The 511,355-nt window shown below is 50.3% G+C and overlaps 5 protein-coding genes and 1 long non-coding RNA gene across 9 annotated transcripts; 4 read left to right on the top strand and 2 right to left on the bottom strand.

Annotated features, from left to right (window-relative positions):
- Positions 1-6,485: 6,485 nt before the first annotated feature.
- On the bottom strand, positions 6,486-16,051 carry JAGN1 (jagunal homolog 1). Of its 3 annotated transcripts, none has more exons than XM_061570522.1 (4): positions 15,818-16,051; positions 10,522-10,713; positions 8,955-9,069; positions 6,486-7,474 (listed from the first exon to the last, which is right to left on the bottom strand). In XM_061570522.1, the coding sequence occupies exons 1-4, from the start codon at positions 15,901-15,903 to the stop codon at positions 7,301-7,303; spliced, it is 567 nt and encodes a 188-aa protein (XP_061426506.1). In that variant the 5' UTR covers positions 15,904-16,051; the 3' UTR covers positions 6,486-7,300. The 3 variants fall into 3 exon arrangements, with proteins under 3 accessions (XP_061426506.1, XP_061426523.1, XP_061426515.1); XM_061570539.1 differs by lacking the exon at positions 15,818-16,051 and adding an exon at positions 14,366-14,542; XM_061570531.1 differs by lacking the exon at positions 15,818-16,051 and adding an exon at positions 11,313-12,859.
- A 7,465-nt stretch (positions 16,052-23,516) lies between these two features.
- LOC133355069 (F-box only protein 30-like) lies at positions 23,517-51,527 on the top strand. The gene is made up of 7 exons (XM_061572356.1): positions 23,517-23,806; positions 26,655-26,829; positions 31,490-31,623; positions 32,037-32,160; positions 32,967-34,355; positions 34,390-35,595; positions 45,648-51,527. Exons 1-7 carry the CDS (start codon positions 23,772-23,774, stop codon positions 45,861-45,863), a joined length of 3,279 nt encoding a protein of 1,092 aa, XP_061428340.1. The 5' UTR covers positions 23,517-23,771; the 3' UTR covers positions 45,864-51,527.
- A 37,675-nt stretch (positions 51,528-89,202) lies between these two features.
- On the top strand, positions 89,203-180,608 carry LOC133353807 (adhesion G-protein coupled receptor G6-like). The gene is given in 40 exon segments (XM_061570231.1): positions 89,203-90,202; positions 95,434-95,501; positions 99,355-99,723; positions 110,175-110,858; positions 120,402-120,505; positions 122,986-123,038; positions 124,110-124,143; positions 124,999-125,042; positions 129,566-130,311; positions 131,572-131,698; positions 132,791-132,861; positions 133,494-133,620; positions 134,901-134,971; positions 135,642-135,768; positions 137,074-137,144; positions 138,399-138,525; positions 140,030-140,100; positions 140,503-140,576; positions 140,578-140,630; positions 144,963-145,033; positions 147,036-147,124; positions 148,321-148,376; positions 149,899-149,935; positions 151,046-151,062; positions 153,261-153,448; positions 155,721-155,844; positions 157,413-157,477; positions 158,879-159,053; positions 161,849-161,984; positions 162,305-162,430; positions 162,698-162,826; positions 164,927-164,963; positions 165,603-165,700; positions 166,601-166,725; positions 167,537-167,805; positions 169,374-169,473; positions 169,652-169,932; positions 170,940-171,023; positions 171,995-172,144; positions 175,922-180,608. Coding segments are annotated over 39 exon segments (5,394 nt in total). The 5' UTR covers positions 89,203-90,202; position 95,434; the 3' UTR covers positions 175,939-180,608.
- LOC133354039 (uncharacterized) lies at positions 127,208-129,662 on the bottom strand. Its single transcript, XR_009756536.1, has 2 exons — positions 129,560-129,662; positions 127,208-127,414 (listed from the first exon to the last, which is right to left on the bottom strand). It is a non-coding gene; the product is annotated as an uncharacterized LOC133354039 (long non-coding RNA).
- A 78,336-nt stretch (positions 180,609-258,944) lies between the features above and the next one.
- On the top strand, positions 258,945-287,944 carry GRPR (gastrin releasing peptide receptor). Of its 2 annotated transcripts, XM_061570213.1 has the most exons (6): positions 258,945-259,640; positions 273,319-273,474; positions 276,859-276,891; positions 284,524-284,722; positions 285,020-285,365; positions 286,942-287,944. In XM_061570213.1, exons 2-6 carry the CDS (start codon positions 273,345-273,347, stop codon positions 287,410-287,412), a joined length of 1,179 nt encoding a protein of 392 aa, XP_061426197.1. In that variant the 5' UTR covers positions 258,945-259,640; positions 273,319-273,344; the 3' UTR covers positions 287,413-287,944. The 2 variants fall into 2 exon arrangements, with proteins under 2 accessions (XP_061426197.1, XP_061426204.1); XM_061570220.1 differs by lacking the exon at positions 276,859-276,891.
- Positions 287,945-300,254: 12,310 nt separating this feature from the next.
- HDAC8 (histone deacetylase 8) lies at positions 300,255-494,737 on the top strand. Its single transcript, XM_061570433.1, has 11 exons — positions 300,255-300,464; positions 305,916-305,968; positions 310,846-310,976; positions 323,984-324,125; positions 334,305-334,417; positions 360,786-360,863; positions 368,593-368,701; positions 391,643-391,815; positions 393,346-393,440; positions 482,781-482,886; positions 493,056-494,737. Exons 1-11 carry the CDS (start codon positions 300,375-300,377, stop codon positions 493,076-493,078), a joined length of 1,113 nt encoding a protein of 370 aa, XP_061426417.1. The 5' UTR covers positions 300,255-300,374; the 3' UTR covers positions 493,079-494,737.
- The last annotated feature ends 16,618 nt before the right edge of the window (positions 494,738-511,355 follow it).

Genomic DNA, 511,355 nt, shown 5'->3' with positions numbered 1-511,355 from the left:
GGACATGCATACACACAGAGAGATACACACACACACATCGTAGAAATACCACACTCACCATTAATTCACCCTTTGGACCCAAAATCCACCTGGGGCCACACACACACGCACACGCCCGCACGCGGAACGCGCCCTTGCCTGCCTCCAGCCACGAGAAACCATGGGGGCCATCGGCGAGGGCACCCTAGAAGCGTTCTACCCAGCCGTGGCCGTGCTCTACTTCGCCCTGGTGGCCTGGGGGACACGGCAAAACAAGCTGAGGCTCGACGGCAGGGCCTCTGCCATCGTGGCCACAGTGTTCCTGGTGGGGCAGGTCGTCTGCCGGGCACTCGGAGGGGTGACCGGATTCATGGCCTTCGCGATAACCGCCTACCTGTCGTACCAGGTGCGTGCGTGCCGCTGTGCGGGGACAATAATATATGATTAGCATGGGATAGGCGCGTTCATTGTATGTCTAGTGGTAGTGCCTTACGCCGAGAATCCTTTGCTCCAACACATTCCGGAATATGTCGCGTGAGAAATTAAGCCCTGCTTGGGGTCCAAACTTTACGGCTAACACCGGCGACGGTTATCTGAATTGGAACATGGGCTTCCCCTAGGTCGACTCAGCCTCAAATGAGTACCGAGTGCGATTTGTAAAAGCGTTGTCACGAGGGAGACAAAGGCGGCCGGGCGTGGTGTTAGCGCTACTCGCTAACAGCACTTGCCCCAACAGTCTATGAAGGCTACACGGGGGATCTTTGTCTTTTGTGTCCCCGTGTAGGGGAGCGGTGGCGCGGCGGTTAGCGCACTGCGCTCGAGACGAACCTGGCCCTCCACTCACCGTGGGGAGGGGCGAGGAGGTAACAACGGCGATGAAGAGCCCAGATCCCCGGCCCTCTATGTTGACTTCGCCTCAATTAAAATGAGTTTTCGTGACTGCAAGGATCCATACTTTTTGTTTTTTTCGGTAGTCACGTAGGTAAAAAAACTACATAAATTAAAATGAAAACAACTAAATTAAATCACGACGTTTCGGGCGCAACACAAGCGTCCGTCTTCAGGTGGGGACAGAGAGCGAAAGAACAACCGCTTAAGTCGGCATACTTTTTTTTGTTTTTTACCTACGTGACTTTACCGAAAAAAACAAAAAGTATTAAAATGAGTACCTGGTGCAACGTGTAAAACATTGCGCTGTTGCGCCTTCATAGGCGCTCGCTGGACAGCGCGCGTCTGTGTCGGCCGGTGGCTCTTAAACTGCAGGGGGTGCACGCTCCCCCAGGGAGTGCGAGATGCCCCTTCTCTGGGGGTGGCGAGACGTGGGCAGATTTGTGCTCGCAGGTAAATCATCGACAACGCAGATAGAACCGCAGACACGCAAGTTACAGCTTACTTCGTTTCATCAAACCCTACGTATTTATTAACATGATGCTTTTTTTTTATTTTCTCACAATTGAGGCTGCGGTAAAGGTTAAGAGCCGCTGGTGTTGGCTATCCGGGGGGATTTGCGCTTTGTTTTGTACTCTGCCGAGGGTAATGTTGGCAAGGTCAAGTAGCCATCACCACCCGCGCGTGCGTGGGGAGGGCCGCTCATTCGGCAGTGGATTCGCACGTTTAACCTTTAGAGTACCAGTGGTTCTTCACCTGGGTTCGATCGAACCCCAGGGGTTCGGTGAGTCAGTCTCAGGGGTTCGGCGGAGGTTAAGACACACACCCGACTCATATGATTGTGCACCAGTAAAACATATACACCTATGTTTTGAATTTGAAAAAATCATATTTTATTTTTCCAATTAAGAAGGATTCGGTGAATGCGCATATGAAACTGGTGGGGTTCAGTACCTCCAACAAGGTTAAGAACCAATGCTTTAGACTAATGCAAGATCTCTATTCTGTATCAGATGTATACGCGTTGTGGAATGCTACACGTTTAGTGTATCACTATGGTTTATATACGAACATTTTATATATTTCTACTGTATATATACTTATGAAGCAAACATCGCTCACGACTGTACTCCCAAAACCTGGCAGGACCCTCCTGAAAAGAGTCATGAGACTCGGGAAGGCTTTTCTCGGTAAAAAAAAAGTGACAATAAACGTAATAATATACCAAAGAATCCACATTTGCCACCAAAGCTCAACGCATTCGTCAATGTGGCCTTAAAAGTGTATAATGGGTGACGTTTCGGGCAATGGCCCTCTTTCGCAGCGCCGAGAGATGCCAGATCGGTCAAAAAAACCTGCCTGATATTTGACAAGCATCTACCGCATCATATTTTTAAAACCTCAGCTATGAACTTGTGACAAATCACGTCTACGTTCCTCGGCGTTTGACGATTCTCCCATAAAAGTCTCTTATCTGATCATGCGAGTCCCATTCCTGAGCAGTAAGCAAGACTCCCCACGCCCTGCCAATGTGCAAAAAAAGTGTCAAAGTTCATCTCCGATGTGCACGCCATGCGCTCTGCAATTCAGTAGTGACCGTCTGGCCAAACCCTGGCTCCGAATAACCCTGGCTGGTGCTCCTGGGTTCAGAGTCGACATTCCTACACGATCGGCCACTTCGTGGGGCTATCATTTGTGGGCAGGTCGCTTCTGCAAAAAAGAGCTGTATAGCTCGGTGGACCTTACCTGGTCAAATAAAAACAAATCGTTTCGTGTTAGGAGGGCGGCTCTTTCAAAAACAGGTGTTACTAATCTTAATTTTGGAGCTTTCGTGACTGCAGGAATTATTCTTTGGTTCTTTCGGTTAAGTCACGTCTAAAGATAAAATAATAAATTAAAATAATAGCATATTACGACGTTTCGATTGCAACACAAGCAATCATCATCAGGCATAAAATAAATAGCAACAAAAATCTAACTAGAAAACTATAGACAGACATACAAGCAGACAGACTTCACAGGGACACACAGAGAGAGGACACATATCGGCACAAAGAGAGGGGTCGTTTCTGTGACGGTCCCTTAAATATAGAGAGGGGGGCAAGGACGGAGAGAGGGAGGGGGCAGAGAAAATTAGCATGTCAATGAGTGGACGGCAACGTGCTGCTGCTGCAAGTTACTAACCGCACCACTCACTGCCCGGTTTTACCCACAGATTCTACCACGCGTCGAGGGGCCTAAAGCACGTGATGAGAAGAAGCCGCGTGAGCAGGGACACAAGAACAAGAAACCCGCGGCCTCGTCAGAGAAGAAAGCCAGGACCGAGGGAAGGAGACAGGAGGAAAGCAAAAAGCTGGCGTGATGGACATACACAGCTTCCACGTAGACACATGCCAAGTGGCTAATCACGAGTTGAATGGTGGAGGGGATGAGGTTAGATTCAGTAAGAGAACAAGTGATAGTGAACTGCAACTCCAAAACCCCCTTGTGTGCTGTAGGATGGCGAGGAAAACTGCAGTGCAGCAAGTAGGGGGGTGCGTGATCTCATCGCATGCGTGGCCCTGGTGGATTTTTTCTGGTTTACTCCCCACAAAGACCCCCCCCCCCCCCCCCATAACCTTAACAGACTGTTGTGTTGGTACAACACACGAAAAAATGGGTGGCCAGCACCACGCCCGGCGATGTTGACACCACACGAGGTATTAATTTGAGGCTGAGTCTACCTAGGGGAGGCCCAGGACCGCTTAAAATAATCGTCACTTGTGTTGGCCATGAGCGGGAATCGAACGCGAGGCGCCGGGTTCAAAGCACAGCGCGCTCACCGCTACACCACCGCTCCCCACACACGCCGGCAAAACACTCCCGTCCACTAAAAGCTGCGACGTGGGCTCAACATTGCAGCACAACAAGTGGGTTATTGATCCTGCTTGTACGTCTCATTTTTGACCGGGGTTTTTTTCCCCTACTCTCTGTATCTTGTATTTAGTTGCTCTTTTTTCCGTCGTCCACACACACACGCTGCGCCAAAGAGGTTCTAACAAACGCGTCTTCGGAGCTACTATTATGATTCTTCATCGATGTTTGGATTCGGCCACGGTATGCACCAGAGGTGGCAACCGGGTACCCGATACCCGTACCCTACCCGATACCCGGCTACCCGTACCCGGCCGGGTACGGGTACCCGTTTGCGACCCTGGTGCGGCCGGGTACGGGTAGGCCGTGAGTCACTGGTGAGTAACCGTTTGTCACTCATTTCCTAACGTCTTGACTATTTTCACAATTCAAGTTCCTAGAATCAACCCACCCGCGCCTGCAACATGGCTTCATCCCAGAGGTCGCAATCGGGTACCCTTACCCTACCCGATACCCGGCCGGGTACGGGTAGCCGGGTATCGGGTAGGGTACGGGTACCCGTTTGCGACCCTGGTGCGGCCGGGTACGGGTAAGGAATCAAAACCCGTTTGCGACCTCTGGTATGCACTGACCTGACCAAATCGGCGTTATTCAGAACACCGCACCAGTTGAAGGAATTTGGTTGCGAGGACAATTATTGACACGTTGCAAGACGGCATAAACACCACGTGACAAGCCATTTGTTTGTCTAAGTCGGGTGGTGGAGGGTTTTTAATGACACAGATTTGGTCACGTCATTTACAGGCCTAAGCCAAAGATCATCCATAAATTAATCAGATTCCACAAAAGACAAATCAACATCAGATACCATGATGCCTGGCTTGTATTGACTATTAAAAAAAACACCTGCGGTAGAAACATTGATGCAGTCATTCAAAGCTCTCACGAAGGCCTTATTTTTTCAATCAAATACAGAAATTAAACTTGTATATTAAACAGCTACACCGATATCGCAGAAACAAAATACAAATCAGAAGAGTAGACAGCACGGTTGGCTACGTGTGGTGCAAAATAAGTTCAACATACATACGAAAATAAATAAAAACTGATATTGGAGAATTAAATGCAAAAGCACGACTTGAGATATTAATCATCTTACATTTGCCAATGACATCGTCATTGTAGAAACGAATGAAGATGAACAGCAGGGAATTATTGAAACGCTTAACAATGAAGGCTGCAAAGCCTCGTCTAAAAGATCAATACGGGTGAAAGGTTCACACTCATTATGAAACTATGTATGTTGAACTTTTTTCGTACTATAAGTAACCAACCGTGATAATTATCAGAGTTGCAGGGGAAGAACAAAACACTAAACACGAATAGCAGTTCGATAAAAAAAAGTTTTTCATCTAGATATAAAAGTGCATAGCTCCAATAGCTTCCTAATATCGGAAGGAAGAGCGTCCCAGATAGCCGTGGACACGTGAAGGAGACAATGCTTTTATATTTTGTTGCACATTATTAGGATCTGCACGTTACACTGAGTGCATTGGCTGGGGCAGTCGACACTGCATGTGACTGTAGAGCAGTGAAAGTTCCAAATGATGTTATTTTATATCACTTCGTTCATGCAAACTGCATCTCACACCGCCGGTCTTATATAAATCGCCGACAAGCAGGGAAGGCAGCCATTAACTGGTGCCAGCAATTTACCCAAGATTTGTGGTCCTATGTTTATTGGGATGTTTCACCAATGTCAGTCAAAATTAAAACGAAAAATAAATGGTCATAATCTATCTCTACATATGGTCAATTATATGGAAATAAACAAATGTGGAGCTTTTAAAATATATGTTGGTGCCATTTATTTTTTATTTCTCTTCATGGGTTAAAAAAGTACAATTCTGCACTCAACATGATGTTAAATTCAACACAAATACAAAATATGAAACAAGCCAGCAACAGCGAAATTACCTTTTCCAATCAGTACGACGACTCGAAAACGTTCTCTGGAATGTTGCTGCGGTATCACAAATAAAACAAAAAATCACAAGCCAGAACCGCTTTAAGTATTAACCGCATATTACGATATAAAACTCAACAGTTATAAGAATGCGAACGCTCGCCAGCTTGTACTGAGACACATTTGACTTTTTTTCCAACGATCGTTTTAAATATCACTCTGCGCTGCTTTTCGAGGTCGTGCCGTAGAGCTCGCCACTGAGACGAAGGCAGAACGTCGGGCATCACGCGGCGCCGCACGCGATACAGCCCGAAAAACACATCGGAGAGCCCTTTTGTCGCAATAATAATACAAATTAAACTTGGAACGTGTGGCACGATGTCCGCTCACTCCCTCGACGACGGAGAACGACTCGGGGAGGCGCGAGGCACCGCAGACAACGTGGGAAGGCAGTGACCACACGATGAGCCGGCGCCAACAATCGCCCGAGCTCTCTGCTGTCCCTCTGTATATCCAAAGGTGTTATTGGCCAATTAAACACATTCCTGCGGAGGGAGCTGGTAGGAACGTTGGGTTGCTCGGTCAATGGCCAGGGTCAACGGCGGCGTGGTGTATTCCGCAAATATGCCCGACTGTGAGGGCGGGCACAAGCCAGCGTGAGTAGGTTAAACGTTGAGTTTTATAAGGGCACCACGGGGTGACCAGCCCCTCCCCACCCAGCCCCATCCCTCCCACCCCCCACCCAGCCCCTCCCCACCCAACCCCTCCCCACCCACCCACCCTCCCCACCCAGCCCCTCCCTCTCCACCCAGCCCCTCCCTGCACGACGGACACAATAATCCCCTGTGGGCTGGTGTAACCAGGAGGTTCCTACTAGTACGAGTGTTTACGTGTGGGAAGAAACCGGAGCGCCCGGAGACGGGGGCAACACTCCATGCCACGCAGAGGAGACGGGTGGGGCCCACACTTTTGCTGTGCCGCCTTTCTCCCGGCGAGCCAGGGTACGGGCGCCTGCGTCGTCCGCGGGAAGCGACGTCCACGACATCTACGTGTGAACCACCAACCCTCGCTGCTGCCTCCTCCAGTGATGGATTACAGGCAGCCATGTGCATGACCCACCACCACTGCCCTATTAAATGACGTTCATTGTGGAAAAGTTTATAAACCGTACAAAGCCTACTGCTAGCTGCGAGCATATCTTACTGGAAATATATGCGCACATCGGAAACATAATGCCGACGTTAACAATAGCAATTGAAAACCGTTTGAAGAAAAACAATAATTTAACAAGACCGCACACGTACAACCCCATGTCAACCCACTGCTGGATGAAGGCCGGCCTCCCCCCACTGTGCCAGGCCGTGGGAGACTTCTGACCGTACTTCACCATGCCGGTCGGCGCGAGTCGTTGGAAGGCCAGGGAGCGTAGTGCGACTCAACAACGAACATCGCTGCACGGCACCGGTGCGGCTCAGGTTTGTACGCAGATCACCACCCGACGGGTGAAGTCACAGAGGAGAGAAAGGGGCAGGTGTGGGGTGCCTGACACCCCCGTGAAAAAAGAGGCAAAAGCGGAGGGTGGGGTGGATGGCGACGGAGGGTCCTTCGGGGACGTCACTGGCTCTTGCGCTGGCCCCCGGGCGCCTCCTGGGTGGGAGCGGAGGACCACACCTCCAGCAGCTGCTTGCAGTAGTAGAGCTGCCAGCCGTGCACCTGCACGGCGATCACCATCGCGAAGTACAGCACCGACACGGCCGAGAAGCCGAGAATGTGGCGGTAAACCTTTCCCTGCGCACGCAAAAAACGCACGCGCAAGCGGTGCTCGTTTCGCGAACGAAATTCACAGGGGGTGGCCGACACAGAGATGTGGACACACAACACACACGTCTTCAGAAGGCCCCCAAAGCAGCGGGGGGGGGGGGGCTGCGAATTTGCACAGTCACAATTCCATCCGCAACAGGAATTCCTGGCGGCACTGCCAGGAATTTCCACAAGGTGGCGGTTGCACGCCACTCAATGTCAGATTCCCATTTATACCCAGGCAGTGTGTCCTACTGCACTGTCTGGCACGAGTTCGAAACCTAACTATCATATGCATGTATATTAGTACGGTAAGGCTACCGTACGTACCCAGCTGTGCTAACAGGAGGTGTGGTGGGAGAACGACAAACTATTGACCGAAAGAAAAGACTTTTAAAGTGACGGGTTGAGTGCACCATCAGCACTTGAGTGGCAGCTTGACAAGAGATGGGAGATGGTTTGCAACGTTTCAACAGGGCTTCATTTGAAACGGACAAAGATCCACGGAAGCCAGAGCAGGTTCGGGCACTTACCCGTGGACTTACACTGGCTGCTTGAAATTTTGGGACCTTGGGCCTGTGCTCTGCATCTGCGTTTATTGGAAAATAGGATAAAATAATGTAAACAAATCAGGAGGGGTTGGACGCACCTGCTGACCTACAGGGCACTCAATGGGTTAGACCCCGCAGTATTTACAGCATCTGATCCATCTTTATACACCAAGGAGGTCTCTCTTAGACCTTCGGATCGCCTTCTACTCAGAGTAGTAAGAAATTTACAGCAACCAAATGCTGTAAACACACGTTGATTCTAAATGTGGAGAGAAAAACCGGACGACCCAGGGAAAAATCCAAGTGATCACGGGCAGAGAGACACGCAAACCCCACATATACAGCAGGCGTCAGGGTCGAGATCGAATCCACGACCTCGTGTACACCAGGCGAGGGAGTTAACATCTTGCCAACGAGGCACCCCACACTCGACCTGCCGTCGACAAACGGCTTCGGTAGTGGACGCAGGAGGGATTCGGGATGGGGATAGAGGAGACGTCAGGGTCGGGATCAAACCCACGACCTACACCGAGGTCAGCTGGCCCCGGGTTTGTCGCTCGCGAGGTTGCTTGTACTCTCCCTCCCCGTCGTCCGCGTTCCGTGCCGGGCACTTCCCCCTGGGTGCACACCCCGGGACCGGCCCAGGACACGCTGGCGGGACGATGTCGCTCGGCTGGCCTGGGAACGCCTAGGAATTCCCCAGGAAGAGCTAGAGTCTGTGTATAGTAGTGTGTAGTGTATAGTAGTAGTGTATAAGAGTATAGAGTGTATAGTAGTGTAGCGCGAGAGTCTGTCGCCAGGGAGAGGGAGGTCTGGACCGGCCTACTCAACACGCTGCCGCAGCAACCCTCACCAGGACAAGCGGACTGAGAAACGAACGAATAATAATTTAAACAATTTTAAATGATTGTCGTTACCTGCGTGTAAAGCTGCCTGGCCATTGGGAACATCTCGACGCTCCCGTAGACCAGAGGGCCCAGCGACACAAGCGACGTCATCGCCATGGCAAGGACCATGCGGTACGTGCTCCTCCTGGTCGGGTCACGGGAGGTCGCAAGGTCACGGGGAGGGGTAACGAGGGTCGTGTCAACAACAATGCGGTTACAGCATGTACACCACGCACGCGCTTGGCGACAGGGATGTGTTGTTGGAAATGCACGTTGCTCAAAAGTTTCATAAATTGGTTTTACAGGATGTGTGGCAAATAATTCACTACTCTTTGGTTTTTATTCGGTAAAGTCACGTCGGTAAAAAAATAAAATAATTTAATTTAGTTGTTTTTCATTTTTATTTAATTCTTTTACCCACGTGACTTTACCGAATAAAACCCAAGAGTATGAATTCTTGCAGTCACGAAAACTAGAAAAATTATTCACTAATTGCGTAAATCTGTCAATGTGCGTGTTGTGCGACAGATCCGGCACCATTATAGCGCACGTGGCAAACGAGCATTTCCGTGGGCTCCTAGAAACTGTGATGTTAATGATAGGTTTTGCACGTGTAATGTTTAGGGCAGGGAAATCTATGATTATAGCTGTTACCGTGGAATTCTTTACATATTGCTACTGTAATTATAACATCATGCATTTATCCAGGAAATGCAACGCCGAGTCCCAAGACTCCTTTTTCCTGTATGCAGGATGACGGCAGTGACCCGTATGCATGCATGTTGAACTTCTTTCGCACTGTACGTAGCCAACCATCGGAGGTGGGAGAATGTTCAACAGGTCCACACACGACAATCGTCATCATCCATTTGGAAAACAAATATACACATCGTTCATTTGTTTTGCCTTTGGTAAATGGCAGCATCTGCACTGCACGCATTACAGGTTGTAAAGTTGCGATGGTTAAAAGACGCATGGCCTACGGCCGATGTTGATCGAACTGCCGTTGAAGTTGAAGAACCTTCTTATGCTTTGTGCGTACTCGGAGAATGCAAGGGCCGCTGGCCACAGGACGGTGAACCCAGGGGGGGGGCCATGGTCAACAAGTCATCCCGACCAATACCATCGATGCCACCGCCATCGCTGCCCCCCTTCTGCAAGATTTTACCACTGCCGTACAATCGACATCCGATGATGGGTGGGGCGGTGACAACGGCTGAGCTGTCACTTGCCGCGGTGCTAATGCCGCGGCGAGTATTCACCGTAACGCCCGCACGTCGCATGCATCGCAGGGAACGTTAACGACCCTGCTGCGGCGAATTGAAAAAGACTGAAAAGCTCATTTCTTTTAGCACTGCCTTTCGTGTTTAGTTTGTTGTCCGTCCCCTCCCCGCGCCTCTGATTAGCACGGTTGGCTACGGATGGTGCGAAAGAGGTTCAACATACGTACGGACAAAGTGCAGGCCGCACGTGCGCACCGACGCCGCGGTCTGGCAAACTTTGGCAAGCTCGCGGGAAGAAAAATGTACCCGTCATAAAATTGCAGTCCTCAATTTTGGATCCAACGACCCTACTCCCGTTCCTCCCGGCTCCTCACCTGCGCATGGCGCTAATCGTGAGCAGCGCGGGAGCCACGCTCAGCAGGTAGGGGTACTCCCAGAGGTAGGGCCGCGCCACCAGGCTACTGGGCACGAGGCGCAGGCTGCTCACGATGACCTGCAGCAGAACGAGCGCCCACAGGACCACGTGCACGTACACGAGCATGCGCACCTCCGACTCCAGCGACGAGCTGTGGGGAGGGGGGGGTGGAAAGCGCACGCGTGTAAGAACAGACGCACACGTGCGCGGAGCTTACGCATTGCTCACTGTGACCATTTTGTAATATTCAACACGTAGGCTTTCGCGACCAATATCATCCATAATAGAAGTTTTTTTGGGTTAGATCGCGTAAATATATAAACGTGTCGTTAAAACCCGCCACCACCCGACACCGCCAATTAGTAAGGGTTGTCACGTGCGGAACGACACGCGGTACGACCCGAAAGCACACGTGCATAGTATTTATGTATGCGTAAACACACATGAGAAAGCACTCTTATGCATGCCACTAAGTGGCGGTGACGTCAGCACAGCGCTTGCGTCAGGCTAGGCGCACTCTGAGGCCACGTGAAGTGTGGAAGGATCGCTGGCAGGAGGTCACGTGACAGACCCAGGTGCCATGGGTTGACTGAGATGACTGGTCGACGCGCCACCTGTGCCCCCCACTGTGCCAACTTGCTGCACTTTTCACAACACAACAGTGCTACGGGCTGGCAACCTCCGCGGAGGTGGGGGTTATTTTGCCAGTCACGCAAACGAACACACACATGCACAACGACAGCCACTCACCACTAAGTGATGGCGACTTCACCACAGCCCTCGTGCCAGGAAAGGTGCACGTATCCCGGTTTGAACCTGGTAAACCCACTGCAAACTTGAAATACCTAGGTCATACTGATGACAAGACTATATTCTATCGTAAAAAATTCAAAACATATATTTTTAAACATTTAACACGCTTTTATTTAACTTACTCTGTGTGTTGTCGTATTCTAAAATCTTGTAACTCAATTTCAACCGTATTCCCAATGTCGTATCGACTGCAAACTTGGTATAGCTGTGTCATACTGATGACAATACTATATTCTATCATTAAACAATAAACATATATTTTAAACAATCTTTTTTACGGGTCTAATTGTCCACGCTCAACTCACGTTGCCTGTAAATCACCACGTGGTCCCTTACGTCACGGCAAGCCTCGGGGAGCCACGCCGAGGGGCGGGGGATGTGGAAAGAGGGGAGGGGCGATGGGGGAAGGGGGCAGGGGGAGGGGCAGCTCGGACAGTACATTTCATTAAAGCGTGTCTTTTTTTAAAGTATTTTTAAATATTTTTTTGTGTTCCAATTTCTACTTGCGTCTTTGATGCGCTGAATTTTTTTTTCCATTTGCTCTTGTCATTTTGTAATTCTGCTCATCCTGGTCTCTTGACATTTCCACCCGGTTAATCAAAGTGAAACTTTCAACCAAGACCGATACTCACACTGCAAAGTTGTGATCCTCTACTCTCTATCAGTGCGATGAGCATGAACCACGCGTGGTGCTTGTGTGATTTTGGAACCCATTCCCTGTCTGGCTCAATCCGCCCATGGGCCACACAATCCGCACCCAGCCACCCACCTGGTTTTGCCAGGTTCACACTGGCATAGCAGTGGATCCGTCTTGCCCTGTAAGTGCCGCCCAGACTCCTGACATGCGCCGATACACAATTGCGGCATGTGTGAGTGCAGTGTACACTGCGTACTGTAGTGCAGTTCTATACATTCGAATGATGTTCTAGAAGGGGCTAGAAAGCTGTGAACTATGTCAATGGTAATGCATGCTCTAGAAGGGCTAGAGCAACGACAAACTATCCAATAAATACCGTGAGATCCATAGCAGCCAAATACACTAATCGTATTTTGACGCGTGGGCTTCCGTGACCAATATTATGAAATAGGTTTCTTTTGATTAGATCGCGTAAGTATGTGGAGTTACTATGGGAACCTCATTTGCCAGTAAAAATATGATAATAGGTTTTTTTTATCCTTCTATCTGGCAACAAAACTGACACCTTTTTTACAAGGAGTCATGTTTGCATAGACCGCAATACCTGCAGTCATAATACAAACAAAAGACATAACTCTGATAGTTAATTCTAGATTTGAAGCTTTCGTGACTGCAAGGATTCATATTCTTAGGTTTTTTCGGTAAAGTCACGTAGGTAAAACATCAAAATTAATAAAAATAAAATAAAATAAAGATCACGACGTTTCGGAGGCAACACAAGTCTCCGTCATCAGGTGGGACCGTCACAGCCAGATTAGCTGCATCAAGTGAGGCAAGGATTCAAGATGTAATCCCTTAAAAGCGACACAGCCAACCAGTAAGGTGTGTCACGTAGACAAAACGTGGCAATTAGTGACTACTTTGCCCCCCCCCCCCTGTGCGTTGGAGAGTAAAACCACACCATTTACAATTTGAGTACCGTAAAGTTTCGCTAGCAATTACATCCCAGCATCATCGGGCGATTTTGCCAGAATTGTGAAGAGATTCATCTGATTCCGGTCTTAAGTGGAGCAAGATGACTGTGGTTATACATTCACGATAAGCACAGTTGCGGATAACTATCATACGGTGTTCTTGGTTCTTTCGGTAAAGTCACGTAGAAGGGAAGTAATAAAATAAGAAAAAGAAAACATAATAAAATAATTCTCATGACGTTTCACACCACCACGCGTGGTGGTGTTTCATTTAGACGCTGTCGCCTCGACAGACCTGGTCTTCACCTGAGGACGGCTGCTTGTGTTGTGGCCGAAACGTCGTGAGAATTATTTTATTATGTTTTATTTTTATTATTTTATTACTTCCCTTCTACGTGACTTTACCGAAAGAACCAAGAAGATGAATCCCTGCAGTCACGAAAGCTTTAAATCGAAATTTATCATACGGTGAGCTATGCCAAAAGGCCGGGTTCTGCCTACAGCAGATGTGGAGAACGTCCGGCCCGCGGGTCGTATAAGGCCCCGCGAAATCATTTGGTGTGGCCCTGCCAAGGCAACCGCAGACTGGACTCGAAATTCAATAAATCTAGGAGTAAACCTGGAAAAGCAGTTGCGAGTAGCAGCAACATCATCAACACCAGCTAACATCACACGCCTCGCAAAAGAGAAGTAGTTCCAGCCCATCACATTAGGGGTGAGTTAATTAAACGTTTGACCAAATATAACGGGCTAATTTTTAAGTTGATAATTTTGTATGGCCCGCGAATGATGTTCTAAATATCCAAATGGCCCTTGGCAGAAAAAAGGTTCCCCGCCCCTGGCCTACAGCATGCATCACTGCAGAGGTGAATAAAGCCAGGGCACCAAGACAAGCAACCCCTTAACAGATTTTTGGGATTGTTGGGGACAAGTGCTGTTAGCGAGAAGCAGCACCTCTCAAGGTCGGCACCACGGGCACATGAGGTGGTGGGTGACCAGCACCACGGCCTACCGCCTTTGTCTCCCCAGTGGCGATGTTGACACAAACGCACCAGGGTGCTCATGCGAGGCTGCGCTACGAACCCGGCGATCCGCGTTCGATCCCCGCTCATGGCCAACACCGGTGACGATTTCCTGAACCGGTCCTGGGCCTCCCGCAGGTCGACTCAGCCTCAAATGAGTACCTGGTGGGATGTGTAAACATCGCCGCTGGAGAGACAAAGGCGGTGGGCCGTGGTGCTGGCCACCCACCCCCTCGTGTGCCGTGCCTGTCTTCATAGGTGCTGCTCGCAAACAGAACTTGCCCCTACAGTCTGTTAAGGCTATACGGGGGACCTTTGTCTTTGTAACCAGGGTTTGATGTCTCACTGAGTAGTTACCGGGCTGCTGGTAAACTCGTAGCCGTAGCAACAGGTGACTAGTAACCATAGCAACAGGGACAGGTGACTAGTAACCATAGCAACAGGTGACGAGTAACCGTAGCAACAGGTGACTAGTAACCATAGCAACAGGGACAGGTGACGAGTAACCGTAGCAACAGGTGACTAGTAACCGTAGCAACAGGTGACTAGTAACCGTAGCAACAGGTGACTAGTAACCGTAGCAACAGGTGACTAGTAACCGTAGCAACAGGTGATTAGTAACCATAGCAACAGGTGACGAGTAACCGTAGCAACAGGTGGCTAGTAACCATAGCAATAGGGACAGGTGACTAGTAACCATAGCAGCAGGTTACTGGTAACCATAGCAACAGGTGACTAGTAGCCATAGCAACAAGGACAGGTGACTAGTAACCATAGCAACAGGTGATTAGTAACCATAGCAACAGGTGACTAGTAACCGCAGCAACGGGTACATGGGATGTGGTGTGTCGGGTGTGGACCAGACTCAGTTGAATGAGCTCTGTGTGTGCGAGCCAATGGAAAATGCCCGCGTGTGGCTATGATGACTATTACATAAAAATGTACTGTGCGTTGCGTTCAATGTCACAGTATGTGCATGGCATAGCCAGGAATTTGGCACATGAAATGCACTTGCACAGATATAAGCTAATGCCAACCACAGATATATTTCTAGATTTGAAGCTTTCGTGACTGCAAGGATTCATACTCTTAGGTTTTTTCGGTAAAGTCACGTAGGTAAAACATAAATAATAGAAATAATTATAGAAATAAAATAATTATAGAAATAAAATAATTATAGAAATAAAATAATAAATCACGACGTTTCGGAGGCAACACAAGTCTCCGTCATCAGGTGGGACCGTCACAGCCAGATTTACTGTCTCACTTGAACCACAGATATAGTTAGTATATGGACAGGACACACATAGAGACAGCCGTACACGTAGACATTAGTACACACAGAGATAACACACAGACAGGCACATCACATTAAGAAATACACACACAACACATACATACTGTACGTATAGAAAGCCAAAGATCCCCCGTATAACCTGAACATACTGTTGGGGAAAGTGCTGTTAGCGAGCACTTATGAAGGCCGGAACGGCACACGGAGGGGGTGGTGTGGTCAAAACCACGCCAGGCCGCCTTTGTCTCCCCAGCTACTAATTTCAGGTTGAGTCGACCTAGGGGGAGGACTAATTTTAGATATTCGTCATTGTTAGCCTTGGTCAGGAATCGAACTCAGGCCAAAGTGTTCGCAGTGCGCTAATCACTGCGCCACCGCTCCCTATACACACAATGAAACACACTGTACACTAGACGAATTTATTTTCGATAACTATCGGGACGAGTGCTGCTAGCGAGCACCCATTAAGCAGATAAACACACGCGAGAGAGACACACACACACAATGATACACACCGTAATTTATCTTCCCCGTCCGCCTTTGTCTCTCTGCGCGCTCTCTCGTTCTTGCCAGCCGTAGTCCGCGTAACTGCAGACGCCATGTCGACTTCGGGAAGACAGAGAGAGACTCAAGAAGGCAACGAAAGAGTTTTGGGGTTCAGATTGAACCGAAACGAACCGAAATCCGAGCCGAACCAAACCGGTTCGCATCCCATCACCGCCCCCCCCCCCCATCACCAACCACGTGGGAAGCCGGAACACTGCTGGGATCGATTCTTAGATTCTATTGTCACGTGTAATCGATTCCTAGGCTAACCACGAGAGGCGTAGAGAATCGAATTGGTGGTGTTGATATCGAGGAATCGTTTATCACGATTCATCCTTGTTATCTGTAGAGTATTACAGAATGAATAAAATAAAATAAATGAAAACAATTAAATTAAATCACGACGTTTCGGGCGAAACACAAGCGTCCTTTTTCAGGTGGGGACAACGTAGCGAAAGCGGTTGTGCGATTGTGCCTTCGCTTGTGTTGCGCCCTAAACGTCGTGATTTATATTTTTATTAAATCACAAATTATTTCATTTAGTTGTTTTCATTTATTTTATTTTATTTATTGTTTTACCTACGTGACTTTACCGGAAAAAAACCAAAGAGTATGAATCCTGGCAGTCACAAAAGCTTGAAATCTAGAATTATTACAGAATGATAATAGGGTTTTCCCCTCTTGCAACGTTTCAGTTTGGTGTTTTAACAATTTAACATCTATACTCTTAGGGTTTTTTTCGGTAAAGTCACGTAGGTAAAAAATAAAAATAACAAATAATAATAGAAATAAATGATAAATCACTAACATCTTAACATCTGTTTCATTGCCAGAAAGGGGAGACCCCTATTTTCATAATTTAATATAGAATATTATAACCGTGCATGGAAAGTACAATATAGGTGTGTGTGTTTAGGTGTATCTTTACAAACAACATCCAGATGACGCATAGAAGTCAACCCCATACGCTGTAACCTTATTTTTGTACAGGGAAATTGAGTTTTCAGGTCCATAAGGGCGCCTACAGCCATTTCAATACGGGCAATTTTTTTTAAAATAAGTGTCTTCTTTTTTTGTGTTTCTCCCCTTGTGATGGTGACTTTGTAGGATGAACGTTGAGTTTTATAAGGGGCACGGCGGGGTGACCAATAAGGTCTGAATTGGTCTGTAATAAGGTAGAGGGGGCACTGATAAGGAGCTGACAGCTATGATGACATGATCACGACGTTTCGGGCGCAACACAAGCGTCCTTCTTCAGGTCGGGACAACTTAGCGAAAGCACAACCACTTAAGTGTGTCGGCGGTGTGCTTGTTCTAGATTTGAAGCTTTCGTGACTGTAAGGATTCATACTCTTTGGTTTTTTCGGTAAAGTCACGTAGGTAAAACAATAATTAAAATAAATGAAAACTAAATTAAATCACAAATGATTTAAATAAAATAAATGAAAACAACTAATTTAAATCACAAATTATTTAAATAAAATAATTGAAAACAACTAAATGAAATCACAAATGATATAATTTTGTTGTTTTCATTTAATCATTTATTTTAAAAAAATATTTTATTTATTGTTTTACCTACGTGACTTTACCGAAAAAAACAAAGAGTAAGGACGCTTGTGTTACGCACAAAACGTCGTGATTTTATCTATTTTATTTTTTTACCTACGTGACTTTACCGGAAAAAAAAGAGTATGAATCCTTGCAGTCACGAAAACTTCAAAACTATAATTACGGTGACATAACTTAGTGCAACATTTGTCACGGAGCAGGGACCCATAGCGAACAGAAGTCACCTTGCCGAAAATCATCTGGCAGTTTCCCCGGCATTGATGCAAGCAATCCTGACGGCTGATGGGACACTGATTGTCATGCAGCCAGCTATGGCTACAGGGTTTGGTAGTACATGTTGTTTATGTCGTCTATTGTGAAATTTCGGTCACAGTTCCTATGATCACTGTTACATTGCTTTTATGGCTTTATTTTGGTGATTTCGAAAACGTTTTGTGGGTTGGCAATGTTTGTTTGTTGAAGTACGGGGTTAGAATGATGGATTTAATCTAAGTTTTCTTGTGGTTGTTGTTGTTGTTTGACTTGCATCCCACTGGGATTTTTGCACAGCGTTGGTGTACGGTGCTTTTTTTTCTGGAAGACTTTGCTGTTTTTTCCTGGATTTTTCTGTTTGCGCATAGTCACTTTAAGATGTTTTCTTGTTCATGTTTTTGTTTTTTGTTTGTTGCGGTTGCACCCGATTCAAGAGCCGAGTGGCTCACAGGGCTATACCTAATAAATGAAACTGAAAACCCGTCCAGAGATGTTTGTACTAAATCAATCCTGCCGACGTGATGCACCCCCTAAAAGGTTCGTGTGGCTGATGGAATGTGTAAAAAATTTTACTTAAATATGAAGGAGACGCATTGCCTGCTTATTTAGACTTTATTCTAATTCAGGAGGTAGTCTCTTTTGTTCATAGCATTACCCTTTTTCATAGCACATATAAAAAATTTAACTCCAATCAACATTCGAAGTCTGTGTATTCTAAGTAAATTTTTTTTACCCCAATAAACATTCGAAGTCTGTGTATTCTAAGTACAATTCATTGAAGTTTGATGGTGCCAATTTTGTTACAGACCTCGGTGACCAGTTGCGTTTAAGACTACACGCTTATTAGCTCCTTAATGTGTCGAGTTTTAATAACAAATAAAAACCGGCTTTGTATTTACGAAACGCGTTTGTCACCTTCCTTTACCACACGTTTGTCAGTCTGGGGCCACCGTAGCCCATACAACAGCGGAGGGCGCATCGTTCAATGGCGGTGCCGGGAAGCGATGGCTGAAGTTGGAATGCTACGACCCGGGTGGGTTTCTCCTTCGCTCTCTTCGCTTTCTCCGCGCATTCACTGCACAACTCCCCTGGGGACCCCTGTCCTCGTCGTCACGTCCGCGCGTCCCTATCTCGATGGTGTGTAACGCAAAAAGGGCTCCGAGGCCTAGCCTATTTCACAAAGCCTACGGTTGTGCCTAGTTTCTTTGCCGCCTTTGGGGCTCCAAACGGCGGCCGGGGCTGAACGATGTCCATCCTCCGTCCCGTGTTAAACCTCTTGTCAAATCAAGCAGTGATTGTACAACATTGCGGGTAGGCGACCGTCTGGTGATACACGGGCATTCGTGTGGACAGAAGTAGTTGAATTCACAGTTCACCCATTGTCCTAAATAATAACAATGTATCGTCAGCCCTTTGTCATTACAATCGTTGTCATTCAACCGCTTGAGGACGGGGCCAGAGAAGATGCGGCCCCTTAACAAGTGGCACAAAGGCGATCGTCACCACGAACCGAACTCCTTGGCCCTGAGATTTTTGCACACAGCGGTTGTTTTATTTTGGAAGATTTGCTGGTTCATCCAGGATGTTTCTGTTGCGCGTCGTCACTTTAAGATGTTCTCCGTTCATATTTTGTTTGTTGCGATTGCACCCGGCTTAAGAGCCGCATGGCTCACAGGGCTATACCAAATAAATGAAACTTGAGAGATCCATTCCCCGGTGGGCATCGCGACCACTCGCACTCCGCCTCACTGGAAGGCCTTGGATGAATCGCTGACATCGGCGTCAAACTTTAACTTCTTCCCCAGCCATACGAAGATGACGAATTCAAATGGCGTATGAAGCTCTCCTCGCGTTCCTATCGGTCATGGGGATTATTAGATTCGGCTTCACGACGCTTGTTATTGTGGCTTGAAGGAGTGGCCCAGGATCGGGTCAAATATCACTTACCACCCCGATTAGCACGGTTGGCTACTAGAAGTTTAACATGCAAACATTAGCCGTGACCCACTATCAAACTCGGTGTACAAGGTTTATAGCGCAGTGCGCGTGACATTGGTACTGAAGGCTTATCGACTGATTGATCTTAAACAATGTGTACTAAGAATACACAGACTTCGAATGTTGATTGTTCCTTTGTTGATTGTTTACTTTTATTTTTTTTATTTTTTTTACCTACGTGACTTTACCGACAAAACCTAAGAATATGAATCCTTGCAGTCACGAAAGTTTCAAATCTAGAACCTTCCATTGACGTCGGTTAATTCAGGATTCGAGTCCCAGCTGCAGCCGCTCAAGAACTTCCCATAGGAAGCCTTTAACAGCGCTCTTCCATTCGCAGCGAGGTGAACGTTTAAAGACCGGAGTGGCATTGCTCACGAAACAACAACATCGCCTGTTCGACTGTTTGACGCAGTCGTCGCCTTTGGCGGAAGACGCAATCCCAAATTCGCACAGCTCTTCTCACTTCTCGTCAATGAAATGTGCCAATTTTGTTATTCACTGCAATGTAACAGCAACAGCAATGCAATTTAATCGGATCGCAATCCTGGTTGGTGACAATTCATTGAAGTTTGATGTTGCCAACTTTGTTATTCCCTGCAATGTAACAACAACAATGCAATTGAATCGGATCGCAATCCTGGATCGTGACAATTCATTGAAGTTTGATGTTGGCAATTTTGTTACAGACCTGTGTGGCCAGTTGTGTAAAAACACGCTAAGTGGAGGACTCTGCTTTAATCGGCACTGATTTAATGCTACTGACCCCCCCCCCCCCCCGGGTTACCTTGGCTGTGTTGCGTAAAACACGGCCAGGCACTGTCACAGCGCTCTAGAAACACCTCGGCTTTGACGTATTAAAATGCTTTAACAGAGTGACATGAATAGGATTCTGCAATAACGCACCTAAGCTAACTTGACAGCGTATCATTTACTCGTGAATCGTAAAATTTGCATCACAGCGTGGCATACTTGGCTTCGGTGTGTTCTGTGACCAGTATTAGCTCCGTTCAATGGTAAATCAAATAAAAACATACATTGTCTCCCTGTAAAACGTGCATTTACAAAGCATGAGTGCATCTTAAAAAAGCAATACAGGCGAGTGTCTGCACACATTGAAATACACTACAGTAATATGAAGTTGAAATTATTATTTCTGCTTCCCTATTTCCGCAGTTGGTTGAATCATACTGGTAGGAACCTCCTGGTTACACCAGCCCACAGGGGATTATTGTGTCCGTCCGTCGTGCATCCAAAAATGGGAGGGGAGGGGTGGGGCTGGGTGGAGAGGGGAGGGTGGGGAGGGGCTGGGTGGGGTGGGGAGGGGCTGGTCACCCCGTGGGTGCCCTTATAAAACTCAACGTTTAACCTACTCACGCCGGCTTGGGCCCGCCCTCACAGTCGGGCATATTTGCGGAATACACCACGCCGCCGTTGATCCTGGCCATTGATCGAGCAACCCAACGTTCCTACCAGCTCCCTCCGCAGGAATGTGTTTATACAGCACTTTGTAATAAGGCACTTGCAAACAACACCTGGCAGAAAGCCAGGTTTGATTATCCTGGACTCATAAATCCTTGCCTAGCATATTGTGTTTATATGGTTGTGTCAAATCGAAGACAACGCCTTTGTTATGGTGAGGTGCCTTAGTTTTACTTAATTTTTTTAAAATTTCCACCTTATCTCAAGTTTCCTCTGCTTATCTACTGTACTGTTAGTGAAGAGAGGGGCTGTGTTTATCTCAAGCAAACTTAAAAAAAAACATTTCATTCCATGATCAGCTTTCCAAAACGTTCAGCTATGCCAGAGCTCCCTGATGTGATCTTGACGGTTGTGCCGCATGTCATTTAAAGTCAATTTCTGAAGACGTCACTTTCCAACAACACGCAATATCACCCTAAAACACGTGGCAGAGTTAAAACAGCACAACCACAAACGCCTGTGCCAGCTATGCTTTTCAGTAAAAGATTATTCCTGATGGACAGCAATTTCCTGTCACTTCTGCCCTGTGAATTTGTCCACTCACTCCTTCCTGTTAAAATAATCCTGTAGAGATGTGGAGAAAATTGATATTCATGCCAATGGCCCCTTCTCCATCATCATCATCATCGCCATCATTATGCATGTGCCTGAAAGGGTAACCACCTTGAGGTTGGTGATGGCATGGAAAGGCCTTCATCTAGCGATGGAAAGACAATGGCTGATGAAAATAACTATGATAGTCACAAGAGCCCGTTGAGGCTAAACTCTCTTTAGGTTAAATCCGGACTAAGCACAAACAACAAAGTTTAAAAACAACATAATAACAAAGTAACAAGTCAAGCGTAAATATACAAAACAAAAAAATCGGCATACTTTACATGGTTCAACACAACAGTCTGGCACAATTAGATCCAAAAAATATATTTTATAGCAATATAGGCTTTTGAAATATATTTCTACAGCGCTTTGACATACGTGCAGTCACATCGAGACCAATGGTTTGCTCCAGCAAGGCTTTGGTCAAGATCTGGTGGCTGCCAGGACAAAACACGAGGGGGGCGAGTGGGCTGAGAGACAGCACACGGTGTTGGTTTTCGTCTGATTGCCGCTTCGTCGATGCGGGGGGCTGTTAAGAAATTGATCCCCAAGTCGTGTTCTGGGCTGCATTCAAAAAATCACCTCCTCCTACGCTTCGTAGAAGCAAACTGGAAAAATAACAACACGTGCGTTTATTAATACACCTTTTTTGGGTACAGTAACGGCCATGCACGGTAGTACGAGCTGCTGTGTTTTCCTCGGTTGTCATGGATATTTGACCACGAGACATTCCGTTCTGAGGCACAGGCGTTGATTTATTTTAAATCCCAGGGTCTGATTTATTGTGGAACACAAGTCTTAACTCACTGGGGAGCAGTGGTTAGGACGTGGTCGTCCTATTAATCAGAGACCTGAGTTCGATAAGTGAACCGGTCTGCCCCCCCACCTCCATTTTCATAGACTTTTGTCTCCCCCCCCCCCCCCACACTTTTATCCTAATTGTGCTGTTTGTGTCACGCAGATAACAAAGCATCGCTCCTTGTTCGAGAATGGCCCTCGCTTAAAGACTTCATAGAACATCTTTCGAGTTTCCTATTTTCCACAAGAGGAGACGCCCTACTTTCCATGCATACTGTTATACAGATGTTTGGTGCATGGCAGTTAAACTAGGATTGTTTATTTTCAGAGCTGGAGTTAGTGCCAAATTAGGGGAAATGTGACAGAGATTATTGTGAAGTCATTGGTGACTCGGCTAAAAGCATCAACTTGCTACACTTGCGAACCCAGTTTAATCACAGGTTGCCAAAACTTGGATTCAAACTCAGGCTCTCAGCGGCACCGGCTCTGCGGTTTTGACCTCGGGAGTCATCCGATCTCCCCGTTCATTCGTTTTGTTTTTCAACACAACCTTGCACGTGACATTTCCGACGACGTCCCGTGTTTTATGATTGTGCAAGAACCCAGCGGCGGTGGTGGTGGTGTTGCCACCGGCGCCGGTAAACAGCAGATGTTGCAGTGTGGCCCTGTTTTCCCCACGTTGACCCACGCGACACACTTAGTGCGACGCGTGACGGCGCTGCCGCAACTGCTTGGCCGTGTTATCGGACACAGCACACGTGGCCTCCTCTCAGCTGACCATCCCGTCCAGCCGTCTGCCACCAACCACCGCCACCACCGTCGTCGGCCAGCGGAGGGGGGGGGGGTCACCGACACGAGGTTGTTTGGAAGCAGAGGCCGATGTTGAGGGAGGAGGGGGTGGAAGGAGAAGGGGTCTGTAACACGATAGGGCGTGTGGCTGGCGTGCCACGCAGATGGGGCTGCCTTCCGTTAAAGGGTACAAGCGCAAGGAGAGCGAGCGGTCAGCAGAATGGGCATGTCTGGGCAAGAGGAGGACGGTGCCCTCGTGAAGTTTTGAGTTTGTTAGTTTGACAGATATTGTATTCATTTACACGTTTGTTGTTTTAACGAGATGGGTTTTATTGCGCCACTGTAAGCGATAACCCCAGGACAGACGCGTTTGTGTACTTGATCTCGCAATCGTTTTGAAGTCCACGTACGCATCGCGACAGAGCTGTTGAGAAAATGTTGATCGAACTGCGTTGCGACTTCAATGCCAGGTGGGTGATCCGAATGCCGCTCGGTTCGTCTTGTTCGTTGCGATCGGCTGTTTAACGCCAATCTCCTCCACCGTGACACTCTTCTTGACAGCGTTGTTTAAAGTTCCGTTCTAATTCCGTGACAATAGATTTTAAACGTGTTTGTTGAGAGTCTGTGTGCCGTAGAAAATAGGGTGTCCAAAACTACATTGCTCTCAACGGACCACAGTGCACAGTTCCGTGTTAATATATCTTCTTAGAATAAAAATTGTCGTTATATACTGTGCACGTCTAATGAGTGGAGACTCCTGGGTGATAAAGTATAAAAACTAAAATCCGTTTTAAAGCTTTCGTGACTGCAGGGATTCATCTTCTTGGTTCTTTCGGTAAAATCACGTAGAAGGGAAATAATAAAATAATAAAGCTTAATAAATATGCTAAATTCCTCTGTTGATATGCAAATTCCTTTGTCAAGGCGCCCTTCCCTAACCCAGCTTAAATATACGCTGCCAAGCTTGGTGGTGTTCATTCAGACGCTGTCTCCCCGACAGCCCTGTTCTTCACCTGAGGACGGCTGCTTGCGTTGTGGCCGAAACGTCGTGAGAATTGTATTTTATTATGTTTTATTTTTATTATTTTATTATTTCTTTTCTAAGTGACTTTACCAAAAGAACCAAGAAGACTAAAATCCGTGTTCTTCCTCCACATATGTCAGTATCTCGCCGTGAAAATAAAACACGTATAGTGCATGACCTTGTGGGACTTTCAGACCAATGTTATCCAGCAGAAATAGTTTAAGTCAGCAAACTCGGGATCAGTGTTAATGATCGGTAAACATGTCCAACATGGGTGTCTGATACACTTTTAGATCCTCGATCTTAATTTGAATCAAATTAATTAAGTGGCACAATCTGCGTCACGCGGGAATACACACAAGATCTCTGTCTTAATTTGAAATCGGTACTCTGCTATCCGCGTTGGTGGGGCTTACCAAATACGAGGTGTGCGCAGCGAGTAACGATTTAATAGTAACGAACAAGATCTGTACACATGGAAAGGGTCGGCATGGCGGGTCACGGTGACTGGCGTGCGGGACATGGAGGAATACGGAACTGTTATCTTGTTGTGCCGTATGAAGTTCAGCATGATGTTCGTCGTTTCAGTCCGCTTGCTGGAAAGCTTCTTCAGAACTGAAGGTTAAAAGATCACTCTCTTCCGCACCTTCGATGAGTGCCGTTGGCCACGTACGGCAGAGGTCGCAAACGGGTTTTGATTCCTTACCCGTACCCGGCCGCACCAGGGTTGCAAACGGGTACCCGTATCCGGCCGGGTACGGGTAGCCGGGTATCGGGTAGGGTGCGGGTATCGGGTACCCGATTGCGACCTCTGGGATGAAGCCATGCTGCAGGTGCGGGTGGGTTGATTCTAGGAACTTGAATTGTGAGAAGAGACAAGACGTTGGGACATGAGTGACAGACGGTTGCTCACCAGTGACTCACGGCCTTCTCACTCATTGGTTGGCGTGAGTCACGTGCGGCTACCCGTACCCGGCCGCACCAGGGTTGCAAACGGGTATTGGGTAGGGTACGGGTATCGGGTACCCGATTGCGACCTCTGACGTACGGTGCGAAAAAGTTCAACATACATCGGAGGGCGTGCCGAACGACACGCGGCACAACCAGAAAACAGAGGATAGCTATACAGCGCGGGCATGAAAACCTAGCTGGCAGTAAAAACAAGTATGCTTCAGAAGCAGGGGTTGATGGGGTCACTTACAGTTGGGTCGAGGGGCGGAAACCGCTTGAGCAAGAGAGATGAGAGCGACGGCCAAGGCATCCTGGTGGCTTCCAGTGGTCTTGTCAAGTTACCCCCACAGACACGTTCTCATTAACATCGTCTTATGCATGAGCGAGGCATGAGGCTTTGCCAGCTGTGTACGGAATGTTCGCCGCACCCGATCCATTACGGTCAGCATCGTCAGCTTCCTGGGTTCATTACTCTCTTTTTCATTCAATCAAGGGACTTGAAATAATGATGATGATGATGATACTAAATTGTAATCATACTGGACAGCCCTTTGTCAATCTATCGCTGGATTCTGTCCAATTTACATACACACACTTCCTATATATTTTCAGAATCTGTAGATGTTTCATGTTTCCCCTAAAAAAATACTATTCATGCGACGATACCATTCTGTAAATACATTCTTCCGATAAACAACTACTACGGTGCCATTTCTGTCATACGTATTTTGTGACCTGGAGGTAGAATGTCTTGACAATGTCATGCAGACGTGTGTATTGGGCATCAGCCATCCAGATTGCTTTGGGCCAGGCCTAATGTCTGGTGTGGTGGCAATGGGAATTTTGGCACCATGATTTGACACCGTCTTGGTTCATTTGGCCACCCCTACTCCATGTGACTGCGGAACTGCCTAACAAACAACCGTCCCATCCGCATAGTCAAGGACTGGCCTTCCTGACGGAAACACGGTCGAGAGAGATATCTGATTGAACTGGATGAAGTGGCCGATAGTCAAGTGGTTGAGTTCCGGTGGTGGTGGTTCTCATTCATCATCCCTCTGCGCTTTAATGAACTTAAGTTAACGTTTGCCACTCGTTAATTTGCACAATCCCTCCCTGAAATGTCCTGAAACTACTGCCGACGGTCTTGGGCTGTGGTCGTCCTTGCAAAAGATCTGCCCAGCTCAATGGGCCTCACCAGCTGAACGACGTTGACGATATTGACCTCTGATAGCAAAACTCAAGTCGAAGAAGAAGATCACGAATATTTGATGCCCAGGGTGGTACCGATAAACCATTTATTTTAGGCTCAGCGGCTCAAAGACCCTGTGTGCCGTCGGCAGGACGCCGGAGATGGAAGGGAGCGGCGTGCACGCGCACTGCTCCGCGTGCGTCAGCCGCCGGTGCAAGACGCGCGCCGCGCCGGGCATCGCGTGCGAGCTGCTGGCGTGCCCAGCCTCCTGCGGCGCCGTCTTCCACGCCTGCAAGAGCCAAGAGCACCGGCTGCTGTGCCCGCAGGTACCCGGCCGACCCCCACACACACGCGCACGCACATGCACACGATTCGGCGATTGGACACGGTTTCCGGTGTGTTCCGTCCTTTGGCTGTCACTCCATAGTTAGTCTCGATAACCGGGCCTGTCCCTGGTGTCATTCTCAACCTTTCTGGTGTGGCAGCTCCCTATCAAGACCGCCACAATGCGCTACAAATCACATGTTCATATCCATAGTCATTGCAGTGGGAGCAAGACATTCATGGCATGTTGTGGTGTATCGGTGTGTTTTGTGTTCGCATGCCTGTCAACCTGCACAGTTTACCCATATTCTTGTACAGCAAAATTGAGTTGTCAGGTCCATACAGTGTACAACCGTTTCTATACGGGAAAAAAATGTTGTCTATTTGTGTTTCTCCCTTGTGTTGGGACTTTGTAAGATGAACACTGAGCTTTATAAGGGCACGGGGTGACCAATAAGGTCTGAATTGGACTGTAATAAGGTAGGCACTGATACGGGGTTGACAGGTGTGTTCGTAAGCCATTCGTTTCATGTTGTGTATTCGTATTTGTCGCCGTAAGGTGGCGCCAACGTTCCCTGCGCGCATTCTAAAATTTCTCCTGCTCAGTATCCATGCCGCAGCTCGCGACCCTCCTCACCGGAAGGCATTCATGCCCTCCAATCTCTCTTGGACACAATCTCCTTGCACAGCATTGCCATGGTGTGTGTCGCTGTGTTTTTCACAGCAATAGAGATTGAAGTGTCGTTGGGGACCCATTGGGGGGGGGGGTAGGGGGGGGGCACGGGGACCTCTGATTTTAATTGGGGAGGGGGACGTGATGCCAACATGATTGAGATGCACTTCTTTAGACTAATTACTATTATCACTACACTTGTTTACCCAAGAAAACCTCACTCAGTCGCATGACTTGTCATCAGGAGGGTCCTGCCAAGTTTTTTGCCTTTAACATTGAGCGCCATGGGAGCATTTAACATTGAATGCTATGGGAGCATTTAACATTGAATGCTATGGGAGCCTTTGACATTGAATGCTATGGGAGCCTTTAACATTGAATCCTATGGGAGCCTTTAACATTGAATGCTATGGGAGCCTTTAACATTGAATGCTATGGGAGCCTTTAACATTGAATGCCATGGGAGCCTTTAACATTGAATGCCATGGGAGCCTTTAACATTGAATGCTATGGGAGCCTTTAACATTGAATGCTATGGGAGCCTTTAACATTGAATGCTATGGGAGCCTTTAACATTGAATGCTATGGGAGCCTTTAACATTGAATGCTATGGGAGCCTTTAACATTGAACGCCATGGGAGTCTTTAACATTGGGGCGCCACGGTGGCGAGATATTAACTCCCTTGCCTGGTATGCAGGAGTTCGTGGGTTCGATCCCGACCCTGACGGCCGTATATTTGGAGTTTGCGTGTCACTCTCTCTCTCGCAGTGGTCCCGTGGGTTTATCTCCGGGTCCTCCGGTCTTTCCCTCCACATTTAAAATCAACGTAGTTTGCTATGCTTCCCCCGCACCTCCAATTAGCACGTTTGGCTACGTACGGTGCGAAAGAAGAACAACATACCATTGGAACCTCATTTGCCAGTAAAAAAATTATAATTGTTTTTTTACCCTTCTATCTGGCAACAAAACTGACACCCTTTTACAAGGAGTCATGTTTGCATAGACCACAATACCTGCAGTCATAATGCAAACAAAAAACACAACTCTGATAATGTGAAGTTGATTGGTCCACACCCGAGACAGCTTTCCTTAGAGTCCTAGTCTCACATGGGTTGGCGTCATCTGGTCCAAAAACATGACTCCTTGTAAAAAGGTGTCAGTTTTGTTGCCAGATAGAAGGGTAAAAAAACTATTATCAAGAAAAACATACATACACGCGTACATCACCCCAGGCTGATGGGGGGCCGCGAGGTGAATCGGAGGTACGACTCAAGGAGACTGCGTTGGCAGCAGAGTATTTACAAACACGGTAGAAACGCCTCCGCGTGGCATGTGCCTCCACGCAGTGGAACAACCTTCGCGGGTACTGTAAAGTCACGTACGCAAATAAGCGGCGCGCATGTTCCGTAACGCACGCACGCAAGTGTCCCTTGAAAAAAAAAAATCTGGTCTCGGTGGACTTGCGCCTGCGCTTAAATTAAGGTCGTATGGATGTGTGCGTCTGTGTGCAAGTCTATTAGGCTCCTATGTAGTGCATCATCTGTGTCTTTTTCAGTGAGTATTCGGTTAGCCATGTAATTGTGTGTAGGTTAAGGCCATGGGTCTCCATGTAAGTCTGTGGATCTCGATGTAAGTCTGAGTAAGGTCATTATGCAGTGATGGATTCCACTGATATAGTTCTTTTTTATAAATGTAGTTTATGAGCTTTAAATTTCAGAATTGCCTTCCCCACCTTTGGGAGTTTTATATATCTGCCTCTGGGTCATTGGCTATCAACGTGAGTCTGTGGATCTCTGTATATCTACAGGTCACTCAGTGAGTGTGTGTTAGTCTGTGGGTCTCTGTATGTCTACAGGTCACCCAAATGTAAAGTTAAAGTAAAGCAATGAAGCAACTTTGACAGTAACGCATCTATTGCATAATGCGCGGGTTAACCTGATATGGGTGCCACGGTCGTGAGATGTTAACTCCCTCGCCCAGTGTACACGAGGTCGTGGGTTCGATCCCGACCCTGACGCCCGCTGTATATTTGAAGTTGGCATGTTTTCCCTGTGGTCCCGTGGATTTTTCTCCGGGTCCTCCAGTTTTTCCCTCCACATTTAGAATCATCATGTGTTTAGAGTATTTAGCTGCTATAAACTTCCACGTGATGATAAGCCACTTTGCTGAGCTGTTATTTGTGGCCAGGTCGTTTCTGAAAATTAACTATAATAGCTCAGTGGGCCTTACCTGGTAAAATAAAATAAAACATCGCTTAGTGTTGTCCGTGCACTCACGAACCAACTCGCACTGCTGCCACCTACTGGCCACGCAATCAGGCGAGCAAGTTTGAAGAATTCACAGATCAACAGATGTTCCAAATCACCCGGAATGTACCAGAACATATCAGATCTTGCAATCGAAGAAGCATTTAGCCAGGACGGAGCATGGATGGGTGATGAACATGCATGACACAGGTGCTATACGCTTTCGGCGGGGCTACATTGTGTGCAGCAGAGGGCAGTGCAGAACATTCCCAATGTTATCCGTAAGAGGTTTTTGGGTTAGATCGCGTAAATATAAATGCGTAAGGTATTGGCATTTTTTGTTCACGTGACAAAACTTACTAACTGGCTGTGTCGGGTGATGGCTGGTTTACCGACACATTCATATTTCCGCAATCTAACCCAACAGCCTCTATTATGGATGATATTGCTTGCGAAAGCCTCCTGTGTTTTAAACTCCCAATGTTGCACTGTATGATGCTCCCACGACTATGCTCACGACTTTCACCAAACAGTACGTGTTAGCATGGTGAAGCATGGTCAAATAACCAACACGACTCACACATTGTGTGGAGGCTCTCATCCAGCAGTGGATTGACAAAAGGGTTATACGCGTACAAAGATCCCCTTTATAGCTCTTAGCGAGCACCTATTAAAAATGGCACGACACACGAGGAGGTGGGTGGCCAGCACCACGCACGACCGCCTTCGTCTCCCCAGTGCTGATGTTCACACACCGCATCTGGTACTCATTGAAGGCTGAGTCGACTTGAGGGAGGCCCAGGACCGGTTAAGATATTCATCACCAATGATGGTCGTGAGTGGAAATCGAACTTGGGTCGCCGGGTTCGTAGTGCAGTGCGCCAACCACTACATCTCCCGCTGCCTACGCGTTCGCACACGCACAATGTGATCCACCATGCCTCCGGATCACGTGCAAAAAACAACCAGATACAAATATCCAGACTTGTGGATAATTCGGGCACCTTCCTTGGAAGTGTCACTAAAGTGAAGCCCTTAAATTAGCGACAGGGAGCCGAGCAAAACATGCACGGCCTCTTACATAAACCACGCGCCGGGCTGTTTGTAAACAACCATCGGCTGCTACAAATCACAGGCGATGACTTTACGTGACATGGAGCCTGGTTCGCATGATTTCGCAAACGTGATGCAACGCGCCACTGCCGGGTGTTATTGCGTTTCCTCGAAGAGGGAGGGCAGCCCGAGCAACGTTAAGCGACGGTGAAAGCCGAGTGCTTGTGAGAGACACATGCCGCATCTCTCAAGATCGTGAGATCACAATCATAATGTTTATTTATCTTGTGAGGAATCGGATGAGCTAGAAAGTAAGGGGTGCGGGTCAGTAAGTCATAACGACGAACAATACATAAACACGATAGGAGTGCAAAGTATAGGAAAGGTAAACAAATCACTTGAACAAATATACAAATAAAAGAAATAAAAAATATTTTACCAGGTAATGCCCACTGAGCTATTAGCTACTTATTCAGAAGCGACATGGCCACAAATGATAGCTCAACGAAGTGGCTTATGTGCAAATTTATAGCAGCCGCGCCGCTCGCTAACAGTATTTGCCTCAACAGTCTGTTAAGGCTATACGGGGGGGGGGGGGGGGGGGGATCTTCGTCTTTGTGTAAATTTGCGAAAATGTGTACGTGTGTGTGTGTCGATGAGTGTATTAAATGTGTGTGTGAACCTGGCAGGAGCGCGTGCCGTGCCTCAACAAGGCCTACGGCTGTCCCTTGACCCTGGCGCGTCGCTCCGTGGGCTCGCACCTGCGCTCGTGCCCTGCCAGCGTGGTGTGCTGCACCATGGAGTGGAACCGCTGGCCCGTCAGGTAGCGCTCCATTTTTGTGTGTCTTCCTTACAAGGGCAGGGTTTTGGGAACACGGACACTCTCCTGGAGCCCTCTCGTCGCAGCTAGCAGACCCCGACATTGGCATTTAGCTACTGAACGTATTGCCATCATTCGCAAGAACTGAACAGGGGGCAGTTTTGATTGATTGTCAGCGGAGATTTGGCATGTGGTGATTAGCACCCACTTCCTTGGCGATGCCATGAATTGTCACAGTTCTTGTTGGCGATTTAACTCGAGAATGGATAATGTTTTTAGTTTTAACTTTTTTTGTTACTTTTACTCCTTTGTGCTCCACCGTTCCGTCGACCCTGCCGCCAACGTGCGCCGCTGCGAAAGCAACGCAGGAATTTGCGCGCGCGTATTTACGCGCGGTTGTATTTGTCACGGCGCAGGGTGGGAGAGAACCAGCGGCGCCCGCACGAGACGCAGGGCGCGACGACGTCCGGCGACTCTACGGAGCAGCTGGACATGGCGTTGGCGCAGAGGGACCAGCGCATGCTGCTCGAGTCGCTCAAGGTGAGCGTGTTTATGAGTGTGACCGCGCTTGCTCGGACACTTCACCGGCCGCGATGTCGTCGCCTGTGCTGTAATCAACTGTCAAATTCTTAACGCCTGACCTTTTATTTTTTCAGCCGGTGTTGCGCTTTGTGAGTGATTCATGCGTCGGGCCACAAAATGATCTGGCCAGTGTTTTGCCGTGTAACCCAAATTAATTGATTTGGCCTGTGTCGGGTGGTGGAGGGTTATATGTGGAAAGGTGAAGCGGCTCTGTGTGTCGCGGCGAGCTTGCGACTTTGGGAAGCCTGCCCGTGGTATTCTCCGCGTACCGATGAGATGATTTGTACCCACGTTTCCATGGGACAGCCAACTTGAGTCGGCATCATTTCTCCCCGAGCTACAGTCGGAAGAAAACTCGAGTCGTTTCAAGTAAAAGATGGGTTCCGTGATGCGTGCCAGGTCACACACTAGCGGCTCTACCCGTCGGTGCCCTGCGCTAATCGCGCCATTTCACACCTCTGATTACCACGGTTAGCTACGTACGGTGTGAAAGAAGTTCAACGTACATTGTTCAGGGACTGGGACAGACATCCACCGCAGCGATGGAGACTTGAAATCGGCTCATGTGCAGGAACTTGACGAATTGTGACATAGCAGGACCATGAGGAATGGTGATGGCTAGGAGAGGCTTTCACGCAGCAGTGGATTGATTGATCAGGATGAAAAAAATGATGATAGTTATAAGCTAATGATGATGCTGATCGTGACGGGGTTCAGCGTTCCACAGGATGAGCTGACGACGAGCATCCATGTTGCCCGCGTAGGTGATGACGCTGTTCCCGGAGCTGGCGTCGAAGGTGGCCCTCGTCGGAGACAGCAGCGACGACGACGTCTCGTCCGTGGCTTCGGGCTCCTCCTCCGCGACGCCATCGCTCTTCCTGCCCCCCTCGGCCTCCGTGTCTGTCTCTCTGTCGGATGGCGAGGCGGGCCCCGCCGGCGCCTCGGTGTCGCCGGGAGCCGTCGGCCGCCACGCCGCTGGTGCCGGCGGCGGAACACTGGAGAAGCTGTACCGCGCCAGCGTCGAGACGACGCGCAGCCTGGCCAAGGCCTACAGCATCCTGGAGAGGGCCACGCGCGAGATGGAGCGCATGGGCCACGCGGCGGGACAGCCGGCGGCCGACGAGGCGCAGGCCATCGCCGGGCCCAGCGGCCTGGCGCCGCTTTCGCTCGCCGGCAAAGATCCGCCGGCAGCTGGCGACGGCGTCCGGGATTCCGGCGGCTCGGGACTCGGGAGGGCTCGAATCGAACGGTGCGGCGGGCGCGGTGGTCAACGGCAGTTCGGACAGGATGAACGGCGAGGGGTCGTCATCGCGGCGGTCTCGAAGAGGCGTTCCCGCGGCGGGCGACGGCGACGGTGGCGAGGTTGGGAGGGCGCCGGGCGTTATTCCCGCACGACGAGAAGGAACGGAGGCGGCGCCGGCAGCAGCGTCTGCACAGGCGGCGCCCGATGGGCGAGATTGCGCCGTGCCACGTTCGCGAGCGTCCCTCAGTGTGGCGCGCTCCGAGGAGTCGCTCAGCAGCTGCGACTCTTACGTGGACGCGGTGGACACGGTGGACGGGGCGGGCGCAGCGAACGCGGCGGTCGACGCGTTTTTAGGCGTGCCGAATTCGGTGGACTTGGTGAACGTGGTGGACGTGGCCGACGTGGCAGACATAATAGACTTCATGGACACGGAGGACGCGACGGAGGCGTGCGACCCGATAAACGGGGCCTGGGCCGACGTCGACACCGCCTGCACGAACGGGAAATCCGGGTCGCGCCGTTCGGTTCACAACGGCCTCGTCGGATTCGCGCACGTGAACGGGCCGACGCAAAGCGCCGCCTGGGACGGAAGCGCCGACGCGGCCAGCTCCGCTTCGGCGGCGGCATCGGCGGCGGCTTCCTTGCTGGGCGCCGCCTGCAGCGAGCTGCTCGAGAGAGCGGAGAGCCTCGAGCCGCGAGCCGAAGCGCCGGTGTCGTCGCGCCGCTGGGAGGGCGAGGACTCGGGCGAGCTGGGTGCCCTCGGGGCCTGCGTGAGCCGGCGGCAGCGCGAGGCGGCGCGGCTGCGTCTCCAGGTGCACGGGAGGAGACCGGCGTGGCGCGGCGACGGCGAGCCCGGCGTCGCCTACGCCAACGGCCACGGGGCGGGCGGCCCCGGCGATCGCACCGCCCCGTCTAACGGCGAGCTCGTCGATGGCCTCCACCAGCTGGGGGCACCGCCGAATGCGCCGGTTGGAGGAGGAGGAGACGCGGCGGCGGTGGCGGCGGTGGCGGCGGTGGCGGCGGAGGTGGTGGTGGAGCAGTTCCCGCCCACGTGGGAGCGTGCCGTGTTCGCCCAGTGGCGGCCACGTGTCTTCAGCGAGACGGACGGGTCCGGAGTTCACGCGGCTCACACCGGAGAGCCGAGGCCGTTCCGGGCGCCCGACTCTTTCCGCCGGTGCTACCTGGGCGACCTGTACCGCTGGAAGCGGCGCATGCAGGACAAGGCGGTGGACACGGGCGACCTAGCAAGGGAGCGGCGGGGCGGCGATGACGGCGGCGTCGGGGAGGTGGGGCCGGGCATCGACCTAGTGACGGCCGCCCTCCTCTTCTGCCTGGACGGGGAGTCGCCGTGCGGGCGCGGCGTGTCGGACCGGCGCGTCTCGCCCGACGGGGCCCGCACCGACACCGGCACGCAGACCTTCAGCCTCCCGTCGGCCGTGTTGGCCACGCGTACCATGGTGGGCGAGATGGCCTCGGCGCCGGCCTGCGACCACGCCAGCCCGCAGCTCTCCAACCCGAGCCCCTTCCCGCGGCTGGGCCTGGACCTGGTGCTGGAGTGCGTGACGCGCTACCAGGCCAAGCCGCGCTCCATGTTCACCTTCGTGTGCGGCCAGCTGTTCCGGCGCGACGAGTTCCCGCACCACTTCAAGAACGTCCACGGCGACATACACGCGGGCCTCAACGGCTGGCTAGAGCAGCGCTGCCCGCTGGCGCACTACGGCTGCCCCTACACGCAGCAACGGCTCTGCCCGTCGGCGCCCGGCGCCAAGGTGGTGCACAGCACGCGGCTCGGCTCGTTCGGCGTCCTTCCCTTCGTGCCGCCCGAGCACCGCAAGCACGGACGGTCGGCGGCGCCGTCGCCGATCGCGTCGTCGTCCGACGACGACGACGCGGTTCGCCCCGCGCCGGCGCTGGGCGACTCGGGGGGGGAGCGCGACCGGCTGAGCCGGCTGCCCCTGGAGGTGCTGCAGCAGGTGGCGCGGCGGCTGGACGGGTACAGCCTGTGCCAGCTGTCGCTGGTGTCGCGCCTTCTGCGGGACGTCTGCGGCGGCGTGCTGCCCGAGAAGGGGATGGTGACGCTGGTGTGGGAGCGCCGGCGCAGGATCACCGCCAGCGGTGGCGGTAGTTTTACGTGGCGGGTCAAGCACAAGGTTCGTTGGTCGTTTGCTCGCTTCGCTTGGTCCTTTTGTGGCCCCGGGGGCGTGACCGCCATCCTCGCCCGCTGTCCCACGGTGCTCGCCAAACGGTGCCTGACGGTGGTCGGAGATAGACGGGGGCGGAAAGTGGCGTTTTTTTTAATAAAAAAAAACAACGGTGTGCGCAATTCCGCCGATGGGAGTTTATCCAAAATGCGCGAGCATTCTCGCTCTCACAGTTTTGTTTTTCCTTCCCGGCTGCAAGGAATTTGAACGTCATTGGCGACGGGGCGCGTTTTATTACAACTTGGCTTTGAAATGAATCCGTTTGTGCGGCTCCAACGTGACGGATTTTTTGGGATAACAAAAAAACAAAGACTAAACTGGACACGGAAAAGAAAGCACGAAATAACACCGCCGTGTTTGCTTTTGAAACGCACGGTAGGAATACGATTTGTGTTACAACCCGAGCACGCCTCGCCGTGACGGGGTTCAGCGGGGAGTCACTGCGCGCACCGCTTGATAAACAACGGGCCCCGCCGTGTCCCGTGACGGGACATCGTGTGGGCTGGCGCTCCTGTAATTGGAGGAGGGAACGATAGGCTCGGCAATGCTGGGGGGCGGGCGGGCGGGCGACGCGATAACACATCGTTTACGTCGGCGTCCCTGCCGAGCTGTTTACATCTGGGTTTTTTTCTTCACGCGCTCTAAGAGAGCGTGGTGAAAGGACCGCAGGTGTGTGACGCAGTTTGTGGGTCAGTCGGGGTACAGCGCTCGAGTAAGATTGTAGAGGGGGGTCGCACTGGGGCGAGTCGAGGTGTGAGGAGATGGGTCACGAAAGATGAAGCTCAAAGAGCCAACTGTTTTGTTCCTGCACAGTGCACGCAGTTTTCCCTGTGCAGTGTTGGAACTGTGATATCAGGCACCCCGGCGGAATTTCTGTATCAGACCGGACTGCTGATGAGTCATATCTGGTCCAGAATTTTCCTGCTTTTAAACACATTTTGGTGGAAGGGATCGATAGGGTGATGGGACAGAAACGTTACTGCTGCATTGAGAAACAGGCTTTTGTCTCCATTTAATGAATTGCTTATTTATTAACGGCCCTGTAAATCTGCGAAGCGTCAAATGTGTCATTGTCTTGGTGGCGTTGGCCCTACCGTCCGTGTTTATTTATAACTTATTTATTAAACAGAGCCACGCTCGCAGGAATATTCTGCTCCGGCGTGGTGCCCGGCACATTTCTCAGGTGACGCTCATTACCAATTGACGAGCGGACAGATTGTCCCCTCGTTACGTTTCACCACCGTCGCCTCCCTCCTCGTCATTAATTCATTGCCCTCCTCAGTTAGTCTGTGGAGGTGAGGACTCTATTGGGCGATAATTGTCGCGATTAGTCGTGTACCGGGCTGACATTTCTCACTGGAAATTTTCGTTCAGGTTGTTGGTAGCACGTGACTAGCCGTAGCCACAGCCACGTAACAAAATGTATACTGGGATATCACAGAGCTAGCACCGAGTCTGTGGGCCTCCCTATTGTGAGTCTGTGGTACGTCGTAAGTTTATCGGGGCGGGCGCGTTGATTTTAACCCGTGACCTCAGTGGTTCCATGCCGCCCCGGCTCTCATAACTTATCTAGTACCCGGCTCCCTCTCGAAAACAATGCTTCTGAGAGTCCACCGCTGTGAGCAGTGTGGAAAAATTGCCCTCCCTTTGATCACTTGGCAACCCTCATCAGCCTCTGCTTGTGTGCTGACTCGTTCCCCGTGCTGAAAGCTGCGACAGATGCGGGTCCTAGTGGTGGTTTTCATGCTCCGGTTACGGCGCTCACATCTCACCGCGACTGCCCGTCATCATAATCGTCATCACCACCGTCATAAAATAATATCGAATTTTCATATCGTAGTCCCATTTATGCAACCGCATCAGGCAGCGCTGTCCGCAAACACGTAGGCGCGTGTGTCTACATTAAGATCTTTCAGCCAATTAATGAGGGAAGAACCCGGGGAAAACCCGCACGTGCGAGAGAGCAACACTCTATTCTGTGCAGATGGGACAGAGAAGGATTAGTCCACACTTTTCTGTCCCGCAATCTCCTGGCAAGCCAGGGCATGGCTACTCCACGAGGCCCATGGGGAAGGGTGCCTCAACAGTGCTGGATCACAGGCCACACGCGCAGCCACCACCGCACGGTTGCTCATGGCGTGCGGAACAACAACAACAGCAGCAGCAGCAGTCTGTGTTATTTTAGTTCCACAATCATGACTGTTCCAGTTCTTATTATATTCTGCGTGCAACAGTTTAGTTCATCGCTGCACTCAAAATGCATCCATCATACCATCGTCGGTATCGGCTATGTCCAATCCACTGCCAATCCACTGCTGGATGAAGGCCGCCGTAAGCCACCGCCATCTCCCGCGATGCAGTATCCACCCGGCACCCGCAAACGAGCCGGATTCATCGCTCCATCTCCTCTCAAATATACGTCCGCCCGGAACGCATCGCATTCCTCGGCTGGCACTCCCGCAGTTACTCACCCATCACGTCACGCGTTGCCCTTATAAAGTATTTGCTTCCGTAGCGCGGCGGTCAGCGCACTGGACTTCTGGAGTTCGCAGGGTTCGATTTGATCTCCACGCGGTTGTTTAAGCAACGCTACAAGTTTCTTAAATCCCTCCCCCCACCGCCAGCCGATCATTGCAGGTCACACGCAGTGGGATGGAGTGTGGGTTACTCCCCACGTCTTCCTGTAAATCTGACCAGCGTGGAAGAGTCGACCAAAACCAACATAAAACTAAACTTTTTATTTTACCAGGTAAGGCCCGCTGAGCAGCTGTGTAGCTCTTTTTCAGAAGGGACCTGGTCACAAATGATAGCCCAACGAAGTGGCTCATCATCGTGTGGAAATTGATCGCAGCCAAATACTCTCAATGCACATTTCTCAATGTGGAGGGGAAAATCAGAGGTGCCCAAAGAAAAATCCACGCGACCACGGGGAGAAAGACACCGCCAAATCTAAATGTACAACAGGCATCAGTGTCGGGATCGAACTCACGACCTCCTGTATACCAGGTGAGGTAGTTAACATCTCGCCACCATGCAAACTCCAAATATACAGCAGGCGTTAGGGTCGGGATCGAACCTACTACCTACTGTATACCAGGCGAGGTAGTTAACATCTCGCCACCATGCAAACTCCAAATATACAGCAGGCGTTAGGGTCGGGATCGAACCCACGACCTCCTGTATACCAGGCGAGGTAGTTAACATCTCGCCACCATGCAAACTCCAAATATACAGCAGGCGTTAGGGTCGGGATCGAACCCACTACCTACTGTATACCAGTTACGAGGTCGTTAACATCTCGCCACCGTGACACCCCACCCCCGAGAGGGGCTCTCTAGGGCTCCCTCCGATGGAGGCTCTTCCGACAGCAGTGGGCATGAGCAGAGCAATCGCAGGTCTGCGCCTTTACCTTTGCTGGCTTCCACAAACACGCTACCGTGGGTTTTTTTTTTTTTGGTGGAACGGCACAGACGCCAACACCGGGGGGCAGCCAGATGCTCCTGGAAGCGCCTGCAGTGCCTCCCGCGTCACGTCAGATTACTCCTGTCTCAAATAAAACCCCGGCAGAAGCTCGTCTGGGATTAAGCCCTGGCTGCGGCTGGTTTTTACGCCCGTGTATGCCGCGGTGTGGTCCGACTGCCCCCGAGGGTCTGGTCAGATGGATTACCCGCCTCGTTTGGCAGCGTAGTTGGTCACGCAGCGCGGTGTCCTCTGCACCACCGCCCACCACACAGGATTCGCTCGCTCTAGAAAGAGAGAGGCTTGCGCTCGGAGGCGCGAGGAGCCGCAGGCAGAGCGGGAACGGCAGCAGCCAGGCGGTGTGCCGCAGAGGTCGCAAACGGGTTTTGATTCCTTACCCCCCGTACCCGTACCCGGCCGCACCAGGGTCGCAAACGGGTACCCGTACCCGGCTGTACCCGTACCCGGCTGTACCCGTACCCTACCCGTACCCAGCCGGGTACGGGTAGGGTACGGGTATCGGGTACCCGATTGCGACCTCTGGGATGAAGCCATGTTGCAGGCGCGGGTGGGTTGATTCTAGGAACTTGAATTGTGAGAAGAGACAAGACGCTGGGAAATGAGTGACAAATGGTGACTCACCAGTGACTCACGGCCTACCCGTACCCGGCCGCACCAAGGTCGCAAACGGGTACCCGTACCCGGCTGGGTACGGGTAGCCGGGTATCGGGTAGGGTACGGGTATCGGGTATCCGGTTGCGACCTCTGGTGTGCCGGCACCAATTCAACCTCCCCCCCTCTTACGCCCCAAGCTCTGCAGTCCTCTATATATGAAGTTGTTATCGGCCAATCAATGAGCGGGAAGAAACCGGAGCAGCTGGAGAAACCCCAGGCATGCGAGGCGGCAGCACTTTATCCCACGTAGATGGAACAGATGGAGATTGGTCCGCGCGTGGTGTACTGCCATCTTGCAAGGCAGGGTCTGGTGATCTCTGTCTAAAGGAAGGTAGCGAGTAACACAACATTGGTGTGATCCACCAATCCTCCAATTCCAGAAGTGCTGCATTTACACCACCACTGCCCGGCTAAGCAAACACAAAAAAAACTATAACAAAGATTCCCTTAACAGACTGTTGGGGTTAGTGCTGTGAGCGAGTAGCAGCACCGATGAAGGTCGGCAAGGCACAAGAGGGGGTGGGTGGCCAACACCACGCCCGGCCGCCTTGTCTCCCCAGTGGCGATATTTACACACCGCACCAGGTACTCATTTCATGCTGAGTCGACCTAGGGAAGGCCCAGGACCAGTTCAGATAAGTCACTGGTGTTGACCGTGAGCAGGAATCGAACTCGCATGGCCGTGTTCGTGCCGCAGCGCGCTAACCGCTACACCACCACTCCCCACTAATCAAACACACAGACACACACCTACAAAAAAACTCCTGTGTGTTTATATGATAACGAATTATCACAATATCAGATGTTGCTTTCATATTAGGCAGTTGGCACTCTTCCAAACCGAAACCGTTGCGGTGCGCGTGCCTAGCCGCGAGAATTCGAGGGCAACACATTCTTAGCGTGTGTGTAACATTGCCCGAACGTGGAGAAACGCCCGCATGCCGTTGCTATTGGCGTTTTTATTTGTATTTGTTTCCATTGTGATCCATCGTGCTCGGCTACCAGCGGTATGGGATCGTGTTGAAGGCACAGTCACGAGTTCAGCAACCCCCCCCCCCCCCCGTCAGCATGAGCATTCCCACATGGATTGGATATTCCCAAGTGGAGGAGGTGGGCATTCCTACTTCAGAACAACTTTTCCCGTATCCATTCAGCATTCCCGAGTGGGATGTGCATTGCTGTGCGGGTCGGGTATGTCCACTTAGATCAACATTCCCACTTCTATCGTCATTGCGTCTATGTGGGATCACTTGTTCCGATGTGGATTCAGCATTTCCCTTTTGGTTTGGAATTTCTCACTGGAGGGTCGGTGTTTGGGTGGAGTGTTCCTGCGTCAGGCCAGCGTCTCTGTGGTTTCATCATTCATCATCGCCTCCGATTAGCACGGTTGGCTCCGTACGGTGCAGAAGAAGTTCAATATACATACAGCATCATTGGCCATGCTCTATCGACTGCTGAACGAAGGCCTCCCCGGGACTCCGCCGTCTCTTGCGGTCATGCGCGCTGCAACAACGATCGCCTGCCACTCCGTCGTCGGTCTCGACAGCCGACTATTCATCCCTTTCCCATCGAGCCACAAGGTGTTGCCGCCCAATCCCGACGGCCGGTTGGGTTCATCGTCCACACGTGTGAGCCAACGCTCCTGCGCGGGTTCGGCGATCTTTAGCCCCGTCATCAATTCCTGACCCGCCGTCGCCCATTGGCAGGTCGGCCGTGCCGCGCTTCGATTGGTTGCGGGGTACTGTTGCTGTACGGTCCAACTCAGCCACGCACCGTCACTGTGTCAGGCCATGGCTCGCCGTGCCGGCGGGCGGGAGAGAGTGGGGGGAACGGGGTGCGTGGGGTGGGGGGGGGCAGCTTGTGTGCCGTTCCTAGAAGTGACGAGAATAGCAGCGGGAATGAGTGGCGCGCATCTCGCTGGCACAAGAATTCCACGGCTCCCAAAAACAGATGCCGCCCTTGCTGGCCGGGAGGTATACGGCGTGGTAGCCGGCGCGCGGCGTTAACGAGGGGGCGTCGAAAACGCACGCCGCGCTACGCCGCGAGCCTGTCGAACCGAGTTTGATTCCCGTCCGCGGCAAGCGTCGGGTGATGTCTGAGCGGGTTGCGGGGGCCTTCCCCCTTTTGATCGTCCTCCACTGGCCAGCGTGGTGAAGTACGATCAAACAAACCCCCATGACCGACACAGTGTAGGGAGGCCTTCATCCAGCAGTGGATTGACGAGCGCCAAAAAGGATGAACGCGTAAAATGTGACCCACGGCCAAGTCACCCTGAATGAGCGCTCGCTTGCCTTCTGCTTTCTCTCCGGGTTCTCCGGTTTCTGCCCGCACGAAGCCAAAACACTCATTAACGGAATTAGCCAAACTTCCCAACGTGTAGCAGGGGACCCTTCTGAGTAAATAAGCGGCCATCGGTTGTTATGTTTGGAAATTCTATTTACAGTTCTGAGTCGGGTATTCTTTTTTAAACAAAGGTGGAGAATGAAATAAATTTCTATTAAAAATTATAATTCGCTTACTCTTAGGTTTTTTCGGTAAAGTCACGTAGGTAAAAAATAAATAATAGAAATAATAATATTCAGCTGTGACGGTCCCACCTGATGACGGAGACTTGTGTTGCCTCCGAAACGTCGTGATTTATTATTTTATTTCTTTTATTATTTCTATTTACTTTTTACCTACGTGACTTTACCGAAAAAACCTAAGAGTATGAATCCTTGCAGTCACGAAAGCTTCAAATCTAGAATAGAATTCGCTTGTCGCTTGCGTAAATGTCGTACTTGCACCTTGCGCAAACAGGGTGCCATAGATTCTGCTGCACTTCGTGGAAGTAGGGGGGGTGGGGAGAGGCAAGATTAGGGGGGCAGTGCAGCTTTGTGCCACCCGAGGGCATGTCCCGAGCTGTCCCACACCACATGCTTCATTCGTTGATGCGAGCAGAGGACTAATCCCACACGCCCGTGCCCCTCGCCCAGCCAAGCGGCGGTGATGTGAAGTTGTCCGCGTCACTGCTGCGTTGCGTTTTGTGCTTTGGGAGTGCCCAATGTTGAATGCACTTCTGTCACGCGAACTCCGGTCATCCTCGCAGCAGCGGCTTTTAGGCTAACCATCGAACAAAGGCGGTCACCGCATCGCGTGCTTTCAGGTGCTTTTCTGCGGCCGTCTGGAACGCTCTTCCTTCCGTTATTGGGAAAGCCACTGGAGCGATGCACTTTTAGATCTAGATGATTTTTTTCGTGTTTAGTTGGATGTCCTTCCGCCGCACCTCCAATTAGCATGGTTGGCTACGTGCGGTGCGAAAGAAGTTCAGCACGCATATATGTCTTGTTTTAAAACGATCTGTGGTGCCCTTGCAAAGTCAAAGTGATTTCGTCTTCAAATCAACATTAGGGCAGTGCTCATCTCCCGTTTGCAGTGCTGCAGAGCCAGAGGTTGGTAATGTTTCTTTATTGCTATGTCAGGGGTGCGTTTATCCATAGGAAAAGCACCATTAACTTCCCCACTCAGTGGTCCTCATTTTAATCGACCCCAGAGGGATGATGGTTTGAGTCAACCCCCCCCCCCTCCCTAACAGGGATATGAACTCGCAAGCTTTCAACTGCGAGCCGCTCGCTCTACCGCCGAGCCACCGTTAATGGGACGCCACGGTGGCTAGGAGATGTTAACTACCTCGCCTGGTATACAGGAGGTCGTGCGTTCGATCCTGACCCTGATGCCTGTTGTATATTCGGAGTTTGCATGTCTCTATCTCCGTGGTCTCCAGGTTCTCTCCATATTTAGAAAGGTGCGTTTTAGAGTATTTGGCTGCTACCAATTTCCACTTGATAAGCCACTTCGTTGAGCTATCATTTGTGGCCAGGTGGCATCTGAAAAAGAGCTCGACAGCTCAGTGGGCCTTAGCTGGTAAAATCATTCCTGCGGAGGGAGCTGGTAGGAACGTTGGGTTGCTCGGTCAATGGCCAGGGTCAATGGCGGCGTGGTGTATTCTGCAAATATTCCCGACTGTGAGGGCGGGCACAAGCCGGCGTGAGTAGGTTAAACTTTGAGTTTTATAAAGGCACCACGGGGTGACCAGCCCTTCCCCAACCAGCCCCACCCCCCACCCAGCCCCACCCCTCCTGAACCCAGCCCCTCCCCACCCTGCCCACCCAGCCCCTCCCCACCCTCCTCTCCCCACCCAGCCCCTCCCTCCCCACCCTGCCCCTCCTTGCATGACGGACACAATAATCCCCTGTGGGCTGGTGTAACCAGGAGGTTCCTACCAGCATAATACAAATCGTAGTACAGTAAATCGATCTGTCGAGAACCACTGAACGGAGGCACCACATCAGTTCAGTTTTAATTAATTCCGTTGCGGATATAGCGGCCTCTAGTGGTCAGAGAGGGTCATGTGAACACGTTGCCGATTGTCGCGCGTGCGGTTCTCTGCGTGCCGTGAGCTTTAATCCCGTCTCGACTCACTAGCTTGTCTCCATGCTCTCAACTGGCTACCCATCTCCAGTAGTGTCACATACATGACCGCCTGCCTCTGCCACAATGCCTTCATATCCGCCTGCCTGCAGTACCTTTCTTCATTATTGACAACTTGCAGCTCAGCACACGGCAGATGCCTGCGCAGCGCGACTCACGACCTCCTCTTGATACCAAGATCCAGGATGGTCATCGTGTCTATGCGCCGTTTTTCGGTGGCAGCCCCAACAGTCTGGAACGATATCCCTCTGCACATTCGCAGCATCACCTCAATCGCCTCCTTCAAGAGACATTTAAAAACTCACCTCTACAATCATGCTTTCGAGCGACTCTGAGCTTGGCTCCGCGCCTCTGAGTTGTGGCCACTACGTCTGCAAATTTGCGCGTGTAACAAATTGAACTATTATTATTATTAAAGGAAACAATTGTGATCGGCGGCGATGAATCTCCGCGTGGTAGCACCGCGATGTCCCAAGTCACTCTCGGCCTCTCGCCTGGTTTAACGAACACAAACAACGTGTGGGTACGCTGCTCAAAGCGAGTGTATTCATGGACCGTCGCTCCCGTCACTGTCGCAATGTGCAATGATAATCGCTTCCTTATACCATCCAATTTTGATAACTTGGCTCAACTGCGTACCAAGGAAAATGTATGCTGGATTTTAAAAACATGAAAAAAATTCCAATCAAGGTGAGCAGCAGCAGGAATATTGACACGTTCGTCTTTATCATGTGCTATGAAGAAGGGTCATGACCTGAAACGTTGCCGATTTAAAACATTTTCATGTTTTCTTTTAAGGCTACAGTGTTGTTGACAAACGCGTTGTCTTTATTTTCCCAAATGCAATTAGGTGAATGAGAAACACATTTCGGTTTTTATGCCTTAGAGCAATTTTTTCCATGTTTTTAATTAGTTATCATGTGGATGTGTTAAGATTTGTGTTTATACATTGCCCAGTAATGCAGTGAATGCGTTTAATCTCATGCTTCGTTTTTTTGTCTTCTCCCTACTGTTGCCCTTCCCCAAAACACCTACCAACATATACATACTCACACTCACACACACATACACGTGCGTATACATATTATCCACTCATTCATACTATCATTTTGCACACTCACGTACACGATCTTTTACACTCACCTACATTCTCACACACTCGTCTGCATCGCAACACAACACTCATTATACACTCGCACAACCACGCAATCGTACTCTCACACAATCTCCCACACTCTTGTTATACAACACTCACGCACTCGCACACTCCCGCAACCTCGCACCCAACGATCGCAACCCTCCCAACAACAACGACAACAACGACGCACACCACCGCTACCCCGTCCCCTCTCGGCATCGCCCCCCTCCGCCCCGCCTCCTCGCTCTGCGTGGACCAGGCATGGTGCTTCAGCACCGCCTTCTCCCCGGTGTCGCGCTGGGCGTTCGCCGAGGCCCCCAGCATGGCCGAGCACCTGCGCCGCTGCCGCTACAACGCGGTGGAGCGGCGCCACGACGCCGTACCGCTGCCCTGCATGTGTGGCCCGCGGCAGCGCACGCGCGAAGGCCGCAGCCTGCGCTCCGTGCTGCGACCCGCCAACTACCCCGCCGCCTGACCAGCTACCTGATCAGCTACCCCTCCACCTGATCAGCTACCTGACCAGCTACCCCCTATCTGATCAGCTACCTGACCAGCTACTCCCTACCTGACCAGCTAGCTACCTTACCAGCTACTCCTCCACCTGATCAGCTACCTGACCAGCTACTCCTCCACCTGATCAGCTAGCTACCTGACCAGCTACCCCCTACCTGACCAGCTAGCTACCTTACCAGCTACCCCTTGGCCTGACCAGCTACCTGACCAGCTACCCCCTACCTGACTAGCTAGCTACCTTACCAGCTTCCCCTCCACCTGACCAGCTACCTGACCAGCTACCCCCTACCTGACCAGCTAGCTACCTTACCAGCTTCCTCTCCGCCCGACCAGCTACCTGACCAGCTACTCCCTGCCTGATCATTTATCTGATCAGATACTCCTTTGCCCAATGAGTTACCCCCCACTGCCTGATTATCCACCCCTCTCCCTGTTCAGCTACCCGTTTCACCTGATCAACTACACCTTCTTATCAGCTACCCCTCCGTCTGACCGCCTACCACTCAACCTGACGAGGGACAGGAGGGGGTCTGTCTGAGAAGAGGGCGGCGTCTACCTGATCAGGTGTATCTGATTGGGCGTCTGTTTGATTGGGTGAGGGTCCGTCAATGTCTATCTGAAGGACTTGTCCAAGCAGCTCGTCTGTGTGTGTCTTGGGAATGTCTTGTTTGTCCCAAGTCTTGACTCGTGGATAGTTTAAGTGGTTGTCATCTTAAGGGCTCATGGATCACATGGTCCCGTCTGTCTTGAAGGCTCGTCCTGTCTAATGGTTCCATCTCGCCATCTTGTCTCAAGAGCATGTCTGAAAGTCCCATCTGCCTGAGAGCATTTTGTCTGTTTGACTTAATGGGGGGGGGGGGTCCATGTCACATGGTCCCCTTTGATGGAAGCAACTTTGTTGCAAGGAACCGGATCGCCGATGCATGGACGTGTCCACGCGTAACCAGACGGTTTAAGTTGCGCGGTGATTTCGAGATCGATTCGGTTCTTCAACCGATCGCTCGAGCGTGACCCGACAGTCGTATAAACAACTTGAAATTCCAAACCCCACAGACACCAATCGAGCAAAGCAAAAGAAATGCTCTCCCAATGCCAGCGGTGACAGACGTGGCGTTAAATTAAACAAAGGCGCCGGCATGCGGTCGCCCGGAATTTCACATCTTGCATCACCGGCCCTCCTCTGCTGCCCCCCCGCTGTTCGGCTTCGGGGGGGGAGGGGGGCGGCCGTCGGCACGCCGTGACGATTCATCGTAACCCCCGTCGCAGACATCGGGAGCTTCAACTGGTTCCCTTGAAACTCCGACCTTGTCGGCGGCATGTACACGTGCGCGTAACGACGGGTCGCGCGATGATTTCGAGATCGATTCGGTTCTACAACCGATTGCGTTCGGGGCCGCCGTTATTTCGGTGGATGCGAATTGCCGTAAGTGCCAGCGAGGTACGGTGACGGTTTTGGGTGTGTGTCTGTGTGCGCGTCGTTGAAAATGCGACCGGCATCTCCAGTCGCCGTACAGAACGGCTCAGAAATATATATTCCGGAATCCTCACGACGTCGATAAACAGAAGCATTCAAATCAAACAAGACGAGTTCGTGCGCCGACGATGGAGCCCACGAGAAGTGCCTCGGCAGTCTCCGTGTGACCAGTGAAGTTGATGGCGCAGACGCTGTCGGGTAATGTTGGCAAGATGGGGCAACTAACATCGTGGGGCGAGCAGAACTGTACGAGTTAATAAGGAACGAAACCGCAACTACGGAACCCCGGATTCGTGACGTATCATCGAGACGCTGTGCGGGCGATGAATGGTCACGTGCCCGAAGGTCCCCTGTGTAATCGGGAGTCGCACGATCATGCGGGCCGCGGGGGTTACGCGCGAGCATGGTGTGTGGACTCAACCGGGTTGGACGTGAAGGGGAGACAGATGGACGAGGAGGTTGGGGGGAGTGGTGTGCAGTGGATGTGCACCCATGTGTCGTTAAATTACGAGGGCGATCGAAAACTTTTTCCGGCTGACCTCGAAAGCAATTTACGGACCTTGCTTTTAAGGCCCGAGCACGTTCAAGTGCGATGTGCCCTCGATCTTCCAAAAGCTACAATCAGAATCTGTATTTATACTGGAGGAATCCGATGAGCAATGAAGCTCTTTTTTCAAAGATGTTCAGTGAGGGGCCGGTCAGAAAGTTACAACAATACAAAAACACTGAGTGCAAAGTATAGGAACGGTTATCAAATCACTAAAACTACATTTAACTATTTTTATTCTACCAGGTGAAGCCTGCTGGGCTATTAACTGCTGTTCCAGAAGCAACCTGGCCACACATCATAAGCTCAGCAAAGTAGCTTATTACCCCGTGTAAATGTTTATCCACACATGCGTGTCCTACTTTAAAACGACCAGTGGTTTTCTTGCGAAGTCAAAGTGATTTTCTGTTCAAATGAACATTAGGGCACCGTCACCTATTAGCAGCTCTGCAGAGCCAGCAGTGTTCAATTTCCTAAATCTAATTTTTACTATATTATATATTTTTATTATTTTAGCAGGCAAGGCCCACTGGGCTACGTAGCTCTTTCAGAAGCAACCTGCCTATCACAAATGATAGCATCTCGACAAAGTGGCAGATGTCATGATCACGTGGAAATGCATCGCTAGGAAGAACATTGTGAATGTCGGGTTTCCTCCAAAACCTCTGCCCGTTCGACGGTGCCCACGTTGCAACGTCGTTGTGACGTCGTGACGTCGGTGTGACGTCGGTGCACCATCGTGACGCCATGCCAGAGGGGGATTCAACAGCGGTGCAATACGCGGGGCGAGCCACTGGGGGCGCCAGATCTGTGCTAAGTGGATTTCCCATCACATGTATTTCTCAAATGTTTTTTTTTGACATTTTTTCGGTCAAAATGCAACTAACTTTGAACGTCCGAAGAAAGAAAACACGATGGGTTAATATTTCTGAGAAATCGGCACAAAGCGTTTTTTACGTATATAAAACAAAAATACCTACCTACTTTTCACCAAGCATTCAACCAATGCTTTTAGAGCACCGCACCTTCGCCGTAAGGTGAAAGAATTTGCATCGAGCACACCCCCCCCCCCCTCGTCCTGTGTGTCTGTGCCCCCAATGCCACACTTACCCACGACCTTAAAAAACAACAATAACACCGAGTGCCGAGAGGTCCCTTTCAACAGAACAAAAAAAGTGGTTTCTGGCCTCAATTGGGCCCTTGCCTCGTCGCAAAGGTCATCTCATTATCTACGGCGGCAAGTACGCAAGCGCTGGCGATTATCAACAGGACCTACCGGATGGTGCCGGCCGTATTGACGGTGGTGGTCACAGTCCCTCCTCTTCAGTGAGATCTTGAGAGCTGATCCAAGAGGGTTTTTCGTCCGACTCTTCAACCCTCTACCAGGTGTCGTGGAAGAGAGTTTGGGGTCGCCCACACTTTACCCCCCACCGCAGCCCGTGACCTACCGACCGACTCGCCGCGGTGCTTCCGTTCATACCGCCCTCGGACAAAGGCGGTGGTGGAGAGGGTGGTCGGGGATTTTAAGAAACGTTGCACCGTTGTTTCTAGCGCCGCGCCGGGGAGATGGAATGGAACCCGGCGTGACGTGTCTGCAACGCAAGTCCTGCGAGCGAGCGCTGTTGACCCGTTAAACCAGCACTGTGACGGCGCGGTTGATGATCGTTTTGGGTGAATTCGGTTATCGAGCGCCTATTGCGCACGGACTCCCAAGCAGTGCGCAGAGAATGCCGCTGAGCTGTTTTTGCTGCCTTTCCTCCCCGCTTCTACTCCTATGTGTGTGTGGTTTTTTTCTATCAATTCCCACGTCTCACACCGTCGGGAGGGATTTTTTTAAGACGTTGGCCTATTCAGTGGCGATTATGCAAGCCAAGGGTGGATGCCCGTTGAGATAATGTATATTTTTTACGAGTGTACCGGGAGAGTATAAATTTGTATCGTAGATTAGCTCCGTGTGAAACGTTAGGCTTTTATAAGTACCCGACATTTATTCTTGTAACGTTGGATTGAAGGAGTTGTGTGTACACACTTGCATTGCGTACCGCGACACCGTGCGCACGCGTGCGTGTGTACGTGTGTGTGGCCTCAACGTGCACATAGCCTGGCACAAGTGTCGTGGTGACGTCACAGCCACTTTGTGGCGAATGGCGGTTGTTGTTGGCCTCAATGTGCACCTAGCCTGGCACAAGTGCCGTGGGGACGTCACCGCCACTTAGTGGCTGAATTGTTATTGTTTAGGGGAGCGGTAGGGTAGTGGTATGCGCACTGCACTACAAACCTGGCGGCCCGAGTCTTGTTAATATTAGCAGTGAATATATATTAACTCGGCCCTGGGGCCTCTCCTAGGTCGACTCGGCCTTAAATGGATAGCTGTCTCAGTGCGTAAAACGTCAGCACTGGGGGAGATTAAAGTGAACGGGCGTGACGTTGACAAAACCAACCTCTCATGCGTGGCGGTGGCCTTTATAGGTGCTTGCTAACAGCGCTTGCCCCAAAAAACCTGCGGTAGGCTGTATGTGTGGAAATGAAAACGGGGCTTTGTTTTACTCTGGTTGAAAGGAAAATATAACAAGTTGAACGTTAGAAATGTCAACAGCTAAAATAGAATTGGCCAATCGGCACCCGCGCAATTGCGGTCATCGAAAAAGGACGCAGTGCTGGGTAAATTGAGGAGTTAGTAAATGTTTCGGAATGACGGATTTAACTTAGAAACATAAAATGTGTAAAGAAATCGTACACACTTTTGGATGATGTAACGCGTAAAGTATGGAAGCCAACGGGTAGCAGACAGGGCAAAAAAAATGTAACTTTACAAAATGTCCCTTTCGGTCTCCGGCGAAATTTTGGGAAACCTTTTCATCACTTTGCCCATTGTTTAATTGGATAAGTCCCTGAACGACAACGCAACTTTACGCGAAAGTGTCACTCGTATCGGATCATCTCTGAGGGCTCGTTAGAGACGGCTGCAGCTTATTACATTTAAGGTTTCGACCTTCGTTGCAAAGCGTTAACAAGGACGGGCTGGTAACTGTTTTTTTTCCTTTCAACATCATTAATGTGTTTTTAAAATCTCTCAATCTCTTGTGCCTGAGTTGCAACAGCAACAGTTTGAACGTGTGATACGAGCGGGCACATTTCCATTGCCCGTTTTTTTCCCACTTGCACAGCAAGAGCCGGGCTGGTTGCCGTGCCGACGCCGGAAGCGTGTCAGGAAGCACGGGTTGCGCTTTTCCACTGCGCGAGCCGTGCCGAGCCATGCGGCCGACGTCAAAATGCATACGTAATTAGCCCCGCCCCTCAGAATATATATTTATTCTGGATCAAAATAATTTCTACTGCAAGAGGAATTCCAATGACCTTATGAAGCTCTTTTTTGCACAGATATCCGGTCGTGACAGGCCAGAACGCCGCCACAAGCAACAAACGATACAAAAAACCACGATAGGTTTCTGCTTGATAATGGGTTTTTTACCCTTTTATCTGGCAACAAAACTGACACCTTTTTTACAAGGAGTCATGTTTGCATAGACCACAATACCTGCAGTCATAATGCAAACAAAAAACACAACTCTGATAATGTATGCACTGTCCTTGAAGTTGATTGGTCCACACCCGAGACAGCTTTCCTAGAGCCTCGTCTCACATGGGTTGGACCAAAGTTATGTTTTTTGTTTGCATTATGACTGCAGGTATTGTGGTCTATGCAAACATGACTCCTTGTAAAAAAAGGTGTCAGTTTTGTTGCCAGATAGAAGGGTAAAAAACCAATTATCATTTTTTTACTGACAAATGAGGTTCCAATGAGGTTCCTGCTCGTTTAGGTAAAATGCCGATCGAAAAACCAACCAGGCCACGCTGGCCCCCATGTGCTGGCAATGGCTCGGGTGTGCAAGTGGAAACGTTGGGATTTTATTTTGTTAGATTTGCGGTAGTATGAGCCCCTCGCTATACTGTATTGCTTTTCTTTAGAGTTTGACAAACGTTTGAGATTCTTGAATACGCGTTCATTTTTGGAGTAACGGCAGGAGTTTAGAAACAAAAGATGTTTACTTGAATTAAATATATTCCAAGCTTGTGTTACTTACTCCAAGACTGAACGGATTGTCTTTCGAGGGTGTCTTTTGAGTGGCTGGCGGTTTGTAGAAGAGAAAAAAAAACACGCGATTTAATATTGAAGCGTATTGAAGTACTGTAGTTTGGTTTTGAAACTTAGATGCAATAATGTTGTAGTTTTTTTTCATCAAAACGGTTTGAAAGCAGCATTAAATTTGTTCCGGTTCAGCATGGCTTGCTTGGCACAGGCGAGCGCGACTGAGTTTCTATTAACAATGTGTTCGTCGGTTGTATCGTTATGTCCAAAAACATGAAGGATTATATTTGACCCGCAATAGTAATCAAACGCTACGTCTGTCAATGCTGCGGCAGACTTTGAAGTTTTCCCCGCAACGCGTTGATGATAACGGCATAACGTCGCGTATTGCGACTCGCTGGGGACGGTTGTGGGTGGGGGACCGGTGATTAGCACGGTTCGCTACGTACGGTGCGAAAAAAGTTCAACACGACATACATGCGAACATCTACACCATGTCCATAGCTTATTGGACAACAAAACAACGATCCCCCGTATAGCCTGAGCAGACTGTTGTGGCAAGTGCTGTTAGCGAGCACCTATAAAGGCCGGCACGGCACACGAGGGTGGTGGGTGGCCAACACCATGCCCGGCCGCCTTTGTCTCCCTAGTGGCAATGTGTACACACCGCACCAGGTACTAATTTGAGACTGAATCGACCTAGGGGAGGCTCAGGAGCGGTTCAGATAATCTTCACCGGTGTTGGCCCTGAGCGGGAAGCGAACTCGGGTCGCCGGGTTCGTAGCGCAGCGCGCTAACCGCTACACCACCGCTCCCCACGCACACACACAGACACAAACTGCTGACAACACATGCGATGCGTCTGCTGTCGTTTAGAAGTAAGTGAACGTACGTGAGAGAGAACGGCAGTTCCACCGTGCGAAAGCAACTCACCGCGCCGGGTGTTGGAAGGGTTAATGGGTCTTTGGGGGCCGACACGTGGACGGGTGCGACCGATAGGCGACGTTGTTACTGCGTTGTTACAAGAATTGCGTGCGGAATTCGTTTTAAAATTACGGGGAGCGTTCAAGGATCTGAAGTTCTCCCCGGGGGGTGGGGTGGTGGGAGGCGAAGTGTCCGTGTCTGGTCACGGTTGTTCTGAAGTTTTTTTTTTTTTGGCGTGAAATTCTTTTCCTCGTTTCGCTTCGCCGAAATTCTGATGCGGGAAGGACGCGCAAAGTCGACCCTTCACTTGTTGTGAGTTTACATCGATTATAATTTGTGTCCGTTTATTATTTTGTTGGGGTTTGGTTCATCGATGTAGAATTATTATTGTTTATCGTTTTCGTTTTGGCGTGGTTGATTGTTTTACATGAAGTATTACCTTATCTACGTGTACCAGGTGCATTGTTCCGAACTGTATTTAATTCTGTATAATAAAAAAACCGTCTTGAGCATTCTGCAGGCTTGTGTCTCTCGAATTATTTTCACAGATCGTTGTGGAGTCAGCAGGATACGCGCCGCGCGGAGATTAACGCGCGCGTTATGTAACCGCAGCGAGCGGCGAGGTCGATGTTTGGCAGCGCGTTCGGCTCGGCTCGGTGTCGTAAGGGGGGAGCAGCGATGACTCCGCTCTCCTCTTGCCTGTCTCGGCGCCTCCTCCTCGGCCCTCCGTGCTCTGGGATGTCGGGAGTCGGTTTCGGGTGGCTTGGGTGGGTGGCTGGGTGGTGTGGCGGATTGAGAGGTCAAAATCCCAGGCTGACGGGAGCTGGAGATGATGAACCCGCTTGACGAAACAAGCCACTGAGTTCGATTCCGGGCAGCGGCTAACATCAGTGGCCAATATGCGAACCGGTCCTGTGCCGCCCCTAGGGTCTACTTAACCTTAAATGTATACGTAATATATTAAACCTATTTGTTGCACACGTGGCATTACGTGCTTGATATGTCAACGTTTGCATCTCAAGGGAAGTGGCAGGGGCGGTGCGCAAACAATAACACTGGGGAGACAAAGGCGGCTGGGCTTGGTGCAGATCGCACGACTGTATTCCATTGCGTGCCATCACAGAGGCTTGCTCACAACACTAATGATCAAAACTGTGGCTGCACCGGCCTGTAATCTATGTACACAGGTGTGTAATTACATACCGAGAATAATTAGCAAGTGTCGTGCCGACAGGATATTTAGTGACTGCATACGCGCGCGTGTGTGAGTGTGTGTATATGGTTGGTTCTTTCCGTAAAGTCACGTAGATAAAAATAAAATTATAACTATTTTAGTCTATGAAGGCTACACGGGGATGTTTGTCTTTGGTGCTGGTCACCCACCCCCTCGTGTGCCGTGCCGGCCTTCATAGGTGCTACTCGCTAACAGCACTTAAAATAAAAATGATTATGTTTGTTCTATCTACGTGACTTTACCGAAAGAACCAAGAATATGAATTCTTGCAGTCACGAAAGTTTTAAGTCAAAATCGTGTGAGTGTATGCTTGTGAACTATATAATAGCGAGTGGTGGCGCAATGGTTAGCGCACTGCGCTACGAACCCGACGACCCGAGTTAGATTCCCGCTCGCAACCAATAACAGAAGTTGTATGTTTTAACCGTTCCTGTGCCTCCGCTAGGTCGACTCAGCCTTAAAAATAATACCTGCTACGGTGTGTAAACATCGTCACTGGCGAGATAAAAGCGGCCGGGTGTGGGAGTACTGGCCACCCACCCCCTCGTATGCCGTGCCGGCCTTCATATGTGCTGCTCGCTAACAGCACTTGCCCCAACAGTCTCTGAAGGCTACACGGGAGGGTTTTGCCTTAGTACGTGCGTCACAGTGAACTTGATTAGCATTTGACGAGCCATCGGCAACAAATGTTCCCGCATTGTCGCGAATGGTTGAACTCTGTGTCACCACAATTGACGCCACAGCAGCATCACATTTCTCTCTCTCTCTTACCCTCCTCTCTCTCTCTCTATTTCCCTATGCTGGAAGGTGACACTGACGGCTGCTCTGTGCTTCCAGTGTTCAGAGGCCTGCTTAAGACGCGGCTCTGGCTGGAGCACGCGTACCACACACATGTCGGTGATGTGCACGCCTTCTTCGAACGCTGGGGAGCCGGAAAAGCCCCTCTCTGTACCAGCGTGGACGGCACCCTCGTGTTCACCTTCTGAAGCGCTCGCTCGTCACCGTGGCGTGCGCGATGACCACCACCACCACCACCACGTGGCTTTTCTTTCGTGTTGTGCGCGGTGCTTTTAGCTACACAGCGTGTGGATTTGTAGCGTTTATTTTCATTTGTTTGCTGGTGACTTTGTGTATTTAGAATCGAAATCGCCTCCAGTGCTGTTGCTGCTGGCGGCAATAAAAGTTGTTTAAAAGTCAAACGTCTCTCTCCTTCCTTCCCTCCCTCCTCTCGGCACAGCAGTGGATAGAGCACGGGGAAGAGACGTGTGAATTGAATTACATGCGGAGGCCGTGTGGGTAGAAATTCCACACCACCATTATCATCATAATAATATGACCCCGGTAACACATTGGAGACACAGCGCAAATGTGTGTTCACGTTGCACACACACCGAATACGATCGCACACTATTAAAGTGCAAATCCACTTTATAGCAGCAGCAGTAGCAGCAGCAGCAGCGGTCTCTTCTTGCTCACAGTGTAATAAACAACCGCACTTAATTATTGATTACACTCATGATGATGATGATGACGATGCTGATACTGCTGCTACCTGAAATATCCAACGAGTCGCCTCCGATGTAAGCGTCGTGGAGCGAATGGAGAGCAGCAAAAAGTCTCAGCAGCCGCTGGACCCCCCCCCCCCTGCCAGCCCCCCAGCCCCCTAGCCCCCCTTCCATCTCGAGCAGAAGGCACGGTAACACGAGCGGGGCGACGGAGCCGCATCGCCCATCATCTCCCGGCGTCGTCATCATCAGCAGCAGCAGCAGCAAGAGCTGCTGATGATGACGATGATCGTGGTGTAAGCACGAATACTGACGGTGTGTTCAGTTTCAGTTCAGTTAATTCATACTGGTAGGAACCTCCTGGTTACACCAGCCCACAGGGGATTATTGTGTCCGTCGTGCAGGGAGGGGTTGGGTGGGGAGGGGCTGGGTGGGGAGGGTGGGGCTGGGTGGGGAGGGGAGGGGTGGGGCTGGGTGGGGAGGGGCTGGTCACCCCGTGGTGCCCTTATAAAACTCAACGTTTAACCTACTCACGCCGGCCTGTGCCCGCCCTCACAGTCGGCCATATTTGCGGAATACACCACGCCGCCGTTGACCCTGGCCATTGACCGAGCAACCCGACGTTCCTACCAGCTCCCTCCGCAGGAATGTGTCTAGGTATAACCCTGTGAGCCATGTAACAAACAAAAACATGAACAAAAAACATCTTAAAGTGACTCCGCGCAACAGAAAAATCTAGGAAAAAACAGCAAAGTCTTCCAGAAAAAGCACAGTATACCGTGTGTGTGTGTGTGTACGTCAGTCATTCAAATATGAACTCAAATGTTTTTATTTTAGCAGGTAACGGCCCACTGAGCTGCGATGTAGCTATTTTTCAGAAGCGACGTGGATATCACAAATGATTGCCCATCGAAGCGTCTTATCACGTGGAAATGTATAGCAGCAGCCAACTCCCGTACTGTAAACGCGTGATGTTGATTATAAATGTGGAGGGAAAAACCGGAGGACCCGAAGAAAAATCCACACGGCCACGGAGGGAGCAGAGAGAAAACACGCAAACTCCAAATATACAGCAGCAGGCGTCAGCGTCAGGATCGAACCCACGACCTCCTGTATACCAGGCGAGGTAGTTAACATCTCGCCACCATGCAAACTCCAAATATACAGCAGGCGTTAGGGTCGGGATCGAACCCACGACCTCCTGTATACCAGGCGAGGTAGTTAACATCTCTCCACCGTGCAAACTCCAAATATACAGCAGCAGGCGTCAGGGTCGGGATCGACCCCACGACCTCCTGCGTAACCAGGCGAGGTAGTTAACATCTCCTAGCCACCGTGGCGCCCCACGTCAGCCATGACAATACATGGGAGCAGGACCCTCTTGAAAATTAGTCTTGAGCGAGCGAGAGAGAGAGGCGAGGAATAGCCAAACTTCGCGATACGGTCTCTGCCAAGTGTGGATCAGGCGAAATGGGGGTGGGTAGGGGATGGCATTACCCTGCTCAATTATTAAACTCATGAGCTGCGGCGAGCGAGCGATGAGAACGATGATGATGATGAAGGGGCGCCGCTTTTAGCGTCGTCAGACGTAAGAGAGGTCGTCTCCTGATAGCTTTGAGATGCACCAGAGACACATCGATTTTATTTTTTGCTTTTTTTTTTTAACCCGAGAAGAGCCGCCGCTCATGAACCATTAAGGGTGCTCCCAATGCTCTCTATCTCTCGCAGTCTCTCAGTCTCTCGCAGTCTCTCTCTCTCTCTCTTTTACGATCAGAAGAAACAAGAAGATGCTCGGTGTATTTACACCATGGGAACCTCATTTGCCAGTAAAAATATGATAATTGTTTGTTTACCCTTCTATCTGGCAACAAAACTGACACCTTTTTACAAGGAGTCATGTTTGCATAGACCGCAATACCTGCTGTCACAATACAAACAAAAAACACAACTCTGATAATGTATGCACTGTCCTTGAAGTTGATTGGTCCACACCCGAGACAGCTCAAGGACAGTGCACATTATCAGAGTTATGTCTTTTGTTTGTATTATGACTGCAGGTATTGCGGTCTATGCAAACATGACTCCTTGTAAAAAGGTGTCAGTTTTGTTGCCAGATAGAAGGGTAAAAAACCAATTATCATGCTCGGTGTAGTCGGCAATTTGCTTCGTTAATCATTTAGTTTTTTTGTCTCTCCCTCTCTCGTTCAAAAGTCCCTGTCTGTACCAGCCTGGACGGCACCTTCGTGTTCACCTTCTGAAGCGCTCGCTCGTCACCGTGGCGTGCGCGATGACACCACAACCACGTGCCTTTCTATTGTATTGTGCGCGGTGCTTTCAGCGCCACAGCGCGTCGATTTGTAGCGTTTATTTTCTTTTGTTTTCTGGTGACTTTGTGTATTTCATATCGAAATCGCCTCCAGTGCTGTTGCTGCTGGCGGCAATAAAAGTTGTTTAAAAATTCAAGTCTCTTTTTTTTACTTTCAGAGGAAACAAGAAGATGCTCCCAGTCTCTCTTCCTCTCTCTCAGTCTCTCTCCCTCTCTCGTTCACTTTGTTTCGGCTGGCATCGCACGTCGCTCGGCACGAAACGCCCAAAGCTTTCGCTCCACGTGAATTATAAAGCAGCAGTAGCTGTCCGCCCCTTACGGTTTAACGCCGTATTCTTAGCACGGAGAAATTGAGTTTGCAGGTCCATATACGGCGGAGGGCCGTTTCAATAGGGGGCAAAAAAAGCGTGTAATAAAAATACTATTTTTCAAAACACGCTTTAATGAAATGTACCCTACTCGTAATGGCAGAACTCCACGACTCCAGGAAGTGGCCCCGAAGCTTGCCATAACGTAAGGGACCGTGGCCAATTAGACCCTAGCCGAAACCTAACATATAAAAATGAATGTTTAAAAATATATATATTTTTAGAATATAGTATTGTCATCAGTATGACATAAGTATACCAAGTTTGCAGTCGATACCACATTGGGAAGTGGGTTAAAATTGAGTTACGATATTTGAAGATACGACAACAAAAACAGACAGAGTAAGTACATAGAAAGCGTGTAAAAAGATCGTTTAAAAATTATTTTTATTTTTCATGATAGAATATAGCAGAGGTGGGACAAAGTCATTGTTATGCAAGTCCAAGTCGAGTCTGAAGTCATCAAATTCATGACTCGAGTCTGACTCGAGTCCAAGTCACATGACTCGAGTCCACACCTTAGAGGTGGGACAAAGTCATTGTTATGCAAGTCCAAGTCGAGTCTGAAGTCATCAAATTCATGACTCGAGTCTGACTCGAGTCCAAGTCACATGACTCGAGTCCACACCTCAGAGGTGGGACAAAGTCATTGTTATGCAAGTCCAAGTCGAGTCTGAAGTCATCAAATTCATGACTCGAGTCTGACTCGAGTCCAAGTCACATGACTCGAGTCCACACCTCAGAGGTGGGACAAAGTCATTGTTATGCAAGTCCAAGTCGAGTCTGAAGTCATCAAATTCATGACTCGAGTCTGACTCGAGTCCAAGTCACATGACTCGAGTCCACACCTCTGGAATATAGTATTGTCATCAGTATGACATAAGTATAACACGTTTGCAGTCGATTCCACATTGGGAAGTGGGTAAAAATTGAGTTGCAAGATTTGAGGATACGACAACGACGCCAACAACAGACAGAGTGAGTTAAATAAAAGCGTGTAATAATAAAATTATAAAAATGTGTGTGTTGTCCATATGTTTGTGTTTCACCCCTTGTGAATGTAAACTTTGTAGGACGAACGTTTGAGATTCATCAGGGCACGGCATGACCAACAAGTTCCGAATTGGTGTGTGATAAGTTCGGGGCACTGATAGGGGTTGGCAGGGATGGTGTAGTAGTAGTAGTGGTGATAATAATGGCCAAGTAGATATGTATGTTGAACTTCTTTCGCACCGTACGTAGCCAACAGCGCAACTTTGGCGACGGGGATGTCAACTCTCTCGACGGTTTTCGGACGGGGGGAGAGGCGGAGCGAGTAGATCAGTGGGTGGGTGAGTAGGTGAGTGGGTGGGTGAGTAGGTGAGTGGGTGGGTGAGTAGGTGAGTGGGTGGGTGAGTAGGTGAGTGGGTGGGTGAGTAGGTGAGTGGATAGGTGAGCAGGTGAGTGAGTGGGTATGTCAGTTTCAGGCTGATGGACCGCTGAGTGGGTGAGTAGGTGAGTGGGTGGATGAGTCGGTGAGGTGAGTGGGTGAGTAGGTGAGTTCTAGACCGACGGACCGCAGAGTGGGTGGGTGGGTGAGACGTTGAGTAGGTGGGGAGGTAGGTTGCATATATGTTGAACTTCCTTGCCAATCGAAAGCGCGGGTGAAGGACAACAAACGACACACAACAGGCGGTTCTAAAGAATCCACTTTTCAAACTCTGGACGATTTTAAAGTGCGTAGCTCCAAGCGCCTTCCTAACATCGGATAGGGAAGAGCGTTCCAGACGGCCGCACAAGCGCATACCGAAAGCGCCACGCGACGGCGAGCACCCAAACGGAGCCGCTGGCTCTCGCTGCTCCGACGAGGTTGACCGCAGTGCGCGTGGCGATGGTTCGTGAGCGTCCTCGACGTGGTGAGCCGACGAGATGTGGTGCCTGTTCACTCGTGGCGAGGCTGGGGCACAAGGAAGAGGTTGCGGCCGTCGCGGAGATGAGGATGTTGCGGTGGATGTCGGGTTTGGCAAGGACGGGTGGTGGTGGTAGTGGTGGGGTGGGGGGTGAGAAATGAAGACGCGAGACGACGACTCGAGGTGGTGAAACTCTGGGAGAGGATGAGAGAGGAGAGGATGAGAGAGAAGAGGATTTCAATTTCAAGTTCATTTATTAGGTATAGCCCTGTGAGCTATTCGGCTCTTGAATCGGGTGCAACCGCAACAAACAAAAAACAAAAACATGAACAAGAAAACATCTTAAAGTGAATATGTGACTGAGTGCAAACAGAAAATCCAAGGAAAGACGGCAATATATTGCAGAAAAAACACCGTACACCAACGCTGTGTGCAAAAATTCCAGTGGGATGCAAGTCAAACAACCAACAACAACCACAAGACAACTTAGATTAAGGCCATCAGTCTAACTCTGTACTACAACAAACAAACAAGGCAAAAGGATGAGAAGAGGATGAGAAAGGAGAGGATGAGAGAGAAGAGGATCCGGTCATGTGGAGAGACGGCAGTCTAACGACGATGTGGGGTCAGAAGGTGGCGAGTGGTGCAAGTGGAAGGAAAGAGGTGAAGAGGAAGGCGGAAGAAGAGGTGGCGGGGGGGGCGATGCAGTGCGATCGGACACGTTAGACTGATAACTTTAATCTAAATTGTCTTATGGTTGTTGTTGTTGTTTTGATTTAAAGCTTTCGTGACTCGCTGTGTGCAAAAATCCCAGTGGGGTGCAAGTCAAACAATAACAACAACATATTCTTGGTTCTTTCGGTAAAGTCACGTAGAAGGGAAATAATAAAATAATATGTTTTAAAACATTTTATTATTAAAGAATATATTTTTTAATTTTATTATTTCCCTTCTACGTGACTTTACCGAAAGAACCAAGAATATGATCTTGTTGTTGTTTGACTTGCATCCCACTGGGATTTTTGCACACAGCGTTGATGTACGGTTTTTTTTCTGGAAGACTTTGCTGTTTTCCCCTGGATTTTTCTGTTGCGCGTAGTCACTTTAAGACGTTTCTTGTTCATGTCTTTGTTTGTTGCGGTTGCACCCGAGTCAAGAGCCGCATGGCTCACAGGGCTATACCAAATAAATGAAACTGAAAACTGAAAAACCTTGTGCCGAGGAGCGCAGCGAGAGAGATGGCGCAGGGCATCGTGGTGGAGGTTTGCAAGACAGCAGAACACACCCCCCGTGAGTGGGACACACGCGTGGAAGGAGGAGAAAGAGAAGAAGAAAAAGCAGGTGAAGACGAAGACGACGACTTTTAGCGAGGCACTTTGGTTGCAGAGCCATTGCGGGATGGGGAAGGGGGGGAGGGGTCACAATGAGAATCTCAAAACTCCACTCCGAACTTCGTGCGTAAACAAACGCGCGCGGTACAGCCCGAAAGCTGAACCCCCCCCCCCCCAATTAATTCTAGATTTGAAGCTTTCGTGACTGCAAAGATTCATATTCTTGGGTTTTTTCGGCAAAGTCACGTAGGTAAAATTTTTAAATAATTAAAAAAAATCACGACGTTTCGGAGGCAACACAAGCTTCCGTCTTCAGGTGGAACCGTCACAGCACGCAGAGAGGGGGTGGGGGGAGGCAAGTAAATGATACTTGATACAGCAAGCGTGCTGTGACGGTTCCACCTGAAGACGGAAGCTTGTGTTGCCTCCGAAACGTCGTGATTTTTTTACTTTTATTAATTTGAATTTTTTACCTACGTGACTTTACCGACAAAACCCAAGAATACCCCCTCAATTAGTGAGATCGTCGCCCTCGCCTCTCCCACGCAGCCCTGACACGGAACGCCGGGGTCACGTCTTGCCCAGCTCGCTCACTCGCTCGCTCGCTGTTGTGATTGGCAAAAGGAAAACAATCTGAGCATTGTCCCAGTGACGCGACGTGGAGCGGAACAATAACACGGGGCGTGGAGTGACGACGGGTGGCAGAGAGGGGGTGGGGGAAGGCAGAGCAAGGTGGTGTGTGGGGTGGTGAGAGAGAGAGAGAATGTTACATTGGCACATTTAGGGCGTGCTGGGTGCGTGCGTGGAGTTGTGACTGCGCGCGTGTGTGCGTGTGTTTTTGCGTGTGTGTGCGTGTGAGTGCGTGTGTGTGTGTGCGTGTATGCGTGTGCGCGTGTGCGTGTGTGCGTGCGTTCGTGTGTGTGTGTGTGTGCGTGTGTGTGTGCGCGTATGTGCACACACACACGCATGGGGAGCGGTGGTGTAGCGGTTAGCGCGCTGCGCTATGAACCTGGCGACCCGGGTTCGATTCCCGCTCACGGCTAACACCAGTGACGATTATCTGAACCGGTCCTGGGCCTCCCCTAGGTCGACTCAGCCTTAAATGAGTACCTGGTGCGGTGTGTAAACATCGCCATAGGGAGACAAAGGCGGTCGGTGGGGCGTGGTGCTGGCCAAATCACCCCTCGTGTACCGTTCCGGCCTTCATAGGTGCTCGCTAACAGCACTTGCCCCTACAGTCTGTTCAGGCTATACGGGGGATCTTTGTCTTTGTCTTGTGTGTGTGCGCGTGTGTGTGCGCGTGTGTGTGCGCGTGTGTGTGCGCGTGTGTGTGCGCGCGTGTGCGCGCGCGCGTGTGTGTGAGGTTATGTGTCTTGTGGGGAGCGGTGGTGTAGCGGTTAGCGCGCTACGCTGCGCTATGAACCTGGGGACCCGTGTTCGATTCCCGCTCACGGCCAACCTCCGGTGACGATTATATGAACCGGTCCTGGGCCTCCCCTAGGTCGACTCAGCCTCAAATGAGTACCTGGTGTGTGGTGTGTAAACATCGCCACTGGGGAGACAAAGGCGGCCGGGCGTGGTGCTGGCCACCCACCCCCTCGTGTGCCGTGCCGGCCTTTATAGGTGCTCGCGAACAGCACTTGCCCCTACAACTTGTTAAGGCTATACGGGGGATCTTTGTATGTTTTTGGTTCTGTGTCTGTGTGAAATTCTGTGCGCGCTTGTTTGCGTTGCGCGTGTGTGTGAGGTTCTGTGTGCGTGGTTGCTGTGTGTGTGACATTATGTGCGCGCGTGTGTGTTGTGTCCGTGGGGGGCCGTGGTGTGTATGTGTGCGTGTTGAACTTCTTTCGCAGGACAACTAACGCAACGCCAAAGGCAGCTCTAACGACATCAGTTTCCATCCTCCACGATTTAAAAGTGCATAAGCTCCAGTGGCTTCCTAATATAGCAGAAGGAAGAGCGTTCCAGACGGCCGCAGAAGCGCATCTGAACGCGGGCGATGCGGTGACTTCACCTTTTGACGAGATGAGCAGCGAGGGAATCATTGTGGTTCATTTGTTAATGAGCGCTTGTGCGTGGAGTGAGTCGTCTAGTCAGCTCCGAAGCCAGCGACTCGAGTTTGATTCCCTCTCACGGCCAACACCACTGACCATTATCTAAACCGCTCCTGCGCCTCCCCTAGATCGACTCAGCCTAAAACGAGTAGCGAGTTTCGGTGCGTCTCAGCATCACGACTGGGGAGGCAAAGGCGGCCGGGCGTGATGCCGGTCACCCTCCGCCATGTGCGCCGTGCCGGCCTTCACAGGCCCTGCTACTCGCTCGCAGCACTTGCCCCAACAGCCCCGCGTATGCTATACGGGGGACCTTTGTCGTCACTACGTGTCCTGCACAACAACGTGAAGCGTGGTTCGTGTGCTGCGCAACGGCAAGACAAGTTCGATCGTGGCGACAAAAACGCGGGTTCTCAAAGACAAAGATCCCCCGTGTAGCCTTAACGGACTGTTGGGGCAAGTACTGTTAGCGAGCTGCACGTACGAAGGCCGGCACGGCACACGAGGGGTTGGGTGGCCAACACCACGTCCGGCCGCCTTTGTCTCCCCCAGTGGCGATGTTTACACACCAGGTACTCATTGGAGGCTGAGTCGACCTAGGGGAGGCCCAGAAACCAGTTCAGATAATCGTCACTGGTGTTGGCCGTGAGAGGGAATCGAACCCGGGTCGCAGAGTGCTAACAGCTACCCTGCCGCATTCATATTGACGCGATCTAACCCTAAAAAACCTTGATTACGAATAATTTCACTGGTCAACACACTTTTTCTGGCATAAGGTATTCCAACGGTTTTAATGTAATTTTGGGGTGCTGATTCCAAATATGGCATCAGTTTTTGTCTATCACATCAGGTTATTGCATTTTCAATAAAAACTGCAGAATAAAAATATTAAATAAATGTTGATATCTACATACAATGATATTATAAACACACTATCCTAAAAATACAGCACCATATTTTAACACTAAAGCAGTCACTGACTCGCAACAACTTGCAATCATAAGTGACAGAGTTAATTTCGGGTAAAATCAATGAAAATGAGGTATGCCGATAGCATAAAAATGAGATGTGATAGAGCAAATCTGAGATCAGATTTGGAATCAGCACCCTGAAATTAGTCTAAAACAGCTGCAAAAGTCTAGGCCAGAAAAAAAATGTTTTTTTTTTGTTGACCAGTGTTATATTTGGTGGCGAAAGCCGACGATTTAAATTGATTGATGGTGCCGCACTCGTGGTCACCAATGACTGCACACACACACAGAGTAAAAACAAGACAAATACCGCAACAAGTACGTTTTTATTTCTCACTTTTGTCAGCAAATTCCTCCCGCTCTGCGACTTTTTAAATGTGTTGCCGTGATTGATACGTGACGCGCACGCTCCGAAAGACGCAAAATCCGCCAACTCCGTCGAGCGGAATAGTCGATAGCGTTCGTCTTTGTGGGCAGACTCGCCATGGTAACGTGGAATTTCCACCACCGGGCTCAAGAGAGGAGCACACCACCATTGCATTCCTAAATGCTCACTAGGAGCAGGGCATACATTGTGTAACGAATGACACCCGCTGTACAGAACAACACTGCCGATGTTGTGTCACTGAACTTGTTATGCAATTATCTCATGTGTACTGTACAGCCATCTGTGCCGATGTCAGCCCTAGTAAATAAGTCAACACATTTTACGCAACAATCGTTAAACCATTTAACATCGCACAGGCGTGTCGTGAACCGGCCTTGCCACTGTTGCGTGCATTCTTATGTTGAATTCTTCACGGGGTTCGTTATAGCACTTGGTAAAGGTTGAATTGGTCTGCCGGGCTTTTTGGTCGGCTCTAGTTGCCACAGACAAAGGGTCCCTCCCTCGCTACAGCAACATAGATCAGCGAAACGTCACAATACTCATATTTCGATTTAAAGCTTTCGTGACTGCAGGGATTCATCTTCTTGGTTCTTTCGGTAAAGTCACGTAGAAGGGAAGTAATAAAATAATAAAAATAAAACATAATAAAATAATTCTCACGACGTTTCGGCCACAACGCAAGCAGCCGTCCTCAGGTGAAAACCAAGTCTGTCGAGGCGACAGCGTCTGCTTGCGTTGTGGCCGAAACGTCGTGAGAATTATTTTATTATGTTTTATTTTTATTATTTTATTACTTCCCTTCTACGTGACTTTACCGAAAGAACCAAGAAGATGAGTACTCATATTGTGGGTTTTCTCTCCAACACACAACCGAAGGGCTGAAGTAGTCACGAATTGGCACCTTTTTGTTCACGTGACAAACCTTAGCAATTGGCTGTGTGGGGTAGTGGCGGGATTAACGACACATATTGACGCGATCCAACCCCAAAAAAAACCTCTCTATTATGGATATTGGTCGCGAATGCCTCCGTGTAAAACTAACATAGACCAAATTGCTGGTCAAAGCGCCCACACATTAGGTAAAAAAAAAACAATTATGGGTAGGAGCAGATGAATACCTAACAGGAGGAGCAGAAGAGACCTACAAGTTCATTGAGTGGTCGGTTGTCATTGCTGTTTTTATTGTTGTGCAATTGTCAAAAACCTGGAACTTTGCAAATCCTGGGAAGACTCAGAACTTTAGATTTGAAGCTTTCGTGACTGCAATGATTCATACTCTTAGTTCTTTCGGAGACTTGTGTTGCCTCCGAAACGTCGTGATTTTATTGTTTTATTTTTATTAATTTTAATTTCATTTTTTACCGACGTGACTTTACCGAAAGAACTAAGAGTACTCAGAACTTTGCCCAGGACAAGACCATCCCGGGAACAGGTGGCAACCGCAAATGCTGCGAGACGCGGTGGTTGTGGCCAGAAACACACGCGCGCCCGGCCGCATTTCGCCTGCCCAGAGCCGATGCTCACCGCATTGCACCCAGGCACTTCACTTGAGGCCGAGTGGACCTGGGGAGCGAGGCCCGGCACCGGTTCAGAAGATCGTCGCCGATTGTCGGACGAGTCCCAAGACACGCGCACAGGGTGATGCAGCAGTGGCGTCGGTGCGAAAGGGTGGGGACGCTCAAGAGACACGGAGGGCAGAAAAGTGTGGCCGAGATGGCACCGGTTGCCGTGTTCAGTCGTAGAACCGAGGGGGTGGGAGGCGAGGGGAGATAACCCCCCCTCCCCCCCAGTTACTAACCCACTGCAGCCCCCTATCGCCCGATAGAGTTCAAAGTTGAAGCAGCGGGCAGGGTGATTGATGATCCAGGACTCACCGAGTCACTCTTCAGTCTCAACTAAAAACTAAACAATTTTTTTAATGCTATCAGCTAAGCCCCATTGAGCTGTGTAGCTCTTTTTCAGAAGCGACCTGGCCACAAATGATGGCCCAATGAAAGGGCTTATCACGTGGAAATGTATGGTAGCGACAAAACGCTTGACGTTGATGCTAAACGTGGAGGGAAAACCCGGACGACCCAGAGAAAAATCCACGCGAATACGGGGAGAGAGAGAGAGATGCAAACTCCAAATATACAGCAGGCGTCAGGGTCGCGATCGAATCCACGACCTCCTGTAGACCAGGTGAGGGATTTAACATCTCGTCATGGTCACTCGTCGATTCCTCCACCCATGTTGAGACTAACCACACTATCAGCTCATCCACACTGTTCAACCACCACACTGCAGGTCACAACAGTTCACTCACTCACGCACTCACCCACTCACTCATCCACTCACAAACTCACCCACTCACTCACGCACACACTCACGTACTAACCCACTCATCCACTCACCCACTCGCTCACTCATCCACTCACCCACCCACTCACGCACACACTCACTCACTCATCCACTCATGCACTCACTCACGCACTCACGCACTCAACCACTCACCCACTCACGCACACACTCACGTATTAACTCACTCATCCACTCACCCACTCGCTCACTCATCCACTCACGCACTCACCCACTCACCCACTCACCCACTCACTCACGCACACACTCACTCACTCATCCACTCATGCACTCACTCGCTCACGCACTCACCCACTCACCCACTCACGCACACACTCACGCACTAACCCACTCATCCACTCACTAGCCCACTCACCTTTGGGCCCTGTTCTCAGCAACTGCGATGGGAAATATAGGAAAGTCGAGGCAACAGTGATGATGATGATGACTTGGACCGAGCAACAACATTGCCAGACTTCCAAACTAGTTTCGTTCTAACTAATCCACAAAATGCACACAGCATAGTGAAACGATACACAAAGACAGTATGCTAGGAAAGTTCACTTTAACAAGGAAGCATTTATGGCATTTGGTAAAACGATATTTCTTCCGCAACTGTATCCGATTGCGTCTTGTTGTGCCTTATCGTGACACCGAGCATCCTGTCGGCTCTCTCGCAGAGAACGTCCCGCGGAGGGGGATACTACAGAGCTACCACTGAGAGCCTTCGGGTCACCTCTGTGCCAGAAAGAGCACACAGTAAGACGCCAGTACTCTCCCAGCGACTTTGCATACGGGAGTAGTAATTGCACGTCCGCCCCGTGATAGTTTACATTCTCCGAGGGAGGAGTCGATCTATAATTATTAATGCAGAAATATATTTTCACGTGATGGGTTTTTTTTTTGCGGTTTTTTTGGCGTGAAAAGTGATGCGCTTCACTGGATGAGATGAGATAAAAAATAAACACAACACGCCGTCGCTTCGTGAACCCTGCCGGGGTTGTGAATTTACATCTTCATTGAACACGCGTGACGAAAACATGCTCGGCATCTGTGAAGTGTCGCGGTAAAATTTGCTTACATTTTGCATCTGACGCGTCATTGGAAAGTTTTTTTTGGGAGGGGTTTTTTTGTTGCTGTTGTTGCGTCGATATTCACGGTCATTGATATTTCACAACTCTCACCCGTCGTGAGCGGACATGACGGAGCAGACACACCGAGCGAGCGCAGCGGGTGAATCTCGTTTGGCTACTCGCCTGAAAGGAAGATCTGCATGAGTCCAGCACTAGGCCTGCACCACGCCTCTCACCTTAATCAAATGTCGCACTGACCAAAGTGGTGAAGTATGGTGAAACAAACCGCTAAGGCTGACACGGAATGGGGAACGGTGGGGGGGGGGGGGTCATCCACATCCATCAGTGGTTTGACAAAAGTGCTGTGCGCATCTGTGAGAAAGAGGTGTAAATCTCATCGGATTCCTCCAGTAGAAATACATATTCTGATTCTATAAATTAATACTTTTTAGATATCTATTCTCCTACCACTCTCTCTATCTCTCCATTGCGGCTCTCCACATTCTTTCTCTATCTCCCCACACTCTCTCTCTCTCGGTGGACGGATCGTAAGTGAACATCCGAAACCACCAGTCACACTTGCCAACTACTGAACCGTGCCCCTTATCGGGCGGGCACATGTGCACATTGGTACAGTAAAATGAACAAGACATTGACAAAGATCCCCCCTCCCCCCCGTATAGCCTTAACAGATTTTTGGGGCAAGTGCTGTTCTCGAGCACCTAATAAAGTCGGCACTGCACACGAGTGAGTGGGGTGGCCAGTGACACGTCCGGCCGCCTTTGTCTCCCGAGTGGCGATTTTAACACACACAGCACCAGGTTACTCGTTTGAGGCTGAGTCAACTTAGGGGAGGTCCAGGACCGGTTCAGACAAGCGTCACCGGTGTTGTTGGCCGTGAGCGCGAACGGAATCGAGGTCGTTGGTTTCGTAGCGCATTATGCTAACCACTGCCCCACCGCTCTCCACATTCAACTGAACACGCGCACAGATTCGCTTGCACAACACCTATATGAGAGTCCATCATTATAACACATGGGAATGTATAGCAGCTGACAAAATAATCGAAGCGCCTGTTGTTTCTAAATGTGGAGGAGGAGGAGGAGGAGGACATCGGAGGTAGCCTGAGAACAATGCACGTTTGGACCACCACGGAGAAACACGCGGACTCCAAATTTACAAAAAACAGGCATCGTCAGATTCAGGGATCGAACCCACGTCCCACTCCTGCGCAGCAGGGCGAGAGAGATGATCGCCACTCTACTGCCCTCGTTCAAGCGAAGACGTACTGGCCATTTGGTTGTACATGTGGCTACATTCGCTTGTTTTAAATTTTCTGTAAGACGTCTGGACATGCATTTGCATTCAGACGCCTGTACATGCATTGCAGTAAACGTAAACTGTATTGTATCATTGTCGTCTGTGGCGTTGTATAGTTACCGAATGTTCAAGCAGCGTCACTCGGAATTAACCTAATCACTTACAACTCTTTACCAAAATTAAAACTGAACAGAATTCGTTTTATCTTATCAGGTTAGGCCACCTGAGCTATGTAGCTCTTTTTCAGAAGTGACCTGGCCAAAAATGATAGCCCAACGAAAGGGCTTATCACGTGGAAATGTATGGTAACGACATAACGCGTGATGTTGATTCTAAATGTGGAGGGAAAACCCGGACGACCCAGAGAAAAATCCACGCGACCACGGGGAGAGAAAGACACAAAAACTTATACAGCAGTAGGCGTAAGGGTCGGGATCAACGCAACGACCTCCTGTATACCAGGCGAGGCAGTTAACATCTCACCACGGGGAAGAGAGGAAAGAGAGAAAGAGAGACACGTACACAAACTCCAAATATACAGCAGCAGGTGTCAGGGTCAGGATCGACCCCACGACCTCCTGTATACCAGGCGAGGTAGTTAACATCTCACCATAGGGAAGAGAGAGACACACAAACTCCAAATATACAACAGCAGGCGTCAAGGTCGAAATCAACCTCACGACCTCCTGTATACCAGGCGAGGTAGTTAACATCTCCTATAGCCACTGTGATGATGATGGTGGTGTAACCCACGACCTCCTGTATACCAGGCGAGGTAGTTAACATCTCCTATAGCCACCGTGTCACTCACTTTCGTTCAGCTGCGACTGCGCCTATCTTCGCGGTGGGATCACGCTCCTTTAAAAAACACCCGCCCCACCCACTTCTAGGAACTCACTCCAGCGCTTCGTACAGCGGTTCCAAGAAATGTATGACACTCCAAATAACATGTAAAATAATAATATGAATTATTACGGGAATTATTTCCAATATAATTACGTGGCTTCGGTCTTATCGCGGCGGTCGGGCGGAACGGCTGAGAATCTTGCTTCTGGGTATCAAATCCTCGGCGTCGCCGGCCAATTTTGAATCCTAGACTGGGGGAGGACAGGGGAGGGGTAGGGGAGGGAGGGTTACATCGATGACTAGCGTCGCAGGAATCCCGTAGGGATTACAGGGAGGGATTACAGAGAGGGATTACCTGGGATCCCGGCGCAGGTGAGGCGGTTGGCAAAGATCTTAATCCACCACCAGCCCCCCTCCCCTCCCGTGACTCTCGCATACCTGTACTCACCTGTGTGTACTTGTGCACCCTGTGTGTACCTGCGTACCCCCTCATCTGTCTGCACACGGACAGCTGTGGGCACCTACCTACACGCTTGTCTGTACCTCTGTGTAGTGGGTTTGTATGATGTGTACCCACGCAATTGTCTTCACATTTTTGTCTTGTGGTTGTTGTGGTTGTTGTTGTTTGACTTGCATCCCACTGGGATTTGTGCACACAACGTTGGTGTACGGTGCTTTTTCTGCAATATTTTGCTGTCTTTTCTTGGATTTTCTGTTTGCACGTAGTCACATAGTCACTTTAAGATGTTTTCTTGTTCATGTTTTTGTTTTTTGTTTGTTGCGGTTGCACTCGATTCAAGAGCCGAATGGCTCACAGGGCTATACCTAATAAATAAAACTGAAAACGGAAACATGCACAGCTGTGTATACCTCCCGACAAGATGTTAACTCCCTCGCCTGGTATGCAGGAGGTCGTGAGTTCGATCCCGACCCTGACGCCTGCTGCTGCTGCTGTATATTTGGAGTTTGCGTGTCTCTCTCTCTCTCTCTCCCTGTGGTCGTGTGCATTTTTCTTCGGGTCCTCCCGTCTTTCCCTCCACATTTAGAAACGCGCGTTTAAAGTATTTGTCTGCTATACATTTCCACGCGACGTTAAGCCACTTCGTTGAGCTATCATTTGTGATTGCCGGGTCGCTTCTGAGAAAAAACAACTCTATAATTCTAGATTTGAAGCTTTCGTGACTGCAAGGATTCATATTCTTAGGTTTTTTCGGTAAAGTCACGTAGGTAAAAACATTAAAATTAATAAAAGTAAAATAAAATAAAAATAATTTTAATGTTTTTACCTACGTGACTTTACCGAAAAAAACCTAAGAATAACAACTCTATAGCTCAGTGGGCCTCACCTGGTGAAATAAAACGAGGTCGGAAAGAGGTGCACACATGTCTACCTGCGCAACCACTCACCTGTATGCACACGCAGAGCCGTGACATCACACAACGCCGTCGGGACACCACTCTGGTGGAAGAGTCCACGTAAAGCCCTGACGTCAAGCGGTGTCACATTTTGGAGATAAATGAAAAACGGTCAAGCTTGCGTACCGTACCACGTTGCCGTCCACTCATTGACATGCTAATTTTTTTTCTCTGCCCCCTCCCTCTCTCCGCCCCCGCCCCCTCTCTATATTTAAGGCCTCGTCACAGAGACGACCTCTCTCTTTGTGCCGATACGTGTTCTCTCTCTGTGTGTCTGTGTGATGTCTGTCTGCTTGTGTCTGTCTATAGTTTTCTGGTTAGATTTTTGTTGCTATTTCTTTTATACCTGATGATGATTGCTTGTGATGCAATCGAAACGTCGTAGTATGCTATTATTTCATTTATTATTTTATCTTTATACGTGACTTTACCGAAAGAACCAAAGAATAATTCCTGCAGTCACGAAAGCTCCAAAATTAAGATAAATGAAAAATTTAGTTATTTTTCAGATTATCCGAAATTTCGCCCCTACAAATGGCATCTTAAGATTTAGTTTTTTTTATTTATCGGATTAATCTGATTATGGGGAACTCGCCAAAGGAGGGAAATTGCAGCCTGGCCAATCGAGTTTCATAGCTCATCGGATTCCTCCAGTCTCAATAAAGATTCTGATAATTGTATTCATGGAGGGGGGGGGTCAGCCCCCCTCTCCAGCCCCCCTCCCCCGCCGCCAAGATGCGAGGTGGCCGTCGCTCCGAGAAGTTTGCGACAATTGGCACATACACAGAGCGCCATCAGCTCCTTGCCCATTAGCACTCGCTGTTCTTACAACAGCAGCAGCAACAACAGCAGCAACAATAACAGCAACAACAACAGCAACAGCAAAAACAGCAGCAACAACAACAGCAGCAACAGCAACAACAACAGCAGCAACAACCACAGCAGCAACAGCAGCAACAACAACAGCAACAACAACAGCAGCAGCAATAACAGCAGCAACAGCAACAACAGCAACAACAGCAACAACAACAGCAGCAATAACAACAGCAACAACAACAACAGTAACAACAACAGCAGCAGCAGCAACAACAGTAGCAGCAGAAAACCACCACAACGCGTCTGATCGTTAGAACGTTGAACTAAATTCGCTGTCCTCATACGCAGGAGTGGCCCGGCGTGGCTGGGCATGTGCCCTGGTTGGTGCTCTTACAACAACAGCAGCAGCAACAACAGCAGCAGCAACAACAGCAGCAGCAACAACTGCAGCAGAAGCAGCAACAACATCAGCAGCAACAGCAACAGCAGCAACAACAGCAACAGCAAAAACAGCAGCAACAACAACAGAAGCAACAACAGCAGCAGCAGCAGCAAAACCACCACAACGCGTCTGATCGTTGAAACGTTGAACTAACTTCGCTGTCCTCATACGCAGGAGTGGCCCGGCGTGGCTGGGCATGTGCCCTGGTTGGTGCCATCAATTAAACGGAGCTTCCAACGCACCCCTCCTCCTAATTCGTAGCCCCGGCGTCTGGGCCCCCCGTAGGTCGACTCAGCTTTAAGTGGGTAAGAGTAGCTGGCGCGATGTGTAAACATCACCGAGCGGCGAGACAGAGGCAGCATGGTGTGGCAGGAGTACTGGTGCACCCACCCCCACTTCGTGTGCCGTTTTGGCCTTTACAGGCTTTTGTGTTGGCCTAATTGAACAGAGGTGGAGTCGTGGGGGGAGGAGGTGACATGTCACTAAATAATTAATTAACGGACAGATTCCTTAGTTATTTAATTGATGTATTGTACCGGGGGGGGGGCCGTGCCAACCGCGCGACGTCACTGGTGCCACGCGTGTCCGTGGGTGACTCACTCTGGATTTTGAAATCCGCTAAGGGGTGGTGTGGGCGCTTGCTACGGATGTACGCGGTGGTGGTGGTGGTGGTTATGACGGGAAGGTTTCCTCTTCGATTGCTCGGCGAGACGGGGAAAACCGTGAATCACCATCGGCACCAACAGTCCGTGATCGATCCACTGCAGGATGCAGGACCACCCCCCCCCCCACCGCCCAAGCTGCGATATGCTTGGTTCTTTCGGTAAAGTCACGTAGAAGGGAAATAATAAAATAATACAAATATAAAAAATAAAAAAAATTCTCACGACGTTTCGACTGCAACACGAGCAATCGTCATCAGGTGTTGAAATCCACAGCAAGAAAATTTGAAGAAAAAAAAAAGACGCTGCGATGTTATATAATAATGATCCTCACCCCAGCACCGCCATCGCTTCCGTCCTGTTGGGGGTGGTCAATGCCTCGGCTTGTCACGGCAGCTTGGCCGCCAGCCCTTCTCGAGATGTTGTCACTTTGAGTGACGCCAGTGACCTCGCGTATTGTGCTCTCTCGTGCACTGCGTTCCTCTTGGGGTCTCTCGGTGACATTCAAAGGCAAGCATCTCTTGCGTGTCTCTTTGCACTTTTTGTTGTTGTTCGTGTCGGGGCCAAGCCGGGAACGTTTGGCAGCCTTGGTTGGACGTGATTGGTCACGATGTCAGGTGTGTCTGTGTTGTCAGGGGTCACGGTATCAGCTGTGTCTGTGTTGTCAGTGGTCACGATGTCAGGGTGTGTCTGTGTTGTCAGGGGTCACAATATCAGCTGTGTCTGTGTTGTCAGTAGTCACGATGTCAGCTGTGTCTGTGTTGTCAGTGGTCACGATGTCAGCTGTGTCTGTGTTGTCAGTGGTCACGGTATCAGCTGTGTCTGTGTTGTCAGAGGTCACGATGTCAGCTGTGTCTGTGTTGTCAGTGGTCACGGTATCAGCTGTGTCTGTGTTGTCAGTGGTCACGGTATCAGCTGTGTCTGTGTTGTCAGAGGTCACGATGTCAGCTGTGTCTGTGTTGTCAGTGGTCACGGTATCAGCTGTGTCTGTGTTGTCAGAGGTCACGATGTCAGCTGTGTCTGTGTTGCCAGAGGTCACGATGTCAGATGTGTCTGTGTTGCCAGTGGTCACGAGATCAGAGGTGTGTCTGTTTTGTCAGTGGTCATGATGTCAGCTGTGTCTGTGTTGTCAGTGGTCACGGTATCAGCTGTGTCTGTGTTGTCAGGGGTCACGGTTTCAGCTGTGTCTGTGTTGTCAGGGGTCACGATGTCAGCTGTGTCTGTGTTGTCAGTGGTCACGATGTCAGCTGTGTCTGTGTTGTCAGTGGTCACGATGTCAGCTGTGTCTGTGTTGTCAGGGGTCACGATGTCAGCTGTGTCTGTGTTGTCAGTGGTCACGGTATCAGCTGTGTCTGTGTTGTCAGAGGTCACGATGTCAGCTGTGTCTGTGTTGCCAGAGGTCACGATGTCAGATGTGTCTGTGTTGCCAGTGGTCACGAGATCAGAGGTGTGTCTGTTTTGTCAGTGGTCATGATGTCAGCTGTGTCTGTGTTGTCTGTGGTCACGGTATCAGCTGTGTCTGTGTTGTCAGGGGTCACGATCTCAGCTGTGTCTGTGTTGTCAGTGGTCACGGTATCAGCTGTGTCTGTGTTGTCAGGGGTCACGATGTCAGGGTGTGTCTGTGTTGTCAGTGGTCACGGTATCAGCTGTGTCTGTGTTGTCAGAGGTCACGATGTCAGCTGTGTCTGTGTTGCCAGAGGTCACGATGTCAGATGTGTCTGTGTTGCCAGTGGTCACGAGATCAGAGGTGTGTCTGTTTTGTCAGTGGTCATGATGTCAGCTGTGTCTGTGTTGTCAGTGGTCACGGTATCAGCTGTGTCTGTGTTGTCAGGGGTCACGATCTCAGCTGTGTCTGTGTTGTCAGTGGTCACGGTATCAGCTGTGTCTGTGTTGTCAGGGGTCACGATGTCAGGGTGTGTCTGTGTTGTCAGGGGTCACGGTATCAGCTGTGTCTGTGTTGTCAGTGGTCACGATGTCAGCTGTGTCTGTGTTGCCAGTGGTCACGATATCAGGGTGTGTCTGTGTTGCCAGGTACACATGTGCCAAAAAAAAACAATTTAAACTAAAAGAAGAAAGTCCCCACCTGCTACTGTGAGACGGCTCAACCACGTCGGGATTACGTTTCGCGAATGGTTCTGTAACGGGTCCGAGGGTTATTTAAATATGTAAAAAAATAGCGGCTAAGGCCTACTGAGGTGTGTAGATACTTTTTAGAAGCGACTTCGCCACAAATGATGGCTCAACAAAGTGGCTTCTCAAGTGGAAATGCATAGCACCCCAAAATACTCTAAAAACGCGTGATGTTGCTTCTAAATGTGGAGGGCAAAAACCAGAGGACCCAGAGAAAAATCCACGCGGCCACGGGGAGAACACGAAAACCCCAAATATGCAGATGTCAGGGTCGGGTCCGAACCCGCGACCTCCTGTATACCAGGCTAGGTAGTTAACATCTCTCATGATGATGATGACGGTGATGTAATATTAGCTGCGGTGTAGTGGAGACGTCAGATGACTGCAGAGAGAGGATAACGACACCGATGATCGTGAAATCTTTTCCTAAACTTGTGGCTGACATTTTCCGGAGCTCAGTCCCGGGAAAGCAGCAGCAGCAGCTGCAGTTGAACCAGAGGCTCGCAAACGGGTTTTGATTCCTGATTCCGTACCCGTACCCGGCCGCACCAGGGTCGCAAACGGGTACCCGTACCCGGCCGTACCCGGCCGTACCCGCACCCTACCCGTACCCGGGTATCGGGTACCTGACTGCGACCTCTGGGATGAAGCCATGTTGCAGGCGCGGGTGGGTTGATTCTAGGAACTTGAATTGTGAGAAGAGACAAGACGTTGGGAAATGAGTGACAAACGGTTACTCACCAGTGACTCACGGCCTACCCGTACCCGACCGCACCAGGGTCGCAAACGGGTACCCGTACCCGGCCGGGTACGGGTAGCCGTGTATCGGGTAGGGTACGGGTATCGGGTACCCGATTGCGACTTCTGAGCTGAAATGAATCCCCTGCTGATGACGTTATGAGATTACACTCTCTCGGCTGGCACGTGCATGGGCTTGCAAAGATTGCTGGGCTCCACGGGTTCCTTCCAACATTTGGACGCAGACTTGATTGGGAGGAACCAGTAACCTGCGGCTCTTTTAAAGGACTGATTCGTGACGTTCTTGGCACGCATTGTGGCTCTTGACGTATTGCGGCGATGAGGTGGTTGGTGGTGGTGCGGGAGGATTATTTATAGCGAATTCGAAAAAATTGCCACTTCGAGTCACTGCGGTTGCCGAATCCCGAACTCGAAGACCCACCCCCTCCCCACTCCATTATGGGAAGTGGAACATTCCAAGCGTCTTAGTCACCGCGGTGCGAGGGGTGGAGCAAACCAACTGCGACACGGGTGTGTCAGCTCGGTTGGGAGTTTTTGACGAGTTGTTGCGCAATCATGGTGGGCATCGTCGTAACAAAGGGATCGTCCATAAATGACGTCACGCGATTTTGGACGATTTTTGACCCCCCCTCCTCCCACCTTCATCACACGGCGTCACAAAACGTCAGACCCCCCCCTCCCTCAAATATGACGTCACAAAGCTCTGTCCTACCCCCCCCCCCCCCAAAATAAATAAAACATGCTTCAAATCGTCTTCTTGGTTCTTTCGGTAAAGTCACGTAGAAGGGAAGTAATAAAATAATAAAAATAAAACATAATAAAATAAAATAATTTTAACGACGTTTCGGCTACAACGCAAGCAGCCGTCTTCTTGGCATTCTTCACCTGAAGACGGCTGCTTGCGTTGTAGCCGAAACGTCGTGAGAATTATTTTATTTTATTATGTTTTATTTTATTATTTATTACTTCCCTTCTACGTGACTTTACCGAAAGAACCAAGAAGATGAATCCCTGCAGTCACGAAAGCTTTAAATCGAAATATGCTACAAATCGCTTTAAACTATTGTCATTGTAGTGCGTATTGAATGTGGCGCTGCACTCTGATGTTGTAGGAGAAAACATTTATTAAAAAGTCTATTTAATTAAGTAGAACGTGTTGTCCATATTCATTTAAAGTTGCGCATTTTGATGTGACGTCACATTTCTCAACCCCCCCCCCCCTCGTCACACATCGTCACAAATGTCTGATCCCCCCCCAGGTGCGTGACGTCATTTATGGACGGTCCCAAAGGCGGGCGACTTGCATTTGGTTTATGGACAACGTCGGTCAGGGGAGTGTCCCTACCCTGGGCACAATCTCGTGCCAGTGGTGCACAATTTAACATTCACATGGCGGGGCAGAGACCACGCATACGTAAGCCACAATTCGACTTCAAAGTGAATACCTGCGTGTGAGTTTATCGCCCTTTTGATCGAGTTGTATTTTGCCGTGTCGATCTCCAAACCACAACAGCGTTGAACTTCTTTCGCACCGTACGAAGCCAACCGTGCTAATCACAAAGACAAAGATCCCCCTTGTAGTCTTAACAGCCTACTGGGGCAAGTGCTGTTAGCAAATGGCACCTACAATCACACCGAAAGCCAAGATTCCTCCCGTATTACCTAATCACAAAACAATGCAACGCGTTCATCAATAACACTAAGGATTTGTGAACATTTTAAAATTAGGTTTAACCCTTGCTGGCAATAAAATACGTGTTAAGATGTTCAAACGCCTAGGATTTTGTAATAATAATAAAAACATGCGACGTTTTGAGCAACAGCCCTTCTTCATGAGGGAGTAGTCGGCTATCGATGCAAGCGCTACCGCGCCGCTCGTATCACACAAAGACAAAGATCCCCCGTGTAGCCTCAACAGGCTGTTGGGGCAAGTGCTGTTAGCGAGCACCTATGAAGGCCGGAACGGCACACGAGGGGTTGGGTGGTGAGCACCACGCCCGGCCGCCTTTGTCTCCCTAGTGGTGATGTTTACAATATCCTACCAGGTCCTCATTTGAGGCTGAGTCGACCCAGGGGAGGCCCAGGACCGGTTCAGATAATCGTCACTGTGGTGTTGGCCGTGAGCGGGAATCGAATTCGGATGACCCGGGTTCGTAGCGCTGCGCACTAACCGCTAAACGAGCGATCGTGTTCCACACCAAAAAACAAAGACAAAGATGCCCCGTGTAGCCTTAACAGACTGTAGGGGCAAGTACTGTTAGCGAGCACCTATAAAGACCGGCACGGCACACGAGGAGGTGGGTGGCCAACACCACGCCCGGCCGCCTTTGTCTCCCTGGTGCGATGTTTACACACCGCACCAGGTACTCATTTGAGGCTGAGTCGACCTAGGGGAGGCCCAGGACCGGTTCAGATAATCGTCACTGATGTTGGCCGTGAGCGGAAATCGAACCCGGGTCGCCAAGTTTGTAGCGCAGCACGCTAACCGCTACACTACCGCTCCCCCCCCACACACACACGTGTACACACACACACGTGTACACACACACAATAACAACACTCGCACAGGAAACACAGCATCAGACACACAAGGTATTGAAACGCGCGCGACACAGAAGTAGACACCCGACTCGCAAACACAGCGAGCGAGCGAGTAGGCGAAGCATCATCACCCCCCATCACCGCACGTGACAGACACACCCCCATTAATTAATTACTTGAAAGCAAAACATTCTAATTATTATAATAATAATTATTTCAGCGCTGGAGGACTACCACGTAAACCCGCAGTCCGACCGTACACACGCGCGTTCGTCTCGGGGCCAGACAAACCCCCCCCCCCTCCCTTAGCCTCCGCTCAGCAGTCGCGAACTCGCTCAACTGCATTCCTCCCCGCGTCTCTCTTCACACCTGGGAGCGACATCCGTCATTCCGGTGCTTCTTTACCTGGGGTGTGGAAGGGGGGGTGGAAGGGGGGGTGGAAGGGGGGGTGGAAGGGGGGGAAGGGGGTGGAAGGGGGGTGGAAGGGGGGTGGAAGGTTCAGGCACCATCAGCGTGGCATTTGACCACCACCACCATCACCAACACCCAGTGCAGGATTCTCCAAGTAGCTACAACACGTGTAGTAGCTACAACACGTGTAGTAGCTACAACACGTGTAGTAGCTACAACACGTGTAGTAGCTACAACACGTGTAGTAGCTACAACACGTGTAGCAGCTGCTACACGTGTAGTAGCTGCAACACGTGTAGTAGCTACAACACGTGTAGTAGCTACAACACGTGTAGTAGCTGCAACACGTGTAGCAGTTGCAACACGTGTAGTAGCTACACGTGTAGCAGCTGCTACATATGTAGTAGCTACGGGCCCCGCACTTTCAAGGGCCCCGCGCTAAATGCTTTCAAGCTATCAATTCCGGTTCAGTGATTCTGCACTTGCTCTATTGCTATAGTACTATACCGCATTCAACTGTTACTGTTTAAGGTTAGCGGTTTGTCGTATTATCTGTCTGTATAGCAAATAAAAAAAAGTACAATTACTTTACATTGAAAGTGAAACATTTATAATATTCACGTGTTTTTGTATCAAGTGCCCCTTTATAACATCGTATTCTCCAGGCCCCGCATCAGCTTCATCCGGCACCGCAGACGGCAGCAAGTGCAACAAGCAATGCAAGGAAGATGTCGAACCGACGAAATGAGACGAAGGCAAAGACCCCCCCCCCCCTCCGAGCCTCATTAGGAGCACACCGCTGGGACAAGCAGCAGCCCGTGAAGGCCGGGACGCACCCCCACCCCCCGACCCTTCCCGTGCCGGCCGCCTTTGTCTCTCCCATGCTGACGTTGCACACACATTGCACCAGATACTCATGGTACGATTGAAGTTGACCGAAGCAAGGGGAGGTTCGAAATATTCGCAGCTGTTCTTGGTCGTGAGCGGGTGGTGGGGGGGGAGCATTGAACGGTGGAACGTCAGCCGATTGCGTCGGTCTACTCACTCACCGCACCTCCGATAAGCACACTTTGGCTACGTACGGCGCGAAAGAAGTTCGGCAAACGCTACCGCTACCGCCACGCAGCACACGCGCGTGCACCTGCGCACGCGCGCACCGGCTTTGTCGTGCGAAGTTGCCCGCTGTGCCGGGCAACGTACAACGATGTTGGTGGTGGTGGTGACATCTCGCAACGCCGCCGAGCGGTGTTGCTGTGATTTCTCTTTGCTCCGCTGCTGGGGACTCCTTTGCCTTTGCTCGCTCGCCGGTGACGTTGGTGACCCGTGGTCAGTGACGCCCGCAAATGACGCTTAATTCGTACGCTCGCGAGTTCTCGCCCTGCAGGTTAAACAATTATGTTTTGTTTACTTTAAACTCGACGCGATGTTTTCCTTTCATCGCACAGTGCAATCGTCGTCTTGTGCTGCCGTTGCACGCCTTCTTTGTCTCTCCAAGGTGCCTAGCACAAAGACAAAGATCCCCCGTGTAGCCCTACCAGACTGTTGGGGCAAGTGCTGTGAGCGAGCAGCACCTATGAAGGCCGGCACGGCACACGAGGGGGTGGGTGGTCAACACCACGCCCGACCGCCTTTGTCTCCCCAGTGACGATGTCTACACACCGCATCAGGTACTCATTTGAGGCTGAGTCGACCTAGGGGTGGTCCAGCACCAGCTCACAATCGCCGCGCGCTAACCACTGCGCTACTGCCGAGCACACACACACACACCAACTGAAGCACAGAATTTACCATCAACAACACTGCCTGAGCAGTGACGCAGTGCCCACTTGTGCCACAAAATCCGGCCACCTGAGTTTGATTTCCGACCACGGCTCAACATCCGCAACCGGCATGGACCCCCCCCCCCTTCCTCCTCCCACCCCAACCAGCACTTCACCAACTCGCACTCGTCACTGTGGTGAAGTATGATCAAACAAGCCCCATGCCGTGAAACTTCCATCCAGCAGTGAATTTAACAATGGGCTGCACGCAATCATTATTTTTTAACGCCGCCGTCACCATCATGGTGTTGATGTGAATTCGCACAGCGCGCTAACCACTGCGCCACCGGTCCATCTCTCTTCCTAGACTGTATGTGGCTTGGCGTTACGAGTCGTGGGGGGCACGCGTTACTTTCATACTATAGTTTTTTTTTGGGGGGGGGGAGGGGGTTAGATCGCGTAAATATAAATGTGTCCATACTCTTAATTCTTTCGGTAAAGTCACGTAGGTAAAAAATAAAATAAAAATTAATAAAAATCAAGTGAGGCCTCACTTGATGCAGCAAATCTGGCTGTGACGGTCCCACCTGATGACGGAGACTTGTGTTGCCTCCGAAACGTCGTGATTTTTATTTTATTTTTTATTAATTTTAATTTCATTTTTTACCTACGTGACTTTACCGAAAGAACTAAGAGTATGAATCCTTGCAGTCACGAAAGCTTCAAATCTAGAATATAAATGTATCGTTAAACCCTCCACCACCCGACACAGTCAATTAGTGGGGTTTGTCACGGAAACAAAACGTGCCAATTCGTTACTAGTGCAGCACTAGCCGGTGTGTTGGAGAGGAAATCCGCAGCATTTACAACGCGTTGCTGTGCTTCTAACCTTTGAAAGTTGGTCAACTCCACGCATTCACGCAGGCACGCGTCTGCTGAAATTCACTGAACGTCTTAATGGCAGCTTGTTATTACATCAAATTATGTTTCAGTTTCAGCATGTCGCTTCCGCGAGCTTATTTTTGTCAATGCCGTAATTATTCATCGTTTGTGTGCGCGTAGAAATTTGAACGCACACGCGCAAGATGAAGGCAAAGATCCCCTGCACGGCATAGCCTTAACAGACTGTAGGGGCAAGTGCTGTTAGCGAGCAGCACCTACGAAGACTGGCACGGCACACGAGGGGGTGGGTGGTCAGCACAACGCCCGGCCGCATTTGTCTCCCGAGTGGTGATGTTTACGAACATGAAACAAACACAAATACAAACATCCCCGTATAGCCTTCACAGACTGTTGGGGCAAGTGCTATAAGCCAGTTGCACCTATGAAGGCCGGAACGGCACACGAGGGGGGTGGGTGGCCAACACGCAACATACACACTGACGCACACACACACACACGTGCGCGTGTGTAACTACTGGATTATAATACGCACGCTGAGCGTTTGGTTTGCAAAATACCGGGAATCAGCACGTCTCGCAATCGGTACTTTCATGATGATGTGTGTACGCGTACAAGCCCGAATTACGCCTTGTTTACTACACCTCAATTGTTTGATTTTATGGACCATCAAGACTTTTTAAAACATGAAACATGCATGCTTTTATGGGTATATGCGCTCGACGCAGCGACGTTGCCACTGCTGCCACAGTAATTTCGTCGCGCGTGATGGAGTAAAGTGTGAGCACTCCCACAAACAACAACAACAGTCGCCATTCGCTTGTACCAAGCTAGGTGCATACACCGATACAGACCGCCGCGGTGGCCAGGAGATATTAACTATGCAGGAGGACGTGGGTTCGATCCCGACTCTAACGCCTGCTGCTGTATATTTGGAGTTTGCGTCTCTCTCTCTCTTAGCCATGGTGAGATGTTAACTACCTCGCCTGGTATACAGGAGGTCGTGGGGTCGATCTCGACCCTGACGCCTGCTGCTGTATATTTGGAGTTTGCGTCTCTCTCTCTCTTAGCCATGGTGAGGTGTTAACTACCTCGCCTGGTATACAGGAGGTCGTGGGGTCGATCTCGACCCTGACGCCTGCTGCTGTATATTTGGAGTTTGCGTCTCTCTCTCTCTTTAGCCATGGTGAATTGTTAACTACCTCGCCTGGTATACAGGAGGTCGTGGGGTCGATCTCGACCCTGACGCCTGCTGCTGTATATTTGGAGTTTGCGTCTCTCTCTCTCTTTAGCCATGGTGAGATGTTAACTACCTCGCCTGGTATACAGGAGGTCGTGGGGTCGATCTCGACCCTGACGCCTGCTGCTGTATATTTGGAGTTTGCGTCTCTCTCTCTCTCTCTCTCTTAGCCATGGTGAGGTGTTAACTACCTCGCCTGGTATACAGGGGGTCGTGGGGTCGATCTCGACCCTGAGGCCTGCTGTATGTTTGGAGTTTGCAGCGTCTCTCTCTCTCTCTCTCCCCGTGGTCGCGTGGATTTTTCTCCGGCTCCTCGGGCTTTTCCCTCCACATTTAGAATCAACGTCACGTGTTTGGAGTAGGTGGCTGCTTATAAATCTCCACGCGATAAGCCGCTTCCGTTGAGCTATCATTTGTGGTGGCCAGGTCGCTTCTGAAAAAGAGCTCCTGTATTAAACTAGATTCGAAGCTTGCAGGAATCAAATAATAATAATTTTATTTTCTACGTGACTTTACCGAAAGAACCAGAGAGTAGAGCTACTGTATATAGCTCAGTGAGCCTTAGCTGGTAAAATAAAACAAAATAGTTGAAAGGGTTTAGTTTAACACAAACAAATACAACGAAGATAAATAAGCATCGGTTTATATTTGTTTTCAGGCTGTTGGGGTGCGTGTGTGTAACGGCTGCAGGCGCAGCTCTGCAATTCCCTGCTCACGCCACTGCCGACAGAAGTGGTCTCCACTAGCGAGAGCTTTAGAGAGGTCCCTCTGAGATGGTATTTGGCCTACTCTTCCAAGGTGGCCGTATACCTCGGAAGAGGTAGGCAGTTACCCACACTTTACCCCACCACACGTGAACTTCCGATCGACTAAAACTGTGATTTACCCATTCACACCGGTGGGTAGACAGGTAGGCGTGGGGATTGGAGACATTTTCCTCATTTTATAAACTATAAAAAAAAATTACCAGGTAAGGCCAACTGAGCGATACTGTATATATTTTGACTTAAAACTTTCGTGATTGCAGAATTCATATTCTTGGTTCCTTCGGTAATGATAGAAAAAAAAATCAAAATAAGAATAATTATTTTCAATTTCTTATTTTAATTTAATTTTATTATTTTATACGTACTATACTGTATAGCTCTTTACACTATGAGATCTCTTTTACCAGTGGCAAAATATAATAGTAGGTTTTTACCCTTTTAACTGGTACAAAACTGACACCTTTATTCAAGGCATCATGTTTGCAATGACCACAACACAAGTAGTCAAAAAAAGCAAACAAAAAGAAGCAACTCTGATAAGGATGATAATATGCACTGTCCTTGAAGTTGATTGGCCCACACCCTGATAAGGATGAAAATGCATATTATCATCCTTATCAGAGTTGCTTCTTTTTGTTTGCTTTTTTTGACTACTTGTGTTGTGGTCATTGCAAACATGATGCCTTGAATAAAGGTGTCAGTTTTGTACCAGTTAAAAGGGTAAAAACCTACTATTATTGTATAGCTCTTGTTCAGAAACGACCTGGCTATCACAAATGATAGCCCAACGAAGTGGATTATCATCACGTGGAAATGTATAGCAGCAGCCGAATGTACTCAATGCGTGGTGCTGTGGATTCTAAATGCGGAGGGGAAATCAACGCGGAGGACCCGGAGAGAAATCCATAGGGAGAGAGAGAAACACGCACACTCCAAATATACAACAGCAGGAGTCAGCGTCACGATCGAAACGACGACCTCCTGCGTACCAGGCGAGGTGGTTAACATCTCCTACCCACCGTGATGATGATGAAAGAGAGAGAGAGAAACACGCACACTCCAAATATACAGCAGGCGTCAGCGTCACGATCGAACGGACGACCTCCTGCGTACCAGGCAAGGTAGTTAACATCTCCTAGCCACCGTGATGATGACACAGAGAGAGAGACACGCAAACTCCAAATATACAGCAGGCGTCAGCGTCACGATCGAACGGTCGACCTCCTGCGTACCAGGCGAGGTGGTTAACATCTCCTAGCCACCGTGATGATAATGACAGAGAGAGAGAAACACGCGTATTCCAAATATACAACAGCAGGCGTCAGCGTCACGATCAAACGGACGACCTCCTGCGTACCAGGCGAGGTGGTTAACATCCCATAACCACCGCGGCGCCCCTATCAACTGCTACCCTGGGAGGTGTTAGCGTGGTCCTCATCACACGGCAGCAACGGGCTCAGGGCCTGACCAGAGATGAATGAAATCCCCCATCCGTAGTCAATGAACACTCCACCCGAGTGAACATGCGCCAGACCAATGTCACGCTGCCACAGGCACGCCCTTGGGCCAATCTGCCGCGGGGAAACACCTGGCGTGTGCGGTCGGAAGGATGGGGGGGGGGTTCGATGAGTGGTTCATGCGTTGTGCTCGAGTCTGGATGGCAGAAGAGGGAGGGGGGGTTGGGGGAGGAGGAAGGGAGGGTTGGGAGAGGAGGGAGGGAGGGCTGGGGGAGGGAGGGGGGGTTAGGGGAGGGTTGGGAGAGGGTTGGGTGGAGGGAGGGCTGGGGGGAGGGGGGAGGGAGGGGATGGAGGAGAGGGAGGGGAGGGGAGGTGCCTTCGCCGCTATGGTGCTGGTAGCGCAGCAGCAGGGGATCTGGTGATGGGTTTTTGAGGGTGATTTGCTTTCTTGTTGGTGTCTATGAACACAGTAACACACAATGGGACTAATGTTACACGGGAAACCCGCGTTATATCTTTGATTAAAAATGGAGCACATAAGCAAACAAAAAAATAAAAAAAACCGACATGATGAACGAAGCAAAGTGCCGAAAGACCGAGCATCTTTCTCGTCTGATCGTTTAAAAAAAAGGAGGGAGGGAGGGTTGGGGGGGAGGGTTGGAGGAGGGAGGGGGAGGGAGAAAGACGTGTTCACCCAGAGCTCCTGGCCTTACCTCTAAACACTTTATTTTTCTCACCCTTTTTTCGGAATTTCTTTTCACCAACAAAAATAGAGAGGTTTGCTTTCGTAGTTGTGTGTGACATCTCACACACGTGCAGATGTCCACCCGACCCGCAACAACGTACGCGAAAGCTACCGCACCTACGCAAGGCCCGTCTCTGGGGTCTGCAAGGCGCCTGCAGCAGCAGCAGCAGCCGGAGCCTCCACGGGAGGCTGGTATCCGCTGCCAGGCTTCCACCGATGTCCCGATTGGAGTTTACGTGGATGCGCTGGGCGCCATCGTGCCAGGAGGCTCGATAAGGTACGCCTCCAAGGTGAGCGGAAGATTGGTTTTCTTCATGGAGTCTGAAAAGGTAGCAAGCGCCGCCATGGAGAAGGGGCTGACGGTTGGCGATTGGCACCTTACCTTGGAGCCACTGTCATCACCATCGGTACGCGTGATCGTATCCAACGTCCCCCGCTACATTCCCGATAAAGACATCCAAGATCACCTGGCTAAGTTGGGCACGCTGACTTCCAACCTTCAGCATGTGCCTTTGGGCCTCAAAAATCCTGCCTTGAGGCATGTCTTGTCTTTTAGAAGGCAGGGGGTCTACATGCTGGTGCCCAATGGGCAGCTTGAAGAGGGCTCCTTTGTGGTCATGAATGGAGGAAGGGCCCATAGGCTGTTTTACTGCAGGGACGTGCGTTCTCTGGCAAACGAATTACCGTTGGCAGTGCATTGAATGCAAGTGCTGCAACATTTGTGGCACCTCTGAGAATGACGACCAGCTGCTGTTTTGCGATGACTGCGACCGTGGTTATCACATGTACCGTCTCAGCCCTGCCAGGTCTGAGCCCCCAGAGGGAAGCTGTAGTTGCCGCCTTTGCCTGGACTTACTCAAAGAAAAGGCATCTGTCTATAGTCTATACCAACCAGTCATAAGATGGGGTCCTAGATGCCAACATCTTTGAATGATAACTCAGTTCTCAATGGCATACCCAATTAGTAAACCCAAGTTTGAGCCACGGTTTGTCTCCTGATGCAACTGGTATCTTTTGAGTGTAGCTGAGAACCAAGAATGTAATGTCTCTAAGGTATTGTTACAGGTCGGTTTTTTTTTTACTTACGAAATTAACCCGTTGTCGATATATTTGCACATCAGATGACATGACTGTTCTACATTTACTTTGTCACCTATATGGAGGGGTGTTCGTGCAGCTTGACAACTGATCAGCTACCCGTCGGAGGCCGTCGGACTGCGAGGGGGGCTGCGTGCAAAACGAGAGAGCGAGAGAGCGAGCGAGAGAGTAAGCTAGAGGGGGGGGGGGGGGTTTACATAAAGCCAAGTTTAAAAAATTTTAATTAAAAAAATTACGAAATGATGAACGAAGCAAAGTGCCGAATACACCGAACATCTTCTTGTTTCCACTGATCGTAAAAAAAAAGACAACTGATCCATAGACATCCAGCATGGGTAGGGAGGGCAGGGAGGAGAGAGAGGGGAGAGGAGGGAGGGGAGGGGAGGGAGGGAGGGAGGGGAGGGAGGGAGGGAGGGAGGGAGGGAGGGAGGGAGGGAGGGAGGGAGGGAGGGAGGGAGGGAGGGAGGGAGGGAGGGAGGGAGGGAGGGAGGGGAGGGAGGGGAGGGAGGTCAGGCAGGTGCCTTCGCCGCTATGGTGCTAGTAGCGCAGCAGCAGGAGATCTGGTGATGGGTTTTTGAGGGTGATTTGTGTTTCTTGTTGGTGTCTATGGACACAGTAACACACAATGGGACTAATGTTACACGGGAAACTCGCGTTAAATCTTTGATTAAAAGAAAAATACAAACAAACGACATGATGAACGAAGTAAAGTGCCGAAAGACTGAGCATCTTTCTCGTCTGATCGTTATAAAAAAAAGGAGGGAGGGTCGGGGGGAGGGTTGGAGGAGGAAGGGAGGGTTTAGGGAGGGAGTGTTGGAGGAGGGAGGGAGGGTCGGGGGGAGGGAGGGAAATGGGGGGAAGGAGGGAGGGTCGGGGGGAGGGAGGGTTGGGGGAGGGAGGGAGGGGAGGGGGGAGGGAGGGAGGGGAGGGGGGAGGGTTGGAGGAGGAAGGGAGGGTTTAGGGAGGGAGTGTTGGAGGAGGGAGGGAGGGTCGGGGGGAGGGAGGGAGGGGAGGGGGGAAGGAGGGAGGGTCGGGGGGAGGGAGGGTTGGGGGAGGGAGGGAGGGGAGGGGGGAGGGAGGGAGGGGAGGGGGGAGGGAGGTTTGGGGGAGGAAGGAAGTGAGAGAATGATGGAATTAGTGGAGGAGGAGAAGAGGGGAGGGAGGGGGGTGAGAGGTGAGAATCTTGGAGAGAGGGACGGGGTATGGGAAGTATCAGGACTGGAGTGAGCCAGGTCAGGTGGGGGGCTATATAAGGGAGGGGGGGCGAGGGGGATGGCGGTGGGAGGCGTAATGGGTGCACGCTCAATGAGGGCACGTGTGATGAGTGGGGCGGGGGGTGGGTAACGAAGGGGGGGGGGGGGTGATGAAGGATGGAGGAGGGAGCGTGCGAAGAGTGGGAGATGCGTTGGGGAGGAGGAGGGAGCGAGTGTCGTTGTAAGGCGCGGCCTCTGCGTAACTTTTTGTCGGGGCGTCTGCACAGAGGCGTGACGCGGCGACTTCTCAAGCCACGCGCGGAACAGTCACTCACACGCACACACAGAGAGACACAGAGAGAGAGAGAGACACACGCGCACAGAGAGAGACACACGCGCACACACACAGACACACGCGCAGAGAGAGACACACACAGAGACACACGCACACAGAGACACACGCACACAGATAGACACACGCACAGAGAAACACACGCGCACAGAAACACACACAGAGAGACACACACACACAGAGACACACGCACACAGAAAGACACAGACGCACACAGAGAGACGCACACACACAGAGAGACACACGCACACAGAGAGACACAGACGCACACAGAGAGACACAGACACACACAGAGACACACGCACACAAAGAGACACACGCACACAGATAGACACACGCACAGAGAAACACACGCGCACAGAAACACACACAAAGAGACACGCACACAGAGAGACACAGACGCACACAGAGAGACACAGACACACACAGAGACACACGCACACAAAGAGACACACGCACACAGATAGACACACGCACAGAGAAACACACGCGCACAGAAACACACACAAAGAGACACGCACACAGAGAGACACAGACGCACACAGAGAGACACAGACGCACACAGAAAGACACGCGCGCGCTCTCTCCTAGAGGCAGCGATCCAATCTGCGCACGGTCCTCAATCGATTTATCGATACTCCCCGCCCCCCTCCACAACCCCCTTAAAATCATCGCCACTGACCCCCCCAATCGCATCGCGCGTGACGCGCAGCAGAAGACGCCTCGCGGTCGTGGTGAGCGCGAGGAGGGTGCGCCCTGGGAGAATCGCGACGCGGAACCTCTCGGCGGGGTGTTTTTGTTTCTTCTTCTCTTCACTACCGAAGAGGACGACTTTGGCGACCTCTTTACGCGTTTGGGAGCATCGTGCGGGGAGTGACCCTCTCCCAACCCCCCCACCCCCCCCAAGTGGACCGGAGCGACTCGCTGACACGCCGGGGGTAAGTCCCGTGCCCCCTCCTCCCTCTCCCTGTTCGTCCGTCTTTGTATCTCCGCGAACAAATGACGCTTTTCGTAAAAAAATAATGTATTTTGTTGATTCTAGATTTGAAGCTTTCGTGACTGCAAGGATTCCTACTCTTAGTTCTTTCGGTAAAGTTACGTAGGTAAAAAATGAAATTAAAATTCATAAAAATAAAACAATAAAATCACGACGTTTCGGAGGCAACACAAGTCTCCGTCATCAGGTGGGACCGTATTTTGTTGACTCTAAAGCTGCCCCTACACCTCTTTGTGCATTCGCACAAAGAGGTGTAGGGGCAGCCCCGCGAATTCGCTCGCTGATGCTACTGCCGGCGTGAGGGCCTCCACGAAGAGGGAGATATAGAGAGCCGTGCAAGAGGGCATTTGGCCTACTCTTCCACGCCGGTCAGCCGTCTTGAAGGATAGAAAATATTATTTTTTAAATAGTGTAGTTCCTTTGTCAATCCACTGTTGCATGAATGCCTGCGCACGCCGTGATGGTCATTGGGGTTGTTTGACCATACTTCACCGCGCTGGTCAATGCGAGTTCGTGGAGGGGTGCAGGGGGCTGGCGGGAGGTCAGGACTGATTTAGGTATCGATCGTCACTAATGTTAGCCGTGGCTGAAGCATCGAACTGTGGACCGCCAGTTTCATAGAGCTCGCCAATAAGCCGTAGTCGTAGTAACAAGAATAACAACATCCACATCATAGTAGATGTAGTAATAATAACAACGAACAGATTAATTTATCCAGAAAAAAAATATCCCCAATGAGTCTCAGGGCACCTTCGTGAGGAGGGCGCTGCCACATTTGGCCGTCAATTCCATTTTGGCAACGACAGTTCTGGCTTTTTGTGTGCATTGGAAATTATGGATCCGTGGAGGAATCCGCCGAGACATTCGAAGGGAATAGCGACTCAAAGGGGCCGCACAGCCGGCTTGACGAACCCACTTGCTGTACTCCCTACATCCTGGCTCACATTGCTCGCTCGCAGCTCGTTTGCGGAGCCAAGTCTCTGCATGATCCACTAACCCTGGCCTCCAAAGCGCCGGATCTCAGGCGCGCAACCACGTGGGCCGGGCGGCATTCTACGGAGCGTGCTGTGAAATGTGTGTTGCCTGTGGGTAATACAGCAAGTAGGTTACTGGGACTGGAGTGTATTCGTAGACTGGAAGAGCGGCCTATCTCACCTTTGCACGCGTGTTGGGTGTTCTCCGGGTTTTCCGGTTTCCTCCAACGCACGAAAACACAGGTGCTCAAAAAATAGACTTTTGTCTGCAACATACCAAGGCAAGCATTGTTGTGTTGAAAATAGTTGCAACTGACGTAGACGCAGAGAGAGAGACTCACTCAGAGACTCTCCGACTTGCATAGATGCATTGGGCCATCGCAGGGCTAAACAGAGACCTGATATCGACTCGCTGACGCACACAGAAAAGCATGGTCTTACATAGACTTACATTTGAGACTCAGTGACTTACATACAGACCATGACTTACACAGACAAACATTGTCTAACATAGACTTACATTGAGACTCAGTGACTTACATACAGACCCTGACTTACACAGACTTACACCGGAAAGCATTGTCTTACGTAGACTTACATACAGAGACTCAGTAACTTACATAGACTTACACAGAAAAGTATTGTCTTTCATCCACTTACATTGAGACTCGGTGACTTACAAAGACTTGCATAGACTTAATGACTTACATATAGACGCTGACTTACATAGGCTTACATAGAGACCCAGTGACTTACATAGCTTACATAGAGACCCATAGACACACATCGACATTGGGGACCTTTATTTTATTGCCAGAGGGGAGAGCCCAGAGGCTATTTTGTAATGGAGACCCGGGGTTAAATAAGTGCAGCTAAACACCACAGACTAATATAGACTGACGACGAACCCCATAGGGTTCCACAGGCATCAATAGGCTTGGGAAACCATAGAGCTACATCAACTCCTCGAGACTTAGAGACCCACACGTTTACATAGACAGCCATACAACTACAAAGTCGCCCAGAGACCTAGACCCATAGGCTGACATCGGGACCCAGAAACCTCGAGGCACGCACACTTACATTGACACCAAGGCTGTAGCCATGAAGTCAACATTGGGGGGGACCAAATCGTCCAGTGGGTATGGAGGTCCCCCCCCCAGAAAAATATCAAAATTTGAAAACAAATTTCCTGCCTAAAATATAAAAAAATTACTAACACATAGGATGGACTTTCTATTTATTTTTTACAATAATGTCTAATAGTGTATTGTATTACATTGCTCTGTTTTTTCTTTTTTAGCTTTTCGTGTTTCATTGTGTGTAATGGCAGAGATTAGGGATTAATAAAGTACAACCATAACCACAATCATATAAACAGAAATACATTTCATAGCAATATATTGGGGGGGGGGGCATTTTGAGCATATTTCAATATTGGGGAATGTGTCCCCCTCAATACATATTATAATTTCGGCCTTGATTGACACCATTAGAACTAGAGACCCAGAGCCATTACACAGAGATCAATAGACTTAGAGACCCGCATCCGAACCATAAATCTCTCTTTAGACTGGAGGAATCCGATGAGCTATTAAGCTGTTTTTCACAGATGTCCAGTAGATCCCCATCGGCATGCCCAACGATACAGAGACTTACACCGACTGATAAAATTGCCTCTGGAGTCGACTAAGTGTCACGCGATACCAAGAGCCTCTCATTTGATGGACGCCTGGGATTCAGTGTTACACGCAGAGCCGCCTTGCTCGATCCACTGCTGGATGAGGTCCGCCCGCACGACAGCTTAAAGCTAACCGCGCTTCGAGTAAGTGGCAGCAAAAAGACTGCAAAATTCCCAATGTGCACACAAAATCAAGCCACGTGGAAATGCATTCTACGCCATCTTCACAGCTAACGAATACACATCGCAGAATACAAACGTGGGTGATTGTCAAGCGCGTTCGTCGTGCTCGCCGTGGCAAATGTGTGTTTGCTTTGCCCGGTCGGCGTTCAACCGCCGAGGTGGCGACGGGTTTCAATTTTTCTCATCCCTGGTCGCTCCGTGCCACCCCCGCATCCCCTCTCCGCGTGCACCGCTCCCGTTCCTTTGCCACGCGCCGCCGATATCCCGCGGTGATCGAGGGGCGATTGAATAATAACAATAATCGTCGTCGTAGTCGTCGTGACAAAAAAATAAAAATAAACTTTTCCTTTGAGCGTCGCTCGAATTTTCGCGATCTGTGCGGGGCACGTGACTTCTTGGGACTCGCCGAGGGACGGTGGGAAAACGATCTCGCTTTGACTTTGCTCGGCAAACGGCGAGTTGGGCTGGCGCGTAACGCGTCGGTGAAGAAGGGGTTGGGTGATGGCGGTAGTGGTAGCGGTGATGGCGGTGGTGGTGGCGGTGATGGTGGCAGTGGTGGTGGTGGCGGTGGTGGTAGCGGTGGTGGTGGCGGTGGTGATGGCGGTGGTGGTGATGGGGGTGGTGGTGATGGTGGTGGTGGTGGCGGTGGTGATGGCAGTGATGGCGGTGGTGGTGATGGGGGTGGTGGTGGCGGTGGTGGCGGTGGTGGTGACGGTGGTGGCGGTGGTGGTGGCGGTGATGGGGGTGGTGATGGCGGTGGTGGTCGAGGCTGGGAATCGGGGTGACGACCAGAGTTGCAAAACGCGCCCTGAGCGAGAGGACGCCCGGTCTAGAGAGATGGAGCGGCAAAATCAGCTCCGGGGTAAGGGGGAGGGGTTGCAGCGTGCTCCAGTGGATTACTGCACCACCCGGTGACCGTGATATATTTCGGTGTCTTGGTGGGGGACGGGGTTCATGCAGCAGGAGATCGATCAAGACCTGACGAAACATCACCGCAGTGTTCACGGCAACAGATCCGTGTTGACTCAACGAACGTGATCCGTTAGATCCTTGGATCGCCTTCTGCTCAGTACTCCGAGGTGGAAGCTTCGTTCCTGCAGAGCTGATCGCCAGACCTGGTCTTCACCTGAGGACGGCTGCTTGCGTTGTGGCCGAAACGTCGTGAGAATTATTTTATTATGTTTTATTTTTATTATTTTATTACTTCCCTTCTACGTGCCTTTACCGAAAAAAACAAGAAGATGAATCCCTGCAGTCACGAAAGCTTTAAATCGAAATACAATCAGATTGGTTCGATGTGTGTATATAAGTCCCGTCTTGAGAAACTCACCTCTTTACACTGGCCTTCAGCCCCTCTGAGTCCTGGCCGTGTGCCCTGCAGATTCTCTTCATTCCCGACTTTCCATGCACGATGTGTGTGTATAAGTCCCGTCTTGAGAAACGCACCTCTTCACACTGGCTTTCAGCCCCTCTGAGTCCTGGCCGTGTGCCCTGCAGATTCTCTTCATTCCCGACTTTCCATGCACGATGTGTGTGTATAAGTCCCGTCTTGAGAAACTCACCTCTTTACACTGGCCTTCAGCCCCTCTGAGTCCTGGCCGTGTGCCCTGCAGATTCTCTTCATTCCCGACTTTCCATGCACGGCGGCGCATTGGTGAAAGCGCCGGATGAAATCCACTACATTGTAAATGTAAATTATTATTATTATCAAGATTGATGATGGAAATATGAATTGTCCAGTAATAATTGTAAACTATGTCCGAATTTTCATACGCAGCGCCTTGAGAATGATTGTTTAAGGCTGCTTTTATAAATTGAAAGTATTATTAATAAAACACTTTGCATTTAGTACAATCGATGTGACTGTGACTGCAATGCGACATGAGAGGTCGTCGCGATGAGCGAACGGGGATGATTTAAGGAGCGGCTGTCACGTAATTTAATCTCGTCATTTAATCTCGACCGCGAAGATTCCCGCGGCTGCGCCGTACATCTCGTATCGCGCGTTTGTTCAGAACCATGTCCGACGTTTCGCACCAGGTCCTGAATCGAGCCGCTCCCCCCCCCCCCTCTCTCATTCGATTCTCCCTCCCCCCACCACGCCTGACTATTGCATCGCGTGGTGTCACAACCACCGCGAGCTGACGGACAAGCCAGGAAATCTCGCCGGCATGCGCAGCGAAACGTCGGACGTCGTGACGCGCGCGGAACGAGCCGGGAGCGCGCGTCGCTCCGCCGATGCTGCTGCTTCGCGGAAATGCGTCCACCGTGGACGAAGACGAATCTCTTTCCGGCGGACGCGCGAACTCGCCTCTCTCTTTTTGCTTTCCGCAGAATGGACCGACTCGTCGGCGCGTTCGCCCCGCTGCTCCTCTGCGTCCTCGTGGCGACGGAGTGCGCAGGTGAGCGAGGGAGAGAGTGAGCGAGTGAGAGAGCGAGTGAGCGAGTGAGAGAGTGAGCGAGTGAGAGAGTGAGTGAGCGAGTGAGAGAGTGAGCGAGTGAGAGAGCGAGTGAGCGAGTGAGAGAGTGAGCGAGTGAGAGAGTGAGCGAGTGAGTGAGAGAGCGAGAGAGAGAGTGAGCGAGTGAGTGAGAGAGCGAGTGAGCGAGTGAGCGAGCGAGCGAGAGAGCGAGTGAGAGAGTTAGAGAGCGAGCGGGAGAGCGAGTGAGAGAGTTAGAGAGCGAGCGGGAGAGTTAGAGAGCGAGCGGGAGAGCGAGTGAGCGAGAGGGAGAGCGAGTGAGCGAGCGAGCGAGCGAAAGAGAGAAATGGTGAGAATGGGAATCATTTTTATTTGTACAGGAGAAGTAAAACCGATGAGCTATGAAGCTCTTTGCGCAGATGTCGATTCGGGGACACGGGGTTAGAACGTTACACCAACAAACAGTACGAAAACACGATAGGGGTGTAAAGTATAGGAAAGGTCACTTATATTTTTTATATACTGGGTAAAGCCCACTCAGCTATTAGCTTCTTGTTCAGACGCGACCAGTCCACAAATGCGAGCTCATCGATGTGGCTTATCATCGTGCGGAAATTTAGAGCAGGAACATACTCTGAATATTTCTAGATTTGAAGTTTTCGTGACTGCAAGGATCCATACTCTTTGTATTTTTCGGTGAAGTCGCGTAGGTAAAAAACAAAATAAAATAAATTTAAATGAAAACAACTAAATTAAAACAAATCACGACGTTTCGAAGGCAACACAAGCCTCCGTCATCAGGTGGCTGCTCCAGCAAAATGACTGTAGCCTAAACGTGCGTTTCTAAATTTAGAGGGGAAAAAACGGGAGGACCCGCATAAAACAATTCACGCGACCATGGGGAGAGAGACACGCAAACCCCAAATATGCAGCAGGCGTCAGGGTCGTGATCACAAGCCCCCGACTTCCTGCATACCAGGCGAGGAAAATAACATCTCGCCATGGATACAAAGAAACGGAGAGATGCCGAGATAAATGGAGACGTAGAAAGATGAGACAGTCCCTGTGTCTACCTACCCATACATCAGGGTGTCTACCCACACTCTCACCGTGAGGTTAGTCACTACTGAAAAGAAGCGGTCCCGATTTTATCGACCTCCAGAGGGATGATGATTATGGCGGTGGTGGTGGTCTGTCTCAATGCTCCAACCAATATGAGAGTCTCTGCTGGGTTTTTTCAAAGCCACCAAAAGATTCGTTTTTGGGGGCTCACCAATCTGAGCCTGGACGTGTAACTTGGAGCTGAGAATGGCGATTCTTCAAGTACGCTCGTTGCTGGAAAATAAACGGATCACCTCTGTTCCCACGTCGTCGTGTGCCGCTGGACGGGAGGTGTTCGATGGTGACGCCATCTCGGTGGCCTCATTCATACCTGTAAACCCCTTATCAGTGCCCTCCCTTACGACACACCAATTCAGACCTTATTGATACATTTCAGCCTTCATCCTACAAACTCCCATCACAAGGGAGAAACGCAAACAAATAGACAAAAACATGTGCCCGTATTGAAACGGCTGCACGCCGTATGGACCTGACAACTCAATTTCCCTGTACAAGAATACGGGGCAAACCGGGTGGGGTTGACACCTGTGCGTCATCTGCCTGTTCCTTGTCTAGATATACCTAAACACGCACACACACACAGGTACACCCAGACACACGCGGACACACTGCCTGTATTTTAACGCTCATGGCACCGACGACTTAAACAGTCTCAAAACTTGAAAGGGGCCGTCCATAAATGACGTCACGCACCTAGGGGGGGGGGGGGGTCAGACATTTGTGACGATGTGTGACGAAGGGGGGGGGGGGGGGGTTGAGAAATGTGACGTCACATCAAAATACGCAATTTAAAATAAAAATAGACAACACGTTCTACTGAATTAAATTGACTTTTTAGTAAATGTTTTCTTCTACAACATCAGAGTGCAGCGCCACATTAAATACGCACTACAACGACAATAGTTTAAAGTGATTTGAAGGATGTTTTTTTTGGGGGGGCAGAGCTTTGTGACGTAATATTTGAGGGGGGGGGGTCTGACTTTTTGTGACGTCGTGTGACAAAGGGGGGCGGGGGGGGGGAGCGCTAAAAAATCGTCCAAAATCGCGTGACGTCATTTATGGACGGTCCCAAACTGAAATCACCCGTCACTCATCCACACGCCGAATCACTGCTCGCTGTGCGCGCGTGTGTGATGGAACTTCTTTCGCACCGTACGGTAGCGTTTCGACCACAAATGACGTCATCAATGAACAATGAATAGACGGCATAGCAAGCGGGATGGCCAAAGTCTTTGCGACAGGAAACAAATAGTAAACGATTAAAAAAAAGCCTTTTCAGCCAAGACAAATTACGTCACACGCCACGCGCCTCGCCCTATGACATCATCGTGCGTGACGTCATCGGGAATACCCCCCGCGGTGATTGTCAGAGTTGTTACACAATGTGCGCACGTGTGTGTGCGTGTGTTGTGGTTTGTTTGTTTTTTTTAACCTTCCTATTATTATTGACAATGTTGAGTGTTTTTTTTTATTTTGTTATTGGTGACAATGTGGTGTGTAGAGCGAGTTCAAATCCTCGTTGGAGCGTTGGCTCAGCACGTCATCCCTCAAGGGGCCGTCCATAAATGACGTCACTCACCTAGGGGGCGGGAGGGGTCAGACATTTGTGACGATGTGTGACGAGGGGGGGTTTGAGAAATGTGACGTCACATCAAAATGCACAACTTTAAATAAATATAAACACGTTCTACTTAATTAAATAGAATTGTTATAACAACAATAATTTTGATTAACTTTTAATTATTAACTATTTGATTTTTCAAATTTTCTAGGGTCACATTTTATTTATTACATGAAGGAGCATTTTGCTTCTCCATGGGAGAATGGAGAAGCATACATTTTGTTAATGTTTTAAATTATTATTAAACATTTTGACTTTAATGATTCTACCAGGCATTTTCATTCTGTGGAATGAATGTGATTGTTATAATTGTACTCTCCATTTTGCTTCGTTCTACTACAAAGTTTCAAGTATTTTTTTAATAGTTATAATTACTTTTAATATTTTATAATTATAAAATAATTTCAATATAATATTTTGAACATCTGCAGTTTTAGTTAGACGTTGAATATTTGCAAGTAAATGTTATGCTAAATTTCAGCTTTCCAATGCCTCCTTTTTAATACATGTTATCTCCTACAACATCAGAGTGCAGCGCCACATTAAATACGCACTACAATGACAATAGTTTAAAGCGATTTGAAGCATGTTTTTTTTTCAAAATGGAAATTTTTTTGGGGGGGGGGGGGGGCAGAGCTTTGTGACGTCATATTTGAGGGGGGTCTGATTTTTTGTGACGCAGTGTGACGAGGAGGGGAGGGGGGGGTCATAAATCGGCCAAAATCGCGTGACGTCATTTATGGACGCCCCCCCAAGGGTGGATAAATTAAGTACCACACTGTGTGGGGTAGTCAACAGCGGTTTGTCCTAAGGCTCGAATCCCCACGCTAGCCCCGCCATAGAACTGTGGAATTTCCACCACCGCCTCAGTTCCACGGGAGATCAGCACCAAAGCCTGGACGCTCATTTGAGCAGCAGGAACTCCACTTTGCAAAGTTTTTTGGCAACAAAAAAAGACATGAAACATCTCCCGAACGAGGGTGGCGATGTGGCTAGCACCACGCCCGGCCGCCTTTCTCTCTCCAACGCCGCTGCTCTTCGCAATCGGGTGTATTTCTGTTGTTGTTGCTTTTCACTCGTCTGACTCTCGTGCAGCGGCCGCGGCAGACGCGTGTGGGGGGCTGTTGACCGACCCGCCGAACGGCACCGTCATCCAGTCGCCCTCGTACCCGAGCAAGTACCCCAGCAATCTGAACTGCCGCTGGGAGATCACCGTGCCTAGCGGATCGTCCGTGCGCCTCACCGTGCAAGAGCTGCTCCTCGAGTCGCAGACGAGCGGCTGCAAGTACGACTACCTGCTCGTCTCCTACGGATTCGAGCACGTGGGCGCGCCTGCCATGGTGTGCATGATGCCGAGCGCCGGCCAGCGGGCGATGATCTCGCCCGGGAACAGGCTCGTGCTGCAGTTCGTCACGGACGCCTCCCTCGAGGAAAAGGGATTCCGAATCACGGTCGACACCATAGGTGAGTCGCGCCAGCGCGCGCGTGCGCGTGTGTGTGTGTGTCGCGCGTAGGGGGAGTGATAGTGCAGTGGTTAGCGCGTTGCGCTATGAACCCGGCGACACGGGTTCAATTCCCGCTCACGGCCAACACCAGTGACGATTATCTCAACCGGTCCCGGGCGTCCCCTAAGTCGACTCAGCCTCAAATGAGTACCTGGTGCGGTGTGTAAACATCACCACTAGGGAGACAAAGGCGGTCGGGCGTGGTGCTGGCCACCTACCCCCTCGTGTACCGTTCCGGCCTTCATAGGTGCTCGCTAACAGCACTTGCCCCTACAGTCTGTTAAGGCTATACGGGGGATCTTTGTCGCGCGTGGTGTGTGCTGGTAGGTGGTATGCGGGGTGCGGTGGGTGGTGTGGTGGGGCGCGAGAGGGTGGTACGTGGTATGTGTTGTGTAGTGGGTGGTACGTGCTGTGTGCTGGGTGGTTGCGTGCTGTGTGGTGGGTGGAATGTGTGTGTGGTGAGTGATACGTGGGGGGCGGTGGATGGTATGTGGCATTGTGTGCTGGGTGATGGGTGGTACGTGGTATGTGCTGGGTTGTAGGCGGTACGCGGGGGTGCGGTGGTTGGTGCGTGGGGCGTACGGGGTGGTATGCGGTGTGTGCCGGGTGGTTGCGTGCTGTGTGGTGGGTGGTACGTGCTGTGTGGTACGTTTCTTGAGTGGTGTTTGCATGGTCCGTGGCGCGGATACCTCCCTTGAGGAGTGAGACTTTCAGGCCAACCATTCACAGCCACAGGTGAGTCGTGGTGAGTCGTGGTGGTTGGGTGTAGAGCGTGGTGCGTGGTCTGGTGGTGGTTGATAGGTGGCAGGTGGCAGGTGGCGCTTGCCACGATCACGATCACGTTGACCTCTGTTGAGGACCCTCTCCTGCGTGGCACGTGATTTTCTTCAGTTCAGTTTGCTATACGTTGTGGGGTTTATTTAGTTTTTTACAAGACTGTCCGCTACGAGTTTGGACTGAATGGGCTTGGGCCAGGGCACATCGCTCAGCGGGTTGGTGGCCGGTGGTCGAGACGAAGGAGTGGCAGCCCAAAGGAGGGACATCGCGGCACAGTCGTGAGAGGTGGCCTCCTCTACGGAGATGGAGCACCAACATCGACTTGTGTGCAGTAGTTGGATCGATCGTTGTCTCAGGAGTTAGATGTATTGGGGGGAGCGGTGGTGTAGCGGGTAGCGCGCTGCGCTACGAACCCGGCGAGCCGAGTTTGATTCCCGCTCACGGCCAACGCCGGTGACGATTATCTGAACCGGTCCTGGGTTTCTCCTAGGTCGACTCAGCCTCAAATTAGTACCTGGTGCGGTGTGTAAACATCGGCACTCGGGAGACAAAGGCGGCCGGGTGTGGTGTTGGCCACCCACCCCCTTGTGTGTTGTGCCGGCCTTCATAGGTACTCGCTAACAGCACTTACCCCAACAGTCTGTTAAGGCTAAACGGGGGATCTTTGTCTTTGTTCCTTCACGATACTGTAAGGGATCGTGATGGCTGGGGTAGGGGGGTCGAGGGGATGCCGTCAACCAGCAGTGGATGGATCATGGCTGCCACCCTTTATTCTTCGTGCGGCTGATGTTGATGTGGAGAGCAACAGCTGTGACGTGCACGTTGAGGTGGCTGAGCCAGATGGTCGCGTGCGGAGTCAGCGAGGTGGAGCAGCTGTGACGATGATGACGACGATGACGCCTCCTCGTTCGCGTTCGTGAATCGGGGACGCACCGACCGGAGACTGACAACGACAACTTGACGATGATGATGACGCCGTTGACGATGTTGACGTTGACGATGTTGATCATGATGACGATGATGACCACGTTGACGACGATGATGACGGCGATGATGACGACGTTGACGATGATGATGACGACGTTGACGATGATGACGTTGACGATGTTGATCATGATGACGAAAATGACCACGTTGATGACGACGATGATGACCACGTTGACGACGTTGATTATGATGACGACGTTGACGATGTTGATCATGACGATGACGACGACATTGATGACGACGTTGACGATGAGGTGCCACGATCGGTAATGAAATACCTCGCCAAGAGAAACAAAACAGACAACCCCCACCACCCTCCCCACCGCCCCCGGGTAGATTTTAATTTTCGCAACAATTTTCACGCTCGCGTAATGAACTCCCCTCGTCGACGACGACGACAACGAGGAGGAGGTGGGGGTGTCACCGTGCGGGTCGCGGGGCAGACGCCGTCCCCCGCACGGCGTGTGCGCGTGGGGCTCTTGGGAGGCGCAGTACAAACACCGCGCGCTGATGAACGCCGTCGTCTCGTCAAGGGTTGGTGGTGCTGGTGGTGGTGGTGGCGAGGCACGCGTTGTTGGCGTGGAGTGCATTCGAGGCCAGGAAATCGCCCCCCTTCCACCTCAACGTTTCTAAGCCAGACTCCCCCTCCACCCACCCCCGCTTTCCCTCCCCACCCAAAGCTGCTGAACCCCCCCCCCCCCCTCCTTTAAAAGGCTCCCCAAACAATGTGGTCGTTTTCTGGTCAGCAATAATGAAGCAGCAGCCCCCCCCCCTTCCCACCCAGCGCTAAGTCAACAGCCCTCTCGGCTCTCCCTCGAGTCGTGGGGCCTCGCACGCAGGAGGTGGCCCACCCACCACCCGTGCCAGCAGGGACATTGCAGGGTGACCCCACGTGGTTATCCCGCACCCGTTCTTCGCTTCTCCTTCTCGCTGGCGTTGGGCCGACACACGTGGTGCCCTTGCCTGTCGCTGCCTCGCTTCTCAGCGCACTCCTATCACGAGGCCATCGTCTCCGCGTGCACTCCGCGGTCCTTCACATCCTGCAAGGGTTCGTCGCTCAGAACCACGTTTCTCTCTCTCTCGGCCGGCCTCTTTAAACCTCCACCCTGGTGCTTCCACGCTCATCATCACCGTTCTTCTTCCAACGTGGCTTTCCTCTCTTCTCACGACGCGTCCTACCAAGACACCTCTACCAACTTTCTCTAATCTGGTCTGAGTTGGGTACCGCTATCCCCTAACCTTAACCGACAGTCATCCTAGCTATCTAAGTTGAATTTCTCTAATCTGGTGTGAGTTGGGTACCATTATTCCCTAACCGACAGTCATCCTAGCTATCTAAGTTGAATTTCTCTAATCTGGTCTGAGTTGGGCCCCACCACTCTTCCCGTCTTCATTTCTGACCCGACACAGTCTCTGTAGTCCGTGCCATCAACAATTCAGTCCAACATGCAGACCCCCAATGCCGCTGGAGAATTGACGACGGCTTAGCCTCCAAAGTTGGGAGTCAAGCAGCGGGCCACCCGTGCAATTTCCATCCACCGCCTCCACAAGTCTCACGCCGCCACGACGCAATCTCACGTCGCGAACGGGCAAAAACCCCTGAGAGATTGACAATCTCGGGATAGCCACCTCGAGAGAGATGACGTCCTGGGAAAATCAGGGCAGGTGGCAACCCTAGATGAACCACCCAATGTGGTTGTTGATTCCACCACCACTCAGATGATTTGACAATGAGAAGTTTGTGACTTCGGGTGCCACCTGTTCCACTCTTGATCAATTCCGGGACACATTTCTCAGTCAGCACTCGATATGTACCAGAAAGCTGTCTACCCATACGGTGTACCCGTGTTCTTGTACAGGGAAATTGAGATTGCAGGTCCATACGGCGTACAGCCGTTTCAATACGGGCAAAAAATGAATTGTCTATTTGTTCGTGTTCCTCCCTTGTGATGGGACTTTGTAGGATGAACGTTGAGATTTATCAGGACACGGGGTGACCAATAAGGTCTGAATTGGTGTGTATTAGGGTAGGGGGCACTGATAAGGGGTTGACGGGGATGGTGCCAGAGGGTCAGCGACCTGCGGCCCTCCAGACGCACGCGGCTATTTAAGGTGAACGCTGCTTCGTGACTCGCATTCACCACGCTGCTCTTGAAATATAAAAACAATTATTTTTTTACAGAATTCTATAAAAAAAAAGTCTCGTCTTGTTATTTTTCTTGCCAATCCCCTGGCTCTGTACCAACCCCGTGTAGGACACTGCCGTCAGACACACACCAACACACAGCCACACACCAACACACACACACACCAACACGCAGACACACACCAACACACAGACACACACCAACACACAGACACACACAGACACACACCAACACACAGACACACACCAACACACAGACACACACCAACACACAGACACACACCAACACACAGACACACACACAGACACACACAGACACACACCAACACACAGACACACACCAACACACAGACACACACCAACACACAGACACACACCAACACACAGACACACCAACACACGGACACACACCAACACACAGACACACACACACCAACACACAGACACACACCAACACACAGACACACACCAACACACAGACACACACCAACACACCAACACACAGACACACACCAACACACAGACATACACCAACACACAGACACACACCAACACACAGACACACACACCAACACACAGACACACACCAACACACGGACACACACCAACACACAGACACACACACACCAACACACAGACACACACCAACACACAGACACACACCAACACACACACAGACACACACCAACACACAGACATACACCAACACACAGACACACACCAACACACAGACACACACACACCAACACACAGACACACACCAACACACAGACACACACCAACACACACACAGACACACACCAACACACAGACACACACCAACACACAGACACACACACACCAACACACAGACATACACCAACACACAGACACACACCAACACACAGACACACACACACCAACACACAGACACACACCAACACACAGGCACACACCAACACACAGGCACACACGGGGTTTTACCCGTCAAGGCGACATTCTGAGTGGGGGGGGGGGGCTAGAGTTGGGCGAAGGGCGAGGGGATGGAGTAAGCAGCGGAGAGAGCATTCCATCCGTGAGAAGCTCTCCTTCGGAGTGTTGCTGTAAGTGGTTGTTAACCTTTACCGCAAGCCTTGCTTACCTTTGGTTCTAAATCGCTAAACAATGTACAATGTTCATAAACACATATATAGCTGTAATTATTGGTGAAACGTCGTCCTCAGAGTGTAAATGTTGTGGGTTTAGTCTTCAAAACACACCGGCTAGTGCTGTACTAGTGACAAATTGGCTACGTTCTGTTCACGTGACAACCCTTACTAGTTGGCCGTGTTGGGTGGTGGCGGGTTTAACGACACATTTATATATTTACGCGATCTAACCCAAAAAAAAGCTCCCATTATAACGACATAGAGGTTTTGGTGAAACAAAATAAGTTGTAACTTGTGTTTCGATGATTTAGCTTCAAATTTTTATTTAAAAAATCTGGCCATGCCTCGCACCCCCAGAAAGGTGCATCTCGCACCCCCAGGTTAAGAAGAAGAATAAGAACCACTGCTCTAAGAGAGAGAGAGAGGGGGGGGGTCACGATCGGGTACGCCCGATGCGCAGTGAAACTACTTTTGTAAAAACGCATCCCGACGAAGAACGCGCGCGGAACGCGACGCAACTGTGACCCAGAGCTCGCAAACGGGTTTTGATTCCTTACCCGTACCCGGCCGCACCAAGGTAGCCGGGTATCGGGTAGGGTACGGGTATCGGTTACCCGGTTGCGACCTTTGCTGTGAGCCCCGCTCGAGGAAAGCGACGAAACTTCCACAACAGCAGCCGCGTCTCGACTGTTGTTGCTTCGGCGTTGTCTCCGTTCGGCTGGGTGGAGCTGGGTGGAGCTGGGTGGAGCCGACCGGGCTTGGATCTGCGCATCGTGAGATATCTCGAGGAGGCAACGCCACCAATCCCCTCCACCACGACCACCACCACCCCGACTTACACCCCCCCACACACCAACCCGCTCGCTCCACACACACCCCCACCCCCACCACCAGTGTTATTTCAACACGTCCTGTGTGCCAGCGAAATGAGTTGGTGGGGGTGCTAAGGAGCCGGGGGAACGAGGGGATGTTGAGTGTGTGTGTGTGTGAGCGTGCGTGAGTGTGTGTGTGTAAGTGTGTGAGAGCGTGTGTGAGTATGAGAGTGTGTGAGTGTGTATGAGAGTGTGTGTGAATGTGAGTGTGTGTGTGAGAGTGTGTGTGAGTGTGTATGTATGAGAATGTGAGTGTGTGTGTGAGCGTGCGTGAGTGAGTGTGTGTAAGTGTGTGAGCGTGTGTGAGTGTGTATGAGAGTGTGTGAGTGTGTATGAGAGTGTGTGAGTGTGTATGGGAGTGTGAGTGTGTGTGTGAGTGTGTATGAGAGTGTGTGAGAATGTGTGAGTGTGTGTGAGAGTGTTTCAGTGTGTATGAGAGTGTGTAAGTGTGTGAGTGTGTGAGCGTGTGTGAGAGTGTGTGAGTGTGTATGAGAGTGTGAATGTGTGTGTGTATGAGAGTGTGTGTGTGAGTGTGTATGAGAGTGTGTGTGTGTGAGTGTGTATGAGAGTGTGTGTGTGAGTGTGTATGAGAGTGAGTGTGTGAGTGTGTATGAGAGTGTGATGTGTGAGTGTGTATGAGAGTGAGTGTGTGAGTGTGTATGAGAGTGTGAATGTGTGTGTGTATGAGAGTGTGTGTGTGAGTGTGTATGAGAGTGTGTGTGTGAGTGTGTATGAGAGTGAGTGTGTGAGTGTGTATGAGAGTGTGAATGTGTGTGTGTGTATGAGAGTGTGTGTATGAGAGTGTGAGTGTGTATTAGAGTGTGTGAATGTGTGTGTGTGTGATCCGGCAAAAACAACCTCCTACGTCCTCGTGGTGCGGACGGCAGCGCTGCGGTGGGCAGTGCCGTGGGGGGAGGCCCAACTGAGATTGGCCATTGCCCTCGTGGCGTCTGTAGCCACCACAGCAGAGGTCGCAAACGGGTTTTGATTCCTTACCCGTACCCGGCCGCACCAGGGTCCCTACCCGTACCCGTACCCTACCCGAAATGAGTGACAAATGGTTACTCACCAGTGACTCACGGCCTATCCGTACCCGTACCCGGCCGCACCAGGGTCGCAAACGGCTACCTGTACACGTACCCGGCACGGGTAGCCGGGTATCGGGTAGGGTACGGGTATCGGGTACCCGATTGCGACCTCTGCACCACAGCGGCCAATTGGGGACTCTGGACGGGTACGAGGGGCTGGTGACCCCTCCACCTTCAATTAATTACCACGCGCTGCGCTACGAACCCGGCGAGCCGAGTTCGATTCCCGCTCACCGGTGACGATTGTCTGAACCGGTTCTGGGCCTTCCCTAGGTCTACTCAGCCTCAAATGAGTATCTGGTGCAATGTGTAAACATTGCCACTGGGGAGACAAAGGCGGCCGGGCGTTGAGCTGGGCACCCACCCCCTCGTGTGCCGTATCAGCCTTGATAGAGGTACTCGCTAACAGCACTTGTCCCTACAGTCTGTAAAGCCTACATGATAAAGGGGGTGGGCTCGGATGTTGGCCGTGAGCGGAAATTGAAATCTGGTCGTCGTTGTATTTGTAGCGCACCGTCAACCACCACCACACCGCCACCACCACCACACCACCACCACTACACCACCGCCACCACACCACCACCACACCGCCACCACCACCACACTGCCACCACCACCACCACCACACCACCACACTGCCACCACCACCACACTGCCACCACCACCACCACACCACCACCACCACACCACCACCACCACCACCACACCGCCACCACCACACCACCACCACACCACCACACCGCCACCACCACCACCACACCACCACCACCACACCGCCACACCGCCACCACCCCACCACACCACCACCACACCACCACACCGCCACCACCACCACCACACCACCACCACACCGCCACCACCACCACACCGCCACCACCACCACCACACCGCCACCACCACCACACCGCCACCACCACCACACCGCCACCACCACCACCACACCACCACCACACCACCACACCGCCACCACCACCACACTGCCACCACCACCGCCACACCACCACCACACCACCACACCGCCACCACCACCACACTGCCACCACCACCACCACACCGCCACCACCACCACCACACCGCCACCACCACACCACCACCACACTGCCACCACCACCCCACCACCACACCACCACACCGCCACCACCACCACACTGCCACCACCACCACCACACCACCACCACACCACCACACCGCCACCACCGCCGCACTACCACCACCACCGCCACACCGCCACCACCACTACCGCACTGCCGCCACCACCGCCACACCACCACCACACTGCCACCACCACCACCACACCACCACCACACCACCACACCGCCACCACCACCACACTGCCACCACCACCACCACACCACCACCACACCACCACACCGCCACCACCACCACACTGCCACCACCACCACCACACCGCCACCACCACCACCACACCGCCACCACACCGCCACCACCACCACCACCACCACCACCACCACCACCACACCGCCACCACCACCACCACACCACCACCACACCACCACCACACCACCACCACACTACCGCCACACCACCACACCACCAACCACCACACCACCAACCACTACACCACCAACCACTACACCACCGGCACACCACCGCCACACCACCACCACACTACCGCTCCCCGTGTACACGCACACACACGCACTTACGCAGGACACACACGCGGACGCAGTGTCGGTATCTCGACAGAGAATGTCCATCGGGATCGCATCTCGACCTTGAAAGCTTCTGCTAAGTGATTACAAACCCAGAAGGGGTACGGCTGTCTTATAGTGCACGGGAAGTGAAGGCGCAGCCCTGCAATTGCCCGCTCACGCCACTGCTGGCAGAAGGGCATCCACTGGAGGGAGCTCGAGGGAGACAGGGCCGCACGTGTACACTCACACGATTTCGATTTAAAGCTTTCGTGACTGCAGGGATTCATCTTCTTGGTTCTTTCGGTAAAGTCACGTAGAAGGGAAGTAATAAAGTAATAAAAATAAAACATTCTAAAATAATTCTCACGACGCTATTTTATTACTTCCCTTCTACGTGACTTTACCGAAAGAACCAATAAGACACTCACACGATGTGCACACGCATACACACAGGCAAAGATCCCCCATATAGCCTTCAGCAGACTGCTGTGCACACGCATACACACAGGCAAAGATCCCCCATATAGGCTTCAGCAGACTGCTGGGGCAAGTGCTGCTGGCCAGGATAGCACTCACAAAAGATGCGTGTGATCAGCACCACTTCGTTGTCTCCCTGCGAGCACCTGGGGCTCACTTGAGGCTGAGTCGACCTAGGGGAGGCCGAGGACCGGTTCAGATAGTTGTCACCAGTGTAGGTGGCCGTGAGCGGGAATCGAACTCGGGTCGCCCGAAGAATGGCCATCAGAAATGTCCGTGCGGTGAGACCTCGTTGTGAGGATGTGTAACACAAGGCCAGCCGGCCCAGTCACGATCGATCGAGTCACCAACAGCGCTGTAATAATAACACGGCGCAGGATGCTCCGGTATTGATATTTTTACATCCACGCGTCGTCGGGTAGGTTTGATTTTCTGTCTGCCTGTTCTATTCTTCCGGCGAACGCACGCGGCAACACTGGGATCCCCTAATGCAGTGGCTCTTAACCTTTCGTGCAGCCTTGACCCCCTCTCTGGTTCTCACATCGTTAAACAATGTGCAATGTTCATCAACGCACATAATGCTTGTGGTCAAAATGCAAACAAGAAACGTACTCTGATAATATATGAATTGTCTTTGAAACTGATTGGTCCACACCAGAGACAGCTTTCTTTTGAGCCTCGTCTCAAACGGTGTTAGACCAGAGGACGCCAAAAGGCGTACAGCACAAAGACAATGCCGCTATCAGATTAATGCGAGCTCGGGGTGAGCATCTACATCATGGGACCTCCTTTGCCAGTGCCAAAATATGATAATAGGGTTTTCCCCTTTTTTCTGGCAACAAAATTGTCTTTGGACTGTACGCCGTTTGATGTCACCTTTGAGACGAGGCTCAAAAGAAAGCCGTCTCTGTTGGGACCAATCAGTTTCAAGGACAATGCATTTATTATCAGAGTATGTTTCTTGTTTGCTTTCTGACCACAAGTATTGTGGTTAATGCAGACATGATTCATTTGGCTGCTGCTATAAATGTACACGTGGTGAGCCAGCTCAGTGGACTTTACCTGGCCAAATAACAATAGTTAGTTCGTTAATTAAAAGCATGACTGCTTTAGCACACCGGTGTCTGGAGCTGAGTGTACGACCCCATGTACATTCATGTAATCCAACCCAAAAAAAAACCCGTTGAAATCATGAACGTGTATCGCTCGCGAAAGGCACCACGTGTTAATTTAATTCATTAAAAGAAAAAAAAAAACTAAAGTGGGAACCTTTCTCCACAGACGCGCCACGGGTGCAGGGCAAGAAGGCCGTCTTCCCCCAGAGCCCCGTGTCCTTCATGAGCCTGGGCGACCCCGGCATCCTGCCGACGCGCCTCTCCTCCGTCGCCCTGTGCGCCAGCGTGCGCATCGCCGGCCCGGCCGACTGGACGCTCTTCACCTACTGCTCGCCGCAGTCGCACGGCGGGGCCACCTCGCCCTCCCTGGGCCTCGCGGGCAACCGCACGGCGCTGGCGTTCTGGCTCGGAGGACGCGCCACCTGGGTCCCTTGGAAGCGTCCGCACGACGAGGCGTGGCACCGCGTTTGCGCCCGCTGGGTCGGCGGCACCGGTGGCACCGGCGGCGGCACCGCCACCGTCTTTGCCGACGGCTCCCTGATCCTCAACGCCAGCCTCGCCTCGGACGATCCCTCCGAGCTGCAGGGCTCGGGCCACCTCCTGCTGGGGCTCTTCCAGACGGCGGCGGCCGGCGCCGGCGGTGTCGCGACGGCGTGGGAGACGGTGCCGCAGCGGGCGCTGGTCGGCGAGCTGGCCGACGTGCGCCTGTGGGCGGAGGACGCTGGGGGCGAGCGTGGCTCCAGCCGGGCGCCGTCGTGCCAGCGGAACGGCAGCCTGGCGTCGTGGAGCCGCAGCTTCTGGCAGCCGACGAGGGAGGGCATGCTGGTCGACGCGGGGCTGCCTGCCGCACGTGAGTTGTTTGGCCGCCGCTGTAAATGTCCAAACTCGGTGGCGATGAGCCACTTGGTTGAGCGGTCATTGTAGATGGCCGGGTCGTTTCTGGCAAAGATATGCGTTGCTCAGTGGGGGCTTACCTGGTCAAGTAAAATAGTTAAAAATAAGCAACAATAGTTTGTTCTGCATGTTTAAGCGAGGAGAGCCGCAGCAAGTCTCAAGGCGCGATTTCAGGACGGTCCTGCCGGGTTTTTGCAGAAGGTGGGCGATGTTGCTGCTCTCTACCACTGCTGCTGTGTGTGCGTGAAACATAGGAATGGGTGTTGCCCTTTTTGGCAATGAAACAGGAGGTGTTAAGATGTTCAAACAATAAGTAGAAATCTTTTGCAAGGAATCAAGCCTGAATTCATCACACGTACTTGTGGTGAACATTTAAACAAACATGTTTTGATAATAGGTTCTAGATTTGAAGCTTTCGTGACTGCAAGGATTCATATTCTAAGGTTTTCGGTAAAGTCACGTAGGTAAATTTTTTTAAATTAAAATTAATAAAAGTAAAATTAAAAATCACGACGTTTCGGAGGCAACACAAGCTTCTGTCTTCATGTGGAACCGTCACAGCACGATAGCTGTACCGAAAACCTGAAGACGGAAGCTTGTGTTGCCTCCGAAACGTCGTGATTTTTATTTTATTTATTTTTATTTTACTTTGATTAATTTAAATTTAAATTTTTTACCTACGTGACTTTACCGAAAACCTTAGAATATTGATAATCGGTGTTCGGCTGTAGGATTAAACCAGAGAACCCGGAGGGAACCCATTGCGGAACAGTGGAATTGACTCTCAAACCACGTACAGAAAGGCGCCCGGGTTGGAAATTGATCCCAGGCCCTTCTTGCTGCAAGGTGCGAGTGTTATACGACCGCACAACCCCTGCCGCTCGTCAGCGTTGTCTGCGGCGTCGCTGCGCACCACTGGAATTGTGTCTTCCATAATTCGCCCGTGATTGGCAGCTGTCTCAGTGATGTGGTTTATTTACATTTTTTTTTTATTTCTCTTGACGTTTAATCAACAGGAATAATGTTTGTTGTCTAATGTGAATACCAATACCAATGAGAATAGGGAATGCTATTTCAATCGCACTACAAAGTTGCGTGATTGGGTTGACGTGGATATTAGTGGAAATAATTGGGTTTTTACGAAAATGTCAATACCGTGACACGCCATCCGTGAATCTCCGCGCGGTATTTCGAGGGCCCAACTGTGCCAAACGCGGCCGCGTCTTTGTGCCAAATCCCCGTTGCTCCTCTCATCTCTTTGTGGACATCGGTGAAAAGGGGAGCTTTCGAGCTCATTGGATTCCTCCAGTATAAATACACACATTCTGATTCTGATGAATACCAAAATAAAATAGCCTACTCTGATTATGATCCCTTAAATAGCCCCACGTCCACCCACGTCGCTTACGATCATTGGGCAGTGGTCACCTCCCCTTCACAGCCAGCGGTCAAATATTCTACATTCCAATGGGAGTGCCAGTCTGTCCAAAGAACAAGCGCTGTTGATTGCTTTTGTTTGTTTAACATCTGAGCCGTGACTCGTTGTTAGCCTGTTTTTTTTATGGGGCGGAGGGGTTGGGGGGGGGGTCTGGGATTAAAATAAAATCCTTTACAGGGACGAATGGGACCCGACTGTGACCCTTAACCGGTGTTTGATACTCGGTGACGTTTGAGCCAATAGTGAGTTGAGTGCGTTCGTCGCCGCGCCGCCACCCGCCCGGTGCCTTTGATCTTTCCGCGTCCTCGGGGCGGGGAGAATTGACCCGAAGCGCGCACACGAAAATCGGCGTCGTCGGCACGCGCTGTTGTCGAAATTCTGCCGACGAGGAGATGTTAACCACCTCGCCTGGTGTACAGGAGGTCGTGGGTTCGGTCCCAGCCCTGACGCCTGTACATCTGGAGTTTGCGCGTCTCTCTGTCGCTCCCCGCGATCGCGTGGATTTTTCTCCGGGTCCTCTGGGGTTTTCCCTCCACACTTGGAATCAACAATCGACGCGTTCAGAGTATTTGGCTGCTGTGAATTTGCACGTGATGAGCCGCTTCGTTCAGCTAATCATTTGTAATAGCCAGGTCGCTTCTGAAAAAGAGCTACATAGCTTAGTGGGCCTTACCCTGGTAAAAAAAAATAATATTTCAACAACAAAAAATGTTAAAATAGTTGCTGACCACGTTTTGCTTACACGTTGTCTCTATACACCGGAAGGGCGCGTAGCTTTGGATGCACAAGTCGTGAGAAAAGGATGCGCCTGGAAAACGCCGGCCCGCTCTTTCTCGGAGATGACATCAAACTAACGCGTGGAGCGGCGGGTGCCGCGGGTTAGTGCGCTGCGCTGTGAACGCAGCAGAACGCGTTGAATTCCCGGCCAGGGCTGAAAATCAGTGGCGATTGATCATCTGAACCAGTCTTGAAGCCCCCCTCCCCCCCCCCCCCCCCACCGTCACCACCGGGCAGTGACCAGTGGCCGAAACGTCGTGAGAATTGTATTTTATTATGTTTTATTTTTATTATTTTATTATTTCCCTTCTACATGACTTTACCGAAAGAACCAAGACTCCACCCTTCTGTCGGTAGCCTCGATCCCGGCTGCGTCTCTGGCGTTTGCTGCGTCGTGGAATTGCCGAGCCGTGGAAATCCGTTCATCCGACGGTGTGGATACTTTTAAAGTCTCGTGCCAAAACCACGTCTTCTTAAGTCAGTTGAATCCATTTGGCTTCTCTGTCTCTCTCGGCCTTTCCTTCCCCTCGTTCTTACAAGGCGCCTTGAGACATCAGCGGAAGACGCCTTACAGATAAATGTCAATTAACCATCACTATTGGCAATTGCGCGCGTGCGTCTAACGTTGTAGTATCCGCAGCAGCAGCAGCAGCAAAACAATTAGTTTTGCCCTCCTCCCGTCGATCGTCCTCGCCCATTTCAGGAAGCGAGTGTGTATGTTCACGCTCACTTTGAGCGTGTGTCGTAATTTTAATTGTTTTCTGTAAACCAGACCAGGGCGGGGTTGGTGGTGGTGGTGGTCGAGGCATGAGCCAGGCGCATCGCGGCGGCGGTGATGTGACTCCGTCTCTGTTAGGTAGCAAGTCGAGTCTTTCTCTCTCTCTTCTTATTTTTTGTTGTTATCCTCGTCGAGCCGGCCAAACCGGAACAGCCGCGGCCCGCGGCGACGAGCAACAGCGTTCGTTGCACAATGCGAAACAATGCCGACGCAGCGAGCGCATCGCACGCACGTTGAACGTAGCCGACCGTGTTCATCGGAGGTGCATCTCCACTCGTTAGCCTGCCGACCCGATCGTTACTGGGTCCCTCCCCCCGCCCGCACCCTCCTAACTCCGCATCTCCATTTGGGAAGGGAGGGAGGGAGGGAGAGAGGAGGGGCCAATTTATAGATTTGGTTGTAATCAATAACACTATTATTGATACTCTTGGTTCTTTCGGTAAAGTCACGTGTGGACCCTTGCAGTCACGAAAACTTCAAATGTAGAATATAATTGATAGTGACCCTTTAGCAATCGAGAAAGGCTTTCAACCGAGTCTCAACAACATGTGCCACGTTCCTGGCACAGTGGGATGTTTGGCCAATCCCACTGCTGAGTTTGTTTGGCTTCAGTGCGCGCAGTGAACCTGGACAGAACCCGGAGGAAAATGGTCCGCTCAGGCGAGGGGGTCACGCCCCGACAGCTCCGCACGGACAGATTCATGAATACGATGCTGTGCTGCATACTCCGGGGGGCCTGCCACCCCTTTGCAGTGCCAAATTAGCAAGTGGCCTCTCGTCCACGCATCAGCCGGGCTCATTCGCTGGCGAACTTCTGAGATCGGGCGCAGTCGGGGTGGTTTGTTCGAAACGACGAAGGGTTGCGTTTCACACCTCCCACCTCGTCGTCGTCGCCATCATTTTTTGTTAAATTTTAGATCACCACGAGGCAGCAGATGGACAACCGCCCCGCGTCGTCGCTTGTGACGGCGCTGTACCTGTGTACGCACAGCGTGCGGGGGGCTAATTCGTCAATCGGATTAAATCAGCTCGCCGTCGGTGATAAAGCTGCCCAGTCGTCCGTGTAAAGTCACCCAAGTTGCATCCTCGCCGTGTCGTTGGAGAAAGTTGATGCTATCCGGCGCACGACCCAAGTCACTCGCCGCGGCTGGCATCTTCAATTTTTGTTGCAGTTGTTTTCGTGTCATTCTTTCCCAATGTTATCCTCGACTGCGTAATCGGCGTCGTGTCGCGCCAACAAAAAGAGAGAATCCATTCCGGTCTCTCAGACAGCCCCGGCAGCTGGAGGTGGCCACGGATGGGCTAAGGTTGAGATTGAGAGACCCCAAAAGCGAGAGCGGAAGATGTACTACGATGCTTGCACAACACGCGGCGCTTACACAACGTCCATCAAACGTTTTGCGTAACATCTCACACTTTCAGTGGCGCGCCCGTAGCCTTCGTTGTTTCGTTTTGCCGCAACGGTTTGCAGGTGGACGGTATCCAGGGATATTTTCCACTGCCCATAGCCGAGCAGCGCTCGTGCCGCAGAGCGGTCGCGGCACAACGCGGCGGTGGCTTGCGACCGGCAAAATGTGGCCCAGCCAAGCCAGAGCCAAACACTCACCGCACACAACGACGCAACTCAATCTGACTCGTGGGGACAAGCTGGGCCATTGATGCGGTTCAGAGGTTTTTTTGTTGTCATATGTTGCGTAAATAGTTTTATTTTCTCACGTATATACTAATTTACTAATTGGCATGTTTTCTTTACGTGACAAGACTTACTTATTGGCTGCGTAGGGCGGTGGTGGGCTGAACGACGCATTTATATTTTATGCGATTTAACCCCCCCCCAAAAAAACCTTTATTATGGATAATATTGGTCACAAACGCCTACGTTTCGGACAATTTTTTTATTATCATACGTTGCATCATCGAACGACTTGCCTCGTGCACTGCGTTTGACGTGAGCGGCACGGCTCCCAGTCCCGCAGTGGAAAAAAAACTAATTGGCGCCTTCTCGGAACAGCTCAGTTGCAAAGTAGAGTGAAAAAGAAGTTAATAGTTCAGTGCAAGGCCCCTCGGGCCACTGGCAGCTCCCTGGTGGCCTTTAGTGCGGCCCCTGACGTGCGGCTATCCGACAACACACAACGAGTGACAACACCACCCCCATCATCGTCGTCATCGTCGTCATCATTGTCGTCGTCGTCATCATCGTCATCATCGTCATCGTCATCATCGTCATCATCGTCGTCATCGTCGTCATCATCGTCGTCATCGTCATCGTCGTCATCATCGTCGTCATCATCGTCATCATCGTCGTCATCATCGTCATCATCGTCGTCATCGTCATCATCGTCATCATCATCGTCATCGTCATCGTCATCATCATTATCGTCATCATCATCGTCATCATCATCATCATTATCGTCATCATCGTCGTCATCGTCGTCGTCATCATCGTCGTCATCATCATCGTCATCATCATCATCGTCGTCGTCGTCATCGTCATCGTCGTCGCGTTGCTGTCAAATCCCCATTGGTGTAGAATGTGCGGCTGCAACCTCACTCACACTGACAATGCCTCATCGGCGAAAGTGCCCCCCCACTCTCTTCCTCCCCCCTGAACATGAGTGAAGAGCCACTGAGATAGTTTGTTAAACCCAGTGAGGGTTTTAGGGAAGCCAGTCGGCCTCCAGACGCCTGCCCTCACCTCTCTCGATGAACCTGGCAGGGCAACCAGGGCGAGGAAAGGTGCCTGTGCTGCCCGACAACACGGGAGTGTGTTGGCGTTGCGATTATTCATCTGCTTATTGATCCCATTCATTGTTGATTTTAGCGAGGGCTGAATATGGTTTGTCTCGGGTGCATTGTCCGTGTTTCGTTTGTGCTGTTTGCTACAAGGCTAGTATCTGCCTCATTTCTACGGTGTATCATCTGTACCCACTCCTGTCTTTGGAACATTTGCTCAACGAAGGGAATATTTGCATAACATTTGCATAAACCCTCTGCCCCCCCCCCCCACTATTTCCACCAAGACCCCCCGTGTAGCCTTAACAGACTGTAGGGGCAAGTGCTGTTAGCGAGCACCTCGCCAACAGCACGCCCGGCCGCCTTTGTCTCCCCAGTGGCGATGTTCACACACTGCACTAGACACTCAATTAAGGCTGTTTCGACCTAGGGGAGGACCAGATCCAGTTCAGATAAGCACCACTGGGTGTTGGCCGGAGAGCAGGAATTGAACCCCGGGTCGCTGGGTTCGTAGCGCAGCGCGGCTAACCTCTACACCACCGCTTTCCACAGTTGCCACACACACAACAACAACAACCACCATTCGCCACTAAGTGGCGGTGACGTCACCACGATGCTTGTGCCAGGCCAAGTGCACTTTGAGGCCACGTGAAGTGTCGAACGCCCGCTGGCAGGAGGTCACGGGGCAGACCCAGCAGGTGCCACGGGTCGACTGACCGAGATGACCGAGATGACTGGCTGATGCACCACCTGTGCCCCCTACTGTGCCAACTTGCTGTGCTTTAGCCACCCGGTGCTCCGCTCGTTGTTGTGAGCGTCTCTCCTCTGCCCTCCGTTGTTGTTGGAGGGCGACTGCCTCCAACTGCCCAGTAGCGTCCTTCACGAGCCAAACACACACACACATACGTACACACACACACACGTGCACACACACACGTACACACGCACACACGCGCGCGCGCATGCATTTCGTGTCTACTGAACAACGAGATTTTTCACAAAGCCTGCCTGGGGCCCAAGGTGACTTTTAATAAGCCAGGCGAACTGCATTTGCGAGTCGATACTCACCCCTCACCTCGAGCCAAACATCTCGGCTGTGCGATGCCAACCACGTGGGTGCCCAGTGGCATGGACGTGGTTGGCATGTGCCCCGGTGGTGGTGTGAGGAATGAGACGGGGGCTGCCCCGGTCGGTCAAAATTCCACTTTGGAAACTGTGGGTGTCCTGCAAGTTGTATGTATGGACACAACTGATAGCAGCGCTTGCCCCGACAGTATGTCAAGGGTATATGGGGGATATTTGTCTTTGGTGCTGGCCACCGCCACCCCTTTGTGTGCCGTTCCGGCCTTCATAGATGCTACTCGCTAACAGCACTTGCCCCAGCAGTTTGTTAAGGCTATACAGGGAATCTTTGTGTTTGTTTGTTTTTTATGTTGAACTTATTTCGCACCGCACGTAGCCAACCGTGCTAATCGGAGGTAGTTGGTTAAAACACTCCAACTATAGGACCGTAAAGCTTGGGAAAATTATTGCTTTTTTGGGGGACAATTGTTGGCACCATACTCTTAGTTTTTTCGGTAAAGTCACGTAGGTAAAAAATTTAATTAAAATTAATAAAAAATAAAATAATAAAAATCACGACGTTTCGGAGGCAACACAAGTCTCCGTCATCAGGTGGGACCGTCACAGCCAGATTTGCCTCACTTGATACAGCAAATCTGGCTGTGACGGTCCCACCTGATGACGGAGACTTGTGTTGCCTCCGAAACGTCGTGATTTTTATTATTTTATTTTTATTAATTTTTATTACATTTTTTACCTACGTGACTTTACCGAAAAAACTAAGAGTATGAATCCTTGCAGTCACGAAAGCTTCAAATCTAGAATTGTTGGCACCGGTTGTGTCTGCCTTTGCCTGTGGCTCCCCGCGCCTCCGTGCTCGGTGCAAATTCTGCAGCGGCGTCTCGAGACCTAATTTGCATGTCTGACGCCGTACCCGCTGTAGATTTACAAACAATATTTGTCTATGATGTTACAATTGCATAGTATTATAGCGAATGGTTCCGAGTGGTTGTTTAGATTATGGTGCCGCAGATAATAGGGGTCACAGGTAACTGGGCTCCAGATGAGTAGCGTTCCACTGTCCCTATAATTATATTAATATAACATTGGTAGGAACCTCCTGGTTACACCAGCCCACAGGGGATTATTGTGTCCGTCCGTCGTGCATCAAAAAATGGGAGGGGTGGGGCTGGTTGGAGAGGGGAGGGTGAGGAGGGGCTGGGTGGGTGGGGAGGGTGGGGAGGGGCTGGGTGGGGAGGGGAGGGTGGGGAGGGGCTGGGTGCGGAGGGTGGGGAGGGGCTGGGTGGGAAGGGGAGGGTGGGGAGGGGCTGGGTGCGGAGGGTGGGCGGTGGGGCTGGGTGGGGGGTGGGAGGGGTGGGGCTGGGTGGGGAGGGGCTGGTCACCCCGTGGTACCCTTATAAAACTCAACGTTTAACCTACTCACGTCGGCTTGTGCCCGCCCTCACAGTCGCACACAGCTTCTTCTTCGCACACACACCTCCCCCGATGTCATTCGCTGCTCCGTGTACCCGTGGCAGGAGCGGCGTTTACGGCAGGGATGGGGAACCTCTTTTCTGCCAAGGGCCATTTGGATATTTAGAACATCATTCGCGGGCCATACAAAATTATCAACTTAGAAATTAGCCCGTTATATTTAGTCAAACGTTTAATCAACTCACCCATAATGCGATGGGCTGGAACTGCCTCTCTTTGGCGAGGCGTGTGATGCTAGCCGGTATTGATGATGTTGCTACTCGCAACTGCTTTTCCAGGTTTGCTCCTAGAGATTTATTGAATTTCGAGTCCCGCCTACGGTTGCCTTGGCAGGGCCAGACCCAAATGATTTCGCGGGGCCATATACGGCCCGCGGGCCGGACGTTCCCCACCCCTGGTTTTCGGTCACCAGCGGTGGCCGGTGCGCAACGCGGTTCCAGGCGGCAGCCGGGAATCGGTTTCGAGAGATGTCATCGCGCGCCGCCGGTGTCACCGCAGCGCATCAGACGCCGCGCGCGGGTCCGCCACCAGTCCGCCGGCAACAGCGTTGCCAAGCGGCCGTTTGCGACGTCCGATTAAGTTGCTACGAGCATTCCCTGCCGCGTCGTCTTGCTGCCGAACCGTGACCCACATCCAGCAGAGGCGGCGGCGCTCCGTGGCTATGGACCGGCGTTGGTTCTGCGCGGGTCGACTGCGAGTCGTTAGAAGCGTCTTTTACGCAACTTCGCTCATTTGTTGCGCTTACTTTGGTCGTCCTGCCACCGGACCTCCAATGGTGCCAGCTCACTCACACTGGTAATGTCTCCCCGGCGAAAGCGGTCCCCTCCCCCCCCCCTGCCTCTCTGAAAGTTCGTGAAGAACCACCGAGTCCAGCCCACCCCGTGTGTGTGAGACGTGGCAGGGTGTGCAACGGCTTCTCCTCCCCCTGACGCCCCCCCCCTGTCTTGTGGTTGTTGTTGTTGTTTGACTTGCATCCCACTGGGATTTTTGCACACAGCGTTGGTGTACGGTGAATTTTTTTCCTGCAATATTTTGCTGTCTTTTCTTGGATTTTCTGTTTGCACGTAGTCACATATTCACTTTAAGATGTTTTTTGTTCATGTTTTTGTTTTTTGTTTGTTGCGGTTGCATCCGATTCAAGAGCCGAATGGCTCACAGGGCTATACCTAATAAATGAACTTGAACTTGAACTCTCTCTCTGTGCTCCGCCCACGCAGGAGACGTCGTTGACAACTTCCGAGTTCAATTCCGGGCCGAGGTGAACGCCGCGGGCAACCGGTCCGTGGACGAGCAGCTCCTGGCGACGGTGGCGACGTCCTGGGTGAGACGGCAGGGGGTTGCCCCCCCCCATCACCCCCCACCACCCCTCGCACGGGGGCCCCCACGTGCCGGAGGGGGCAAACAGGCGCTGGGCTAAGAGGGATGGGGGGGGGGGTATAGAGGAGGGGGGGCCCACCTACGTTGCTTGGAACCCAGGCAATGCCAACAACGCCACACTACTGAGACCTATAGACTTACGCAGAGACCCATGGACTAACATAGGAGCTTTCGTCAGTCTAGCACGGGACCCACAGACTTACATAGAGACCCATATACTACCATATGGAACCATAGACTTGCATAGAGACCCATAGACTCACTGGAGACCCATAGACCTACACAGAGATCGTACACTAACATTGGACCCATAGTCAGTCGATCATTGGACCCATATACTTACATAGAGACCAATACACTCCCGTATCCCACCACAGACTAAAATAGAGACCAGTAGACTCACTATCCACCCATATACTTACATAAACACCCATAAAGGCACGATCCACCCGTAGACTTACATAGAGACTAATTGACCCACTATCGACCCATAGAGATACATAGAGACCGTAGACTAACATAGCACGCAGGAACGTAGCTACTGAGTGTGCAGGCGGTGCAACTGCGCCGCTTGAGGGGCCCAGATTCCAGGGCAGGCGTTGTTGGCCGGGGGGGGGCATTAAAATTACTGCTCGGGGACCCATGTCAACCACGCTCCACCACTGCCTACCGTAGCCCTAACCCCAACACGAACAACCACGATCATTGCAATAGCGCCGAGCTTAACCATGAACCTCAGCGCGAACACCAATCACAACACTCACTCGAGCCCTAACGCTCGCCATTTGGGTTAATTATGAATGAAAGAATTGGCATTTGGGTGAGCGAATGAGTGAATGAAATTATTAGCATATGGGTGAGTGAGTGAGTGAAGGAAAAAAAATGCATTTGGGTCAGCAAGTGAATGAAAGAATGATCATTTTGGTGATTGAGTGAGTGAATTAAAGAATGAGCATTTAAGTGAGTGCATGAAATAACTTCCACGTGTGTGGGTGAGTGCGTGTTTTAGCCAGTTTTAGCCTCCCCTAGGTCGACTGAGCCTCAAATGAGTACCTGGTACGATGTGTAAACATCAGCATTGGAGAGACAAATGCGGCTGGGCGTGGAGGTGGCCACCCACCCCCTCGTGTGCCGCTCTCTACGAGCACTTACTGTCTGTTCAGGCTATACGGGGAATTTTTGTCTTTATTTTATCCATTTGGGTATATGTGGGGAGCCGAAGTGCAACGGTTAGCGCGCTGCGCTACGAACCCGGCGACCCGAGTTCGATTCCCGCTCACGGCCAACACCCAGCGACGATTTTCTAAACCGGTCCTGGGCCTCGCCTAGGTCGACTCAGCCTCAAGCGAGCGTCCGGTGCGGTGCGTAAAAAAATATCGCCACCGGGGAGACAAAGGCGAAACGTACCCCGCTGGCTGTAATTGTTCACAGCAAACCGCTCGAGATAAACGTAGCAGGGCCTCTTGGGAAGGATTACACGCACACACGTACACACACGTACACACACAAACAAACCAAGAACCCAGTCCTTTTGCAGTTGCAAAACTCGAGATAAGGAGACACGCACGCACGCCCCCTCGCTGCCTCTTCGCACAGTCAGAATCGGAATCTTTATTTAGGCCGCATGGAATCCGATGAGCTATGAAGCTCTTTATGTCCCACGCACGTGCAGTAGCTTCACACATATGCAGGCAACCCGTTGTTGAACGTAGACGTAGCACGGTTGGCTACGTACGGTGCTGAATAAGTTCAATAAACAGACGTCCCACGTGTGTGTCTGTGTAAATGTGTTCCACGTGTGTGTGTGGACCCGTGTTCCACGTGTGTGTTTACACGTGTTCCACGTGTGTGTCTATGTGGACCCGTGATCCACGTGTGTGTACATGTTTCCTCGTGTTACACGTGTGTGTATATACGTGTTCCACGTATGTGTTTGTGTGTACACGTGTCCCACGTGTGTGTGTGTACACGTGTTCTACGTGTATCTGTGTGTACACGTGTTCTACGTGTGTGTACATGTTTCCTCGTGTTCCACGTGTGTGTATATACGTGTTCCACGTGTGTGTACATGTTTCCTCGTGTTCCACGTGTGTGCATATACGTGTTCCACGTGTGTGTCTGTGTACACGTGTCCCACGTGTGTGTGTGTATACACGTGTTTGACGTGTATGTGTGTACACGTGTTCCATGTGTGTGTATGCGTGTATGTATGTGTGTATGTGTACACGCGTGTATACGTGTATGTATGTGTACACATGTGTGTATGTACACGCGTGTGTGTATGTGTACACACACGCGTGTACACGTGTATGTGTGTGTGTGTGTACACGTGTCTCGTGTTGCGTACACCGTTTGCGTTAGAATCCAGCTGCGTCGTCAGAGTCGCCGGCGACGTGACGACATTTGTGATTTACCCACCCGCAGCTTCAGCAGGCGATGAAGGACCTCCCGTTCAGCACGGAGCTCGGCAACATCAGGCATGAGCTTCACACGCACCCCGCGCGCCAAGCCCTCGTCGCGATCCCAATATTGGAAGAGAAAAAAAAACATTTCGATGCATTTCCACGTGCACTCGATGGGTGTCACACGCAGCAAGAGACTCGTTCCCTCTTGCAGGTTCCATGCAGACTCGCTGCAAAGGGACAGCTGCCGCTGGGGGGGGGGGGGGTGATCCGTTGAGCTAAATCACGCGTCAACATTGCCCCCTGCTGGCAGATCCATGCCCGCTTGGGGGGCCCGTGTGTTGTGTCACCCTGCGCCAGACGGAGGCTTCGTTACTCGGCACCTTGACTCTGCTCCCCCCCCCTCCTCCTCTCGAGTTAACGCTCGCACCGAATGGGACGATGCCTTCCGCAACTTTGGGCAGGATGGAGGTCTTGGGGTCTCAGACCTCCACCACCCCCCCCCCCGGAGAGGAGTTGCGTCTCCGCGGCTTGAAAGCTCACGAGATGCGCGTGCGTGCGGGGGGAGCGGTGGTGCAGCGGTTAGCGCTACGCTGCGCTACGAACCCTGCGACCCGGGTTCGATTCCCGCTCACGGCCAACACCGGTGACGATTATTATCTGAACCGGTCCTGGGCCTCCCCTAGGTCGACTTAGCATCAAATGAGTACCTGGTGCGGTTGTGTAAACATCGCCACTGGGGAGACAAAGGCGGTCGGGAGTGGTGCTGGCCACCCACCCCCATCGAACACCGTTGCGGCCTTCATAGGTGCTCGCGAACAGCACTTGCCCCATTGGCCTGTTAACGCTATACGGGAGATCTTTGTATGATGTTGAACTTCTTTCGCACCGTACGTAGCCAATTCGTGCTAATCGGAGGTGCGGGACGCGGGTTAATCTACCGAGCAAGTGATGACAATGAACCTCAGCGGCCCCGTGGGTTCTCGCTGTCGCTGTGCAGCTCTCACGCCGCGATTGTCCGACGTTTCGCTCCACAAGCGCCGGGAGTTTGATTGTTCCCGAAGAGCCGAACTGATGTTGATTCTCACTGCCCACTATCTCCCCCCCCCCCCATCCCCCCCCCCCCATCTCTTTCCTTTGTCATAGCTTCGTGAGGTTGTACGCAGAAGACGTGGAAGAGGTGAGTGAACGTTGCTTCGGGCTTACCTCGGCGCGCTCGGGAATGCGAGGCTTTAGTCGCAGATGCCTTGCGGATTATTCGAGTGAGAGAGAGAGAGAGGGGGGGGGGCAAACACGTCAATGTCCAGCCGGTGCAAGTGACTCTCTCAACGCCACTGTTGGCAGACAGAGTTTCACTTGAACGAGCGATACGTTGGCCCACTCTGCGCCGTTGGTCAGACACCCTGGAAGATGTCGGAGTATCCACACTTCACCCCACCACACGTCTGACTCATTTCATGTACGCGCACAGAGACAAAGATCCCCCGTACAGCCTTAACAAAGTGTTGGGGCAAGTGCTCCTATGAATGGCCGGCACGGCACGCGAGGGGGTGGGTGGCCAGCACCACGCCCGGCCGCCTTTTGTCTCCCTAGCGGTGATGTTCACGACACACCGCACCAGGTACTCATTTGAGGCTGAGTCGACCTAGGAGAGACCCCCGGTTCAGATAATCGTCAACGGTGTTGGCCGTGAGCGGGAATCGAACTCGGGCCGCCGAGTTTCGTAGCGCAGCGTAACGCTAACCGCTACACCACTGCCGCCCCCCCCACGCACTAACACAAGACAAAGACAAAGATCCCCCGTATAGCCTGAACCGACTGCTGGTGGCACTCTCACACACGGGGGCGACAGTGACAGCCGCTAAAAGACACCGTGCCGGGGCGACCCATTGCATTGTTGTGTTGGTGTTGTTACGACCCTGCTGCGGTCGAAGCAAATAGACGGGGAGAGAAAAACAGACACATTCCGCGTGGTGTTTATTGTCACACGTGTGTCACACGTGTGTCCGCGTGTGTCCTGCAGTGTGTCCTGCAGGGATCGCGAGGTGTCACTCAAGGCGGGGGAAGTGCGTCACTCAGGTGAGGCCCGCGTCATCACACAGCCGCGGCTTCATCTCCAGAATTCGTTCTGCGTGCCCGGATTATCACGGGGATGGGGGGCCTTAAGGGGGTGCAGACCCCCGGGAAGGGGGGGGGGGGTGCTGAGGCTTGGATTCTGAAGTCCACCCCCTCACCACCACCCACCACAATCTAAAAAAAAATGTATACAGCGTTGTCATGAACGAAATGGAATATTTGCAGCAGGGTGATACATCCTCCGGGGTAACGTCGTGATTACCCATAGCGGCACTGCGCGTGTTACTACTGCCGGTCACGTGCAGATTGTAAATACGTTTTGTTCAGTAGTAATAGGTTTTTACCCTTTTAACTGGTACAAAATCTGACACCTTTATACAAGGCATCATGTTTGCAATAACCTCAACACAAGAAGTCAAAATGCAAACAAGAAAACTCTGATGATGATAATGATATGCACTGTCCTTGAAGTTGATTACTATATTTTGCCACTGGTAAAGGAGATCTCATAGTGTAAATGCTTACCCCGAGCTCTCAATACTCTGATAGTGCGCTGTACTTTGAGTTGTACGCCTTTTGGCGTCATCTGGTCCAACATCAATGGAGACTAGGCTCTAAAGAAAAGCTGTCTCGGGTGTGGACCAATCAACTTCAAGGACAGTGCATATCATTATCATCATCAGAGTTGTTTCTTTTTGTTTGCATTTTGACTTCTTGTGTTGAGGTTATTGCAAACATGATGCCTTGTATAAAGGTGTCAGTTTTTGTACCAGTTAAAAGGGTAAAAACCTATTACTATATTTTGCCACTGGTAAAGGAGATGTCTCAATAGTCGTAAATACGTTTTGTTCGTTTTGCCCGCGATTCGTCTGCACGGGTCGCACATCGCGACGCATTTAAAGCACGGATAATTCACGCAGCAACCAAGGCGATTGAATGTCCTACGGAGCGATCGTGGTAGAACAGTGAAAGAGATGAATATACAGAGGTACCCACCCCCCCCCACCTCCACCTCCAAACTATAACAGCCCCAATGCCCCCCATCCCCCCCCCCCCAAACTTCCCCACCCATCATCAAACTTAATCCGGCTCTGTGGGCGAGTAGTCTCACACAAAGACGCCCGTTCATTCGGTCAGCAGGTGTTCACATGCGTGCCGTGGTTCGTGTTGACATTGTTTCCTTTGAGCGTCAGGTTCATTCCGAGCCACGCAATGCGAGTGCAGGATCTGCACGTGCTTTGCGCGCTCTCTCTCTCTCTCTCAAGCCCGGCGGGTTTCCGAAATTAAACAGCCTTTGTGATTTTGAGCGTTTTTTGGAGCGAGGACATTTTATGCGGTGGTTGGAACGGTTGGGTTCCTGAAGATGGTCGGGTTCCTGAAAATTGTCAGGCTCCTGAAAATGGTCAGGTTCCTTCCTGAAAATGTATCCAGTGGGATTCATATTCTTGGTTCTTTCGGTAAAGTCACGTAGAAGGGAAACAATAAAAAATATAAAAATATATATAAACAATAAAATTCTCATGACGTTTTATATTTTTTTATTATTTTCTTGTTTCCCTTCTACGTGACTTTACCGAAAGAACCAAGATTATGAATCCCTGCAGTCACGAAAGCTTTAAATCAAAATTTGCCAGTGGGATGTACATTTTTGGGTGCGTTTGTGTGTATGTTTGTGTTGCGTTCTTGCCAACTTTGTGCCATCGGTGTCGTGTCAAGACGAAGCGATAATTCGGAACTTTTGTCGTAGACTGGCAAGACATCGTCCCCCCCCCCCATCCGTGTTAGAGAAAACGGCCCTTGGAAGGAAACGTCACAGAACTACTTTTGAGAGCCCTGATGAACTGGACTCATAAGAGTGTTGCGCAATATCAAATGTTCTTACTTTAAGTCAGAATAAGAATATGTTTTTCATACTTTGATACTGGCAAAAAAGGTCCAATTCAGAATCAATATATTTATTGACACTAGAGGAATCCGATTAAATTATTTTTCAGAATCGACCTGGCCACAAATTATAGCTAAAAAAATCGGCTTATGATGTGGAAATTCATAGCGGCAAAATAATCTAAATAATCGAAGTGACTTAATCCACACTGACGGTTCAGTGCTTTGATCACATGGGAAGTAAAACTGAAGTTAAGTCTTAAGTAGCTGGCAACGTGGCCACATTTATGGAGAAATGTATTTATTATTTTACCACCGTGATGGGTTTCTTAGTGCGGTCATTCGGTGTGCGTAGGTGAGACCCACTCCATCCACGAGATAGGAGGCGCTGGTCTAATACACAGGTGGCTGAATCCCACGGTCCAGACTCACAATGTAATTCGCTGCCAGCTTCAGTGCCCTTGTGATTTTCTGAACCACGTGGCCACCCTCTAAAAAAATAGACATTGGTTTTATATTACCATTTACGCAAAATATATAAAAACACATGTGAACTGAAATGAAAGCGCTGACATGCATGGCTTCTTTCAAAATATTGAGAATATATCGGTTACATTTTTTGAGCTTTTGGCGGATTCATGAGCGACTGGCGTTATGCAACTGAAGTTATGCAACTGAAGTTATTCCAATGTCTCCGCCACGAACAATGCGGCTATTCGCCAAGGTAATATGCTTCAGCTGTTCAATCAAGGGTCAGACCTGGTCCGTTGTTATTGGGGTTTTCACAACTTAATTTGATTCCATTAAGTCTGTGCATATATATTTACGGACGCAAAAAACGAGTTCACATCAGCCATTGCCATCTTCTGCCATACAACAATCGTCGTTTTTGTTCACGTCCTTAATTGTCACAGTGAATTGCAAACATTTGTTAAACTTTTTATGCCCGAAACGTCACCTATTATATATTTTTATTTAAAGGCCACACACACAGTTGTTGTTGACGAATATGTTGAGTGGTAATTAAATGAATTAGCTCAGAAAATATGGCATCATTAATCGTGATCTCGTCACATTCTTTTTAATGATCGGTCACATCATTGGCCGGATGTTGCCGTAAGGTGACGGCTCGCTGGACTTGCAATCCAGAGGCCGCCTGGTTTCATCTCCAGGCGCAGCAGTTAAAAAAAAAATACAATGGCCAAATTTGTCTTAAATCTCCGACCACCTCTCTACCTTTTTTTCTCTTCTTGGTTCTTTCGGTAAAGTCACGTCGAAGGGAAATAATAAAATAATAAAAATAAAACATTATAAAATAATTCTCACGACGTTTCTGCCACAACGCAAGCAGCCGTCCTCAGGTGAAGAACAGGTCTGTCGGGAAGACAGCGTTTGAATGAAGCACCCCACCTCTCTACCATTCAATAGGCCACCGTCGATCGGCAGGTTTGCGCGTGGTGGTGGTGAAGTGTGGGTAGCCCCACCTCTTCAAAGTTGGACGTCTGACCAGCATGGCAAAGGCCAATAACCCTCTCCAGCGGGTTCATATTCTTAGGTTTTTTCGGTAAAGTCACGTAGGTAAAAAAATGTAATTAAATTTCGATTTAAAGCTTTCGTGACTGTAGGGATTCATCTTCTTGGTTCTTTCGGTAAAGTCACGTAGAAGGGAAATAATAAAATAATAAAAATAAAACATAATAAAATAATTCTCACGACGTTTCGGCCACAACGCTGTCTCCCCGACAGACCTGGTCTTCACCTGAGGACGGCTGCTTGCGTTGTGGCCGAAACGTCGTGAGAATTATTTTATTATGTTTTATTTTTATTATTTGATTATTTCCCTTCTACGTGACTTTACCGAAAGAACCAATAAAATTTAAAATTAATAAAAGTAAAATAAAAATAAAATAAAAAGACGGAAGCTTGTGTTGCCTCCGAAACGTCGTGATTTTTATTTTTTATTTAACTTTGATTAATTTTAATTTTTTACCTACATGACTTTACCGAAAACCCCTAAGAATAGAATCCTTGCAGTCACGAAAGCTTTAAATCTAGAACTCTCCCGGGGGGTTCTCTAGAGCGCCTCCTAGTGCAGGCCCTACTGGCAGCAGTGGCGTGAAAAAAAAAACATTTTACGAAATGATGAACGAAACAGAGTGCCGAATGCATCGAGCATCTTCTTGTTTCCACTGATCGTAAAAAAAAAAAGCGAGGAAATGCAGGGTCTGTGCCTCTATCACCTTCTCCCTCGTCTCGACCATCCAAACGTCATTCCTGCATGATCATCATCATCTTGTGCAATGGTCCCAAACATTAACGGATTGCAAAACTATTCTTCTACGTCGGTAAGCTCACGGGTTTAGATGGATTATCGCATTAAATGTGGCGTCGTCATCATCATCATCATCTCGTCATCGCATGACACACGAACGCGTGACATGTTTAACTCGAGTACATTGTACGGCTCCACTTGTTAATGAGGACACAGTTTTAAAATGCCGCGCGCAAAAAAAAGGTGGTAGGGCATGTTTGTTGTTTTTTTTGATAGGTGAACCGGCATAACAGGACGGAGAAAAAAAATTATTTAAAGAAAAAAACTAAGAAACCGATGTCTCTCTTTGCGACGATGTCCTCACACGCAGCTTTGCGGGGACGGTGCATCTGACGGCTGTGGGTGCCCTGGACGGCGTGGGCTGTGACTCGGCCACCGTGCTGAGCGAGATCATCCAGAGCCTCAACACCAGCTTCTCCATCAACAACGCGAGCGGCGTCATAAACAACAACAGCAGCAACGCGCCGGTATCAGACGTCAACCAGACGGGGAGCCAAAACAGCAACCGCAGGAAGCGATCAAACGGAAATAGCAACAACAAAAACAGCAATAACGGCAATAACAACAACAACAACGGCAATAACAACAATAACAACGGCAACAACAACGGCAACAACAACAACAACGACAACATCAGCAGCAGTAACGTTGATGGGAACATAAGCAGCAGCAGCAACCAAAACAACAGCACATCCACGAGCAGTGACAGCAGCAGGAGCTCGGCAATCAGCCAGCCTGAGAGCTCCACCACCACCCGCACGGATGGCCCCAACGACAGTCAGAACAGCAGCAGCAGCAACAGCAGCAACAGCAGCAGCAGCTGGGTAATCAACCAGCCTGAGAGCTCCACCACCACCCGCACGGATGGCCCCGACGACAGTCAGAAAAGCAGCAACAGCAGCAGTAGCAGCAGCAGCAACAGCAGCAACAGCAGCAGCAACAGCAGCAGCAGCAGCAGCTGGGTGGGGGACGTGGGTACGAGTGAGGCCGACGCTGGCTACATCGCCCAGCCGGAGCTGACCGCTCATCTCGTCCTCTCCTCCGTCACTGATCTCGGTACGGGGAAGCGTGCTGAGAGTTTCTCTCTCGATTTCTCTCGATCTCTCTCTCGCTCTCTAACTCGCTATCTCTCTCGCTATCTCTCTCTGGCTATCTCTCTCCCTAGCTCTCTCTCGCTATCTTTCTCGCTATCTCTCTCTCACGCCGGGGAGCCGGAAAAACCCCTCTCTGTACCAGCGTGGACGGCACCCTTGTGTTCACCTTCTGAAGCGCTCGCTCGTCACCGTGGCGTGCGCGATGACCACCACCACCACCACGTGACTTTTATTTTGTGTTGTACGCGGTGCATTTAGCGCCACAGGGCATGGATCCATAGCGTTTGTTTATTTGTTTGCTGGTGACTTTGTGTATTTCATATCGGAATCGCCTCCAGTGCTGTTGCTGCTGGCGGCAATAAAAGTTGTTTAAAAGTCCAACGTCTAGCTCTCTCTCTAACTCTACTCTCTCTAGCTCTCTCTCTCTCTCTAGCTTTCTCTCTGTCTCCCGCAAGAGGTCACACGTTTCAGAATCAGAATATTCATACTGCAGGAGCGATCCAATTATCTGCAAAGCAAACAATGCAAAAAAAAAACACGATTGCAGTGCAAAGTACAAGAAAGGTGAACACATCACTAATCCGACCACTCCACCCACCGCTCTCCAACCCCGTCGCATGCCAGATCATGTTCAGCGCTGCACGCGTGTCTCTGTGTGTCGGTCGTGTCGCAGTTAGCGTGCTGCGCTACGAACCCAGCCACCCGAGTTCGATTCCGGCTCACGGCTAACACCAGTGACAGCGATTTTCTGCACTGGTCCTGGCCCTCCTCTCGGTTGACTGGTGCGGTGTGTAACATCATCGCTACTGGGGAGACAAAGGTGGTTCGGGCGTGGTGCTAGCCAGCCACGCTCTCTCGTGTGCCGTGCCGGCCGTCATAGGTGCTCGCTAACAACACTTGTGGGGAGCGATAGCGCGCTGCGCTATGAGCCTGGTGACCCGGGTTCGATTCCCGCTCACGGCCAACACCAGTGACGATGATCTGAACCGGTCCTGGGCCTCCCCTAGGTCGATTCGGCCTCAAATGAGTACCTGGTGCGGTGTGTAAACATCGCGACTGGGGAGACAAAGGCGGTCGGGCGTGGTGCTGGCCACATCCACCCCCTCGTGTACCGTTCCGGCCTTCATAGGTGCTCACTAACAGCACTTGCCCCGACAGTCGGTTAAGGCTATATGGGGGATCTTTGTCTGTGTGTGTGTCCGTGCGTGTGTTCCTCGAGCAGCCGTCTGCCAGGGCGAGGTGAAAGCGACACGCAGCAAAGGCATCTACAGCTGGCCCCAGACGCGATCGCCGTTCAGCGCCTCCGTGCCCTGCGCTCAGAACCCCAACCGGACGGTCACGCGCACCTGGTCAGTGACGATACGGCCCGATATAAAGAACTAAACTATCTTCTTGGTTCTTTCGGTAAAGTCACGTAGAAGGGAAATAATAAAATAATAAAAATACAAAATAATAAAATTCTCACGACGTTTCGGCCACAACGCAAGCAGCCGTCCTCAGGTGAAGAACAGGGATGTCGGAAAGACAGCGTCCGAATGAACACCACCAAGCTTGGCAGCGTATATTTATGCTTGGTCAGAGGAGGAGAGCGCCTTGACAAAGCTTGGTGGTGTTCATTCGGACGCTGTCTTTCCGACATCCCTGTTCTTCACCTGAGGACGGCTGCTTGCGTTGTGGCCGAAACGTCGTGAGAACTGTATTTTATTATGTTTTATTTTTATTACTTAATTATTTCCCTTCTACGTGACTTTACCGAAAGAACCAAGAAGATGAATCCCTGCAGTCATGAAAGCTTTAAATCGAAACTAAACTATCATCACGTTGAAAATGTATAGCAGCCGAATACTTGAAACACACGTTGGTTTTAAATGTGGAAGGGAAAAAAAACCGGGGGACCCGGAAATAAATCAATGCCACCATGGGGAGAGAGACACGCAAACTCCAAATGTACAGGTGTCAGGGTTGGGATTGAACCCACGGTCTCCTGCATACCAGGCGAGGTGGTTAACATCTCACCACCGTGGCGCCCTCCACGATGTCTCCATACCCACTGGAGATGCACTCCCAGTTTGTGAATTCATCAGCATCATCAGCCATGGTCAAAATTCATCAGCATCATCATCATCCCTTGCAGCAGCGGCTTTTGGCTGACCATCGAACAAAGACGGCCACCGCATCACGTGCCATCAGATGCACTTCTGCGGCCGTCTGGAACGCTCTTCCTGATATTTGGAAGCAAATGGAGTTATGCAAATTTAAAATCTAGAACTGCTTTTTGTGTTGAGTTTTTTGTCCTTTCCCCGCTCCTCCCATTAGCACGGTTGGCTACGTACGGTGCAAAAGAAGTCCAAAGTACAAACACACGTACTTAATCCACTGCTGGATGAAGGCCCCTTCCGGAAGCCGATGTTGACGTTGTTCGTTGTTGATGTTTGCGACAGCGAGCGGGCGCCGTTTGCTGCCAGTGCCCATTGGCTGGATCCGGACGTGAGCGCCTGCGAGGACATTGAGGGTAAGAGTTCGAGTCGCGGTTCGGGCCGGAGCGTCGAGGTGGGCACGGTGCACAGACTGCCCCCCCCCCCCCCCCCCCCCATCATCATCACCGCCTCGGAAACCTGTTTGCGAGCAGCCTTCACAGGTCCTGCTCGCGAATAGCACTTAGCCCAACAGTCTGTTCAGGCTATACGGGTGGAGGGGATCTTTGTCTTTGTTGTACACCCGTGTACGTTTTGACGCACGTGCGTGTATGTCTGTCTATGTGTGTGTGTCTGTGTGTGTGTGTGTCTTTGTGTCTGTGTATATATGTCTGTGGGGAGCGGTAGTGTAGTGGTTAACGCGCTGTGCTATGAACCTGGCGACTCGAGTTCGATTCCCGCTCACAGCCACCACCAGTGACGATTATTTTAATCGGTCCTGGGCCTCCCCTAGGTCGACTCAGCCTCAAATGAGTACCTGGTGTGACATGTAAACATCGCCACTGGGGAGACAAAGGCGGCCAGATGTGATGTTGGCCACCGACCCCCTCGTGTGCTGTGCCTTCATAGGTGTTCGCTAACAGCACTTGCCCCATATACGGGTGATCTTTATCTTTGTGTGTGTCTGTGTGTGTGTCTGTCTGTGTCCGTGCGTGTGTTCCTCGGGCAGCCGTCTGCCAGGGCGAGGTGAACGCGACGCGCAGCAAAGGCATCTACAGCTGGCCCCAGACGCCGTCGCCGTTCAACGCCTCCGTGCCCTGCGCTCAGAACCCCAACCGGACGGCCACGCGCACCTGGTCAGTGACAATCACAGCCCCATCACTAGAACTAAACTTATCCCCCCCCCCTCCCTCTTGATTTGAAGCTTTCGTAACTGCAGGAATCCATACTCTTTGATCGCAACACCAGCAATTTTCATCAGGTGGAACAACCACCTGATGAGGATTGCTTGTGTTTTGCGATCGAAACGTTGTGATTTTGTTTTATTTTATTTCTACCTACGTGACTTTACCAAAAGAACCAAAGAGTACCCCCTCCCCTCTCCCCCCTCCACCCACCCTACTACACCAGGTTTCATTCACTCGGTTGGTTTTACTTCCCCCTCCGTTACCTCTGTCCCTATTTGACCGTCCACCTTCTCCCCGACTTGGCGTCCCTGGCTTGGTTGGGGCAGTGAAGGGCACTCACCCCCCCTCCCCCCACCACCTTTTACCTCCCGCCTCCTCCATATGGTTCAGTCATGTCGGGGGGTTATCGTCCGTGAATTACGACACCCGCTTGTGTGCTGTATCGGGCTCGCGTTTTGTTAATATAACAGCAAAAGGAAACCCCGATAAACTAGTTTTACCGGGAAAGGCCCTCTGAGCTTCACTGTGGGGCTCTTTTGTCCAGAAGCAACCTGGCGATCACAAATGACGAGCTCAACTTCAGTAGCTTCTCATCACGTGCAAATATGTAGCGGCCAAATACGTTGATTATAAATATGGAGGGAAAAGAACTAGCGGACCCAGAGACAATCAACGCGACCACGGGGAGAGAGACATGCAAACTCCAACAATACAGCAGGCATCAGGGTCGGGATCGGGATCGAACCCATGACCTCCTGCATACCAGGCGAGGTAGTTAACATCTCGCCACCGTGGCACCCTCCACGATGTCTCCACACCCACTGGAGATGCGCTCGCAGTTTGTGAATTCATGAGCATCATCAGCCATGGTTAAAATTCATCAGCATCATCATCATCCCTCGCAACAGTGGCGTTTGGCTGGCAATTGAACAAATTATGTCACCGCATCGCGTACTTTCAGATGCCCTTCTTCCGCCCTCTGGAACGCTCTTCCTTCCGATGTTAGCAAACCATTCGAGCTCTGCGCTTTTAAATCTAAATTGACAACCCATTTCTTGAGAACTGCTTTTTGTGTTTAGTCTGTTGTCCTTCCCCCGCACCTCCAATTCACACGGTTAGCTACGTAAGATACCAACGAAGTTCAACATACATACGTACACCAACCACTGCTAGATGAAGGCCTCCCCCAAGCCGATGTTAATGTTGTTTGTTGTTGATGTTTGCGACAGCGAGCTGACGCCGTTTGGTGTCAGTGCCCGTTGGCTGGATCCGGACGTGAGCGCCTGCGAGGACATTGAGGGTAAGAGTTCGAGTCGCGGTCCGAGCCGGAGCATCGAGGTGGGCACGGTGCACAGACTGCCCCCCCCCCCCGCCATCATCACCGCCTCGGAAGCCTGTTTGCGAGTAGCCTTCATAGGTCCTGCTCGCGAACAGCACTTAGCCCAACAGTCTGTTCAGGCTATACGAGGTAGGGGGGGGGGTTGTGTTCTTTGTTGTACACCTGTGTACGTTTTGACGCACGTGTGTGTCTGTCTGTCTATGTGTGTGTGTGTGTGTCTGCGTGTGTGTGTCTGTGTGTGTGTCTGTGTGTGTCTGTGTCTGCATGTCTGTCTGTGTGTATCTACGTGTGTGGGGAGTGGTAGTGTAGCGGTTAGCGCGCTGCGCTACGAACCTGGCGACCCGGGTTCAATTCCCGCCCACAGCCAACACCAGCTACGATTATTTGACCCGGTCCTGGGCCTCCTCTAGGTCGACTCAGCCTGAAATGAGTACCTGGTGTGATGTGTAAACATCGCCACTGGGGAGACAAAGGCGGCCTGGCGTGGTGCTGGCCACCCACCCCCTCGTGTGCCGTGCCGGCCTTCATAGGTGCTCGCTAACAGCACTTGCCCCAACAATCTATTTAAGGCTATACGAGTGATCTTTATCTTTGCTTGTGTGTGTGTGTCTGTGTGTGTGTCTGTCTGCAGCCATCTGCCGGGAAGAGGTCAACGCGACGCGCGACAAAGGCATCTACAGCTGGCCCCAAACGCGGTCGCCGTTCAACGCCTCCGTGCCCTGTGCTCAGAACCCCAACCAGACGGCCACGCGCACCTGGTCAGCGACGATCGCGGCCCCATCTCTAGAACTAAGCTATCCGATGATGCTGGATGTAATTACCAGCGAAACGTCGTACTCAAACATTGTAAATGTTGTGGATTCACTATTCAACACACCGGTGGGCTAAAGCAGTGAACTATTTGTCTTTTGTCAACGTGACACTTTTTTGCTGATAGGCCGTGTCGGGTAGTGGAGGGTTACGACACATTTATATTAAAAAAACGCGATCTAACCAAAAAACGTTTATTATGAATAATATTTGACGTGAAAGCCTACGTGTTAAACTATCCCCCCTCTTCCCCCTCCACCCACCCGACTACACCAGCTTTGCCTCACTCGGTTGGTTTTTCTTCCCCCTCCCTCCGTTACCTCCGTCCCTCACTTGGTTGGGGCAGTGAAGGGCACTCACCCCCCCTCTCCCCAACACCTTTTACCTCCCGCCTCCTCCATACGGTTCAGTCACGTCGGGGGGTTATCGTCCGTGAATTACGACACCCGCTTGTGTGCTGTATCGGGCTCGCGTTTTGTTAATATGAAAGCAAAAGGAAACCCCGATAAACTAGTTTTACCGGGAAAGGCCCCCTGAGCTTCACTGTGGAGCTCTTTTGTCCAGAAGTGACCTGGCGATCACACATAACAAGTTCAACTCAGTGGCTTATCTTCATGTGGAAATTGATAATCGCCAAATACTCTGAACACGTGTTGTTGATTCTAAATATGGAGGGGAAAAAACTGGGGGACCCGGAGACAAATCCACGCGACCACGGGGTGAGAGACATGGAAACTCCAAAATGCAGCAGGCGTCAGGTTCGGCATCGAACCCACAACCTCCTGCTTACCAGGCGAGAGAGTTAACATCACCTAGCCACCGTGGCACCTACCACGATGCCTTCATGCTCATTGGGGTCGCTTCTCTCAGTTTGTTAATTCATCAGCATCATCAGCCATGGTCAAAATTCATCAGCAGCATCATCATCATCATCCCTTGCAGCAGCGGCTTTTGGGTGGCCATCGAACAAAAATGGTCACCGCGTCGCATGCTTTCAGATGTGCTTCTTGCGGCCGTCTGGAACGTTCTGCCTTCTGATATTAGGAAGCCACGGGAGCTCTGCACTTTAAATCTCAATTAAAAACTCAATTTCTTGGAACTGCTTTTCGTGTTTAGTTTCTTGTCCTTCCCCCCCGGTCGGTGAAAGACGATGCAAAATAAACTCAACATGCATACACAATCCACTGCTCGATGAAGGCCTCCCCCAAGCCGATTTTGATCGCGTCGTTGTTTGTTGTTGATGTTTGCAACAGCGAGCTGATGCCGTTTGGTGTCAGTGCCCAGTGGCTGGATGCGGATGTCAGCGCCTGCGAGGACATTCAGGGTAAGAGTTCGAGTCGTGGTCGCGGTCCGAGCCGGCGCGTCGAAGTGGACACGGTGTACAGACTGCCCCCCCCCCCATCACCCCCCCCCATCACCCCCCCCTCCCCCCCCATCACCCCCACCCCCTCCCCCCGCTTCATAAATCCCACTCAGCGATGTAAACGGGTTCACCGGTGCAGGTGTATGTACTCCCACCTACGAGACGTCTTTCCGGCGTGGAAGGCAAAACCCCAAATCCCGTCTAGGGACGGCTCTCTAGAGCTCCCGTCTGGTGTGAGACCTGTCCACCAGCGGTGTCGCGAGCAAGCAGTTGCAGGGCTGCACCTTTATCCCTCTCTGCCGTGCACCGGTGGGCAGTGGAAACGTTGGCGAGGGTTAAACGGCACTTGGAAAAATAGTTTGGTTGAAAGTTTCCTCTGGAAACGGGGGGGGTGGGAGTTGGGGGGGGGGAGTTGGGGGGGTGGGGATCAGGTGTCAGTGCGCGCAAAGCCTGCCCCGCTTGCGTTCATCCGTGTCGTGTTTATCTGAACGCCACTCTCTCTACGTGGGCGCGTCTGTACGCGCTCGCTCGCTCACGCGTGTGTGCACTCGCTCGCTAGCTCACGCGTGTGTGCATTTGCTCGCTCAAGCGTGTGTGCACTCGCTCGCTAGCTCATGCGTGTGTGCATTTGCTCATGCGTGTGTGCACTCACTCGCTCACTCGCTCACGTGTGTGTGCATGCGCTCGCTCGCTCACGCGTGTGCGCACTCACTCACTCGCTCACGCGTGTGTGCACTCACTCGCTCACGCGTGTGTGCATGCGCTCGCTCGCTCATGCGTGTGTGCACTCGCTCGCTCACGCGTGTGTGCACTCGCTCGCTCGCTCACGCGTCTGTACACGCTCTCTCGCTCACACGTGTATGCATTTGCTAGCTCACGCGTGTGTGCACTCGCTCGCTCGCTCGCTCACGTGTCCATGCACCTGCGCTACAAACCCAGTGGCCTGAGTTCGAATTCCGATTCCCGCTCGTGGCCAACAGCGGTGACAAATATCCGAACTGGTCTTGTGCCTCTCCTAGATCGACTCAGCCTAAAGTTAGTATCCAGTGTGGTGTGTAAACGTCGCCACTGGGGAGACAAAGGCGGTCGGGCGTGGTGCTGGCCACCCACCCCCTCGTGTGCCATGCCGGCTATCATAGGTGCTCGCTTACAACACTTGCCCCAACAGTCTACGAAAGCTACACGGCGGATCTACGTCTTTGTTTCTCTTCGCAGTGTTCTGTCGGTGGACCACAGCGGTCATCGCGGACAGAGGGGAGTACGAGTGGCCGTCGACGCAAGCTGGCCAGTCGGCATCCGTACCGTGCATGCAGAACCCCGAGAGTAACGCCACGATGCGATGGTACGCGGTCCGAGCGGTATCCACCGGGTGCGACGAGTCGTTGCGAAAGGGAACAGTGCCCTTCATCCAGCAGCGGAACGATAGCGGCCGATGAGCGTTGATTTTTTCGTCCTTTATTTAACCTGGGAGATGAATATACAACCCATTGAGTCGACACACAATGGCTGAATCCAAGGTCCCAGAGATACGGTGGCGGGATGTTAACTACCTTGCCTGGTACGCAGTAGGTCGTGGGTTCGATCCCGACCCTGACGCATGCTGTATATTTGGAGTTTGCGGTGTTTTTTCTCTCTCTTTCTCACCATCATCACGGTGGCTAGGAGATGTTAACTACCTCGCCTGGTACGCAGGAGGTCGTGGGTTCGATCCCGACCCTGACGCATGCTGCTGTATATTTGGAGTTTGCGGTGTTTTCTCTCTCTCTCATCCCGTGGTCATGTGGATTTTTCTCCAGGTCCTCCGGTTTTTCCTTCCACATTGAGAATTGACGTGCGTTCACGGTATTTGGCTGCTATAAATGTTACACCTTCATGATAAGCCACTTCGTTGAGCGATTATTTGTGGCCAGGTATAACTTCATGTTCTGATTCCGATTATTTTTCATGGCTCAACGATCACGTGGCTCTGATTGCTCGCTGGAGCTACGGCCCACCGGCCGGCTGGATTCATTATTATGTTCTGCAAATCATCCATCCTCGTCATTATCATCATCTTCATGCTACCTTTGCATGTGCTCTGAGACACGTTTTGTCTATCCCTCATTCTGCTTTTTAACTCCGAGTGACAAGAGTAGATCGAGTCCCGCGGGGCCGAGCCAGCGATGACTCGAGCTAGATCAGGCAAGAACACACGAATCTATTTCGCGCAAGGCCTTGCTCCCAACGTCCCTTCTGGGAGAGCAGAATTCCAGCAACGGCGATTCAGCGTGAGAAAAATAGAAAAATCCGCCGGGACTGCTTTCGACATCCCAGTGTCTCGTCAGCAGAGTCGGGCTCGCTCGAATCAGTGCTGGTGAACTGCCAGACGTTCGCCTTTTGGCGTTCTCTGGTCTCACACTGGTGAGAGACTAGGCCATAAAGAAGTCTGTCTCTGCTGTAGTCCAATCAATTTCAATGACAATGCTATATATTTATTATCGTAGTTTGTTTGCATGTTCACCGCAAGTGTGTGTGGTTAATGCGGACTTGATGCCTTGCAAAAGGTTTCTATTTGGTGGTTGAACATCTTAACACAACCGTTTTGTTTGCCAGAAAGGGTAACACCTATTCGTATTCGTCATGCCAGATGTTTATGGGCGAGGACCTCTCTCCCGTAAAGATATGGGTCCCGGCGATTATTAAAATCGTTCACACATTCCCGGCTCGCGTGGCGCACTGGGTAACGCGACACTTGTAAACTGTGCCGTGGGATCTGCAGTGTGCTCCGTTGAGCATGGGGGGAACGAGTGTTACGTGACTGCCGCATGTTTAGTTAATTCCGTCTCTCTCTCTCTGGTGTTGGACAGCGATCGGGAACCGTACGAGATTGTGCCTCGGTGGGCAGTGGCCAATGTCAGCAACTGCAACATCGTTACAGGTACATCCACTGCCAGGGCTACCCACGGCCATTGCGGGGAAATCTTTGGAGCTACGTCCTGGAAAATAACTTAATTACCCACGTACCTTTCTTTATTTTGTAATACAACTGCCGGCCTTGGCGAGCGTCAGTCGGTGAGTTCGACTCCCGCTTGCAGCCGTCATCGGATGACGAGCATCTGAACCCGTCACGGGCATCCCCTAGGGGTCGACTCAACCTCAAGCGACGACCTCGTGCTACACGTTCACATCGCCACGAGGCAGCCGGGCGTGATGTTGGCCACACGCACAACCTCATGTGCCGTGCCGGCCTTCGTAGGTGCCGCTCGCTGACGGCACTTTGCCCCGACAGTCTGTTGAAGGCTACGCCGCGGGTGCATGGGATCTTTTGCCTGTTGCGCAGCTTCGTGCCCCAACGAGACGACGCTGAGCGACAAGAAGGGGTCGTACGCATGGCCGTCGACGCCGCAGTCGTTCGAACACGTCCCTGCCGTGCCGGCAGAACCCCGAAAAGAACGCCACGCGCGCCTGGTGAGCGCCGCTTTGCGGGGGTTTTTTTGTGCCCGGCACCGATCGTCCTGGTCGAGTTCGTTTTAGTTTGTTTCGCGTGATATTTTCGTCGAGATAACGAGAAAGCTCTTCTCTTTCTCTCTGTCTGTCTGTCAGTGGCGATCCCCTGCCTCGCCATGCCAGGAAGTCAGGATCTCTCTCTCTCCCTCTGACCCCACCGTGTGGGACTCTCCACGCGTGCGATTCACGAGTTTGGCGGATTTTAAATTGCCGTCCGATTCTTACGACAAAAATAATCATCATAATCATACAGAATGAGAATATTATTCGTGCTGGAGGAATCCAATGAGCCTATGAAGCTCTTTTTCACAGGTGACCAGTAGGGGCACGACGTAAGCACGTTACAACAATATACAATACAAACACGTGATAGGAGTGCATGGCTGTCAACCCATACGGTTTACCCCGTATTTTTGTACATGGAAATTGAGTTTTCAGGTCCATACGGCGTACAGTCGTTTCAATACGGGCAAAAAAAAAGTGTTTTTCATCTATTTGTTTGTGTTTCTCCCTTGCGACGGGACTTTGTAGGATGAACGCTGAGATTTATAAGGGCACAGGGTAACCAATAAGGTCTGAATTTGGTCTGTAATAAGGTAGGGGGCACTGATAAGGGGTTGACAGGTATTGGAGTGCAAAGTACAAGAAAGGTAAAGATCACCCAAACACGTACAAATACAACACTAAATCATCCCCATCCTACCAGGCAAAGGCCACTGAAGAACTCAACTTAATTTTTCCGAAGCGACTTAGCTTGGACAAATGATAGCCACTCAACAAAAGTGGCTCATCACGTGGACATTCACAAGCAGCAACAATAACCTCAAAGCACATTTACAATTGAGTTGTCGCAGAAGCCAGCAACCACACGTTCACAGGTCGGTGATGATGTTAGAAAATAAACCGACGGAATTGTTCTTTGTCGTTTTCATTCTAACTTCGCTAAAGGGAGCTCTCGTATTTTTAAATCCTTTATATTAAGTTCGCTTGCTTGCTTACGACCGTGCAAATCTTTCGGTCGTTGTTGAACCCACTTCCCGTGATCCAATCGAGCTGACATTTTCCACACAGACTCGTTGTGCGTGACAATTAATGTTCGTGAAAATGTTTTTTTCCAAAATTTTACACTTTTTAGGACAAAAATATAATATTTAATTACCAATTGCTTAATGGTGCAATGCAATCGTCTGACCCATAAGTGGCAGCCATCTCAAGCCAGAGGACGAGAGGACTCTAGCCGCCACGCATATAAAGGATTTATAGTGAAAAACTTTGTTTTTACAGGTTATACTTGTTATCATCCTGTTTTCCTCCGCCGATCATCAAGAAGGGAGACGCGGCCTCGCTCGCCGTGCTAACAATCGCCGAAATCGGTTCCCAAAAAATATTTACGAAGAAACCATCCTGCGCGGGAACCAAAGCCCACATTTTTAAGGGGGGGGGGGGTGGTGAGAAGTGGTGGATGGGCGGCGGGGGGGGGGGGTGTAGAGGGAGGGGGGCGGGGGGTGGGCGTGGTGGGGGAAGCGATGTCCTGTTATGCATTGCATAGCCGATGGGCACTCTGCGGATCCCGATGAAATTGAAATGAAATACGCTTCCGTCGGCGTGCACGCTCCGACGTGAACCGTATCCTGTCATACGGACACACGAGATTAAACAAACGTTGGGGCCGCTCCTCGCATTTCTCGCGTGTCCTCTCTTCTCCCCCAAACCCCCCCCCCCCCCGAGCTGTCAAAATCCCGTCAAGCGCGGCCCACCCCTCCCCCCCCACCCCACCACCACGCGTATTTGCCTTAAAAGTGTGGAGAGATTACCGTCGAAAAATGATTATTCCCAGTGAGCAACACCTTATCTGTCCGAACACGCAGATGGCTCACGCGACGCTGGCGGTGGGAGGGGGGGTGACATAAAAAAGTATAATATAACATGGCCGGCCGAGCGAATCTTAACACTGGGATCACGTTTGTTTTTTTCAACAGCTATAAACATTTAATTTGGTTTTTTTTTCGCGGTGAAAACACGGGTGGGGGGGGGTAGAGAGACATATTTGCAAAGTCTCGTCCAGCCCGTGGCGTTTTGTTTACAATCGCAGACTATGAAACGGATTCTCTCGCTCGTGCCTGCTGCTCAAAAAATCGACAGCGACAAACCGGCGCACGAATGAGGCCCAAATTGTTCGATTTCGTGGAGCGATCACTTTGCTGCCGTCTTCGACGGATGTGGAAATGTCAGCAATTCGCGAGTGAGTTCCTGCTCGAATGAGCACTGAGGCATCGGCGCTATTCTCCCGTTTACAGGTCTGAGCCAGGGTGGAAATTCCACATACCTATGGCTGGCGGAGCGGGAGTGCAAGTCTATCCATAGGAGTAAAATCCATCGATAACATTGTTTATGATATTGATTAAGCCGTTTTACTGAATGTCAAGGAACTTTTTAAAGGAGGGTCCTGCACTGAACATTTTTGGCCAATTACATTTAATGAGCCCTTGGCTTGTGCGAGGAAACCGGATGACCTGGAGAGATCTCACGAAACACGTGGGGGGGGGGGGGGGGCTATCACTGCGACCTCCGCACAGATGGACTCAATAATCCATAGCTCAGCTTCCATCTCCTTGGCCACCTCGAAGTCACAGGGCAGCCTCTCGTCCCAGTACTCTCCCAAGCTTTAGCTCCCAGGCTCTGATGAGATCGCACACATTCCGGGTGATTTCGCCGCAAGCAATGCGGTGCCAGCGTTGTTCTCCATTGCCGATGATCTCGCTCGGGACTGAGGTGCGCCACGTTGGCTACGAGATGTTAACTACCTCGCCTGGTACGCAGGAAGGTCGTGGGTTCGATCCTGACCCTGACGCCTGCTGCTGCTGCTGTATATTTAGAGTTTGCGGTGTCTCTCTTTCCCCGGGGTGGATTCTTCTCCGGGTCCTCCAGTTTTTCCCTCCACATTTAGAAACGCGCGCTTAGAGTATTTGGTTGCTCGACATTTTCACGTGATGAGCCACCTTTTTGAGCTATCATTTGTGGCCAGGTCGCTTCTGGGAAACGGCTAATAGCTCAGTCGGCCTTACCTGGTGAAATAAATATCTAAACTTCCTTTTCCATTTTTCTCTCTCTCACCTCAGCCCTCTTTAAATTTCATCCCCACCCTCTCGCCCGTTACGGCCTCCCCTTCCCCCCCCTCCTCCCCCCTCTCGGATCTATATAATGCGTCCTCACAAAGGCATGCTTCTCTCTCTCACCTCAAAACGATTGCTTGTTGTTGCGATCGAAACGTCGTGATCTATTATTTATTTCCCTATCTACGTGACTTTACCGAAAGAACCAAAGAGTATGAATTCCTGCAGTCACGAAAGCTTCAAATCAAGAAATAAATGTTTTTTTTAGCTTAGTTTCTGATATGTCCACATCTAGAGAAAACTCACTGTTGAAACCACGCGCATATGTACCGCACTGGGTGGTGGGCGGTTAAATGGTCAGGGCGGATAATGTGACTTTGGACTGGAGTTGCGCGGCCGGTGAAATAATGTGGCAAGTTTCTTAAATCCAACCCCCTCCCCTCCTGCCTCTGCCCACTCAGCAGCATCAGCGTGTACCGCCGCAGTTAGTCGATACTAATCATAATACCAACATTAAACACATTCCTGCGGAGGGAGCTGGTAGGAACGTTGGGTTGCTCGGTCAATGGCCAGGGTCAACGGCGGCGTGGTGTATTCCACAAATATGCCCGACTGTGTGGGCGGGCACAAGCCGGCGTGAGTAGGTTAAACGTTGAGTTATATAAGGGCACCACGGGGTGACCAGCCCCTCCCCACCCAGCCCCACCCTCCCCACCCTCTCCTCCCCACCCTCCCCACCCAGCCCCTTCCCACCCTCCCCTCCCCACCCAGCCCCCACCCAGCCCCTCCCATCCTCCCCACCCCACCCAGCCCCACCCTCCCCACCCAGCCCCTCTCTGCACGACGGATGGACACAATAATCCCCTGTGGGCTGGTGTAACCAGGAGGTTCCTACCAGTATCATTTTACATTTATAAGGCACAATTCATCTGGGGATCTCTGTGTGCGCCACGCACGACGTTAGGAAATATAAATGCTACAGAGATCGGCATGTCGCGAGCGGTGGGACAAAGTTGCGGTGGGTACGTCCACCTATTCCGACACGCTTCTGACCAACTTGGTAGGCCAAATGACCCCTCCGGTGGCTCGCTGTTGTGGAGGCGGGCGCGATCGAGCGGTCACGTGACTGCGCCCTCACCACGCTTTGCCCCCCCGACCCTTTTTTGCTCCGACCCCACAGCCACCGGCCGCACTACACCACGGACGCCGAGTGGCAGGAACCCGACCTCGGCGACTGCGTCGAACTCTTCGGTGAGACAAGCGCTCGCGTGGTGCGTGCATGATGTGTGTGTGTGTGGTGCGTGTGTGCGTGCGTGTGTGTGTGTGGTGCGTCTGTGCGTGCGTGTGTGTGTGGGTGCGTGTGGTGCGTCTGTGCGTGTGTGTGTGGTGCGTGTGTCTGTGGGTGCGTGTGTGGGTGCGTGCGTGTGTGTGTGCGTGCGTGGTGCGTGTGCGTGGTGCGTGCGTGTGTGTGTGTGTGGTGTGTGTGTGCGGGTGTGTGTGCGTGTGTGTGGGTGGGTGCGTGTGTGCGTGCGTGTGTCTGTGGGTGCGTGTGTGCGTGCAACTTCTTTCGCGCCGCACCTCGCTAATCGGAGGGTGACGGAGCCGAACCTCGCTAATCGGACGGCTGACCCGTTCGTGCCCGCACTCGTCTCGCGCGGAAATCCTTGACGTCCCGGTGCCTCGCAGGACAGCCGGGCCGGGCCAGGCTGGGTTGGGCAGGCGAACCGGTCCGCGGCCAGCGCTTTCCCCCGGCTCAACTCGGTGTAAACCGACACACGCGTCGGTCCGTTTCGCCGCGCCCCTTGGCAAGAAGAATGCAGCGGCTTAGATGTGCGGCGCTCGCGGCGGAATTAGCTCCTGGATCCCAGGGGGGGGCGGGGGGGATGCAGCGGCGACGCTGGAAACCTTTGCGCGAGGGGTTAGAATTTTTCGATTTAAAGCTTTCGTGACTGCAGGGATTCATCTTCTTGGTTCTTTCGGTAAAGTCACGTAGAAGGGAATTAATACAATAACAAAAATAAAACATTAAAAAAAAATGTATTATTATTTTTATTATGATTTATTTTTGTTATTTTATTACTTCCCTTCTACGTGACTTTACCGAAAGAACCAAGAAGATGGGTTAGAATTTGTCGGTGCCTCGCTCGCGTTCAAAGGGCGAGCGCGACGATGGTGTTAGAGAGACAGAGCGAGCACCCAGCGAACGCTCGCCCAAGGGGAGAACGCGCCACCGTTCTCCCCTTCGCTCCAGCACCCCCGCTCCGAACGCGGGCGGCGTGGCCCGTCGCGTTCGCAAATGGCCAACGGAGGCGGGTCTCGCCGAAGTACCGCTGAGATGCCTTCGCGTGATCCCCCCTTGTGCGCCTTTTGGCGTCATCTGGTCCAACCCATGTGAGACTAGGCTCTAAGGAAAGCTGTCTTGAGTGTGGACCAATCAACTTCAAGGACAGTGCATACATTATCAGAGTTGTGTTTTCTGTTTACATTATGACTGCAGGTATTGTGGTCTATGCAAACATGACTCCTCGTAAAAAAGGTGTCAGTTTTGTTGCCAGATTAAAGGGTAAAAAAACAATTATCATGACCTCCCCTGGTTCACGGAGTAAGGGGGGTGGGGGGGCAGCGATTTCCCGGCCGCCCTGCCACGCCAGAGAGTGATGCCCGTCACGTGACAGTAAAAGTGCAATGTTCTATATTCCCAGGGCTGGTATTTCACCAAATTAAGTGCAGGTCCACTTCTTTTTTTTTCGACGCGATGGTTGTTTTGTGCGGTCATTGGTGACCGGGCCGAGACCACCACGTCGCTGCACTTGAGGGCCCTGTTTAGTCACTCGCGGCTGGAGGCCCGGATTCCAACCCAGCAATCAGCAGCACCGTACCAGCGCCAGACAGATGGAGAGACACATGAAGGGAGACTTGGATGAACGGACGGACAGGCTGTGCTTTTCCATAAACGGAGAGCCTGGAAACTTCTAGATTTTAAGTTTTCGTGACTGCAAGGATTCATACTCTTAGTTTTTTCGGTAAAGTCATGTAGGTAAAAAAAAATTCAATTAAAATAAATAATAAAAATCACGACGTTTCGGAGGCAACACAAGTCTCCGTCATCAGGTGGGACCGTCACAGCCAGATTTGCTGTATCAAGTGAGGCAGGGATTCCAAGATGCAGCCTGGAAACTATGTTTTGTTCTCTCTCATGGTTTCCCGATCCCCCCCCCTCCTCTCTCCTCCTATTCGCCCCCATCACGTAAAGAGCTCTTCAACTCGAATGTGACGATGGCGTTTTTGACCAACAACAGTCAACTGAGTGAGGAAACGGTCAAAACCGAGGTGACCTCGTGGGTGAGTTTGCTGTTATCACTGCTACCATGGTAACCGTTTCCTACTGCTGCTACCATGGTTACCATTCCTTGTCACTGCTATCATGCTCCCTATCACTGCTACCATGGTTACCATTCCCGATCACTGCTACCATGGTTACCGTTCCCTGTCACTGCTACAATGTTCCCTGTCACTGCTGCCATGGTTACCATTCCCTGACATTTCTATCATGGTTACCATTCCCTGTCACTGCTACCATGGTTACCATTCCCTGTCACTGCTACCATGGTTACCGTTCCCGTGAACTCCACGGGTTGATTCCTCCAGCCGTGTCTCTACCAGACACTGACTGTTTTGACTCATCCACAACATGGGGTTCAACCACCACCACACTGCAGGTCACAGTAACATAGTCACCCACTCACTCACCCACTCACTAACTCGCTCACTCACCCACTCACTCACTAACTCGCTCACTCACCCACTCACTAACTCACTCACTTACCCTCGCCCACTCACCCACGCACTCACCACAGGTCACAACACACTCACCCACTCACTCACCCACTCACTTGCTCACTCACTCACCCACTCACTCACTCACCCTCACCCACTCACTCACCGCAGGTCACAACACACTCAGCCACTCACACACCCACTCACACACCCACTCACACACCCAATCACTCACCCTCACCCACACACTCACCGCAGGTCACAACACACTCAGCCACTCAACCACCCACTCACACATCCACTCACTCACCCTCACCCACCCACTCACCACATCTTCCCTCTCACTGCTCCGCTGTGGAATTCCCTCCCCATAATCTCTACTCCCTCCTCATCCCCCAAGCTATATTAATAATAACCTCGCTTGGTTTAAGAAACGCGTTAAACTCTTTGTCTTTTACTACTTGGATAAGCAGTGCTCTGTGTTTGCTAGCTTCTTACTCAGCAATGGCATTTGTTGAATTAAAGAGCAGAATGATTTTATTTTTTTCATATTCATGCCGTTATATTTCGCTCGACTCTACGATCTCGTCTCCCTCTCTTTGACGTTCGCTGCTATGATGTCCTGTGTCAAGTCTCGATGCGCGTCTATATAAATGCATGTGCGCACTCAAATCGCCTGACAGGGGGCATCGGCTCACTCAATGGATTATGATTATCAGCTTGTATCAAAACTAAAAATGTTTTTATGGTTCGGTTTGCAGGTGAAAAATGATCTGAAAGGGACACTCAACTACACCGTGGACTTGAAGTACATCAGGTGCGTGCCGATTCATCTTCATCTTCATCATCTTGTGTACGGCTGCTGATGTAGATGCAGAGACAACGGCTACAATTTCACATTCCAGCTGGTCAAGCCCCGATAACCGCGTCGGAGCCAGCGGAGTGTGTCATCGCCGTGAAGTGTCCGTCGGGCGCTGCGTCGTTGTGCGTTGCACTCCGGGCTCTGTTCTGCATGACCACGGCGCTTGTGCCAGGCCATGCACAGTCCCCGTGATCTCTGAGTCACCTTAAGACGGTGTCAGATTCCAGCGATGAGAAACGAAACGTCCAGTCACGCCCGACGTCACCTGACAATGGGAGCTGCAGGGTGTGTCCTCGCGTGCGCGCTTCTGTTCGCACGCATGTGTGTGGCTGCCCGTGCATGTGTGCGTGTGTGTGTGCGTGCATGCGTGTGTGTGTGTGTGCGTGTGTGCGTGCGTGTGTGAGTGAGTGAATGCACAAGCGGCAGTGCAGCGATCAGCGCGCGGCGCTACGAACCCGGCGACCAGAGTTGGGTTCCCGCTCACGGCCAACACCCAGTGACGATTATCTGAAACGGTCCTGGGCCTCCCCTAGATCGCGACTCAAATGAGTACCTGGTGTGGCGTGTAAACGTCGCCACTAGGGAAGACAGAGGCGGCCGGGCGTGGCGTTTGGCCACCCACCGCCCTCGTGTGCCGTTGCCAGCCTTCACAGGTGCGACTCGCTAACAGCACTCGCCCCGACAGCCGTGTTGAAGGCTATACGGGGGATCTTTGTCTTTGCGGGTGAAGGCGTACCTGTTACCTGGTTTGACCCGACGAAGGATGATGCCCAGGGGAAGGGAGGAGGGGTGTGGGGGGGGAATTCAGAGGTTCGCTGTATGAGCCCCCCCCCACCACTCCGGCCTCACCCCCCCCCCCCACCCAAAACTGGCGGCTGTCTTAACCGCGAAGTTAATCGACGAAGGGAGTAGAGTATGTCCGAAGATTTGACGCATCTAAAAAAAACACACACACACACAAATTGCTTCGTTTGGGACAAGCCACGAAGCGAACGTCGCCCGCTTAGCGGCAGAGGCTTTGCCCTGCACGCAGGCCGGCGATGGGACAGTCGCCGCTGGGTGCAGCCCTTGGCTGGACTGCAGCCGGGGGTCTCGTTCGTTGGGAACAACGGCACAGCAACGTCCAGAGACGAGCACAGGACCACGTGCTTGTCTCTCGAAGCCGTGGCGGCGCATTCCTCCGTGCTAAGCCCGTCATCGTCTTCTTCTTTCGTATGCCGTTGTGAAAAGCAGCCGTTTTTATTTAAACGATGAATGCAAAGGTTGTCCTCGTCCAGTCCAATGAGGTGGTTGACGCAGCGCGGATTTCAGCGACACAGCCACGAGATGCGTGGATTGGAGCATTCATCGGTGATGTGCTCGATGGTTTGCTAAGCCCCGTGAGTGCGGGAGATCGCTTTGCGAATGGCACAGGCGTGCCCTCTCGCGCGATCACGACCGCCGTCTAATTCGAGCGAAATGTTCCCCTTGTTTTCAGCGTGACGAGACAAGGAAAAGTGCGAGTGCGGCGTGCGGTAAGTTTTGCACCGTTGGAGAGACTCTTTTTCGATTTAAAGCTTTCGTGACTGCAGGGATTCATCTTCTTGGTTATTTCGGTAAAGTCACGTAGAAGGGAAGTGAGGACGGCTGCTTGCGTTGTGGCCGAAACGTCGTGAGAATTATTGTATTATGCTTTATTTTTATTATTTTATTATTTCCCTTCTACGTGACTTTACCGAAAGAACCAATAAGATGAGTTTAGAGACTCGTCAGAATCTCCGTTTATACCGCCGGAGGAGGAGGGATCCCAGGCGCTATGAAGCTCTTTTTTGCCACAGATGTCCAGCAGTTATGTTGTTGATAACGCTGCTGCTGCATTCGTAGTGGTGCGCAAGCACAAACAACAACAAACAACAACAAAACACGACATGTTCCTCGTCAATAATGCCGTGCTCTTAAAAGTAAAAAAAAAAAAAAATTTAATAGCACATGGTTCATTTCTGACACGTCCCTATGACGTCTCTAATGTGCATTTGAGCATGGCTGACGATAATAATGATCACATCATCTCGCCTGGACATACACGGTCATGGATATGCATGACACTATACCTTGGCTGTTGATGTGTGCGTGTATTTTGAACTTTCTCATCGTGCCGTAATCGTGGGTGATCAGATCCCGTTAATATTCAAGGTCTCTTCTTTTTCAAATGAACTCTAAAGAAAGTTTAAAGTTATTTCCTGCTCGAATGAGCACTGAGATCAGTGCCCATCTCCCATTTACAGGTCTGAGCCAGTGGCGGAAATTCCACATTGTCATGGCGGGCAGGGAGGGAAAAGTTTATCCAATCGGAAAACCACTATTGACTTCCCCAACAATGTGGTACAGTACTTATTTTATGGATTTTATGGACACCCCCCCCCCCCCCCGAGAGGAATGACAAGATATGATGGGGTCGAGTAAATCCCTCCAAGAGGAAATTGAAAACACGCAACCGGCAGATCGGGATCCTCCTCGCTGTGCCCCACCAGGTCCCACGTGTCATTGGGCGCGTCCGTTTTCAAACGAACGGGCGCATCGCGAACGCAATCGGTCATCGTTGACGGCTGCTGCCCGCGTGTGTTTCTCTTTGTCTCTCTCCGTAGACGGACGAGCTGTGGAAGTAAGCCGGCGGCGGGAGGGGGGGTGGGGGACGCACGCAAACAGAGCAATCGTGGCCACGAGCGACACCGCGGAATCGTTCACAAGCGCGCTCGCCCCGAATCTCACCGCCGCCCGCGGTGGTGGTGGTGGTGGTGCAGCAGTCGGGGACGCGTCGCTGGACTCGCAATCCAGAGGGCGGCACCGGTTCAATTCCACCTCCCAATTCCATTGGCAGAGGGCACCGGTTCAATCCCATCTCCCTATTCCATCGGCAGAGGGCACTGGTTCAATCCCATCTCCCTATTCCATTGCCAGAGGGCACTGGTTCAATTCCACTTCCCTATTCCATTGCCAGAGGGCACTGGTTCAAGTCCACCTGCCAATTCCATTGCCAGAGGGCACCGGTTCAATTCCACTTCCCTATTCCATTGGCAGAGGGCACCGGTTCAATTCCACCTCCCAATTCCATTGCCAGAGGGCACCGGTTCAATCCCATCTCCCTATTCCATTGGCAGAGGGCACTGGTTCAATCCCATCTCCCTATTCCATTGGCAGAGGGCACCGGTTCAATTCCACCTCCCTATTCCATTGCCAGAGGGCACCGGTTCAATTCCACCTCCCTATTCCATTGCCAGAGGGCACCGGTTCAATTCCACCTCCCTATTCCATTGGCAGAGGGCACTGGTTCAATCCCATCTCCCTATTCCATTGGCAGAGGGCACCGGTTCAATTCCACCTCCCAATTCCATTGCCAGAGGGCACCGGTTCAATTCCACCTCCCAATTCCATTGCCAGAGGGCACCGGTTCAATTCCACCTCCCTATTCTATTGGCAGAGGGCACTGGTTCAATCCCATCTCCCTATTCCATTGGCAGAGGGCACCGGTTCAATTCCACCTCCCTATTCCATTGCCAGAGGGCACCGGTTCAATTCCACCTCCCAATTCCATTGCCAGAGGGCACCGGTTCAATTCCACCTCCCTATTCCATTGGCAGAGGGCACTGGTTCAATCCCATCTCCCTATTCCATTGCCAGAGGGCACCGGTTCAATTCCACCTCCCAATTCCATTGCCAGAGGGCACCGGTTCAATTCCACCTCCCAATTCCATTGCCAGAGGGCACCGGTTCAATTCCACCTCCCAATTCCATTGGCAGAGGGCACTGGTTCAATCCCATCTCCCTATTCCATTGGCAGAGGGCACCGGTTCAATTCCACCTCCCAATTCCATTGCCAGAGGGCACCGGTTCAATTCCACCTCCCTATTCCATCGGCAGAGGGCACTGGTTCAATCCCATCTCCCTATTCCATTGCCAGAGGGCACCGGTTCAATTCCACTTCCCTATTTCATTGCCAGAGGGCACTGGTTCAAGTCCACCTCCCAATTCCATTGCCAGAGGGCACCGGTTCAATTCCACTTCCCTATTCCATTGCCAGAGGGCACCGGTTCAATTCCACCTCCCTATTCCATTGGCAGAGGGCACCGGTTCAATTCCACCTCCCAATTCCATTGCCAGAGGGCACCGGTTCAATCCCATCTCCCTATTCCATTGGCAGAGGGCACTGGTTCAATCCCATCTCCCTATTCCATTGGCAGAGGGCACCGGTTCAATTCCACCTCCCTATTCCATTGGCAGAGGGCACCGGTTCAATTCCACCTCCCTATTTCATTGGCAGAGGGCACTCGTTCAATCCCATCTCCCTATTTCATTGGCAGAGGGCACCGGTTCAATTCCACCTCCCTTTTCCATTGGCAGAGGGCACCGGTTCAATTCCACCTCCCTATTCCATTGGCAGAGGGCACCGGTTCAATCCCATTTCCCTATTTCATTGGCAGAGGGCACTCGTTCAATCCCATCTCCCTATTTCATTGGCAGAGGGCAATGGTTCAAACCCACCTTCCAATTTCATTGCCAGATGGCACCAGTTCTTATTATTCCATCTCCAACACAAACCTGGCGACCCGACTTTGATTCCCGCTCACGGCCAACACCAGTGAAGGTTATTCCTGGGCCTCTACTAGGTCAACTCAGCCTCAAATGAGTATTTTACAATTGACAGAAATACACAGGCATTCCTCGATTAAGGCCTCTTAAGCTTGTCACGGCTTCAGGGCCACAGCGGCGTCATGATTCTTGCCCTGGATGCACACGCGGCGAGATGCATGCGCCTCATTCTCCTCTCCTGTCTCGCCCCTTGCCCCACGCGTCGGCTCCCAGCTTCACGGTGACCATGATGCTGGAGATGCGGAGGGCGGGCAATGTCGACAACATCGCAGCCATTGTCAACATCTCCGGCGAAATCCGCAGCCAGCTCAGCTCCACCATCGTCAACCTCAAGCCCCGGCTGGAGAGGTTGCTCGGAGTCAACACCATCCAGCTGGACGTACCCTCCGTGGGGAACGCGAGTAAGCCGCCCGCGCCTGCGACGTTCATCGTGTTCACACGTGGCGAGAAAAAAAAAGTGTCAGTTTTGTTGCCAGATAAAAGGGTAAAAAACCAATTGTCATATTTTGCTACTGGCAAAGGAGGTTCCTATGATGTGGCAAGATGTTGACGACCTCACCTGGTGTGCAGGAGGTTGTGGGTTCGATCCCGACCCTGACGCCTGCTGCTGTATATTTGGAGTTTGCGTGTCTCTCTCTCTCATCATCATCACGGTAGCTAGGAGATGTTGACGACCTCGCCTGGTGTGCAGGAGGTTGTGGGTTCGATCCCAACCCTGACGCCTGCTGCTGTATATTTTGAGTTTGCTGTGTCTCTCTGTCATCATCACGATGGCTAGGAGATGTTAACTCCCTCGCCTGGTGTGCAGGAGGTAGTGGGTTCGATCCCGACCCTGACGCCTGCTGCTGTATATTTTGAGTCTGCGGTGTCTTTCTCTCCCCGTGGTCAAGTGGATTTTTCTTTGGGTCCTCCGATTTTCACCTCCTTCACTTCTAGAATCAACATCACGCATTTAGAGTATTTGGCTGCTATAAATATCGACATGAGAAGACACTTCTTTTAGCTATCATTTGTGGGCAGGTCTCTTCTGACAAAAGAGCTAGATAGCTCAGTGGGCCTTATCTGGTCAAGTAAAAGTTTTAGTTGTATAGATTAGTTCAGGTGTGTTGGACCGAATAGATCTGCGCGCAAATTTGTAACGCGCGCTCAGTTTGTCGCGAGATCTAGAGGCACGGGAGCAATCGTGGACGAACGGCGAGGGCAGCCGGAGTTGGCGCCACCAATTTGCCTAAGCGGCCTGTGGCACCGTATAAGGATGTTTTGGCCAATTCCGTCCATGAGCGTTTGGACACACGGGAAGAAAACCAGAGGCACCCGGACAAAACCCACGCGCGCAAAGTGGGGAAACCCTCAAAACCCCTTCCACACATGTAATACAGATGGGAGTGAACCCACCCTCGCTTTTAATTCCGCCGCACGCTGGCAAGCCAGGAGATGGCGACCTCACAGCCCAACGGGTTTAGAAGTTGTGTGACCTAAGGGGTTGGAGCGGTAGTGTAGCAGTTAGCACGCCGCGCTACGAACCTGACGGCCCGAGTTCGATGCCCGCTCATGGCCAACACCAGCGACGATTATCTCCAACGGGTTCCGGTCCTGTGCCTCCCCTAGGTCGACTCAGCTTTAAATGAGTACCTGCTGCAGACTGGGGAGACAAAGGCGGCCAGGCGTGGCGCTGGCCCTCCACCCCCTCGTGTGCCGTGCCGGCCTTCATAGGTGCTGCTCGCCAACAGCACTTGCCCCAACAGTCTATTAAGGCGACGCGGTAGGGGGCTGGGCGATCTTTGTCTTTGTTTTGACCTGGCGCTCGACTCACTGTGGTGAACCCGCTCACACCGCTGGGGCTGGACAGGCGCAGATGTGTTGGCGATCTCCACCGTGCGCAGCGCTGCAGGGGAAGAGAATCACCATCAGAATCCTCAATTTAAACCCTCGAGCCCCACTGAGCTACACAGCTTTGTTTTCAGAAGCGACCTGGCGCACACAAATGATAGCTCAACGAAGTGGCTTGCCATCATCATCATCATCACGTGGAAATGCATAGCAGCCAAATACTCTGAGCGCGTGACGTCGATACTAAATTTGGAGGGAAAAACCTGAGAACCCGGAGAAAAATCCACGCAAGCACGGGGACAGCGCGCAAATTCCAAATATACAGGAGTCGGGGTCAGGATCGAACCCACGTCCTCCTGTATACCGGGCGAGGTAGTTAACATCTCCTAGCCACCGTGGCGCCCTTTAGACTGGAGGAATCCGATGAGCTGTGAAGCTCTTTCCACAGGTGTCCAGTATGGGCACGGGGTCAGCGAGTTACGACCAACAAACGACGCATAACGCGCTCAACGATAGCCAGCAAGCAAGTCAGTGAGCGTCATTCATCACTGCTTCTAATATCAGTCCGATTTATCAGGATTTGGCAAGGCAGAAAAAAACAACAGCGAGAGCAGACCACAGCAAGATTGCGCAGCAGCAGCAGCAGTCCCTCAACAAGAAGACAGCATCACGACAGCGTCACGACAGCGTCACGACAGCGTTACAACAGCGGAGTGGCGCTCGACTTTGCCGGCGCTGCCGGCCCGCGCTTTGCTGCCCCCACGGTGAGCGGCGGTGTTTTTCACCGCTCTCTATCCCCCCCCCCACCCGCCCTGACGCGTCGGCCTGCTTGTCGCCCCGCAGTGTACTGCCTCGGCGAGACTCTGGTCAACATCAAGGGGGTGTTCCGCTGGCCCACGGTGAACGTCGGTGGCACCGCCGTCATCGCGTGCCCCATCAACAAGGACAAGAGCGTCTCGCGACAGTGGTGAGGTCGCGCTTTGCCCTGCACGCGGGTAACACATTGTCCTGCGGAGAGGGCTGGTAGGAACGTTGGGTTGCTCGGTCAATGGCCAGGGTCAACGGCGGCGTGGTGTATTCCGCAAATATGCCCGACTGTGAGGGCGGGCACAAGCCGGCGTGAGTCGGTTAAACGTTGAGTTTTATAAGGGCACCACGGGGTGACCAGCCCCTCCCCACCCAGCCCCACCCCGCCCACCCCCCACCCAGCCCCTCCCCTCCCCAGCCAGCCCCTCCCTCCCCACCCAGCCCCTCCCCACCCTCCCCTCCCCACCCAGCTCCACGCTCCCCACCCAGCCCCACTCTCCCCACCCTCCCCTCCCCACCCAGCCCCTTCCTGCACGACGGACGGACGGACACAAGAATCCCCTGTGGGCTGGTGGAACCAGTGGGTTTCTACCAGTAAATGGTAAACGTCGTCGTCGTTGGTTTACCACGCAGGCTTTCGCGACCAATATCCATGATGGAGGCTTTTTTGTGGGTGAGAGCATGTCAATACCACCAACCCGCCACAGCCAATTAGTGAGGTTAGTCAGGTCAACGTGTTTTGTTGACGTGACAAACCCCCTCCAACTCCGTGAAGCGTGTGAAGATTCGGTTCCAGGGTAAAACTCGCTTACCACGTGGTTGTTCACGCCGTCACGAGTTTTCGCTGTGACGCGGTTCTTCCACGAGCGAACACTTTTTGCAAAACGCGTAACTCGTGCCGTTATAACGCGGAAACGTGGCCGTTATAATGCGGTTTCTGAGCGGTTGACTGTTAAACAAGGACTTGCCAGGTGTGTGGACGTTAAACGAGGACTTGCCAGGTGTGTGAACGTTAAACGAGGACTTTCCAGGCGTGTGGACGTTAAACGAGGACTTTCCAGGCGTGTGGACGTTAAACGAGGACTTGCCAGGCGTGTGGACGTTAAACGAGGACTTGCCAGGTGTGTGAACGTTAAACGAGGACTTGCCAGGTGTGTTAACGTTAAACGAGGACTTTGCCAGGTGTGTGAACGTTAAACGAGGACTTGCCAGGTGTGTGGACGTTAAACGAGGACTTGCCAGGCGTGTGGACGTTAAACGAGGACTAGCCAGGCGTGTGAACGTTAAACGAGGACTTGCCAGGTGTGTGAACGTTAAACGTGGACTTGCCAGGCGTGTGAACGTTAAACGAGGACTTGCCAGGTGTGTGGACGTTAAACGAAGACTTGCCAGGCGTGTGAACGTTAAACGAGGACTTGCCAGGCATGTGAACGTTAAACGAGGACTTGCCAGGTGTGTGGACGTTAAACGAGGACTTGCCAGGCGTGTGAACATTAAACGAGGACTTGCCAGGTGTGTGGACGTTAAACGAGGACTTGCCAGGCGTGTGAACGTTAAACGAGGACTTGCCAGGCGTGTGAACGTTAAACGAGGACTTGCCAGGTGTGTGAACGTTAAACGAGGACTTGCCAGGCGTGTGAACGTTAAACAAGGACACGCCAGGCGTGTGAATGTAACCGCGTGCCGTGTTAAGTGATTAACGCACACGTGGTCTGTCGCCACTTTCAGCATGAAGGTGAACGAGTACTCCTCCTCGTGGCAGCCGATCGACGCCGACGTCTGTGATGTTCCACGTGAGCCTCGACTCAGCGCTCACAAACCACTCACTGCTGATGCTCATGATGCTTGCGGTGATGATATTGGTGGTGGAGTTGGTGGTGATACTGCTGACGATGATTGTGATGATCGTGATAATGGAGGTGGTGGTGGTGGTGATGCTGATTGTGGTGATGATAATGGTGGTGATGCTGCTGATGATGATTGTGATGATCATGATAATGGTGGTGGTGGTGGTGATGCTGCTGATGACTGCTTGCGGTGATGATATTGGTGGTGGAGTTGGTGGTGATGTTGCTGACGATGATTGTGATGATCGTGATAATGGAGGTGGTGGTGGTGGTGGTGGTGATGCTGATTGTGGTGATGATAATGGTGGTGATGCTGCTGATGATGATTGTGATGATCGTGATAATGGAGGTGGTGGTGGTGGTGATGCTGATTGTGGTGATGATAATGGTGGTGATGCTGTTGATGATGATGATTGTGATCATTGTGTTGGTGGTGTTGTGATGATGCTGCTTATTTTCACGAGGAAGAAAAAGATCATCGTGCTGCTGCTGCTACTACTGCACTGCTGCTGCTGATGATGACAATAATACTAATACTGTTTCTGCTGCTTATAATGATGGGGATGGTGATGATAACGATTATAATGGTAGTACGATTTCTGATGATGATATTGAAGATAACGAAATTGCTATTACTATCGCTAAAGATGCTGCTGATAATGATGATGCCTCTGATGCTGCTATTGCTGCCAAGGATGCTGCTGCAGTTTTGCTGATTATGATTATAATCTTCATCATCATAAGCTTCGGCTGAATCTCCTGCTGCTAATACAATTGCCTCTGATGCTTTTGACGATGACGACACCGACACACAAACTGAGAACAACGCCGCCACTACCGCCACCGCGACCACCACGACCACCACCATCACCACCACCACCACCACCACCATCACCACCACCGTCATCACCATCATCACCATCATCACTACCACCACTGTCATCACCACCACCATCATCGTTACCACCAATGCCATCACCTCGACCACTACCATCCCCACCACCACCATTGCCACCACCACCACCACTACCACCATTACCGCCACTGCCACCACCGTCACCACCACGACCACCGCCACCACCATCACTACTACTGCCACTACCGCCAACACCACCACAAACACCATGACCACCACCACCACTACCACCACTACCACCACTACCACCACTGCCACCATCGTCACTACTGCCACCATCACGACTGTCACCACCACAACCGCCGGTACCACCACGACCATCACCACCACCACTACCACCACGACCATCACCACCACCACCACTACCACCACTACCACCACCACTACCACCACTACTAACACCGCGACCACCACCGCGTGCCCCCGCGCAGTGCTGGAGAACATGGACAGCAAGTCGGCGGAGGACGTGAGTAAGGAGATGGATGGGCTGATGGCGCTGCTGGAGCAGAGCCCCACCATCTCCGTGAAGGGCGCACAGATGGTCGCCACTCGCTTCAGCAGCATCCTGGACGCGCCGTCCAGCTCGCTGGCCAACTCGTCCGAGAGGTGAGCGGCGTTCGCTCGCGTTCGTGTGTGCGTTCGTGAGTGCGTTCGTGAGTGCGTTCGTGAGTGCGTTCGTGTGTGCGTTCGTGAGTGCGTTCGTGTGTGCGTTCGTGGGTGCGGTCGTGAGTGCGTTCGTGAGTGCGTTCGTGAGTGCGTTCGTGAGTGCGTTCGTGAGTGCGTTCGTGTGTGCGTTCGTGTGTGCGGTCGTGAGTGCGTTCGTGAGTGCGTTTGTGAGTGCGTTCGTGAGTGCGTTCGTGAGTGCGTTCGTGAGTGCGTTCGTGTGTGCGTTCGTGAGTGCGTTCGTGTGTGCGTTCGTGGGTGCGGTCGTGAGTGCGTTCGTGAGTGCGTTCGTGAGTGCGTTCGTGAGTGCGTTCGTGAGTGCGTTCGTGAGTGCGTTCGTGAGTGCGTTCGTGAGTGCGTTCGTGTGTGCGTTCGTGTGTGCGTTCGTGAGTGCGTTCGTGAGTGCGTTCGTGAGTGCGTTCGTGAGAGCGTTCGTGAGTGCGTTTGTGTGTGCGTTTGTGAGTGCGTTCGTGAGTGCGTCCGTGAGTGCGTTCGTGTGTGCGTTCGTGAGTGCGTTCGTGAGTGCGTTCGTGTGTGCGTTCGTGAGTGCGTTCGTGTGTGCGTTCGTGTGTGCGTTCGTGAGTGCGTTCGTGAGTGCGTTCGTGTGTGCGTTCGTGTGTGCGTTCGTGAGTGCGTTCGTGTGTGCGTTCGTGAGTGCGTTCGTGTGTGCGTTCGTGAGTGCGTTCGTGAGTGCGTTTGTGAGTGCGTCCGTGAGTGCGTTCGTGTGTGCGTTCGTGAGTGCGTTCGTGATTGCGTTCGTGTGTGCGTTCGTGAGTGCGTTCGTGTGTGCGTTCGTGTGTGCGTTCGTGAGTGCGTTCGTGAGTGCGTTCGTGTGTGCGTTCGTGTGTGCGTTCGTGAGTGCGTTTGTGTGTGCGTTCGTGAGTGCGTTCGTGTGTGCGTTCGTGAGTGCGTTCGTGTGTGCGTTCGTGTGTGCGTTCGTGTGTGCGTCCGTGAGTGCGTTCGTGTGTGCGTTCGTGAGTGCGTTCGTGAGTGCGTTCGTGAGTGCGTTCGTGAGTGCGTTCGTGAGTGCGTTCGTGTGTGCGTTCGTGAGTGCGTTCGTGAGTGCGTCTGTGAGTGCGTTCGTGTGTGCGTTCGTGAGGGCGTTCGTGTGTGCGTTCGTGTGTGCGTTCGTGTGTGCGTTCGTGAGTGCGTTCGTGAGTGCGTTCGTGAGTGCGTTCGTGTGTGCGTTCGTGAGTGCGTTCGTGAGTGCGTTCGTGAGTGCGTTCGTGAGTGCGTTCGTGTGTGCGGTCGTGAGTGCGTTCGTGAGTGCGTTCGTGTGTGCGTCCGTGAGTGCGTTCGTGAGTGCGTTCGTGAGTGCGTTCGTGAGTGCGTTCGTGAGTGCGTTCGTGTGTGCGTTCGTGTGTGCGTTCGTGAGAGCGTTCGTGAGTGCGTTCGTGAGTGCGTTCGTGTGTGCGTTCGTGTGTGCGTTCGTGAGTGCGTTCGTGTGTGCGTTCGTGAGTGCGTTCGTGAGTGCGTTCGTGTGTGCGTTCGTGAGTGCGTGCGTGAGTGCGTTCGTGTGTGCGTTCGTGAGTGCGTTCGTGTGTGCGTTCGTGAGTGCGTTCGTGAGTGCGTTCGTGTGTGCGGTCGTGAGTGCGTTCGTGAGTGCGTTCGTGTGTGCGTCCGTGAGTGCGTTCGTGAGTGCGTTCGTGAGTGCGTTCGTGAGTGCGTTCGTGAGTGCGTTCGTGTGTGCGTTCGTGTGTGCGTTCGTGAGAGCGTTCGTGAGTGCGTTCGTGAGTGCGTTCGTGTGTGCGTTCGTGTGTGCGTTCGTGAGTGCGTTCGTGTGTGCGTTCGTGAGTGCGTTCGTGAGTGCGTTCGTGTGTGCGTTCGTGAGTGCGTGCGTGAGTGCGTTCGTGTGTGCGTTCGTGAGTGCGTTCGTGTGTGCGTTCGTGAGTGCGTTCGTGAGTGCGTTCGTGTGTGCGTTCGTGAGTGCGTTCGTGTGTGCGTTCGTGTGTGCGTTCGTGAGTGCGTTCGTGAGTGCGTTCGTGTGTGCGTTCGTGAGTGCGTTCGTGTGTGCGTGCGTCACCATCCCGGAGGGGGGCGGCTGCGGTCACCCAGAGCAAGCCCGTAGTCGCAACGTGTAGCGACGCAACGCCCCGATTCATCAACACGAAGGAGGCAACGCGGCGACAATACGCTGCTCCGCTTGCTGCTCCTGGCTCGGCCACCTGGTGCTTGACCACGTGAATGTGAACTTGCTTAGTTGTCGTCTCTGGGTCTACATCATCAGCCGGCCGGACAGCAACGAGAAGAAGAAGATTCTCGATTGGAGGACGCAGAGGCAGTGGTGGGGTGAGGTGGGAGGGCAGTGGCTTGGAGTAAGGGGGGGTTGGAGTGGGTGGGGGGGGCTGCTTCTGAAAATTCAAGCTTTTTAAATAGGGCCCTACATTAATTACAAACAATATATAGTGTATATTTTGAATCGATACATCTTATCGGGGGGGTAGGTCAGGGGCCTAGCAGTTTATTCGACGGTGCAAGTTTCTCAAATCGCCTTTCTCGGTCCAGCCGGCGGTGTAAATGGGTTCACCGCGGCGGTCGGTCGGTCGATCCGTGATCGGCAGGTCGCGTGCGGCGGTGGGTAAGGTGCGGGCGGTCTCCCACGACTTCCGAGGCGTTTTGTCCGGCGTGGGAGAGTCGCCCCCAACGTACCGTCGAGGAAAGGCTTCTCTCGAGCTCCCCCGTACCGCACGGCGGTACGTTGTTGTTTTGGTAACGGAAGTCGCTCGCTCCGTTTGCAGGGCGCTGCACATGGTGGACACCCTGCTGCAGAAGATCGACTTCCCCAGCTCCACCATCTCGCTCCCGACGAAGAACCTGTTGCTCTTCGTGTCCAAGATGAACGAGAGCGACAGCTCGAAGCCGCAGGAGTTCAAGGTGAGCCGTCGCTTCACACCGAGAGCCAAAGGTCATACCAAGAGCCAAAGGTCAGGCAAGATAAAAATAAAACTATCTTTTTTTTACCAGCTAAGGCCCACTGAGCTACATAGCTCTTTTATCAGATGCGACCTGGCCACAAATGATAGCTGACAGAAGTGGCTTATCACGTGGATATTTATAGCAGCCAAATATTCTATATAACATCTCGCCACCGTGACGCCCATGATGATGGCAGTGACGATGGTGACAATGATGATGGCGGTGACGATGGTGACAATGATGATGGCGGTGACGGTGATGGTTGTCCCCTGGTGCAGGATGGGGAGACATCGGTGTCGCTGCCGGCCTCCCTGCTGGACTCGCTCGACCCGGCTCAGAAGGCGATGGCGACGCGGGCCCAGTTCACCATCTACAACAACACCAAGCTCTTCCCGCAGGCTAATGCAAGCGGCGCTCCCACACGCAGCGCACCCTCACTCCAGCAGCGCATAGAGAATGACTGCTGCTTAGGCATGCAACGAGGCATGGTTATTGTGATGATGACGGCAGTGGTGCTGTTGATAAAGACGGTGATGATGGTGCTGACGGTGGCAGCGGCAGTGGCTGATGATGACGGTGGCGACAGCGGTGATGACGACAGTGGAGATCACGATGATGACGATGACAGCAGTGATGACGACGACGTTCGATGTTGCATTGTATCCGCACAGCTGTCGAGCTACGTGGTGGCGGCGAGCGTGGGAAAACTGGCGAACATCACAAACCTCAAGGACCCGGTCAACATCACCCTGTGGCACACCAACCAAAGCGCCCTGGATCCCGTGGAGGGGATGATAAAGGTGGGTCCTCTTCCTAAACCTCTAACCTCCCATGGTCTCTGTGGCAACGACGGGGGTCCGAACGAACCCCCTGCAAGTGCATGGCCGGACGCAGGGAAGTTTCAGTCTCTGCGAGGGCAGCATAAGAGAAGAAGCGAGCTCCTCGGCTTTCTGGATTTGTTGGTGCAGTGGATTGTGTATGTGTGTGCAAGGACTCCACTACTTACGGACATTCGACTTATGAACTTTCAGAGATACGAACAAACCTGGTCCGTATGTCCAGTTGCCTGTTCGGACTGAGCGTCAAAAGTTCAACTGCCGCGAAATAGATGGCGGTGGTGGCATCTGCAGAACGTGAAGAACCAGTGGCATCTACATCTACAGGAGATGATACAACTTCTTGGTTCTTTCGGTAAAGTCACGTAGTAGGGAAGTAATAAAATAATAAAAATAAAACATAAAAAAACAATTCTCACGACGTTTCGGCCACAACGCAAGCAGCCGTCCTCAGAGTCTTATCGACAGACATGTTCTTCACCTGAGGACGGCTGCTTGCGTTGTGGCCGAAACGTCGTGAGAGTTATTTTATTATGTTTTATTTTTATTATTTTATTTCTTCCCTTCTACGTGACTTTACCGAAAGAACCAAGAAGATGAATCCCTGCAGTCACGAAAGCTTTAAATAGAGATGATACAACTTTTAAAGCCATTCCCCGAGTTTAGTGTACACGCCGTACAGCGTGTTTGGAATTGACAGCAGTTAAGTTGGACTTACGAACAAATCGACTGACGCACAGACTAAACAGCCCCTAAGAAATGAAGTTCTCAATCGAGATTGTTGAAAAGTAAAGTTCCACGGGGCACGGTTTGGTTCACCTCGAGAGCTGTGCCGCGACTCTCCACCAGGGGGACCGAGGCAGCTCCGAGTGACCAGTCGAGGCTCGGGTGCCCATCCCGCCTCCAAGTGGCGGGGCTGAGTCTCTACCAGAGGACAATCACTGTTGACTTGCTCCAAAACGGGTCCATGGTTTAGTAGTAGGCTTTTGCGACCAATATCATCCATAATAAAGTGGGGGGGTGGGGGGAGTTTGGATTACATTGCGTAAATATAAATGCTGTCACGTAAACAAAACGTGACAATTAGTTAGTACCTTCACACCTCTTTTTCTTGGTTCTTTCGGTAAAGTCACGTAGAATGGAAATAAAAAAATTAAAAAAATAATTATAAATTAATTATTTTATTTGATTATGCTTTACATAATAAAATAATTATTTTATTTTTATTATTTTATTATTTCCATTCTACGTGACTTTACCGAAAGAACCAAGAAGATGAATCCCTGCAGTCACGAAAGCTTTAAATCGAAATTTAACCTTCATACCTGTCCACCCCATCCGGTTTACCCCGTATTTTTGTACAGGGAAATTGAGTGTTCAGGTCCGTACAGCCGTTTAAATACGGGTAAAATAAAGTGTGTCCATTTGTTTGTCTTTCTCCCTTGACGATGGGACTTTGTAGGATGAACGTTGAGATTTGTAGGGCACGGGGTGACCAATAAGGTCTGAATTGGTCTGTAATAAGGTAGGGCACTGATCCGGGATTGACAGGTATGGTACTTCAGCACACCGGTGTGTTGGAGAGTAAACCCACAATGTTTACAATTCGAGTAGCGTGACGTTTTGCCGATGATTACACAGTAGTAATTTTCTTATCGGCCGTGGAGAGATGATGGACTGAATGATATCCCAACCTGGAACTTGAATACTTCAAAACCAGGTTGGGACACCACTGGTGCATGTTGGGTAGCCACTGGTCCATGTTGGGAAACCACTGGTCCATGTTGGGAAACCACTGGTCTATGATGGGACACCACTGGTCCATGTTGGGACACCACTGGTCCATGTTGGGAAACCACTGGTCCATGATGGGACACCATTGGTCTGTGTTGTACAGGGAGTTGGAGGTGGGGGGGGAATACCCCCCTTCCCCCAGCACCCCCACCTCACCCTCTACCGTCCTCACCCACGTGCACCCCTCACTTTAGTGACCCCCCCCCCCCGTGGTGTTGCCGTGACCAGCGTTGCTCTGTTGCGATTCACCCCCTCTGTGTTGTGTTGCAGAACGTCAAGTGCGTGTACTGGGACTTCGTCAAGAAAGGTGAATATGGCTTACGTGACACTCCTTTTTCTCTCTCTTGCTTGCAAGAGTTTGTTGCGAAGTCCGAATTCTCCCTGCTCCTGGCTCCAACGTGAATCCGGTATTCGCCTGGGGAGACGATGTCCATGACGCCTTTGTGGCGTTCGCCTTTCCGGCGTTCGTTCGTTCTGCGGCCTAGCCGCCAGTGGCGACGCAAGGCCCTGAAGGTGTAGGCCAATCGCTTTCGAAGACATATGCAAAGATCTGTGAAAGGAGAGCTTTATAGCTCATCGGATTCCTGCAGTATAAATCAATCTTCTGATTATTACCAAAGCACGTTTGTTTGCATGTCTTTCCAAAAACATGATGCGTGGCTAACGCAGACTTGATGATGCCTTGCGCTAGGTGTCTTTTTGGTGTTCGAACACGTTTAATATATATATGTGTATGTGTGTTCTCATTGCAACAAAACGCGAGCCCGGTACTTCACGCCGAAGGACATCAGTGAAGGGGGTACAGCGGATTTAAGGGATGCAGGGAACGGCGTTCGAACATCTTAACACCTCCTGTTTTATTGCCGGAAAAAAGAGTCAAGCCCATTGTTTTTTTTCATCAACTCGACATGCCACTTGAATGCCCTGTGGTGTTGCCCCTGGCCAGACTGGAACAGCAATGGGTGCATCGCCGTGCCCAGCGGCTCCGACCACAACGTGACTCTGTGCCAGTGCAACCACCTGACGCACTTCGCTCTGCTGCTGGTGAGGCTGGCGTGCGCGGACAGCCTCGTTACCGTGGCTGCAGCGGTCGTGTGGTGATGACCACGGTGACCGTGACCACAGCAACTGTGACCACGACAACCGTGACCACGACGACGACAACGACCGTTGCCATAAGGACCGTGGTGGGCGATGACGACGACCATGACGACGATGACCGTGATGATGACGAGCGTTACCGCGGCGATGACGACCGCGACAATGACGACCGTGACCATGACAACGGTAATCACAACGATGACGACGACGATGATGATGACGACGATGACGACGACGATGATGATGAATGATTTACCACTGCGCAGGATCTCTCTTCGGTGGCGGTGCTGCTGCCCACCTCTCCCACGTGGGTTTTTTTCCCCCAATTGTTTCTGCGTGTTGTTCGGCACGATGTCCGACGTTCCGTGGGTACTCCCACCTCTTCCGGCGTGAAAGAGGCGGGCCGAAGCATCGTCTCGAGAGGGTGTCCTAGAGCTCGCTGTCGTAGAGGCCCTTCTGCCAAAAGCGGCGTTATTATTATAAATTTTCACTGAATTTCGTTTGGATTTTATCGAAAAAGAGCTTCATAACTCAATGGGCTTTACTGGAGAAATAAACTTCTGATTCTGATTCAGATTTTTTTTTTTGCATAGTGCTTTGAAGTATGAAGGAAGCTTCAGAATAAAAAAAATTGTTCCACTAATACACTGTCAACTCAAAACGCATCTCCTTCTGATGCTACGGATGCTTGTCGTTGTAACCCGCTGACCCGCCACCAATTGTACATCTGTGAAAAACGAGCACCACCACTTACACCGGATTCCTCCGGCGGCCCAAATAAAGATTCTGATTCCGCTTGTCGTGTGCGTCGCCGCGTCGTCTTGTTTCTTTCTGCCCGACCAGGATTTCTCTCCGGGCCCAAAATACTCGGAAGCGATCGAGAAGTCCCTCAGCTTCATTACCTACATCGGCTCCGGCCTCTCAACCATCTTCCTCGGCATCACACTCGTCACCTACATCACCTTCGAGTGAGTCCCCATCCATCCACCCCCCCCCGCGCCCAGCCGAGTGTTCATATAAGCAGGGCAAATCGAGTCATCCGTTATTTTTCGATTTAAAGCTTTCGTGACTGCAGGGATTCATCTTGTTGGTTCTTTCGGTAAAGTCATGTAGAAGGGAAATAATAAAATAATTAAAATAAAAATAATAATATTCTCACGACGTTTCGGCCACAACGCAAGCAGCCGTCCTCAGGTGAAGAACAGGGCTGTCGGAAAGACAGACGCTGTGGAAAGACAGACAGGGCTGTCGGAAAGACAGACGCTGTGGAAAGACAGACCTGTTTTTCACCTGAGGATGGCTGCTTGCGTTGTGGCCGAAACGTCGTGAGAAATATTTTATTATGTTTTATTTTTATTATTTTATTATTTCCCTTCTACGTGACTTTACCGAAAGAACCAAGAAGATCATCCGTTATTGTTGTTATTGTTATTATTGTAGTCCTAGTCTGCCTCTGGCCAAAGGCAACCCATAGAATGTTCGTCTCTGGTGCAGGCCACTCAGTCCCAAGGATAATACATAAATTTTTTTCACCTCGTGTTTGTTGCCGATGTTTTACCACAAGCAGCATGTGTGGTTAACTCAGACTTGTCACCGTGAGATCGGTGTTTATTTGGTGTACTATTGCCCGAAAGGGTAAGCCTATTCTTTGTTTCATCACCGCTAATAATTATTATAGCAGCACTCACGGATGGCTCTGAGAGAGGCGCGGAGTGAACACAACGTGGCTGCGGCCGTGACCACCGCGATGTCGATCTGCGGAACCACCCTCCCTTGCAGGAAAATCCGCACGGATCACCCGTCCAAGATCCTGATGAACCTGTGCGCAGCGCTGCTGCTGCTGAACCTGCTGTTCATGCTGGACGCGTGGATCGCGTGGTTCAACATCGAAGGCCTGTGCGTCGCCACCGGCGCCCTGCTGCACTACTCGCTGCTCGCATCCTTCACCTGGATGGGCCTCGAGGCCGTTCACCTCTACCTGGCCGTCGTCAAGGTCTTCAACACCTACGTGCGCAACTACATCCTCAAGTTCTGCATCGTCGGATGGGGTGAGTTGGCTGCGGTGATGGGGTGAGTGGTGGTGGGGTGGGGTGAGTGGTGGTGGGGTGAGTGGTGGTGGGGTGGGGTGGGGTGAGTGGTGGTGGGGTGGGGTGAGTGTTGGTGGGATGGGGTGAGTGGTGGTGGGGTGGGGTGAGTGGTGGTGAGATGGGGTGAGTGGTGGTGGGGTGGGGTGAGTGTTGGTGGGGTGGGGTGAGTGGTGGTGGGGTGGGGTGAGTGGTGGTGGGGTGGGGTGAGTGGTGGTGGGGTGGGGTGAGTGTTGGTGGGATGGGGTGAGTGGTGGTGGGGTGGGGTGAGTGGTGGTGGGGTGGGGTGAGTGTTGGTGGGATGGGGTGAGTGGTGGTGAGATGGGGTGAGTGGTGGTGGGGTGGGGTGAGTGGTGGTGGGGTGGGGTGAGTGGTGGTGGGGTGGGGTGAGTGGTGGTGGGGTGGGGTGAGTGGTGGTGGGGTGGGGTGAGTAGTGGTGGGATGGGGTGAGTGGTGGTGGGGTGGGGTGAGTGGTGGTGGGGTGGGGTGAGTGGTGGTGGGGTGGGGTGAGTGGTGGTGGGGTGGGGTGAGTGGTGGTGGGGTGGGGTGAGTGGTGGTGGGGTGGGGTGAGTGGTGGTGGGGTGGGGTGAGTGGTGGTGGGGTGGGGTGAGTGGTGGTGGGGTGGGGTGAGTAGTGGTGGGATGGGGTGAGTGGTGGTGGGATGGGGTGAGTTGGCCGCGGTGATGGGGTGAGTGGTGGTGGGGTGGGGTGAGTGGTGGTGGGGTGGGGTGAGTGGTGGTGGGGTGGGGTGAGTGGTGGTGGGGTGGGGTGAGTGGTGGTGGGGTGGGGTGAGTGGTGGTGGGGTGGGGTGAGTGTTGGTGGGATGGGGTGAGTGGTGGTGGGATGGGGTGAGTGTTGGTGGGATGGGGTGAGTGGTGGTGGGGTGGGGTGAGTGGTGGTGGGGTGGGGTGAGTGTTGGTGGGATGGGGTGAGTGGTGGTGGGGTGGGGTGAGTGGTGGTGGGGTGGGGTGAGTGTTGGTGGGATGGGGTGAGTGGTGGTGGGGTGGGGTGAGTGGTGGTGGGGTGGGGTGAGTGGTGGTGGGGTGGGGTGAGTGGTGGAGGGATGGGGTGAGTGGTGGTGGGGTGGGGTGAGTGGCAGCGGAATGGGGAAAGTGTCTGTGGGTGTCTCTCTATGTCTGTCTTTTTAGGTGTCTCTGTGTGTGTGTCTCTGTCTATGTGTCTCTGTGTGTTTCTGGGGAGTGGTAGTGTCGTCGTTAGTAATTTGTGCCACGAAACCGGCGACCCGAGTTCAATTCCCGCTCACGGCCAATACCAGCGATGAATATTTGAACCGCTCCTGGGCCTCCCCGAGGTCGATTCAACCTCAAATGAGTACCTGGTGCGATGTGTAAACATTCACCACTGGGGAGACAAAGGCGGCCCAGCGTGGTGTTGGCCACCCACCCCCTCCTGTGCTTTGCTGGCCTTCATAGGCGCTCGCTCACAGCACTTGCCCCTACAGTCTGTTACAGGCTATACGGGGGATCATTGTCTTTTTTGTGTCCCCGTGTGTTTGCGTCTTCTCCTTGCAGGCGTCCCGGCCGTTGTCGTTGCGATTCTGCTGGCTATACAACAAGATGTTTACGGGAAAGGACAAACCAATTCCACGAACTATCGAGAGAGAGACGACTTGTAAGTGCCCGGAGAACCCGGAATCACAGGCACCAGTAGCTACACTGCACGTGACCTGTGATGCAGGTGTGCTGCTGGCTGTGCCTCACGTGACCTGTGATGCAAGTGTGCTGCTAGCTGTGCCGCATTATAACCTGACCCTGGTCTCCCGTCGCATCCCCCCCCCTACCCCCCGCAGCTGCTGGATCCGGCTGGACGTGGTGTTCTACGTGGCGGTGGCCGGCTACTTCTGCCTCGTCTTCTGCCTCAACTTGAGCATGTTCGTAGTGGTGCTGCGCCAGATCTGCCAGCAGAAGCGCAAGCACGGCAAGGAGAAGCACTCGAGCGTGGCGCGCGAGCTTCGCGGCAGCGTGAGCCTCACCTTCCTGCTCGGCATCACCTGGGCCTTCGCCTTCCTCGGCTTCGGCCCCCAGAAGCTCGCCTTCATCTACCTCTTCATCATCTTCAACACGCTGCAAGGTCGGTCGGGGTTTGCGGGCGGCGGTGGAGCGAGCGTGTGTGTGTGCTTGGGGAGTGGTGGTGTAGCGGGTAGCGCGCTGCACTACGAACCCCGGCGACCCGAGTTCGATTCCAGTTCATGGCCGTCACCGGTGATGATTATCTGAACCGGTCCTGGCAGGGAGTGGGGAGTGAGCGGGGAGCGATCGAGGAGCGGAGATCGAGCGGGGAGTGTGGAGTGAGCGGGGAGCGAGCGGGGAGAGTGTGGAGAGTGTGGAGTGAGCGGGGAGCGAGCGGGGAGTGAGCGGGGAGTGTGGAGTGAGTGGGGAGTGAGCGGGGAGCGAGCGGGGAGTGAGTGGAGAGTGTGGAGTGAGCGGGGAGCGAGCGGGGAGTGAGTGGAGAGTGTGGAGTGAGTGGGGAGTGAGCGGGGAGCGAGCAGGGAGTGAGTGTAGAGTGTGGAGTGAGCGGGGAGCGAGCGGGGAGTGAGTGGAGAGTGTGGAGTGAGCGGGGAGCGAGCGGGGAGAGTGTGGAGAGTGTAGAGTGAGCGGGGAGCGAGCGGGGAGTGAGCGGGGAGTGTGGAGTGAGTGGAGAGTGTGGAGTGAGGGGGGAGCGATCGAGGAGCGGGGAACGAGCGGAGAGCGAGCGGAGAGTGTGGAGTGAGCGGGGAGCGAGCAGGGAGCGAGTGGGGAGTGAGTGGAGAGTGTGGAGTGAGTGGAGAGTGTGGAGTGAGGGGGGAGCGATCGAGGAGCGGGGAACGAGCGGAGAGCGAGCGGAGAGTGTGGAGTGAGCGGGGAGTGAGCAGGGAGAGTGTGGAGTGAGTGGAGAGTGTGGAGTGAGCGGGGAGTGAACAGGGAGTGAGTGGAGAGTGTGGAGTGAGCGGGGAGTGAGCGGGGAGTGAGTGGAGAGTGAGGAGTGAGCGGGGAGCAAATGAGGAGTGGGAAGCGAGCGAGGAGCGAGCACCCGAATGGCGCCGTTGACGTTCCGTGCCTCTTTGGTTTTGTGCCCCCCCCCCCACCCCACCCCGCCAGGGTTCATGATCTTCATCTTCCACTGCGCGCTCCGGGAGAACGTTCGCTACCAGTGGAAGAAGTTCTTCTGCTGCGGGAAATACTGTAAGTGCGCGCGCCCTGCGCGTCCCACGCCAAGCCACGGCGGCGAGATGTTAACTCCCTCGCCGGGTATGCAGGAGGTCGTGGGTTCGATCCCGGCACTGACGCCTGCTGTAAATATTGAAGTTGCGTGTTCTTCCTGGGGCAGCGTGGGTTTTTTCTCCGGGTCCTCCGGTATTTGTCTTTTGTCAACGTGACACTTTTTTACTGATTGGCCCGTGTCGGGTGGTGGAGGGTTACGACACATTTATAAATAACGCGATCTAAACCCAAAAACGTTGATTATGAATAATATTGGTCGCGAAAGCCTGCCACGTGTTAAACAGGTGCTCCCTTCCCCTTTGCGCCGAGGCACGCCGCAAGCTTTGGCGTTGCTCCCTTGGAGGCATCCGCTGCTGCCACCAGCACGGCCCCCGCGCTCGTTGAGAGATTAATCAGCGCGTGTGAGTAACTGCCACGTTGGGGGAGCGGTGCTTTTGGAGCATCGGCTTGAGGCAATTTGCCCTTTGGCACACACTGTGGTTCGCAACACGAGAGATGAGATGCATTATGCATGTATGGCCAACTTGTTCTTCCGCACCGTGCTTATCCAACCGCGCTAATCGGAGGTGCGGGGGAAGGACAATAAACTTAACACGAATAGCACTTCTAAAGAAATTACTTTCCAATTTAAATTTTGTAAATCATTGCTCTGGTGGCTTCCTATTATCGGAAGGAAGAGCGTTCCAGACGGCCGCAGAAGCGCATCTTGAAAGCGTGCGATGCAGTGACCGTCTTTTTTCGACGGTTAGCTAAAAGCCGCTGCTGCTGCCGCTGCCAGGCTGACCGGAGTTTTCGTGATGACGGTTTACGAAACGGTTTTAATCAGAAACCGAGGCTTTCAGATAAAGTTTACGCGATTCTTTTTTGCCCCCCCCCCCACCCAACACTCCTCCATCCCCCCCACCCCTCCCTCCGTCCGTCCGTCTGCTCAGCTGATGGAAAAATGAGGTACACCTCGGGGAACAGGTCAACACTGCTGCTGACGCGAAAGCAGAAACAGCGGCTGTCGCACTGCAGCGGCACGTCTCATTCCACCGAGCAGACCGACGTCACGAGCCTCAACAACTCGGTCAAGCCAATAGGTGGGTGTGGTGCAAGGCGTCCGTGTTGCGAGGGTCGTCGGTACAGAGCCCTGGCAGGGCCACGGGACGGTAGTCAAGGGCAGAGGCTTAGCCCTTTCCCGTGCTGATGATGTACGCCGTCGGAAGTAAATAAAATGAAACAGCTTCATGGGTACCGAGGCTCCCGCAAGGCCATGCAGGAGGGAGGGCGTGTGTGGCACAGTTTGGCGCCAGCTATCGTAGAGTGCGGTTGTGTCGTTACAGTTCTCTGCGGTGAGTGCAAGGTCTTTCAAAAGAAGGCGAAAAATCCGAGAGAGATTTGACATGCTACATAAAAAACTAAAACTAGTATCTGGTGCTAAAGATGAATTACCGAAGCTATCAACAGAAGGTGTCCCGAATTAATTGCTGCTTTGGCAAATGCTATGTTGGTCAGATGGGATGAATGATCAGTAATAACACCAAAGAAATATTAAATAATCCCAACGCACAACTGTGAGCCGTGGCAGAATACGCGTGCCAACAAGGACACTCAATTGATTTTAGTAATGTTGAGATTTTGTGTAAAACCAGTTAAGACTAGCCAAGATTAATTAGAGAATATATTGAAATTGAGAGAAACAAAAATAACTGTAACCATTCAGATAGCTACAGGCGAAATGCTGCTTGGAAGCCGATAATCAAGTAATACACTTTCGATTTAAAGCTTTCGTGACTGCAGGGATTCATATTCTTGTTTTTTTCGGTAAAGTCACGTAGAAGGGAAATAATAAAATAATAAAAATAAAACATAATAAAATTATTCTCACGACGTTTCGGCCACAACGAGGACGGCTTGCTTGCGTTGTGACCAAAACGTCGTCAGAATTTTTATAAAGTTTTATTTTTATTATTTTATTATTTCCCTTCTACGTGACTTTACCAAAAGAACCAAGAATAAGCAACACACCGCTCAATGGCATACCTAGGCAGGTCACCATACGTCGAGTAAATGTGACTTAATATCTATATGGCTGCTGCCATCCGTGGTAGTCGGAGATGTGGAAGGTGGATGACTAACTAACTAACAAAAAGACAGAAGTCCATTGTATACTCTTTGGTTCTTTCGGTAAAGTCACGTAGGTAGAAAAATAAAAGAAATTACGACGTTTCGACCGCAGTTCTACCGCTGGATTTTATTTTTTTTCCGCCTGATGACGGAAGCTTGCGTTGCGATCGAAACGTCGTGATTTATTTTATTGTTTCTACCCACGTGACTTTACCGAAAGAACCCAAGAGCATGGATTCCTGCAGTCACGAAAGCTTCAAATCAAGATTCCATTGCATGTCGAGTAACTGTGAGCAGCCGATAATATGCGCTGCTTATTCTGTGCACACTCTTAGATTAACCGTAACTTCATGTGTACATAGCTGCTGTGGAGGTGTGTAACAAACTAACTCGTAACAAACGAGCATACCACTGCATGCTGATTAACTGTGAGCAGCCAAGATCAGGCACTGCATATTCTATGCATACTCTTAGATGAACAAAATGTACATACATAATGTGCATGCATTATGTACAATGTGCATACATTATGCATGTTGATTAACTGTGAGTAGCCAAACCAGTAATATGTAGGGCATATTCTCCCATTAACGTCTTGCATTGTAATTTATATGACAACATCAACCCCCCTCTGCACCTCATAGGCCCACAGCGATAACATCGCCTTTAACCCATCTATTTAAGACCAAAACACAGGAGGAATTCTCCACAATTCTGGTTATCGCCTGAGGAAGCTGGTTATAATCGCCGGCGAAACGTCGTACTCGCATTGGAAATGTTGTGGACTTACTCTCCAACACACCGGTTAGTGCTGAATTAGTAACTAATTGCCGCGTTTTGTTTACGTGACAAACCTTACCAATTGGCTGTGTCAGGTGGTGGTGGGTTTAACAACACATTTAGATTTACGTGATCCAGCCCAAAACAACCTTTGTTTTGGATAACTTCCGATCAGATCGCAGGCGTAGGTCACGTGACGAGCCGAGGTTTGCACACTCCATAGACCAAACGGCGGTCGTCCAACAGCCTTCTATATTGGTTGGGCTGCTTCGCATCGGTCAGGCAAAAAAACTCCCATCGCCCTCCGCCGACACCGTACTGAGTTGTCGTGCCTGATCACGGTGTACGTGCTGCCAGTGATGAGCGCTCACAGTCATTTACCTTCAGTCTCCCCCACCCCCCCCCCCCCCCGTGCAACATAAAGGCAGTGGGGGGCTGTGAGGATCAGAGAAGGCCGTGAGTCCTGATGGCACCGAGGGCTCCAAATCACAGCAGAACCGGCAGTGGCTGAAACCCATTTGCTCAATAAAATTTGACTCCCGGGTGCAGGAATCGTAAAAAAACACGGCCCCGACAGAACCGGCGCATTTACCCCCGCGTGCGGTACCCTCTGATGGCGAATTGTGAAATGATGAGGCCGCGAAATGCAATCCTTTCCAGCCTGCTGTCACAGTCTCGCTGGAAGAGTGGATGCATTTCCCTTATCGCCTTCCTCCTGCAGAACCCTGTACGTTTTTGGGTCATTGTGTTTCTAGTCTTGCTGTCCTGTAGCGGGAAGGCGAGAGGCGCCGCCGAAGGGTTAACAGGCCCATCGATAGCACATGAACGCCACGAGATGGCCACGTTTTAAGTTTCAAGTTCAGTCACTTTAACCACGGGAGAGAACTGGAGAGGCGCATATCGTCTCATCCGCGCGAGCGATCAACGACAACAAAGACGTTTTGACTCGACGGAGCGTTTGACCTTTGACCCTTCGGGTCGCCGTGGTGGGGGGGATCGAACTCGGGGTTTTTGCCGGCTTCGCGGTGCAGCGTGGTCACCACCGCGTCGCCACTTGGGGACATGGACAACAACGACGTGAAGACACCACGGGACGTGCGGACAAAATTGTTTAAGTGGCAAACCTTACCAATTTCGCGGTGGGATCGCGTGGCCTCAAAACATTGGGTCCTCCAACCCCAAGAGGGCGTCCAGCGCTGTCTCTTTGGCCGGCTGTGATGCTGCGGGTGTGCGATGCAACGGGGCGGAGTGGGATCAACTTTGCCCAGCTCTCATGCCGGAGGTGTTGAATGCAACGGGGCAGAGTGGGATCAACTTTGCTCAGATTTGATGCTGCAGGTGTTTAATGGAATGGTGCGGAGTGGGATCAACTTTGCTCAGATTTGATGCAGGAGGCATTGAATGCAACAGAGCAGAGTGGGATCAACTTTTGTCCAGATTTGATGCTGCGGGTGTGCGATGCAATGGGGCAGAGTGGGATCAACGTTGCCCCACTGTGATGCTACAGGCGCCGTGGTGGGATGCGCGATTGGATATTTATTCAGACGTCCCTGTTCACCAGCGAAATTGGCTTTGGCTATGCTCGACACGAAGAGACGGAGTTTTTTGTATTTCAATATCAAAGGTCAAATTAAACTCTCTTGCCATGACGCTAGATTGACGACGCGTGACAAGGCATTTTCATTTTAAAATTCCATTTTCGAACATGATTATGAACAACGGAAGGTGAAAGTGAGAAAATGTAATAGTATTCGGTGGCGTGGCGGTGACGCACGCGTCGTGGCTCGTTGCAGATGTTCGTGGTTCGGACCTCGCGGCCGCCCTGGATAATGCTGTGGGCGCATTAACCATACATGGGCACCGTCTGCAGACTATATATGTGAATCGTAACACCTTCGCGGTAGACTTGCGCGATGAGAATTTCGTGAACATGAATTGATTTGATTCGTGTTTTATTCTTTCCCTTCCAGGCGAAAGCCCGCGCTGATGCAATTTCCGTCGACTCTACAAGGACCAGATTATTCCACAAACAGCAGCCCCCTACGAAGGATCGCCACAACGTGAGGGACGAACTCGGGATCACCGCCGATCCACATCCACCGCCGATCCACATCCACCGCCGATCCACATCCACCGCCACCTCCAGCACCAGCGATTTCGTTCGGCACATCCAGGAACGAGCCGCTTCTCGTCGGTCGGAGGCGCTTAGACTTCCGGTCGCCACGGTGACGGCCGCGCAACTTTCTCACACGGTCCTCGTCACTTCGCGAGGAGCGGCGAAGGACTCTCGCCTCCCCCCCCCCCCCCTCCTCTCTGGCTGTGCTTGTTACAAATATATGTAAATATTCGCGAGCGAGCTAGCGTAGTGTAACGGGGGTGGACGCCTCGCTCGGTGAAGCACCGCGCCCGCGATTGCCGAGGTCATGAGTTCAACTCCTGGCAAGAGTTAATTGAGCCTCGTCATCATCATCATCATCACTGTCATCGTCATCACTGTCATCATCGTCGTCATCATCATTGTCATCATCGTCGTCATCATCATTGTCATCATCGTCATCATTATCACTTTCACCATTGCCGTCATCATCATCACTGTCATAATCGTCGTCATCACTGTCATCATCGTCGTCATCGTCATCACTTTCATCATTGCCGTCATCATCATCACTGTCATAATCGTCGCCATCATCATCACTTTCATCATCGTCGTCATCATCATCACTGTCATGATCATCACTTTCATCATCGTCGTCATCATCATCACTGTCATCATCGTCGTCATCATCATCACTGTCATCGTCATCACTTTCATCGTCATCATCATCATCACTGTCATCATCGTCGTCATCATCATCACTGTCATCGTCATCACTTTCATCGTCGTCATCATCATCACTTTCATCATCGTCGTCATCATCATCACTGTCATCATCGTCGTCATCATCATCACTGTCATCGTCATCACTTTCATCGTCGTCATCATCATCACTGTCATCATCGTCGTCATCATCATCACTGTCATCGTCATCACTTTCATCGTCGTCATCATCATCACTGTCATCATCGTCGTCATCATCATCACTTTCATCATCGTCGTCATCATCATCACTGTCATCATCGTCGTCATCATCATCACTGTCATCGTCATCACTTTCATCGTCGTCATCATCATCACTGTCATCATCGTCGTCATCATCATCACTGTCATCGTCATCACTTTCATCGTCGTCATCATCATCACTGTCATCATCGTCGTCATCATCATCACTGTCATCATCGTCGTCATCATCATCACTGTCATCATCGTTGTCATCATCATCACTGTCATCATCGTCGTCATCATCGTCATGGTGTGATAGTCATCATCATCATCATCATTCTAACAGGGTCGGTAAAATGAGTTTCAATTGATGAAGTTTCGCCATTTGGTGGGAAGTAAACAATCGTCCAGTACTCCGATATTTTTTTTATTAAAATCTGGTCCCGCCCATAGGCATATGGAGTTTCTAGCAACGCCTTCAATGACTGACGATGGCTCGAAACGAGAACTGCCCAGCGATGATAATTGGAGAGTGATAATTGCTCAGAGTCTGTGCCTATCGTAATGATGGTTGCCGCCAATTGGTTTCAATTTAGGGACATTCCGCTGAAGCGGGACTCATCGGCGCAAATTGAAAACAGATGGCAGAGTCGTTAGCGGCAGAAACGCTGCACCACCACCACCACTTGGGACGCGCTGCTAAAATCTTCCTCCCAGATTGCGTGGAAATTCAGCAAACGTTAGCACAATGCCAGCCAGAGTAGGGAGATGAGAATTTGTTTATTGTACCACCCCAACCCCCCGCCCCCCCCCCCCCCGTTAAAGCGCTTTTAACTTAAATGCAAGGTCAGTTATTTTGTGTTGTTGCCTAACCTCCCAAACAGTGGTGGTGTAATCTTGATTTGAAGTGGTGGTGTAACTTGGATGGCACGGACCCCCATGGGGCTAGGAAATCAATGTGAGGCTTCCCCATGAACCATTCTCCCTCCCCTCCCCCACCTCAAATGCACCCCCATCTCATCGCAGAGGCCTTGAGCCTGATGGGGTACACAAGTAGGTGGAAGGGCACGCACCAGGGGCTTGCCGGGTGTTGTAGGTCCGGGGCTGCTGCGAGGTGTGCCGAGGTAGAGTCGGCAGCGCGAGTGCTACGTTTTCTCCCAGTTCTCCGGCCTCAATCCGCGCGAAGAGCACTAAAACGCCTCGTTTGCGCGTGGAACGCCAAACATCGCAACGTGAGCAGCAACTTCTCTTGGAATAAAAAAGAAAATCTGACCCTTGAAACTCGGTGAGGCTCAACGGGACAAATCATTGGCACCTGCGTTGGGAGAATCATCGCCTCCAGGTGGGCTGCAAGTGTCGTGATTCGGCACAAACGAGTTGCAGCGACCACCATGCGAGAGTAATTCGCGTCCAGGCCGCTTTTGCCGCCGGCTCTCTGCGCTGCACCAACATCGCGATGCGAACGGCGGCAGGCGGTGCCGACGCAGAAACCATCGAAGTGCGACGCCGTCCACTTTCCCCGTTGCTTGCGGAAGAGCTGCTGGTCGGTCCGCGAGCCAGCACGCGTGTTTCCGCTGATAGCGCTTCTCCACTGGCATATCCGAGCCAAGCTGGAGCCGTTGGGCCGCTCTTGGTACGGATGTTTTTTTCTTTCCCTCCCCCACGACTGCCTCTTTGCCGTGCCGAGCCGGAACCAAAGCGCAAGGCAATCTGAATTTAGCTTGGGGCCAAGCAGGGCCAGGAGGGGACGGGTTTGATACACTGTGAGCACGCGGCTTCACCGCGTCGACCCCGCACGCGCGTCTCGACTCGCTCACTCGTTGGTGTCACGTCAGCGGCGCGGCTCGGCTCGGCTCCTGTAGTGGAAAAAAAACTGGACGCATCCTGATCCGATGAGCCACGCCGGCACGGCTCGGATGTGCAGTGGTACAAAGATGTTAATGTCCCTCGCCTGGTATGCAGGAGGTCATGGGTTCAATCCCAACCCTGACACCTGCTGTATATTTGTAGTTTGCATGTCTTCTCTCTCTGTCTCTCCGAGGTCGTGTGAATTTTTCTCTGGGTCCTCCGATTTTGTTTCACTCCATTTAGAAGCGTGTGTGCTTAGATGATTTGGCTGCTCTAAATGCCCACACGATGACAAGCCACATCGTTGGGCCATTATTTGTGGCCAGGACGCCTCTGAAAATGAGCTACATAGCTCAGTAGGCCTTGCCTGGTAGCACAAAATTGTTTCGTTGCGTTTGAAGAAAGTGCGGCTATAACCAACAGCAGACGTTCGACAAACTGAGGCCGTCGTGATGTTTAAATGTTGTGTATGACCCTTGTATAAAAAGCTCTAAATACAATGCACTCCACGCAGCTCGACTTTTCCATAACCACTGCTGACCACTGCGTTCCATCGCCGGAGAATGCATGCTGTAAATGTAACTGTGGTAATGTATTATATTTAATGATGCGCATGCCCTGTCGTACGTCGTTTTTATTTTGTTCTTCTTCCGAGTTATTAGCCGAGTAGTAACGCCGCGTAGCCATTTGTAGGCGATAAGATTTTAGCAACTTCCCGATAATCCCCGCGTCGGAATTCTGAAAAACGGCAACGGTTGAGAGTGGCAGCCGAGTCGGGGCTGCCGACTTGCCGGCTGGAAGGGTTGTGAGTTCAAATCCCAAGCCAGAGTTGGGGTCGACTCAGCCCATCATCCCTGCCGGGGCAAAAAAAGTGAGTACCACTTTGTGGGAATCAACAGTGCACCCATCCTCCCTCTCCCAGCTTAGGAAACGTGTAATTTCAGAGACCGTTTCATGAGAGGTGGCACGGTGGGTGCCCTGCACGTAATCTCTTGTCACTGCGCTCTCTCTCTCTCTCTCTGTCGAATGACGGGTGAGTTGATCAGCATTGGTCGTGAGTTCATGTGGAGGTTGGCGAGTGAGCGAGCCGGTGGAGCGGACGGCTTCGTGAGTAGCCTCGTGACGAATCTCGGGAGACGCTGCCACGGCGTTGGTGAGCGCTGGCCATAACTCTTTGGTTCTTTCGGTAAAGTCACGTAGGTATAAAATAAAAATTAAAAAATCACGATGTTTCGGGCGCAACACAAGCGTCCGTCATCAGGTGGGAAAGGATGGTCTGCTGCTGATGCAGACTGTTTTAAAACATGTTTTCCAACCTGATGACGGACGCTTGTGTTGAACCCGAAACGTCGTGATTTATTTTATTTTTTACTTTCTACCCACGTGACTTTACCGAAAGAACCAAAGAGTATGGATTCCTGCAGTCACGAAAGCTTCAAATCAAGATTGAGCGATGACCAGTTCAAACTACAGCATTGAAGGACGCCTTTAAGTTTTGGAGCATGCCTTGTACATTCCTGCTGCGGTTGATCGTCGTGTCGCATGTACCCGACCCCCTGTCCAGCTTGCATTCGTTACCGTGCTGCGTAATGCGCGGACTCGCGATTGCGGTAAAATATTGCGTACAATATGTCGGAGAACGATGCAGATGTTAGGTATCTTTGTTTTCTGCTGTTGACCATATATATGTGTATGTGTACTGTATAACTTAAGAGGATGACGTGTGAGAAGTCAGAGTCGATGACATTAAAATATTTAAAGAAGGAAAAGCTACTGGCCTCGGCGAAATTTACAAAAAAAAATTTCAAAAACCACATGAACATTGGCTCTACATTGACCCAACGTTGACCCAACGTTAACCCTACATTGGCTCAACATTGGCTCTACGTTGGCTCTACGTTGACCCAACGTTGACCCTACATTAGCTCAACAATGGCTCTAAGTTGGCTCTACCTTGGCTCTACGTTGATCCAACTTGACCCAAAGTTAACCCAACGTTGGCTCTACGTTGACCCAACGTTGACCCAACGTTGACATGTTTACTGGGTACGTTTCTCCCGCTCTTCTCAATGCACCCGCTGTAATCTAATCACGCTCTCTCTCTCTCTGTCGAGATGAAAGTTTAGAGAGGCATTTTGCAGAACGAGGTGAGAACTCAAGAGTTAGGCCTGGGTCACCAAATTTGAAAGAACAAAAACACCAATTCGGTTTCAGCAAGGAGAGGAACAAATGCTTTTGATCAGAACGAATGGAAAATACGCCGAGCAAAAATCGACGCTAAAGTTCAATGCATTTAGTGTGAACGAAAGTTGGCTTGGAAAAGTTTCTTTTAAGAACCTTTCTTGGTAAAGAATACATTTAAAAAATTAAGGTACAAAAACATTATTCAGGAATTAGGATGATTATTGCATGTCTGCTACGCTCCTTCAGCCGTGGAGGAGGAACAGCAAAACGACACGAACTCTCTCCCTCTCTCTGCTGAAGCCCTCTCGTCGTGGCTTGCAGCAGACATCAACATTGGCATCGAGATCATGAACCAGATTGCCATCGTACGGATTCATTGAATTGTATTTTTTATACTGGTAGGAACCCACTGGTTCCACCAGCCCACAGGGGATTATTGTGTCCGTCCATCGTGCAGGGAGGGGCTGGGTGGGGAGGGAGGGGCTGGGTGGGGAGGGGAGGGTGGGGAGGGGCTGGGTGGGGACGGGAGGGTGGGGCTGGATGGGGGGTGGGAGGGGTGGGGCTGGGTGGGGAGGGGCTGGTCACCCCGTGGTGCCCTTATAAAACTCAACGTTAAACCTACTCACGCCAGATTGTGCCCGTCCTCACAGTCGGGCATATTTGCGGAATACACCACGTCGCCGTTGACCCTGGCTATTGACCGAGCAAGCCAACGTTCCTACCAGCTCCCTCCGCAGGAATGTGTTTTTACCAGGTAAGGCCCATTGAGCGATATAGATCTTTTTCAGAAGCCACCTATCACAGATGATAGCTCAACGAGAACTGGCTTATCGGCTGGACATATATAGCAGCGAAATGCTCTAAGCCAGTGGTTCTGAACCCGTGGTGCACGCACCCACTGGGGGTGCGAGATGCCCTTTCTGGTGTGCGAGACACGGCCAGATTTTTTTTTAAGGTAAATCGTCGAAACACAAATTAAGCGAAGGCACGTAAGTTACAACTTACTTTGTTTCACCAATCCCTCTATGTATTTTTTTAACATCAATTTGTTTACGATTGAGAACCAAAGCCGTGTAAGGCTGCAGTAAGGGTTAAGAACCACTGCTCTAAACGCATGTTGTATGTATGTTGAACTTTTTTCGCACCGTACGTAGTCAACCGTACTAATCGCAGGTGTTTATTCTAAATGTGGAGTGAAAACCCGAAGGACTCGGAGAAAAATCCACGGGGAGACAGAAACGCACATTCCAAATATGCAGCAGGCGTCAGGGTCGGGATCGAGCCCACGCGCTCCCGTATACCAGGCGAGGTAAATAACATCTTGCCACCAATTTAACTGGCAGCAGACTATGAAATTGTAAAAACCAATCATTGGAAGTTCAGTTATAAAATAAACCACAATTTCGCATGAGATTTAGATGGAGGAATAACCCGGGACCCTTTTTTCAGCAATTCGAGCTGTTTGTGGCATTAAAACAGATAATGAATGTTTGAGGTCATTACCAATCAGGGTGGGGTGGGGGGAGGTTATCTATGAATGAAATCACCCTGTATAGCTTAACATCCAGTTATGATACATTATCTGTGGAAATTGGCTATGGCCCCCAAAAGAGGAAAAAGCAATTACGGTCAGAATTAACTCACCATCAAATTGGATTTTATATTTCATAGTTTGACATTTGTGAGAAATTGCTCATGAAGCGGCACGGGGCCACATCGCCGGCCTTCAAACGGAGGGACCTCGCCTGCACGTGCGTGGATGCGTGTGCTGTGTTTCACACGTGTCGCACGTGCTCTTCATTCATTAGATGCAACAGAATATGAATTAGAAACCCGCACAAATTGAACTCTAAAAGGACGTTCAGACGCGCGGGAGAATCAATGAGAGACGTCCTTCAGATTCCGAGAGAACGGCACTGGCGCCGATGTGCGGCGCAGGCAAAGAGGAAGAGGAGGAGACGACTGTAACTGCGACATTTTCAAGTTCAAGTTCATTTATTAGGTAAAGCCCTGTGAGCCATTCGGCTCTTGAATCGGGTGCAACCGCAACAAACAAAAAAACATGAACAAGAAAACATCTTAAAGTGAATATGTGACTAAGTGCAAACAGAAAATCCAAGAAAAGACAGCAAAATATTGCAGAAAAACACCATACACCAACGCTGTGCAAAAATCCCAGTGGGATGCAAGTCAAACAACAACAACAATAATCTCTATGCGAGTCTGTGGGTCTCTATGTGAGTCTATGCATCCCGATGAGTATGTGAATCTCTCTCAGCCTGTGGATCTCCTGTGAGTCTGTGGATCTATGTGTGAGTCTATGGATCTCTTTGTGAGTATGTGGATCTCTGTGAGCCTGTGGATCTCCTGTGAGTCTATGGGTTTCAGAGTCTGTGGATCTCTATGCGAGTCTATGCATCTCTATGTGAGTATGCATCCCTATGAGTATGTGGATCTCTGTAAGCCTGTGGATCTCCTGTGAGTCTGTGGATCTCTGTGTGAGTCTATGGATCTATTTGTGAGTCTATGGGTTTCAGAGTCTGTGGATCTCTATGTGAGTCTATGGATATCTGTGAGCCTGTGGATCTCCTGTGAGTCTTTGGCTCTCTGTGTGAGTCTATGGATCTCTATGAGAGTCTATGGGTTTCAGAGTTTGTGGATCTCTATGTGAGTCTATGGGTCTCTATGTGAGTCTATGGGTCTCTATGTGAGCCTATCGAGGGAGTGATTACCATACTGTGCTCAGAACCCAGCCATCCGTGTTCAGTTGCTGACGACGGCTATGGCATTCGTGGCGAATGACACGAGCATCAGCACCCTCTCTGAGCTTCCACTAGGTCGACTCAGCCGTAAATGATTACTTGGTGTCGTCCACAATCAGCACAGGGGGAGACAAAGCCGGCTGGATTCTGTGTGTCGAGCGGTGGCGCAGTGGTTAGCGCGCTGGGCGACGAACCCGGCGACCCGAGTTTGATTTCCCGCTCGTGACCACTACCAGTGACGATTATCTGAACCGGTCCAGGACCTTCCCTAGGTCGACTTGGCCAAAAATTCTTACTTAGTGTGATGTGTAAACATCGCCACGAGGGAGACAAAGGCGGCCGGGCGTGGTGCTGGCCAACCACCCCCCCTCGTGTGCCGTGCCGGCCTTCGTAGGTGCTACCCTCTGACAGTGCTTGTCCCAAAAGTCTGCGAAGGCTACACGGGGGATATTTCTCTTTGTGCATCAATTGATCATTTTGACGCAATTGTAATTGACCTTCAGATGCCCGCGATAACGGCTCAGGCTGGTTTATCATAAGCGGGATATTGAAGACCCATTATCACTGCTCCATTGGCCTAATGCGCCACCACCATCCCTGCAAACGGCCCCATCATCGCACGCTGTAAAAGCCGCCCTAATTAATGTGCAGGACACATTGCCATGCGCCGCGAAGGTGTCTTCTGTTTAATTGCCGATCCATCACGGCTCACGGGACACGAGAGAAGAGCAACAGCGTTGTGCTGTTTTGTTACACTGTGATGATAATAATGATGATGACAATAAGGACCTCGTTAACGCGGCCCTTGATATTTCAGTTTCGTGGTGCCATTCTCCTTTCACCATATCGGCAGAGTATTTTTCATTCCACGAGTAAATTCATCTCTCCAAAGTACTTTGCATCGCCTCTCCATGGGGCCCTTTAATGAATAATTTTGAGCCCAGACTATCCTTCAATACCGCCCGCGTAGCCGTGACAGCTGTTTGCGAACACCTATGAAGGCCGGAACGGCACACGAGGGGGGGAAGGCCAGCAGCTGCACTTTGTGTTATGAGTTAACCTGGGGGAGACTCAGGACCGGTTCAGATAATCGTCACTGGTGTTGGCCGTGAGCTAGAATAGAACTCGGGTCGCCAGGGTTTGCAAAATGACAACGCAATTTGCTCAATCGGAATATACTTTACGAGCAATTGTCGCCCCCGAAAAAATAAAATAATTACTTGGCAGCAGATGGACCATCCTGAAAATAAAAAGTAACGAGACTCACAAGTCAGTGAGGCTAACCTGGGTAGACAAGTGGAATGTAATACAATAAAATACGTTCTTCTAACTTTGTTATACTGGCTATGTCATCAGCAAACATGAGATGGGTTGTACAATACCTAATCCATTTATGTTTATACATTTGTATCTCCAATCTGATATTCGGAAATCGAGAATTATTAAATAGCACGAAGAAAGATTTTGACCCGTCTTTGTGAGGCTACCCCCACCGCCTGACCCCACCCCCACCCATACCGCCTGACCCCACCCACTCTTACCCCTGCTGTGTCCAGAGAAAAGGGCGGAGTCTAAACCGGAAGGGGCGGGGTCTAGATAAGAAGGGGCGGGGTCTAGCTAGGAAGGGGCGGAGATAAAAAAAAAAGAAGGGTGCTGCTGAGCCGAAAGAGGAAGGAGGTGGGGCCTAATCATGAAGGGTTGGGGCCTAAGGAGTTATGAGGTTGGGGCATCAAGACAAAAGAGCCTAAACACGCAGGCCTGGGGCCTACACCCGTTGAACGTACCTGTTGATCATACTATATTATTATTTAAAAGTTTTGCTGGCTGTCTGCGGGGAGGGAGACGTTCATGTCCAATGGACGTGCACGCTGCTAGTTCAAAGCAAGTGAAGAGGAGACTTGAGATGGTTTAAGCAGGATCTTGATTCTCAAGGCAACTCACACCTTACTTCAACTCATCATCAAAAACCAACCCTGAACCCTCCAAATGCTGTCTCTGATATAGACAGGATTTGAGCTTACCCCTCGACTGCCAATCCTCCTGGGGGCCAATCTAATCAGTGTCCTCCCTTGAATAATTGGATTGGGTGGCGTACACCAGGGACGTGTGGCCAGGGGAGGCAGGGGAGGCAGAACCTCACCTGCCATACTCCAATGAAATTAGCTGTTGCGAAATTTTATTTTCCACTGATCTGTGTTAGAAATTTCATTTCTGTATGATTCCAGTCATTACAGAGAGATAGTAACAGGCACGCGCTTATTACCCACGCTTCATCCAGTGTCTCAGGGGTTACGCAATCAGAGGGGAGTCTGAGCTCATCTCCCTGTACTTGCAGCGGAGCTCCACAAACTTAGCGATTTTGACTATACAAATTATTGGAATCATACAGAAATTACGTAACACAGATCAGTGGAAAATCTTAATATTTATTTAATAACTTTTTTAGTTTTCGTAAACAGCTATTTTCATTGGAGTATGACAGGTGAGGGTGTGCCTCCCCTGACCGCACGTCCCTGGCGTACGCGGCAGTGCCCCCGTGACAACTTAACCCATGGTTGTGTGGTGTTTGTGTGTGAGGATGTCACGAACATCTTCTACACAAGTGTAGTGACACAGCGCTGACCGCTGTACAGCAGCTGCAACTGCAGGTGGACACTTAGCGCACACACGGTCGAGCACATACACGGCTGTGTGTGCCGGCAGGGCGGAGGAACTGGGGCAAGGGTCATGGTAGACCTCGTGGGGAGGCCCCTGGAACCCTCTGGTGGGTTCGAGAAGGGAGGCGTGGCCAGGGCGGAGCCAAGCCGCGCCGAGGGGAATAAAAGGAGCGGAGAGCGAGAGCTCCGGACTGCCGGTTCTGGGAGTTGACTCGTCTCGTCGTCGCTGTCATCATCGCCGCTTCGTCGCTGCCGCCTTCGCCCGTTCATTGCGCGGCCGGCCAGTTGTTGGCTGTCTCGGTCGACGCCGTCGGTGCAATGCGGACAGGGTCGTGTCTGGGCCGGGTGGTGCGGCAGCGTGGTCCTGAGAGAGAGGGGGCCGGAGTTGGTGGCGTGAACACAACAATAAAAGGGAAGGACGGTGCTTCCTGCGACTACCTCGTCACCGACTGAGTGTGTGTGCGACGCACGCCACCCGCACACACACGCCTCGAGGGAGAGAAGAAGAAGAGACCTACGACACTACACAAGTATATAATCAAACAACAGGCAGCATAGCTTTAGTGCCCCAGATTTGGCCACATGCACACTGGTCAACTTCTCATGTCACTGAGTCTATGGTGAACGCATCTCCCGGCTGACTTATTCCCCATTGTCTCTTTTGTTACTTTCTTCATGCGATCTCAACGTAAATGTTCACATGTTTGTAATTGGTTTAAATGCTCAATATCCATTTTTTTACGTCACCAATTTTGCCCAAATAAGGCTTTCGTGACCAATATTATTACGGACCAAAGGCCTTTAAATCACTTTGTCTTAAAAATTGAGTTTTCAGGATCACATATAAAACATAAATCACGTTTTAGTGCGCCCGAAGGTGTAATAATGATCACTGGCAGCTGTGCGTGTGGCACTGTGAGTGATGGTATATTAAACGTATAAAATGTAATATTGTACAATCACACTAATCACGACACGAAGAGGGCAAAACATTTCTCAGACGAGCCGATTGCGTGACGACAACCAGCGCACAATCATCGTCAGCCATGATCGACCCACTGCTGGATGAAGACCTTTTAAACCGCCACCACCTGATAATTGGGTTTTTACCCTTTTATCTGGCAACAAAACTGACACCTTTTTTTTTACAAGGAGTCATGTTTGCATTGACCACAATACCTGCGGTCGGAATGCAAACAAAAAACACAACTCTGATAATGTATGCACTGACCTTGAAATTGATTGGTCCACACCCGAGACAGCTTTTCTTAGAGCCTCGTCTCACATGGTGTTGGACCAGATGACAAAATGGAAAACGCCTAAAACGGACTTCAGAATTGTACCGGTCTACTCATGATTCCATAAAAAACAGACTCTGTTGTTCGATGGGAGACAGAGGGGGCTTTTTATGCATTCAGCCTCCGCCATTGTGGAATTCCGTTCCTCCTCGGTCCATTAGGTAATCTGAATCTGCGACACGTTTTATATCATCGCGTCTTGAAACTCACCTGAGTTTTTTTTGGTTTTGCAACAGGCTGCCTCCATAACTTAAGCTTCGTGTGAAGGGGGCTTTGAGACCTTTGCGTGATTTGCGCTATAGAACACCGAGATTATCATCATCTGCATTGGCCAGAGCAGAATTTGGTAGCAAGGGTTAAGGTAGATATTTAGTCAACCCAGTTTGTGTTCATGGCGAATATCATTGCATGATGGAAAAAAGTTATTGCACGGTTAACTTTTATTGGTGATTTCAACATGCTCGTAACCATCTCAGGCGGTACCAGCAAGTCAAGATTTTGGATTATCTTCTTGGTTCTTTCGGTAAAGTCACGTAGACGGGAAGTAATAAAACAATAAAAATAAAACATAATATAATAATATAATAATATAATTTATTTTTATTGTTTTATTACTTCCCTTCTACGTGACTTTACCGAAAGAACCAAGAAGATGAATCCCTGCAGTCACGAAAGCTTTAAATAGAAATTTTGGATTATTCTAAAGCTTTAGTCGTAGGCTACCCAATACACGTGGAACATTGCCCAACCTTCGGCCCACGTTGGCCCACTGTCTCCCAGCACGTGCCAACGTTGACCCAACTTTGCTTTGTTTAACGTGGAGTGGCTGAGATTTGTTTTACTTGGGAATGAGAAACGAAGAGTGACAAACAACTTGGGTGAAAATTTGTTCGTATTTATATATTTGTCAAATTATTCATCTCTACTCCGACGGATAAATGTTGGGACCATGTTCTATCTTGGCTAGACATGTAAATAACGATGCATCGGTTTTTTTTAGTTTGGCCACTTGGTGGTAGTTTAATTGCACACTTATTCTCACATAACCCTCCACCACCCAAGCTTGTCACGTTGACACATATATTGCATTGTCTCCGAGCTGTAACTCATTCAATCATCGTGCACAGTCGGCGAAAAGGAGCGTTGCTCCAAACGCGTGACCTCTTGCGACCGCATTCGCATCAACTGCTCCTGCTGCTGTACCACCGGGGGCAAAGGAACGAGAGCTCTACGGCACAAAAGGGCCAAACCCGACGGTCTATGTGTCATATGTTAAAGCCTGTCCTGGGTACTGGATTGTGCCATGGTGGTGTAATGGTTAACCCTCTGAACATGTAAACCAGAGATCACCATTGGCACGGCAGATTAAACGATGGTCAATGTTAAATCGCGACTTAAAGCTTTCGTGACTGCAGGAATTCATATTCTTTGGGTCTTTCGGTAATAATTGCTTTTTTCCACCTGATAACGGCCGCTTGTGTTGCGATCGAAACGTCGTAGTTTTTATTTTACTTTATTAGTTTTTGAACCTATCTACGTGATTTCACCGAAAGACCCAAATAAGATGCTCAACGTTATTAAATTAACCACCACCACCACCGCCCGCCTCTGCAACTGGATCTACCGTAGGCGAGTGTCAATGGACATTCAAGTTCACTGGTCTGCGTGGCAGAGTGGGCCAAACAATCCCACGAGAAGCGGGGCTCTGCAGAGGTCGCTGCTCAAAAGTCATTGCGGGTCGGCACCTTTATCCTGCTCGCCGAGCGACAGAATCAGGTGACACGCGGCTCATTTCAGAGCCCCATTGCTTGTACACCGGCAGCCTAACGCATCTTACAATTCACCGGGCTTGCATTTCCACGGCAGGTGTCCCATTACGCACGGAGGCGGTGGTGGGGAGTTTGTAATATTCGCGCGCTCCGCAGGCTCAGCACAACGTAGCCGCGGTGCATGGTTGCGTGGGGATGCAATGGGGGCACGCAAACGCCGCGCGCGCGACCCCCTACACAGCGGAAGCCTCCGCACAGCACTTCCCGTGTCGCGTCTCACGTGGGCGATAGTTTGACCATACTTCCCCACGCTGGTCACTGCGGGTTTGTGAAGGAGGTCGGAGGGGGGGTGCTGGCTGTATAAGACCGGTTTGGATAACGCTCGCCAACGATTATGTACTGGTCTTGACTGTGTCACCATTCCTTCTCGCAAACGCGCACGAGAAAAGTTCTCACGAAGAGAGTCCCCGTTTGACCGTGCTACCCGAGCGCCCTGAGCGAGCACCCCACCCACCTCATTCATTCACGGGACTTCACGTATGTAGAGGTGTTACGCAACGGGGAGAAACGAGCAGTTACACTGGAGTGTCTACATCCACGTCCGCAAACGGTTACCACCCTGGGGGGGCTGTGTGGGGGAGAGGCTGGGATCCCACACAGCCCCGCCCCTCGAGGGCATGTTGGTATATAAGGCGGAGAGCGAGAGAGCTCGTGGCAGTCGTTGGGTACAGATCAAGATGAAGAGCCAGTGAAGACTGAAGGCCAGCTAGCTAGACCTGGAACTACCCTGACTCGCTGTTCTTGTAAGAGCCGAGCAGGGCATGCCAGTGACGACCTCAGAGCAGCGAGGTCTGATGTTCTTGTAAGGGCCAGACTCGTGTGGCTGAGGGTCGGAACCTGCGCACAAGCTGGGCCAGGTTAGCTAGCCTACATTTGGGGAAGGTCTGGGATAGAGGGAAGTAAGGAGTTAACGGGGAGCGTTAGCTGGGGAACACTTCCTCTAATAGACCGGGTGAAGAGGCCGATAGCTCTTCGAGTGTTAGAGTCGTTACTCTGCTGTACTGAATTTAGCTGTAATAAATACGTGTTGCCTCCAACTTCTCCTGCGTTACATATGCAGTGACATAAGAAGGGAGGGGCTGCTGGGGGCTCTGGGTCCCTAGGAGGGCCAGGCGCTTAATCCCCTTGGCGCCAGGCGTGGGTTCTCAGGCGGGTCAGACGCTTAAGCCTCTTGGCGTCAGGCGTTGAGTTCCCAGGCGCTTAATCCCCTTGGCGCCGCCAAAGGGGGGGCTGTGTGTGCTCTGTGGGATATCTGGGGGCACACACGGCCCCACCCCTCGTTGGGGACTGGGCATATAAGCGGAGCTTCCTGGACGATCAGGCCCAGTTGTAACTCAAGACCCAAGACCCACGACCAGCCATCTGAAGACCCTGGGATGCTGTGAGAGCCAGTGGTGGGACTCTGGAACTCCCGACTCTACGACCTTGTGAGGGCGAGTTCCGGAGCGTAGCCAGAGTAGAGTATCTAGGCTGTGTAGCTAGGCTGTGTACCTAGGCTGTAACAGAGTATCAGGACTGTTGGAGAGTTGGACTGTTGGAGTGTTGTATTGTGATAAAGAAGTTACCTCTACAAGTGTCTCCGGAGAGCCCGTTACACATACACACACAGCAAAAGTGGCCACGCAATCCGACCTATGGAGCGTTCCCACGGCGGTCTGAGCTCCTTCAACCGATGAAGGGGAGGAGGAACAGCAAAACTTCACGAAATCTCTCTCTCTATATATACTCTTAGTTTTTTCGGTAAAGTCACGTAGGTAAAAAAAAATGAAATTAAAATTAATAAAAATAAAATGATAAAAATCACGACGTTTCGGAGGCAACACAAGTCTCCGTCATCAGGTGGGACCGTCACAGCCAGATTTGCTGTATCAAGTGAGGCAGGGATTCCAAGATGCAAGCTCTTAAATACAAGTTAAGGGGGAGGAGAGGGGGGGAGCTTATCAGAATGTGGTAGCCAATGAATGGAACGTATTGGGAGGGGGGCGGAGCTAAAAGAGAAACCCTCTCGCCGTCGATCTCCCGTTGCGACACCGTCTCGCCACCACCCAGCAGCACAGGCAAGCTGCAGCGCCACGGTAGAGCTTCGATCGGCAAGGTTGAGTCTTGGTGGGGGCAAGATGTGTGTACTCCCACATATCTACTTGAAGGATGTCTCCTGCCAGCGTGGGACAGTAGGACAGATACGAGCCATGGTAGAGGGCTTTATTAGAGGTCAGCCGAGTGGAGGTCATCCTCTCATCAGCAGTGAGCGGCCAGTTGCAGGGATGTGCATTCTGTTATCTTGTTTTTTTTATACGGAATCTTAATTTTAATTCTGGAGGAATCCGATGAGCTATAAAGCTCTTTTTCACAGATGTCCAGTAGAGGCGGGTCAGAACGTTACAACAACAAATAATACACAAACACGATATGAGTGCAAAGTATAGGAAATGTATTCAAGTCACCTAAAATGTATACGAACAAAAGTAAACTATTTTTGTTTTACCAGGTAAAGCGCACTGAGCTATCAACTTGTTTTTTTTTCGGAAGCGACCTGGCCACGACGTGACTAGTCGCGTGTAAATTTATAGCAGCCAAAAATAATCGAAAAATATGGAGAGTAAAATCCGAAGAATCCGGTGGGGATTTGTGGGGGGGGAGAGACAGCGGGGGGGGGGGATAATTTTCCAGACACGGCCACGCGTGGATGCACACAAACACAATCTCTCGTCTCGTCGGCAAGGAATGCTTCTGCAGGACGTAAAATATTAACCCCGACAGCTTGCCCCGGGGGCTTGCTGAAGGAAGATAGGCCTTGCGTAATCTCCCCCAGCTACAGCCACGTTGCCTCCGCGTCTTATCGAGAAGCGAGAGCCGGGAGAGGTATTCGTGGGATATTAAATCTCCCTCGCTACCCTCCCCGAGGCCCCAATGCATTCGTCATGAGTTGTTCTTTAATTTGTCATCCGAGAAGTTGTCTGGCCTGATTTGTGATTGTTTAACTTCCCCCCCCCCTCCACCCATCGTGCCTTTCGAAAAGAGACTATAATCAAAACCACGTGCTGGCTTTCCACGTCATACTAAAACAAAAACTACATCTCGTTTGGTCAATAAAGCTACTGGAATTCCACATCCAATATCAGAATGAGAATAGTTATCAGCATTTGTTTAAGCAGCAGCAACAACAGACTCCTGCACTGGGTTTTGAGTGTTTGGGTCTCATCAGCAGAACATGAGGCTCGTTAATGAAATGCTGCGAGCGAGAGCACCTCTATGAGAACAAACGTTGAGGCCCCCCGTTCAACACACACACATACATCATCATCAGCCATGATCGATTCACTGCTGGATGAAAGCCTCCTTTAAATAGTCAGCACCTCCCGCAGGATTTTGGGACAAAGTGGAAAATGACCAAGACGGACCTCATAATTGTACCGGTCTACTCATTATGATTTCATAAAGACCAGACTTTGTTATACGATGGGAGAAAGAGGGGGCTGTTTATGCAGACATGCTCCGAGATTGTGGAATTCCATTCCTACTCGGTCCATTAGGGAATCTGAATCTGCGACAGGTTTTATATAATCGCGTCTTAAAACTCACCTGGGTTTTTTTGTTGTTTTGCAACAGACTGCCTCCGTAACTTAAGCTTCGTGTATATTCCAAAGAACACAGGATGAGATGTTACTATCCTTTGTGCAAGCACTTCCAACAGTTCATGAACAGTGAGCCTGGTGAAATTTGGGGAGCGCATCGTCAGTAGTGAACCTTTGGTTCCTAGGGTGTTTCGGCCTTTCATACTATACACCCTCCCCAAAGGCGGCCAGCGACAGGGTGATCAATCCTACGCTTGCGTCCCATTCCCAATTAGTCATAGGAGTTGCCTTGTTGTTGATAGCCAACATCCCATGGGACTATGCATGGCAGGGGTGCCCTCCTCCCTGAGTCAAGCATTATTGACTGCATACCTCCCGGCCCTCTCACTTTGGGGCCCAGCTGAGGTCTTTCCTCTTCATCCAGAGCCACTGACTGCTGCCTTCTGCCGCCTCCGATACAGCTCTGATTGCCGAACGCTGGCTCTGGCCCTTGTAAAAGAGGCTTTGAGACCTTTGCATGATTTGCGCGATAGAACGCCGAGATTATTTCCATTCCACATTGGCTTCGTGGTGCCAGAGTTCATCTCACTGCTGCTGTGCGCTTCAACAAATCAACTCAAACTCACCACTCCACCTTTGGTGGCGCGTCCTTATCCGCCTTTGGCTGCCATTCTGTCAGCAGTCCCATTCTTCGTTGAATGATTAGCTTAACACGTAGGCTTTCGCGACCAATATTATTCATAATAAAGTTGTTGGGTTAGATCGCGTTATTTATAAATGTATCGCAACCCTCCACCACCCGGCACGGCCAATCAGTAAAAAAGTGTCACGTTGACAAAAGACAATTAGTTCACTACTTTAGCCCACCGGTGTGTTGAAGAGTGAATCCACAACATTTACAAAAAAATTTGTTTTAATAAATAACGCGATCTAACCCAAAAACGTTTATTATGAATTGAATGATTAGTTCAAACTTAATGCTGTATTGAACTGTTGAATAACATCATTTGGCATGTTTGTAGATGATAAATACGGAACATAAAATAAAAAAAAAATGATGTGATCTGCAATTTTTGTTTCTTAAAAGATTTAAGTCCAACAGCCTCCGGGAAGTTCTGGATGAAACGTTTCCATTTGTTAAGACAGGAAGACGCTGAAAGCTGCTGATGAGACTCAGAAAGTCGTACAACTTAAATATCCATGGCAGGCACATTCTTACCTAGCAGTGAAGGAATTGAAAACATGGTTATCAGAATCTGCCATGGTCAATCTACTGCTGGATAGTGTGTGTGTCCCCTTCCATTATGATGAGTGTAGGCTGATGAAGGGGGGGTTGGTATAGGACCGGTTCAGACAGCCCAGAACCCAGCAACTAAGAGGAGCTCAGTTCACCCCCGGCCCCCTGCTCAAGGACCCCCCCCCCCACACCGGACGTCTGTGAGAAAAGAGCTTCATAGCTCATCGGATTCCTCCTCCAGGCTAAATAAAGATTCCGATTTTTAAAATTGTTCATCAAGTCAACAATTCTAGATTTGAAGTTTTCGTGACTGCAAGGATCAATACTCTTTGGTTCTTTCGGTAAAGTCACGTAGGTGAAAATAAAAATTATAAGAAAAATAAAATTGAAAATAACTACATTTAATCAAAATAACTAAATTAAATAAATTTATTTAATTTAGTTATTTTTATTATAATCATTTTCACCTACGTGACTTTACCGAAAGAACCAAAGAGTACAAGTCAACGATGTTGCGGAAGGATGCGTAGCAGCAGTGGCGGTGTGAATGCTGCCTCCTGTCATCTACGCAGAGGTGGTCAAGAGCCTGAGCAGGATGGACGATGGACAACAGTATATGCCATTGTCACCTCTCTGTATGTATGTTGTATGTATGTTCTATGCATGTTGAACTTCGTTGGCACCTTACGTAGCCAACTGTGCTAATCGTAGGTGCGTGGGTAGGAACAACAGACTAAACACAAAAAAGCAGTTCTAACGAAATGAATTTCAATTTAGATGTAAAAGTGCAACAGCTCCCAGTGGCTTACTATCGGAAGGAAGAGCGTTCCAGACGGCCGCAGAAGCGCATCTGGAAGCGCCGTGCAATGCGGTAACCGCCTTTGTTCGATGGCCAGCCAAAAGTTGCTGCGAGGATGATCGGAGTTCGCGTGATGATGGTCTATGCTCGTTGACAAGATCATCCAGGTATTGTGGTTCATTTGTGGCAAGCAAATTGTGTGTAATATTGGTCAAGTATACGCTGTGGTTCTTTCATTAAAGTCACGTAGGTATTAAATAAAATAAATCACGACGTTTCGGGAAAACTGCAAATTCCATTAAAAGCTAATTTGGCTCCATGCGTTGTTTTATTATGCATGTATGTTGAACTTATTTCGCACCGTACCAAGCCAAGCTTCCTAATCGGGGGTGCGACCTTCATTTAAATGGGGGGGGGGGGGGGGGGGAGTAAATACTAATACTCAGGGTGGGGGACACGACAGTCAATGTTGAACAATATCAATAAATATGTAACACTCGCCAAATATCTTGATTTGAAGCTTTCGTGACTGCACGAATCCATACTCTTTGGTTCTTTCGGTAAAGCCACTGCAGGTAGAAAATAAAAAAAATATAATAAATCACGACGTTTCGGACGCAACACAAGCGTCCGTCATCAGGTGGGAAAGCATGGTGCTTTCAAATCAAAATATTAATATACACTCCCTCCCCCCCCATTTACACGAGGTCGCACGCCCGATTAGCAAGGTTGGCTTGGTACGGTGCGAAATAAGTTCAACATACATGCATAATAGAACAACACCTGGAGCCAAATTAGCTTTGAATGGAATTTGCAGTTTTCCCAATTTGCACGTCTCCTAAATATTCATTTAACATTAAAAAGCCACGTGCATTCGTCTATCAATGCGTAACCTGTCTCATTCCAGTGGGAATATTGGCAAATTCCTATGTAATCATAGCCTTAAATATTAATGAACGAGCCAATGTTTTGTTGTTGGGATGGGGGAGGGATTTAATAAGTGAATTCCCAGGATGCTCAATTAACATTCTTGCTTTGTTTACGAGAAAAAACACATTCCTGCGGAGGGAGCTGGTAGGAACGTTGGGTTGCTCGGTCAATGGCCAGGGTCATCGGCGGCGTGGTGTATTCCGCAAATATGGCCGACTGTGAGGGCGGGCACATGCCGGCGTGAGTAGGTTAAACGTTGAGTTTTATAAGGGCACCACGGGGTGACCAGCCCCTCCCCACCCAGCCCCTCCCCACCTAGCCCTTCCCCAACCTCCCCACCCAGCCCTTCCCCACCCTCCCCTCTCCACCTAGCCCCACCCCTCCCATTTTTGGATGCACGACGGACGGACACAATAATCCCCTGTGGGTTGGTGTAACCATGAAGTTCCTACCGGCAAAACATTGCTGAATTCCAACATCACTCACCGCTGATGAGTGACATGGCTGGGGAATCGAACTCCGGGCGTCCGAGTTTGTGGAGCGTGTGCATGGTCACAGCGTGCCACTTTCAATGAACGGTCCCTGTGTAACCGACGCAGATTTTTTTCCTGCTGAGCATCTCCGCAAAATTATGAAGCAACGAAGCAGGTCCTCAAACGCGACCCTCCCCTTGTGATATTGACAGCGTCTAGAAAGTGTGCCAGGTGGCGCACGGCAATGCCGTACATCTGCCCGAGGCAAACTCTAAACATAACTAACTCTAAACTATTTTTATTTTACCAGTTAAGGCCCAACACAGAGCTACGCAGCTATTTTTAAATCCTTTATATTAAGTTCGCTTGCTTGCTTGCTTGCGTGCTTGCGTGCTTGCTTGCTTGCTTACGACCGTGCAAATCTTTCGGTCGTTTTTTAACCCACTTCCCGTGATCCAATCGAGCTGACATTTTGCACACAGACTCTTTGTGCGAGACAATTTATGTTCGTGAAAAAAATGTTGCTAAATTTTACACTGTTTAGGGAAAACAAATTAAATATTTAATTACCAATTGCTTAATACTGGCAGACAATCATCTGACCCATAGGTGGCAGCCATCTCAAGCCAGAGGACGAGAGGACTCTAGCTGCCACGCATATAAAGGATTTATAGTGAAAAACTTTGTTTTTACGGGTTTACTTGTTACGGGTTATACTTATTAAATCCTTTATTAAATCCTTTATATTAAGTTCGCTTGCTTGCTTGCGTGCTTGCTTGCTTGCTTACGACCGTGCAAATCTTTCGGTCGTTTTTTAACCCACTTCCCGTGATCCAATCGAGCTGACATTTTGCACACAGACTCGTTGTGCGAGACAATTAATGTTCGTGAAAAATTTTTTTCCAAAATTTTACACTGTTTATGGAAAACAAATTAAATATTTAATTACCAATTACTTAATACTGGCAGACAATCATCTGACCCATAGGTGGCAGCCATCTCAAGCCAGAGGACGAGAGGACTCTAGCCGCCACGCATATAAAGGATTTAGAGTGAAAAACTTTGTTTTTACGGGTTATACTTGTTCAGAAGCGACCTGGCTATCACTAATTGATAGCTCAACGAATTGAGCTCATCGTCACGTGGTAATGTACAGCAGCCAAATATTCCGAATTTCGTGACGTTGCTTCCAAGCGTGGAGGGGAAAACCCGGAGGTCCTGGAGAAAAATCCACGCGACCACGTGGAGAGAGAGAGATAGAAACACGCAGACTCAAAATATACAGCAGGCGTCAGGATCAGGATCGAACCCACTACCTCCTATATACCAGGCGAGGTAGCTAACATCTCGCCACCGCGGCATGGAAGGCAGAGGTCGCAAACGGGTTTTGATTCCTTACCCATACCCGTACCCGGCCGGGTACGGGTACCCGTTCCCTACCCGTACCCTACCTGAAATGAGTGACAAACGGTTACTCACCAGTGATTCACGGCCTACCCGTACCCGTATCCGGCCGCACCAGGGTCGCAAACGGCTACCCGTACCCGGCCGGGTACGGGTACGGGTAGCCGGGTATCGGGTAGGGTACGGGTATCGGGTACCCGGTTGCGACCTCTGATGGAAGGTGCATCTGGTGTCAGCTGACACATCCCTTTTGTCGTCGCAATAACGCGTGCCATCTGTAATCCCGCCAACTGGCTCAACGGAAAGTTACCTAACATTCCGAAATAAATGTTTACAATAACCCACATTTTTTTAACTTGACTATAAGAATTAAAAAATGCGAGTGGGGTGTGGAGAGTGGAGACTTCAGTGGGGAGGGGAAGGGAGTGGGGACTACATCACCCCCCCCCCCCAACTCCCATGTGCCGTTGCGTTATTTCATTTGCGTCACTGTCGCCACAGTTTACTTGACCTCCGGGCTGCGTGACGACCTCCAGATTCGGAAATGTTTTTTCTAAATAAAATTTTCATTTTTGATATTTCCGTATTCGAATGGCCACGGTGGTGCAAATGGGCAGCAGACTTGACTTGCAATCCAAAAAGTCGCCGGTTCGATTCGATCTTCCTGCGCGGCATCTGTGGGACACAAATGGCGAGTTTCTTAAATCCCTCCGCTGCCTCTATCCATCATTCATTTTTATTTTATTTTTTACCTACGTGACTTTACCGAAAAAAACCTAAGAATATCTATCCATCATCTCAATCGCCCGTGCACCCATAGATGGAATCGAAACCCACGGCCACTGAATTGCAATTCCAGTGAGCTCATTAACGTAAAAAATGTGCGTACATTATATTTCGATGTAAAGCTTTCGTGACTGCAGGGCTTCATCTCCTTGGTTCTTTCGGTAAAGTCACGTAGAAGGGAAATAATAAAATAATAAAAATAAAACATAATAAAATAATTCTCACGACGTTTCGGCCACAACGCAAGCAGCCGTCCTCAGGTGCAGAACAGGTCTGTCTCATTCAGACGCTGTCTTTCCGACAGACCTGTTCTTCACCTGAGGACGGCTGCTTGCGTTGTGGCCGAAACGTCGTGAGAATTATTTTATTATGTTTTCTTTTTATTATTTTATTACTTCCCTTCTACGTGACTTTACCGAAAGAACCAAGAAGATGCGTAGATTATGTTAGCGAGCACTTCTTACACACGGACTCTGTCCAGTGCCGTAGTGCCATGCTGCTGAATGTTTTTGTTGTTGTTGTGGCTGCTGCTTACCCAGCGGTGGTGGCTCTGCTCATCTGTCGAGGCGAGGGTTGGTGAGTCGCACAAACGCTCTGAAAATCCATTCCCGTGGGCAGCGTCAAAGAAGAGCCGTGCCCAGGCTCGCCAGCGGAAAATGTGGACACCAGCTGTGCTCTCTGTTATGGGATGGAGTGTTTCCCCATCGCACTCGCAGGCTTTCTCTATGCGCTCCGGTTTAATTCTCTCTCGTGTAAAGACTCCGTGATATTCATTCTAGATTTGAAGCTTTCGTGACTGCAAGGATTCATATTCTTAGGTTTTTTCGGTAAAGTCACGTAGAATTTTCGATTTAAAGCTTTCGTGACTGCAGGGATTCATCTTCTTGGTTCTTTCGGTAAAGTCACGTAGAAGGGAAGTAATAAAATAATAAAAATAAAACATAATAAAATAATTCTCACGAAGTTTCGGCCACAACGCAAGCAGCCGTCCTCTGTCTACTTGATGGACCTGTTCTCCACCTGAGGACGGCTGCTTGCGTTGTGGCCGAAACGTCGTGAGAATTATTTTATTATGTTTTATTTTTATTATTTTATTATTTCCATTCTACGTGACTTTACCGAAAGAACCAGAAGATGAAAAGTCACTTAGGTAAAATATTAAAATTAATAAAATAAAAATACGTGATACAGTATTAGCAGATAACGCCTTTGATGTGTCGAGGACCGCAGAGCTTGGGAAATGTTTAGTGCCGGCTCACAGTGTGGCTGCTGCTGCCTTCCCTCTCGTCCGTGGTTCTTCCTCGCGCATACCGGACATCTGTGAAAAAAAGAGCTTCATAGTTCATCGGATTCCTCCATACTCTTTAGTTCTTTCGGTAAAGTCACGGAGGTAAAAAATAAATTTTATTTTAATTTTATTAAAATGTAATTTTTTAAAATATATTTTTATTTTAATTAAATTTTATTTTCTACCTACGTGGCTTTACCGAAAGAACCAAAGAGTATAGATTCCTGCAGTCACGAAAGCTTCAAATCGGATTCCTCCAGTATGATGCTTCTGATTCGTTCTCTGTCTCTCTCTCTTCTTGCGGCGCATTGCAAGTTGACATTATTTTTAGTTCATTATTATTCGGTTGCCGGAGAAGGGGGGTGGGGTGGGGGGGGAAACACACCACGCCTATTGTAAACAGTCGCAGCTATTACGCAGGCACACGCGCGCGACGGTGCTGTGGTTGGACACCTTTGTGTAAACGATCGGCAACCGGCGTGGCTATGTTGAGAAAGACAAATAACTCAACCTCACCGTGGAAATTACACCGCGTGCGCCCGGAGTTATGGGGTCGTCCATAAATGACGTCACGCGATTTTGGACGATTTTTGACCCCCCCCCCCCAATATGACGTCACAAAACTCTGCCCCCCCCCCCCCCCATTTTTTTTTAACATGCTTCAAATCGCTTGAAACTATTGTCATTGTAGTGCGTATTTAATGTGGCGCTGCACTCTGATTTTGTAGGAGAAAACATTTATTAAAAAGTCTATTTAATTAAGTAGAATGTTTCGATTTAAAGCTTTCACCTGAGGACGGCTGCTTGCGTTGTGGCCAAAACGTCGTGAGAATTGTATTTTATTATGTTTTATTTTTATTATTTTATTACTTCCCTTCTACGTGACTTTACCGAAAGAACCAAGAAGATAAGTAGAATGTGTTGTCTATATTTATTTAAAGTTGCGCATTTTTATGCGACGTCACATTTCTCAAACCCCTCCCCCCCACCTCGTCACACATCGTCACAAATGTCTGACCCCCCCCCCCCCCAGGTGCGTGACGTCATTTATGGACGGCCCTCGGAGACTCGCAAAGACGCCACCAAGGTGCGTTCGATGATTTCACGACTGATGTTATCCATAATGGAGGAGGTGGGTGGGGGGTTCATATTCTTAGGTTTACTGGTAGGAACGAAGTGGACCAGCCTACAATAGATTATTTCGTCCGTCCGTCCGACCGTCCGTCCGTCCGTGTAGCAACATCGCCCCCTACTGCAAACACTTGGCAGGACCCTACAAAAACCTTTAGACTCAGTGATGCTTTCCTGGCTAAATAAGTGTAATAATACATTATGTTTATATTCTTTGGTTATTCGTTCCTACCAGCCCACCCCGCAGGGTCCTGTTTTCGGTAAAGTCACGTAGGTAAAAAAATAAAATTAATAAAAGTAAAATAAAAATAAAATAAAATCACGACGTTTCAGAGGCAACACAAGCGTCTGTCTTCAGGTGAAGCTTGTGTTGCCTCCGAAACGTCGTGATTTTATTTTATTTTAATTTTATTAATTTAATTTTTTACCTACGTGACTTTACCGAAAAAACCCAAGAATATGAATCCTTGCAGTCACGAAAGCTTCAAATCTGGGGGGGGGGGGGGGTGTTGGGTTGGATCGCGTAAATATAAATGTGTCGCTAAACCCCCGCCATCACAATGACGCCGGCCCATTCGTTACTAGTTCAGCACACGGGTTGTGTGTCGGAGAGTAAACCCACGACGTTTACACACCGGTGTAAACGTTGTGGCTTTACTCTCAAAGTTTACTCTCCAACACGCCGGTGTGCTGAACTAGTAACGAATTGGCACGTTGTGTTCACGTGACAAACCTTACTAATGAGCTGCGTCGGGTTTTGGCAGGTGTTTAACGACACATTAATATTTTCTTGGTTCTTTCGGTAAAGTCACGTAGAATGGAAATAATAAAATAATACAATACAACGTAATAAAATATATGATATTCTAATATTCTTTTATTTTATTATTAAATTTTATTATGTTTTATTTTATTATTTTATTATTTCCATTCTACGTGACTTTACCGAAATAACCAAGAAGATGAATCCCTGCAGTCACGAAAGCTTTACATCGAGACACATTAATATTTACGCGAACTCACCCAACAAAACCTTTATTATGGATAGATACCGAGAATTAAAAAGCCGACAACAACGCCAACTACAAAACGTCGCCATCGCCAAGTGAATGTTAATCTTGCCGCTTGCGCGCGCGCCCACTTTAAGATGTTTTCTTGTTCATGTTTTTGTTTTTTGATTGTTGCGGTTGCACCCGATTCAAGAGCCGAATGGCTCACAGGGCTATACCTAATACATGAACTTTGAACTTTGTGGCTCAAACTCGGCGTAGCATGAGAAATTTTGTGAACGGTGAGAAATATATTTATTACGTTGACAAACTACCAATGACCACGGTGTATGGGCTTAGAAAAGAGAGTGTCTATATGAGTGGTTATTAACATTCGTTGGCTACTGTTCCACCCCCCCCCCCACCTTGTTGAATTTAGTTTCAACCGAGCAGTACCCCCCCTTTGCCTGACCCAACATGATTCTGAGAAATAAATCTATGAATAATGAACAGCAACATTTTAACCAATTGTCCATGTTGTGAGGCACCCTGGATAAGCTGGTAACTGCAAGCGAATGAAACAAACATCAACTGACGCTCTCCATGCACGAAGAGCTAATTTGTTGCCCTGGAAACCCAAATGTTTCCGACAAATGCGTTTATAAAGCTCTTTTAGATCGTCATAGGTCACTACGTGGATTAAAATGTTACCGGCGTTATTTTACATTGGCAGATTCGTGCAGGGTTGTTCACCAATGACTCTGATGCTCTGGGTATAATATCGCACGTTCACAAATCACCCCACGTACCCTGTGGGACATTGCCACGTGCGCCCAGGTGTTTGGTTGAGAGCTGCTGCTCCATATCTTAGTTGACCTTTCGGCGCAAACGCCCCACTTCACACAACAGAGGACGTGCTATTTACGCGGCAGGCTGCACGATTTATCTTTTTACATTTTAACGAAGACGACGACGCAACCGATTTTCAAAGTCACGCATTATTTAAAAAAAAATTTGCTCAACATTCATTTTTTTGGGGGGGGGGGGGGGATTCCTTTAAAAAAAAATTCTGTGCCTTTAAAAAAAATTAAGAGATGGAAATCTGTTTGAGCGTGGACGAAAGGGCCTTTAAAGAAGATCTGTGGGGGCAGAGGGGGGGGGCAATCAATGCAATCCGTCTGTGGCAGGCGCGGCGCGAATTTGTGTACGGCATGAAAAGCCGACATCAGCAGCCGGCTTGAGCCCGATCGATGTTTTTTTTGTGTTTTTTACTGTCAAATCTCTCGCGGGCAACGAAATAATCCCGTTGAGGAACCCCCCCCCCCCCCCCAATCGTATTGCACTCCACATTCGATCCTTTCTTCGCTTTGTCGCTGAGCAGAGGGTTATAAATTGTCACGGGTTCACCCCAACCCCCACCCAAAGTCGCGTGCCTGCCGCGGCGAAGCGGCGGCGTAGTGAACGCGGAGACGTCCCCACGGGCACAAAGCTCTGTCAACACCTCTCGCTAATTGCAGACTCTCTGCTTTCTGAGTCTCGTCAGCCCCATGGTGTCGGGTCGGGGGGGGGGGCGACTGGAGGGGAATCGACCAGTGCCGGATTATCCTCGTAGCACAAGTAGCTACTTATGTGGTAGCTACTACACACGTGTAGTAGTGTAGTAGCTACACATGTAGTAGCTACACATGTACTAGCTACATATGTAGTAGCTACACATGTAGTAGTAGCTACACATGTAGTGTAGTAGCTACACATGTAGTAGCTACACATGTAGTAGCTACATATGTAGTAGCTACACATGTAGTAGTAGCTACGCATGTAGTGTAGTAGCCACACATGTAGTAGCTACACATGTAGTAGCTACTACATGTGTAGCTACTTGTGTCACGGGCCCCGCACTTTCAAGGGCCCCGCGCTAAATGCTTTCAAGCTATCAATTCCGCTTCAGTTGATTCTGCACTTGCTGTATTACTATAGTACTATACCGCCTTCAACTTTTATGAACGACTGGGTGTTTAAGGTTAGCGATTTGTCGTATTATCTGGCTGTATAGCAAATGAAAAAATAAAATTACTTTACTATGCAAGTCGCAAATGTGTGTTTTTATATTTATGTGTTTTTTTATATTTAAGTCCCCTTTATAACAGCATGCTACAGGCCCCGCACTAGCTCCATCCGGCACTGGGGCCGACCCCCAGCACCCTGCTTGAAAACCCAGCCCCCCTTACAATTCGTGATTATTATTGTGAAGTGTTCTGTCTCTAGACAGAGGAGGTGGGAGAGGCACGATGATTCTTGCGCCGTCTGTCCGTGCGTCATTCCTTGTTGAACATCGCCTTTCTTTTCCTTCCTGTTGGTCTTCTCTCAATAATCCTCCCCACAACCACCTCCTTCAAGGTCATTCCCTCTCACCACCACCGCCACCTCCTTCAGCTCATTCCCTCTCACCACCACCGCCACCTCCTTCAAGCTCATTCCCTCTCACCACCACCGCCACCTCCTTCAGCTCATGCCCTCTTACCACCACCGCCACCTCCTTCAGCTCATGCCCTCTTACCACCACCGCCCACCCAACCACCACGTGCTGTTTCTTGGCCACCGAGAGCTGACTGCGAGAGAGAGACACGGCTGTGCTGCCACTCTGGGGGGCCACGTCGCCCCCCCCCCACCCTCGTTTATGCGAATCCGTAGTTAAATCAGCGGCTGCACGGCTACCATCGGTGGCGAGCGATATCCAAACCGGTTTTAACCCCCCAACCCCCTATTACCCACCATTAGTCACGAAGTCACGGTGACGTCACCACGGCGCCTGTGCCAAGCCAGGTGCACTTTGACCAGCGTGGTGAAGTATGGTCCAACAATCGCCCGCGTGAGACACGGCACGGCAAGGGCTGTGCGGAGTCTTCCATTGTGTCGGGGGTCGTGCAAATAGCACGGATATAAAACACATTCCTACGGAGTGAGCTGGTAGGAACGTTGGGTTGCTCGGTCAATGGCCAGGGTCAACGGCGGCGTGGTGTATTCCGCAAATATGCCCGACTGTGAGGGCGGGCACAAGCCGGCGTGAGTAGGTTAAACGTTGAGTTTTATAAGGGCACCACGGGGTGACCAGCCCCTTCCCACCCAGCCCCCCAGCCCCACCCCACCCACCCCGCACCCAGCCCCACCCTCCCCACCCAGCCCCTCCCTCCCCACCCAGCCCCTCCCTCCCCACCCAGCCCCTCCCTGCACGACGGACGGACGGACATAATAATCCCCTGTGGGCTGGTGCAATATGGCGGTTCCTACCAGTATCAATCTAGATTTGAAGTTTTCACGACTGCAGGAATCCATACTCTTTGGTTCTTTCGATGAAGTCACGTGGGTGTAAAAACAAAACAAATAAAATCACGACGTTTCGATCGCAACACAAGCAATCATCATCATCAGGTGGGAAAACCACAGCAAGAAAATGTCAGCAAAACAGAACCAAAGTGTATGGAGCACGAATATTGTTGTTTTCTACACGCGGCGTTTGCGTGCCCCAATTGCATTCGCGCACAACCATGGACAGCGGCTACGTTGTGCTGAGCCAGCGGATCACGCGAATGTTACAAACTCCCCACGACCGCCTCCGTGCGTAATGGGACACGTGCCATGGAAATGCGAGCCACTGGGAATTGTAAGATGCGTGAGGCTGCCGGTGTACAAGCTATGGGGGCTCTGAAATGAGCCGCGTGTCACCTGATTCTGTCGCTCGGCGAGCAGGATAAAGGTGCCGACCCGCAATGACCTTTGAGCAGCGACCTCTGCAGAGCCCCGCTTCTCGTGGGTTTGTTTGGCCCACTCTGCCACGCAGGCCAGTGAACTTGAATGTCCACTGACACTCGCCTACGGTAGATCCAATTGCAGAGGCAGGCGGTGGTGGTGGTGGGGGTGGTGGTTAATTTAATAACATTGACCATCGTTTAATCTGCCGTGACGGTGGTGACCTCTGATTTGCAAGTTCAGAGAGTTAACCATTACACCACCATGGCAGCATCTCAGTACCCAGGACCGGCTTTAACATATGACACAAAGACCGTAGAGCTCTCGTTCCTTCACCGCCCGTGATACGTGGATCAAACAAATGACTCGAGACACCGCTGGTACGGCAGCAGGAGCAGTTGATGCAAAAGCGGTCTCAAGAGACCGCGGCGTTTGGGGCAACGTTCCTTTTTCGCCGACTGCGCGCGTTGATTGACCGCAAAATAACGAGGAGAGCGGAATTAGTTTTTTATTTGCGGTAAAAGATTGTTTTTTTAAAAACATCTCGATATTTCAAGAGACGCGATCGCAACGTGGTGACCACGAGGCGGCGGTCCCTTGATAAATTATGGTCTGCTGAGTAAATCTCCACCTTCACATCTTAATTAAAAAAGAATCTGTTCAAAAGGGTCTTACAACCAGACTCGAATCCTCTCCCAACTTGCATATTCCGTCCCTTGAATGCTGCTCTTATGTTCTATCCACGTGCCATTTCTTCTTCTTCATCTTCACGTAATTGTTTGCTTTAGGTAGTTATAACATTGAATACCTTTTTACTGTGCAGTGCTTTGAACGTGCGGGAAGCGCAGTATTAATTAAATGCGTTATTATGATAATAATTATTATGATTAAAGAGCCACAGTATGGTCGCGGAACCACAGGTTGTCGAAGCCAGTCCCTCGAGTCGTGTCCCCGTCGTGGTGAGACACGTTTCACTTGAATGGGTGATTAAATATGGACCGGCGATGTCTGTGCAAACAAAGCAAGAATGCAAATTGTGCATGCTGGGAATTCACTTGCTAAATGAAACTAGAATATGACTTTGACACCCCCCCCCCGCCCAACGCCTACGCATTTTCCATGAATATGCTAAATTCCTCTTCACATGCACATTCTTTTTGTTAAGGCGCTCTTCAACCCCCAATGCAGCTTATATATAAGCTCCTAGTTTGGTAGTGTCTCATTCTTCACCTGAAGACGGCTGCTTGCGTTGTAGCCGAAACGTCGTGAGAATTGTTTTATTATGTTTTATTTTTATTATTTTATTACTTCCCTTCTACGTGACTTTACCGAAAGAAACAAGAAGATAGATTGACTCATGAATTAATCTTTAAGGCTATGATTAAATTGCAGGTGTTTTGCCAATATTCCCCACTGCGATGACATAAGGAGAGCATTAAAAGATGAATGAATATGGGCTTATAATTTTAAATAAAAATTTATTTTACATGCACATTTTGCGAACTGCAAATTCCATTTCAAGCGAAATTTCTCTGTTATGTTCTTTCTCATCGCATGTAGCCAACCGTGCTAGGACGATGTCACCCGCAATGCACCGGATCTCAACAGATCTCCCGAATTTTTCGATTTAAAGCTTTCGTGACTACAGGGATTCATCTTCTTGGTTCTTTCGGTAAAGTCACGTAGAATGAAAATAATAAGAAAAACATTCTTATATTATATTATTATTTTATTATATTATATAATGATATTATTTTGCTATGTTTAATTTTTATTATTTAATTATTTCCATTCTACGTGCCTTTACCGAAAGAACCAAGAAGAAGATCTCCAAAAGCTAAGCAGGTTGGAGCCTGTCCATCGCTTGGCTTAGCCACCTCAACCCCATCAGCCTCATCAGGTCCAGCCCGACCTCTGGAGAACCCTCCTGCCCCTATCTTCCGCGTCCTCCTCCTTCCCCTGTCCCTCACTGCTTCTCGGAGTTCGGGGGAAAGAGTCGAACCTGCATCGCTCCTCTTCTTCACCTCGTCATCCGCTGTCTGCACCCCCCCCCCCCCCTCCACTCTTCCCTTCCCAGCCCCTCCGCTTCTCATGCCTCGACTCGCCTTCGTGCAAACGTCACGGGGCAATGTGGGGGCAGGAGAGGGCAGTGCTGCAAAGGTTCATTGTTCTGGACCCCCCCCCTGCTCACCACCCATTATCATGCCCGTCCCCTGCCACCCCCACCCTCTCACCCACTGGCCAGCGAGGTGAAGTATGGTCACATATCCTTTTATAGCCCACGTGGTGTGTGCGAAGCCCCGGATTCAACAGAGGAGTTACAAGCGGAGGCTCTGGGTGTATGCGGAGGAGGAATATATTCACGTTGGGTGCATCGATCATAATGGGAGGAGTGGGAGTTATTGACCATACTTCACCGCGCTGGTCCGTGCGGAGGCTTGAGAGATCGTGACGACTTGGGGGGGCGGGGGGGGGCCTTCGTCCAGCAGTGGATGATGAGTCTGATGATGAAATACGCACTGTTTGTTGTCAACGTAGATTCATTACACTTCCTTGAGACCAAACATTACACTAATGTACACTACACTATACACTACTATACACTACACTATACACTACTATACACTACACTATACACTACACTATACACTACTATACACTACACTATACACAGACTTTAGCTCTTCCTGGGGAATTCCCAGGCCAGCCGAGCGACATCATCCCACCACTACACTATACACTACCACACTATACACTACTACACTATACACTACACTATACACATCACTATACACTACACTTTACACAGACTTTAGCTCTTCCTGGAAAATTCCCAGGCGTTCCCAAGCCAGCCGAGTGACATGGTCCCACCACTACACTATACACTACTACACTATACACTACTACACTATACACTACACTATACACTACACACTGCTATACACTATACACGACTACACTATGCACTACTACACTATACACTACACTATACACTACACCGCCAGCAGCAGCAGCGTGTCCTGGGCCGGCCCCGGGGTGTTCGCCCGGCGGGCCGTTCTGCTGCTGCCCGGCAGAGTTCCAGGGGGAGTCCACCCCGGGGGGCATCCTGACCACGTGCCAATGATGATCTCTGCACCGAGCGATTCTTGCGAACCGCCTGATGAAACTGGTCGTTGTTGCAATCACCGGCGAAACATCAAGCCACTCGAATGGGTTTCCTCTCCGACACACCGGTGTGCTGAAGTAGGAACTGATTGGCACGCGTCGTCTACGTGACAGACCTTACCGATGGGCTGTGTCGTGTGGTGGCAGGTTTAACGACACATTTATATCTACGCGATCTCTAACTCACCATCCCCCACACAAAAAAATCGTCTACGTTGTGATTCGCGTTTTTATCAGCCCGACTCAAAGAGGGATATCGAAGACATTGTACAAACAAATTGCCGCGTCACTCTTTCTGCGTCTCTTACGTGTGCACCTCGTCAGTTTTCATTCCGCAACTTTGTCGCCGACTGCACTGTTCCCTCTGAGCCATGTTGTGTCGTCGGCCCAGCCGCTGCGTTCCAAAGGCACTCCCAACCGGCTGCGTTTTGCCGTCCGATGTACTTCTTTACACTCTTTGGTGGACGTTTTTTTTTTACTTCCGAAACTGTATCCCATCCCGTGGAAAAAATTATAACAATAAATAAATCCGGATCTATGTGAGCAGTGGCCGCTCTATTGAGTGGCAAATTGAACTTAGAAGGGAAACAAACGTAACGTTAGCGTCGTCCGGTGTCGTTTAATTGCCGCAAATGTACTTCGTTTTTTTTTTCGTATTTCGTTCTTGCACAGGAAGTTGCGAGGGATTATTTGCACGTGCTGCTAGCTCTGCATTCATTATCCATGAGCCATAATACAGCAATTTTAACAACAAACAAAGGCATGCGAGGGGAGTGCGGGACGGGGTGGGAGCCGCGTGTTTTACAAAACGCCTGGGAGATGAAAATTGCCGAGATGGCCGGTACCGTTGAGATCCTGGGTTTAAAACCCATTGCAGCTGCGAGCGATTTAACGGGGTTCCCATGAGAGTTGAGTTGATGGTCACGGCCCGGTAAACAATGACTGAGCCAGCAACCACCACATTTAATTTGGTCTGCACTCAATGTGGCCGAGTTCCAGTGCTGAGAATGAAATATCGGCTTGATTGCGAACATGATTTGCTCTCAAACGCAGAGTGGGTGGGAAATGGCTGCCCCTCACAGTGTCGACCAGATGTCACTTGAAGAGATCTCAGAGGTAGCCCTGTGGTATTCGCTTCCGCAGGTCGTTCGCTGGCATGAACGTTTGCACTGCCGTGTGAGAGATCTCAATGGGTATTTTATCTTGTGACGCGAGTGATAATTCTGCCAAGCACAAAGGACAAAACGATGCACGTATCTCCTTCCAGAATATTCAGAGCGCAAACGAAAACGACGTTGAAGCCGGCACGATCCTAATTGAAATTATTTACGTGGCTCATTCTCTCGGCAGACATACGCAAGCTGACGTATAGCTGGAGATGGCGAAGCCAGATTTCCTTTGCTCTTCTGTTGGCAATCTCGGCTACGATCTCCAGCAGGAACGGAAACCAATTTTGTGCCTGGCTCAAAGCACTCGCGCCACGTCCGTTTATAAGTTGCCCATCCGTATTAACAAATCGGGCAATTCTATTCCTGCCCGTAGCCAAATGACTGGCAATTAGTAGTCATTTACTCTTGCCTTTTCCCAAACTTTATTCCGATTTGTGCCATCGGTGTGATGAGGTTACGCGTTTGTTGTTGGGAACTCTCAGAGCAGCAAATCGAGAGATCAAATGACCCGCAGAAAGCGATCGCACAGAGCTACTTCTGAAAGCCACCGAAGTAACTTTATTTCGACTGTCACATGACCGAGCTAATATTTAGACGAATTAAGTGAAACCCCAAGTACACGTTGATCGTTTTGTTCGTGCAGTCGTTGGGGCCCTTGACTCTGAGACCCTCGACTCTGAAACCCTTTACTCGAGGAGTCTTAGTTCTGAGACATTTAATTCTGGGACCCTTTAATTCTATGACCTTTAGCTCTAGGACCCTTAACTCTGGAACCCTTAACCCCTGGTACCCTTAACTCTGAGACTATTAACTCTTGGACCCTTAACTCTGAAAGCCTTAACTCAGGGACCATTCATCCTGGGCCCAAACTCCAGTCGCTGTCGCCAAGGTATATGTTTGCTTAATAATTCTCAGAATTGCCCAGACCTCTCTGGGACATTCCATAATGAATTCCCCGCTATCTGTAAACCCCGAGGAAAATGTCAATGGCAAATGTGACAGCTGTTGTGAATACACTTTAAGTATGTGCGTGTAACTTATTTCGCACCATACAGCGGTGGGTCTATGGGTAGTGTTAGTCTGTGGGCAGTACGTAGGTATGTTCAACTTCTTTCGCACCGTACGTAGCCAACCGTGCTAATCACACATAGTTGGTCATAGCCGGCGGCGTCCCATGGTTGGCTTGGGGCCTTATTTTAGTTTTGTTTTTGTTTAATGGGCCACGTCAATCGGCTACGTCTGGGCAAACTGCACCAGTTCGTCCAGTGGAAGACGTGCGGAGAATTTGGAATGTTAAATATGTTACGTAACGTTTTTAAGCTGCTACGCAACTCTGAGCGCCTGTGTTTGATAGAATCATTGCAAACATTTTTTTTGATGTTCCGAGCCGTAATTTACGCTCGTGTGAACGTTTCATTACGAGAGCGGCGGGAGACGGTAGGAATTGCCGAACGGGCGTTCGGTATTTTTGCACCGAAAATTATATGAATGCCCCCGTACAGTTCATTGATTCAAGACTAAATTAAATTAAAGGCACATTATTTTTAGACAGTCTCTGAATAAATCAAATTAAGTGGAGATATATATACATAGAATCGTCTCGAACACCGTTCATAACTTCAATGCAGAGTAGTTTATTATTCTGGCAAATTGCCCGATGATGCTGGATGTAATTACCAGCGAAGCGTCGTACTCAAAAACTGTAATTGTTGTGGATTAACTCTTCAACACACCGGTGGGCTAAAGTAGTGAACTATTTGTCTTTTGTGAACCTGACACTTATTTACTGATTGGTCGTGTCGGGTGGTGGAGGGTTACGACACATTTATAAATAACGCGATCTAACCCCAAAAACATTTATTATGAATAATACTGGTCGCGAAAGCCTACACGTGTTAAACAGAAGAGTTTATTATCAACATTTTTTTTTCGGTCTTTTCTTTTTTAAATCCTTTATATTAATTTCGCGTGCTTGCGTGCTTGCTTGCTTGCTTAGGACCGTGCAAATCTTTCGCTCGTTTTTTAACCCACTTCCCGTGATCCAATCGAGCTGACATTTTCCACACAGACTCGTTGTGTGTGACAATTAATTTTCGTGAAAAAAATCCAAAATTTTACACTGTTTAGGGAAAACAAATTAAATATTTAATTACCAATTGCTTAATACTGGCAGACAATCATCTGACCCATAGGTGGCAGCCATCTCAAGCCAGAGGACGAGAGGACTCTAGCCGCCACGCATATAAAGGATTTATAGTGAAAAACTTTGTTTTTACGGGTTATACTTGTTTAATGATCCTCCTCCTCGCCGTGTGATGACCTCAAACACGACCTTGAGACTCGAGGCGCGCCACTCGGGAGGCACGGTGTGAATACCGATCACGATGATGATTGACCTCAGATAACCCGGGCACTCGCCTCCCTGACGCAGTTGCACCGCCTGCACACCAAAACGATTAAGCCCCGCTGGTCACCCGAACTTTTGTCTTGTGCAGATGTGCACGGCGCGTCATCCCAAGGCGCTTTGCGACAATTATAACATTATGCATATGAGATGATGGCGGTTGAGACAATAAAGAGTGGTGGGGTCGTTATTAGAAGTGGTGGCGTGCAGGTGTGGTGACAGCCAGGAGGACAGGTGAGAGCGGTGAAGGAGGGGCTGGGATAGGGGTAGTGGTAGGGGGTGGAGTAGTGATAGGGGTTGGGATAAGGGTTGGGATAGGGGTAGTGATAGGGGTAGTGATAGGGGTTGGGGTAGTGATAGGGGTTGGGGTAGTGATAGGGGTTGGGGTAGTGATAGGGGTTGGGGTAGTGATAGGGGTAGTGATAGGGGTAGTGATAGGGGTAGTGATAGGGGTTGGGGTAGTGATAGGGGTTGGGGTAGTGATAAGGGATAGGGTAGTGATTATGGTAGGCAGGGAGTAGCAGTAGCATCAGGATGACGGGTTGATGAGAAGAGACGGGGGTTTTTTTTAAGGAAGGATCGCAAGGTTTCGGTTAAAGTGAAGATGATTGTTTGACGCTCCACACCATAAAACCGCAAGCGATGGCCTTTCGAACTTCGACCATACGTCTACACGTGGGAAGCCAAAGAGATATCCTCCTATGGTGAACGCTATGAGAGTGCCCTTTGACCCGAACATTGGAAATCCACTTCTCTTGCACGCAGCCCTGACAGCAGCAGCAGCAGCAGCTGGGGCTCCTTTGCGTGAAACGGAACCACCGCATCCACAGCTCTCGGACCGCTACGGATGAGGCGATGGAGATCGCACGGCCTCCCGACTTTCGATCAACTGTTTACACCTCACCCGTGGAAGTTTCCGCCCAGTGTGATAAGTTTCATATCACACTGTGTGGTTTTATTATTTTTTTGTTAAAAGTCATGCCCCATCAAGCATACTACGGTGCTTCTTCTCTAAGTGGCGTTTTATCCTAAAGACGCTATCACCGCGCTCTTGCTATCACGCTCATTTGTGTTCTAGACGACAAATGCTCGAAGAAAATTGTCGATAGCAGCAGCCACCCCCAGTGGTACTCACACCCCATCGTTGGGCCGATTAAGCGATTACACTGGTCAACAAAAAAAAAACATTTTTTCTGGCCTGGACTTTTGCAGCTGTTTTAGACTAATTTCAGGGTGCTGATTCCAAATCTGATCTCAGATTTGCGCTATCACATCTCATTTTTATGCTATCGGCATACCCCATTTTCATTGATTTTACCCGAAATTAACTCTGTCACTTATGATTGCAAGTTGTTGCGAGTCAGTGACTGTTTTGGTGTTAAAATATGGTGCTGTATTTTTAGGTGGGTGTGTTTATAATATCATTTTATGTAGATATCCACATTTATTTAATATTTTTCTTCTGCAGTTTTTTTTATAAAAAATGCAATATTTGATATCTCAAAAACCTGATGTGGTAGACAAAAACTGATGCCAGATTCGGAATCAGCACCCCAAAATTACATTAAAACCGTTGGAATACCTTATGCCAAAAAAAAGTGTGTTGACCAGTGTAATTACATTGAGCCTCGTTTTTGCAGTGGGAGGAGGGGGTGGATGTTACCGTAAGTCGGCTAACGACTCTCCTTCTGTCCTGGGACACTCAGAGCAGGCATGAGCAGGATCATAGAGACCAACTCGCAACGCTTCCTTCCTCATTTAATTGTTTGTCGTTCCACTTTGGAGGAGGATGGGGGGGGGGGGATATTTGTCGGAAGCTCACAACGGCCGTCTCTGCGAAATCTGTCATCTGGTTTGTAAAAAAAACGCCTTCTAGGTCCGCGCAATGGCTCCGGTTTATTGAATCCAGGCTGCAACGTTTACAGCAAATGATCGCGTTATTGTCGTCTGGAGCACGCCTGCAAAAACCCAGAGCCCTCCAGGCTGCTGCTGATGCCGCTCTGCCGATCCCCCTGTACCCGTCCGGGTATAGCAGTAAATCTCTGCGGTACCACGTGGAGGCTATCGGGTGGAATCAGAGGTCAGAGCGCTTAACCGGCACCGCGAGGACCCTGGGTTCGAGACCCGGTGTCGGCCACTGCCTCGTGTTGAAATCGCGTTCTCGAGTGTCGCGGGTTTACGTGTACGTAGCGCGTGTGTTGAACTTCGTTAGCACCGTACGTAGCCAAACCGTGCTGATCAGAGGTGCAGGGGAAGGACAAGAAACTGAACAATGGCTAATCAAAGATAACAAACCACTTTGAATTTAGCGATGAACCATCCTCTCGACCGCCCAGTGAGTAGGAAGTGCTGATCCCCCCCCCCCCCCCCCACTTAATGGATCTGGGGCAGAGGTCGCAAACGGGTTTTGATTCCTTACCCGTACCCGGCCGTACCCGTACCCTACCCGTACCCGGCCGGGTACGGGTAGGGTACGGGTTGTGCCGGCGTGACAAAATAATTTGCATGTCAAGGCGCTCTTCCCCTTCCATCTCAACTTAAATAGGCGCTCCAAGCCTGGGGTGTGTCATTCAGACTCTGTCTTCTCGACAGACCTGTTCTTCACCTGAGGACGGCTGCTTGCGTTGTGGCCGAAACGTCGTGAGAATCATTTTATTATGTTTTATTTTTATTATTTTATTATTTCCCTTCTACGTGACTTTACCGAAAGAACCAAGAAGATGAATCCCTGCAGTCACGAAAGCTTTAAATCGAAATTTTGGCGTTCCTCTCGAGCAGGCATCCGCTCCTGCCGCCAGCACGGCCCATTGAGAGATTAATAAACGCGTGAGTGCGTGAGTGAGTGAGTGCCACGACAGGGGGGGGGCACCAAACAGCCTTTGAAACTTCGCTTAAGGCAATTCGCCCGTTGGCACACACACACACTGTTTGTTCGCAACACGAGAGGCGAGATGCATTATGTATGGATGTCGAACTTATTCTTTCGTGCCGCGCTTAGCCCAACCGCGCTAATCGGAGGTGCCGGGGAAGGACAACAAATTGAAAACAAACAGCAGTTCTGAAGAAATTAGTTTTCAATCCAGATTTAAAAGTGCCATAGCACGGCCTGCGCTCATCGCAGATTAATAGCGTGTGTGGGTGGTTTCCGCGAAGGGGGGCAGTGCCTTTGCAACATCGCTTGAGGCAATTTGCCCTTGGCACACACCGCAACACGAGAGATGAAATGCATCATGTACGTGTGTGGCACTTCTTCTTTAGCCAACCGCGCTAATCAGAGGTGCGGTACAACAAACTGCACGCAGAAAGCAGTTCTAAAGAAATGCGTTTGGCAATCTCGAGATGGCGATTTAAAAGTGCATCATAGCTCCCAGCGGCTTCCTAATATCGGAAGGAAGAGCGCGTTCCAGACGGCCGCAGTAGCGCGCCTGAAAGCGCCGCGCGCGCCGTCTCGATGGCCGGCCGAAAGCCATGACCGACGTTTTGCGTGACGGATTCTGCTCCCTTGAGATCAGCGAGGTATTGCGATTCGTTTCTGGCCAGGCACATCGTGAGCAGTGAGCGCTACCTCATCACGACACCAGGAAGCAAGTGTTAAGAGCGTAGGTTGTACGCGAGCGTGACTCCCCTCTTAGAGGAGGGAAAAGTTAAACAGCTCCAATTCGTTGTTTGGTTCTTTCGGTTAAGTCACGTCTAAAGATAAAATAATAAATTAAATAATAGCATATTACGACGTTTCGATTGCAACACAAGCAATCATCATCAGGTATAATGAAATAGCGACATAAAATCTAACCAGAAAACTATAGACAGACATATTAGTAGACAGATATCACCAAGATACATAGAGAGAGCAACACAGGTAACAGAGGGGTGATCGTCTCTGTGGGGTGGCCTTAAATAGACAGAGGGGGGCGGAGGCAGAGAGAGGGAGGGAGTTAGAGAAAATATTAGCATATCAACGAGTGGACAACAAACGTGATGCTGAAAGTGCGATGGCACGGCAAGCAAGCCTGAAAATTAGAAGGACAACACTAAATAACCTAGTAAAATATCGAAATGTAATGTAATACAACACAGAGGGTCGGTCAACACACAATTAACGCATAGCCTGGTTGATTACGTATTTTCTAAAAGTAAGTTCTAAAATTAAGATAGCTCCAATTCGCTCCACGTGTTACCGATGTGGCTACGTTGTAACCCAAACAGCGACCCGCTGAGCACGAAGCAACAAGTGACCTCATCTTCAACCAAGAAAACACTGTTACCAAGGCCTCGACATGTACTGCATTAGAGGTGTCGTGTACATTGTGAATTCGGATTTTAAAATTATGTCCACGCTCACTGTAATGATGGTCATTTGTTTCTATAAAGGAGTCGTACGATTCTTAAAACCATAACCGTCATTATCATCATCAATATCGAATCATAAATTGTTAGCAATCGTCCCCATATTTTTTTTATAAACTAAACAATTGTATTTCACAGGTAAGGCCCTACTGAACTACTGTAGCTCTTTTCCAGAAGCGACCGGGCCACAAATGATAGCTCAACGAAGTGGCTTATCACGTCAAAATGTATAACAGCCAAATACTCTAAACGCGTGATGTTGATTCTAAATGTAGAGAGAAACCCCGAAGGACCCGGAGAAAAATCTACACGACCACGGGGAGAGAAAGAGAGAGAGAGACACCGCAAACTACAAATATACATCAGCACGCATCAGGGTCAGGATCGAACCCACGACCTCCTGCATACCAGGCGAGAGTAGATAACATCTCGGCAAAGTGGCGCCCTTCATCGATAATCATCTGTTGTTAAAAAAAAAGAAACATGACATTCGTGAAGAACACTGCAGCCTTAAAAGGATCGGTGATCGGTGAGTTAATTAATCAAAGGCTTTTCCCTACAGAAGATAATTAGACAGAGACCAGAGAGATCGTGAGGATACGAGTGAAAGCCGCGAGGTGCAGAGCGCTATTACCCCTAGCACCTGCTTGATTGCCCATTGAATGGAGCAAACTCAAAGAACACAAACGAAACGTGCATCAATTAATGATTTGTTCGTTGATCGGCGGACCAGGATACGATCTGAGCAGAGTGATTCTTCAACGTCTCACTCGAGTGTTTCCCCCGAACGCTGTACTTTCCCCTGCGCTATAGCGCACAAGTATCCATAAGAATTTCGATTTAAAGCTTTCGTGACTGCAGGGATTCATCTTCTTGGTTCTTTCGGTAAAGTCACGTAGAAGGGAAATAATAAAATAATAAAAATTAAACTAAAATACATGTTTTATTTTTATTATTTTATTTTTTCATCTTCTTGGTTCTTTCGGTAAAGTCACGTAAAAGGGAAATAATAAAATAATAAAAATAAAACATTATAAAATAATTCTCACGACGTTTCGGCCACAACGCAAACAGCCGTCCTCCGGTGAAGAACAGGTCTGTCGGAAATACAGCGTCTGAATGAGAATTATTTTATTATGTTTTATTTTTATTATTTTATTATTTCCCTTCTACGTGACTTTACCAAAAGAACCGAGAAGACCAATCCATACTAATCTCACATTAGTGTACCCAGGACCAGAATCGGACTATTTATGTACACTGGAGGAATTCGACGAGCTACAAAGCTCGTTTTCACATATGTCCAGAACACAAAAATCCGATAATCCCACATGACCAGGATGGATGTGACGTGCCAAACAATATAATTCTGGACTTATTCCCGCTGCCATTAAGCAGCAACTTACAATCGCCTGCGCCAATACCCAAGATATTCTGCTGTGCTCAAGCCAAAAACGAAGTGTAGCCTGTATACTTCGTATATATATATCAGTTTGGGAGACCATCCGTGACTGCGGGAGACGCCTTCAAATCAACCCGCGGCACATGGAGGATTATTTCTCACTTTCAGGCAGCTGGCATCACAGCCAGAACGCTCAACTGCGGAGACTGGCACTCTGACATGCAGCATTACCCCTCCCTCCCTCCTTTTTTTTACGATCATAAGAAACAGAAATATGCTCAGTTTTTCGGCATTTTGCTTCGTTCATCATGTCGTTTTCATGTCGGCTTTTGTGCCGCTTTTTAAAATCAAAGATATCACACGGTTTTCCCGTGTAACATAAATCCCATTCATTTTCTTGGTTCTTTCGGTAAAGTCACTTAGAAGGAAAACAATAAAATAATAAAAATATAAAGCAATAAAATTCTCACGACGTTTCGACTGCAACACAAGCAATCATCATCAGGTGTGAAATCCACAGCAAGACAATAGATTTTAGATGATGATTGCTTGTGTTGCAGTCGAAACGTCGTGATAATTTTATTGTTTTATATTTTTATTATTTTATTGTTTCTCTTCTACGTGACTTTACCGACAGAACCAAGAATTTGAATCCCTGCAGTCACGAAAGCTTTAAATCAAAATAAATCCCATTGTGTGCCACTGTGTTCAAAGACACCAACAAGAAAAAAAATCACCCTCAAAAACCCATCAGCAGATCCCCTGCTTTCGTCACATTACACAAAGCACCCTCGGTAGTCCAACGCGTCAAGAAAGACGCGACACCCCCCGTCAACTCAGCGTACCGAAATTCCAGGCAAATTCTGGCAGAAACCAGGGCCTTGAAGATGCGGCAGTGGCTGGGGAAGCCACTTTCTTCAATTGCGAATTTTCTAGCCCAATAGATATCCAGTTTGGCATTGTTCATGATGAAATTCGTCAACCCCTCAATATCTTTGCTACCCTCGATCCCCTTATATCCAAAAATAAGAATCGTGGGGGAGAAATTAAGATAAAATTTCAGTAGAATATTTCGTAACAGCTTATAGAGTGAGTCCAGGTTTTTGCAGTGTACGTATTTATGCGCCACTGTTTCGAGCTCACCACAGAATACGCATTTTGGATTTGCCTCTGTGAAAAGTTCGTGGTCATCTGGCCGAACACCGCATGAGACGAGGCTCTAAGAAAAGCTGTCTTTCGTGTGGACAAATCAGTTTCAAGGACAATGCATAAATGATCAGAGTGTTGTTTTTTTGTTTGCATTTTGACTGCACGTATTGTGGTTAATGTAAGCATGATTCCTTGCAAAAGGTTTCAGTTTTGTCGCCAGAAAAAAGGGGGAAAAAAACCCCTATGAGTATATTTTGGTACTGGCAAAGGAGGACGCATGATGAAACATCACATTGCTACCGCATCAGAAGACGCTGCAGACGCGAATGGCGTCAAAAATCTTCTTGGCGTCGACTTCAAAGTGGAGGGGGGCGGGGGGCGGGGGGCGGGGGGCGAATCCAACTTCAAGCTTGCGGCAGGCATAGGCGGGCAGCAGTGGGGTGGGGGGATTTTGAAGACATCAAAAGATTTCGCGTCCCCTGCTGCTTCGCTGACCAGGGATGCAATTTTGCCCCCTGTTTGGTCCGAGTGTGTCTATGTGCATGTGTGTATATATATGTGTGTGTAACCATCTGTGTGTGTGGGGAGCGGTGGTGTAGCGGTTAGCGCGCTGCGCTACGAACCTGGCGACCCGGGTTCGTATTCCCGCTCACGGCCAATACCAGTAACGGTTATCTGAACCGGTTCTGGGCCTCCCTTAGGTCGACTCAGCCTCAAATAAGTACCTGGTGCGGTGCGTAAAACATCGCTACTGGGGAGACAAAGGCGGCAGCGCGTGGTGCTGGCCACCCACCCCCTCGTGTGCCGTGCCGGCCTTCATAGGTGCTACTCGCTAACAGCACTTGCCCCTACAGGCTGCACGGGGCGCACTTTTGTATCTTTCTTTCTCATTTTTTTGTTAGCGCAGCTGACTTTTTGAACTTGAGCTCAAGCGGAAAGGGGTTCCCGGCCACGTGGTAAACGAAGCTCCCCGTCGACTTTCCGGTTGGGGGGAGACGTTGGGGGAGGCGGGAGGGGGGGGGCTCAAAACGTTCCAAACCAAACCCGCGTCCCCCCAAAACCTCCGGCCTCCTCCTCCGGCCTCCTCCTCTCTCCTCTCTCATCTCTGCCCCCCCTACCCCCCAATGAGCTCCTCCTCCGCCGCCCCACGTCTCCTGAACGGTAATGGCCAAGACCTCCGCTCCTGCCCCCTTCCCCTTCCTTCTGTCCCTGCCAGTGCTGGGAAACCTTAAAGGGACCCCGATTTGTTCTCAGAAGGGAAGGACTCCCCCCCCCCACCCCTTCTTCAATCCCAGCTGCCCTTAAAGGCACACCTCGGCGTTCGTGTGGGTCAGAGTGGAGGCGTGGGGTTGGCGGGGCCCTTTCGCCGATGGGACATCGTCAGTGTGAGTGAGGTTGCAGCCGCACATTTTTAAGCCATTGTGGGTGGGTTTTGACAGCAGCATGACGGTGGCGATGATGATGATGGTGGTGGTCGGTGTTGTTGTCACTCTTTGTGGATTTGTCGGTGGAGGCCGCGCTTCAAGGGCCGCACTCAAGGCCACCAGGGGCCGCCAGGAGGCCCCGGGGCCTTGCAATGGAGACCCCCTGGTCTACTGAGGTTTGCTTGGGTCAGCGACCACGGGTGACGATGCACGTCCCCAACACGCGTGTCCCCCCACCCCCCCCCCCCCGTAATTTCCTGGTGGAGAACCGCAGAGGTAGCCCTAGCTGATATCAATAATAATAATAATAATGTAATTTTAAATATTTATGCAATTGCATCCCACAAGGATGCAACATCAATTAGGCTGTCCCCTACGCAGATGATGCAAAAATAATACCCCGCATTTACTTAGCAAATGAAAAACAACAACAAAATGAATACATGAATAACAAAAATGCATTAAACAAAAAAAACGATCGGCACAGAGAAAATAAATGAATATAAATGAATATAAATTTCATCCGTTCGGTCTCCATACCCCACATCGCGATCCCAACATTTCGCCGGATTTAGGAAATGGACGACAGCTGATTGAAGGGTTGTCGCAAGATTGTGGCTGCGGTGTGACACCGTCACAGCCCAATGACACCCCACCCGCACCCTGACAATGCTGAGCACTATTGATCGAATCGTCAGCATCGCTGCTCGTGATTAATCCACTGCTGGATGAAAGCCCCCCCCCCCTTCCCCCCACTCCCCCCCCTCCCCCAAGCCATCACCATCTCTCACAATCCGGCGATGTAATGATCCACATGGCACCTGCACTGCAAGCTGATTAATCAACAAATGACCGATTTGGTGAAAGTCCGATTTATCTCGGCTTCTTATCACCGCGGACTCGGATAGAACGCGGGGTCATGCCAGTTCCCCCGAAAATACAAATCACGTGTTCAGTGGCTGATCTAAACTCAACTGTTTGTATTTAACCAGGTAAGGCCCACTGAGCTGTATAGCTCTTTTTCGATTTAAAGCTTTCGTGACTGCAGGGATTCATATTCTTGGAACTTTCGGTGAAGTCACATCGAAGGGAAATAATAAGATAATACAAATAAAACATAATACAATTCTCACGACGTTTCGGCCACAACACAAGCAGCCGTCCTCAGGTGAAGAACAGAGCTGTCGGAAAGACAGCGTTAGGACGCATTGTTGCGTTTAGAGTATTCGTTCTACGTTCTCCGAGTCTCCAACACGTGGACCTGGACCCAAGCTGTGGGTCCCTGTCCGTAGTAGCTAGTTAAGTTGTAATTAGTCACGTGGTAACTAGTGTAGTTAGCCTGGAGGTCACCACCCAGTTAACTATACTAGTCACGTGGTAACTAGTGTAGTCAGCCTGGTGGTCACCACCCGGTTAACTACACCAGTCACGTGGTAACTAGTGTAGCTAGCCTGGTGGTCACCACGTGACTAACTACACCAGTCACGTGGTAACTAGTGTAGCTCGCCTGGTGGTCACCACGTGACTAACTACACCAGTCACGTGGTAACTAGTGTAGCTAGCCTGGTGGTCACCACCCGGTTAACTACACCAGTCACGTGGTAACTAGTGTAGCTAGCCTGGTGGTCACCACGTGACTAACTACACCAGTCACGTGGTAACTAGTGTAGCTAGCCTGGTGGTCACCACGTGACTAACTACACCAGTCACGTGGTAACTAGTTGTGGAAACGTTCTTACCCCGTGCCCCTACTGGACACGTGCGAAAAAGAGCTTTATAGCTCATCGGATTCCTCCTGCAGTATAAATAAATATTCGGATATATGGCTGCTGGGTGGACAGACAATTTAAGAAAAACACGCCCCATTATTGTTGTTGTGTTTGTGTGTCAACTGCCGCACCGGGAGGTCGAATCGAACCGGCGACCTCAGCAGCGTGGCAGCAGCGTCGCCTTTTAAGTAAAACAAATGTAAAAATATAAAATCGGGATTTCTTATCAACCTAACACATTCCTCGCCGCGTCATATCGCCCCCCGCCCCACCACCCCACCGCGTGTGACGATGATTAGTGGCATGGGACCCGCGAGGCCGTACGCTACACGGCTATTTATTTAGTGCTCAACAAAAGGCGGCAGCCACCGTTATTAAAGAGGAGGAGGAGGAGGTGGTGGGAGGGAGGGAGGAGAGCCGAGGGAAGATGCAATCTCCTGCCTGAGCGGAGCGGATGTAATTCCTCAGGCAATAACGAAACAGAGGTTTAAAAATACGTTTCCCATGACTCTTAAAACCTCCTTGCTGATGGGCATCATCGGCATCATCAGCAGCAGCAGCCGGCATGGTCAATCCGCTGCTGGAAGAAGGGCCTCGTCAAAGCCGCCGTCGACGTTCACGATGCTGCGATGTAATGGTGGATGTCCCCTCGGATGCATGGCCATCCCTCGGCCTCCACTCGGTCACGATCTCAGTGGTTATCGGCCACCGTCATCGTCGGACCCTTCTAGTCGCGACGCATCCCTACCCAAAGCCTCGCTCGTGTCCCTTGACAGTTTGAACGATGGCTTTAACCTTTGTGTGTGTCTCTCTCTCTCTCTCGTGTGTGTGGTTTTCTAATGCGCGTGCTTTCATTTCTGTTTTGTTGGGGGAGCGGTGGCGCTGCGCTCCGAACCCGGCGGCCCGAGTTCGATGCCCGCTCACGGCCAACACCGGTGACGATTAATCTCAACCGGTTCCGGTCCTGGGCCTCCCCTAGGTCGACTCAGCCTCAAATGAGTACTTCGTGCGATGTGTAAAAAAAACATTGCCACTAGGGAGACAAAGGCGGCCGGGCGTGGTGCTGTCCACCCTCCACCTCGTGTGCCGTTCCGGCCTTCATAGGTGCTGCTACTCGCTAACAGCACTTGCCCCAACAGTCTGTTAAAGCTACACGGGGGGGGGGAGGGCAATTTGCCTTTGCTTTCCAATGCACGTCTTCGTGTATTTGCTGTCTCTCACTTTAATTTTCAAGCGTGCGCATCTCTCCGCATTCCTCTGCGAACTTTTTCCAGTGATTAGTTCCATTTAGTGCATCGTTCCCAGCGGCTTCCTAACATCGGAAGGAAGAGCGTTCCAGACGGGCGCAGAAACGCACCTGGAAGCGGCTTTGTTCGACGGTTAAGGGGCGTCACGCGGGACCTGTTTAACAATCATCGCGCAGGTGCAGCGTGGGACGACGATGCGGTGGCCGCCGTCTGTCATCCCGGATGGAATCCGATGAACTATGAAGCTCTTTTTATCCAATCTCTCACGGATTTCAGGGAGAGAACAACAACAAAAACCCCAACCCCGTCATGCCCTCGTTCGTTTTCATCATTCCATCGTTTTGAGCCCCGGTCAGCCCTCAACAGCTGCCCCCCTTGGCCCACACTCTCAGCCGTGCCCCCCACCCACTCACCCACTCACCCCTCGGCAGACGAATCCGATTGTCTAGCGGACTCTTATTTCGCTCGCGTTTATTCCATCCTGTGCCCAGCGCTTGCAGCCTTTATGAATGCACTTCTAACACTTCCTGCGATTCAGTGCCGCTGCACGTTACATTGATTGCATCGCCTGCAACATCCGGTACTGTTAATGGCACTTCCGTCAATGTTTACGCTTTCGCTTCCGATTCATAATCGTGTTTTTGTTGGGTTAGATCGCGTAAACGTGAACGTGTCGTAAACCCCACCTCCACCCAACGCAGCTGATTAGTACGTTTTGTCACGTGAACAACACGTGGCAATCAGTGACGACAACACTTCAGCACACCGGGCGTATTAAATTTCGATTTAAAGCTTTCGTGACTGCAGGGATTCATCTTCTTGGTTCTTTCGGTAAAGTCACGTAGAAGGGAAATAATAAAATAATAAAAATAAAACATTAAATTATGATATTATTATTTTATGATTTTTATTTTTATTATTTTATTATTTCCCTTCTACGGTAAAGTCACGTAGAAGGGAAATAATAAAATAATACAAATAAAAATTATGAGATTATTATTTTATTATGTTTTATTTTAATTATTTATTATTTCCCTTCTACGTGACTTTACCGAAAGAACCAAGAAGACACACCGGGCGTGTTGGAGAGTAAACCCACAACAACGTTTGCGATAGTTTTATAATAATAAGAAGAAGAATGGCACTTCCTTGAGCAGCCTCACTGAGTCCTTAGCGAATGTTGGCCAAAGCCATCGGGGCAAAGACGGGGGTCACCGCATCGGATGTGCTGATTCTGCGGCCGTCTGGAACGCGCTCTTCCTTCCGACTTTAGGAAACCACGCGGAGCTATGGGACTTTGAATGAATCTCGATTGAAAAAAATATATAAACTATCTTCATTTAGAACTGCTTTTTTGTGTTGAGTGTGTTGTCCTTCTCCCGCACCTCCGATTAGCGCGGTCGTCTGCGTGATGGGTGCGAAAGAAGTTTGGGGCCGTCCATAAATGACGTCACGCGATTTTGGACGATTTTTTACCTCCCCCCCCCCCCCTTAGTCACACGGCGTCACAAAAAGTCAGCCCCCCCCTCAAATATGACGTCACAAAGCTCTGCCCACCCCCCCCCCCAAAAAAAAATAAAACATGCTTCAAATCGCTTTCAACTATTGTCATTGTAGTGCGTATTTAATGTGGCGCTGCACTCTGATGTTGTAGGAGAGAACATTTATTAAAAAGTATATTTAAATAAGCAGAACGTGTTGTCTATATTCATTTAAAGCTGCGCATTTTGATGTTACGTCACATTTCTCAAACCCTCCCCCTCTCCCCTCGTCACACATCGTCACAAATGTCTGACACCCCCCCCTCTCTCCCTAGGTGCGTGACGTCATTTATGGACGGCCCCTTTCACCGTGCACACGGTGTAGGGTCCTGCTACCCCACTGGGATGTGTGACCACCGTGGGGCGTTCGTGCAGGACGAGGACACTGGGCAGAGGCAGCCGGAGGCAAGGGCGACTCGCACACGAGGGCAGTGTTACATTGGAGCGATATCCTATTCACATTCCTGTGGATATCAACGAAAAGCTTTAGGGCTCCCATAACACTGGTCAACAAAAAAAAATCATTTTTTTCTGACCTGGACTTTTGCAGCTGTTTTAGACTAAGGTGGGCTACGTTGGCACATCTAACGACAGTATCGTTATTTTTTTTTAAATCCTTTATATTAAGTTCGCTTGCTTGCTTGCGTGCTTGCTTGCTTGCGTGCTTGCTTGCTTACGACTGTGCAAATATTTCGGTCGTTTTTTAACCCACTTCCCGTGATCCAATCGAGCTGACATTTTCCACACAGACTCGTTGTGCGAGACAATTAATGTTCGTGAAAAAAAATTCCCAAAATTTTACACTGTTTAGGGAAAACAAATTAAATATTTAATTACCAATTGCTTAATACTGGCAGACAATCATCTGACCCATAGGTGGCAGCCATCTCAAGCCAGAGGACGAGAAGACTCTAGCCGCCACGCATATAAAGGATTTATAGTGAAAAACTTTGTTTTTACGGGTTAATTTTTTATCGATTGGGTAACCGCGGTGATTACATTTTTTTTTACAATATTTTCAGAGTGCGACTAATCTTAGGAGTCTCTTACCTGGGGTTGCGAGCGGTGGATAATAACACTGGTCAACAACAAAAAAAACATTTTTTTCTGGCCTGGACTTTTGCAGCTGTTCTAGACTAATTTCAGGGTGCTGATTCCAAATCTGATCTCAGATTTGCTCTATCACATTTCATTTTATGCTATCGGCATACCCCATTTTCATTGATTTTACCCGAAATGAACTCTGTCACTTATGATTGCAAGTTGTTGCGAGTCAGTGACTGCTTTAGTGTTCAAATATGGTGCTGTATTTTTAGGATAGTGTGCTTATAATATCATTTAATGTAGATATCCACATTTATTTAATATTTTTCTTCTGCAGTTTTTATTTAAAATGCAACATTTGATATCTCAAAAACCTGATGTGATAGACAAAAACTGATGCCATATTTGGAATCAGCACCCCAAAATTACATTAAACCCGTTGGAATACCTTATGCCAGAAAAAGTGTGTTGACCAGTGTAATGCGCATGCATTATGTACGTTGACTCATTAACCCCCCACCCCACACATACACACTTCTACGCAGAAGCGTGGTCACCACATCTCCGCCTCTATAAGGAACGAAACAGGTGGACTTCTCCACAAATCTGGCTGCCGCCTGATGAAGCTAGTTGTAATTACTGGCGAAACGTCGTACTCGGCTTGTAAATGTTGTGGCTTGGCTCTCCAACACACCGGTGTGCTGTACTCGTGACGAATTGCTACGTTCTGTTTACGTGACAACCCTTACTAGTTGGCTGTGTCGGGTGGTGGCGGGTTTTAACGACACATTTATATACTTACGCGATCTCACCCCCCAAAAAAACCCTCTATTATGAAAAAAAATGATTTTTTTTTGCTTTTGCTGTACAGAACTTCGCAGCAGCAGCAGCAGCAGTCGCAGTAGAAGTAATACTGTAGTCGCCTTCATTGTTCACATTTCCGCAGTGGGAATTGACGTTACCTTTGTTCGCCGGACGCGCGCTTCTGCGTTAACGCCAGCGGCCTCCCCCGCCTCCCCCCCCCGTAGCCCCCCCCCCCCCCCCCCACGGCACGGCTGGGGAAACAACGCAGCGGTACACGGAGTGGGGGGTAAGCGGCGATCCCTGCCTTGTCAACTCGCCGCGTTTCCTTTTGCTCATCCCGACAACCCTCCCCCATCGAGGGGGGACGCAGCAGCGTCGTGACTCCTCGCTTCAAGTGGCTCCAGCGCAGGCAGACCCCCCCTCACCACCACCACTACCGCCCCCCTCCCCCACCGCCCCCCTCCCCCACCACCCCCTCCCCCAACACCCCGACCACCACCGCCCCCCTCCCCCACCATCCCCACCACCACCACCACCCCCACCACCACCGCCCCCCTCCCCTACCACCCCCACCACCCCCACCACCCCCACCACCACAACCACCCCCACCACCCCCTCCCCCAACACCCCCACCACCACCGCCCCCCTCCCCTACCACCCCCACCACCCCCACCACCCCCACCACCACAACCACCCCCACCACCCCCTCCCCCACCCCCACCACCCCCCTCCCCCACCACCACCACCCCCACCACCCCCACCACCCCCTCCATAACCACCACCCCCACCCCCACCACCCCCACCACCCCCACCACCCCTACAACCACCCCCTCCCCCACCACCCCCTCCCCCACCCCCCCCACCCCCTCCTCCCCCACCACCACCCCCACCACCACCCCCACCACCACCCACACCGTGGTGGTGGTGATAGGTCAAGGCGTGGGCGTTAGGGGGGTCACTTCAAGTTATTGTTAAAAGCGTCCGGGGCATCGGGCGAGCTGGCAATAGAAGAAGGGGAGGAGGAGGCGGCGGCGTTGGGAACGGAGGGCGCACAATGCCGAACTTGTTTGTCGGTGTCATCCGCTCGGTGATTTGTTGGACAGGGTGGGCGGGGTGGGCGGGGTGGGCTGTGTGGGCAGGGTGGGCGGGGTGGGCTGGGTGGGCAGGGTGGGCGGGCAGGCAGGGAGCATGCTGCCAGGCAGGCAGGCTGGCGGGCAGGTGAAATAACGGAGATGCCATTTATTACAGTACCACGTGTATTTTTTGGCCTGCAAAAGTGTTGAGGTGTGGAAATGGGGCTCGTTGTCAGAGTCAATGACGGAAATTCCGAGAAGGCCGCTTTAACTTTTTTTCATTTCGTAAAACTACCTCCATTTCATTTTGATTTAAAGCTTTCGTGACTGCAGGGATTCATCTTCTTGGTTCTTTCGGTAAAGTCACGTAGAAGGGAAGTAATAAAATAATAAAAATAAAACATAATAAAACAATTCTCACGACGTTTCGGCCACAACGCAAGCTTATATATATGCTCCAAGCTCGTGTGCTGTTTCATTCAGACTCTGTCGCCTCGACGGACCTGGTTTTCACCTGAGGATGGCTGCTTGCGTTGTGGCCGAAACGTCGTGAGAATTGTTTTATTATGTTTTATTTTTATTATTTTATTACTTCCCTTCTACGTGACTTTACCGAAAGAACCAAGAAGATACCTCCATTTCGTTCCCCCCCCCCCCCCCCCTCGGAGTTCTCACAGGAAGCAGCGTTCACGGCCACAGCAATGATCCACACTTGGACGAGCAAGGACTTCCCGCGGCACGCTTCTCTCCCCTCCACCACCCTTGACACCCGCTCATCCACCCACTCGCTCACCCACTCGCTCACCCTCTCACTCATCCGCTCACTCACTCACCCGCTCACTCACCTTCTCACTCACCCGCTCACTTACCCACTCACTCATCCACTCACTCACCCTCTCACTCAGCCACTCACTCATCCGCTCACTCACCCCTTCACTCACCCACTCACTCACCCACTCACTCACCCGCTCACTCACTCACTCACCCGCTCACTCACCCACTCACTCACCCGTTCACTCACCCGCTCGCTCACCCACTCGCTCACCCACTCACTCTTCCCACTCACTCACCCACTCACTCACCCGCTCACTCACCCGCTCACTCACCCACTCACTCACCCACTCACTCACCCACTCACTCACTCACCCACTCACTCACTCACCCACTCACTCACCCACTCACCCACCCACTCACTCACCCACTCACTCACCCACACTCCATCATTCCATCGATCGATGTCTATGGTATTGCATGCCAGTGTGGCCCTCAGTCGAGCGGGGCATCGGTGCACATCGACAGCACAGGGGACACGCAGCTCCTCCTGTGGGAGGACGCACACGATATGTGGTGAACCCCCTTTACTCTGTGGTGAATCCCCTTTTACCTGAGTGGACACTGCTGTTTCCACTCCTGCACCGGGATATGAAGTCAAACCGGCACCCTCTGGGTTGCCGGACTGGGGCGCTAACCAACAAACACAGCGGTGGCAGCATCCCAAAATAAACTGCGAGATGGAATTCGTAATTTTATTTTGTCTATTTTGCGAAACGTGGATACACATCTCACTTCCAACAGCCCTGAATGTCTTTCAATCTAACTCACAGTCACAGTTCGCTTCTTCATTTTTTAAACAGCTCCACATAGTCTGTGCGAAAATACATATTTCTCATCGTTGTTTTATGGTTGAGTATTAATGTGACGATAAACATTTCTGGCAAACACGCAACAGGACGTCCATGGCGACGACAAAACCACCGAAGCACTTTGGAGGATGGAACTCTGGGGGGCTTACCGACGCCCCCCAACCCTGCTGCAAAAATCCGCCATCAGCTAACAGTGATCTGAACTAACCGAGGAAAATCCTCGCGTGGAAGATGTCGGGACGCTGAGTCTCCACGAATGGACACAAATTAACGAGAGAGTCCAGCTTGCGACTGCCGCTGTGGTGGTGGCGGCGGCGGGGAGCGGTGGCGTGGCGGTTAGCGCGCTACGCTGCTGCGCTGACGAACCCGGCGACGCGAGTTCGATTCCCGCTCACGGCAAACACCGGTGACGATTATCTGAAGCGGTCATGGGCCTCCCCTAGGTCGACTCAGCCTCAAAAGAGTACCTGGCGCGTTGTGTTACGCTGCTGCGCTGACGAACCCGGCGATGCGAGTTCGATTCCCGCTCACGGCCAACACCGGTGACGATTATCTGAAGCGGTCATGGGCCTCCCCTAGGTCGACTCGGCCTCAAATGAGTACCTGGTGCGTTGTGTGTAAAATATCGCCGCCGGGGAGACAAAGGCGGCCGGGCGTGGTTGATTACCCACCCACCCCCCTCGTGTGCTGTGCCGGCCTTCATAGGTGCTCGCTAACAGCACTTGCCCCTACAGTCTCTTACAGGCTCATCGGAGCATTCGACGTCCACCTGAAGCAAATCCACGCGGCTTACTCCTGAGACATTCGAATGGATATCGAATAGGAGGATGATGATGACGATGAAGATGAGGAGGAAGATGATGGTGCTCTGAGTGGCTTTGAGATTTGTGCCAGAAAGGCACGCGCGCGCGAGCATAAACACTGAATAAAATTGTTGTAACTCGACCTGAGATTGCGATGTGATGGCACTACTGCTAATGTCATCCTGGTGGCTGAGAGATTAAATGTGCTTCACCTCGGTCAAAAACAATAAAACAATCATGAAAAATGTTTTTTCACTCAAAGTACAAAAGTTATCGTGGTGTGTGTGTGTGTTTGTGTGTTATTTTCTTTAGAGAAAATTGGAATCAGGGAGAAACCAATGCAGAATATTAAAAGAAAAAGGTTTCGCAATTTAAATGTAATAACATTTTTATTAAGTCAAAATTATTCTATTAAGTGCTTAGTATCCATCGCTTTGGGCGCGTCATATATCGGCCAACTGCATATTAAAGTGATTGTATCAAAAGTATCTTTATTTTTTTACAAAATGATTAACAGACATGTTACACGTTGTTGTTGTTGTTCTCATACGTATGCCAAATCTGTCATTCCACAAGATAATGGAATTTCCATTTACAGCTCCAGCAGAAAGCAACTCCGTGTCAGAGAACTAAGCGTGGGAGATTGTTGTCTCGGTCGTGAAGAGAGTTGTATTTCAATCGGGAGAATACTACCCACTGCGGCGTACGGATTTGAAACGTTGACACTGACAAAGGCAATTTGAACGCTAAGCTCCGAGAGAAGCACGGAGCGACGCCCGTTTCGAATTACATCAGAGCGACATAAATTGGGAACACGAGGACTGAAAAACAAATTAGAGACGTCACGTAGCCTGCGAATAAAAAAAAACGAAGTGGGCCTTCGAGACAATTACAGGGATAATGCTCGGTGGCTGCTTATTTAATTACCACCGCGGCACTCATCCCTGTCGGTTCGCTCGCAAAAATCGGCAAGGACCCTTTGCGTTGCGGAGAACGCCCCCACGGAAGTGGATCTCTCAGAACTAGCGCTGAGAACGATGCACGTGACCTCTCTTGGTCCACACGATCCACGGCGGAAGTTTATCAGCCCTCGGACGGCGGACAACTGATGGTTCTTCCTTCTCAGAGCTGGACTTCGGCCAAAGTCTAAATCGAATTTAAACATCTTTAACGTCTCGATTTAAAGCTTTCGTGACTGCAGGGATTCATATTCTTGGTTCTTTCGGTAAAGTCACGTAGAAGGTAAATAATAAAAATAATAAAACAATAAAATTCTCACGACGCTTCGATTGCAACACAAGCAATGATCATCAGGAAACGTCGTGAAAATGTTATTGTTTTATTTTTATCATTTTATTATTTCCCTTCTACGTGACTTTACCGAAACAACCAAGAACATTTCGATTTAAAGCTTTCGTGACTGCAGGGATTCATCTTCTTGGTTCTTTCGGTAAAGTCACCTGAGGACGGCTGCTTGCGTTGTGTCCGAAACGTCGTGAGAATAATTTTATCATGTTTTATTTTCATTATTTTATTATTTCCCTTCTACGTGACTTTACCGAAACAACCGAGAACATCTTTAACGTCATCCATTATTTGTAGCGTGCCGTACGTGTCGAGGGTACCGGAGCGCAACTGACGTTTGAGACAATTACTCAGAAAGGAAGTGATTGCAGACCAAATACAACGCTTAGCAACCATTTAGACAATAAAATTGGAAAGCTAAAATGTACTTAACGATAATTGGTTTTCTCGTGCAGTGTTTGTTTGAATGGGCTGATACCATCAAATCACTGCCCTTGAGGATCTGGCGTAGGCACAGTCACTTCGACTAAACTTTTTTTTTATTTTACCAGGTAAAGCCCAATGAGCTATCCGCTCTTTTTTCAGAAGCCATCTGCCTGTCACAAATGATATCTCAACGGAAGTGGCTTATCACGTAGAAATTCACTACAGCCAAATACTCGAAACGCGTGATGTTGATTCTAAATGTGTAGGGGAAAATCCGGAGGACCCCGTGAAAAATCTCACTCGACCACGGGGAGAGAGAGAAACACACGCACGCTCCAAATATACAGCAGGCGTCACGGTCGGGGTCGAACCCACGACCTCCTGCATACCAGGCGAGGTAAATAACATCTCCTAGCCACCATGGTGATGATGAGAGGGAGAGAGACACGCAAACTCCAAATATACAGCAGCAGGCGTCAGTGTCGGGATCGAACTCACGACCTCCTGTATACCAGGCAAGGTAGTTAACATCTCATAGCCACCATGATGAGAAAGAGACACGCAAACTCCTAATTTAATAGCAGTCGTCAGGGTCGGGATCAAACCCACGGCCTCCTGTATACCAGGCGAGGTAGTTAACATCTCATAGCCACCACAGCGCCCTACAAAACAAAGTAACGGCAAGTGACAAAAAAAACTAATTTATTCCATGATGCCCCCGAGCGTCAAGAATGGAGCAATGTTGATATATTGTTTCTCTCCCTCCCGTAATATACTTTATGTTCCCACTTAGTATGGTAGATCGGTGTCGGGCGCGACGGACCCATTACGGTAGATAAATGAAAGTGACGGTGGGTTATTAATGGTCACCGATTTGCGAACGCCAGAGAAACTTGTCGAGGAAAACATCTCAAGGTACAAAGGGAGGGACGTTGATTGGGGGGAGACTTGGACACGGAGGGCGTCGTTTAACTATTTATTTTATACCGGAGGGAGAGGAATCCGATAAGCTATGAAGCTCTTTCTTCACAGATGTCCTGTCGTTGTCACGTGGGCATATACACGGAGAGTTTGTGCGGCGTACATGGCCAGGATTGAGTGTGGGGGAGGGGGGTCACGCAAAGGTCAGAATCTGAATCTTAACATCGACAGCTCACGTGCTGGTGATGGATGGAGTGTGGCACCACGAGGGAGAGGCCTTCAATCAGCAGTGGATAGAGGATGACTCGGGTGATGCCGATTACATTCGCATGCCCGTTCTGTTCTACCCCTTAAACGAGCACTGCGAGACGGGTATTTGTCACGAGGCAATCCTCGGATCCACGGCCAAAATGTTCTAAAAGCGGCCGATCTTTTCAGGTGGTTTGGCAAAATGTTCAGCAGGTTTTGTTGAGCTCGGGATGGATGAACACCCGTGGGCTTAGCCAGGAGTTGTGAGTTGTGGACACCACGTGGCAGTGCTGCTGGGTGTGACCTCCCACTGCATTCTCCCGTGTCCTAGCACGCACACACGCACACCCGCACACACACACTGCCCAACACTCGAAATAAAAACAATTTTGATAAAAAAAAAAATTCAAACTACTCGAGTGAGTTAAATTTCGATTTAAAGCTTTCGTGACTTCAGGGATTCATCTTCTTGGTTCTTTCGGTAAAGTCACGTAGAAGGGAAATAATAAAATAATAATAAAAAACATACTAACATTATTCTCACTTTTTTTTTTATTTCCCTTCTACGTGACTTTACCGAAAGAACCAAGAAGATACTCGAGTGAGGTTTTCCTGAGCAATTATTTGTCATTTTCATACTTCAAGCTTGAAAATTGTATTCATGATAGGGGCTTTTCGTGTCTCTGGGGTCTGAGCTGAAATCATCAGCCCCCCCCCCCCACGCGCTTCGTAGAATGCCGGGTTGATTATGGGGTGGACGAGAAGCCGATTTAAAGCGAGAATCTCGGTGGTGGGGAATTCACTCGGCCCATCACGCCGCTCCCACCCTGCCATAGGAACGAGGAATTTCCTTCACTGGCCCAGGGCTGTCAACGGGAGTCGCACGCCGCTGCCTCGCTGCTCACCGATAGAGCGGCTCGCAACCCAGCTGGTTCAGAGTTCAAATCCTGGTTGGGGGGGGGGGGGTTGTGTCAGCCCATCATCCCCCCAACACCAAGGTCAATAAAATAAGTACTACTTCGTGCGGAAGTCAACAGTGATTGTCCGACAGGATAGGCTCGCCCCCACCATAGGAACGTGGAATTTACGCAACTGGCTCTGCAGGGCTGTGACAGGAGGTGAACATCACCTCTGCTGGACATCTGTGAAAAAAACGCTTTATAGCTCATCGGATTCCACCAGGATAAATAAATATTCTGATGCTGTGCTCATTGCAGCAGGAAATCGCTTTGACCTTTGTGCTTGAAGCAACCGGTAGTCCTGTTCAGTTTCTTTATGAGGCAATTAAAGTAAACCGTGATAACCTTTGAACAAAAGTAGCTGATGGCATATTTTCTAAATGTTTATTTCTGAAGTGAATTCATAACGTGATTAACCTTTTCAGCGTTTTCTATGCAAACTTACTGAATCGTTGGTTAGAAACGGTTTAAAATGTATAACTGAGGGTGGTCAACCAGTACAGCTGAGAGCCTGGGGTGAATCCAGGTGTTGGCCATCCGTGATCAGTGAGGCGATAAATCCAGCCCGGTCACCAATAATTGCACGTAAAAAAATCGTAATTTTCATTAAACTTTTGCTAAATCTCAGCTCTGAGAATTAAAATAGTCTCAACTGTGCTTGCCACGTGGTGTATATTTCTCTGTCGCATTGCGTGTGGGAACGTGTCACCGAATGTGTGAATTAACAAAACGGTCATTTAAATTAATATAGAAATCTTCTTGGTTCTTTCGGTAAAGTCACGTAGAATGGAAATAATAAAATAATAAAAATGCAATATAATAAAATAATTCTCACGACGTTTCGGCCACAGCGCAAGCAGCCGTCCTCAGGTGAAGAACAGGTCTGTCGAAATTGATATAGAAAGTTGTTTGCTTGGTGTCTGTGTCCGTGGGCCATTTTCTAGCGCTGGGAAATGCACTGCTCACTGGGTGAGTTATAAATGGACACGTGGTCTCATGACTTCAAAAGGAGGAAACGCAATAAAATTGCCTCGTATGCTGGGCTGCTGAGAGGCCTCCACACGCCCAGGCCTGGATGCCACATTTCACCGTCAGAATCAGAATATTTATTTTTACTGGAGGAATCCGATGAGCTATGAAGCTCTTTTTCGCAGACGTCCAGTCGAGGGGGGGGGGGGTCAGAACGTTGCAACAACAAACATTACAAAATACGATAGGAGTGCAAAATATAGAAAAGGTAAACAAATAAAAAAAAATACAACCCATTTTTCTCGTTGCAGGCAAAGCCCACTGAGCTACTAACTTATTTTTCGGAAGCGACCTGGCCACGAATGAAAGCTCATCGAAGTGGCCTATCGTGTGGACATTTGGAGCGGCAAAACGATCTAAACAATCTAAACCTAGGTTGCTAAATGTGGAGGGAAAACCCGGAGGACCCGGAGAAAAAAAACTCCACGCGACCACCACGGGAAGAAAGATAGACACCGTGAACTGCAAATATACAGCAGGACGTCAAGGTTCGGGATCGAACTCACGCCCTCCTGTATACCAGGTAGCACTTGTTGTAAGGCCCTCTGTTGTGTGAGGCCCTAAGGCTGTAAAAAGATAGCGGAACAAAATAACTATCTGGACTCATGCACAGCGCTGCTTGAATCTTGCATTTTCCTATCGTAGACAGGTCCATTGCTTCACTGCAATAATTGGCAGGTCGTCTATTTTGTAACTTTGGAATGTTTTTGTTGTCAAACTTTAGGAATCCCAAGGTTCTCACTCACTCGAGGTCCTGTGAGTGTGTGCCGCGCGGTATTGTGATGATACTGTTTGAGAGCAAGATTTTTCGCGAAATAAATTAGGGAGTAATCATGTTTATGACGTGCTCTGACACCGGGCTAAACTGGGTGGCTCAGAGACGAGAGCCTAGGTTCGAATCCAAGTTGTTTCAAGCCACTCGTGATTAATAGACCGTGTTCTCAAGGGCAGTGAGTTGATGCGTCTCTGCTCGGTCAACAATGACCGTGCACATCACAGCAAACAACAGCACCAAAAAACATTACATTACATTCGGTATTGCAGCTAATTTGACTAAATTCCAGCTCTGAGGGTTGTTGGAAAATCCTCCTTCTACTATCATCACGCCACAAGTTCACAGCGGAGACTTTGTGTGTGTGGGGGGGAGAGGGCGATTTCCAATTCTTGGGAACCTCACGAAAAGCAGGGGCCACCGAGAGGAAAACAAGTTTTGTTCAGGCGAATAACTTTTCTCCAAATCCATTCGCCTGGACACGCGGGGCGGGGATGATGCTGTGAACGTGTTCCCCAGGTGGACGTGTCTGTATGTCACGGACTTTGGGCGCTGATAGCACCATTGGCATAAAATGTGAAAATGCGAGAAAATAATAAAAAAAATATATAGACATTTATATAAATCTTGACTTAGAGTTTTCGTGACTGCAGTAATTCATACTCTTTGGGTTTTTCGGTAAAGTCACGTAAATAAAAAAATATGTGTTGCGATCGAAGCGTCGTGATTTTTTAATTATTTCTCCATCTACGTGACTTTACCGAAAGACCCAAAGAGCATATAAAAATAAAACCCAAATTAAAAAAATATACAAAAAAAAAAAATCTTTGTTCGGTGCCTTAAAAGCGCCGCCGCGCTTCGACTTGAGACGAATTATTGAGACGGACCACCGAGGAGAGCCTTATCTTAAAACGCACACTCGTGATCACGCTTGCCAAAGCGTTTGCATGTAAATCGAACGCGTCTCTATAATTGTGCTTTCCATTTAACCCCCCCCCCTGCCCCCCCCCCCCCCCACCAGCAAGACGTCCGATTTCGACCGCGGCCCCCCACAATCCCCGCTGTCCCTCCACGGAAGCCGCTGTCCGGAGCGTGTGGCTTCGACGGTCACTTCGATCAGACTCACTCTCATTAGTGGGTCACTTCACGGGCGAGTAATCACTGTTCGATCGTGCTCCGGCTGTCGCGCGACGCCGACCGCGGCGCCCCTAACCTCTGGCTACGACATGATTTCTCACTCGCCCGGTATGCAGGAAGTCGTGGGTTCCATCTCGACCGTGACGATGCCTGCTGCTGCTGCTGTATATCTGGAGTTCATCTTCTTGGTTTTTTCGGTAAAGTCACGTAGAAGGGAAGTAATAAAATAATAAAAATAAAACATAATAAAATTTTATTATGTTTTATTTTTCATCTTCTACGTGACTTTACCGAAAAAACCAAGAAGATGAATCCCTGCAGTCACGAAAGCTTTAAATCGAAAAATATCTGGAGTTGGCGGTGTCTGCCTGTCCGTGGTTGCGTGGATTCTTCTCCGGCTCTGCAACACACCCGGGTGTGCTGGACTAGTGACGAATTGGCCACGTTCTGTTTACGTGACAAACCTTACTAATCGGCTGTGTCGGGTGGTGGCGGGTTTAACGACACATTTATATATTTACGCGATCTAACCCAATAAAGCCTGTATTATGGATGATATTGGTCGCGAAAACCCGCTACGTCTTATATATGCCCCTGTGTGCCAGCGACGATGCATGGGTTGGCGTCCCGTTTATACTGATAATGACGAAAATACTCGGCTCCCCAATTTTTCGGCACAGTGTCAGGACGTTTCGCTATGCGCCCCGGGGAGCTCCTTCCGGGGCGAAACGTCGGGACGTCGTGCCGAACGGCACGTGGCACGAGCCCCCCGAAACACACCGGCGTAGCAGCACGGGCAGCAGAACCGCCCAACGCTGTTACGCACGCAGTGCTGTTCCAAACAAATAATTATCGATTCATAATTAACGTAGAGCTCCATGCCAATCCACTGCTGGATGAAGGCCTCCCCGTGACATGTCGCCAGATGGTAAAGGGGAGCCGCTTGCCACTGACGTCAGCCGTGCCCGGGAATCGAACTCGGATCGCCCGGGTTCAGGGTTCACCACGGCGCCATCGACCACTCTGTCCTCTTTAGCATGATCCAACTAAGCAGTATTTGGACGGACGATTTGAACGCGTCCGTCATCCTCGTTGGGGTCACGCGCGAGAGATGAAAGCGTTCGCCAAAATAATAACTCGGCGAGAGTCTCAGGGGACTTCCACCAGCGCCGAACAAGGCGATTCTAAACAATCGGCGCGCGTGCATGTAACTTTTAAATGAACGAATGGTCCCTGCGTATTATGACACTCATTAACAAAGAAGATTTAGCGTTTTCCACTGCCAGCGGTTTTACAACAAACAACCTCCCATTAAGTCCACGACGCAAGTCGTGACGTGAAACGCCGCATTGCAAAACTACAGAGTACCCGGCCGGGTACGGGTAGGGTACGGGTATCGGGTACCTGATTGCGACCTCTGGGATGAAGCCATGTTGCAGGTGTGGGTGGGTCTAGGAAATTGAATTGTGAGAAGAGACAAGACGTTGGGAAATGAGTGACAAACAGTTACTCACCAGTGACTCACGGCCTACCGCACCTGTACCCGGCCGCACCAGGGTCGCAAATGGGTACCCGTACCCGGCCCGATACGGGTAGCCGGGTATTGGGTAGGGTACGGGTATCGGGTACCCGGTTGCGACCTCTGCCGCTGTGTCACTTGGGCCCGGTGGTTCAGAGCTCAGAGCGGCTGAGATGGCACCGCTCAGATGGTGATTCGAGAATCCAGGCAAGGGGCGCCGTGGTGGCGAGATGTTGACTTCCTCGCCTGGTATACAGGAGGTCGTGGGATCTTCCCCGACCGTGATGCCTGCTGTATATTTGGAGAGTTGCATGTCCTCGCTCACCCCGCGGTCGCGTGGATATAGTTTCTCCGATGTTTCCCTCCACACTTAGAAACACGCGTTTAGAGAATTTGGCTGATAAACATTTCCACGTGATAAGCCACTAAGTTGAGCTATCATTTGTGGCCACTTCTGAAAAATATATATATATCTCAGTCAGCCTTACCTGGTAAAATAAAAAAAAGTTTAAAAATCTTAGTTTAAAATCTCTCGCTGTGGGTTTAGCTACGAGTTGCACACCTACTGCCGTCTACGAGCGACTCGGAAACTGCTCAGTGAGAAATGAGACCATGTCCGACTTAGTGAGGTTTTTGTTTCTCTCTTTACGTCTCTTTCGCAATGTGTATCATCTCGTATCGTCATCCTAAGTTGTTGGTATTTATGCCCGACCTGCGCATCAGAAGATGATCGTCCGCACAGCTGTGTGGAGCCAATTGAACCGAGGCTTGTACAAATGCGTAGCCATGCAGGTGCACGATCATAATTGATTAATACGCAGGCTTGCACGTGTTTATGAATGTGTACCTTTTTTTTTAATGCCGTTCCAAGGCTACGTTACAAATACGCACCTGCAAAAATATCACGAAAAGCACTCCACACACACACAGTGCGTGTGCAATGGGTTCATTTTAGGCGCACACAACTTCTCGGGAGGCAAAACTTATTTATTACTGACCACAAGTTACTCTTACTAGACACATAGGGTGGTGACCACCAACCTACTCTAGCTAACACACACACTCCTATAACTCTCAGCTACTCTAGCGTGACCCAGCCAGGTGGGCTACTGGCTTGTCCGCTGACTGGAGGCCTTGACTCTTCTCGGCGTCTTCACAATGCATCTTCATTCTCGACACGGGCAGCCTCGGTCCTTGTGAGGATGCTGCTTATATGGGCCTCGACGTGCCCGGGCCTCACCCTGGCCACGCCTCCCTTCGAGAACCCTCTCGAAGCCCCTCCCCCTGCTGTCCACGTGCCCCCCTAGGTCCCCCTGGTCCCCCTAGGCCCCCGGTCACGTGTCCAGCCAGGATCACAGAGAGTGCCACGACCTCACGAGTCTTGACCCGGCCCTGACGTCATTCCCGCCTCCAGCCGGGATGACGTCATGTGTGTATGTAGACCCTCGTGGTAGTGACGCTCACCCGCATAGTGACGTCACACGTGTGCGTGTGCACACAGCAGTGATGCTACAATCATTACACGGGTAATGGGCTTAAAGGCTTGCATTTTATCATCTCTGCGCGTGCGTTAACTGGTGGGCGATCCATCGTGTGCAATGGAGCCACGTGCTCGGGGATTGTGGCCTTGTTATGACGCTATAACGGCTTGAGCGTGACGTCACAATCATCCGCAAGCATCGCACGTGGTCCTCGTCGTGTTATGAATGCGATGAGAGAAGAAAAGTTAAAAGTCAGTCTGCGAAAATCGTACACCGACCGTTTTGCGAAATGACTCCGCTGTAGAGTGAGTCATCACTGTCGCTCGTTTCGTGTTTTCTGAAATATTTCAATTTCACGGACAAAAACCATCGTGAAATGCCATATTGCGCGCAGCGGCCAGTAATTCGATATCGTAATAAAAGTTATAAATACGCACCATTTTGTTCATTTGAATTTGTATTATATTTTTTAAAATCGTTATTGAGGAGTAATTTACGGTAATTTTCCCGCGATTACGTAGCAATTGCGGGTCATACAAAAGTTTCGTGGTAATTGTTATTTCTCTGCTGAAGCGACGAAAGCTTCAATAACAACCGGCGGTGATGGTGGTGATGGCCGGTTCTTTAATCACTCAAAATTGGCCAGGTTGTTAAGTGGACTACACCCCCCCCCCTCCGTGAATCATAATTGCGGTAGTTAATTTAATTGTTGGCTTCGAACCCGTAACCAGGGTGAGGTGGCTCCCATTGATTTTTCTCGGCCACGTTTTTCTGTGGCACCGTCACTGGATGGAGGATGGCTCCTGGATTAATTTAGGTCCGCAGCCTTTGGGATGAATTGGTGGCACGGCAGTCCATAACCTTAGAGATGAACCCAGCAACCTACGTTAATTGTCACCCCCCCCCCCCCAATGTTATCTACGTTTGCGTCGCGGCGTTACGAGATAAAGTATCCCTCTCGGAACGAGTACTCGAGAACGGATTAGAGACGTCACGTTGCCCGCGAATAAAACGAAGTGGGATCCTTCGAGACAACTATTTCGCGAGAGGGGATCGTGCTAGATGGCCGCTTATGTAATCACCACCGCGGAAATGATCCCTCTCGGATCGCTCGCAAACAGCGGCAACGACCCTTCGCGTTGCGGAGAACGCACCCCCAGGAAAGCGGATGTCTCAGAGCTACCGCTGAGATCCATGCACGTGACCTCCCTTGGTCCACACGGTCCGCGGCGGAAGTTTCTCAGCTCTCTGGCCGCTGAGATCGATGTTGCTCGGACGGTGGACAATATTCTTCCTTCTCAGAGCTGGGATTCAGCCAAAGTGTGCGGAAATCAAATTTAAACATCGTTAACGTCATTTATTATTCATAGCACGTCTCCTGTACCGTGCATCTTGAAGTGTGAGAACACAATTGACATTTGAGACAATTACTCAAAGAGGAAGTGATTGCAGACCAAATGCAATGCTCAGAAACCATTTAGACAATAAAATAGGAAAGCTAATATGTACTTAACGGTAATGGGTTTTCTTGAGCAGTCTTTGCTTGAATGGGCTGATACCATCAACTAACTCACCTTGAGGCTCTGGTGTAAACACAGTCACCTCAACCAAACTATTTTTATTATATTTAACCAGGTAAGGCCTTCCAAGCTCAGCAGATATTTTTTTCAGAAGCAATCTGGCCACACACAATAGCTCAACGAAGTGGTTTAAGAGTTTGTCTCTTGGAATTGTGCCTCACTTGATACAGTAAATTTAGCTGTGACGGTCCCAACCTGATGATGGAGACTTGTGTTGCCTCCGAAACGTCGTGATTTTTATTATTTTACTTCTATTATTATTTCTATAATTTGTATTACTTATTTTTTTATTATTTACTTTTACCTACGTGAGTTTACCGAAAAAACCTAAGAGTATGAGTATCACGTAGATATTTATCGCAACCAAATATACTCTAAACGCGTGTTTCTAAACGCGGAGGGAAAACCCGGAGGTCCCGGACAAAAAAAAATCCACGCGACCACGGGGAGATAAAGAGAGAACATGAAACTCTCCAAATATACAGCAGCAGGCGTCATGGTCGGGATGGAACCCACGCGATCCTGAATACCAGGCGAGGGAGTTTACACCTCGCCACCACGGCACCACCTGCCTTCTTTCGCACCATACTTAGCTAACGGTGCTAATCGGAGGTGCAATGGTGCATTGTCCTGTGGCTGTTATTGTGTTGTCTATTGCTTTGGGTTATTTTCTTAGGTCGTGAGGGGATGACATCCGTTTTTTTTCTTTAAATTGCCTTGCTATACATCAGCACCTCAGCACCTTAAATCGATCTTCACCTTTCAATGTAACCCCAGCAAAGGGAAAGCATTTCCCATTTCATTGACAGCAAATAGAAACCGACACTTCAATCTTGATTTGAAGCTTTCGTGAATGCAAGAATCCATACTCTTTGGTTCTTTCAGTAAAGTCACGTAGGTCGAAAAAATAACACTGGTCAACACACTTTTTCTGGCATAAGGTATTCCAACGGTTTTAAGGTAATTTTGGGGTGCTAATTCCAATTCTGGCATCAGTTTTTGTCTATCACATCAGGTTTTTGAGATATCAAATATTTCATTTTCAATAAAAACTTCAGAAGAAAAATATTAAATAAATGTGGATATCTACATAAAATGATATTTTAAACACACTATCCTAAACATACAGCACCATATTTGAACACTAAAGCAGTCACTGACTCGCAACAAGTCGCAATCATAAGTGACAGAGTTAATTTCGTGTAAAATCAATGAAAATGTGGTATGCCAATATATATAAATGAGATGTGATAGAGCAAATCTGAGATCAGATTTGGAATCAGCACCCTGAAATTAGTCTAAAACAGCTGCAAAAGTCCAGGCCAGAAAAAAATTTTTTTTTGTTGACCAGTGTCATAGATCACGATGTATCGATCGCCACACAAGCAACCGTCTTCAGGTGGGAGAGGGAGACGATTGCTTGTGTGGCGATCGAAACGTCGTGATCTATTACTATTTTTCTACCCACGTGACTTTTCCGAAAAAACTGACACTTGTAAAAAAAGTGTAAAAAAAAAAATGCCGTTGCTATTTTTCGCTACAACTGCTCCCTTCCTTCCTTTCACCGATAGCATCTGGTCCAGTCATCGTCACCTCTGAACTCTGGAATGTCGATCTCGCTGCTGCCGCCTCTTCCCGTCTCCCGCTGCCTCTGTTCCCTTCTCCCGGTCTCCACTCCGTGAGTTCATCTCTCGACCGTCATTCTCGTGGCGTGTCGCTACGAACACCGCGGTAGCGAGGATATGTTAACTACCTCGCCTGGTAGGCAGGAGGTCGTGGGTTCGATCCCGACCCTGACGCCTGGTGTAGATTTGGAGTTTGCATGGTGGCGAGATGTTAACTACCTCGCCTGGTATACAGGAGGTCGTGGGTTCCATCCTGACTCTATCTCCTGCTGTAGATTTGGAGTTTGCATGGTGGCGAGATGTTAACTACCTCGCCTGGTATACAGGAGGTCGTGGGTTCCATCCTGACTCTATCTCCTGGTGTATATTTGGAGTTTGCATGGTGGCGAGATGTTAACTACCTCGCCTGGTATACAGGAGGTCGTGGGTTCCATCCTGACTCTGTCTCCTGCTGTATATTTGGAGTTTGCATGTTTCTTCCCGTTGGTCGCGTTGATGTTTTTTTCCTCCGGCCCTCCGGTGTTTCCCTCCATGTTTAGAAACGCGCGTTTAGAGTATTTGGCTACTGCGATACATTTCCACGTGATGAAAAGCCACTTCGTTGAGCTATCATTCGTGAGAGCCAGGTCGCTTCTGAAAATGAACTGCATAGCTCAGTGGGCCATACCGTGTAGAAAGTAAAATATAAACTTCCACACGATTTCCTTGTTTGCTTATTTCTTTCTTACGGCTACTGACGACAAACATTATAATGTAAGAGCCATCGCGGTTACAGAGCGTGGAGCGGATTGCCCTGGAGGCAAGCCACCAGGACAAGATGTTGTTGTCCTTACGATTAGCACGGTCGGCCATGTGCGGTGCGAAAGAAGTTCAACGTACAGACGCGCATACAAGGGGGGGTAACTCCGGCACGCCAAAGTTTACACGCATCACTTCCTGGGGTCGCGTCGCCGAGCGGACAATAACTGAGCCCTAACCAGACCCCTCGTGTGGGAAGCGAGCCAGTGTGTGGGTGTGTGGGTGGGTGTGGGGGGGGGGAGTAGAAGATTTCCGGGCAAACCGTGGGCGGAAAATGCCGAGAGATTTTGGCACTTTCGACCTAGAGGGTGCTGCTTAGTCGGTGCCCCAACGTTGAGGCACGCGTTGACCGCTGGGCGTGCAATGGCGATGTGGTCCATGGCTATTGCTGTGCTCACCCAACGCCCATCACCAACATCGCGGGGAAGTCAACAGCGGATGTCCCGTTGATAGGCTCAGCCCCAACACTGGTTCGGAACTGCCAGGAGGATATGAGCACTGCCTCAATGCACTTTAGAGCAGGAACACTTTGACTATTACTGTACCACGACATCGACTTGAGGAAGCCTTCATCCAACAGTGGATTGATTATGGCTGATGATGATGATGATAACTGTATGTGTCCTGGGAGGCAGAGTGGTTTGGTTTGGCCACTGTGCTATGGAACTAGGCGACCCGAGTTCGATTCCTGACCACGGCTAACGTCGCTGGCGAGTAATATCTGAATCGGTCCTGGGTTTCTGCTTAGCCAACCTTTAGTCTCTAGCGTGGTGAAGTGTGGTCTCTAGTGTGGTGAAGTGTTGTGAAGTGTGGTCTCTCACGTGAAGTGTGGTAACTAGCGTGGTGAAGTGTGGTCTCTAGCGTGGTGAAGTGTGGTGAAGTGTGGTCTCTAGTGTGGTGAAGTGTGGTAACTAGTGTGGTGAAGTATCGTCTCTAACGTGGTGAAGTGTGGTCGACCAAGGCCTTTGACCAATACGCTGTGGGCGGTCTTCATCCCAGCAGTGGATTAGCAAAGGACTACATTATTTAGTATTGGTCTTTAAACTAAAACAACTATTTCAACTGAACTATTTATTTTACCAGGTAAGGACCAGCTTGAGCTCTACAGCTCTTTTAACATTTTACAAGCGACCTCATCACAAATGACAGCTCAACGAAGTGGCTTTTCGCGTGGAAGTTTAGAGCAGCCAAATACGCGTGTCTATAAATGTCGATGGCAAAACCGGAGGACCCGGAGAAAAATCCACGCGACCACGGGGAGAACATTCAAACACCAAATACACAGCAGCAGGCGTCAGAGTCGGGATCGAACCCACGACCTCCTGTATACCAGGAGAGGTCGTCAACATCACGCCATCGAGGCTAGTAAATTCTCAAGTCACAGTCACATTAAAAGTTTAGTTTTTTTTATTTTATTTCTACCTACACGACTTTACCGAAAGAACCAAAGAGTATAATAGTCATTTTAATCATCACAATGTCCTTTATTTTCAGAGGATTTTTGAAAGGAGGGTCCTGCATTAGGATGTCTAACCGATTCCTTGAATGAAGCCTCATATTCTTAGGTTTTTTTAGGTAAAGTCACGTAGGTAAAACATTAAAATTAATAAAAGTAAAATAAAATAAAAATCACGACGTTTCGGAGGCAACACAAGCTTCCGTCTTCAGGTGGAACCGTCACAGCCACGACAGCTGTATCAAGTAAATGAGAGATTACAGGAGCTACCACTCCGTTTATATAATGGTTGGAGAGGGGGGGGATTGGTAGCTCCTGCAATCTCTCATTTACTTGATACAGCTGTCGTGGCTGTGACGGTTCCACCTGAAGATGGAAGCTTGTGTTGCCTCCGAAACGTCGTGATTTTTATTTTATTTGACTTTTATTAATTTTAATGTTATACCTACGTGGCTTTACCGAAAAAACCTAAGAATATGAATCCTTGCAGTCACGAAAGCTTCAAATCTAGAATGAAGCCTCGTTTGGGCCCAACCGTCTTTGTCTCTCAGCGTTCCCATTTAAACCAACGAGCGGCTCAGCGAGCACTGTATTTGTGCTTTCATTTTAGTCCGAGTCCACCTAGGCGCAGCTGAGGCCGAATTCAGAACTCATTTCGCCACCGCTATTTCTGTCTTCAAAGCCACCACAGCAACTACCGACAACAACAAAAAACAGTGGCCCACAGTCACAACTGCAAACATCTCCAACAATGCCTCCGAGTGAATTTGGGAATGAAAATAATCCGGGTTCAAAAGTTGGACCCGATCCCAAACAAACACCGCGCAGACGCGCCGCGCTCTATAAATATCAAGTGAGATAAGATACAAATGCAGTCCAGGCATTCTCAAACTCCAGTCCGCGCAAACGCCCAACCACCGCGCTCCATCTTTCCGCATTTACCAATTTACCCACCCCATTCAAATACTAATTAACTCGTTCCCCGCTGCACGTGCCTGATGATTGTTAAACACGTGACGCGCCTCAACCGTCGAACAAAAAGGGATCAACTGCGTCGTGCGCTTTCAGGTGCAGCTTCTGCGGCCGTCTGGAACGTTCTTCCTTCCGATGTTAGGAAGCCACTGTGCTGTTCGCCTTTTGGCGTCCTCTGGTGTAGCACTTTTGAGACTAGGCTCTAAAGAAAGCTGTCTCTGGTGTGGACCAATCAGTGTCAAAGACCATGCAATTTATGACCAGCACATGTTTTTTTTTGTATGTTCACCACAAGTATATGTGGTTAATGCAGACATGATTCTTTGCAAAAAGGTTTCAGTTTGGCGTTTTAACATCTTGACATATATTGTATTGCCAGAAACGCTAAAACATATTCTTATAGTACTGGCCAAGGGAGTTCCCATGATGCGTCTTCAATTACACTGGTCAACACACTTTATCTGGCATAAGGTATTCCAACGGTTTTAAGGTAATTTTGGGGTGCTGATTCCGAATCTGGCATCAGTTTTTGTCTATCACATCAGGTTTTTGAGATATCAAATATTGCATTTTCAATAAAAACTTCAGAAGAAAAATATTAAATAAATGTGGATATCTACATAAAATGATATTATAAACACACTATCCTAAAAATACAGCACCATATTTTAACACTAAAGCAGTCACTGACTCGCAACAACTTGCAATCATAAGTGACAGAGTTAATTTCGGGTAAAATCAATGAAAATAGGGTATGCCGATAGCATAAAAATGAGATGTGATAGAGCAAATCTGAGATCAGATTTGGAATCAGCACCCTGAAATAAATTCTAGATTTGAAGCTTTCGTGACTGCAAGGATTCATATTCTTAGGTTTTATCGGTAAAGTCACGTAGGTAAAACATTAAAATTAATAAAAGTAAAATAAACTAAAAATCACGACGTTTCGGAGGCAACACAAGCTTCCGTCTTCAGGTGGAACCGTCACAGCCACGACAGCTGTACCACCTGAAGACGGAAGCTTGTGTTGCCTCCGAAACGTCGTGATTTGTATTTTATTTTACTTTTATTAATTTTAATGTTTTACCTACGTGACTTTACCGAAAAAACCTAAGAATATGAACCCTGAAATTAGTCTAAAACAGCTGCAAAAGTCCAGGCCAGAAAAAAATGTTTTTTTTTTGACCAGTGCAATTATCCACCGCTCGCAACCCCAGGTAAGAGACTCCCTAGATAAGTCGCACTCTCAAAATATCGTAAAAAAACACTGTAATCACCGCGGTAACCAATCGATAAAAAAAAATAGAATGGTACTGTCGTTAGATGTGCCAACGTAACCCACCTTATTCAATTCGCAAGTGAAACATTACCGAATATTGGATGACCTGAAGATAGGAGCGAGGCGTCTTACCGACACTCCGTGGGGAGAAGTTTACCATTCCTGGTATGGATCATGTGAGCAGCCAGGAATTGGGCTATGGGTATCTCTAAGGTGGCAAGATCTGCCTCGCCTGGTATGCAGGAGGTCGTGGGTTATTTCTATCGCCTGTATATTTGAAATGTGTGCGTCTCTCTCTGCTGGAGGGTGACACTGACGGCTGCTCTGTGCTTCTAGTGTTCAGAGGCCTGCTTAAGGCGTGACTCCGGCTGGAGCACGCGTACCACACACATGTCGGTGATGTGCACGTCTTCTTCGAACGCTGGGGAGCCGGAAAAGCCCCTCTCTGTACCAGCGTGGACGGCACCCTCGTGTTCACCTTCTGAAGCGCTCGCTCGTCACCGTGGCGTGCGCGATGACCACCACAGCCACGTGACTTTTCGATTTAAAGCTTTCGTGACTGCAGGGATTCATCTTCTTGGTTCTTTCGGTAAAGTCACGTAGACGCTGCGTGACTTTGATGCTGCTAATCCTGCATAATGCACGGGCATATTATGACTTTGAAACCCCCCGCCCACCTACTACGCATTCCACAAGTAATGACTAATCCCATATCTGCATTTCCTATAAATATGCTAAATTCCTCTTGATATGCAAATTATTTTGTCAAGACGCTCTTCCCCCTCCAACCCAGCTAAAATATACGCTGCCAAGCCTGGTGGTGTTTCATTCAGACGCTGTCTTTCCGACAGACCTGTTCTTCACCCGAGGACGGCTGCTAGCGTTGTGGCCGAAACGTCGTGAAAAATATTTTATTATGTTTTATTTTTATTATTTTATTATTTCCCTTCTACGTGACTTTACCGAAAGAACCAAGAAGATGAACCACGTGACTTTTCTATTGTATTGTATTGTGCGCGGTGTTTTCAGCGCCACAGCGCGTCGATTTGTAGCGTTTATTTTCTTTTGTTTGCTGGTGACGTTGTGTATTTCATATTGAAATCGCCTCCAGTGCTTTTGCTGCTGGCGGCAATAAAAGTTGTTTAAAAGTCAAAGTCTCCCCGTGCTCCCGTGACCTTTCTCTCCCGGTCCTCCGGGGTCCCCCCCCCCCCTCCACGCTTCGAAGCGTGCGCTTGAGAGTTTTTGGCTGCTATAAATTCCCACATGATGAAAAGCCACTTCGTTGAGCTGTCATATGTGATAGACAGCTCGCTCCTCGAACAGAGCGAAACAGCTCAGTGGGCCTCTCTCACCTGATAACAGCAACAACACAAATTGCATGAATCCCCAGACAGTGATGAACGCTGTTCGCTGAGGACCCTGAGAGTAGTTTGCAAGGTTCTTGTCTCCTCTCGCTGTTTGGTATTTTGTTTGACATATTTGCTGAGCGGAGGCTCAAAGGCCCCGCACATTCCAAGCAGATGTGTCAAAGTTGTAACAGGTAAGGGGTGAACACGTTTCGCGAACAGAGCAAAGCAATTTTATTTATCTTACCTATATAACCTCTTACCACGGCAAATGTGTTTACTGGTGACTTTGTGTATTTCATATCGAAATCGCCTCCAATGCTGTTGCTGCTGGCGGCAATAAAAGTTGTTTAAAAGTCAAAAGTCTCTTCCACTTGAGCAAAAAAAAATGTCTTGCTGTGGTTTTCCCACCTGATGATGATTGCTTGTGTTGTAATCGAAACGTCGTGATTTATTCTATTTTATACCTACGTGACTTTACCGAAAGAACCAAAGAGTATGGATTCTTGCAGCCACGAAAGCTTCAAATCTGTTATATCTTTTAGAGTTTGGTCACAAAAAAGGAAAAAGAGGTAACGCAAGGGAAATTCCAACGTGGATCGGTGCCAGGTATGAATCGGAAAGAGAAACCAAATCTGTAAACGGTGGGAAAACCCCGTCATCACAACAGGGAAAGCGTGCGGGCCGGATAACCACGAGTCTCAACCAACAGAGTCCTCCGCCTTTACGTTTATTGTACTTAATTTTACAATAATTTAATACGTTCATCCAAGATTCCGTACCGACAGGAAATAATTCGATGCAATGTAATATGTATTTATTTATGTTAACTAGGTCTAAACAACGGCATCTTACTTTGGTAGTTAACATTACTTGGTTGTGTCTGCCCCTAACACTAAACGAAACAATATATTTATTTTAGCAGGTAAGGCCCACTGAGCTTCATAACTTTTTTTTTCAGAAGCGACCTGGCCACAAATGATAGCTCAACAAAGTGGCTTGTCACGTGGCAAAACAGGATGGACCTGAAGAAGAATCCACGCACGCGACCACGTGGAGAAAGACACACTGCAAAATCCAAATATACAGCAGCAGTCGTCAGGGTCGGGATCGAACCCACGACCATCCTGTATACCAGGCGAGGTAATTAACATCTCATAGCCACCGTGGCGCGGTCTTGGGAGGAATTTTGATTGAAAGCTTTCGTGACTGCAGAGATTCATATTCTTGGATCTTCTTGGGAGGCTTGAGAATAACTTTTTTAGTGTGGCCGTTCTGCCTTGACCCGACCTTACACGTTGGCTAGGTTCTCTCCACTGCTGGATGAACGCCTTCCCGAGCCGTCGCCAACACCCACTGGTCTCGCGATCGAGCGATCTAAGGAGCACCTGCACGCGAGCTGATTTCGCTCAGCAAAGAGTGCCATGGCAAAGGGCATTTATTGCAACAACATGTTTTAAGATTCGACACTCGTGCGTGTGTGTGTGAGATTCTGGTGTTGCTAGAGGTCGACTCAGCCTCAAATGAGTACCTGGTAGTGGTTGTGTAGTAAACGTCGCCACGAGGGAGACAAAAGCGGCCGGGCGTGGTGCTGGCCACCCACTGTTTTGCGTGCCACAGTGCTGGCCATCGTGGGTGCTAGCGAGCAGCACTTGGCCCAACAGTCTGGTAAGGCCATAATACAGGAGAAGGGCCTTTGTCTTTGGTGATGAAAACTTTAACAGGCACTATCAGACTCAACCCAATCACTCTGAATCATTGTGAAGCCCTCTCTCTGAATCACTCTCTCTAAATCACTCTCTCTGCGTCACTCTGCGTCACTCTGCATCACTCCCTCTGAGTCGCCCTCTCTGCGGGTGGTGGAAATCGACACGGCGGACTGGAGCTAAATAGCACGGAGACAAAATGAAACATTCGCTGAGCCTCATTTAACTTTCCTTCGGGACCACATTTGCCTGTCAGTGACTCCTTGTGTGTGAGTGTGTTTTTATGCCTCGCTGCCCTACGTTTCGTCATATATAAATGCTGCGTTATTTTACACTTTGCAAATATCGTGACTGTTGCAATTATTACTGAGCTTTGGTATTCCTCAGGGGAAACTATTTAACCGTTTTCAATGTATGCCTTATTTGCAATGCGTTATTCAATAAAAAAAATCCTGACTTTAAATTTCGATTTAAAGCTTTCGTGACTGCAGGGATTCATCTTCTTGGTTCTTTCGTTAAAGCTGCTTGCGTTGTGGCCGAAACGTCGTGAGAATTATTTTATTATGTTTTATTTTTATTATTTTATTACTTCCCTTCTACGTGACTTTACCGAAAGAACCAAGAAGATGAATCCTGACTTTAGTTAAACACCTAAAAGTAATTTCGCAATATGCTCTACATTCTGGGATTGATTGCCATTTGTTCCCTTCGTCATATATTTATTTTTTCTTTCTATTTATCTTTGCGACCCAGTTTGCGCCCGCTATGTTTGCCAGGGAACCCGATGCTTTTGTTGATGAAACCCGATTCAAGAGCGTCTTAGAGCTCACCGGGTACTTCCAAATAAACCGCCACCGAACTGAAATGTCAATCGGCAGCATTTGTTTTTATGCCGCCATGCAACTGACGCATGTGAAGTTTTCATGTTTTGCTCGCAATGTTAAGAGCAGGAGCTCTCTCTCTCTCTCCATGGACACAGCGGGATCCACAGATTGCGGTACAGCAAGCTCGTACCAAGCCCGTACCAAATATATCCCAATATCAGTGGCCGGGAAAAAAAAAAAACTTTCTGGAAGGACCATCGGGAGTTTTACGGAATAGGGTTTCGCGGATGTGTGAGTCTATTCCCCGTGGCATTGGACGGTTACGTTACATGTTTGTGCTTAACTGGACAATATCATTCACTCGCCACTGCTGTCGGCCTTGATCGAGGACTTGAGCTCTGGTGGGCTCGTTGGCGCGTGCTCTGTCCGCTGTCGAACGGAGGTCTCCACCATCATGACCCCTCGTGCTCCTACGACGCCTCACTCCGTCTCTCGCTCTTTCAGCCGAGCTGAGATTGTGTCGGCCCACCACGGACCGTGATTTTTGGCGAGAACACCGATTTGGGCCTTTGGCACGAGACGTCGCCAGATGAGATGATGGCAGAGGCGGGCAATGGAATGGAAGCCAAAGTTATGAACTTCATATAAATATGCTCGTAGAATCGTGTATTTTTTATCCCCTTGATAATAACAAAAAAGCATACGAATAAGTTACAGCCCTATGGAAATCCATCCTGGATGAATGGGTCACCTTGCCAAGTGTTGGGGGTTGTTTTCTTTACCATACTTCACCAAGCAGGTCAGCGCAGGTTGGTGAAGGGGGTCGTCCAGGAGAAGTTTAGATATCACTCGCCACTGATGTTAGCCGTGGCCGGGAATCGAACTTGGGTGGCCAGGCTCAGTGTAGAACCACTGCGCCACCACTCCTCCTGGCCAAGTATTGCATGGGTGACTCATTCCCAATCAGATGGTTTCGAGTTTATGTTTCAGTTTGAGGGCTAACTCAGCCCATCATCACTCTGGGGTCGAAACAAATATTTCGCACATTGTGGGTAGTCAACAAACGTTATCCCGTAGATGGACTCACCCCCACGCCGTGGGAATGTGGAATTTCCACCACTGGTTCGGGGCTATTTTATTCTTGCGTATGGCAATATGCCCAGGAGCTAAATGCCAATGTCGTGGTATGCCGGCCACGCCGAGAGGGCTTCGTCGAAGAGAGAGAGAGAGAGTCCGTGTCGTTTCTGCTGCTCCTACCCCTCCTCCGTTGAAAGGGCGCAGAATACCACAGTGGGCTTACTGTGCGGTCCATAGTTTTGGTTGCATGACCACAAGCGCACTACTGTGAAAGTCTGCGGTCTGATTCGGTGTACGGTTACACACCTCCAGTGTTTTGAGAAATGTCAGAGCCGAGAGGTTGCGATGTTTAGGTCTCAAAATGAGCGGTTTATTTTGGACGTCTGCGTTGTTCCACTCAAAAAATTGTGGGGTCTGTGTTACGTGTCGTCAAAGTGGCACCTACACACACACACAAAAGCAAAGATTCCCTCCACCCGTGTGACCTTTAACAGACTGCTGGGGCAATCGCTGTAAGAGAGCACCAATTAAGGACAATACCCACGACCTTGAGATTTAAAAGTCTCTCATGCCCTGCCGACCGAGATGTAACCACACAATATATATTACGAGATTATAATTGATTATATATTGTTGGAATTAAATAGTGGATGACTTGTACTTATAAGGCGAGTGGTATTTAATGTTATGGTTAAGAGGCATGTTGTTTTTCAAAACCACCAAAGCTTTATGGATGACCAACATCCACCAGCCCGTTGTTCCACTCAGGATAATTAATCGCGAGTGCAATTGTTTCCACTTACGTAGCCAAGGAAAAACCACTCATGCACTGGTGACTGTCACTTCATTGGGGCGCCGCAATGGCGAGATGTTAACTACCTCGCCTGGTATACAGGAGGTTGTGGGTTCGAACCTGACTCTGATGCCTGCTGTATATTTGGAGTTCGCGTGCCTCTCTCTCTTTCTCATCATCACGGTGGCTAGGAGATGTTAACTACCTCGCCTGGTATACAGGACGCTGTGGGTTCGATCCACGACCCTGATGCCTGCTGTATATTTGGAGTTCGCGTGTCTCTCTCTCTTTCTCATCATCACGGTGGCTAGGAGATGTTAACTACCTCGCCTGGTATACAGGAGGCTGTGGGTTCAATCCACGACCCTGATGCCTGCTGTATATTTGGAGTTCGCGTGTCTCTCTCTCTTTCTCATCATCACGGTGGCTAGGAGATGTTAACTACCTCGCCTGGTGTACAGGAGGTCGTGGGTTCGATCCACGACCCTGACGCCTGCTGCTGTATATTTGGAGTTCGCGTCTCTCTCTCTCTCCGCGTGGTCGCGTGGAGTTTTCTCCGGGTCCTCGGGTTTTCCCCTCCAAATTTAGAAGCAACATCACGCGTTTAGAGTATTTGGTTGCTATACATTTCCGGATCTGGAGAAGGGTGTAGGATGTAACAACCCGAGTCCAGGCAGCGGATCGGGACGTGTGTCGGCTGGGGTGCCCCCAGGTCGCTCCTACAAGTAGAAGGGAGGTTTTTCATTCGGTCTTTTACAAATCTTTTATTTTTTACGCGAGGCTTGAACGTCTGGCTTCTGTCCATGATAACCCCGAGATATATTGGAGGGGGTGGAGAGGGGGGTCATAGCGCACTGGGCTTCTGCTTTTCCTTCTTCTTCATTAGTCCGGCTGCTGCTGATGGACATGCAGAGCAACATCCACGATTTCACATCGAGGTGGTCAAGCCCAGCAGGCAACTGCTTCAGGAGCAGCGGAGCGTATCGCCGTGATGTCTCTTTCATATTCATGGAACGGGGCGTTGCGTCGTTATTCGTTGTACGATCTGTTCTGGATGACCATAGTCGCACGCTACTACTGGAAGAGTTCTTAATTTGCCATTTGTGCATCAAGTTGCCGTGGTTTCTGTAGTGGATGCGATTATAGGGTGGACCACGAGCTTCGTGGAAGATCAAATCCGCACTGGGCTACCAGAGAAGGACGCTTCAAGGGTGGCATCTTCTGCGTGATATTTAATCTGGAAAGCACTTCGTGGTGGTGGCTTTGGAGGGATTTGGTCGGGGTCTCCAGCGACAGAAATGTGCCTCTAGTAAACATTCGATCAGCTGTTATATTGTATGTGTGTGTGTTGAACTTCTTTCGCACCGTACACAACCAACCGCGCTAGTCGGAGAAATGTTTGTATGTATGTAGAGATGTTAACAACCTCGTGTCTCGTATACAGGAGTTCGTGGGGAAATTGTCAATTAACGGTCAATTAATTGTCAACGCGCTCAAGCTGTGCGCGCTGATGCAGCGAGGGCTACGTCATCCGCATATTGGAACGTGTGAGATGCTGTACATGGCGGGTATGAATGTCAAACAGATCGGGTGCCAGTGCCGAGCCTTGGCGGAGGACATTCTTCACGATTGCCCCTCGCGGCTGCGTTCACGAGCGAGGCGTTCGCTCTGGAAGTATACGCCTGCCGAGCATCGCGTCGAGCAGGTGGACAGTTGGAGCCGCATCCCATGATTTTTTTTATTTTTGGCGTAACTTCAAGCAGCGAGTCGCGACGCCTAACCGAGTCACGGGCGGCAGCGGTGGCGGCAGCAGCAGCAGCAACAGACAATCGTTGCTGCGCCAATTTTCTGTGCGCGCTGTAACCCACCTTTCACGGGGGTGTTGAAGTCAACGATTTGTTCGCAGCAGCAGCAGCTGCTACGATCATTTAGAATTCGAAATTCCTCGGGCTCGTTCAGGAGGCAGTTATGGAGGAGGGAGTATTTCGATTTAAAGCTTTCGTGACTGCAGGGATTCATCTTCTTGGTTCTTTCGGTAAAGTCACGTAGAAGAGAAGTAATAAAATAAAAAAAAAAAAAAAAATAAAAAATATTTTAAAATTTTTATTTGATTTTATTATGTTTTATTTTTATTATTTTATTACTTCCCTTCTACGTGACTTTACCGAAAGAACCAAGAAGAGGAGGGAGTAGTTGGGGGGGGGGGAGCAATAATGGGAGGGGAAGAAAGTCTGGCAGGCACAGCACGTTCGTGAGATCGAGCAGCGTTCTTCATCGCTAAGGCCCCGCGGGTCACTGGCGCCCTCTGCGTGACCTTTAGTGCGGCCCCTGGTGACCTTTAGTGCGGCCCCTGGTGGCCTTTAGTGTGGCCCTTGGTGGCCTTTAGTGTGGCCCCTGGTGGCCTTTAGTGTGGCCCTTGGTGGCCTTTAGTGAGGCCCCTGGTGACCTTTAGTGCGGCCCCTGGTGGCCTTTAGTGCGGCCCCCTGGTGGCCTTTAGTGAGGCCCCTGGTGGCCTTTAGTGCGGCCCTTGGTGGCCTTTAGTGTGGCCGCTGGTAGCCTTTAGTGCGGCCCCTGCGTGACCTTTAGTGTGGCCCCTGCGTGACCTTTAGTGCGGCCCCTGCGTGACCTTTAGTGCGGCCCATGGTGGCCTTTAGTGTGGCCCCTGCGTGACTTTTAGTGTGGCCCCTGGTGACCTTTAGTGCGGCCCCTGCGTGACCTTTAGTGCGGCCCCTGCGTGACCTTTAGTGCGGCCCCTGGTGACCTTTAGTGCGGCCCCAGACGCACGTGCGCGGCACCCCGACAACGAACAAAGAGTGAAAGAACTCCCCGTCGTCGTCACCATCGTGATCAGCGTGCTGCTGTCAAACCTCGCAATGGTTTCAAACGCGCGGCGGCCGTCGCACACACGCACACTGACGATGACTCGTCGGTGAAAGTTGCCTCCACGTGACATTTGGCGAAGAACCACCGAGCCAGGAGATGGGGGACGCGAGGTTTAGTGGGCCGGTCGCTGGGGGTGCCACCACGCAGTGCCGAATGAAGCTAGTGCGGGGCCTGTAGTATAAATGTTATAAAGGGGGCCCTAAAAACACGTAAATATAAAAACACACATTTTTAGCTTGCATAGTAAAGTTATTGTATTTTTTTCCATTTGCTATACAGCCAGATAATACGACAAATCGCTAATCTTAAACACCCAGTCGTTCGTAAAAGTTGAAGGCGGTATAGTACTATAGTAATAGAGCAAGTGCAGAATCACTGAAGCGGAATTGATAGCTTGAACGCATTTAGCGCGGGGCCCTTGAAAGTGCGGGGCCCGTAGCAGGTGTAGCTACTTGTGCTACGAGGATATAATCCGGCATTGCCACCAACCCACGTTAGCTTGAGAGAGAGATACATTTCTCCACTTCTCTCCGGAAGCTATTCAGTGTTCGGTGTCAACGGCGGCTCGAGTTCTTCGTGCTGAGCGTTGTCGCGCCTTGAGGCTCGTGGAGAGCGTCACGAAGTGTTTTATACTGGTAGGAACCTCCTGGTTACACCAGCCCACAGGGGATTATTGTGTCCGTCCGTCCGTCGTGCAGGGAGGGGCTGGGTGGGGAGGGAGGGGCTGGGTGGGGAGGGAGGGGTGGGGCTGGGTGGGGAGGGGCTGGTCACCCCGTGGTGCCCTTATAAAACTCAACGTGTAACCTACTCACGCCGGCTTGTGCCCGCTCTCACAGTCAAGTTCAAGTTCATTTATTAGGTATAGCCCTGTGAGCCATTCGGCTCTTGAATCGGGTGCAACCGTCGGGTATATTTACGGAATACACCACGCCGCCGTTGACCCTGGCCATTGACCGAGCAACCCAACGTTCCTACCAGCTCCCTCCGCAGGACAATGTGTTTATTTGTCGGGGCTCTTTGTTAACGCACGATACTCGAGAGCGAGGCTCACGGTGCACAGTGCCCCGGTGTTCGGGTCAGAGAGCCAGCCGACTCAAGTTGACTCTCGCCGCGACACCCGTGGTGTCGACGTGGTCGCTCGTTGCTATTTGAGGTCATTCGCCCAACGCGACTCGCGGAATCGAAGGCAAGCAATGCGGGGCACGAAGTCAGGAGACGCAATGACGTTGGTTACAACGTTTAGAATGTTTTTTTTTAATGGGGGGAGGTGTGTGTGTGGCGCGGGGGGGGGTCTGTGTGTGGGAGTGGATGGGGTCGCGGGGGGGTTATGGTGCGGGTGGGTGGGTGGGTGCGTGGGTGGGATGCTGGGTGGGTATTGTGGGTGTCAGCTTTGTCGGTTCCAACCTCCCCCCCCTCCACTCCCCCTCTCCACCCCCCTCTCCACCCCCCCCCCTCTCCACCCCCCTCTCCACCCCCCTCTCCACCCCCCCCCTCCACCCCCCTCTCCACCCCCCTCTCCACCCCCCCCTCTCCACACCCCTCTCCACCCCCCTCTCCACCCCCCTCTCCCCCCCCCCCTCTCCACCCCCCTCTCCACCCCCCTCTCCACCCCCCCCCTCTCCACCCCCCCTCTTCACCCCCCTCTCCACCCCCTCCCCTCTCCACCCCCCCCTCTCCACCCCCCCTCTCCACCCCCCTCTCCCCCCCCTCATCTCTATTCCCCCCTCTCCACCCCCCTCCCCCCCTCTCCACCCCCCTCTCCCCCCCCTCATCTCTATTCCCCCCTCTCCACCCCCCTCCCCCCCTCTCCACCCCCCTCTCCACCCCCCCCCCTCTCCACCCCTCGGCGTTCCAAACTGCGACCCCTCCCAGCGGCTCCCGCCGGAACCCCGCGGCCTCGGAGCTGCGCGCGCGTGACGGCGGCCGTCGTCCCGCTCGTTAGTGTCAATGGATCGAGAACGGTGGGGGAGCATATAAGGGGCGACACACCTCTGTTAGACACACACAGAGAGAGAGAGAGAGGGGAGTGAGAGACACAGAGAGAGTGGTGAGAGACACACAGAGAGTGGTGAGAGACACAGAGAGTGGTGAGAGACACACAGAGAGTGGTGAGAGACACAGAGAGAGTGGTGAGAGATACAGAGTGGTGATAGACACAGAGAGAGTGGTGAGAGATACAGAGTGGTGATAGACACAGAGAGTGGTGAGAGACACAGAGTGGTGAGAGACACAGAGAGAGTGGTGAGAGGCACAGAGAGAGAGTGAGAGACATAGGGGAGAGACAGGGGCGAGAGAGAGGTGACAGAGAGGAGTGAGAGACACAGAGAGAGAGAGAGGTGGGATAGAGGGAGGCGAGAGGCAGGAGTGACAGACACAGAGAGTGGTGAGACACAGAGAGTGGTGATAGACACAGAGAGAGAGAGAGTGGTGACAGACACAGAGAGAGAGAGAGAGTGGTGGGATAGAGGGAGGCGAGAGGCAGGAGCGAGAGATACCGAGAGAGTGGGAGACGTGGGGCAGATCAGGTGGTTTGTGGTGCTTCAAGACAATCAGCATCCCACTGTGTCACTGCGCTTCGTGGCTGCGTTGGGGTAAGTTATCTAGACCGCCTTCGTTCGTGTGCCTGTTGTTGTGTGTCGACTGTTGTGCCGACTGTTATGTCTGTTGTTGTGTCTGCTGTTGTGTTTAGTGTTGTGTACTGCAGGAGAGTGGGTTCGTGCGAGGTAACACAAGTAGACGTTTGTGCCACGGTATTCATCGTAACTGATATTCAAAAGCTGATGTGTTTTCTCGTAACGCGCAATGCTCAGTGGTTATCGTAACAGCCATTGACGACATAAATCCGAAGTCGATGTAGCGAGCGGTGGCGCAGTGGTTAGCTCACCGAGCCGTTTAACCCCCGGCGATTTGAGTTCAGTGTCACGGCTAACATCAGCGGCGAAGGATATCTGTACCCGGGTCCTGTGTTCCAGCTCCTCACCCACAGCGCGCAGGGTGCACACGTGCGTGTGTGTGTGTATACAGGGCACGGTGTAACATCGCGCGCACGTGGAATACGTCTCATACAAGCACGTTGTGTCAGAATGGTGACTGACGGCTGTGGTTAAGGCAAATTGAGCGCGGTGGGAGATGGAGCAATGAAACGTTATAGCCTCTCGCTAGAGACAAAGGTGACCCGTACAGCCTTGCTGGGACAAGTGCCGTTCGCGAGCAGCACTTATGAAGGCCGGCGCGGTAACACGTGGGGGTGTGGGGTGATCAACACCACGCCCGGCCGCCTTTGTCTTCACAGCGACGATGTTTGGCACGCCGCAACCAGGTACTACTAATTCGAGGCTGAGTCGACCTAGGGGAGACCCAGGAGCGGTTCAGGTGTTTGGCCGTGAGCGGGAATCGAACTCGGGTGGCCGGGTCCGGTGCGCAGCGCGCTAACAGCTCCGCTCCCCGCACACACGCGCACAAAGACAAAGATCACCCGTATAGCCTTAACAGATTGTTGGGGCAAGTGCTATTAGCAAGTAGCACCTGTGAAAGCCGGCACGGCACACGAGCGGGTGGTTTGGCCAGCACCACCCCCGGACGCCTTTGTCTTCCCAGTGGCGATGTTTTACACACCGCACCAGGTACTCATTTGAGGCTGAGTCGACCTAGGGTAGGCCCATGAACGGTTCAGATAATCGTCACCGGTGTTGGCCGTGAGCGGGAATTGAACTCGGGTGGCCGGGTGGCTCGTGGCGCAACGGTCAGCGGTGCTGACCGCTACCACACACACACACTGACACACACACTGACACACATTGACACACACTGACACACACACACTTTGCACACACACACACAGACGCTACCACACACACACAGACGCTGCACACACACACACTGACACACACACGCTGACACACGCACACTGACACACACACACGCTGCACACACACACACTGAAACATACACACGCTGCACACACACACTAACACATACGCTGCACACACACACGCTGACACACACACACTGACACACACACACTGACACACACACGCTACACACACACACGCTGACACACGCACACTGACACACACACACGCTGGACACACACACACTGACACACACACACACAGACGCTGCACACACACACCAACTGACACACACACACACTGACACACACACACGCTGGACACACACACACTGACACACAGCTCGTGCGTGTCAAGAGCGTGTGTTCAGCAGCTGCGTTGTACAACGCAGTGGGGCAGTATCAGCATCGAGTGCCCGTACAAAGTGCCCGTCATAAAACTACGCTCCGCCCACCACCCCCACGCACCCCCCCCCCCTCTCCGACTTGTGCTGCTGCCCCCCCCCCAACTCTCACGTGGGTGCCCCCCCCGTGGACACCCCCCCCCCCGCCGCTACCAACCCGCGCACTCCCTCCCGACCCAGGCGGTCACGACCCGCGGGCTCGGTCGTCCGATCCTCTGAAGACAGGGAGAGAGGCTTAGGGGCCGTCCATAAATGACGTCACGCGATTTTTGACAATTTTTGACCCCTCCCTCCCTCGTCACACGGCGTCACAAAAAGTCAGACCCCCCCTCAAATATGACGTCACAAAGCTCTGCCCCCCCCCAAAAAAAATATATAAAACATGCTTCAAATCGCTTTAAACTATTGTCATTGTAGTGCGTATTTAATGTGGCGCTGCACTCTGGTGTTGTAGGATAAAACATTTATTAAAAAGTCTATTTCATTAAGCAGAACGTGTTGTCTATATTTATTTAAAGTTGCGAACTTTGATGTGACGTCACATTTCTCAAACCCCCCCCCCCCCCTCGTCACACATCGTCACAAATGTCTGAACCCCCCCCCCCCAAGTGCGTGACGTCATTTATGGACGGGCTCCTTAGAGGCCCGTCCCTAAGGGTTACACGGCGAGTCGGGGAGACCGGCCCGGGCCCCGCGCTTCGGTGGGAAGGGGTCGGGGTGGCCTACACGGTGGTGTTTGCCCCCAGGGCCCGCAGACCCCCCCCCCACCCCCCCCCCCCCATGGGATGGCCCTGTGTGGCGCAGTGGTTAGCGCACCAACCTTTTTACAAGGAGTCATATTTGCATAGACCACAATACCTGCAGTCATAATGTAAACAAAAAACACTAAGGAAAGCTGTCCCGGGTGTGGACCAATCAACTTCAAGAACAGTGCATACATTATCAGAGTTATGTTTTTTGTTTGCATTATGACTGCAGGTATTGTGATCAATGCAAACATGACTCCTTGTAAAAAAAAGGTGTCAGTTTTGTTGCCAGATGGAAGGGTAAAAAACAATTATTTATTTTACTGGCAAATGAGGTTCCAATGGTGTAAATGCTTACCCGAGCTCTCATACTTTGATGGTGCATTGTCTTTGAGTTGTGCGCCTTTTGGCGTCATCTGGTCCAACCCATGTGAGACTAGGCTCTAAGGAAAGCTGTCTCGGGTGTGGACCAATCAACTTCAAGGATAATGCATACGTTATCATAGTTATATTTTTTGTTTACATTATGACTGCAGGTATTGTGGTCTATGCAAACATGACTCCTTGTAAAAAAGGTGTCAGTTTGGTTGCCAGATAGAAGGGTAAAAAAAACAATTATCATTCGTCGTCGTGTTATATCTCTCGCAAAAAGAAACGCGCCGTTAAAGGAGAACGAGACTGCACTCTCTACCCCGCGCGGATAGTGGAGGCGGAAGTTATTTGACCATTCTTCAGTAAGCTGGTCTTCGTATTTGCGTTATTACTTTTCAATTGCAGTCTCAGTCGCGGCCGTCCCATCGTTATTACAGTGCCTTTGGAAATACTTCTCGTGGTGTGCTGGTTTTTTTTATTCAAGCCACGGAACGAGTGAGTCAATTTCCGCCGCCTCAAATTGCTTTTCATCGTCGACAAAGATCCGGCAAAAAGTGGCACTTTATATTCATTAGACTTAATGGAGTCCGATCCGGAGATGCCGGAGGGAATTTACAAAAAAAAATAGCTCTTATCGTGTTTGTATTGTTATCCCGTTGAAGTGAGCAGTGAGACATTGATTTAAATCCATCTTGCACGGTTATTTGACTTCAAAATTGTACATTATTCAATTCAGTTATCCATGATGTTGGGGGGGGGGGAGAGACCAATTTACATATTTATATAAAACCGTCTATGTATGTATGTTGAACTTCTTTCGCACCGTACGTAGCCAACCGTGCTAATCGGATATGTGTTTGTGTGTATGCAGAGATGATAACTACCTCGTCTGGTATACAAGAGGTCGTGGGTTCGAGCCCGACACTGACGCCTGCTGTATATTCGGAGTTTGCGTGTCTCTCTCTCTCATCATCATCACGGTGGCTAGGAGATGTTAACTACCTCGCCTGGTCTACAGGAGGTCGTGGGTTCGATCTCGACCCCTGACGCCTGCTGCTGCTGTATATTCGGAGTTTGCGTGTCTCTCTCTCTCATCATCATCACGGTGGCTAGGAGATGTTAACTACCTCGCCTGGTATACAGGAGGTCGTGGGTTTGATCTCGACTCCTGACGCCTGCTGCTGCTGTATATTGGGAGTTTGCGGTGTCTCTCTCGTGACCAGGGGCCACTACCGGTCCCTTCTAGCGACGGATGCTGCCCCTCGCTTGAAATTTGTTTTTAAACTTAGTGGTAAACGTGCACCCTGAAATATAAGCAAGTGTAAATAGTTGAATATCGTTTACAGTCGTGAGTTAAAGTTAGCCCGGGGTGCAGCAACGGGAAAAAAACTTTGGGCCCTCATTTTTCATTCTGACAGCGGCTCTGAGCAACACAAATACAGAAGTGACGATGATGATGATGAACCCCCCAGTAAGTCGACACCATTTCATAGTTTCGCCTCTCAAGGCAAGTAAGCTGATTAACTCGTGGGTGTAGGTGCAACCCTGCAATTACTTCGAGTCGCCACCGCTGCCAGAAGGGGTGTCCACTCGATCGAGCTCTCAAGTGCCCCTCTAAGAGGGTATTTGGCCTACTCTTCCACGCAGGCCAGACGTCTTGGAAGAGCCGTGAGTTACCCACACTTGACCCCCCCACACCGCACACGACCTGCCGATAAACCAGCCACAGCGCACCCCTAATTTATACTTCGAGGCAGCCAGAGGCCGCGGGGAGATGTTTGCAAATGACTCGAATGTAATTCGTTTTTCAAATGATCGAGTCAGACCCTCGGCTGCTCCACGATGTGTTAATCGCTCTTTTGCCACGCGTCGTTCCACAACGCTCACCGCTGTCGTTCGACTCGTACGCCACTCGGCTGAGAGTTTCGCTGTTGATGGGGGAAAACATTCGCCTCGTTCAGCGCGCGTCGGTGTCTCCTTACCAAATGTCCAAAAACGCCCGTGAAATGCGTTTGGCTTATTCACGGCGGCAGAGGCTGAGCGGCTCACACTCGGACGGTTGCGAGTTTCCCATCATCACTCGGCGGTCGATAAAACGAGTACCAATTTTGGTTTAGTTTTTTTACGGGAAAATCGACAGCATTTCTAACGGACAAACTTGCCCCGCGCCATATGAATGAGGAATGTCCACCGTCGATTGGGGCGGTAAGCGAGAGATGAGCACCGCGTCAATGCTCCTTTAAACAGAACATCACCCCGACTTTCTTTGAATCCACGGGTTAAGCGCCACGCTAATTATCTGCGGGGCATTTTCGAGGCTTGGCGCGGTTCGCGTGACGCTAATTGCTTCACGGGTGAACGATTCCGCGCCGCTGTCCCGGAGAAACGCGCGGCGATGTAGCCGCAGGGACGCCGTGCACGAGGGGTTCGGTGATTATTTTATAAATGCCGTATTATTGCTTCGTGTCCGGTGGCAGCGAACACACAAATAATAATTAGTATATATATCCTGCCCCCGCTGCGAGATGAAGGCTCACGCTGACGATGTGGAGGGGGGGTGGGGAGCGGTGTGGTTTTTTTGTTTTCTGCTACCATACTTCACCACGGATGATTGCACTCCGCCGACCGTCAGCGCCGTGGCCACAGATTTTACTCGGCTCGCCGGGGTTTGGTGGCGCGGTCTCGGCTCGATCATCGGAAGCCGACAAACGGTCACCGTCTGTCGTGCCCGCGTCATGCACGGCACGCGCCTGGCAGAACGGCGCCTGCCCTTCGCTTTACGCGCCCTCGCCTCGTGTCGCCTGCATCGTGCCCAACGTCGCCAGTGACCTCCTGCCAACATCTCAGTCAGTCAACCCATGGCACCTGGGTCTGTTCAGTGACCTCCTGCCAACATCTCATTCAGTCAACCCATGGCACCCGGGTCTGTTCAGTGACCTGTCAACATCTCAGTCAGTCAACCCATGGCACTTAGGTCTGTTCAGTGACCTGTCAACATCTCAGTCAGTCAACCCATGGTACCTGGGTCTGTTCAGTGACCTCTCAGCAGCTCATTCAGTCAACCCATGGTACCTGGGTCTGTTCAGTGACCTCTCAGCATCTCATTCAGTCAACCCATGGTACCTGGGTCTGTTCAGTGACCTCCTGCCAACATCTCATTCAGTCAACCCATGGCACTTGGGTCTGTTCAGTGACCTGTCAACATCTCAGTCAGTCAACCCATGGCACCTGGGTCTGTTCAGTGACCTGTCAACATCTCAGTCAGTCAACCCATGGCATCTGGGTCTGTTCAGTGACCTCCTGCCAACATCTCATTCAGTCAACCCATGGCACCTGGGTCTGTTCAGTGACCTCCTGCCAACATCTCATTCAGTCAACCCATGGCACCTGGGTCTGGTCAGTGACCTGTCAACATCTCAGTCAGTCAACCCATGGCACCTGGGTCTGTTCAGTGACCTGCCAACATCTCATTCAGTCAACTCATGGCACCTGGGTCTGTTCAGTGACCTGTCAACATCTCAGTCAGTCAACCCATGGCACTTAGGTCTGTTCAGTGACCTGTCAACATCTCAGTCAGTCAACCCATGGTACCTGGGTCTGTTCAGTGACCTGTCAACATCTCAGTCAGTCAACCCATGGTACCTGGGTCTGTTCAGTGACCTGTCAACATCTCAGTCAGTCAACCCATGGCACATGGGTCTGTTCAGTGACCTGTCAACATCTCAGTCAGTCAACCCATGGTACCTGGGTCTGTTCAGTGACTTGCCAACATCTCAGTCAGTCAACCCATGGCACATGGGTCTGTTCAGTGACCTGTCAACATCTCAGTCAGTCAACCCATGGTACCTGGGTCTGTTCAGTGACCTGTCAACATCTCAGTCAGTCAACCCATGGCACCTGGGTCTGTTCAGTGACCTCCTGCCAGGCATCTCAGTCAGTCAACCCATGGTACCTGGGTCTGTTCAGTGACCTCTCAGCATCTCATTCAGTCAACCCATGGTACCTGGGTCTGTTCAGTGACCTTTTAGCATCTCATTCAGTCAACCCATGGCACCTGGGTCTGTTCAGTGACCTGCCAGGCATCTCATTCAGTCAATCCATGGCATCTGGGTCTGTTCAGTGACCTGCCAACATCTCAGTCAGTCAACCCATGGCACCTGGGTCTGTTCAGTGACCTGCCAACATCTCAGTCAGTCAACCCACAGCACCTGGGTCTGTTCAGTGACCTGTCAACATCTCAGTCAGTCAACCCATGGCACCTAGGTCTGTTCAGTGACCTGTCAACATCTCAGTCAGTCAACCCATGGCACATGGGTCTGTTCAGTGACCTGTCAACATCTCAGTCAGTCAACCCATGGTACCTGGGTCTGTTCAGTGACCTGTCAACATCTCAGTCAGTCAACCCATGGCACCTGGGTCTGTTCAGTGACCTCCTGCCAGGCATCTCATTCAGTCAACCCATGGCACCTGGGTCTGTTCACTGACCTGCCAACATCTCAGTCAGTCAACCTATGGTACCTGGGTCTGTTCAGTGACCTCCTGCCAGCGGGCCTTCGACACTTTTCCTCAACGTCCACCTGGCATGGCACAAGCGCCGAGGTAAACGTCAACACCACTTAGTGATGGTCGTTGTGGTTAGCCGACTGCTGGGCACAGCAATCGGCGAACGTGATTCGTGTCGGGGGGGGGGGCGTGGAGAGTCTTGACTCGGCACGAGAGTGCGGGGCAACGATGACCCACCCAACTAAGCGCTACAGCCAGGGGGATGACACGCGGAGTGTTTGGCCGATGCCATTCGCTGCGATGTCTTCTTCGTAGTTGTGGACCGGAGGGGGGGCACCACGTCTTCGTTATACACCGTACCGGTCTGTTCTAGAAGTCCACAGTCCGCACGCATTTGGAGAGTTTTTTTTTTAATTTTGCATTAATTGTGCATCGGGGTATCCGCATCTACTGCGCCACGGTTTGTGCGGTTGATGCGGCTTAGGGTGGACCGTGAGCTCCGTGGGTTGAGCATGACTGCTGCTCATGATGATACATACTGTGCACTTATTGTATAATGCATTGCTAATTTAATTAAAGTTAAATAGGAAGGAGCAGTGGCATTGCGGTCAGGGTATGGCGCTGTCGACCCGGTGACCTGGTTTAAGTTTCCCGGACACGGCTAACATCGACGAGCCGCGAGTGATTTAAAACGGGCAGTGGTCCTGCATCCCACCCAGTGGCACATCCAATGGGGGGCCAGCGATGGAGGCAATTGCCCCAACACCCCACCCCCCCGTGCCCCCTCGAGACCAGAAAAAATGTATTGTATGAAACTACGTGTAATTAGTTGAAATTCAAGTTAATGTTGGGCCCTATTAACACAAATATTCAATGTTGGCATTGCCACCCCACTCCTAGCGTGTTGGTCTGCAACATGCCCTAATGACGTAGTGAAGCGGAGTCACCTACCGTCTCATCCCACACGAGGCCAAACTCTTGGGATTTGCCAAACACTCCCGGTGTTGGTAATGGTATTGGTCAAACAGGACACCAGACTGACAGAGAGAAAGGTCTTGAGACTCAGCGAGGCTGGCTCCTCTTATCTCATCTATGTTTACTTTGAACATTTATCCAAGGCGCTTGGACCCTTCAAGTTCAAGTTCATGTATTAGGTAAAGCCCTGTGAGCCATTCGGCTCTTGAATCGGGTGCAACCGCAACAAACAAAAAACAAAAATTTCGATTTAAAGCTTTAAAGCTTTCGTGACTGCAGGGATTCATCTTCTTGGTTCTTTCGGTAAAGTCACGTAGAAGGGAAGTAATAAAATAATAAAAATATTATTTTATTACTTCCCTTCTACGTGACTTTACCGAAAGAACCAAGAAGAAAAAACAAAAACATGAACACTTATGGCGCGCGTTTGTCCTGAACCGAATTCCAGTGGCGTGAGCCGTGGTTGTGCGTTACTTTATAAATGTTTTTGCGTGTTCTTTAAAATACAGTGTTGCGAGCGTGCCCGCACGCACGCGTGTGAGCCCCTTGGGTATAATTGAATGCACTTCGCCTAGCCCGTAAGTCCGCGCGCACTCACGCACGCATGGGATTTGCAAATCAATGTTGCACGCTGGCTTTGCGAATCCTGGCCGGACCAAGTGGTTCGCGCGCTGCACTCACAACGCAGAGGTCGCCGCGTTCAATTCGGCTTCCGTGCGCGGCAGGTGACACGATGGTGTGCAGGTTTCTTGAGTCTCATCACCCTCCCCGCCCGCCCGCTCCCCCCTCCCCACCACCACCACCTCCACCACCAGCCTCTCCACCTGGCAGGGCAAAATGCGCACGCCGCAGTGAGTCAATCGAGGCCGTGCATGCGGTGGGGTGGGAGGGGGAATGTGGTCAGTTTCCTCGTCTTTAGTGGGGCCCCTGATGCGCGCACCCTCTACAACACACAAAGATTGAAAACACCACCCAACACCACCACCATCATCATCGTCGTCGTTGTGCTGCTGTCAAACCCCAAAATGGTTTTAAATTCGTGGCGGCAACCTCACTCAACACTGACGATGTCCTATCGGCGAAAGTGCCCCCCCCCCCTTCCCCGTGAAAATGCGTGAACAACGCTGCTCCAGAGGCCTATCCGCCCCAGTAAGCGGTGGCGCAAAGAAAGTGAAATTGCAGGGCTGCACTTTTGCCCTTCACGCGCCACGCGCCACGCGCCACGCGGCACGCGGCACGCGCCACGCGCCACGGGCCACGCGCCACGCGGCACGCGCCACGCGCCACGCGACACCGTCAGGAGGTTCGTCGCACCCGCAGGGTTCGGCCTCGCCTCGGCTGTTCTTCGGGCTCATACGCTCACCCTTGAGGCGCCCAGCAATTTAATATATCTAAAATGTATATATAACATTTAATTGAAATTTAATCATCAATATATTAAAAAAAATGATACTTAACATTTTCTTTATTTCATATACGTAACATTATTTTAATTTTAATGTTTGCATGTATACACGTGAAGGGGCATCGAAGGTGTCTCTGTCGCGTAAAGCAGTGGGTGCGTGCCAGGTGTTCGTCTCTCTTGCGTTGTTGTCTTCAAGTGATGCGGACAAACGACCTGCAGAGTGAGTTGGGAAGATCACGTGAAATCGGTTGCTGTGCGCTCGTGACGCTGAACTCATAGAAACCGACGCTTAAAATCTCACAAACCTGGACAAATCGGCGGTGGCCAGCCTTGAAAATGGCTCACAACTTGTTATTTCGAGTGCCTAACGATTTTTTTTCTTTCTTTCTAAGAAAAAAAAAATTCCACCGATGTGAAAACCCGATTTCTCGCTAGTTTTACGTTAGTGTCACAACTTAAACTATTGCTTTGTAAAAAAAAAATGCGCACTTATCTGCCCCGCGACACGTCTGGATCTTACGTGACGAACGTTCCAATTACAAGCGCACGGTATGGTTCAGTGTCCAGCGCGTTCATCCCTTCCCACGCGAACCGACATTGATAACGAACGAATGCATCACGGCTTGAGTAATAGCTGAATTAACTTGTAACTGAAATAATGACTGAACAAATAAATAACTGACCGAATTATGAACCAAATGAATGAAAACCCGAGTAACTAAATATATATGAATGAATGAATAGCTGAAAGGAAAACATCATGCATGTTGCATTACACCCAAACGATGCAGCGAACGACTGATTCTCGTAATGACTGACGAACTCAACGAATGAATGAACGAACGACTTAACGAGTAAACAATGGAATTATCAACCGATCAAATTAATAACCCATTGAATTCTCAATGCTCCGAATTAATAACGTAATGAATATATTTCCGAATGAACGGATGGGTGAATTGAACGCTTGGGTATTGCCTAAAAGATGTCTAAATGTCCCGCGCGCAGCGTCGCTCAGTGTGGTCCGTGAAACCAGTCGACTCTAAGTGTATTTCCTTTTTAATGGTTTCCGTGATTTGCATTACCAGTGCAATGGATCAATGCAGCCGTCAGGTTAACCAGAGCGTGCCGCCCAAACGGATGTGGTGAAGCGCCTACCGCAAACTATTAGGGGGTAATTCGAGTAAGTGGGTTACGGTTTATTTTACGGTGGTGCCAATTTAAGTGGGCTTATCTTGTTTATTTAATCAAATTAATCGCTCGCGGTGGAGGGTAGTGGGGGGGCGTGGCGGTGGGGCGGAGAGGGGGGGGTGGGTGACCATACTTGACCACACTGGTGAAGGTGCGGGTTTGGTGAAGAGAAGATTGTGTTGAGGATTGCGTTCAGATTTGCGTTGTGGATTGCCTTAAGAATTGCGTTGAAAATTGTGTTGAAAATTGCGTTAAGAATTTTGTTGAGCATTGCGTTGAGAATTGCGTTGAGAATTGCGTTGAAAATTGCATTGAGAATTGCGTTGAGAATTGCGTTAAGAATTGCGTTGAGGATTGCGTTGAGAATTGCGTTGAAAATTGCATTGAGAATTGCGTTGAGAATTGCGTTAAGAATTGCGTTGAGGATTGCGTTGAGAATTGTATTGAGGATTGCGTTGAGGATTGCGTTGAGAATTGCGTTGAGGATGGTGGCCGACTGTCAAAGATTATTAACGGAGGGCGACAGCCGAGCAATTTCATTATATTCTTGCGAACGATGGGGAAATGTAAAATGAAAATGCCCGGGAGCTAAAATACCAATGTCGAGGTCTGCGAGCCACGAGGTCTATCGGGGGGGGGGGGGGGGGTGGTGGAGAGTTGTGGTGAAGTTTCCTCTCCCGTGTAGAGAAGCGTAGACACCCACCCAGCTCCCCACCCCAAGTGTTTTGCTGCGTGCTCCATGGCTTTTGGCTTTCGTGGCCACGATCGCACCACGGTGGCTTTGTCCGTAGTTCGGCGACGAGATCGGACCACGTGCGCCAAGGGACGCGTTGCAATCGAGTCAGTTCGTGTGCCACATGCTGGGGTGGATCGTCGCGCATGGTGGCGGCCGCTTGCAGGGAGACCTTCATCCAGTATTGGATCGACCCTGGCTGACACAAAATTAACCCGTAAAAACAAAGTTTTTCACTATAAATCCTTTATATGCGTGGCATCGGTTTTATTTTATTATTCATTTCTGTTTTTCTTGAGTAAGAGTTTCATTTTTATCACATTGGTATTTTAAACTAAATATGAATTTTTTTTTCCTAAAAAGTGGAACATTTTGGGAAAAAATTTAACGAAAATAAATTGTCACGCACAACGAGTCTGTGTGCAAAATGTCAGCTCGATTGGATCACGGGAAGTGGGTTAAAAAACGACCGAAAGATTTGCAAGCAAGCAAGTGAACTTAATATAAAGGATTTAAAAAAAAGCCCACTCACCCACTCGCCCAAGACATTTCGCTTGAGTCAGTATCTCAGGGCACTCAGTCCGTGCTGCTGCGAGATCCCAGTCGCAATGTCAGCCGCTCGGGTTTCTCGGAGTACGGCGAGCTGATCGTCTCAGCCCGGTGACCCTCGACGGCGGATACCAGAAATACATTTATTACAAATGGGATCTTAAGAGTTTGTCCACATTCACAGTATGACCGTGCCAATCGTTGCACCGCGGGCACGGCCCTGCATCTCGGTGACGCGTCTTGAAACCCGTGCCGACGCCTCGTGCATGGACGTTGAGCTTCTTTCGCGCCGTGCGTAGCCAACCGTGCGAATCGGAGGTGCGTGGGGGAAGGACGACAAACGAAACACTAAAATGAGTTCTAAAGAAATTAGTGTTCAATCTATACGATTCAAAAGTTGTATAGCTCCAGTGGCTTCCTAATATCGGAAGGAAGAGCATTCCAGACGGCCACAGAAGCGCATCTGAAAGCGCGTGATGCAGTGGCCGTCTTTGTTCGATTTGTTAGCCACTCACTCACCCATCTACTCACCCACTCATTCACCCACCACTCATCCACCCACGCACTCACCCACCCACCCACCCAATCATCCACCCACTCACCCACCCACCCACTTATCCACCCACTCACTCACCCATCCACTCACCCACTCACTCACCCACCCATTTACCGACCCACTCACCCACCCACTCACCCACTCACTCACTCACTCACCCACTCATCCACCCACTCACTCACCCACCCACTTACCCAACCACTCACCCACCCACCCACTCACCCACCCACCAACTCACCCACTCACCCACCCACTCTCCCACTCATCCACCAACTCACGCACCAACTCACTCACCCAACCACTCACCCACCCACTCACTCACTCACTCACTCACCCACTCATCCACCCACTCACTCACCCACCCACTTACCCAACCACTCACCCACCCACCCACTCACCCACCCACCAACTCACCCACTCACCCACCCACTCACCCACTCATCCACCCACTCCCTCACCCACCCACTTACCCAACCACTCACCCACCCACCCACTCACCCACCCACCAACTCACCCACTCACCCACCCACTCTCCCACTCATCCACCAACTCACGCACCAACTCACTCACCCAACCACTCACCCACCCACTCACTCACTCACTCACCCACTCATCCACCCACTCACTCACCCACCCACTTCCCCAACCACTCACCCACCCACCCACTCACCCACCCACCAACTCACCCACTCACCCACCCACTCACCCACTCATCCACTCACTCACTCACCCACCCACTTACCCAACCACTCACCCACCCACCCACTCACCCACCCACCCACTCACCCACTCACCCACCCACTCACCCACTCATCCACCCACTCACTCACCCACCCACTTACCCAACCACTCACCCACCCACCCACTCACCCACCCACCAACTCACCCACTCACCCACCCACTCTCCCACTCATCCACCAACTCACGCACCAACTCACTCACCCATGTGTGTGTGTATGTTGAACTTCTTTCGCACCGTACGCAGCCCACCGTGCAATTCGGAGGTTTGCGATGGAGGACTCCCTGCCGTCGTGGGTGGTCCCCTCCATCATGCTGTCTCTCTTCGGGATCATCATGCTGCTCGGGCTGCTGGGAAACTCGGCGCTCATCCGCTACGTGCTCACGCAGAAGCCCCGCCAAGGTGCGTACTTGCCCCTCCGTCTCGTCTCGTGTCGCCTTTTTTAAAATCCTTTATATTAAGTTCGCTTGCTTGCGCGCTTACGACCGTGCAAATCTTTCGGTCGTTTTTTAACCCACTTCCCGTGATCCGATCGAGCTGACATTTTGCACACAGACTCGTTGTGCGTGACAATTAATGTTCGTGAAAAATGTTTTCAAAATTTTACACTGTTTAGGGAAAACAAATTAAATATTTATTTACCAATTGTTTAATACTGCAGACAATCATCTGACCCATAGGTGGCAGCCATCTCAAGCCAGAGGACGAGAGGACTCTAGCCGCCACGCATATAAAGGATTTAGAGTGAAAAACTTTGTTTTTACGGGTTATACTTATTTAAAATCCTTTATATTAAGTTCGCTTGCTTGCTTACGACCGTGCAAATTTTTCGGTCGTTTTTTAACCCACTTCCCGTGATCCAATCGAGCTGACATTTTGCACACAGACTCGTTGTGCGTGACAATTAATGTTCGTGAAAAAAAAATTCCCAAAATTTTACACTTTTTGGGACAAAAATATCATATTTAATTACCAATTGCTTAATGGTGCAATGCAATCATCTGACCCATAGGTGGCAGCCATCTCAAGCCAGAGAACGAGAGGACTCTAGCCGCCACGCATATAAAGGATTTATAGTGAAAAACGTTGTTTTTACGGATTATACCTGTTTTGCCTTCGACTGAGCGGTCGAAAACATTTTTTTGCCCCTTTTGCCAATGCAACAGGAAGTGTTCCGATGTTCAAACACCAACTAAGAACCCTTCTGCAAGGGATCCAGTCACTGCATTAACCACACAGGGTGCTTGTGGTGAACATGCAAACAAACCCCGCTTTGACGATACATGGCGTTGTCTTAGAAAATGATTGGCCTGTACCAGAGACAGCCTTTCTGATGGCCTCGTCTCACCACCAGTGTCAGACCAGAGCACAACGCCAAAAGGCGACCAGCACAAGGGCAATGCCACACGCGTCAGAGCATTCATAGCTCGCGGCGAGCAGCTGTTTGTGTAACGAGCCTGACTCCACCGCTGAGATCCAGGAGATTAAAACCCCGGTGCGGAGATTGCTTAGACACAATGAACCTCATGGCGGGACCCCGGGGTCCCGAATAAACGGAAGTCAAAATCGTAATTAATTTGTTTGTTTTTGGCGACTCCGTCCCACCGCGCACAACAAACGCCGCGACCCGCCTGGCGCGGATCATTCAGTTGTGTCGTGTCGTCCAAGCGCAGCAGCGAAGACGAATACGAAGAAGAAACACAACTTTGATTAGCGCACCGTGTAGAGCTTGTCGAGAGCAACAGATCGCTGTGTCGTCCGCCTTCAACAGACATAGAATGACGTCGCAACGCAGTTTATGCGAGAGCTGGGGGCTTACGGGACCCCGGGGTCCCGCCATACGGTTCAAATGCCACCGATTAATATTGGACAGCCCTACCGGCTGCCCATAGCCATACAGCAATGTGTGACACACAATGGGAGCTCTGCTTTTGTATTCGCTTCCAACGCATGCTCGGATTTGCCGTTCAACCAATGAACTTATATTCTCTGTACCTCTTCCCTCGTCCCATTTCATCACCATCCTTGCGTGTAGATCCACATACACTTCCATGCAAAAAAAGCGTAGCCTCTCACGCTCTTCCACGACGTGGAGAAGCGGAGACTTACGCAGATACGCGTCCGCTCGCCACATGCCTGTGCAGGCGACTCGCTGGCTTAAACGTCGCGTCCCAGCCAAAAGTCACCGTGATTTCATTGGCCCATCTGCACGTAGTAATTTCTAAAGCCAGATTTCGGGGTAAGCGAACTCACATTTTTAAAGAAACGAAGTGGTGGAGAGACAAATACCGGCACAGGTGTAAACCAAAATTACCTGCGACCGCAACACCGCTTGCTAATTCGGCGGTACGGGACAGAAATGCAGTGCACAGCGCAATTGCTCATCTTTTGTGCAATGAAACTATTCTATAAACGTAGTAGGTTTTTACCCTTTAAACTGGTACAAAACTGACACCTTTATACAAGGCATCATGTTTGCAATAACCGCAACACAAGCAGTCAAAATGCAAACAAAAAGAAACAACTCTGATAATGGTAATGATATGCACTGTCCTTGAAGTTGATTGCTCCACACCCGAGACAGCTTTCTTTAGAGCCTAGTCTCCATTGGTGTTGGACCAGATGACGCCAAAAGGCGTACAACTCAAAAACAGTGCACTATCAGAGTATTGAGAGCTCGGGGTAAGCATTTACACTATGAGACCTCCTTTACCAGTGGCTATTGCAAACATGATGCCTTGTATAAAGGTGTCAGTTTTGTACCAGTTTAAAGGGTAAAAACCTACTACTATATTTTGCCACTGGTAAAGGAGATGTCTCATAGTATTCTATAAACGCTTAAGACTATGCAACGTGCCAGCGCTCTACACTAATTTTCAGAGGGGCGGGGCACTTTCGCCGGTGAGACATCGCCAGTGTGAGTGAGGTTACAGCCGCACGTTTGAAACCATTGTGGGGGGTTTGACAGCAGCACGATAATGATGATGATGATGGGGGTGGTGCTGTCACTCGTTGGGGGCCGCCAGTGTAGCCCGCAGGCCTCGCAATGAGGAACGCTGCGATGCACCGATGCAATCCTTGACCAATGTCATACAGTTCAGGTGAATAGTGCATACCTGTCAACCCATACGGTTTACCCCGTATTGTTGAGCAGGGAAATTGAGTTTTCAGGTCCAATACAGCGTACAGCAGTTTCAATACAGGCAAACAAATAGTTTGTCTATTTGTTTGGGTTTCTCCCTTGCGATGGGACTATGTGGGATGAACTTTGAGATTAATAAGGGCGCGTGGTGACCAATAAGGTCTGAATTGGTCTGTAATAAGGTCGGCACCGATAAGGGGTTGACAGGTATGATGGTACAACTGACAGTGTGTGTGTGCACAGCTGGCACAGGAGGGGGGCACAGGTGGTGCTATCTGCCAGTTCATCTCAGTCAGTCGACCCATGGCAACCTGCTGGGTCTGTCCCGTGACCTCTTGCCAGCGGGCGTTCGACACAATTCACGTGGCATTAATGTGCACCTAGCCTGGCGCAAGCGCGGTGGTGACGTCACCGCCACTTTGTTGTTGTTGTTGTAGTAGTAGTAATTACACATCCATGTGAAACGCGCACTTGTTGTCTGCTGCATGAAATTCGGTAGCCCCATTGCCCTTCGTGAGGCATCTCTCTCTTTCTCTCTCTCGCTCGAATCATCGATATTATATTTATTTTATGTCCATTGCATGAAGAAATCATCTCTGCGCGGAAAGCCCCTGAGAATCAGTCTCTCTGTGTCTTGGATTTAGGTCTCAGCCTTCCCCCGCTGCTGTCTGCCGACGGTAAGTGGCTGGAGTCAAACCTTACAGCGGTGACTTTTTTCAATTGCGATTCACTTCATCGTCGCGTGCCAATGAAATGTTGCTTGCTTCGTGCGCGTTTCGCAGTTAGTCTTTGCTGTGCGAGCTGGTGCACGTGTCACATGCCGCTTCGAGCTTTGCACCCCTCCATCGCCCCACGTGGCCGAACAAATCCCGTCACGTGGGCTGATGTGGCCACATTGATCGGTGGAATATCTTAGATGAAGCCTTTGTCAATTATATTCAGTTTTTTAATGGTTTCGTTCACTGGGATTTCGCTGAACATACGTGCTCATGTCAAAGCTAGCCATGTTAGCATTATCATTTAATTGTAGAACTTTATTTTAAAACGAAAATTACTTTTTTTTTACCAAGTAAGGCCCACTGAGCTGAGCAGCTCTTTTTCAGAAGCGACCTGGTCACAAATTGTAGCTCAATTGAGTGGATTATCACGTGGAAATTTACAACAGACAATTACTCTAAACACTCTAAACGCACGTTAATTATAAATGTGGGGAGGGAAACCAGAGGTTTCCCAGAGTAAGATCCACACAACCACGGGGAGAGAGAGAGAGAGACATGCAAACTCCAAATATACAGCAGGCATCGGGATCAGAACCCACGACCGCCTGCATATCAGGTGAGGTAGTTAACATCTCGCCACTGCGGCGCCCCAATGAAGCGACAGTCACCAGAGCATGAGTGGTTATTTCTTGGCTACGTAAGTGGAGACAATTGGACTCACGATTAATTATCCTGAGTGGAACACCAGGCTGAACGATGTTGGTCATCCATAAAGCTTTGGTGGTTTTAAAAAAGAATTTGCCGCTTAACCGTGATCGCAATAACATTAAATATCTCTCGCCTTTAAAGTTAAAGGCATCCATTATTTAATTCCACCAATGAAACTACTTTTAATCTCGTGATATATTTCTTCCGTTGTGTGCGTATATCACGGTCGGCAAGGCATGATACTCTTTAACCTCAAGGTCGTGGGTATTGTCCTTAATTGGTGTTCTCTAACAGCACTTGCCCCAGCAGTCTGTTAAAGATTACACGGGGGGAGGGAATCTTTGCTTTTGTGTGTGTGCGTGTAGGTGCCACTTTGGCGACACGTAACACAGACCCCACATTGTACAAGCTAGGTGCACAAACAAACTATCCACAGACTTTTTTTAAAACAACTTTTATTGCCGCCAGCAGCAAAAGCACTGGAGGTGTTTTCAATATGAAATACACAAAGTCACCAGCAAACAAAAGAAAATAAACGCTACAAATCGACGCGCTGTGGCGCTAAAAGCACCGCGCACAATACAACAGAAAAGTCACGTGGTGGTGGTGGTCATCGCGCACGCCACGGTGACGAGCGAGCGCTTCAGAAGGTGAACACGAGGGTGCCGTCCACGCTGGTACATAGAGGGGCTTTTCCGGCTCCCCAGCGTTCGAAGAAGACGTGCACATCACCGACATGTGTGTGGTACGCGTGCTCCAGCTGGAGCCGCGCCTCTGAACACTGGAAGCACAAAGCTGCCGTCAGTGTCACCCTCCAGCATCTTTTTTCTCGTTCTCATCGTCTATAGCTGTGCAAGCAAGACGACGCTTTGTGTGCTTCCACGACCTCTCTCCTAGCCGACCAATCGGGCTCGAAACAAAGAGCGTGCTTGCGTGGCCCACGACATTATAAACCCTGGAACGATAAAGCGTCTACGTGCATTGTAAATTAAAATGCTTCTCTGCCAGCCACCCGGGTGCATAGACTGTCAACCCCTTATCAGTGCCCCCTACCTCATTACAGACCAAGTCAGACCTTATTGGTCACCCCGTGCCCTTTATAAATCTCAAGGTTCAACCTACAAATTCCCATCGCAAGAAAGAAACACAAATAGACAAGCACCACTACACTCACCACTACTACATTCATCACTACACTCACCACTACAAACCTGTCAACCCCTTATTAGTGCCCTGCCTTATTACAGACCAAGTCAGACCTTACTGGTCACCCCGTGCCCCTTATACATCTCAAGCTTCATCCTACACGGTCCCATCACAAGGGAGAAACACAAACAGACAAAAATATAATTTAAAACATTTGTCCCGTATTGAAACGGCTGTACGCCGCCGTATGGACCTGAAACCTCAATTTCCCTGCACGAAAATGCGGGCTAAACCGCATGGGTTGGCAGCTGCGCGAATACCAACCCCGCCAACCTCGCAGCAGGAGGTAGCCAATCAAATTAACAAGGAGGGGCATTCTTTAGCGAATTCTGGTTAACAAAAAAACTCATCAGTATTTCAAGAGCCGCGATGCAACGCGGTGAATACGAGACGGTGGTGGGGGTCCCTTAATTATAGCTGTCATCCCACGCGGTTTACCCCGTTTTCTTGTACAGGGAAATTTAGTTTTCAGGTTCATACGGCGGCGTACAGCCGTTTCAATTCGGGCAAAACAAATATGTTGTCTATTTGTTTGTGTTTCTCTCTTGCGATGGGACTTTGTAGGATAAACGTTGAGATTCATAAGGCCACGGGGTGACCAGTAAGGTCTGAATATGTCTGTATTAAGGCAGGGCACCAATAAGGTGTTGACAGGTTTGTAGTGGTGAGTGTAGTGGTGAATGTAGTAGTGGTGAGTATAGTGGTGATTGTCTATTTGTGTTTCTCCCTTGCGATGGGAATTTGTAGGATAAACGTTGAGATTCATAAGGCCACGGGGTGACCAATCATGTCTGACTTGGTCTGTAATAAGGCAGGGCACCGATAAGGTGTTGACAGGATTGTAGTGGTGAGTGTCGTGGTGAATGTAGTAGTGGTGAGTATAGTGGTGATTGTCTATTTGTGTTACTCCCTTGCGATGAGAATTTGTAGGATGAACGTTGAGATTCACAAGGCCACGGGGTGACCAATCAGGTCTGAATATGTCCGTAATAAGGCAGGGATAAGGGGTTGACAGGTTTGCTTCATGGATAACGCCACGAAGCCGTGGTCACCTTAAAGAGCCACGGACATGCGGCTCCCCTCGCGGTGGCTGTGCACCCGCAGGAAGTCGTAGGAGAGCATCGGGTGACGGCCTGGTGATTATAATAATAGGGGTTTTCCCCTTTTTCCTGGCTACAAAACTGAAACCTTTTTACGAGGATTCATATCTGCATTGACCACAATACCTGCAGTCAAATGCAAACCAAAAAACACACCATGATCATATATGCATTGTCTAGATTTGAAGCTTTCGTGACTGCAAGGGATTACATCTTGAATCATTGCCTCACTTGATGAAGCTAATCTGGCTGTGACGGTCCCACCTGATGACGGAGACTTGTGTTGCCTCCGAAACGTCGTGATTTTTTGTTTTATTTTATTTTTATTAATTTTGATGTTTTACCTACGTGACTTTACCGAAAAAAACCTAAGAATATATGCATTGTCCTTGAAACTGATTTGTCCACACCAAGGGTGACAATGCATATATTATTATCGTGTGTTTTTTTGTTTGCATTTGACTGCAGGTATTGTGGTCAATGCAGATATGAATCCTCGTAAAAAAAAGGTTTCAGTTTTATTGCCAGGAAAAAAAGGGGAAAAACCCTATTATTATATTTTCGTACTGGCAAAGGAGGTCCAATGATGGCCTGGTGAATAGAACGAGAAATCTCTCGCAATTCGGCTTCACGTGTACCGTGGGAGTCAACCCTCGCCATCGAAATCGCTTTTGTGCGCGTTGCAAAACGAATGAAACGTTCTGCTGCTGTTCTGCAAGTGCGCAGCGTGGGAAAATGATGAAATCAGTGCGTAAGAGAGGTAAGAATGAATATATAGAGAGGTGGGGGGGGGGAGCTGCCCTCTGGTATACACACACATATCGAACGCAATCAGACATCATGTAAAGTCAAACACAGCTTGGACCATTGAACTCAAAAAGTTCCATGACAAATTTATCTCACAACCGCACGATGGCCTCGGGTTCCATCCACACTGCTCGGTCTGCGGACAACCCCCCGGCATGAAGGAGCAGTCATTCAGCCAGACAGCAAAACAGCCAGACAGACAGCCAGACAGACAGCCAAACAGCCAGACAGACAGCCAAACAGCCAGACAGCCAAACAGCCAGACAGCCAACCAGACAGACAGCCAAACAGCCAGACAGACAGACAGACAGCCAAACAGCCAGACAGACAAACAGCCAGACAGACAGACAGACAGCCAAACAGCCAACCAGCCAAACAGCCAGACAGACAGCCAGACAGACAGCCAAACAGCCAGACAGACAGCCAGACAGCCAGACAGACAGCTAGACATGCATCCAGCCAACCAGCCAAACAGCCAGACAGACAGACAGCCAAACAGCCAGACAGACAGACAGCCAGCCAAGCAGACAGCCAGACAGAGAGCCACGTTAAGCGAGGAATTATCGAGTTACGGAATCGCTCCAAAAATAGTTCGTCGTCGACCGCTCAGAAGCTGCGTTATAACGGCACACCTTCCGTGTTGTGATGGCACGCGTTCCGTATTATAACGGCGCTCCCTCCCCGTGATAACGGCGCGCCTTCCGTGTTGTGATGGCACGCGTTCCGTATTATAACGGCGCTCCCTCCCCGTTATAACGGCGCGCCTTCCGTGTTGTGATGGCACGCGTTCCGTATTATAACGGCGCTCCCTCCCCGTTATAACGGCGCGCCTTCCGTGTTGTAATGGCACGCGTTCCGTATTATAACGGCGCTCCCTCCCCGTTATAACGGCGCGCCTTCCGTGTTGTGCGAAAAGCACGTTACAGTGGGAACACCACGCGTCAAACGAGGAGTTACCACATCAATAAATTGCGCGTTATGACGTAACGTCCGGCGATTTTAAAAACGCATAAACTTCATAATAATTACCGCCAATTATAACGAACACATTAACGCCTACTCTTTGTGATTCTATTTCCACCACCAATTGGACAGCTTCATCCTTGTTAACCCTGAATCTTACACTCAATCAATCGGTGATGACCTGTCATAACAGGACATCAAATCTCCACAGCAGTCAACCCCTGATCAGTGCCCCCTACCTTATTACAGACCAATTTAGACATTATTAGTCGCCTCATGCCCTTATACATCTCAACGTTCATCCTACAAACTCCCATCACAAGGGAGATACACAAACAAATAGACAAAAACGTTTTGCCAGTATTCCAACGGTTGTACGCCGTAAGGACCTGAAAACTCAATTTCCCTGCACAAGAACACGGAGTAACCCGTACGGGTTGACAGCCATGAATCTCGCTTATCCGCACAGCTGTTCGGATGACCAGGAAGTGCATTGACTTGAGCGCAGTAAGCTCTTGCCAGCGCCTGACGATGCTGATTTTTTTTTTTTAACCACGAAATCCTTACATCTTGGCTTGTTTTCTCAACATAGCGGTCTAAAGTTCTGGCAAACAAACAATTCTCCCCCCTCCCCCCGCCGTGACTGAGGCAGCGTTGTTTGGGGTGGCCTTCAGCCAATAGTGGATTGACAAAGGGCTGTAAAAAAATCTGAAATATAAGCTACTGCGAATCTAAATCTATTGAAAAAACATTTGGCACGTGTGCCCACGTGACAGCTCGGTTGGTTCGGCTGTGTAGGGTGGCAGAGGGCCACATCTGTGAATTGTCATTACACCGACACGCGATCTCATCCCCCAAACACTGATTACGAATCGATAATATCGGTCGTGAAAGCCGCGTCATAGAATTACTTTGTGAATGCAATTTCACGTTAATAATTGTGTGTATTACCGGCTTTTTTTTTTTTGCAGCATGCTGGTCATCCCCCATAACCGGAAAGACTCTCCCCCATATTAGTCCGACTTTAAGAGGTTTTACCCAGATTCTACTCCCTGCCTCTTCTCCAGTAACATCCAACGGCCCTCACATATTGTTCCGCCGCATCCTTCCACATCACTCTCGCTCTCCCTCTGCTCCGTCAGCCCTGTACCAGTGGCATCTTCATGTCCATTACAATCCATGGGGAGACATGTGTGGTCGTCTATGTTTGAGTCTATGGGTCTCCTTGCGAGTCCATGGGTCTCTGTGTGAGCCTATGGGTGTCTGTTTGAGTCTATGGGTCTTTGGATGAGTTTTTGAGTCTCTGTGTGAGTGTCTGGGTCTCTGTGTGAGTTTCTGGAGTTAAGTGTGAATCTACGAGTCTCTGTGTGAGTCTTTGGGTCTTTGGCTGAGTCCATGGGCATCTGTGTGAGTCTATGGGTCTCTGTGTGAGTCTATGGGTCTCTGTGTGAGTCCCTGAGACTCTGTGTGAGTCTATGGGTCTGTGTGACTATATGAGTCTCTGTGTGAGTCTATGGGTCTCTGTGTGAGTCTATGGGTCTCTGTCAATCTATGCGTCTCTGTGTGAGTCTATGGGTGTCTGTGTGAGTCTCTGGGTCTCTGTGTGAGTCCCTGAGACTCTGTGTGAGTCTATGGGTCTATGTGTGACTATATGAGTCTCTGTGTGAGTCTATGGGTCTCTGTGTGAGTCTATGGGTCTCTGTCAATCTATGGGTCTCTGTGTGAGTCTATGGGTGTCTGTGTGAGTCTCTGGGTCTCTGTGTGAGTCCCTGAGACTCTGTATGAGTCTATGGGTCTATGTGTGACTATATGAGTCTCTGTGTGAGTCTATGGGTCTCTGTGTGAGTCTATGGGTCTCTGTCAATCTATGGGTCTCTGTGTGAGTCTATGGGTCTCTGTGCGAGTCTATGGGTCTCTGTGTGAGTCTATGGGTCTATGTGCGAGTCTATGGGTCTCTGTGTGAGTCTATGGGTCTCTGTGTGACTATATGGTGCTCTGTATGAGTCTATGAGTCTTTGTGTGAGTCTATGGGTATCTAATTTAATGTACAAAGATGTGCCCAAACTATCTCGGTCTCTCAGCCTTCTAGAGAATATTAGTAACCCCTCCTAAGGCTCTAACTACTTCGTTCAGCCTAATTTCCTTCATAGAAATTCCTCACATCCATCTCAGCATTGCTTTTGTTGTCTTTATATTTTTTTGTGTTGTTATTTGGGAGGCAAAGGAAAGCCACTCTCGGTTTATCAAACTTTCGCACGCTCATTCGCTTGCGGCTCTTGAACATTTTACCGAAGAGTGGCACGTCTGGTTTGCATCCACGAATGGCCTGTGCGAATCATGAAATCTGTAAATGACAAGAGAAAAAAAACAACCCCATTGTATCGGAAAAGATGAGTGCAGGTCGGAAATCCATGAGTTTCAAACAACAACGCAAGACCCACAATGCAATTCTTCGGGAAATGCCGATGGTGCCCGCAAATGCGCAAGGGCTGAAATGTGGTCTTCATACATTACCGCGTGAATGATACGGAGCCATTTGATATGAAACATTCTGAATATTTCTGTATATTCCATATTTCTATCATTCCCCCCACTCGCATAATGTTTGCTTTTCCTGGTCCTCCTCCGCCATCATCTCCGCACCCCAGGCCTCACACATACAGAGGGGGCCCCAAATCTGGCCAGGTTTATTGACCTCCAATGAATCAAGGGGCCACACGGTTGGGATTTTGCCTCGGGGCCTCCAGGAACACCTCGTGCTCCTCTTCTGTTCCCCCAACCCCCCCCCCCCCCCCCGCCGCAAAAGGCAACGCATCGGACGTGCACCTGGTGAGCATGGCGATCGGCGACCTGATGGTGCTGGTCACCTGCGTGCCTTCGGGTGCCATCTCCTTCCTCTACGACTCGTGGATGTTCGGGAGGATCGGCTGCAAGCTGCTGCCCTTCCTGCAGCTCACGTCCCTCGGGATCTCCGTCTTCACGTTGGTCGCCCTCAGCGCCGACAGGTTCGATGACAGCGCCGCTTCGTTTGTGGTCGCTCGCTTTCGCCGCTTGCTTTGTAGGGGGGCACGCAGTTCGAGCCCGGCGGCTGCCCCGGTTAGATTTCGAAATGTTTCTTGGAAAGTAGTTTTTTGTTATTTTCTTTGAACCTATCTACGTGACTCTACCGAAAGGCCCAAAGAATATGAATTTCTGCAGTCTCGAATACTTCAAGTCAAGGCTCGGATGTGCCGCGTGCTTTGACGGCCGTGGCGAAGGAGCTTCAGGGTCGTTCCTCCCCCTTCCCCCCCGCTGTCTTGCAGGTACAAAGCCATCGTGAGGCCCATGGACGAACCGCGTCACGGCCGCTTTAGCTCGACGTGGTTCACTGTGCTGTGCATCTGGCTGGGCTCCATCGCCCTCGCCACGCCGGACAGCGTCCTGGCCGACGTTGTGTCGTGGCACGCGTTCAACGCCTCGTCCAACGCCACCGTGGCGGTCACGGTGTGCGTGCCCTTCCCGCACAACGGCACGGCGGTGATGCGCGCGCACGCCGTGGCGGTGTCGTGCGTGTACTTCGTGGCGCCGCTCACACTCATCACCGTCTTCTACTGCTTCATCTCGGCCGAGCTGCTCGGCTCGGCCGCCAGAGTTCCCGGCAACAATGCGGTGAGCCTCCGAACGAGCGGCCGTGTGTGTTAACATCAGTCAGTCGACCTTTGACACCTGGGTCTGCCACCGTGACCTCCTGCCAGCGGTCGTTCGACACTTCGCGTGGCCTTGAAGTGCACAATCGCCAGGCGACTAAAACGCAGAAAGTTGGCGCGGTGGGGAGCACGGGTGGTGCAACTGCCAGTCATTAAGTCAGTCAACCCATGGCACCTGGATCTGTTCCGTGACCTCCCGCCAGCGTGACCTAAAAGCTTACCCAGCACCTCGTTGTTGTGAGTGTGGGGAGTGATGGCGCAGTGGTTAGCACGCTGCGCTATGCACCAACCCGAGTCCGATTCCAGCTCGTGGCCAACAACCAGTGGCGATTATCCAAACCAGTCCTTGGCCTCCCGCAGGTTGGCTCGACTCAAATGAGTACCCGGTGCGGTGTGTAAACATCGCCGCTGGGGAGACAAAAGCGGCCGAGCGTGGTGCTGGCCACCCACCCCCTCGTGTGCCGTTGCCAACCTTCAAGGCTACACAAGGGGATCTTACTGGTAGGAACCTCCTGGTTACACCAGCCCACAGGGGATTATTGTGTCCGTTCCGTCCGTCGTGCAGGGAGGGGCTGGGTGGGGAGGGAGGGGCTGGGTGGGGAGGGGAGGGTGGGGAGGGGCTGGGTGGGGAGAGTGGGGTGGGGCTGGGTGGGTAGGGGCTGATCACTCCGTGGTGCCCTTATAAAACTCAACGTTTAACCTACTCACGCCGGCTTGTGCCCGCCCTCACAGTCGGGCATATTTGCAGGAATACACTACGCCGCCGTTGACCCTGGCCATTGACCGAGCAACCCAACGTTCCTACCAGCTCCCTCCGCAGGAACGTGTTTTGTCTTGCGTGCAGTTCTCTCCCTCTCATAATTTCCCTGCCCAGCGTCAGTGCCCTTTTTTTTAGATTTTTATTGTTTTATGTTTCACAACATGAATGCGTTTTAGATCCGCGGCGACCGGAACGCCATGCCCAGAATAGGCTGAGTGACCTGCAGATTGGGCAGGTTTCTAAAGTCCAGCACTTTCAGCATCTCCTTGGTGTCCGGATCAACCTCAGTCACTTCATGGTCGAGGGCCGATACCTCGGGCACGTAGTTGTCTCTTCCTCCTGCAACCTGATCTCTCGCTGTGACTCCCTGTCTCTATCTCTCTCTCTCTCTTGCGTTCTCTCTCCCAGAGTGAAGCGTGGGCAAATAAATAACCTGCATGACCGACGCGGGGAGACCTTTATTCGGCAGTGGGGCTATACATTCATTATTTAAACGACTTTCATGCTCACGCAACACATTTAGATTCATGGATGACGAACAAAACTGTAGAAACGAGCCGTTCAAAAAGATGTAACAAAAACAAAACGAGACGAAAGCAAGCTACTGACGCCGTGCATCAAATCGTGACGTCGATTCGTGACTCTTTCGTCGAACCGACGACGGTGGGTGGGTGCGGGGGGTAGACCCGCAGTCGAATTCACACTGCAACCTCCGCCTCGGTGTGCGTTACCGTGCCAATCCGCGCACCGTTCCTCCTCTTCCTCCTCCGCTGCGCAGGCGAGGCAAGTGAGCAGCCGCCGACGTCTCGCCAAGACGGTGCTGCTGCTGGTGGCGCTCTTCGCCCTCTGCTCGCTACCCAACCACGCGCTCTACCTCTACCGCGTGTTCCGCGATCAGTCCCAGCCGGACCTCTCCCCGACCCACAAGGCGTTCTCCCTGCTGTCCCGCGCGCTCATCTTCGCCAACTCGTGCGTCAACCCGTTGGCGCTCTGCGCCGTCTCCAGCGGCTTCCGTGACCACCTGCGCCAGACGTTGTGTGAACGTCCCGCCACGCGGCGTCCGCTTCTCGCCTGCTGCTGCTGCTGCTGCGAGCGAGGGAGACACGCGCAACTGCGACGGGGTTACAGCACGTCGTCCAGGGTCACGGGGTCAACGCGGCTCACAATGCAGAGCGTCAACGCGGTGGGCGGAGGGGACGGGCACGCCAAGGCGTACGGCCCCGCCGCCGGTATTGACGTGGACACTTAAGAGGGTGTGGAGAGGCATCGTTGCTTTGGACTTGAGATGATTCTGGTGCAAGGAGGGACCGGTGTGCGATTTGCTTTCGGGTTGCGCTGCATTTGCGAACGCATGTCACCGCCAGTGTGCAATAGGGCAAGCCGTGCTCCTGATGGATGACCACGAGTCGCCTTGGCTGTGTGGTCGTGCTGAATTCATTATCATTCCCGAAGCGCTCGCACGCACGCACGCGTGCCTGCTACAGATGATTTTTGTCGTTTTTAGTTTGTTGTCCTTCTCCCGCACCTCCGATTTGCACGGTTTGGCTACGCACGGTGCGAAAGAAGTTCAACATGCAGACGTACGCACACGTGTTGGATACGTACGAGGCAGGAACTGCAGCGGTGACCCTCTTGTACAAGAGGGCAAGACATATTGGGGTGTGGCTGCTTTCAAAGATTCCGTGAGCTACCCTTGGACTGTGTGATCGTGCCGATCTCAAAGTTGTTCTTAAGCACCGTACACATGTACACACGCACATTTGTGTTTTATATACTCATTTGGGCAAGTATAACTCATTGGGGAATAGATGCTCATTTTCGATGAGGATATGGTTACACATTAGAATACTGGATTACAGCAACAACAACAACAAAACATGAACAAAATAAACCCAAAACGACTGCACGTGGTCACATTCCGAATGGCACGGTCGTGCGTCAACATCACGGTAGAACCAGCACACACAAAATACACGGCTAACAGCACGCATCACGTACAAATAGGGCATGTATCACTTAAAGTCTACATATGCCTGCTACATACGCGGGAGTTTCTATTTGGGCAGCCGACTCCGTGCAATTTTTGGACAGAGGAAAAGTCGTCCTCCGTGTCCCTTTCATAGATTTCACGCGACTTCTTGATCGTTCAGAATGCATCAATGTCCCCACCCGCCTGAAGCACACACACACACACACAAAGACAAAGATCCCCTGTGTATAGCCTCTAACAGCCTGTTGGTACAAGTGCTGTTAGCGAGCACCAGTCGGGGCCGGCGCACGACGAGGTAGTTGGCCAACACCAAGCCCAGCCACCTTTGTCTCCCCAATGTGCCGACTTTTGCACGCCGCACTGGGGACTCATTTATGGCTGAGTCGACCTCGGGGAGGCCCAGGACCCGTTATAATATTCATCACTAGTTATTGAACGTGAGCAGGAATTGAACACTACAACACACACACACCTTGTTTATGGGCTTTGGAGTTTAAAGACAAGGAGCCGTGATGGCCTTGGACAGAGGGAAGGATATACATCATATGTGCTTCCTTGAAAGATCATGGGAGCATCCATGGCTGTGTGATGAGTTATAGAGAGAGAGAGAGAGACCCATAAAGACAAAGACCCCCCGTGTAGCCTTAACAGACTTGGGACAAGTGCTGTGAGCGAGCAGCACCTATGAAGGCCGGCACAGTCCACAACGGGGTGGGTGGCCAGCACCACGTCCGGCTGCCTTTGTCTCCCAAGTGGTGATGTTTGCACATCGCACCAGGTACTCGTTTGAGGCTGAGTCGACCTAGGGGAGGCCCAGCAGCGATTCAGATAATCGTCAATGGTGTTGGCCATGAGCGGTAATTGAATGTCGGGGAAAGACCCACACACCAACACACCTGCAATGCGCATGGCTACTTGGAGGCAGCAGTGGCAGCTACATACACACGCGCATACATGGGCGCATTTATTTAATGGAGAGAATCAGTCGGGGGATCTCGTACAACGCCATCACTCACGCTCCAACCGGGGTTCGTTTTCATCTGCATGTGTCGCAGACAGAGCCCACTCGTTGAAGCGAATGCCACTACACCGCCGACAAAACTCCTCGCCTCCACTGCTGGACGTGCCAATTCCTTTCTTGCCTCCCAGCAGTTCTGCTGGAACGCAGTGCCGGATTACCATCGTAGCTAAAGTAGCTACACATGTAGTAGCTACGGGCCCCGCATTTTCAAGGGCCCCGCGCTAAATGCTTTCAAGCTATCAATTCCGGTCAAGTGATTCTGCACTTGCTCTATTACTATAGTACAATACCGCCTTCAACTTTTATGAACGACCGGGTGTTTAAGGTGAACGATTTATCGTATTATCCGGCTGTATAGCAAGTGAAAAAATTACAATTACTTTACGAAGCAAGTAAAAAATATTAGCGTTTTAATATTTATGTGGGTTTTTTTTTATTTAGGACCCCTTTAGAACACATGCTACAAGCCCCGTGCTCGCTTCATCCGGCACTGCAGGAACGACACTCGTAGCGCGGGGCAAGGGGGTGGGGGGCTTGCCGTACGTGTGCACCACGAGGCACAACCAATCGCCCCCCCCCCCGTATGTTTCCACGACGTTGCCCGGCCGTGCTCGTGGTTGCGGATCGTCGGCGTGGGGCGAACTGTGGTGCCACTCCCCGAGTACGAGGCGCCGCCTGTCCGATTCGTAAACTCGTGACCATTTGGGGGGTTAAAGGTCGTGTCGGTGAAATGTCGGGTTTTCAACTCCGCCGCCCGACAGAGACAATCACGTGGAGTCACCACGTGACGTGTTGAGTTCGCTGTCCTGACCCGGCACGCCGCCGATGAGCGCGGTTGACCACGTGGGGTGCGAAAGAAGTCGAGCGTTGCGTTGCGTTGCGTGGGCAAATGTGCCAATTTGTTTTGATTTTCGGCAAAATGTTGAAAATCAAGTCAACATAACGTTTCTGACGGCTGTATGCGACGTTTCGCCGGAGATTGCATCCAGCATCATCGGGATGTTTGTTCACAGCAGCTCAGCTCGCGCGTATTCAAGTTCAACATACGATGTTGAAGGAATGGAAGTGACAGTCCAAATTTGAATCACTGCCGGGACTCCGTTACGGACTGTCCCTGGTGAACTCGAGCGCTCGTGCGTGCGTTTGCGTGGTGACATTGATAATGCGGGAAGATGCCCACACCACAGAGAGTCGTTCATGCGAAGCTCGTAATGCCGAGACTCAACTAGCACCAGTGTTATGTTTCATAGTGTCGTGGAATGTTTTCCTTTAATTTATGCAAGTTTGTATTTTAATAGGAACGGTGGTTTTTTTTATCGGACATGTAAGCACCTTATTGCGTTTTGTACATATCTTCTTTAGCATCGTCTGTCAGCAGTAGCAATGCTCTATCCGCTGCTGAATGAACACATTCCTGTTGTGAAATGCCACTACATACCCAGCTCATCCTACGTCCACGTGTTAAAGGACACGGGTGGAATGTATCTGACCTCCCATCGCTTTGAAGACGGGGTTTGGTGGATCGCGTAGTGATTTGCGAAACTCCCAAAGCTGCTGGCCTGATGTGCATGGGGGAGTTTTCCTCCGGTTACTCTGGCTTCTTACCACCTGTGAAACGCTCCTTGTGTGTTTATCATGTGGGTGGGTAAACAGCCCAATGCAGGACCCTCCTCCAGAAGGGTCTTGAGACTCTTTATCATGATTAGTAGTCGTGGTAGTAATGAGCAGGGAGTCACCAATGGCAGTCCCATGGATGGACTGAGCCTCGTCGTAGGAACGTGGAATTTCCACCTAACTGGCTCAGGGGCCGGCAGTGGAGATGAGCGTCGCCCCACACACCGCTGGGGCATAGGGACACGTCGAAAAATGTGAATGGAAAAAAATGTGAAAATGTGAAAAACGCCGAAAAGTGCCACTCGTGAAATTGTTCACAACGCGATGCATTCGGGCAACGTGGAGACGAATCGTTAAACCGCCGGGCTGAGGTCATACTCAGGAGGAGAGCAGAGAGGCTGTTGGTTGGAGCATGGTGCAAGTAGCACGATGGGTCTGGCTGCACTGCCCTCTGATCACAACGACGTAGCCCTCACAGCAGCAAGCCTTTGTGTGGCGTCTGTTTCATTTGTGACGGTCACTCATCGCGAGCACTGTCCATGGCTAAAATTCCGCTCGGCTTCTGAGATCTGAAAAAGATCGGGCGGCGCAAATGAGTCATTGGTAAACAAATTATTTGGTGGTGATGCTGCTGCAGCTGATTTGGCAGTGGTGCAGAAGTACATTTAACACACACAAACTAAAGACATTAATCAATACAACTGCAATAGAAGTTGTCCTCGGGATAGACTGGCCACTGCCATACGATAGCCTTGATGTGATTAAGAATTGTCCTTTTTGAGCAGAAAGACATTTTAATTATCGCAAGCAATTCCTCCTCCTGAAATCAGATCGTCAATCCTGCACACAGATCACTTCTGCGAGGCGAGCGTGTAGCCTCTGTAGTTGTATTTTAAATGCGATTACAATAAATATAATCTCCAATTAAGCAAAGCTTAACAAAGGTTAATATTCTTGGTTCTTTCGGTAAAGTCACGTAGAAGAGAAATAATATAAATATAAAACAATAAAAAATTCTCACGACGTTTCGACTGCAACACAAGGTTTGGATTTCACACCTGATGATGATTGCTTGTGTTGCAGTCGAAACGTCGTGAGAATTTTTTTTTTATACTTATATTATTTTATTATTTCCCTTCTACGTGACTTTACCGAAAGAACCAAGAATATGAATCCCTGCAGTCACGAAAGCTTCAAATCAAAACTTAACAAAGGTTTTAATACACAACGTGTGTAATCGGTGCATTCTGCTGCTTGTTGTCACCGTTCTCCATCTGCACAGCCGATAGAAGTGGTGATCCTTGCTGGAGATTGTGCGCATGGGACTGTAAGAGCGTACGGTTATCGAGTGTCGTATCAACAACGTTGGCTGAATGCTTGTTTCGTCCGTAATGATCCATCGCTAATTAGTCGGTGCCGTTGTAATTGTGTGGCTTGTTGTAAATGTGCAACGCCAAGTGTTTCATGAGTGTACCATACACCTGTGTGCTGTTTGGAATTCGTGTGTTGCAGGGACGGGTTTCAGATAAACAAAAAAAATGAGAAATCAGGTTTCATATTCTTCCGATATTTTTTAGTGCAATTTCACGAAATTTTCAGATTTATTTCCAGATCGTTTGCATCACGTAAGGACGTCATTGCGTCTTCACGCTGACAACGGTGCCGTCACGCGATGCCGCTGTGACGCCACTTTTGTCTCGGAAAAGAACGGACGTGACGTTTCATCAATCACATTCTCAGATTTTATTTTTTATTTTTATTCAAAAACTCGGGAAAGACGTCCCTGGTCTGTTGGCATCACCGGGCTTCACGCAAAGGAGACGTCTTGTCTGTCGGCAGGAGTTATTTTTGGGAGTTACGAGATGAATCTAATCCTGCGGGGGGGGGGGGGGGGGGCTGTGACCCTTTGGCACCACTCGTCCGCTTCGAATGATTTATTCCGAGACGCTGGTGAATCGTCAGAGAGACGTGCTTCGGCATAATAGCCAGCGTGTCCTCCCAACGATCGCGAGTGTCTATACCGCGTAGCGCATATAACAGGTACAAACAAGATAAAAGCGCAGCCCTGAAATTACCTTGTTATTTCCACTGCCGGTGGAAGGTTCACCACCTCTTGTTCGCGAAGGTTCTCCGCAGCCCACAAGAGGGAGCTCAAAAGTCGTCCTCTAGACATGTGGGCTAACCGTACTCTTCCACGCTGGCTTAAGAGATGTCTTGTAAAAGGTGGCGATGCGACCTGCCGGTTCGCGGTGCACCCACTAATAACCTCTCGGTGGACAGAGGCAAGGGGATTCGAGGCACTTGCACCGTCGTTTCAACCGCCACACCGGGAGTCTGTTGAACCGATGACCTCTGCGTTGCAAGTCCAGCACACTGACCAATAATAACACCGGCGGCAACATCCCGCACTGAGGATATTTGGGGGGCCTCCGAAACAGTGGAAGATGTAAAGGTCAAATCGACAATGGAGCAGCGTGCGAAGCAACGCCGACTCGTCGTCGTCGGCTGCGTCGGCTGCGTCTCCGTGCCGCGCGGAAAACGCCACGCGCCAGCGGATCCCGAAATCGGGTCCTCTGCCGAGTGATAACTAAACCTCAGCATTGGATTGCACCTTCCAGGATCGCCTGGTGATGTTCACCAGTTTCCGTAGCAGCCTAAGGCTTGCCGCTGGGCGCTCCGAGATACGTTGAGAGATCGGAGGGTGATTTGATCGTCGGCAATTGACGATGTCAGCATCGCGGTGGAGGTCGCGCCCGATATTGGAGCAATAAACTCGGGCCAAGCGAAAGCTGAACCGGCTTGGTTCCGAGGCCGATGTTTTCTCAGTTGCTCGAACGTCACGGGTTCAACGTCCAGGACGGGGCCACGCTCGTCCCAGCGGGGGTCCGATGAGATCGGGCACCATCTGCCGAGGCTCCGCCACGTGGCAAGGAACCAACAACACTGGCCGTAGTACGGATCAACCGGCGCCCGCTATAGGAATGTGGAATTGCTGTGCCACAAAGTGGTTCGTGACCGCCGAATAAAATTGAGTGCCGTGCCTAACAATACAGAGCACACACACACACATTCCTGTCAACCCCTTATCAGCGCCTACCCTATTACAGACCAATTTAGAGGTTATTGGTCACCCCGTACCCTTATACATCTCAACGTTCATCCTGCAAAGTCACTTCACAAGGGAGAAACACAAATTGACAAATTGTTTTGGCCCCTATTGAAACGGCTGCACGCCGCATGGACCTGCAAACTCAATTTCCCTGTACAAGAATACGGGCTAAACCGTATGGGGTTGACACCTATGCACACATAGTATACTCGAGTGTGGGGTGTGGGAGGAGGTGGGGGGGGTGGGTGTCAATGTCCCTACAGAGTTTAAATAGTATCACTACACATGCATTATTGAACCGAATCAGCTGATGACGGAAGCTCAGCGAGCAGGGCGTTGAGCCGGCGGGGACAGTGATTGGATGGGTGAGCGTCGCATGCCAGAGAGACAAAAATGCTGCAGGCTACGTGGGCGGCAGTGAGAGAGGGCCCATCCATGGTTCGGAAATCCTCCTCCACCCGTCATCAAGCCGTAACTCACCGGCGCGGTCACGTGTGGTACAAATGAACACGGAGGCTTTCGCGACAAATATCATCCAAAATATAGGGATGGGGGGGAGGATTTGGGGGGGGTGGGTTAAATTGTGTAAATATAAATGCGTCGTTAAACTCGACACCACCCAACACAGCCAATTAGTAAGGTTTGTCACGTAAACAGAACGTGGCCAATTCGTTACTCGTACAGCACACCGGTGTGTTGGAGAGCCAATGCACAACATTTACAATCTGTAATTGTGGATTATATGGTCAGATATCGTTCACAGCCACGCACGGGCTTGGGGATGCCCTATTCAAGCAGTGGATTGACAAAACTGGTTGTACAAGTGCCTGTAAACATCGTCAGCCATGAATATTCCATTGCTGGATGAAGGCCTCCCCAAGCGAACGCCATCTTCTTCTTGGTTCTTTCGGTAAAGTCACGTAGAAGGGAAATAATAAAAAAATAAAAATAAAACATAATAAAATAATTCTCACGACGTTTAGAACCATAACGCAAGCAGCCGCCCTCAGGTGAAGAACAGGTCTACCGTCCTCGGGTGAAGAACAGGTCTGTCGGAAAGACAGACCTGTTCTTCACCTGAGGACGGCTGCTTGCGTTGTGGCCGGAACGTCGTGAGAATTATTTTATAATGTTTTATTTGTATTGTTTTATTATTTCCCTTCTACGTGACTTTACCGAAAGAACCAATAAGATGAATCCCTGCAGTCACGAAAGCTTTAAATCGAAATCTAACGCCATCTTTCACGGTCCTGAGATTCAAGTCCACCTTAGCACCTGCACACGAGGCATGTTCCAAAGAACACAGGATGAGATGTTACTATCCTTTGTGCAAGCACTTCCAAGAGTTCATGAACAGTGAGCCTGGTGAAATTTGGGGAGCGCATCGTCTGCACATATGGCCGTCATAGGTGTTCGCTAACAGCACTTGACCAAAAAGTTTGTGAGTTTTGTGTGTCTGGTTTATTGTCTAATCCCCGCACCCCCGTTTCGCAAGGTTGGCTACGTTAGGTGTGAAATAAGTTCAACATCGATACGGAACCTCTAAAGGAAATATACTATCCGTCACAATTCGTTTTGCCCTTCACTCGATAGTATATTGGCCCGTATACCACGAGGACATCGCCCAAAATGTGAAATCTGGCCCTGTGGTTATGCCTCTGCTGTCCAACTCTCAACAACAACAACCTCCGGTGAAAAACCGCTTGCAGTAAAATCATCGGCGGCCGGCAGTCGGAATCCAATTTTTCATTTCCACATTTTTTAGTGCTGGAAAGAGGAGGACACGGTGTGATAGCGATGCAGGAGAGTGGTTACGAGGCGTGGGGATGGGGGCAGGTCATATGCTCCCCCCATCCACCCCTTCGTGTCCAAACAATAACTCTCTCTCTAATGAAATGCAGATATTTAGTTTTTTTGTGTCGGCTGGGGGGAGAGATCTTGTTTGCCAGCGAAAAGACGTTCTCCAGTACAATGCTCTCGGCGGGTGTTCGCGGCCCATTTACGAAAATAAATAGTCGCACGACGACGGATGTTTGGCCAAAACATGTTGTTAGCGTTGTTGTTGCTGCTGCTGCTGCTGTTGTTATTGCAGATGGGAAATGTGAAAAAGTGTCCGGAGCAAGCGAATCCCATTGCTTTGCGGGTGATCTAAAGAGCGACGGTTTTAAACGATGTCACTTTCTGACCTCTCCCTTAAATATACAGTAAATGTTTTCATTTCATTACAAACTTGTCGCGTTAGTCTCACGTTATTTGCTTCCACAACTGCCACATTTATACTGGTAGGAACCACCTGGTTCTACCAGCGCACAGGGGATTATTGTGTCCGTCCGTCCGTCGTGCATCCAAAAATGGGAGGGGTGGGGCTGGCTGAAGAGGGGAGGGTGGGGAGGGGCTGGGTGGGGAGGGGCTGGGTGGGGAGGGGAGGGTGGGGAGGAGCTGGGTGAGGAGGGTGGGGAGGGGAGGGTGGGGAGAGGCTGGTCACCCCGTGGTGCCCTTATAAAACTCAACGTTTAACCTACTCACGCCGGCTTGTGCCCGCCCTCACAGTCGGGCATATTTGCGGAATACACCACGCCGCCGTTGACCCTGGCCATTGACCGAGCAACCCAACGTTCCTACCAGCTCCCTCCGCAGGAATGTGTTTTTTCTTCCACACAGCTGGTGTCAATCATCGGGAAATGTTGGGCCATACTTCACCACGATAGTTCAAGTTCAAAATTCATTTATTAGGTATATAGCCCTGTGAGCCATTCGGCTCTTGAATCGGGTGCAACCGCAACAAACAAAAAAACAAAAACATGAACAAGAAAACATCTGAGAGTGACTATGTGACTACGTGCAAAACAAAAAATCCAAGAAAAGACAGCAAAATATTGCAGAAAAAGCACCGTACACCAACGCTGTGTGCAAAAATCTCAGTGGGATGCAAGTCAAACAACAACAACCACAAGACTACTTAGATTAAGGCCGTCAGTCTAACTCCGTACTGCAACAAACAAGCATGGCCAAACCAAAAAAACTTTTCGAAATCGGTGGAATGTGGTGGTGACGGTGGGTGGGGATCTATTCACACATCACGGCCACTTCTTATGGCAGATATTTATGTAGATTTGAGAGCAACACATTTGTACGTTGAAGGGGTCGAGCCAGATGAGATGATCGATGCCTCCTTCGTATTTGTGGAACTGCCACTCATATTTACCGTGGCTGGGAATCGAACTCAGGTGATGGGTTATTTGTTTGTTTTACATTCACTATGACTATAGTCTCAAAATAATATATTGCTGCGTGTAAGTTATTCAAACCAAATTTAAATACATTTCCAAAATGTACCACCTTTAGGTAATAACTAATCATCGGCCATGATCAATCCACTGCTATATGAAGCCCTCCCCCAAGCCAGCGCCACCTCTAACGATCTTGCAATGCAACAACGATCTTGCAATGCAACAACGATCTCGCAATGCAACAACGATCTTGCAATGTACACCCCGCACACCTTGATGATCACGTATCTGAACTACACAGATACTGCGTAAAATGTAAAGCGTTCAAAATCTCCCTTTAATGGGAACTTTCTGCCTACTCTTCCATGCTGGCTTGTAACCGATGGGAGAACCCACAACCCACCACATGCACCCTGCCGATAAACTTCGGTGTGCCCAATTATACAGCGTGGTGGGCACGCCCTGAACTTGCCTATGACTCGAACTGCCGCGATGGGACATCGAACCGGCGACCTCCAGATGACGAAGGCAGTGTTGCTAACCATTACAGAGTGACGAGATGTTGACTCCCTCGCCTGGTACGCAGGAGGTCGTGGGTTCGATCCCGACCCTGACGCCTGCTGCTGTATATTTGGAGTTTGCGGTGTTTCTCTCTATCTCTGTGCAGGTCGCGTGGATTTTTATCCGGGTCCTCCGATTCCCCCCCCCCCCACCACCTCCCTACCAATTACAATCGACATCACGCGTTTAGAGTGTTTGGATGCCCTAAATGTCCACGTGATAAGCCACTTTGTTGAGCTCTCATTTGTGGCCGGGTCACTTCTGAAACAGAGCTACACAGCTCAGTGGGCCTTACCTGGTAAAATAACAAGTTTAGTTAATAGTTTAACACGTAAGCTTTCACTCCCAATATCATCCATAATAGTTTTTTGGGGTTAGATCCCATAAATGTGTTGTTAAACCCGCCACCACCCGACACAGCCAATTAGTAAGGTTTGTCACGGAAACAAAACATGCCAATTCGTTACTAGTGATATGCGAGGGGAGATGTAGGAGAGTGTGTGGAGAGAATAGAGTGAGAGCGGGGAAAAGTAGGAGAGTGCGTGGAGAGGAGTTGAGTGAGATTAGAGAGGAGAGGCAGGAGAGTGCGTGGAGGGGAGTGGAGTGAGATGAGAGGGAGAGGCAGGAGAGTGCGTGGAGGGGAGTAAAGTGAGATGAGAGAGGCAGGAGAGTGCGTGGAGGGGAGTGGAGTGAGATGAGAGGGGAGAGGCAGGATAATGAGTGGAGGGGAGTAGAGTGAGATGAGAGGGGAGAGGCAGGAGAGTGTGTGGAGGGGAGTAGAGTGAGATGAGAGGGAGAGGCAGGAGAGTGCGTGGAGGGGAGTAAAGTGAGATGAGAGAGGCAGGAGAGTGCGTGGAGGGGAGTGGAGTGAGATGAGAGGGGAGAGGCAGGATAATGAGTGGAGGGGAGTAGAGTGAGATGAGAGGGGAGAGGCAGGAGAGTGTGTGGAGGGGAGTGGAGTGAGATGAGAGGGGAGAGGCAGGAGAGTGTGTGGAGGGGAGTAGAGTGAGATGAGAGGGAGAGGCAGGAGAGTGCGTGGAGGGGAGTAAAGTGAGATGAGAGAGGCAGGAGAATGCGTGGAGGGGAGTGGAGTGAGATGAGAGGGGAGAGGTAGGATAATGAGTGGAGGGGAGTAGAGTGAGATGAGAGGGGAGAGGTAGGAGAGTGTGTGGAGGGGAGTGGAGTGAGATGAGAGGTAGGAGAGTGCGTGGAGGGGCGTAGATTTTTGTGTTTAATTTGTTGTCCTTCCCCTGCATCTCCGATTCGCACTGTTGGCTACGTACGGTGCGAAAGAAGTTGAACACACGCGCAGGCTTCAGATGTGCAAAAATACCGCAAAGGCGAACTGAGGTTCATAATACACTTGTTGACTTTCCTTAAAACCACGTGATGACACCACGCTGTGCTCTCTAATCCCACTTCAAACACGTTCCTTCGGAGTGGGCAGGTAGGAACTTGGTTTGGACAGCGCATTCGTGCACGACAGACAGACAAATAATCCCTGGTGGGCAGTGTGGAAGCTGTTGTTCCTACCTGTATACAAGATAACTTGACTTTAGGGAGCCAGGCAGCCAGTCAGGTAGCCAGCCCCCTTCACTATCGGCCCCTCCCCTTACCCCCCCCCCTCCCTTAGGCCCCTCCCCCCTTAGGCCCCTCCTCTGACCCCCTCCCTCAGGCCCCTCCCCCCTTAGGCCCCTCCCCTGACCACCCCCCCCCCCCCCACATCCTTAGGCCCCTCCCCTGACCCCCTCCCTTAGACACCTCCCCCCTTAGGCCCCTCCCCTGACCACCCCCCCCCCCCACATCCTTAGGCCCCTCCCCTGACCCCCTCCCTTAGACACCTCCCCTTACCCCCCCTCCCTTAGGCCCCTCCCCCCTCAGGCCCCTCCCCTGACCACCCCCCTCAGGCCCCTCCTCTGACCCCCCCCCCTTAGGCCCCTCCCCTGACCCCCCCCTCAGGCCCCTCCTCTGACCCCCCCTCCCTTAGGCCCCTCCCCTCTACCGTACCCGGCAGTAGGTCTCCACCAATCAAAGAGCTGTTTATATTATATATATATTTATGCACGACAGTCAGACAGACAAATAATCCCTGGTGGGCAGTGTGGAACATTGTTCCTACCTGTATACTCCCTGGTGGGCAGTGTGGAACATTGTTCCTACCTGTATACTCCCTGGTGGGCAGTGTGGAACATTGTTCCTACCTGTATAATCCCTGGTGGGCAGTGTGGAACATTGTTCCTACCTGTATACTCCCTGGTGGGCAGTGTGGAACGTTGTTCCTACCTGTATAATCCCTGGTGGGCAGTGTGGAACATTGTTCCTACCTGTATACTCCCTGGTGGGCAGTGTGGAACATTGTTCCTACCTGTATAAACTCACAGCTGACACGACGTTTCAGGCAACGCCCCTCTGATGACACGAGCCCCCCTACTAACACACGTGTGTAAGCGCCCATCACCCTGAATGAATCTAACAAATGCCCTGAGGGCACAGCCACTACTCATTTGAAACACCCGGAACAACTGGTATCTACCCCGGGGGCATTTATCACTTCCGCAGCCCTACACCACCAATCTGAACACGTGCGTTCAGCAGTGATGTGTTTGCTGGGCTTGCCGGCGAATCTCGTCACGATATAAACATTTGGTTTGTTTATACAACAACAGTTAAAGTAATAACAGTAACTATGTCGGACGGCAGCGGCGTGAGAGTCACGTACATTCACAGCGCGCAGTACGTGTTGGCGTGTGATACTCTCTCCAGAATTCCTCGGCGGGTAAAAACAACAACAACCACAACAACATCTGCTATCTCTTTATTTACCATTAACCACGAGCTATTATTACAACGGCTTATTTATGTTGTTTACGTGTGTACGTATATATTCGTATTTTCTTCGCTGGTAGCCTGTGATTAGTAGCCATCGGCGAGAGAGAGAGAGAGATATAGATATACTTGATGTGATATGCCGGGGTGAGACGGATCGATGATGAGGGCCGTGACTTCGATGACCCCCCCCCCCCGGCCTTCAGCTCGTGGACTGTATACGCGGTAACCGACACGATCTCTCTACGGAGACCACGGGCTTAGCGAAACCCGCACGTCATCCAGCAGTGGATTGACCAAGACGGCTCTTGGTGCATTGCGACCGGCCGCGCGAGAGTGACTCGCTGAATCGCTTTGAACTCCACGTGGCGAGGAAACGTTGACTAGCTGGGGCCGCGTTGATGAAGGCCGGCAGAGCTTGGGCAATGCCCCCCAACGGGGAGGCGAACCCACGCGTCTCGCGCTCTGAACGCGACTTGGTGATGATGGTGGTGATGATGATGATGGTGGTGATGATGGTGATGATGATGGTGGTGGTGATGATGATGATGGTGGTGGTGGTGATGATGATGGTGGTGGTGATGATGATGATGGTGGTGATGATGATGATGGTGGTGATGATGGTGGTGGTGATGATGGTGGTGGTGATGATGGTGATGATGATGATGGTGGTGATGATGATGGTGGTGATGATGGTGATGATGGTGGTGATGATGGTGATGATGATGATGATGATGGTGATGATGATGGTGGTGATGATGATGGTGGTGATGATGATGATGATGGTGGTGATGATGATGGGTGATGATGAATGATGATGGTGGTGATGATGGTGATGATGATGATGGGTGGTGATGGTGGTGATGATGGTGGTGATGATGATGATGATGGTGGTGATGATGATGGTGGTGATGATGATGATGGTGATGATGATGGTGGTGATGATGATGGTGGTGATGATGGTGATGATGATGATGGTGGTGGTGATGGTGGTGATGATGGTGGTGATGATGATGATGGTGGTGATGATGATGATGGTGGTGATGATGATGATGGTGGTGATGATGATGGTGGTGATGAGTGCCAGATAAAGCTGGTGTAGCATGATGTTACAAAGGGGCCCTCAATAAAATGAAAAGACATCAATCAAGGTCGTAGCTATGGAGTCAACTTTGTGTTGGGGGGGGGGGGCAAATCTTCCAGGGGGGTTTGGGGGTCCCCCCCCAGAAAAAATATCTAAATTTGAAAACGAATTTCCTGCCTAAAATTAAAAAAAATCACTAGCACATGGGATGGACTTTTTATTTATTTTTTACAATATTGTATTACATTGCTCTGTTTTTTCTTTTTTTATCTTTTCTTGTTTCATTGTACTGTAATGTTTGAGATTTGGGATTAATAAAGGATATCCACAATCATATAAACAGAAATCTATTTCATAGCAATATATTGGGAGGGACATTTTGAGCATATTTGAATATTGGGGGGGGATGTGTCCCCCCAAATATATATTATAATTACGGCCTTGACATAAATATTCAAACTCAGTTTTGTTTACTTGCATAGTAAAGTAATTGTATTTTTTCCATTTTCTATACAGCCGGATATTACGACAAATCGCTAACCTTAAACACCCAGTCGTTCATAAAAGTTGAAGGCAGTATGGTACTATGGTAATAGAGCAAGTGCAGAATCACTGAACCGGAATTGATAGCTTGAAAGCATTTAGCGCGGGGCCCGTAGCATATGTAGTAGCTACTTTAGCTACGAGGATAATCCGGCACTGATGATCATCATCATCACATCCCTGCTGCTGCAGAGATTTGCAGTGCACCTGTGGGAATCTTGAAATGTGGTGCAGAGCTTTGCAAAGTGTTTTTTTTTGCTCTCCCTTGCAATGCTTGCCAGCTTTTGCCGGTTCCCTACCTCCAGATTATCACGGTTGAATATGTACGGTGGGAAAGAACTCAGCTTATTTGATTTTAACACGCGCCCTATCATCCTCGCCTCTGCTATCGCCATGGCACTCTCTTACCTCTCATCTCACCCTCGTCCCTTCCACGCACTCTCCTACCTCTCCCCTCTCATCTCTCTCTACTCCCCTCCACGCACTCTCCTACCTCTCATCTCACTCTACTCCCCTCCACGCACTCTCCTGCCTCTCCCCTCTCATCTCACTCTACTCCCCTCCACGCACTTTAATACCTCTCCCCTCTCATCTTACTCCACGCACTCTCCTGCCTCTCCCCTCTCATCCCTCTCCACTGCCCTCCACGAACTCTCCTGCCTCTCCCCTCTCATCTCACTCCACTCCCCTCCACGCACTCTCCTCCCCCTCCTCTCTCATCTCACTCCACTCCCCTCCACGCACTCTCCTACCTCTCCCCTCTCATCTCACTCCACTCCCCTCCACGCACTCTCCTACCTCTACCCCTCTCATCTCACTCTACTCCCCTCCACGCACTATCCTACCTCTCCCCTCTCATCTCACTCTACTCCCCTCCACGCACTTTCCTGCCTCTCCCCTCTCATCCCTCTCCACTCCCCTCCACGCACTTTCCTCCCTCTCCTCTCTCATCTCACTCCACTCCCCTCCACGCACTCTCCTACCTCTCCCCTCTCATCTCACTCCACTCCCCTCCACGCACTCTCCGCCTCTCCCCTCGCATCTCACTCCACTCCCCTCCACGCACTCTCCTACCTCTACCCCTCTCATCTCACTCTACTCCCCTCCACGCACTCTCCTCCCTCTCCTCTCTCATCTCACTCCACTCCCCTCCACGCACTCTCCTACCTCTCCTCTCTCATCTCACTCCACTCCCCTCCACGCACTTTCCTGCCTCTCCCCTCTCCTCCCTCTCCACTCCCCTCCATGCACTTTCCTCCCTCTCCTCTCTCATCTCACTCCACTCCCCTCCACGCACTCTCCTACCTCTCCCCTCTCATCTCACTCCACTCCCCTCCACGCACTCTCCTACCTCTACCCCTCTCATCTCACTCTACTCCCCTCCACGCACTCTCCTACCTCTCCCCTCTCATCTCACTCCACTCCCCTCCACGCACTCTCCTACCTCTACCCCTCTCATCTCACTCCACTCCCCTCCACGCACTCTCCTCCCTCTCCTCTCTCATCTCACTCCACTCCCCTCCACGCACTCTCCTACCTCTCCTCTCTCATCTCACTCCACTCCCCTCCACGCACTTTCCTGCCTCTCCCCTCTCATCCCTCTCCACTCCCCTCCACGCACTTTCCTCCCTCTCCTCTCTCATCTCACTCCACTCCCCTCCACGCACTCTCCTACCTCTCCCCTCTCATCTCACTCTACTCCCCTCCACGCACTCTCCTATCTCTCCCCTCTCATGTCACTCCACTCTCCTCCACGCAGTCTCCTACCTCTCCCCTCTCATCTCACTCCACTCCCCTCCACGCACTCTCCTACCTCTCCTCTCTCATCTCACTCCACTCCCCTCCACGCACTCTCCTACCTCTCCTCTCTCATCTCACTCCACTCCCCTCCACGCAGTCTCCTACCTCTCCCCTCTCATCTCACTCTACTCCCCTCCACACACTCTCCTACCTCTCCTCTCATCTCACTCCACTCCCCTCCACGCACTCTCCTACCTCTCCCCTCTCATCTCACTCTGCTCCCCACCACGCACTCTCCTACTTCTCCTCTCTTATGTCACTCCACTCCACTCTCCTCCACGCAGTCTCCTACCTCTCCCCTCTCATCTCTTTCTACTCCCCTCGTCTGTGCGAGGTCACTCATCATTCTCATCAGTCTCCTCTGCTGCCGGCTTGGTCTGGACGTGCCTTGCCCAGACATCCGTGCTGTCAACTGCCTGCCACTTCATGTCCAAACTCAAGACGTTCCACTTCTAGCTCTCACCGTTTCATCTGTACCATCTGTACATTACATCAATGAGTTCTCAACTAAACTATTTGTTTTATTTTACCAGGTAAAGCCAACAGCTATGTAACCCTTTTTCAAAAGCCAACTGGCCAAAAGTGATGGTTCAACGAAGTGGCTTATCACGTGCAATTGTATAGCAGCCAAATACTCCATCTTCTTGGTTCTTTCGGTAAAGTCACGTAGAAGGAAAATAATAAATAAAAATAAAACATAATTAAATAATTCTCACGACGTTTCGGCCACAACGCAAGCAGCCGTCTTCAGGTGGAGAACAGGTCTGTCGAGAAGGCAGAGTCTGAATGAAGATGAATCCCTGCAGTCACGAAAGCTTTAAATCGAAATTCAGCCAAATACTCTTAACGCCCGATGTTGATTCTAAATGCAACGCTCATTTCTACGGTGACAATCTAATATGTTTGGCTGCTTTGGGTGGTTGGAGTGTCTTAACGGCACAAATTTGGCCAGATGATTGCGTGAACCAACTAATCGCAACCCCAAAAAACCAACTATGACTGGCGACACATTGTCCAGCGAAAATCCACGTGTAGAGATGATGGTTCTGTCGGCTGAATTAATGAATTAATGACAATACGCGCAACTGGATTCGGTGCCAGGGCCTAACAACAATACAACCGTCTTCTTGGTTCTTTCGGTAAAGTCACGTAGAATGGAAACAATAAAAATAATAAAATAAAACATAATAAAATATGTTTTATTTTATTATTTTTATGAACATAATAAAATATGTTTTATTTTAGTATTTTTATTGTTTCCATTCTACGTGACTTTACCTAAAGAACCAAGAAGATGAATCCCTGCAGTCACGAAAGCTTTAAATCGAAATTTAACAATGCAACCGGTTGGAGCAGTCTCTCTTATCATTGTCCTAGCCTGCCACCTGGTGTCCAGTAGGAGAAATACGGAACGCGCGCGCACAATCAGAACGTGAAACCAACGGAGCTCGGCTTCTCAGCCAAACGTCACGGGGATCATGTCACCCGTGGCTGATTTGTCACCCACGAGCGCAGTTTGGGAAGCGGGGGGGAGGGCACCCCCCCCTCTCTCTCCCAAACTGGACACCTGAATTAATTTATGTTCAGTAGTTTACAATTAATAGAATTTTTTGACTTAAACCTTTCGTGACTGCAGGAATTCATATTCTTGCTTCTTTCGGTAAAGTCACATAGATAGAAAACAAAAAAATGTGTAAAATAATACAATAATAATAAATTAATTAAAAATAATAAAAGCAAAAACCACGATAAAAAATAATTTAAAATAAAAATTGTAAATCAAAACATTTTCTTTATTAATATTATTTTTTCTATCTACGTGACTTTACCGAAATAACCAATAATACAATTAATATTATTAAAAAAATTATATACACCCGTTTTCTTGCGTGCTGCTGTGGTTCTCTGTTATGAGCCTGTTTTAGTTCCGCCTGTAACGAGGAGTGGGTGGTGCGGTGTCGTGTGTTCCCACAGGCGAGCATGGTGCACACACTCATAGAATCGTACGGCCTGCTAAAGTACATGCGGTAAGAGGAGGAGTCACGTGATGCGCTCGATATAAAGTGTATTTGCGATATGTACGAGACGCTTTGGAAAGTAAAACTCAAGCGAAATGTGTGCCCGGTGTCAATCGAGTTACAGAAATGTGGTCCCACACACAAACACACTAAGACACGCGCTAACACACACATTAACACACACATTGCGTTGTATGTATGTATATAGAACTTCTTTCGCACGGTACGTAGCCAACCTTACTAATCGGAGGTGCGAGAATTAATAGCGTTAATAGAGCCGATTAAGATTGAGATCTCGGTGTGCGTGTGCGTGATGCAGACAGCGTTAATTGCTTTCGCGCATCCCGTGGAAAGTGCTTAACAATCATCAGTCGCGTGCAGCGTGGAATAAGTTAAATTGTATTTGAATGGGGAGTCAATTGTTAAACACGGAGAGAATAAAATAAGACCATCCCTGTACGATTCCATGGTTGGAAATGTACCAAACGTCGTAAGATGCGAAAAGTGCAAATTTGCTACAAACAAAGTGGATTGACGAATTGTTTTAATGAAAAAGAAAAGCATTGGGGTTCGGGGGCTATTCCTCCACAGCCCATAATGTCCAGCTCCGAATCATTCGTTAATTTGGTGTCACGCCAACATTTTTTTTGCACCCTCGTTTAAACGCGTGCCTGTGCGAAGTTCATCGGATCTATTTAATCTCACGGCCATCCCGTAATTATTCTGGATGGAGCAGGTTTACGTAATCGGTGAGAATGCCGTCTTAGGACGGGAGGTCGCCGCCCAAAGCTCTAACGATGCGTGAAACTTAATTTCTTCATGTGTGGACGTCTCTGCAACCTGTTGCAAGCGGTTGCGTGGCCGCTTGCTCACGGTAGAGACTCGGACTCCACTTTCAAGCGATCTGCTCGGCGACTTGGAGCAACTTGTTTCATCACCATGTGACACATTTGCGAACCTGTAATTGGCTGTTACGATCCTCAACACTCATTACATTTTTGTGTCGCGTAACTACTCGCTCATATCCGGACAAAGTAGCTGCATTCGGATTAAGTCGCGATTTGGTCGAGCAACTGATTGCTCATGAGTTGACCTGGCTTAAAGGTTACCTTTGCAATTTAACTTATTTTGCTTTATAGAAGACCAGGTAATGTCAGTTTTTGTACCAGTTGAAAGGGTAAAAACCTACTACTATATTTTGCCACTGGTAAAGGAGGTCTCATAGTGTAAATGCTCATCCCGAGCTCTCAATACTCTGATAGTGCACTGTTTTTGAGTTGTAAGCCTTTCGGCGTCATCTGGTCCAACACCAATGGAAACTAGGCTCTAAGAAAAGCTGTCTCGGGTGTGGACCAATCAACTTCAAGGACAGTGCATATCATTATCATCATCATCAGAGTTGTTTATTTTTGTTTGCATTTTGACTGCTTGTGTTGTGGTTATTGCAAACATGATGCCTTGTATAAAGGTGTCAGTTTCTGTACCAGTTGAAAGGGTAAAATCCTACTACTAGGTAATGTCTCATTGGCTTTTGACCAAATCACCCGGAACACGTCCGATCTAGTCAGATCTCGGATGCAAAGCAGGGTTGAGCCTTAATAGTGCCTAGGGAGGGGTGCCACAGTGGCCAGATGTTGTCTCCCTCGGCTGGTATGCAGAAGGCCGTGGATTCCATCCTGACCCCTTTTTTCTCTGGGGTCCTCTGGTTTTCCCTCCACATTTATAAACACGTGTTCAGAGTATTTGGCAGATAAGCCGCTTCGTCGAACTATCAATTGTGGCCAGGTATTCATCTTCTTGGTTCTTTCGGTAAAGTCACATAGAAGGGAAATAATAAAATAATAAAAATAAAACATCAAAAAATAATATTTTATTATATTATAATATTATGTTATTATATTACTTTATTGTATTATTTTTTTATTAATTTTTTATTTCCCTTCTACGTGACTTTACCGAAAGAACCAAGAAGATGAATCCCTGCAGTCACGAAAGCTTCAAATCTAAATGTGGCCAGGTAGCTTCTGAACTCGAGCGATATAGCTCAGTGGACCTTACCTGGTCAAATGAATAAAAAATTGTAATACGTAATATTGTGGATGATATTGGTCGCGAAAGCCTACGCGTTGAACCAAATTTGTAATAGTTTAGTTTAGAAACATGTGCAGTAGGCCTTGTGGGCAGTAGAGGGCAGTGCAGCATAATTCATTGTTGTTCTGCACTCCCAACTTTGCTAACCTACACTGACCAGCGTGGTGAAGTATGGCGAATTGTTTTTCATAACCCGGAAGGTGTAGGGAAGGCCCTTATCTAGCAGTGGATTGGTCATGGCGGATGATGATGATGATGATGATGCAGAGCCCATTGAGACCAGAAGTCTTTCAATTGAGGTCTGAGTAAAATACAGACACCATTACAGCAGAGCTGTCGGTACAAAGTTAAACAGATTTTATAATTATTGTTAAACTTATTTACCCAGGAAAGCCTCATGACTCGTTTTCAGGAGGGTCCCGCCAAGGTTCTGCAGGAGGAGGCGACGTATAAACCCAATTGACATAATTTCAGCGGAACATTTTTCTAATTGTCACCATGACCTCGGCACACAATGACCCACTCTTGCGAACGACATGCGGTATTAACCGGGGTGGCCGCTTGATTCGAACCGCGAACCACTGCTACGGACCGCGAACCACTGCTACGGACCGCGAACCCCGGCCTCGTCACTGCCTGTTGAAACGCCGTAGCAGCAAGCAGCTTCCAGTTGTGGTCTTGGGGTCGTGTGGAGGTGCCCGTGCCAATCCGTGACTCCTCACCAAAGTTGAAATGTGAAGAAGAAGCAACTTAAATGTGTTGCCAGGTTAGGTGCCATGGCTGTGGGGGGCTTTGGTGAGGGGTTAGGGTCAGGGCTAGGTTATGGTTCGCTAGTCAGGGCACCACGGTGGTGAGATTCCTCGAGTATAAATCATTATTGAGATTCTGATTCTGAGATGTTAACTACCTCGCCTGGTATACAGGATGTCGTGGGTTCGATCCCGACCCTGACGCCTGCTGTTGTATATTTGGAGTTTGCGTCTCTTTCTCTCTCTTAGCCATGGTGAGATGTTAACTACCTCGCCTGGTATACAGGATGTCGTGGGTTCGATCCCGACCCTGACGCCTGTATATTTGGAGTGTGCATGTCTCTCTCCCCGTGGTCACGTGGATTTTTCACCGGGTCCTCCGGTTTTCCCCACCACATTTAGAATCAACATCACGCGTTTAGAGTATTTGGCGGCTCTACATTTCCACATAATGATAAGCCACTTCCGTTGAGCTATCATTTGTTTGCCAGGTCACTTCTGATAAAAGAGCTACATAGCTCAGTGGGCCTTACCCTGATAGAATAAGAATAGTTTCGTTTAATTTTCGATTTAAAGCTTTCGTGACTGCAGGGATTCATCTTCTTGGTTCTTTCGGTAAAGTCACGTAGAAGTGAAATAATAAAATAATAAAAATAAAACATTATAAAATAATTCTCACGACGTTTCAGCCACAACGCAAGCAGCCATCCTCAGGTGAAGACCAGGGCTGTCGGGGAGACAGACCTGGGGACGGCTGCTTGCGTTGTGGCTGAAACGTCGTGATAATTATTTTATTATGTTTTATTTTTATTATTTCCCTTCTACGTGACTTTACCGAAATAACCAAGAAGATAGTTTAGTTTAGTTTCGTCTGCTGCAGCGCCTAACAATTTTCACATCCCCCCTCGTCGTCGCAAAGCTTGACTCAAGTCTTGCTTTGTTTACGCTTCTCTCTTGCCGTGTTACAGTCAAGTGTGTGGCAATGGGGGCCCGGCTTAGAGAACACGTAATGCATTCCATGGCTATAATCACCTTCAAGCCAAGTTATGCTTTGGGGGAAGAAAAAAAACGTTGAGCTGGCATGCGCTTCCAAGCGAGCACAGTTTGTACGCGAACAATGATATACGCGTGCAATTGTTGTACGCGTGTGATAATCGATTGCTTTCAATCTTTTCGGCGGTCTGAGCACATTGCGTCCTGTGTATAACGACGAAGCTGCCGCCTGGCTCGAGTTCGAACGCACGCGCTGAACACAATCTGTGTCTGTTCTCCCGGCTCTAAAATGATTTAATGTTTGGTGGGCAGGGCAGGGCACGAAAGGGGAGAGGCTGATTTTGCCTAGACCAGAAGAAGTCAATCCTCATTTATCAAAGGTTCCCGAAGCGCCGAGTGCTTGACCCTGCGCAAACTAATTTTACAAACTGACAAAAGCGTCGCTGACCTCTGACTCCCTGCGTCTGACCGTTCGTTTGATCTTCTTAATTGCTGGAACAGCAGCGGAAGTTCAGGGCCTCTTTGCAAAGAAAAGCAAATACTGCTGCAAGGAGTCGGATGATGTGCACTTGAAGATGGGCGACTCTCCATGATTCCCAGGCTTTGCTAGCATGAACAAGCGTAGCAGTGGCCGTAGTAATAATACTAACTGCAGTCTGTTCTCATGTAGTAGTTGCGTTCGCCGAAGAGCACCGCGTTATGGGAAAATCGCGTTATAATATCGGGTGAAAAGCACAGTCCGCGAGAACGCGTGAAGACCGAGGCGCGTGGCGTAGCATCGAGAAGCATCCAGCAGCATCCCAATGCCTTGTGCGACGACGCTACGCCGAGGCGGCCGTACAACCGCTCGTTCATGTTCACGCGACGGTAGTCGATTGCGTTGCACATCCCATTCGCGCACTCGCGTTACGTTAAAAAAAAAAACGAAAAATGCGCTCCCCTAATCGCGTTCCGCAGCGTCGTACATCCGATTCGCACGATGCAAACAACGCGCGCTGCGGGCGAGCGGACCACGCGCGTCACCACTTGCTGCGCCCCCCGTCGCGTCCCCAGCGTGGTGGAACCCAGCGCCCCGAGCCGGCAGGAGCTCGCCGCGTTCCACTCGGACGACTACCTGGAGCACCTGGAGCAAGTGAGCCGGGACGGGGACGACGACCACCCCGAGTCGCAGCTCTACGGCCTCGGTGCGTCCGCGCGCGTGCACACAACAACAACAACAACGAGCCGCCATTCGCCACCGAGTGGCGGTGACGTCACCGCGGCGCTTGTGCCAGGCTGTCTGCACTTTCAAGGCCACGTGAAGTGTCCAACGCCCGCTGGCAGGAGGTCACGGAACAGGTGCCATGGGTATAGTAATTAGGTTCAGTTAAATAACACACATTACAACTAATTACTAATCTACAACTCATTACTAATCATAACAATTGACTGATTACTAATCTATTATATAATTACAATACCCCCCCAACCGCCTCAAATCACTGCACCCGAATGAGTACAATGATGACGTCACCCTGCTGCTGCTCTATTTAAGACCGGGAGCAAGTGGAGGGCTTCGCCATTCTGGCAAATTGCCCGATATTGCTGGATGTAATTACCAGCGAAACGTCGTACTCAAAAATTGTAAATGTTGTGGATTCACTCTTCAAAGCACCGGTGGGCTAAAGCAGTGAACTATTTGTCTTTTGTCAACGTGACACTTTTTTTTTTGCTGATTGGCCGTGTCGGGTGGTGGAGGGTTACGACACATTTATAAATAACGCGATCTAAACCCAAAAACGTTAATTATGAATACTATTGGTCGCGAAAGCCTACGTGTTAAACTGAGATGCCATGGGTTGACTGAAACACGCCACGGTGGTGAGATGTCAACTACCTCACCTGGTATACAGGAGGTCATAGGTTTAATTTTGACCATGACACCTGTAGTGTTGTAATTTGCGTGTCTCTCCCTGTGGTCGCGTGGATTTTTCTCCGGGTCCTCTGGTTTTTCCCTCCACATTTAGAATCAACGTACGTTTAGAGTATTTGGCTGCTATCAATTTCCACGTGATAAGCCACTTTTTTGGGGATTCATTTGTGGGTAAGTCCCATCTGAAAGAAAGCTACGTAAGTCAGTGGGCCTTCGCTGGGAAAAAAACATATTTATTTAATAGTCCACACGTGTACGGCAAAGATGTGTGTGTGTTGAACTTTTGCACCGTACGTAGCCAACCGTGATAATCGGAGGTTAGCGAGCAGCGCCTGTGAAGGCTGGCACTGCGCCTGAGGGCGTGGTGGTGTCCGGCAAGGCACACGACAGGGGATAGCACGGCCAGCACCTTCCCAATGCTGACGTTTACACACCGCGCCAGGTGCCCATTTAAGGCTGAGTCGGCGTAGGGGAGGCCTCGGACCGGTTTTCAGGAATTCATCACTCGTGTTGGCCGTGAGTGGGAAATGAACTTGGATTGCCGAGTTCGTAGCGCAGTGCGCTAACCCTTACAATAGCACTACCCGTACACGCGCATACACACGTACAGAATTAGGGCATTGCGTGCAGATGCTGGGTACGCGTTGATTCACCCGAGCAAAGATTTTTGATGAATTCCAACGATGCAAGGTGGCGAGTTAGACTCAAGAATATATATTTTGTCGAAAGATTTACCGTCTCGTTTTCTGCTATTTCTGTTTTGTTCTGTCTCAATTGTCCTGTTTTCGTATCCTGTTTAGCCTACTCTGACTTACTAATAATAGTAATTATCAGAATAATAAGTTTGTTAAGAAAACAATGGAAATGATAACATTCACCTTTGTATTTAAGAGAAGTGCGGCCGCTGCACGTGGCTTAATTCAGAACAGAATGTATTTTAGGATTCTAAGCATTTAGTGCCGACAAGCATAGAGGCTCCAACAGCCGAAATAAAGCCGCATTCATGAGTGATTCAGCACTCTTTGCCTTGTTTTTCATTTCCCTTTTTTTATTTACGGCTGTACCAAGAGTACTCCCTGAGATTGCCCCGCTCACGAAAGGCGTTTTTTTTTATTATCAAAATACGATGAAACGATTGTTCATCGCGTTGCTTTATGCCTGGCCGTAAAAAACCTCAAGGGACGTGGCAGCACCGCTACCTCCCCCCCCCCCGCCCCCTTCAACAGCGGAGGCCGCGTCCCCCGGCACGAGTGGTCACGACACGGCCGCCGTGATCGTGATTTTTACGGGTCGTTGCGACAAATTTTAGAACGCGACGGGGAGGGGAGCGAAGTCGTCTTCTTCTTCTTGACTCGCTTGCAGATTGAAAACTCATCTCGTCTCCGATGAGCACGGTTGGCTATGTATGGTGCGAAAGAAGTTCAACGTGCACAAATACGTACACGCCTTTATTGGATCCAGATCCACGCTCGCCACCGTTCCAACAAGCACCCGCCCGTTGCCCCCCCCCCCCCTCTTCCCCCCCCCCCGAGCCCCCGTCTCGGTGCGCATAAATTGCACGTAATTGTTAAAACAAATTCCTGCGTCTGCATCCCATCGCAAATTCCTCGCACGTATCCTCAAAGTCTCGCGCGTTCGCCCAGAGCCCGAGGTGGAGGCCGTAAAAGTTGACGCATGGGGGGGGGTGGGTACGTGGGGGGGGGGGACCACGGCAGTGCGCGTGGCCCTCGAAGGGCGTCGCGGCCTCGCTCAGCCTCGCTCGACGCCGACTCGCGCCTCCGACCTTTTTATTTAATTCCTCGCAGCAACAAAACGTGATTTAGCGCTCCGCACCGACCCGCCGACCGACCGACCGACGGCCGTAATTTCGCGACGACGAGGGCGCGAACGCAAAATTGTCCGAGAGGCAACGGGCCGAGGTCGCGGGTCAGAAGTGCCGCTTGACGCGAGCCGTCGCCACTGATGAGATGCGAGAAACAAAACAAACAACCGCCAGCACGTGTCGTCAAAGTGATTTCTCGCTCAGAATGAGCGCTGAGGGTCGGTGCTCGTATCGGTTTAACAGCCCTGAGCCGGTGGTGGCAAATTCCACGTTCCGATGGTGGATTCTTCTTCACCCGATCGATTTGCTCTGCAAATAATATAATAGGATTTTGGGTTTCCTAGGGCCACGTTCAAGGAGGAAATATTCACGATTATGTGACACAGCAGGACCGTCGTAGAGTGACCTTCATCAAGCAGAGGAATGACCGTGGCAAACGATGATGATGATGAGGAGGAGGAATTAAAATCAGATGCGGTACGGTGGTGCTGTGGGAGAGGGCTTGACTCGCAAGGTTGCAAGTTCAAGTTCCAGTCGGGAATCGACTCCGCGGCCCATGTTATCTCTGTGGTCAGTAAAATTTTAATTGGTACCATTTTGTGGAATTTCTCCAGTGGTTGAAACATAAATGCACTCGCCACTTCCATAGAAATATTGAATCTCCACTGCAGGCTTGGAGCCGTTCATCACGGACACGCGTAGGAATGAAAATCCAATGCTTTGTATAAATTATGAGAAACGCCTTGGAGAATGCATGCAGGTGGGAAGCAAATAGATTTCACAGCACACAACAGTGCGCTGATCACAAACAGCAGGATGGCACGACTCCCATCCACACGCCTTAGCACGCATTCCATTTCACGACATCATTGCATGCGTGAGCACGTTGACGAACGACTCAATAAAGATCTCCGAAGATTCCAATCGCTTGTGCTGGAACTTCTCTTCATTTGGTGGCAGCGGTGCGGTTCATCATCGTCGTCATCGTCGTCATCATCACTGTCATGCCGCATCAACAGAAGAACCGCCGTTCATCGGGACGAACCAGCAGGAGCCGAGAACGCAGTCCTCTTCAGCAAGCCGCAAGAGTTCGTCCCGGCCAGAGACAAGACTCGCTGGCCATCAAACCATGTCGCGCGCTTTTAGATGTGCTTCTGCGGCCGTCTGGAACGCTCTTCCTTACGATATATATTCGGTTGAAAACCCATTTATTTAAAACTGCTCTTTGTATTTAGTTTGTTGTCCCCCCCCCCTCCCCACACCTCTGATTAGCATCGTTCGCTACGTACGGCGCGAAAGAAGTTCAGCGTACAGTACGTACAAAGCAGCGCGTGCAAGCAAGCGGCGGTGACGACCGCTCACCGGATCGCTGCAGGTGGTTTGTCGAGACGGTGCCGCGCAGCCCCCCCCCGCCCCTCCTTGCCGCCTTTGTCCGGACGTCAACCACAGAGCGTCGGCGGCAGTTGTCGTCGTCACGGCAGCGGCGGTCGTCGTCGCGGCCCCGGCACTCGTCCCGAAGCGAGGTGGGGCCTACCGACGCAGCCCTCCTTCCTGCCGCCCAAATTTAAGGGGGGGGGGCCCGTGCCGGAACGACAACGACGAGCTAGCGGCACGGCTGCAATGAGAGCGCAAACCGACGACCCCCCCCCCCCCCCCCAACTCGTCCCAATTGAAGAGTGACGGGAAACGGGGGACGTCGTGTGATGCCGAATCAGAATATTTATCCTGCAGAAATCCGACGAGCCGCGAAGCTCTTTTTCACAGCTGTACTCGGCGGTGGGAGGCGATTGGGAGGCCTTCCGGAGCTGCGTGCCGGGGCCTCGGATTGGACGGAATTGGAGGCACTGAAGGTGCTGCCAATGGCGTCGGGCCGACGAGGCGCTTGGTGGCGGCCTCCGCCATTCCTGCGGAGAGTCGGGCCGCTCTGCGTGCCTCATGCCCAAGCGACGGGCAAAATGTACGACCCTCCTGTCGGGCGCCGCTCAGCGCTGCCGGAACCGCCAAAAGATGTTCGGAAAGTCGGACGGTTGGCAGCGCGGTGAGCGAGGAAGGCTCCGATCGGTCGAGCGTAAACGGCACGTGGAAGTGTGGTGCTTCCGATATTGAAAAATGCGTGTGGTCTTTGGCGGGGAGAACGGTTGTGTGACGACGTTCAAGCTTTAGTGTACAAGACGTGGCCAAACATAGCCCCTGAGCTTTGCTTGGCCCAACTCCCTACACGTAGTTCATCTCTGTCAAGACTCTACTCTGGAGACTCTGCTTGTGTGTGTGTGTCTCTTCGTACGTGTGCCGCTGCCTGTTGGGATGGCCGCATTTTCAACGCTTTGAGTCGACGCCCGTAACACGGCCGCCAACAGACAACAATTCGGCCGCAGGTTCAGCCCTTTTCGGAGCTCTGGTGGGTTAGGCAAGGCGGTCACATGACATGCACGCGAGGGACGATGGGAGTCCATGCCCTTCCTGCTGTTTGTGAGCCAGCGGCACATTTTCGTTGCGCGTTGTAGCAATCCCGAGGTGCGCAGTGCGCCACGCTCGCGCAAGCACGGAGACGCTTCGTCCTTGACTTTCGTCGTAATTAGAGGATAATTCCTCGCAGTGCGGGCGACTGTAACCGGCTGTTAGATGCGATTACTTGGCTCCCTGGCTCACTGCACCATTTTCGTTGTTGCCAAGATAAAATCGCACGCTGCAGCGGCCACGCTCGGCACACGCAGGGTCAGAGGGAGATAGCCCGCGTTTAAAACCGGCTTACAGCTCGCTGAGAGCAGAAGTCTCCTTGCCCAGGGAGATACCTTGGGTCGAAAAATATACGGCGTGCGGAAAATGAATTTTCTGCGAGGGGAAAAAAATAGATGCAAATTCATCCGAACCAAAAACAGGACACGGGAAGCTGCAAATTTGATTGACGTTACTTTTTTCGATTTAAAGCTTTCGTGACTTTCGGTAAAGTCACGCAGAAGGGAAACAATAAAACAATAAAAATAAAACATAATAAAATAATTCTCACGACGTTTCGGCCACAACGCAAGCAGCCGTCCTCAGGTGAAGACCAGGTCCGTTGGGGAGACAGCGTCTGTCTCCCCGACAGACCTGGTCTGCGCGTTGTGGCCGAAACGTCGTGAGAATTATTTTATGACGTTACTTGCTTACGGAAATAATTTACGTGGTCGAGGCCAAGGAAGGAGTGGCAGCCAAGCGATGGGACGTGTCCGTTGAGAGGCTGTCCACAGAGGAGATGGAGCGACGGGTGGATCGTTAGATCGCAGAAGTACGAAAGACCGCAACGGCTTGGCAAAGCCTTCATCCAGCAGCTGATTGACCATGGCTGATGACTGTTCTTGGTCGCTCCCTCGATCTTCATACATCAGCCGGTCAAGAGATTGAGATTCGAATGTCCAAAGATCCCAAGTAGGGGAGACACCCCGCCGAGTGAGAGTGAGACTGGTTAAAGATTCCGAAACAGTCCCTGGATAGAGTTTTTTTTTACCTCTTATGGATGATATTGGTCGCGAAAGCCTGCATGCTAAACATTCCCTGGAACCTGGCTAACCCACGTGTCTAGTTTGCGCAGGCCGGGCAGCTTGCCAACCGCAGCAGCTTTGGGCATGAGGAGCGTTGAGATTGTTAGCGGGGCGGAAACTGCGTCTGCGTACCAGCAATCCTCCTTGCGTTGCAGCCAAAGGCAGGACGAGTATCCGATTCAGTTGATTAGTCGACTGAGATATTGTATTTCGATTTAAAGCTTTCGTGACTGCAGGGATTCATCTTCTTGGTTCTTTCGGTAAAGTCACGTAGAAGGGAAATAATAAAAGAATAAAAATAAAACATAATACAATAATATAATAAAGTAATATTATTTTATTATGTTTTATTTTTATTATTTTATTATTTCCCTTCTACGTGACTTTACCGAAAGAACCAAGAAGATGAGATATTGTAATCGACTCCTTTGGCTTTTGCGTGTGGTTCCCTTTAAAAATGACCCGTGACCCTCAATCGCACCGATGACATCACCAAGCCCAGCTCCATCATCTCCCGGCCAGCGGCACGCATGTGAGCAGGGTCGAGACTTTTTTATTATTTGTGCGTTCTCGAACCGATGGTCGTGTAGGGTGACGAACGGGATCACTTCACCGATAGCCCAGCGCGACGGCGCAACTTGAGATGTCGCGAGCGCTCGGCACAAAGCGTTGCCGGGGAGCGGTGGCATCAGCTGCTCTGGCAACGATGACGTCTCGATCTCTTGATCTGTTGGCTTTCAATTGAAAACCACTGGCTCATGTCAGCCGGTCGTAGATCTTGACTTTCAATTGCAACCACTGCTTGTGTCAGCCAGTCGTATTCTCCTTTTAACCACACTCCCCCCACCCCCACCATTTTTAAAATCACTTCTCTCCTTAATTTTAGAACTTTCGTGACTGCAGTAAATGATTATTTGGTTCTTTCGGTTAAGTCACGTCTAAAGATAAAATAATAAATTAAATTAAATAATAGCATACGACGTTTCGATTGCAACACAAGCAATCATCATCAGGTATAATGAAATAGCGACATAAAATCTAACCAGAAAACTATAGACAGACATATTAGCAGACAGATATCACCAAGATACATAGAGGGAGCAACACAGGAACCAGAGAGGGGTGATCATCTCTGTGGGGTGGCCTTAAATAGACAGAGGGGGGAGGAGGCAGAGAGAGGGAGGGGGTTAAGGGAAAACATTTGCATATCAATGAGTGGTCCAAAAAACAAGGTTCTGCAAGTGCAATGACACTGCAAGCAAGTCTGAAAATCAGAAGGACAAACTAAAATTCAATAACCTAGCAAAATATCGAAATGTAATGTAATACAACACAGAGAGTCGGTCAACACACAATTAACGCATAGCCTGGTTGATTACGTATTTAAAAGATTGCCAAGTTAGAATTTAAGTGTGAACATTCCAAAGAGAAGACACAGGCAGAGAGAAGAGAGAGAGAAAAAAGGATAAGCTCAAAACTTCCCCGTAGAAGTGGTTCAATCTTAATTTTAGAACTTTCGTGACTGCAGTAAATGATTATTTGGTTCTTTCGGTTAAGTCAGTCTAAAGATAAAATAATAAATTAAATGAAATAATAGCATACAGGCTATGCGTTAATTGTGTGTTGACCGACTCTCTGTGTTGTATTACATTACATTTCGATATTTTGCTAGGTTATTGAATTTTAGTTTGTCCTTCTGATTTTCAGACTTGCTTGCCGTGTCATTGCACTTGCAGAACCTTGTTTTTTGGACCACTCATTGATATGCAAATGTTTTCCCTAACCCCCTCCCTCTCTCTGCCTCCTCCCCCCTCTGTCTATTTAAGGCCACCCCACAGAGATGATCACCCCTCTCTGGTTCCTGTGTTGCTCCCTCTATGTATCTTGGTGATATCTGTCTGCTAATATGTCTGTCTATAGTTTTCTGGTTAGATTTTATGTCGCTATTTCATTATACCTTATGATGATTGCTTGTGTTGCAATCGAAACGTCGTATGCTATTATTTAATTTAATTTATTATTTTATCTTTAGACGTGACTTAACCGAAAGAACCAAATAATCACTTCTCTCCTGTTTGGTATTCGCCCGAAATCTGCCTCTTGTCCCTTTGTGATGATGAGGGCCCACTCCAATACCTCACATTTTTTTTTCTTCCCAGCAGGGCCTGGGTTCGCGTTCCACTGAGAGGTCCATGAGCCACCAGGGGTCGCGCTTGCACTCCGCTGCCGGCACAAACCGCATAGCTATTGACTTTTGTCACCACATTTTTAAGGAGGTTTTTTTTTTCTGCCGCACAATGTTGAACGCAGGAATGTCCGTAGCAACGCGGCTAAAATTGTTCTCTCTGGCTTCTCCATTTACGTGCCATGAAGAAGGGATATTGCCAGAAACGTCGCCTGTTATATTTTTATTTTAAGGCGCACAGCTCTCCCCCCCCGCTCTCCCCCCTCCCCAGCTCTCCCCCCCAGCTCTCCTCCCCAGCTCTTCACCCGGCACTCCCCCCAGCACTCCCCCCCCCCCTCCGCTCTCCTCCCCAGCTCTCCCCCACGGCTCTCCCTCACAGCACTCCCCCCCCCCCAGCTCTCCCTCACAGCACTCCCCCCCAGCTCTCCCCCCCAGCACTCCCCCCCAGCACTCCCCCCCCCAGCTCTCCCACCCCCCACCCCAGCTCTCCCCACCCCAGCTCTCCCCCCCCACCCCAGCTCCCCCCCCCCCACCCCAGCTCTCCCCCCCCCCAGCTCTCCCCCCCAGCTCCCCCCCCAGCACTCCCCCCCCCCCCCCAGCTCTCCCACCCCCCACCCCAGCTCTCCCCATCCCAGCTCTCCCCCCCCACCCCAGCCCCCCCCCCCCACCCCAGCTCTCCCCCCCCAGCTCTCCCTCCCAGCTCCCCCCCCAGCACTCCCCCTCTCGCCTTGAGCCCAATTACCAGAGAGTGGGTGGTTTGTTCGTCGTCTGCGGGCCGATAGCGATCCGGGGACACTGCTCGCAGGAGAGTAGCAGGGAGCACTCTGTGCCAATGCCATTGACACATTAACCACTGGCAATGAATAAGTAATGTTCCCAGAATCAACACACGGGGGGGGGGGGGGGGGGGGATCGCGCTAAGAAAATTAACCCTCCAGCGCCCGTGCTTTCCAGCCGGCGTGACGCGCAGAAACAAATGTCCCAGGTGAGCCACCGCCACCGCCGCCACGGTGTTTTTTTGTTTGTTTTGAAAGCGCCGATCGGCAGGAGAAACGCAGAGGTTGAAAGAAAATCATCTCATCTTGTATAGATTGATATAGATCAACGGATATGCACAGACGTTGAAATGAACACGGCAGATGGACACCGGCATTTCCATGGCAGCACCAATTCCGTCCGTAGCGGCGTGCCACTTGTGCGCACGCAAACCCACGCATCACCATCAGCAGCAGCCATGATCAATCTACTGCTGGATGAGGTGCGCACAGTGAGTGTGGTGACGCCATGTGGCGCGGGTTTTTCTCTGGCTCCTCCAGTTTTTTCTCTGCACATTTATAAACATGCATTTAGAGTATTTGGCGGCTATAAATTTCCACGCGAGAAACCACTTCGTTGAGCTATCGTTTGTGGCCAAATCATTTCTGAAATAGAGCTGTATAGCTTAGTGAGCCTTTCCTGGTAAAATAAAACATCGATTTTTTTTTGCTTGGTTTTTTTAAAGTTTGGTTTGGTTTGTGCCATGAAGATGGAGTGGCTGCTTCGTGTCCACCACCGTGGTGGATGGCCAGGGCTGGATTGCGGTTATGAGGGGCTTCATGGTAATCGGAGGGATGGGATTAAGCATGCCTTCTTACATATAATTGCAACAACAGTAAAATGATGAAGTCACCCAACGTGTTTATTTACCTATGTAACATTAACATGTGTATTTGACTCAAGGCAAAGTCATCAAACGTAAATCACTCACTACACTAATTTCTTCAAACAAACATTCGTTTTTTTTTCTCCTAGCTTTAGCCGCTGTGGCATAGTCACGAATGATTTCATCGTAATCCAAACACGAAACATGTTCCCGATGGCCGCGCTACCGTCGCTCAGCTGTTACCAACAACGTGAAACGGTGGGCCTCAATGTGGGCCTTGCGAAATGAGGGCCTGAGCCTTTATTAGCCTGTGGGTTAATCCGGCACCTGTGGACGGCATTGAGTTGTTGGCATTGCGGCAGGCCTCAACACGCACGGTGTTGTCCGTAGTAGGACGTCGTCCGTTCACGGTGGCCAGTGGTGGTTGTGGTGGTGCTTGTGGTCTATTCAGGGCCCAAAACAGAAGTCGTTTTTGGAGACTCCCCTTCTCTCATTCCATCTCACTAAATTCACAGGGAGATGGAAGCAGAAGTATAGAGAAGCGATGGAGGTGTACCTCGTGAGATGAGATAAAATGTGGACAAAATTAGAGACGAGATGCAGACGAGATAGTGTGCGCTGTACTAGTGATGAATTGCCATTTTCTGTTTACGTGACAACCCTTACTAGTTGGCTATGTCGGGTGGTGGTGGGTTTTAACGACACATATATTTACGTGATCTAACCCAAAAAAACTCTATTATAGAGATATATTAATGACGTTATTTATGCGAATTGGGTTATGTTTTATTCAGTTTTGAATTCGAGCGGATATTTGACACGCCCCTATTTCTTGTATGAATCCCAGGCCCCCTTGAATTGCTTGGGGACCCTAAGCCTTTGCTTGGCTACTTTGGGCCTACAGCCCACCACACAGTGTGGCAACCTCGTGGTGCAAACTCACTGCGAGGCCAGGGGCACTGGGCCAGATCAGGGATAGACATTTATAGGTAGGAGGCTGCCGACACTAAATTTCGCGTGTAAAATTCAGCACAAATGTTTCAGCGCATTTGAGGAGGAGGGGTTCCCTTGGCTAAAATCACATCCGATTAAATAACCGACACGTTCTGTTTTTTTTTTCGCTTCGAGCAATTCCCCACGCAGCCGGGCCAACGATCTCCCCCTTTCCGCCGAACGCGAGCGAGCGTGCGCGCACTTCGCGCGAGCTACCCAAACGGAGGGTCGAGTTCAGATTCGTCGCCGGCTCGTTGGATTGAGCAGCACCCGCACGGCGCCGATGGGTTGGCGTGCGCTGCGTGGCCCTGCAAACAAAATAAATAATTCAGCAACACAAATCGAATTAATGACGCGCGAGCGAGTGTTTCCATGGACGTTTGAAGTCGAGAGGGCTTCGGTGTTTTGCTGTTGTTTGGCGGGGGCACGGATGGGGGGGGGGGGGTGTGCACAGGAAGAAGTGGGGGCCACAAGAAGGGGGGGGGCGATAGGGGGTTGGGGATGGGGGGGGCACGAGAGAGGGGGGGGGGTTCTGGTGCCACCCCTGCGTCGTTGAGCAGTTTGTCTCGTTCTGATTGTTCGTCAGTGTGTGACCTGGGGAGCGACGAGTCACGCACGTCTTGCATGCATACGTACGCCGGTGCCGACACTCAGCAGCGAAGGTTGCCACCTGTCCCGGTTTTCCCAGGATCGTCCTCTTGGGTCAACAAGAAGCAGCCTGCTGCCTGGGGAAAATCTGCCTCGTCTACCCGGGGCGTGAACACTCCTGGTTTCCTTGTCAGTTGCAGAATAGTAATATCAATAATAATTGTAATAATAACACTGGTTAAATATAAAAAAAAACATGTTTTTCTGGCCTGGACTTTTGCAGCTGTTTTAGACTAATTTCAGGGTGCTGATTCCAAATCTGATCTCAGATTTGCTCTATCACATTTCATTTTTATGTTATCGGCATACACCATTTTCATTGATTTTACCCGAAATTAACTCTGTCACTTATGATTGCAAGTTGTTGCGAGTCAGTGACTACTTTAGTGTTAAAATATGGTGCTGTATTGTAGGATAGTGTGTTTATAATATCATTTTATGTAGATATCCACATTTATTTAATATTTTTCTTCCGCAGTTTTTATTGAAAATGCAATATTTGATTTCTCAAAATCCTGATGTGATAGACAAAAACTGATGCCAGATTTTGAATCAGCACCCCAAAATTACCTTAAGACCGTTGGAATACCTTATGCCAGAAAAAGTGTGTTGACCAGTGAAATTATAATAATCATACGCCACCCAAGACGATGCACTTCCGTGCGGTTCTCCCCTCCCTCGCTACTGTGAGATCATCTTATCCCATCACACGTCAGAGGTGGCAGCTTGACCCAGAAGCCACAATGTACCGTATTAGCCGTGGCACAGGGTGTCCACGGCAAGTGTTGTCGTCGTCCATTATTCACGAATTATAACTCGACAGCAGATCGAGCTGGGCGGGGGGGGCGAGGGGCCGGAGCGGTGGGGGGATGCGTAGTGCTGAGATTTCCAGCTTTTTAAACAGAGGCCGCGAACATATCAATAAAATAACAAAATTCTGGGTCTCAAGGGCACTACGAGCGGTGTTCACTCCTCTGGTCGCGGTGGACGAATTGCTGCCATCTGCATGCAAAGAATATATTATTAAGGTGCAGCCCTGCAATTCCCTGCTCGTGCCACTGTTGGCGGAAGGGCCCTCCACTCGAGGAAGCACGAGAGAGCCTTTACGGAGGAGGGTATTTTGGCCTCCTCTTCAACGCTGGCCAGACAGAAGTCTCTGAAGGGGTCATCTCTAAACGCGGCCTCGTGCGTATGTGCGGCGCGCTTGTGTGATACATGTCTGCGGTGGATACATTGTGCGTGTGTGCGGTGCGTACGGTGCGTGTGTGCGGTAAGGTGCAAGTGTGTGGTGGGTATGTTGGGTGTGTGTGTGTGCGGTGCGTGTGTGCGGTGGATACGTTGTGTCTATGCGCGGTGCGTGTGTGCATTGGAAACATGCGGTGCACATGTGCGGTTCGTGTGTGCGGTGGATATATCGTGCGGTGTGTGTGGTGAATACATTGTGCGGTGCGTGTGTGCGGTACCGCAGGCTACGACTGCCCCACCACGGAGGGCGTGTTCGAGTGCGCGGCGTCCGTGGCGGGAGGGACGCTGGCGGCCGCCGGCTCTCTGATGGACGGCTCGTGCGACGTGGCCCTCAACTGGCCCGGAGGGTGGCACCACGCGAAAAAGTAACGCGCCGGCAACGTGCGCGGAATTTCCATTCATTTCCCGCATAGACCGAGCGGGTCCGGAGGTGCGTGGGTGGGCGGGCGGTTTTGCGCAGTGCCCCACTTGGCCAGGGCTCACCTCTCTCACCGAACGTGATTTAATTTCTAACCTCCGCCGATCTGTTTATCACCTCTCCGCATTTTCTTCTTCGCTTTTTCCCTATACGTTTTATCTACCTTTGAGACTACCGTTGCTGCCATTGAATGTGCCACTTGGCGAGTGAGCTGGAGCGGTGGCGCAGCGCTTAGCTCGCCGAGCTGCGAGTTCGACCACCTGAGAATGATTCCCGACCACGGCTGTAACGTCAGTGGCGAGTGACATTTCAATCGTTCCTGCCCCACCCCCCACCCCCCACCCCCCTTTTCACCAATGCGCACTGACCAGCGTGGTGAAGTATGTTCAAACAACCGCTATATAAGCCAAAACAGCACGGGAAAGGCTTTCATCCAGCAGTAAATTGACAAGGGATTGTAAATAATGTGCCATTATGTTTTGTGTGTAGGAGCAGTGTTACAACAGGTGCTGCTGAAAGTATCTCTTCCTCTCCCCATGTTAGCAATTGCTCTGTATCAACAAACATAACTTCATACGAAAGGTTTACCCAGTTAGCCTAAACGAACGTTGGGACACGTGCTGCCAGCGTGTATTAACGCTGGTTATGGCACACAAGAAGATGATGTTACCCACCCACCTTTGTCTCCCCCGTGCTGATGTTTGCACACTCGTTCAGGGCTGGGTTTAACCAAGGGGGATTCCAGGACAGCTTCTAATGCCACTGATATTTTCACAACCACATAACGTAAACCTGAGTCACTGATATCTAAAAATGTAATGGGGAGCGTAAACCACTCCGCCACCGCGCACCCTATGCACACATACTTTACTTGGCATATGTACACATAATACCCCCCCCCACCCCCATAGCATTACCAGACTTCTGGGGCAAGTGCTGTGAGCGAGCAGCTGTGAAGAATAGAATGGCACACGAGGGGGTGGTGTGGCCAGTGCCGTTGTATTACCACACTGCACCAGGTACCCATTTAAGGCTGAGTCGACCTAGGGAAGGCCCGGGACCTGTTCACATATTCGTCACCGATGTTGGCCGTGAGCGGGAATCGAACTCGGGACGCCGGGTTCATGGTGCAGTGCGGCTAACCACTACATTACCGCTTCCCTGGGAAACAAACATACGTGTACACAAAACAGAGGTCTCCCGTGTAGCCTTAGCATACATTTTGGGGCAAGTGCTGTTGGCGGACACCTATTGAAGACATGTACGCACACGGCGGCGTGAGATTGCTTCGATGCGGAGAATGAAACGGTTTGCAACACCCTGACGACCTAAATATCAAACCTGTGAAGTAACGTAATTGTCTGCGTGTCCTCACGTCTTCACGCCCATTAAACACCTGGCTTTCAGGCGAGCGGTCCACCAGCAGGGCACGCGAAAGTAGGACAGCTGCGGTGAGCACAATTTTGTAAAGTGGGCAAATCCCCTTTGGGTTTTTTTTTCGCCGAATTAACTTCTTAGGCGGGAGGGAGGCTTTGGAATGCTCACGCAGGCCACTACGCCGCCATTCGGCAGCGCAGGGCCACCAAAGCTCCGGCAATGTCATCACCAAAAGACAAGATGCGGGGCACGGCCACGTGTGGAAGCCGGCATCGTGCTGAGTCATAAGCGGCGTCATTTTTAGACCCTTTTTTTTATCTGAGGTGTTCTAAAATTAGATCGCTTTGATACGTAACCCGCTTGGTTAACAAATTTGAAAGTCGCGAGTTAAATTGCCCTTTTGAGGTTGTATTGACTGTGACTTTCTTTATCCAGGATCGATGAAACAAGCGTCAGTTCTTGGTTCTGGAAGTCAGCAGCGGTTGCTCCCTGGATAGACCCGGCCCCGCCATGGTATAGTGGAATTTCCAACACTGGCTCAGAGCTGTAGGCAGAAGAAGGAGAGCCCTACCCCTCATTAGTTTCAGGGGAAGCTACTTTGACTTTTCTGAGATTCACATGCCGATATAATAACAACAACTGCCTAGCTACCGGCACAATGTTCGATGTTTCGTTCGACGTGCTGTGCGCTCCTTGGACACGAACTGAATTCGGTCCACAGGAAAAAGGCTCCAGCGCGGGGAGCGAAACGTCGGGCACGAGGTTCGGCCGCCGGATTCGAACCGCGGTACCTCTGCGCCGCGGCGCTGCCCCCGCTGGGCCCCTGAGTCGCTGCCGGAAAAATAACCAGAAGGAAATCAACGCGGGGAGATCGAGATTTCAACGACTAATGCTCACCGCCAAAGACGCAACAGATTGTCAAATCGCAATTCGATGAACGAATAAAATGTGGGGTGGTTTTTTTTCTCCTTTTTACATTCCGGCGAATGTTGGCACCTCCAGTGGCTGCGGATTTTGCGACGCAAGTTCCCAACACTTCACACGTGGCAGCGTTTACAAACATCTGAACGACGGTTTACTCTCGCGTACCGATCGACGCGTGCTGGAAGGAAAACGCGCGGAACCGACAACCGACTGCTCGTGCCACTGCTGGCAGAAAGGCCTCCACTAGTAGGACCTCTATTGACCTCCTCTAGAGGATGTTTTGGCCTCCTCTTCCACGCTGGCCACACATCTTAGAAGAGATTGTACTTTCCCACACTTTGCTCGAACCCCACACACGACCTGTCGGTCAGCGATACACTCTTGAAATCGTAATCATTGCTCTGCATCTACATGAGCAGCCGTACGAAAGAGGAAGATGGTGATCAACAAACTGTAGCCCTGGGTGGACAAGTCGGGGGGGGGGGGTGGTTGCGGGAGATTGGTGGGTTTAAGAAACTTGTCCAATTGTTTCAACCGCTGAACCGGTGACCTGTGTGGTTGCAAGTGCGGTGTGCTGACCATTACAACCACGGCAGCATCGCTGAAGCTCAACGATCGACGCTAATCGATAGTCATCAATGCGCCTTGACTCCCCTGCCGGCCGACACACCCATAATGCATTGGCAAGTCACTCCTCGTGCGCGGTTTGTGCCAAACGTCAGCATAACAATCGCCGCGTCTCACCGCTGCCTTTGTGCAACGCTCTTTAAGCCCGAGGCATTTCCTCCGAATCTCAGGAATCTTAAGGAGCCCATGTGTTTTTTTTCTTTCACCCCCTCTCTCTCTTCGCTCGGCTCTTCTCATATCCCTATATAGCAACACAGAAACAGAAAGTGATGCAAGGAGGAAATGCCGTTCGGCTCCTTTTGTGCCATCACGAACATTCCTCGCCGAACATCGGCTACACGCTAAAAATCCTCTCTTAAACCCGGTCAACTCCTCGCTCGCGTGTGTGCGCGTGTGGTAGGGGTTGTTATTTTTTATCGCGCGATTCCATCAGAACAGTCGCCCGCTACTGGGTGTTAGTAAATGATCTCCACGGATGGGTTGCCCGTCGATACGCGCACTTCTCGATAGAATCCACGTGCTCAACGGAATTTCTCCCGCATCTCGGGGGCCCGCTGCCGGTGGCCCGCCGCTAGGAGGGTCGTCAAAACGCCGCCTCTTCGAGGTCACCGCCAGCGCCGGGTTGGGGGGGGGCAGTCGGTGGGGGGCCGGGGAAGGGAGGGGGGGCCCGGCTGGGAGAGCCTCGCTCCAATCTCATGCCCCTGCCCCCCCCCCCCCCGACTCCGAGTCGCCGTTCGTTTGCGACGCAACGCTGGCAGCGGGCGCGCGAGCGTGGATAACAAAACGCTAAATACACGTTGGTCCGTCACGCTGCCCCTTAAGATGAGAAAATGTTCCACATGCAGTGCCGCATTCTCCGGATTGTTAGACGATGCGGAAAAGTCGGACGCGTTCTCAGAATTCTTTCTTTTTTTTTGCTGCTCACAATTTCAACGTATTTTATTAATCTGGGGGGAAACACGGCAATTGCTACGGACAGCCGCCTTCCGGGAGACGATTACGAACGCGCCGCCTGAGAATGGCGGAGAGATGTCTTCCAGAAGGTTGTGTTGAACGGAGGGACGGCGACGTGTCCTCGCGTCCTCGCGGCTGGCGAACTATCGCTGTGGACAAGTGTCCTCTCGATTGAGAGGCGTCACCAGGATTATAAGACCCCCAACATTAAATTTCGATTTAAAGCTTTCGTGACTGCAGGGATTCATCTTCTTGGTTCTTTCGGTAAAGTCACGTAGAAGGGAAGTAATAAAATAATAAAAATAAAACATAATAAAGTAATCCTCACGACGTTTCGGCCACAACGCAAGCAGCCGTCCTCAGGTGAAGACCAGGTCTGTCAAGGTGGAGAACAGGTCCGCCAAGTAGACAGGCATCGGCCCGTCTCTCATGGCAGAGAGATGGGGAGGCCACTGAGCCTTGAGTGACCAACAGTTGGGAGAACGTGCTGTTAGCCACCATGGGGCCCTGATGAGAACTCTCAACTTAAGGCTCTTTCTGGATGATAAAGTCTTTTGTCATCTGGCAGACGAACAAGTTGCACACATCGGTAGATATTTCGCAACAGACAACCCCTTGAGAAGTCGAGCGCGTGCATGCCAAGCACCAAGCTGAGCGAGCCAATCCATTGATGTACTGGAGCCCCCCGTGATTGCAGTTAATCCCCCTGCGTGTGGAGTGCTTTTGTGTCGTAACGTTTTGTGCCGCGTTCACAAGTAGCCAAAGTGCTCTCCTTTAAAAGGCAAGGCCACAGACGAGGATGCCCCCGGTCGGAGTAACGGTCAGCGCGCTACAGGATTTGCAGTCCAGAGGTTGCGAGTTCGATTCCATCTCCCGGCGCGGCAGTTGAAACGATGGGGCAAACTTATCTCCCCCCTCCACTCCACCCGCCAACATCTGTCCAAATAGCGAGAGAAATTTGTACAAAACAGTTCATGGGCGGGTCGCTATAGTGGTGGTGGGGTAAAATGTGGGGTGGACCCACCTCTTTCACGACGTGTGGGCAACGTGGAAGAGTAGGCCAAGATTGCGGGTTCAAAGAGGGGCTCTCTGGATCGGCCCTCTGATTGGAGGCCGCTCTCGCGAGCAATGGCATGAGCAGGAACTTTCAGGGCTGCACCTTTACACACAGACAGGTCGCGCAGTTTGTGATTTTTTTTTGTACGTGGTTAGCCCTTCTAGAACAAAAATAAAATACATTTCGGCAAATGGATGGAGTCCTTCCCCCCCCCCTCCCCGACTCCCTTCCCTCTCCCCCGCCCCGCCATGCCACGGGGGTTTCTCGTCCATCGTGGCCACGCTGGCCAGTGATGGTTGACGATGAGGGGTGGGTGGGTGGGTGGGATGGCGCAGGGAACTGGTTCAGACAGCGCTGCGCTGCTGCGTGCGCAAATACGGCTCGGCTTAAACGACAACGATAGGGGGTAATGGCTCTTATTGAAGCCTTAATTGATTTTCAAACAAAACCCCGTCGTAGCCCGGGAGATCAGGACGCGTGCGCGCGATGCGACATCACAGCGCGACCCTCGCCGCGCCCTTATTCGCCGTCTCACAAACTCCGTGGCTCTCGCGTTTCGGTGGCTTTGGTGGTTTTCCCGCCGCGTTGTTCGGGCACGATGTCTTGACGTTTCCCTCCGCGTGGTGCTGGGAGCTTTTTCTAATTTATTTCTTTTTTTATATAAGTGTAATCGTTTTTGTTTGTCAAACAAGAGCCCGGCGCAAAGCGCGAGCGACGGGGGGAGGGTGGTACAGGCATTCCGCGGACTCCCAATTTTTACTTTTAAATAATCGGAAAAATTAAGTGTGTCTTATAATCTAGAGGGTGCGGTATTAATCGAATCGGCCAACTGTCCCAATGTAGCAGGAGCCTCTTGAAAAAGACCCTTGAGACTTTTCTGAAAAAACAAAGCGGTATAATAACAACAGTTGTAAATAATAAAATGTATATAATGAGATTCCGTAATAATTTTCACAATTGACAGCCGTTTGTCAATCCACTGCTGGATGAACGAAGACCTCCTCCACGCCACGTCGGCCGTGGGGATTTGTTTGTCCATACTTCGCCACGCCGGTCAGCGTGCGTCGGTGAGAGGGGACCGGCTCGCACGTGGCACCCCGCTGCCGCCGCTGACAGTTACCACATGTGCGCCGGGCACCGCCGAGCAACAAAATGCCGAGCCGTCGTTCCGGAACGGCGTCGTGGCACGGCAGAGGTCGCAAACGGGTTTTGATTCCTTACCCGTACCCGGCGCACCAGGGTCGCAAATGGGTACCCGTACCCGGCCGGGTACGGGTACCCGTTCCCTACCCGTACCCGTACCCTACCCGAAATGCATGACAAACGGTTACTCACCAGTGACTCACGGCCTACCCGTACCCGGCCGCACCAGGGTTGCAAACGGGTACCCGTACCCGTACCCAGCCGGGTACGGGTAGCCGGGTATCGGGTAGGGTACGGGTAGCCGGGTACCCGATTGCGACCTCTGTGGCACGGCCGTGGGAGAAGCCATACGGCACCACCGCAGAATCCGGCGCAGTAACTCACAACCGCGAAAACCTACGCAGTTTGGTGTTTTTGGAAACCGCTTTGTAAACGCTGTTTTTTTTTACTTTACGTGGAAGATAGGGTCGTTCAGCCCTGGAGTCGGTCAGAAGCGCGCTGTACACTGCCAAAGAGTAACGGCCGTGTACTTTTTTGCAGTATCAGCTTATCGCTTATCTCGCTCACGACAAATGTAATTTCTACCAGGAAATGGAACGTTTTTTTATTGGTGGAGGAGAAGAAATTTTTTTTCCCGTTTTGAAATAACGTCTTTTTTTTTCCCAGTCGGCGGGCAATCTGGATGAGGGCACGTGTGCACGCTTCGAGAAATTGGGTTTCCACCCGGGATCGCCCGCTCGTAAACTCCCCTCTGTGAAAAAGAGCTTTGTTATTTTGTGGTCTACGGGAAAGCGTGGACACTCGTTCAGTTACTTTGAGATGGTGGTTTGGACAAGGCTGGGAGCTTTTGTTCCCGCAAAGCCCCGACAGGCACCGTCCCCTCCGTTCGCCGTACCGTCACATGCTCCTCATTGTGCCGCCCGGCAGTTAGGGGCTTGTCGAGTTGGGGGATGGGGGGGGGCACAAGGGGACATCTGTGCCTCTTAAACATTCGCACCGATTCATAAAGGGAAGAAGAATACGCACTCTTATGCCCCCGTACAAACGGGCCCCTTATAAAGGCATCACATGCTCGTGGGTTTTCCAGGGATAGTTTCAACTCGACTCGTCATCGACCAGTGTAAAGAGCCGATTGTTTTGCCCCGCCGCTGTTGCATGCAAACATGTAAACAAAAACAACAGTGCTGGGTTTTGAGCACAAACGCGACTCTGCCTTCGTCGGTCGATCGCGGGTCACAAGGGGGCACGATTGTTTTGCACCGTGAGGCAGCGGCGCACGGCTCATGTGACCGGAGGGGGGGAGATCTTATTTTAGGAGCCGTTGAACGCTCCGGCGAGTGCCGAGAGTTGGAGGCAGAGGTCGCAAACGGGTTTTGATTCCTTACCCGTACCCGTACCCGGCCGCACCAGGGTCGCAAACAGGTACCCATACCCTACCCGATACCCGGCTACCCGTACCCGGCCGGGTATCGGGTAGGGTACGGGTACGGGTACCCGATTGCGACCTCTGGGATGAAGCCATGTTGCAGGCGCGGGTGGGTTGATTCTAGGAACTTGAATTTGAAAAGAGTCAAGACGTTGGGAAATGAGTGACAAACGGTTACTCACCAGTGACTCACGGCCTACCCGTACCCGGCCGCACCAGGGTCACAAACGGGTACCCTACCCAATACCCGGGCCCTTTATGGCACTGTCAAAAAAAGGGTCCCATAGATATAACTGTAAGCACTGCTGGACTACGAACCCGGCGACCCGAGTTCGATTTCCGCTCACGGCCAACACCGGTGACTATGATCTGACTAGCTCCTGAGTCAACTGGGCCTCAAGTGAATACCTGCTGCTGCTTTGTGTCAACATCGCCACTCAGGAGACAAAGGCGGCAGGGCGTGGTGCTGGCCACCCACCCCAACCGTTTGCAGTGCTACTCGCTAACAGCACTCGCCCCAACATTCCGTGAAGGCTATTCAGGGGTGCCACGGTGACGAGATGTTAACTACCTCGTTGGGTATACAGGAGGTCGTGGATTGGATCTCGAACCTGGCACCTCTATATTTGTAGTTCGCATGTCTCTATCCCCGTGGTCGCGTGGGTTTTTCTCCGGGTCCTCCGGTTTTTCCCTCCACATTTATAAACACGCATATAGAGTATTTGGCTGCTATGAATTTCCGCATGACAAGCTACTTTGTTGAACTGTCATTTGTGGCCAGGTTGCTTCCTGAAAAAGAGCTATGTAGCCCGGTGGGCCTTAACCTGGTAAAAAAAAAAATGTAAGTAAAAAAATGTTCTAGATTTGAAGCTTTCGTGACTGCAAGGATTCATACTCTTAGTTCTTTCGGTAAAGTCACGTAGGTAAAAAATTAAATTAAAATTATTAATAAAAAATAAAATAATAAAATCACGACGTTTCGGAGGCAACACAAGTCTCCGTCATCAGGTGGGACCGTCACAGCCAGATTTGCTGCATCACTTGATGCAGCAAATCTGGCTTTACCGAAAGAACTAAGAGTATATAAAAAATGTGTTTAAATAGTTTAGTTTAACTTTGTCTTTGGTGATGATTAAGGAGAGGGACCTCCCCGCGGGCCCCTGGGCAGTATTGGTGAGGTGCCAACCTCGCACCCGAGGCTTGGGGCAATGGCCACGGCTTGCGAGGATTTGAATCGGTGGCATCCGTCCGTCCGTACGTCGTTTAAAGTGCACGCGGCCGTACGTGGAAGCGTGACGCTGCCTCGGCGGGATTATTTCGAGGCAATATTTTAATCGTTGCATCTGCGATTTTGGCAAGTTAAGCGATACATGGACATTTGATAGCGTTGTTTTTTTTTTGAGAATCAAGTTTAATCACAATGTAGCCTCAACCTGGATTAGAACCCTGGATTGTGAACAGTGCCAGCTCCGACCTCCGAGCCACCCGGCCAGTTTTGAGTTGCGCTCTTCTTTTAAGCCGTAGCAAAAGGTGACCCCTCATTTGTTAGATATTCTGGACCGCTTTCCAACGCCACACTTTTTTCTCACCGAAGCAATAATATCCGGGCACACTTGTTCACCTGACCACTTCATGAATTGGGCGTGTCGGGTGGAGGAGGGTTTACGACACACATTTTACTCGCGCGCGATCCGACCCCAAATTCAACAAGGGGCTGTTGACTACCTCGCCCGGTACGCAGGAGGTCGTGGGTTCAATCCCATTCCTGACGCCTGTATATTTGGAGTTTGCATGTTCTTCCCGTGGTCGTGTGGTTTTTTTATCCGGGGCCTCCGGTTTTTCCCGCCACATTTAGAAATAAAGGTGCATTGAGATGATTTGCCTGCTATATATTTTCACGTAACAAGCCACTTCGTTAAGTTATCAATTATGATAGCCGAGTCCCTTCTGAAAAAGAGCTACACTTTAGCTCAGTGGGCCTTACCTGGTAAAATAAAAATAGTTTAATAAACCAAACGTGACCTAGATTTGAAGTTTTCGTGACTGCAAGGGTCCATACTCTTTGTTTTTTTCGGTAAAGTCACGTAGGTAAAAAATAAAATTAAAATAAATTAAATCACGACGTTTTGGAGGCAACACAAGTTTCCGTCTTCAGTAATTTTGCTGTAACGGTGCCACCTCGTGATTTAATTTATTTTAATTTTATTAAATCCTTTATATTAAGTTCGCTTGCTTGCTTGCTTACGACCGTGCAAATCTTTCGGTCGTTTTTTAACCCACTTCCCGTGATCCAATCGAGCTGACATTTTCCACACAGACTCGTTGTGCGTGACAATTAATTTCCGTGAAAATTTTTTTCCAAAATTTTACACTGTTTAGGGAAATTTTTTTTCTATTTAATTACCAATTGCTTAATGCTGGCAGACAATCATCTGACCCATAGGTGGCAGCCATCTCAAGCCAGAGGACGAGAGGACTCTAGCCGCCACGCATATCAAGGATTTAGAGTGAAAAACTTAGTTTTTACGGGTTAATTTTTGTTTTACCTACGTGACTTTACCGAAAAAACCAAAGAGTACAAACGTGACCTCTCGTTTTCTTTCTCTCGCCCTGCACAGAGACGAGGCGTCCGGGTTCTGCTACGTGAATGACATCGTCCTGGGCATTCTCAAGCTCAGGGAGAAGTTCGAGAGGGTGCTGTACATCGATCTGGATCTTCACCATGGAGACGGTACCTCATTATATTGATATTTTTGTTTCACGAGTGTACGTGTGGTGAACTTCTTTTGCGCCGTACGTAGCCAACCATGCTAATCGCAGATGCGGGGGAAGGACCGCAAACGAAATATAACGAAAAGCAGTTCTAAAGAAATTGGTTTTTAATCTAGATTTAAAAGTGCATAGCTCCGGTGCCTTCCTAATATCGGAAGGAAGAGCGTTCCAGACGGCCGCAGAAGCTCATCTAAAAGCGCGCGATCGTCTTTGTTCAATGGCTACTGCGAGGATGACCGTAGTTTGCGTGATGATGGTTTATGCTCCTTTGGTTCAGAGGTGAGTGTGCCAAGCCACCACCGCTGAGATCCTGCGTCTCAATCCCAAGTGTCAGCAGCCTGTGGTTAAACTGGGTTCTCAAGTGCAGTGAGTTGGTCTCAGCCTGGTCACCAATGACTGCACGAAAGCAATCAATCCACACTGAAATTGACTCTTTATTTTTACTGGATTACAACTCTGAGAATAAAACAAAACACATTGGTTTGATTGTCACGTGACAAACATTCCCCCCCCCCCCCCCCCCCCCCGTCTATGGTAGCGTGGGTAGGAAAATGCTGCCCTCGACTGTGTGGACCAGAGGGCACTTAATATGATCTCAGAAGTAGTTCTGTGATGTCCACTTCGGTGAAAAATAAGACAGCTCTGTTGATTCCCGGTGTTTGGAAATCACGTCCCTCTGCTCATTCGCATTGCTGGTTCTCCCTCCATCTGTTAAGCCGAGGCAGGAAGCTCAGCGAGGCACACGAGTTCTAATCCTGGCTGGGGATTGACCCATCATCAAGTCAAGAGTGGTTGTCCTATGGATATGCTCACACCCTCCCGTAAGGAATGTGGAATTTCCAACACCGGTTCAGGGCCGTAAACGTCGGGTGAGCCACCCTCTCAGCGCTCGCTTAAGCCGAAATCACTCGACTCTCGCGGCTTTTAAAAGTCCACATTCGGCAAACATCCTCCGCTCAGCCGTTGACCGGTGACATCCTCATAACGACACTGCCTCGTATCCCCCCCCCCCACACATCCCTTTTCCTTCCTCCAATTAGCATCCAAATTGTCACCCTTGCCGCTCTCTTCCCCCCCCCTCTCCTGGCCGTGTAAACTGCGTCGTCGTCATCGTCATCATTGTGGTCATCATTGTCGTTGTCATCGTCATCATTGTGGTCATCATTGTCGTCGTCATCGTCATCATTGTGGTCATCATTGTCGTTGTCATCATTGTCGTCGTCATCGTCATCATTGTCGTCATCATTGTCGTTGTCATCGTCATCATTATCGTTGTCATCGTCATCATTGTCGTCGTCATCGTCATCATTGTCGTCATCATTGTCGTCGTCATCATTGTCGTCGTCATCGTCATCATTGTCGTCATCATTGTCGTCGTCATCGTCATCATTATCGTTGTCATCGTCATCATTGTCGTCATCATTGTCATCATTGTCGTCGTCATCATTCGTCGTCATCGTCATCATTGTCGTCGTCATCATTTTCGTCGTCATCATTGTCGTCGTCATCATTGTCATCATTGTCGTCATCATTGTCGTCGTCATCATTGTCGTCGTCATCATTGTCGTTGTCGTCGTCATCATTGTCGTCGTCATCATTGTCGTCGTCATCATTGTCATCATTGTCGTCGTCATCATCGTCGTCGTCATCATTGTCGTCGTCATCATTGTCATCATTGTCGTCATCATTGTCGTCGTCATCATTGTCGTCGTCATCATTGTCGTTGTCGTCGTCATCATTGTCGTCGTCATCATTGTCATTGTCGTCGTCATCATTGTCGTCGTCATCATTGTCGTCGTCATCATTGTCGTCGTCATCATTGTTGTCGTCATCATTGTCGTCGTCATCATTGTCGTCGTCATCATTGTCGTCGTCATCATTGTTGTCGTCATCATTGTCGTCGTCATCATTGTCGTCGTCATCATTGTCGTCGTCATTGTCGTCGTCATCATTGTCATCATTGTCGTCATCATTGTCGTCGTCATCATTGTCGTCGTGTCGTCATCATTGTCGTCGTCATCATTGTCGTCGTCATTTTCTCATTGTCGTCGTCATCATTGTCGTCATCATTGTCGTCATCATTGTTGTCGTCATCATTGTTGTCGTCATCATTGTCGTCATCGTCATCATTGTCGTCATCATTGTCGTCATCATTGTTGTCGTCATCATTGTCGTCGTCATCATTGTCGTCGTCATCATTGTCGTCGTCATCATTGTCGTCATCATTGTCGTCATCGTCATCATTGTCGTCATCGTCATCATTGTCGTCGTCATCATTGTCGTCGTCATCATTGTCGTCGTCATCATTGTCGTCGTCATCATTGTTGTCGTCATCATTGTCGTCGTCATCATTGTCGTCGTCATCATTGTCGTCGTCATCATTGTCGTCGTCATCATTGTCGTCGTCATCATTGTCGTCGTCATCATTGTCGTCGTCATCATTGTTGTCGTCATCATTGTCGTCGTCATCATTGTCGTCGTCATCATTGTCGTCGTCATTGTCGTCGTCATCATTGTCTCATGTCGTTCATCATTGTCGTCCATGTCGCTCATCATTGTCGTCGTCATCATTGTTGTCGTCATCATTGTCGTCGTCATCATTGTCGTCCATCATTGTCGTCATCATTGTTGTCGTCATCATTGTTCGTCGTCATCATTGTCGTCGTCATCATTGTCATCATTGTCGTCGTCATCATTGTCGTCGTCATCATTGTTGTCGTCATCATTGTCGTCGTCATCATTGTCATCATTGTCGTCGTCATCATTGTCGTCGTCATCATTGTCGTCGTCATCATTGTCGTCGTCATCATTGTTGTCGTCATCATTGTTGTCGTCATCATTGTTGTCGTCATCATTGTCGTCGTCATCATTGTCGTCGTCATCATTGTTGTCGTCATCATTGTCGTCGTCATCATTGTCGTCATCATTGTCGTCATCATTGTCGTCGTCATCATTGTTGTCGTCATCATTGTCGTCGTCATCATTGTCGTCATCATTGTCGTCATCATTGTTGTCGTCATCATTGTTGTCGTCATCATTGTCGTCGTCATCATTGTCGTCGTCATTGTCGTCGTCATCATTGTCATCATTGTCGTCATCATTGTCGTCGTCATCATTGTTGTCGTCATCATTGTTGTCGTCATCATTGTCGTCATCATTGTCGTCGTCATCATTGTCATCATTGTCGTCATCATTGTCGTCATCATTGTTGTCGTCATCATTGTCGTCGTCATCATTGTCGTCGTCATCATTGTCGTCATTATTGTCATCGTCATCATTGTCGTCGTCGTCGTTATCGTCGTTCAGTCCACCGTCTGCGTGCGTTGGCGATGGCTTGAGAACGGCTTACGTGCGGTGTGGCCCGTGCACCACTCGGTCGGCCCAGCTCTCTCGTGTGCTTTTGTTTTGATTTGTCTCCGATTGTTTATTTTATCTGAATGTTCCGTGGGTATTTATAAGCTTTGCAGCGTACAGTTGTATGAGATGCTTACCGGTATTTAGGCCCTGTGTAGATTTATACACACGACGACGTATAGCCTTCATTCTGCTCGTGCAGCTGTGATACTTGCGCCGTACAGCGACACACCAAAAAAGACACCTGGGTTCAATTCCCGACTCTGTGTGTTGTCTCCCCGTTCTTTAAGATGGGTTTTCTCCGGGTTCTCATATTTCCTCCAATAGCCTAAAAAAAACACATGACACTGTCACTGGACTTCCTAAACATCGCGGTTATTTTGTTGTTCCGCTCGTTTAATCCAGGAAGGCTTCGCCGAGGCTCAGGACTTCCGTTCAGGAGGGTCCTGCCAAGTTCTCTTAGTCGTCGGGGGCCGATGTTATTTCATCTTTTATCCCGAGTGAGTGATGTGCAGGTAAACATTTACAGCAGCGTAAATGAATGCTACTCACGGATAGATACTCACAATAACACTTGCTATCTTTCAAATGTGCCGTCGTGCGGCAAGACAAAGAGATAACTCCTTTGTCGCGATGGAACTCTTTTGCATGGCTCGGTTGATGCTGACTGGTCCCGGTTAACGCTAACCTACTGGAGAAACGCTGGCTGCAGCCGAACTTACCGGTTCACTTTTTAACGGATCATGGGAACAAAAGATTCGTCCCCAGAGGCCAGTTGCATAAATAACATTAAGTGACAATTTCCCGAATGGCGTTGTTTGAAAGCAGGATAAATTATGGTTGGGGCGTGAGTGGTGGGAAGCTATTCAATATTTATTATTAAAAAAAAAAAATCTGTAACCACAGAGCTTAAATGTGCCAAATTCATAATGACATAAAAAATAACTAGGCCGGCATTGTGTGTCTGTGGGTCGCTGGTGCCCAGGCTGAGGACCATCAGCTCCCCGCGACATTTGAGAACCCAGTATATATGTGTAACGAGTGCAGTTCGAACGTCAATGCTGTATCTCTATTTAATTCGCTATTGACGAGCTTGACCTGGACCTAACTAACTCCTGCGTCCTCACACCAATTGTTTTGATGGTGCAACCTGCTGACGTGGCAATCCCTGACTGGACGCTCGTGATGAAAAGCTTCTTAGCCCATCGGATTCCTCCTCCAGTACGAATACAGAGGATTCTGATTCGGATCATCGCAATGAGTCTGCAACAGTACGTGTGCGTTTACGTGCGTGTTTGCACGTGTGCATGCGTGCATGTATATGATGGGGAGCGGTAGTGTTAGTGCGCTGCGCTATGAACCCTGCGACACGAGTTCGATTCTTGCTCATGGCCAACACCAGTGACGATTATCTGAACCGGTCCTGGGCCTCCCCTAGGTCGACTCAGCCTCAAATGAGTACATGGTGCGGTGTGTAAACATCGCCACTAGGGAGACAAAGGCGGTCGGGCGTGGTGCTGGCCACCCACCCCGTCGTGTGCCGTTCTGGCCTTCATAGGTGCTCGCTAACAGCACTTGCCCCTACAGTCTGTTAAGGCTATATAGGGGATCTTTTATGTATACGTGCGTGTTTGCGCGTGCACACGTGCGTGTATGCGTGCGTGATTGCGCGTGTGTGAATGCACGCGCGCAGACATTGTGCACGCGATTATTCATTCATTCACGTGTTCCCCGCGGCGGTGGCTTCTCTCTCGAGCACGTAGGGTGGGATCTAGGGAAGGGGTGGGGGGAGGTTGGTGGGGGGAGGTTGGTGGGGGGTGGTTGGTGAGGGGGAGGTTGGTGGGGGGTGGTTGGTGGGGGGTGGTTGGTGAGGGGGAGGTTGGTGGGGGGAGGTTGGTGGGGGGTGGTTGGTGGGTGGAGGTTGGTGGGGGGAGGTTGGTGGAGGGTGGTTGGTGAGGGGGAGGTTGGTGGGGGGTGGTTTGTGGATGGAGGTTGGTGGGGGGAGGTTGGTGAGGGGTGGTTGGTGGGGGGTGGCTGGTGGGGGGAGGTTGGTGGGGGGGAGGTCGATGGGGGGGAGGTTGGTGGGGGGAGGTTGGTGGGGGGGAGGCTGGTGGGGGGTGGTTGGTGGGGGGAGGTTGGTGGGGGGGAGGCTGGTGGGGGGTTATTGGTGGGGGGTTATTGGTGGGGGGAGGTTGGTGGGGGGTGGTTGGTGGGGGGTGGTTGGTGGGGGGAGGTTGGTGGGGGGTGGTTGGTGGGGGGTGGTTGGTGGGGGGAGGTTGGTGGGGGGTGGTTGGTGGGGGGTGGCTAGTGGGGGGGAGTTTGGTGGGGGGTGGTTGGTGGCTGTTCCACGCCGCGTTTGATGTCGAGCGACGATTAATAACCCGACAGGACAGCAACGCGAGATCGCAGCGCCGCTCTGTAAACAACAACGGGGCGATCCTCGGCCCGGAAACACTCTCCAGCACCTCGCTCGTATTGCTCGACGCAATCGTTTGCGTAACTTGCTGCGATCAGGATGGGCTGCTTTGGTTGTTTAGACAACAGACGTGGGTGGGGAGGGATCGGCTCGTCCTGTCCCTCTCCGCGAGGATTCGGAATCCCACAAATCCCGGCTGCCCCAACCGCCCCTTGGTTTCTTCCAGGATTGTCGTCTTTCACATCGTGGCTCTCCTGGGAAATCTCTAAATGTTACCGAGGCATTTCATATATATACACACACAAAGTCCCGTGTTGTTGTCATTTGCATGACAATTGACCCAATCGGGACGATGCATTTATAACAGAGATAACCACACCGAGTCCTAAGACCGAGTCCTAAGACTCCAGGTGCCCCCTGCTACGTTGGGGATGTCCGGCCACAACGCCAATGACATCGAATGTGGGTTTTTTTCCCCCCCGCTATGGGAGGAAACCAAAGATACACGGAGGAAACCACACGCTGAGCAGAGCGGGGAGAACGCACGAAAGTCCGCGCAGAAAAAGGCACCCGTTTAAAAAAAAAGAATGTAAACCCAGGGCCCTTCTTGGCGCGAGTGATGTTAACTGCTGGGCTGCCACCCTGCCACACCGTTGTGCCCACAATGCACTTCCTTCCCACTTCTGGTCTTGTGAGATTATCATTATTATTTTTTCTTCTTCTTCTGCCCAGGATAAGTCTCCCCCGGTTTCTTTTTGTTTAGCACGCCGCGGCGGCGGTGGCAACCGGAGCTCAGGCTGGCGAGCAAACTGCCCGTCACGCCTAAAACTCCTTCCCGACTCTCACTTCTCGACCCGCGGAATTTGCTCGCTGCGGAAGCCCCTCCCGGCACGAGCGGTCTCCGCGGCGCATTCTCGTGATGCACTCACCAGCTGGAGTTCTCTTTCTCTCCACTTCTCCCCTCCCCCTCTCCGCCGTCAAATCTCGCGGGTCGACAGTTTTTTCGACTTGATCTCCCGGCGTGGTGGTTGAAAAGAATGGGACGCTGCCGGACCTCCGTGAAATAGAACTGCGTCGCTCACCGGATTCCTCCAATATCAATACATATTCTGATTCCGATGGGACACTTTTATTCAGTTCCCTCCATCACCTACTACCCAGCGTGCATATCACGGTGAGGCCAAGGGTGGGTTCTCGCGTCATTGCCAGGACGTCTGCCCAACGCGGAAAAGTTGGCCAAATGAATAGCCTCTGACACACAGGACAAGACAACCAGATCTGTCTGGGTCTTCAGACAATAGACAATACACAGGTCTGTCTGCGTCTCAAGACAATAGATAAGACAACCAGGTCTGTCTGGGTCTCTAGACAATAGATAAGACAACCAGGTCTGTCTGCGTCTCTAGACAATAGATAAGACAACCAGGTCTGTCTGGGTCTTCAAACAATAGACAAGACAACTAGGTCTGTCTGAGTCTTTAGACAATAGACAATACAACCAGATCTGTCTGCGTCTTTAGACAATAGACAAGACACAGGCCTGTCTGCGTCTCTAGACAATAGATAAGACAACCAGGTCTGTCTGGGTCTTCAAACAATAGACAAGACAACTAGGTCTGTCTGGGTCTCTAGACAATAGATAAGACAACCAGGTCTGTCTGAGTCTTTAAACAATGGTCTCTCATCTTCAAGTACATTTAAATGCGGATGCAGTCTTGTGCAGTCACGTTAACAGCTTCATGCGCTGCCCCACTGCCCCCAATGCATCCCTGCAACCTCCGCGGGGGCTCTTTGACCATGTGGCCCACCTCTTTGGCCCGAGCGAGTTTTAATGCAATGCGATTAACACCTTCCCGGGTGAGTGTGCTTCGGTGCGTGCGCGCGCGTGAGCGTTTGCGCGACTATTCGCGTGCGAGTGTTGCCGATTGGGGTCGATTAGCCGTTTTGCGCGCCGCACTTCGAACCCTGGATTGATTCCCGCTCACGGCCCGACATCAGTGACGGATATCGTGGGCCCTCCCCTAGGTCAACTCAGCCTTAAATGAGCACCTTGCTGCGGTGTGTGAAAATCGGCGTTGTGGGGGGGGAGACGATGGCGGCCGGCCTGTGGTTTTTGACACATCACCCTTTCGTGCGCAGTGCCGGCCTTCATAGGCGCTCGCGAACAATACTCCTCCCCAAAAGGTCTGCGTGGTTATACAGGGGGCGTCTGCCTCCGGCGTGTGTGAGCGTTGTGTAAAGCGCACGCGTGCTGTGCGTGTCCGTGTGTTTGCGGTGTTTTTTGTATGGAGGGGCGGGATTACGAACGGGTGTGAATCTGTTCTGTCGTGATGAACGAGACGGCCCTTTGCAGGGTTTAAAGACCTTAACTGATACCAATGCAACCGCCATTCGCCACTAAGTGACGGTGAAGTCACCGTGGCGCCTGTGCCAGGCCAAGTGCACTTTGAGGCCACGTGAAGTGTCGAAGGCTCGCCGACAGGAGGCCTCGGGACAGACCCAGGGTGCCATGTGTTGGCTGACTGAGATGACTGTGCAGATGCACCAGCTGTACTCCCGACTGGGCCAACTCACATACACTGTGGTGGAGGGGAGGGGTGGATAAGTTGTTGGCACATTGCGCTATCAACCCAGTGATCTGAGTTCGATTCCCAGCCATGGTTGAAATCAGTGGCAAGCGAAATGTCTTTGATTTCTCCCATAAATTCGCTTAAAGGTATATGAGACAAATGTGCAGCCCTGCAATTGCATACTCACGGCACGGCTAGAGGGAGCTCGTGAAATCCCCTATCAGGTGTATTTGGCCTACTCTTCTATGCTGGTGGGACGTCTTGGAAGGGGTGGAGGTACCCACACTGTAATTATTGTTTAGATGATTTTGCTGCGATAAATTTCCACGCGATAAGCCACTTTGTTGAGCTATCATTTGTGGCCAGGTCACTTCTGAAAAAGAAGCTAATAGCTCAGTGGGCCTTACCTGGTAAGATAAAGAAAGTTTAGTTGTATTTGTATAATTTTAAGTGGTTTGTTGACATTTCCTATACTTTGCACTGCTATCGTGCTTTCGTATCGTTTGTTGTTGTAACGCGCCCCTGCTGGACATCTGTGAAGAACTTCATAGCTCATTTGATTCCTCCAGGATAAATACAATTAGGTATTCTGATTCTTTAATAGGTCAAGGTACATTCAGTATATGAAAAAATAAGAAGGGGTCTCACCCTTTCTGGAAATAAAACAGGAGGTGTTAAGACGTTCAAACAGCAAATCGAAAACTTTTGCAAGGAATCAAGTCTGCATTAACCACACAGAGTACTTGGTGTGAACATGCAAAGAAAAACATTCTCTGATATAATACATTCAGTATATATAGCCGTCTTGTGTTCCTTGATAAACTCGACAACTTCAAGGCTTATTTGTATATTCATTTGCATCGTATTTACTTGTTTAATATATTAACATTTGTACAATATATACGTGACAACAACAAGATACCGATTCCTTCTTCTTTGCAACCTGAAAACTTGACAAATATAAATTCATATATATTTTTTAAATGAACCTCAAACAAGGACTGTCTTGGACAGGGGGGGGGCGTACGTGATGAATTCAGCCGAATGAACGCTCGACACAACTATGCGCGATAGGGCAAAGATACCAAATATTGACAAACGTTCCAGAGGCCTCATTCACTTCCATGATGTCACGTGTGCATGACGTCACAAATGTTTCACGTAGTCCATGAGCCCAGGCGGCGGTGCTGGCGGCGGTGGTGCTGGCGGTGGTGGTGGTGGTAGCGGTGGTGATGGTGGTGGCGGCGGTGGTGGTGGCGGCGGTGGTGGTGGTGGTAGCGGTGGTGATGGTGGTGGCGGCGGTGGTGGTGGCGGCGGTGGTGGTGGTGGTGGCGGTGGTGATGGTGGTGGCGGCGGTGGTGGTGGCGGCGGTGGTGGTGGTGGTAGCGGTGGTGATGGTGGTGGCGGCGGTGGTGGTGGCGGCGGTGGTGGTGGTGGTAGCGGTGGTGATGGTGGTGGCGGCGGTGGTGGTGGCGGCGGTGGTGGTGGTGGTAGCGGTGGTGATGGTGGTGGCGGCGGTGGTGGTGGCGGCGGTGGTGGTGGTGGTAGCGGTGGTGATGGTGGTGGCGGCGGTGGTGGTGGCGGCGGTGGTGGTGGTGGTCGCGGCGGTGGTGGTGGCGGCGGTGGTGGTGGTGGTAGCGGTGGTGATGGTGGTGGTAGCGATGGTGGTGGCGGCGGTGGTGGCGGCGGTGATGGCGGTGGTGATGGCGGTGGTGGTGGTGGTAGCGGTGGTGATGGTGGTGGCGGCGGTGGTGGTGGCGGTGGTGATGGTGGTGGCGGTGGTGGCGGCGGTGGTGGTGGTGGTAGCGGTGGTGATGGTGGTGGCGGCGGTGGTGGTGGCGGCGGTGGTGGTGGTGGTGGCAGCGGTGGTGGTGGTGGTAGCGGTGGTGAAGGTGGTGGCGGCGGTGACAGCTGTGGTGGTGGTGGTGGTGGTGGCGGTGGTGGTGGCGGTGGATGGTGCTGGTAGTGGTGGTGGTGGCGGCGGTGGTGGTAGTGGTGGTGGTAGCAGTAGAGGTGGCCGCGGCGGCGGCGGTGGTGGTGGTGGTGGTTGTGGTAGTGGTGGTGGCAGCCGCGGTGGTGGTGGTGACGGCGGCGATGGTGGTGGTTTTGGTAGTGGTGGTGGCGGCTGTGGTAGTGGTGGTGACGGCTGCGGGTGGTGGTGATGGTAGTGGTGGTGGCGGCCGCGGTGGCGGTGGTGACGGCGGCGGTGGTGGCAGAGGCTTAGTGCCACTTCAGTCGCGCATTCCTTCCTTTGTTTGCCGAGACCACGGCACCTTTGTGTCAAAGATTCAGGCTGCCGCCAGAGCGGTGCCTCCTGGCTCAGCCACTACCCCCCCCGCCCCCTGCCCCGTCGTCAGCAGGTCAGGATTCCTAACCACAACAACAATTACAGAAAATACAGTTCGAAGCTGGCTATAAGCACACCTTAGCTATATATACACATATCCGTATTGTGTGTGTGTGGATTCTGTCACGGTGGTGTCAAAAGCACACTGGGTTTGTAGTCCAGAGGTCACTGGTTTCGTTCAATCTTCTAACAGTTGAAACAATTGAGCAAGTTTCTGAAATCCACACCACCCTCCCCCACCTCCCACCACCGCCTCCAGCTACCCGGCAGTCGAGATGAGTCCACCGCAGGTCACGTGTGTGTGTGTGTGGGGAGTGCGTGCGGGGAGCGGTGGCATCGTCGTCAGCGCCGCTGCGCTACGAACCCGGCGACCCGAATTCGATTCACGCTCACGGTCGACACCATTGACGATTGTGTCAAAAGTTGCTTGGCCTCCCTCTAGGTCAACTCGGGCTCAAATGAGTACCTGGAGTGGTGTGGAAGCATCGCTACTGGAGAGACAAAGACGGCCAGGCGTGGTGCTGGCCACCCACTCCGTCGTGTACCGTTCCGGACTTCATAGGTTTGTGTTGGGTGAAAGTGTGGGTACCCCCACCTTTGCCGAGACGTGACCAGCGTGGAAGAGTAGGCCGATTTAGCCTCGAGAGAGGGCCTCCTTTGCACCGACCGGTGTCATACCCAGGGTGACCCAAAAGCCAGCACACGTCACGTGGATTTTATCGTCACAAATCACGGCGGGTTACGGGATTTTTCTAATTTTAAACGATTGTTCAAACTGACTTTATGAATGTGAGACTTTTAGGATTACAAAGTGTAATCTTTGAACATTCGTAAAATTGTCGTTTTTCAATTCATTCCGGGTTCTTCGTCGAGTTTTGTAAGCGACGGACTTGCGTTGACCCCCACACGATTTAGAAAAAATATATATACTTTTAGAATTATAATAGATAAAATAATAACTCGACGAATAAACGTTTTCACGTCATCATTCTCTAATAAATGAAATGACACGATACATCCTGATTTATGGGCCACCCTGTATACCTACTGGCTGCTTCTGCTGCTGCTGTTGTTGTTGTTGACTTAGCTCGTGTTATTGATGGGTAGCTTTACTCGCGAACAAAGTGCGCCGTGCGTCCTTAACGGTGGGGACGAGAGCCATGAAAGAGCAGCCCCGGTGGGCGAGCGGCAGTCTCGACAGCGCGCTCAGACACAGCACGTGACGGAGCAACAGTGGGGGCCGTGCTGTCACCGCCCATGACCGGGCTTGGCAACGGAGAGGCCAACAATCGTTGCGGCGATTTTAAAATATAATAATCGTATTCATTTCTAATCATCCGCACCCTCCGTTTGGCACGGTTGGCTACGTACGGTGCGAAAGAAGTTCAACGTACATACGTACGTACATGCATCTGAGAAGAAGTTTTGTATTTTCTACTTACACGCCTCTCTGTTCTGCACGGATTTCCTCCAGGTTTTGTGGTTTCCTCTCATACCTAAAATATATATATATATTTTTTAAACCCACATCCAATGTTATTGTTTTTGGCCAAAAATCACCATTGGTGCAAAATAATAACCTGCAAATTATCGGGTTGTGATTGCACACGGAGCATAATCCACCCCCTTACTGAGAAGCATTGGCAGGACCCACATACAATTATTTTCTTGGTTCTTTCGGTAAAGTCACGTAGAAGGGAAATAATAAAATAATAAAAGTCACGTAGAAGGGAAATAATAAAATAAAAAATATATTTTTCTTCTTTTATTATTTCCCTTCTACGTGACTTTACCGAAAGAACCAATAAGATGAATCCCTGCAGTCACGAAAGCTTTAAATCGAAAAAATAAATTTTTTGTATATTTTTTATTTGTGTTTATTTAACAAGAGCCTGGCATGAAGCATGAGCGATGAGAAGGGGAGAGGCAGGGGAAGCCGGGGGGGGTACAGATCTTCCTCGGATCACAAGTCCAAGGCCAGGTACCCACGTGGGAAGGGTTGGTGGCTGGGCTCACTGCCCTGCTACTCACGTAGGGGGCAACGTGGTATTTTTTGAACACAGAAAAGAGTTTTCAAAAATAAGTATTTTATTTTTTTACCCTTTCTGGCAATTAAACAGGTGTTAAGATGTTCAAACACCAACTAAGAGACCTTTTGCAAGGAATTAAGTCTGCATTAACCACACGTACTTGTGGTGAACATGCAAACAAACATGTTCTCATAATATATGCATTGTCTTTGATACTGATTGGCCTACACCAGACACAGCCTCCCCAGTGTCAGACCAGTGAGCACCAAAAGACGACCAGTACAAGGACAATGCCACTATCAGAGCATTGAGAGCACGGGGTGAGCAGCTACAAAATTTGACCTTTTTGCCAGTATCAAAGTATGTGTGCATTCTTTGATACTGGCGAAAAGGTCCCTTTTTTTACAGAAAATAATTTCAAATAACAACAATGTCAGTTTGTATTCGCTTACTATCTCTCTCCAAGCTCTGCGGTCCTCTGTGCGTTAAGGTGTTACCGGCCAATGAATGGGTGCTTACACGTGGGAGGAAACCGGAGCGCCCGGGAGAGAAGCTTTGAGACTCACCGAGGCTTTCCTGGGTAAACAAGCGTCAGGTGGCAGGTGAAGGTGGTATGTGTGCGCGCGCGTCAGCAAGTGTAAACGCGCGCGCACCTGTGTAAGTGGATGTGTGCGTACGTGCGTTTACGACTCTAGGAGACAACCCAACCATGGCGCGTGTGCGCTAGGCACGCCCGGCCACCGCACGCGAGACTCTGCTCCGAATCTTTGAGTCTTGGGCTCCGGATTTCGCTTCAAAGTGGCGAGCGCGCGTGTGACGAAACGAGCACCCGAGCCGCCAGGGATGTTGGTGGGGGGGGTTATCTCAAATCCACCAAGCGGTGGGCCCTCTTTGACCACAGCAGCAACAGCAGCGATGGAAATCTGCGGAAGTGACTTTCTTTCGCAAAACAAAAAACGGCGGTGTAATGGTTATCGCTTGTAATCCAGAGGTCGCCAGTTCGATTCCATACTCCGGCAACGGCAGTGAAAATATCACCGCAAGTTTCTTGTTGAATCACCGCCGTCCCCCTCCCCCCGCCTCTACCCACCCAGCAGCAGTAATCCAATGGGTACATGACAGCCGATCATCGCAGGTTGCGCGTGGTAGGGTAAAGTGTTGGTACTCCCATCTCTTCCAAGACATCTGGCCGGCCGTGAAAGAGTAAAGCCGTAGAAATCTTGCAGCAGGGATTCTCCATGTAGTGGGGGGGCGGTGGGTGGGGGGGGGGGGCCCTTCCGCCCGCAGTGGCGTGAGCAAAGCAATTGCAGGGCTGCGCCTTTATTTTTATTTTAACAGTTTGAAACATTTCGTGGGAGGGATTTATTATTTTTGTTGCAGCGCTCGGAATGCAAGACGGGGAAAAAAATGTCGATGACAACACTCAACCTCGTTTTCGGGCCACACCTATGCAAAAAGGGTGGACATTCAAGTGCATTGCGGGCGCGCTATCGTAACGCGCGCAGGCGCCACACTGGAACGGTTGACACACGGTTCTGCTGAACCTTTCTTGGGGACAACTTTGCGGTCGCGCCGGGCATTGGCGGCATGGGGGGGGTGGGCAGTTAAGCGAGGAGGCAAGAAAAAGGGGAAGCCAAGAGGGGAGGGGGGAGCATGCGCAGTGAGCCGGGCGAAGCCAGCTGCCGGAGCAGAGAAACTTTTTGGTAATGTCAAAACAACAGTAAGAAAAAAAGAGCAAAAAAAGTAGCCCTTGCCTCGCAAGGATTGTTTACATGGCCCGGCCCTGCAGTATCGTACAGAAGCAAAAACCGCCTTCCGTGTCTCCACTCTACAAATAGATACGGTGTTCATTGGCCCAACAGCCTATTGGCTTTCCACACTCAACATTACCAAGCAGCGTTTGTCGAAGCAAGCAAACTCTGCACCGGTTTCAACTGTCTAGGTCTCATAGGCGGTGGCGGCTTTGCTAAGCAAATGCTGCCTTGATTCACCGGACGCTGTTGGTAAGAGCGCTCCGTGTAAAATCATGGGGCCCCCATTCAACAGTAAAGTAGGCAATAAGTAATACCCTGCGTCGCTGTCAGGCATTGTGGGTAAGAGTATATGCAAGCAGAATTCTCTTCTGCGTCACCACACACACGAATACAAACGTGTTTTGGTGCAAAGGTCGAAACCGGTCCAGAGTCTGCTTGCTTCAACAGATTGCTGCCTGCTAATGTTGGTCTGCAAAACCAATAGGCCGATGGTCCAACAGATGTTGTTTCCATTGATTCATACGTGGAGGTGCGGCACGGAGTTCCGCTTATGTACACGTGCACGTTGAACTTCTTTCGCACCGTACGTAGCCAACCGTGCTAATCGGAGGTGCGGGGGAAAGGCAACAAACTAAACACAATCAGCAGTTCTAAAGAAATGAGTTTTCAATCGAGATTTAAAGTGCATACACCTCGAGTGGCTTCCTGTGCTCGTACCCAGAGTGCACCACAACACGTGCCTCTTGGCTTTGCGTCCCGAATGGCAGCCTGGTCCATTGCGTCGCCCGCGCACCGTCAGTGTTGGCCACAATTACGGTGCTGCTGGGTCGGCCGTGACGCATTGTTCACGACGTTCGTTGCATAAGAAGCTCAACAAGCCGAGCACGCGCACACACACTCGCACAAAAGACAAGGACAAAGATCCCCCGTATAGCCTTAACAGACTGTAGGGGCAATTGCTGTTAGCGAGCACCTATGAAGGCCGGAACGGTAAACGAGAGAGGTGGGTGGCCAGGACCACGCCCGACCGCCTTTGTCTCCCTAGTGGCAATATTTACACACCGCACCAGGTACTCATTTGAGGCTGAGTCGACCTAGGGGAGGCCCGGGACCGGTTCAGATAATCGTCACTTGTGTTGGCCGTGAGCGGGAATGGAACCCGGGTCGCCGGGTTCGTAGCGCAGCGCGCTAACCGCTACACTACCGCTCCCCACTCGCACACACACGCATGCACACACACACGCGTGGCGCCAATGGAAATGTAAATATGATGCAGCGCAGTGTGTGTGAAAGACACACGCGCGCAGCAGGAGCCCGCTTCGCAAGGTGTCCGTAATCACCCGGGAAATATTGTGTTTCTCGCAATAAATGCGACGGGGTTTAATTTTTATTCTTTAAATACCTCGTTTATTTCTTTCCCTCCCACCCGGACCCCTGCCCCTGGTGTTACCGGTATCGTGCCATTTGTTCTTCGTTGTCATCATCGTCGTCAACGTCGTCATCGGGCATTGTCTGTCCACCGCTCTGATGAAGGGCCCCGCTCCTCTTATCCGCACGATGGCGATTGTGATGAGATGGACCGAGTGCTAGCCGGAGATCGCTTACGGGTGACTCTTAGCCGCGGATAATAGGACTAAATTATCCGATAATAGGACTAAAACACATTCCTGCGGAGGGAGCTGGTAGGAACGTTGGGTTGCTCGGTCAATGGCCAGGGTCAACGGCAGCGTGGTGTATTCCGCAAATATGGCCGACTGTGAGGGCGGGCACAAGCCGGCGTGAGTAGGTTAAACGTTGAGTTTTATAAGGGCACCACGGGGTGACCAGCCCCTCCCCACCCAGCCCTTCCCTCCCCACCCAGCCCCTCCCTGCACGATGGACGGACGGACACAATAATCCCCTGTGGGCTGGTGTAACCAGGAGGTTCCTACCAGTATTATCCGCCTCCTATGGGTAACTCCTATAGGAAGAATCTTATCAGCGGATAACAGAAGAAAAAAAACAATCATCGAGGGTTTTTTTTGGGGGGGGGGTTAGATCACGTAAATAGAAATGTCTCGTTAAACCCGCCACCACCCGACACAGCCAATTAGTAAAGTGGTAGCGGGTTTGATTACACAATTATACTTACGCGATCTAACCCCAAAAATACCTCTTGTAGATGATAGTGGTCGCGAGAGCTGATCGGCTCCAGGCTCCGATAATAGTACAGGCAAAGGTGCAGCCCTGCAATCGCTTTCTCACGCCACTGCTAGCGGAAGGACCCCTCCGCTAGACTAGATGGCGATCGAGAGAGAGAGAGAGGCCCTCTTCTAGCGAGGGTGCGTTGGCCTACTCCTCCACACGTCTTGGAAGAGGCGAGAGTCTAGGATAATTTGCTGTCTCGCTGCGTTGAATCGTCGTTGTTTTTCTGTTCTTCCACGACACGAGTCGTGTTAGGCACGCGACTCGGCATTGAGATGACGCCGTTGATAGCAGGTGGCCACGTCCATGGTTATGTTAATTCACGCACGCGGGGCGCCCCGCAAAGTGACAACGAGCGCTCGGCCTACTGATAGCGCTCTTTGAGAACTGGTAGCCAAAAATAGCCTCGCCAACTGGGCATGAGGCTTAGGTAGTTTTATTTTCGTGATCGCATAACAGACAGCGTGTTCTCGGCGTTCGCGGACGTTTTGGTTAACAATGTATTAAAACTGCGTACACGTTACTTCGTTTCAGAAATAGACAAAGCGATGTCCTGCTCAATATGAGCACCGAGGCGGTGTTCATCTCCTGTTTAGAATCCTGAGCCGGTGGTGGAAATTGCATCCACAGAACATCCGTTGGTGACTTCTCCGCAAGGCAGTGCCCATTTTATCGACCGCAGGGAGATGATGGGCTGAGTTAACCCCCAGCCAGGATTCGAACTCGCAACCTTCCGAGGGCTAACCGGCTCTTCACCACAAAATGGTGCCTATTTTATAGACCGCAGGGAGATGATGGGCTGAGTTAGCCCCCAGCCAGGATTCGAATTCGCAACCTTCTGAGTGCTAACCGGCTCTTCACCACAAAGCGGTGCTAATTTTATCGACCGCAGAGAGATGATGGGCTGAGTTAACCCCCAGCCAGGATTCCAACTGGCAACCGTTCCGCTCTGCCGCTGATCCACGCGGCCGGATTAGCGTACTGTGATGTTTTAACACCCTCTGCGTGCGGTGTGCACTGTACGCGTAAACGCGTGGAATTTGAATTCGATCAAAAAAAGACAACCCGTCAAAGTACGGGCACGACCAACCGGCGCTCTCGAACGACGAGGGTAAAACCACGACGGGAACAAGTTGTGAAAAATCGTTGCCTTGCGTGGGGAATATGTAACGCTTTGCGACGCTCGTTTTTTTGTCTTTGGAAGTATTTCATTAGCGAGATGGAACCTGGCAGGCAGCTGTCAGGGCAGAAGGCGTTTTGCGTGTTTGCTGATTGTCCTTTTCTTGGCCCGGTTTGAGTCTCCCGAGTAGTTTTGGGGCAACTCTTTGATCGGCGAGGCCGTTTTTCAGTCGGGCATCGCCCTGAAGAGCAAACGCAGCTTTGTACGCGCTACGGTTTTTGTTCATTTTCGGTCGTCCGCACACGAGTTCTCGAGCTCCCAGGCCCCTCGCCTCGTTTTGGACGGACGGACAGAGCTAAGGCATGCACAAAACACCCTCGACCTGAGTTGGGAAGCTTGGCAAAGCAATCGATGCAAATGTATGCAAATGGTTTACATGTGACGACGACAACTTTGCAATGCCCTCTCTGAGAAGTTGTTTTTGGAGATCCCGGCCGGTGGTGTCATCTTCTCACGAGCAGCACCATGACGATTTCACTTCATTTCGTACGTTCGCTCAGGTTCGCTCTGTGGCCGCCGAGAAGAGCCGTGGCTTTAACGACGGGAATGGGTGACCGCAACTTGGTGGTGGGGGTGGGGAGGGAGGTGAGAATTTTAGCCGCTGCACACAATCTTTTCTCCGCCGCGTGGCGTGGGAGAGTGTCCCGGAGCGCTCCACTTACGCGTCGCACGTTCGGAATGGCGCGAGCGAACCAGCCCGCGAGATCGCTCGCCACCATAACTTCCCGCGTCCACGGGACGTGAGGGCGGCGAGCGATCCAGCCCACCTGATCTCGCTCGCGTGGTAGCACGCCACCCTTAATGCCCCCCCCGCGCTCACGGGACGGCGCTCTCTCTCGAGACCCCCACTTGGCGGCGTGGCCGCACCGTAGCAGGAATTGGGTTTGTTGAGGTTTGAACTTTGGACCGGAGAGGCCGTGTTGGCTGCTGTCACAGCCGCTGTCGCGGTGCCAACGTTGCCGCCGCGACAAACCCCATCGTCCCCCCCCCACCCCTTGCTCTTTGTGTTTCGTGCGTAGCGCTCGGTTAGAGTTGTTGCACAAAAGACAAAGATCTCCCCCCCCACCCCACCACCTCGCCTGGTATACACGAGGTCGTGGGTTCGATCACGACCCTGACGCTTGCTGTATATTTGGAGTTGTTGCGTTGATTTTTCTCAGAGTCATCCGTTCTTTTCCCTACACTTTTGGAATCGGCACGCGTTTATGGTATTTGGCTGCTATACATTTCCACGTGACAAGCCACTTCGTTGAGCTATCATTTGTGGCCAGGACGCTCAGTGGGCCTTACCTGGTAAAATAAAAAATACATTTTCCTTAGGTTTTTTCGGTAAAGTGACGTAGGTAAAAACATTAAAAAGTAAAATAAAATAAAAAATAATAATAAATAATAAATAATTCATTTTATTTTACTTTTTAATGTTTTTTACCTACGTGATTTTACCGAAAAAAACTAAGACTATGAATCATTGCAGTCACGAAAGCTTCAAATCTAGAAAATAAAAAATAATTGTTTAGTTCAGTGTAGCCGACATAGGCTGTTGGCAAGTGCTGTTAGCGATCACTTTTGTAGGCCGGCAAGCCAACCAATGGGGTCGTGTGGATCGCACCACACCTGGCCACCTTTGTCTCCGCAGTGTTGATGTTTACACACCGCACCAATCGGGTTGCCACTTGCCCCTGCTTGACACGCACATTCCGGGAATTTGCGTCTGTGTGTCGGGTGGCAGATGCCATTGTGTTGAACCTCGTTGCAGTCAACTGCACAGTGGTTTCGATCAACTTTGGTTGACAAGCCAGTGCAACCAGGTACTCAGTCAAGACTCAGGCTGACCCTAGGGAGGCCGAGGCCTGGTTCAAGCATCTGTCGCCGAATATTTGAACTGTGAGTGGGAGCCGAATTCTCGTCCGCTGTGCTCACTCCCCACAATGTTACACCATGACCAGGAGCAGCAGCAGCGACGAATATCCCCCGTTCAGCCTTGATCAGGCTCTTGAGGCAAGTGCTGTTAGCGAGTAGCACCTATGATGGCCGGTATGGCACACGAGGGGGTGGGTTGTCAGGCACCGCGACCGGCCGCCTTTGTCTCCCTCTTGGCGGTACTCATTTTGAAGCTGAATCGACCGAGGTCACATGCCCAGGACCGGTTCAGACAATCGTCACTGGTGTTGGCCTTGAGCGAGAATCGAACTCGGGTCACCGGGTTGGTTCCGCAGCGTAGCGCTCACCTCTACACTACCGCCCCCCACCACCAGCACTACCACACGAGCAGACTGATTGTATTTGCCGTATGGTTTGCACCTTGCCCCCCACCCCTCGCCACCCCTTGTAATAAGTTAGTTATTAGTAGTTTCTGGCTGGAGTCCCAGGGTTTTAACTTCTGAGGTTGAGGACAGGAATGTGAGGGGAGGGGGGAGGGGGTGAAGTCAGGTGGGGTTCACGAGGATGACTTTTGAGGCAGTGCCGTGGCGCTTCTGTTGTGAGTGTGGAACGGGAGGGGTCACGCTTTGAGAGTGGTAAATGTCAGTATTGTAACCCCCCCGGAACCGGCTGCTACCCCGTAACTAAATTCCAGAGTGCAGGGCTCTGTAACAACAAAGCCAGCAGGCTGGATAAGGTGACTTAATCTCAGGCGATAAACGCGTACTGTAGCGACGCGTAAATGCGGTCGGGTGACCTTCATTGTCCATTTTTCTCCGAACGTTTCAAGGGACGCGCAGCATTTGAAGTCGCAACGCAGCGGGTGACCGGCGATGAATTGTCGGCGCTTTGTTAACCGATCGCGGCGGCGTCGCAAACGAGCCCCCCCCCCCCCCCAAAAAAAAAAACTAAAAACTAAAACCAGCGACGTAAATTTAGCCCCCCGCGCCGCGCTCTCTACCATCGCGCGCGTGCATTCCTGAGCGGCGTGACATTTTTTTTTGAAGCCCTCTCCCGAATCCATATTGGGTCGCGTTTCGCTCCAAATAACAGCAAAAAGTTGGTCGGCAGCGAACCCCCAAACCCACCCACCCAACCCCCTGCCACTTGGGTGGCGACGTTGCAGATCGCCATCGTGGCCTTCCTCGTCCTCGTCGTCCGTTCTCGGCCACCCAAGGCCAGCGCCGTGACCTCGGCTACCCCCCCCCCCCCCCTCCTATTCAAGGATTCAGCCAAGGTCGTTTCAAGGCAAATTCTAATTTTGATAATTCCAACTTTCGCGACCAGGGTGCACGTGGTTTATTATTGTTGTTGCTTGCTCGCCTCGCGGCGGGGGGCCGGGGGACCCCCCCAAACTCAGGGCCGGATCGAGGCACGGGGGCTTTAGGGGGCTGCAGCCCAGAGGCCTCCGTCAGCTGGAGGGCTTCCAGAGATGAAGTGAAAAGTTATTTCATTTGTGGATGCTAAATTGTATTTGTTGTTCGCCTTGTACAAATACATTTTATTTCTCTTTAACTTTGTTTTCTTGTTGAAGATATATTACTGGGGGCCTCACAGTACCTGTGTAGCCCAGGGGCCTACACAATCTTAATCCGGCCCTGCCCCAACCCCTTGCTTGCATTCCTCCGGGAGGTTGTGAGCGACATGACCTTGGTTGCATAAACAAATGCTGATAATATTGGTGTGGAATGGTTGCCGCGGTAGTGAGATGTTAACTACTTCGCCTGGTATACAGGAGGTCGTGGGTTCGATCCCAACGCCTGCTGTATATTTGGAGTTTGCATGTTCTCCCCGTGATGGCGCAGATTTCTCTCCGGTTTTTCCATACACGTTTAGAAACGCGTTTAGAGTATTTGGCTGCCAGAAATTTCCACGTGATCAGCCACTTATTTGGGCTGTCATTTGTGATAGCCAGGTCGCGTCTGAGAGAGAGCCTTACCTGGTCAAATAACAAGTTTAGTGAATAGGCTGATGAAGTAAAAGATATATATTTCTATTTTTTTGCATTCATATGTGGAGACGTATATTCATTTGTGGAGAGACGGCGGCAGCTTGGACAGGCCTTCATCCAGCAGTGGATTGACCAAGACCAATGATGATGGTGTGGAGACAGAGAACGGAGTCGGTCTTTTACCCATAACCGCTTCGTGCATTGAATGACAAGTCCCATAGTTGGTAGGGAAATGCTCTTAGAGCATCCGACCTCGCTTCCGTGATGAGATCCAGAATGTTGAAACCAGATATCATTTTTTCTGGCTTTTAACAAATGCTTCTGGATAATATCGGTCGGGAAAGATCAAATCGGCTGACAATCGGACTAACAAACAACCCGTGGGAAAACAGCAAGGCGGTGTGCTTATGCAAGGTATGTGCTTTTGCCCTTGAGAAGCCCATCCGGTATTCTGTAGCGGACGAGCGCCCTTGCATCAGCCCGGGCCGGGTGCCTGTCTGAAAATGAAAAAGCGAAGCGCCGTGCATTGGCGCCGATGATCTATGGGCCCTCTGGCTCACGGCGGCGCTGTGATACACTGCAGGGCTTCATTAGCAACGCTCCCAGCCAGCGCGCTTCCACCGCTGAGACGACGCAAGGCGTCCACACGTGCCGCCACCGGCGACGGGGTTTTTCTTTTGTCATCTCGACGATCCTTCGTGTGGCTCGCGGCGCAAACGCGCTGGACTCGCAAAACGACAAGGTCGCCGCTTTGATTTCGATCTCCCGGCGCGCCGGTTTAAGCAACGGTGTGAGTTTATTATGACCACCCTCAACCCAACCCCCCGTCCTCCCCCCCCCTGTCCCCCACCTCCCACCCCCACCGGCTCTGTTAACATTGGTAGCAGTTCTGTACTGTACAACGCAGATAAGTCGATGGGCAGGTGGGGTAAAGTGTGGGTACTCTCACCCAGTCGTTCAGCGTCTTGTGGGGCCCGCGTGGAATAGTCGGGCCAAATACCCCATTTCTAGAGTTCCCTCTAGTGGAGGCCCTGAAGCCAGCGGTGCTGTGAGCAGGCTGTTGCAGGGCTGTGCCTTTACTAAGAAATGCTCCAGGACATCTGCCTTTAACTTTTGAAGCAATAATATGCAGTCCACCACCGATTATGTATTTTTACGGCAGATGTTTTTTTTTCCCATTTATTTATTTTTAAGTCGATTTTTGGTTGGGTAGGTTGGGGAGGGCATTCTTTTCCAAGGGGCTTTTTTTGAGCACGGAATAAAAAGCACGCAACGTTGCAAAATAAACACGAGCATGGTTTGTCGCCAGGGGTTGTGGCATCCAAGGGCACGCGCGCAACAAGGCTTTCGAGTAACGCGTAACTGTGTCTGGCTTCGTGGCACGAGTTGGATCAGTGCATTTGCATGTGGGTTCAATCCCATTGAAACCGCACAGGCAGCAGGGGCTGGCCGAGTGGGTGAGCGGCGGGGGCGAGAGAGTGTGGCAGTGTGGCAGGGGAGTGGTGGCGCAGCGGTTAGCACGCTGCGCTACGAACCCGTCGAACCGAGTTCGATTCCCGGCCAACGCCAGTGACAATTAACTGAACCGGTCCTGGTCCTCTCCTAGGTTTACTCAGCCTCAAATGAGTACCCGGTGCGGTGCGTAAACATCGCCACGAGGGAGACAAAGGCGGCCGGGCGTGTTGTTGGCCACCCACTCCCGCATGTGCCGAGCCGGCCTTCGTAGGTGCTCGCTAACAGCACTTGCCCCGGCAGTCTGTTCGGGCTATACGGGGGGTCTTTGTCTTTGGGGTGACTTGAGATTCTTGGGTCCTTTTGGGCAACTTGGTGGTGGGGGGGTGTGTTTCTGACATTGAATCAGCAACAACCACGAAAACAGCCTCCGTTTGCCACCAAGTGGTGGTGACGTGCCATGCTAGGTGCACCTTGAGACCACACGTGAAGTGTCGAAGGCTGTTGTGCCCCCCCCCATGACTGACGCACCATGGCCCCCCAGTGCCCATCGATAAACCTGCCAGCGGCAAACGGGAGGGGGGCAGTCTCGAATATTGCAAGATTGTTAAATCGGGCCCTACATGAATAATAAATGAAACCTTCAATATATTATCGTTAATAAATACTGCATCAATATATAGGAGTCTCAAGGGGGCGGGCAGAGGGAGAGCATGGGGGTCGGGGAGCGATTTAAACTATAAAACTAAACTATTTTTTATTTTACCAGGTAAGAAACTGAGCGACATAGCTCTTTTTCAGAAGCGACCTGGCCACAAATCGTAGCTCAACGAAGCGGCTTATCACGTGGGCATTTCTAGCAAACCAAATACTCTTAAACGGGTGATGTTGATTTTAAATGTTAGTTGAAACACCGGAGGACCCGGAGAAAAATCCACGCGACCACGGGGAGAGACAGACATGAAAACTCCAAATATACCAGGCCCCCCCATCACTCCACCTCCCCGCCCTCTCCCCTGCTTGGGTCTGCCACTTGCCTGGGATAATGAAGGAACTGGGGGTGCTAAGAATCACTGGGGGGGGGGGGGGGGTGCACACGGTGTTATCCTCTAACACGTGACAATCGGGGCGGGGAGCACGACCCAGCGGTAGCGAATTCATTCGTTCGCCACCTGTTTAAGAAATTCACGGTTCGAATCCAGCGACCGCCCCGGTTATTACCACGGTCACTCAAGATCCCCTGACGTCATTCGCAAGAGCCAGGGGCTATTGTGTGCCCCGCGTCAGGTGACCAAATTTTGAAATTGCCCGTAAGGTTCTCAATTTGCAATGCACATAACAGTCATCTTGCCCCGACTGTAAAGAATTCGGCAGAACCCTCCTGAAAAGGAGTCGTAAACCATCATCACGCAAACTACGGTCATCCTCGCAGCAGCGGCTTTTGGCTAAGCCATTGAACAAAGACGGTCACCCCGTCGCGTGCTTTCAGATGCGATTCTGCGGCCGTCTGGAATGCTCTTCCTTCCGATATTAGGAAGCCACTGGAGGTTGTGCGCTTTTAAATCGAAGTTGAAAACCAATTCATTTAGAACTGCTTTTTGTTTTTAGTTTGTTGTCCTTCCCCTGCACGTCCGATTAGCGCGATTGGCCATGTACGCTGCGAAATAAGTTCAACGTGCATTCGACTGAGTGAGGCTTTCCTGGTTAAACAAGCGTAGTAGTAATAATGATAACATGTGTAGGTTTTTTCCGCGAAAACCAGTTTGTTGTCACGTGCCACTCATGGTTCATGGCATTGGCCAAACACAATGATACAGGACCCTCCTGAAGCACAGTCTTGAGACTTGAGTGAAGTATTCCTGGATAAACAAAGGGCATTGTTGTTGTTGTCATTATTTATTTAGGCCAGGCCAGGCCAGAGCCCGTTGAGACGCAAGTCGCCAAAGCGGCACAGGGTGGCACACACACAGGGTGACACACACACAGGGTGACACACACACACACAGGGTGGCTTGCAGACACACACACAGGGTGACACACACACACACAGGGTGGCTTGCAGACACACACACAGGGTGACACACACACACAGGGTGGCTTGCAGACACACACACAGGGTGACACACACACACACAGGGTGGCACGCAGACACACACACACAGGGTGGCAGGCACACACAGGGTGACACACACACACAGGGTGGCACACACACACAGGGTGGCACACACACAGGGTGGCACACACACAGGGTGACACACACACACACAGGGTGGCACGCAGACACACACAGGGTGGCACACACACACAGGGTGGCACACACACAGGGTGACACACACACACACACACAGGGTGGCACGCACACACACAGGGTGACACACACACACACAGGGTGGCTTGCAGATACACACACAGGGTGGCAGGCACACACAGGGTGACACACACACACAGGGTGGCACACACACAGGGTGGCGCACACACACAGGGTGGCACAGACACAGGGTGGCACGCACATGCACGCACACACGCATGCACACACGCTCAAACAGACACACACACACAGGGTGGCACACACAGGGTGGCACACACACAGGGTGACACACACAGGGTGGCACAGACACACGGTAGCACGCGCACGCACATGCACGCAAACACGCATGCACACACGCTCAAACAGACACACACACACAGGGTGGCACGCGCACACACGCATGCACACACGCACACACACACGCAAGCACATGCACACACAAACACACAAGCACATGCACACACACACAAGCAAGCACACGCACGCACACGAGGTCAATAAACCGCGTCGGAGAGAATGGAGTGCAGGAAAACATCGAACAAGTTAAAGGCTCTTTTATGAACCCACTGCTGGATGAGGGCCTCCCCAGGCCGTGCAGACTGTGGGACTGTAGGACGTGTTCCCGCGTGCGAAGTTTCGAATCGCACTGTCAAAACTGAGAAGATGCGTTTGTGAAACTGTGCGCAAGCAGGTGGGGTGTGCGATGACGGCCTGCACCCTTTGTAACTGTGTGGACCTCGCTTTGTCAACTCCCAACCCTCACACCGCACCATGCCACACCACGCCACACCACGCCGCACCACACCACCACGCTACACCGCACCATGCCACCCCCTCCCCCCCCCCCCCCCCCCCCCGCAGGTGTGGAGGATGCCTTCTCATTCACCCCGAAGGTGATGACGGTGTCCGTGCACAAGTTCTCGCCAGGTTTCTTCCCAGGTAAGAGTTGAAACACCCAGGGACCCCCACGAGGCACCGCTTAACTCTCACCCTGTGGCCAGCCTACAGCCCTGCCTACACTACCCCCATAACTTACCCTAAACACGTGACCATCCTACAGCCCTGCCTACACTACACCCTAACTTACCCTAAACACGTGACCAGCCTACAGCCCTGCCTATACTACACCCTAACTTACCCTAAACACGTGACCAGCCTACAGCCCTGTCTCGACTACACCCATAACTTACCCTAAACACGTGACCAGCCTACATCCCTGCCTACACTACCCCCATAACTTACCCTAAACACGTGACCAGCCTACAGCCCTGTCTAGACTATAACCATAACTTACCCTAAACACGTGACCATCCTACAGCCCTGTCTAGACTACACCCTTAACTTACCCTAAACACGTGACCAGCCTACACCCCTGCCTAGAATATAACCATGACCCTATGGCCAAATCACCCAGAATGCACCTCTCTGTCCACCCACTGCTAGATGGTCTCCCCTTGCTCTGCTGATCGTGGGGGTTATTTGACCATACTTCACCAGACCGCTGAGTGTGCGGTGGTGAAGGGGAGGGGGTCTGGGGGCAGAGCCAGTTCCAATATTACTCACCGCTGGTGTTAGCCGTAGCTGTAGCCGGCAACTCAAACTTTTGAGTCACCGGATTCATAGCGTGGTGCGCTAACCGCTCTGCCACTACTCCAATCAGCAGGGCTCTGTGCGTGTCATTTAAGAGGGCCGATTTGATATCGAGGGCCCGTTGCAGGTTCAGAGCTAACCGCGGGGTTTTTTTGGTCTTTTCGCCGAGAAACCGTTTTTCCGAGCACCAAACGGAAACGAAGATCTGCGGAGACGGGCTGGGGGCTTCCGCAGATTTCTTTTCTTTTGCCTGAGGTGCTGGGTTTTGTTCACTGGGAGGCAGCAAAGTGGTGTTAAGATAATACAATAATAATATAATACAATAATACAATACAATAGTAATATAATAATACACCAATAATATTATAATAATTATACAATGATATATAATAATACTACAATAATGATGATGATTTAATAAGGTGGAGAGCACTCCCTGTTGGTGTATTATCATCATCATCATTAATGTTTAGTTATTCTCACATTGATGTTAACGTTAATGTTAGCCAACCGTGCTAATCGCATCTCCGATTAGCGCCCTTGGCTACGTACAGTGTGAAAGAAATTAAACATCCATACATACAACAGTGATGGAAGGACAGCGGCATTTAAAATCATACCTTTGGGGAACCTAGTGAATAAGTCACGTTTACTCAAAGAACGTGAAAATAAGAATAACTTACAGCACTTTTTGATTTAAAGCTTTCGTGACTGCAGGGACTCATCTTCTTTGTTCTTTCGGTAAAGTCACGTAGAATGGAAGTAATAAAATAATAATCCAATGCCGGATGAAGGGCTCCTTACACTCTGTAAATTAATGGCTGTTGTTTTTTTAACCATACTTCACCACGCTGGCCAAGTGGGTTCGTCAAAGTGCAGGCCGGATCTAGAAACTTTCCACGGTCCGGAAGAAGATTTTTTTTTAAAAGGGCCCTACATTCATCATAATTACATGAACAACAACAAACATTCAAAGCAATTTCTTTGGTAAATGTCAATAAAATACCATTCTTTGTGGTCTCAATGAAGGGGGCACGGAGAGCAATCAGCATCCGTATCCCTTTGTTGTTTCCTCGATTCATGAAACGGGGAAGGGGACTACAGTCCAGTCACAACTCGGATATCACTCACCACTCATGATGAACGTGGCCGGGAGTCAAGCTTTGGCCTACAGGTTAATAGCGCAGTGCGCTAACCACTTTCGCCGCAGCATCCACCGTATGTTTATTTGAAATGTGGAAATACAAAACGAAGTTCTGCTTATACAGTACTGGGTATAGTCTTACCCAGAATGCTTCAGAGCAACACACAATGAGGTTTACAAGCAATTCTGCTGTTGCCATTGAACGAAGTCCCATCGTTTATACACCGTGCTCTTGTCAATGTCATCTCGTAAGCCCAGCGAGCATTTGTTTAACAAACCTGCTTCTGCCGCCGAGACCCAAAAAAGTCTGTAAATCGGTCCAGAGTTTGCTTGCTTAAATGCCGCTTGATAACGTCGGTTTGGGAAAGCATTTGTATTATGATATGTGGAGACGCACAAGGGCGTTCTGCTTATACACTCTTTCTCTCCTCTGTGCGCATTAGCCCGAGCTAAAACCACAGCCTTACACCACATGCACACATTTGCGGAGGGGCAGAGCAGTGCGTGTGGCGACACACTCATTCAGTCGCGGCCGGCATGAAACAAAGGAAGCCATCCATGTAATGTTGACACACAAAGAGCCACACAGCCTCCCTCCCTCACTCCTCTCTCCCTCCCTCCCTCCCCCACCTCCACTCCCACCCGCAATGTCATTTGCGCTTGTCTGAATGCTATTTTTTGGCCAATTGAGAGCATTCCTCTTATAGTCCTATCGATGGACCCGTGTGCCCTGCCTATAGATTTTCATATCCGTACAAGAGTAAAATTATATCTGGCGCAGTTATCTTGATGGGCTTGCTGCACGCGCACACACGCGTGTGCGTGCGTGCGCGTGTGTGTGTTCGCATCAATGGTTAGTGCACTGTACTATGAGTCTGGCAACCCTGAATTCGATTCCCAGGCACGGCCAACGTCAGTGTCGACTAGTAACAAGACTTGTCCTAGACCTCCTCTAGGTTTACACATCAGCACTGGGGAGACAAAGGCGGTCAGGTGTGGTACATGCCAAACAAATTCCTGACTGGCCTCAATAGGCGCTCGCTAACAGCGCTTGCCTCAACTGTTTATTCAGCTGAATAATGGAGATGCTGTTTCAGTCTGGTCACACAGTGCCTATATCCAACAGGCGCAGTGTGACCTTCATCCGGCAGTGGCTTGGTAAAAGCGCGCTGTGCTACAAAATGAAATGATTCCCTGCTCAAAAAAGCATTGAGGCAGTGTCCGTCTCTCGTTTGCAGCCCTGAGCCAGTGTTGGGAATGAATTCCACATTCCCATGGCAAGGGCGAGTCTCTCCATTGCACAAACCACGGTTGACTTCCTTGCAAAGCGGCGCTCGTTTTATCTCACCCCAGGGTAGATGATGGGTTTGTTCAAAACGCTGCAAACAAGACTTGAACCTCGCAACCTTCCGGCTGATTGCAATCCGCCCGCTCCGTACCGCTGAGCCGCAGTGCTGTTGACTTGGCTGCCTACGGATTCTGGGCTTTTGACTTTGCGTCATTTGTTCCCTTCCGCGGTGGTGGCGTGGACAGCAGACGCGTTGCGAGTTTAAGACGGTTGAGGGAGGGAGGGAAAACTATAAACAATTTTTATTTTAGCAGGTGAAGTAAGGTCCACTGAGCTATGTAGCTATGTTTCTCAGAAGCGACCTGGTCACAAATACTATCCCAACGTAGTGGCCTTATCACGTGTAAGTTTTTTTATAGCAGCCAAATACTCTAAACGCGTGGTGATGTTGATTCTAAATGTGGAGAGGAAAAACCGGGAGGACCCGGAGAAAAAAATCCACGCGACCACGGGGAGAGAGAGACACGCAAACTCCAAATATACAGCAGCAGCAGGCGTCAGGGTCGAGATCGAACCCACGACCTCCCGCATACCAGGCGAGGTAGTTAACGCCGCGGTGGCGAGAGGGAGGAGGGCTCCCCTCCAACACGACGTGCTCGCAGCCACGCGCCGCCCGTCAGCGCCGGTGACGTGCGCTGGCGCGGCAGAAAGACGCACGCGTTCGTTCCCTCCGCGTGCGCTGTTTGTTTGAGAGGCGCGGGTCACGTCACCCTCTGTCTCCGCGCGACCCGGCACGGCGACACCACCGCCGCCTCCCTCCGTCGCCCACCGCCGCCCCCCCTGTCGCTCCACGAACCGTCGGCGGCGACCGCCAGAGCGTTTGGAAACGGCCTGTGAAGGCCACGAGACAAAATAACACTGAAAAATAATCTACGCAACACACGCGCTAATGAATGACCGTGGAGACGGGAGCAAAAGCAACATTACGACGTAATGAGATTATTACTTTAATAGTTAATTTGCAACGATTGCCGTCCAAATGTTTTTACTGAGACTTATTAAGATTGAAAACTTGCACTAATTTTCCCTTTTGTAATTTTTGCGCCTTGCTCCTCCTGATGGTCATCCGTTCAACAAACAAGCGCGGAAACGAATTGATTCGGTCGGCATTTCCAGTTTTGGGGGACAGTGGTTCTCGGTGGCAGCAGACCGAAAAGGTAGCGGCAACTTGGGGTTGAGGGCCTTCGTCCAGCAGAGGATTGATCATGGCTAACCGTAACTAATCTACCGTGTAACCAATAATACTAATTTACCATATAACCAATAATATTAATCTACCGTTCAACCAATAATACTAATTTACCATATATCCAATAATACTAATCTACCGTGTAATCAATAGAGGCCTGCATGTCCAAACCGTGCAGTACCCAACGCACTGCAAATTGGAGCAGTAATTACTTATTGTAACATACGCCTCGCAAAACAAACACTGGTAATTCTGTACAATATATTGTACACGTTGAAGCACTCATTATTTTGCTCGTGAAATGCACGCGAAGCCTGCCGCTGTGCATTGCACACACACAGGGAGCACAAATTGAAGCGGCGATGATTTAATTCAAACGAAACAGCCCCTTGATTAAAAATAAACACACGTATCGCCATATCAATATATCGCATTTATCTTCAAACTTTTTTTTGTTATTCAGAACGCATGAGTCATTCGCTTATGTCACGGCCAGCACAACCTCGACATTGGCATTCAGCCCCTGAACGTTATTTCCGCCAGCGCTCGCAGGAATAGCATTCTGCTCGAGTTATTTATTTTTTAACAAAAAATCTGCAGGCTTTCGGGAAGAAGCCCACGCGAACTCGGGATTTGCTGCGAGTCCACTCTGCCAACTGACCGTCGCGAGAACACAGCGGACCAATCCGAGAGGCGTGACCGTTGATTGAAGCTCTCGAAAGCCCTCTTCCACTATTGCGTGAACTGGGCTACAACATTAAGCGGTATCAATTAGCATACGTAAACACACACACACGCAGAAAACAAAGCTTCTGCTGTTTCGACACCGGCCAGCCGGCGGAGTAACGCAATAAATAAGGTCCCGGTCAGGATGTTTTTTCGGTCTTTGAAAGGAAATAACATTTACTCCATCGGGCCATGAGCCTCACCGATTAACATTTCCCGGTAACGTTTTGTTCAAACAAGGCAGGCTCGGGCTGGCTTCGTTTTCGTTGGGAGTCGTCAGCGATGTTTGCTGCCATAAATTCGCACGCGATACACGATAGGCCACTTCGTTGAGATATTGTTTGTGGCCAGGTCGCTTCTGAAAAATAAGCCAGTAGCTCAGTGGGCTTTAACTGTTAAGTTAACAAATAGTTTAGGTTTATTTGTAGGTTTATTTTGTATACTTTAAGCGATTTTCTTGGCTCTTTCGGTAAAGTCACGTAGAATGGAAATAAGAAAAATAATAAAAATAAATCATTATAAAATGATTCTTTATTATGTTTTATTATTTTATTATTTCCATTCTACGTGACTTTACCGAAAGAACCAAGAAGATGAATCCCTGCAGTCACGAAAGCTTTAAATCGAAATTTAAGCGATTTGTTTACCTTTCCTGTACTATCTTGATTTGAAGCTTTCGTGACTGCAGGACTCCATACTCTCCGGTTCTTTCGGCCTATACTTTGCACTCACGTTTTTGTATCGTGGTTGCTATTGTTGTAACATTCTAAACTTCCCCGACAGGACATCTATGAAAAGAGCTTCATAGCTCATGGGATTCCTCCAGTATATAAATATATAATCTGATTCTGTTTGGCCTCTCAAACCAATGCTGCTGGGTGATCAACCCCATGCTATGAGTAAGGTCCCCGCATGGGCACCATGGCAACAATAACAACACAAACAAAACAACGCTGGTAATCTTCGCAAAAACAATACAACATTTACAAAAATATAACCATGCTGTGTCATGGTTCATTGCGCGAATTAAAATAATAAACACGGAGTACATTTTTGTAATAGGTTTTTACCCTTTCAACTGGTACAACAAACTGACACCTTTATACAAGGCATCATGTTTGCAATAACCACAACACAAGCAGTCAAAATGCAAACAAAAAGAAACAACTCTGATGATGATAATGATATGCACTGTCCTTGAAGTTGATTGGTCCACACCCGAGAGACAGCTTTTCTTAGAGCCTAGTCTCCATTGGTGTTGGACTAAATGACGCCAAAAGGCGTACAACTCAAACACAGGCACTATCAGAGTATTGAGAGCTCGGGGCAAGCATTGACTGCTTGTGTTGTGGTTATTGCAAACATGATACCTTGTATAAAGGTGTCAGTTTTTGTACCAGTTGAAAGGGTAAAGACCTATTACTATATTTTGCCACTGGTAAAGGAGGTCTCATAGTATATTTTTGTTCACGTTAAAAGTCAAATAACGTCCCCCGGCCCACGGGACATGTGGAGCAACGGCCCCAGTTTAATCCGGCAAACAGTGGACACGTTTCAACGTTTTAAAGTCTCATCAGCAGTGTGTCCGTGAGGAACAAATGGTGCCTCGGTTGCCTTTTGTTGTAGGTCATAGCCGTACACAAGCGCCATGGAAGCCTGCTTGGATCAGTTCCAGAAAATGCTGCACCACGTGTACTGTGGCATCGTGGAGGATTGTGGGTAACCGTGTGAGCGATGTAGTCAGCTGGTGTGTAGGTGCTCGGTGCATTGTTTATTCGGGGGATCGTGAGAGATGGCAACAGCTTTGGGGGGACGGGGGTGTGGGGGTGGTGCCTTCATCCAAAAGTGGATTAATCATGGCTCAAGATGATGATTGTTATTTTATTCCTGTTCATATACGCTGATTGGTTACGGAGTGGTCGCGTTGGTTTTACAGGTCAACTCTTGTTGACCTGTAAAACCAGTTTAGTAATTAAATTCAGAAGGATAGTTTTGCTCAAGCTGAATTCTCTTTGGATATTACGCAAACCTCATTATTCATATATAACATTTGAAAAGCATGTACGTTGTGCAGTGCTTAGCGAACTGTCCAACCACCCCACCTCCCCCAACACCCACTCCTTCACTAACCCGCACTGACCAGCAGGGCGAAGTATGGTCAGTGTGTGTACGTATGTTGAACTTCTTTCGCGCCGTACGCAGCCAACCACCGGTACTAAATCGGAGGTGCGGGAAACAAACAAACCTCCACCAGTGGCATGGCAGGGGAAGGCCTTGATCCAGTGCAGTAGTGCATGCAGAATCTACAGTGGCTTGCAGGGCATACGAGAAACAATGACAATGTATACAGATCGAAAGTCAAATCAATTCTCGCACGCACTGTTCAGTGCGGTTATTGTGACCGCCGTCGTCAGGATCGATTTGAACACCACGAATATCTGAATCAGTCCCGGGTCTCCCCTAGGTCGACTCGGCCTTCAAATTAGTTCCCAGTGCGGTGTGTCGTGAACATCGCCACTGGGGAGACGAAGGCTGCCGGGCAGAGCGCAGGCCACCGTCCCCCTCGTGTGCCGTGCCGGCCTTAATAGGCGCTCGCTAACAGCGCTTGCACCCGTAGCCTGTTAATGGCCATACGGGATGATCTTTGTCTTTGGTCTGTCTGTGCCCGCAGGTACGGGAGGAATCGACGAGGTGGGCATGGGCAAGGGGAGATATTTTGCCCTCAACGTCCCGCTGCAGGACGGCATCACGGACGACAAATACTACTACGCGTGTCACACGTACGTGCTGCCCATAGCGCCCCACCCTCCACCGCCCTCTCCATCCTTTTTGCCAACTGGGGTTGCCACCTGTTCTGTTTTTTCCCAGGATTGTTCGCTCTTTCAGGTGGCTCTCCCGGGGAAATCTCCAAGTCTTCACGGTGGTATTAAAAGTCTCTTGATATTTGTGCAGTCGGGTAACGATAATATTGTCATACGCCACTCGAGACGAAGCATTTACACGTAGCTCTCCCCTCTTTTCCGTATCGTGAGATATCCTTCCCGTTGCTATGATCTGTGCCGGTTTTATTATACCCCGGAGGTGGTAACCCGATTCCTCTGCTCCTAACGCACCGCCCCCGCCACTGTCAAGTGCCCCCTTCTTGCGTTCGCTTCGCCGGTCGATATCCAAATCGCTCGGCCGCTCCATATGCCACGTCGTCGCGTCCAATCAGCCCTTGTCGTGCTCTCCTTTCTGGCCGCCGCCATCAGGGGCAGCACAGCGCGCGACGGCTGTTCGCTGGGCAGCTTTGTGGTTACACGTAGACGGGCGTGTGGGGGGGGGGGGGTCGGAGGGGAGCGTGCCTGAAGTGGTGCGTGTCACGTGACGCCGTTGTCCGTGACCCGGCACACGCAGAAGACAGCGCCGCGGTCTGTCGCCACAATCGTGGCGCAGCCAGTCTGTCGGAATGAGAATTTTTGCTTATCCTGGAGGTATCCGATGAGCTTATTAGGATGTCCAGGATGTACGTGTGTTGAACTTCTTTGGCACCGTACGTAGCCAACCGTGCCAATCGGAGGTGCGGGGGAAGGACGACAAACTAAAACGCAACAAAAATTAGTTTTTAGTGGCGGCATGAGTACATGAAACCATATGCAGCGAAAGCTGAGAGGCAGCCTCAAGCAGCTCACGAGCCGCGGATTCATGAAAACCAGACACCGGCTCAAATAATTTAAATCCTTGTAAGCATAACAAGGCCAATTAACGCCACAAATACAATTCATACTATCACTCATTCCGAGCGTGTCTGCATCTCTCTTCTGTCATCTCGCTGCGTCTCTATCTCGCATGCTTATTTCTACTCTCATCTCACTCAGATTTTAGTAAGTGCAGAGGCGGGGGGGCGGGGCGGGGGGGGGGGGGTGGGGGTAACATGGTTTTTTGCTTAAGGTCCTCAATAGGCCACCAGCACCACCACTTGGTCTGGATTCCCTTCCTCGCCGAGTCGTCATCTCAAATTAAACTGCGTAGCTCTTCTTCAAAAGCGACCTGGCCACAAATTATAGCTCAACGAAGTGACCTATCATCACGTGGGAATTTATAGCAGCAAACATCGCTGACGACTCTTAACGAAGACGAAGCCAGCCCGAGCCAAATACTCGAAACGCAGCCAAATAGTCGACACGCAGCCAAATAGTCGAAACGCAGCCAAATACTCGAAACGCAGCCAAATACTTGAAACGCATGTCGATGCTAAACTTGGAAGGAAAATACCGGATGACCTGCATGCGACCACGGTGAGAGAGAGAGACACGCAAACTCCAAATATACAGCAGGTGTCAGGGTCGGGATCAAACCCACGACCTCCTGCATACCAGGTGAGGTAGTTAACATCTCCTAGCCACCGAGATGTTAACTACCTCACTATCAATCGACGGGCAATGACAGTGCCACTGCTGCAGCTGCTGCTGAAGAGTTTAGGGGCAAATTGAAACGTGGGGCCTGAACTTTGGACCTGAAAACACAAACTGCAGCCCCCCCCCCCACTGTTGTCCCCTCGCCTGCCCGCCGCGGCTTTGCGGCGCAAATATTAATGCGATCGCGCTCTTTTGGCGGCAGCTCTCACCAAAGTCACCGGGAATGTTCCGATTTCGGTAGCCTACGCAGGCTTAAGCCCCTGGCTGTCGTTGAGTCTGAACAAACCATTGTCACACCGGCGGCTGCGCCTGCGATGCATCGTGGGGAGCAGAGTTCAATGCAGCAAAGTCCATCGCTGTACTGTACTTCTGTGCCACCGCCGCCGCCATATCACCGCTCCCCGCCCCCTCGTCAGCCCGCGCCAACCAGCGTGGTATAGCGCTGTCAAATCACCTGGATGACGAGGAATACCGTCATCCAGCAGTGGATTGATGCGAGTGCTCGTTGCTTGTGCACTTGGGAGTAACACGGTGGGATGCGGTGGATTCGAGGCGAGGGGTCCGGTGGATGTCGCACGGAGGAGATGGAGAAGACGCACGCAGCCGCCCGATTTTAGCGCGCGTCGCCGATGCACAAACACGCCACGTCCTACGCTGGCATCGCTTCGCTCGCGTAGCGAACGTGGCGGGCAGAGAGAGAGAGAGAGAGAAAGAAAACGACGAACAACAATGCTCATTCGCTGGCGAGGGTGACTCTCACTCCGCATTCCTTAGGCGTTGTGTTTTCCACATTGCCACAGCTCCATGAGCTCAGGCAATTCAACTTCTGGCACCACCCTGTCTGTTGCCGCCAGCGCCGCCACCGCCGCCGCCGCCGCCGCCGCATCGTCGTCGTCATCGCTCGACCCTTTCACACCCAAGATTTCTACACTTGCTCACAACAGAGATCTCCCTCCGCCTGCCAGCTCCCCCCCACCCCCCCCCCCCCGCGCTTCGGGTGAGCGCGCACGCGTGCACGCCCTCGCCGCGTGCAACCACCTTCGGGGTGCAACTCTGGGTGTGCTTTGCTTTCAGAAAGTGACAGCGTTCACGGAGTCACTTTCTAATTTTGCACGCGGCCACGTGCATGCGATGCTGCCCAAGTATAATTTCACGGGTTGGTATGTAGCAAGTCATCGTTCTAATCATCATAATCATTATAATCGCCGTGAGCCATGGTCATTCCACTGCTGTATGAAGGCGGGAATTTATGGTAATATTGCCTCTGAAAACATTTCATAAACGTATCCGATAGTTTTGTTCCAGGAGCTGGTCCTGCTTCTTTGGTGACGTCCACAGGTTAAACATCTGGTCCAAGAGCTTTCTTCATCATCCTGTCGAAGGGGCAGAGTTGACTTCTTCAAAGTGTGACGTCATAGAACGAAGGCTGGAAAGCGCACAACAAAAAGACGCGTGGAGAGGTGCGCGCTTAGGAATTTTACGCCGAGCGAAGGACAAGGGGAAATCGGGGAGCAAACGCCGATTCGGGGCGCCACATTGTTACGGGATTATTTCGATTGTTGTTTTAGATTATTTGGCTGCTATAAACGTCCAAATGATGAGCCATTTTGTTGAGCTATCATTTGTGGCCAGGTCACTTTTGAAAAATAAGTTAATGCCTCAGTGAGCCTGGTCTGGTAGGATGGGGATGGTTTAGTTGTATGTGTGCTGTGTGATTTGTTTACCTTTATTGTACTTAGCACGCCTATCGTGTTTTTGTATTGTTTGTTGTTGCAACGTTCTTACCCACCCCGACTGGACATCTGTGAAAAAGAGCTTTACAGCTCATCGGATTCCTCCTGCAGTATGTTGTTCAGATTCTGATTCTGAAGGGAGCGACGGTGGCATGGAATGGCGACCAAGGGAGCGGACAGTATGTCCAAGGGGGAGACGGAGCCACGAGATTGGCCCATATGTGGACCTGAAAATGGATTGTGGCATCGCGAGATTACGAGGGATGGCGAAGGCCTTCGCCCGGCGGTGGATCGTTTATAGTTTGTGGCTGACGCGTGTGTGATTTTAGCCAAAGCGCACCCCACACATACGCCGCAGGGGAGGAGCGGTGGCACGGTAGTTAGCATGCTGCGCTTTGAACCCAGCGACCTAGGTTTTTAATTGCAGCCACGGACAACATCGGTGGCAAGGAGAGTTTTGTTTGCAAGGGTGACCTGAGGCATTAGACTGCCAGTGGGGGGTGATGATTGCTGCGGTGTGTGTAAGGGCACCACGGTGGCGAGATGTTAACTACCTCGCCTGGTGTACAGGAGGTTCGTGGGTTCGATCCCGACACTGACGCTTGCATATTTGGAGTTTGCGTGTCTCTCTTTCCCCGTGGTCGCGTGGATTTTTCTCCGGGTCCTCTGGTTTTTTCCTCCACATTTAGAATCGACATCACGCGTTTACAATATTTGGCTGTCTCCCTGACAGACCTGGTCTTCACCTGAGGACAGCTGCTTACGTTGTGGCCGAAACGTCGTGAGAATTATTTTATTATGTTTTATTTTATTATTTTATTATTTCCATTCTCCGTGACTTTACCGAAAGAACCAAGAAGAAAAAATATTTGGCTGCTATAAATTTCCACGTGATAAGCCACTTCGTTGAGCTATCATTTGTGGCCACGTCGCTTCTGAAAAAAGAGCTACGTAGCTCAGTGGGCCATACCTTACCTGGTAAAATAAAATAAAACATGTTAGTGTAGTTTCAAGTTAAACCCGTCACTCTTGCCTGTACGCTGCCGCCAGTGCCGTCACTTTTGGCGTGGTCGGGGACGTGAGTCCGGTATTAAACGCAGACTCGTTACTCAAGCGGGGCGCATCGGCATGTGATGGTATCGTCATAAAATCGGCGTTTTACGGCGCGCGCTCCGTTTTTTTCTTTTCCCAGGCCAGTGGGAATCGCTGAGCAATCCCCCAACTCGTAGTCAGAGAAGTAACACACCTCTCCCATCAGCCCGAGCCGACTACTAATTATAACCGAGCTACGTGCACGCACACGTGTGGATTCGCTGTAATTAAATAGAACCTGAATGCCAAGCATCGCATTAAGTGCCGTTAATAAGTTTTAATGGGTGGAGGGTTGAGCGGTGCGGCACAGCGGTTCGTGCGCTTTGCCATGAACCCGGCGCCCCAGAATTCTGAGCACAATTCGCGTCATCGGCCAGTGATACCTGAACCTGTCCACCGGCCCTGACCAGCCTGGTGAGGTCTGTGCTGTTGTAGTGGTATTGACATCGAAGACGATTGCTCGTTTTTTTTTTCATACATTTTTAAAAATATTTTTATAATTCATTTTTGTCATTCAAGGACCCAGAATTACAAAAGTAGATTTCAAAAAGAGGGGGGGGGGAAACGGCAGTTAACGTGTTACAAACTCGACGCAAAATTACGGATTGATCTTGGGCGTCTGGGCTCGCTGCCCCCACCACGACAGGGAGCAGCAACAAATTATTGTCTTTTAATCCCTTGACTGACATTGCGTGGGGAGGAGGCATTTATCCAGTGGTGGACTTGAGAATGCCTGCAATTTATCTTTGCTTATTTTTAGTAAGTGGTGAGCTCATCAGTGAACGCTCGCACTCGGCTGCGTGAGTGCTCTTGTGTAGGTTTATCTTTTCGTCGGGCCTGACTCTCCTCCGCGTTTTATTCACCCACTCGCGGGAATTCAGAAGCTGGGTTCGTTACCTCCACGACACGCATCAGAATCGTCCATCGGCCATCCGACACACTCATCTTCTTGGTTCTTTCGGTAAAGTCACGTAGAAGGGAAGTAATAAAATAATAAAAATAAAACATAATAAAATAATTCTCACGACGTTTCGGCCACAACGCAAGCAGCCGTCCTCAGGTGAAGACCAGGTCTGTCGGGGAGACAGCGTCTGACGCTTGCGTTGTGGCCGAAACGTCGTAAGAATTATTTTATTATGTTTTATTTTTATTATTTTATTACTTCCCTTCTACGCAACTTTACCGAAAGAACCAAGAAGATGAATCCCTGCAGTCACGAAAGCTTTAAATCAAAATCCGACACACTCGTTCATTCTCGCCTCCCACAGCCCTGCAAGCATGGACCTCGTTGTTTAAACGGGGAGAAGTTGGAGGGGGGGTGCACGGCATAGACACACTCGGGCTACGTTAAACTCTTTCCACAAAATGCTCGATGCTAAACAGAATGACTTAACGACACGGCCCCTGCATTTTCCCGTCTATCTTGATTTCTGCCCTGGCGCACGCCCGCCGCTGTGCACGAGGGGGCTGCTGCTGCCACGCTCCGTCGCTCAATTCCACCCATTCGCGAATTTGTCCAGCCCAGTCCCAACCTGCAGCAGTCAAGTTTTACAACTCGTCGCGTGAAAACTTTGCGAACTTAAAAGGAAGCATTCCTCAGCAGATCCAGTGCGGTCGCTCGCGAACCACGAAGGCAAAATAAATCGATGAAAACCTGCCACTGGCGTTGGACATTGCACCAATGTCATTTGACTCGGCCGTGAGAATTTTTTTAAAGGCGGTTAGCTTGAGCGCCTTCAAGATCCAGAGTTTGAGGGTCTCAGCCCCCCTCGATCCTTCAGCCACCCCGATGCTGGCCAATTGCCGTCTTGTTGTGACGCAAAACGTCGCCCTCCGTAAAGGACGCCGTGCTAGGAGCTGCAAACACACCAGACACAACGACACCAGTGAAGCGTAATTGGCAATAAAAGGTGTGAGGCCAAAGTGATTATTTGCAAACACAGCTGTCTGAAACGAGCGTTGCTACTTGTTTGTTTGCGTGGAAGAGGCTCCCTACCTTCGAATCGGCCGCTGCATGGCAATACTGCGATACTGAAACTACTTTTATTTTATTTTTACTAGGTAAGGCCCACTGAGCTATACGGCTCTTTTTCAGATTCGACCTGGCTACGAATGATAGCTCAACGAAGTGGCTTATCATCACGTAGAAATGTATAGCAACAAAATACTCTGAACGCACGCTGATTCTTCATGTGGAGGGAAAACCCGGAGGACCCAGAAAGAAATCCACACTACCACAGGGAGCGACAACTCCAAATATACAGCAGCAGGCGTCCGAGTAGGGATCGCAAGACCCACGGCCTCCTGCACACCAGGCGAGGGAGTAAACGTTCACCACCGTGGTATCCTCAATACTTGGCTCTAAGAGCCGCGGTGTTTTGCGGCACACAGCGCCCTTACGGCAGTCGGTGGACACGGCCCGGTGGTAGTGCTGCGTTTGCTACTTCTTACAGAGGTTCACTGTCTCGAACCCAGCGGCCGCCCTGATTAATACTGCGGGTGTGTATAAACATGGGATCAGTGCGTTGATATTTGCGCACGCCCCGGACACCGTCCGTGAAGAGGTAGTTCCGTTTTGTACCAAAATTTCCCCAATTCAAAAAATAATTCCGCCACAAATTTAGTCAATTGGGATGATACAGACGACGATCGTCAATCCCCCCTACTGGCAGACTAATGCCCCGAGTCCCTCGTGAACATTGAGACACTTATCCCGGGCCTCTTGAGTTCTTCACTCTGGTTCAACAAAATCAACTTGCAACGCTGCCGTAGCTAAAAGTCGACAATGTCTTGTGCGCAAGAACAGTAAAAACTCAACGCGTTCACGAATCACAAATAACACGGCCCTAAAAGGAAATATCTATGAGGCAATGTTACGGGCAGAGGCCCTTCTGCACAGCGCACAGCCGAAGAGACGGACTTGGCCTGATATTTCACATGCAGTATTATCATGCACACAATAATATATGTTCATAATAGAGGTTTTTGGGTTAGATCACGTTATTTATGAATGTGGCGTAACCCTCCACCACCCGACACGGCCAATCAGTAAAAAAAATGTGTCACGTTTACAAAAGACAAATAGTTCACTACTTTAGCGCTATTGTCTTTTGTTAACGTGACACATTTTTTACTGTTTGGCCGTGTCGGGTGGTGGAGGGTTACGACACATTTATAAATAACGCGATCTAACCAAAAAAAACATTATTATGAATCATATTGGTCGCGAAAGCCTACGTGTCAAACCAATAATATACGTATTTGATTTTAGAGCAGCCGCATCCAGCGCGGAGAATTGTCAGCATCAACATGTAGCACAGCGCACGATTGCCGGGCTCGGCGGCTTCCCAAAGCACCAAATTGACCCGGTGCGTAAAATACCGGGACGCAATCGCCCGCCGGCGTGCCAAGACCCCAACACGGGACCGGCGGCCGCAGTCTTCGTGAAAAGTGCCATTTCGCCGCGGCGCCAGGCATCGCCCACGGCGCGCGTCGATCCACGTCGCACCCTTCGGAGGTCGAGCAAGGGGGCTGCGCTTCGCCTGGATGGTGCCGGGCGTTGACGGGTCACCAGGCCGATAGAGGGCAGTGCAGCGAAATCCATTGTTCTGTAACCGCAGAGACAACGATCATCCCCCCACGTAGCCTTCAACAAAGTGTTGGGGAAAGTGCTGTTAGTGAGCGCCTGTCAAGGCAGGCACGGGGCACGAGGTAGTGGCTGGCCAGCACCAGGCCCCGTCCCGCCTTTGTCTCCCTAATGCTGATGTTTACGCACCACGCTAGTTACTCATTTCAGGCTGAGTCGACCTAGGGGAGGCTCAGGACCGGTGATTATTATTGTTCGTAACCCCTCCCCCTAGCGTTCGCCAGCCTGCACCGACCAGCATGTTGAAGTAATTTCACGTCACCCTTGCGGCCTGCAGTGGATTGACAGGCTCGTAGTGCTCATCCAGCAGTGGATTGACAGGCCCGCTTTGCGTGCGTGCATGCGCGTGTCACTGGAGGGCGTTTAGGAAAGTGCCCGTTTGGTTTCCAGTAAAACATGAGCGTTAAATGTTTTTGGGGATTTGATGCGATTGTGTCATTCAGCTCTCTGGAAGTTGTGAGGTCACCCACACTGTACACCATTTTGTATCCTCACTGCTAGCTTCCTGCATAATGGAAAAAACAAAAACTATTGAAATGCATGGCGCTTTTGAGTGTGATGCAAAGATTAACCCCGATGTTTTTTTTTATCCGTCTGTAAGAAGCGATAGCATTCTGACATTTCGAGCGCGGGTTCTTTACTAGCACTAGCGGACACAGACAACACGTGGGGCGCAGTGTCACTCCCTCCTCAAACTTGAGTGGATGTAAATACACGCTCTCCTATCATGGAAAACATTCAATTAAGTTTATTGAACACGGTGGCGAGATGTTAACTACCTCGCCTGGTATGCAGGAGGTCGTGGGTTCGATCCCAACCCTAACGTCTGCTGTATATTTGAAGTTTGCATAGTGGTGAGAAGTTAACTACCTCGCCTGGTATGCAGGAGGTCGTGGTTTCGATTCCAACCCTGATGTCTGCTGTATATTTGAAGTTTGCATAGTGGTGAGAAGTTAACTACCTCGCCTGGTATGCAGGAGGTCGTGGGTTCGATCCCAACCCTGACGTCTGCTGTATATTTAAAGTTTGCATGGTAGTGAGATGTTAACTACCTCGCCTGGTATGCAGGAGGTCGTGGTTTCGATTCCAACCCTGATGTCCGCTGTATATTTGAAGTTTGCATAGTGGTGAGAAGTTAACTACCTCGCCTGGTATGCAGGAGGTCGTGGTTTCGATTCCAACCCTGACGACTGCTGTATATTTGAAGTTTGCTTGTCTCTCTCCACGTGATCACGTGGATTTTTCTCTGGTTCCTCCGGTTTTTCCCTCCCCATTTAGAAACGTGCTTTTAGAGGATTTGGCTACTGCTTTAAATCCCCACGTGACGAGCCACTTCGTTTGGCTATAATTTGTGTTAGCCAGGTCGCTTCTGAAAAAAAAAGCTATGTAGCTCAGTGGGCCTTACCTGGTAAAATAAAAAAATAGTTTAGTTTTCTTTTCATTACCAAGGTAAATAAGTATAACCCGTAAAAACAAAGTTTTTCACTCTAAATCCTTTATATGCGTGGCGGTTAGAGCCCTCTCGTCCGCTGGCTTGAGATGGCTGCCACCTATGGGTCAGATGATTGTCTGCCAGTATTATAACAATTGGTAATTAAATATTTAATTTGTTTTCATTTAGGACATTTTTTTCACGAACATTAATTGTCTCGCACGAGTCTGTGTGCAAAATGTCAGCTCGATTGGATCACGGGAAGTGGGTTAAAAAACGACCGAAAGATTTGCACGGTCATAAGCAAGCAAGCAAGCACGCAATCAAGCAAGCGAACTTAATATAAAGGATTTAAAAAGGCAGCGGTGCCCGTTCTATTGCTCACCACGCCACTACTGGCAGAAGAGGGTATTCTTGGACTAATCTACCCAACGCTGGCCAGACGTCTCAGAAGTGGTAGTTCATACCGACGCATGACCCCACCACGCACGACTGACCCCATTGAATAAACGTGGCATGCTCATTTACAATGCCAAGGCGGGTGGGTGCGTTTTGGGCATCTCGTGCCGTTGTAGTACTGTAATTCACACTGCCGCGCCTGGAGATTGAATCCAACCGGGACACGTCTGGATTCCATGTTCTGTGCGTGCTGACAGCATCGCGTCAGTTTGACTTTGGCAACTCTATGGCCGAGCAAATGGTGCCATTCGGGCGTTTTATCCGTTGCAAGGCTTTATTAGAAGCACCGCTGTGGTTTACAATTGTTGTGAAAAGCAGGTCAAAGTTATTTTTAATATTATTGGAGTACAATTTTTTGGTTTGTTATTTTAGCGCTTGCAAAAATCGCTCGATATATATTTTTAAAAATCGTTCTATACTTTTCTTTATTTTGGGGGGAGATGGGGCGGTGGCTTTGGGGGGGGGGGTCCAATGGTCCATCTGAGGATTAAAAAAAGCCAATTTGCAAATGCATCGTGCGTTCTATTCTAGGCGGCGCGCTGGATATGATGTCTCGCCAGATTTTGTCCGCTCTATTTTTGTCTCTTCCCTTATTTAGGGCGCCCTAAGTGGGTGACGGTGTCGTCCTGACGCGTTACGTGCCGTGCGCGCGCAGCGACATGAAGAAGAAGAAGGTGAACGAACAAACAGGCTCCAAAGCTCAAGGCTACGGCCGCCCCCCCCCCCGCCGTCTAATTATAGCGCCGACGAATGGGATGTAAACTCCATTGATTGTAAGGCGCAAGACACCGATGCTCCCACGCGTTCCACGGCACCCGCTGCTGTGACCGCCACCGAAAAGCACGCCTCGTAAAAAACCGGGCCAAACGTGAACACGCAAGCCGGCGGCCCTCTTAGTTCTCCTCGTTCGCCACGACGAGGCCTCGTCCTGCGGCCGTAAAAACAAAGAGGGGGGGAGGAGGAGGAGGAGGGGGGCCTTCGTTTGGCCCGGGTGGCCGGGTGGTCGTCGTTTGAAGCAGGTGGCGAGGAGAGAGGAGGAGGAGAGGGGGGCCCTCTCTCGTTCGTGGTGCCTCCAAAAATGTTGTTCGTGACCGAATGCGGCCCCATGCGGGTCGCGCCGGGCTACTTGTGCCTTCGTTCAAATTGTCGCCATGAAGCGTCGCTTGACACGGGGGTTACGAGATTTTGGGTTTTTTTCTTTTACCCGAAAAGGCAAGAGATAGATAGAGAGAGAGAAGGGAGCATTATCCCGATTACACAATTGCTACTAAGTGGTGGGCAGGTTAAAGCGCTGCATCTTGTTATGCACTGTACTGTTCTGAGCCCCACACCCACTTACGCTGCTGCTGCTGCCCGCTTCCTGTGCTATAAACCCCGGCTGCACCCCCCCGTCCACGCTACCCCCCTCCTGAACCCCCCACCACCACCTCCCTGCCTCTCTCCTCTCTCTCTCTCCAGTGTGCAGCAGCAGCAGTGGCAGCATCTGTTTGTGGAATGGACTGTACTAGTTGTCTGCCCTGGACCCTTGTGTGGGGGGGGGGGGGACTTAGCACTGCTTAGACGACGCGCGGAGCTGTATTCGTGCAAATGTAGCATTTTTCATCGTCGTCAGATCCCCCCCCCACCCCCGTCTCTAACCCAGCGGGGTTTTTTTTCGCCACCGCACGAGTCCTGCTCATTGGCAGAAGAAGCCAGGGATTTTTTGTGTTCTTTCCCAGGATGACTAAATTATGGCCGGTCAATTCCATCTGGTCAGTGCCGCAGAGGAAGATGGCCTCTGGAGTGAGCGGCTTGGTCAGTCAGTGCAGGCGTGGTGGGGGTTTTGGGGCTTGGTTTTTGTATTTGTTTCCGCACACTCGGGACGAAGAAGAAGAGGGGGGAAAAAATGGATGAAATTGCTTGAAGTAGCCGTCATCGCCAGTGGCATTATAATCTCTTGGAGATGGCCCTTGGGAAGGGAGGACGGGGGGTTTAATCCACGCTACCCATCCCATCCCTCACTACCTCCCTCCCCCTGCCAGCAACCTTCCCCACTCGCACTGCTAAACACTTACAGTGACATCGCGGGACACATCCCACTGCGATGCCTTATTGGAGAAGGCATTCACCTTCGGGAGGAGACGGAGGAGGGAGGAGGAGGAGGGGTGGGCGACCCTTTACGATTTGTTCCAGGCCATCCGGTTGCCAGGTTACCGGTGCGTTGCCAGGCGACCCTTCCTCCTCCTTGTCCATTTTTCGTAGCTCCACATCGGATGCTGCCACAACCCGGTGGTTGTTTCTTAACCATTTCGCCAACGCCGCCGCCGCCTTTACTTAACATTCCTGACCGCAGTCCGCCACATTCAAGCCACCCCACCCCGTTATGTTTCACGGCCACCAAAGCCAGCCACGTTTAAGGCACCACCACGATCAGCGGCGCACTCTCATGTAGTACCCAGCAGACTGCTCAGATTCTGCGGCCAACATAGGTGCAGCAAGTGCCGATCGTGTTATTGTTTTCCATTTTTCACGATGATGAGAATGATGATCAACTTCAAGGACAGTGCATATAATTATCATTATCAGAGTTGTTTCTTTTTGTTTGCATTTTGACTACTTGTGTTGTGGTTGTTGCAAACATGATGCCTTGTATAAAGGTGTCAGTTTTGTACCAGTTTAAAGGGTAAAAACCTACTACTAATGATGATGATGATTCTTTGGTTTTTTCGGTAAAGTCACGTATAAAAATAAAATAATAAATTAAATAAATTATTTGATTTATTATTTTTTATACGTGACTTTACCGAAAAAACCAAAGAATAATTCCTGCAGTCACGAAAGCTCCAAAATTAAGATTGATGATGATGATGTTTGTGTCGATATGATTCACGGGGTGAGGATCACCTTAGTCTTGATACTTTGTCGGGGCGTGAGAATGATTTTTAAGTTTTGTGGGGGAGGAAGGGCAGTTTGCCGTGGGGGGCAAAATTTCAAAAGCCAGGGGGCACCATAAAAAAACACTGCTTTCGGAGTGTTTGGCTGAAATAAATTTGCACGTGATAAGCCACTTCGTGGAGCTATCATTTGTGATAGCCAGGTCGCATCTGAAAAAGAAGCTAATAGCTCAGTGGACCTTACATGGTAAAATAAAACGTAGTTTATACTCTTAGGTTTTTTCGGTAAAGTCACGTAGGTAAAAATAAATAATAAAAATAATAGAAATAATAATAGAAATATTTTTATTATTATTGAAATAATAATAAAAATATTATTTATTAAATAATTATTTTCCCTTATTCTTATTAATTTTTATTTTATTTCTATTATTATTTCTGTTATTTTTATTATTTCTTTTTACCTACGTGACTTTACCGAAAAAACCTAAGAGTATGAATCCTTGCAGTCACGAAAGCTTCAAATCTAAAACATAGTTTATAGTTTTATACGTATTTTTTTATGATTTTGCTTACCTTTGCATTACTTTGCACTCCTGTTGTGTTTTTGCATTGTTGTTGTAGAAACGTTCTGACCCCGTGCCCCTGCTGGATATATGTGAAAAAGAGCTTCATAGCTCATCGGATTACCCCTCCAGTATAAATAAATATTCTGATTGATGACTTCCCCTACTTTGGCCGGCGGGGGGCGGTGGTGGGTGGGGGGCGGTGGTGGGTGGGGGGCGGTGGTGGGTGGGAGGTGGGTGGGTGGGGGTGGGGAGCGGTGGTGGGGGGCGGAGGTGGGGGGGTGGAGGTGGGGGGGGGTGGAGGTGGGGGGCGGTGGTGGGTGGGTGGGAGGTGGGGGGGGGGGGTGGAGGTGGGGTGGGTGGGTGGGGGGATGGAGGTGAGTGGAGGTGGGGGGGGTGGAGGTGGGGGTGGGTGGGTGGGGGGATGGAGGTGAGTGGAGGTGGGGGGGGTGGAGGTGGGTGGGTGGGTGGGGGGATGGAGGTGGGGGGGTGGAGGTGGGTGGGTGGGTGGGGGTGGATGTGGGGGGGTGGGGGGGTGGAGGTGGAGGGGTGGAGGTGGGGAGCGGTAGTGGGGTGGGTGGTGGGTGGTGGGGGGTGGGTGGTGGGGGTGGGTGGGTGGGTGGTGGGGGTGGGTGGTGGGTGGGTGGGTGGTGGGGGTGGGTGGGTGGGTGGTGGGGGTGAGGGGGTGGAGGTGGGGGGATGGAGATGGGGGGGGTGGAGGTGGTGGGGTGGAGGTGGGTGGGGGGGTGGAGGTGGATGTGGGGGGGTGGGGGGGTGGATGTGGGTGGGTGGGGGGGTGGAGGTGGATGTGGGGGGGTGGGGGGGTGGATGTGGGGGGGTGGGGGGGTGGAGGTGGAGGTGGGGAGCGGTAGTGGGTGGGTGGGTGGTGGGGGTGGGTGGGTGGGTGGTGGGGGGGTGGAGGTGGGGGGGATGGAGGTGGGTGGGTGGGGGGCTGGAGGTGGGGGGGGGAGAGCGTTCCACCGTTGCACGCAATGTCCACACACACACGCGACGTTCACGCGTGCGTGGCGCTAGAGCGTGGCGGTCGAATTGTTTTGGGGGCCGTGTTGTTGTTGTTGTTGCTGCTTTTCTCGGTATTTCTTTTGCGTCATATATCCATTTGCAAAACAATCAAATTAGCATCCAAAAAAACACACATTCTGTTAAGTTCCAAATGAGTTCCGGTGGATTTTTTTTCAATTTATTTATGGCAAGCCCACATTATTTTTTTCGCATGGTCAGCCCGTCCAGGCAGAAATGGAATTTATTTGATGGGGCGGAGGCAGCGGTGGTGGAGAGAGAGAGATGGGGGGTGGTATTATTATCATCATCATCGCTTCGTAAGGAAATTAGCATGCAAAAACATAATCGTCGTGCGTGCGGTGAGTGCCCTCTTTGCACCGCATTTGCACCACATTTGCATGCAGCAGCCGGCTCCCAATATAATTTTTGGGACTGCCGACACCTTGAGCTTTTGCGTGGCCAGCTGATCACTGGTGCCTTTTGGTAAATAGCCACACACTCACTGCCTGCCAGGGTTAAAGACTCATTCTCTCCCCCTCCTAGAATAGTAGCAGATGGAATGGCGCTAACCTACTGCTCGAGATGCCGGTGTTAATCCACGGACAATTACCAAAACTCCTAACCTTTTCCGAATAAAAAAACAATGGTGTGTAATTAGTTAACAATTAACTCTGAAGAATGGATTTGCATTTTAATTGTTTTAGATTCCTTACAGCTCTTGCCAGGGGTTGACTCATAGGGGCTGTCAGTGGATGTGGAGTGTGTGTATATATACAAAACTAAAATCCCTCCCTCCCTGTATAGCCGGCACGACACACAGGGGGTGATTGGCCAGCACCACGCCCGGCCGCCTTTGTCTCCCCAGTGGCGATGTTTTGCCCACCGCACCAGGTACTCATTTGAGTCTGAGTCGACCTAGGCGAGGCCCAGGACCGGTTCCGATAATCGCCACTGACGGTGTTGGCCGTGAGCGGGAATCAAACTCAGGTGGCCGGGTTCGTTACCGCAGAGCGCGCTAACCGCTCCACCACCGCTCCTCACTACCACAGACACAACACACACACACACAACACTTTAAGTATTGTCACAATAATTTCCATCGGTTTATTTACTTGCTGCATTTTACACTTGAACCCTGGACCGGTTCGGGTTCCTTCGTCAATTACGACAACAACAACATCTACGACCTGTGGAAGGTTTAACCCCCGAACCGGACAACAAACGATACACACGTGCGCATACAGTGGTATTGACTCAGACACGTGTCGAAGTTTTCATCAACTCCCCCCTCCTCCTACCGCCCCCCTCCCCCTTTGTCACACAGCCCAGGGGTGTGGTCTGTGGCCACTCCCCCCGGGCGTGGTTAACGTGCCGGGCCCGGGCAGTGGACGCCTGTGCTGCCATGGCAACCGTTGACCTTGCCGTGTCGGTGACGCGCAGTTTTGTTGTTGCCACGGAAATCGTGGGGGCTGTCTCTCATCTCTCTGTCTGTGTCTCTGTCTGTCTCTCTGTGTCTCTGTCTGTGTCTCTGTCTGTCTCTCTGTCTGTCTCTCTGTGTGTGTCTCTGTCTGTCTCTCATCTCTCTGTCTCTCTGTGTCTCTGTCTCTCTCCCCCTGTCTGTCTCTCTGTCTGTGTCTCTCTGTGTGTCTCTCATCTCTCTCTGTCTCTCTGTGTCTCTGTCTGTGTCTCTGTCTCTCTCCCCCTGTCTGTCTCTCTGTCTCTCTCCCCCTGTCTGTCTCTCTGTCTGTGTCTCTCTGTGTCTCTCATCTCTCTGTCTGTCTCTCTGTCTGTGTCTCTCTGTGTGTCTCTCATCTCTCTGTCTGTCTCTCTGTCTGTGTCTCTGTGTGTCTCTCATCTCTCTGTGTCTCTCCCCCTGTCTGTCTCTCTGTCTGTGTCTCTGTCTGTCTCTCATCTCTCTGTCTCTCTGTGTCTCTCTGTGTCTCTGTCTCTCTCCCCCTGTCTGTCTCTCTGTGTCTGTCTGTGTCTCTCTCTGTGTCTCTCACTCTGTCTCTCATCTCTCTCCCCCTGTCTCTCTCCCTCTGTCTCTCTGTCTCTGTCTCTCCCCCCGTGTCTCTCTCCCCCTGTCTCTCTCCCCCTGTCTCTCTCCCCCTGTCTCTCTGTCTGTGTCTCTCTGTCTCTGTCTCTCATCTCTCTGTCTGTGTCTGTCTGTGTCTCTGTCTGTGTCTCTGTCTCTCTCCCCCTGTCTGTCTCTCTGTGTCTGTCTGTGTCTCTCTCTGTGTCTGTCTCTCATCTCTCTGTCTGTGTCTCTGTCTCTCTCCCCCTGTCTGTCTCTCTGTGTCTGTCTGTGTCTCTCTGTGTCTCTCACTCTGTCTGTCTCTCATCTCTCTTCCCCTGTCTCTCTCCCCCTGTCTTTCTCCCTCTGTCTCTCTCCCCCTGTCTCTCTCCCCCTGTCTCTCTCCCCCTTCCTCTTTCCCCCTGTCTCTCTCCCTCTGTGTCTCTCCCCCTGTCTCTCTGTCTCTGTCTCTCTCCCTATGTCTCTCTGTCTCTGTCTCTCTCCCCCTGTCTCTCTCCCCCTGTCTCTCTCCCCCTGTCTCTCTCCCCTGTCTCTCTGTCTCCCTTCCCATGTCTCTCTCCCTTTGTCTCTGTGTCTCTGTCTCTCTGTCTCTCTCCCCCTGTCTCTCTCCCCCTGTCTCTCTCCCCCTGTCTCTCTCTGTCTCTCTCCCTCTGTCTCTCTCCCCCTGTCTCTCTCCCCCTGTCTCTCTCCCCCTGTCTCTCTCCCTCTGTCTCTCTCCCTCTGTGTCTCTCCCCCGGTCTCTCTCCCCCTGTCTCTCTCCCCCTTCCTCTTTCCCCCTGTCTCTCTCCCTCTGTGTCTCTCCCCCTGTGTCTCTGTCTCTCTCCCTATGTCTCTCTCCCCCTGTCTCTCTCCCCCTGTCTCTCTCCCCCTGTCTCTCTCCCCCTGTCTCTCTCCCCCTGTCTCTCTGTCTCTGTCTCTCTCCCCCTGTCTCTCTCCCCCTGTCTCTCTCCCTATGTCTCTCTGTCTTTGTCTCTCTCCCCCTGTCTCTCTGTCTCTGTCTCTCTCCCTCTGTCTCTCTGTCTCTCTCCCTCTGTCTCTCTCCCCCTGTCTCTCTCTGTCTCTCTCCCCCTGTCTCTCTCCCCCTGTCTCTCTCCCTGTCTCTCTGTCTTTCTCCCCCTGTCTCTCTCCCCCTGTCTCTCTCCCCCTGTCTCTCTCCCCCTGTCTGTCTGTCTCTCTCCCCCTGTCTCTCTCCCTCTGTGTCTCTGTCTCTCTCCCTGTCTCCCTCTGTCTCTCTCCCCCTGTCCCTCTGTCTCTCCCTCTGTCTCTATCTCTCGCTCTCTCGCTCCTCCCCCGCGACCTTCAGTCGGTCGAGTGACAAATTTGGCAAGAGACGGAATGAGCCAAGAAGGCTGCCTTGCCCGTCTGTCACCCACCCCGCCTTTGACTGTGTGCGCTGTGTGTGTGTGTGCGCGCTTCTGTCTTTTGTGTGTGACGTGTGCTCGTGTCTGCCTGAATACATGGGTGCGTTTGTCATGTGCATGTGCAGGCCACACCACCTCCATCGTGCACCGTGCCGGCCTTAATAGGTGCTCGCTAACAGCACTTGCCCCAACAGAGGTCTGCTGTGGGGTCGCCTTGTGTCATGTGTGTGTGTGGTGGGGAGCGGAGGATCAGTGATCCACGCAACGTGCTACGAACCCGGTGAACCGAGTTCGATTGCCCGGCCACGGCAGACATCAATGAAAAAAATTGCATCGAAACTTGTTCGGGGCCTCCCCTAGGTCGACTCGGCCTGAAATGAGTACCTGTTGCCGTGTGTGAACGTGAGCAATGGAGTAGTGCGGTGCTTACCACCCCACCCCACTGTGTGTTGTGTGCCGGCCTTAGCAGGCTGCATGGCGCAACGGGTGATGCGTCATATACTTTTTGGGTTTTTTTGGTAAAGTCACGCAGGTTAAAGAGAGAAAACAAATAAATAAAATCACGACGTTTCGGAAGCTGGAGCAGTCAACAACTGATGATGGTTGCTTGTGTTGCTTCTGAAACGTCGTGATTTAATTTAGTTGTTTTCTCTCTTTAACCTGCGTGACTTTACCGAACTAACCAAAGAGTATGGACCCTTGCAGTCACGAAAGCTTCCAATCTAGATGCGTGGTATGTCTATGTACTCATGTGAGATGTGGGGAGCGTGTTGCTTGTTTATTCCACGACAACTACGGCGTGATAATTGGTTTTTTACCCTTTTATCTGGCAACAAAACTGACACCTTTTTTACAAGGAGTCATGTTTGCATAGACCACAATAACTGCAGTCATAATGCAAACAAAAAACATAACTCTGATAATGTATGCACTGTCCTTGAAGTTGATTGGTCCACACCCGAGACAGCTTTCCTTAGAGCCTAGTCTCACATGGTGTTGGACCAGATGACGCCAAAAGGCGCACAACTCAAAGACAATGCACCATCAGAGTATGAGAGCTCGGGGTAAGCATTTACACCATTGGAACCTCATTTGCCAGAAGAAAAAATATAATAATTGGTGTTCCTGTTTCAATGCGTGGGTCATCAGAATCTGTTGCCTCGCTGAGGCTTTTAATGGGTCGACTATCTATAGATATCTCTTATTCTTGGTTCTTTCGATAAAGTCACGTAGAAGGGAAACAATGAAATAATAAAAATATTATTTTATAGAAGGGAAGCAATAAAATAATATAAAAAAGATTATTTTATTGTTTCCCTTCTACGTGACTTTACCGAAAGAACCAAGAAGTATGAATACCTGCAGTCACGAAAGCTTTAAATCAAAAGATAGCTCTAGTTAAAATAGTGGGATGAGAATCAGAATGTCTATTCATACTGGAGGAGGAATCCGATGAGCCATAAAGCTCTTTTTCACATATGTCCAGTAGGGGGGCATGTACCTCAAAACTTTCAACAACAAACAACACAAAACACGATAGTAGTGCGAAGTATAGGAAATATAAACAGATCACTTAAACATGTACAAATGAAACAAACTTATTGTTTATCTTACCAGGTAAAGCCCACTGAGATATTAACTTATTTTAAGAAGGAACCTGGCCCCAAATGACATCCCAACAAAGTGGCTTGTCGTGCGGAAATTTACAGCAGCAAAAGAATCTCAATAATATTCTTGGGTTTTTTCGGTAAAGTCACGTAGGTAAAAAAAATGTAAATTTCAATTAATAAAAGTAAAATAAAAATTAAATAAATAAAAATCACGACGTTTCGGAGGCAACAAAAGCTTCCGTCTTCAGGTGGAACCGTCACAGCACGCTTGCTGTATGTCATTTCCTTGATTTACTTGATACAGCTATCGTGCTGTGACGGTTCCACCTGAAGACGGAAGCTTGTGTTGCCTCCGAAACGTCGTGATTTTTATTTTACTTTCATTAATTTTATTTTTTTTACCTACGTGACTTTACCGAAAAAAAACCCAAGAATATGAATCCTTGCAGTCACGAAAGCTTCAAATCTAGAATCTCAATAATCTCAATGCATGTAACAAATCAAGGCAAAGTCAAAACTCCAGTAGCAGGATGCAAATGTAAAGAAAAAATCAGCACTGGGGGGAGACAAACGTGGCTGGCCGGCCCTACGTCACTGCCAGCCATAACACCCAACCTCGTGTTTGATGCCGGCTAAAATAGGTGCTCGCTGACTGTGATAACCAGCAGTCAGTGAGGGTAAATAACGTGTCTGTGTGTGTGCGTGCGTGCGTCTTTGTGTTTCATGTGCTATCCAGCACGTGTATTCTGCGACACGCTCGAATGACACGTGCTTGTGAAGCCACTGCTTGATAAGGGCCTGCCCAAATGGGGTTTATAATTTAACCATACTTCACCACACTGGTCGGCGTGAACAGCTTGAGTGGCGCTTTATTCCTCAATCCGCCGCTGTGTGTGTGCGCTATCGAGGCTGTTTTAAAGAGTCACCAATTGGCACAAAATAAACTTACATTGAAACCCAATTGGGATTACACGTAGCAATAATCGTACGCTGCTGACAGACTAATAATGGCACCACAGGTCACCCTTGCAAATTGAGACTCCATCCTGGTCTCTTGGGTTCTCACCTGCTGAAATAAAATAAAACCAACTTGTTAGTGGAACCCAATCGCAGCTTCGAAGTACAACCGTTAAAAAATACAACGCTCGCCACGTGCGCTCAGGTTATTAATGCGTCATGTTTCAGCTTGATGTCTTGACGTTGCACTCCATGTGCTTGGGGGGACTTCCTCAGGAACTGAATTCAATGTTCAGTTCGTGAACGAGCTCCCAGCACTTGGGAGTGACATCGTCCTGAACGACACGCGGGCACAGCCAGTTGTGCAGCGCGACTCTGGAAAAGCCGCACGGTCGAACGATCATCGCAACACACGTCGTCGCATTTTCACCGGCAACCATGGTCGTTAACAACCCACGTGACGACAAGTGCCTGCTCGTGACGATGCTGCATTGTCACTCCTTCGACGGCACTGACAGCTTCCAGTGCTCGAACTGTGTCAGTGCCTCATTCAGATCTCAGCGCCCCGCTCCGAGTCCAACTCATCGTGTGGGTGGAAAAACTCGGAACGCCTGCACCCACCCTGCACGAATGTAAAAAAAAAATGACGCGTGCACGCGCCACCGTCACAACGAGCCTCAGGCGGCAGAGTCAATGGGGGCATTGCTTCTGGTCACAGCTTCTGGGAACAAAAAAAAACACATTGTGCCGATTGTTAAATCACATCGTGTACCCGCCCCCCCCTCCTTTGCCGCAAGAAGAGACTCGCCGTCCCTCTATTCGGCGTACTCGGCACACGCTGTTACGCTCGTCGGCCGTTTGACAAATTCCGCGCTGTGCCGGTGAGCCCCGCGCGTTAGCGACGCTGCGTTGCGTGGAATGCGTTAGCGACAACTGATAATGGCGCGGAGCGAGCCGGTGCATATTTATTTGCGCTCGTTCCACGGCTGCGCATCCGTTCAGGAGGTTATCGCTCTCAGAAAAAAAATGTTTTATACGCGGCAGAGCCCGCGACGAGAGTTGCCCAGTTCAGTCGCTCGCTCACTCGCTCGCACATCGGGCGGTCAGATGCTTTATTATTTCTGCCTTGTCTCTACCTCTACAACAAGTGAAATTCATTGGCCATATGTGTAGATATGTACGCTGAGCTTTTTTCGCGCTGCACAAAGCCAACCATGCTAGTATGAACACAAAAAAGCAGAATAAATTTACTTCACTCATTCCTCCTCCCATGTTGATCACTCGGGTCTAAGCGACCAACTGTTTCGTGTTGTCCACACCGTTCGTCCATCGCGCGTTTGCTCCACTTCAGAATTCCCTCTCCTCGTCTCTTTTCCCCAAGTTCGCATAGTTACCCTTGCTCACTTCAAATAAACCCGTCACCTGTTCGTTGTTGCAGCTTTGCATCAAACTGGCACCTCAACAACGTAAGAACGACAGTTCACCAGCATTGATGCAAGCAAAGGCTGACTGCTGATGAGACACTGTGTGTCTAAACTGGTCCAGATTGTAGTGAAACAATGCTGCTGAAATGACGCACTCCCACAAGGCCGTGCGGCTAATGGGATGTGTTAGAATCTAGGAAATTTTTATTTTCATGCAGAGAGACGTGGATTCGTGAAGGAGACATTATCTACAGCCTTCATTAATTCTGTTGTTTTATTCTCCTACAACAACGCCAGTTATTATTTTGAGGAATGCAACTTTATTCGCGATGTTTGTTGCTGGCCCTCCCAGCGTTTCAGACCTCGGGGCCTTGCCAAAAAACGTATTTATTCACGCAGAGGTAATAGTATTTTCAAATCCACATGGGGAAGATTATTGCTCGTGCATCATTAAAGTCTCCAAGATGCAAAAGGAGTAGGCCCGTGGGTGCAAGTGCCATGGTCAAATTAATGGCCCACGCTTAATATAGCTCCTCCTGTGCTTAAAAAAGGGCGACATTTCCACTAACTACAGCTTATCAGTCTCAAGGAATGATCGCACGAGTGCGTGCGTTAAAAGTTTTGCTCATCCATCGGTCAGAAGTGCTGGACACAATGCAGACTTCTCATTTGGTGGGATCCGAGTTTGAAACTCCTTCATAAACTAAACTATAAACTATTTTTAAACTAAACTATTTTTATTTGACCAGATTAGACCCACTGAGCCATGTAGCTCCTTTTCAGAAGCGACCTGGCCACAAATAATAGCTCAATTAAGCGGCTTATCACGTGGAAATTTATAGCAGCCAAATACTTTAATCCCATGTTGATTCTAAATGTGGAGAGAAAAAACAGAGGACCCGGAGAAAAATCCACGTGACCAAGGGGAGAACACATCAACTCCAAATTTACAGCAGGCGTCAGGGTCGGCATCAAACCCATGACCTGTATACCAAAAGTGTGATGGCGAATGCCGCGTTGGGAAATCTTTACAGAATCCGCGCGTGCGTGATGTTTTTCTTCCTTGTTTTTTTGTTCTGCCCTCGCCTCCGCTCCGGGCTGGCTGTCGTCCAGGGTCCTGCAAGATGTGTTCGTGACCTTTAACCCAGAAGTGGTCGTTTGCCAGCTGGGAGCAGACACCCTCGCCGGTGACCCCATGTGCTCCTTCAACCTGACCCCGCGAGGAATCGGCCGCTGCCTGCAGAGCATCCTGGAGTGGCGGTTGCCCACGCTTGTACTGGGAGGAGGTACCATTCGCTCATTCATTCAGTCACTCGTTTAATTCTTCATTCATTCACCCAGTTTGATCAGCTACTACCCTGTTCGTTGTTCAAGTATTCATCCACGAACCTTTCATGCTGCCCAAGCTTTTACTGAAGGAGGCACCACCCATTCATTGGTTTAGTCATTCACACGTTCATTCATTTACCAAATTCAACCACTCGAATCGGTCAATTACTGTCGCATTTGTTTGTGCACGCGTCCGTCCGTAAACCGTTCACGTTGGCTGCCCACACTTGTGCTTGGAGGAGGTACCAACCAATCAACCACCCGCCCATCCAGCCAGTCAGTCAGTCATCCATCCATCCATTCAGTCGGCAAGTTATCATCGCGTTTGGTTGTGTACGCCTCCGTCCGTTTACCTCTCGTGTTCGCTTGCGGGAGGTGCCTACTTTGGGCCTTCGCGCCGCTGCAAGTGGCCATTAGACGTAATGGCCGTTGATTTTAAAGCCATCAATCATTAAATTACCCGCGCGATATGTGCATGATGTGAGCGGCTCGCTCGAAAATATCTCGTGGACTATTTGAGTTGAGGTTTTTCGAGTAGCTTAATGGGGGGGGTGGGGTAGAGGGGGGGAGGTGGAGAGAAGGAAACGATGACACAGCGGTTCGCACACTGCACTATGAACCCGGCGACCTAAGTTTGAGTACGTGTAGGTACTCCCACCTATTTCAAGACATATTCCCGGCAGGTGTTTGAGCTCAATGGCCTCCCTGTTCAGTGGAGGCCATTGAACTGGCCTGAGCAAGTAATTTCAAGACCTTACACTTTTAACATTGCCGACAATTTAAATAGAATTTCTTAGATTCAGAAGACAAGATCGCGATGCGGGCTGCTGCTGACAAGCATTCCGCCGGTGGGGCACGGCTCACACGCTCACACAAAAAACTAAAAAACCTTCACCGCTAAGGTCACGCAATTCAGAAATCCCACTGCAGTGGAGGCCCTTCCACCGGCGGTCACGTGAGGAAGCAATTGCTGGGTTGTACCTTTACCTCTCTCTTTACGCATCTCTCCTCCTTCCTTCTGGTGATTCCTACAGCAAGCCTGCCCCTAGATGTGCCAGATGTGGCTGTTTCGCCTGCTCGGAACGTGTAATAAGTGTGTGTGTGTGTTGTAGTTATATTAATATAGATATTGTCTATGTGACATCTGTGTGTGTGGATGATGATGATGTTTGTGGGGGTCGGTGGCCCCAGTAGTCAGTACGCTGCGCTTCAAACCCCGGGGACCCGAGTTCGATTCCTGCTCACGGCCAACAACGGTGACAAATAAATGGGCCTCCCCTAGGTTGACTCAGCCTCAATTGAGTACCTTGCGCGGTGTGTAAGCATCAGCACTGGGGAGACAAAGATGGCTGGGTGTGGTATTAGCCACCGATCCCCTCGTCTCCCGTGGCAGCCATCATCGGTACTCACTAACAGCACTTTCCACAAACGTCTGTTCAGGCTATATGGGACATCTTTGTCTGTATTTGTTTGTTGATGATGAACAGGAGGGTACCACCAGCCCAACACGGCTCGCTGTTGGGCGTACCTGACTGCTCTCATCCTCGGACAGACCCTCTCACCTGAGATACCTGAGCATCAGGTACCACTCACCCACCACAGCACACCTTCCCACCTATACTCATTCACCCATCCACCCACCCATCCTTTCCCACCCACTCATCCCTCCATTCTCATCCATCCATCCATTTTCACCCACTGCAACCCAAATACCCACCCACCCATTTCACTCATCCACCCACCCATTCAACCACCCTGACCTACCCTCAATTGCACGTCCACCCACTCAAACCACCAGCCCACCCACTCACCATTGCAAGGTGAATGCACTACCATCGGCGGTTCTAACTGGAGCTGGGGTGAGGAGTCGAACAAGCTCAGTAATCGACCCGCAATTGCAATAAAATATGTTTTTTGTGTTCCGATCACTCGGGGAGGGGGTGGGGGGAGGGGTGGCCATCACCTTCCGCCCAACAACACACATGGGAACACAGAGGTGAGACTTCCCCCCCCCCCCCCCCTGTTTTCGCGTAGTCCGATTAGGCGAGTAATCGAACCGATGATAGTCGGGCGGGCGAATGATTGTTTGTATTCTTGAATGGCCTCCTCTTTCACTTGCAAGGCTTCTTCCTGATGACCAGCAACGATTTTCTTATCATACCCCAAACGCACAGCAATTCTCACTCGCAACCCCCGCTGTCGAGTTCAAATTTTACGACGACAGTCGCAACTGCGGCAGCATTTATAAAAAAAAGAAGATAAATTATTGATGGTAAATAAATTGCCAGTCGTTTGAGTTTAACCTTGCGATTACGGCCTACGTCGGGGAGGAAAACATTGACCGCAGGATTTGCTTGCATCTTTACAGTTACCGTTTGTAACACTGACATTTGTCTTGGTCTTGTAAATTTTCTTGAAACACATTCCTGCGGAGGGAGCTGGTAGGAACGTTGGGTTGCTCGGTCAATGGCCAGGGTCAACGGCGGCGTGGTGTATTCCGCAAATATGCCTGACTGTGAGGGCGGGCACAAGCCGGCGTGAGTAGGTTAAACGTTGAGTTTTTTAAGGGCACCACGGGGTGACCAGCCCCTCCCCACCAAGCCCCACCCCTCCCACCCCTCACCCAGCCCTACCCTCCCCACCCAGCCCCTCCCCATCCAGCCCCTCCCCACGCTCCCCACCCAGCCCCTTACCACCCTCCCCTCCCCACCCAGCCCCTCCCTCCCCACCCTCTCCTCTCCACCCAGCCCCACGCCTCCCATTTTTGGATGCACGACAGACAGACAGACACAATAATCCCCTGTGGGCTGGTGGAACCAGGAGGTTCCTACAAGTATAATTTAGTTAATCTGGGTATATTTGAAGTCAAAACTGGTGCTCTTCTGTCGGATGCAATCGTGGAATGCCTCTCTTCTGAGTACCAGCCCAGAATGTTTGTGGACATAACCAGAGAAATGTATCCATCTTCTCTCTGACCTCTGTGTCCTTGGTTCAGTAAGAACTAATGAGCCCTGACAATTGATTTATTTTTTGTTTTGTTTTACCCCGAGTCGAGGTGGTTAGAGGTGGAACAGCGGGCACAGCGGTGAGCGCACTGCGCTCTGAGCCTGCCGACCCGAGTTCGATTCCCCGCCATGGCGAACATCCGTGGAGAGTATATAATCTGAATTTGTCCTAGGAACCCCGGTCTAAATAATTGGCACGATTATTCAGAAGCGGAATATTTATTTATACTGCAGGAATCCGATGAGATATCTTTTTCACAGATGTCCAGTCGGGGGGCACGGGGTCAGAACGTTCCAGCAATAAACCGTACGAAAAAACACGATGGGAGTGCAAAGTACAGGAAATGTAACGCAAATCATTTAAAATATATACACATTAGAACTAAACAATTTGTATCTTACCAGGTAAAGCCCATTTCAGAAGCGACTTGGCCACAAATGATAGGTCAACAAAGTGGATTATTATGATTAGGTCAGGAGGAGTGGTGCATTGGTGAGCACATTCCCTTGTAAATTCAGCAACCTAAGTTCAATTCCCGGTCACAGCTCACATCAGTGCTGAGTGCAACTCTCAACTGGCCCTGGCCCAGCCCTTCACCTACTCGCACTGACCCACGTGATGAAGCATGGTCAAATTATTGTTGTTGTTGTTATTCCTACTCGTGCAAGGACCCGGCGTGTAAACTTGACCGTTGTTTCAACCGCCGTGTCGGGAAATCGAATCGAACCGGCGATCCCTGGATTGCAGGTTTAGAGTGTGAAGCATTAACACCGTGGCAGCATCCTTTCCAGGGTGGCAAGTCGACTGGCACATCCACCTGCTAACTGAATGGAAGAGGAAAAAAAACCCTCAACACATTTGTTAATAGCTGTGACCTCAAATGCAAATGCAGCATAAATATATAATAGGTGTTATTTCTAGATTTGAAGCTTTCGTGACTGCAAGGATTCATACTCTTAGGTTTTTTCGGTAAAGTCACGTAGGTAAAAATAAATAACTAATAATAAAACCCTAATCGTTGAAATAAAATAATAAATCACGACAGTCGCTACAGTTATTTTGCTGTGCCTTTTTACATCCTTTATATTAAGTTCACTTGCTTGCTTGCGCGCTTACGACCGTGCAAATCTTTCGGTCGTTTGTTAACCCACTTCCCGTGATCCAATCGAGCTGACATTTTGCACACAGACTCGTTGTGCGTGACAATTTATTTTCATGAAAAAAAAATTCCAAAATTTTCCACTTTTTAGGAAAAAATGTTTTTTATATTTTATTTAAAATACCAATGTGATAAAAATGAAACTCTTACTCAAGAAAAACTGAAATGAATAATAAAATAAAACCAATGCCACGCATATAAAGGATTTATAGTGAAAAACTTTTTTTCACGGGTTAATTTTTTACACCTGATGAAGGAAGCTTGTGTTGCCTCCGAAACGTCGTGATTTATTATTTTATTTCTATTATTATGTTCATTATAGATTTTTTTTTATTTCCCCCTACGTAACTTTACCAAAAAACCCTAAGAGTATATAATAGGTGACATGTCGGGCAACGGCCTCTCCGTCATAGTACAAAAAAACACCTTATTGAATTTGATTAAGTAAGTTTTTCTTACGAATAGTGAACAATTCATGCCTGCTATTAGGTTGACACTCTATTTGTGTGTTTACCCTTGTAGAATCTATAGTTCTTTGTAAGTTTCCCATGAAACAATCACAATCGTGCGCACGCGCGCGCGGATCACAAAGAATCAATCGGCACGCGCTCCGATCGATGCGCGTGTCATGAGCGTGAGAATCAATTTTTAGCGCAGAGTCTGTTACATTTCTGCTTAGGGAGCCGTCCGCTCTCGGTTTGAGGGGGGGGGGGGGGGCTCGTGCCGTGAGGCCATTGTGCAGCGAGTGCTAATCTGTTCACACCCCCCTCTTGGCCATCGATCGCTCTCCTTGTTGTCATTCATTATACTTTACCCCCTCGTCTCGCGCACTCGTTGCGGCATCCACGTGGCCCGCTTGATTTATGATAGCGTGTGTGCAGAATCAGAGTGTTTTATTTGCACTCTTAGTTTTTTCGGTAAAGTCACATAGGTAAAAAATGAAATTAAAATTAATCAAAGTAATAATAGAAATAAAAAATAAAAAATCACGACGTTTCGGAGGCAACACAAGTCTCCGTCATCAGGTGGGACCGTCACAGCGAGATTTGCTGTATCAAGTGAGGCAGGGATTCCAAGATGCAAGTTCTTAAATACAAGTTAAGGGGGAGGAGAGGGGGGGGAGCTTATCAGAATGTGGTAGCCAATGAATGGAACGTATTGGGGGGGGGGGGGGGGGGGCGGAGCTAAAATAGAGCACGACGTGTACGTGGACGTGTTTGTGCGCAAGCCCCTGTTGGTGCACATGACAACATATTGGAAGGGGGGGGTGGAGGAATCCAATAAGCTACCAAGCTCTTTTTTCACAGATGTCCAGGAGATACGGTTTAGAGGACACGCCACTTCGTGAACTGACTGGCACTGACCAGCGTGGTGAAGTATGGTCAAATAACCTCCAAGGCCTCCCCCCCCGCATTGTGGGGGCGGCCCTGAATTGACAGAGTTCTGTCCGTGTCACACAGCGTTCACAAACCGGGTCAGGGGTCAACCGAGCCCCCCCCCCCACCCGCCTTTTTCAAGGCCTCTTCACACCGTGTCGGCTCTGAGGGTTGTTTGACCATACTTCACCACGCTGGTCAGTGCGGCTTGGTGAAGAGTGGGAAGCGTTGGACGTTGTAGCGTCGAAATAGAGTGGACGAGGAATCAAACTCGTACCCCCCAGGTGTGCTCATTGCAGCGCGCTAACCACGATGTCACCGCCTCCTTCCACCCATTTATTTCGCTTCCCCTCTCAAACTATGCGTTTGTTTTTTTTTAAGCGAGAGTTCATAGCTAAAAAGATGCTCCTGCATTTGTGTCTACCAGCGTAACAAAAATAAAAATCTATCCCGAAGGGAGATCTTCAAAAGTTCAACCGTCACCTGATGATTTCTGAACTTTGAAAGTGGACACTTTCGTTAACCGTCAAACTTCTCGATTCTGAAATGGCATATTCCAGATGGGCGGCGCGTCGCTCGCCCATCCGAGTTCCTGTTTTGGGGGGATATTTTGCGTTCGCTTTCGGCCCCTTGGGCTTTCAAGGTGAAATATTTTACCCAGAAAAAAAAACCCGGGGCCTGGTTTCCAACCTTCCAGGCCTCGTCAGCATTCCTTAACAAGTGCTACGGAATGGTATTTGGTCTGGAAGCCCTGTTGTTCTGGTGTTGCAAATAAAACATATTTTTTTTATGTGGAGAGACGAAATGAACGTCTATTGATTTATCCTATTCGCCGTAACGCTCTGCCGCCTTCTGCTGCCCGAGACCAAATCACGCAGAGTGCACCCGTTCTCGTCAGATCCAGGAAGCTAAGCAGGTGTTGAGCTTGGACACGGCTTGGACGAGCAACCGCAATGCCTAACAGGTTGCTATAGGCTACTGCCATGGCGACACGGTGGCCGGCAGAGGGCAGTGCGACAAAATCGATCGTCGTACTGAACCGATGATGCAGCCGCGGTTCAATGTTTGGCACAATGGACTTGCAATCCAGAGGTCGCAGGTTCGATCACTGGCGTGGCGGTTGAAACAATGGCACCAGTTTCTTAACGCAACCGTCTCCACCCACCCGGCAGTATAAATGGGTGGGCCACAGTCGATCAGCGGGGCGAGTGTTTTGTTGGGTACGTTGTGACTACTCCCGCATCTTCTTTAATAATATCTGGCCGACATGTGGAAGAGTAGGCCAAAAGCCCCTCTGGAGGAGCTCCCCAAGGCTCCCTTCTAGCAGAGGCCCCTCCGCCAGCCGAGGAGTTGAGGAAGCAACGTTTCAGCCCTGCGCCTTCACCTTTAACTGTACAGCAATATCGAAACGGCGTGAATAGGAGCGACGTACGGGGGTAGCAGTGGGTGGCGGAGGCGACGGCTGAGATGCAACGGATGACGAGAAAGGACATGCGGCGACAACGACGGCGATGCAAAGCGCGTGGGGTCGCGGCGACGCAAATCGCGGTTGCGGTGTTCATCATAAGGCGGTGACTTATTTAGCAAAACGACGTAAATGGGGGAGGGCTGTACTTATATGCTCCCACGTCAAAGGGGCTCCGTCGCCTTCGCTAAACCCTCGCTGACCCGATGCGTCGACGTGTAAGGGTCAGAGTTGGGGAACGGCAGCGGCATCCTTTCGCCCATCCCACACCGAATCCGGGATCGTCGCCTCCAAATGCCCTCCTTAACTCTTTCCCCCCCCGGGGACGTTGACCGTGTCCTCAGAAACTATGCGGTGGCGGCGTCGTCGTAGTAGTGGTCGCAGCGCATTGTGAAGAACAAGAAGAAAAAAAACATAAACCACAAACGGCCCGGGCCACTGCTCCTGACCAAAAAAGGCTTACTCACATTCCCCCCCCCCCACGTCCAAACCCTTGTTTACCGACCGACCGAGACCACGCCGAACGAACCGGCGGCGAGCGAGCGCGCCTGCCAGCAGCAGAATCTGCTCACGCTGCATTCTGCGTGCCGACGGTTAAGCCGTTTTTCAGCCCGAGCCGCTGCCCCCCCCCTCCCCTTGCACGTAGCCAACGCTCTGCTATTTTTATTAGTGGTCGTCGTCATCGTCCACTGCTGGTTGAGGCCTCCGTACTCCGTCGTACGCCAGTGCTGCTCGACCTTTTTGGCATGGCGGACCGCCAAATCAAGACCACTGGTGACCCATCCCCACTCCGTGTCCCCACTCCCAGCCCCCCACTCCCAGCCCCCCACTCAAGCTTACTAAGGTCGCAATACAGACAGGAATCATCACGTGCCCCCCGTGCCTCTAGTCAACACGGTGTTCGGAAATGCGTTTGTTTCGCGTTGCACGTCTGCGCATTTTGTCGCCGCAGTTTATGGTTGCGACGTTCCCCGCGAGTGTGCGTGAAACCTCTCCTGCACCGTGTCCATTCCGCAGGCTTGAAAGGTAATTCGCGCGCAGCCACGAAACTATCGAAACTGGCGCGGGTGAATTTCATTTCATCGCTGCATCTCCGCAGCGCGCGCCCCCCCCCCCCCCCCCCCCCCCGCCTTGGGCTCGTTCTTGCCTTTGGCCGTCATTCCGTCACCGGTATCATCCGTCGGCTGTCATCGTCCCGTATCGACACCCGCGGTGATTGCACGGTCAGACAACAACCATGACTGGCAGATTTAAATTATAATAATTTCTATTTTTTTCAAAAAAAAAATTATGTATGTATGTTCAACTTCTTTCGCACCATACGTAGCCGACTGCGCTAATCAGAGGTATACATATGTGACGTAGAGCTTCAGAGCTCGTCGGATTCCTCCAGGATAACTAAAGATTCTCATTATTGTCAACAGTTCTCAGCTTGGGCTGAAAGCTTTAATACATTAGCTCTGGCTGTCTTATCTGTGACGTGGGGTCGCGATAACCCTCGTTAAGATGTTCCAAGATGAACAAAGCTTCGGTAACAAGTTGTGTTGCTGTTCGGGATGTAACCGAGAGGAGCGGTTCCCTGTCATCTGGTCCGTTGAACCGGTGGGAAGTGGCCACGAAAGTGTTCCAGAAACTCCGAGAAAAAAATCGACAAAACACTCAGGCAAGTCCCACTGAGCTATCGAGCTCTTTTTCAGAAGCGACCTGGCCACGTGGATATTTATAGCAGCCAAATACTCTAAATGCGTGATGTTGATTGCAAATGTAGACGGAAAAACTGGAAGACCCGGAGAAAAATCCACGCTACCGCGGGGATAAAGAGAACACGCAAACTCCAAATATGCAGCAGGCGTCAGGGTCGGGATCGAACCCACGACCTCCTGTATACCAGGCGAGGTAGTTAACATCTCCTAGCCACCGTGGCACCCCAAATTGATTGATGGGGTTGCCCAAAACACGGAGTCGTAAACCGATTTTGCCTTAACCCCTGACTGCCGCCGGCTGCCGTACCGCTGATTAAATACAAATAAATGTTGGGAATCGTAACTTAATCCATGCTCAGTGCATGTTTTTTTTCCTTCCTTGTTATTGTTGTGGCTTGCGATGGGCAGCAGAAATTGGACTGCTCCTTCAACTCGCTGCAGACAGTATAGTTAGGGATTATATATAGACTCGCTGCAGACAGCATAGTTAGGGATTATATATAGAGGCCAGCAATAGACAGCAAAAGTTTGGCTATTAATGAACTTGCTACCGGCAGCAGAAACTCGACTGTGCAGCGACTTGCCCGTTGTACAAAAGTTTGGTGTTTGGACAGCCTTGATATCAACCGAAGAAATGATGTTGCATGCAGATTTGTGGCTGACAGCAACAAGTTTGCTGTTATTTAAATAACTAAAACTCTCTTTGCAGCTGTGAGTTGGGCAGCATCTTAAAACTGTTAACTATTTGGACTAAACTATGAAACATTTTTTTATTTTACCAGGTAAGGCCGACTGAACTGTTTAGCTCTTTTTTAAAAGCGACCTGGCCACAAATGACAGTTCGACGAAGTGGCTTATCGCGTGGACATTTTTAGCAGCCAAACACTCTTTAGCATGTTTTCAAGTTTTGAGGGAAAATTCGGACGACCCGGGGAAAAATCCACGCTACCACGGGGATAGAGAGAAACACGCAAATTCCAAATATGCAGCGGGCGTCAGGGTCGGGATCGGACCCTTGACGTCCTGTATACCAGGCGAGGTAGTTAACATCTCACCACCGTGGCGCTGCCTAATTATTCCAGCTGTGGTATGTTGTCCGTAGCAGATTTTATTAGGGGTCATTTTAGTTCAGCCTGTTACTCACATGATGTCGGAAATGTGGCATCATGTCTGTGGTCAGTCTACTGCTGGATGAAGACCAGCCCCACACCGCTATCGCACGGCGGTTAGCAAACTCCACCTTTGAACCCGGCGACGCGAGTTCAATTCCCGGCCACGGCTAACGTCATTGGGGAGCGATATCTGAACCGGTCCTGGGTCTCACCTACCCACCTCCCCCCCAGACCAACCCGCACTGACCAGTGTGGTGAATTATAGTCGGATAACCCCAACGATCCGTATGGCGTGGGTGAGGCCTTGATCTAGCATTGGGTTGGACAAAGGGTTGTAATTTGTATTACCACCGTAACAGAGACAGCAGGAAATAGGCTTTCCAAAGCCGTCTCACTGCCTCTCTCGGTTTTGTGATTCATCAACCCGTCACGCTCCTTTACACCTGCTGACCTTATCCGGCTCTCATCCAGCAGTGGATTGACATAAGTGATAAATAACCTCTTTTGAAGATTGCTTCCTGACCCCGTAATGGAGCATGGAAATGAGAGGGTCTGTATGTATGTTGAACTTCTCTCGCACCGTACGTAGCCGCCAGCCGTGCTAATTTGAGGTGCGACCAGCACGGTGCGACCTCTGACCCCCGCATATCTACTGCTAAATAAAATCACATATCCTCGTAAAGGTTTGGTGAGATGTGGGGGAAAAAATCACTTTAATCAAGACACATCCCAAATAAACCGGGACGCAGTAGCTCAGGGCGCATCTACAACATGAGATTCTTTGTTTTTTTCGGTAAAGTCACGTAGGTAAAACAATCAATAAAATCAATGAAAACAACTACATTTAATCACGACGTTTCGGAGGCAACACAAGCTTCCTTCATCAGGTATAAAAAAAGGCACAACAAAATAACCGTAGCGAGAGAAAATAATAATAATAACTATCGCTACAGTTATTTTGCTGTGCCTTTTTTACACCTGATGAAGGAAGCTTGTGTTGCCTCCGAAACGTCGTGATTTAATTTAGTTGTTTTCATTAATTTTATTTTATCGATTGTTTTACCGACGTTACTTTGCCGAAAAAACCAAAGAGTATGAATCCTTGCAGTCACGAAAGCTTCAAATCTAGAATGAGAGCTATTGGTGGGAGGCGCTCCCGGTTGTGCTGCTGCTGGGCTCTATCCGACGCGTTTTCGGCTCGAACCACGTGATGTTCAGCACGGTGGCCGACGTTTCGCTCGACGCACGCCCGGGGAACTTACCAGAACGCGCCTCTTCGGGAGACAATGAGAACGCTGCCGCTCGTTTTTTTATTTCCCCCGAGGTCGCCCTTTGTTCCTTCCCCGGGTGTTTTGTGCCAAACGACACCCCGGCCGCGCGCAGAAGAGAAAAAACACCTTTTGCCATCGGGGCGGCAGCCGGCTACAGGTGCGACGACACAACTCGGGAGGCCTGAGAGGCCCTCACGAGTGCGCAGGTGTAACTCGCACCAACGGTCGCTCGGGGTAAGGGCCAACGTGTCCCAGTGGAGGGGCTCAAAGCGGCTCTCGCGGAGTTTTTTCGATCGTCGCATAATGGCTGACTGCCGTGGCGTTGACGGTCAGCACGCCGGACTTGCAATCCAGAGGTCGGCGCTTCGGGTTCAATGTCCAGGCACGGCAGGTGCTAGTTTATTAAATCCCGCCGCGCCCCCCCAAAAAGCATTGATTGCTTTTCAGCAATCTGGTTTGCTGAAGAGAACAATTCATTGGTGTATTCGCCCACATGACAACTTGATTCGATTGACTCACGGAGGGTCGCAGTGTCGGGTAGCAGAGGGTTCCAGTAAAACTTATTTTATTTACATAATACTAACAAGATCTGACCCAAGAGAATCTTAAGTATGAATAACATTTTATATCCGTTATACATGTGGATTTGTATTATATTTTATTTTTAACAACATCTACAGAAAATAAGATAAGCCAGAGTGCACGACATCCAGGCGGTTTAAGTTGTCGGTTTTGTTTTGTACATTTTAATTTTAAATGTCATCACACGTTTCCTCTGTACGTGTCACATGACACCCTGGACGCCCCTTTGCGAACGCGGCGTTCCATCTCAAGCGATCGTCCAGGTTTAAACAAAAAATGCTTCAGTAAATAAATACAAAAATCCAACAGATACAAATTCCTGTCCCAGGAGCCGCCCTGTGGGTGGAGTGGGTGGGTGGGGTGGGTGGGTGGCCGAGAGAGTAGTGAGCCAAAACACTCCTTTGCGATTTGGCGATTTGCTCGCAGGCGATCGCGTTACGCGCGAAGCCCCGGTGTGACCACTCGGGGTCCAGGGGTTGCGATGAAAGAGCCGCCCCAAATGTTTTGTGTGCGCGACCGCGCGGCAGCGTTATAGAAAGTTGCCCTCAAAGCCACCGGCCGCAACGAGAGTTTGTGGGATCTCCCACCCTTCCCGCTGTTCCCGCGAGTAGCAAAATAAATCCGAAGCTCTCGCGGGCCGTTTGTCTATTTTATTTATTTATATACACACACAAACCGTGGTGGAGGGGGGGGTTTATCGTTTGTAATGTATTAATTAAAATAATATCGTTGAATCGGGAGCGAAGCGAAAAATTCGATCCGACGGGGCCGTCATCCTGGGGGAGCCTCCGTGGTTGTGAACGCGCCGGCTCCGTTCGCAGCTCCGCAGTCCGAGCGTTGCCGAAAGCCTCCCAGTGCCGATGCCCTCTGGCTCGGTGCACACGCTGAGACTCGCTTTGTTCTGAAGCGCACGCAGCAACGCACCTGCCTGGAACGATCCGTTGTCCGCGCAGTGCCTGTGTAAGTGGGGCATTCGTCCGCCGTGATCATCATCATCATCATCGGCCAATCCACTGCTGGATGAAGGCCGCCCCCAGGCTGCCCCTCTGGCCTTCACGATCCCGTGGTGTAATGATACGCCGAGCGCTGGCACACGAGCAGATTTCCATCGCTCCATCTCCACGGCGGGCGCGTCTCTTGGACGCATTCCATTCCTCGGCTGCTACTTCACCTGTACTCTTGCACTTCGGCCATCGTTCCTTCCAGCCATGACGTATATATCCCGCCCGTGTCCACTGTTTTTTTTCAACTGTTTTAAATGTATCAATGGCGTGAGTTTGTTCTCAATTACACGTGTACCTTTGTCTGTCTCTCTCTCTCTCACCTCTCCATTTATGTGTCGTGAAGAAGGACTGTTGTCTGAATCATCGCCAAGTACACGTTTTCCTTTTAAGGCCACAGTTTTATTGACCAGTGTGCAGATTGTTTTTGTTATTTGTGCTTGCACACCACTGCCAACGCAGCAGCAGCATCACCAAAGAGCGTGCGTGCGTCTTTCTCTGTCTCTCGGTGTAATTCCAAGCGTGTAGCGGGACGTTAATCTTTGCGAGATACTCATGTATTTACAGAGCTTTACAGTGACCGTATGAGGGTTAAAATAGTGGAGAAATGCCGCGTCTGCCGAAATATATTTTGTAAGCGCTCCGCTTGGTGAGATGAAGCCCGTAGTCTCCGGCAATATTAAACGTAAAAATACTCACTCTAATTCGGTGGCATGGCCCCAAAACACGCAGTAAAAATAATAGACCGTCTGCCAGTAGCATGCTCACGTGTTCATGGGACCTGTCCCGCGAAAATTATGTGTCTCTCTGCGTGTCTCTGCTTCCATGCCCCAGTGTGTCCCTCTGTCTTTCCATGCGTCTCTCTCTCTCCCTCGTCGCTCTCTCCCCGTGTCTGTGTCGCTATATCCGTGTCTGTCTTCATGTGTAAACCGTGCTTCTTTCTCCGTGCCTGTCTCTTTGTCAAATAGGCCCTCATCCAGCAGTGGATTGACAAACGGCTGCACACACGGGGCTTCTATTTCTTACTTAATATTTACCAAAGCACTGCTAGGCTGGCTTGGAGTATAAATTAACGGCGTAGGGCACTGCCACTAAAATACAAGACATGCCTGTCCATAATTACCCTTCATGATTGTACCCTGTATTCATAGTATAATCCTACGAATAGGTTTCTTTTTTGTTTTAGTACAAGGGGAGATGGATGTGACGTGCCAAAATAATTCCCGCAGCGGCGTTCCGGACTGTTCCGCCTGCAATTAAGCGCTGGCTGTACAAGTGAACGAATTAAAATCGTCCGCGTGAAAAGAAAACTGCACTGTCGATTGACCAGACACTTCATCTGGGGGCCGAGTGGCGGGGGGTGGTGGTGGCGGTGGTGGCGGCAGCGGCAAGCGATTCATCCCGGCGCGTGAGACACCGCCGGGTGCCAGCCGGGCTGAGCAACTTCCCAGACGCAGGTTCGGAGCGGCACGGAAACCTCGTCGCCACTGCCGCCACCGCCGCCGCCTCCGCGTTCTTTCCCCTGACACGCGTAACCCGAGCCCACCCTGGACACGGTTTTCGTTGGCCACCGTCGTGAAGGATTTTCCACTTCATTTCCAGGCCCTCTTGAAGTGGGTCCTCGCGGGCGAGCGGGCGGGCGCCTAAGAGGATGTCCTTTTGCTTTAGTGCCGCCGCGCGCAGTGCCACTGGACATGCCCAGGCATCTTGCCCTGCCTAGCGAATGAATAAGTAACGCATGCCGGATCATTACATGGGCTCCTGCCCTCCCACCCCCACCGGAATAAAGAGCGGCTCGGCCAGCCGCCGCTGCCGCTGCGAAGCACTCCAAAGTGGAGTCCACTTTGGAGGAAAATCCAATAAAGTGCAGTTTAGCAGTTTATTATTTTTGACGGAAGGACTTACCGTTATGATTTCTACCGATATGTTCGCTGCATGAGTACAATTACTGCTGCTGCTGCTACTACTGTAGACATTACTGTACAGAAGTGGGTTATTTTTTAACTAAGCATTTACTGGTATGAATTCTACCGTTATGATGGCTGCATTTGGTATGATCACGAATACTATTGCTGTTAATGCTAATGTATTATTGACAACACTTTGTCGTTCCATTGTTAAATGAACCCCCCCTACGCCTTGTCGGATGAGGGTTATTTAACCATACGTCACCATGCTGGTCAGACGATATTAATCGGTGTGTATTAGTGCTATTAATAACGACCAATGTGGCGATGGTGTTTATTGTGCTGCTGCCTGCCACTGCCTGCCACGGCTAATCAGTCTCATTGTGGAAAACAGCATCTCAAGGGTTAACGGGTTTCCTTACAGATGGGGGGGGGGGGTTGGTGGTGACTCTTTAAAAGTCTCTTGTTAAGAACAAAAAAACCCGAAAAGAAATCAGACCGCCGTGAATGGCACGAAGCTGGGGGAAGGACTAATTACGGGACGTGGCGTTTTGTGTGTCGTGGATTTCTCCGGCTGACGATCCGCTTTTGGGAGGCTGGCTCTGGGTCAGGCCCGAACGCCGTTTGTTATCCAATTAGATTTGCCGTCGATGTGGAGGATTAGGGTCTGCTTGGAGTGTGAAGGTCGAGGGTTAATCTGCAGCGCGCCGATTTTCGGCAGGCATCGGGGGCCCAAACCGGTGGGGCTGAGGGGCCGCATCGCTTTTGTGTGTGCCCCCCTTGGCGATTCCGCTTGAGAATCGATTTATTTTCTTTTTACACCCACACTGCGGTGAAGAGCTTTCCGTTGTTGTGACCCATTCGTGCTGTTGTAACGTCCTGACCCACCGGGGCCCCCACTGATCATCTGTGAAAAGGAGCGCCTGTAGCGTTCATCAGAATCACAATCGTCATGTAGAGCTGGAGGAATCCGATGAGCTAAGAAGCTCTTGATCAAACTGGGGTTGGTCTCGCTCGGCAGCTGTGCTGAGACTCATTTGTGGCCAGGTCGCTTCTGGAAAATAAGTTAATATCTCAGTGGGCTTCACCTGGTAAGATAAAAAAAATAGTTTAGTTTTTTTATATATTTTTTTAAGTGATTTGTTTACATTTCCCATACTTTACACTCCTGTCGTGTTTTGTGTTGTTTGTTGTTGTAACTTTCCTGATCCCGTGCCCCTCCTTGGACATCTGTGAAAAAGAGCTTCATAGCTCATCGGATTCCTCCGGTGTAAATAAACATTCTGGTTCCGACGGTTCTGTTCGGCGTCATGGGACCGATATTTCGCTACCGTGCGCTGGGGGAGCTCCGCGCATCGAAACGTCGGACATCGTGTTTTGAACGACACACAGTACCACCTTAGAACAACATCGGAGAGCCCTCACAGCACGGCCCTGGCAAAGCTTGGGCAGCGGTACTGCTCTGGATGGTAGCAGCGCCTCGAGTAAGCCAAATGGGTCACACGAGATAGTAATCGCTGATTATGCGTGCACAATTATGGTCGCTATCTATTTAAATAAATAAAAATTACAACATTTTTTCAACCAGGTAATGCCCGCTGACCTGTATAGCTCCTTTTCAGAAGTGACAAATGATAGCTCAATGATGTGGCTTATCATCATGTGGAGATTTATTGCAACAAAATACTCTAAACGCACGTTGATTATAAATGTGGAGGGAAAAACGGGAGGACCCAGAGAAAAATCCACGCGATCACGGGGAGAGAGAGAGAGGCATGCAAACTTCTAATATACAGACGTCAGAGTTTGGATCGAACCCACGACCTGTATACCAAGCGAGGTAATTAACATCTCACCACCATGGCGCCCTAGAATTAGGGTTGCTATCTGTCCTCGTTTTCCCAGGATCGTCGATTTTTTGTAGTCGCTGCTGTCAAGGGAATCTGTAAATCCTGCCAGGAAATGTATAATCCTGGTTTTTATCAGTTGCGTGATAAAATGCTGCATTCTAGACAACGCATTTGCATGCATCTCTCACCTACCGCTCTTTCCATCAATATAATATTTATTTTTGGCAATCCTCGTAAGGATTTATTTCAATCCATACAACGATTGAAATTGACTTCAACCGATTAATAGATGCGTTCGTTCATCTATCCCGAGTATTTTGGTGTCCATGTGCAAGGCTACACAAATGCAGAGAAAAAGATCCCCAGTATAGCCTTCGGGGCAAGTACTCTTAGGCCCTATGAAGGCTGGCACGGCACACGAGGGGGTGGGTGGCCAACACCACGCCCGGCCGCCTTTGTCTCCCCGGTGGCGATGTTTACACACCACACCAGGTACTAATTTTAGGCTGAGTCGACCTAGGGGAGGCCCAGGACCGGTTCTGATAATTGTCACTGGTGTTGGCCGTTAGCGGGAATCGAACTCGGGTCGCCGGGTTCGTAGCGCAGCGTGCTAACCGCTACACTCACACACACGTGTACAAAGACAAAGACAAAGATCCCCTGTATAGCCTTAACAGACTGTAGGGGCAAGTGCTGTTAGCGAGCACCTATGAAGGCTGGAACGGTACACGAGGGGGTGGGTGGCCAACACCACGCCCGGCCGCCTTTGTCTCCCTAGTGGCAATGTTTACACACCGTACCAGGTACTAATTTTAGGCTGAGTCGACCTAGGGGAGGTCCAGGACCGGTTCTGATAATTGTCACTGATGTTGGCAGTGCGCAGGAATCGAACCCATGTCGTCGGGTTCATAGCGCAGCGTGCTAACTGCTACACTATCGCTCCCCACACACACACACGTGTACACACACACGTGCACGAATAGATGTGTCCACGTGCGCGCGTGGATCACGCTCGCTACGGGCGACACGCACCATCGCGGCGCTCTCCTCGCGCTCCCTATGTAAGCTGAGATTCTAGCGCACCGTACGTAGCCAGCTGTGCTGATCGCAGGCGCGGGGGATGGACACACCGCGAAAGCCGGCGGTCGCTCCATTGTGGCCGCGTCCGCGCCGTCTGTTTTCCACGAGGCATTATCCTCTTTGTGGGCCGCCCCGTGATTGCCACGTTATTTGTTGTGCCCCGGCGCAGTGTTTGTTCGACGAATTGTGCAAGAAGCGCCGCCCGTTCCTCGCGTTTTTCAAAGCCACCCCACTGTACAATTGACGGGCGCATTTTCACCATTTTCACTACCGTACGCACCCCCCCCCCTGCCCGCCTCCACCGCCCCCCATGACCAACACACGAGGCACCAACATAATCATCTGTTTTCTTTGGGGGGGTGTTTCTTTTTCTTATTTCGGAGGGTTGTAATAAAAAAAACCTCCGCACGCGGGAGCTTCCCTACGCAAGCGCGGCTTTAGTTTCCCCTTCCGCTGTTGGCTGTTATTGAATGAGGCATTGCAAATAATGAGATTCGCGAAAATTGACACAAGTTGCTTGTGGTTACTTAGATGGTAATAATAGTGAATATATATAATAATTGACAGCCCTTGTTCAATCCGCTACCAGGTGAAGGCAGGCCTCCCTCCCCCTGCCGTGCCAGTGGTAGTGGCTTAAATTTCGATTTAAAGCTTTCGTGACTGCAGGGATTCATCTTCTTGGTTCTTAAAATCACGTAGAAGGGAAATAATAAAATAATAATAAAACATAATAATTATACTACTTTATTATGTTTTATTTTTCTTGTTTTATTATATAATAATTATATTACTTTATCATGTTTTATTTTTCTTGTTTTATTATTTCCCTTCTACGTGACTTTACCGAAAGAACCAAGAAGATGGTAGTGGCTTGTTTGACCTCGGTGGTCCGGCCCTCCTCGTTGGTGAAGAGCAGAAGCGCCGCATGGCCTTGAGAGACACCGCGGCACCACCGGCGTGAGCCGTGGCCGGCAATCGTGCTCGAGGTTCACCGGCTGTGGTAAACAGCGAGGCAGTCTTTTTGGAACGAGTGAAAAGGTAACCGCAGAATCTAGTTTTGACGTTAATGCTCGTTCAAGAAATTGCAACGAATTTGCTGTGAATGCCGTCGGTATTTTTTGTCTTTTGGGTTAAGACCACGTTCGATTTGAGTGCCGCGGTGCAGCCCGGGTGCCACTGGTCAGGACGTGGCGCGCGTGTCACCCTGAAAGTCGTGAGATTAAAATCCTAGTACAGGGTCAAACTCGGCCACATCGCCCAGACGGGCATCATCGGCCAAGATCAACCACTGCTCTACGAAGGCCTTCCCAGGCCGGCGCAGACCCACCTTCCTACGATGGCACCAACCCACCGAGCACTGTCATCCCGATGGGGGATCAATAAAATGCGTGCCATGTTGTGGGAAATTAGCGGTAGTGGTCTTATGGGAGTGACTCAGCCTGGTTATTACTCGGGGGGTAATTACCATGAAAAAATACTACCCGCCGCCTGCTTCACAAAGAACGTGATCCCCTGACGTAATTCACAAGAGTTGGCCGTTGTGTGCCGGCGTCAGGGTTTATGTTTACGTCAAATTCGAAAGATTACACCACGGAAGAATCAGTTTGGATTATACAAAGAAAAAGATCTCCCGTATAGCCTTAACAGACTGTAGGGGCAAGTGCTGTTAGCGAGCACCTATAAAGGCCGGAACGTTACACGAAGGGGTGGGTGGTCAGCACCACGCCCGGACCGCCTTTGTCTGCCCAGTGGCGATGTTTACACACGACACCAGGTACTTATTTGAGGCTGAGTCGACCTAACAGAGGCCCACGACCGGTTCAAATAATCCTCACTGGTGTTGGCCGTGAGCGAGAGTCGAACTCGGGTCGCCGGATTCGTAGTGCAGCATGGCGCTAACCGCTACACTACCGCTCCCCACTTGGATTATACACACATACACACAAGCATACACACACATACACACACATACACACGCATACACACACATACACACACATACACACGCATACACAACAGCAGTAATCATCGCCCCCTACTGGCAGACGAATGCCCCAGGTCACTCTTGCAAATGAGACTTATCCCGGTTTCTTTCAGATCTTCGCTGGATAAACAAAAGCGCCGTGAAACTGGAACCCTTGCAGCGGTCATGGGGAATTTCCACCAGTGGGTTGTGGGTTTTAAAGAGAAGATGCCTACCTACCCTCCCACGCTGGCTTGGGTGGGAAACCATTGACATTTACTGACAAGTTGCACGGAAGCGGTTACGGGCACCGTGCTTAGGTTGCCTATAGGCTTGGTCAGGTATTGCAGAGTACTGGCTGGTGATGTCCTACATCAGCCAGGTCAAGTGCTGTTAATTGTACAAATTATTGCATTATAGATTCCATAATTGGGCTCTTGGGGCGGGGTGGAGTGGTGGTGCAGTGGTTGGCGCACCGACCTGCTGCAAGCCACACCGACCAGCGTGGTGAAGTATGGTCAAACAAATCCCCATGACCGACACGGTGTAGGGAGGCTTTCATCCAGCAGTGGATTGAAAAAAGGGCTGTGATGTTATATACACGTATATATTATTGGCCCTTTAAGAATGTCAACTTGACTTTTGAAAACGGTTTTGTGGCGAAAAGGACAAAAACCTCTTTTCTCGTGATGCTAAATTCTCGTGGTCAGCATCATGTCACGGGACAGAGAGGTTTACATTCCCAACACGTGAAAGTTGGCCACCTTGTGTCATCACAGCCCGCCCCGCCCCCCCGGAAGGTAACATCGCACTGCGCAACTAAGACCCTGTAATGAAATTACGGAGTTTTATTTAGCGACGTGAACGTTGACCATTGCTCGCAACGTCCCCAGATCGCATTTGTTCATTCGTGTCCATTCGAGGCGGCGTTGTTGGCGACCGCGTTTGAGTTTTGTGCAAATTGGACGTAAATGAATGGAGCCTCCCTTGAAACTTGACGCGAGTGTTGACCGCTCTTTGTGCGGCATCTTTGGACGCAGTTGCATTTAGACTCCTCATGAACCGCCACAGAGATGTATCCTGAAGTCCATTAGGGGCACACCAGGGGCGCTCCTTTTGTATGCAAATAGTTGGTCTCCATATGCCAATTGCACCCGCATTTTTAAGCTTAGGAGCTTAAATCAGGCAAACGAAGTGAACAAAAAAAACGAGTTTGACTTTAAAAAAATTTTTTGTGTGTGTAGTCATTGGTGATCAGGCTTAGGAATTACGCTTCTTCTTCTTCCACGCGTTTGTCCCACTTACGTGCGGTGCTCCGCTGTCCTTGCAAACCTTCTCCACGCTGCCCTCCCCTGCGCCATCTCTCCCTCCGCTCCTCGGGCCACCGTGTCCGATCGCACCGTATCGCCCCCCCCACCTCTTCTTCTGCCTTCCTCTTCATTTCTTTCCTTCCACTTGCATCACTTGCACCTTCTGACCGACATAATGTCCCTACTGTCTCTCCACAATTCGTCTTAATGACTCTGCAATATAAAAACACTGCGTGACCTTAAAAGAGAAAAAAATATTAACTATAAGCTAAACTTTTTATTTTAGCAGGTAAGGCCCACTGAGCTATACAGCTCTTTTTATCAGACGCGACCTGGCCACAAATGATAGCTCAACGAAGTGGCTTATCACGTGGAAATGTATCGCAGCCAAACGCTCTGAATGCGTGTTTATAAATGTGGAGTGAAAAACCGGAGGACCCGGAGAAAAATCCACGCGACCACGGGGAGAGAGAGAGATACATGCAAACTCCAAATATACAGCAGCAGGCGTCAGGGTCAGGATGGAACCCACAACTTCCTCAATGCCCCTTCTTCGTAGTACACAAAGGAGAGCCGTTGCCTGAAACGCTACCGGCTTTACGGTTTTTCTTTTAAAGCTGCACGCACACTGTCATTGACGAGTGTGTTGAATTTTCTCGATTGTACAATCCAGGCTTTTATCCATTGACGTCGTCATTATCATTAGCCGCACTCAGTCCACTTGTGGATAAACAACGAACTCGAAAGCGTTCGTAAACCTTTACTGATTAATTATTAGTTTTATTACGTAGCAGTTTTATTAAATGACATCGCATTTGTTGTCGCAATAAATACCCTGTAGTTTATGTATTCTAAGTGTCGGGCATTTATGTAGATTGTATTTTCCATGAAGCGCTCTCAGAGCCCTTTATTGATGAAGTGCCCCCTATGTAAATTAAGATCGATTGATCACTTGCCAGTTCTTGGGAACCAGATTTAATATAACGGGGGTGGGTGGGAGGGGAGTGACTGTTACCCAGAATTCAAACCCAAGTTCTTGACTCAATCTTCAAGGACATGTCACACCGATTGTGTTTGAGGTGCTTTTCCCAAATGTAAGCGTGCGAGCGACCGGCCGAGGAATGGATACGTGGCAGAGTGGACGCTTGTCGAGGAGATGGAGCTTCGTGTACAGGCGCTAACGTGGAATTTTACTTCGCGGGGTCGCGAGGGAGATGGCCACAGCTTATGGGAGGGCCTTCATCCAGCGGCGGATCGACCGTGGCTGATGGATGATGCGTGGAGTGCAGCGTCACGCAGCCACTGGATATTTTGTAAGAGAAAACGCAATTGTAATTGATAATGCGGAGGAGTAATTGACCCCCCCCCCCCCCCCCCCCCGTTGCCTCTAAAGCGTACAATAGAGAAGAACTGGTCAGTTCGGCTGAGACACACAAAGCCCTCTCTGCCGCCTCGGGGTAACACGACACAATCTAAACAGATGAAACAAAGCGCCACAGTTTCCGTTGTGCCGAGGACATTTCTTGAAGCACTTTACACGATTCTCTGCAGCGTGTGACAAATACACAGCGTGCATGCGCAGGCGGGTGTGGTTTTTTAACAAAAAATATTTCACCCTGCCAGCATATGCAAATAGACCAGAGCGGCAATGTGCATGTCGGTGTCGTCTCCTCCCGCTACTGGCCCACGTGGACGAGGTTTGTTTTCGTTGGGGCCCCCCCACAAAGGGCTAGGAAGTCGAGAGGGCGGGAATACAGAAAGATGTTTCCTGCAGTTTGATTAATGAAACTTGGCAGAGCGTGGCTGACTCACTGCAGCCCTGCAGCAGCTTCTAGCCTCTGCTCTGCTCCCCCCCCCCGGCTCTCGTTCTCTCCCACCCCTTCCTCTCCTTGTATGGACCTGAGCTGAGATCAATCCACGGGACGCTCAAGACAACGCGGCCGCGGCGGCGTGACGGGTCCAGTAAAAAACACCGTGAGCAGCGCCGGATTACGGAGGAGCTCCGTCGATTCGTTTTTATTGCGTCGCCGCCGCCACCGCCGCTGCTGCTGCACTACGGCAAATTTCAAGGCGCGTCGCCAATTAAAGACGTGGGGGGGGGGGGGGGCTCCGGTCAGGAGTTAGCTGTTGCCCCACTCATTACCGTCACTCTGCCCTTTATTGTTTGAACAACAACAAAAAAGGCCTTGACATCCACACTGCCCCCCCCCCCCCCCCCATTAATTATTAAAGCCCCTACTGCTGGCCTCTTTGCATCCCCGTCACATCACTTTTCAACCACTTTCAGGGACACGGGCAGACTTGAAAAATGTGTTTACACAGCAGGGGGGGGGAGGCAGGAGGGAGCACGTGCCGGATCGCGGGTGAGGGATGGTAGCAGCGCTGTGGCGTCCGCGGGAGGACCGATGGGAGGAGGAGGAGGGTGAGGAGCAACAAGGGGGGACCCTCTGCGTTCCTTGACAAGCAGAGGGAGTGGGGGGCACTCCGAATCGAATTAGCCAAAACGGCGCGAGCGTTCTCACCCTCCCCGCCGCCCGCAAAGTTCTGCGGCGTGATCGGTGGCGCACGCAGGCAACGTACACACACACGTGCACACACCACACGTGCGCACACACACACACGTGCACACACACACGTGCGCGCACAAAGATCCCCCGTATCTTTGTGCGGGGGATCTTTGTGCGCGCACGTGTGTGTGCGCGTGTGTGCGCATGTGCGCGCACACACACACACACGTGCGCGCACACACACACACACGTGCGCACACACACGTGCGCGCACACACATAGAGACGAAGATCCCCCGTGTAGCCCTTTAACAGACTGTTGGTCCAAGTGCTCTTAGCGAGCGGCACCTGATCAAGGTCGGCACGGCACACGGAGGGGGTGGAGTGGCTTGCCCCGCGCCCGGCCACCTTTGTCTCTCCCCCCCAGTGCTGATGTTTGCACACCGCGTCAGGTACTCGATTTAGGCCGAGTCGACCTGGGGGGAGGCCCGGAACCGGTTTCAATATTCGCCACTGTTCCAGATCGTGAGCGGGCTTGGACACGCAACAAAGATCCCCCCCCCCCCCCCAATCTTAATTTGGAGCTTTTGTGACTGCAGGAATTCATCTTTTGTTCTTTCGGTAAAGTCACGTATAAAGATAAAATAATAAATTAAATACTAGCATACGACGTTTCGATTGCAACACAAGCAATCATCATCAGGTATAAATGAAATAGAAACGCAAATCTAGTATACTTAGAAATGGAATACTAGATTTGTGTTTCTATTTCATTTATACCTGATGATGATTGCTTGTGTTGCAATCGAAACGTTGTATGCTAGTATTTAATTTATTATTTTATCTTTATATGTGACTTTACCGAAATAAGCAAAGATTAATCCCCCCCCCCCCCCCCCCCGTATAGCCTTCACAGACTTTTCGTGGGCACGTGCTCTAAGGCCGTGCACGCGCGCACGCACACAAACACGAAGGATTTCACATCCTGCGTGCTCAATTGCACACGCTCGCACACTCTCATGAGCGAACGCATGCACGCTCAGGCTTAAGCCCCAACGTGCCCAGCTGCTGTTGCAACAGCGTCGCTGCGAACGCGTTTAGCCGTGCGTGCGTCACTCCGTCCTCCTGGATGCGTTCGAGGCTTCTGCTTAGAATGGTTTCTTGTAAATAATGATAACGGTGATGACGAGGATGATGATGAGGCTAATGCGATGGCCACAGGCTGCCGCTGCACTCAGTGGCATACGTCAAGTTGTGTTTGCTCAGCCCTGCATTGCGTCGTCTGTGCTCTGTCTTACTCGATAGCCCTCTGATGTTTTTTCGGTGGTTGTTACCGCGGGTTGTTTGGCATGATATCCGGCGATTCGCTCCGTGATGTCCGACTTAACGATCCACGTTAATGTAAGCGTTCATTTATTTCTGGTTTCTTTAATGTTAGGGCCTTTAGTGTTTAGATTTTTTTTTTTACACGTGTATTGTATTTGCTTTCTTAAACCCAGCCTCTTGCTTTGAAAAAGAGGCTTGAGTTTCAATGGGCTGCGATCAGCTCGTAAATAATTTCCGAATAGTAAATTAATAATATATATAATCGTTATAAATCCAGGAGGAACCTTAAGTGAGTTGTGCTTTTTCAAGAGGGTCCTGCTTTGAGGATGTTTGACCAATTCATTTGTTTAGGGATCACATTGTATTTTCTTTAGTGACTGTTTTGGCAGACACGAATAGCGGTCACCACTGCCCTCACAAATAATAAGGACACGTCTGATGCATTGACATGTGGGTAGTTTCACAAATGAGGCAACCCCACTGTCAAAGTTGAATTTAAAAAGAAACAAGATGAGATGTATAAAGTTGTCATTTTAAAATTATCTGCAGTAAAAAAAACAGGGCTAATTTATGGAATGAGTCAACGGTTTGACACACAGGTTCACAAAACTAATCGCATCACCACCACCACCGTCATCATCTTAGCATGGGTTTCAAAAACTCAGTTCGTCTGGGTACGTCCGATACCACCACTGTGGTATTTGACGACCACTTCTCCCTCGTCAACAAAAGGGGGGGCAAATGATTCCTATCCGATTTGCAGTCCTAAATCGATCGACACGCCACGATCGCAAAGTGTAAAACGCGCCACTGACGTGCTATACTCACGGTCACCCCCCACATTAAGTGTCCGAATCGTGCGTCGGCTAGCGGCGGGCGCTGCAACTCCCCGCCGGCCCCCCACCGCTTCACTTTGACGATCGTTCGGACCCCCTCCCCCCCAAAAAAAAACTCCGCGCTCGACCGCAGTGGGGGGGGGGGGGGGGGGCCTTCCACTGAATCTGCAACCGAATCCACAACGAGGGCGTTCTTCGAGTGTTCTCTTTCTCCAAACGGACATTTTTACGACATTGCTAATTAGCGTAGTAATTTACCCCCCCGCACCCCCACCCCCTTCCGCAGCCACCCCCCGCTGTAGGGCCTACCAAGAAAATCTCCCAGAATCTGCCAGATCTTTTCGGGAAGCTAAGCAGGGTTTTGAGCTTGGACGGTGCTTGTATGAGCGACCGATACATCATCAGAGCGGTGTAGCGCAGGCTGCTGTGGAGCTACTTCGTGGGCAGCAGAGTGGCGGTTGAGCAGAAATCCACGACTGCACTGTGATGCTGACGCATCCGTGCTCTCCCCGCCTTCCCAAACGCGCACACCGAGCAGTGCGGCGAGGTACGGTCGAGCAACCCCCAGCGACCCGCGTGGCGTGCGCGGGGGCGGGAGGCCCTCGTTCAGCTGCAGATTTTTGTTGTATTCTAATTGTCCACCTACTTGACGCGAGGTTGACAGCATGCAGAGTATATTCGCGTACGCAGGCTCTGGTCACTCCTCCCGTCGTAATGGGCATCGCCCCGGGGGGGCGGGGGATGAAGGAACTCGTGAATTGGGAGTAGTGAGGGCAAGCAGCCTGAGTGGACCTTGGCTTTGCTTTGGCGCTGTCCCTCCGAGAGAAGATAAGCGACAGCTGGGGCTAATGGTGAGAACGGAGAGGGGGGTCACATCCGCTTGTAGGACAAACACCCTCTGGTCTTTCCTGGCAGCCCCCCCCCCCCACCCCTTGCTCGGCCAGCCACCCACCCAACATCCCGCACCCTCTCACCACCCTCACCTCCTCTCCTCAACCCCCCCCCCCCCCATAGCACCTCATTAAGATTTTGCGCGGAGATAATGCAACAGATTCCAATTGGGACGGCCAGAGGTAATCGGACACCGCTTGCCCCAATTCCAGCAATACCTAGGCCAGGAATGCCGCCACCGCCTATGAACCCAGATTTTAAAAGGTCACGCGGTCCAGTGGGGGGAGGGGTTGGACAAGGTGGCATTTCAACATTTGCGCGTTTAGAAAAAAAAAAAACTTGGGCGCCTCCTTTTATGCGTGGATTTGTTTTCAAACGGCGGCATAGGCCGTGAAAGATGTGCAGTGTTTTGTCCACTGAGCGCTGTTAAAGAAAAGTATTAAACTATATTTTTTATTTTACCAGGTATGGCCCACTGAGCTGTAAAGCTCTTCTTCACAAGCGACCTGGCCATAAATGTTCGCTCAACAAAGCGGCTTCGTTTATAGCAGCCAAATACCCGTAACGCACATTTCTGAATGTGGAGGGGAAAATCTACACGACCACGGGGAGAGAGACACGCATACTCCAAATATACAGCAGGCATCAGGGAAGGGATCGAACCCGCGACCTCCTGTATACCAGGCGAGGCAATTAACATCTCCTTGCTGCCGTGGCACTCAGAGATGTGTTCCAGTTTTTCAGATTAATCTGAAATATCTGAAAATCCGGCCTGGATGCGGAATGTCGCATGATCCCGAAATTGAACGTTTTTTTCCGGATTGATCCAAAAAAATGCGATCTCTCAGAAAGTGGCATCACGAACACGACGTCATCCCCGCGCTATTCCCACCGCTGGTGGCGTCACGTGGCATTGGGTGACGGGACTTTTGTTCGCGCTAAGACGTGTAACATTTGTCTACGAGCCGGTGGTGTGCACCATTAACCGTTATTTTGTATTTGTAATGTGTTTGGACTGCGTGCGATGCTCACAAAACGCATTCAGTCTCAGAATATTCATTAATACTGGAGGAATCTGATGAGCTAGAAAGCTCTGTTTCACAGATGTCCAGTGAGGGCACGAGGTAAGAACGTTACAAACAATACAAGAACATTATAGTAGTTCAAAGTACAAGAAAGGTAAAGAAATCACCCAACCACACACAAATACAACACTAAAGCATCTTCCATGCTGCCATTGCACAATATTCCCTCTGTTCCATTTTCTCCGTGTTCCGTACGTCGTAGCGGGTGTCAAATCTCCAATGCTCTGCCCGAAAATGCCTTTTTTGCAACCTCGTCATCCACGTGATCAAGTGTCCGCACTGTGACGCGGAAACGTAAGCGGCGGATAACAATTAACGCGACGTGAAATTGTTCTTCTTTAAAGCAGACACGTGGCTAGACCAGGGCTCTGCAACACAAAATAACAGGAAGGCACATTTTTTTTACTCGAACTCTGTAATAAATGCAAATATTTCAAGAGCCGCAATGCCACGTAAATAACATCACGAAGGCAACCCGCGCCTTCGGAGCGGCAGGTTTGCCGACCCCTGGACTAGATTTTTAAAAAACACCGTAATATAATAGTTCATATAACAAACAAAAAAAGAATGCACGGTTTGTGCAAATTATACAATAGAAGTTAATAACAAAACACAGCTTCGTTTTGGGCGGTTTCAATAAGTGCCATTTAACTCCCACACGCCCGTACGGTGCAGAAACGCGAACCACTTGAAATAAAATTGGAACAAGAGAGCTGCGAAGCACGTGATGGAGCGTGCAGAGAGGCATTGTGGGAACAGACTTGAATCATCACCATCATACGTCACATCCATTGTTCGGTAAAGTGAGTGGCTCTTTCGCTGGGCGTATCGCTGGAAGGGGATGGACCGTGGCCCATTGACAGGACCGGTGCGGGATTGGCAGGCAAAGGAGCGAGAGAACACACACCCAAGGGTTTGTCCGCCGCGGAGACGGAAGCGATGCGATCGGTGCTCGTGTGCCAAAATAAGACGGCCTTACGAGAGCAAGACGTCTCCCGCATTGCTTCTGGCTTGGCTCGGCAAAATAGAAAATCTAAAAAACCCTGAGGGCCGCGTAGGGACCGACAGAAAAGAGACAGAGAGAGAGAGACAGACAGACAGCGTGTGTAGGAATGAGAGTGAGAGAGAGTGAGAGATATCTCGAAGCACTTGTAAACGTCGACATGGCATTCAGCATCGTTCCTTCCCGTCACAACAGCTGGCACAAAGAATATGCAAACTCGGAGGCAAATGACCATTTCCTCAATCGAGGCGTGAGAGCGAAACAACGTGCACCACACGTGGACTCCTGTTCTTGTTGCTCAGCGCAACAACCAACAACAAATTTATTAAACAGCAGCGTTTGTTTCATGTACGTGTCCGTGTTGAACTTCGTTTGCACCGTACGTGGCCAGCCGTGCTAATCGGAGGTCTGGGGAAGGACAACAAGCGAAACGCGAAAAGCAGTTCTCAAGAAGTAACTTTTCAATCAAGATTTAAAAGTGGATCGCTCCAGTAGCTTCCCAATATTGTAAAGAAGAGCGATTCCAGACGGCCGCAGAAGCGCATTTGAAAGCGCTCGATACGGTGATCGTCTTTGTTCGATGGCCAGCCAAAAGCCGCTGCTATGAGGATGACCGCCGGAGTTCGCGTGATGGTTCATGTTCCTTGACGAGATAGGCAAGGTATTGTGGTTCAGTGAGCAAGCCTTGGATCGGTTCCTCATCTATGGACCGGTTCCTCCTCAGCAGAGTCAGCCTTGTTAAGGAAGCACATCCGAGTGGACAGACGCCATCGGCGAGAGCATCCCCGTGTTTCACGATGGGGCCTTGTTCAACGCACGAGACAAAGTTGTTTATTAAACACCCAACAGGGCATCATAAGCTTGTGCGGTGTGCCGCCGTGGCGAGATGTTAACCACCTCGCCCGATATGCAGGAGGTCGTGGGTTCGATCCCGACCCTGCCACCTGTATATTTGGAGTTTGCGTGTTTTACCCGTGGTTGCGTGGATTTTTTCTCCGGGTTCTCTGGTTTTTCCCTCCACATTTAGAAACATGCGTTGACAGTATTTGGCGGCTATACATTTCCACGTGCTGATAAGCCACTTCGTTGAGCTATCATTTGTGGCCAGGTCGCTACTGAAAAAGAGCTGTACAGCTTAGTGGGCCTTACCTGGTAAAATAAAAAAAATTGTTGTCGTTTTGTGTACATTATAGACTACTTGGAGGTAAAGGTGCAGCCTTGCAATTGCTTGCCGACGTCACTGCTGGCGGAAGAGCCATCACGAGAGGGATCTCTTAGAGCAGCGGCCCCCAACCTTTTTGGCACCAGGGACCGGTTTTGTGAAGACAATTTTTTGACGGACCGGGGGGGGGGGGGGTCATCATTGGATCTTTCCCCCTTTTCAAAGAAGCTCTCCAGCGACGTTTGTTTTTTACTCATTGTGGCTACTAGGGGTTAGCAGCTTGTGGGCTGACCAACACCGTGACTGAGACAAGTGCGCGGTGCAGGAAAGAGGCGCGGATGGAAGTGGTGAATAATAAAATCATGGCGGGTTCCACACGCGGACTCACCGCTCTCACCTCCTGCTGCTGTGCGACCTGGTTCCTAACAGGCCACGGTACCGGTACCGTACGTAGGAAAGCTTTAGGGAATATTTTCACCTACTCTACTCTTCCAAGCTGGGCCCCAGACGTCTCGGATAGGATGGGATTACCCACAAGCAACCCCGCCAATCGAGTAAACCATAGATGCTCCACGTGTTGGTATAAATAACCAGTGTAGAGGGGTGGTCTTGCGTTTGGCTTAAGTGTAATTCTAGATGATGTATTGCCTCCGTACAATGCAGCGCACGATGAAGATAGTCAAAAAATATGTAATAAACATTAACAATCGCCCAAGAGGAGGCAGGGAGGCGCTTTGGCTGCCCGCCATCTCCCGCTGTAACATCCTCCCGCCTGCTCATTATTCACACACGGGATTCACGTGGATTTCATCTATGCACAGCCACTTGCTAAGGACCACATTAAAAGTTGTCATTGTGAATATTAAACAATTATCCAATTTCCTGAACGCTTTAATAGCCCGAGTTAACAATGGACGAACCGACGGCTTGGTGTGCGAAGTGACCTCGATAATTATATTCGTTCAGTTTACGGCTGCCCCCTTTGTCAGCCGAGTGCTGGATGTTGAAGGTCTTTCCACACTGTCAGCGATGGGAGTGTTTGACCATACTTCACCACGCCCGTCAGTGCCAGGTTGGTGAAAGGTGGAGGAATACTTGGGAGCGGTTTGCGGATCTCTCACTCGCTCGCTCCCCGTACCACGTATTCATTTAAGGCTGAGTCGATCTAGAGGAGGTTTTTAGATATCAGCCGTCACTGCTGTTAGCCTTGGCCCGGGAATCAAACTCAGGAGGTCGTCAAGTTCATTGCGCAATGCGCAAATCACTGCGCCACCGCTCCCAACGTATCCCCATCATTTTGCTCCTGGGATGCTGCAGTGTATGATGCATGTGTATGTAAGTTGAACTTCTTTCGCACCATACGTAGCCAAACGTGCTCATCGGAGGCGCAACGATATCGCCAGACAAGTGACCGATTGACTCATCATCTCGACCACGATCAATCCACCGCTGAGTGACGGCCTCTCCATGCCACCACCGCGGCCACTTCACGTTCCTGCAGCGCCGACGAAGTCATCCGGGGGCAGAAAGAGCGGCGCGGAATGCTCGAGCCACCTTCCTTTCCTCCCTCCCTCCTCGAGGAGGAAGAGCCAGGCCGATGCGACGAACAGCTGTTTCTCCAAATACGGCACGCGGCACGCGGCTCCCCCCCCCCCCCCCGAGCACCCCCCCCCCCCCCCCCCCCCCGTCGCAGCAGGAGAGAGGGGTAAGCCCGAGGAAGCGCGGGTTTTGTCCCGCCACGGTGTTCCTCGCTCGGACCTTTTATAGAAGCGCAGCCGGCGCGGTACGAGCGCTTGCGCGCGTGAGTGCGTGCGCTCGCTCGCGCTGGGGGAGCGATGCGAGGATGTGCGACCTCCCCGATGGCACGCGCGGCATCGGGGAGTGTAATGCGCGGAATGATCGCCGGTGCCCGCACGAGAGATACCGCGCGAGGGTTCGCGAGTGCCGTGCGGACGCACGGACGGACACACGGACGCACGTGCGTTAGGGGCGGCCGAGTGCCTGACGATTGCACCTTCGATCAGCGCGCTCGGCTACGTAGGGTACGAAAGAAGTCCCAACTTATCGTAGGAAAGCGTGAGCGGCACCTCTTAGTTGCGGTCGCCGCTGTCTCGCGTTTCTAACGCCCTTCAGCTGCGGTGGGTTCATGCATTGATGCGCTCTGACATTCTGTCTGTACGTCTGTCTGTGTGTTGCGGGCGAAGGGGGGGGGGTTAATTGGTAAAGATGATCTGATATAAATTACATTTTAGTATCAAGTTGCGTTGCTGTTAGGGACTTACCCCATTCAAAATGGGCCAAGTGAACACGAAAAGGGTTTCCCAGAAACGCGCTTAGTAAAAACCAGAGCTCAACCATTAAGCCTCGTCGACCATGGCGATGACGTCACGCACGATGCGACGATTGTGACGTCATCTCATCGTGTGGCGAGGATGGTGAGGTCACTATCGCTCAGGATTTGTATTCCCAGCCATGAGACGGCTCAAGCGGCTGTGAGAGCGATTCGAATTACGGGACTCCGCTCACAATCAGCAGATGCCTCCGCCGGGCTCTAAAATAAGTACCGCTTTGTGTGGGAAAGTCAGCAGCGGCTTGTATTGTGGATGGAACTGGTTGCTAGGCATTTGGAATGTTGAATGTTGATGTGTCACTTATACTGGTAGGAACCTCCTGGTTACACCAGCCCACAGGGGATTATTGTGTCCGTCCGTCGTGCATCCAAAAATTGGAGGGGTGGGGCTGGGTGGAGAGGGGCTGGGTGGGGAGGGTGGGGCTGAGTGGGGGGTGGGCTAGGGTGGGGAGGGGCTAGTCACCCCGTGGTGCCCTTATAAAACTCAACGTTGAACCTACTCACGCCGGCTTGTGCCCGCCATCACAGTCGGGCATATTTGCGGAATACACCACGCCGCCGTTGACCCTGGCCATTCACCGAGCAACCCAACGTTCCTACCAGCTTCCCTCCGCAGGACAATGTGTTACATGTTATCCCCTTGCTCTGAGCCACCCCACAGCAAAGGATTTACACTAAACAGGTATATTGATACCAGAGACGTGCATGCAGTGCGTCACAGCATCACACATTTACCTGCGGGGTTTGGGGCATGGCATGAATCTAAAAGAAAAGTGAAAAAAAAGTTAGATTAAAAGTCACACTTCTGGGAGCTCAAAACATTGGAAGGGCGTTCAGCCGAGTCTCCACGCTGCATAGGACCGACGCGTGCCAGCGGAGTCCCAGTCTTAGTTGTCCGCTACACACAACCTCGCTGTTGCTTGCCCTGAACTCGCCGCGGTGATTGACCCCCGACCCAGCCAAAGAAATGAGGAATTTCCACTCGGTGGCTTCTGCGGGGCTGTCGACGGGAGTCCTGGCACCGATGCCTCGACGCTCATTCGAGCAGCAGGAAAATCACTTTTGACGTTCGACTTTTTGTACCGTTGCTACATCTTTGCTTTCACCGTACCTCTCTCGCATCTCTGTATGCTGTGAAGATGGGCCGTTTCCCAAAAAACATCGCCTATTATTCTTGTACTTTGGGCTTTGTTTTTGTAAGGCCACTGTGCTCTTGATAGAATGCGTTGAAGTTATTTTTAACTGTAGCGTAGGATTGTGAATTCCACTCGTGGCATTTGATTTTTTTGTAACGTAGCGCATGGCCAAGGTCTAACACAAGGACACGCAATGCTGGCTGTTACAAGTTCTGCAGGCGCACTTTGTGTTGCACGTGGCATCGCACGTGTAACACTCTTGTGGTGATTATTATTTGGTTCTTTCGGTAAAGTCACGTATAAAGATAGCTTTAAATCGAAATAAAATAAATAATAGCATACGACGTTTCGATTGCAACACAAGCAATCATCATCGGGTATAAATGAAATAGCAACAAAAAATCTAACCAGAAAACTATAGACAGACATATAAGCAGACAGATATCACCAAGATACATAGAGAGAGTAACACAGGTACAGAGAGGGGGGTCGTCTCTGTGGGGTGGCCTTAAATAGACAGAGGGGGCGGAGGCAGAGAGAGGGAGGGGGTATGGAAAAAAATTTACATGTCAATGAGTACGAAGAGACGCGTAGTAAAGTACTCTTGCGGTGAGTTCGACGGTAGTTGTCCGACGGATGAACCAAACAACCCCCCTCGCCATAGTAACGTGGAATGTCCACCTCTAAGTGCATCAATGCCCATATTGAGCATGAAATCGCGTCGGGTTTGTAGGAAAGGGGACACGCAGTGGCACCTCACCCCCTTGAATTGTGCCGGTGTGTTTTGAGGTCACACAAAACGCGCACGCGATCAGTGTTCGTCGGCACGTTCTGAAGCGCGCGGATGTCAGGGCGTCCGTACGCAAGGCGTTGACCCCGTGTTTCAAATCGGTTTGAAGAGCATGTTTGTTAAATTCCGAAATCTAATTGTGCTCTCGGCATCTTTTTTTAATGACAGGTCACGCGTCGAAGCGATTTCCAGCTCTAATGAGCACCGAGTCGGTGGTGGAAATTCCTCATTGCTATGGCGGGGGGCGCGTTCATCCATTGGGCAACCGCCGTTGACCTCACCGCAACATGTTGCATGCTTACGGCGCATGACCTGTGTCAGACAACAGCCCGTGAAGATGACACCACAGAACTACTTGTGAAGCCTGTTGAATCACCCCCTTTGTTCGCAATATTCACAGACGGTGCCTCGGTTCACAATAGGGGCACGCGCCTTTCATGTGCCTGCAAAGACTTCCCATCGCGTGTCAATCAAGCCAACATTCGCTTTGATATGTATTCTACAGCCGGTGTTTTCATTGGTGCCAATGTTGTGTTGTCTGTCTGTGACGACAAACAGGAACTGGACACATCTTTAAAAAGACTTCCTTGCCGACTATTTATACGTGCCGTGCTAACCGCGTGGGAGGGAGTGCTGAGTGCAGTGTGGGTCGCACACTTCCCGATGAACCTGGCCACCCGAGTTCGATTTCCAGTCACGGCTCACATCAGTGGCTGGGAAACTGGTCCTGTACACACACACACATCAGTCGCCTGCATCATTGATTCTTCACCTGGGGTGCACGCAAACCCCTGAATGTTGCGAGATGCCCTTTCTGTGGGGTGCGAGACGTGGACAGATTTTAGTTTTTAAGATAAATAATCGAAACGCAAATTAAGCACTGGCACGTAAGTCACAACTTATTTTGTTTCACCAAACTCTCTATGTTTTATTAACTTTGTACGTTTTTTTTTACGATCGAAAAACAAAGGGGTGCAAGGCTGCAGTACACTGACACGAGTATGAACGGACACGTGGTGGGGAGACCTTCATACAGTCTTGGATTGACACCATTGGAACCTCATTTGCCAGTAAAAATATGATAATTGTTTTTTTACCCTTCTATCTGGCAACAAAACTGACACCTTTTTACAAGGAGTCATGTTTGCATTGACCACAATACCTGCAGTCATAATGCAAACAAAAGACATAACTCTGATAATGTGCACTGTCCTTGAAGTTGATTGGTCCACACCCGAGACAGCTTTCCTTAGAGCCTAGTCTCACATGGGTTGGACCAGATGACGCCAAAAGGCGCATTATGACTGCAGGTATTGTGGTCTATGCAAACATGACTCCTTGTAAAAAGGTGTCAGTTTTGTTGCCAGATAGAAGGGTAAAAAAACTATTATCAGCCTTGGATTGGTTGTCGTATAAACGAACCGGTAACCGGTAGAGCGGGCCTTGGGGTGACACACTCCGTGTCATGCAAATCACCTGGGTTGTCTGATGGCGGTGGGCTCCCACGTGCGTTGATGCGTTGAGCGCGAGACGTTTCGGGGCAAGTGTAGAATGTCAGGCTGGGCCTGCCCTGTAAGCGAAACCAATCAGCCTCTCGCGATGTCGCCGCTTTTGGTGCCCAAATTTGAAAATGTTGTTCTGCTGGTTTTTCTAGTTACAAAGCGAAGCCTCCGATCAATATTTGTACCGAATTTCCAGCTCCCTTTAACACACACCCCCACCACCACCTTCCCTTCGAGAACGTCATTGGCTCGGTCACGATCGCCTTTTATGTATCTAACAATGATGAGTTTGCGACGCGTGTTTGTGAGCGGTGGAGGGAGAGGCGGGGGGGGGGGATTAATCGACTGATTAAACATAGATGCCTCCACTCGCAATGGCACGCATTATGCGAATTACGCTCCCAAAGAACCGGTTCGTGGACAATTTACACGGTGGCACGCGTGTCAGTCGGCACGTGCCGTTCCCACGGCATTCGATTCGAGAAGCGATTCTTTCGTTTAACATTGCGGTGGTGAACGCAGGGTGGAGCGGTGGTGGAGCGGTGGTGAACGCAGGGTGGAGCGGTGGTGGAGCGGTTAGCGCGCTGCGCTACGAACCCGGCGACACAGAGTTCGATTCCCGGCTGGCTCACGGCCAACACCCAGTGACGATTACTTGAACCGGTCCTGAGCCTCCCCTAGGTCGACTCAGCCCCAAATGAGTACCTAGTGCGGTGTGGAAAACATCGCCACTGGGGAGACAAAGGCGGCCGGGCATGGTGCTGGCCACCCACCCCCTCGCATGCCGTTCCGGCCTTCATAGGTGCTCGCTAACAGCACTTGCCCCAACAGTCTGTTGAGGCTACACGGGGGACCTTTGTCTTTGTTGGAATGCAGCGCCCCCAGTGGCTGCACGGGATTACACATCACGGATCGCCACGTGCCCGCAGTTGTTGTGCCATTATTGGCTTCATGGAAACTCGTTGCTCTTGCAGCCACCGTGAATTAATTCTAACGTGAGCCACGGGATGTACTCGTGCGGTTAAATTAAATTGAATGGTGGAGAGGGTTTAGGAGGGTAACGATTGCAGTGGAGGTGTTTATGGGGAGGACGTTTTCACCAGAAGGATAACTTCGTGTACAGCAACGCACAGCATATCGTAGTTGTCATTTGCTGTGCTGAGCCACGGTCCATGCGCTGCTGGATGGAAGCCTTCCCCAAGCCTTCACGCCACGCGATGCCTAGGGGATGTTGACTCCCTCGCCTGTTACGCAGGAGGTCGTGGGTTCGATCACGACGCTGACGTCTGCTGCTGTGTATTTGAAGTTTGCATGTTTCTCTCCCCGTGATCGCGTGGATTTTTCGCCGGGTCCTCCTGTTTTTCCCTCCACATTTAGAAATTTTAGTTGAGAATATTTACATCATTTGTCTGCTATAAATGTCCACACGATAAGCTACTAAGTTGAGATATAATTTATGGCCAGGTCGCCTCTTAGCTCAGTGGGCCTTACCTGGTCAAATAACAAAAAATAGATCCATCTGGCTCTGGTTTCATCGCTGCCATCGTGCGCGGTGAACTTATTTTCGATCGCGTTCCCTCCTCCTCCTTGCCTCTCCATCAGCCGAACATCCCTTCCTTGCAAAACGTGGCCTGCGCGAGACAAAGACCCCCATCCACCCCCCGTGTGTGTGTAGACTTCGCAGGCTTTCGGGGCAAGTGCTGTCAACGAGCAGCACCTACGAAGGAAGGCCCGTCAGTACACACGGGGCCCTTGAGCGGCCGGCAACCACACCAGGCCGCCTTGGTCTCCCTGGCACGGAGACGCGTCAGCCGCACACCACAAACCCAAAGCTACTGCACCCATTTGAGGCCGAGTCCACCTAAAACGTGTCCTGGCGGCTGTCGCCTGATGAAGCTAGTTGTAATCACTGGCGAAACATCGTACTCGGATTGTAAATGTTGTGGCTTGGCTCTCCAACACACAGCCGGTGTGCTGTACTATTATAATACACTATACACTACACTATACACTACTACACTATACACTACTACACTATACACTACTACACTATACACTACACTACTACACTATACACCACACTATACACTACACTTATACACTGCACTATACACTACACTACTATACACTACACTATACACTACACTTACACACTACACTACTATACACTACACTATACACTACACTTACATACTACACTATACACTACACTATACACTACACTTATACACTGCACTATACCCTACACTATACACTACACTACTATACACTACACTACTATACACTGCACACTAGTGCTGTACTAGTGACGAATTGGACACGTTGTGTTTACGCGACAACCCCAACTAGTTGGCTGTGTCGGGTGGTGACGGGTTTTAACGACACATTCATATATTTACGCGATCCATCCCAAGAACAAAAAAACCTCTTGTGGATGACATTGGTCTCGAAAGCCGACCACGTGTTCACCTGACGATGATCGTCCCGACTGGCGCGCCCGTCACGTGCCACGTGTTTGCCCTTTCTTGTCGCGGGGGGGTACGAACAGCTAGTGGAGAGTGGGTCTCCTTTGCGCACTTTTCCAGCTTTTGTTTCATTTGCTTTGTGAGGCTCGTCTCCCCTTGACGGGGCTTAATCCCGCCGAGGTGGAGGCGACGGGGTTTAAATGGGGCCGGGGGGGGTGGGGTGCAGTGACTGAGCTCCCCCCCATCATCGACCTTTACCCATGACTAACAAACAAACCGGGTTGAGGCTATATATATTATTGCGTGTGTGTGTGTAAAACGCCGGCCCCGGCGTGCTGTTCGCGTGGCCACGTTATTGTGTTGTGGGACAAAGTTTGCATATTCGCTCTGCAGGTCTCCCCCACCCCCCTGTATGTGTACACACAGACATTGGGCTAAGCAGCGTGCTCACGATTTATGCCTTTTTTCAACTCGGTGCAATCTGTAAACCACAAGACATTCCATCGCAACAGAAGAGAGAGAGAGAGAGAAATTTGCTCCGGCCGGAAAACTAAACTAAACTTTTTTTCAGAAGCGACCTGGCCACCACAAATGATAGCTCAACGAAGTGGCTCAACACGTGGAGATGTATAAGCAGCAAAATACCCTAAACGTATTCATATAAACGTGTGATGTTGATTCTAAATGTGGAGGGAAAAAACCAGAGGACCCGGACAAAAATCCACACGACCACGATGAGAGAGAGAGAGAAACATGCAAACTCCAAATATACAGCAGCAGGCGTCAGGGTCGGGATCGAACCCACGACCTCCTGTATACCAGGCGAGGCAGTTAACATCTCCTAGCCACCGCGGCACCCTGAACAAAAAGATTTAACAAGATGTGCACCCGTGGCGTGTCCAACCTCTTGGCCTGTTTCCGCAGACCACCCGCTCAATAGAACTGTGTGGTGACATTTTGTCGTTTCAAATTACTTTCTCAACTCTTCATCAGTTGGCGGCGGTTCTTGACAACAACATGGGCCAAACATGAAGATATTTTGAGCTGGTGGCGTGGAAAAGTCTTGATGGCAGTAACGTGCAATGCGCATCACTGTGTTTACCATAAAGCTGTGATTAACCAATTACAGGGGCTACACCTTTACGTATATTCTATCTATCTCCAGATTGTAAGAAGCGCCGACACCCCCCCCCCCCCCCCCGAAAGTGTGCCCCAGTGTCAATGAAGTTCTACAAATCTGGTCACACACATTAACATACTGTGCTAAGATAAACATCCATCCCCCCTTATAGCCTGTAACAGACTGTTGAGACAAAGATCCCCCGTGTAGCCTAACAAACTGTAGGGGCAAGTGCTGTTAGCGAGCACCTATGAAGGCACACGAGGGGGGTGGGTGGCCAGCACCACGCCCGACCGCCTTTGTCTCCCCAGTGACGATGTTTACACACTGCACCAGGTACTCATTTGAGGCTCAGTCGACCTAGGGGAGGCCCAGGACCGTTTGAAATAATCGTCATCGTGGTCACAAGTGGAAATCGAACTCGGGTCGCCGGATTCGCAGTGCAGCGCACTAACCGCTGCACCACCGCTCCCCCGCTACACCACCGCTCTAACAAAAACACACACGCACTTTCTGAATTATAAGACGCATCCACAAATGTGGCTTTGAAATACAGAAGGCAAATAGTAGTGTGTTACAGTCCACAGAACACGTTAATCCATTGGCAGTGGTTGTGCAATGAAAGAGGTGGTGCAGTGGTTAGCTTCGTGCTGTACGAACGCGGGTCACCTGAGTTGGATTCCTAGCCACGGCTGCCATCAGTGGCCTTTATTTAACCCCCCCTCCACTCGCCCCCCTGTCACCAAACCGCACTGACCAGCGTGGTGAAGTATGGTTGTCTTCGTACGGTTCAAAAGCAGTTCAACATACACACATAGAAACATTCTCCTGTGACCAAACCACAAAAAGTCTGTACCCAATCAACTCCATATTTATTGCATTTGTATAGTTATGTTTTTTGCATAATAGTTTCGGGTAAACTTTAGTAAAAAAAATATAATCATTGTGGTCAGTGCGTTGCGCTGTGAAACCGGCAAGTCAAGAGTTTGGGTCCTGGCCACGGATAGAATCAGCGGCGATCATCTGAACCGATTCTGGGCTCCCCCACCACCCCAACAGCTCCGCCAAGCTGCCCCCAGCCGGCGTGGTGAGGTCAGGGGTCAACCGAGATCTCCGTGGTGGACAGCACAGCATGGGGGAGGCCTTCATCCAGTAGTGGATTCCCAAAAGTGCTGTGAATTATCGCTTGCTGTTATCATTATTGTTATTATTGTTAGTATTGTTGTTACTATAGTCTTGGTTCTTTGGGTAAAGTCACGTAGAAGGGAAATAAGAAAATAAGAAAAATTGAAAACAATCAAAATTCTCACGTTTCGACTGCAACACAAGCAATCATCATCAGGTGTGAAATCCACAGCAATAACATTTTTAAAATAACATTTTTTTAAAATGTTCTTGCTGTGGATTTCACACCTGATGATGATTGCTTGTGTTGCAGTCGAAACGTCGTGAGAATTTTTATTGTTTTATATTTATATTATTTTATTATTTCCCTTCTACGTGACTTTACCGAACGAACCAAGAATATGAATCCCTGCAGTCACGAAAGCTTTAAATCAAAATTGTTGTTACCGTTATATTTTTTGGTATTATTTAAATTATTGTTATTATTGTTACTATCATTGCTATTATTGATAAACACCGCTTCGCAAGGCAAGGGCAGGTCATCCCACAAGTCATTCCACAACTAATCATAGTCGGTTACGTTCCTTTGGCTATCCACCCCGAAACGAAGGTCTGCTGACGCCATGTCGGTGATGGGGCGGGGGGGGTGGTGAAGAGGGTAGCCGCAGCATGATCGATTCAGATACCATTCGCCACCGATGTCAGCCGTCGTCAGGACTCGAACCCGGGTCAGCAGGTCCGAGCGTAGCGCACGGACCGCTGTGCCTACCCCCCCCGCCAACTCGGCTATCCTCATGCCTCTCCCCTTGTGTGTTCCCCACGTGTCCCTCTTGAGCAGCGAGCGAGCTCTTTACTCTCAATGGGGTTCTCACCCAATTGAACAGTAAAGGATCTAACCGGCCGGCTCGAGACGCGTCACACAAAAGTGCGTGCTTGTGCCAAACCCTACCGATTTCCTCAGTCGGCTGCCGATTTTGAAACCGTTTGACGGGCGGCACTGCTGTTTTCGCAACAATTCCACGTGTAAAAAAAAAACACGTTTTTTGTTGTTCACATATTACGTTTGGAAATCGGCGTGCCGTGTAAACGAGTTTGGAATTTTTTATTTTAAAACACACGCCGCCAGCCCTCCGCTGAAATCGGCGGGGTATTTGGCGAGCGCGCGAGTGTGGGGGGACGTCGCAAAGGTGAAGAGTTTGTGAGTTTGTTGATCGGACGGAATTGGACAGAGGGGGCTTGAGCCGTGGGTGGGTGGACCTGCCCTCACGCAGAGAACTGGGGAGGGCGAGAGGAGATAGCCGGCACCGGTAGCCGATATAAGCTCACGTCGTCCGGTGCGGGAGGCAGGGTTCATACTTGATTTATTTCCACAGTTGAGTGCATAGCACACAGATGAGTGCAGGGTTTATTTTGGTGTCAGTTGGAATGTCAAACAGCTCCGTCTGGCCCCAGCCACAATTACAGGTACTTCTGAGCCGTCCGTAAGAATGCTGCCGTGCCGTGGTGGTGTAATGGGTCCGCACGCTGGAGATTTGCAGTCGCCGGTTCGACTCGATCTCCCGGGGTGCCAGTCGAAACGACGGTGCAAGCAGCAGCAGCGGTGGAAATGGGTACACTTTGAAATGTGGCTACTCACCTCTTCCAAATGGGTACACTGAAATGTGGCTACTGACCTCCTCTTCCAAATGGGTACACTCTGAAATGTGGTTACTCACCTCTTCCAAATGGGTACACTCTGAAATGTGGCTGCTCACCTCTTCCAAATGGGTACACTCTGAAATGTGGCTGCTCACCTCTTCCAAATGGGTGCACTTTGAAATGTGGTCACTCACCTCTTCCAAATGGGTACACTCTGAAATGTAGCTACTCGCCTCTTCCAAATGGGTACACTCTGAAATGTGGCCACTCACCTCTTCCAAATGGGTGCACTCTGAAATGTGGCCACTCACTTCTTCCAAATGGGTACACTCTGAAATGTGGTTACTCACCTCCTCTTCCAAATGGGTACACCCTGAAGTGTGGCTACTCACCTCTTCCAAATGGGTGCACTCTGAAATGTGGCCACTCACTTCTTCTAAATGGGTACACTCTGAAATGTGGCTGCTCACCTCCTCTTCCAAATGGGTACACTCTGAAATGTGGCTACTCGCCTCTTCCAAATGGGTGCACTCTGAAATGTGGCCACTCACTTCTTCCAAGTGGGTACACTCTGAAATGTAGCCACTCACCTCTTCCAAATGGGTACACTTTGAAATGTGGCCACTCATCTCCTCTTCCAAGACGTCTGGCCAGTGTGGAAGAGTAGGCCAAATACACACTTTTTTTAAAGAGGGGGTGGCTCTCTAGAGCACCCTCTAGTGCCAGCAATGTCGTGAGCAAAACATCTCCGGAATTCATCTTTAGCGGGTTTTTTTCCCCCTCGTCTCGAACCGTGGAGCCGCGTGTCAGCTGATTTCGCTTGGCCCGGGCCTCGGGGTCCGTGGGAGGTGCCTCTCTTTGCGTCTCCTTCAAGACGGGAATGCGGGACCCCCCCCCCCCCCTGAATAATTCATGACGGCGAGACCAGCTGGTGGGTAATCTATGAAGGAGCGGGGGTACAGCACCGGGCCCAGCTAAGAGAGTGGTTTTGTGACGGGGGGGGGTGAAAACTTGAGGTGGGAGATGACTTTTAACGCGTAGAGGCAAGAACAACCCCCCCCTCCACCTCGGCTACCCCCCCCTCCCCCCCGAGTTTAAACAATGGAAAATGAGGTGGCATTTAGCTGGCCCAGCCAGTGTTTTCTTTTAAATTCCGATCTTTGATTTTTTTTTCGAGCTCGAGTCTTCTCTGCTCACTGCCCTCCCTTGCTTTACACCCCTCCCTCCTCCTCCTCCCCATCCCAACTCCGACCCTCCCTCCCCTCCTGTCAAGCACGTGCTCCATTGTGATCTGAGTGGTTTTTTGAGTTGCTAAATCACGCGTAGTCGCTTGACACAGGTTATATCCAGTCCTGAATCTTTGGGTAAACAGTCGGTTGCCTTTTTTTTCTACTTATTCTTCTAGAGACTGAGGCAATGCCACTGATAGTGTGCTTGCTCTCCCAGAATGCTGTGCTGCCAATGGCTTGCATAAACAATACTTTGAACATTCTAGATTTGAAGCTTTCGTGACTGCAAGGATTCATACTCTTAGGTTTTTTCGGTAAAGTCACGTAGGTAAAAAAAATTATATTAATAAAATAATAATAAATGAAAATAACTACATTAAATCACGACGTTTCGGAAGCAACACAAGCCTCCGTCATCAGGTGTAACTGCTCCAGCAAAATTATCCCATACGCTGCAGTAATTTTACTGGAGCAGTTACACCTGATGACGGAGGCTTGTGTTGCTTCCGAAACGTCGTGATTTAATTCAGTTATTTTCATTTATTATTATTTTATTTTATTATTATAAAAAAAATACCTACGTGACTTTACCGACAAAACCGAAGAGTAATACGTTTACATATTTACTTGTTTAATGCGGCGAGACAAATATGGGGGAGGCGTTTTGTGTTTACTTTATTAACATTCTTCCACTCGTAATAATCGTATTGAGCCGAATGAGGACCCACGTCTTACAGAAAGGATCCATGAACATCTGGCAGCCTGACCGATGATGAGACACCGATCCAGAGTTTGCAGTGAACCAGTGCTGCTGCTGATGCGCGTCTCCCAAGAGGGGAGTGGTGTGGCCGATGGGACTTGTAACGAAAATCTGTCGTGTGTTATTTTTAATGCGGAGAGGCGAATATGGGCACAAGAGGCATTATTTACGTTGTCATCAGAGACTGGGGCTTCTTCGTGTTGTTTCTTCTTGCGACTGCCAATGTCGGCGTGCACTGCCCTTCCACTCAATCGAGACACACTCAGAGCACGCATCCATTTGATAATGGGAACTGCGTGAACTGTACAGCTTGGCAGCAGGGCTTGTTTTCTATACCCAAGTGCTAAGGTAATGACGTGGGAACTTTGCCACACATGCTCGCACACGTACACACGCACACACGCACGGGCACACACGCAGACAGGCAGGCAGACACCAGAGTGTACAGACACTGGAGTGTGTGCAAACACGTACTCGCTAGCTCGCACAAAGACAAAGATCCCCCGTAGGAGCAAGTGCTGTTAGCGAGCACCTATCAAGGCCGGCACAGCACACAAGGGGGTGGTTGGCCAACACCACGCCCGGCCGCCTTTGTCTCCCTAGTGACGATGTTTACACATCGCACCAGGTACTCATTTGAGGCTGAGTCAATCTAGGGGAGGCCCGGGACCGGTTCAGATAATCGTCACCGGTGTTGGCCGTGAGCGGGAATCGAACCCGGGTCGCCAAGTTCGTAGCGCAGCGCGCTAACCGCTACACCACCGCTCCACACACATGCGTGCGTGCACATATGCACACACACACACAAAGCCAACGCGCATACATTCTTCACATATGTGACACGTGCGTCCTAATTAAACTCGAACACAGGAACATAACATGGTAATCATGCCAAGAATGAGAATTGGGTCAATCAGATTGTCAAGTCGGTTCAGAAACTGTGGCCCGCACAAGCACACTCTTTTGTTATCGGTGTTGTAATTTTCCCCAAGTTTTATCCCGATTGTCCCATCAGGTGCTGAACAAAGAATTCGCGATTTTGTGCAGCAGAAGTGTGATGAGATGGTGAGATGGTGAGAAGGACGGCAGTGCACGAGTATGACGACGATGCGTGAAATAGTCACGCAGGGTTCATTCGGAAATCTCTCAGTGTGAGATTTCGAGAGATTTCCGAATGATACCGCAGATCTACTTCTGAGACACCTTGAAGCGACCTCTGGTCTGCGCGACAGAGGGCTGCACCTTGCTCGCACACTCATCCGCTGAGAATGATATTTTTCGCGTGAAAGTCAAACCAAAGTTGAATTATCAGACCTGAAATTTGGCCACGTTAAGTGCAGAACCCAATTTTAACACGATGGATTTTTTTTATATTTCTCGTTGATGACTCATTGGGCTGAGGCCATCAACTCCACGACACTTGAGATGCAAGTCAACTTTTTTCCCGACTCAATTGAGCATTGAAGCACTGTTCATCTCCAGCATGCAGCCCTGAGCCAGTGGTGAAATTCCACATTACTGTGGCGAGGATGAGTCTATCTGTAGGAAAACCACCGTTGGCTTCCCCACAAATTGCTACCCATTTTATTGACCCCCGGGGGGATGATGGTCTGAGTCAACCCCCAATTAGGATTTGAACTCATAACCTTCCGCTTGCAGGCCGCTCGCTTTACCTGCAAGCAACCTGGTTGGTTAGTCTTGAGAACCCACTCGGGAGCCGTGTTGGTGAGATGTTAACTACCTCACCTGGTATACAGGAGGTCGTGGGTTCAATCCTGACCCTTGACGCCTGCTGCTGTATATTTGGAGTTTGCATGTTCTCCCCCTGATCGCGTGGATTTTTCTCCGGCTCCTCCGGCTTTTCCCTCCACATTTAAAAACATGCCTTTAGAGTATTTCACTGCTACAGATTGTCACGTGATAAGCCGCTTCGTTAAGCCATCATTAGTAATAACCAGGTCGCTTCTGTAAAAGAGCTACTTAGCTCGGTGGGCTTTACCTGGTAAAATAATTTATTTTTAATAGTTTAACCCCGTTTCAATCAAGAGGGTGGCCGAATCCTGGATTCGAACCCCGGGATCTCGGCATTGCCAGCTCGAGCGGCTGTGATCTTCCTGAGCCACTGCAGCCACCTCCTCTTGGATTCCCGCTCTGAAAAATCATTGCGTCCTCTTGAAGCGACGACCTCTCTTGCGTGCCCCAACCCCGCCTCAACACGCAGGTTACAAAACATCATAACTACTGTACCACTTCGTGCATCCAATCCATCCGTGCGAGAACTGATCCGTGATGATAAGGTCGTTCTGAAAATGAAAACACTTCGCGCGTAATGTGGATTAATTTTTTGCCACGGCGTCTTGTGTCGGGTGGCTCGCGGGCCCACATTTGTAAACGTGATAGCGAGCGGGTAATCGAAGCCAGCGGCAACCAGACACCGCGCGTTTCTAAATTTATCCTCGGCAGGTGAACCGATTGCATTTTTTTGCGTGTGCGGCGCGTGCGTTTGTCTGCGCGCACGCTTCTCCTCCTGACGCGTGCGCGCCGATAAAAATCAAGGTCGAGAAATCGCGAGGCCCGGACCCGTATTTTCCTCGCTAAGGGCACACTCGGCAACGGTGCGAGACTTTTGGGGCCGACGCGACAATTATTTGCGCAACGCGGTCGCGTGCGCGTCGGGTCTCGCGCCCGCCCTCCTCGTCGCATGCGTTGGGTAAATTTAAATGCAACGGGGACGCACGCGCGAGACCGGATTGCCCGGCCTGTTCCACGTTGCCCGCCGGTGACGGACAACCCATGTCACCTCTCGGACGCGACACAACGCAACGCGGGTTCGATAAAAGCATCAACGGGGGGGGGGCGTTTCAGCGATACAGCCGCACGCACGTGCGTCCCAGGAAGCCGAGGCAGCGGTCGAAATTCCACGTTACCATGACGGGGGAGATGTATATCCTGGGATGACCAGGATATACATCTGTGGTGCTTGTTTTATCGCCGTTCTCTCGTCATCGTCAGCAGCCGTGGGCAATCCACTGCTGGATGAAGGCTTCCCCAAGCCGCCGCCATCTTGTACATTTGAGCAATCTTCATAATCCACCCAGGAACGTCACGCGATCCTGATTTAATTGCTCTGTCTCCTTGGAGGACGTCCTCTCGGATGGATTTTGTTCCTTGGCTGGCACTTGGCCACTATTCTTGACTGTCCACAACCAATCTTACTTTCGCCATCACTTTAATTTAATATCCGTTTTGTAATCGCAACAAGTATAAATACGTTTTTTTTCGTCTGTGGCCACATCAGCCTTTCTCGTGCTCACGTTAACCAACAGCATTTGTTTAAACATCTTTGGACGGGTTTGAACCTTCTGGGTCTCATCAGCAGATGTAGGTGTGTTAAAAACATGCTACTTGACGTACCAAATATTTATTATTGGTAAGAGCACTCCCATTCAACGACTGGGGCCCTGTTAGTGACAAAATAATAATAATCTACATTTTAACCCATTTATATATTTAACACATATTTACGCGATCTAACACAAAAAACTTGCATTATGAATAATGTGCGTGTTAATACATGTTATAAATTCTTGTTGTCATATCATTATTATCAACGTTGAAATGCCGTGTTTATTTATTTGTGCAGGTGCACCGTTATCGATGCCCTTCCCCTTATTATTCGTTCAGTGACGGAGGCATCCAGGTTTGGCGTCCTCTCGCGAGAAAGCGCAGTGCGCCAATTTTTGTACATTTTTGGCGACTCTCAAAATCTATGCCGCCACCACCGCCACTTACAAATGCTTACAATGCAGCAGCACCGTTCTTGCAGTGCGCAGCGCTCGGCGGTGCTCTCTGGACTGAGAGAGCCCCCCGCCCCCTGGAATTGTCGTCGTGCATTCGTACAATCAATGCACCACGCTGACGATTGTAACGGTCAGCGGCACGCCGGGGCACTGGCAATCCGGAGGGTCGTCGATTCGATACGATTCGATTTGCCGGCGGCGGCAGTCGTAACAATGGGGTCAAGTTTCATGAAATGTGCAGTCGCCGAAACAACATTCAGTGTGTCGGTGTCGTTTTTTTCTCTCTCAAAAAGCCAATTTCCTGCTCAAATGAGCATTGAGGTGGTGCTTATCTCCCGTTCGGATTTCCCGATCTCGTGATGGAAATTTCACAATTGCATGGCGGGGCGGTGGCGAGTGAGTCTATCAATAGGACAGCCACTGTTGACTTCGCCACAGAATTGTCCTAATTTTATCGGCCCTGAAGGGATGACGTGGGATTATAAAAAAAATATATTTTACCAGGTAAGGCCCATTGAACTATATACAGTAGTTATTTTTCAGAAGCGACCTGGCCACAAATGATAGCTCAACGGAAGTGGCTTATCACGTGGAAATTTATAGCAGCCAAATTCTCTAAACGCGTGACGTTGATTCTAAATGTGGAGGGAAAAACCGGAGGACCCGGAGAAAAATCCACGCAACCGCAGGAGAGAACAGCGCAAATTCCAAATATACAAGCGTCAGGATCAAACCCTGAATACTAGGCGAGGTAGTTAACATCTCGCCATGGAACTCGCAGCCATCCGATCGTGAACAGCTTACTCCGCCGCTTACTCTACCGCTGAGCCACTGGGGCGGATTAAGCATTAGGGGAGTGAGTCAATGCCGCGGTTGGGCTTACGAATTGGGGTTAGGATTGAGGGCTTTGGTTCGGGTCATTGTTTTGGGTCAGCGGTCAGGAGCTGTGCGTCGGATCGAAAGCAAATTTCATAACTTTGACAAGCTCCGTCGAGCTTCAGCATCTTGAGCGGAATCGTTTTGACACCCGTGCGACGTCTCGGCTCCTGGGAACGGCTTCTGGGTTTGGTGGTGGGAGAGCGATCAGAGAGATGGGAGCCGTACAATAGCCACAGCCTCCTGATTTCAATCCCTTTGTTTCTGGATTGACCTGTCACGTTCCGCGCTCGTTGTTCGCAGCAGACACCAGGGCCAGCCTTCAGCAGGAATTTAAACAACTCTAATGATGACAAAATGCGCAAATGCTTTAGCCAGTCGTGCGTAATACGGTCCCCGGCACAGCGAAACTGAATGATTTTAAGAACGACCCAATAATGATATCCAGGGCAATGTCACGTATCGAGCACACCGTGGACTTGAGGTGTAAGCAGCTATGTACGTGAACAAATATAGGAAATGATAAAGAGGTTTCTGGACAAATATGAATCGCATACCATTGTTTCCTGCAACGTCGAAGCAATTTGAATGTTACCGGAGGTCAAGAGCACAGCGCTGCGTGTTTAAAGGTCGGATTTGTCAACGTCTACGGAAGATGACACAGTTGCGGCATGCGCAAATACCTCGCGATGCGGGCGGTTAATTGATCGGGGCAGATCTACGACTGCCTTCTACGGCTCTACGCGGTGTCACGCCGGCCGTGGCGTCGTGCCGCTCGCAGCTCACGACATCAACTGAAGCCGGCCCCACTGTCCGTCCGCTAATTGTTGTCTTTTTTCATACGGCGGCTTAATTTAGCCCGAGACGGCGGGAGGAGGGGGTGGGTGGTGGTGTGCGGGCCGGGCTTCGTCGGTTAATGGAGCCCACGGGAGAGACGAAGTGTGGCGTGGGAGACAAACACTGTACGGGCGAAGCTCCTCCCGTCTGCCGAGCTCGTGGGATGAGCGAGAGAGCGAGAGACGGGGCGGCCCCCCCCCCCCCCCCGAATCGCCGTCACGTATCCGGCACAATCGATGCACCACGCTGACGACTGCAGCGGTTAGCGGCACACGGCAGGGGACTTTTTGCACTCCGGAGGGTCGCCGATTCGATTCGATCTCCCGGCGGCGGCGGCGGCAGCAGTTGTCACAATGGGGTTAGGTTTCCCAAATCTGCAGACCCCCCCCCCCCACCCCCTGCTTCTGTCTACTCAGGGCACCACGGTGGCTAGGAGATGTTAACTACCTCGCCCGGTATACAGGAGGTCGTGGGTTCGATCCCGACCCTTGACGGCTGCTGCATAGTTGTAGCTTGCATGTCTCTCTCTCATCATCATCACGGTAGCTAGGAGATGTTAACTACCTCGCCCGGTATGCAGGAGGTCGTGGGTTCGATCCTGACGCCTGCTGTGTATATTTGGAGTTTGCGATGTCTCTTTCCCCCCGTGGTGGTGGTTGCTTGCAATTTTCTCCGGGTCATCCGGTTTCTCCCTCCACATTTAGAATCGGCATCACGCGTTTAGAGGAGTTGGCTGCTTATAAATTTCCACGCGACGTACGGCCGCTTAGTCGAGCTATCGCTTGTGGCCGGCTCGCTTGTGAAAAAGATCTACACAGCTCAGTGGTCCTCAACCTGGTCAAATAAAATAAAAAAATACTCGTTAAAATCCGCAACCATTGTCATCGTCAATACACAACCCATCGCCGTGTCCACCGGCGCTCAAACGAATCCCCATGGAAGCGCGCTCCCGAATACAGTGCAACGTGGCGCTCTGATGGAGCCCATTAGAATGTATCGAGGGGAAGATGCGAGCCGGGGGCAGGCACGCAGCGTGACAGCTGGGGCCAGGGTGGCACAAAGGATCGTACGACGCCACCGCCGTGCGGTCATCTCCTCCTCCTCCTCGTCATCGTCGTCGTGAGCGGACGTGCGGCACGTGCCTACCCCCACCCGTCCCTGCCGCCAGCCCCCCGCCACCCACCTCTGGACAATGCCAGATTTTGACGGAGCTCTGCTTTGCATGGCGCGTGCGCTCACCGTTCGCTCGCCCTGTGCGTTCGTTTCGTCCGTCCGTGGGTTTGTCGTGGGGATTCGGCGGTGCGGTGCGGTGCGCGCGATGCGAACACGGACCCCGCGGCCCGAGTTCGATTCCCGCTCGTGACCATCGCCGGTGGCGATTTATCTGAACCAGTCCCGGGCCTCCCCTAGGTCGACTCGGCCTCAAATGAGTACCTGGGTGCGGTGTCTAATCGTCACCACTTGGGAGACCAAGGCGGTCGGGCGTGGTGCTTGCCACCCCCCTCCCCCCCCCTCGTGTGCCGTGCCGGCCTTTATAGGTGCTGCTCGCAAACAGCACTTGCCCCATGAGTCTGTTGAGGCTATACGGGTGATCTTTGTTTTTGTTAGGGAGGGTTAGCGGCAGTGCGGTGGTTTGCGCGCTGCTCTACGAACCGGCGACCCGAGTTCGATTCCCGCTCACGAGCTGTCAACATCAGTGGTGAATAAATCTGATCCGGTTCTTGGGCTCTTCTCGGTAAACTTAATTGAGTTTCTCGTATGGTGTATAAACATCAGGACTGGGGAGACAAAGGCGGGCAGGTGTGGTTCTGGCCCACCCACCCCCTCGTGTGCCATGCCACGCTTTATAGGTGCTCCCTAATAACACTTTTGCCCCGCCAGTCTGTTAAAAGGCTGGGATCTTTGTGTGTTTGTGTGTGCGTATTGTGGCGTGTAAACATCCCCACTGGGAGACAAAGGGGTTGATGTTGACCACGTCACCTCGTGCAACGCGATAGCCACAGTAATAGATGCTCGCTAACAGCTCTTGCCCCAGCGATCTGTTAAAGACTACAGATGGATGATCATTGTCTCGTGCGAGTGTGTGTTGTTGTGGTGGAGGGGGAGCAGCATTGTAGTGGTTAGCGCACCGCACGACAAACTGGGTGGCGTGACGTCGATTTCCACTCGCGGACAATATCGGTGGCGATTTTCTGAACCGGTCCTGGGCTTCCCGTTGGTCGACACGGCATGAACCGAGAACGCGGTGCAGTGTGTAAACATCGGCGCCAATGAGACACAGAAACCGGGCATGGGTGACGATAGCCACACCATCCCTGTGCCGGCCTAAATAGGCGCTCACTTATCCGCGCAAGTCTTTGGACACTGAGCATCATTGTCCGGGGCGCATCGTCAGCGGTCCATCGCGTGACCTTTGGATTCCTCACCAGCACAGGTGCCTCGGAGATAGGGAGTGAGTGGCGCACAATCGGCAGGGTTTTCGAATTCGATTTCTGGTCGAGCGTTGACTCAGCCCATCATCCCTCCTTCCAAGAGGGGCGGTGGGTGTGTGGGTCGATAAAATCAATACCAGTTTGTGGAGACATCAACAGTGGTTGTCCTATGGAGAGAGACTGGTCCCCGGCCATAGGAATGTGGAATTGCCACTGCCCGGTCCAGTGCAGTAATAAACGGGAGATGGGCCCAGCTGCCTCAAGGCTGATTTGTGCAGGAAGTCACTTTGGCATCATCCTTGACAGTTTTCAAATTTGACTTGCAGCTGTGTGTGGTATCTCATTGAGGCAAACAAAATCCAAGCGGTTACAGACTGATAACACCCTCACGTGACCTTCTTTATCAACACTTGTCTTATGGCAGTTCAACAAACAATAGGCCCCATGTTTCAGACAACGTCTCTCTTGTTGTGGTGGGGGTTTGAAAGCCTTCGCTGCGTCGTCGTCATCACCGGCGCGATCTATCAACTGCTGGATGAAGATGGAACCGACGGATTGTTGCGTCGCAGGGCTGAGATGAGATGCCGATGGGCTCGGGTGGAGGCCTTCATCCTGGAGGCTTTGTTAATGTAACAACGACAAAGGTTACAGTCCATAATCAGAATATTTATTAATATTTGAGGAATCCGATGAGCTCTTAAGCTCTTTTCCGCAGATGTCCTTCTGGATATCTGCGAATCTGCTGCTGGATGAAGGCCGTGTGGCTGTGGGTTGTTTGACCATACTTCACCACGCTGGTCAGTGCGTTTTGGGGAAGGAGCGGGCCAAGGATTGGTGCTGCTATCACTCACCGCTGACGTTGGCTGTGGCCGTGAATTAAACTCGGGTCGCCGGGTTCGTAGCGCAGTGCGCAAACCACTGCACCACTGCTCCACCACCCCTTAGCTTGTATGCCACTCTAAATGTATTCTGTAAGTTGCATGCATTAATTTGAAGTCAATATATGTAAGTGATACACTGAAGTTTATGTATCTCAACATAAACAAACAAAATCTCCTATGCAGTCTTATAGACTTGTCAGGAAAGAGCTGTTGGCGAGGATCTATGAAAGCCAGCGTGGCACCAAGCCCAGCTGCCTTTGTCTCCCTCGTGATATGTTTTACACATCGTACCAGTTAGTCGCTCAAGGCTGAGTGCACGTAGGGGAGGCTCAGGACCGGTTCATTTCACCGTCGGTGACGGCGATTGAATCCCAGGGTCACGGGGTTCATAGCGCGAGCGCTGCAACGTTCGGACGTTGCCTCGCAGTGCCGCTGACAGGGTCCCCCCACACACGTCTTCTCGCAGCAGTGCAAGTTTTCCAGACAAAAATCATCACCTAGGTTGACACCTCCGATAGTGGGTTGCGGTCGCAACAACAATGACGAATGAGCAACCGTTTTGTGGCAGGGTCAGGCCCTCCCGCTGCTCTGCGAGCGAACGCCGCACCGCGTGCCAGTCCATGCCCGTGTGGTTTTTGTACGCTGCCGCCCAACCGCCAAATGTTCTCAAAAAACTCTTTTGAATTTTGGTGACATTTTGAGAAGCCGCTGGAACTAGCTGGTACGGCTTTCAATGGAAAGCCCCAATAATTGACAGCGTGGCTCTGTGATTGACCCTTTACAGGGGTAGGTGAGGGAGGGAATACCCCAAATTGTAACAACCAAAATACGATAAAATAAACATATTTCAATTTAGAGACTGTGTTTATTTTATGTTTTAAAAACTGAAGCGAAGCTTATCTAAATTCAAGCAGTTTCCTTGTATTTCGAAGGTTAATGTCTTACATTTAGTATGTAGCTCAGTATGCATTAAATAACTAAAATAAAATGTGCGTCATCACATATAACAAAAGGCTGAACACGCTTCCCTAAAAGTAAAAATATATATCGACACACACTCACACGGCAATAGCCATCACCCCTACTGGCAGTCAAATGTCCCAGGTCACGGTTGCCAATGAAACTCATCCTGGTCTCTTTGAATTCGCATCTGGCTAAGCAAAATACAACTTTTGAACTGGGCATGGGGGGTGGAAGTTCAAGACATTTTGCTGTCTTCTCAGTTTTCCTTAATACCGCATGTCCCAGCTCTCATGTAGAGCAACCGTTAGATATTAATTTTTAAGTGATTTAGCCATTCATTTGCTTTGTCTCAGAGTTCGTCAATATCTCTCAATTTAGAGCGTTCATGGATGGGCCTCCCCATGGCTTCTTGTTCCCACAAACCTGACCATTATTATGTCACGGTCAGCGGTGGCGGCAGCAGCAGCAGCAACAGCCATTGCCAATTCTCTGCTCGTTGAAGGCCTCTCCATGCCGTCGCCTTGTCTCACGATCCTGCGACACAGCAATCCGTGCAGAGAACCTGAGCACGCGCTGATTTCATCACTCCATCTCCTGTCACGTCTGTCAAACACAAAGTCACACCGCGTACATCATCTATCTGCGAGCCAGCATTGGGCAGTGCCATAGGAACGTGGAAGTTCCACGTTCCTATGGCAGGGACCAGTGTTTTGTCAGCCAGCCAGCCTCGACTGTTGACACCGCACAAAGTGTCTCCGTTAGTTTTATGGCGCCTGGACTGATGATGCTTCTGTTGAGCCCCGTACGGGATTTGAACTCCCCCCCCGATTCTTCCGACTGCGAGACATGAACTCTGCCGTAGAACCACCGGGTTCCATGATGACGTCCATCGACCGAGGCGTGTGGTGGGGGGGGGGGGGGTTCTGCGTGGACTGAACTATTACGTCTCAAGGGGTGTTTGTCTTAATGTTGCAGTAGGAATGTATCACCGTCTCTTCCCCCCCACCTCCCCCCTCTTAGCCGAACCCAACCACCCCCCAACCCACGTGAGTTCGAGGAGAGGAGGAGGAAATCAGGAAGGAGGGTGAGGGGATAATTGTGGGAAAAATGAGGTTACGCATTTTTTTTGTGGGTGTGTGTGTGGGTATATATATATTTTTACATGAATTAAAAAGCACGGTGTTTATCTCTCTCTCTCTCTTTCGGAGTACTTGGCCAAGAATTTCAAGATGCACAATTGAGATACCACGGTTTTGTTTCTCAGCGGCGGTCCTATTAGCGTCAAAACACAACGTGTTTGTTTTTGTTAATATTCTAAGTTAATGCGCAAAATATTTCTGCTCAACATGCATTTGCGGTGTTTTTTTGGTCGAATAATTACTGCCGACAGATTTGTTTTGATTTCCTACGCGTGGAGTTTTATACATATTCAGTGGGTTTTTATTTTTATATTTTGTTATCTTCCAGTTCATTCGGAAAGTCCACCAGCTCAATCCCTGTTACCAGAGGTCATTATCTGCCGGATAGTGAACAATAAATAACCTATTGCGTCATTAATCAAGATTTTATTTATTTATGAAATCACCCAGAAATGATTCGTGTGAAGAAAAAAAAACATTAACTACCGTTCTCCATTGATAGTTGCTGTGGTTTAACGGTTGACCTCTGGCCCTGCAATCCAGAGGTCAACCGTTCGATTTCATCTCCCCGCGTGGCGGTTGAGACAACGGTGCAAGTTTCTTAAATCCTCCGCCTCTGTCCACCCAGCAGTTTACGGGAGCACAACACCGAAGTTAGTCGAAAGGAAGGTCGCGTGTATGGTGGAGTAATATGTGGGTTCGATCCCGACCTTGACGCCTGCTATATATTTAGAGTTTGCAGTGTCCCTCTCCCCATGGTCCCATGGGTTTTTCTCCGGGTCCTCCGGTTTTTCGCTACACATTTAGAATCAACATCACGCGTTTCGAGTATTTGGCTGCTAGACATTTCCACGTGATAAACAACTTCGTTGAGCGATCATTTGTGGCCAGGTCGCTTCTGAAAAAGATATATAGCTGAGTGGGCCTTACCTGGTAAAATAAAATAAAAAGTTTAGCTTATCGGTTTTTTTCCTTTTACAAGATATTTGGCCAGTGTGGAAGAGTAGGCCAAAATTGCCCTCTAGATGTGCCCATTAGAGCTCCCTCTTAATTGAGCCGCTTCCATCAGCAGTCACGAGCGAGCAATTGCACGGGCTGCACCTTTACCCCTTCACCTTTCTGCTTCAAGTTCTCCCTTGCCCCAGAGGATTCTAGATTGATTTCACAACCGGTTAAATACAAGTCGTTTTTTTAATTCATTTTAAATTCCAAACCTGACTAATCGTGCCGCGTATAACCAAACCATACATGTAACCTTGTTTTTTATTCTTTATGCAGGAGCAAAATTTAGGGATGCTACGCCTAATTAAGCATTTTACAGATAAGATAACTTAACGAGACCTCGTGTATCCCATTGACCTGGCGATTGTCCGCATTTCAGCCGTTACTGTGTGTAAACCACTTTCACCCTAATCTCAACGAGTTGGCGACAATGGACGTGCGAGACTGTTTTAATCTCACGCTTCCTATGAAGAGTGGCCTTGTCTCCAGTCTAGCCGGGCACCACCAATACACACGCGAGATCGCATCGAGGTCCTTGCAGTCACGAAAGCTTCAAATCTAGAATTAATACCCTCTACCGGGATGGATTTCACTTACCTGTTAGAGTTGTTAACAGACAGCGAGACAAGAAGACACAGCTAATCGAGACGCTAACCTTCCTCAAGAGACGCAGTATATGAGGTCGTGTATCTTAGAGTTCACTTCAATTGATACAGTCATTTTGCTGTGACTGTTCCACCTGAAGACGGGGGCTTGTGTTGCCTTCGAAACGTCGTGAGTTCATTTATTTGTTTTCGTTTTCCTTTTTTTAACCTACGTGACTTTACCGGGAAAAAACAGAGTAGAGATCACAGGTGACCACGCCTCGAGTCAGTGTGGCATTATTAGTAAGCCATTTGTGTCCGCACAGCTAAATATTTTCCCTCGTCTGTCAAAGACGAGTATTGGCCCTTTAAATGATCGGTTTCCACATTTTGGATCTCATCAGCAGTCAGGCTCGTTCAACGAGAAAGCAGCACTCCGTTAAAATGTTGGGGGTCAATTTGGGAACAACAACAACAAGTCTGGGGGGTTGTTTTGTATATACGACTGGAGAATACGGCACGACACAGAGCGAGAGAGACGCCACCTTTCAGAAGACAATTTGTGAACGTGGTGCTTTGGAAAAAATAAACGGTGCGGAGTAAGAGAGAGAGAGACGTCTTCTGTAAGTGAGATTCTGAACAACAACAACGCTTCTAGATTTGAAGCTTTTGTGACTACAAGGATTCATACTCTTAGTTTTTTCGGTAAAGTCACGTAGGTAAAAAATGAAATAAAAATGAATAAAAAATTTATAAAAATAAAATAATAATAAAAAATAAATATATTAATTAAATTATTTAATTCTAATTTCATTTTTAACAACGCTTACAACGATGTCTTCCCGAAGAGAATGGTTTTCCTGCGGGAGAACCACCTCACCTAATGATGATAATAAATGCGCTGCTTTAACAATGGAGTGTGTGAGCGAGTGTGCGAGTGAGACGTCTTCTAGAAGATGATTCTGAACGACTGGCGAGCAATTGGGGTTGGGGGGAGGGTGCCCCTTCTCTGGGCGGCCAGGTTTTTTCGCAACGGGCGGTGAACTCAACAGCGGGATTGTATCTTGATTCGCATGGTTGTCTTTAATCGGCGTGCTGAAGTCATTGCCGGTGATCCACTGCACATCTCCCCCCCACACCCCACCGCCAATCGCAGCTTTCAACGAATGGCTGTTTTCCGACGAAGAATGTAGCCCGGCCACAATAACGGGATCAATGCCACACACACAAAAATCTCACGCAATCAAAACCTGCGTACGTAGGTGAATGTAATTTTATCGCTTGCCCCACCCCACCCCACACCACCCATCCATCCTGGTTGTAGCCACACCGAGTATTGGATGACAAACTTTTAGCTGTGCATTGCGCGCAACGCGAGTACATTGTGCGCTGTGTCATGGGGCATCTGTCTCAGATTAATCCAGCCCTTTCAGCCTCCCTTTGTCCCCCCGCTGAAAAGGCCGAGTGAGTGTGTGCGTCTGCGTGTGCGCAAGTCTGCAGGAACCCGCACGGCTGCGTCCGTGCGGCCGCTTCAGAGAATGTTTCCTTGGGGCTTTTTGTTTCGTGTCTTTGTCTGTAATCAAAGATGCGCAAACGGGCTGAAACATGAGCTGTTACTCGGCGGTGGCGAGTGTGTGTGGGGGGAGAGAGCCACTGTTGTGTTTCCCTCTCTCCCCCTCCTCTCTCTCTCTCCCCATCATCATCATCGCTGTTCCTCTGACCGCCTTCCTTCATGAAGCCTCGCGTCGTCATCATCATCATCGCGGCAGCAGCAGCAGCCTGCTTCTCTGTTGATTGTTCCTCTTCAAGATTACCATAATATACAGTACATCTGCCGCTTTGAAAGCCATTGTGTGCCTTGCAAGGCGGTGCCGTGGGTTGGTCGCATCGCGCTCACAAACGAGGCAGGCCAACGCAGCTACATTTCCAGCTGACTGCCGAATGTATGAACCGGTTACGGGCCACCCCCTAGGTCGACTCAGCCTTAAATGGGTGCCTAGTCCTGCGTCTCAACATTGGCACCGGGGGAGACATTGGTGGTCCATCTTCTTGGTTCTTTCGGTAAAGCCACGTAGAAGGGAAATGATAAAATAATCAAAATAAAACATAATAAAATTATTTTATTATTTCCCTTCTACGTGACTTTTACCGAAAGAACCAAGAAGATGAATCCCTGCAGTCACGAAAGCTTTAAATCGAAATTGGTGGCCCAATTTAGGTGCCGGCCACACCACCACCTGATCGTGGGACATCCATCATCGGCGTTCTCGCCAACAGCACTTGTCTCGGCGGTCTGGATGGTTACATGGGGGATCTTTGTCCGATACCGACATGGGTGACGTATTGCGCCAGACGGGGCTGGATTCCTCGCTGGAATATTTGCAGGGTCGCTGGGAGATAGGAGTAGCAGTCACGTGACTTGAAGCCACAGCCCGCCGTGGTAGGGTGGTGGTGGGAGGGGTATACCAGATGTAGTGTGCCGGGAGCGAAAATGTTTTTTGGGTTGCTGACCGGAACAAAGCCAGCTGAAATCCAGCCTCGGTGTCAGGCAAGCCCAAGCTTAGATACAAAGGCCCCCCACATAGCCTCAACATATGTTTAGGGCAAGTGCTGTTAGCGAGTAGCACCTATGAAGGCCAGCACCACGCCCGGCCGCCTTTGTCTCCCCAGTGGCGATGTTTACACCATCGCATCAGGTACTCATTTGAGGCTGAGTCGATCTAGGAGAGGCCGAGGACCGGTTCAAATGTCACTAATAGTGGCCGTGAGCGGGAATCGAACTCGGGTCACCGGGTTCGTGGCACAGCACGCTAACCACTACACTACCACTCCCCACTAAATGCACGCGCACACACGCGCGCACGCGAATGCAATGTGTAGAGTAACGGTAATAATCAGCAATATTAAACATTTGTAAATCCACGGCTCTATACGAAAGCCTGCCCACACTGTGTCAGTCACGTCGGGCAGTTTTGACCATACTTCACTATTCTGGTCAGCGTGGGTGGGTGTAGGGGTTAACGGAGGACCGGCTTCAGATACCACTCACTGCTCGTATAAGCCATGGCCAGGAATCGAACTTGGGTTTGCCAGGTTCATGGTGCAGGTGTGTGCACCACTCTTTCCACCCGCTCTCCCTCTCCCCAATGTGTGTGATATTACTAATTTATAACAGATATCGCCAATGTGCACCATAGGTTCATTATATACATTGTACGTGCATTATTTATACTGCATACTCAAGCACATTTGCACAACCGTACGGAGGGAGAGGTCTCGAGATGGACGTGCACACGGTGGGAATAGTGCATTGAGTATTCAATTCATCATAATGCAGTTCGTTACCGTTAATATATTCGTGTTTATATCTCCGTGGATTTTAATTAAGGGAACGATGTAAGTCCACGGTTATTACATTGTTTGGTAGCCTCAATTGTTGTAGTCATCCAATTACTAAAAAAAAAATTAAATCAGGTTAAAGCTCCCATAGAGTTGCATTTCACCCGCCACATTATAATTACACAACTGTGCATATTTGCAAACAAGGGGGGGGGGGCCACACTGCATCGTCATGATTGATAAAAAAAAAAGAGACCTACGCATTGTGTATATTCCGCATATGCTCTGCGCGACAATATACGGTTACAGGGTTGTGGAGGAGAGGGACCGTGGATAGATATCTGCGGAAGCCCCCCACCTCCCGAACAGCTCATTGCTTTATTTTAAATCCTTTATATTAAGTTCGCTTGCTTGCGTGCTTGCGTGCTTGCTTGTTTGCTTATGACCGTGCAAATCTTTCGGTCGTTTTTTTTAACCCACTTCCCGTGATCCAATCGAGCTGGCATTTTGCACACAGACTCGTTGTGCGAGACAATTAATGTTGGTGAAAAAAAAATCCAAAATTTGACGCTGTTTAGGGAAAACAAATTAAATATTTAATTACCAATTGCTTAATACTGGCAGACAATCATCTGACCCATAGGTGGCAGCCATCTCAAGCCAGAGGACGAGAGGACTCTAGCCGCCCCGATGCCACGCATATAAAGGATTTATAGTGAAAAACTTTGTTTTTACGGGTTAATTTTTTAATAATTCCGTCTCTTGCCCTTGGCCAAGTCTGCACTGCCACTCGTCATGCGACGTGCGCGCCCACGGCCACCCACGAGTTGGTGTTTACAGGGTCGTTAAACTCCGGGTGGACGGGCGTTCAGTTCACCAATTAGCAAGAGGGGTTGTTTTTTTTGCTTTAAATCGAAATGAGGCTTCCGTGCGTTTTTTTTCTCTCTCTCTCTCTTAGGGTGCCGCCTTATGCTGCTGCTGCTGCCGCTGCCACTGGCTTTTGTGCTTGTTTGTCCTTTGTTCTGTCCTGGCAACTACAGCCCTTTGTGTAACCGGTCTGGCTGTGTTGCTGGCTCTGCCTTCCCTACCACCCCACCCACCACCGAACCCACCCAACAACCTCCTGCGAAATTCCCCACCCATCCACCCACCCACTCACCCATCCACCCACCCACTCACCCATCCACCCACCCACTCACCCATCCACCCACCCACTCACCCATCCACCCACCCACTCACCCATCCACACACCCACTCACCCATCCACCCACCCACTCACCCATCCACCCACCCACTCACCCATCCACCCACCCACCCACCCACTCACCCACCTACCTACCCATCCATCCACTCACCCACCCACTCACCCATCCACCCATCCACCCACCCATCCACCCACCCATCCACCCACCCACCCACCCACCCACCCATCCACCCACCCACCCACCCATCCACCCACCCACCCACCCATCCACCCACCCACCCACCCATCCACCCACCCACCCACCCATCCACCCACCCACCCATCCACCCACCCACCCACCCACCCACCCACCCACTCACCCATCCACCCACCCACCCACTCACCCATCCACCCACCTACCTACCCATCCATCCACTCACCCACTCACTCACTCACCCATTCACTCACCCACCTACCCACCTTCTTCCTCCTCCTCCTCCATGCAATCCACCCGGTCCTCTGCCTTCCAGTTTGTTCTGGCTAAGCCCGGAGCAAGTGCGCGCGTGTTTACTCTCTCGCTCACCGCGGCCACACGCGCAAACAGGATCAGCCACTTTCAGATGTGGCCCTGCCTCCTCGGCCGCCACTGCTGCCACCGTGCAAAATAATCGATTAGCCAAAGCGACAGTGATTACCTGAAGGCTTTTCCAAAACTACTTTTAACTATTTTGAAATATATATTTGGCCAGGTAAGGCCCACTGAGCTATGTAGCTCTTTTTCAGAAGCGACCTGGCTATCACGAACGATAGCTCAACGAAGTGGCTTATCGCGTGAAATGTACCGCAGCCAAATACTGTTAACGCGCGATGTTGATTCTAAATGTGGAGGGACAAACATGAGGACCCAGAGAAAGAAAAATCCAAGTGACCACGGGGAGAACAGTCGAACTCCAAATCTACAGCAGGCAGTCACGGTCGGGATCGAACCCGCGACCTCATGCATACCAGGCGAGGTAGCTAACATCTCCTCGCCACCGTGACGCGCCACGCCGTTGTAACGGTGAGCAGCTGTGCTGGACTTGAATTCCAGAAGCCGCCGATTCGATTCGATCTCCCGCTTAGGCAGCTGGAACGGTGGCGCACGTTTCCTGAATCGCCCTGTCCACGAAGTGCGTGACGTCCTCCGACTTCTTCCAACACTCAACAGAGACGATCCCCCTCTCTGTACCTGTGTTACTCTCTCTCTCTATGTATCTTGGTGATATCTGTCTGCTTATATGTCTGTCTATAGTTTTTCTGGTTAGAATGTTTTGTTGCTATTTCATTTATACCTGATGACGATTGCTTGTGTTGCAATCGAAACGTCGTGATTTTTATTTTATTTTACTTTTATTAATTTTAATTTTTTACCCACGTGACTTTACCGAAAAAACCTAAGAATATTCTTCCAACACGTCCGGCCAGTGGAGGAAGAGTAGGCCAAAACTACCCCCAAGAATGAGCTCTAGTGGAGGCCCTTCTGCGCGCAGTGTCGTGAGCAGGCGAATGCAGAGCTGCGCCTTTAGCGTTTATCAGCATCGTGATGTAGTACTGGAGGAATCCGATGAGCTAAGAAGCTTTTGATCAAACTGGGGGGTGGCATCGCTCATTTGTGGCCAAGTCGCTTCTGAAAAATAAGTGAATACCTCAGTGGGCTTTACCTGGTAAGATACAAAAAAAATAGTTTAGTTTTATTCATATAACTTTTTAAGTGATTTGTTTACTCTTCATATACTTTGCAATCTGTCGTGTTTTTTGTGTTGTTTGTTGTACCTTTCTGACCCCGTGCCCCGACATTGGACATCTGTGAGAAAAAGCTTCATAGCTCATCGGATTCCTCCTCCGTTACAAACATCCTGAATCTGACTCGCGTCAGGAGCAAGTCGGTCGGTCTTCCTGTACCCGACGCTGCCGACGCACTCGCCACGTTGCCCGACTCGCGCGCTCGCCCGCGGCTCTCGTTAAATGCAAAAGCGAGGCCCGTGAGACGATTGCGTGACACTCGGTGGTCAAGGGGTTTTATTCTTCCGCGTTAGCGCGCGCGCGCGAGAGCCGTGCTTCCCACCGCCGGAAGTATCTATCCGCAGCCCGCATCGCGAGCTTGCCTTCGGAATCTGAGAAATGTTATTTGAACGATAAACTGAAACTATTTATGTTTCACTGGGTACGGCCCACTGAGCTGTATGAGTCTTTTTTAAGAAGCGACCTGGATATCAGAAATTATAGCTCAACGGAGTGGCTTCTCGCGTTGAAATTTATAGCAGCCAAATACTCTGAGCGCACGTTGATTCTAAATGTGGAGGGAAAAACCGGAGGAACCGGGGAAAAATCCACGCGACCACGGGAAGAGAGAGACAGAGAGAGAGACGCAAACTCCAAATATACAGACATGGTCAGGGTTGGGATCGAACCCACGACCTCCTGTATACCAGGCGAGGTAGTAAAAATCTCCTAGCCACCAAAAAGTACAGGACCTGAAGTTACTTGCTCAGGCCACTATGGGCAGAAAGGCATCCACCCTAACTCCGGAGAGACCCTTTAGTCGAGGCATTTTGACCGCTCTCTTTCATGCTAGCCAGACGAGTAGCCCCACACTTTTTACCCCACCAGACCTTGCCGATCAACTAAATTACCATGAGCCATGTTCAATCCACCGCTTGACTGAAGGACTCCCACAAGGCCTGTCGCCACCCCTCACTATCCTGTGATGTAATAATCCAGCCGGCGCTTGCACGGGAACCGATTTCATTAACATCGCTCCATCTCCTTGGCGGGCGTCTGCTCGGGACAAAATATGTGGCCAAACTTGACTGTGGGGGGATAGAGCGTGATGGTGGTGGTGGTGGTGGCGGTGGAGTGGAGGACCATCGTAGTCGTCTGTATCGTTTTGCTGATAGAAATTTGCGGCCGTAATTGTGGGAAAGACAAAACACGTCCAGGATTTCAAGTAATTGGCAGCAGTAGTGGTTCTTGATGATTTGACTTTTGACATCGTCCATTTGTTGAATTGTAAAAAGTCTTTATGACGCTGATTGATGTTACCATTGCTGTTGACCTGCGTCCTCCTTGAGAGAGTTATTTAATCTCAATGGGGTTCTTACCTTGGGTTATAAATAAAGAACTTCATTGATTGTGCCGTCCCTCACGTGACTTTTCAAGCCTCCGCCGGTTTGGCGGATGCTATTTCCCTGCCCCCAAGCCTCCTGCCCGCCCTCCGACGTTGTTATTAGCGGCGCACACAAGCTGACTGCAGCGCCAAATGTCACCGTGAATGGGTAGGGAACGCACGGGACAAAGTTCCCCTCTGTGTTGAGAGCCCCTTATTCAACTGAGAGCCGAGATACGGTGACACGATTGGGCCCCTCGCCGCGCGATGGTGGGGCTTTGTGCCACACGCGCAGAAATGCAAGCCAAGAATCGCGGACGCCGCGCAGTGTCCCGCTCGGTGCAGTGTCCCGCGCAGTGTCCTTTGCCATGCCATGTCCCACGCAGTGTCCCGCTCAGTGCAGTGTCCCGCGCAGTGTCTTTTGCCATGCAGTGTCCCGCGCAGTGTCCTGTGCCATGCAGTGTCCCGCGCAGTGTTCTTTGCCATGCCGTGTCCCGCGCAGTGTCCCGCTCAGTGCAGTGTCCCGCGCAGTGTCCTGTGCCATGCAGTGTCCCGCGCAGTGTCCCGTGCCATGCCGTGTCCCGTACGACGGTGAAGCAGTGGCCACGCTTCTCAGACTTTTCCAACGCGTCAAAACACGCCGTTTCGTGTTTCGGCCGTCCGTGATCGTGAAAAGGGGTTCGCGGGTTGATGGTCTTGGCCCCCCGGGGCAGTGACCAAATGACTGCAGACAAAAATCTATCGCACCCCAAGTTTGGGTCTGCACGCGATTTGAATAAATTCCAGCTCTGAGAGGTAAAAATATTGGTTTGACTGTCACGTGACGGACATCACACTCCATGGCACAATTGTGATAAAATTGTGGAAATCTTTATTCGATGGTTTTTCACTTCGTTTTAATAAATTCCAGCTTTTAAGACTTAAACTATTTGGATTGAGTGACACGTTAAAAAAAACTATCTTTGTAGAGCACAAAAAAATGTGTGCCTCTGGTATGAATAACGAGATGTTTTGAAGTCACTTCCCAAGTGACATCATCTTACAACGACTGCCCTTTGGCACAGGCTGATGAACTGTTATCTGCAGAGTTCCAAATGGAAATGCTTTCATCCCATGACCTCCCAGTAATCGCACAACACAAATATAATAGCGAGGGAGACAATATCCTTTAAGTAATCGTTTGTATCAGCGTGAAGTTGCTTTAAAATTACAGCATGTCAATCTTGTTTTAATAAATTCTGTAATTTAGTTCTTGATAAGGGAGAGACGCATCTGAAGTACTCTGACTCATCAGCATCTTCAGCCACGCTGAGACTGTGCTGCTGCTGCTGGTGCGTCCAGTGTTTTTTCACGTGCGTCAAACCATCACCTTATCCCATAAATGACTCCCTTCGAAAAACAATAACGACCTTCAAAATGACGACCCTGTTTTATAATCGCGACGACGGACAGTTTTGGAAATTCTGGACTGCGGTGTTGCCTAATTTGCGGAATTTACCCGCAATATGCTGGCATCGGATGCTTGCCAAAAGCTTGTGCGTTCAAATGATGTTTGCAAGGTGACCCTTAATTTCGTATCTTTGGACAAAACACACTTAAATTGTGGACTTTGCGTGGCAGTAAATAAAGCCCCCCCCCCCCCACCAAGCAGCCGTGGTGGCAAGATGTTAACTCCCTCGCCTGGTATACGGGAGGTCGTGGGTGCGATCCCAACCCTGACGCCTGCTGCTGTATATTTGGAGTTTGAATGTTCTCCCCGTAGTCGTGTAGATTTTTCTCTGGGTCCTTCGGGTTATTTCCCTCCACATGGATTTAGTATTTCGAATGCTATACATATCCAGGTGATAAGCCACTTCGTTGGGCTATCATTTGTGGCCAGGCCGCTTCTGAAAAAGTGCCGTATCGTTCAGTTTTTAGTTTGGTTTGCCGTTCAAGTTATGGCTCCTCTGAAAGTTATCGAGCGTCGTGGTCAGCCGATCTTGATGCTGTACGATGTGCCGCAGCCAACGAGCGATCGCGAGGATGTGCCATGGCTCATTCGAGCCATCTGGATGGATTTAGGCCTCGGCAAGGTAAGGTAAAAGTGTAAAAATAACGAGCCTACCTTTATCCTACCTTATACCTTACCACAATACAATCACTCTACCCTACCTTTTACCCTTTAGCAGGTACAAAGCAACGAGCCTACCTTTACCCTACCCTTTACCCTTACCCATTGGCATGTCGACACCTTTACCTTTACCCTTTTACCCGGTAAAAAGGGTAAACTACCTTACCTTGCCGAGGCCTATCTGGATTGTACAACAAGCGGGCACCGCCATAGCCCCCACCCACAGCAAATGTGGAATTTCACTCCTGGGCCATATTCAGTGTCTTTCTTTTTTAAAGGCAGCGGTGAATTCGTTCAGCGCTGCGGTTTGCGTGACGGGAAGGTGTGAGGTTCGACCACGTGATTCGGTTAAATTGCCGTGACGCGGGTGGCGTATTTATTGACACCGGGCTTAATTTTTTTAATTTCGGAGGGTTGCTGGGGACGCAGCCTGCCGGAGGTCGCGCCGTTTCGATTCGATCTCCTCCTGCGGCAGCAGTTGAGACAGCGGTGGAAGCTTCTTAAATCCCCGTGCCCCTGTCCACCCAGCCGAATAATGAAATGCGTTCGCCGGAGTGAAGTCGATCGGCAGGTCGCTTGCGGTGGGGGTAAAGAAGTGGGTTATTCCCCACCTCTCCCAAGATGTGTGACCAGTTCGTGTGGAAGAGTTGGCCTAAAAATAACAATAATTTATAGGGGCTCTGTAAAGCTTAGCCGTCGCGAAGGCCCTTCCGCCAGCAGTGGCACGAACGCGCAATCGCAGGGCCTGCACCTTGCTACCTTTTTCGTCGACGCTGCAAAGCCGCGTTTTAAAAACGAATAACAACTCCCGAAAACTTGAGGGCCACCTTTTTTTTTCCGTTCGGCTGCGACATTCCTAATGCGCGTAGCAACGACGGAGCCCCCACTCCTCCGCGTCTTGTCCGACGCGCTCCGTTGCGTTTCTGTTCTTTTTTTCTCTCTTTCCCCCGCGTGCTTTTTTCCACCGTCACCGGTGGGCAATGCACATCGGTGGACTCACCGCCGGGCGAAAACTTGTTGGGGCCCCCCCTCCGATTTTTCGTTTTCAGTTGCCGCCGATTTGGGTCACGCACACGGATCTGTGCCTTTATCCCCCCCCCCCCCCGCTCGCACCGCACCACCACCACCACCACGCTCGCACCACCACCACCACGCTCGCTCGCTTTAAATAATGGACGAGGGCTCGTAGAGGCTGCACCACGGCTCCTTTTGTTTCGCGCAAAATGCCCTGGAAACGGGGAGCGTTCGCTGGGCGCGATGCTACAGATCGCTGAAGGGGGTCGGTTATTTTTAACACAATGACTTGCAATGTTCCCCACGTATTGGGTTATTTAAGCGGGCTACAGACCGCGCGTTATATCGCGGCGGCGGCAGCGGCGTTTTTGTGTTTTTCATCCGTGCGCAGCCTTCGCATTTGCATGCTTTTTAACCTTTGTCGGGAAAACCGGTCGCCCCCCCCGAGTTATTCAGCAAAACTTCAATGAGCCAAGTGGAATTCAATCTGACTCTGGCTAATTAAAAATAGGCCTCTGGTACAAACAGCTTGCTTGACCTCGCCCTTACTTCTGGGAGACGGATTTACTTCTTTTATTTGTTCGGCGCAGCGTTATCAAAGTGTTTGAAGGATGAAATCGGCTCGCGTGCAGATGCCGGGTGGAGCGTTGCATCGTAGGATCGTCATAGAGATGGCGGAGGCTTGAGGAGGCCTTCATACAGCAGTGGATTGACCATGACTGATGATGATGAGCATTATTAAAATGACAGCCTACTTAAAGTCAGTGTGAAAAACGTACGTGTGTGTGTGTGTGTCGTTTACACACACACACACACGTACGTTTACATACACACATGCTCGTGTACCGTACCAGCCTTCCTAGGTGCTCGCTAACAGCACTTGCCCCTACGATCTGCTAAGTTTATACGCGGGATCTGTGTCTCGTCTTGTGTATGATTTAAAACGCTTGGAGCAGTGGCGGTGTGGTTAACGCGCACCGGGTTATGAACCCGACGAGTTGAGTTTGACTCCCGCTTACGGCGAAAATCGGCGGCGGATATATCTGGACCAGTCGTGGGCCTCTGCTAGGTCGACTCAGCCTTCAATGAGTGCCTGGAGAGTCAAAGGCACCCGGGCGTAGCGTTGGCCACACCACCCCGTCATGCGCCATGCACAGGTGCTCGCTAGCACCACTTGCCCCAACAGTCTGCTCAGGCTGTACGGGGAGACCTTCGTCTTTGTGTGTGTGTGTGTGTGCAGGGTGTATGTGTGTGTGTGTGCAGGGTGTATGTGTGTGTGTGTGCAGGGTGCGTGTGTGTGTGCAGGGTGTATGTGTGTGTGTGTGCAGGGTGCGTGTGTGTGTGCAGGGTGCGTGTGTGTGTGCAGGGTGCGTGTGTGTGTGTGCAGGGTGCGTGTGTGTGTGTGTGCAGGGTGCGTGTGTGTGTGCAGGGTGCGTGTGTGTGTGCAGGGTGCGTGTGTGTGTGTGCAGGGTGCGTGTGTGTGTGTGCAGGGTGCGTGTGTGTGTGTGTGCAGGGTGCGTGTGTGTGTGCAGGGTGCGTGTGTGTGTGTGCAGGGTGCGTGTGTGTGTGTGCAGGGTGCGTGTGTGTGTGCAGGGTGCGTGTGTGTGTGCAGGGTGTGTGTGTGTGTGTGTGCAGGGTGCGTGTGTGTGTGTGCAGGGTGCGTGTGTGTGTGTGCAGGGTGCGTGTGTGTGTGCAGGGCGTGTGTGTGTGTGCAGGGTGCGTGTGTGTGTGCAGGGTGCGTGTGTGTGTGTGGAGGGTGCGTGTGTGTGTGTGTGCAGGGTGCGTGTGTGTGTCGACTCAGCCTAATACGAGTACCTGGTGCCATGTGTAGTAAACATCGCCACTCGGGACACAAAGACGGCCGGGTGCGGGAGTGCTGGCCACCCACCCCCTAGTGTGCCGTTCCGGCCTTCATAGGTGCTTTTTAACACATTGCAGACTTTCGCGACCAATATCATCCATAACAAGGGTTTTTTTTTGGTTAGATCGCGTAAATATATAAAGGGTTGTCACGTAAACAGAACGTGCCAATTCGTCACTAGTACAGCACACCGGTTGTGTGTTGGAGAGCCAAGCCACAAAATGTACAAATGTTAATGTGCTGTACTAGTGACGAATTGACATGTTGGCATGTTCTGTTTACGTGACAAACCTTACTAGTTGGCTGTGTCGGGTGGAGGCGGGCTTAAACGACACATTGATATATTTATGCGATCCAACCCAAAAAAAAACGCTTCATAGGTGCTACTCGCCAACAGCACTTGCCCCAAAAGTCTGTTACAGGCTACGCAGTGGGGGTGGAGGGAGTATCTTTTCCTTTGTTTGAAAACTGCCTGAGATGAACTGCATGCCTTGAGCTGGTTGTGCTTTGCGCGTAGATTATTGATGAGATTGGACCGGAGCCCTTCGCTCGGACGGGCAGACAGGGACGGTGTCTTTATAATGGAATATGACCCTGGCGCTGCCGGACGCCGTTATGACCACGTACGCCGCGCACGCGGAACCGTCGCGGCTCGGTTTTCTGCGCCACGGTGAAATATTCTTCGGCGAGCATTGCAATTGAAGCAAATTTTGATTCGCGGAATTTTTTGTGTAACGAATATTCCTCGTTGCGGGCGCTTTTGATTTTGGGCCGGCCAGTAACGATGAGGCCATATAATTCATTAAGCGCAACAACGATGACGATAATGACAATGGTGACGATGATGACGACAATGACGACGACGATGATTATGATGATGACGACGATGATGATGACAATGATGACAACGATGACGATAACGACAAATTTGATGATGACGATAGCGAAGACGATGGTGACGATGACGGCAACAATGACGGCAACAATGACGGCGATGATGATGATGACGACGACGATGACGATGATGACGATGATGACAATGACGATGATGACAATGATGATGACGACGACGATGATGACAATGATGATGACGATGATGATGACGATGATGATGACGATGACGACGACGATGACGACGACGATAATGACGACGACGATGATGACGACGACGATGATGATGAAGACAATGATGATGATGGCCGATGGCCAAGGATAATAATGGAAGTGGCAGCCAAGGAGCGGAGCACGTCTGAGCGCAGTGGATCGACTGTGGCAGATCACGACGGTGACGATCGAGGTGCAAATCCGGTGGCGGGCAACCCACGCCCCACGGGCCCTGCTCCTCGTGGTGGCCTCGTCTAGATGTGTCTCAAGGGTGACGCGCGGGGGTCATGATGAGTGTCAAGCTTGTGGCCCACTGGGGGTTCAAATTCAAGTTCATTTTAAGTTCATGTATTAGGTATAGCCCTGTGAGCCATTCGGCTCTTGAATCGGGTGCAACCGCAACAGACAAAAACTAAAACATGAACAAGAAAACATCTTAAAGTTAATATGTGACTGAGTGCAAACAGAAAATCCAAGAAAAGACAGCAAAATATTGCAGAAAAAACACCGTACACCAACGCTGTGTGCAAAAATCCCAGTGGGATGCAAGTCAAACAACAACAACCACAAGACAACTTAGATTAAGGCCATCAGTCTTACTCCGTACTACAACAAACAAACGTGGCCAAACCAGTAAACTTTTCGAAATCACCAAAATAAAGCAATGAAACAGTGATCATAGGAACTGTGACGGAAATTTTCACAATATACGACAAACAACATGTACCACCAAAACCCTGCAGCCATAGCTGGGCTGAAGCAGGGTTGCTCGTGTGGCCCACCGGCTCGATTTTATTTTAATTTTTACGTTACTGGGTAAGGCCCCACCGAGGTGTGTAGCTCTTTCTCAGAAGCGACCTGGCTGACACAAATGATCGCTCAACGAAGTGGCTTGTTATCACGTGGAAATTTATAACAGACAAATACTGTCAACGCGTGATGTCGATTCTAAATGTGGAGGGAAAAAACGGAGGGCCCGGAGAAAAATCCACGCGACCACGGGGAGAGAGAGAGACACGCAAGCTACAACTATACAGCAGCCGTCAAGGGTCGGGATCGAACCCACGACCTCCTGTACACCAGGCGAGGTAGTTAACATCTCCTAGCCACCGTGATGATGATGAGAGAGAGAGAGACGCAAGCTACAACTATGCAGCAGCAAGCGTCGGGGTCAGGATCGAACCCATGACCTCCTGCACACCAGGCGAGGTAGTTAACATCTTCTAGACACCGTGATGATGATGAGAGAGAGAGAGACACGCAAGCTACAACTATACAGCAGCAGGCGTCAGGGTCGGGATCGAACCCACGACCTCGTGTATACCAGGTGAGGTAGTTAACATCTCCTAGCCACCCCGACTCTACTGACTTGACCATCGGAGGGGGGGGTGATGGCACACGCAGAGGCGGCGGCGCGGTGGGGGGCCCTTTGAGAAACTCACGGCACTGTCTAATCCGTTGAAACTTTCATTTATTCGTTCGTTCGTTTGAGAACTTTCCGGCGGCGGCAGCGGCGGCGGCGAGTCTCGTTGGACCTCTCTCGTTTGCTGCGTCCACTCTTGCGATTGGAAAGGAGAGGGGGGGGGAGAGATATTCAATCACGGACACGCAGGCAGCAGTCACCTTCTCTGAACCCTTTGATTGGAGAAGCCGCACCCGGACTGGGGCGGCCACACCAGCTCGCGCTAATTGGCTACTCGGATTCACTGAAGGAACCTCGGTGAGCATCCATTGAGAGCCGAGTCCGTGACGTGATCGACACGCGTGAATTGAATGTCCGCGCGCGTGCGCGTGTGTGCCAGTTATACAGCGTCGCGGTGTTCGTTCCTTGGCTTGGGATGTTTTTGTCCACTTGATGTGCGTGTAATTTAAAGACGTGTCACATTTTACCGTAATCTTGTTTTGGCTTTTGTTAGGCAGTCTTGTGGCCTCAATGAGCTGTCGCCAGGAAAGCCGAGCCTGAGTCTCAAGACTTTTTTTTCCATCAGACACGTTCTGCATTGAGGTGCTTGGCAGAGGACATCATTGAAGTGTTTCAGCATGTGAAAGAAAAAACACGTAGTCCACGTGTACAAAGATGCGCACAGACAGATTCAACCATCTCATCGACGAAGTGGCGTTCAATGGCATTGCCGCCATCCAACCGCGCCATCCCTGTTTGGCTCTAAGTCAAGAGTGCCGCAGTGATTCCCCGAGCCCCTTTCCTGCGTTGGGGATGTTTGTGCCGATGACGCGAACGAGTGTTTGACACACTCGGGAGGAAGTTGGGAGTGCCCGGTCTCCCATCCCGGGTTGGCTCCCCTTCCCCTCCGCCCGGCTGCCGTCCCTCGCCCAACCCCCTTTGTCTTCCAAGTGCGATAGCCCCAAAACTTTTCCGCCCCACAGATTTTCCGTCGCCACCTACCACCACCGGCTTCGACCGGGCCTACCCCAACGCCTTCCCCAACGCCTACCCTAACCACTCCCGCATCTTCTACTGCCGCTGAAGCTACGCCACCACTTTCAATAGCCCCACATCTCAAACCATTATCATCATCGTGTGCACAATTTAAAGCGCCTTGGAAAAGGTGCGATGTGACTCTAGATGAGATGAGAAGATACCAACACTCGCAAATCCACACAGATTAAACATTCTGTTGCCTTACCCCTTCCCGCAAGCAAGCTTACAAAAACAACAATATGATCACTCTTAGTATTGATGTATATTTACTTAGTTTTGTTTACATATCCTGCATATTCTGGTCAACTGCTCTTTGTCATGTTGGTGATCCACTGAGACCCGCCCACTCTCCCGAGTTCTCATTTCGTCCACTAAAACTCAACACGCTGGGAGATTCCCAGGCAAATCTCCCTTCCTCGTGTCAACCAGAGCTCAATCTCGCTGGGCTTCTCTTCTGCAAGGCGGGGCACGTTCAATGGGCAGCTTCGTATCTCTGGTGGAGCGTGCTTGTTCGAGGTAGCCGCTTCCCCTTGCTGTATACGGGACGGCACACAGCTGATGATGCGAAGCGCCAGGAAGGGGAGGGGTGTCCCTTCTGCGGGGAGCACAGTACATTCCGGGCTGTCACATACCAGACATAATTTGCGTTCATCTTGCAATTCCTGTGACACGCGCGTTATTGTGACCGACCGGCTTTTCGTCTTCATTTTACGTCGAATTAGAGAGCGCGTGCGTTCGGTGAAGCCCCCGCGTGAGCTCCCGCATAATGCCCGCTGAATTGTATAACGAAATCATCACCACAACCGTAGCATGAGCAACACACACCTCCCCGCTTGCCATTCTGTCCGCTGCTGCTGCTACTGCTGCTGTTGAGCAGACGCCACCGCTGTGTAATGGTCGGTGCACTCGACTTGCAACCCAGAGGTCACCGGTTCGAGTCCATCTCCCGGTGCAGTTGATGGTCGGTTCGCATGTGGTGGGGTTAAAATGTGGGTACGCCCGCTTACTGCAATGCGCCTGGTCGATGTGAATGCGCAGGTCACCAACCGACCCCCCCTCTAAGATGCTTAATTTGTAGCTTTCGTGACTGCAGGAAATACTCTTTGGTTCTTTCGGTAAAGTCACGTATAAAGAGAAAATAATAAATTAGTATGCTAGTATTTAATTTAATTTATTATTTTCTCTTTATACGTGACTTTACCGAAAGAACCAAAGAGTCCCCCCCTCTCAGAAGTTCACTCTGAGAGTGGAAGCCCTTTCTTCCGTCAGTAGTGGCCGCAAGCAAGCGATTGCAAGGCCCCACCTTTGCCCGCTGTCTCACCGCTGGTGAACCTGACGGTGCTGCTCTTTGTTGTTGGAATTCACTGGCCGGGTGTTTCTTTTTTTCTTAAACGAATTCTTGCGCGAGTCACGCACTTTTGTGCGAGCGCACATTCTCACGTTCTGGGTTGTCTTCGTTTACAATGGGTGTGTGTGTTTATATATATATTTGTGTGTGTGCGTGTAGGTTGGCGACATCATTTAAACTATGAAGTAAGGGATCACGGTCGATGGCGAATAATGATAATAATGATAATAATTAAAATAACGGGAGTGGCAGCCAAGGAGTGGAAAGCGTCCGCGAGGACGTCCACTACTTAGGAGATGGAACAGAGAGATGAGCTCATGCGCAGCAGGTGGATCGTTACATCGCAGGCCTGGGGGAGGGAGGCCTTCATCCAGCAGTGGATCGACCTGGGCTGCTAATGATGATGAGAGCACTTTGGTCAATCACACTCCTGAATAAAAGCCTCCCCATGTCATGTCGGTCATGGGGGTTGCCAGACCATACAGCAATGAGCACGGTTGGCTACGTACGGTAGCCAACCATACTTCACCACACTGGTCAGCGTGGGCTTGGAGTAGAATATGCACGTAACGGGGCGAGTACCCCACGTGACTGATCTTGTCCGCATAGCCGGCAGTAGAAGCGTAATCGGGGCGATGTTGCCATGTGCATTTGCACGATTGTGAGACACGTGAGCTCATTTTCACGCTCGGATCACTTGGAGCGCGACGGCGACCCGCACAGCCTCGTCCATTTCTAATAACGCCACGGGATCTTGAGCGCCCGCTTGGAAAGCGGGGCGGGCATGGTTAATTCACGGTTTATACACAAACTCACACACCGGCGGTATTAACCAGGGCGGCCGCCGGGTCTCGAACTGCGAGCCTCTGCGACGAGCGGGCGCGTTTTGGACTGCAGTGGCCGGGGCGGAGAGGGGCAGGGAGGGGGGGGGGCGTGGAGGAACGGGGAGATATTCCATAACCCCGGTGGGTGGGTGGGTGGGTGGGTGCGTACGACGGAGGCCGTTTCCCTGCCGTGGCGCCGCGATTGATGAAGGTGATGTTGACATTTCACGGCGGAGGGGTCCCTCGCCTCTGGGGTCAAAAGGTTTAGCTGAGCGAGAAGCAACACGCCAGCCGCGGTGACGCGCGGCTGTCAGGACGCCGCCGACGCCGCCGCCGCCGCCGTCGCCCCTCGTAGCGGCAATCGGGGCCCGTCGTTCCGCCCGCGTGCCACAGCGGAGACGGTGCCGCGAGTTTCTCAAAGGGCCCCCCACCGCACCGCCGCCTCTGCGTGTGCCACCCCCCCCCTCCGCCCCGGCCGAATACGTTACGAGGTCGCTCTCGCTACGCGCTAGAGTGCTTGCCACAAATGAAACGCACAATACCACCTTCGCCGATCCCGTCGGGGAGCGTAAACCATCATGACGCGAGGCTCCGGTCGTTCTCGCAGCCGCGGTAGCAGCAGCGGCGGCGGCTTTTTGGCTTGCCGGTGGAACAAAGACGGTTGGCGCATCGCGCGTCTACAGGTGCGCCTCTGGGGCCGTCTGGAACGCTCTTTTAAATCTTAGTTGAAAAATATATTTTTTAGAACTGCTTTTTGCGTTTAGTTGTTGTCCTTCCCGATTAGCACGGTTGGCTACGTACGGTGCGCAAGAAGTTGAACCATGGCTGATTGACCGGCAGACCATGCGTGGTGGGGTGACAGTGCGTGTACTCTCCCAGCTGTGACGAGATGTTAACCACCTCGCCTGGTGTACAGGAGGTCGTGGGTTCGATCCCAATCCTGACGCCTGCTGCTGTATATTTAAGTTTGCGTGTCTCTCTCCCCGTGGTCGCGTGGATTTTTCTCCGGGTCCTCTGGTTTTTCCCTCCACATTTATGATCAACGTTCGTTTATAGTATTTGTCTATTGCTGTGCATTTCCACATGACGATAAGCCACTGAGTTGAGCTGTCACTTGTGGTGAGCCAGGTCGCTTCTGCAAAAGAGCTACATAGCTCATTGAGCCTTACCTGGTAAAATAAAATGTATTTTTTTAAACGTGTAATTGTATGATGTGCGTAAATGGTACGCACTCGATCTAAGCATGCAAGGATTTAATACGTGTACCGTACGCGTAAGAATCGATTGCAATTATTGAATCGATGAATTACGTTTGGGCCTCATAACTATAGGCACAGTCATTAGGCAGTGGATCATCAATCATCAGCCATGGTCAGTCCACTGCTGGATGAAGACCTCCGCAAGCTACCGTGAAATCCCATCCCAATCCCGCGACGCTACAATCCACCCCGCACACACGGACCGATTCGCTCGGTAAACTAGCACAAAAATATATCTCGGTAGACAATCCTCTCGGTGCACCGTTCCGTGCCTTGGCTGCCATTCCGTTAATTTCCTTGACCATCGTCCACCAACGCTTCTAGCGACGACACGTCCCACAGCCCCAAGCCGCACCGAACGTTCCAGTGTCGTGTTTGTTAACCTGCGCGCTTACGCCCTCGTTTTGATTCCACGCGATCCTCTCTCTCCGTCGCTCGGCGCGATTCCAAGCACGCGTCTGCCGGCGTGCTTCCTTGCGTTCATTACGAGGGCGGAGGAAGATTTCTGGCTGCCGTTTGCCAGCTGGCTCGGCTGTGCTCACCGAATAATTCACCTACAGCGACGACGGCGACGATGGGGAAGGAGCTCATCGGTTGATGTGTCCGGGCTCACGGTACGAAAGCGCAAATACGCAATTAAATCGCGCGACATTTACAATGCCGTGACTCGTGAATGCTTTGTGCGTTCGTTTGTTTATTTCACGTTACCCACCGGTTAGTTGACCTATAACGGCTCAGGACCGCTTATTATCTAGAAAACAACAAATTTGAAATTGGCGCAAGCGAAAGTAATTATCCTTGGATGGGAACGGGAGGGGGGTGGGGGGCAACACCTACACTTCCTTCCCCAACCTGCGATGGGGTTTTTTTTTCTGTATTTGGGCCACCGGAGTTTGTTTAGATTGAGTCCCATTTAGCGGAGTCATTTGGCCAGTCAAGTCGTCGGGGCCCCTGGGTTGATGCCTCCTCCTGTGTCTGTAAGTGTGTGTGTACGTTGAACTTCTTTCGCACCGTGCTAATTGGAGGTGCGGGCGAAGGACAACAAACTAAACACTAAAAAGCAATTCTAAAAGAAATGAGTTTTCAATCTTGATTTAAAAGTGGAAAGCAACCGGTGGCTTTGTGCCATGGTTGCGAGCAGCGGCGTTTTACCGAAGTCGCCTTTTTTTCTAGTTTAGTCGACGAGAGCCTGCGGAATGTTGGGGTTTTCATTGAGTCATTCTCTTAGTCTCGTCAACAGGTGGAAGATGTTGTTCACTACTCGGTCATGATATGTTGGCGTGCAGAGGCATTCAATTTTGTTTTATCTTCAATACTTTCGGGTCAGCCAATCGGTGGAACGCGCTCAATCTTTTCTATGTCCACTCACAGCCAATGACCGTGTTTCGGTCTTGCTCGGTACACCGCAGTCTTTCGTAACGGTACCAAAATGTATCCCAGTCCGTGTCTTCGTTAACCCCATCGCGGCCGCTCTCGCCTTGGTCCCTGGCGGACGGCAGCGGCAGCCATCGCCGCCACCGCCGCCGCCGTGCTCGGTGACTGTCCTCCGCTCGTAGTCACCGCCGACTAAAATGAAAGAAAAACAACTAAAACTTAGTTGGCAACATTTTTTTGTCGCTGAATTTCGCGCGCAAAATTAACCCCCCGTCCTCCACCAGTGCGCCGACGGGCCTGAGGACTGACGCGCACACATCGCAAACGCTCGATCGATGCATTTCATCATCGCATCATCGTCATCCCATTGCTACTACTACTACCATGGCCACTGTTCCCGTGAAATGCACCCATTGATTTCTCCTTCCATGTCGAGGACTTGGTCTGCCAGACACGGACTGTTTTGTCTCACCAACCAGTGTGTTCAACCACCACACTGCAAGTCACAACAACAACAACAACACACTCACCCACCCACTCACCACACTGCAGGTCACAACAACACACTCACCCCACTCACCACACTGCAGGTCACAACAACAACACACTCACCCACCCACTCACCACCACTGGAGGTCACGACACTTCTATTTCTAATTCTTCTCTCGCACCGCTCCACTTTGGAATGTCCCCAAGTTACTTATAACTGCATTCGAGAAGTGCTTTTGTTACCTTTTATCCATTGCGCATTGAGAAGGGCCTCTCCAGAGCTCACAGAGCTCCCTCTTTAGTTGAGGCCCTTTCTTTGGTCAGCAGCGGAGTGGGCAAAGCGATATGCAGGGCTGCACGTTGAGGCGTGCTGTTTGTGGCTGGCCCCTTGGCATGTCAGACCTCTTGAGCCGTGATAGGAATAAGCACAAAAATGTGTCATCAGACATGTTCACTCCACTGCTGCACGAATCACTCCGCGAGGATTGGCGGCATTGTTGTTTATGATTTTTTCAACTGAAATTCGCCAATTTTTTGTTTGTTTGTCCTCCTGCCTAACGTGCGGTTGACGCTTCTCGCTTGGCTGAGCGAGCAGCCCCAGAGAATTCTGGGAGGTCATCTGATCTGATGCAATGATGCATCCTGGGATTTTTTTGTGCATGTGCACGCAAATAATGCCACGCTTGACGTACGAAGGACAGCCTGAGGCAAGGGCAAGCAGTGTATTCTCTGCAATATAAGCTCCTGCATTATCAGCGCAGTGTCGGGGCATATTGTTCTTGCGGATAATTATTGCCCCTTTATTATAAACTGTGTGGTAATGCAGCATGTGCATATGCACGTGCGCTCGTGTGTGTGTGTATTTATACCTTGCTTTGTCCGAATATAGCAGTAACAGCTTTAATATATATATTTACACAAATACATTTTGCTCCGTTGGTCTCACGGCAGCGTGCTAAATCTATCGCGGGGTTCAAATGCAATTTACCCGGTGGACTCTATATTTTTAGAACGAGAGCCGAACAGAGCTGTTTCAATGCAAGCGTAGCCAGGACGTCACCTCTCTGCCTCGCACACCGACGGATCCCCCTCGTTCACATTTGTTGTTGTTGTTTGTTGTTGTTGATGTTGTCGTTGCATAAATAAAACGTCGAGTACATTCGATCGACCGCGCTCAGATTCAGGAAGGAGAAAACAAACGGTCCATGCGGTTGTATCGGATTAAGGTTCACTTAAACTCTGATCAGTTAAGCATTTTTCTTAATGGTGCCTGCCAATGTCCCGTTATTTTAATTAGCGCGCAAAAGGCATTCCGCCAAACGAATGGTCCCGCTCATTATTTTTGCCCCTTGGATGGTGCCGCTGGTGGAGTGGTTTACGCATCACACGTGTGTGTGTGAGTTTGTATGCGTTAAGCAATCATCAGGTATGTGTAGCGTGCATGCCTTAATCTGTAAATGAAAGGAAAATAAAATAAACGCTAGGCTGTGGGTCTAACGGGGGGGCAGTGGTGTGCGCGTTGCTTGCGCTGTGAACCTGGTCACCCCGAACTCGATTGCTGGCCCACAGCTAACATCAGTTCTGTGCCTGATATGAGACTCACCGTGACATCAGACTCACCGTGACATCAGACTCATCGGTCTGCCTCTCCCCCCTCCCAAAGCGCATGTCGCTAATCCGCAATGGCCAGCATGGTGAAGTATGATTACAAAAACTAAAAAAGCTTGACGAGCATAACGAGAGGAGGTCTGGTTTTTCCCAGCAGTGGATTGACACTGGGCTGTCCATTCTATTTTCTTGCTGTGGATTTCACACCTGATGATGATCGCTTGTGTTGCAGTCGAAACGGCGTGAGAATTTGTATTGTTTTATATTTATATTATTTTATTATTTCCCTTCTACGTGACTTTACCGAAAGAACCAAGAATATGAATCCCTGCAGTCACGAAAGCTTTAAATCAAAACTGTACATTCTAGTTGTATAATCTAGTGGATGCACATAATGAATAAAATTGCAATCAGTGACATAAAAACGTACTGTTTAACAGTACTAGCAACGAATTGTAGTAGTAACGAATTGACACGTTCTGTTTACGTGACAAACCTTACTAGTTGGCTGTGTCGGGTGGTGGCGGGTTTCACGACACATTTATATTGACGCGATCTAGCCCAACCCCTCAATTATGGAGAAAGAAAACGTACTGCTGTGTAGGCATTGTGTGAATGAAACATACGGGGGCTATGGAACAAAATTAGATTGAGAATCGCTGCGATTAAAATTGTTTATATTTCCCTCGACAGCCAGTAGGCAATTTTAATCCCTTATTTTAATCGCTGATTCTAATCGTTCTCCGATGAGGTTGTTGTCACGAGTGGACAGGCCAACATCTCGTTTGCGCGTTCTGTGGCCACGTCTCTCATTTCCATCATCACCACGGCCTCTCGCTGAAGCCTGTCCCTCTGGGGTTTTATTTTGGGACGGTGGTGTGGGGGGTTGGTGGGGGGGTGGTGGTGGTGTGGGGGGTTGGTGGGGGGGTTGTGGTGGTGGGGGGGTTGTGGTGGGAGGGGTTGTAGTGGGGGTGGTGGGGGGGTGGTGGGGGGGTTCTAGTGGGGGTTGTGGGGGGGGGGTAGTGGGGGTAGTGGGGGTGTTGGGGGGGTTGATGGTGGGGGGGAAGGGTTGTGGGGGGGGTTGGTGGTGGGGGGGTTGATAGTGGGGGGGTTGGTGGTGGGGGGAGTAGTGGTGGTGGGGGGGAAGGGTTGTGGGGGGGTTGATAGTGGGGGGGTTGGTGGTGGGGGGGGTTGGTGGTGGGGGGAAGGGTTGTGGGAAGGCGGTGGGTGGGGGATGGTTTTCGGGCCGCATTCTCGGCTGATTGTTCCACTCTGTCCAGGCCGACCGGATCACAGCCCCTGGCCTTCACAGGCGCCCCCCCCCTCCTGCCCTCCCTCCCCTCTGCCCGTGCCCTCCGCCAGGAAGCCCCTTTTGTGTTCCTGTGGCCTGTGGACGCTGCAGCTGTGCTTGGCCTCCGCCAGTGGCAGCTTTTGGGAGGCCCCGATGCCTCCTCTCGGCGGCTCCGGCCAATGGAGAAATCCGTTTCTCGTTGTTGGCACCACGCGCCGAACTGTTGGGGTGGAAAAAGAAATAGATCGATTTGTGTCTCGTCGTCGTCGTTGTCGTCGTTGTTGTGGTACTGGATGTTTGCTAGATTAGTAATGTGCGGTGTTCACTGTGTGTGTGTGTAAACAATGATGATAATGGGAACGGCCCTGATCAGGGTCAGGTCTGTTACATATTTAATTATATTCTCATTTTCACCACCACCTCCTCCTCCCATCCCACAGCCCAACCTTGGAATTCCAAACTCGTTTTCTGGGTGTTTGCCCCCCTCCTCATAACAAAATGCCCGCCTCTCTCCTTTCAGCCTCTCTCTCTCTCCAGCTCACCCTCCCCACCGCTGCCACCGCCAAAGACAAAGATCCCCCGCGTAGCCTTCACAGGCTGTTCAGGGCAAGTGCTGTTAACGAGCAGCACCTACGAAGGCCGGCACCGTGGCACACGCAAGGGGGTGGCCAGCATCACGCTCGGTCGCCTTTGTCTCCCCAATGGCGATGTTTACCACACAGCGCACCAGGTAGTCATTTGTCGACCTAGGGGGAGGCCCAACACCGGTTCGGAAAATCGTCACCCGGTGTTGGTACGCCGCGGGAATCGAACTCGGGACGCCGGGTTCATAGTGCAGCGTAGCGCTAACCGCTACACCACCACCACCTCCTCCTCCTCGCATACCATCCCAGGGCTCACCCATCCCCCAACATGGCCCTGTTTGCTGCTGTTGCTGCCTGTGCTAATCCGGGAGGCCGGTCACTGCCGCCGCAGCCGCAACGTAGCAGCGTTCCGCCTGCGTTGTCTGCAGGCTGAGAGAGATGTGTGTGTACGATGCGATGCGATTGTCACACAGTGTAAATATGGGTGTGAAAACAAGCCCACGAAGGGCGCGTGGTAGTGACTGACGGTGATGGGTGATGGGTGGTGGTGGGTGGTGTTGGTCGTGACAGGTTTACAGTTGCCCGGTCTTTTGAGAATCGCTGTTCAGGAAAAGACCCACAGCCCCACTCGCCCGCCTTATCATATTTTAAATCCCCGCCTTGGCCGACGGAACAGTACAGTAACGTTTTGTGTCTCGCTCGTTAGCCTTGTAGAAAGTATTACACTTCTCATCACGGGGGGGTTCGGGGGGTGAGAGATGGTGGCAGCGGCTTGCCAAGGCCATCATCATAGCAGTAGATCGAACATGGTTTGCGATTGCGATGATGGGGGAGTGAGGGGTTTACGTGATTTGTGTGGAATTTTTGTTGGGTTGAGAGTTGGAGAGTAGATTATTAACAATGCAAAAGTATTACATTCTAAAAAATGTCAACCGTAAGTATGCAATGCCCTTTTAAGTGATTTGTGTGTTTAATCATCGTCATCGGCCATGGACAGTCCACTGCTGGTCGAAGGCCTCCTTCAGCCGACACCATCTCTCACACGATTCTGCGGTGTAACGATCCACCAAGCACCCGCACACGAGCTGGTTGAATCACTCCATCTCCCCAATGGACGTCCCTCTTAGACACGTTTTGTTCCTTGGCTGCTGCTCCATCGATATCATTGACCCTTGACCCTCAACCCTTCTGGCCACGTGTCCTGCCCAAGGCCACTTTTTTTAACACGTTGAAAAAAAAAATTCTCTCTCTCTTAATAATAAGCACACTGTGCCCTTTTAAATGATGTATGCTAGGGATGAGTTTGGGATTTTAACGTCAGTTTTTTGGATTTTACAAGACAATTGCAGATATATTTTTTTTTATTCAGATCATTTAAATCGTGTAACAATTCTCTACGTGCTTTCGTGCTCACAAAAGTGATGTCACCCGATGGTGCTCGCCTCCCCACCCCCTCGTGTGCCCCGTGCCGGCCTTCGTAGGTGCTACTCGCTAAACAGCACTTGGCCCAACAGTCTGTCAGGCTTACACGGGGGGATCTGTGTCTTTGCGCGCGTTCCTCACCACGTTACTGCCCTCCCAGCTGCATTAATAATGCATCCGACTCCTGCGGGAGAGCAACGCGCGACCAATGACAACTGTGAAACTGCACTGCGTTTCAAGAGGAGACGTTTACTTTTATTTATTTGGTTTCATCAGGTGTGAGAACTGGGGAGTCTCATTTGCAAGGGTGAACCGGGTCACCGAAAATATACAAAGATAAATCAGACTTCATACGGCGGCGCGGAGAATGAACCTCAATCGGAGCAGAAATTAACCGCACGAACAGGTGATAATCAAAATGAGTGCGCAATTGTGCGCGGGGGGTACGTTCACTAGAATCTTACTTTTTATTTCGTTGGCTCGGTCAAATTACTGTACGTCTAAAAATAATTAATCGAAAAGTGAAACGGCAATGGTGCACGCCCTGCAATCTCTCACGCCACTGCTGACGGAAGGGGCCTTCCCCTAAGAGGGGGCTGTAGAGATTTCTCTACACCAGCGGTTCTTAACCTTTACTGGAGCCTTGCCCCCCCCCCCCCCACTTTGGTTCTCAAAAATGCAGAGGTTTTGATGAAACAAAGTAAAATTTCGATTTAAAGCTTTCGTGACTGCAGGGATTCATCTTCTTGGTTCTTTCGGTAAAGTCACGTAGAATGGAAATAATAAGGACGGTTGCTTGCGTTGTGGCCGAAACGTCGTGAGAATTATTTTATTATGTTTTATTTTTATTATTGTTATTTTTTCCATTCTACGTGACTTTACCGAAAGAACCAAGAAGATGAAACAAAGTAAGTCGTAACTTACGTGCCCAATTTGTATTCCCATGATTTACCTTCAAGACTCTGCCCGTGTCTCGCACCGGGCCCCAGAGAGGGCATGTCACACCCCCAGGGGGTCCGTGCACCCCAAGTTAAGAACTACTGCCCGATGGGATATTTGGCCTCCTCTTCCTCTCTACGGAAGAGTAGGACGCGTGATCTACGATCGACTACATCTTTGTGCACTCGGTTATATTGCTGGGTGGGCAGAGGCGGGAGAGGGTGATTAAAGAAGCTTGACCATTGTTACAACCGCCACGCTGGGAAGTACAAATTGAACCGGCGACCTCCGGATTGGAAATCGCAGCGCGCCAACCATTAATTACAGCGCCGCGATGCTCGTGCCACGCGGTCAACAAAACACCGTCCGTCGATAACGCGGGAAATAAATATACGGTCGGTGGCCCGTCAGGCAGTTTGTGCCCCCCTTTCGCTGCGAAGAAAGGCGTCATTGTCTGAAAACGTCGTCGCCGCCTGTCCCAACGTTGTAAACTTTCCTTTCGGGGGGCCAACGGCAGTGCCGCTGACGCGCGCTGCGTGACTTTGTTGTTGGCGCCCTGTGCGCCTCGTGCCATCGTTGCCCCGACGATTCGGCGAACAGGCGAGCGGAGCCGCTGGAGCCGAGCGGCGGTCTTGCTCCCGCCGCCGTACCCACCGTGTCGATTTTTTATATTCCGCGGGTTTGGCGGTGCCCATTTGTGGTGGCGGTGTTGGGTGCGGTGGTGGTGGCATCGCCCGTCGTCTCCCTCAAAGGGGGGGGGGGACTGTGTTTACAGGCGGCGGCGGCATCGTTCGCAAGGCCCCACGCCGTCATCACCACCCCCCCAACCCCCCAACGTGCACCGAGTGCCCCGTGTCCTCCAGCGCCGCTCCATTCACTCGCCGCTTCGTGGCTCTCGCGGCACCCTCACAGCAGAGTCGTCCACCTCCCCTCCACCCACCCCCCCCTCCATCACCCCCCCCCCTCCACCTCGTGCCGTGCAGGTTTTTTTGCGGTTTGCTTCCGAACAGCTCTCGCGATGCGTGCTTTGTTTTTTTGCGGATCGTTGCCGCTCGTCGTTTGCCGTGATGTCAGACGTTCCGGACGTCGTGCCGGCGCGGCGCTGCGGTACAACCCCGAAAGCACACGCCGGAGATGTCTGACATTTGGCTCCACGATGCCCCGACGTTTCGCTCCGTGTGGCCCATGAGGCTTCTTCAAGAACCTCGCCATTCTTGAATCTGTCGCCTCTCGCCCAACCGGTGGTGCCAACGGTTGTGTCGCCGTCAAGTCGATCGGCTGGTCGCGTCTGGTGGGAAAAACAAATGCGGGTTAATTCCCACCTTCTAAGTCCACCCGGTCGGCATGTTAGAGTAGACCAAGATACCCTCTAGAGGGGCTGTCTAGAGCTCCCGCGAGTGGGAAGCCCTTTCTACCAGCAGTGGCTTGAGCAGGGAATTGCGGGGCCGCACATTCTCCCCACCCTGGGCTATATTCCATCGTGCCTTCCTCGAGAGAGCTTTCTGCGATCCAATGGCTTTAGAAACATTCATTCTGCGGATTTGGCAGCCTTCTGCTGGTGCGACGGCGGTGACAATGCTGACTTCGCTGACCGGTCTTGTAGTGACTTGTGAGTGCAGCATGAAGAGCGGATAGACACGTTTCTCCAGCGTTGTGCGCGTTGCGTGAATGCGTCTTGAGTGCGTGAATGTGTCAGCACGTGCGGGGAGCGGTAGTGTAACAGTGATCCGAGTTCGATTCCTGCTCATGGCCAACACCTGTGTGGCGATTATCTGAACCGGTCCTGGGCCTCCCCTAGGCCGACTCGGCCTCAAATGAGTACCTGGTGCGGTGTGTGAACATCGCCACCGGTGGAGACAAAGGCGGTCGGGACGTAGGTGTTGGTCACCCACCCCCTCGTGTGCTGTGCCGGCCTTCGTAGGCGCTCGCTAACAGCACTTGCCCTAGCAGTCTGTCAAGGCTACACGGGGGGTCTTTGTCTTTCGTGAGCGTGTGTGCGCGTGCGTGTGCGTCGCCTCATCCCCCCCTCCAAACAAACCTTGCTTTCCTCCCACTTCTCCACCCAGGGCAACAAAGTGCATCTCCGAGTAAAGAATGCTGTCATTTGTCTCGAATCACATTCCACGAGCGCATAAACCAGCTTATCAATTAAAAACCAAAAAAGTCTGTGTCCAGGCAGAGCCTTGGCCTTCCCGCTCTCTGGGCTTGCTCACCCACGACTCTCGTATGCTACAAAAGTGAATTTGTTCATCTTCTTGGTTCTTTCGGTAAAGTCACGTAGAATGGAAATAATAAAATAATAAAAATAACACATTATAAAATAATTCTCACGACGTTTCGGCCACAACGCAAGCAGTCTGAATGGCTCTGTCTACTCGACAGACCTGCTCTCCACCTGAGGACGGCTGCTTGCGTTGTGGCCGAAACGTCGTGAGAATTATTTTATTATTCAGACTCTGTCTACTCGACAGACCTGGTCTCCACCTGAGGACGGCTGCTTGCGTTGTGGCCGAAACGTCGTGAGAATTATTTATTATGTTTTATTTTTATTATTTTATTATTTCCATTCTACGTGACTTTACCGAAAAAACCAAAAAGATGAATCCCTGCAGGCACGAAAGCTTTACTTCGCGCGGTGCGTGCCCGCCCGTCCGCTTGTCCGCCGTGTGCCTGCCTGGCTGTGCGGTGGCTCTTTTGTGGTGTGCCGCATGTCCGTGAGAGAGGGCTGCTGGGTAATCTAAAGTTTCACTCCTTGGTGCTGTGCCGTTCACTGCGTCCTCCCAAATCCCCCACCCCCAGCTTTGTCTTCCATCCCCCACGCAGATTTTGCGTACGTCGGTAAAGGCTTGGGCCAGGGCAGATAAATCTGTGGAATTAAATTAGCGTCTGCTGATACACGTTGCCATCGTTTGCCCACGAGACACCCCTGCACCTATCTAATCCGCTATTTGCCTAGATAATCCGAAGTGTGTGCGATTTAAAAGAAAAATGGGGGGCATTTAGTGTGATCACCTCAACGGTCCCATTTATATGAAATGTATTGCCGTTCTTGATTTAATAAGCGAGGAGACAACAGCTGCTTTTGTTAATCCACTGCTGGATAAAGGCTTTCCCCGTACCGTCTTAGTCGTGGTGGTGATTGTTCAGCCATACAATACTTCAACTCGCTGGTCACTGCAGATTGATGGTGGGAGGTGGGTGCAGCGGCCCAGACACAGCTTCAGATATCACCACGATGTTCACCGTGGCTGGCAATCGTGACTTCAGGTGACCAGCTTCATAGCGCAGTGCGCTAACCACTGCGCCTCCGCTCCAACGTGAACCCCCTTCCCCTCCCCCCGCCCACCCAAATTGTGTATTTACATGGGTAGGTTTACTTTTTGTTTTTCAGCCTGAAATTATTAGAAATGTTAGCGTCGTCGGTTCGCTGAATGAAGAACACACAATGCACGTTTACACAAAAAATATGTTTAAAAACACAACAAAAAACACAAACAGGTTTTTTTCTCCCCCCCCCCCCCCCCCCGAAACCTGAATGATGGGCGGGAAGCAGTTTGTGAATATTTATTCCGTCGAGGATGGCTGGTGTGATGCAGAAAAATAAAATCATCCATCCGTGCAGCCACATTTTAATGCCTCTTTGCATCTGCCCGCACGGAGGGAGCGAGGCGAAAATGCGCCCGGGGTTCGTTTACTTGTTGGTGTGTGGTTTTTTTTTATTTTACATAAGCATTTAAAAAGGAGGAGATTAGAATTTAAACAAAGAGAAAGCCCGTGCCTTACAACTGGTCTCCCAGATGGCAGTTGTGAGGCCTTCCGTGCCAGGAATGTGCTTCCAGCTCTCTCTCTCTCCCCTGCCCCCACGGTTTTTTTTTCTACATCCTCTATAACGTGATCCAGCCCGGTGAACCAGCAGCGGCGGCTGAGCGGCTGATATCCACAGTGCTCAGCGTTCGGCTGGGATAATAACAACGGCAAAAAAAACTCAACTTGCTCGTCGGCACCGTTCAACTAAAGAGCGCAAATGATTTTGCCGCATTCGCCGGATTGTGTGTATGTGTGTGTACGTGTGCGTGTGTGTGTGTATTTTGGACTTCTTTCACACCTTACGTAACCAACCGTGCTACATCGGAGATGCAGGGGGTGCCTCCGGAAAGTAGGATGCGCTCAAAACTTCGGGGTAATTTTAGGAAAAGAAAGTGTGTTTTATCATTTGGAGGATGCGGTATTGCTACAGAGAGCTGTCTTCCGTAACATGTTCGTGACCGCACCGCTTTCAAGTGGGCAAGACAATTCTGAACAACTAGATTAAAATACGTCTTCCCGAAGATAAATGCCGTAACTATAGAGAGCCGTCTCTCCTGGAGATGGGCAATGATGGACGCGCTGCTTTACAATGAGAGACGTCTTCTGGAAGATGATTATGCACGGCTGGTGGTGTCTTCTGTCCTGCGTGTACTGCTTTACAATGAGAGACGCGGATTGCTGTGGAGAATCACAGCAATACGTTCAGCAACTTCGATTGGCACGCTTGGGCTGCGTACGGTCCGAAAGGAATTCAACATGCACGTGCGTACGTTCATACATACGGACCGTCTTCCGGAAAATTATTCTTACCAATTTGATTGAAAACACGCCTTCCGGAAGACCAGTGTATTCTCCGGATCGTAAGACGCGACCCCCAAGTTTTGCTGAAAACTAACATTAGTGGGGGGCGGGATGGGGAGTCTCGTGATCTAGAAAACACGGAAAGAGAATGCTTTGGGCAATGCCCCTTCTCCATGGCAGAGATAGAGACGCCCGATGACACCGAGTGAATAATCGTCGTAGACTGCACTCTGTGTACACCACGGGGCTCTGTTATGCCGTCGTATTCAATGATAATTTCCCATTAATTGGGCTTATTCCAGCTGTGTGAGACTTGAAGAATTCGGTTTGATTGACAAGCAGTGAGCACTCGTCGCAGGGACGTACGCAGGATTTGCCTCTGGTGTGAGCGAGACCTCGCGGGAGTGAACTCGTAAGCAGCCTCCGTGGCATCGTGTCCTTGGGGTAATTCTCAGACACAGGGTGGTACGCCGCTCACTGCGATCGTTCCAGACGGATATTTCTCCGTGTTGTGACGTGGCGGCAAGAGCACGCGCGGTAAAACTAAGGGTTGGGGAAACAGAGTTTTAAATAAAGCGACAATATAATCATTTGTACAGAATATACGGATTAAAAATAGATATATTCCTCTCAACTCGCAAAACCCATCCATCCAGTTCACCATTGGAAGTGGAAGCTGACAGAGCTCTACCATTTCTTGATACTCTGCTCGGATGGGGTCGAAATGGTAAAATAACACGCAGCGTTTACCGAAAGTAAACGCATATTGACGCCTATCTGAATGCAGGTCACACCATCACCCCGCACAGAAATCTGCTCTTATCAAGACGCTCATTCATCGAGCTAAGAAAGCGTCAAATGGTGACAGTCTGAGAAGTGAAATTCAACATGTTAAAAAAGCGCTGCAAATGAACGGTTACAATGGTGCACAAATCAACAGAGCATTGAATGCCGAAACCAAATCAAATAACACGAGCGACAAAAGATCTGAGTCAGATTTGGCACGGTACATAAAATACAAAAAAATAATATCTGGTACGAAAGATGTATTACCGAAGCTATCAACAGAAGGTGTGTACCGGATTAACTGCACGTGTGGCAAATGTTTTGTTGGGCAAACAGGACGAATGATCAGCATGAGACTAAAATAACATCAGAGAAATATTCTTAGGTTTTTTCGGTAAAGTCACGTAGGTAAAACATTAAAATTAATAAAAGTAAAATAAAATAAAAATAAAAATCACGACGTTTCGGAGGCAACACAAGCTTCCGTCTTCAGGTGGAACCGTCACAGCCACGACAGCTGTATCAAGTAAATGAGAGATTACAAGAGCTACCACTCCGTATATATAATGGTTGGAGAGGGGAAGGGCCAAGTAAGGCACACTTTTTATTAATATGGTAAGGTGAGGCTTAAGACTAAGAATAGACTGCATAACAAAGGCTAAGCCTGGCCTACATAACAATAGTGTGAAAAAATAAAACTAAACATGGTAAAACAAGCCTGGCTGTCTATCAATAACCTGTAATAGTTGTCTGTCAAATAAGATGGACCAAATAAGTGTAGTTAAATCTTTTTATTTTTATTTTACTTTTATTAATTTTTATGTTTTACCTACGTGACTTTACCGAAAAAACCTAAGAATATTAATCCTTGCAGTCACGAAAGCATACATCAGAGAAATATTAAATGATCCCAAATACAACTGTCAGCAGTAGCAGAACACGCGTGCCATCAAGGACACTCAATTGATTTTGATAATGTTGAAATTTTGTGCAAAACTAGCTACTACTGGCCAAGACTAATGAGAGAATCTAAATAAATTAAAAGAAATAAAAATAAAACTTTAACCGTTCGGATAGTGACTGCCTTAGTGCTGCGTGGAAGCGAATCATCAAGTAATACATTATATAAATGCATGCCTACAAAGGGCAGCTTACTTCAATAGGGATTACCGTTGTACGGCTATTTTAATACACACAATGGACAGGAAGGACAAGTTCAAAGGGCTCGCATAATGTACGTTGCCTCAGTCATCCCCCCCCCCACTTTGCGCAAGACTGCAGAAGTGTGGTCACCACATCTACGCCTCTATATAAGGAACGAAACAGGTGGACTTCTCCACAAATCTGGCTGTCGCCTGATGAAGCTAGTTGTAATCACTGGCGAAACGTCGTACTCAGATTGTAAATGTTTTGGCTTGGCTCTCCAACACACCGGTGTGCTGTACGAGTGACGAATTGGCCACGTTCTGTTTACGTGACAACCCTTACTAGTTGGCTGTGTCGGGTGATGGCGGTTTTTAACGACACATTTATATATTTACGCGTTCTAACCCAAAAAAAACCTCTTATGGATTTTTATTTCTGCCACATAAAAAATCAAACGGCTCTCAAACGGCACGCTTGCGGTAAAAATGAATCGTGTTTATTTTTTTATTCAATTATACACGGCTGTTTATTCAGAGAGGAAACATTGGGATACTTTCATGGTGATGTCGATGGGATGAAAAGGATATTAGCGTGCATTACAGGTAAAAAATTGCGATTTCCGTCATGATTAATGCCGCAGTGCGTCTGACCTGCTTCACCTTTGCCAAAGAGATATTGTATCTGAATGCGCTCTTTCCCGGTTATAAATAAATAATCTGATTGATTGAAAAAGAGCGGCAAATCAGGCACGGGGAGAAGGTTGCACAAGAAACCGTGAGTTACAAAAAATGCAACGTACACTGTTTTTGCTGTGTCTTTGTGTAGTATTTTACAGAATATGGACCAGACTACATGCTTGACATCACTCCAAGCTGTCGGACCGACAAAAACGACCAACAGTATCTGGACAATCTCATCGCCAGAGTACGAGGTATGGGAAAGGCACTCGCACACCAACACAGACGCACACGCCTTGTTCACGTTCAGCTCAATACGCCGCACATCTGAATCTTCATTTACGCTGGAGCAATACGATGAGCTATAAAGTTATTTTTCATAGATGTCCAGCAGGGGCAGGTCAGAAAGTTACAACAACGAACAATACAAAAAAATATTTGAAGCTTTTGTGACTGCAAGGATTCATACTCTTAGGTTTTTTCGGTAAAGTCACATAGGTAAAAATAAATAATAAAAGAAAAAAATTTCTATAAATAATAATAGTTAATAATAATAATAGTTATATTATTATTTATATTATTTTTAATAATAGTTCTATTATTATTGATATTATTATTTTTTACCTACGTGACTTTACCGAAAAAATGAATACAAAAAACATAGTTGGAGTGCAGAGTATAGGAAAGCTAAACAAATTAAACAAAAAATTAAAATAAACATTTTTTTTATTTTACCAGGTAATGCCCACTGAGCTATTAGCTTCTCATTCAGATGCGACCTGGCCACAAATGATAGCTCAAAGAAATGGCTTATCACGTGCAAATCAATAACAGCCAAACACTCTAAATAATCTAAACGCACGTTTCTAATTGTCAAGAGAAAACCAGAGATGGGACCCGCATGGTATAATTGTAAAACATATTCATGATAATGTCATCTGTTTCATCGGGGATGCTGCCACAGTTGTATATAATGGTCAACACAACTGGATCTGCAATCCAGAGGTCACCGGTTCGACTCCATCTCCCGTCCAGTTTCTGAAATCCTCTCCCCCACCGTCCCCCACTCCCCATCCGCTGTTGTCCACCGAGCGGTATTTTTGGGTAGATATTCTTAGGTTTTTTCGGTAAAGTCACGTAGGTAAAAAATTTAAATTAAGTAATTTAAGTAATTAATTAATTTTAATTTTTACAGTTAATGAATTGCTTTAATTGATTACTTAATTTTACTTTTTTACCTACGTGACTTTACCGAAAAAAACCTAAGAATATGAATCCTTGCAGTCACGAAAGCTTGAAATCTAGAATTTTTGGGTAGCCCAACCACAGGCGATGAGCGGCAGGTCGCGTGCGGTGCAGTAAAATGTGGGTGCTCACACTTCTTCCACAAGACATACGGTCAATGCGGCGGACGCGGACATGGTACTTGATGCACAGGCGGCAAGGAAGATGGGAAAACCTTAAACCGTCACCCAATTGTTGAATGTTGTGTGATCGCTCTCCAGCCACTCTGGCGGTTGTGCCGAAGCAACAATAACCTTTACATCATCCGCACCTAGTTTACACAACAAAGGCTCATTCCTAACAGCGTGCTTCAGCCGCACCGAACCTCACAACAATAATATTGAGGGCCTACCTTGGCTCCTCCCACCCTCAACTAGTATATATACAAGGACTGTTTTCTTGGAATTTCTCTCACTTGATACAGCTATCGTGCTGTGACGGTTCCACCTGAAGACGGAAGCTTGTGTTGCCTCCGAAACGTCGTGATTTTTATTTTATATTTATTTTACTTTTATTAATTTTAATTTTTCACCGACGTGACTTTACCGAAAAAACCTAAGAATAACAATAACGTGGCACGTTTGGTTCACGTTCCAACGTGATTCGTTGCCGGTGCCGGGTGGAGGAGGGTATACGACACACATTTGACTTCAGGGCTATCGCACCCTAAAAATCAATTATCAATCCTGGATAACCAAGCTGCTCGCTGGAAGATTTCGTTTTTTTATTAAAATCGTACATCCGTGTGTGTTTGGTAAGACGGTGGGGAGCGGTGGTGTAGCGGTGGTGTAGCGGTGGTGTAGCGGTGGTGGAGCGGTGGTGGAGCGGTGGTGGAGCGGTGGTGGAGCGGTGGTGGAGCGGTGGTGGAGCGGTGGTGTAGCGGTGGTGGAGCGGTGGTGGAGCGGTGGTGGAGCGGTGGTGGAGCGGTGGTGGAGCGGTGAGCGCTGCGCTGCGCTACGAACCCGGGGACCCAGGTTCTATTCCCGTTCACGGCCAACATATCGGTGTCGATTATCTGAACCGGTCCTGGGCCTCCTCTAGGTCGACTCAGCCTCAAATGAATACCCAGTGCGGTGTGTAAACATCGCCACTAAGGAGACAGAGGCGGCCAGGCGTGGTGTTGGCCACCCACCCCCTCGTGTGCCACTAGGCCCTTCATAGGTGCTACTCGCTAACAGCGCTTGCCCCAACAGTCTGTTAAGGCTGTACAAGTGGGGGGGGTGGATGTTTGTCTTTGTTGAGGAAGCCAACAAAACGAATCAGTTTCTCTCCTTGCTGTGCGCGGCTCGTAACGCAATCGACAGGACCCCCGGCGGCACCACCACCACCGCCGCCGCGACACGGCGAGCCATGCCGCACGCGACGACGTTAAGCCGGTTGCCCCGGTCCTTTGTGAATGTAGCGGATCGCCCGAGTCGGGCCATTGTTGTGCCCGTGCGTGTCGCAGCCTCAGCCCCAAATACACTAATCCAGGTCGGCCAAAGCCCGTTCCTCGCTGTGGTGGCGGCACCACGACTTCATCGCAGCTGCAGCAGCGGCGGCGTTTGGCTAGTGGCCGTCTGGAAGGCTCTTCCTTCCGATATTAGGAAGCCGTTGCAGCTATGCGCTATTAAATCGTCTAGGTTGAAAACTGATTTCTTTCGAACTTGCTTTTTTGTATTTAGTTTGTTGACCTTCCCCCGCACATCCAATTAGCTTGGCAGGCTACGTACGGTGCGAAAGAAGTTCAACTTACATACACACCATGGCATGTCTTTTTAACAAATAAATGTGACGCATTCTCTGTTGACCGATGGATGAAGGCTTCCCTCATGCCAATGCCGGTTATGGGGGCATTTTGACCATGCTTTGTCTCGCTGGTCAGTGTGGGTTGGTGTATTGGCTGGAAAAGGGTGGCACTCGTTCTGATATCAATCGCCACTGATGTTAGCCGTGGCAAGGAATCTAACTCGGGTCGTCGTGGTCATAGCGCAGTGCGCTGTCCACTATCCCAGCGCCTCCACCCATCGCCTGTCAATTACCAAATTACCATCTTTTAATTCTGGATTGAGTCGTACACACTGCACTTGCCTGATGATGGCTAAACACATCCCACACGCGTCTGCATTCTCCCACACGGTTCTCCGCTTGAATTTGGATCACAATCGTTACATCACGCAAGACGTGTTTAGCAATCATCAGACGCGTGCTGAATGCAACGGCTACATTTGTGTTCTAGTAATGGAAAAAAACTATCTCTGCGCCCGGCACACCACATCAAGAACACCTCTCACTTTGGCCATGGCCATGAGTCACGTGACTGTTCTAGCCTACCAGTGGCCCAGAACATATTGCCACAACCGGCACACCACATCCAGTATCGTCGTGCAACGGGTACCGCAAGTCTTCGCGCACGAGCCGTTCAACGCGACGACCTACCCCGTCCCTCAGATATTATGAAACTAAACAATGCATCCTTCCCGCTTTTGTCTCTGCACATCAAATACAAATAAGAGTGACGGTTTGTTTTGCACAATCCGTCGACCGCTCGGCCTTCTGGGAGTGCCACGGTTTCAGCAACTTTGGTTCAACAAGAAAATCTCCAGACCGGTTTTGACGTCCAGTGGCTCATCAGCAGACTCAGGCTCGCTTCAACCAGCCCTGGTGAACCACCCGATGCCTAATAGGCAAGCACGCTTTCTGTTTTGAACTGGTCACAGTCCGACGCAAACCTATAAAATACGTGATGCAAAATAGTCATTAAGTCAAAATAATCACCGAATGTTAGGTTAATATTACATTCCTCACCACTGCCAGGCCTTTTTTTTTTCCCCGAAGGTTCAGGAATTACCGCGTGAATTTGAACAACGGCCACCGCTAATGTTTGTCGGAATGCAATAACGGGCGCCACGGTTTTGTTTATGATTTTTCACTCCCCGCCACCATCCCCCCCCCGCCCCCCCCTCAACGAAACTCTGCCCGGCGGCCCTCGCGATAAATCACACGTTTTGGCGCGATGATATATTGCGCCCCACTCGGTGGCGAATCGGTCACCGCCGCCGCCACCGCTGTCCGTGGCCACCTACCCACGTGCGATCGCAGGACCGTCCGCGTTGGCGGAGGGGGGCGATGGCAGCGGCGTTGTGTTTCTCAAGGCAGATGGCAAAGCAGATGTCAGCAAGTAAAAATAGTCACGGGCAGGAGGAGGGGGAGGTTTCAGCCATCAGATTTTATCAGGTAAAGTGATGCTCTCCTCTGGGCATCGCAGGGATGGACTAACGAAGCAGTTGATTAATGATTCAGCGCTCACCGATTCACTTCGCTCGCTTGCTCGCTCGCTCACTCGCTCGCCGGCGGTCAATCGCCTGCCTATGACTCTTCTCTTGCTACTTACCTTCACTCGTTCATTCCTCCTGCCAAGTTCGGAACTCCTATCTACCAGACTGACTGTTTTGCCTCATCCGCACTGTGTTCAACCACACTGCAAATTACAAAAGTACACTCGCCCACCCACTCGCTCGTTCGCTCACCCACCCACTTGGCCCACAACCACACTGCATGTCACAACAACAACAACCGCCATTCGCCACTAAGTGGCGGTGACGTCACCACGACGCTTGTGCCAGGCCATGTGCACCTTGAGGCCACGTGAAGTGTCGAACACCCGCTGGCAGGAGGTTACGGGGCAGACCCAGGTGCCCACGGGTCGACTGACTGAGATGACTGAGATGACTGAGGTGTCACAACATTACACTCGCTCACCCACTCACCTACCCACTCGCTCGCTCATTCACTCATCCACCCACCCACTCACTCACCCACTCATTCACTCACCCACCCACCCACTCACTCACCCACTCGCTCATTCACTCACCCACCCACCCACTCACCCACCCACTCACCACTCGCCACACTGCAGGTCACAACCACTTCTCTTTCTGCTTCTTCCCTCGCACCTATAAAATTGGGAATTCCCACTCATCATCTCCCTTCCCCAAGTGTTTTACACTCTTAGCTTTTAACGAGTGCTGTTCGTTGCTGGCCGCTTTGGGTTTCGGGTTTTTATTTTTGGGGGGCCCTGTGCTCAGCGAGCGTGATTTAAAAAAACTAAAATCTGACGGCTATTTGAGCACCGGGTGTTTTGAGATGGGTTGCTGGGAATGTAAATGGCGAGACAAAACAAGCAGTGCAAGAAGCCTGGCAGGTAACACGGCAGGTTAAGTGCCGGCGGTGTGACTGGGCACAAAACGGTTGCGATGAGTGCGTGCGTTCGTACGTTTAACTTCTCTTGCGCCGTACGTAGCCAACCCTGCTAATGGGAGGTGCGGCGAAGGACAACAAACTAAACACAGGACAGGGCCATCGACTTGGAGGCTGGGAAGAGAACGTGGCAGGGGTGAGTATTGCGGTGATGATTTAGGCACGAACGGTTGGGCTGGGTAGGACGGCCCGTGCAGCTCTAGAGGAGGGCCCATGGGCGACATGGGCAGAGCAGTGGCCTCCACAAAGTCCGGCGGTCGAGGGGAAGCCCTAGGGGCGGACGGCAGGACGCTGCTAGCTCGGACGTCGGAGGTCGCGTGTCTACTCTGCAGCAGCAGCTGCTGTGGGATCTGGCAGGGGGCAGGAAGTGTTGCCGGTGAGGTTGTGGCCATCAACAGCTTTTGCCACGATGACATCTTGATCTTAATCTTGAGAGTGAGGGAGGCTGGTTAGCCCCCGAGACAGCGCAGTGACCTCTGTATACAAGGTTCACCGGTCTGACCACCCCCCCCCCCCCAACCAACCTCGTTCCCATCACAAACGCCCCAGGGCCGTGTCGAGGCCTCACCGACTGTCAACAAGCACAGAGCCCGGCCGGCCGTAATCTCAGCGGGGATCTGTCCGGGGGGGGGGGGGCGGTGATGGGTTAGCGGCCCAGCACGCAGCACACCACATCCAGTGTGCCTCCACGTGCCACCTACTCCAGTCTGACCAGTGACGGCAGAAGATATTTCCGCAGCCGGCGTTCCACGTTCAGTATACTGCTCGCCGGACCGTGGCGACAAGTCGCTGCAGTCTGCCCGCCGACGACTTGGGATAATGTACATTGGGACGTCTTTGGGTCCTATGTCAGTCTATGGGTCCGATGTTAGTCTCAGGGACTTTTTAACACGTAGGGCTTTCGCGACCAATATTATTCATAATATAGGTTTTTGGGTCAGATCGTGTTATTTATAAATGTGTCGTAACCCTCCACCACCCGACACGGCCAAACAGTAAAAAATGTGTCACGTTTTTCAAAGGACAAAATAATTCTCTTCTTTAGCCCACCAGTGTGCTGAAGAGAGGATCAACAGCATTTTAAATTTGAGTAGTACGACGTTTCGCTGATAATTACAATCAGCTTCATCGGGCAAGAATGGTGAAGCTCTCCTGTTGCTTCCGTTCTTAAATAGAGCAGCCTCAGGGTGACGTCATCATTTAATTCAATTCAATCTGGTGCAGTGATTCGAGGCAAGGGGGGGGGGGTATTGTAATTATATACATTGGTAATCATTCAATTGTTATTCATTGGTAGTTAGTTACAGGGTCCTACGTTAGTCTAAGGGTAAAATGTTAGTGTATATATCTACGCTGGTCTGTACGTTCTGTGTTAAGTCTATGGGTCTCGGTGGCTGAGCTTGATTTTCAAGGGCACTTGTGCAAGGATTGAGATGGGCAACTGCCCCATCCAATTCTGCCCCCACCCCCACTCTACGTAGCCCGAGCCCCCTCCAGCCCGCGGGCATTGGTGCAGTTGCACCGCCTGCACCCCTCGACAGCTACGCCGCTGCCACACTCGCCGTGGATTGACGCGTCGTCCGGGATGGCGCGTGCCCACGTGTTTGCGTGCGCACACGCGTGTGCATCCACACGCGTGTGCATGCCCACGCGTGTGCAGTGGCGGCTGCTGTATGTTCACTCGGCGTGGGGTTGTGCGCTGCAGAGCAGTGGGTTAGTCTAATGGGCATCACACTGTGCCAGTTTCCACAGTGCTGATGGTTGTGTTATAACAGCAAGGCTATAATTTCTTCAGGGAATTACTGAATTGTGTGCAGTCGGCTATAAAATGAATATTAAAAAGGGCCGAGAAATAATTTGAGACGGACCAAGGCACCACGCTTGGCACGCTTTGCTCGTCGCTCATGCCTGCCGACATCGAAAAAATACAAACGGCGTCAAAATAAAAAAAAAAACATCTTCCTTTCGTGTCAGAGTACCTAGCGCTCTCTGACCCTGCGAAATAAAACAAAAAGCGTTTAATTGATTTTTCTTCCACGGGTGTGTTTGTGTTTGTTCTACAAGACATCTGTGATTCGATTACGCGTTTCCGGCATGCTAGCCCTGCCGCAGTTTCCCCCAATATGACACAGTGCCATATTAGTATGTTTCCCTTATCGGGGGGGGGTGGGGGGGAGAGCGCCCTATAGGATTTCAGTTAAAGGATTTTTTATTTATTGAAAACCTCGAATAGGTGAAGGGCCGGGTTGGGGTGCGCCGGCCGTGCCATGGGAAGGCCGCTGAAGCCAAGCACGCGACACACACGACACACGCACAAGACGCACGCACACACACACCACGCACGCACGACGCACACACACACACCACGCACCAAACACACACCACGCACACACACACCACACACCACACACACACCACACAACACGCACGCACAAGACGCACGCACACACACACCACGCACACACACCACACACGACACACACACAACACGCACACACACACACACCACGCACACACCACGCACGTACACACCACGCACGCACACAAACGACGCACACACGAAGCATGCACACACACACGACGCACGCACGCACACAAACGACGCACACACACACGACGCACGCACACACCACTGTGATTGCTGGCGTCACGTGTCACCTCTTGTTTCCAGAACCACGCGCGTCATCCCACGGCTATTGGACTCCGAACGAAACGCTCCTTTTATTTCACCGAAATAAATAAATGTGACGGCGGTGGGCTTTGTGGGGGGGGCGGGCGGGGCGGAGGCCTTCATCCAGCAATGGATTGAACATGGCTGATGATGATGATCGAATATGATTGATGATGGTTGTAAAATGAATCAATTGTAGACGTTTTTCAGTCCATCGATGGACGAAAGCCTCCCCCGTGCCATGTCAACCGTGGGGGTTTTTTAACCAAATGTGACCACGCTGGTCATTTGCGGGTTTGTGAAGGAGGATGAGGAGGCTGTGCGGGGGGGGGGGGGGGCAGGACATTGTCTTGATATCAGGTGCCACTCACGTTAGCGGTGGCCGGTAGATATAACTCGGGGTCACTGGGTTCATTGTTGCAGCACCGCTAACCACTGCGCCACCACTCGGCACCGCAGTTTGCAAAACATTTATCGTCTCTTTTGGAGCGATTTAGGAAATAAAAGCGGCGCAAAATGCAGCATATTTTAAGGGGCGTGTGTTTTTTGGCTGCAGAATTTGTATTCTTTGCTAAGTGGAATGAGGGGTTATTATTATTATTATAAAAAAAAATTCTTGCGCTGGGATTTGTACTGGCCCGAGAGACGGCTGACTTGACAATTCCTCAGCGGCAACTCACTTCATTGCCGCTTGCGCGCACGTGCCCACGTTGAGATTCTTTCGCACCGCACGTAGCCAGCCTCACACCTGTGCTCCAGTCGGCACTCGGTGCATCGCGTTGCCTACAACTCCGTACTCGTATACAGTGATCCCTCGTTTATCGCGGTTAATGGGGACCGGAACTGCTCGCGATAGGTGAAAATCCGCGAAGTAGGATTGGCCCCCTAGGAATTTCCGTATATGTGTGTGTGGGTACCAGCATGTTTAAAATATTTATACTTTATATATATATTTTACTTAAATCTATTTAATTATAAAACCTTAATATTATACATTCACTTCTCTCTCTCTCATACGATACGTATTATGGTGTTCTACACTCACCAATGACAGTAGTATCTTGAGACTTGACTCCAGTAATGACGACGACGACGACGATGACAATGACGATGACAATGACGACGATGACAGACCTGTGCAGTTCGATGAATGTGATGATGAATGATGATGGTGTTACTGCACAGGTATAATGAGGCCTTTAAATCAGTTCGAAAAATCCGCGATGCACTGAGGCCGCGAAACTTGAACCGCGAAGTGGGGAGGGATTACTGTAATAGCTGCCCCCTTTTGGCGCACTCGCCCGGCTTGTCATTGGTTTCCTACATTCAGTGGCGGACGCTGGCCCGCGTTGTGGGGCCGCATTCGATTTATAAACTCCTCTCGGGAGATGACTGAAGAGATCTAGACGAGGGCTGATAAAGATGCGGTGAGATTCGAGATGTGTGGAAGGATAGAGCTGGCGTGAGATGAGAGGAGAGAGATAACAGATGAGACAGCCACGGAGTGAAATTATACGAGGTGTGGGAAAAAGGCAGCTGCCGTGCGTGCGATGAGAGGAGAAATTAAAATGGGACAGAATTGTATTGAAAACGAGAGAGCTGTGGACACGAGACAGAATGTACCGAAGTGAGAGAGATGCAGAGAAGAGACGGCTTGTAGTCAGATTAAAGAAGAGGGCTGCGGACAAGTTAGAGATGTGAGAATGTTATTAACTTTATGTTCATTGACTGTTTATGTTAATTAGGACCTGGATTCAAGCTGATATTTGATCCATCCCGATATTCGTTTTTTTTTCTTCACAAATTTCAGGGTCCCCTTGAGCTGTTTGGGGCCATAAATTCTAGATTTGAAGCTTTCATGACTGCAAGGATTCATATTCTTAGGTTTTTTCGGTAAAGTCACGTAGGTAAAAACATTAAAAAGTAAAATAAAATAAAAATCACGACGTTTCGGAGGCAACACAAGCTTCCGTCTTCAGGTGGTACCGTCACAGCCACGACAGCTGTATCAAGTAAAATTTTACCACCTGAAGACGGAAGCTTGTGTTGCCTCCGAAACGTCGTGATTTTTATTTTATTTTACTTTTTAATTTTTTTGCCTACGTGACTTTACCGAAAAAACCTAAGAATATGGGGCCCTAAACTTTCACCCCGGTTTGCTTCTGCATCGTCGCCTCCAATGTACCCTAACTCACTCTCCCCCTTCCGCTGTGCGATTTTCTTTTGCAGCCAACCTGAAAAACGCATCGTAATCTTCACGCGGGGACGAACGCAAAGACGCCAAGGACTCTTGTGGCACGCGGGACCGACGGGGACGATTTCATTCTACGGATTTAGACGTTGGGGGATGGGGGGGGGGGATACGGGAGATTATCTAGAAGTGGCGGCTTGTGATCACACACTCGCGCCTTTCACCGACAGACGACACCTCGGTGCACTTTAAAATCGGGATAATTTGTAAAAGTTTCGTTCGTCGCGCTCACGTGTTTCGTACGGTCCGGTGGGGAACGGGCGCGTGTAAAAAAATGAATACCGTCGGTTGTTTTGCTTGCGTGCGTTATTAGCGGTCGTACCGCGAGTGCCGAGACGAGCGTCTTTTGCCGGCGGATCTCGTCATTTGGGAACCGATCCACGTCTCGGATTCAACAAAACGTCGGCGGACATCGTTTTCCGAGCGACACGCCACACACAACCTGAAGAAAGCACACCGGTCGGGAGAGCTACGTGAGATTTTTTTTTTGCCAAAGTGAAAGAGTTGCCGCCGTTTCATCAAAACGACGCTGGGATCATACCCGGGCGACGTGTTTGGTGTTTTTTTTTTTTTACGCGTCGAACCGTCCACGATGTTTCTGTGTCGATGGCGATTTGCGTTCGGTCCACTGCAAGAAAAGTCGCGATTCGGCGTCGAGATTTAGACGAGTTTCTTTGCGTGACTGTTAACATCACGGAAGATGGCAATGGCTTAGACCAGGCCTTCATCCAGCATCCAGCAGTGGATCGACCATGGCTGACAATGATGATGCTTATGAATGTGGTTAGTGGTTGTGTCCGTAGCCTGCAGAATTTACTTGAATGGTTCATCCACTGTTGGTCATTGATGGTTATTTGACCCTAAACTTCACCACGCTGGTCGGTGCAGGTCAGTGAATCATCATCGATTGCTGTTGGTAAGTCACCACTTGGCAATGTTACAAATTGCAACGGGGCTTTGCTATCGCCTCCCGAACGCACGCCTCTTTCGCAAGCAGTGCCCTCGCCGCGTGCACCGAGTAGCTTTTGGCCGCGGAAGAACATTGGCGCGGGGACCTCGAACACGGCCACCCCTTGACAGGGTCGTTGACGCGAAGGAAGCGCGCTTATTTCGGGGAGAGGGATCACGAAGGCCAACCGAGAGACGCTCCGCTTTGCCGGCTCATCGCTGGCTCATCAATTCCACGTGCGCTCGTGTCGAACCTTGCGCGCGTTCGAGAGAGTCAAAGGCGCAGCCCTGCAATGGCTCGCTGTGTGCGTACGTGTGCACGTTGAACTTCTGCCGGCACCGTACGTAGCCAACCGTGCTAACGCGGCGTTGCAGGGAAGGACAACAAACTAAACACAACGAGGAGTTCTAATGAAATGCGTTTTCAATCTACGCCACTGCTGGTGCTGTCTAGAGAGCCACCCCACCCCCTCCTCAAGAGTATTTGGCCTACTCTTCCATACTGGTCAAACATCTTGGGAAAGGGGGGAGGGACCCACCCTTTACCCCGCCACACGCGACCTCCCAATGGACAAACTGTGGTGGTGGTGACGGATTGCCCAGTCCAGTTGTGCTGACCATTCCGCGGCTGTGACGGCGGCCCTGATGTGTGCGTACACCGAGATAGTTTGTTGTGACCTGTTGTCACCGTTGTTTTGAACCAAATTGTCGAATAAAAAGAAACGTTTTGCAACAAGACCTCGGAGTGACGTGAGCTGAAATGTCCACACACCCGTTACGCAACACTGCAGCACGTCCTGAGCCAGAGGTGGGGGTGGACACGATACACAACGTTAAACGCTTTCAATTATTAATTTATAAACTAAACTAAACCATTTTTCTTTTCCAGGTAAAGCCCACTGAGCTGTACAGCTCTTCTTTGTAAGCAATCTGGCCACAAATGGTAGCTCAGTGAAGTGGCTCATCATCGTGTGGAAATTGATAGCAGCCAAATACTCTAAACGCGTGAAGTTGATTCTAAATTCTAAGGGAAAACCCGTAGGACCCGGAGAAAAATCCACGCGACCACGGGAAGATGATGAGAGAGAGAAAGACGCCGCAAACTCCAAATACACAGCAGGCACCAGGGTTGGGATCGAGCCCACGACCTCCTGTATACCAGGCGAGGTAGTTAACATCTCCTAGCCTCCGTGATGATGATGAGAGAGAGACGCAAACTCCAAATATACAGCAGGCACCAGGGTCGGGATCGAGCCCACAACCTCCTGTATACCAGGCCAGGTAGTTAACATATCCTCGCCTCCGTGATGATGATGAGAGAGAGACGCCGCAAACTCCAAATTTACAGCAGCAGGCGTCAGGGTTCGGATCGAGCCCACGACCTTCTGTATACCAGGCGAGGGAGTTAACATCTCCTAGCCACCGTGATGATGATGACAGAGACGCCGCAAACTCCAAATATACAGCAGGCACCAGGGTTGGGATCGAGCCCACGACCTCCTGTATACCAGGCGAGGGAGTTAACGAGAGGGAGGGGGGGGGAGCTGCCTTATCGGACCCTGGCGCGATCACACTTCCCTTTCTGGGGCGCGCGATCCCACGTGCCCCTTCGCCGGTGCCATTACCCAATCTTCCGCTGGACGCAATGGAACCTGCGAGCGGATTCCTATCTCCCCCGCCGAGTTAGCTCACACGCGTTGTGGACAAATACCCACGGCGGAACGGACATGTGCTAACCACCCGGTCCCATCGGCGTGTCTCTTGACCAGCAGCGTTACGTTGTTGTTGTTTTTTTTTGTCTCAACCAATCGCCTTTTTCGATTTAAAGCTTTCGTGACTGTAGGGATTCATCTTCTTGGTTCTTTCGGTAAAGTCACGTAGAAGGGAAGTAATAAAATAATAAAAATAAAACGTAATAAAATAATTCTCACGACGTTTCGGCCACAACGCAAGCAGCCGTCTTCAGGTGAAAACCAGGTCTGTCGAGGCTGCTTGCGTTGTGGCCTAAACGTCGTGAGAATTATTTTATTATGTTTTATTTGTATTATTTTATTACTTCCCTTCTACGTGACTTTACCGAAAGAACCAAGAAGATCAATCGCCTTTTCGATTTTGCGTTCCAACGGCACCAACAGGGAGGGAATTCGTGAGCTTGCTGAGCCCTGCGCACGGGGGGCAGCTGCGGTGCTGCAATCACCGGCTGCGCAAAGCTCCTCGCACTGAACGGACCAAACTGGAGCGGACGAGCCAGGAGGAGGAGGGGAGAAGGAGGAGGGGTGAGGGAGGAGGGGGAGAAGGAGGAGGGGTGAGAGGGAGAAGGAGGGAGAAGGAGGGGGTGGGTGAAGGGAGGGGGATGAAGGAGGAGGCATTGCCTCTTCATCTCCGCAGACGCAGTTCGTGTTTATGCCCCCACCCCACCCCCACTTGCTGAGTATTCGCTACACTGGAGCGGCCCGGCGGTTCAGGCCACCGCCTGTAGATTTCCCCGCAGTTCTCGTGGCGCTGGTGGAGGAGGAAGCCCTTCGCTATTCGCGCTCTCCGCTGCTGTCGCAGTCGACGACGTCGTCTGATCAGCTGTTGGTGTCGCTCGCAGTCGCGCGCTCTCCCTGGTGATGAGATCAGAGATGCCGTGGTGGTGTTGGTGGTGAAGGTGGTAGTGATGTTGGTGGTGATGGTGGTGATGGTGATGGTGGTGATGATGGTGGTGGTGATGGTGGTGGTGGTGATGGTGGTGGTGATGGTGGTGGTGATGGTGGTGGTGATGGTGGTGATGGTGGTGGTGGTGATGGTGTTGGTGGTGATGGTGGTGGTGATGGTGATGATGGTAAAACTCCTCCTGGATTTGGGTCCCGACCAACCAACCTTGATCCTTCATCGAGTAGTGGGACTGTTGACAAAGTGCTTGTGAAAGTTACGATTTTATTCTTGGTTGAGAAAAGTGCTTTTTGGAAAATTGAATTTGATTCAGAAAAGCAACATCCTCCGATGTGTCCAAAGTAACAAAACATTTCAATCGGTGCGTGTTACCCGCTATCGCGTATCGCACACATCGACGTTGAGAAATTAAGTTGAACAAAATACGAAAAGAACGCAAAACGGAGGCGTGGAATTACACGGAGAGACAGACAGGGAAGCACGTGCATCGGAGGAGAAAACAAGAAATCGGAAAACGTCTTCCGGACCGTTCATGAACGTTGGCTTGGAGCAGAACACCCTTGTGTTGCGCCCGAAACGTCGGGATTTAAATTATTTTATATTTTCTACCTACGTGACTTTACCGAAATAACCAAAGAGTATGGATCCCTGCAGTCACGAAAGCTTCAAATCTAGACAGAACACGCCACTCGAACGGCTTGGTGACCGAAGGCCCAAATCGGTGATGGGATGGCAGCCGCAGAGAGAGAAAAAAGTGACCACCATGGAGATGGAGCGATGAGTCTTCGTCCAGCAGTGGATAGATCGTGGCCAACGACGAATGGAGAATGAATGAAGAATGAGCGAATGAAGAATGAGTGAATAAAAAATGAGTGAATAAAAAATGAGTGAATGAAGAATGAGCGAATGAAGGATGAGCGAATTAAGAATGAGTGAATGAAGAATGAGCGAATGAAGAATGAGCGAATGAAGAATGAGTGAATGAAGAATGAGCGAATGAAGAATGAGCGAATGAAGAATGAGCGAATGAAGAATGAGAGAATGAAGAATGAGTGAATGAAGAATGAGCGAATGAAGAATGAGCGAATGAAGAATGAGAGAATGAAGAATGAGCAAATGAAGAATGAGAGAATGAAGAATGAGTGAATGAAGAATGAGCGAATGAAGAATGAGCGAATGAAGAATGAGCGAATGAAGAATGAGTGAATGAGAGAATAAAGAATGAGCGAATGAAGAATGGGCGAATGAAGAATGAGCGAATGAAGAATGAACGAATGAAGAATGAGCGAATGAAGAATGAGCGAATGAAGAATGAACGAATGAAGAATGAGTGAATGAGGAATGAGTGGATGCAAACGAAATCTCCCATGAGCTCTTGTATCACGCACGGTAGCCGCGCCGTTACTGTGATGGACTTAAGCGTCCCACGTGCTCAGACCTACTAATACGGATAATGATGAAAGCAAGCGTGGAAAATAATATCAGGTTCATCTGATAAATACCACCAGCTGCTTCTACTCGCTACCGAGATGCAATGGGGAAGCTTATCTGATCTCGGCCGCGGGTTGCAGTGCTACCTAGACGAGCTTACATGTGCGTCGATCTTAAATTGTCTGGAAAATTAATTTGTTGCACGGGCAGGAAACTTTGCGCGAGCGTGCGTGTCAAAGATCCCGCAGAAGAGTCGCGTGTTGATGCGAAGTCTCGCCGGGGCGCTTCGAGACGACCCCCCCCCCTCCCGCTGACCCCGCACGCTGTGAGGACGCGGCACTCTGGCAGACGAAAGGGGGGCCGAGCAAAGAAACAAAATTCCCATCGCAGGGTTATTAGGAACAACAACAACACAACGATTGCCTTGACCGCGCGTGAACCAACATCGTGGCAACTCCGCAAACTCGAGTTGTTTTTGGGGGGTCTCCCCGATTGCATTCCCTTGGCGTCGTTCGCCAAGGATGTGTCCGACGTTTCGCTGCACGTGCTGAGAAGTTGCTGCCAGCACGTTGAGTAAAACGTTGAATAGCGGCAGAACCAGAGAGCTGTGGCAGCGAATAATAAACTTAAACTCAACATAGTAATAGGTTTTTACCCTTTTAACTGGTACAAAATCTGACACCTTTATACAAGGCATCATGTTTGCAATAACCTCAACACAAGAAGTCAAAATGCAAACAAGAAGAAACAACTCTGATGATGATAATGATATGCACTGTCCTTGAAGTTCATTGGTCCACACCCGAGACAGCTTTCTTGAGAGCCTAGTCTCCATTATTATAGAGCCTAGTCTCCATTATTATCATCATCAGAGTTGTTTCTTTTTGTTTGCATTTTGACTTCTTGTGTTGAGGTTATTGCAAACATGATGCCTTGTATAAAGGTGTCATATTTTGTACCAGTTAAAAGGGTAAAAACCTATTACTATATTTTGCCACTGGTAAAGGAGATGTCTCATAGTGTTAAACTCAACATTTTATTTTACCAGGTAAGGCCCACTGAGCAGCGATGTAGCTCATTTTCAGAAGAGACATGGCCACAAATGATAGCTCAATGAAGTGGCATCATCATCATGTGTACATTTGTAGTAGCCAAATACTCTAAACGCATGATTCTAAATGTGTAGGAGGAGCCCGGAGAAAAATCCACGCGACCACCACGGGGGAGAAAGCGAGAGAAACACGCAAACTCCAAATATACAGCAGGCGTCAGGATTGGAATCGAACCCACGACCTCTTGTATACCAGGCGATGGAGTTAACATCTCCTAGCCACCGTGATGATGAGAGAGAGAGACACGCAAACTCCAAATATACAACAGGCATTGTCAGGGTCGGGATTGAACCCACGACCCATGTAGACCAGGCGAGGAAGTTAACATCTCCTAGCCACCGTGATGATGATGAGAGAGAGACACGCAGACTCCAAATATACAGCAGCAGGCGTCAGGGTTGGAATCGAACCCACGACCTCTTGTAGACCAGGCGAGGTAGTTAACATCTCCTAGCCACCGTGATGATGAGAGAGAGACACGCAAACTCCAAATATACAACAGGCATTGTCAGGGTCGGGATTGAACCCACGACCCATGTAGACCAGGCGAGGTAGTTAACATCTCCTAGCCACCGTGATGATGATGAGAGAGAGACACGCAGACTCCAAATATACAGCAAGCGTCAGGGTTGGAATCGAACCCACGACCTCCTGTATACCAGGCGAGGTAGTCAACATCTCCGACTGCTCGCGATCGAGTCCAGTAACGAACCGCGTGACGGTGGAGAGAACCTTTCACTGGCACAGGAGGAGGCGTTTAATTGCTACCGTCTAATCTCGTCCCTGGGAGGGCCTCTTTCACCCTGAGTATTTATTTAGCGTCTCTAAACTCTGGGTCCCCTCCGCTCCTTAAATCGCAGAGCGAGATCCAACACCCCCCCCCCCCCCAGCCACCTCCTCCAGTCCGAGGTCGTTCCAAGCTGTCGGGTTTACTTGATTGACACCCAACACTTTATGGGTTCTAGATTTGAAGCTTTCGTGACTGCAAGGATTCATACTCTTAAGTCACGTAGGTAAAAATTAAATAACAAAAAATAAATAATAAATAATTTCTTATATCTTTTTTACTTATTATTTTTGTTTCTTTTTTACCTACGTGACTTTACCGAAAAGACCTAAGAGTACTTTATGTGTTGGTGTTTTTTGTATCTCGGGGATGGGTAGCGAGCTGGGGGGAGTGGTGTCACGGTGGCGCTTGGCACAAGTCCAATGCGGCAGTTGCCACGCATCGAACGCCCATGGCAGGCGTGACCGCGTGTGGCCCTATCGACGTACGTACAAAAAATCCCCCCCCAGTGTGTATTTACACTCTTTTTTATATATATATATTTTAAAAAATCAATGTTAACATCCGCAAGAATACTTATTTTGAGTGTGTGCAACGACAAAAAAATGTGCGCGGCGCGAATTGTTTTTCCTTGTTCGGCGTGGCCGAAATAAAAATACGTTTACAAGAAACTCAAAAAAATGTCCACGATGCATTGTCACTGACGGCGGCGAATTTTTTTGCGCGTCGGGACAGCGCGCAAAAGAAGCCAAATGTCAGCTTCACGTTCAGACACTTTCCACGCCCTGAAACGTCGGGCCACACCGTCTTCCTCCGCGAGCCGTGGTGGTCAGGGCCTGATGTAGGTTCTTCGTGGCCCTTCTGATTCGTCGGACTTCAGTGATATATCTCTACAGTTGACACTGCTGCTGCTCCCCTCCCCCCGTATCGGCACTATCACTCGCTCGTTTCACGCTTATTTCGTCCAGCCGCTGGAGAGATGTCGTTCCTGACACTTCCGTTATTTAGTCTGTGTCCTCATTCGATGGGAGTTCATTTCCGATGTTAATTTCTCTCTCACCTTATGAAATGATTTCTAGGACTTTGCCTCTTTGTATCTACACACTGTGCCTATCCTTGCTTTCTATGAATATATATTTTCAAGAAGATATCTTGGTTACATTTGTTTTTTTATCATACAAACAAAAAAACACATCTTCTTGGTTCTTTCGGTAAAGTCACGTGACTTTACCGAAAGAACCAAGAAGATGAATCCCTGCAGTCACGAAAGCTTTAAATCGAAAAAAAAAACACATGGTCACACTTTTTTTTGCCGTAGGCCCTTTAGTTTTTGCAGTCCCTAGGCACAGTGCATACAGTGACTATTGAATAATACAGTCCTGGTGGTGGTGGTGGGGGAAGGGAATTCATCCCGGACAAGGACTCTCCCCCCCACCCCCAACTTGCCTCGAATTTCTTAAGAGGTGGCATCGCTTCAACGCGACCCATGCCACCACCACACGGCCTCCGTTGAGGCGCCCGGATTAGTTCAGCCGCATGGAAAGCATCTCTCTCTATCAGCGATCACGGGTTATTTACTCGATGGAACATCTGTGAAAAAACGAGCTTTATAACTCATCGGATTGCTCCAGTATGAATAAATATTCGGAAGTGTCAAAACGATGAAACAATAAGACTAGGCAGGGTGTTACCCAGTCTGGTAATAAAGCAGGTGTTAAGATGTTCAGACGTTACATGGTCTGATACTCGCATTGTTTTTGTACTTACTCGCCTTTTGACATTGTTCCCTGGACTAACACCGGTGGTGAGACATGAAGAAGGCTGTCTCTGGCGTAGGCCAATCGGTTACAATGACAACGCATATTCAGCATTATCAGAGCATATCTATGGGACCGTTTTGCCAGGATAAAAATGTATTATGAAAATAAGAATAGTATTCTTAGGTTTTTTCGGTAAAGTCACGTAGGTAAAAAATTAAAATTAATATAAAGTAAAATAAAATAAAAATCACGACGTTTCGGAGGCAACACAAGCTTCCGTCTTCAGGTGGAACCGTCACAGCCACGACAGCTGTATCAAGTAAATGAGAGATTACAAGACCTACCACTCCGTATATATAATGGTTGAAGAGGGGAAGGGCCAAGTACGGGACACTTTTTATTAATATGGTAAGGTGAGGCTTAAGACTAAGAATAGACTGCATAACAAAAGACTGAGCCTTTGTTACTTTTATTAATTTTAATTTTTTACCTACGTGGCTTTACCGAAATACCTAAGAATATGAATCCTTGCAGTCACGAAAGCTTCAAATCTATAAATAAGAAGAGGTTTTACCGTTTCTGGCAATAAAACAGGTGTTAAGATTCATAATAAAGTTTTTTGGGTTAGATCGCGTAAGTATAAATGTGTCGTAACCCTCCACCACCCGACACAGCCAATTAGTCAGGGATTTGTCACGTGAACAAAACGCCAATTAGTGAAAACTTCAGCCCACCGGTGTGTTGGAGAGTAAATCCACAACATTCACAATTTGCATTTCTTTAAAACGGATTGCTCTACAGAAATTAAACTGATCGACCCCGAGCTTTAAGTGTTCTGATACTTGCATCGCCTCTGTAATGTTCGCCTTTTGGCGTTCTTTCGGCTAACAATGGTGAGACGAAACCATAAAGAATGATCAGAGCATGTTTGTTTGGCATGTTTTGACTTGACTCCTTGCAGCAGCAACAACAAAGGTACTCTTTGGTTGTTTCGGTAAAGTCACGTAGGTGAAAAAATAAAAATAAAATAAAAATAAGAATAAAATAAAAAATCGAATGAAAATTTTAAAAAATAGAAATAACTACATTAAATCACGACGTTTCGATTGCAACACAAGCAATCATCATCAGGGGTGGAAATTACAGCTGGAAATTGTTTTATTTTTTATTTAAATTAGATTTTTTATTTTATTCTTATTTTTATTTTATTAAATCTTTTCACCTACGTGACTTTACCGAAAGAACCAAAGCGTATGAATCTTTGCAGTCACGAAAACTTCATATCTTGAACAACAAAGGTGCGTCTATTTTGTTGTTTGAACATCTTAACACAAATCCTGTTTTACATAATATAGTTTTTTTGGGTTAGATCGCGTAAAGATAAATGCGTCGTTTCTGCCAATAATTACAACTAGCTTCAGGCGACAGACAGATTTGTGGAGAAATCCTCCTGTTCTGGCTGTTCGCCTGATGAAGCTAGTTGTAATCACTGGCGAAACGTTGCACTTGGCTTGTAAATGTTGTGGCTTGGCTCTCCAACACAACCGGCTAGTGCTGTACTATTATAATACACTATACACTACACTATACACTACACTATACACTACACTACTACACTATACACTACACTATACACTACACTACTATACACTAGTGCTGTACTCGGGACGGATTGGCCACGTTCTGTTTACGTGACAAACCTTACTAGTTGGCTGTGTCGGGTGGTGGCGGGTTTAACGACACATTTATATATTTACGCGATCTAACCGAAACAAACATATGTTATGGTTGATATTGGTCGCGAAAGCCTACGTGTTAAACTCCTGTGTTATTGCCATACATTATTTTTTAAAAACACACAATTTATTATTGTTTCATAGGCTTGTGGTGGGGGGGTGGGGGCTGGTGGGGGGGGGGGGCTGGTGGGGGGGGGGGCTGGTGGTGGACGGGGGGGGGGGCCTGTCTGCCACGTGCGCTGATTGGCAAAAGAGTGCCCCCCAAAAAAATATTCGCAGCCGTGAATTAACCCCCCCCCCACCCCAAACATCTAGAACAAAAACTCCACCACAGGGTCAGGGGACAACTCAAAAGCGTTCCTCGTTCACTGCAAGAACAATCACAAACACCACAAAAGGCACACGCGAGAGAGACGCACGCAATGCAACCACGTCGCAGCCACGGACTGAGTGAGCGAAGCGGGGGAGGGCGGTGGATTTACTTTCGCCGCAGGGAGACGGTCACGCCACGAACAACATTGAGAGAAATGTAAATTGTCGAACGGCATGGGAACGACTCCGAGACCCTTTCGGTGGTGGTGGTGGGGGGGGGGGGTGCCAAGACTCTGAATGTTTGTTCTGCTTTTATCCAAGGCGTTTCGTTGTCTGTTGCGTGTGTGCGGCGGGGGAGCGGTGGTGTAGCGGTTAGCGCTACGCTGCGCTGCGAACCTGGAGGCCCCCGGGTTTGATACCCGCTCACGGATAACACCGGTGACGATTATTTGAACCGGTTCTGGGCCTCCACTAGGTCGACTCAGCCTCAAATGAGTACCTGGTGTGTGGTGTGTAAACATCGCCACTGAAGAGACAAAGGCGGCCGGGCGTGGTGCTGGCCACCCACCCCCTCGTGTACCGTGCCGGCCTTCATAGGTGCTCGCTAACAGCACTTGCCCCAACAGTCTGTTCAGGCTACACGGGGGATCTTTGTCAATCCACTGCTGGATGAAGGCCTCCCGCACGCCGTGTCGATCACAGGGATTGTTTCGCCATACTTCACCCCCCCCCGCCACCCCGCGGCGTATCGAGTGCTGCGTGGGCGAAGGGCATCTTTACGTCTTCACGTATCAGCAGCACGAATACGGAAATTCGTGGCTTTTTCCAGATCTCCATCCAGTAGGCTTGCGGCATCAGTGTGTTGACGTGACCGTGCAAATTTATTTTTTCTTAAAACACCACCACCACCACAACCACCACCACCACCAGAGCAACATAGTTGAGAAGAGAGTGGGCTCAAACCGGTCCGCGTAAACGTCACGAAAGTTATGAAATTCTTCCGTAAAAAAATTATATCGCGATAGCAGCAGCGGCAGTAGCAGCAGCGGCGGCGTGTTCACGAAGTGCGTGAGAAGCGAACCGGAGTGGTCGCGAAATGCCACGAGCGAGTCACCGGGATTTTTTTTATTGTGCACGAATCTCTCACGTGTCTCGCTGCTGCTGCTGCCGTTGTTGTTGTTGTTGTCGCGCTCACTTTCACCGGAAACAACAGCAACAGCATCAACAACAACAACAACGTTCGGCAGTGTGGAACTGTGGCGAGAGAGAGAACAACTATTAAAGGCACGTGGGTCTTTCTGGACAGGACTTTGACACCTTGTCAAGACGGCTTCCTGGGCCCGATGGACGGGAACAGTCAACCAAGGGAACGTGTCCAGAGTGGACGAACCTCCGCGGTTGGCTTACGTACTGCGCGAAAGAAGTTCAGCATACTTAGAGCACATACTAACCTCTGTTTAGAAGACGGATCGATGAAATCAACTCGCGTGCAGGGCGACAGGGCGAATTTTTTTTTATAATTACATCGCAAATTTAATTCACGTATTACGTTGTTGGGCCAGCTGCTGGCAGTTTTGGGGGAGGCTTTCATCCAGCAGTGGATGGAATATGTTGACGGATGACGGTGAGTCCAAAACATTCCGTCCGAGACAGGAATGCGAAGCATCGTAAAACAATACCAACAACAACGACAATACATTTCCAACTCAGCTTATATATAAGCTCCTAGATTGGCAGTGTCTCATTCTTCACCTGAAGACGGCTGCTTGCGTTGTAGCCGAAACGTCGTGAGAATTATTTTATTATGTTTTATTTTTATTATTTTATTACTTCCCTTCTACGTGACTTTACCGAAAAAACCAAAAAGAACAACGACAATACATAAAACATTACAACCACGTGCCCTGGCCTTTCGAGAAGGAGATATTTTACTCTGCAATATTCGTGAATCGCGGGTGTCCTCCCTGTTGGGAGCCAACAGGAGCCGCGTGCGTTCGGAGCGTGTTTACCGCACACGCTCTTGACGCCTGCCAAGTGTCCTCGCATAACAGGGGGAGGCCGCTCGACTCCGCCAGAGAAGTCATCGAGCTAAAAGTAGCCGCGCACAGGGCACGCAGAAAAACAAGCGCCGGGCAGCATTTGAGGACAGCTGAGCGAGCGGACACTCGTGAAATATCACGGCCGTCTTTGCGTGGTGTAAGGCGGGCAAAGCGCCAGTGTAGACCAGACTCCCCGGCTTTGGTTGCAACTTCGCAGGGCGACGTTTCGGCCGACAGGCTTGATAAGAGGCTCTAGATTTGAAGCTTTCGTGACTGCAAGGATTCATACTCTTAGGCTGTTTTTCGGTAAAGTCACGTAGGTGGAAAATTTTAATTAAAAATTACTAAAAGTGATAGTAGAAATTATTTTATTTTATTTATATTATTACTTTATAAAATAAAAGTAAAAATTACTAAAAGTATTAATATAAATTATTTTATTTCTATTATTACTTTTAGTAATTTTTTATTTTATTTTTTTACCAACGTGACACTTTACCGAAAAAACCTAAGAGTTTGATAAGAGGCTCATTTGGCGCAGGCCCTCGAGTGGAGGAGGTTTGGCCCCAAAAGGCTCGTTGCCTCCTGAATGTTTTCCAACTTACGAGGGCGCCACCATGATGAGATGTTATCTCCTTCGGCTGGTGCGGCGCAGGAGGCTCGTGGCTTCCATCCCGGACCCCTGGCGATGCCCGTTGTTGTATATTTGGAGTGCGGCTTTGTTTTTCTCTCTCCACGCGGTGGTCCAAGCGTGTGGATCGTTCACCGGGTTCCTCCGTGTTTGCCCTCCACCGCATTTAGAAACAACACCCGCTTGGATTATTTGGCAGCGGCTATAAATTCCCACGTGGTGCCAGGTCGCCTCTGAAAAAGAGTTCGTAGCTCAGTGAACTTTACCGTGCTACATAAAAATATATCCATCGTAGTTTTTTCAAGCGAACTTATTTAACCTTAGATCGTACAAGTAAGCATTTTCAGCCGTCAAATCCACTGCTAAGTGATGGGCCTCTTCCTTGTACCGTTGCTTGTATTGTATCATTTATATTATTTCAAATCGCAGCTACTTAGCACAGGGCCCCCCCTCCCCCCAGTGGCAAGCATCCAGCAACGAGCAGCAACTCTTGAAGACGTAACAAAGAACCGTGAATTAATCACGAATTACAAGAACTTGTCATGGCGGCCACTTTGTTATACTTCATCACCCTGGTCAAGGTTGGTTGGTGAAGTTGGGTGGTGAGGGAGGGTTGGAGCCAGGATCGGTTCCAGATGCCACTCGCCCTGATGTTAGCCGTGCCCAGTTATGGATTCGTAGCGCCACGCTGCTAACCACTGCGCCCACCACTCTGCCCTATTATGCAGCGTTACGCAATACAATTACGCACACTAAATTTAGAGCCTTTATTTATATTTAGAGCCAACATCACACTTGAAAAATACATCTGTTGTCTCTTTGGGGGCCCTCATCTTTCCCGCAGTGAAAACAAAAGCTATTCGTTTTCAAACAAACGTGATGGATTTTACCCACCCCCATTAGTTTTAGATACCGGCGTTAGGGAGCACAGCGCCAATTGACTTCGCCATCTTCTGCCAAAAACGCGTGGCCCCCAAAACAGCCCCGTTGACAACCTCCCTCGGGGCGTCTGGTGCTCGCTGGACCCAAGCGAGCGTCCAGGTTCATCCGAGGAGCTCGGACGCATTGCGGCTGCTTTTCTTGTTGTGTTTTTGGTCGGTCGCACGACTACACCCGTGGCATATGTCTGCTCAACGATGCCCCGTGTAGTGAGCGCGCAAGATAGCAGCAATGCGGTAGCACTTCCCAATGCCCTTCTTATCGTTTATGAAAGAATCGCCGCCGTGTACACGAATGGGGTCCGCGCACTGGACTTTCAATCCAGAGGTCGCAGGTTCACATTGCCACAGCCGTCAACCTCACACGGTTTACCCCGTGTTGTTGTACAGAAAAATTGAGTTTTCAGGTCCGTACGGCGTACAGCCGTTTCAATACGGGCAAAAAAAAACGTGTTTTTGGTCTATTTGTTTGTGTTTCTCCCTTGTGATGGGACTTTGTAGGATAAACGTTGGGATTTAGAAGAGCACGTGGTGACCAATAAGGTCTGAATTTGTCTGTAATAATGTCGGGGGCACTGATAAGGGCTTGACAGGTATCCATTCCATCTCCCGGCGAGGTTGTCGAAGGGATGGTTGCGGGTTTCTCAAACCTACTCCAGAGCCCTCTCCATCCCCCTGCGCCTCTGTTCACTCAGCAGTACAAATAAGTCCGCCACATTTGAGTGGATCAGCAGGTCCGCGAGTAACGTGTGGGTACAACCCGCCCACTTATTTATGCAACAGGTCACGTGAAACGTGTGGAAGAGTAGACCAAGTACCCTCTTTGAGTTCGCTCAGTGGAGGCACCGCCTACATGAGCGATTTCAGGGTGTTGCGCCTTTAATTGTTTTTTTGTGCGTAAAATTTGTATTTCAATAGGAGCCCGGTACAGATGGGAGGGGGGGGTTTACAGAAACTCCGTGGACCTCTGCCGCGAACACAGCATGAACTCTGGGTTTAGAGTAGGGGGGGGGGGGAGTGGGGCTCGCTGCTGCTACCTTTTGTCGTATTGTAGAATATTGTTCATTTGTACCGCCACGGTGCTGCAAAAATGCTGGGCGCCAATGAAGGATTTGTCCCTGTTCAATTGGGAGATGCTCGGGCCCAATTCCCGACAACGCAAAAGTCTCCGGCTTCACACGCGACAGTGCAAAGCGGAGGGGCCGGCCACGCGAAACCCAACCACGGCGCATCGGGGGCGGTCGCGTTAGCGGGGAATGAATGAGAACGGAGATTGAGTTTGAGCTCAGGGGCTGCGTTTGATGGATCGGACCATTTTTTTTGTTGCTTCACGTCCGAGGGATATTACAACACGAGTCACGCACTCGTCTCCTCGTCCGCGCCACCAGAAAGACCATCCGCTGTCGCCGCTTTGACTGAGGGCTGCCTTCTACGCCTGTCATTGCTGTCTTGTGTACAACGTCGCTGTGCTGTGTACAATGTCGTACTGTGTATAACGTACTCTTAGTTCTTTCGGTAAAGTCACGTAGGTAAAAAATGAAATTAATAAAAATAAAAATAATTTTATTTTAATTTTTTACCTACGTGACTTTACCGAAAGAACTAAGAGTATGAATCCTTGCAGTCACGAAAGCTTCAAATCTAGAATTAATGTGTATAACGTCACTGTCCTGTGTGCCAACGTCGCATATCCGACTCGGATATGGGGGGGGGGACTGGGACATTATATTGATGGGTGGATAGGTTGCGAAAAGGTCGGATATGTGGACGCCTATTGAACAGGAAAAGATGCGCCAAGCATACACAGGTTGCTGGACAACGGCGCATTTAACCGCGTGCGACAGAGCTAGGCTAATGCGAGCCGAGATTGAGAATGTGCACGCGGCCGTGCGTGACAAAGGCGAAGATCTTCTTGGTTCTTTCGGTAAAGTCACGTAGAATGGAAATAATAAAATAATAAAAAATAAACATAATAATAAAATAATAATAAGAATGGAAATTATATAATAATAAAAATTTTACATAATAAAATAATTCTCACGACGTTTCGGCCACAACGCAAGCAGCCGTCCTCAGGTGAAGAACAGGTCTGTCGAGAAGACATTCAGACTCTGTCTTCTCGACAGACCTGTTCTTCACCTGAGGACGGCTGCTTGCGTTGTGACCGAAACGTCGTGAGAATTATTTTATTATGTTAAATTTTTATTATTTGACTTTCCATTCTACGTGACTTTACCGAAAGAACCAAGAAGATGAATCCCTGCAGTCACGAAAGCTTTAAATCGAAATTTAAAGGCGAAGATGTGTGAACGACTTTTGGGAATGAGAGTATATTCGACGGTCGGATTTGCGACGTACTAACGTACACTAACTATGATCGCCCCAGCTGTTAGAACATTCGCTAACGGACACATTTAGAGCTGCGTTGTAGTCAGCTTATTCACGTGATCAATCTCACTACCGGTTATAGGTTCGTATTGGGTTCCACGTTGTGCCACTGGACGGGAGGTGACGGGGTGGGGCTTTGGTCACTTTAGTTACGTCATCAGCCACGTCACGCCGGGCGTGGCTTGTCTGCCATCTTTAAAGGGACCCGAGCAATTGACCACGAAATAATTAGTTCTTGGGATTCTTAGTCGATTAATCTATTGGAATAACGTATTAATCGTCCTAGCTCAGGATATATTCTATATCGTAGCTGCGTGTACTGCACTTGAATTGGAATGAGGTGAAAACTCATTGAGATCTTGATTTGAAGCTTTCGTGACTTGCAGGAATCCATACTCTTTGGTTCTTTTGGTTAAGTAATTGAGACCAACATCTCCAATAATGTAGTGGATGTTGCTATTGCATTTACTGTACTATCATCATTTACAGGCAAGAGCACTGCTCGACGAACGTGCCTGAGCATCCCAAAGGCACAGGTCAACCGCCGGGGAGACGGAGGATAAGTTCGGCTCATGTCCAGGAGGGGTGATCTATGTGGGTTGTGGCATCGCAGGGCCTTGAGCTATGACGACGGAGTTGCGAAAGCCTTCATCCAGCAGTGGATAGACCAAGTCTGATGCTGTACACTCAAGGAACGATACGAGACACATTGCACCGACTACATTATAGATTATTCTTTGGTTTTTTCGGTAAAGTCACGTATAAAGATAGAATAATAAATTAAATAATAGAATACGACGTTTCGATTGCAACACAAGCAATCATCATCAGGTATAGTGAAATAGCGACATAAAATCTAACCAGAAAACTATAGACTGACATATAAGCGGACAGATATCACCAAGATACATAGATCGAGCAACACAGGTACAGAGAGGGGTAATCATCTCTGTGGGGTGGCCTTAAATAGACAGAGGGAGGCGGAGGCAGAGAGAGGGAGGGGGTTAGAGAAAAAAATTACATGTCAATGAGTGCGAAGGCTTAGAGGGAGCACCAAGATACATTATAGATTCCTTGGGAGAAGATTGTGAATTCGACCGGGGTTTCCGCCCCAGGCACACCACATTCAGTATACACCCGGCTATGACCACGGCTCGCCACGTGCCACCCCCTTCATTTTAGCAGCTACCCGGAAAATATAAATACACCCGGTACACCGCATCCAATATAGCCACTACGAGTCGCGTTATCACATACTCTTAGTCCAAACCAGCGACCGGGAAAATATTCAGTAAAACAACGGATTTTTATTTATTTAAAGCTTTCGTGACTGCAGGGATTCATATTCTTGGTTCTTTCGGTAAAGTCACGTAGAAGGGAAATAATAAAATAATATAAATATAAAACAATAAAAATTCTCACGACGTTTCGACTGCAACACAAGCAATCATCATCAGGTGTGAAATTTGTATTTCTGTGGATTTCACACATGATGATGATTGCTTGTGTTGCAGTCGAAACGTCGTGAGAATTTTTATTGT

Source organism: Lethenteron reissneri, chromosome 6 (assembly GCF_015708825.2).
Source record: "Lethenteron reissneri isolate LAM-NWPU_2019-01 chromosome 6, ASM1570882v1, whole genome shotgun sequence".
NCBI classification, from domain to species: Eukaryota; Metazoa; Chordata; class Hyperoartia; order Petromyzontiformes; family Petromyzontidae; genus Lethenteron; species Lethenteron reissneri.
The sequence above is the reverse complement of the archived record's forward strand: the minus strand, read 5'-3'. Positions and strand labels throughout refer to the sequence as shown.

Coding starts and splice junctions, on each gene's coding strand:
- JAGN1 (XM_061570522.1), bottom strand. CDS start 15,903: ATGGCGTCTGCAGTTACGCGGACTACGGCTGGCAAGAACGAGAGAGCG. Junction 10,714..15,817: donor GACGGGGAAGATAAATTACG/GTGTGTATCATT, acceptor CCCTCCCCACAG/CTCGTCGCTGGAGTCGGAGG. Junction 9,070..10,521: donor ACGATTAGCGCCATGCGCAG/GTGAGGAGCCGG, acceptor TGACCCGACCAG/GAGGAGCACGTACCGCATGG.
- LOC133355069 (XM_061572356.1), top strand. CDS start 23,772: ATGTTGATCGAACTGCGTTGCGACTTCAATGCCAG. Junction 26,830..31,489: donor ACCGGCTGCTGTGCCCGCAG/GTACCCGGCCGA, acceptor TGAACCTGGCAG/GAGCGCGTGCCGTGCCTCAA. Junction 34,356..34,389: donor CCCGGCGATCGCACCGCCCC/GTCTAACGGCGA, acceptor GGCCTCCACCAG/CTGGGGGCACCGCCGAATGC.
- GRPR (XM_061570213.1), top strand. CDS start 273,345: ATGGAGGACTCCCTGCCGTCGTGGGTGGTCCCCTCCATCATGCTGTCT. Junction 273,475..276,858: donor CACGCAGAAGCCCCGCCAAG/GTGCGTACTTGC, acceptor TCTTGGATTTAG/GTCTCAGCCTTCCCCCGCTG. Junction 285,366..286,941: donor GAGTTCCCGGCAACAATGCG/GTGAGCCTCCGA, acceptor TCCGCTGCGCAG/GCGAGGCAAGTGAGCAGCCG.
- HDAC8 (XM_061570433.1), top strand. CDS start 300,375: ATGTCGGACGGCAGCGGCGTGAGAGTCACGTACATTCACAGCGCGCAG. Junction 360,864..368,592: donor CTCGCCAGGTTTCTTCCCAG/GTAAGAGTTGAA, acceptor CTGTGCCCGCAG/GTACGGGAGGAATCGACGAG. Junction 368,702..391,642: donor TACTACTACGCGTGTCACAC/GTACGTGCTGCC, acceptor GCTGTCGTCCAG/GGTCCTGCAAGATGTGTTCG.